We start from the raw sequence: 576,716 nt of genomic DNA on the forward strand, positions 1-576,716 counted from the left end.
GCTAGGAGGCGGTCCTAGCAACCAATCACCAGCTTCCTAATATGAAAGGTTAACCTGGCAGCTCCCGCGCCCCATTCAGTGCTGCTGTGCCTCTGCCTTCAGTTCAGAATTGTCCCGCCTACTTCTTCTCACTCTGTGTAAGATAGTAGAGTGCAGGGAGGAAAGGACATGGCTGTGAACTCCTGAAAGATGGTGAGCAGGTTCATGTAAAGGGGGCAGTGCTGTAAGGGGGGATGTGAAGGGAGCAGTGCTTGGGGGGATTTGAAGGGGGGCTATGCTGTGGTGGGGTATGTGAAGGAAGCAGTGCTGGGGGGGGGGATGTGAAGGGGGACAATGTTGTGGGGGGTACTATATGTGAAAGGGTCAGTGCTGTGGGGGAGGGGGTATGTGAAGGGGGACAATGTTGTGGGGGGGGGGTATGTGAAAGGGGCAGTGCTGTGAGGGTGGGAGGTGAAGGGGGCAGTGCTGTGGGGGATGTGAAGGGGGTAGTGCTGTGGGGGGATGTGAAGGGGACAGTGTTGTGGGGGGGATATGAAGGGAGACAGTGTGTGGGGGGATGTGAAGGGGGCAGTGCTGTAGGGGGGAATGTGAAGGGGGCAGTGCTGTGGGGGGGGGGGTGTGAAGGGGCAGTGCTGTGGGAGGGGATGTGAAAGGGGCAGTGCTATGGGGGGTGTGAGGGGGACAATGTTGTGGGGGGTATATGAAAGGGGCAGTGCTGTGGGGGGGATGTGAAGGGGACAGTGCTGTGGGGGGGGATGTGAAGGGGGCAGTGCTGTGGGGGCATATGAAGGGGGCAGTGCTGTGGGGGGATGTGAAGGGGACAGTAATGTGGGGGGATATAAAGGGAGACAGTGTGTGGGGGGGGGGGTGTGAAGCCAATAGCGCTTGTGGGGGATTTATCCCTCTAGGCATAAACAACCAAGGATATCCATTCAGGTAGGCTTCCAGGTAAGTATGCAGGTTCCGATAAACATAAAATGAATACAAGAGTACATAGTGTAAAACAGCCTAAAAGGGTTTGGTTTTATTGTAAAAATGTGCACTCACATGATTGATGTACAAATCGGGCATGTAAAACTCCAAGGAGAAAGATAAAAAACTGCAGCATTCACGAGTAAAGCCGGCTGAGGGGCGTGGTGACGTCACGTCTGGTCCCACCTACCGCATTTCGTCATACATTTGACGTCGTCCATACCAATACTCTTAGACCTTTCTGCGGCCTTCGACACAGTTGACCACCCACTCCTCTGCAATAAACTCCACTCCCTTGGCCTCCGCAACTCTGCTCTTTCCTGGTTCTCTTCCTACCTATCTCAGCGCACCTTCAGCGTCACATACAACGTCTCCTCTGCTCCTTTTCCTCTTTCTGTTGGGGTACCCCAAGGCTTTGTCTTAGGGCCCCTCCTATTCTCTGTGTCTACCTCTTCCCTGGGCCAGTTGATAACCTCCTATGGCTTCTGTTACCACCTTTATGCTGATGACACCCAGATCTATCTCTCAACTCCTCAACTCACCTCCTCAATCTCCTCAAGCATTACAAACCTACTGAGTGACATATCAGTATGGATGTTACACCACTTCCTCAAACTCAACCTTTCTAAGACTGAGCTTGTAATATTTCCTCCTGCCCAATTCCCTCCACATGACTTTACCATTGAGATCAATGGCACAACCATTGGTCCTTCCACACATGCCAGGGTGCTGGGTGTAATCCTAGACTCTGACTTCTCATTCAGCCCCCACATCCAATCACTGGCTAAATCTTGCCAGTAACCTACGTAACATCTCCAGAATTCGTCCCTTCCTAACTAACGACACCACAAAACAACGTATTCACTCCTTGGTTATTTCCTGCCTTGACTACTGCAACTCCCTCCCCACTGGCCTATCTTTACACAGGCTATCTCCCTTCAGTCTATCATGAATGCTGCTGCCAGATTAAAACACTTTACTAACCGATCCATGACTAGTTCCCCTCTCTGCCAATCTCTTCACTGGCTTTCCCTACCCCATCGTAAAAAAAAATTCAAAATACTAACCACAACATACAAGGCTATACACAACATCACCCCCAACTACGTCACCAACCTAATCTGCCGATATCGCCCAAATTGTCCTCTCCATTCCTCCCAGAACCTCCTGCTCTCTGGCTCCCTTGTTACCTCATCTCGCCTCCAGGACTTCTTCAGAGCCCATCCTCTGGAATTCCCTGCCCCAGTATGCCTGGTCAGCTCCTTCCCTGTCCACCTTTAAGTGATCCTTGAAAACACACTTATTCAGGGAAGCCTACCCCACCTCCACCTAAGATCTGTACTTGAGTCCCCTCAATCAGATCATCCCCAGCAGCCACTACCTTTTGTACCACCTTCCCCTCCCTTTAGATTGTAAGCTCCATGAGCAGGGCCCTCCTATTCCTATTGTATTGAACTGTATTATAAATTGTTCTGTCCCCCTTTTTATTGTAAAGCGCTGCGTAAACTGTTGGCGCTATATAAATCCTGTATAATAATAATAATAAATTTTCTACAATGTAAAGTAGTGAGTGTACAGCTTGTATAACAGTGTAAATTTGCTGTCCCCTCAAACTAACGCAACACACAGCCATTAATGTCTAAACTGCTGGCAACAAAAGTGAGTACACCCCTAAGTGGAAGTGTCTAAATTTGGCCCAAAGTTTCAAAATTTTATGTGGCCACCATTATTTTCCAGCACTGCCTTAACTATCTTGGACATGGAGTTCACCAGAGCTTCATAGGCTACCACTGGCGTCCTCTCCACTCCTCCCTGATGACATCACGGAGCTGGTGGATGTTAGAGACCTTGAGCTCTTCCACCTTCCATTTGAGGATGCCCCACAGATGCTCAATAGGGTTTAGGTCTGGATACATGCTTGGCTAGTTCATCACCTTTACCCCCAGCTTCTTTAGCAAGGCAGTGGACGTCTTGGAGGTGTGTTTGGGGGTTGTCATCATGTTGGAATACTGCCCTGCAGCCCAGTCTCCGAAGGGAGGGGATCATGCTCTGCTTCAGTATGTCACAGTACATGTTGGCATTCATGGTTCCCTCAATGAACTTTAGCTCCTCAGTGGCAGCAGCACTCTTGCAGCCCCAGACCATGACACTCCCACCACCATGCTTGACTGTAAGCAAGACACACTTGTCTTTGTACTCCTCACCTGGTTGCCGCCACACACGCTTGACACCATCTGAACCAAATATATGTTTATCTTGGTCTCATCAGACCACAGGACATGGTTCCACTAATCCATGTCCTTAGTCGGCTTGTCTTCAGCAAACTGTTTGTGGGCTTTCTTGTGCATCACCTTTAGAAGAGGCTTCCTTCTGGGACGACAGCTATGCAGACCAATTTGATGCAGTATGTTCCAAGCACTGACAGGCTGACCCCCCACCCCTTCAACTTCTGCAGTAATGCTAGCAGCACTCATACGTATATTTCCTAAAGACAACCTCTGGATTTGACACTTAGAATGTGCACTCAACTTCTTTGGTCGACCATGGGGAGCCCTGTTCAGAGTGGAACCTGTCCTGTCTTAGCCACCATTCTTCAGCTCAGTTTCATGGTCTTGGCAATTTTCTCATAGCCTAGGCCATCTTTATGTCGAGCAACAATTCTTTTTTTTCAGATCCTCAGAGAGTTCTTTGCCATGAGGTGCCATGTTGAACTTACAGTGGCCAGTATGAGAGAGTGAGAGCAATCACACCAAATTTATCACACCTGCTCCCCATTCACACCTGAGACCTTGTAACACTAACGAGTCACATGACACTGGGGAGGGAAAATGGCTAATTGGGCCCAATTTGGACATTTTCACTTAGGGGTGTACTCACTTTTGTTGCTAGTGGTTTAGACAATAATGGCTGTGTGTTGAGTTATTTTGAGGGGACAGCAAATTTACACTGTTATACAAGCTGTACAATAACTACTTTACATTGTAGCAAAATGTAATTTCTTCAGTGGTGTCACATGAAAAAGATATAATAAACTATTTACAAAAATGTGAGGGGTGTACTCACTTTTGTGAGATACTGTATATGTAATAAGCATCGAGCTGTTTCCTCGCTTTTGCAGCTTTGTCTCCCAATGTGCTGTAAATGACCTACCCATTTCTCCAAACCATTATAGCAAATGACTGCACTTTTCTCCTTTATCTTATTGTTTTAATGCACCTCTCAAGATGAGATTTTCCTGCTGCTTAAAGAGTAGTTTTTAACATCGTTACACTGAAAATGTATGCTATTCCTCATTCATGTGTGGTGGCTGTATGCAACTAATCTATATTTTTGTTAATGTTGTGGGCTTTACCTTGTATTTTTAGTTATTGTGCTGCATAGATTTACATGCCCTAACATTATAGAATTTTTATGTTGTATTGGTATTCTTGTGCTTTGCGGGAACAAAAAAAAAAAACACAGGGGTACCTGTGAACTATGTACCCTTTTAAAAAAAAAAATAGCAATTTTCAAATACCTCTGGTGTGAGTAAGCTAATACAGGTATATTTCGACATGTGCATATTTGTAACACCCTCGTTCTCTGAATATGGTTTCCAAAGAATCACTTATGACCTTATATAATTGAATACTTTTTCTCCTTGGTTTTATATAATCTACATTTATTTTCCCAAACTTTAAATTGATATTATAATTGTAGTTGAGTAGGCATTTACTAACAACTTTAAACTGTTGGAACTACCCAAAAGAGGAAGTACGCATACCACTGGTTAAATAACTATAATCTAACAAGATAAACGAAAACAGTGTTGGTCGACTTGGAGATTATGGTAGTGTCAGAAAAGGTGCATTTCTATGCGCAGAAGACTGGTTTGTAGCCAAATCACAGGTGCGCATATGCGTGATCACAAACGCCCAGGCGGGCTATATAAGCTGCACTAGGGCCTGATGTCAGTGCTGTTTGGTCTATTGCGTTCCTGAAGTATCTGTGTATCTGTTCTTGTATTGCTTATTCATTGCCGAACTGATCCTGCTCCTGATTGTGCTTGAACTCTGCCTGTGCTGACCCTTGGCTTGCCTCTGGACTTTGCTTCTGCCTCATCCCTCTGCTCGTTTAACCCAATGTTACAGATCTTGACCTGCTCCCTGACTACTCTTCTGCTTGTTGCCTGAACCTGATCTGCTCGCTTGTTGCTGACCTAGACTGTCTGAGCCTGTCTGGTGTCTGATCCTTATTGCGCCTGCTGTCTGTGCGCTTCTCTGGCTCCAGCCCTGCCGCCAGCGTGTCCGGTCCCGTGTTCCAGTTGCACACCAGCACCAGCCAGCAGGAGACTTACCAGGCACTCATGCCACCTTGTGCACTGGCGTTCCCTGTTAATTTACCAGGAAATCCGGAGCTAGGGCTGTACAAGAGGCCAGCCTCAACGCTTCAGGCTCCACCATTAGGTACAATACAGGGGGGCTGCACAATAGCAATTTGTTTTTGTGTGTTGAGATTGCATTGTGCAAAATTAATATGCTGTAACTCCCCTTTTTTACTTCTGAAACCTATGTAACTAGGGCCTTCTTCAGTTCTCCCTCTCAGTTTGCCACTTGACACCTCACATTACCAGGGGGGTACAGGAAGGGGTGCAGGAAAGGGGAACAACTGCTTGATGTATCACCTAGTGAGTTCTTCACAAATAGCTGGCAGCAGATCCAGATGTTTGGGCCAATGGAGAAACCTTCAGTGCAGGAGTGAACAGCAGTGTTGCTGGTAAGCAGGCTCCTCCGACACAGGAATGCAGCCAGCATATCAGGAACTGCTGCTAACTATTTGCAAAGTACTTTTGCGGAACACGAATCACATTGAAACTAATGGGAGCTGAATCTGCCGAATAAAAAATGTCCATATTCAGGACTATTAGTCAATGGGGTGTCAAAAATAGCATGGAATAGACACTGCCTTGGCCTTCATTTGGCCAGGAGCAGTGATTTTTTTAAATTCCTAAAGTGAAACATAAAAATTGTCAAATTAATTTACATAACATGCCTGGGGGATGGGGGGTGTCCTAAACCTGCTTATGAAGAGGTGCATCCCCTTGATGTACAGAAAGTGCTGCAGCAGCACTGACATTTATAAAGGAAAAGGTATTTAAAATTGCTGACAATATAAAATGTCATTGACAACTTAAAAAAACCTTTGGATGGGTCTGCGTACTGTGTGTGCTGTCAATGAATGCCATTTGCCTGCAAGTTAAACTGTAAAATGTTTTTATTTGTAAATGTCCCATTTGTTGTAGTTCACCCCACAGCAAGAATGAAAAAGAAAATTTCGCGCTGAGTGCCCCCCAAAATACATACTAGACACTTTGAGTCTGGTATGGGTTTTAAGGGAGTAACCCATGCAAAAAAAATTTGAGGTCCCCCAGGAAATCCAAACTAGACCCTTTGGGTCTGGTACGGATTTTAAAGGGGACTCCATGCAAAAAAAAGGCCCCCCTAAAAATCCACAACAGACCCTTATTCCGAGCCTGCAGCCCCACTTGCCAGGAAAGAGGGAATAAGCATGTTCCCTCCCCTCCTGAACCATACCATGCCCCCAATTTGTGAGGGAGGGGGGTATCTTGGCAAAGCATCTTGCTCCCTTGTTGATGAAGACAAGGGTTTCTTCCCCACAACCCAGTCAAGTTCCTCCACCCCCAAACTTGCTTATCCATGTCTTTATGGACCTCGCTTTGTGCACTGGTCCAAATCATTTGGTGGAGGGGGATTATGGTGTGGGGTTGTTTTTCAGGGGTTGGGCTTGACCCCTTAGTTCCAGTGAAGAGAACTCCTAAGGCGTCAGCATACCAAGACCTTTCTGGACAATTTCATGCTCCAAACTTTGTGGGAACAGTTTGGGAATGGCCCTTTCCTGTCCAACATGACTGCGCATCAGTGCACCAGTGCATCAGTGCACAAAGCAAGGTCCATAAAGAAATGGATGAGCGAGTTTGGGGTGGAGAAACTTGACTGGCCTGGACAGGTCCCTGATCTCAACCTAGTAGAACACCTTTGGGATGAATTAGGGGTGGGTCAGGCCTTTTTGTTCCAACATTGGTGCCTGACCTCACAAATGCGCTTCTGGAAGAATGATCAAACATTCCCATAGACACACTCCTAAACCTTGTGGACAGCCTTCCCAGAAGAGTTGAAGCTGTTAAAGCTGCAAAGGGTGTGCCAACTCAATATTTGACCCTATGGACTAAGACTGGGATGCCATTAAAGTTCATGTGTGTGTAAGGGCAGGCACCCCATTACTATTGACAATATAGTGAATCAGTGACATTACAAAATATTGTGGGTTTTCTAAGGTGCATACACAGCAGATGTTTGATTTTGTTTTTGTCTTTGTCCCCTTTGTGCCAATTGTTTTTATGTGTCTTTTATGTTCCATGCTGTACATCATGTATGAGTGACACTAGTATGATCTATAGGTGTTGGTATGTGTGCATACTGTGTTGTTCCAATTGATATAATGCTGTTGAACGTGTATTTCTAATAAATTAGTGCACTTTTTTCATCTTATACCGGTTGAACTTGCCTATTCATTAACCTCTTTCTATCACTGTGGGGCTTTACTGTCAGGGGTATTTATTTTTGTTTTTTACTCAGATGTTTGATTGTTTCTTTTTAATTGAAAGTCTGTATGGAGCTATAGAGAGCAGAAAGAAGGAAGGAAGATAGGTCACTCCTCATTCATTCTGCCATGTCTGCAATTTTAACCTACCCTAGTAAACTCTGTATACAAGGTCTTTTCAGCACAACAGTTATGTTTAGCCTGGTAATCATATGAATAAAATATTTGAGCTCCATCTTCTAGCTGGAAATAAGTAAATATTGTGCAATATTTATACCTGATTAAAAAGTTAATAAAATTTTTTTCAATTGTTATTCTCCTTGAACATGATACATATTAGACAATATATGTTTGTTACATAAAAATGATACATTTACTTTAAAGTGGGCCAGAAATCATAAAGTGAAGACTTGCTATCATCTACAAATGTTTATTGTGCCAAATCAGTACTTTGAAAAACATTTTGTCTTGCATTACTCTGCCTTGAGCCTCATAGTCACTACTGTGCTTTTCACTACTCCACTTTCTGGAGAGAAAACTGCACATGAGGACCTGTAATGCAATTATCTCCCAGCTTTATTCACTTTTCAAATCCATATTCCTCTACCAAGGGGGCTGACTCCTTAAAGAGTCGCAGTTCAGAACAAGACATGGTAAGTCAGTATTAGGAAAAGGATGAATTGCATGGAGCCTACATGTAAGAGGGGCTTTGTTGTTCGCTAGTTTTAGTGCCCAAGCACAAAGCCCAACCCAAGCTCCAGCTCTGCTAGAACACAATTCCACTTGCTAAGGCTGAACCTTCCCCCATTTTGTATCCTGCTCCTCAAAATGACCCTCCTCACAACATTCTTGGCTATAGACTTTTATAGTAGAAGAAGGAATATCCACATGGTAGTTAGCTTCACTGCACTTTGCTGTTGTTGTTCAGGGAATGGCAAGACAGTCACATCACTTGGATATACATTCCGGAGTCACTTGCTATACACAGTCAATCACATAAAGTGGACGATCCATGGTGCTCATTCTTATTCACATTTGAAGCGTTGTAAGCATAGAAGCCTAAGACAAACAAGGCCTAGAATGCACATGTACATGCGCGTACACATAGGCATGCACATGCATCCACAGATTATTGTGCCCAGCAGCCTATTTAAACTGAGAGTCTGTCTTGCCTTAGTGCTGGTTTGTCTTCAGCTCTGGTTCCTGTGTTCCTAATTCTGGAAAGTCTGCTAACCTTGTTCCTGACCCAACTACATCTGACACCTCTCTTGGATTACCCTTGCCTGTTATGTCTGCTGCTCGCTTGTTTTACCACTTTGGCTTGGATTTCTGACTGCGTCTCCGCTTCTTGATTTGGTACCCCACTGCCAGCACATTATTTACTTTTGCCTGTTCCTGACCTTGAACCTGATCCTGACCCTGCACCTTCCCGCCTGGCTGCCACTGAACAAGGCCTGTGACCAGATTCCACACCACCACAGGAAGGACTCTTGTGTCTCCAAGCTTCAGCTCACCATTACAGCTTCCTGGCACCTGCACCCTTCCACTGCCCTAGCAGTCCATACTCCATTACCAGGAATGCTTGGATGGGAATTGTGCAAGATGCCATTCTTGTCTTCTTGGACTCCACAGTCAGGTACGTGACACCACCTCCTTAAGGGACAGAATGTTTTCAGCCGACTCCCGTTGCATACAGGTCCACTCCACCTGGCCTCTTGGCCTATCCAGGACCCACATGTTACTGGTGTGGGGTGTTTAGCTCCCATTCAACAAGAGAGTGTGTGCTCCTCCCCACCTAGCTATATATGGGTGCTGACTCACCCTTGGCATTACTGTAGGAGGGCTCTAGCTAAGGAAAGCTATCACTTGCTTCTAACATTCCTCTTCACAGGCTATAATGAGAACAGAGCCCTCTAGTGGCCAGCCAGCTAACTACACCTGCTTACATACATCTAAAACTTATTACTGCCATGTGCTTGCCTTTTTTGGACACAGTTTAGGTCCCCTTTAAAAGTTTTTTCTTTACATGACAAGCATTCAGTTTCTATGTGCTTTTTTTGGTCTTATTTGTAGCCCTGAATCCGGTTTTATTTTTTTTTTAAGGATCCTGTAAATATTTCATGCGGCTCTGTCAGCAAAATATTAAAATTATTGAAAATTATTTTGTACATGCTACTTTTAAAGCTGGTCAGTAAAATAGTGTACTTGTGTCATGACTTTAGCTATTTGATAACTGCCCTGTAGCTGGCTGCATATTTTGTACTAAATGATGTAGTGTAGAGGTTTTGCTTCAGAGGCTAGGATACATAAACAGCCTCATTTTAGACGGGTTGAAAGTGTGTCGGAACAGATGTGCTAGAGTAACTTCATCAGCACAAATATAGTATGACAGCAAAAAGTGCAAAACTCCCAGCCTAATCAATAATTTAACCTGACACATCCTAGTTGCTGAGAAACTTAAAAAATTTAGACTAACAAGTAACAATTATTTCAGAACAACAGAGTTACCCCAAGAAATATACATATGAAACCTAGTTTAGATGATATATATTAATTATTCATGAAGATACTAATGGTTGCAGTATAATATTGCATTTTTTAAATATTCATGACAATTTGAAGAACAGTGATATCTTAAGGTAATGAAATCAGAACATTGATCTGGTATATGTCCCATAACAAGGCTAGTCATTAACATTCATGCTGTGTCTCCAAGAGAGTTAAAGGGAGGACATAAAGTATATACACATATATCTATGTATGTGTGCTTACAGACACTAGATGGCGGCCAGGTATATTTGCACAATACAGTCGCTGAATGATCCTTCTGATGAGTGATTGCTGTATAAATATATACATATTAATGCCTATAGATGGAGGAGTACGTTCAGGTGCTGGCTTGTCTTGGAGGGTAAAACAATAGCGATGGTTTCAGGGAATCAATTCAAACTGATCAATATTTCCTCCAAGCTGGCTCAGCCAAGAGATGCCAGAGAAGGATTACAGACCTACAATTGTTCCCCCATTTAACTGTAAATGACTGGCTTTGGGGAATGCTTAAGGTGTATCTAAAGTTAACAATCTATTTGTAGATGCAGCCTGGAAGGTTTAAAACCCCTCTCAAGTTTTTATTGCTGTCTTTGTCCCAGCTAGGGATATCCATTCTCTTTATTTGGACAAAATAATAGGATATTCCAAGTTTTACAGTTGGCATTGGAACAGGAGGTGAGAAAAATCTTCCAGTGTGCACTCCTGCATCACCTAAGAACTGTCTAAGAAGGGATTTACTCATTATAAGGGAATATCTCTTCAATAGGATATAGACAGCAAATGTTTTTTCAACCAGTGATATGTGTAGTTCCAGGGGGTGGGTATAACAATTTATAGGAAGTCTCATATCCATTTTTGAATGTGTTCTGTTACCCAGGAGAATGTCAGGCAGTTGTCACATTCTGACGTTCCCAGTGATACCTCACATGTGTGGTGCAAATTAATCACTGTTTACACATGCATGCTGGGCCTATGCTCATGTTTGCATTTACAAGTATTCACAGGGGAAACATGGTGCTTTTTTTTTATATATTTTTATTTATTTTATTTAAATCTATTTTTACCCTTTTTAATTGTTTCTTTCATTTAAGTTTTTTTTACGATCACAAGGGGGCAAACAAGCCCCCTTGAGCTAGCTTTGGACAGTGGCAGGTTCTCTTTATAGAGACATCAGGGGGTCTAATAGGCCCCTGATGTCTCCCCTGCCCTCCAAAGCAGCTACCCAAGCACAGACCATGCTTCCCTGGCTGTAACAGCCAGAGAATGACAATTCTGAAACCTGGACTAACAGAATTATTGTTGCTTGCAAATTCATTCGTTACAGACATTAGAAAATGGATGTTTCTCCATCTCCTCTGTGGAAACCTGTCCTGGCTGATTATCATGGTTCTAGACCCTCCAGGAATGGGCAAGCCTGGAAGCCATAGCGAGTGGCCTCACAGCACTGTAAAAGTGATCACTTTTCCAAAACAGCTTGTAGGTAGGTAGAGCTTCATGCTGCCCTAGCCAGGAAGGTTAGTGTTAATTTTATTTCCTAGTCATAGGTGTGCGCAGCCAGTTGCATTAGGGTGTGCACCCCAATGCTCAAACACTCATACACACATGCGTGTGTTTATATACAGTATATACTGTGTAAGGCCTGGCTCGCTGTCTCCGCTCTAATTCATTCCAAAGGTGTTCTATCACAGGCCAGCCAAGTTTCTCCACCCCAAACTCGCTCATCCATGTCTTTATGGACCTTGTTTTTTGCACTGGTCCAAATCAATTGGCTGAGGGGTGATTGTGGTGTGGGGTTGTTTTTTCAGGGGTTGGGGTTCTTAGTTCCAGTGAAGGGAACTCTTAAGGCTTCAGCATACCAAGACATTTTGGACAATTTCATGCTCCCAACTTTATGGGAACAGTTTGGGGATGGCCCCTTACTGTTCCAACATGACTGTGCACCAGTGCACAAAGCAAGGTCCATAAAGACATGGATTAGTGAGTTTGGGGTGGAGGAACTTGACTGGTCTGCACAGATTCCTTACCTCAACCCAATAGAACATCTTTTGGATGAATTCAAGCACAGACTACGAGCCAGGCCTTCTACTCCAACATTAGTGCTTGACCTCACAAATGCCCTTCTGGAAGAATGGTCAAACACTCCCATAGACACTCCTAAATGTTGTGGACAGCCTTCCTAGAAGAGTTTAGTCTGTTGTAGCTGCATAAGGGGGGCCAACTCAACACCCTATGATTATTTAAACCCCTGCAGATTTTGTAAGTTTGCCCACTTACAAAGAAATGAAGGGACTATAATTTTTATCACGTATTTTAAATGATAGAGAGAGAATATCAGCTATGTTTTTCTTGGGGATCAAATACTTATTTTACTCACTGAACTGCAACTAAATTTATAACATTTGTATCGTGTTTTTTTCTGGATTTTTGGTTGATATTCTGTCTCTATCAATTAAAAATATACCTATGTTAAAAATTATAGGCCCTTAATTTCTTTGTAAGTGGGTAAACTTACAACATCTGCAGAGGATCAAATCATTATTTTCCCTACTGTGTACTGTGTATATATAAAGATTTTTTAATTAGAGAATAGGTGCAGGAACGTATCCACACCTCCCACTTTTCCCTGGACAGGGAACAGCAAATGGTGGGTTTGGCCAAATTGCACTAAGAATGAAAGGGTTTTAAAGAGCCATTGAAAACCAGGAGTATGCTACATACAGAATGCAGAGTTCATGAGTGTGCTATTTTCAGAGCGCAAAGTTCAGGAATGCACTTTCTCCAGTGTGCAGGGTCCCGAAGTGCACTACATACTGAGTGTATGGTTCAGGTGCAGAGTTCAGGAATGTGCTTTGTATATAGTGCAAGGTTCAGGAGTGCAGTACGTGCAGGATTCAGGAGTGCTCTATTTACCAATAGAAGGGTTCAGGTGTGTGATATTTACAGGGTTCATGGGTGCACTACATACAGATTGTAGGGATCAGGAATGTGATATGTACAGAATGCAGGGTGCAGGGGAGCACTAGGTACAGAGTACATAATTGAGGGGTGCGCTTTGTACAGAGAGCATAATTCAGGGGTGCGCTTTGTACAGAGTGCATAATTCAGGGGTGCCCTACTTATGGAGTGCAGAATTCAGGGATGTACTACGAACAGACTGCAAGGTTCAGGGGTGCACTACGTACAGAGTGCAGAATTCAGGGGTGGACTACATACAGAGTGCAGAACTCAGGGGTGCACTGTGTACAGAGTGCAGAGTTCAGGGGTGTGCTACGTACATAGTGCAGGGTGCAGGAGTGCATAACTTACTGGCCACTTTAAACCAAAAATTGCTTATCGTCCCCCCCCCCCCCCCAAATTTCCCCCCTCCTACTGTACTCAGTTCTTCTCCCAATCCTTGACTGGATTCTTGACATCTCAGTTTTAGAATTAACCCCCTATCACTCCACCAAGTGTAAGTGCTCTTCTTCCATTACAACCTCCCATCCACCTAGCTGTACAAATACCACCATACATTTATTTTAATTTATTTTACCTCCCTCCCCCAAATTTCCCCTCCCAACACAGACCTCAAATACAGCCTAGCTCCATGCAGATCGGATGATGCACATCCTCCTCCTTGTGGTCTGTCATAACAGGTGAGAGCCGAGGAGGAGCCTTGTGAAAGCTTCCTTGGCTCTGCTACACAGGCAGCAGCTGCGCCCGGGGATGGCAAAGAGAGTTTAGTGCAGCCGCTCAGAGATGGCTCAGAGAGCCAGGCTTCTTTCTGTATTGAGAAGTGACACTACTAAGTGGAAAGCACAGGGCCAGAGCCGGAGGTGATAGAACGCTTTTCAGGCACATCCCGGTTGAAAAAAAAGCCGTGCACATCTATGCTCCTGGTTCTTTTCTTGGCGTGTCCGACCCACTGTTTCTGTGTATTATAAAAGGGACAATCAGGGCTTTTTTTCAGCAGGAACGCGGGGGAACGCAGTTCCGGCACCTCCAATGGGTGCTGGAGGGTTTACCGATGCTGGCTGCAAGGAGATCTATTGTTGCTGGAGGGGATCTATTTTTGCATGACAAGCTTTTGTTGCTGGTGGAGGATCTTTTGATACTCAGGGTTACTTGTTGCTAAAAGGGATCTACTGTTTAGGGAGGGGTCTAATGTTGCTGGCTGCTAGAGAGTCTATGTTGGCTTCTGGGGGTCTATTGCTGCTGGGGGGGGGGGGTCTATTGCTGCTGGCCGTGGGGGATCTATTTTATTGCTTTTCTTGTTATCATAACCTAATTCCATACATTCCAATACAAAATTATACTTGGCTCTATATTCTCCAAAAGAGGCTGTACTGGAAGCTGGGTAGGGTGTGGAACCAAGGTTCAGTGCTCTGAGGTTGGAAGGGGTGGAACCAAGGGTTAGTGCTCGGAGGTGGGTAAGGGGCAGAGACACAAAGTAACTTAGAAGAGGGAATTCCTGCACCTATTCTCAGAGAAAAAAAGCCCTGGGGACAATGGTCTGTATTCAAGGGCTGGGGGCTCAGGGACTCACATGCACAGGAGAAGCTGTCCTTACCACTGTCGGACTCCATCCCGTTTGCTTGCTGAGCATGCCAAGTCCGGAATGACAAGTAATGTACATCTGCCCTTTAGGACCCTGTTACAGTCTAAAGGAGCCTCTGACACTTGCAGTACACCGTGAAGGTGCCGATCCTGGATACTACATTATGGATTATTTTCTGTGCAGGTATGCTGAGGCAGCCACAAGTCTGAGTTACGGACTAGGGATGTTAGGAAAATACTGCACTTTAGGTTGAACTGTCATGTTAACTTCTTCAGTAAAGCCTTTGCCTGGTCTGAAGTTACTAAAGGAGTGTAATGCTAGTAACAGGCACATATAGTCTACAGCTCAGGTCACTCAAGCACGTTAGGGTATGAAGATAACGGTACAAGACGTCATACAGTGTGAAGATACAGTGGTTACCAAGAGTAATGTAGGTCTCTTTAGCAGCCTGTAGTTAAGTGTGTACATGTGACAACTGGGACAGCTTCTAGCAGGAGGAGTTGTTGTCGGCACTCTCTTCATGAGCAGGTTAGGTATGTAGCCAAGTGAGTAAATCGCTACCATCGTAGTTACGGCTGATATACTGTTCCTTTAAGTTTGCTGCTTATTTTGAGGTTCTCCTAAAGAGCGGCGTGTTGGATTGTGGGATATTTAGTCCAGAGGGGGATGAAGACTGTGCAAGATGGGCCGGGTGGAACTATAACAAAAACAACTGGTTACTGTCCACACCTGTAACTGGTCTCTGCAGCAAGGAGCATTGGAAGGGCGATGCATATCACAAGACAAAAAGATTTCCAAGCTCTTCTTACCGACCAAACTGCGACCAACCCTTGTGCCTTTAAGAAGGGGTGGGCTTCCTTCAGGTATATCTGTCCTACACCTGTCCATTAAATGCATGTGCTTCCATTGTTGTAGACTCTCAGAATTTAGAGTTAGGAACACAGATAATGGGGTGCCTTGACGGGGCTCTGTGGCTTACACATGTATTTGCAAATGTGTGCAACTAAACCCCTGTTTTTAACGCGTACTGTTGGACAGGTCAATTCGGTTGGTCGCAGATTGGTCGGTAAGGAGAGCTTGGAAATCTTTTTGTCTTGTTATATGCATCGCCCTTCCAATGCTCCTTGCTGCAGAGACCAGTTACAGGTGTGGACAGTAACCAGTTGTTTTTGTTATAGACTATATTGACCAGGCAACGCACTGACATCTTTGCTGCCATTGTGCAATAGGCTGGATGTTCAGTGTGCCCCTGTGCCTTTAAGAAGGGGTGGGCTCCCTTCAGGTATATCTGTGCTACACCTGTCCATTAAATGCATGTGCTTCCATTGTTGTAGACTCTCAGAATTTAGAGTTAGGAACACAGATAATGGGGTGCCTTGACGGGGCTCTGTGGCTTACACATGTATTTGCAAATGTGTGCAACTAAACCCCTGTTTTTAACGCGTACTGTTGGACAGGTCAATTCGGTTGGTCGCAGATTGGTCGGTAAGGAGAGCTTGGAAATCTTTTTGTCTTGTTATGTGGAACTATACTCCCAGGGAGCTGCGGGTTCCACGGGGAATTATGTGAGAATCAATAAAAAGGGGGCGGAGTCGGATGTTCGCTCTCTTGCCTCGGGGACTGCGTGTGAGGTGGACAGAGCTGGAGACCTGCTGCCAGGAGGAGAGCGAGCAATGCCGTGGCCTAGTGCGGAGACACCTGGGAAAGGTGGCGGTTGTCACTGAGGAGTGACTGATCCAGAGCGGTAACACCTAGGAGAGGTGTCGGACATTTGTGGAGGAGTGACCAGTCTGATGCGGAGGACTGTCAGAGAGAGGAGTCAGAGGATTGGGTGAGAGATACCAAATTGTAGTGAGCACAGCAGCTCACGGACACAGAGAAAGGGCCTGTTATGCAGTACAATTACAAAGAGGACTATAACATAGCAGGGGGCGGTTGCCATAGGACACTGTTGATTTTGCCTAGTGTGTGGTGAACCGGAAGGCTGCATCTGTGTACACACAGCGATCTATACAGATATCATTTAGTCAGATCCTGGATACAAGTACCCCTTTTTTCCCTTTGGATTACAAATATCATTCATGGAATGATCTGAGCTCCTGCTGCCAGCGAAGATTAGCAAGGCCTTGCTCAGGAAGAGACTCACCACTAAATTCAGAGACAAAGGGGGGCCCCTATAGGCACAGAGTGCACTCTTCAAAGGTATATCCAATATTGATATATGTCCAGTTGTGTTATATTCATGCAGCTGAGTTAGTCAGATCTGACTGTCTTATCTATAGTTAATATAGTGCTAGATGTCTGAGTTGTCACTCTCACACATTCATAAGCAGACTTGCATTATTATTGCAGTCATATTCATATGCTTCTTCAGTTAGATATTGTTATATCTATTTATCCATGACATTATTGAAATATGGGATTCTGAGTCTTGAGTTGCTCAGTGCTTTTGGGACTTTAAGACTCAGAATCTCACTCTGGTACTTTACCTTCATATTTCCTGTTGTGTTGAAACTGCATTTGTTCCTTTTCTCTTAAAGTCAGTAAAACTGATATACCTATATTCAAGTGTCATTGTTGTTTCTCTTAACTACCATGTTAGAACCTATAGTGTCAAGCAGGTTAAAGGTGCCTCAGGGTCCAGGAAGTGTGGAGGAAATTAACATATTCAGCAGCCCCTGTGGGAGTCGTGCTACAGGTACTTAACGGCGGCCATGCCTGTCCGTCTGTATGGCACGACGAGAACCGTAACCGTAGGTGCCAAACAAGGATAATATACTACATCATATTTTTAAAAATTCATAACAAATTTTATTGAATACAAAATGACATACATGATAAATATTTTTTCAGTGTGAAAATCTTATGCGATTCGCGTATACTGTACAGCGATAGTTGCCCAACATGTTTCGCCAGGAAATGGCTTCTTCAGGAGATTTTTCTACTTTACTGTACAAGATTTCCCCTTTAGACAAAAAGTATACATTTAAAAAACTGTATGTGATGGGGACAGAAGGCCCTGATGGTCACAATTCATATATAAACAAATTATATCACATCGAAATATCAATGGATCGTCTGAAAAACTGCTCTTACCCCAGAGCCACCAACAGGTAAGTGTGCATCTGCAAAAGAGCTAGAGGGTCACCACCAAAAGTATTTAAGTGTATCATAGGAGGACCATATTGCCAACATGACAATCTAGAAAAATATGTATATATGTCCAACATCATATTTAGGGCCAAAGAGATCTTAAATCCTGCTAATGAGCACTTTCAAATAAAAGCCACAAAGTAATCAAAAATTACCTTTCATGTCAGAATATGGAGCCAAAGCCAAAATTATATCTTGCTGAGAAGGTTTATACAATCCCATTCTGGTTAAAGCGGAGTTTCGGCCACAAAATCGACATAGTCGATTTTGGGCCATCCGCTTGCTATAGCTAACCTGAAAAAGAAATGGGTAGTTAGGATTTTTTTTTTTTTTACTCACCTTGTAATTGCAGAAAAAAAATACTCACCTGTCTTCCACTTCCTCCCTCAGCCGCATGGCCCGGTCGTCACTTCCGCTTTGCAATGATTCCTGGGAGCTGAACGTCATCGCTCCCAGGAATCAATGCGCCTGCATCGGCCCCGACGTCAGTTCCCGTTCAGGCGCGTCATACCTTGCTAAACAGCTTCTGGGCATGCCCAGAAGCTGTGCAGGGATGACGCTGCAGATCCGGAAGTGACCCCGGGGCCGGCGCAGTGCATCGTGGGACCGAAGAGGACGAAAGAGGACGCGGAAGAGGATCGCGCTGGCTTCAAGCTGCCCACACCTGAGATGGCAGCGCTGAAGAAGAAATTTTAAAAGTAAGTATTTCTTCTAAAAGGTAAGTTCGAACCGGGACAGATCAGAGGCTAGCCATTGTGGAATGCACTAGCCCTGACTGTCCCGGGGGTATGTTCATTGAATTTTTTTTTCTGTGGCCGGAACTCCGCTTTAACTGATATGATCCACCAGAGGGAGCCAGTCCAACCTTATAGACATTACAGATCTTTCATTCAAGCAAAGTATCTGGCCAATAGCTGGAAATGGAAAAAGATTTTCCTCCCTTACTGGCAACACTTCACATTATGTTATAAAACTACCTTCCCAGTTGGTGTCCCAGGGCTCTTGCCTTTAAATATGAAACACAACAGATGAGGTATGTCAGCAAAAAAGTTCCTCCAATAGTTACACTTACTGACAACCTATAACTCCTTACAGCCAGGCCACTAAATCGGCTACATAGACAAGCCTGATACAGCAGATCAACAAAACAAACAATGCTTATAATTAGTAACTTCTCAGTTAACATCAGAGAGCACTGACCAGAAACCCAAGTACTAGCACAGTGTAGGTATCTTACTCAGCACGATAGTTCATAATGGCTCCTCATTGCACCATGGCAGGCAGTCGCACTACCGAGGCGCGGGAAGGGCGTGGAAGCTTTTATTACTTATACACCTTAACTATAATATATATTTTTTATGTGGCGCGAGAAAGTTTCTCTACACTCAACGTGGCCCAGAAAAGCCAAAAAGGTTGGACACCCCTGTTTTACAGTACTGTATAGGGGACAGTTAAAGTGGCTCTGAAGACCAAAGAGCCCGTAAATAGTGATGTAGCACATCCCCTATGGAGCCAAAAATATACTGGGATCCCCCACCCAGCACAGCTAGGCACACTGAATTTCCACAGTCACTCCAGAGTTAGAGAACAGCTTGTTTGTTTTTTTTTTGTTTTATTGAGGTATATAACTTGAATAGGGGTGGGAAGTTATGGGATGCCCATTTGACTTCAAACTTCAGGGACAACTCTTCCTATACAGAATCAAAAACAGAGAAAACACTGTGTTAAAGTAAAACGAGCTGCCAGCACGCAGAGTAAAGATACACACTCCAAATCAGTATACAAAGAAATATAGTGCAGCACTGAAGTAAAATATAAACACAATGAATATAAAATCAATAATTCATAAAATATACATAAAAATACATATGAATCAATATATGTGGAAGAACAATGTCCATGGGAAAAATAGACGGCAGAGTCTTAAAATCATTAATACATATGAAGAAACACTACCACCGATGGAAAGGGTGATGAATGTAGATAAAGGGTGACCAAAATGTTCATACTTCACACCCAAAGTGAGTATCAAAATCTGCTTACCAGATTTCAATGACCACTAAGCTATTTGTGATCTACTCAGGCACAGGGAAGTAGTTCTCCCTCAAACCATGTACACTGGATTTGCTCAGAAGACTCGATCCAGTCTCAAAAAGCAAAAGTCAAAAAGCGTTACCATAGTGCAGCAACAAAATAACACTTTATTTATAAAATGAAAGATTGCACTTACAAGATCCAATAGTGCATGTCATCATAAAACCATGTGAGCAAACATCTGAAGTGTGCGGCGTCCCTGTGAGCTTCCCTCCGGGCTCCAGGCTCAAACAAAGACCCGACCAATCAGGTTAAAAATGCGTGATGACGTTACGGTCGTAGGCCCCACCCTACTCGTTTAATCATGAATAACATCGCCAGGGACTAGGTCTAGACTCTTCCTATATACAGTCCTATATACAGCTCCTCTTCTTCCTGCAACACACTTCTTGCTTGCAGAACCCAGGTATGTCACCCTGTAGTAATTTTGCAGCAAAGGTCGGCACAGTGGTGTAGTGGTTAGCACTTTCACCTAGCAGCAAGAGGGTCACTGGTTCGAATCCCCACCACAACATTACCTGCCTGGAGTTTGCATGTTCTCCCAGTGCCTGCGTGGGTTTCCTCCGGGTACTCCGGTTTCCTCCCACACTCCAAAGGCATGCTGGTAGGTTAATTGGATCCTGTATAAAAAAAAAATGGCCCTACTGTGTATATATGTGAGTTAGGGACCTTAGATTGTAAGCTCCTTGAGGGCAGGGACTGATGCGAATGTACATTGTATATGTAAAGTGCTGCGTAAATTGACAGCGCTATATAAGTACCTAAAATAAATAAATAATAAAGGTCCATTACAGGCAGGGACTCCGAGCCCCTATACTTGGAGAACAGATGGGGTGACACAGTTCACACTTTCCCAGCACTTCCTCTTCAGACCCTACCAGCCCTCCTGGCTGCTGTATGCATTTTCACTCCTGCCTCTAGGCTAACTTCTCCCACAGTCTTACAGACTGACACTCATCAGCCCACCGGGTTGACGCTTAGGAGATCTCCCGGATGTGCTGACCTGCTCTTGCTGTCCTATCACTTGCGCCCGTGCCTTCAGGAAAGGATTCCTCTGTGTGTTGTGGAGGGTCCCTCCAGCACCCGAGCCCCAGGCCCGAAGTCACCCCCCCCCCAGAATAGGGGGCGCCCTCAAGGGCCACCAACAGCCTCCCCAGCACTCCATCCCCCACCTGACTGCTTCTGCTGGCATGACTCATGCCTATTTATGAGGTGCCTACCCCCTTCCACCCCCTTTTTTCTGGGGATTGTTCAAAGACCTCATAAATATACCAAGCAGCTCCTCCTAACCTCCACCCACTATGTCTAGACCATTCTCCAATGTTCCAGAGCACAGGGGGAGGCTCCAGAGAAGCAGCTTGCTGAGTCATCCAGCCTCCTTGAATTAATAATCCCTGACCCAGATTCAACCAGGCCTGGCTCTCAGCCAAGCCACTATACCTACACTAACAACTAACTATGTACCTCTAGCACACTAGCTAGAGGGTGCTACAATGACAAGAACAGAAAATGAAATGGCAGCAACATTGATACAACTCAAAGGATAATAACCAGGTGCAAAAGATAAGTATGCAGTAAATGAAAAAGGTGTCTCCATAATGCCACCATTATGCCAGTAAATATAGAATGCACAGTCAGTAACAAGCCAAACCTAAGCCCCGCATGGCCCAAAAAAAATGTCTTCCTTCGTAGTCATGTTTATATTTGGTTGAACGTACACTTTGGTTACAAACCTTTTTATGTTTATGTGTACACACTGTAAACATTCTAAATTGACTGACTGTAATGCTGCACTGACCCCTTACCTGTATTGTCAATGACATTTGAATTAAAAAAAAAAAAAAAGCGCACACCACAGGCAAAACCTTTTCTAGTTCTGGAAGTGAAAAGGGACTGAAACACCTATCAGGTGTTTATTGCTGTCTGTGCTCCCATTAGGGACATTCACCCTCTTTATTTGTCCTGTTTAACATTATCAACTAATGTAATAGCTGATTTCCAGCTTAACTGTTGCTTTAAATAGTTTGTTTAGGCCAAGCTGGCCCAAACAAACTATTTCCTACACTAACAGGTGCATCCAATGGGTGCGCTGTATAAGCGAAACTTCATGACCACCCACCATAGCCCAACAAGGTATGATCTCCACTAAGGTAAGCTGTAGTATACTGTATGGCACTGAGCTGTCAGTAGTACATCCTTTAAGTCCTGTAACTTCTGAGGTGGGGCTTCCATGGATCAGATTTGTTTTTCCAGCACATTCCACAATTGCTCTATTGGATTGAAATCTGGAGGATTTGGACATCAAGTCAACACCTCATACTTGTGTTCTTGAAACCATTCTTGAATTCAACAGACCAGACCACCTTCTCCCATTACTCCTTAGTCCAGTTTTGATGCTCACGTGCCCATTGTAGGTGCTTTTGGCAGTGGATACGTGTCAGCATGGGCACCCTGACCTGTCTGCCCATCACACAACAAACTGCAATGTACTATGTGTTCTGACACCTTTCTATCAGAACCAGCATTACCTTTACAACAACTTGAACTTCAAGTTGAGTTCCGGCCTATTTTGCAACTTTAGTGATTCCTGGAGTGCTCGCTATGCTGATCAACAATTGGGCATTTTCATTTTTTTTTTGGGGGTCCCTTACCTTATTTTCAGGGCATTTTTGACTGTACTTCCTCCTTCCCACCCCACACCCCCCTGTGGTCACGGCCACCGACATCACTTCCGCCTTTGCATTGCATCCTGGGAGCTGTTTGTCATCACTCCCAGGAGGCTGGAATCAGGAAGAACTCCCAGAACACTCCCTGGAATCAGAAAGAAGGACACAGCAGATAACACTGCGGCTTCAGATGCCCACGTCTAAGATGGCCGCGCCCAGACAGCGTTTTTAAAAGTAAGATTTTGACTAAAATCCAATACTGTACACCTTGTAAGTATGAGAATAGCGGTTCTGTAAAGGGCGATGGATTAGTATTATAGAGGGGTATTTTTAGTTAAAAAAGGTATTTGAGGCCGGAAATCCGCTTTCAGTAGCTCTTTTATTTAATCAGACTCTACACAGGCCAGCCTTTGCGCCCTATGTGCATCAGTAAGCCTTGGCCACCCATGAGTCATGAGGTTTTCCCTCATTGGATCACTTTTGATAAATCCTGACCACTGCAGACCGGGAACATCCCACAGGAGCTAAAGTTTTGGAGTTGCTCTTACCCAATTCTCTGAGTGAATACAAAGTTTCCACTGATCAAGATGACATATGCCCATTTTTCCGCCTAAGCCAATGAGAGGAAGTCTAATATTTACTCAGAGAATATAATGTTGCCTATGATTGATTGAGCGCCACTCAGCCCGCCTCTATCTTGTTTTGGGCGTGAGACTATGTTTTTGCCTGACTGCCAGAACACAAGGCTGTATACTCTATGTAGCTGAGGAAAGGGAGGTCAGAAGTGTACACAATCAGACATGTGTAAGTTAATGCTGGCTGGTTCACACAGACCAAGGTGTGCAGGATAGCTTAAGGCAGGCTGTGAATTGAATGCTTAAAGCGGAAATTCGCACTCTCAATCAACACTATTTTTAATCCTTATGCTGCTAGCAGGCCTAGGCAAATGATGTCTTCAGGAGGAAAGGCGGAGTTTCCTCAGCTAAGCACACCCTCCTGTCTGCATGCTTGAGCTAAGGGCAGATGGATTCCAGGAAGTAAATGCTACATGAATCATCTGCCCTTACTCAAGATGGCCACTGCCAGAAATACTAGGGGGTGTTTTTCAAAGTGATTTCTCAGCAAAAGAAAGCATTGAGACTTGGATAAGACTAGGATGAATGGATGAGTCTGCTTTGAATTTTACCACTTGACCTCAGAAAGATGTATCCCCTTTCATTAGCAGGCCTTTGTTTGCGATATGGCACTGCATTACTTTAACTGACAATTAAACAATTACAATTACTACAGCTGTGAGACACTGTAGTAAAATGTATGTCCTTTCTATGGATAGACCGATAGGGTTTTTTCAGGGCCGATAAAGATATTTTGGTCACAACGTACCGCTGATATGGGCCGATATTTTGTACATTTAAAGTTTTAAAAAATATAGGCAGTTTTTGACACAAATCTGGTACTGAACATGTTAATTTGTGTTTAATGCTTAATGGCTGGCTTGCTGGCTCCCTGTGGTGGGTGTCTGGCTGGCTTGCACCCTGTGGTGGGTGGCTGGCTGGCACCCTGTGGTGGATGGCTGGCACCCTATGGTGGATGGCTGGCTGGCACCCTGTGGTGGGTGGGTGGCTGGCTGGCACCCTGTGGTGGATGGCTGGCACCCTGTGGTGGATGGCTGGCTGGCACCCTGTGGTGGGTGGGTGGCTGGCTGGCATCCTGTGGTGGATGGCTGGCACCCTGTGGTGGATGGCTGGCTGGCACCCTGTGGTGGGTGGGTGGGTAGGCTGGCTGGCACCCTGTGGTGGGTGGGTGGCTGGCACAGGGGCTGTGGGTGGCTGGCTGGTACAGGGCCTGTGGGTGGCTGGCTGGTACAGTGCCTGTGGCTGGCTGGTACAGTGCCTGTGGGTGGCTGGCTGGCTGGCTGGTACAGGGCCTGTGGATGTGGGTGGCTGGCTGGCACCGGGCTGCTGTGGGTGGGTGTATGGCTGTGATAAACTCTTGCGAGACTAGTCCCGACTCCAGACCAGGCTGTCCAAGGCGAGGAAGGTGGCCTAAGAAGACAGAATGACGTCACAAAAATATCGGCAACATCAGCCAGTTCCAGGGTTTTATTGTAGTGTGGGTGGTGCTTTTACTAGGGGAAGAGATAGAATGTATTAACTGCTTTGCATGGACACAAATTCCATCCCTTCCCTGCTGAGAGAACGGCAATCTGACTTGTTTAAAAAAGCAGCTCTCAGTTCTGTTTGTATATATTCGCGATCCTGCACCTAGCTGCCGCCCTGTAACAGTAAAAATGCTATAGGGGCGGTCCCTAAGTGGTTAGAAATGAATTTCATATTTTTGGTTTGTGGTGCTCAGATGCAGCGTAGTTCCCCTTTAAGCTGTGGCAAAGATTATTCTAAGTTTCTGTTTTTTTTTTCTTATCCATTTATTGTGAGCATTTTTAATCTTATTTGGGTTTTAATAACTGGTGAAGCAGAGATTATTATTCCACTGAGGGGGATAATGAAGGTGATGGAATATTGTGAGAATTAAGGATTATTTCAGCAACACCTGTGATACCCTGATTTGAGCTGTAAACGATTATAATTATAACCCTCCTAATGGACCGTACACTCAATTTGAAAATTGGACGACATATTGTTCAGGTTTTTTTTTTTGCATGCTAGTCGCACATCGAAAATGGAGAGGTTACTAAAGGTACGAAAATTCTCGTACGACAGATTTCAAATTCCAAACAAACTGAATAAAGTGACAGAAAAGACAAAATCAGCTTGAAAGTAAACAGAAATCACCTATTTTGGGTTTTCATCAGGACAACAAAGAAGGAGAATTCTTCCAACTGGGACAACCAGGGATTCCCTCACATTGGTGGGCTTTCCACTCACTTCCTGTTATGATTTGGGAAAGGAAGTGGATGGGAATTTCCCCAATAGGACACAGATGGGCAAAAAAAAAACTGACAGTGGTTATTATCCTCCGCTAACGCTATCCTAAATAAAAAAATATATATTTTACCAAGGAAGACTGAGTCAGAAAATGGTTAGTTTATGTCTTAGATACTCCAAGACTCCATCATACTACTATAATTCTTCACACTTCTCCACCTGGTAGTTTGTGTGTTCCCATCCACCTCCACCTCTGTGTGTTCCAGAACTTCTGTTGCATTGTCCACAATTTAGAACCAAAAATCTAACACATAAGGGTCTAGTTACGAAAGTTGGTTCACAGGTCAAATGTCACACACATTTGTGCAAGCATACATTTTGGCCATAATTTCTGTAATAAAATTCCTGTGATTATCAGCTCCATCTAGTGGCCAAAATGCAGTAAAACGTTCTAAAATACCTCAGTGAGCAAAAATACTGGAGTTTGGCCACTAGATGGAGCTGACGGTTATAGGAATTAATCTATTACAGAAATGATGACCAAAATGTATTATAAATAGACCCAGTAGAAAAGGAGCCACATAATGCCACATAATGGCACATAATGGCTACAGCAGATTCAGAAACTCAAGTGCAGTGATCTGAACATACTGACGCAGGGATTCACACACCCGAACAAGTCCTCATCTAAGATCTAAAAGGAGAACAGCAACGTTCAGAGAACGTTGGTTGATCTTCAGCTCTCCAGTGCTCATGTTCCTGTGTTTCCTCTGCCACTCTGACCTCCCATTACCAACCTGACTTGCTTCTGGACCCACTTTCTTTTCAAAAATGTATTTTTACTAAAGGTCCACAAGGTAGTTATAGAAGGGATCAAGCGATGTAAAGTATAAAGGATCACAGCTTTATTTTACAATATTAAATTACAATTTACATAGAAAAACTTACACCAAGCCAAGAGTAAAAATAGACAACGTTGTCATTGGCAGGCCTAGCAGCTGCTCACATCGTGAATTCACACAAAAATGCTCCCATCACTGGCAGACTTGGTGATTATAGAACTGTAGGGAATATTTGGGATAATTCCAAAGTAAGGATTGTTATCGTTAAGCATCAGTAGTTTACTTCCTCAGTTAGCTTTAACCACTTAAGCCCCGGAAGATTTTACCCCCTTCCTGACCAGGCCCTATTTTGCGATTCGGCACTGCGTGAATTTAACGGACAATTGCGCGGTCGTGCGACGCTGTACCTAAACTTAATTGACGTCCTTTTTTTCCCACAAACAGAGCTTTCTTTTGGTGGTATTTGATCACCTGTGCGATTTCTACTTTTTGCGCTGTAAGCAAAAAAAGAGCGTAAATTTTGAAAAAATAACAATATTTTTCACATTTTTTTATATGAAATTCCCCCCCAAAAAATTTAAAAATCTAATTTTTTTTAACATTTTAGGCCAATTTGTTTTCTGCTACATATTTATGGTTAAAAAAATCGCAATAAGAGTATTTTGATTGGTTTGCGCAAAAGTTATTGCGTTTACTAACTAAGGGAAAGATTTTTGTAATTTTTGTTGTTTTTTTTGTTTTAACGAGTAATGGCGGCGATCTGCGATTTTTATTTGCGGGACTGCGACATTGCGGCGGACAGATCGGACCCTTGACTGACATATTTGACACTTTTGGGGTTACCAGTGACATTACTACAGTAATCAGTGCTATAAATATGAACAGAAAGTGTGTCCCTAGGGGCGTGTTTCTAACTGTAAAGGGGCGTGGCTTTTCGTGTAACAACAGAGAAATACGATCCTGCATAGCAGAACCGTATGATCTCTGTCATTACACAGGGGAGAATGGCAGGCGGCTTTGTTTACATCAGCCGCCTGCCTTCCTCCCTCTCCACCGGACGATCGCGAGTGACCGGCGGACATCGGGTCCGCCGGTCACATGTGTGGAGATGTTAGGGAGCGAGCGGGGGCGGGAACGCGCCTCCGGCGGCACGCGTTCACCCCCTAGAGCCTCACAGGCGAGCGACGTAGATCTACTTCACTTTGCCTGTGAGGGGCTGACCGCTGACGTAGATAGTCGTGCGGCGGTCAGTAAGTGGTTAAATCTCTGTTTCTGCAGAGATTCAATCTCTGCCGTGAAAATCCCAGTCCTCTATTCCAGGGCTAAATATGGGATGCAGTTGGTTTAGACTGGGTATATGTGGGCCAGTATACTATTACGAGCTTAAGTATTAGGATGGTATACTGCATTAAATACACTCTAGGAATTGTGTCCATACTCATAGTGCTCGCAGTGAAGTACAGTAAAAAAATAATTTTACTGTGCAGAATAAAAGTTACTTACAGGATCTGCAGATAATAAAAACATAGAGACAATAATATAAGCTCTTCCAGGATTGCCACAGTGGCATGCATTCCACGGAGGACAGAAAGTGACGTTGGTTGCACGAAAACTGGAAATGTGTCAACGCGTTTCACCTCTCCCCCAGGGCGTCATTAAAGGACCTTGTCTATGCTTTTATTATCTGCAGATCCTGTAAGTAACTTTTATTCTGCGCAATAAAATTATTTTTTTACTGTACTTCACTATGAGTACTATCTATTTCATTGAGTCTGAAGGTGACTAAAGTTACCCCAAGACTAACAGCTATTGGGACTCGGTTCAATTGTTAAAGCGATCTGGAAGCCATTTCAGCAGACACAAGCTTGTTTTGACCCCAAGACTGAAAAGCTGTGGCTCCATTTTTTCTGGTGAGTGGGGATACAAGAGGGGAGTGTGTTACACCTCACGGCATGTTTACATGAAGTACTTCAGCAGCTTGTTCATTTGGAGTTTGGAGCACCTGTGCACTTTATAAGCTATTTTTAAAAGACTTTATATTATGATTATTTATATCATCCTTAAAACTTTATGGTGTTTGAGCAACTGCTTGTAAAAATTTTTTTTTTTTATTATTTACATTATTTAGGTGAAGCAACAGAGTGGCTTCAAAGGAGGGGGGGGAGTGACATTTTCAGTATACAAGAGCACATAGTCATTCATAATAAACAGAATTACACCTTAATTTGATAATACAGTGGCTTAGCAGGTCTGCCTTGCAACACTAGCATTCTCAGTTTGAATCAGAGCCAGGACGCTATCAGTATATACAGTATATTGTTGTTTATCAGTATAGGTTTGCATGTTCTCCTTGTGCTTGTGTAGATTTGCTTCTAGTACTGCAGTTTCCTCCAACACTGCAAAGACACATAGGTAGGATAATTGGCTCCTGTCTAAGGCTGGCCATACACTACTTGAACTTTAGTGGATTCCTGCTGGCTCAGCTGAAATTTGAGCAGGGTATGATGCTGTCAGCAATATTGTTCATTTGACTTTTACAGTATATGTTGTTTATCAGTATAGGTTTGCATGTTCTCCTTGTGCTTGTGTAGATTTGCTTTTAGTACTGCAGTTTCCTCCAGCACTGCAAAGACACATAGGTAAGAAAATTGGCTCCTGTCTAAGGGCTCTTTCACACGGAGCGGACCGTATTGCGATCCGCTCCGGCACTTTTTTTTTTCTTTCACGGACACGGACTCCGTATGTCCGCATATCATCCCATCTGTTTGCGGATGATATACGGACATAATGTATGTCTATGGGCATTGCGGATGTCAACGGATGACACCGCTGACATCCGATTTTGCATCCGTTCCGTTTTTTTAAACGGAACAAAAATAGGGTTCTGTTCCGTTCCAAAAAACAGAACAGAACTGAAAGGACGCAAATTGGATGTCAGCGGATAGTCATCCGCAATTCCATAGACATTCATTATGTCCGTAAATCACCCGCAAACGGATGGGGTGATTTACGGACATACGGAACGTCCGTGTGAAAGGGGCCTAAGGCTGGCCATACACTACTTGAACTTTAGTGGATTCCTGCTGGCTCGGCTGAAATTTGAGCAGGGTATGATGCTGTCAGCACTATTGTTCATTTGACTTTTGTTGTAGGAGCCAACTGAACAGCCTGTGAATCCAATCAGAAGCAGTCTCTCTTTAGGTATTCTGACAGCCGGCGCTGTGTGCTGTCAGAATACAAAAGCCCAGCAGGGTGATTCGTCCATCTGCACTGTCAGTGTGGATTGAGAAATCTGTTGGATTTCTTTTGTTCAGGCTGAAGACTGAACATAAGAAATGTATACATGTATGTCCAGCTTAAAGCTGAATTCTGAGAAAAGTAAAATTCTCTAATGCAATGTACCAATGTACGTACCCCTGCTCGTTCCTGTCTAAGGAGACTGGGTAAAACAGCTTTACTTACCTAATCATCTACCCTAGCAGGCTCCTCTGTGCTGCTAGACTGTAGCCTCTTCTGCCCTGGTAAGGCCCTCTGACATCATCAAAACTGATGAAGGGGCCATAGGCCCTAGGAGACCAGAGAATCAGGTAAGTAAATGTGCTTTCGCTGACTTTTAGACAGAAACGAGCTGTTAAACCTTGCAGTGTGGGCACCGCTTTTAGTTTTCCGGGAGTCGGGCTTTAAAGTGGTTGTAAGGGCTGAAGGTTTTTTTTTTTATCTTACTGAATACTATGCATTAAGATAAAAGCCTTCTGGGTGCAGCAGCCCTTCTAATACTTACATGAGCCCCGTCTCTATCCAGCGATGTTGCAGGAGTGTCTCGGCTGCCCAGGACTCTTCCTCCTCATTGGCTGAGATGTCAACGTGGCACCATTGGCTCCCGCTGCTGTTAATCAAAGTCTGTGAGCCAATGAGGAGAGAGAGGGGGCTTGGCAGAGCTGTGGTTCTGTGACTGAATGGACACACAGAGCTGCGGCTCGGGTGCCTCCAAAGCAAGCTGCTTGCTGTGCGGGGATTTAACAGGATAAAGGGGCCAGGAGCACAGAATAGGGACCCGAGAAGAGGAGGACCCAGGGTGCTCTGTGCAAAACCACTACACAGAGCAGGTAAATATAACATGTTTGTTATTTTTAACAAAAAAAAAACCCACTTGTAAACCCACTTTAAAGTCTTTTACCTATAGGTAAGCCTAAATTACTTGCACCGTTTAGGAGATATTTACAGTGCATGCAGCTGATGACATCATCGGCGCTTGCACTCTGAAGGAATGGCCACCCATGTCGTTCCTTCAGAGCCCTGTGCCGTGAACGGCTGCTCACGTGCGCATGTGCAGGTGTGATGTAATTGCGCCTCCGGCCAATCAAATGGACGGAGGACGCGAACAAGGAAGCAGGACGGCTGAACATGTCGGCCGTCCTGTTGATGAGCAGGCGACACTGCGGGGGCTTCATTTTAGGGTAAGTATTTTATAATGAGCTAGTATACTAGCTCATTATGCCTTTGTCTTTACAGGTTTTTTTTCTCGTTTTTTTTATGAGGGTTTACTTCCTCTTCAAATTGGCCCTAGTTTGCGTGTGCGTTTATATGAGATAGGTACCATGGATTGTAAGCTCCTTTAAGGCAGAGACTGATTTAAATATACAAAAAATCATAAAAAACAGTGCTTACAAAACTACTACTAAGAGTGATAATCACAAAATATATCAATTGTAGAGTGTTCAAAATGTATGCCCACCTCCAAAATTGTGATTATCACACTTTGTAGTAGTTTTGTAAGCACTGGTTTTATGTGTTTAGTATACAACAATTTGAGTAGCCGTTGCACAGAGATTTGTACATTTAGAGTGTGCAGTGTTTTGGGTGTGTTTGATATGAATATACAATATGTAAATCACTGCATAAATTGTTGGTGCTATATAAATACCTTTAATAAATACATTTAGAAGCATTGTTTAATTCTATGCACTGCTATATAATAGGATAACCCAACGGGATCCCACAGATATATGTTGTTTTTCAATGTGCCATCAGCCACACAAACCTAAAATATCAGCCCGGGGTGCTATTAGTCTTTAAAAGAAGCACCAACAACACAAAAGCAATAATAACAAAACAACAATCTATAAGAAAGCGTGATTAAAAATATTGATCAGCGGAGATCTAATCAGAGAATAGATCTTTATGTATGGATTCCTCTTTATCATGCGGTGTTGTATTGTGATGGAGTGTGATGGCAAATCTCACATCTGTAGGAGCTCCTAGGAATGCCACATCTCCAGGATGAGTAATAAGAGGAATGACTCCCTCCCAGTCCAGCTGTGTGTGCTCAGAGCCGCCCTCAGCTCCACCTCATGTACTCTCACATCTAAAGGACAGATAAAGAGGGGGCTTCCCTACATTCAGATCATCAGAGCCACCACCTGGGGGTGGGAGCCAGGCAAACCTCAACACTCAGCACTCGTGGGTGAAAGGATCCCTGCCTACTAAGGTATGAGTGCCATCCTCTCTCTGTAACTTCTCAGCCCTACAACTTTCCACTATGACATGCTGGAGTTAGGGAATAGAAATCAACTGATCTGATATTGTAGAGATAGGCAATTTATAGGGTCATAGGCTTCTGTCTGCAAGATCTGCTTTCCAACAGGAGGTTATTGAATGACTTAGTGGCAGTGTGGTCAGTTTGGTGGCTGCCTCCTGTACATATTTTACAATATAATGCAAGCCATAGGACATCCTGGAGATCACTTAATTTGTCAAGAAAATGGGAATGCTTTTCTAAAGAATTGATTTAAGTGCCAGCCTGGAAAATCTGTAGCTTTCATCAGTTTAGAGCAAATTAAAACGTTTTTGCAGGCTCATGCCAGACATACACAGATTTCTTTCGTTCAGCTTGCGGGTTAAAGGAAAGAAATTGATTGGATTTTTTTATCCACACAAATGGCATGGATGGATGAGTCCCCCCCCCCTTCTGGGTCATTGTATTCTGGCAGTGCCAGCTGTCAGAATACCTAAACTGTGTCTGCAGCTGATTGGCTGCAGGCTCTTGTCGGCCAACAATTTTCAGCCGGGCTCCTTTCGACAAAAAAGTTGATTAAGTAAATTACTTTTGTTGAGTTACGGTGGCCATACATGTAATGATCTGATCATTCAATTCTTCACAGGGTTGGACAATATGATAAAATCTGTGATTTATCAAAAAGAAACTTATTTTGTCATTTATTGATTCTGAGCAAAATGAATTAGTTCCATTAAGTTCTGATCAGTCAGGACAGAATATCTGATTGTAGGAAAGTAGATAGATCAATATAATTAATATGTGTATGACATATCAAATGATTATTTTCATCATTCTATCGTATTTTTCTCCCAGACAGTAATTGATTTACAATAAATTGTACATATAATCGTTGTGTTTGCAATTTCAGTTGATTGTATGGCCAGCTTCCCTGTATGATATGATAACAGACTTTTGTTGTCATTGTATACATTTTCATTTGCAGACGCTGAATGGTGCATTACATAATTTACTCAGTCACACAATAAAACCTGATGTATGCAGTAATAATAATAAAATGATATAAAAGAGAATGAAAGATACTCTATATCCTACTATTGCCACATCCCTGTAAATACAATTGAGTAGGAGGAAGAGGGGAATGAGAGAGTCCCACAAAACAATGGGGTCTCTCAACCTCTCGAAAAAAATAATAAAATGATAAATGAGAGTCTATATATTAGCTGGAACATGTAGTTCTATCATCTATCCCATTTTTCAGACATATAATAGGCATTTTACAAGCGTTTTTGCATATGTATGAATCTTCAGGAGTTTGTCCCTTGAGTATTGTAGTTTATGGAACCAAAATGCCTGAATATATTCAAAAATAAGCTTATGTACTTTATTTTTAAGCGTAGGGTGTAGGGCGTCCAAATGTGAACTGGGACAGTTAGAAAGAATAGAATTCTGCATGTTGAGCATAGTCAGGTGAAGAGCAACAAGCAGAAAAACCTTTGGGTGTGAACGGGTGCCTAAACAAGAGTGAAGGCAGAAAAAAAGACCAAGTGGTCCATTGGCTGTGCCCTGTCATTTTGTATTATCTATATATAATTTTGTATGTTTTTTTACTTTATTGTTTGAGTATACTGTAGATTTATATTTGTCCAAAGTCTGTTTCAATTAACTTCTTGTTGACTGACTCACTTCCTATGCTGGGAGTCTATTCCAAGCATCAACTACTCGTTCAGTAAAAATAATAACTTTTAGGGTTAGTTTTGAACTTTTCTCCTGCTAGTTTGAGGTCATGTCTCCTTGTTTTGATCCTAGCTTCATATTGTCCCCTACAATGCGGAGAACATTTTGCAGACTCAATTTATTTTCTATGTCTTCATTTATGGTAAGGTATGATGATAGAACTAGAAGTCCCAGCTTTTCACATCATTGAGAGTATACAGTATGTTGTGCACCTCTATTCCCCATGCCACGTTTCTTTTCCATCCCTCCCTCCCACATCAGAAGGAACATTTTGGCATAAGTGCTGGATTGCTGTTCACCTTGGTTAGCTTGAGCTTTAACTGATCTGTTTTCAAGGTTTAAACTTAGCTAAGAATCCTTTGTAAAGTAACATCACTCATACCCAATTCAAGCATTACGAACGTAAATATAGAATATTCTAATCGCTTTTTTAATCTACAGAGCTACCTGTAATAATAAAAATAATTGCTGGATCCACAGCACCCTAATTCATGCAGATGTCTCTCAATATGCTTGGACATCTGTCAGGTTAACATTAGCACTAACGTGTCCACATAGTTATATGTTTTTGGGACTGATTTAAAAGCTGCAGTAAATGATAGAAGCACATTGCGTTTTTGTCAATGACAACCACTCAGGTTTCGCCTTTCATTTTGTGGTCACAAGAACTCTATTTGGTTGCTATGGACCATAAATTTCTCATTCTTGACTCTGCTGTCAGCCCCATTGTGCGATTCATTTCCATGGTACCCCTATAGCAGTGATGGCAAACCTTGGCACCCCAGATGTTTTGGAACGACACTTCCCATGATGCTCATCTACACTGCAGAGTGCATGAGCATCATGGGAAATGTAGTTCCAAAACATCTGGGGTGCCAAGGTTTGCCACCACTGCCCTATAGTATGAAAATCTGCTGAGCGTCTAACTATTCATATGTATGACCCAACTTTTGACAGATCATTCTGATCAAATGTGAACCTAAACCTAATACACAAAGGCAGAGTATTTGTGTGGCAACGGCCAGTTCAATAGGAACCGGCGAACATTTGGCCCGTGTGTACTGCAGTAGAGGGGCATGACCAAAAAAGGTCTGCCGATCGGCTCTTGATCATCGCTCTCAGCACTGGCCGGAGTGTTCTGGCGGCAGGCCGTCCCCGTCAGAACACAATTGAACAGCAGGGGAGATCGCTGTACTAACAGCGGCTCCAACCTGAGCGGTCCATTTTTTTCCCGCTCAGCTCTGCTGGGTTAAACAAAACAAAAAACGACTACTGAGTACTACACCTAAATCAGAGCTCCACCCAAAAGGGGAAGCTCTGCTTGTTTGCTTCCTTCCCCCCTCCGCTGCCACATTTTGTACCTTTCGGGGGGGAGCAGATACCTGTCAAAACCAGGTAGCCGCTCCCACTTCCGGGTAAGATGTACGTAATTTCTGGCCCCTTCTCTCCCCCCCCCCCCGCTGCCTTCTGGGAGACACAGAGCTCCCAGAAGACAGCGGGACCATTCAGAAAGTGCAGCGTGATTTGCACATGCTCAGTAGGAAACAGGTTGTAAAGCCGCAAGGCTTGACTTCCTATTTCCCTTAGTAAAAATGCCGGCGCCTGCAGCCGGACCTGATGGACGGATCGTCTTGGGGTGCCGACATCACGGGCTCCCTGGACAGATAATTGTCCTTAGGCTGGAACTCCTCTTTAAGTCTGGAGCCAGGAACCTTTATGGCCAACTTAGCTTAGTGACATTGTTTGCACAGGAATGAACAATAATAGACCATTTACGGCAACTCAATGCACATGACAACCTGAGAACTGCAGGCACAGCTTTAGGCATGAATAGGTCCTATTTATTGGTAATAGTTTTATGTTTCTTTTTAACTTGGTTCAGGTTAACTTTTTCTGTGCATTGTAGGTAGTAGTTTTAAATCATTTGTACAGCAGCTGGAAAACTTTGAACAGTGATGCCCAAATGGCAAAATTCTCATCATTTTTTACCTCCTACAAAGTCTAATGCATCTCCGGTTGCCATGTGAAAACTTTTTTGCCATTTAAGAATAGATGGTTGCATGCTGGGTTTATGGAATAAAAAGCATTTATAGATGATTTTAGAACCGGGAACAGTCTGAACAGAACAGAATCAATCTCAGAATGTTATCGAAATATAGATTTAAATTTAAGCTGTGCTGCACACGGAAATGGCAGAATCCTGCATATTGTATCAGTCAGGACTACAAAGAATCCTCTGTTGCAGAAACATGCTTTTCTTCATCTATGAAACAGGAAGGATTTTGGCCAGGTGGTCCAGAGGGAAGCCTGGACCCCAGATGAAAAAGGCACATGCTGGAAACAGAACATCCCCTGTGTCTGGCTTGGAATGTGCAACTGAGAATGGTCTTTGGCATCTTTGAAATTTACATAAACTCTTAGCTTCCAGTTTTATACGTTATGGAGCCAGAGCTGGGTGATCTATAAGGCAATCTAGGCTAGAGCCTGGGGCTTAGTGGATGACCAGGGGGCTCAGATATAACCGCCATGTTCCTGCAGTAAACCAGGGAATGGGACGATTGGACAAAGTCGTGCTACAACCTCACTTCACAAGGGAGGATGGACTTTTAAAATTGATGTTTGGTGTGGCTGGCAATGCGAATGGAATGGCTTCTCTGTACAACCTTTAGCATAGTCAGTAGAGCACGGGTCTCAAACTGGCGGCCCTCCAGCCGTTGCGGAACTACAAATTCTATTATGCCTCTGCCTATGGGAGTCATGCTTGTAACTGTCAGCCTTGCAGTGCCTCATGAGAAGTAGTTCTGCAACAGCTGTATGAGACCCCTTCAGAAGTGGGTTCCTTGCCTTGGGTTATATTCGGCCTTAAAGTCGAACTAAACCCTCCTATCATTTACAGCCAAGGAAGCCTCTGTTTGATGTGCAGTTGCCACTTTGCTACACAAAGTTATGACACCAGCCATGGCATGACAGTTCAGTTGAGAGCATAAGACATTGTGACAGTTAACATTTAGGAGATGCCCTGAATGTAGCGGTTTTGAAAAGCGGTTAAATTGATGGGTTTTGTTTGGTTTTCAGTGGTTGTAAATCTCAAACATGAAATACGAGCAAAGCATATCTCTCTGAAGTGTGTACTTGTCTCAATTAAGAATGTTACTTTTGTCTGCGGTTTCATTCCCCTGCTATCAGCATTAATCACTTCTTACAAGTTTTTCTGACACCAAGAGAAAAAAAGGTGACAGGGGAGGGAGCTCCAGCTGATTGACAGCCTCAGCTCTGTTGCTGTGTGAAGGGGGAGGGAGGAGGGGGGATGTCCCTTCTGTCTAATCAGCTGACAGAGCTCTCCTTACTGAGCTCTGCAAAGTGTAACTTCCGCTCTCCGCCCATTTTTTTCGCAACTATCAGACAATCTTTAAAATTCAGTACTTTGAACAGATGTAGAGAAGTCAGTGCTGCAGATACACAGGTACAACATATGTAGGAGGATTTGTTTTATCTCTGTGTATCAGCTGAGGCTAGTCACTTCACTGGGTATATGCAAGGGTTTACAATCACTTTAAGCTGACTATACAGCAAAATAATTTTATTTAAACATTCACAGGTGCATATAGAAATTTTAAAAAATCTTTCGTCAGGGCATTTAGTCTTGCCATCATTGAGTGAACATGTTCAAAAACCCTTAACATTTCGTCTGGACCGGCTACTTGATTGGAATCCCAGATATATTAGACTGGTTTCTTTTTCCTGAACAAAAAACACATTCACAGTATATTGTTTAGGAAAAAATTTCTATCCTGTGCCTTCGAATAACCCTGTCACTATGGTTGAATATGAACCTCACTTTGTTCCCAACAACCATTAGAAAATCTGGAGGTATGTTAAAAAAATTAATTTTTTTTAACAAAATGAATTGGTGTATGGCCAGTTTTAATCTCTCTCTATGTGGAGCCCTGGCTTGGGGTTTATATGTTAGGGTTCTGTTCACCCTTTCATCGAGATCATTAATAGGACCCTGAACAGCATGACTGGAGTGTGTGAGAGAGAAGCAGAGCTCGGAACCAATCAGTTCATGTGCTGACAAGAAGCATGCCAATAGGAGGAAAAAGCAGACTGACAGAGGTGAACTTATAACGGTGCTGCTTCTCGATTCACTGTCCAGTCACAGGCTGGGGTGGGTCCATGGTGACCTGGGCTCAGAAGGGGTAGGTGAATGATGCTGGTCATACCTCACAGAGAACATCAATGGGCAAAATTAAGTAACGCGAGGCAACTGGATTGAAGCTGAATATTGCAGCAAAAGCTTGTTTTCATATTTTATCTTTTAAGGGGCTATTCATTTTAACATTGTTATTTTTGGCTGGAGCTCTTGAGACCATTTATGTAGGGAGACCCTGACCCTCTGACTGCCTCCTAAAAAGCACTGCCCATAGTTCTGCATTTACGGGTTCCTTTTAAGAATGGCAGAGATTGTATGGGTTACTGCATGCTGTTGTGATGTTGATTCCTGCCTGCATGCTTGCCACTTACAGCAATCGTCAAGCAATTTTAAGCGTTTTTAGCCAGCCTTTGCTTACAAAGGCAATTAAAAGAACGAATGAAACCTACCGTGAACACTTTCTATCAACATAGTAAAATAACCTGTAGTTTGAGTGATAGGCTAGCTTGATCCATTTTTGCTTTCAAACGTGGTTGAAGCTGCCCGAAAATTGCCCTGCATAGTCGGTATAAGCGATGATGGAATTAGGAGAATTGCCAATACATCACTTTCTAATTCTCCTAAATATTTCCATGTAAGCATTTTTCCCCCTCCTTCTTCCTGGTGCAAACAGTACTTGATCAGTTACATCTCAGGCCAAGAAGAAAGCAGTAGACCTCCAAAAAAGAAAAAGTTTCCATAAAGTAAAGAGGAATTGATAGATCTTCATGGAAATATTCATGAAGATCAGAAAATTTGTAATTCAAAAACTTGTCTTGTTTTTATGTCTATTTGTTCATCACTGCATGCTATGGAGGTCTTTGCCCTGATATAGGTGCCTGCTTTAAGTAAAATACATTCTGTCACAATACTCATAAGTCAGTATTATAATTGGACTATTCAAAATGTGAATTTACTGATCAAATGGAGGTGAAAAATAAGACATCACCAGCATTTTGTGCAAGCCTCCAGAAAAATAACAAGTGAAGGTCTCAGTCACAAATCAGCATAGCCAGTAGAAGTCACATCTTTATAGGTGAGGTCCAAGGGCAGCACAACTTTAGGAATTATTTAATTTTCTAAGAAACATATGTAAATCTGTGGTCATATGGTTGCGCTAAGGAAGGCAGCACAGCAAAAGTAGTCTATAAGGGCATATTGTTTAAATCCCCATACCAACCCCCTAATTGTCCATTAAGCACTTGCCTATACACTGAATGGTAAATAAGCCAAACATATTATTATTATCATGCTGTCCATAATCATTATGGGAGATTAAACATTTTCTTTTCACATGTGTTATTTTCTGCATTTGTTTTCCTGCAAGGAACAGTCTTGAACCATTTCATACAGTGCTGGACAAGATTAATTATTTTTCAGCGCCTGATCTCATTAAGGGCTTTAGGGTAAACTGCAGGGTGATTTTTCATTGTAATTAAGAAACAATCCTAGTCTAAATTTAGCTGCTTTAAAAATGACAAAGGTGACACTTCCAGTGAGTCTGTGATGAATGCCAATGCATATATCTACATTTAGGCAGACGTGCACACATATATATTATATACATGTATCTAGTGTAGGTGTTCATTTATCTTATAAGTCAACACAATTTTTGCTTTCAAAATGTCTATTATCTATTATTAAAATACCTACTATCAAAGCAAAAAATCTAATGTATGATGAATGCCAATATCTTTGCATTTATATCATTGGTTGACATAGCATGCAAGAAAAGGGATGTGTTATAGAGAGAACTCTGAACACTAGGCAAACAACTAAATATACAAAACAAAATACATATACAAGTTAGAGCAGTTTTATCTCTCTGTCACTCTGCTACCTCCTCCTATCAGTATGCTCCTTGTGTTGCTTTTACCTCTCCCATTATGAGTTCTGCTGTATTAGGACTGCAATAGGCTGATACCAAGTGAGATCCAGGTACTTATACTGCTTGCAAAAAAAAAAAAAAACTGCCTTTAAAGAGGTATTAATGAATACAGTGCTGCATTATTTGCAGTGGGTGCTGGTGCTCCATGGGCCGGGGGGGGGGGGGGGGCGTCAGACCGACCGCACCATACCCCCCGCGGAACCACACCAGGCCACACACCATACCCCCACCACAGCGAGACAGAGGAGATGACAGACAGACAGGCAGGACCCCCCTGCTCACTCACCCTGCCTGGATGCAGCAGCAGGCGGCGGCGGCTTCTTCCCCGTCTTCTGCGTCTCCTCCTCCATGCCCAATGGCATGGCTTCTCCTTTTGGCCAATCGGGAAACGGGTCTCAAAACCAGGAGGAGGATCCGTGTCACAATAGCAAATTTTTTATTCGCTATTGTCACACAACTGGGTGGGATTGGGGCGCACTGCTCTGTGCCCCGAGCCCACCCTTTTTTTTTTAAGCCTGTGAGAGCCTCTTTCTCTAATCACATGGTTAAAAAAAAAGCCCCATTGAACTCCATGCATCCAGCGCCCCGCATGTAGATTAGGGGGCCGGACGCATGGATAGGGGGGGAGTGGCGCCCCTGCGCCCCATATGATCAGCTGCCACTGATTTATTATATAATATCTCCTTAGAGTTCAGCTTTAAGGGTTGCCATAGAGGTACTTCACAGTAGCACAGTTATGAGTAACCTTAGACAATCAGTGTTAAAAAAGAAGTATAGCCAGGGCGTTTTTTGGTCATTCTTTTCTACTGGGCCAGAGGTGCACTATTGCTTTCCTGTGTCCTGTGAGGTCACAGAGCTGTTCCAGGCTCTGGAATGATCCTGACCATATTGTCAAGATCCACCAAAGCTGACAGAGCCAAACCCAGCTGTGCCTGTCCCCTATCCAGCCCGAATCTCCAGTGAGCACTGTAGGGGCAAAGCAGAGAGAGTGGTGACTGACAGTCACCACTCTCCACTCAGAGCTGACTGGAAACTGAGTAATCAGCGGTCATGTGACCACTCAGTTCTCTGGCTTAGAGCCAACAGGGGGGACAGCTGTAACAGAGATTCTGCAGCATAGAGGTGAGTATAGTTTTTACTTTTTTTTTTTTTAACTAACCCAAACTTCCTTAAGGCTCCATGCACACTAAAAGCTAAAAAAAAGAATGCCAGAAAAACGCTCATAATAGCGTTTTTGTGCTAGCTTTTAGCAGCAGTTAGGAGTATTCCGCAATTTTTTCTGCTGGAAAATGACTCCCAAAAACGCAAGAAAAAAAATACTTTCTTCTCTGTTTCTAGAAGCTAAAGCTTCAAGAATGCTTCTAGACTAAAATAGTGTGCATGGAGGCATAGGATAACACTATTTGCTTCTAGAAGTAGAAAAATAATGCTCAAAAGCTGCTGCTAGGAGCGTTTTATAAGCTAGTGTGCATGGAGCCTAAGAAAAACAGATCTTTGTAAAGAAAAATATCACGCCAAGGTAGATATCTGGGCAAAAAAGATGGAGCGGGTTCAGATGTTAAAAATGGGTTTTGAGTAGGGCAATGGGCCACTTGATCTTGTCTAGTTCAGGGCTACAGAATCAGACCCTCACAATACTCTTCTAAAAATCACATAACTTTTAACGTTTTAGCCACAACATTTTATATGTTGCATATGTTGCAGTTTCTGCACCTCTTTTACCTACTTACTAAGTAGGGTGGTCTAAATGGATATGGTATATTATACAAAACACAGATCTCTGTTAATATTGTGAACTTTCAGATGTTAGCACAGCTGTAGGTTGCTGGAATGCATTACAAGCCGATTATTTGATTTCACTTGTTTCCTGGAATTGCTCTTTAAGTAGTGTACAGGCCGCCAGGGTTGGGTCCTGAACAGCAGGTATATTTCCCCACTATCTGGGTTGTGGTCCTATTAAAAGGGGGACAATTTGAAGATATGTTGAGTTCTCAGGTGTTCTCACTCATGCAGGGAAAGTTCTGAGGTAGTCCGGCTAGTGAAGAGAGGACGGACTTTCAGTACTCCCTGGATTCCTTAATCCCTGTTAGAGACTTGGAATTTCTGAGGTTCGAAGAGTTTTGGGTGGGAAGAACTTCCAAACTCTGATTACAGGGACTTTGGTCTTGAAGGGGTTTACCCATCTGAAATGTTTTTGCCACTACAGTAACTTCCCATAAACTTGAATAGGCTGTATCCTTACCTTACAGGAGTAAGGGCCAATTCAAGGCCATGAGAAGTTTTTATGCAGGTGTGGGCAATTCTGAAAAGGTTTCTAAACCAAGTGTGTAAAAACTACGAGAGGGCATGACCATCAGAAAGAGGAAAGTAAGCACCTGGGTGGGGGGTTTAACCCTAAAAATGGTTAGAGGACTATGGATGAAGTTGGCAAGGTTTAAAGTGGCACTAAAACAATATCCTTATATTTCAAAAGTAATCCAAACCCCTCCAATAGTTAATAGCCCTGTAATGTATTTTTCTTTAAATCCTGCATGACTGTGTTTTTCTGCCTCCTTGTAATGTCCTCAATGTCCCTGGTTCATCTTTGGCGTATGTAAGAGAGGGTGTCTAATCTCTTCCAGTGGGGATCATGGAGAATGAATGTAGCCCCCCTCTAACGGGAAATTGGATCACAGCAGCAACTAAAAAGATTTAGGGCAGGGGTGTCAAACTAAATTTAATCGCGGGCCGCATCAGCATTATGATCGCCCTCAAAAGGGTCGGTTGTATCTGTAAGACAAGACGTCAAGAGCCTCTCCACCATCAAAAGTGGAGTCCCCCACCCTCCCTTACATCACAGGGCACCTCCCTTACCTTGTGGTGCTGCTGGGAAGAAACTGGAGGCATTGCTGGAAAGCAGAAAGTAGAAGGTCTGGAGGAGGACTGTAGCTCTCCTGCAGCCACAGGAGAGGTGCGAGGGCCACGTAAAATGGCCTGGAGGGCCGGATTTGGCCCGCGGGCCTTGTGTTTGACACCTGTGATTTAGGGGATTTGGAGGAGGCAGAGATCTATTGAAGGTATTTTTTTGAGTTAAGAATACATTTTAAAACAGGGTTTAGGGTCACTTTAGTTCTAAATTGAACCTTTCCTTTAAGCGTCAAGAGCCTTACGTTCATAAAAGTTTCATTCACAGCCTGAAAAAACAATTGCTGCCATCTGTGTTTACAGCAAAGACATTCCACCAATGCATCAATGGAGCCAAAATAAAGGTGCTGTTTAAACACTACAGCCTATTCCCTTAAGACCCATTGGACAAGTTCCTGCAAAACTAAAAGAATGTTGTTGCATCTACAGAATTATGGCTTGATTGACACATATTCCCTTGGAAATATGACCACTGCAGACACATCTGTAGAGCAGTTGATAGACTGGAAATTCTGGATGAGACTCTGTCTAGTCTTTGAAATAATTTCATCCCAGACTTGCACAAACCCAAAAAAAAGAAACACAGAATGATAACATTTTTAAAACAGTAAAGTTGCTGCATGAAACCGAATTGTATACAAGAAAAAAAAGGGGCTTCCCAACTTAGAAAAATTTAGTTGGTGTATCATTCACTTTGCATTGCCTGTGCCTTCTGACATCAAGCTACTAAACTGTAATTGTAGATCTGAAATGATAAGCTTCATGCTGGGCCATTCAGCATACCCTGGTCTAGTGTGATAAGACTCATTAAGTGTAGGACAACTGCAAAGTTTTTCAGTAAAACAATAAATGAAATATTTGCGCAGCTGTAAAGCAAGCTAGGTATTTTGTTTTATTTTTTAGTTCAGAGGATATACATTCTTGCAAATTTTGGGTTATTTTTCTAAATATTTAGTAATCAAACAGCTAAAACATCTTAAAAGATCATTACAAAACTCATGTTGGTGTCTGAAAGATATTTTATTCCAGGGAGCAGATAACATGCCTGGAAAGTCTGTGGCGAGATGCTATGAAAAGCATTTAGAAAAACAAAATTGCACTAGGGCAGGTGGATTCTGTATGAATGGACCTTGCACCATCTGCCTCATGTGCTTCTATCTATTGTCTTCTTGGACTGAGGTCTTCATAGGCAGTGTCAGAGGTCACTTGTTGAGTTTTTGTTCCAATCTTTATTTTCTCACTGAAGATTTTATAGATGTTGTTTAAGGTTTGTGCCATTTTGTGACTACATGATTTCAAAGACTAGAGAGAACAATCAACTTTTAGTATCCAGAATTTCCAGTCTGTCAATTGCTCTACAGATGTGTCTGCAGTGGTCATATTTCTGCTTGTACTCTCTTACAGTTTCTATTTTTCACAATGTGGCCTTCCATATGATCGTGAACCATATTGTTGCTGTCCTATCTAACAGTATCTGTGTATAGAAGCTGTTGTAAGCTCTTTATTGTTCCTCTTTCGTGTCAAAGTCTAAAAACGGCCATACATGGATCAAAATTCAGCTGGTTCAGCAGGGACTGGCCAAATTTCAGTCCATGTATGGGCAAGCTGATTGTATGAAGTTGATCCATCGCACAAGGTAAGTTACATTATCCTGATTGGCTGGAACTGTTGAGGTCATTCTTTAAAAAAAAATTAATAGAGGTTAAAATGCAGAAAGGTTTCCAGCCCAGTCAAGTGAAAGGGTGCATTATTACATCACTCCCATTGTGTGGTCACCAACCTCTGCCTCACAAGGAATCAGTCAGCTGTATGAGCATATATCACTTTAAAGCAGGCATGTCCAACCTGCGGCCCGGAACCGCAGGCAATGCGGCCCACTGCCCCCTGAAAATTTTTATTTTTTTTTTGCTGGGGAGGAAGGAATTTGAGTCGGGGGCAGGGCCACAGAGGCTGCCTCGGAGGGGACCATCCACTAGTTGTGTTAAATTAGTGCTGGGGGGGGGCGCGGCAGCATGGGAGGGCGCGGTAGCATTTTATTACTTATATACCTTAACTATAGTATATATTTTATATGCGGCCCAGAGAAAATTTCTCTACACTCAATGTGGCCCAGAGAAGCCAAAAGGTTGGACACCCATGCTTTAAAGGGAGAGAAACAAAAATGTGCTGCTTTATAAAGTGTTTTATTTTTAAGCAGGGCTCCAACTGTTTTAAAATAACTACGAAGCCGGGGTCTTTTTGAAGATTAAAGTAAAACCTTGAAGTGGAACTATGAGCAGAATTCATATCCCAACAAATAGGACATGAGAATGGTCACTGACCTATGTCAGTATTGCATCTTTGGATGTACTGCAGAAAAGCAAATGATTCACATCAAATCTTGGACTTGTTCTATTACTTAGGCTTGTATGTTAGTCTCTGGGAGTTTAGGGGAAAACCATAGCCATATTAGACTAGGGCTAACAATTTATCACTGTAAAAGAAATCTATCCTTACAGAAATACAGAAGATGCCCTCTCCTACCTTCTTCTAAAAATACTAGTTGCCTCCCTCTCCCTGGATTCAGTGCTTTCCAGTTACTGACCCAGAACAAGCAAGCATATTAGTAAGTTCGAGAGAAACATGAATTATTGAATCTACGTAATTGTTCCAGTGTGTCAAAAAATAATAGACAAATTCAACTTTAAACAAAAAGTGAACTATCTCACAACATTCTTCCCACCCCTCTTGTCCCAGGTGCATGTACCTTATGTGTTCCCCATCTTTCAACGCCCTCTCTTCTAGTATAACGCCCGGAGTTTTAAAACTTCACCAAATAGCGATGGAGACTGTTTAACATAATATTGCTTGCAATAGCGAGTGCTTTTTGGTTAGCGCTGAACCATTTCTTCCTTTTTTCAGGACACTGCCCCAGAAGAAAGGAGCCTCAAAGACAATCGCAGTGCTCAGTGCGGTCATGTGGCCAGCACTGAGCAATGAGCGTTCACCATTACTCTTATTATGCTAATATACAGCCTCTAGTGCTGTGTAGTGATGTTTTGAAGTGCTGCACCTGTAACCAGGCTGGAAAGGGCGGTGGAAGATGGGGATTAGATAAGGTACAGGCAGTGGGGACTGGAGGGGCGAGGAAGGTGTTGTGAGTTGGTCACCTTTTCATTTTTTGTGAAAAAGTGAACTAACACTTTAAAGTTATTGGATCAGCATTTTGATGCTTCTGAATTATTTAGGAGATTTAACCACTTCATTCCTAAGCCTTTTTCTGACATTTGTTGCTTACAAGTTAAAATCAGTTTTTTTTGCTAGAAAATTACTTAGAACCCCTAAACATTACATACAGTATATATATATATATATACATATATATATATGTATATATATATATATATATATATACTGTGTATATATATACATATATATATATATATTTTTTTTTTTAGCAGAGACCCTAGAGAATAAAATGGCGATTTTTGCAATATTTTATGTCACACAGTATTTGCGCAGCAGTCTTTCAAATGAAATCTTTTTTGAAAGAAATACACTTTCATGAATTAAAAAAAAATAAAAAAACAGTAAAGTTAGCTCAATTTTTTTTGTATAATGTGAAAAATTATGTTATGCTGAGTAAATAGATGCCTTACATGTCATGCTTTAAAATTGCGAACACTTGTGGAATGGTGACAAACTAGGGTACTTAAAACTCTCCATAGGCAACGCTTTAAAAAATGTTAACAGTTACCTCTTTAGAGTTACAGAGTAGGTCTTGTACTAGAATTATTGCTCTCACTCTAGCGATCATGGCGATACCTCATATGTGTGGTTTGAACACCGTGTACATATGTGGGCGCGACTTACGTATGCATTCACTTCTGTGCGCGAGCACGGAGGGACGGGGCGCTTTCAATTTGTTTTTTTTTCTTATTTATATTATTTTTACACTGTCCCTTTAATTTTTTTTTTTTATAACTTTTATTGCTGTCACAAGGAATGTAAACATCCCTTGTGACAGTAATAGGCAGTAACAGGTACTCTTTATGGAGGGATCTGGGGTCTAAAAGACCCCAAATCCCTCCTTTGCACTTAAAAGCATTCAAAATGCCAAGTTTGGCTGTTTTAAATGCTGTCATTTTTTAAAGGCTCAAGTAAATGGAAGTGATGCCAGGACATCGCTTCCGGGTTTCTAAATCAGAGACATGATTAAAGCCAATTCCGGCTTTGCTTGGGTCTTCGGCCAGCCCACAGACATGCTAGCTGGTCGTTTGGGCCTCCTGGTGGGACGGGAGACCTGTGTGAGCCAGAGAAGGCGGCAGGAGGGAGGGAAGGTGCAGTCCCCTCCCACTGCTTGTAATACCAGCTGAGCGGCTTTTTAGCCACGCTGTTTGTTATTACAAGAAACTGGACCATCAGCTCTAAAAAACTTTACCGGGGTGATGGCTCTAGCTGCAGGCATCACCCCGGTACAACTCCTTGAAGCCGAGGCCGCATATTTGTGATACGTCGGCAGGAAGGTGTTACAGTTAACTTACATTTGAAGCCATTGCTGAGTGGCTCTTTTTAATATTCATATCTATGAACATGACAAAGCAGAGGGTCACATAAGGAACACCAGTGTGATTTTTCTAATAACCTCCATCAGATTTGCTGTACAGTACTGCTCTGGAGGATGACACTGCTACATCCTAAATCTAATGTGGGTGGTCCTGCGAGCTACTATGTAATTACACCAAGAAAAAAAAAATCGAGCTTAGCCGCTGGCACTGTTCACAAACCCTTAGATGTGCTGAGTGCAACTTAAAGTGTTAAAATATTGCCACGCTGTGCATTCGTTTAATACTGTTACATCTTAGGTTGGCGAGTTCTGTTTTAAAAATTAAAAGCTGGTCACACATGTTACAACATGGTTATAGAATCTCTTTCACATTTACCAACAACTATAGTGCAAAGGTTTAACCAAGCATATCCAATCAGAAAGTACTCACACTACATGGTTATTGGTAAATTTAAAGGAGTTTGTACTAACAATGCAACAAGTGTGTCCATGTACTAACAATGCAACAAGTGTGTCCATGTACTAACAATGCAACAAGTGTGGCCAGCTTTAAAGTGGAAGATGTTGGCAGCTAAGGGGGGACAACGACATAAATAGCTATACAACTGAAACTTAAATGCTGGGGGATAGCACCATTATGGGCTACCTCCTAAATATTGGTGTGTACAGAGATCATGTCAAGCTATGGCATCTCCATGTGACTCGAGTGAGAGAAAGCCAGCAGATTCTAGAGATCTTTTTTTTTTTTCCACACAAACCCCAGGGGTATACTGTATGTGGGATACTCTCGTACTCAGGGGGGACCCAGACACAAATAGCTATACAACTGAAACTTAAATGCTGGGCGATAGCACCATTATGGGCTACCTCCTAAATATTGGTGTGTACAGAGATCATGTCAAGCTATGGCATTTCCATGTGACTCGAGTTAGAGAAAGCCAGCAGATTCTAGAGATCTGTTTTTTTTACACACAAAGCCCAGGGGTATACTGTATGTGGGATACTCTCGTACTCAGGGAATGTGCAGTGTAATACTGCTCATCGTGCATCCATGAGAGAAATTTAGGTTTAATGATAGCACTGAGCCGACAGCTCCAGATCAGACTAGTTTTCTTAAAACCGTGAGATTTGTCTTTTGGCAAATTGTATTCTGGCAGCATTAGAGAAATATGTGATTAAATGCAATCTATCTAGCCACTAGCATTGCAGATCTTTGTCTGACATGTCTTTCATTATCACAGAAATAGTTTCAACTCTCCGACACGTTTTTTTTTTCGTGGTATCAGCAAAATTATTTCCCTTAACATGCACTTCTGAAGTGGACTGGATTTGAAGTGCTGTCATATTCCAAGAAAACTGTGGGCTTCTTTTCCTGTGTGGTTTGGGCCAGTTTCTTGTGTCTCGTTTAATGCACAGAATTTTTGGAAATGGAGTTGGGCAGTAGACTCCAGTATTTTTATTGCAGGATGTCTACTTATTTTAATGTACTAGGCACATCCATTTGTTTTGTAATCTCCTTCAGATGCTGCATGTCCTTTAGTATAAAAGTTTGTATTTCTAGTTTTTCATTCGCAGATACGAAACTGCCTGTACACATTAGATTTCAAGAAATGTCGGTATTTATAGAAATGTATTTATTAGTGGATGTACATAGAAGCATTTTTAAAAGTTTTTTTTATTATACTAAATTTTATTCCAGTATCATAGAAATCAGATTTGACAACATTTCCCTAGAGACTTTTAAAATTCTAAAACCTATACAGAGCGAATAATTCAGCTCCTTGCATACTGTTGGCTATCACTCTCCGTTCATTGCGAATGATACAGTCGCTTATTTTTGCAATCGCCTGTTGTAGAGTAAGAGTCGGTTCTCACTAGCGCGACTTGTCAGGCGACTTGTCAGCCCGACAAGTCGCGCTCCCTCGCGGTCCATTGACCGCTACAGGACCCGTTCTAATAGGAGCGACACAAGTCGCTCCGACTTAGAAAAAGGGTCCTGTACTACTTCGGGGCGACCTCGGAGCGACTTGCATAGACTACCATTATGTGTAATCCCTGCAAGTCGCTCCGAAGTCATGGTGCATGGTAATGCACAAGTCGCCCCCGAAGTAGTAAGGAGTCGTGTCGCCTCAGTGTGAACCGGCTCTTACTGTATTGTAATTAAATGAAACTTTAAAATAATAGAAATGTAAAACGTCATACTCTTTACTAGAATGCTTCCTTAGGGTTTAGTGGATATTGTAAAGGTGGCACAAGCACAGCATACAGGATCCCTAAAGAACTTTGCAAAACATTGTTGTATTTGTACTGGTTATGTAACCCAAATATTATGTATAAAAAAGATACGAAAAAAAAGAGAAGAAAAATGTACTGTGTATGGTATCCCCACAGTCAAAAATGTAGGCAAGAAATAAAAATAAGACCTTTGTCTGGCCACTCAGAGCACAGACACAGCATGTCTTTCAGTTGAATCCTGAGGATCTAAAGTCAGGTAGGCACAGACATTAGAATATTCTGCTTGTCTGGTTTTGGAGGTCAGTCAAAATGATCTTTTACCTCCAAAAAACAAACAAATTGTAAATTGAATCGAGAAAGATAACATCTTTTCGACATATATAAAATAAAAACTACCTTTCTTTGACTTGTTTCCAGAAGCAATGGCTATTGGTCACTGATGCCTTCCTGGGAGCTCTCCTCCTCCAGCTGTGAGATCTCACAAGATTTCTTGAAATATCGGGAAAAAGGCTTGGGCAAAACATGAAAGCTGTCATTGCTGACTTATTTTTGAAGGTGCTCCAGGGCTGTTTGAAGGTGCTCCAGGGCTGTTTGAAGGTGCTCCAGGGCTGTTTGAAGGTGCTCCGGGGCTGTTGTAATGTCTTTGCTTGGCTACATATGGAATCACTGACCTTAAACAAGCATATTCAGACTAGATGGCCAGAACACCTGATCTGCACATGCCTTTCCTAGGCTGGTGTCCTATTAAGTACAGTAGTAGAATAAGGATACTAGCTCTTTAACATATACCTTTAAAGACAAGTTGAGTGACAGCTACTATGTTCCTGTCAACCATATATAAGTACAGAACTAACCAGGCCAATAGCTAGAAGAAGAATTGTTTTAAATTTTTGAATAAAATATTACCTGATTAACCCTGCCATGAAGGTGCTTGTCCATGCACGTATTATGAGGTTAAAAATATCTTCCAAATGTGCTCCTGCATTGCCACCCCTGGGGAAGACCACAAGCAGTTGTACTGACACACATTGTGCAGGCATGATCCACGCTTGACACGATCAAGAAAGGGATCCAGAAAAACATACAGCTGGCACTGAAGTGAATGTATGTACACAGGAATTGGCTGTAAAAGGTTGAAGGATGAAAAAGGGAAAACCCTTATATTTCTGTGAGTGGCCATGATTAGCTGCGGGAGCTGGCAAACTGCCCTTGCTTTCAAAGGGGCTGCCACCCACAGCTAATCACTAGGAACCCCTGCTGGGGTACTTGCAACCAATCAAAGTTGAGTTTACAAGTGAGAATGTACCCTGTATGTTAAGTCACGGTTTGGGGCTGAGCCCTGCTTTCTCAAAGTTCAGTCTCCTACATTTGTCATAGGGTAATTTCTTTACAGTTTTACAATGATAAAAGTTTTCAAGTTGGTAGGAATCCATCTACCTATTTATCTAGCCATGCCACACTTGGGTATCACTGATGGATGTTTAACATCTGTGCTATGCACAAATTTATTTTTCTTTCACTTACATCCAAGCGCCTTTCATTCTGCTTTTTGCCTAAGAAAACACAGCATTTTCCAAACACATTGTGCTGGATGACTTCTAAAAGGCTTAAGTCAATCCAAGATCCATCACAGCTCTGGAGTGTGAAACATTCGACCGCTGCCCTCTTAGGACATATCCTATAAAATATCCTTGGGCGGCCTTATGTCTGTTTTCAACCAGCCTGTTTTATGGACACAAGAGAAGGTCAGACTAAGCCAGGGAGACATTTCAATGCTTGAATGAGATTAAACAAAATAACAGCTGGAGGCTCAGAAAAGAGAGGACTTGGACAGGCGGATGAAGCTGTTTTTCATTTAAAGTTTAGTTCCAAGCACAAAGATGTATTGGGGTTGCAAGGAGGTGAAACCACCCACCATCTGTGCTCTTTTCCCCAAAGTTTGGTTGCTTCCTTTAACGATTGGTTTAATGGCATTTGAATTTTGTTCAGTGACCCATAATGGAAATGCACAAAAGGCAGAACCAAGCACATTACAAAGCAGCCCACAGACTTGTCTCTTTTACAGATATTTCTGAGCAGGTATTGTAGCAGAGGGCAAGAGACCATGCATTAATTGAAAGAATGACAATTTATTGCACTAACACTAAACACAACAATGGCTTACTACAATAGATGGCTGGAAGTTGCAGGCCTTAATGGCTGTCTGCTCTGAACAGGAGGAAAAGCAAACTGCTGTTTGTGTACTCAGAGCGAATTTATAAATCACCTGTGAAGGCATCACTGTTTTTAATGAGGCCCACTGATAGAAAAAAATTTGCATAGGTCTTGAATATCTGATTAGGAGGTATGTGATCTGCATGAAAACGGAAAATGGTGAAAAGCGCAAGGTGACTGCTGTTTGATGTTGCATTCCCAGCTTGACTTTTTTTTTTTCCATAAGGTATTCATAGGAGACACATAGCTGGGGCTGTACACTCACAAATCTCTACACCTGCTGTTACAATCACTGAGAGAGGCTGACAGTATGCCCTGAGGAATTCTTCAAGATTGCATAAATTAAACAGTTTATCTGTGTTGTAACATTTACTATTTCTTCATAGGTTCTCTGTAAGTAAGAATAACCTTCATAAAGGGGCAGGTATGATACTTGTGCTCCTGCATGGGGGAATCTATAGGAAATTGTGACTAATCAGAAATGTACAAGGCAAATCACACCTGGGATCAGATGTTTGGGATGGAAAATTATCCTTTATTCCAGTACTAACCATGTAGACCTCTCTGTAGAGGCAAGACCCCAGTATAAGAAGATGCCAATACAAATGAAGGCATATTTGGCAAAAATGTGTTTGTCAAGTATGAAATATGGCAGTTTTGTAGGCACAACATACTAAAAGTACCCTGTGATGGTGGAGACAGTCTCCTACCCAGCAAGTAGGTGACCAAATTGCACATAGGCCCTCTACAGTGCATGTTTTCTACTGTTTAAGGGCTAAGTACTTTACTATAGACATGTGCAATTAGTTTCGGTCTGAATGTAAATTCCAACAAATTTTTTGTTATTCGGAGATTTGAATGTATCTGAACCACAAAATAAAAAGATAGAGACAAATTTAGTTGAAATGTTTTTCTTTATTTGTTTTCTAATGAATCCCAATTGTTTGCAACAATTCTAATTTGGATTGGTCGAAAAATAATAGACAGATTTGAATTCTGTGTGAAGAATAGCTGGTTTTTAAGGAGCATGCTGGGAAGCCGGTGTTCCGTGAGAATTACCTACCCCGTGAGAAAAACCTACCCTCGTCACTTCCTGCCAGGAACAGCTGAGCAGCGCAGCAGTGCGCATGCTCACAGCCCCGGATACGTAATGGAACAGCTGAGGAGCTGACTAGTGCGCATGCGCACTAGTATGAAATGATCACGGTGTTCCGTGAAAAAAAACCTACCCACGCGGCGGTTACATCAAAACAGCTGTGCTGCAATATGAGTCATCTCCGCTCCTGTCCCTGCCACTTCCCTGATCTTGGCTAGTAAATATAAAAGCAGCTCTAGGCTCCGTGATTTATCTTTTCATACAACCGCCGCCGCTTTTATATTTACTAGCCGAGATCAGGGAAGTGACAGGGGTAGGAGCGGAGATTATTCATATTGCAGCACAACTGTTTTAATGTGAACGCTGCGTTACACACACTGCCGTGCACCGGAAGTGACGAGGGTAGGTTTTTCTCATGGGTAGGTAATTCTCACGGAACACCGGCCGCCACATCCTTAACAACCGATGACTCATCGGCTGTCAGCAGACTTCCCCGCTGAGAGCTGAAATGTAAACAAAAAGAATGTCAACAATGTAAAAGTCAGAAAAAAAAACCAGAGTGGGGTCTGCCCAGAATTCAAATTGCTTGAATTGGAATTTGTTAGAAAATGAATAAACAAATCCAAATTAAACAAAATAAAACTAATGAAACGAATTCTGAAACAAATCAATGTAATGAAATTAGTAAAAGAACAAATAATTGGGTAGGTGTACATGACACTTCTTAATGTGCCATTAACCTACATCAATAAAAACGATCAAGAAATGCTGTATTACATGCTGTTCATACTCACACTGTCACTATGTGATTCAATTTCTGTATTCTGCAAAAAAAATGGTTCATCCTGCTGCTCTCTGTCTCCCCCTCCTTTCCATTTCCCCACTGCAGTTGGAGATTTTGCAGAGCACTTTTGGCAGCTAGCGCACATGCTCAGTTTTCAGTGTATTTTCTACCCTGAGCATTTTCTCCCTATCACATCTGAGCAGCCCATGTGACTATAGAGTCACAAAATTATAAATAACAGCCCACTCCTTCCCTGCTCCTTCATGTCCACTAACCAGCTCAACCAGTGCTTTAAGTGGCCCAAAAGAGATGCTGGTACTCTATTATAGCCTATACATTTTTTTATATCAGGGCCCCCACAGAGCGCCCCCCCCCCCCCACATCAGGGTCCCCACAGAGCGCCCCCCCAGCCCACATCAGGGTCCCCGCAGAGCGCCCCCAGCCACATCAGAGTCCCCACAGAGCGCCCCCCACCTCACATTAGGGTCCCTGCAGAGCCCCCTCATCCCACATCAGGGTCCCCACAGAGCACCCCCCCTCACATTAGGGTCCTCACAGAGACCCCCCATCCCATCCTATCCCATCCCATATCAGGGTCCTCAGAACTGCTCCTACTCACGTTTTTAGGCTGAGGCTGACACACGGGACTCACTGTGCTGTGCTGGCCTGGATTAGCTGGAGGGAGGAGGTGGGTGGAGCCAACACTCCACTCGGCGCGCAGCAGAGGAGAAAGGAGGCTCCACAGTGTATGCTGGGGCCTCGCTCTCCTCCTCCTCAGATGACATCACTGGTTGCTAGACGCCGGGCGGGGGGGACTAACTGGTGGTGACTGGTCTGGCTCTGGAGTGGGAAATGAGCGTACCGGTACGCTAAGGCGCACGGAGAAGTGGTGGTATGCTCAAGAGCCATATTTGGAAGTGGCGGTACTGAGTACCGGTGCGTACCAGCCCACTTAAAGCACTGAGCTCAACAAAATAGAGATGGGATATTATGTTGATAGATGGAGGCATTCTCGCTCTCTTATTCTAAAATACAGGTTGGAGGGGTGTTTTTTCCCTTAACGTGATTTGCAGCAGAGGACTAGAAGCTCCTCCTGCCACTGTCCCCCTACAGACATACTGGAAAAGAGCTGGATCATGTAACAGCTGTATATGGATTAGGCAAAAAGGTATTTTGCAATTCTTTTAAATGATGATGATGTAAATCAGGCATGTCCAACCTGCAGGCCTGTCCATGCGGCCCGAAACCGCAGGCAATGCGGCTCACTGCCCCCTGACATTTTTTTTATTTTTTTGCTGGGGAGGAAGGAAGTTGAGCCAGGCACGGCCACGGCAGCTTCCAACTAACTGTAGGCAGAGGCTGCCTCCTAGGGGATCATCCACTAGTTGTGTTAAATTAGTGCTGGGGGGCGGGGCGCGGCAGCTCGGGAAGGGCGCAGCAGCGTTTTATTATTTATATACCTTCACTATAGTACATATTTTATATGCGGCCCGAGAAAACTTCTCTACACTCAATGTGGCCCAGAGAAGCCAAAAGGTGGGACACCCATGATGTAAATAATTACAGTGCCATCATCCACACACAGAAAGAGAAGGGAAAATGTTAATTAAACATGGTATGTTTAGTATCACTTAGGTTAAACCTATCCCTTAAAGCAGGGGTGCCGAACTCAATTTTATCGCGGGCCGCATAGCATTACGGTTGCCCTCAAAGGGCCGGTTATAGCTATAAGATTAGATGTCCATATCAACCCACGCCCCCTTACATGTCAAGTCAAGAGCCCCCCCCCCACCATCAGAAGTCAAGAGTCACCCACCCTTCCTTACATCACAATGCACCCTCTTACGTTGTGCTGCTGCCAGGAAGAAGATGCAGGTGGATCTGGAAAGAAGTGCAGGGTCTGGAGGAGAACCAGAGGAGGGCTGGAGTCAGCTTCCAGAGTCTGCTGAATGCGGAGACCAGGGGAGGCAGAGGCAAGGTGGTGTTGTGGTTGCATAGAGAGGTGCAGGATCTGTATGAGGGGTTCTGCCCTCAACTGTGCTACAGACTGCTGGGAGGGGGGGTGGGCAGATGAGCCTTTCTGCAGCTGCACAGAGGAATGCAGGATCTGGAAATGGAGTTCTGTCCTCTCTGTTGCCGACTACAGAGACAAGGTGCGGGCAGAGACAAGATGGGGTGCCGCAGCTGCAGGAGAGGTGTGAGGGCCACATGAAATGGCCTGGGGGGCCGCATTCGGCCCGCGGGCCTTGTGTTTGACACCTGTGCCTTAAAGCATATTGAAGGGTCTTTCTACTTGAAAGTGATATTTAGTTATAGACAATTAAAAGCCACAATGAGTCGGCGCACAGTAGAAGAGATCTCAGAAGAGACTCTCTTCTACTGTGCGCCGACTCATTGTGGCTTTTAATTGTTATTGGTATTTTAGTGATAAATACTAAAGTTGGCTGAATATAGAATCGGATTGAATCCGAATCTCAGAGTCATTAATTCATTAATTTATCAGGAGCTGTGGCATATTAGAGGAATCCTTCCACTCGGATACACACGTGACAGCGCATTTATCACCCCATATTTTTTTCTCTCTAGTTATAGACAATGCCTAGTGGGCTGATCCTGGATTTTATGTGCCCTGCCATAATTTCTAAACATGTTCCTGCCAACTTTTGAGCTCTTGTTGCATTCTCTATAATAACAAGCAAGCAAAAGTGTGCCCCTTTGTAAGGGATGAATAGGGAAGTGTATTTTGAAGTGGTGGAGAGTAAGTGTACATAGGTACAGTGGCAGTCAGTAGGTTCATGCACATCACAGCGGTGAGAGGGTCATGTGCGTTACTGTAGAAGTGCTGATCAGGGTTGTGAACAGGGTTCACACCGGATTGCTTCTTTCAGTTTGTCCACACCTATTTTATTGGAACAATAGAAAATAAAAATGTGTTTTTTGTCTCTCATTAGATAGAGGAGAAATAGCATGTAGCCCATGGCTATCCAGATGTAACTGGGGCGAGAGCAGAGGCAAGTGCTGGTTCCCTTCCTGGGAAGCTCCCCACGTTTTACACAATAGCCTAGTCATTACTGCAAACTGACTACTCCAGGAAGAGATAGCCTGGCCTCTGCACATCTCACCCAGCCCAAGAGATTAGCAGGTAAAAGCAGCCTCAGTTTGATTCATACAAGCCATGCCCCCAACATGTTTCACCCCACCCATAGCTTGGCTTGGCTGAATCAAGCTGAGGTTGCTTTTACCTACTAACCACTTGGACCTGGTGAGATGTGCAGCGGCCAGGCTATCTCTTACTACTTCTACAGTGTGCTTTTGCAGTAGTCAAAAGTCTCCTCAGTGTACATTTTGCTTGTGTAGAGTATTCATTTTTGCTAGGATTCCAAGATAAAAGCGGTTAACACGCCATCAGAGGGATACAGAAAAGCTTTGACATTCATTTATGTGGTGGAGGGGGTAGTAGATGTTTCAGACTATCCCTCCAAAACAGAAACTATCTCTACTGAGACTGCCAACACTGAGGAGACATGTGTTCATAGCTTTGTTGAGGAGTGTGTAAACAAAGCCAAAAGCCTAGAGAAGGCAGCAGTTATTACGTAATGTCTATATCTTAGGTCTACATTAATTTGTATACCTAGGGTCAGCAGGGAAAGAAGGCGTGCTTGATCTTTATATAGTCTGCCCCTTTGGTCTCCATAACATAGCGCTCAACAGGAGTGTCTGACTTCTTTCTAGCATTTCCTCCAACTGCCAGAACCAACAGTGTTCATTAAACCAGATAGCTTTGTGTTACTTCAACAGTGTGTATGGGACTGTATGATTTAAACTTGACAATCATTTCACAACCAGAAGACCTGATAAAGTCAGAAAACAAGGAATGAAACAATGTTTTGCATATTTGGTGAGTACAAAACTGTTGGATGTAGGTGTGACAATTCACATCAAATTACCAATTGTATTTTTCTCTTCTATATATCTTCGACCTGCAGTAATTAATTATATTTTATGAATCGTGCTACAATATTTATCATTGCGAAAACTAAATTTTGAATTGACTGAAGTTCCCACTACAGACAGGGCCGTCTAACGCGTGGCAAAAGGGGAAGCTGTCCAGGACCCTGTCATTGTTGGGGGGCATTGTTGCAGCTGCCCCTGGAGCCCGCACTGCCCTCAAATATTTCTCCCGGTGTAGCAGTCACGAATATAGCTGTCCCATCCTTCCCCGTTTGCTCTCCCTAGTTGGTTAACACAAGTGGCCACACTAACAGGGGAGAAGCACAGTTGCGGACTTGTATGTGGAAAAGCCAGCTCGTCCTGACAGGGAGTGAGGCAGAGCGGCTCTCCGTGCTCCCCCCGCCCCCATCCTGCCTCTCAGACTTCTAAAGCACAGAACAGAGTGAAGTGTTCTGGCTGTATACTACAGATCTGATAGGCAGAGACTGCACTGTGTGTTGGAAAAAGAGCGTGCACACACATAACAGAATGGTGCATCATCACTGTGAGGATGAGAACTGAGAAGAAGGGGGGTGAATTTGTGAAAAGAGGTGAGAACTGTAAAGGGAGGGATACAGAGGTGGCTGTGGATGGGGGGGGATATAGAGGTGGCTGTTGACAGGGGGGATAAAGGGGGGGGGTACAGAGGTGGCTGTGGACAGGGGGGTACAGAGTGTGTGTTTGTTTTTTAGAATGGTGGGTTGGAGAGCGAAACTGCATAGAGGGGCCGAAGAAAATGCATGCCCAGGGTCCAAACAATATTAAAGACGTCCCTGACTACAGAATTTTTTATAAAAAAGAATACTGATTTAATTTGTGGAGCTGTGAAAAACACATAATCATTTCCCTAATTACACCTACCTTACAGTGTACAGAATGTGCCTTTGCCTTCATCCTCTACTGCATCATACTGACATCACAGCTTATAAGGGGAAAAGGAGCTTTGTTTGTAATCTATCTTTTTTTTAGAAGGGCATATGGATTTCCTAAAATGATTGTGGTATTTTGTTAAATTGGCTTTTTAGCTATAAAGGGTGCAAAGTGTTCCTTGGAGTATATGTGAACCCAAATCACTAAAATCTTATGTAAGCTTTAACACATTTAAGAAGTTTCAAAAATAATTTTCCACAGTTTTCAAACTGCAGTTTTGATTGTCAAACCCTGCTATGAAAGCCCTTGATAAAGTACCTGTTATAGGATGAAAACACGCTGTCCCTGTCCCCCCATGGTTCTCCTGCCTTGTCACAAGCTCTCTTAGGCTCGGTTCACATTGGTGCAATGGAGGACATCGCATATGATGTGCAAATCACATGCAATGTCTGTGCAATGTGAATAAAGCCACACAGATTGTATGGCTGAATTTGCATCACATTCGGACTCGTGCAGGACCCTTTTTTTGGTCTGCACTAGAATCGGATGGCATGGGTGTGAACACCCATGCGATCTGATTCCTGACTGAATTGACAATTTGCACTGCGATATGAGAATGTCATTAACTTTGTATTGACACTCCCAGGGTTTGGATTTGCCAGTGTGAACTGCCTGCGAGTCGGTGTGATGCAGGAACCCACAATGGATTCACAGAGTTTTCCGCATCGCACCAATGTGAACCAAGCCTTAGTGTTGACTACAGCCACTTTCATGCAAATTTTCGTCTGTTCAGACCATTAAAAAAATGGATGAATACGAAACCAGTTTACATTAGTTAATATCAATTTCTCCATCCGTTTACTTCCATTTTGCACATCTGTTTTAAGTATACATGAAAAATTAACAAAAAAATGTATTTTCTGAAAAAAATGGACATAATGGGATTGGATGTAGATGGCCAACAATTGTTTAAATCCCTTAAAGTCTGCCAAAACAGAAAAGAATGCCAACCTTTTCTGTTTTTTTTTTTTTTTTTATTTCATACCTTAACAGACACGGATTTAAGCGGATCTAATTGGATACATGTTCATTTACATTCATAACCCCATTAAGATATATTGCCCTTCCATCTGGATCTGTCTGAAAAACAGACAAATAGATCCAGACTGAACGCTTGTGAAAGGGGGTCTACAAGTGGCCTTACGTTGGAACTTTGCAAAGTGCAAAGTCCACTGTTGGCACCATCAGGAAATTTACTCAGAGAAATTACATTCAGCCATCACTGTAAGCCCCACAGCCAGGCACGCGTTCTCAGTAAAGGGGTGTTTTTATTTTTGGTGTAACTGGGAAAGGTTGAAGGAATTGAGTGGGGTACTCCAAAATGTGAACTATGTACAGGTTAAGGACAGTAAACGCCTTTCTGAAAGTTGAAACAGAAGTCCTTACAATAGCAAATTGTGAACTTGGCTTTGTAGTAAGGCAGTTAACAACACACAGGGTTCTTTCTTTAGAACAACAAGAGTAGAGTCCCTTCATAAAGGAACTAGAGTGACTAAGCTCTTAGGGACACCAGCCAATGTCCCCTTTAGCAAACACACAGCTGACTCTTGAGCACAAGGGGTAGCAGAAGCCCAAAAGTCTCTAAGATCTCTCACAGCAGTCTATACTCACAAATGACCAGATTTAGTTGGTTGCCTCCTTCCAACATCCATGGGACACCTTTCTCCTGTGATACCAGATTAGATCTTCAGATGACAGCCCCTCAGTCAGCTCTCTGTAGCTTCAGCATCCAGGCCCAATCTGAGGCCTCACAAACTGCAAGCATAGGACAACACTGCGTGGAGGGCTGCAAGACCTCCAGGCTGGACTTGCCCTCTACAGGCAAAGACCCAGCAGCTCTGTGTCCCAGAGTATTTATACAGACTCCCAGCAGCCTTCAGGGCTATCCTCCCTGGGATTGACTAGGGCTGTATAAATACATTGCTATTTGTATTGCTCCACACCTACAGTATGTTCCAGAGGATTCTACTGCTCTCTGGAAAGCAGAGAAGCAGTCAAACTAGCAGCAGTGAAAACACTGAGCAGGCCTAATTAATAACATGCAGCTGCATTGATTATAGTGAACACAACTAGATTTACTTAACACAACACTTACAGCCAAAATGGTTACAGTGGGACAAGCTAACTTTACCTAGCAAACAAAAATACAGCTCCACTGAACACAGTAAGCCAGCACTAAATCTAACTAACCCTAGCACCTGTCTAAAAAAAAGTACATTAGTTAAAGATAAAAAAGGCAACTGTTTAACAACTAAATGTCAATTAGGTAAAGTTCACACGTGCTTTAATTCTGATGCAGGAAATTACTGTTCTCTAGTTGTATTTTATTTAACATATCAATAAGAAAAAATGCCGCAGCAATAAATTGAGATTTGCAGGGTTAGCACTTCCATATAATTAGCATTCAGACAGCTATTTGTGAAGTTTGCTGCACTAGCTCAATATGCCTAAGTTAGGCAAAAAAAATTGCGTGGCACCTTTTATCTGTGTACTTCACTACTACAGAATGTGGCAGTGCAATTAATCTCCTATGTATTAGAAAATTGCACCAGACCGCAATGTGTAATTCATAGTTGTAGTGCTGTTTGATGTCAGGCACATGATAAACATAACTATGTTGATTTCACAGGAATGAAACAGACCATGAAGGATATCCATGGGTCATTGGCACTCTCATTTCCCTGGAAACAACTGATGTCCTATAGCATTAGTAGAGGAGTCAAGCTCTAACATACACGGTTTAAGAGTACTTTGCCAAATCGCAATCATTTATTTCTACAATGCTTTTTTTAATGTTAATTTTCTTAAGATAGAGGTAACTGTTTAAAAACGCTCGAATAAAAATACAGCTGTGTATCTTTTTTAAAGTGAACCCTAAGGGAGAAAAATGGAGCCAGGACGGTTTCCTTATCCCATAAATCATATTGGATGGGACATTCTTTTATCTATGAATACCTCTAACTTTATTTAAGGTGTTTGCCCCATGAAAAAGCTGACAGCTCCTGTGTAATAAATAACTAAAATTAGCTCCTATAATCTTGTTTCTGCTCAACTGGATGTACATTATGGAACTAGTGACATTTTGTTGAACAGAAAATTCTCATTGTAGAATTACCTGGACGCCGCTATATGAATGTCCATTAAAAATCCCTGCCACTAGTATAGCCATTAGATAGGACATTTGACAATTTACCTTTTATGTTAGAGTGGGAAGTACACATTTTAGAAATTGTAAAGTGTTACTCCACTTGTCTGGTTAAATTAATTCTGTATTCCCAAAAAGCTGTTTTTTTTGGTCTCCATTTTTAAACCTATGGTTTTAGATGTGAAAGGATCAAAATTTTGGGAATAAATTAGCTGTATTGTTAAACTAAGTGATTGGTTCACAGCGCAGTATTACTTTCTAAGTCCATTATTATTATTATTATTATTATTTTTTTTATAGAATTGAAATCCTAACAGCCTTTTTCACACAGGCGGAAAGCTGGATAGGGCTATACACATGCCTTGGCAGCTAAAAATTGAATGCCACTTCTTAAGTTGACAGGTGGCACCAATTGTCAAATTCTCCCTTTCAAATCAATGAGGCTGTCTGGGGATTGCCTCCTGAATGGCTGGTAGTGGCTGCTTAGCTGCCCAAGTGTGAACCGAAGATGTACAGAGATGATCCTTAAAAATTTTGATGGCCTTAAAATCGGGCCTATCTAGATAATTCTTTACAAAAAAAAAAAAAAGCTTTATTGATGATAAGTGGACAGAGGCCAATAGCTGCTTAGTAGCTGAATAAAATCCAGATAGAGATCCATTCAGATGTATATATAACTAATTGTAACTAATAACTAACAGATCAAGAAGGAGATATCACAGGATGCTAGAAAGTAGCACCGAAGAAACATTTGGCAGCCAATTAAAGCAAAACTAAACTTTCTCAATCAGCATTACCTATTTGTAATCATTTTCTGCTAGCATTAGTAAATGGGTAGGTAGGTATATTATATTTACTGGTTTTCAACTTTTTTTTACATTTCTTCTGTTGCTTCCTAGTTTCTGGACTAGGCCAAAATGATGTCATACATCACATGAGTCCTCATAGGCATTTTATCTTTCTTTCATATGGAGGAGGGGAGGAAGGGCTTTCTCAGCTAAGCAAATCCCTCTGCCTGCATGCCTGGCCTAAGGGCAGATGGATTCCTGCTGCATGAATCATCTCAAGATGGCCACAGCTAGAAATCATTTGGGGGGGAGGTGTTTTTCAAAGTAATTTCTCAACAAAATAAAGCATGGAGACAAAGATAAATGGGTGAGTTTGAGCATTAAAAATGAATTACATAGCGTTTTTAGTTTGTGGTGCTCAGCTGAATTCCACTTTAAGCATTAAACATAGCCAAAGGGAAGCTGCAAAGCCCAATCTCTCCATGACAGAAAGGTGGGAAAGTAGATGAGACTGAAAAGGGAGAAAACATAAGTAAAAGGGGGGTAGAGAGGAAAGTGGTGGGGAAATAAGAAACCCCAAAGGCTGTCGCAGGTCAGAAACATAGTTCAAAAACGAGATCTAGAGTTCTAATAGACTGTGGTGCATTGAGAAAGCAGGAGATAATCCAGGCAAGACTACCAAGCTTCTCATTGATAAGTGTTAAAAAGAGAGAACAGAGCAGCGCCACCTGAGTGTAGTATTAAAACAATCCTTCATTGGCATAAAAGGTAATGCACTCACATGAGTGATAGGAAAGCAGGCTTTACTGCAAGTCATCCGATCCACTGCAGGGGAGGCAGGAGAGGTGTAGACAGCCCTGGGTCCTGGCTGTGTCAGTGGCTTCTGGCACTTCCTGGTGTCCTGTCGGCGTCACAGCTTCTCCCTCATCATCACATCCGGTGGAAGCGGGGTGGTTCTAGCGTTCGAGGCATGCGTGCCCCTTCATCAGGCATTTATCATTTTCCCCTCACACTGTGGGGTTTAATAGCGCTGGTCCAGCATCTGTTAAATATTTCTGTATTCATTGATAAGTGTTAGTTGCTATAAATATGTGGGAAATAAGCCAAACAAATAATCACTCCGAAGGGGAAGACTGGCGTGCTGCTCTCCTCAGGCAGGGAACTCCAAACGGATGCATAAAAGAAAAGAAAAGGAGGCGCAAACACCTAGTGCATTACCCGTGGTACTGTTAAAATAGGTTTAATAAAAATGCTGAATGCATACTCACAAACATGAAGAATAAAAATCGTATTGCAAATTCCCGTCACCCATGTGTTGGACCATGTCCTGGAAATTGCGACCGCTAACGCGTTTCGGGAGTCAAGCTCCCTTCCTCAGAGCCCTGAGGAAGGGAGCTTGACTCCCGAAACGCGTTAGCGGTCGCAATTTCCAGGACATGGTCCAACACATGGGTGACGGGAATTTGCAATACGATTTTTATTCTTCATGTTTGTGAGTATGCATTCAGCATTTTTATTAAACCTATTTTAACAGTACCACGGGTAATGCACTAGGTGTTTGCGCCTCCTTTTCTTTTCTTTTATGTGGGAAATAAGCGCCCGATCACAGGAAGAAATAATTTCAATGGATTTGTGTAAGAGGTCATCTGTAGAAATTAATCTAAAGGGCTATATTAATCATGGTGTAGACCAGGTCCACCATATATACATCATACTCTCTAATTCCGAATACCATTGGAAGCATGAGGACAGATATAATGGTATACAATTCATGTTTCTTCTTGTGGTGTAGTACTAACAATATATTACATTGTAGGAGTTTTCCAAGGCCTACACATTGCGGGAATTTGAAAAAAAAAAAGAATATAATGTTAAGTTATTTAAAGCGGTAGTATCCTGCTTTTTGACACTTTACCTACAGGTAAGCCTATAATAAGGCTTACCTGTAGGTACAAATAATATCTCCTAAACCGGCATGGTTTAGGAGATATTTACAGTGCATGCAGCCGCTTGCGCGAGCGACGCATGCGCTCTGAAGGTCCGGGGAGACCTTCAATTTATTTGCCGGGAGCTTGCCGGAAAATCACTCCGGCGCGCATGCGTGGGAGTGACGTCATCGCGGCTCCGGCCAATCATCGCGATGATTGGCCGGAGCCGTCTCTTGCGGCCAATCACCGCGCCGGAGCCGCCGAACCCGGAAGAGATGGCGAGGGATCATGGCAGCGCCCGCAGCGATGTCCGGGGGTCCGTGTCGGGGCTTCGTTCTAAGGTAAGTTACACATAATGGGCTAGTATGCGATGCATACTAGCTCATTATGCCTTTGTCTTGCAGGTTTTTTTTTTTATTTTTTTATTTTTTAGGGTTTACAACCGCTTAAATTCACTTGTCTACCAAGGTACTTTTTGTAAAATTCCTGGTAGTTAAGGAGTTAAAGCAAACTGCTGCAGTTATGGGATTGGTATTGATTTTTTCAGCTGACTCTAGGCTTTCATGTAAAAGTAATTTGGATAACTGTAGAGCTGTCTGATGACTTTCACAGTATGGTGAATAAGCCTCCCCCACCTGCGGTGGTTCCCGAACTACCCCTTTCCTCCGAGGAGCTTAGTACTATATTCCAGAACTCCCCTGTGACTAATAAACCTAGAACAAACAGGGATTTTGTCACTTTCTGGTTTACAGCTGTCATTCCTCAACTACTGTAGCCTGGAAACAGTTAATCAAGAAGGATTTGTGTTTAGCTGCACTCCTGATGTCTCCATAAAAATAATCTGTCACCTGCTCATGCTATCATATAACTAGCCCCTTGTGATAGCAATAAAGTTACATTTAAAAAAGTGTTAAAAAGATTAAAATATAATAAAATAACTAATAGTTTTTAAAAAAATGTAGTATTTTTTTGCAAAATTTTGTGACTGATAAAAAGTTTTGCAAATATTATGTGACACGAAAAATTGCAACTGCCACCATTTTATTCTGCAAAAATATATCATTGTTTAGATGTTTAAAGTATCTTCCTAGCATGAAAAAAAAAAATGCAGATTATAAAATGTGCAAAAACGTAAAAAAAGTTGTTAAAGTTCAACTGAACTTTCAGTTTAAATACAGATAAAACAAAACAAATAACATGAAAAGTCTAAGGCCCCTTTCACACGGGCTTTCCGATCCGATCCGCCTGTCAGTTTTTCAGGCGGACTGGATCGGATGCTCAATGCAGCCCTATGGAGCGGCGGATGTCAGCGGAGACATCTCCGGTGACACCCACTGCTATCCGATCCTGTCAGTGAAATCCGGACGGATGGAAAGCCTATTTTCCATCCGTCTGGAGGATCGGATCGGATGAGAACAGACAAGCGGTCAGTTTTCATCCAAACTCCCACAGAAGAGAGCGGGGATCTGACAGCTCCATCTCTGCACACAGAGCGGAGACGGAGCTTTCATCCTCCTGCTCAGCGGGGATCGAACCGCAGATCCCCGCTGATCAAAACGGACTCTGTCGGGGCGCACCGCCCGTGTGAAAGAGGCCTAACAGTTCTTTTTAGGAAGCAGAATGCTCTGTCCCCTACCAGCATGCTGTAAAGAAGGACCCTTATGGTTCGTACACACGATCAAAAGATCGTATGAAAAATACAGCTTTCGAATCGATCGTACGATAATTTGATCGTTAGTACAGAGCTTTCAAGACCTGATCACAACAATTCATGCAAAATTATCTGATGCGACAAGCACAAAAATTTAGCACAGTTGTCGTTTGAAAATACAATGCAAATACACTACAACACAATGCATCACTTCCAAATTTTTATTCTGTTGTACGAGAATTTTCGGAACTTTAGTAAACTCTTAATTTTTGAGACTAGCATGTCAAAAAAAAAAAAAAACAGACGATTGTTCCTCTGATAATCTCTTTGTGTGTGCCAGGCACGACTTTCTGTGTGGAAACAGTGGTCTCCATAAAAAAAAAAATAATAATTGTAAGAAAATATAGTAAAAAATGGTACACAAAGAGAAATGAGGATTTTTTAGTCCCTAGGCCAGGGGTGGGGAACCTATGTTCGGGGGGCCGTATGCGGCCCTCGAAGTCATTTGGTCCGGCCCCCCGTGCAGCTGAGTCTGTGTCTCTCAGCTGATCTGTCAGAATGGAGCCGATTCTTCCTGTATAGTTTCGGCTCTGTTCTGACAGTCTGAGTGAGTCACAGGCGAAGTGATATCAAATGCACTCCGCCTGTGACCAATACAGGAAACATTGCCTCTTCCTCCAGCGCGGCCCCGCTGCTAGCCAGCATTTCCCGCCAGCAGCAAACACAGCAGTACCAGCCAGAGCCAGCAGTACTCACAGCAGTACCAGCCAGCTGTACCCACGAACAGTACCAGCCAGCTATACCTACCAGAAGTACCCGCCAGCAGTTCTTTTCAAAACTTACCACCACAAAGAGTCGACTGCGCTCCAGACTAACCAACTCAAACCTGGAAAACCAGTTGCGAGTAGCAACATCATCAATACCAGCTAACATCACACACCTCACCAAAGAAGCAGTTGCAGCCATCACATTAGGGGTGAGTTAAATGTTTGACCAAATATAACATGCACATTTTTAAGTTGATAATTTTGTATGGCCCCCGAATGATTTTATAAATACCCAAATGGCCCTTGGCAGAAAAAAAGGTTCCTCACCCCTGCCCTAGGCAGACAAATTACTTTTTCCCCTTATTGCTCAGCTACAGTACCATATAAACATTACAGTTCTTGCTACATGGCTGTGTCAGAGATTTATGCCAGTGCTGGTCCCACAGTGACAAAGGGCAGGCTTAACTAGTACTAATTCATCAGGAATTCCAATGGAGTTAAAATCTATAATAAGTCATTAAATGCAAAGTAAGGATCAACGCTTACATTTCATCAGTCTACAATTACCATGTTTGTAACACTAGTAATATTTCTTACCATACAACATTTAAAGTACACATAGGCAGTCAGTTCACCAAACCCAGCAACAGTGGCGGTTGTTACTGGTCACCCCCCTCTCTCTATGGCAGGCAAATACAGGAGCATATAACTGGATGAAGCAGCCCCCCCCCCCCCAAAGTCACAAAAGGTTAACTCTATAACAAAAATAGTCCTAATTACAGAATTATTTTAAGAGCAACAGTATAGCAATATAAGATATCACAAAGGTGGGAGCAATGAGGCCTTTATGACGTATCAGTACACATTAGGACACAATGTTTCTACCTCCCTATCCTATATCACATCAAGCAGTTCAGAAAGTGCCTTCTCTAGAACCGGCACTACAGAGAAAGAAAAACTTACCATTGGTAAATTTATGATAGTAGTCAGTGTAAAACTGGCCCATCCAATTGTTTCCTGGTGTGAATACATTACTAAAATTAAAAACAGTATGTCTGCATTCAGAACAAGGAATAACAGAAAGCAAAGGCAGCCAGCACAAAATGGTAAGATTACACACCATAAATCACATATAAAGAAAAAGAGGGCAGCGCCAATGCAAATAAGTAAATTTCAATAATAGTAATCATAGTCCCATTAAAAGTCCATGACAAAAAGGTGAACAGGTAGCAGTTCTCCACACACCAGTGAATCAGATGAAAGAACAAATCACCAAAACACCACGTGGAAATAAGATGGACTCTTACCAGATGGTGTTGACCCTCAAATGATAGAGAGGTCAACACCGGCGAGGATCATATAAATGAATGTGGATCCGGAATTGGCTATTGTATATCCATCTCGATCTGGGGAAAGCAGTGATGGGACCCAAAAGATCGTCTCACTCCCATTCAGGAACTCAGATAACTCAGGATACCTCAAGATGAAAACAGACTCAAAATCCAAAAACGCTTGGTAAGTACCACATAAAATGGTGTTAAAATCAATTCACAAAAGGAAATAAATAAATTAATGCTTGCGGTAAAAAAGTAGTGGTCCAGGCATGTGTGGAGAATGTCTACCTGTTCACCTTTTTGTCATGGACATTTAATTGAACTATGATTACTATTATTGAAATGTACCTATTTGCATTGGCGCTGCCCTCTTATTCTTTACACATACATTACTGATCATCAGGAATCAAAGTTTAAAAACGTCAAAGTATTCCCATAATCATTATCCCTGAGTAAGCAGCATTTCTACTCTACACTACAGTGAAATTAGTATTACCTTACTGTTCATATCGGTCTTGGATCACAGGCTCATACAAAGGGCCACAATAAGGCCTCACCAGGACCCCCTTTGCTGTGGTACGTATCACAGGCTTATACAAAGGGCCAAAAGGCCTCACCAGGACCCCTTTGCCGTGGTACATATCACAGGCTTATACAAAGGGCCAAAAGGCCTCATCAGGACCCCCTTTGCCATGGTACATGCTGCCCTCCTACTCCTTATATGTTCTCATCATGCATATTTTATGATTTACTATAGATCTTAAATCAAATTAAAACCATCAAGTTGAGTCAAGCTTGTCCCAAGTCACAGGAGAAAGAAGGAAGAACAGTATTTTTATATGTTATGGAAGCTAATAAGAGTAGGCTTCAATTATGAAATAGGAATGCTAATGTAATATCCATAGCTCCCAACTGTCCCTGATATCGAGGGACTGTCCCTGATTTGGAACAAAGTCCCCCTGTCCCTCCTCATTGTCCCTCATTTTGGTCTGATCTATGTAGTTGTATATAAAATGCAGTATATATCTTTTAAAAAGAGTTTTCCAGCGCTAAACCTTTCATCCAATTGCTAAAATTACTGCATTTCTAAACGCCAAAATCCAGTATAAAGGAATAGTAGTGGGAAAAAAAAGCACTTGTGGGTTTAACAAATCTTTTTTTGTATAATTCTCATTTTGGGGGTTTGGCAGGGGATGTGCCCTTTGCCTAGGTACTTTTGCTAATAGGTGTCCCTCATCTTCATCTGAAAAAGTTGGGAAGTATGATATATCTAACCCAAGCATAATGAGACCCCTTGCTTTTATGAACGTTTTATAAAAGGTCTAGGTGCTTTTAATGTATTTAGAAATAAACTGACATTTTTAAAGAAATTGTAGTTTGTATGTGTGGGTATTAAAAATCTGCATTTCTTTTTGTGTATACATTGTCTCATTTCAGATGTGGCACTTTCCCCCACCATATAAAACGTAGGGATTAGTAAAAAATTGACATTGAGAAATGTGCTTCTTATACAATATCTGTGTTATACAGTTATGTTTGTACATGCATTTGAAATATCTGTAGTGTCCAATTTCAAATGGTAAAATTTTGCCTGTAGGAACTGTAGTTATACAAGTACGGTTATTTTTTACTGAACAATGTCTGTTCTAAGATTTCTAATTCTGAATCTGACTGGTCATTAGGATTTAGCTATCCAATTTTATAGAGAACTTTCTTTTTCTTCTAACAAAAGCCCTTTTTATGTGTAAAATGTCCTGACTTGCAGGTTTCCCTTAATGTTTTATGTGTCAAGAATTCCATGAATACATAAAGCGGACCTAGCATCAGATTTAAGAAAAGCTAAATTTTGCTCAGATCATTTTTGCAGGTGCCTAGTATACAGGAAAAGAAATGGTTTTGGGCTCTGTTTCTCCCTCCGACCCCCCCCCCCCCCCCCAACCAGGTCATTTTATGCGATACGGCACTGTGTTGCTTTAACTGACAATTACACAATCGTGCGACACTGTACCCAAATAAAATGTATGTCTTCTTTTCCCCACAAATAGAGCTTTCCTTTGGTGGTATTTGATCACCTCTGTGGTTTTTATTTTTTGCGCTATAAACAAAAAACGACCGACAATTTTGAAAAAAAAAATTTTTTTTTACTTTCTGCTATAAAACACATAAAATAAAAAAATTTAAAAAAATCTAATTTATTCATAAATTTAGACCAATATGATATGTATCCTGCTACATATTTTTGGTAAAAAAATCCCAATAAGCGTATATTGTTTGCACAAAAGTTACAGCATCTACAAACTATGGGATATTTTTTCACATTTTTTTTTCACTAGCAATAGCGGCGATCAGCGAATAATAGTGGGACTACGATATTGCGGCAGGCAAATCGGACACCTAAATTACACTTTTTTTGGGGACCAGTGACATTATTACAGTGATCAGTGCTAAAAATATGCACTTTCACTGTACTAATGACACTGGCAGGGAAGGGGCGATCAAAGGGTTAAATGTGTGCCTAGGGAGTGATTACTAACTGTGGAGGAGGTGCTTTTACTACTTGAAGACATGGATCAGTGTTCGTGCTTAATAGGAACACATGATCCATGTATTTTGTACTCACTGAATGACAGTCTGCCTTATTTACATAGGCAGTGTCATTCTGTCAGAGTACCGAACGATCAGCGGGTCCCGGCGGACATGGGGTCTGCACGATCCCCTGATCGGCTCCCGCTGTGTAAACTAACAGCGGGAGCGAGCTGGCAGTGGCACCTGCTCATGCCCAAAACCTGGAGGTGCAGGATAATGTGTATATGTATATATATATATATATATATATATATATATATATATATATATATGTGATTATGCACAGAGCAGCTGCCTTGAAGCAGTAAATCTGCTATGGGGCAGTTGTAAAGTGGTTAAGGAGCATAGGTCTGCTTAAAAAAAGAAATACATTTGTTGGTGGTGGTGTGAGGACCTGCAGTAAATACATCAACTGTTACAATACCGAGATTCTGTAACAAGTACAGTAATTTTGCTTCCCTATTTATGCCTCAGACCAACATGGTGGACACTCAGAGAGGGGTAAAATCTTCTGTCCCTCAATTACTTTCCTTGTGGTTCTGCGTCATGAGAAAGGTATAGTGAGGTTAATATGATTTCTGGCTTATTTCCTGATACTACCAGTAGAGGGCATTGTGGATATAGAATTCTGTTTTTATCCCTATATGTCACCACTAGAGACTGTAAAGGCCGCTTCGAGGTCTGTGGTTACCAATGGTTGTTCGCTTGGTATATAAAGCGGAGGGTGACTTTGTAGCTTCACCCCGCTGACAAAGTCCTATAGGACGTAACGCGTACGGGAGGAGCTAGAATGTATGACGTCACCCGCTGCTATCCTGTCTTGCCAACATCATCTCATTGATTTGCTGCTAAACAAGACGATTTGTTTGTAAGTGATTTACCTATTAATTTGCGCATATTTTTTAAAAGCAGAGAGCACTTAGATTTATAATTTCTCCACATGTGCCTAATATTGATTGGATGCAGAGGGGTCCTTGTTATCTGTTGTTTCATCCCTCTGAGCACAACAGCAGCTTTTATTTGGTGGGCTATATATGAGAGGCTTTGAATGTGCTAAGGTTCGTCAGATCATCACTGCTACACATACTCCAATTCCCTGGTATGGGAATAGCGCTTTTGACCTGCTGATAACACAGAGGTCAATAAATTGAGGTGAGCGCGGTGTGTTTTCTGTTGGTGAAGGGATTCATCACCTGAAGTATGGTTTCCATTCTTCCTCTCACTGACTGTGTAGAACTATTGAGGGACCTTTGGGCTTTAATATGGACTTTTAAATATATTATCTTTACTTACTCGCATCCTGCTTAGATATATTTGCAATAATATATTGCTCTGAACTGTTTTTCTTTTTATGTGTTTATTGGGTTTAGTGATGATGATGAACCTTTTAGTGTTCAGCATGCAATTTCAATTTTATTTTATCTATGGTTGATCGTTTGCGCTGATTTAATTTCGCCAGTCATGAGAAACGTGTCTTATGCTTAGAGACACAGTGCTGCTGACAGAAGTGCAAATTAGAGACTAAATCGCTCACCATGTTGGTCAGAAGTTTGGATGGAGGGAGCTAAGTTTGTGTACTGGTGACAGAAGCTTGGTATTCCGACAAGCCTGCCAGTTTACTGGCCGTTTTTTTTATATAAAACCAATTGTGTGCGCAGCGCTCTATGTTAATATCAAACTATATACAAAAAGCTTATGTGTAAGAGTCCAAAATGTGTTAGTAACGTCCCAAGATAATAATGTAGAAGCAGTCTCTGATGTAACATGAGTATCCACCATGTGTTTAAAGGATCATCGAGTGAATATACAGCCTTATACTGCGATTGCACCCCACCCAGTTTTGTGAAAACAGAATTACCATCCGTGAACCTCCACCAATATATGCACTCACCAGAAGTTAAAGTGGTTGTAAAGTCAGAAGGTTTTTATTTTATTTTTTGCATTAAGATAAACAGCCTTCTGTGTGCAAAAGCCCCCCTCAGCCCCTTACCTGAGCTCCACATCAATTCAGTGATGCTGAAGGAGTGTCTCGGCTGCCTGGGACTCCCCTCCTAATTGGTTGAGACAGCAGCATGGCGCCATTGGCTCCTGCTGCTGTCAAAGTCAGCCAATGAACAGAGAAAGGGGGGGGGGGTAGGGCCCCAGCTCCGTGTCTGAATGGACATAGGAAGCTGTGGCTCAGCTCGGGTGCCCCCATAGCAAACTGCTTGCTGTGGGGGCACTCAACAGGAGGGAGGGGCCAGGAGCACAGAAGAGGGACTCGAGAAGAAGAAGAAGATCAGGGCTGGCCTGTGCAAAACCATTACACAGAGCAGGTATGACATGTTTGTTATTTTTAACAAAAAAAAAAAGAGAGTTTACAATCACTTTAAAGTGGAGTTCCACCCCTCCCCCTCCAAAAATTAAAAGTCAGCAGCTACACATACTAATATTAGGACACTTACCTATCCTGAAGTCCGGCGATGTCGGCACCGTGGCCGATGTTTCCTTTGGCTGTCGGGTGCTGCCGCCGCCATCACCGGTAAAGGAACCCAGCAGTGAAGCCTTGCGGCTTTATGGACAGGTCCCTACTGCGCATGTGCGAAGCGAGCTGCTCATTCGGATTGGCTCGGCGGCGGGAGGTAGGAGGAGGGGCCAAACTTTGCCGCGGTGCCATTTTCAGGAAGTGGAGCAGGGTACCTTTCAAAAACAGGTACCCGTTCCCCCCTCCCCCCTGAAAGGTGCCAAATGTGGCATCGGATGGGGGGAGGAAGCAAATGAGCGGAAGTTCCACATTTGCGTGGAATTCGGCTTTAAGCAGACATAAGCGTTAATCTGTTCCTTTGGAGTGGGGAATCTCTCAGCCTTTCTTGCCAATTGGATGGAGGAATATATATAATATAGTGTAGTGCTTTATTTAAAACTGAATAAAAGCAGGTACAATGCTACAGCATAGAAAAACGCAAAACAAACTGGCCAAATGTACAGTAATACCCTCCGCTCCTAGCAAAAGGATGTGGCAGCGATTTCGTCAGCACGTAGGCCCCTCCCAACGCGTTTCATGTGCATGCACATTATCAAGGGATCTGAAAGTTCATGGTTAGGGTTTAAATACACACTAAATATATTACTACTACCACTACATTTACAAATGTAGGAGCTCCATCCAAAGTACCCCAATGCGTCCAGTCTGTCTGCATTACACTTTCACAGATGGACTGGATGCATCATTTTCTTTTTCTGAGACACTCCTAGCAATCTGGACATATGTTATTTCTATTAGACTAATAAATACCATTTTCTGTCTAAATATTTTTCTCACTTCATTTAGAAAATGAAGATTTTCTGAAATGAAAAAGTGATTCAACTTCTCTACTGGAAAATACAAAATATAATAAAATGTATGAGTCAACGTGCTTGTTTTAGTAACAAAATTGTAACATTATGAACCAAATCTTCCTCATGCTGCTTAAACTAGATGGTACATTTTGTGCATTATCCCTGCCTTTACATGTTCCAGAACCTCCTGTTCATAATATAAAAAATCCTGCAAGGGTACAGAAAAACATTCATGATGGCCACAGCAGATATGCAGGAACAGGAGTTTGAGATCCCTAAAACATAAAAAACTGTCAGGTGGTTTACCCCTTTACCTTCTATCAAATACTCAAATGTCAGTGTTTGGTGGACTCATCCTTTAATCCATTGGACAATATAGACACTTTAAGGAGAACTATAGCAAGCTCCTTGAGGACAGCAAGGAACAGGTAGGGGCCTAGTACTGGGACTGATGTGAGGAGATGTATTTTACCCAGTGGTGTATTTTGGTTTTATGCTGCCCTAGGCAAGACTAAAATTGGGCACCCCCCCTCCCCCTCCTATGTAAATTTGCCGACTCCTTTTTTAACGAATGTGGCTCCCTCCAAAATTGAAGGACTACAAGTCCCAGCAGGAACCCCTGAGATATCACGAGAGGGGGGTGGGTGAGGCAGAGAGAGAGGGGGGTGGGTGAGGGGGAATGAGAGAGAGAGAGAGAGGGGGATGAGAGAGTGAGAGGGGGGATGAGAGAGGGGGGTGAGAGAGGAGGGGTGAGAGAGAGGGGGGGTGAGAGGAGGGGTGAGAGAAGTGGTGAGAGAGGAGGGGTGAGAGAGAGAGAGAGGTGAGAGAGGGGGGGTGAGAGCGAGGGGGGAATGAGAGAGGCGGCTCTAGTGGCCAATAGAGTCTCAGGTGGAGGGGGGGTGGCTTTTTTGTTGCCCCCCTGCAAAGTGCCGCCCTAGGCCTGGGCCTTGTTGGCCTTGGCCAAAATACAACACTGATTTTACCCCCTGATCTCCCGTGCAGGTTGGTTCCCTTCCTCCAAGCAAATGAGCAGGCTTATGCCACTGCAGTTTGATGTTCCCTGTTTTTCCTTAATGGGACCAGTTTAAACTTTTATATGTTGTGTGCTTCCTGGGTCCTCAGCTGTTGGGTGTTTTCTTTCTCTACCTTCTTAGTGGTGGTGCATTTTGTTACACTGTGTTCTCTAAGTGAATTTCTAGAAAATTTAACAGGTTGACATACTGGGGTGTATTTACTAAAGGCAAACAGACTGTGCACTTTGCAAGTCCAGTTGTACACATTTTCCCCAGATCTTAGTACATGTGGTAAAGCTCTGCTGATTTCCATCATCCAATAACGTGCAAGCAAAAAATGCTTTCTTAAAATTTTCCTTGCACCAGATTGGGTATTCTTTACAAAGTGAAGCTTTTTAACCACTTGCCCTCCAAAATATTTACCCCCCCCTTTCATGACCAGGCTATTTTTTGCGATACAGCACTGCGTTACTTTAACTGACATTTGCGCAATTGGACATTAACTGACACTTTTGACACTTTGCAGGAACCATTGACACTAATACAGTAATCAGTGCTAAAAATATTCCTTCTCACTGTACTAATGACACTGGCTGGAAAGGGGTTAAAAATAGGGTGATCAAGGGGTTAACTGTGTGCCTAGCCAGTGTTTTTGTGTACTGTACTGTATGTGCTGCTTTTAGTAGGGGAAGAGATAGATTTATTTCCCTGTTTTTCAAGGACACAAAATCCATCCCTTCTGCTGAAATGGTAGCCCTGTGTGGGCCCAGGAGGGATCCCTAGGACTTAAGGGCAGGCCCAGGCAAGACGGGGAGCCCTGGCAGCTAATATCAACAGGTACCACCCACCTCCGTACAGCCGGTCATCCGATCGCCAGCGGCGCACCCCCCCCATCGCCAGCAAAGCGACCTGCCCCCACCAGGAGGTGAACCAGACCACCCACACAGCCCCAGCATAAGTAGAGCGTTGTAGGATGGGGGGGGGACAAATGCAGGGGGGTGCCTGATGGGAAGGAGGGGAACCCAGGGGTCTGACGGTCCCAAGGAGGGGTCCACGTCAACCCTAAAACCCTCTAGGGGGAGAGGGGGGACAGATACTGACTATACCAGGAGCTAGGCTGGCAACGCTCCAGACAGAACCCCTCACTATCAAAATAAGGCAGCTGCCGGCCAGGAGGAATGCTTCGACTTGGGCCGAGACCCGGTCGAATGCGCCCTCGCAAGGCTTTAACTCACAGGCCAGCCCCCGTCTGGTGGGGCTATGTCGCTGCCAACCTAGCAAAGAGCTGAGGTCTGCGCACACTCATTGGCCAGACTGGGGTGACAACTGGCTCTAGATTATCCAGCCTGTTGCTCAGTCTGGCAGTTGATTGTAGATCTCACAGGAAAAAAAACAGGAGAGAAAATTCTATCTAAAAAGAAAACATTGCCAGGACCAGAGATCCCAGCAAGGAAATAGGTCCTTACTCCTGACTGGGCAGAAATAAACTGAGTACCTATAGCAGAGAGAGGGAGTATACCACCTGGGACTGTCCATAGGCGTAGCCAGACTTTTCTTCCTGCCTAGTGTCATACTCCTGTAGGGGGCAGTATAACCCAATGGTTAAGAAAATCAAGAACTGTGTCCGCCAATGAACAAAAGAGAAAAAAAAGCTTGTTGGGAAGTTTCCTATTCTATTGATCAGTGTTAATATTGGCAGCAAATTTCAATTTACTTTTAGTCTTAGTCTTAGGACTAAAATGGCATTTTAGTTTTAGTCCCATTTTAGTCTTCTGCAAGTGTTTTAGTTTTAGTCGTATTTAGTCGACTAAAACTCCAGTACATTTTAGTCGACTAAAACATCTCACATTTTAGTCGACTAAAACATCTTACATTTTAGTCGACTAAAACTCATTTTAGTCATCTATAATCGAATGGGTGTAGTTCAATTGTAATTTGTAATGCATTATTTAAGCATTTCTCTACAATTTCCAAACTCATTATATACTACTGCTGGTCCTGGAGTGAAAAATCGAATATGTTATTATTTATGATATTAAGCTTTGAGCATGCACTAGCACAGCACTACACCAGTGTTAATTTTGGCAGCAAATTTCAATTTAGTTTTAGTTATAGTCTTATGACTAAAATGCCATTTTAGTTTTAGTCGTATTTTAGTCATCTGAATTGTTTTAGTTTTAGTCGTATTTTAGTCGACTAAAATTGTGTTCATTTAGTCGACAAAAACGTTTTAGTCGGTTTTAGTCGACGAAATTAACACTGCTATTGATGTGTAACCATTACAAGAACTAGGGAGACGTATCTAAGACACACTGAAAAAATCATTAGGGCAAGGAAAGGTCGGAGCCCCAACAGATTTTAATGGCGTTCTGTGTCTCGTGTTTCCCTCACTTTATGTCTGGGTGACAATGTTGTCACAGAGACAGGAAGTTAGGAAAAAAAGGTTAAAAACTTTTCTTCATTGTATCCAAAAAAAAAAATATTGGGACTGGAATCACAACTAGCTGATCCACCTCTTCTTTTTACAATACATTCGTTTCATCACAGTATGTATTGTATTTCTTATCGATTTCCATATTCCTTTATAATCTTTAATGTGATATTTTCTACAGGACTCACCATGAAGAACTACTTAGTTTTCCTTCTTGCTGCGACTATTTTCTCTTTCACCAGCTGTCAAGATGCTGCAGAGGAGGTGAGAAACTCACATGTTTTTTCAGCCAATAAATATTTTGTTTCTCAGCATTGTAAACAAACACACATAGCAGTGAGTGTGAAACAACATTGCAGATGCAATGCAGAGGGGAGCTTTGTGTTTTGTGGACACATTGACATCTGCATGAACAAGAGACTGAAGTGCTATCAAGTGCTGGAAAAGTAGATGCAAACCCAGTTACTAAAATCTCATTAAACTTATAACACGTTCATGTCATTTCACCAGTCCTTTTATATACAATTTATATATACAGTGGATATAAAAAGTCTTCACACCCCTATTAAAATGTCAGGTTTCTGTGATGTAAAAAGATTAGACAAAGATAAAGCATGTCAGAACTTTTTCTACCTTTAATGTGACCTATAAACTGTACAGCTCAATTAAAAAACAAACAGAAATCTTTTAGGGGGGGGGGGGGGGGGGAGTAAAAATGAAAACCTAAAATAATGTGGTTGCATAAGTGTGCACACCCACTTATAACTGTAGCTGTGTTCAGAATTAAGCAAACTAATGTTAACCACTTTAAGACCGGAAGGATTTGCCCCCTTAATGACCAGGCCCTATTTTGCGATTCGGCACTGTTACTTTAACGGACAATTGCGCAGTCGTGCGACACTGTACCCAAATAAAATTGTTGTTTTTTTTCCCACAAATAGAGCTTTCTTTTAGTGGTATTTGATCACCTGTGCGATTTTTTTTTTTTTTTTTGCGCTATAAACAAAAAAAGAGCGACAATTTTGAAAAAAAAAAAAAAAAAAAGAATATTTTTTACCTTCTGCTATATAACATTCTCAAAAAAAAAATTTAAAAATCAAAAATGTTTTACCATTTTAGGCCAATTCGTTTTTTGCTACATATTTTTGGTATAAAAAAAAAAAATCGCAATAAGCATATTTTGATTGGTTTGTGCAAAAGTTATCACATCTACTAACTACGGAAAAGATTTGTCATTTTTATTTATTTATTTATTTTTTTACTAGTAATTGCGGCGATCTGTGATTTTTTGCGGGACTGCGACATATGCACTGTTACTGTAATAATGACACTGGCAGGGAAGGAGTTAACCCTGTGGGTGATCAAGGGGTTAAATGTAAGCCTAGGGGAGATGATTCTAACTGTGGGAGGGACTTGGGAAATGACCACAGAGACATGTGATCCTATAATGAAGGATCACATGAGCTCTATGGTCATTGCAGGGAGAAGGACGGTCGGCTGTATTTACAACAAGCGGCAATCGGAGCCACCTCACCCGTGCATTGGCTTCCCCGCTGCCGAGTGGGGGGTGGGAGCATGGCGGTGGCGGCGGCGCGCGCTCGCCCCCTAGCTTCCTGCGCGCGACCGACGTAGACCTACATCGGTTTGCGCAGGAGAGCCACCCTGCCGCAGTAAATCTGCGGCGGGTGGTAGGGAAGTGGTTAAATAGGAGTCAAAACACATCTGCCATCATTTAAAGTGCCTCTGATTAACCCCAAATGAAGATCAGCTGTTCTAGTAGGTGTTTCCTGACACCTACTTTTTTTCTTAGTTGCATCCTACAGCAAAACCATGGTCCACAGAGAGCCTCCGAAGCATCAGTGGGATCTCATTGTTAAAAGGTATTCGTCAGGAGAAGGGTACAAAAGAATTTCCAAGGCATTAGATATACCATGGAATACAGTAAAGACAGTCATCATCAGTGTTGGGGTAGTTACTCAAAAAATGTAACTAGTTACTAGTTACTTCTGTAAATTGTAATGAGATTACTTTACTAGTTACTGCATTTGAAAAGTAACTTCACTACTTATTACTTTACTTTCCTCTTTCTTAATTGACCGTGTAGAAGAAGATACATGACACTCTTTCTGCATAGAGTTTATTGTATAAACACAGGCTTTGGGAAACATGAGAACAAAACCTGAAAAAACAGAATAAAACATAAAGTGCAACAAAAAGTCATAAACTTCATCCCTCTCAATTCTTCAAAATAACGATTGTATCGCACGGCTTGGGTAACGCAGGAAAGTGCGTTCCTATAGCCTAGTAAAGTAGTGTAGTTACCTCCTATAGCCTAGTAAAGTAGTGTAGTTACCAATATTAGTATTGTAACTAGTTACTTTACTTTGTTACCAAAAAAAGTAATGTAGTTACTGTAATCAGTTACTTTGTAACTAGTTACCCCCAACACTGGTCATCATGAAGTAGAGCAAATATGGCACAACAGTGACATTACGAAGAACTGGACGTCCCTCCAAAATTGATGAAAAGACGAGGAGAAAACTGGTCAGGGAGGCTGCAAAGAAGCCTACAGCAATATTAAAGGAACTGCAGGAATATCTGGCAAGTACTGGCTGTGTGGTACATGCGACAACAATCTCCCGTATTCTTCATATGTCTGGGCTATGGGGTAGAGTGGCAAGATGGAAGCCTTTTCTTATGAAGAAAAACATCCAAGCCCGGCTAAATTTTGCAAAAACAGATCTGAATTCTCCCAAAAAAACTGTGGGAAAATGTGTTATGGTCTGATGAAACCAAGGTTGATCTTTTTGGCCATAATTCCAAAAGATATGTTTTTGACGCTAAAACAACACTACACATCACCAAAAAAACACCATACCCACAGTGAAGCATGGTGGTGGCAGCATCACGCTTTGGGGCTGTTTTTCTTCAGCTGAAACAGGGGCCTTAGTAAGGTAGAGGGCATTATGAACAGTTCCAAATACCAGTCAATAATGGCACAAAACCTTCAGTTAGAAGACTGAACATGAAGAGGAACTTCATCTTTTAGCATGTCAACGACCCAAAGCATACATCCAAATCAACAAAGGAATGGCTTCACCAGAAGAAGAAGAACATTTTGGAATGGCCCAGCCAGAGCCCGGACCAGAATCTGATGGGGTGAAAATCTTTGGGGTGATCTGAAGAGGGCTGTGCATAGAAGATGTCTTCGCAATCTGAAAGATTTGGAGTGTTTTTGCAAAGAACAGTGGCCAAGTCAAAATGTGCCATGCTGATAATAAGTGCTGTAATAAAACAAAACAAAAGGTGCCTCAACAAAAGTATTAGTTTAAGGGTTGTGCACACTTATGCATCCATATTATTTTAGTTTTTTAATTTTTACTTCCCTCCATCTAAAAGATTTCAGTTTGTTGTTCAACTGAGTAGTACAGTTTATAGGTCACATTAAAGGTGGAAAAACTCCTGTAATGTTTTATCGTTTTCTTATATTTTTTTACATCACAGAAACCTGACATTTTAGCAGGGGTGTGCAGACTTTTTATATCCACTGTATGTGCAACTTTTATAAAAAAAATAAGGGTCAATCCTGCTATGAAGGTAATTGTTTAAATCACCGGTTGTTGTTTTGTGGACACACTGACATCTGCAGGAACAAGAGGCTAAAGTGCTATCAAGTGCTGGAAAAGTAGATGAAAACCCACTTTCTAAAATCTCATAAAACCTATAACATGTCCATGTTATTTCACCAGTCCTTTTATATACAATTTATCTATATACTGTATGTGCGACTTTAAAAAAAAAAAAATGTCAATCCTGCCATGAAGGTAATTAATTGTTCATGCATCTGTTATAGGGTGACAATGCTCACTCCTGGTCTCCAAATTGTTCTCCTACAATGTCAAACTTTTCACATGCTGTCCCAATGGGGACTACAATCAACCCTGCTGACACATAATGTTCCACTCATCACTATAAAGACATTCTACCTGAGAAATGATGTGCAGCAGTTGCTTCGATGCAAGCATGTAGAAAGGAGGTGGCTACAGAGAGGATGGCATAAAAGTAAAAAATGTGAAAAGGTTATCCTGTAAAAAAAAAAAAAACTCCATGGTAAATGTTTATATGATGTACAATACTTTTTCATACTAAGGCCTCATGCACATGGATGGTTTGAGGCATAAAAATCTATCTGGCTTTTTTTGTGCATCTGTGTTTACATGCGCATATGATACACTCCCAAGCGCGAAAGATCAGCACAACACTATTGGCGTATATATAAGTAGAAGCACGCAAGGAAATTCAATTGCAAGGCCAGCTGTATGCGTCTCCCAAAAATGCAGAAACCTTTTTTTTTTTTATGCCTTAAACAAACCGTCTGTGTGCATGAGGTCTAACTAGTAGGTAACTCCACATTCATGGGGGAAAAAAATGGCAAATGTTTAAAAATGCAAGCTGTTTTCTGTTTCCCTGATCCTCTGAAAACGCTAGATGACTGGCTGTTAGGTTACTCATCTGACTTTAATACTTTCTAAGTCTCTGATCCAAAATGCATACACACATCACGAAATTCAGAGAAAAGTCATTAGTCCAAACCTGCATGCTTATTATAAGTCTGTGACTATAATACTGAAGCAAGGGGCTCAGCATGACAGCCCGGCAACCTTTTTCGTTTTTTGATATCTTCTAATTGAAAAGGGTTTTATGTGCATAAACAATAGGTCCTTCAAAGGGCTTAAGCGGAGCTCCACCCAAAAGGGGAAGTTCCACTTTAAGGACTTGTTCCCCGATCCTCTTAAACAATTGGCACTTTTGAGGAGCGGGTACCCGATTTTGACAAGTACCCGGTTCCCACTTCCGTTCCTAACGCCGCTGCGCTATGCAATGGAAGTTCTCCTTCCTCCCTCCCTCTGCAGTCTTCTGGGACACTGACAGGTCCCAGAAGACTGCATCCACCACTCGCGACTCGTGCATGCGCAGTGGGCACCCGGTTGTGAAGCCGCAAGCTGTCTTAGCCAGGTGCCTATAGTGAAGATGCTGGCACGGGGGACCAAAGACAGCGGGTGAGACCATCTGGGGTGATCTCACCACTGGATTGTGGGTCAGGTGAGTGGCTTTTTTTTTAAAAGTCAGCAGCTACACTTTTTGAAGCTGTTGACTTTTATTTTTACCACAGGTGACTGGAACTCCTCTTTATTATCTTATTCTTCCAGTGCCAGTAGTATCAATAAAGTGCCGTGCTCCCCTCCTTATGTGCCCTTACTCAACAACTTGTAGTGGGTTTAACACCTGTGTTAAAAGGGCTAACGATTCTTAACGATAAGTTATTATAGATGGTTGTTTCTTTTCCCTCTTGAGGCTTCGGCAGGTAGGGCAAAGATCCTCATATGAGTGTGGGGAAATAGAATTACACAATGTATTTCCCCTGCTTCTGTTTTTTATTTATAAAAAGTATTTAAAAGCAAATTACACACTTGCAAGCTTTCCTCTTGTAAAAAAAAACACTGCCCTGGAACTCAAAAGTCGCGGTTTGCATTCCAAAGAGTGGACGTGACATCGCCGGAAGTATCCACCCCCCAGGAACTTCCGAGGATGCTCCCTGGGCAGAGCGAAATGCATTAAGCTGGCGGATACTTCTCTCAGCAGCAGTCTTGAAAGTTATTTATAGATTTTTACACACATCATAGCGCGGTGATTACAACACTAGACATTTTTATGGATGTGTTTCCTCACTTTTACTGATGTAATGGTATACATAAGGCAGCACATTGCGAACTGGACCAGTTTTGCTTAATGATGATGTTACATACCTTATAGAGGCAGAGATGATGAGAGGAGCTTTCCATACACCTCCTATCTAATACCCACCTTGAGTTAGTGACATCTAGGCACAGGTAGCTGCAGTAGGTCCCAATACAGTAGGAGGTAAAATTACAATTTGGATTCTGCTGGGATTCTCAGACTGGGAACAAAGCCATATTTGAAACAAGCCAGCAAGGACCGAGGGGCAGCTGTACCAATTCTGAATGCAGGAGCAAGGTCAAAAGCCATAGAAGGGTAAAGATCAGGCGGCCAGCAAAAGTACATAAACAGTGTGTAGAGGACAAAGTCAGGATACAAGGTAAGGACAGCAACAACAGATTGGGATAAACCAGAGTCAGGAGGCAAGCTAGATCAAGTATAGAATAACAGGATGCAGGTTTGGTTACAAATCACAGAACCTCTTTGGGCACAGCCATTTTATGGTCTTCCTGAAAGATGTGGAGAAACCAAAACCTGGAAAGGGGAGGGGTATGTCAACTTTTGGTAAACTAAGTTTGATTTTAAAAAGTGCAAGGGGGAATTGTTTTTATTGGTGCTTTAGCCACCTCTCAAATTTGGTTACAAAAAAGTTTCAGGATTATACCCTGTGACGAGACCCTTGCTCGCTCGCTTCCGCTCTCCCGACACTCCTCTGTTTCTAGTGAGTCAGCTTGCAGATCGCAACGTCTGATGGTTCGGTCAACCAAGGCTCCGGGATCCGAACTACAGCTATGTGCCCTTCGGAATCCATTAGAACAAACACCAGGCAGGCTGTATGTAAGTTCAAACATGAAGACGGTTTATTGGAAGTACACAGCACACTTTTATACAGAATTTGGAACATCCTGCCCCCAACAACCGCTTTCCCATTGGTCAATTGCACAGTACATACCGTTCTCCTTCAGGTCCTCCTTAGCCATGCAAATGAGGACTTGAAAATGAGTCAGCAGGGATTGGTCGGATAGCTTGATTAGAAGGACTGTTATGTGTAATGAGACAGAAGCCCCCAGGGGACAATCAATGTACACAATAGCCAGACACAGAACAATGAGAGGTCATTAGCACTTACAATGAGACAGGGAAATCCACATTCCCTCCCAATACACAAACAAAAGAAAAACCTTGCTGACATTGAAAGATATGTAATATACACAGCATTTAGGAATTACAGATTTCATGGCAAATGGGAATAAATCTTAATATTTCTATATGGAGATATTGCTGGCAAATATGAAGCAATCCAAACCATTACTTATCTGTCTTTAAATTCCAGTGACGGTGAATACTGTCACATACCCATATACACAACTCATGCATTTAAGGTTTAAAATGTTTCTGATAATATTTTGGTATTAATCATTTTTATTGCTGTTACCAAATCCAGAACCCAACTGTTGTTGTGGAAGAAGAAGAGGATCCATTCTACAAGACTCCACTCAACAGGCTTGCATCCTCTGCATCCAACTTCGGCTATGACCTTTACCGTATACATGCAAGCAAGAATCCATCCACCAATATCTTTATGTCACCACTGACCCTTGCCACTGCCCTTTCAGCTGTTTCCTTGGGTGACTACACAATTCCTGATATATTATTTTTATTTACTTGCTTAGAAAAAGTGAAAAAAGCACCCCATAGCTTGTTACTGAGATACATTATAGCCTCTGATCTTTAGAAGTCATTTGCCTGTGATTGGTTTTGCAGTAAGATGTTCTTAAAAATTATTTTATAAATAGCTATAGGAATTGGCAAACCTTTGTTTTGCATGCATACAGGGCGCCATCAGAAGATCCAACCCATTATAAAGTACAATGACCAGCTAAATTTATGAGCAAGTTTGCTGATGTTTGTACATCATTTGCCTTTTCCATACTACCAAGAGAAATTCAAGTTTTTTTGCATAAATTTTGTGTATTTATAATACAGCTGATCGAAACATTCATTGGTTTTAAGTGGCAAAAAATTGAATCTGTCGATGATTCGATATTGATTATTATCGAGAACTGCTGTGCTTGATCCTGCTTGCAAGATGCTGCACATTCAACATTCTATAATGATTATTTTAGCCCAAATCATTTCATTGGCATTCATCCCATGCAGAGCAAAATGCAATCACTCAAAAATAGCAGAGGCAAATGAAGCTGAATTCACACAAGAAATATGCCTCTACATGCCAGTGGCAACAAATGAAAAACAAAAATGTATTATTTTTAGTTTGCTGAACTGTTTTTCAAATTACAACCCCGATTCAAAAGTTAGGGCACTGTGTAAAATCTGCATAAAAACAGAATGCAATGATTTCCAAATCTCATAAACCCTTATTTTATTCACAATAAAAAATGGAAAACATATCAAATGTTAAAAATGAGAAAATGTAACATCTTAAGAAAAAAAATAAGAATTAATTATTTTATCGCTTTAGCAACTTTGGTACTCGGCACCCCTCAGTATTGCCCTTCATTTTTTTCTTTCTGTTGGGTGTCAGTTATAATGTATACTTCCCCACTGTAATTTACTTGGCATGGTCATCCTCAGATTAGTCCCCTTAGACATACCCCATTGTGGTAACATACTGGTGCATTTTCTTGCTTGCCCCCCCCTTTTTTTTTTTGTTTATTGATTTTGCTTCATGATATCTTTTCAATGGTTACATGTGGTTCTATAAAAAAGCATTACTTATTGGTCGCTGACATCTGAATAATTTATATAACCTCTCCTTTGCATGCCTGTTTAATGTTCCCTGGTCTGATTTTGTCTGATGTATATAGTGGCATTGTTATATTGTCTTTATGACAGAAGGTTATTCGGCCTTTTCTACACGACACTACCCATGTAACAAAGGTTCTTGATCTTTTGCAATTTTGGTATTGGTACAAAGAAAAAAACAGAGTAATTTTGAAATTGATGGCAGCAACAAAACTCAAAAATGTTTTTTTTCAGGCCAGGTTTACCATGGTGTAGCATTCCCTCTTCTTTTAACAACATTCTGTAAGGCTGGGCTCACATGTGTGACTTGGATGCGGTTTTCACAGTATCCGTTTCGCATGATGTGAGTGTCACCGGCTTAATGGAGCCAGTTCACACATGTCCAGGGTGGTCGCATTGCAAATTCCAAAAGGGTCCTGTGTGTTTCTGTGGGGATTCAGGCAAGAATTCAGACTTGAATTGCACCTGAACCGGTGAACAGAAACGCACTGGACCCCAGGCTGGAAACCACAGCCACACATATGTGAACCCAGCCTAAAAGTCTGGGAACTGAGGAAACCAGTTGCTGGAGTTTTAGGAGAGGAATGTTGTTACATTCTTGCCTGATATAGGATTCTAACTGCTTAACAGTCCTGGGTCTTCTTTGTCATATTTTTCATTTCAATATGTGCTAAATATTTTCAATTAGTGAAAGATCTGGACTGCAGGCAGGCCATTTAAGCAGCTGGACTCTTCTACTACGAAGCCATGCTGTTGTCATAGATGCAGTATGTTTTAGCACTGTTCTACTGAGATACGCAAAGCCTTCCCTAAAAAAAGACATCAGCCTGCATCTCTGGTGATATGGGGGTGCATTAGTGCCTATGAAATGGGCAGCTTGCACATTTGGAAAGGCACCATTAAAGCTGAAAGATATATCCAGGTTTGAGAGCAGCATAAGCTCCCATCCAGTCTTTTTTTTTAGGACAATGCTAAACTGCATACTGCATCAAAGACAACAGCATGGCTTCATAGTAGAGAGGGCCAAGTGCTTAACTGGCCTGCCTGTAGTTCAAACCTTTGATCCATTTAAAAAATTCAGGGCATCTTAAAAACGAAAAATGTGGCAAAGACGACCCAGGATTTTGAGCAGTCAGAATTATATATCAGGCAAGAATGGGACAGCATTCCTCTCCCAAAACTCCAGCAACTGGTCTCTGTCCCAATTTTTTTGAAATATGTTGTTGAAGTAAATTTTCAAAATTTCAAAACTTTTTTTTTTTTTTTTTTTAAATGCTACATTTTCTCGGAATAAACACTTGATATGTTTTCTATTTTTTATTGTAAATAAAATATGGGTTTAAGAGATGAGAGAGAGAGATAAGAGAGAGTTAAGTGTGTATGTTCCCAGTAATGTGTAGTAAAAATAACAAAAACTTGTCATTTGTACAGGTGCTGGACAGCGGACTGAAACCTTAATACATCGTACCTTGTACTATGACCTGCTTAATGACCCAGAGGTCCATGCCACCTATAAGGAGCTGCTCACAAGCCTTTCTTCCAAAGCAGTAAAAAGCGCATATCGAGTCATCTTGGAGAGAAGTAAGCTGCTAAATCACTTTCCATATCACCTTATTAAAAACAATAGCAAACTGAGATCTGTGAATACAGTCTTTAGAATGTGGAAAGTGGGTTTGCTAACATGAATATATTTGCTGACTGACAGAAGAAGAAAATTAATTTTGCAGCCATAGAAAATAATAAAAGTCAGTAAAAATCGGAGTTGGCATGATTATAAAGAACGTAATACAAATTTGACAGGATAAGAGATACTGAATCTGCTTTCATTGTTAGAAATTTGGGGTAAAAATATACTGCTTACATAAGGAATCATTTGGTAAAAGCAACATTTCTCTAAAATAGGAATGCAAATCTATGCTATACATATCCCTTATCCAGATCAGTATTTTTACACATTGTCACAGTATGTACTGACAATATATATTTTTTATACTGCACTTTTATCATTACAAAGTAGCCCTTTAACCACTTTACCACCGGAGGATTTTGCTGTCTTACGTCCAGGCCACTTTTTGCGATTCGGCACTGTGCGACTTTAACTGACAATGGCTCAGTCATGCAACGCCGTACCCAACGAAATTAACGTCCTTTTTTCCCACAAACAGAGCTTTCTTTTGGTGGTATTTGATCACCTCTGCACTTTTCATTTTTTGCGATATTAATTAAAAATGCGACAATTTTGAAAAAATAACAATATTTTTCTACTTTGACAGTTAAAAAATATCCATTATATTCAATTTTTGTCATATATTTTAGGCCAAAATGTATTTAGCTACATGTCTTTGACAAAAAAATTCTCAATGAGCGTATTTTTAACCGCTTTATGACCGGAAGGTTTTACCCCATTCCTGACCAGGCCATATTTTGCGATTCGGCACTGCATTAATTTAACGGACAATTGCGCTGTCGAGCTACACTGTACCCAAATTAAATTTATGTCCTTTTTTCCCCACAAACAGAGCTTTCTTTTGGTGGTATTTGATCACCTGTGCGATTTTTACTTTTTGCGCTATAAACAAAAAAATAGCGACAATTTTGAAAAAATAACAATATTTTTCACATTTTTTTTATATGAAATTCCCCCCCCCCAAAAAAAATGTAAAAATCAAAATTTTTTATCATTTTAGGCCAATCTGTTTTCTTCTACATATTTTTGGTAAAAATGGCAATAAGCGTATTTTGATTGGTTTGCGCAAAAGTTATTGCGTTTACTAACTAAGGGAAAGATTTCTGTCATCTTTGGTGTTTTTTTTTTTTAACGAGTAATGGCAAAGATCTGCGATTTTTTTTGCGGGACTGCGACATTGCGGCGGACAGATCGGACCCTTGACTGACATTTTTGACACTTTTGGGGGTACCAGTGACATTACTACAGTAATCAGTGCTATACATATGCACTGTTACTGTAAAAATGACACTGGCAGGGAAGGGGTTAATTTCTATTAGAGAGGGAGGGGTTAATGTATGCCTGTTGCTTACTGACGTGTGTGGGGGGAGGTGACTGAGTGACACAGGGACAGATCGCAGGTTCAGCTATGCTGAACCCTGCAATCTGACCCTGCCTTTCACTTAGGAGATCCGCCTCAAGATCCCCGATGATCGGGGAAGAGCAGCGGTGATCACCGCCGCCCCTCCCCTGGCCCGACTCCCGCTGTAACTGAATACAGCAGGAGCGTGCCGCCGAGAGAGGGGAATGTCTGGTGACGTAGGTCTATGTCGCCAGACAATAACGAGCCACTTTGCCGCAGTAACATCGTGACTGGTCGGCAAGTGGTTAACTACAAGCATGTGCTCTGCTCAGACTAAAGTATGCTATCAGGCAGCTGCAGGCAGTAGTCTTTTCCTGGTGATCAGACTATAGCGCTGTAACTTTGCAGCAAGTCATAAAGTGACAGGCAGCAGCAAGACAACTGACTGATGCCAAGAACATTTAGGCCCCATTTACCCTTTGCGATTCTGCCCGTGAGTCCTAATCACTGGGCAATCACTGCAAAACACGAGACACATTTGGGTGCCATTGATTCTAAATTTCACTCCAAACAAGGTGTGACGTGCGGCAATCATGCTTTTAAAAATAGGGTAAAGCTTGTCGCCCAAAAAGCTTCTTTGGGGTGACAAACGCACATAGGGCAGCAATCCACATGAATGGGCTGCCCTATACGCAACACACAGTATCACGTGAGAATTACACTTTGAAAAGCGCAAGGAAGAAGGCTTGCTCCCACTGTGCGTAGTGTGAGCAGGTCTAAAGTTACTGCACAGACACCAGGACATAAATGGTTGTAAAATCTATAGGCCAACATCAATATAAAAGGAGTATGCTGATCCTGGATGATGTTCTTTTATACAATTCACACATGATTCTATTGATCTGTTTAAGTTTATATGTATGTTTATAAAAGTTATTTTGACTTGCAGGGCTCAGGTTAAAGCTTGATTTTGTGAATCAGATGGAAAAATTCTACGGGCAGAAGCCTCGTGTCTTGTCAGGAAATGCCCGCCTCGATATCTCAGAAGCCAATGATTTTGTACAGAAGAGGACGGATGGGAAAATTTTAAAATATTTTAAGGAGATCCCTTCAGGTCTCAGTGTCCTCTTGCTTGGAGCTGCTTATTTTAAAGGTAAACTCTTGGGCAGGCATAGACAGTCTGAAATTGTGGGCTGTATTGTTTATGACTGTTTCTTTCTGCTGAGCTATCAAAGCTCAGTGTGTACCAGACTTTGCTTTCTAATATCCACCCATTATGATGTCCTTTAACAATGAACCAGTAAAGGGCTATAAACTAGTAATACAAAATAATATGTCTAGCTTGTAGGTAGAAAACATACTCTCACATCTTATAGGATGACAAGCAGTCTCCTCTTTTGAGAATGTCACTTATAATAAACAAGGTCCTAATACATCTATTGTACAAGACTGGGGAAAAACTACCCTAGTAAAGTTTACTAAATAGCACTTTGGAATATATAGCTCTTAAGGATCAGGTTTGTAATATCAGTTTATCAGCGGGTAAATAGACTCTTTCATTTTTTCCATGCATAACAATATTCGAGTCTCTTACTGGTCCAGTCCTGTTCTTCCAGTTTCCCTACACTCCCTTGTTCCTCCAGAAGTCAAACTCTGTAAGCTCTATTTCCGGTAAATGGCATGCTTCCAAGATAACTGTGTTCGGTGCTGTCAAAGATTTGCCAGGCCTAAACACTAGATCACTGAAGGAGGTCACAAGCTCCTCCATACCCAGAAGGACATTTTTGATGGCTCCAACAAAATGCTGGGGGAGCGTGGGAAGCATTGGTGCATCAGGGGTGGCCCAGAATGGGTAAAATGACAGATCTCTTTGAGGACAAGGGTTTGACAACCTGCTTGTGTTTTGCTGTGATCTCCCATGGCTTCCTCACTTTTAGTCAACCGTGTTGTAATTATAATAAAAAGTTATTGTAGGCTATACACAATTAGCAAATGTTATCTGGCAGTTTACTAGTCCTACCACAATATATAAACTTTTATAGTACACTGGCCTTGGAAAAACATGGTTATACTTACAAAATTTGACCAGAGTACTAAAAATGCCGGGCTAACTTTTAGTACTAGTTCACGAATGGGCATGGGATACAGTCTGGCAAAGATAAAATAAAATACAGTATATTTCTCCATTACCCATATAACGCATTCATAGTTATGGAATTATGCAGTCAAAACAACATCTACATATATAGTAATGCAAGAGGCCCAAAACAATTAAAACGTTTAGAAAATTAAAGTGTCAATCCGCCCAAGTGTCATATTTTACTACAGGTGGAGCCTATTGTGTTGAGTCAGTCTCTGGCCTTGTATCTCTTGGATTGTCCAACTGTGAGATCTCCCTATCATAATTTGACTGTTCCTTGCAATTTTTAAACACTCCAGCTCATCTTGTTGCATTTTTCATAGTATTAAACAAATCTAACTTACAAAAGGCAGAGTGAGAACCCCTTAACAGCCACAATAGGGACACAGAGCTAGGAATATACAGCTATAGAGATCTTATTAATATCATTTCTAAGAGGTATAGCAAATTGTCAAGAGGTTAAACTCTGTAGCATACTTGATGGGCCTGATTTCAGTGCTACTCATTAAGGCTTGGCTCACAATACTGTGATGCGATTTTGACTTGATTTGTAGTGTGACTTTGATGCGACTTTGGCAGCATTTAGAATGTGGTTTGTATATTCCAGTGGCGAACCTTGGCACCCCAGATGTTTTGGAACTACATTTCCCATGATGCTTCTGCACTCTGCAGTATAGTTGAGCATCATGGGAAATGTAGTTCCAAAACATCCGAAAATGCTGCCAAAGTCACATCAAAGTGGGGCCAAATCCCACTGTAAAACGCACCAAAGTAGCACAGGAACCTTTTCCAAAAACGCACCATAGGGAGTCACATTAACTTTTATTTTTAGTTAACGTAACATGCTCCTATTCACCCACCTCCCGCCGCCAAAGCTCCCCAATCTGACAGTGTGTGAGGAATCTTCTTCCCACACCTACTGTCACAATTTGATAATAGCACAGCTGTGCAGGGCTCGCCCACAACATTCATTCACAATTTCCTGTGAATGAATAGACTGCAAGTACCATCACCCATTGCGGCTGATGGCTTGCAGTTCTTGCAGTGAACTGCAAGGGCGCTTGTGAGTCGTAGTTCATGGATTCTTCCTGCCATTTAGCAACTGCCTGCCCTTATCAGAGGTATGGGCAGACAGTGTACAAAGAAAAATTGTGTTCAGCATGGAGTACTGTATTGAGCAAAAATGACTAAAAAGATGTGACTGGTCCCCCACCGCCTCCTCTCTAAGCTGCTCTTGGCCACAGTCACATACTTGCCCCATAGGCTGGTGCTTCAGAAAGGAAGAGGACAGTGCCACAGCCAGCCAGGACAGGGAGTCAGGAAAGTAATGCAGCCTCCTTCTGTACCCCTAGACTTAACAAGCATTTAACAATTGCAGTGTGGGGGCCTCACTTTAAGCAGTTGTAAATCGCTAGAGATTTTTTTTTTTTGCAGGGGGAACCTGTGGGGTAAAGCCGTAATGTGCTAGTACGCAATGCATACTAGCACATTATGTTAAACTTACCTGAAAATGTAACTCTCCTTCGCCGAGAAGTCACCTCTCCATCTTCACCCATCTTGCTTCCAAGTTCGCGGACTCTGGCTCTGTGACTGGTAGGAGCCGTGATGACATCACTATTGCGTATTTGTGATGAGTGTATGAAATGCCGTTCCCAGCACAGGTCTCTAAAAGGAACAGCACAGGCTGCCGATGGCACTGGCTGCATGCAATGTAAACATTTCCTAAACGGTGCCTGTCTAGGAGATATTAACACTACCTATAGTAAGCCTTATTATTGGCTTACCTATAGGTAAAAACAAGAGAAGAAAGCTTACTTCCTCTTTTACACAGGTAGGTTTCTCTTTACAAGTTGGAATAAAGTAGATATTGTTAAATAATTCTACATTAAGTGATGTTCCTCAATATTATACATGTTGAATGCACTTATCTGTTAGGCTACATTCACACCTGAGCGTAGCGTTTTTCGAGCGTTTTTTACCGCGATTTTACCGCGATTTTTGCGGCGTTTTTTACCGCGATTTTACCGCGATTTTTACCGCGATTTTTGTGCAGGCGTTTTCAGATTGAATAGAGATCAATGGAAAACGCCTGTAATCTGCCCAAAAAGAAGCTCATGTACTTTTTTGAGCGTTGGGCGTTTTGTATACAGCGTCAAAACGCTCAGATGTGAACAGGGGCCATTGAAATGAATAGGATTTGTCTTGTTGGGCGTTTTGAGAGCTGATCCTAGAGCAGAAAAACGCCCCAAAAACGCCCCAAAACGCCTAGATGTGAACGGAGCCTTACAGTTTATCTAATGTTATGGAACTCTGCAGTCACAATGGTCAACAGGAGCATCTTATACAATTTTTCTGGGCTCTGCTTGCAAATCCTTGTATATATTATATTACTGCAATAGACCAATTGTCTCACCTTCATTTACAAAAAAAAGGCAACTGTGTTAATTATTATTTTGTAATGAACGTTACTAATGCTGGTAGATTATTCTGCAATTATAAACAAATTAATGGTTTTATGGAGTTAGGAGTTTAATGCTTAACAAAAGCTCATCTCTCTTTCTTAACAGCATGCTGTGTAATGGTATTTCCATTTGGAATGAGAATCATTGTAACATATTTTGGAATTTATCACAGGTCAGTGGCTGTACAAATTTAATCCCCGTGAAACCGTCCTACGTGAATTCTACACAGATGAACAGACATCCATCTCAGTTCCAATGATGGCAGCCAACAATGTTCCTGTGAGATACGGCCTAGACTCGGACTTCAGCTGCAGGGTGAGAAAAGCCAGTACTCTTAGAAAGCCTCTTTCCACTTCTTACTTCATGCTATTACATTTTTATTATTGTGTATAGTAGCCTGAGAACTTATCTCCTCACCTTTTGAATATCACCTCTAGATCTTCTGGTCTCTAGCAGTATAAAATACGGAGGTCATCTGTCAAACAACTGAAAAATGTCCTGTACACATCACACAGTTTTCCATTCCCTTCTCTTTCAACGCAAAAAAAAAAAAATGTTCTCAAAGCAGACCTGCATTGAGTAAAAACAACTAAACTAAGACCAAGTCTACAGAGTAGACATCATAAAGAGATCGTACACATCTTAGTGCTCTCCTGACACCAAAACCTCATAAAAAAACAGTACTGCAAGGTATAGGGAACTTATAAGGGCTACCTTCCTTTCACAACATAGTGCCCAGTCGCAGGAGGCTAGTGCCTAGTCCAGTGCAAAGTATTTTTATGGTACTCCAGTGACAAAATATTTAAGCATGTAAGTATAGTCAAGGTAAGCACAGGCAATCTATGGTGCTTGCTTTACAACCTTGGCCTTTTTACTTAATACAGGTACACTTTAAAGTGGAAATTCACAGAAAAATGGAAGTCCTGCTCTTCCTCCACCCACCTTTCCTCCTCTGCAGGTAATGAAAATACTTTTTCGGGGAGGGGGTACCTAGTTTTGACAGGTACCTGCTCTCCACTGCCTCTGGAATCGCATATGCGATCCAAGTGGAAGTTCGTCCCCCTCCCTCTGTGCCCACAACCTTCTGGGACACGTCATAGGACCATTGGCATTGAGCAGCAGCAACGGATTGTGCATGCGCAATAGGAAGCCAGCTGTGAAGGCGCAGGGATTTACAGACGACTTCCCACACTCAACATGGCGGTGCTGGGGAGCCAAAAAATGGCAAAGAATTCGTCCAAGTGAGCACAGCTTTAAATCCCTGTACAAGTAATTATCTCTATTAACAGTCAGCAGTTACAGTATATGTACCGTCTTTCCACGAAAATAAAACTGGGTCTTATAATAACTTTTGCTACAAAAAAGCATTAGGGCTTATTTTCGGGGGTTGTCTTATTTGTCCCGTCTCCAAAATAAACTCTAGTTAAAAGTCCTTGTAAAAGAATTTATTCTGCTCCGTAAATTAATTATATATGTGTGTATATATATATATATATATATATATATATATATATATATATATATATATATATATATATATGTGGACGTCGGCCGGAAGGAGAGCTCGGGGGGGCCTCACATGAGTGCCCAGCGGCAATGTAAATAAGGTTTTTCTACAATCATGTTACATAAAGACACACACTGGACATTGTAAAATCCTTTTACAACGTGGGTTACATGATTTTACAAGAACTTTAACTAGGGCTTATTTTCGGGGTAGGGCTTATATTGCAACCATCCTAGAAAGGTATATAAAAAAACAGGGAGTCTTCCCTAGCTTGACAAATCAGAATTATAATTCATTACATAATGGTATTCATTTCCAGTTCATCCTTGAGTCCCCCAGGTACTAGAGTGTTCAGGGTATATATCCAGAAGGTCTCTCTGGAACAAAGCCTTTGGAACCTTTCCGCCATCAAGTCACAGGGAGGGATGAACTCCCCTACCTAAACTCTCAAGCCATCAGTCGACTTATTGTGATGTATAAGAAAAATCTCTGAACACTATGCTCTTCCTTCCCATCTTTAAAAAACCTCCTGTGCTTCCCAAAGCGAGCCCTCAGGGTACAAACCATGTGGCCCACATAGAGGAGACCACAGGGGCAGGACAGACAGTAGACCACAAATTCTGTAGAGCAAGTGAAGAAACTTTTGCTGGTCTATATTTTACCGGAATGGTCCCTAAACGTCTTTTGCCGGTCTACAAAGCAGCACATTTTACACGTAATTTTCTTGCACTAAAACATGCTGCAAAGTTTACAAAAGGTAGAAAGAGCGTGGGCGGTTATGGGAGCTGAATAATTAATCCTGCTAGAGGCAACAATGTTTATAACGTTGCAGAAAGCACTGGACCTATGTTAGGGTCTTGTAACATGATGCCCCAGTGTCTTTTTTTTGTAATTTTTTTTTACATTTATATGTGTTTGGTGTGAAATTGTCAAAATACCAGGACAGCGGTTAAATCTGACTGGATGCAGCCACAGTTTGTCTAAATATTTTCCAACAGGCTTCTTCGCCAAAAGTCAGAGTGGAGCTGGCAGGGCTATCCACTGAGTGAATTTCGTCTGGTTCCTTAGAAAGGGGTTGTGAGACATTCTACTGTGTAATCTGATCATCTTATCGGAGCATCCAGTGAGCTGCTGCTTTTGTTTAGCATTTTCATTTGCTTCCTGCAAATAGTGAAAAATTAATTTTGATCATATTTAAAAAAGCAATAATAAAAATATTGGAGTGTTATACATTCCCTTTAGATACGGGTGGCCTATCCAATTTAGAGACACCAGTTACAATTACATTTTAAAAGCTAGTTGGTTGTTTAGGGTGATACGGACATTTCTACTTTAAGACACCTTGATAAATTAGGTTCATTGTCTTTTTTCTTACTTGCAACTTGATATGACCTTGCCAGGCTTGCATTAATGGATTATTATGGTAACACGCTGAAAAACCAAACCTATCTATATCACCAAATCATAAGTATTTCCTCTGTGTATACTAGTCATACTGCTTGAAGGGAAGAAGAACTAAAACATAACTTATTTGAATTTACTGAAGAATAAATGATTCTAGATTCTTAGTAATTCAATGATTATTGCTAAAATATGCACCAGGCAGTAATTCTCTGGACAGCTATTTATGCAGCTCAAAAATGAGCTCAGTATTTTTTATTTTTTGTACAGAATCATTTTATATTGCCAGAGGCTGCACAAAATATTTTGTAGGCCTTTATCTTACATCTGCTGAGCAATAAATAAGAAGGAAGCCTTCGTGTGGCTGGCAAATCACAAAACATGCAGAAAAATAAATTAGCAGTTGACATACTTTTATAGGGGAGAATAAAACTGTTGAATAATAGAAAGCTAGAGCGCAGTAATTATACAACTATGCATGGAAACAATGGATTATAAAATAGGACTTATTTTAAAATACTTTTCTAGACCATTGAGAGACAAAGGATGTCTTTACCTTCAGGTAATATTACTGCCTACAGGAGGATTGGACACTGGCAAAGAAAAAAAAATTGTAATGGAAATAGCTAGTGTTGGTGCTTCAATCATTATGGCACCATGGTTGATATGGTATCAGGATGACTGAAGTGCATTATGTTTATTATTACATTGTAATATAAAATTAAATAGTTCAACTTAACATAATGCACAATCAGTGGGAGCCCTGAGCGTGTCACTTGCCACATCGCCTGCCAGCAGATGCAACTTGTCACTTGCCACATCACCTGCAGCTTTTCATTTGTCACGTCATCTGCCTTAAGATGCAGCTTTTCACTTGCCACGTCAACTGCCACCAGATGTGGATTGTCCCTTGCCACGTCGCCTGCCACCAGATACAGATTGTCATGTAGCCTGCCACCAGATGCAGCTTGTCACTTTGCCTGCCACCAGATGCGGATTGGCACATGTGCATTGGCTGGGTCCCAGAGTGAGGGCAGTGAGAGATGTCATCTTAATGCTCGCCCGTGGCTGCACATAACAGAGCAGCCATCGCAGCTGTGAGGGCGGAACTGCGGTGATGAGGGGCAGGCGGTGAGAGATGATCTCATCTCTCTGCTTGCTCACCTACTCACTGCACCTGTGACAGAGCAGCCTTCATGGCCCAGCTGGGGAACCCTGCCCTAATGGACTCCAATAAAAGGACTTTACAGTAGGTAAAAAAAATCCTATTTAATTTTTTATCCATTGAGTGACAAAGGAAGCCTGTACCTGGACTTTCAACAGCAGTCCAACTCAGGGATGGGCAACAACAAACAACCACTATCAGATCTAACAAACCATGTGTAAACTGAAGACTGAGCCCTGGTTCCCACTAATGCGATGCAGGAAACGCACAAGATTCGCTGCGTTTCCCTGCATCACATTTCAAAGCAATCGCGCGGCGTCCATGCGATCTGCTGTGGGTGTCAATGTTAGATTAACGACACCCTGAAACAGATTGAAAAATGCAGTGCGATTGCCAGAATTGAATTCCCAAATCTGAGAAAAAGTTAGTTGATAATAAAAAGCTCAAGAACCTAATGGAGTATACCTTGACAAAAGTTGAACCCAATCCTTAATGGGCCATATACACTATAAGATTTTCTGAAGACTTTTTCCTTTAGACTTACCAAAACCATATAATATGAGGTCAAACCTAAACACTTTCAATTTGTATGCAATCAGGCAGGCCCTTGCACTAGATGGAAAAGGTAAATCTGAAGGAAATCTAACCACAAAAGTTGGATAGTGTGTATCCAGCTTAAGACGATAGTCTTGAACAATGATCTGTCTGACCCACCAAGAAATGGTGGGATGAAAAGTCAGTCTAACAGACATCACAATCTACCTCTTGGCAATTAAAGGGTAACTCCACTTTCACGAGGGAAAAAATAGCAAATAAAGAAAAAACAATATAGCGTATACAATTGTGACACATATCATATTGTAACTGAATGTTATTAAAAATTACCTTTCCTTTTCAATCTTCAGCGGTTGTAATTTCCTGCAAATGCAGTTCAATATGGCTACCTGGAGCGGTTCTGTACACAGAATGTGTACTGACCACACCCCAGAAACAATTTCCTGCTTGTGTGATGGCTCACCAAATTTCACAGGAGTCTACACTAAGATACAAGTCATATTTCTGACATCCTCTCCAACAAAAAGGTCATTTTTGGTAAGATACTTCCAATAGGAAGTATTGGAAAGGGATGCAGGCCCAGCAGATTTTCTCATTGGTGCCCTGCAACTGCCACAGCTGGTTGATAATTATGAAACCACTCCCATTAGACCCACTCAGCACAGGAGAACAGAGGAACAAACGTGGATTTCTTCAGAATAACATAAGGTAGGAATCTGCAACAAAGTTTGTTAAAATTTGCGTAATGTACGTAGAGGAGTTACACTTTAAGGGAGATTTCCTTCTGATGAACTGGAGCCAAGCAGAGGGATAGAAGAGTGATGCCCTGGTTAAGGTGAAAAGCCAAAATGACCTTAGGTAGGAAGTTCTGGGCCTCAACACCACCTTTCCCTGTGTAGGAACAGAAAGAATTCTTTACAGGGTAAAGCCACCAGCAGAGACAAAGACACCTCACAGAAGTGATGGCAATGAGGAACGCAACCTTATAAGTGAAAAAGGAAAGCAGAATATCTCTGATCATTTTAAAAGATGGTTTTTGAAGCACAGAGGGGGCCCAATTCAGATCCCACAGAGTCACAGGGGAAGGCAAAAGGAGTCATATGGCAAACACCCTGCACAAAGGTTATAATCAAAGAATGGGAAGCCAGCAGTCTCTGGACAAGATTGCAAGCACAGAAATTACCCATAATGGTTGCTGAAGGCCAAATGCTGGCCCAGACCCATCTACAAAAAGGCCAAAATTGGCCCGGAGAATTTCTTGGGATGAAAGTTTCTTGTCTTGCACCAAGGGAAGTATGCTTTCCATGTGCTGTGATAGTTTTTGCAGGGAGGAGACTTCCTAATTCTTATTCTTGGGGAAATCACTCAATCAGAAATGACTTTGTTCCTAGCAGAGCTGAGGAAAATCAAGTCCTAAAACAAAGATCCAGAAATTATGGAGGAGCTCAGAGAATCTGCCAATCTGATTAGGTTGGAGTACCACATCTGTCTGGGCCAGTCCCCGGAGCTATGAGGATCACTGGAATACTCTCCATCTAGACCCTGCAGACAAGGAAGGCGTTCCACAGAGCCACCAGAGTATCCACTTCTTCAGCTGGAGGATCCCTGTATCTGGAGAAAAACCTGTCCAATATGTTGTTGAACCTGGAGGAAAGGAGGTACACATGCAGCATTTTCCACCTGTGATGTGACACACCTTTAAGTGTAGAGGACACTCCCTCCCCGTTTGCTGCCATTTCTCCCTGTTGGTTAATGTGTGCCAATGCTAAGGAGAAGCAGATCTGGACAAAACAGGAATCCTTTTCAAAGAAAGGAAAAAGGTTGGGAGCAAAAAAAAGGATTTGATTTTTCTTGGCAGGGTCGAAAAAAGGCATCCATCCTCAAGGAACGCAAGCAAAAACTTAAGCATGCATGCTGAGAGTAGTAAGGATTATCCTTGGCTGGCCTACAATTTTATTGTTCACAGTGTCCAATCCTCCTGTAGGGGGCAATATAACACAAAACAGGGCAAAAAAAAAAAACTGTGCTATTGTTTTTAAATAAACATAAACATCAAAAACAGCCGCAAACTCTACTGTGAGAAATAGCACAGCCCCAAATAAAAAATGCATAAACAGAGTTGCGCTAAAAATAATACGGAATCAGACAGCAATGTGGTAAAAAAAAAAAAAAGGTTCTGTGATAGCATCCGCACCGTCCGCCACCTTTAGTTTAGTGATCCTCTGACAGTCATCTCCACCATATGCTCACTTACTAGATAGTACAAACCTTCTATCAGGTTAGTAACGCTTGTGGCTCTAAACTCAGCCAGGGCCTTTGAATGTCTCAGGATCCTCTTAGGGAATGTGGAATCACTATCCAGGTACCGATATCATAGATGGTCCCCAAAATACAAAAGGCTCGCTATCGTATAAAATCCTTAAAAGCTTTATTAATTAGAGGCATAAAACATTGCACTTACATCATGAAGAACATGTACTCAAATTAAGAACAAACCAAGCTGTCTGGCTACTTGAAGCTATCTATCCTTCTGGACTTTGAGAAATGTTGTGACACCAGCGCGTTGCTTTACCCTATGCGTCTCTTCTTAGGAGGACGTCGTCCGGGGCAATATAAACACAAGCTTCTAAAGTGTGTCCCTCAATGGATGAATACAAATGGTTTTTATGCTCTCCATGAAAATCCATTAAAAGACACAGCTTGATGGTATTTAAATAATGTAGGGTTATATTGACTCCCACAAGAGAAATGAACACAAGGCACATAAAATGCAAGCATTGAATGCCTGCCTCTTTAAAGCTTTAACTCCTATCACCTCCCATCTTGCCAGTTGTAGCAGAGAAAACATAAGAGAAATGGATTTTACGGTACGTCAAAACTCCCCTTTTCTCTTTCGTTCATTGATGGACACAGCTCCTGATCTTCTTAACCATTTGGGACGTCCCAAAGCAGTGTTAAATGTGAGGGGTTGGAACAGCAAAAAATAAATTCCCAAAGCTAACTATAGGTCAACCAAAACAACTGGAGCTCACCTGAAAAAAATGCACTCTCAAAGAGGACCAGATCCTGCAAAAAAAACTTGCGGCCAAAGGAAACATCTGCAGATGCCATCACATCCACTTTATAGAACTTTGAAAATGTACACCGACGACCAGGAGGCCGCCTTCCAAACCTGCTTCACTGATGACGGAAAGCCCAGGAGGCACTGAGCGCCGAGTAGACAACACCTTGACAGGGAAAGGAGGAACCTGACCCTGGATGGAATAGACCTGGACCATTGTCTTTCTGATCCATGTGGAAATGGTCGCATAGGAAACGGACAAGCCTTTCCAAGGCCCATCCGTGAGCACAAAAAGCGAGTCTGACTTCCTAAAGGACTCCATAGCTGCCAGGTACACCCTAATTGCCCAGTCCACATCCAAGGCATGCAAAGCAATTTCCTTCGGATTTGTTGGCCTGGGACACAGGGAAGGCAACACAATGTCTTCATTCAAATGAAAATCAGAGACAACCTGAGGAAGGAACGTTTGACAGGGGCGAAGAACCACCTAAATCACTGTGAACCTCCAGTAAGGTGAAGGACAGGATAACGTCGCCAATTCCGACCGCCTGCACACAGAGGTGAAAGCCACCTTTTGGAAGAGCGTAAGCAGAAAATCTCCCGAAGATTCTCAAAAAGAGGCTTCTCAAGGACTAAGAACACCAAATCGAGGTCCCAAGGTTGCAAAAGAGACTGCACTGGAGGTGTCACGTGCCTAACTCCCTGAAGAAAATTACACACCAGGGAGTATGTGGGCAAAGGGCTTTTGAAATAAGACAGCAACCACCAAAACCTGACCCTTGATAGTACTCAAGGCCAGTTTCTGCTTAACCCCCCATTGAAGGAAGGTCAAGATCCGAGCCACCGAACAAGAGCGAGGATGAACCCCAAGAGACTCACACCAAGCAATATACATCTTCCACGTACAATGGTAGATCTTCCTAGAAGTAGGTTTGGACTCACCGACTCAGACAAACCTCTATCCATCAGCACCTGGCGTTCAACAGCCAAGCTGTCAAAGCCAGCGACTGCAAAGCAGGATGAAAAATTGGTCCTTGGGACAGCAGATCCTCCCTGAGAGGAAGCTTCCAAGGAACATCGGCAACCAGCGGCACCAGATCGGCATAACAAGCGAGGCTTGTAACAAGACAGCCATGAATTGCATATGTGAGAAATAATTAAATATTAAATTAATGGGTAAATATTAAAAATATTGGTATGAGGGAATATATTAAGAATGTCTCAAATGTTTCAGATATTTCCGAAAGGATCTGAAAATATCTAAAATATTAAAACTATATTAAGACATCTAAAACCCATTAAAAGGATAAATATACACCATATTAAATATCACCAAGAAAAGTAAAAATAATCAATAGGATAAAAAGATATTGGAGGTAAAACTAAGGACCCTATTAAAAGAGGACTATATGAGCGAACTCGTTTCGATTTCCTCATTTAGGCCGCCCAGGACTAACATGTCTAGAATGTAGATTCAATACGCCTCCCTTTGGCACAGCCGCTTGTAGCGCTCGGCTGGCGCAAAGGTGGCTGGTATGGACTCTATGATCCACACTCTCAGACCAAGGGATGATTTGTCATGTGACAGTAAAAAATGACGTGAAAACGCTGTGCTTGTCCTCCCCTGCTTCTACAAATCTGCGATGTTCCCCAAAACTTTTCGTCAATGGACGAATGGTTCTTCCTACATAAAACTGGCCACACGGGCATGTCAAACAATAGATGACATAGTCCGTGGAACAGTTGTAGAATTTTTGTGATAGGGTATGTTTTGCCCTTGACCTCAAAACTTTTTTGCCCATGGGTTACATGCTTACATGTTAAACATAATGTTTTGCGGCATTGAAACATGCCTATAAGCGGGATAAGACACGGTCTCGCTTGGAAGGATGTAGGTGGGTTTTTCAGTTTACTAGGAGCCACCAAACTCTTAATGTTTCTAGCCTTTCGGTAAGTAACCTTGGGTTTGGAAGGTAAATTATCCTTAAGATGAGGGTCCTCCAGTAAAATCGGCCAATGTTTCGCCAAGACTTGTTCCGTCTTTTTAAATTTGGTGTGAAATTGGGTAATAAATCTCGGCATAGTGATCTCTGTGTTAGGGGTCTTCTTTTCCTTCCATACATAGCCAGTCTTATACGCATCTTGGGCAGAATTTAACAAAGGTTCTGGGAAGGCCTTATCTGTGATTTTTTTCTTTAACATGACACTTTGCTCTACATAATCTCCATCATTGGTACAATTTCTACGAAGTCTGCAGAATTGGCTCTTCGGGATGTTGTTAATCCACCTGGGGTGGTGGCAGCTTTTATAATGCAAAAAAGAATTACCCGCTGTGGGTTTAGTGTAGTTCCTGGCCTCTATTTTACCTTCACAGTGGTAAAGAAGGAGATCCAGGAAGGCCAACTCAGCAGGATGATGGACTTAGGTAAATGATAGACCGTAGTTGTTAGAATTGCAGTGGCTAACAAATTCTGAGAGTAGAGTGTCTGTGCCATTCCAGATTACAATTATGTCGTCTATATACCTCCCATAAAAGATAATATGGGAGGTATACGGATTGGACAGGCCCTTACTGAGTTATCTAAAAATTATGAGTTGATCATTAAAAATGCAGACAAAGGAGGGGGTATAGTCATCCAAGACAGAGTGGACTATCTTATAAAACGATATAACATAACATGACATAAAACTAATTTACTAACAACATTGGCGACGGGATATCACAAACACTTTTCTTTTTACTGAACAGTGCCCCCAACAATCACACCAAACAACATCAAATCAGGCCAAGTTGGAATCAACCTTAAATTTTTTCCATGCAGCCCAAATTTTATCTCCTTTATCAATCTGCCCCTTGGAAATATGAGTAAGATCCTCCATAAGTGCTACAGAATCCACTTTAAGACACCACTCACGAAAGGAGGGTGGTGCCGGTTCTCCCCACCTAGCTGGAATTTCAGCTTCCGCTGCGTTCAGAAGGTGGGGTGTAATGGAACATTTGTATGACCTTAAAGACTGTGGAGTACAGTGGAAAAGAACGCTTCAGGGATCTTGTGGTAAGTTGAAGCCCGTTATCTTAGTGATGGCAGATAATATTTTCTCCCAGTACGGTTTTCGGACATGTCCACCAAATATGTGCATGGGTTGCCACTTGGCCACATTTCCTCCAACTAAGTGGTGATTGTAAAGGAAACATAGCATGTAGTTTTGATGGTGTATAGTGCCACCTTGTTAAAAGTTTGTAATTAACTTCCGCTGTTTTAGTGGATAAAGATGAAGAGAAGGCCATCTGGAGGATCTTCAACCTCTGATTGTCCGACAAAGGACTAGCAAAATCATTCTCCCATTTAGCTAGATATCCCGGATTCTCCGGATAATACAGGCTCAGCAGTACCCTATAGAAAACAGATATAGCATGTTGAGGTGGCTGCTGGGCCTGTAGTATCGCTTCCACAGGGTTAAGATCTGACTCATTACGTAAAGGTTGAGGAAGAGAATTCAAAAAGTTCACCAACTGGCCGTATCTCCATTCGAGAGGGTTGTCGTGGATGTATAATTTCATTTAGGGGTTTAATCTGATTATCCCAAAAAACATGATATATACAAAGCTCTTCTTCAGGAGACCACTGCCGGAAGCCTGAATCTATAAGACCTGGGGGAAACAGAGCATGGCCCACCAAGGGCATAAGAGGTTAATTAAAAGCCCACTTCTTATGTAAAGAATCCCAAATGGCCAGCGTAGAAATAGAAATCAGGGAAATCGAAGGGGTAAAAGATCTATATTTATGTGGTATTCAGGGGGATCTAGAAATATCTACCCCACTTAGATCTCGCTCCACCTGAACCCACAATTTAACCTTATTCATATGTACCAAATCTGCTATTCTTGATAAAGCTACAGCATAGTAGTATAATTTCAATTGGGGCAGAGCGAGGCCCCCCTTCATTTTAGTGCGGAATAAGGTCGACCTAGCGACCCTAGGTTGTTTACCTTTCCAAATAAATTTAGACAATAGTCCTTGTAAGGTTGAAAAAAAACGTATTGGCACTCCCAGCGGCAACATCTGGAATACAAACAAAATTCGGGGTAATACAGACATCTTTACTACATTGATCTTCCCCAGCCATGAGTGTGAAATAGATGACCGTCGCTGGAGGAGATCTTTGATTCCATTTAATAGCGGAATATAGTTATACTGTATCTAAAAAGCTTAGAAATTCTAGGTGTAAGATAAACCCCCAAATATTTCAAATTATGTGATTGCCAACGAAAAGGAAACGATGATTTAATTATACCAGTCTCCGAAGGAGTAGGATTAACATTCATTATTTTGGACTTATTCATGTTAATTTTAAAATTAGAAACCAATTGATAATCAGTTAAGGCCGAAATTAAATTGGGTAGGGAAAAAAAGGTTTTTGGACAAAGAAAAGAATATCATCCGCATATGCGGCATATTTATGTATAGATTGACCAATTTGAATCCCTTTGATGTCTATATTGTTTCTAACTGTAGCTAAAAGGGTTCTAACGAAAGGACAAACAGTAAGGGAGATAGGGGGCACCCCTGTCTAGTTCCATTATATAAAGACAAAGATAACAGATCTTGCAGAGGCCATGCAGTGTCAGCTAACAGACAACCAATGTAGGCATAAAAACCTCAAATATGTGTCAGATCCTGGGAATAGCAAGTAAATGGTGCCTATACCCAAATATATGGGAGAGGCATGCAAAAAACATGACTACAATGCCCCACAAGGATAGCGCACCTACAAAGGCTACCAAACAAAAAAAAAAAATTATTGGACATGTATAACGAGAAAAAATACTGCACGTAGGCCAAACTCCCCAATAAAACACTCACCCCTCATCCCCACCCCTTATTCCCTAAGGACCCCCCCCCCTCCTTAGATCAACCCCTGCTTCCACCTCAGATCAGGGGTTGACATTGGGGGGGGGGGGCTTTGGGAATAGGGAGTGAGGTGGGACCTGGGGTGTGTGAGTTGGGGGATTGAATGAAAGGAGTGATCCATGGGGGGGCAGCCTCCATGCTGCATTTTTTCATATTATACATTTATTTTATTGCTTGGTGTAGGTGCTATATTCTTTGTGGGGTGTTGTTGTAGTCATGATTTTTAAAAAGCCCTTCCCCTATATTTGGGTATAGGCACCATTTACTTGCTTTTCCCAGGATCTGACACATATTTGGGGTTTTTATGCCTACATTGCTTGTCTGTTAGCTGACACTGCATGGCCTCTGCAAGATCTCTTATCCCTGGGAGCAATCTTCTATCCTATCCTTATTATTCATGTCCAATAAATTATTTTTGTGTTTGGTAGCAGGTGCTATGTTCTTTATGGTGTGTTGTGATGACCAATGTAGGCATACTACACAGTGCTATACCAATCCAGAGTTATGAGAATAACTGGAATCTCCTCACTTTAAATGCTAGGAAGCAGATGAGGTAGCATGGGTAATGCATATATCAGGGCATACAGATCTCACAACACAAGGCATCAAATACATCATCCGTCAGGTCCCCTGCTCTGCACACAAACCTGTCCAGCTTCTTGTTGAACCAAAATGGTTAGCAGATCCACATCTGTTGTTCCCCCAAAGCAGACACATGTTGAATTACCTTTGGATACAGAGACCATTCTGCTTGGTCCAGATACTATCTCCTTAGGAAATCTGTCTGCTAACTCTCCACCTCAGGAAAGTGCACCACACAGATCATTGGAACACAAAGCTCTGCCCAAGACAGGATGCACTCTACTCCTGTTGCCATCGCCACACTCCTGGTGCTTACCCGCTGACTGATGTCAGCCACCGCTGTGGCATTTTCAGAATGGACCTGGACCAGATGACTGGTCACAAGGGAGATCTAATGCAGAGACAAATTGTTTGCAACTCCAGAATGTTGACTGGAAGTTTGGACTCCAACCCTGAACAGACAAACCTAAACAAACAGGATCCAGACTCCAACTACCCCCCCCCCCCCCTCGAACCCAGAATGCCACTCCATCATGATAGTCTTTCAATGTTAAGGAAGAGACCAGCCTCTTAAAATACAGGGGTCAAAAGCCACCAGGACAGGGACATCTTGGTTTCACCATCTAAACCATGTTTTCCACATGAAAGACTAGAATTGTCAAACCTTGTGAGGGGGCAAAATGGAACAGCTTTAAAAGGTACCATCAATCCTACACACAGGGAAGACTGATGCCAGGATGGAAGCTGCCTATCTGTTCCTTAGGCTTCTCCTGGGGTACTTATACCTTTATACAAAAAGCAAAAAAGGTGTTAACAAAATGGCCCTACCGTAGTTTCAAAAAGGGAATAAGCAATTCCATGGATGGTATGATATGTCTCACTCAGTGACCGTTGAACAAAGCTAATGTATTGAAAAAAGAAAATGAGGTGAAAGACAAGATGTCTGTCAACCTCAAAAGAGAACAACTAAGGGCACTGAGGAGGCAATAATTGTGTATAAAAAGATAATACATTTATTAGGCACGTATGCCTGAAAAGAACAGGGTGATACAGGTAACAGTGCGTGACACAGCAAAACCATAAAACAGTTAATAAATTCAGACATAATAATGGGATGGTGCACCACAGTTCCCCCTCGTTTGATTCATCCTTGCGCCATCCCATTATTATGTCTGAATATCCCTTTGGAAACCAGTTGTATTTAGCCACATATTGGGACATTATGTAACAGGAACCATCCGGATGTTTTTCTGAAGCAGTCAGCACAGGCTTATTTGCATACATTTTTCATACTCCATTTAGTCCATGGCTATTCAGTACACATGTGGCAGTGGTTTTTAACTGTTTTATGGTTTTGCTGTGTCACGCACTGTTACCTGTATCACCCTGTTCTTTTCAGGCATACGTGCCTAATAAATTTATTATCTTTTTATACACAATTATTGCCTCCTCAGTGCCCTTAGTTGTTCTCTTTTGAGGTTGACAGACATCTTGTCTTTCACCTCATTTTCTTTTTTCAATACTTATACCTTTAGCTTGAAAGGGTTCCTGGTGAAAGTTCAAGTAATCCAAATGATGCAACAAAATCAGAGAAAAAACATCTTGACGTTCAGGATCCATCTAAAGGCCTTCAAGATCCTTAATGTGATTGACAAACTGACATCTAAGGTCAAAAAACTCTCTTTGCAATGATCAGAATTCCTTTGAGAGGTAGAAGGGCCAGAGCTGGATGCAAGGACCTTTGCGAGTACTCTAGGGGACAAGGTAAGGCCCAAAGAAAGAACCACAAACTCATAATGGTGGTCACCCATAGAAAATCAAAGAAAACACTGGTGACCAGGAAAGACATTTGTAAATGTGCATTCCTGATGTAGATGGATGTTTTAAAATCTTGATGAAAGGAAGCAATAACTGCTCAAATAGCATTCATTCAAAATATTTGAGGGCGTATGAATATGATGATGTGTCAAAGACCTCCTTTGGGTTTTGGTACTGTAAAAAGGTTTAAATGAAATTAGGAGAAAAAAAAACCCTTCTGCGTATAGTAGTTATTTGTGCTTGTAATTCAATTAAGAGGAAAATCATAAAAAGAAGTGGATAAAAGGAATGCTGTAAATGCTCTTTTTTATGAAGCGGGTGACATACTTGTCAGCCAACCACGTCATTTTCTGCTGAACATATTAATCACACTAACTGAGGTACTGGTATCATCAACTATGCATGTAAAGTACTAATACAATGTGTTTGCAGAGTACAGTCATGTGTCCCCAAAAGTTCCCTGGGGACTAAGATGAATTGACAGCTTGTATCCATATAATTACTAGATTCTTAGTCCTTGTTAATAGGACTAAACTTCTTCCAACTGATAAGGTTTGAGTAAAACTCTACTGTTTAAGAAAGGGAACAACAACCCCCAAGTTCAACAATCCTTAACACAGCTGAAAGGAATTTCTTTGTCATTCCTGAGATACAAAGCCAAAAAAACTGAGGTGGAGGACAGAAGCAAATTTCTGTTTCGTAACTTGTGGAGACCACCAAGGTGGAGCTGGTGGGGCATACCATCATTCTGAAGCGGATATAGCTGCAGGTTTGGAGTTCCTTGATTGCCGGGTGTCCTAAATTCTTGGAAGTTGAGAAGTTGAAAGATTCGTAAGTCCAGGAACTGAAACCTCACTTGGAGGAACAAAAGGAACATTTTGATGTAGGATAAAAAGGTGTCAACCGGATCTGTGGATCCTTACTTGTACATAGGTGGGGTGACTGAGTACTCTTATCCCTGTAGCCCTTTTAATGATATCCATCCAGTGAAGGGTAATTGTAACAAGCCCTTCTTACACTGTTGCTTTACACTTCAGCCAGATTGCTCTGCGAATCTGAACCAAAGAAAGGCCAGAAATTGAGCCAGTATGCCATCAGGCATTAAATGTGACAGTCTATTGGCCAACGCAGTAAAAAAAAATGAGGACCAACATTGGCAGCCACCTGATCCCTACCTTGAGATTTGGACCAAGTAGCTAAAGTCTAGGAAGTGAAAACAGTAGCTGAATGCCTGATCTAGCTAAAAACAGTACGGCCGCTCCGTGTGAGAGCTCCGCTGCGGTCCTTTTTTTTTTTTCCACGGAGCGGATGACATTTCTGTCATCCGCTCCGTATGCCCGCATATCATCCCATCCGTTTGCGGATGATATGCGGACATAATGTAAGTCTATGGGGGTTTGTGGATGTCAGCGGATGACACCGCTGACATCCGATTTTCCTTCCTTTCCGTTTTTTGAACGGAACAAAAATAGGGTTTTGTTCAGTTCCAAAAAACGGAACAGAACTGACAGGAAGAAAATCGGATGTCAGCGGATGGTATTCCGCTGACATCCGCAATGCCATAGACTTACATTATGTCCGCAAAAAAATAGAATGATTTGCGGACATGTGAAAAGGGCCCTAAGAGGATGAAAAAAGTGCTTCTAGCTTTTTGTCAGTAGGGTCCTTACATGATACGGCATCTTTGAAAGTTTTTAACTGAGACATAAAACCTTCATAAAAAAAAGTCACACTTAGTGGAATAGGAAGGGGGAGGAAGACAAGCTGAAGCAAAATCAGAAATAGTCCCCGACAGAGACTTTTTAGACATAAAAATACACAATATTTTTCTGTGCCAATCTTCACCTGTTAACACTCCAAACAATATCAACAGTACAAGGTGCATTTGTAGATGCAGAGTGATTGCCCTTCAACTTGGAAACAGACATGTTGCTTACATTCAAGTGGAGAAAGAACTTTGAATGCCTTAGGAATGCTCACAGACCCGGAGTGGTGTATTAAAGCTGAAAATGCACATAATTATACAGCAGGGTTGTGATACAATAAATAAAAGCAGATGTCTGTGTCCTCAGACAAATGTCTCAGCTACTTCAGACCCTTTTTAAAAGGCAAATGCAGCTTTTAAAGAAAAACAAAAAGGTAATTGCTTGGATTTATACACATTGTAATGAAACTACCCTAACTGCTCTTGAAGATAGGAGTATGTACTTTTATGGTCATAAGTAATATTTTGATAAAAACACAGATGTGACTACAAAACAGGAATGAAAAACAGGAAAAAATGTGTAATATTGTCTGGTCTTAATGTGGAGCTTTTATTTCTCTTCTGTTTCCAGATTATGCAGCTGCCACTCAGTGGAGGAATCAGCATCATGTTCTTTCTGCCTCTTACCGTAACCCAGAACCTTACCCTGATTGAAGAGGGTCTAACATCTGAATTTGTCCATGATATAGACCGGGCATTACAGTCAGTCACCATCAAGCTTAGTTTACCAAAACTGAAGCTGGAATACGAGGCAGAACTTGGTAGCGCATTACAAGATATAAGTATGTTTTTATTTTAGAATGCCTTACAAAACTGTTTAAACTATGCCACATGGTACCTTTTATATTCTGTGTTCAACTCCTCACAGCACTTGCTGAAATTCAGAAGGTTCTCATTCCACGTGTAACAGTACTCAGACCTTAGGTGGGGAAGCATGCCTTAACCTTTACAGATATTGATCTTCAATAAGTCAGTATCTACATAGATACCAAGGCTGGCTAAAGCAGCTTTTTAAAAGGGAAGTGTGGATGTGTAAAAAAATAAAAAATACTCACCTTAGTGCTGCAGCTGTCCCCTGCCGGTGTTGTACCGATAACTCCAACTTGCCAAAATCTCCACCACATCACTTCCAGTGACTCTACACCAGGACTAATTGGAGATTTCGAACACTTGGTGTTTTCACAGAATACTGGCAGCCTATAGACCCCGTTACATGCTATAAGTGGACATTGTTAGTCTGCCCGCTAGTTGTCGCCGCCTTGAAGGTGGCCATGTTGTTGGTTACTAAGGCAGACTAAAAATGTACACTCATACTGTGTACTGTAGTGTATATGTTCTGTAAAAACACTAAGTGGTCGAAATCTCCAATTATTCCTGATGTAGAGTCACCGGAAGTGACATGGTTGGAGTTCGACAAGTTGGAATTTTCCGCAGAACACACTAAGGCTGAGAACTGAGCAATCACATGACTGCGGATTCCTCAATTCTTGGACTTCACAGAGCAGAGAGAGGCAACTGTCAGTCACCGCACTCTGCTCTGCCCCTCACTGTAACCCCAGGCTGGGAAGGGGGTGGGAGCAGCTGTCTCAGACTCTCAGGGACTTGCAGAGAGGCTGAGCCAACTGCTGATCAGTCATCTAGATAAACCAGGACAATATGGTTGGTATCCATACAGAGCCTGGAGCAGCTCTGTGACATCAGCCAACAGCAGGATTTAGCCCGCTGTCAGCTGATTCTAGGTCAAATGAGAGCACAAATAAGTGCACTCCTGTGACCCACAAGAGAAGAATGGCCAAGAAAAAGGTTTGATCATACTTCTCTTTTAAAAGAGTAGGACAAAGAGTAAAGGGTTCCATTTTGCATCTTATTATTTCTACTATCTTTTTGTCACATCACTAGGATATACTTATAAGGATATAGAAAGTACTTATTTATTCAAGACTTAAAGTGGTTGTAAACCCTTAGATATTTGCATTGAAGTAACTGGCCTCAAGCGCTACACAAAGATAAAACACATCCTTCTACATAAGCTGTACCTGTTTATCCACCAGTCTTCTCTACATCTGTTCAAAATCTAGAAATTTATAAAGCTTCTCTGGGTTCAGGAAAAAGGGAGCTGAGAGTTGAAGTAACACTCTGCAGAGCGCAGTGAGGAGAGCTCTGAGAGCTGATTGGAGGGAAAGGGGAAACACCCCCTTCACACAGGAACATATTTGAGGCTGTCAGTCAGCTGGAGGTCCCTCCCATGTCATCATTTTTCCCTTGGTGTCTGGAAAGCTTGTCAGAAGTGATTCATGCTGATAGCAGAGGAATGAAGCAGCAGACAGAAATGCTCTTAATTTAGAAAAGGATATACTAAAGAGGGATAAGCTTTGTTCACATTTCACGTCTGAGGTTTACAACCACTTTAATATTGGTGCATGGTCCATGTAAACACTTTAACAAAAAAAAGATCTACTAGCTTTTTTGATATGTAGGAATATAGAACCAAAATATTAAGGCTAATGGTATAGCATATACATGTTAAAACAGATAGTGATCCACTGTCCACACGTTAGGTGTAAAATTAGTAACCTCCTCTGAAACCTATAAAATAAGTTCCTCCTTCCACACGTCAAACTGAAAATCGTTTATTGAAGAATGTATTAGTAACAGCTGAATTCAGAACACATTTGAGGATTCGGGAGCAAGTAAAACAGATGATTATTATTAGTGTGTTTTGACATCTGTGCTGATTATATATTCGCTCAATGGTGTTTTACACATTAGCTTGAACTACAACTGTAATCAAATTACAAATTCTCAGGCTTCATGTACAAAATTGAAGGCATGTGTCTGAATTACAAATAGATTCCCCATAGAAAAACTGGATTTTTGACTTACAGTAAAATCCTTTTCTCTGAAGTTCATTAACAGACACAGCTTGATATTCTTCTTAACCATTTGGGTTCTGCTGCCCCTTACAAGAGTGGGAGACTAGGCAGGAAAAATCTTTAAAACGCCTATGGGGCAGTCCCTGTAGGCATACACCCACTCACTGTGCTATAGGATTCAGTTTTTTTGCAAGCCGCGTCAGAAGAAAAAAACCCAACCCACTCAGAAATAGAGGGGCGGGTGCTGCATCTGTCAATGAACTTCAGAGAAAAGGATTTTACAGTAAGTCAAAAACACAGTTTTCTCTATCGTTCATTAACAGACACAGCTCCATACTCTTCTTAACCATTGGGAAGTCCCAAGGCGGTATTTGCATGAGGGGTGGGAAAACAACACAGAAAGAACGCAATTCCCCAAAGGCTAAACTTAGCCAACCAGGTAACATGGGGCTCACCTAGAAACAACATACACCCTCAAAGAGAAAAAATTGCTCTTTTAAAACGGCAGCCTGCAAAACCTTGCGGCCAAAAGAAGCATCCGAGGATGCCATCACATCTACTTTGCAGAATTTAGTGAACGTGTGCACAGACGACCAAGTTGCCGTCTTGCAAACTTGTATTGCTGACGTCTGATGGCCAAAGGCCAAAGAGGCACTCAGCGCCTTAGCAGAATGTGCCTATACAGGGAAAGGTGGAACCTGACCCTTATGTGAATACACCTGTACCACCGTCTTCCTGATCCATTTGGATATGGTCGCAGCAGATGCAGCCAATCCCTTCTGAGGACCTTCCGTGAAGGCAAAAGGAGAGTCTGATTTCCTGAAAGACTCAGTAACCGCCAGACAAAAAATTGCTCGAACCACAGCCAAAAAATGCAAGGCAATCTCCTAGGGATGCTTTGGCTTAGGACAGAGTGAAGGCAGCACAATGTCTTCATTCAATGGAAATCAGGAACCACCTTAGGAAGAAACGACTGATTAGGTCGAAGTGACGAATGATTAGGTCGAAGTACCACTTAATCTCTGTGGACCACCAGAGAAAGAGAACGGCAGGACAGCACTGCCCATTCAGACACTCCGTGAGCAGAGGTAATAGCCACTAAAAAGGCTACCTTCTGTGACAGTGTTAGCAGAGTTATCTCCTTAAGTTCTTAAAGGGAGGTTTTTGAAGAACAGACAGTACCAAGTTAAGATCCCACAGAGGTAATGGGAACAGTATCAGAGGAGCCACATGATGAACTCCCTGGATAAAAAAGTGCGAATCAAAAAATGCGCTAAAGGGCATTGAAAAAATACCGCCAAAGCCGACACCTGGCCTTTAATAGTACCCAAGGCCAACCGCTGCTCAATCCCTCTTTGGAGGAAAGCCAATGTCCTAGCCACTGAAAAGGAGCGTGGATGCATCTAAATCGATTCACACCATGAGATGTACGATTTCCACGTACGATGATAAATCTTCCTGGAAGTAGATTTTCTAGCCTGCAACAGTGTAGGAATGAATAAATCAAAGCAGCACTGATAAAACAATATAAAGTGCGAATCAATGCGCTTTATACATGCACTATTTTTGCACAATTTTTATAAATTTTTCCTATTTTTTTAACACATATGCACTTTGTACATGCATATTTTTGCACATGCGTTTTTTGTATATGTTTTCATATATATGCACATGATGCACTTTATTTACATAGTTTTGCATATGCACTCGCTTATCATTGCAAAGTGTATATTGGTTTGATTTTCACCCATGCGTATTTGCACAATTTTTGCATTTGTTTGCACAATTTACTGGGTTTGCCTTTACGTAAGCATTGATTTGCACTTTATATTGTTTCATCAGCGCTGCATTGATTTATTAATTTCTTTTCACAAATTGTCGTTTGTTTTTGCTGGCTGCTGTTTTTAAGTGTTTCGTGCAGTATACATTTCCAAAAAACAGTGTAGGAATCAGTCAGAGTCAGAAAGACCCCTATCCTTTAATACATGGCTTTCAACAGCCGCGCCGTTAAAGCCAGCGACTGTAGAGCCGGGGTATGCCCAATGGCTCTGTTTTGTATGTTGTTATAAAAAACTCAAAAAATAAAATTTTCAAAGAAAAAAAAGCCAGCGACTGTAAAGCAGGATGGAAGATCTTCCCTTGAGACAACAGATCTTCCCTGAGAGGAAGTCTCCAAGGAGCATCGGCGAACAAACTTACCAGATCTGCATACCAAGAAAGGTGAGGCCAGTCTGGGGCCACCAGAATGACCGGAATCTCTTCCACCTCTATTCTGCACAGAAGCCTCAGCAGAAGTTTCAGCAGAGGAAACGCATAGATCAGTCAATACTGACCCCAAGGAGCCACCAGTGCGTCTGTGGCATCGGCCAGAGGATCCCGAGACCTGGCCACAAACCTCTGTACCTTCTTGTTGAGCCTGGAGGCTAACAGGCCCACATTGCGTGTCCCCCACCGGACATACAGCAGGTGAAACACCTCTCGGTGAAGGGACCATTCCCCCTGATCCAACACCTGACGATCAAGTAATCTGCCTGCCAATTTTCCAGGAATATGCACGGCGGAGAGGGCTGGAACCAAATTTTCTGCCCATTTTAGGATCATGGCCACCTCCCGAGCCGCCAGGACACCCTTGGTGCCCCCTTGATGATGGACGTAAGCCACTGCTGTGGCACTGTCTGATTGAATCTGAACCGGACAGCTTTTCAGACGATTTATCCAGTGACTCAAGCAAAGCTTTATCGCTCTGAGTTCCAGAATATTGATAGGAAGTCTGGACTCCGGGCCAAGAAACGCAGCCAACACAGAAGAGCACTTCTTGCGTTTCGACTCAACCGAATCAGATTGTCCAAAGATTTTGGATCCTTGTTCCACTTGAGAAGAATACCCCTTTGCAGAGGTCTCCTGTGGAACTGAGCAATCGAAACCACCCCAAAGGTAGACACCATCAGGCCTAGAGCTTGCATGCAAGTCCGCAGTGAGGACAGAGTGCTAGATAACAGCAACCAAATTGCCCTCTGCAACTTTTGTAGCTTTTCTGGGCGAAGAAACACTCTCGCAGAGGCTCCAGTCCAGAGTCAATCCCAGAAAAAACATTTAAAAGGCTGAGACCAGAGCAGATTTTGTGAAATTGATGGTCCAACGAACTCTTGCAGAGTCTGTACAGTGATTGACAGAACTGAGTAGGAGTCTGTTCTTAAGAGGAGATCGTCCAGGTACCCTAGTACCGCAATCCCCCGCTGTCACAGTAATGCCAATACTGGAGCCAACACGTTGGTGAAGACCCTGGGGGCGGAGGCGAGACCAAAGGGTAACGCCACAAATTGATGATGTTCCTCTTCTACAACGAAGAGAAAATGCTTGTGTCCAGCGTAAATAAGGGTGTGCCGATATGCGTACTCGATATTTATAGAGGCCAAAAAGTCCCCTTAGTGTAGGATTGCCACTACCGTGCGCAAAGACTCCATTCAAAACCTCTGTACCCACACAAAGTGATTTAGAGCCTTGGGGTCAAGAATTGGACACACTTTCTCTTCTTTACTGGGAACAGTAAAAAGGTTTGAATAAAACCCTTAAAAGCGTTCCCAAGAGGGAACCGGCACAATCACCCTTTGCGACAGCAGATCTTGTACTGCCTCTCGTAGATCCCTTAACCGATCTGAAGATAGGCATAGATTGGACAGGAAGAATCGGTCCGACGGTCAGGACCTGAATTCGATCTTGTAACCCGATCGGAGCAGCTTGTGGGCCCATTTGTCCTGAATCAAGGAGGTCCCTGGTTCCGGACAGAAAAGGAAGACGTCCCCCCCACCCCAGATACGGGTGAGGGCGTCCCTTCATGCAGACGGAGATTTGGCTGCAGATCTGGAGGAGCCTATTCTCGGCTTAGCCGACCACGTCTTCTTGGAACCCCCAATGGCTTAGGTCCTTTCTCCTGCGTGCCAAGGCACGAAGGGGCTGCCTGTGTGCTGAAAAATAAGGGCCCCGTCTATTACGCGGTGACTTGCCCTTAGCGGATAGAGGAAGAAGAGTACTCTTCCCACCTGTGAGTCCTTTGAGAAGTTCATCCAACAAAGACCCAAATAGGCAGTCCCCCATAAAGGGGAGATCTGATAGAGCCTTTTTAGAAGCCTGGCCCACAGACCAGCTTTTTAGCCACACCATGCGTGGTTACCATTATTGCGTTTAGAACAACAACAAAAGTGAGTACCTTTGCCGCTTTTAGGGGATCTGCAGGCCCCCGAGGGGACTGGCACTCCCCATGTTAAAATTTTCTGCACCGATGCAATCAGTGCATCCACGAGCACCCTTGCATACTCATGTGCAGTAAAAAAGGAATCATCTTCACTGCAGAGCACCAAAACTGCGGGGATGCAGACCCAGTAGAGTTGCTATATACTAAGCTCACCCTGAGAACATAACAAGTAGGGGAGGTCGCCGACCACAGTCCCGCAAGGAGATGCGCCGGCCAAAGTTCCACAAAAAGACCACTATTAGACCTAAGGATCGCCCACCATAAATGACATAGCCCCCATAGGGGAACAGGGGGCCCGCTGTGATGCAGACGCGCAGGCAGAGTACCCCCACACAACAATGCTCCCACGGCGCCCCCGGTTCAAGGGGGACACCAGGCAGTCCATATGTCCACCCCCCTGGGGGGGCGGGTGGAAGCCCATTCGCTGCTTTATCATCCCCGTCAGCAGCTCAAACAGCCTGGTCAACAGCTCGGTCAGCAGCTCGGACAGCCAGCCGAGAGTAGGGCCCGATCCGGTCGCGTGTCCACCGTCAGCTCTGTCAGCTTGATCAGCAGCTCGGTTAAGTGCTCGGACAGACTGGTCAGTAAAGCCCCGTACACACACGTCATACAAAAGTTCGTCTTTTCTCCCCGGGATGTCGGTGTCTGTTGAAAAGTGCAAAGACAGCACAAGGACAGCACAAGAATTTTGTCCGCAGACTTCAGCTGACTGCAGAAGTGATGTCATGTAATGGTTAACTTTCCCTGTGTTTTTTATTTTCTGAGCATGCCCAGTCTTGCAAATCTGCGGTCTGTCGGCTGATTTCTGTACTGACAGGCGAACAATTGTCCGTTCTGGTGTCTGCAGACAAAAATTTTCATGTTTGCAAGAAAGACTCTTGTCCGCGGATTGTGTGCAGACATCTGTCGGAGGCACCATACTAACACGCATACAATCGGCAGATCTTTCGTCCGCCGACGTTTGTATGACGACGATCTGCGTGTGTGTACGGGGCTTAACTCAGACAGCCAGCTCCATCAGCCGTGAGTTGGTCGCAAGCCGCGACCTCAATTTTTGGCCCAATCCGGCCACGTGAGGCATCTGCCGGTCAGCTTGGTCAGGCACCTCATCTCAGTCAGGCACTCGGTCAGGTACCCGGACAGCCACGAGTAGCCGCAAAGCCCCGGACTAAAGTTTCGGCCTGACCAAGACACGTGAAGCTCAGACCCACAGATGAAGAAACATCAGCTCCCCCCAAGCCTATAACCACCGCAGGGAGCCCAAAGGACCTCCGCGCCCCAGTCACTAACCCCTGGGGGGACTGGGAACTTGCCTAAAGACCCCCCCGTGTAAGATCCGGACAGCAACAACCGCATCCACGCCCCCTTACTGGAGCAAGTGGATCCGGACAGTCTGACCATCCCAAAGAGGGGCCTACGTCCACCCCAAGATCGCAAGGGCTATGGGGGGGACGGACGGACACTACTTACCATACCAAGGACAATGGGGTGGGGACCACTCCATGCAGACTACCTCTCCACTTGCGGTGGGGATGCTGACGGCCAAGGGGCATGCTGTGACTCAGATCGAACCAGGTTGTGTGTGTCCCGGCGAGGTGTTTTATTTGCGGACCAGCCCCCATCCATTGGGGCTCTGTTGTGATGAGGCCTAGCGCTGTGCTATAACCTGCACATGCTCGCTGGCCAGACTAGGAGACCTTAAGGATCTAGGATATCCAGTCTGAAACCCAGTCCGGCTGTTGATTGCAGTTCTCTCAGGAACATAACTAGCTAAAAAATTTAATTTTTTTTTAAAAAATGTTCCCTTTAAAATAAAAAAACAAGCTAAGACCGAAGCCCCAGCCGGGAATTAGGTCCTACTCCTAAACTAGGCAGAAATAAACAATCCTATAGCAGAGTGAGTGGGTGTATGCCTTTAGGAACTGTCCCATAGGCGTGGTAAAGATTTTTCCTGCCTAGTGTCCTACTCCTGTAGGGGACAGCATAACCCAATAGTTAAGAAGAATATGGAGCTGCGTCTGTCAATGAACAATAGAGAAATAAAAATTTTAATATCTGCGCTTACATCCAAAAAAATAGCAACTAAAATGTGAGACAAACACAAAAAGCAATAAAAAAAGTTGCGACTTTTAACACAAAAAGGTGAAAATTTCTCTACCAGAAAAAAAATTGGCCTCTTACCAAAGAATAGGGACCTGTACGGTCAATGACACATGTGGCTCAACCTCGCCAGGGCCCCTTGAGTGCAGAGGAACCTCGAGTATAGTCCTGAGTGTCGGGTCCACACATCCACCTCCACAGTATCAAAAGGGTATCGCTCCCCATAGAAAAAAACAGTAAATCCGCCATAGTGCAAAAACGTACCAATATTTAGCAATTCCATATAAGATGCACATGTTAATCGAAAAAGCCCGCCGGCTTTTCTAAAACTCGCCTGTCCTTCCGGGAGACTGCAGTGAGGTCAATGCGTCGCGACCCTGAATTGCTGTAAGTGCATTCTTATACTTTTTACAATAAATACTGCTACATTTTTACACTATGGCGGATTTGACCTTTGATAGCACAGAGCTCTGAAGGTACGGCACGGGAATATATCGTCCCTTCAGAGCGCATGTGCCGGTGATGTCCCTGGCTGCATTCGGTGTGAATATCTCCTACACAGTGCAAATTTAGGAGATATTCACTGTACTTACAGTATCTCACAAAAGTGAGTACACCCCTCACATTTTAGTAAATATTTTATTATATCTTTTAATGTGACAACACTGAAGAAATTTCACTTTGCCACATTGTAAAGTAGGGAGTGTACAGCTTGTATAACAGTGTAAATTTGCTGTCCTCCCAAAAATAACTCAACACACAGCCACTAATGTCTAAACCACTGGCAAAAAAAGTGAGTAAACCCCTAAGTCAAAATGTCCAAATTGGGCCCAAGTAGCCATTTCCCTCCCCGGTGTCATGTGACTCGTTAGTGTTACAAGGTCTCAGGTGTGAATGGGCAGCAGGTGTGATCAATTTGGTGTTATCGCTCTCACTCTCTCATACTGGTCACTGGAAGTTCAACATGGCACCTCATGGCAAAGAACTCCCTGAGGATCTGAAAAAAGAATTGTTGCTCTACATAAAGATATACCTAGGCTATAAGAAGATTGCCAAGACCCTGAAACTGAGCTGCAGCACGTTGGCCAAGACCATACAGCGGTTTAACAGGATAGGTTCCACTCAGAACCGGCCAAATTATGGTCAACCAAAGAAGTTAAGTGCACGTGCTCAGCGTCATATCCAGAGGTTGACTTTGGGAAATAGACGTGCTGCCAGCATTGCTGCAGAGGTTGAAGGGGTGGGGGGTCAGCTTGTCAGTGCTCAGACCATACGCTGCAAACTGCATCCAATTGGTCTGCATGGCTGTCATCACAGAAGGAAGCCTCTTCTAAAGATGATACACAAGAAAGCCTGCAAACAGTTTGCTGAAGACAAGCAGACTAAGGACATGGATTACTAGAACCATGTCCTGTGGTCTGATGAGACCAAGATAAACTTATTTGGTTCAGATGGTGTCAAGCGTGTGGGGCGGCAACTAGGTGAGAAGTACAAAGACAAATGTATCTTGCCTACAGTCAAGCATGGTGGTAGGAGTGTCATGGTATGAGTGCTGCCGGCAATTGGGAGCTACAGTTCATTGAGGGACGATGAATGCCAACATTTACTGTGACTTACTGAGGCAGAGCATGATCCCCTCCCTTCAGAGACTGGGAGGCAGGGCAGTATTCCAACATAACAACCCTAAACATACCTCCAAGATGAGTACTGCCTTGCTAAAGAAGCTGAGGGTAAAGGTGATGGACTGGCCAAGCATGTCTCCAGACCTAAACCCTATTGAGCATCTGTGGGGCATCCTCAAACAGAAAGTGGAGGAGCCCAAGGTCTCCAACATCCACCAGCTCGGTGATGTCATGGAGGAGTAAAAGAGGACTCCAGTGGCAACCTATGAAGTTCTGGTGAACTCCATGCCCAAGAGTGTTAAGGCAGTGATGGAAAATAATGGTGGCCACACAAAATATTTACACTTTGGGCCCAATTTGGACATTTTGACTTAAGGGTGTACTAACTTTTGTTGCCAGCGGTTTATACATTAATTGCTGGGAGTTATTTTGAGGGGACAGCAAATATTCACTGTTATACAAGCTGTACACTCACTACTTTACATTGTAGCAAAGTGTCATTTCTTCAGTGTTGTCACATGAAAAAATATAATAAAAATATTGACAAAAATGTGAGGGGTGTACTCGCGTTTGTGAGATACTGTAATTTTGATACTCAGCACAAATTTACTTGTTTTTTAATCCTCTACACATAATGCATAAAACCTAATTGGATGCTAGAAGCAATTCCTATTATAATGTGCAAATATTTATGATGCACCTACTCATACTGTGCTTTAGTATACAGACAGATGCACAATATAGACAGAACAACCCTATAGACACCATGTTACTTCTTTCCCCTGTAAATCCTCCTGTGTTGACCTCCAATCCTCTCAGTTTAACAACTTTTTTTTTACCTTTAACAATGCAGTACAAGGGTCTGCCTGAGTGCATTCAAATTGAAAGGGTTTAGGTTTGACCTAATTATATGGCTTTGATAAAGAAAATTGTATAATGTACGGCCAGCCTTATGAGCAAAGCAAAGTTTAGGAGGAGGATAGTTCTGCTTTGTCCCTCCTGGCCTCTTTACAGGTTAGCTTGATCTGACCCAGAATGTGAAGTACTACATAGAGAAAGTTTTATTCTAACAATAATACAAAACAGCAAAATGTCACCATGTATCCATAACTGGTCTCATGTCACTTTTATTTTGTTTAGAACTCCAGCCACTCTTCTCAGCTCCAGACTTCAGTAAAATTTCTTCCAAATCTGTGAAGCTCACACAGGCTGTTCACAAGGTTGCAATGGAACTAAATGAAGATGGAAGAGAGATAGTACCAAAGGTGGATCCCAGTCAGATCAATCACTTCCCTCTAGAGTTCCATCTGGATCACCCATTCATCTTTGTACTTCGTGCTGATGATAACGGTGCACTCCTGTTCATTGGAAAAGTAATGAATCCCAAAGGACTCTCTCGCTAATCTTGCTGCATTTTATGCAAATGATATAAATGTAATGAATTATGGATTATATTGGCAGCCAAAGGATAAACTGGTTGAGTACTCTTGCCCACTAATCAGAAACAATTAGAATCCCTATGAAGAATTGGGTTAGGCACATTGAGTTCAGCCCCAGATTCTCCCTCACTGCACTGTATGAAACTAGTTCTAAATAGATTAGACATCTTGTTGGGTATTGTATAGATAGATTTAATAATAAATAGAAAACAGCAAGTATACATAGTTGATTCGAAAACAGTGCAAGGAACAATTAATGTATGCAAAGAGCCCATAACATCCAATCAGACTTTACTAAAGCGAATAAAAATGATTGCTGGTTGGCCGCTACAGGTCAAGGCCCATTGCATAGTTGTCCAATTAAAAATGCCTGTTGGTTTATGTTTAAGAAGTAATACCTATTAATTAAAAAAAAAATCCAATCCAGTATCTTTTTACTCCAGAACATACCTTTTCCGAGGATTCATAAACACTTGCTGTTTTAGGCAACTTCATTTTTGGTCCTTTCTGGTTATATGTCTGTAGGTCTCTTTATGCACTAGCCCCATAATATTTATAATTGAGTTCTAACTGCTTCCTCTAAAGAGAACCTATTACTTACCTTAACTAAGTATGTATACATCTGCTAAGGAAATCACAAAGGCAGCTTTATTTCAATTCAACATAGGGGAAAAAAACATTTTGTTGGGTGCCTTTCAAGAGATATAGGAGAAAACAAATCATCTTCCATTTGAGTGCTTGCCTTGTATCTTGTTTCTTTGAGAAAATTATAGAATAATACCTTTGTATTCCATTTAGCTGTACCAGTTTTCTGTTATATCATTCTATTCCTTCAAAGTGGTGAGGTCCCAGCTGAGCTCTTCTCCTCTGCTATATGCCAGAACAATCCATTGCAATAAAGTACATTACTTATTGCTCAGGAATCATGTCTCTCTTGCTTCATTCCATCAATGGAATAATAACCCAGTCTTGGAGCTGTGTAGTTTATTAAAATAATTAATGCACAGGGAATAGCACCTTCAGTAGATGGTATAACAAGTCTAATTAGTCAAGAATGTTCTCTTAACAGTTGTTTCACAAAGATACATTAACTTCCAGTGTGTCCTGGGAGTTTCCAAGTGCTGACAGATGCAGACATCGAACTACACATCTGTTACGAAATAATGGGTTTCATTTTTAAAAGCTTGCTCAGAAAAATGGTGGTATTACCTATAGCAACCAGTGAAAATAAAATATTTAAGAAGACCTTTTTTGTGTATGGTCAACATTTTAGAAGGTTTAGAAGCACAAGCATGGCTAGGTGTTTTTCTAGAAGTGCCTGTTAAATGTTTGTTTTCAGAATAAGTTATCCAAGTACTGGAAGATGTAATTTACTTTGTATGTGCCATGTCCCCCTGAATTTTAGAATTAGTTCAGCCCTGTATAAAGCAGAATTGCTTTAAAGATTTGACTTCAGTCCAAGTTCAATGTCGTAATCCCTAGCTATGGCATGGTCTCTCCAGTGAACCACCCATTCCAGGGAGTTCTAGCAGACAAGTCTTCATTTCATGCAGCTCTTGGACTAAGCAATGGTCAGGTCCATAATGCAAGCAAAGTATATGCTGGGCTCTCACAATAGTACTCATTGCATCTGCCACATTGCACCTAAAATGGAAATTATACATAGTAATCCCAACAGATAAAATGGCTGGCACAATATTGAATCCTCACAGCACTTACCCATTAAAAAGGATCTGGGCCAGCTTAAATAATTCGTGTCCAACTTCTAAACTGGAGGCCCCATAATGCTGTGTCACAATCTGGATACTTTTTTTAAGATGTCTTGCTGCTGTGGCCCAGTCACCTGTAAATAACGGTTCAAAGTAAGTTTTGAAGGACACGAGTTGTCATATAGACATAAAGAAATAAAACGAAGTACCTCTTGATGCTTCACCCTGTGCCAATTGATCAGAGATCTCGCCAATCAACATATGATTCTTGGAAAGAAATTCACTGGCTTCAGATAAACAAGACGTTAGGAGTACTACTGCCACATCTGTAGATAAAAATATAAGATGTTCTGTATAAGATGTACAATAGGACACAAGCTTCTCCACATGATTGGTTGGGCTCCAGTTAGGTAACCAACTAATAGTACTTGTGCACATCAAGTCATCCTGTGTAGACTGCCAAGCTTGAACACAGTACAATATTAGTACATTCAGGATACTTCCTCACATACACAGCATAGGTAAAAGGTCTGATATGGAAATGCTTGAATATGGCCTTGCCAGGTTAAGGCATCAAATATGCATACTTAAGAGGTTACCCAATCCTACCTTAAAAAAGGGTATGTTGGGCTTGTATGTTGTATCTTCAATTACATTTTGCTTTAAATACACCCTCTTATTCTCAACAGGCCTTTGTGTGACTAAGTTTAGCCTAATTCATCAAAGCGATTTATAGAACTGTGTTGCCATACCAAGAAATTAGATTGTAGCTTTCATTCTTCTAGCACAAGAGAGAAAATAATAGAAAGAATCCCAATGGCTGCTGTGTTAAAAACAGTCCAGATACTTTGATAATGAAGTCCAGTGTTATCAAGCTGTATTAAATACCAAAAAGGCATGTGAACTCAAACAAATATAGGGGTTGATTTACTATAATTGGAGTGTGTAAAATTTGCTGCAGCTCTGTGTAGAAACCAATCAGCTTCCAGGTTTTTTTTGTCAAAGCTCAATTGAATAAGCTAAAAATTAGAAGCTGATTGGCCATGCACAGCTGCACCAGGATTTTGCACTCTCCAGTTTATGTAAATCTACCCCATGGTGTACTGATATAACTGTGCTCTGAGGCCAAAAATATAATCAGCTTTGGTTTAATGGGAAGGAAGAATGTTATTTTAAAATGAAACTTAGACAAAATCTCTATCCATCAGCACCTGGCGTTCAACAGTCAAGCCGTCAAAGCCAGCGACTGTATTGCTCCTTAGGACAGCAGATCCTCCCTGAGAGGAAGCTTCTAAGGAATGTCAGTGACCAGCCGCACCAGATTGGCGTACCAAACCAGACAAGGCCAGTCTGGGGCCACTAAGATGACCGGAATCCCTTGTACCTCGATACTGCGTAGAAGTCTTGGCAGAATCCTGAGAGGAGGGAAGGTGTAAATCAGATGATACGAGCCCCACAGGGCCACCAGCGCATCTGAGGCGTCCGCCAGAGGATCCCGTGACCGAGCCACAAACCTTTGCACCTTTCTGTTGACCCAAGACGCCAACAGATCCACCTCAGGAATGCCCCACCGGAGACACAACTGATGAAACCCCTCTGGATGAAGGGACCACTCCCCTTGGTCTAACTCATGCTGATGAGATAATCGGCCTGCCAGTTTTCCACAACGGGAATGTGTACGGCGGAGAGAGCTGGAACAAACCGTTCTGCCCACCTCAGAATGATGGCTACCTCCAGAACCGAAAGGACACTTCTTGTGCACCCCTGGCGACTGACATAAGCCACGGCCATGGCATTGTCCGATTGAATGCGCACTGGACATGCCTAAGGATGATCCGTCCAATGTTCCAGGCACAGTCTGATCACTCGGAGTTCCAAGGCATTGATCACTAGTCTGGACTCTTCCATCGTCCAGATCCTCTGGCCCTTTTTGAATATCGGAATCACGTTAGCTTTCTTCCAATCCCCTGGTACATCTCCTGTCCTAATACTGTCAGCAAAGTCGCAAGGATACTCACCAGTCGCAAGGATACTCACCAGTCGCAAGGATACTCCCCACCCAGTGGTCCCGTAGGTTGCGACTGGTGAGTATCCTTGCGACTGGTGAGTATCCGTGCGACTGGTGAGTATCTTTGCGACTGGTGAGTATCTTTGCGACTGGCGAGTATCCTTGCGACTGGTGAGTATCCTTGCGACTGGTGAGTATCCTTGCGACTGGTGAGTATCCTTGGGACTGGTGAGTATCCTTGCGACTGGTGAGTATCCTTGCGACTGGTGAGTATCCTTGCGCCTTTGCTGACAGTATTAAGACAGGAGATGTACCAGGGGATTGGAAGAAAGCTAACGTGATTCCGATATTCAAAAAGGGCCAGAGGCATATCCCGGGAAATTATAGGCCTGTCAGTTTGACATCAATAGTATGTAAACTTCTGGAGGGGATGATAAGGGACTATATCGTAGAGTTTGCTAAAGACAACAACATCATCAGCAGTAATCAGCACGGGTTTACAAATGGGCGTTCTTGTCAAACCAATCTATTAACATTCTACGAGGAGGTGAGCTGTGAGCTAGATAGGGGGAGACCAGTGGATGTGGTGTACTTGGATTTCGCTAAGGCGTTTGATACAGTTCCCCACAAGCGCTTAATTTATAAAATAAGGTCTGCAGGTATCGACAGCAGGGTTTGCTCTTGGATACGGAATTGGCTTAAAGGGCGTGTCCAAAGAGTGGTAATAAACAGCGCATACTCAGACTGGTCTGAGGTTGTAAGCGGGGTGCCCCAGGGCTCAGTCCTGGGACCAACCTTGTTCAATTTATTCATAAACAACATTGAGGTAGGGATCAGTAGTTCGATATCAGTTTTTGCAGATGACACAAAATTGGCCAGAGCAATAACTGCACAGCATGAAGCAGATATCCTACAGAATGACCTGGACAAAATTACAGAGTGGGCAACGACATGGCAAATGAGGTTTAATGTGGAGAAGTGTAAGGTTTTGCACTTGGGGACTAAAAACATAAAAGCACAATACACATTAGGAGGGGAACCCTTGGGGGAATCAAAAATGGAGAAGGATCTGGGAGTCTTGGTTGATGATAGATTAGGCAACAGCATGCAATGTCAAGCGGCAGCTGCCAAAGCCAGCAGAATATTAGCATGCATAAAGAAAGGGATGTATTCCAGAGATAAGACTATAATCCTTCCACTTTATAAAACTCTGGTCCGACCGCATCTGGAGTATTCTGTCCAGTTCTGGTCGCCAGTCCTCAGGAGGGATGTGTTGGAGCTGGAGAGAGTCCAGAGAAGGGCAACTAAACTAATTAGGGGATTGGAGGACCTTGACTATGAGGAGCGTCTACAATCGCTCGATTTATTCTCCCTGGAGAAGAGACGTCTGAGGGGGGACATGATAGCAATTTATAAATATCTTAATGGGGATCCCAGCTTAGAAAAAAAGCTGTTCATTCGAAGGGATTGCATGAGGACTCGAGGGCATACAATGTGATTAGAGGAGAAGCGTTTTAACCTCAGGCAACGTGGGGGGTTCTTTACTGTTAGGGCTACAAGATTGTGGAATTCTCTACCACAAGAAGTGGTTTCTGCGTGTAGTATGGTGGCTTTCAAAAGACTCTTAGACTTACATCTCAAGGATCAGAACATTCAGGGGTATGTGAGATGATTACAGCCACACACACCTACACAGGTTGAACTGGATGGACTATTGTCTTTATTCAACCTCACCTAATATGTAACTATGTATATGTAACAGATCCCAGAGTTTTAGAAGAGGATGCCTCCCCAGCCGGACAGGCTGGCATCCGTGGCGACCACTGTCCAATTCAAGGGGAGGAAGGATTTGCCCAGCCGAAGCACCAGGGAACAAAGCCACAATATCAGGGACTCTTTCGTTCCCCGGCTCAGCCGGGTCCGATTGTTCAGAGACTGCGGATTCTTGTCCCATTTGGCCAGAATCTCCCTTGCAGGGACCTTGTATAGAACTAAGCAAATTGAACCACCTTGAAGGTAGACACCATCAGGCCCAGCTCCCGTATGCAAGTCCAGAGGAATGACCTACTGCTGGACAGAAGGAGACGAATTGCAGCCTGCAGTTTCTGGAGACCCAGATAGTCCAGCTTTGTGGACAGCACCAGAGCAGACTTCTGAAAACGAAGAATCCAGCCAAACTCCCTCAAAGTTCGTATGGTGATTTCCAGGTTTCCCACTAGAGCAGTAAGAGACTCCGCTCACAGGAGGTCGCCCAAATAGCCCATTACCGTGACCCCCCAATAGCGGAACAATGCCAACACCTTCGTGAAGACCCGAGGGAGCAGAGGCGAGACCAAAGGGTAACGCCACAAACTGATAATGCTCCCCTCCCACGGCAAAGCGGAGGAAGCGCTGGTGACGGACAGTAAAAACCCCTGAAAATGTTCCGAAATCAGAACCGGGATAATCGCCCTTTGAAGTAAAAGGTCTTGCACCGCTCCAAAAAGAGCCTGTAAGCAGAACGGGGATAGTCGCACGTTGGAAGGAAGAACCTTACTGGAGAATAAGTATGAAACTCAATCTTGTAGCCAGGCCGTATGACCTCGTGGACCCACTTGTCTTGTACAAGGGAAGTCCATGGGTCCGGGAACCAGGGAAGTCCATGGGTCCGGGAACCAGCGAAGATGTCCCCCCACCCCAGATACGGGTGTGGGCGCACCTTCCTGCTGAAGGGGCCTTCAGACCAAGGTCGCTTGGATCCTCCAGAGGAGACCCCGAAGGGCTTCGATCCCTTGTCAGTCGACCTTAAGGTAACGAAAAAACTTCTTATGACCCGAGAAGGAAGGCCCACGTCCATGACAAGGGTCCTTGCCCTTAGTTGCCTGTGGAAGAAAGGTACTCTTCCCTCTTGTGAGACTTTTAATGATGTCATCAAGGGTAGCACTAAACAGGCGATCTCCTTGAAAGGAAAGATCAGTCAGGCCCTTTTAGAAGTCTAGTCCGCAGACCAGCATTTGAGCCAAAAGACATGCCGAAGGACCACTGCCGAAACAGAGAGCTGAGCCACTAGGGGAGCCGCATCCCAAGAGGCATCACAGATAAACTGCAGCCCCTGAACCAGCTGGTCCACCAGCTTAGCAAGGGCAGGGGGGGAGCTACTCCCCCTCCAGGGCACGGCGCAAAAGCTTAGCCCATTCGGTCAGAGTCTGCGACATCAGGGCAATGGTGAATATCAGCCTCAGTGCCAAACCAGCCAGGGTGTACATATTGCGGGCCACAGCTTCCGCCTTCCTGTCAGCCAGGTCCTTAAAGGCCTGGGGACTCTTCAATCGGAGGGTCCACCACCGGTGGAACAGCCCACTTCTAAAGAAGGGACTCCTCATAGTGGTATCGCCTAGTAACTTGCTTAGGGACCCCAATGGGACGCTTTGGTTCCCCCCACTCTTTAGTGACAATATTGTCAAAATAGGAGGGGAAAGGGAACACCTTTTGCCACTCTCGATGGCTTGTGAGTGCCAAAGGGAACCTGCGCCTCTGTCAAAGCCACAGCTGAGTCCTCCCAACTTTAGGTCTCAAGCACAGATATAATCAGTGCATCCACCAGCGCCTTTTCGTGTGTGGTTACAGAAGTGGAGGAATCCTCCTCAGTATCTGGACATTCAGGGCGTGTGCTCGCAGACCCAGAAGGGAGACCAACGTTTGCGGCGGCTGAATCAGATGCAGTATCTGATGAGACAGATGAGGTAGGGGAAAGACGGGGTGGGTGCTTTGCCCAAAAGCCACCTCACCCGGAACACAAAGGACTACAGGACTGCCGTCAGTGCATCGATGGATGGATGGGACCTGGAGGGCCCCGCAGCCCGAAACAGGGGATCAGGTGGGGAGATGTGCTCCAAAGACTCCATGAGTCACCAGGGGGACCCCACAAAGAAGTGTAAAACACTACTAAGGGACAACCCCCATGGCTCTAGCAGCACCACCCAGTTGCCGGTCACAAAGCACCAACTGATCCTCAGCAGAGAGGGAGAGGACCCCACCAGACTCCCCACCCAGCAGAAACCAGGCACCACAGCCACCAGGAGAATCTGTACTGCACAAGCTGCGATCAGGAAACGAAAGGATCCAGGAATCAGCCCCAGGGGATGAGGGGCTCCCACCGCCGAAAACGCCGCCCAAAAGGCTCCACAGACATGGCCGCCACTGTTTTCTATGACAGACCACCGCAAAATGGCCACCGGACTACACAAACATAGCCACTGTGCATTGCAGCACAAGGCTACAACAAAATGACAAACACTTATACTGAATCAAAGTATGATGTTAACATATACAGTACAAAAAATTAACACTGACGTCCACAAAGGAAGGTATTGGCTGAAACAGATTCCCAGGAAAGGAAAAGCTCCAAACAAATGAAGAAAGGTGAAGATCAGGTGTGCCCAGGAGTAGAAATGAATCCACCAGACAATATAGTGAGAGATGGCTCCTTACCAAATAGCTCTTGCCACTAGATTTTAGGTGGCTGATCGCTCATATTAAAGAGAGTTGCTCCAATGTAGTGGAATGGCCAGGCAGGAGCATAGGTCACTCTCTCTGGGGACAACCAATCATAGGTCACAGGGATATCCAGTGTATAACCATGGAAATAAAAAGGGGAAACACTCCCATAGTGCATTACCAATGTATAACACATGTAAAAACTTAGGACCAACCCCCAGAGGACGTGAGTTATCACGAAACATGTAGTGGTTTATCCTGACAGTGCGAGAGTTCGTATTGGTCCCTGGTGTTTAGATGGATCATCAGCGTTAGCTCTCCACCATACTGCCGGGTGACCCACGATCCGAGGAGGAATGTTCTGCAGGAACGCTGCGGCTGCATGTCATTGTTTGTTCCGCTGACATACGAAGTTTTTACATGTGAGTGCATCCCTTTTTATTTATTAAAGTTATACATTGGTAATGCACTATGGGAGTGTTTCCCCTTTTTATTTCCATGGTTATACACTGGATATCCCTGTGACCTAGGATTGGTTGTCCCCGGAGAGAGTGACCTATGCTCCTGCCTGGCCATTCCACTACATTGGAGGATCTCCCTTTCATATGAGCGTTCAGCCACCTATAATCTAGAGGAGGAGCTTCAGTATCCCCACAAGGCTTCGGTCGTCTCCAGCATCTCCCAGACTAAGGGAAAATGGCAACCGTGACATCATCGGGCTACACACACATGGCTGCCAGCTGGAGACCAGCCAGGCTAAGAAAAAATGGCCGCCATCAGCTACAGTTGCTGAAGCATGCTGCCAGGATCTTTCCTGCGCCCTCAGAAACGCAGCGTTCCCCCTTTACGCCTTGGTCCGCAGCGTTCCCCCCTTTACGCCTCAGTCCGCAGTGTTCCCCCCTTTACGCCTCAGTCCGCAGCGTTCCCCCCTTTACGCCTCTGTCCGCAGCGTTCCCCCCTTTACGTTTCTGTCCGCAGCGTTCCCCCTTTACCTCTCGGTCCGCAGCGTTCCCCCTTTACCTCTCGGTCCGCAGTGTTTCCCCTTTACGTCACGGCCCGCAGCGATGTACCCTGATGAGGGGAACTCTGATGTAAAGGGGAATGTGGCAGGCCATGATGTAATGTGGAACACTGTAGACTCTGATGTGGGGGGGGGGGGGCTCTGGGGGAGGTTTGGGCTGCTCCCTCCCACCTGCCTCCTATCCATCCATTAGCAGCCATGTGCTCCCAGTGTGGAGACACTCAAATTAAAAGTGTTCGGACTGCAGGTAAAACAGGGTGCCGTGTAGTGGCCCTGCAGCTTACACGTGCGTTTGCAAATGCGTGTCGACTAAACCCCTGTTCTTTATTTATATCATGAGACAGGTCTACTTGGTTGGTGGCAGACTGGAGGGTGAGTACATCAGACTGGGGGCTAGCTGGCTTCCATGCACCTCTCTTAATCCTTTTCAATTCGTTTTTTCTGATACAGGGATGGAGACGCTGGGCATACCTGCTGGTGTCTCACCTAAAGTCCCACATAGCCCACATTGTTTAAAGACCTTTCATTAACTACTCCCCCACTCCCCACATCCCTCAACACTTACCTGAGTCTTTAGGTGATCTAGGGTTGTGCCTCTCTGCAGCTCCACTCCTCACTCTTCCTGCTCACACAGAAGTCTCAGAGCAGAACGAGCCAGTAACGCCTTCTGTTGTCTATCAAATCCTGTAAGGAGAGAGCGGGCATAGGCGAGCTGCTATGTGTGTGTCTATGGATGAACACAGCCTGGCTTGTGCATCCATACATGCCCGCACTATTACCCTCTCGGTACAATGTCTTGATATGGGAGCACTTGGAGAAGAGGAGGAGGGGACAGAGTTTGCTGGGGGTTGAAAAAAGAAGAGGTAGGCCATGTGTGTGAGGAAAGAAAATTGATTGATTCCCTCATATCAACAAAGTTAGTGTTAATGGGAAATCCTTTCCACTGCACAGGGAGCCTTCATTGCTGGCAGAACACAATGATTTGTGATTGGTAGATCTCCACCTCTCCAAGGCTGCCTACCTCTGCTTTAGGATCAACCCAAAACAAGAAGGCTGAGGCAATGATGCAGAGAGCAGAGTAATTAAACACAGGTTCAGAGAGATGTAACAAATCCTCCTACAAAAGTTGCACCTGTTTATTTGCAGCCCTTACTCCTCTATAGCCATTTCTTAGTACACAGTTTACACAACAATTCTGAGCTTTAGAGGGCTGAGGGATCTGATGTCACACACTGCACAGCATAGAGCAGGAAGCTGATTGTAATATGAGAGCTGAGTGGAGGTAAATGGCACACCCCCTCTACGCAGTCTCATGGGGAAACATGAACTCTCCTGTTGTGTGCTGTAGGTGGGCGAGACAATCTCCCGGGACTGTATGGTGTGATGCATAAACTCTTAGTCATGCAGATAGCTTTAGAATGACAGAAGAGACAGAAATCACACTAGGTGCTTTGAATAGAGGCACGTGCCCACTATAAAAAGGATACTGTATGTTTCATTTTTCCTTTCATAGGTTTACAACCACTTTAAAAGGAGGGAACATCCTCAATAGGAACTGTAAGGTGTTTATAAGGAACTGACATGACTGGATCCAACACCAGAACAGCCCATTTCTTCTTGAAATCCATTTCCACAGGATACATTTCAACAAAAAGATTAGAAAGAGTGAATATGAGAATGGATTAGACCAGTTCTCAAAAAGTGCACAATTAATTTGTGCATGGATAGGAAAATGTCTCGTTTGACTTAGCCAGCCACTTAGGTTTACAATATTTGGCTGTGGAGAATCAGATGCTGCTAGACAAAAGACTAGAGCTTAAAAAAAAATGCAGGGTAAGGAAATTCCTCTGAAGTCTCCGCTTTATTTTTTCCTACATATCTTCCTCAAGTAAAGGAGGTTCTGCCTCTGATTCCTGAGCAGGGTCATGGGAAAATAGGATATTTAGTGTTTCTGGCTTCTGAAAACAGACATTTTTGAAGTGCCAAAAACTTATTAAAGAACTCAGACATAGTTGTAGCGAAATCTTCTTTTGCCAGACAGGCCATCTTGAAGAGTGGCTGAGAGGGAGCTAGAGTCACGAGAGGGGATCGCTGTCATAATCGGACATTGCTCTAGGACAAAGGAAAAGCTATAACCCTGAGTGGGGTTTCCTGTAGGCCATGTGCAGAACGCATGTTATTGAGTCCTTTTGTCCCAGCTCTCTTGCACCTGTGATCTGCCATTGCCAAGTGAGGGATCCCCAGTTGGTACAAATAGAATGGTGTGCAGGATGGATGGGGTTTTGTATGTCTTGATATAGAAGCTCCTAAAACCCTGACTGTGTTCCCGTGGCTGTGTCTTAGTAATACTTTGCAGAAAAGATCCACTGCCTAATGACACTAGAAATCAAAGTCCTGGTTTCTGGCAAAGTTCAGTTTAACAGAGCATGAAGTTGATCTGGGGTATCAGACACATTGGCCCTCAAAAATTACTTTGTTTCAATGGAAAAGGAGAGCTGTTAAGCTTCAGTTGCAACCCTTTCTTCTGGTCCCTGAGAATGGTGTTGAAAGAAATTACAGTACATGACTAATCAAAGGGTTTGATGAGGGTGGGAGTGTTTATTGGTAGCCAAAAGACCCTTGCTCACATACAGTTTTCTTAGTGTACCGACAGTTTCCATGCTACAATCTGGCAGCCCATATTTTATCACGCATCATGCTCTCACAAGTTTACCAGGCCTAGACTTGATAAATCGAATATGTGTGTAACCCCTAAAAAGGGATAAAATGTACTCCACTTAGCAATATAGGTGTACTTAATCTTAAAATGATGGTAATTGGTTGACACACAAGGGTGAATGCCCCATGGTAATGTAACTTGACCATCCGCAAGTTACCACTCCGCAGCGACAGCTTTTCTGTCAAAAATGTGAATTCTCCTTTCTGCAGGCAAAACTAGTTTATGATATGTTAATAGGCCTGATGGGCTGTTAGCCTGGGAGATGTCTGGCTAATAGATTTTAACTGATGTAATTACTCAAGCCTGGAAACTAGAATGTTATCCACACATCATTTATGATGCATTCTGTATGTCTATTGAGGCCAGAAAATCCCCTAAAAGATGGGAGGTAATGACCAACTTGGCATTTTTCATGCAAACCATTTAAAATAATTGGAAAAGACTGAAAGACTTGATATCCAGAATGGGCCAGACTCACTGTTCAGTTTGAGTAGGAACCCAAGACAAGAGCTGCTGGACAGCAACAAGCAGATCCCCCCACTGGGTCAGGGAAGGAGTAAAGTTTGAAAACATTAGGTAAGGAGGAGGCAGAGTGAGAAGCTCCAGTTTGTAGACCTTGGAAATTGAAAATACGTTCATTTGACTTGGCATTAGAAGACTTAGAGGGAGTAAAGAAACCCTTCCTAACTGCAGGTGTAGAAGATCTACTGGTAGAGGTGCAAGCCTTTTTCTGCTGGAGGAGGGGAGTACTCCTAATCACTGTGATTTCCTTGATGTACGGTACCCATCTATCTCTTCAATGCATTTATGGCATGGGAGCTCAGCTGACCAGCATTTAAACCAGAGAACCCTGTACATGTGGATAGAGCTGCATTTTACATGGCACGGCCTGCCAAGGAAAAGAAAGCTTTAAATAGAGCCTCGTTCCTCCTATTCCTCATTCCTCCTATAGTTTTTTGAACATGGGATTGCCCTCTATGGGGGGCCATGAGGATCTTGTTAACACACGAAACACTTATGATTAATAGGGAAAAATGTTTTGGAGGAATCTTCTTAGAGTAAAGCCAGTTCCCATACAAGATGAGTTTGACCAGTGAGTGGCCAGGCAAGGTCCTAACTGGCTTTGGGAATTTTAGGGACCCCCATCTTGGGTACCTTAGGGTGAGCAGACTCAGGCTGCCCCAAAGCTAAGAAAGAGCATACACCATTAATAGGAGTAGCTATGGTATCTTTTAGGTTGGATGAACTCTCTGTAGTAGGTAGGTCATCCTGATCTAATATGTCAGAATGATAGGGATCCTCCTCAGCTGCAATCTCCCCCTCAGGTACTGTGTCTAGCTCAAAGGCAAAATCAAAGAACGATTCAGGAAAGGAGATTGAAGTGGCAAAATTGTGACCCCCTGGTATCGAAGGCCTTAAAAGGAGTTGTAAAGTCAGAAGGTTTTTTCATCTTAATGCATTCTATCCATTAACATAAAAATAGAAAGAAAGGAAATAACCGCGCTATAGGTGTAATAAGTAAATTAAAAAGCTGGGATTTCAAGTGTGACCACACCCCCTAAATCCAGTTATAACAAAAATCGCGCTAAACGAAATGGAACTAATAAAAGTCCAAATAAATAGTCCAATTAAATAGTCCAATATTTATTTATATATCAGAGTGTGGAATATTGGACTATTTATTTGGACTTTTATTAGTTCTATTTCATTTAGCGCGATTTTTGTTATAACTGGATTTAGGGGGTGTGGTCACACTTAAAATCCCAGCCTTTTCATTTACTTATTACACCTATAGCGCGGTTATTTCCTAAGTAAATGAAAAAGCTGGGATTTCAAGTGTGACCACACCCCCTAAATCCAGTTATAACAAAAATCGCGCTAAACTAAATGAAACTAATAAAAGTCCAAATAAATAGTCCAATATTTATTTATTTATTTATATATCAGAGTGTGGAATATTGGACTATTTATTTGGACTTTTATTAGTTCCATTTCATTTAGCGCGATTTTTGCATTAACATAAAAAGCCATCTGTGTGCGGCAGCCGCTCTCAGCTGCCTCTCTATCTGGCAATGTCCATGTGTGCCTCAGCCGTCCAGGACTCTCTCTCATGATTGGCTGAGATACAGCAGCAGCGCCATTGGCTCCTGCGGATGTAAAACTCAGTTAGCCAATCAGGAGAGGGGGCAGGGCCGACAGAAGCTCCGTGTTTTGATACACAGAGCAGCAGCTTGGCTAGGGTGCCCCCATAGCAAGCAGCTTGCTGTGGGGAAACTCAACAGGTGGGAGGGGCCAGGAGCTCCAGACAGAGACCCAAGAAGAGGAGGATCAGGGCTGCCCTGTGAAAAACCACTGCACAAGAGGCAAGTATAACACGTTTCTTATTAAATAGGAAACAAGGCTTTACAATCATTTTTAAAAATGTTATAAATTCAGCCCATTAAATGTGCCATGGTGGCTGAAAATTCTTCTCTAGAGAGAAAAGAGGAAGCTGGTGTGGCTGATAGGCCCATCGAATGGCCAGAGGAGATAGAGTCAGAGTGGGCACAACTATCACTGGAAAAGGTACTGGGGCTGGAATGGATGAACTACCTCTCTTCATTTCCCTGCATTTATGATCTGGCAGGCCTGTAAACCCCTGTAGCAGTAGGGGAAAATGCCTTGGGACCAAATAATTGTAGGCTGCAGTAACCCAAGTATTGCAATAATAGCCGCTTGTAATTTGCTATCAGCAGAAAGGTAACCAGCAGATTTTGCCGGCTTAAAGTCCCACCTGGAAAGAGGCAGGGGGCGCAGTTGCAGTAACCCCCTTGACTTTGAGGCAACACAGGCACAAAATGCTTGGCCTTTTCAGGCACAGTAATGTTTGGTTTGCACAGGTGCACTAGGCACCACTTGGTGCCACTGCAACAGATGTTCTAGAAAATGAATTTGGAGCAAGATAAAACTTTACCAAGCCATCCTGGTTCTCTGCTACAGCCATCAATAACTTGGTTTGTGACTTCCCACGTGCCCCAAAGGGATTCTAAAGAAAAAGGCACTCCTTGAGATTAACGTTTAACCACATTCTGAGGAGTGGGTGGGGTTATATAGGGGCTGTTTTAGCAGCTTTTTTCTTTGCCAAGTTCAATCACCCGAAGGTAGCTGCATATAACCTGTAAAGAATAAAGAAGCCTGTGTCCTGTTACTTTACAACTAGGAGGGGTTGGCACTGCAGCTTTTATGTCACCTCTTACTTTATGTCACTTACTTTTTACTTCTCTACGCTTTTACTCATTAGTGCTATTTTACTACCTATTCATTGTCCAATGAGCAGGCAGGCAATGCAGGAAGCTGTAAGCATAAAGCAGGAGATAGTGGAATAATCTTTCTGTCTTAGCAGTGGGACTGCTGAATTGCAAAACAGGCTAAAGAAATGTACAAATTCATTGACATTTTGCATGTGTCTTTTGCATGTGGCATTTTGCGATTTTCCTGGAATCTCATTTTAAAGAATAAAACAACTGGGTTAAAAAATTTAGTGAATACCGGTTCTGCTGCTCTACAAAAATGTAATATGCAAAGAAGGCTTTTAATCTCATTGTAAATGTATCTGATTTTTTAAATTATACATAATTAGATTCCATTACCCCTGTCACCCATATGAAATACAGCAACTCATTTCTCTGACCAATTAACACTAATGTGTGCTGTAATGTTAATTGAGCTGTCACCTGGATGGTTGTCCTGTATGTGCTCTCGAGCCTTTTGAACAGTCTGCTGAAGATTCTGCAACCTGAGGACCAGCTGCTGTCTTCTTACAGTATGTGAACAGGACACATCGAAACAGCGCAGTTCATCATTTCCCTTGAAATAAAAAAAAAAAAAAAACTTTATATGCAGTGCATATACCAGGGATGATCAGTTAGAATTCTCTAGGTTGTAAAAATACCTTCAATGCAGCATGACACTTCTCACAGCAGAATTCACATGAAGCTTTAAGAGTGGGTCTCTGCTCCTCTGTGCAGGCCTTGCACTGGCAGACAAAGAAATACTGGTCCCTCAGCAACTTTTGTCTTTCTTCAAAGCCCATTTGTAATTTATGTGGTCCTAAAGAATATACAAACATTGACAGCAGTAGAAAGGGGCATTATTTACATCTACCTCCATTTACAACAGAAAGGGAGAGGGAATTTCTCCAAAGCGAGGAGAAATTCCCACTTGAACAGGTGTCTTCGCACCTCTCAACTTTCTGAGATGAGAAAAGGGACACTGTTAATAGCACAAAATATGCAGGCAAAAGGACATACTCTTGGCAAGGATTAACCCCCCACTTCCAACTTCCAGGAGCCCTTTAACTGGATCTTAATGCCAAGAGGCAAAGGAGGAGTTTCTGATGTGACTGCTGTGATTGGCTGTCAGTGGTCACATGATTGGGAGCCCATCAAACTGGTCACCAATCCTAAATATTAACTTGGAGCCGTCAGTGACAGCTCAGTCACTGTGCTTGAAGCACACTCAGAAAACAACAGTCCTGTGGACCCAAATATGTGGCAGCTGGCCAATCCAGGCCACCAGCCAATTTGCTGCATTTATGCGTTATGCTGCTGTGAAAAAGTTATTATGCAAAATAGAATTGGTTAAACCCACAAATTATTTTTTCACTCCCCTTCCTTTAAACTGGCTTTCCAAAAATGGAACATGTTCTCTCTATTACCGGGTTGTGAAAAATGTCTAATACTCCATAATTTTCTGTCTTCAGTTTTGAGACAAGTAGCAATAAAACTCTGCCAAAGGTTTACACCCTTCCAACCTTCCCAAATCCTGTCTTGTAAAGAGTTTTTCACAATTTTTACTTTCATTTTCTCTGTTATTTTTCCTGTTTGCCAGTTCCTGAAAAACTGATATAAGAATGCAGATTTTAAATTGCAAAATAAAGAAAGGTTAAAAAAATTGGATTTTTGACTTACCATAAAATCCATTTCTCTGACGTTCATTGACAGACACAGTCACTGTCAGACACTGACATTCTTGACCAATGGGTTGTGCTGCCCCCTACAGGAGTAGGACACTAGGCAGAAAAATCTTGCTACACCCATGGGCAGTCCCAGGGGGTATACTCCCTCTTCCTGCTATAGTCACTCAGTTTTGTTACAAGCAGTGTCAGGAGAATCATAACTCCACAGAGGGGTGGGTGCTGTGTCCGTCAATGAACATCAGAGAAATGGATTTTACGGTAAGTCAAAAATCCTATTTTCTCTTTCGATTATTGACGGACACAGCTCCTATCATTCTTGACCATTGGGAGGACCCAAAGCAGTGTCAAACATGAGGGGTGGGAAACAGCAAAAAATTCCCAAGGTTAAACAGTAGCCAAACAGGCGACAGGGGCACGTACCTGATGGCGTGGGAAGCCTCTATGCACGGAAAACCGCTGTCCTCACCTGACAGGGAGTGCCGTGAGCCAGGGACATGACACTGCAGCACCGCAGATTTGTCCTGTGAGGTAGCCACCTCACGGCTGCATCCCTGCAGCGAACAGGGATGGGTCGTTCGCAATGCCAGGGCGAGCCATAGCTGAACGCTCGATGGCGGGCTGGGGGTCCATCTGACCCTTTTGCTCTGGAGAACCAGGGCGGTCAGTCCGAATCCCAGCACCGCATGATCCATCTTCATCCGATGAGAAGACTAACACTAGAAGCTGACAAAATAAACAGCTAGTAAAGTAAGAGAAAAAACTGACATTTTCAAAGAAAATCAAATAAAAGATTAGGAAGGCTGAGACTGAAGCCCCAGCACAAGGTAAGCCTGACTACTCCTGACGCTAGGCAGATTAAAACTGAGTTGGGAGTGGTGATGCAGGGGGGGTATTGACCAGATGGAACAGCCCCCATGGGTGTGTATATGCTAATGCCTTTTGTCTTTCGACTAAAGGCCCGTACACACGTACCGATCGTCGGCCGACGACCGATCCGCCGATTGTAGGCTTGTTAGTATGATGCCTCCGACAGCCGTCAGCGCACATTCTGCCGACAAGAATCTGTCATGCAAGCATTAAAATTTTTGTATGCCGACACCAGAGCGGCCGATTGTTCGCCAGTCAGTACAGAATTCGGCCGACAGACCACAGATTTGCAAGATTGGGCATGCTCAGAAAAGAAAAAACACAGGGAAAGTTAACCATTACATGACATCACTTCTGCAGTCGGCTGTAGTCGGCGGACAAAATTCTTGTGCTGTCTTTGCACTTTTCAACAGACACCGACAGCCTGGGGACAAAAGACGGCCGATCGTTCGCCGACGATCGGTACGTGTGTACGGGGCTTAAGTCTATATGCCTAGCTACTCCTGCGGATGGGAAGTCAATACCCAACAGTGATGACTTAGAGGTAGCGGCGACTGTCGGAGGACGTAAGAGAAATGTAGCTTTATTGATGAAAACTAAGTGATTGGCAATCGTCATTTTCAAAACGGTGCTGCATTTTGGCACACAATTCAAAGCTCTTTATCTTGACAAGGTCAGGGAGATTCTGCAACATCTGCACTTTGTATGGAATCATTTTCACCTTCTTTCCCTCCAGACAGTGGGCTTTGAAATCTGCACTTCACAATTCACCCTCCACGTTGATTTTCCCAGGCTTCGTTAAATGGCAGTGCAAACACTATCAATGACGACTTCTGATACAGGTGGTAGTCCAGGACGTTTGCACAAACAGCCTGCAGTTTCAAAATGTTTATGTCAAATTGTAGATAGATTTTCTGGTTGGAGGTTTTTTTCCACATCATGATCAAAATTGCCATTACACAACAGTTACAGATTCTATTTTACTCAATTCAAGAATACAAAATGCAATCTCTACTGCAGACGCTGCCATTTTGACTGACTAGTCACGTGACACACGTGCCTACGCCACTTCCCTTAGCAGCGGGACACAAGCTTTAGGAGTACATCTACCCAACGGTTCCCAGTTGTGGTCAGTGTTCTCAACGGTTACTGTTTTACAGTATCTGGAAACTGTATACTTCTTTATGAATCCCCCTGTATTTTAAAGTGGTTCTAAAAATGTAAAAGTTTTTTTTTTTACCTTAATGCATTCTCAGCATTAGGTTAAAAAACTTTTTTAATAGTGGCTTCCCCCCAGCCCTACCTAAATACACACCTGAACCTGATCTAGGTCCAGGGTTGTTCATGTCTTCTTTTTAAAAGTTATTCTTGTTACAATTTTTTTTTAGAAAATTGTGCTACTTATTTTTAAAGTGGAAAAATTATTCTACCACTGTAAAAATTTCTTCTCCAGCTTCTCTCTATTGAAAATGAAAGACTGGGCAAAGCTTAGGGTGACGAAAATTCTCTGCACGTTTTACAGCCCAAAAATCCGTCTGAATACATTTTTCCTTATTACTCCTGTAGAATAGAAAATACATTAGTGGTACAACTGCATGGAGCTGCATTATAAGTAGGTGAAAATTGTTGAAACCAGCATCTACCCTCGCAAAAAAATATAATATCCATATCACACACCAACTTTCCTTTAATAAATCTAATTTCTTCTTCAGATTCACAGGAAGCATTTTATTGCATTAACTGACAAAAAAAAATAGCTCATATTTTGAGGTATTATTGCAGTTTACCTTAAAGCGACTGTCTAGAACAACATGTTTCAGGCAAAGAAAATAGTGAATAGTTACCTGTCCCCCCACCCATGCTGCGGATCTTAACTCTCTAGTGCTGTCAGAGAATTATTAAAAATGGGCACATTGTATGCTGTGAGGGATTTCACTGGCCCCTTTGTTTTTCCCTGTGATTTGCAGTGATGTTGAAAATATCATAAAAAAAGCATGAAGAGGTAGACAAGGCACTCAAAACTGTTGAATAAAGAGCTAGAAGAGGAAAGCCCCTATATAGCTGAACTAATTTTTGCCACACTGCAAAGCCAATCATTGCGGCATAGGTTCACTGCCCCTCCGCTTCCTTTGCATTTTAACCACTTCAGCCCCAGAACGTTTACCCCCCTTCATGACCAGGCCATTTTTTTTAAATACAGCGCTGTGTTATTTTAACTGACAATTGCGCAGTCCTGCGACACTGTACAGAAACAAAATTGATGTATTTTTTACCCCCACAAATAGAGCTCTCTTTTGGTGGTATTTAAGTGCAATGCATTTTTATTGAAATAATAAATAATACAAGAAAAGTTGTACATAGGTATATGTAAAACCTAAATGGTAAAGTCTTTAGAATGAATAATCTCGTAAATTGTGTGGACAATCCCAGAATTACCAAATTTTATAGCACCAACATCCCATAATATTGATCTTTTGGTGGTATTTGATCACCTCTGCAGTTTTTTTCTTTTTGCGCTAAACAAAACAAAGACCAACAGTTTTGAAAAAAAAAAGAAAATATATATTTTTTTTTAATTTTTGCTATAAAACGTGTAGAATAAAAAAAATGTAAAAAAAAATCTAAATTCTTCATCAATTTAGGCCAATATGTATTCTGCTACATGTTTTGGGTAAAACAAAATCCCAATCAACATATATTGATTGGTTTGTGCAAAAGTTATTGCATCTACAAACTATGGGATAGATTCATTGAATTTTTATTTTTTTTACTAGTAATGGTGGCAATCAGCGATTTTTAGCGGGACTTTGACATTGCGGCAGGTGAATCTGACACTAATTGACACTTTTTGGGGACCAGTGACACTAATACAGTGATCAGTGCTAAAAAAAAAAAAAAATTACTGTCACTCTACTAATGACATTGGCAGGGAAGGGGTTAACATCAAAGGGATAAATGTGTTCCCTGGGAGTGCTTGCTGACGGTGTGCGGGATGCTTTGACTGGGTGGGAAGACAGAGATCTGTGTTCCTGCCTAGCAGGAACACAAGATCTTCATCTTTCCATCTCACAGAACGGCAGTCTGCCTTGTGTACATAGGCAGACTGCAGTTCTGCCCCTCTCACAAACGACCATCGTGTGACGGTGAACATTGGGTCCGTTGTGTCCAATGACCGCGGTAGTGGGTCGCCAGTGGCGCACGCTCACCCCAGACCCAGTGCACAAAATGATGTACAGGTATACCATTTTGCGCGGGGGCTGTCTCCTCCTGCTCCTTGTAATGACAGCCGAGAGGCTTCTCAGCCACATCAGTTGTCATTACAAGACAGCCGACTGTCGGCTATGGACGTCGGTACCGGGGTGATGCCGTTAGCTGCAGGCATCACTCCGGTACATGCACTATCCTGAAATATGGGCAATATTGGTAACCTCCGGGGCCGATTCCGATATATCGGGAAAAGTGCATATCGGCCCCCCCATATATCGGCTTTGCCAATAATCGGTCGATCCCTAGTGTTAACGTGTGGAATATTGAGGCAGTTTATTAAAATCAATAGGATGCCAACGCACCAGAATGAATAAGAAAACAGACGTACCATTTTTAGAAAAAAAAAGGAAGTAAAGATAATGGCGCTTCACCATGTGTACTCATAAGTGAACATACAGATCTCTAAAGGACCATCTGAGACTGCATGAACAACATGAGAAAAAAAAACGACAAAAAAAAAAAAAAATACATAGAAGGAAAGCAAGCTCGTGGAGTGCATGCTGGCGCTAAACTAACAGGCCACATACGCACATGCTGTAGACTCCTAGTGCCAGGCTCAGGCACAGATACATGGGAGTGCAATATATCTTTTTTTATGCTCTTTTAAACATCAACAAACATACTACACTATAAAGTCCTTCTTTGTGTCTCTGGTGCAGTACATCCTCACTTCCTAGCTATAACCTGAGGGATCATTGGAGTGGAAAGATGTGAGCTCAGGAACCAATCTGGTTTTCCATAAAGCAAATTTTGACCTTCTGTAAAAAGGAGTCAAATACCTGTGGTGAATTGCCAACTACCCTCCGAGCACCTGTGGTGAAGCAAATAGAAAATATATGCATCGAGAAGCACTTTATACAATTTGTTTTGGGCACAGTTACATTGGATTTCAGTTTGCATTCACTGTTTTAATATATTTTTTCTATGTATTTCTTTATGTAGTTTGTTTCACTCATGTTGTACATACAGTCTCAGATGGTCCTTTAGAGATATGTAATTTCACTTATGAGTACACACGGTTAAGCGCCATTATGTTTGCTTACTTTTTTTCAATTCTTGAAGTGTTTTTTAGCACTTATTAAAAAGGGCAGCTATTCACTTTCCGATGTCACATCTAGGGCGCCATTATTTGCCACAATGCACCATTTTTAACCACAGAGCACAACAAGCCAGAGTAGTGTGTTTAAATTAACTGTGGTTCCATGAAAAGCATATCAGGTTCCTTCTTACTAACACATAAACATGTATGGTGTTTTAATGCACCCAATACAGCAACGCATAGGTATGATGCCAGCTCAAGCCTTTAAGATTTAAAGTGGTTTTACAGCAAAAAAAAGTTTATTTTTAACCTAAAGGGTTACTAAACCCACACCAGTAAAATCAGTTTTGTATATGCAGTAAAGCATTCTTGTTATACTCACTGTGGAACCTAAGGGGTTAATCCTCCACATTGTGTAAAAAGGCTGTTTGAACCTGTCTTCTCTGATCCTCCCCTTATTCCCCTGTCCCTAATCCATCTTCTGATCCTCCCCTTATTCCCCTGTCCCCAATCCATCTCCTGATAAGACAGAGCCTTATTTGGTTTTATTTTTTTCCCATGGGAGGGTGCATGTGATCAGCACAGGGCAAATCAGCACTCTTCAGACAGAGGGCCCCTAAGAGTGCAGCCTCATAGGACAGTCAGAGTAGAATTAAAACTCCTCCTACAAGCTTTAGCCAGTGCTCGATCAGACACTGATAGAAGTCACAAGACTGCTATATACAGCTGTTGAGAAAAGGTATTTAGCAGTTTATGTTTACTAAAATAATGGGATTTTTGTCTTACTGTAAAACCCATTTCTCTGATGTTCATTGACGGACACAGCTCCTGATCTTCTTAACCATTGGGTTATACTGTCCCCTACAGGAGTAGTACACTAGGCAGAAAAAAAGCTTGACTACGCCTATGGGCAGTCCCAGGGGGTACACTACCACTCACAGCTATAGGCACTATGTTTTGTTACCAGCGGTGTCAGAAGAAATCCACAGAGGGGTGGGTGCAGTGTCTGTAAATGAACATCACAGAAATGGATTTTACGGTAAGACAAAAATCCCATTTTCTCTATCGTTCATTGACGGACACAGCTCCTGATCTTCCTAACCATTGGGAAGTCCCAAAGCAGTGTTAAACATGAGCGGTGGGAACAGCGGAAAAAAATCCCCCAAGGCTAAACCATAGCCAACCAGGTAACATGGAGCTCAACCAAGAACAACTGGAGCTCACCTGAAAAACACAATACACCCTCAAAGAGGACCAGGTCCTCTAAACAGCAGCCTGCAAAACCTTGCGGCCAAAGGAAGCATTCACAGATGCCAACACATTCACTTTATTAAATTTTGTAAAGGTGTGCACAGAAGACCAGGTAACCGCCTTGCAAACCTGCATCACTGACGCCTGATGGAGAGCCCAGGTGGTACCAAGTTTCCTAGTAGAGTGCACCGTAACAGGAAAAGGAGGAACCGGACCCTTAACTGAATAGGCTTGAAACATGGTCTGTCTAAACCATCTGGAAATGGTCGCAGCAGAAGCGAACAACCCCTTCCGAGGTTCGTCTATGAGCACAAATAGTGAGTCTGACTTCCTAAAAGACTTCATAGCTGCCAGGTACACCCTAATTGCCCGAACCACAACCAAGAAATGCAAGACAATTTCCTTAGGATGTTTTGGCATTGGACACAGGGAAGGCAACACAATGCCTTCATTCAAATAAAAAAAAAAAAAGACAACCTTTGGAAGGAATGACGGACAGAGGCGAAGAACCACCTTATCTCTGTGAACCATCAAGTAAGGTGAACGACAAGATAACGCTGCCAGCTCTGACACCCTGCATGCAAAAGTGATTGCCACCAAAAAGGCCACCTTCTGGTATAATGTAAGCAGGGGAACCTCCCAAGGATTTTCAAAAGGAGGTTTCTAGAGGACTGAGAGCACCAAATCGAGGTCCCAAGGCGGCAATGGAGACAGCACCGGGGGAGCTAAGTGTCAAACTCCCTGGATAAAAGTACACACCAAGGAAAGTGTGGCCAATGGTCGTTGAAAGAAGACTGCCAAGGCTGAGACCTGGCCCTTGATAGTAGGTGCTGCCCCTTTGGAGGAAGGTCAATATCTGAGCCACCGAAAAGGAACGAGGATTAACCCCAAGAGACTCACACCATGCAATGTAAGACTTTAATGTACGATGGTAGATCTTCCTAGGAAGTAGATTTTCTAGCTTTTAACAGAGTAGGAATCACTGAATCAGACAAACCTCTATTTTTTAGCACCTGGCTTTCAACAGCCAAGCTGTTAAAGCCAGCTACTGTAAAGCAGGATCGAACATTGGCCCTTGGGACAGCAGATCTTCCCTGAGAGGTAGTCTCCAAGGAAGATCGGCGTACCAAGATCAGCGAGGCCAGTCTGGAGCCACTAAGGTGGATGGAACTCCTTCTGCCTCGATCCTGCGCAGAATTCTTGGCAGAAGTTTCAGAGGGGGAAAGGCGTAAATCAGACCATACTGACTCCACGGGGCCACCAGCATGTCTGTGGCTTCTGCCAGAGAGTCCTGAGACCATGCCACAAACCTCTGCACACCTTTCTGTTGAGACGAAAGGCCAACAGATCCACCTCGGGAGTACCTCCCTGGAGGCACAACTGATGAAACACCTCCGGATGAAGTGACCATTCCCCTGGTCCAACCCCTGTCAACTGCCAATTTTTCACCCCCGGAATGTGTACAGCAGATAGCTGGAACAAAACGTTCTGCCCACCTTAAAATGCAGGCTACTTCCGGGCCACCAGAACACTTCTGGTGCCCCCTTGGTGATTGACATAGGCCACAGCTGTGGCATTGTCCGAATGAATTCACACTTGACACCCCTGAAGACCATCCACCCAATAATCCAGACAAAGTCTGATTGCTCGGAGCTCCAGGACATTGATCGGCAGTCTAGACTTTTCCAGTGTCCAGACCCCCTCAGCAGAATCTCTTCCGAGGACGTCTCCCCACCCAGACAGGCTGGCATCCGTGGTGACCACCGTCCAGTACAGGGGGAGAAATGATTTGCCCTGGTGAAGTGCCGGAGAATGAAGCCAACAGATCAGGGACCCTCTCCTACTATGGCTCAGCTGAGTCAGTGTTTATAGACTGTGGATACTTGTCCCATTTGACCAGAATCTCTCTTTGCAGAGATCTCGTGTGGAACTGTGCAAACAAAACCTCCTCGAAGGCAGACACCATCAGGCCCAGCACCCGCATGTAAGTCCGAAGGAATGACCGTCTGCTGGACAACAGAAGTTGAATTACTTCCTACAGTTTCTGGAGTTTTTCCAGAGGAAGGAACACTCTGGCTAATGCCGATTCCAGAGTCAGATCCTGTATCAGTTGTGGATATTTTTAACTGATTCATGACAAAATGTTCCCATACATGTGCCAACACTTTTGTGAAGACCCGAGGAGCAGAGGTGAGACCAAAGGGTAACGCCACAAACTAATAATGCTCCTCTCCCACGGCAAAGTGGAGGAAGCGCTGGTGACCAACACATATTGGAATGTGAAGGTAAGCGTCCTTGATGTCGATAGAAGCAAGAAGATCCCCCTGATACTGGGATGCCACTACTTCAGGAATGGACTCCGTTCAGAACTTCTGCACCCGTACAAAGCAGTTTAGCACCTTGAGGCCCAGAACTGGATGCACCTTGCTCTCCTTCCTGGGGACTGTAAACCGGTTTGAATAAAAACCCCTGAAAATTTTCCGAAGTCAGAACCGGGACGATCACCCCTTGACTCAGCAAGTCTTGCACTGTCCCAAAGAAACCCCATAAGCGGTCTGGGGACAGGTGCAATTTGGAGGGAAAGAAACCTTTCCGGAGGGTAGGAACGAAACTCGATCATATGACCGTATGGCTTTGTGGACCCACTTGTCCTGTACCAGGGAGGTCCACGGGTCCAGAGACCAGCGAAGACACCCCCCACCCCACATACGGATAAGGGCGCCCCTTCATGCTGAGAGAGCCTTGTCCGCAGGTCTGGAGAAGCCTGCTCTCGGCTTACCAGACAAAGGTTCGTTCGGATCCTCCGGAGGAGGCCCTGAAGGGTTTTGATCCCTTGTCTTGAGACCCTGAGGGACGAAAAAACTTCTTATGAGCCGAGAAGGATGGACCACGTCTGACAGGGATACTTGCCCTTACTAGCCTGTGGAAGAAAAGTACTCCCCCCCCCTTTGAAACCCTTAGGCTACATTCACACCTGAGCGTAGCGTTTTTCGCGCGTTTTTTACCGCGATTTTACCGCGATTTTTGCGGCGTTTTTTACCGCGATTTTTGTGCAGGCGTTTTTAGATTGAATAGAGATCAATGGAAAACGCCTGTAATCTGCCCAAAAAGAAGCTCATGTACTTTTTTGAGCGTTGGGCGTTTTGTATACAGCTTCAAAACGCTCAGATGTGAACAGGGGCCATTGAAATGAATAGGATTTGTCTTGTTGGGCGTTTTGAGAGCTGATCCTAGAGCAGAAAAACGCCCCAAAAACGCCCCAAAACGCCTACATGTGAACGGAGCCTTAATGAGGTCATCCAGGGAAGCTCCAAACAGGCGATCCCCCTGGAAGGGGAGATCAGATAAGGCCTTCTTAAAAGTCTGGTCTGCAGACTAGCATTTAAGCCAAATAACATGCCTAAGGACTACTGCTGAGACAGACAGACAGCCTTGCAATCAGAGGAGCCGCATCCAAAGATGTGGGAAAGGGGAACACCCTTTCCACTTTGGAGGGCTAGTGGGTGTAAAAGGAACCAATGCGGCAGCAGCCGCATCCTCTCTTTTTAAAGTCTCACGCACAGATACAATCAGTGCACCCACCAGTGCCTTTTCATGTGCGGCTACAAGAGCAGAGGAATCATCCTCACTATCGGAGAAATCAGGGTGACTCGCGTCCGTGGTGGCCGAATCAGATTCAGGATCTGATGAGACAAAGGACAGGAGAAGGCGGGGGACGCTTTTTGCTAGCCCATTTCCTCAGGACCAAATCCACCTTGGACACCAAAGACTCCAGGACCGCCGTCAGTGCAGTAAGGAATTGTTGGAACCCAGAGGGTCCGGCAGCCCCTAAGAGGGGATCAGGTGGGGAAATGTGCTCCAGGAACTCCATGAGTGAAAAAGAGGGACCCACAAAAAAAGGTGTAAAACACTGTAAGGGACACCCCCCCCCCTGCCATGCCTGGCAGCACCACAGGTCGCCAGGCACAGAGCACGAGGACCCCACCAGACTCACAACCTGCACACACATGCGGCGAAGGGTAAGAGAAAGATCAAGGAATCAGCACCAGGGGATTGGGAGGGGCTCCAACCGCCGAAATCACCGCCCATATATGCTTCACAGTCATGGCTACCACTATTAGCAATGAGAAACCACTAGAAAATGGCCACCGAGGCTACACAAACATGGCCGCCGAAACCACAACCCACAGGCTACAAAAAAATGGCTGCCAAGAACCCTGAAAACGACACCAGCAGGAACGGAGGCCCTGACAGGAGCCCCCTCCCAAATGCCACCCACCCCCATCACCGACTTAGCACCCCAGACCAACCTGAAAAGGTGGTATGGCCACCCATGGTGGGGGGGAGGGGTAGGCATATGAGGGTTGAAGTGTTCGCAGGGACCAGCGAGAGAGGGGGGATGCTGCATGGGACGGAGGAGAACCCGGGGGTCTGACCATCCCAGGAAGGGGCCGCCCACGTCCACCCCAAAACCCTCTAGGGGAGAGGGGGGGTGGACAGCTACTTACCATACCAGGAACAGGGTGGGCACTGCTCCAGAGAGAACCTCCTCTCCATCGAAATGGGGGGCTGTCGGCCAGGAGGAACGCTGCGACTCATTATAATGCGACCTCGTGAGACGCAGACCAGCCCCTGTCCAGTGGGGGTATGTCACGGCCAACCTAGCACGGAGCTGAGGCCTGTGCATGCTGGCTGGCCACACTGGGGTGACCACTGTATTTTAAAAAATATCCAGCCTGTCGCCCAGTCTAGCAGTTGATTGTAGATTCTCAAGGGAAAAATAGAAAAAGCCATTAAAAAAGGAAAAAATTGCCAGGACCGGAGATCCCAGCAAGAAACTAGGTCCTTACTCCTGACTAGGTAGAGAGTGGGAGTATATCCCCTGGGACTGCCTATAGGCGTAGTCAAGCCTTTCTTCAGCCTAGTGTCCTACTCCTGTAGGGGGCAGTATAACACGATGGTTAAGAAGACCAGGAGCCGTGTCTGTCAATGAATGAAAGAGAAAAATGCATTTCCATGTTCTGTGTACTGTGGGAGACCAGTTCTAGTGAATGCAGAGTCCTGGATTTAGTAACACTTTAATGCATTTCCAGCATTAAGGTACAAAATGTTTTGTCTCTGTATTCACTTTGCAAAGAATACCCAACTGCATTCAAGGAAAATAAAAACTGATTTTTTATTTGCACATGATTGGATGATAGAAGTCAGCAGAACTTCTCCTCATTTACTAAGCTTTGGAGCAACTTGCAGGGTACAACTGAACTTCCAAAGTGCACAGTAAATTTGCCTTTGGTAAATCCACAGGACGGTCTAATAAAGAAACATATAAAAATTTACTAATACAAATGATTTACGTATATAAAGACAAGGTACACAGTTTTCGGCAACCATGATTAACTGTGTACAACAACAGGACTGTACAGCTTAAAGTGGTCGTAAAGGTAATTTTTTTTTAGTGAAAAAAATGGATGTTATATTTACCTTCTCTGTGAAACGATATTACTTAGAGCGGTTCCTTACCTTTTCTTTTGGTGGTCCCCCACTGGCGCTGTCTTCTTCTCCTTCTCTCTTCCAATCGTCCTCATAGCAGGCCACATGCTATATTAGCACGCTCCCAAGCCGCTTTGTGTCTGTCCATAGACACACACAGACCGGCTCGGCCACATCCCCTGCTCCATCCTTACAGGATTGGACAGAGAGAAGCAGAAGCTTGGAACTCCTGCTGCTCTCAATGTAGCCTATGAGAGCAAGAAGAGAGGACAGAAGAATTGCAGCCAGGCACAGCTCTGGATCAATGAAGGACTCTGGTAAGTTATAAGGGGTAGGAGTGGGCTAGGACAGATAGGCAATGCATTAAGGTAAAAAAGAAAAAATCTGTTTAAGTTTAGAACACCTTTAACCACTACACGACCGCCCACCGCAGCCGCACCTGGGCAAAGTGATGTAGTACTACGTCGCTCACTCAGAAGACTCTAGGGGGCACGAGAGCGTCAGGGAGCCAGTATGTGTGGGAGGCGGCTCCGATGGCCGCCGGCCACTCGTGATCTCCCGCAGCTGAGAGAGAAGGACAGACGGCTGATGTAAACACAGCCGTCTGTGTCTGTCATTTTCCCTGAAGTGATCACAGAGGCTATGTGATCCTGCTATATAGGATCGTATGTCTCTGTGATGACTTCACAAGCCACGCCCCCTGACAGTTAGAATCATGACCCTAGGGATACATTGATCACCCATACTGTTAACCCCTTCCCTGCCAGTGTCATTTTTACAGTAAAAATACATATTTTTAGCACTGATTACTGTAGTAATGTCACTGGTACCCCCAAAAGTGTCAAAAATGTCAGTTAGGGGTCCGATCTGTCCACCGCAATGTCGAAGTGCCACAAAAAAAAAAAAAAAATTCGCAGATCGCCGCCATTACTAGTAAAAAATAAAAAAAACATAAATCTTTCCCGTAGTTAGTAAACGCAATAACTTTTGCGCAAACCAATCAAAATTATCGCTTATTGCGATTTTTTTTTTACCAAAAATATGCAGCAGAAAACAAATTGGCCTAAAATGTTAAAAAAGTTAGATTTTTACATTTTTTGGGGGAGGAATTTCATATAAAAGAATGTGAAAAATATTGTTATTTTTTCAAAACTGTAATTTTTTTGTTTATAGTGCACAAAATAAAAATTGCACAGGTGATCAAATACCACCAAAAGAAAGCTCTATTTGTGGGAAAAACTGAATTTTTGTAAAATCTTACCTGTAAAATTCCTTTCTCTGAGTCCTCCGACAGTCGCCGCCTCTTCATATTCGTCACATATGGGGTATTAGACTTTGCTCCGAAGGAGTAGCTAGGCAACAGAATATGTTAACAATAAAGCTTTAACATATCCCACCCTCAAGGGGTGGTCCCCTCAGTCAATACCCTCCTACTTCCTGCAACCATATCTCAGTTTTAGTGGAATAGCAGTAGAGTATACATTCGAACCCCAAAAGAGGGGCGGGGGCGGCGACTGTCGGAGGACTCAGAGAAAGGAATTTTACAGGTAAGATTTTACAAAAATTCAGTTTTCTCTTACGTCCTCCGACAGTCGCCGCCTCTTCATATTCGTCACATATGGGGACGTCCCAAAGCAGTGCAAACATGAGGGGTGGGAAACGCATCCGCGCCGAAAGGCAACGCAGTCTCCACATCAAAGAAAGGAACCTTACCAAAGGAAGGAACCCAGCTGGGCAACAGCAAAAATAAGTGCTCAACAGGAGCAACAACCCAGGAAAAGACAAAAAAAAACCAGGGGATACAAAAAACTATCCCAACAGCCAGGAGTCCCCAACAAGGGACCCTATGGAACAGCCGCACTAAGAACCTTGCGGCCAAAGGAAGCATCCGCCGATGCCTGAACATCTACTTTGTAGAATTTTGTGAAAGTGTGCACGGTCGACCAAGTCGCCGCCTTACACACCTGGGCTACAGAAGCCCCATGACGGCAGGCCCAAGACGTACTCAGAGATCTAGTAGAGTGCGCCTTCACAGGCACAGGGGGAACCTTCCCCTGCAAGGCATAGGCCTGTTCAATGGTCTGCCTGATCCAATTGGCGATGGTAGAGGCCGAAGCCGCCATGCCCTTCCGAGGACCCTCCGGAAGAACAAACAAGGAGTCCGTCTTACGAAAAGACTCAGTCGATTTAAGGTAAACCCTTATCGCCCGAACAACATCCAGAGAGTGCAATCTCACCTCCTTTGGATGTTTAGGCTTCTTGCACAACGAAGGCAAAACAATATCCTCGTTAAGATGGAATTCCGAAACTCGTTTCGGCAGAAAAGAAGGATTAGGTCGCAAGACCACCTTATCCAAATGAACAACCAGGTACGGAGACTTGCAGGACAAAGCCGCCAGTTCCGACACTCTGCGAGCCGAAGTGATCGCCACCAAAAAGGCGACCTTTTTGGACAACATAGACAACGAGATCTCCCTGATCTGTTCAAAAGGAGCACGTTGTAACACAGATAGAACAAGATTCAAGTCCCAAGGGGGCAAAGGATCCCTCCTAGGAGGAACCAGATGCCGCACACCCTGAATAAAGGTGCCAACCAAGGAGTTGGAAGCCACGGGACGTTGAAACAGAACGGCCAGCGCAGACACCTGACCCTTTATCGTAGCCAGCGCCAAACGCTGATCGACACCCGTCTGAAGGAAAGACAGCACACGGGAAACCGAGTAAGTGCGGGGTGAAAACCCCCTGGACTCACACCAGGCAAAATAGGCCTTCCAAGTACGGTAATAAACCTTCCCCGAGGAAGACTTCCTCGCGTTGATCAAAGTATGAACGACCTCTTTAGAGAGACCCCTCTCCATCAGGACCTCGGTCTCAACAGCCAGGCCGTCAAAGCCAGCGACTGTAAAGCAGGATGGTAAATCGGTCCTTGAGACAGTAGATCGTCTCGAAGAGGCAGACGCCAAGGGGCGTCGACCGCCAGATTCACGAGGTCTGCGTACCAGGACCGGCGAGGCCAGTCCGGTGCCACAAGAATCACCGTGCTGCGTTCCGAGTGTAACCTGCGAAGGAACCTGGACAGCAACTGAATCGGTGGAAACGCGTACATCAGCCTGTACTGATGCCACGGGGCCACTAACGCGTCCGACGCGTCTGCTCGAGGGTCGCGCGTCCTTGCCACGAACCTCTTCACCTTGTAGTTGAGGCGAGACGCGAACAGGTCCACATCTGGAAGACCCCACTTCGCGCACAACATCTGGAAGACAGCCGGGTGGAGAGACCATTCCCCCTGATCCAGGGTCTGGCGACTCAGATAGTCCGCCTGCCAGTTCTCCACTCCCGGAATGTGAACCGCCGTTATCGCCGGGACATGAGTCTCGGCCCAAGACAGAATGTCGGCCACTTCTCGAGCCGCTCGGGCACTCCTGGTGCCCCCTTGGTGGTTGATGTAGGCCACCGCCGTGGCATTGTCCGTCTGCACCCGAACCGGGCAGCCCTGCAGCCGGTCCGTCCAGCGATGAAGACAGAGCCTTATCGCACGCAATTCCAGAATGTTGATCGGGAGGGAAGACTCCCCCTCCGACCAGGTCCCCTGGGCGGACAGAACGCCCAGAACACCACCCCAGCCCGACAGGCTGGCATCCGTGGTGATTACCGTCCACGAGATCGGACGAAACGACTTGCCCCCGGACACCAACGTGGACTGGAGCCACCGCAGAAGGTTTTCCGTGGTGTGATGACCCAACGAGATCTGAAGATCCAGAGATTGAGTTCGCCCGTCCCACCTGGACAGGATCTCCGCTTGGAGACCCCGCGTGTGAAACTGCGCGAAAGGAATCGCCTCGAAGGCCGAGACCATCAATCCCAGACATCTCATACACGTCCGCAGAGACGAGTGTGGAACGTCCCTGAGGGACCTGACTTCCTCCTGAAGAGCCCTGAGTTTGTCTTCCGGCAGGAAGACCTTCGCCTGCACCGAGTCCAGTATCATTCCCAGATAGGGGAGACGAACCGACGGACTCAGTGTCGACTTTGGAACATTTATCGTCCAACCAAACTCCTGCAGAGTTTGCATTGTGACAGACAGGTCCTTCTCCAGACCCTGTCTGGTCGCAGACCGAACCAGAATGTCGTCCAGATACCCCAGGACAGAAATGCCCTGGGCCCTCAATAATGCCAGAACCGGTGCAAGCACCTTGGTGAAGACCCGCGGAGCCGAGGCGAGACCAAAGGGCAACGCCACGAACTGGTAGTGATCCTCCGCAATGGCAAATCGAAGGTATCTCTGATGACCCTCGAATATGGGGATGTGAAGGTACGCATCCTTCAAATCGATGGAGGCCATGAATTCCCCCGGAACCAGGGCAGCCACCACCGAGCGCAGGGATTCCATGCGGAACTTGCGAACCCGCACAGAGCGGTTCAGAGCCTTCAAGTCCAGAATCGGACGAACCTTGCCCTCCTTCCTGGGCACGGTGAACAGATTGGAATAAAACCCCCGAAATCTGTCCCGATGAGGCACCGGAACCACCACTCCCTGAGCCCTCAGGTCCCGCACCGCCAGGTGCAAATCCCGCAGGCGCTCTGGAGACAGTTGAAGATTTGAGGGAAAAAATCTGCTCTCCGGCCGAGAGAGAAACTCGATCTTGTAACCAGATCGAACGATTTCCAGAACCCATCTGTCCCGCACACGGGCCAACCAGGGCTGAAGAAAACCGAGCAAGCGTCCCCCCACCCCAAAACTGGGTGAGGGCGCCCCTTCAGGCCGAACTGTTATGGGCAGCAGGTCCGGATTGGCCGGACTTCTGTTTCCCAGACCAGGGCTTCTTCTGAGAGCCTTGGCCTTTGAACGGTTTGCCCTTGTAGTGCGGCCGAAAGGCACGAAAGGACCCCTGAGGGGGCCGAAAATTTGCATGCTTCTTCCCAGAAGCCCCCTTAGCCTTGGGGAAATGGGGCAAGAGAGTGCTCTTACCCCCGGTGATCCCCTTAATCAACACATCCAGGGACTCCCCAAAAAGGCGAGACCCATCATAAGGTAGATTGGCTAAGGTCTTACGTGAAGATTGGTCCACCGACCAACATTTCAACCAAACCAGGCGGCGAGACAACACCGCCACGCTGTGCACACGTGCAGCCAACGGAATCAGGTCCAGGTCCGCATCACACAGATACATGACACCCTGGTGGATCTGATCCACCATATCCAGGGTCGCCGCCGAGGCCGAATCGGCCACTAGGACGCGCCTAAGCATCTGCGTCCAACTTGCGATCGCCTGGGCCGCCATGAGAGAAGCAAACAGAGCCTTAAGCATAGAACCCGTAACAGAATAAGTATGACGGGCAAGAGACTCCAGTCTCCTATCCGTGGCATCACGGAAAACAGGGGAACCCTCTGCAGGAATCGCAGTGGCTTTGTTCAAAACCGCAATTGCATGATCCACTGGCGGAGGCACACACCACCGTTCATCAGTGGCAGGCGAGAAAGGATAACGCAGCTTGAATTTACTTGGTACCGCAAAAGGCTTGCGCAGATCGCGCCATTGATCCTTAACAGCGCGCTGAAAATCAGCATTGCAGGGAAAAACCTGCGGCGTCCTGCGTTTTCTCTGCGTCCCATAAGCCGCCAAGGCAGCGGGGGGACACACTTCGTCCTGCAAACGTAGCGTCTGCTTAATGGAAGCAATCAACTCATCCATGATTGCAAGCTCTTCAGGCGAGCCAGGGGGAGAATTATCAACCCCCTCAACTTCAGCCTCTACCTCAGACCCCACTAGATCAAGTGAGGAGCGGGACCCCGATAGGGGGGTCCCTGCCAGAACAGCCCCATCACCTTCACCCTCAGAATCAGAGGACAGAGCAACTCTGGGCCGTTTAGTAGATTGAGCAGCCACCAGCATTTGCACCTGGGCAGCAAGGCCAGCCACAATAGTGGCTAAATCCCCCCCTGGGGGGGAAACAGCGGTCCCCTGGCTTTCCACCAATACTGCAGAAAACTTGCCCTCCTGAGAATCCATTGCCCCTGTAATGCCAGACAACCAAGGGTTAACTGCCCCCTTTTAGCAAGCGCGGCAAGCGCAGCCCACCGCACCACACTCAGGCACAATGAGACCCCCACAGGGAATATACAAACTGAGTACAGGCAATGGATAACAAGAACAGAAGGATAAAACCTGAGGAGACCCCGCTGCTGCTGCTGCCTCGATCGGTGTTCCAGGAGAGAGGAAGTGATGCTGCCAGGGCGCTCTATGTAAGCCTATGGAGGCTACAAGAAAATGGCCGCCGTGCATGTAAACCATGCGGCCGGAGCGGGCGCCGGTAAAATGGCGTCGTTTGGCGCCGAAAACGCCGCTCCACAGTGCATAAAAAACACACACATTACATCCCAATATAAGGATACATGTTAGATCGCCGCAGCGATCGCTGTATATGCCCAAACATGCCAAGAAAAAAACATGCCCCACAGCACACAGCTCCTCACACTGCCCAGCCTGACACACACAGTGTCATACAGCTCCCCCCCCCCCTTGCAGCCCACAGCATGCAGCCGAGAGATAGGGAGACAAGCAGTGTGATTAAAGGCAGGTTACACAGTCCCAGACTGAGACCCCCCCAGACAGACAGGTCCCCACATAAATACACTTACCTCACATGGCGTGGGGAACCCGCACAGGCGAACAAGCCGCTGCACATGAGGCAGGGAGAGTCGCAATTCAAGACGCACATAATGGAGGTTAAGAAACCGCACAGCGTCCGGTGAGGTAGCCACCTCACCAATCATCCCTGCACCGAACAGGGATGGGTCGTTCACTGTGCCAGGAGCGTTACCTGGCTGAACGCTCGATGGCAGACTGGGAAGCCACTGACCCACGACCTGCGACCAGGGGGATCAGCCCGAGACCCAGTCCGCATGATCCTCTTCGTCCGAAGAACTAACTAATGCTGACAAAAATAACAGCTAAGTAAAGGTAGAGAGAAAACTCAAACAAAATATTAAAAAGAAGAAAGAGTCTGGGACAAAAAGTCCCAGCACAGAGAGAGCCAGCCACTCCTGACAAGCTAGACATTAAAACTGAGATATGGTTGCAGGAAGTAGGAGGGTATTGACTGAGGGGACCACCCCTTGAGGGTGGGATATGTTAAAGCTTTATTGTTAACATATTCTGTTGCCTAGCTACTCCTTCGGAGCAAAGTCTAATACCCCATATGTGACGAATATGAAGAGGCGGCGACTGTCGGAGGACGTAAGAGAAAAAAGGACTTCAATTTCATTTGGGTACAGCGTCGCACGACCACGCAATTGTCCGTTAAAGTCACGCAGTGCCGAATAGCAATATAGGGCCGGGTCATTGAGCAGCCAAATCCTCCGGGGCTAAAGTGGTTGAGGACCAAGCCCATTTCTGACACATGTTGTTTACAAGTTAAAAATCAATATTTTTTGCTAGAAAATTACTTATAACCCCCAAATATTATATATATTATTTTAGCAAAGACTCTGGAGAATAAAATGGCGATCGTTGCAATGTTTTTTGTCATGGGGTATTTGCACAACGTTCTTTCAAATGCAATTTTTTGGGAAAAAATACATTTCACGGAGTTTAAAAAAAACTAAATAGTAAAGTTAGCCCAATTTGTTTGTATATTGTGAAAGATGATGTCACAGCGAGTAAATAGATACCTAATTTGTTACAATTTAAATTTGCGCACACTCGTGGAATGGCGACAAACTACGGTACCTAAAAATTTCCATAGGCGACGCTTTACAAATTCTTAATGGTTACCAGTTTAGAGTTACAGAGGAGGTCTTTATCTAGAATTATTACTCTTGCTCTGATGATTGCGGCGATACCTTACGTGTGATTTGAACACCGTTTTCATTTGCGGGTGCAAATTACGCATGCGTTTTCTTTGGTGCGCGTGCTCACGGGGACACTTTAATATAAATAGGAAAAAAATATATATTTTTTATTTTTAACACTTTTATAGCTGTCACAAGGAATGTAAACATCCCTTGTGACAGTATTAGGCAGTGACAGGTACTCTTTTTGGAGGGATCTGGGGATCTAAAAGAGCCCAAACCGTTCCACTGCACTTCAAAGTATTCAAAACACAGAAATCGGCATTTTTGAATACTGACACTTTTTTGAAATTGGTGCCATTGGCAGCCGAGTAAACCGGAAGTGACGTGTCGGCTGGTTGCTCGGGTCTCCTGGTGGGACAGGAGACCCTGGGAGAGCCTCGTAAGGAGGGGGGTGTCTCCTCCCGCATGCTGGGATAACGGCTGAGCGGGTGCTGAGCCGCATCGGTTGTCATCTCTTGAAAGCCGCTACAACCACTCATCAACCAAGGCATCATCCCGGTACAACAACTTCTTCAAGTCGACATGCAAGTACGTCGGTTTGTGGGAAGTGGTTAAAGGAGTTGTAAAGGCAGGAAGGTTTTTTTTTTTTTAGTGCATTCTAAGATAAAAAGCCTTCTTTGTGTAGCAGCCTCCCCAGCACCCCCTAATACTTACCTGTGCCCCCTCTCTGTCCAGCGATGTCCACAACTCCATCGGCCGTCCTGGACTCTCCCTCCTGACTGGCTGAGATACAGCTGTGGTGCCATTGGCCCCAGCGGCTGTCAAAGTCAGTGAGCCAATCAGGAGAGAGAGGCGGAGGGCCAAACAGCAGCTCTGTGTCTGAATGGACACACAGAGCTGCGGCTCGGCTCGGGTGCCCCCACAGCAAGTTGCTTGCTGTGGGGGCACTCTATAGGAGGGAGGGGCCAGAAGCAGGAACGAGGGATCTGAGAAGAGGAGGATTCAGGCTGCTCTGTGCAAAACCAACTGCACACAAAAGGTAAGTATAACATGTTTATTTATTTTTTCTAAAAAAACTAGACTTTACCATCACTAACTGTATAGACTGTACAAATGGAAATCATTTTTAGAATGATTTTTTCTAATATTAAATTAAAAAACTCACCATAGCAGTGGACCACCTCCTCGCCTCTTCTGATAGTTCTGCAAGCTCTAACCATTGCACATCTACCTTGAAAGGATACACTTGTGTTTGGTTCACATGAATGGTTTAACAAGCTTAGAACTGGAAAAAATGCAGTAGCAAGACGGGAGAACTTGTTGCATTGTACTAGAGAGGCAGCTGACTCTAGAAAAAAAAAAAAAAAAATATTTTATATTTGAAATGCATATCCCACGGCTGGTAATCCCAAAAACTGCCTGAAAAATAATGCACAGTAGATAAGAGGGCACCCACAGGACTTTCAAGGGAAAAAAAATCCTCAAAACTAACATTGTCTGATGTTGCAGAAACAGAGGGGCCTGCTGAAATATCAGACTAAGTACATCAGTTTTTATTATTTCTAGAAATCCCCTGTATACCCTGAAAAACCAACATTATGCATGAGCCAAATAACAAATATTAGAAATGTATTTGCCACCTGAGAACATATGTTGTATACACAGTATCCGTACATACACTATAAATATGTGAATAAGTGAAATAAGTAGTAAATCTCTGTATAACAAACAGAGATACAGTGCCTTGAAAAAGTATTCATACCCCTTGAAATTTTCCACATTTTGTTATGTTACAATGAATCAAAAACGTAACTGCATTTTATTGGGATTTTATATGACAGACCAACACAAAGTGCCACATAATTGTGAAGTGGAAGGAAAATAATAAATGCTTTTCAAAATGTTTTACAAATAAATATGTGAAAAGTGTGGCGTGCATTTGTATTCAGCCCCCTTTACTCTGATAGCCCTAATTAAAATCTAGTAGAACCAATTGCCTTCAGACGTCACCTAATTGGTAAATAAAAGTCTATCTGCGTGTAATTTAATCTCAGTATAGTTATGGCTGTTCTGTGAAGCCCTCAATGGTTTGTTAGAGAATCTTAGTGAACAAACAGCATCATGAAGGCCAAGGAACACATCAGACAGGTCGGGGATAAAGTTGTGGAGAAGTTTAAAGCAGGGTTAGGTTATAAAAAAATATCCCAAGCTTTGAACATCTGAAGGAGCACTGTTCAATCCAGCATCGAAAATGGAAAGAGCATGGGACAACTGCAAATGTACCAAGAGATGGCCATCCTCCTAAACTGACAGGCCAAATTAATACTTTTTCAAAGCACTGTATTAAGGCTTCATTCACACTACAGTAGCATGTGGATGTGTACAAGCAAATTTGGGTAAAAAAACATATGTTGCAGTGCCATTCATTATGAGTGGCATCCTAAATATGGCACACAAGATGCATGGTTTGTGCATATAAAACTCTCAAAATGCATGGCTAAATGTGCAGCTAAAAAAAATGTGAAAAGCTCAAAATTGTATTTAAGCTTCTTTGCTACATGTAGGGCAGCCCTTTGAAATTATTGGGCTGTCCTATTTAGGAAGTTCATCAATGAGCAAACAAAAATGCATAAAAAGGGTGAATTGCGGGCTTAAAGTGGAACTGAACCCATCAATTTAACAGTTTCATAAAACAGTTACATTCCTGGTACATGCTGGGAATGTAATGGTCACAATGATACTGCTCTCAACTAAACTTTAAACCATTAAATGGCTGCAGTCATAACTGATCTCATGTGCAGCATCATGGCAGTTAGGCGGAGTTCCACCCAAAAGTGGAACTTCCGCTTTAAATAGTCCTAGCCCCCTGACATGCCACATTTGGCATGTCATTTTTTTTTTTGGGGGGGGGGGGAGCGGGTACCTAGTTTTGACAGGTACCCGCTCTCACTTCGGCTCAGAGCGCTGTGGCGCCCGGAGCGGAAGTTCTCTCTCCCTCCCTCCCTGCAATCTTCTGGGACATGTCAGAGGTCCCAGAATATTGCCGGCCAGTCACGACGCATAGCGCAACTCGCGCATGCGCAGTGCGTACCCGGCTGTGAAGCCGCAAACTGTCACAGCCGGGTGCCCACATCAGTGATGCTGGCGCCGCAGAGCAGAGAGGGAGAAGACGGCGCATCGCTGGACCGGTGACAGGTGAGTGTGCGGTTAGGCTGGAACACCGCTTTAAAGATCAAACAGAGGCCAAGATAGCCGCTTCCTTGGCTGAAAACGATAGGAAGGTTTAGTTCCACTGTAAGACAGAGTCGCATTTCCTATGAATACTGAATTACAACGAATGAAGTCATCCATGTATATTAAAATGTGAATCCTAAAAGGCTACCAAACATAAGTATGCTCTGGTAGAGATCATTTTCCATAACAATCTCCAGTGTTTAGGCATCAAAACACACATTGCCATCTGGTTAAAACAATCTCCTTTTGACTTACTAACATTTAATAATGCATGGGCCTTTCTAAACTATCCATTCAATTTACATCTAATCAGTTAGGCTCTCGCACTATATAGATTTAAATCTGAAGGGTATTGTAAAATCAGATTTTAAGTGTGTAGCCAGAAACCAAAGGTTTCAATAAATGGATTTCCACTGCTTCTTACATCAGCCTGAATGTAAAAAGTATGTAAAGTACAGGATGCTATGGATGGGTCCTGGATGGGAGGTATACGTCTCCTTTGTCTGGGTTGTGGTCCCTTTAAGGTGGTTGACAATTAGCAGTATGGAGTACTCGGGGATTCTCAGCCGTGCAGAGTGAGGGGTTCTGGGATGATCTGGTAAAGGAGGAAAAGTGACTTCATATCCTCTAACGCTTCCCGAAATTTGGAGGCTTGCAGAGATTTTGGGCGGTAAAGAGCCTCCTACACTATGGGCACTGTAGTCCTGGGCAGGTATATCCACCTGCAAAAGATTGCTGAAAAGGGCAGGAAGCAGCCAGCAGGTGTCCATGAGGTGAGTAGCTGTGAGAGGATTGTGAACTGTTTGGGCTACAGGGCGGTTGCTGGGCTCCTGTGACCTTTCGGGACCTCTGAAGCAGGTAGAACTTTAAACCCTGCTGTGGGACAGGTTTATGTTAGCGGTGAGCCGAATCATTGTTTTTGTACCAGAAGTGCATGGACTGTTTTTGTTTGGTTTACGCCAAAGAAAAAGTACTTTGCCTGTTTTTGAAGAAATCAAAAACTGTTTGCTTTTACCAAGATGGTTGGCTATTGATCTGGAACCCCAAAATATCATTTTTTATTATAATTTTAGCCTACTTTACAAAACCTATCTTCTATACTGTACTGTGTAACATTGTCCCTTAAATACCAAAAATACACATGTATTCCCGCTTACAGAATACTATTTTAGAGACTTTGCTAACATAAACATAGAAGAAAAACATCCCAATAATTACCATCATATTCCTGTTGGAGGACTGTCACTGCTTGAGCATTGCAATGGAGCTGGAGCATGTGAAAGAGTATAGCTGAACCAATTATTTGCATGTCTGATTGCTCCTTTTCTTTTGTTGTCTCTGCATTTAGACTTGACACTTCCATGCTTGTTTTCAGAACTTCAAGACATAATTTCTTACACAAAGCTGCACTTGTAAGTCCACAAAGAAACTTCCGCTCCTCATTCTGAAGTTCAGGGTGTGCTTGAAGAGTAAACAAAGATTTATAGTTGCTACAATACAGCTCATTAGAAGCCATCCCCTTTACAATGTCCTGAGGTTTAGTCTTGACATCCAACGTCTGGTGAAAGACCTCAGAAACTTGTTTGAGGCCAGCCAGTAAGATTGTCCTCAGTGCCGTGTGGCAGAAAACACCTAGAGCAAGAAGGCAGCTACCCAATGAGCATTCGACATAGTGATACCCCTTCCAGGCCAGATCTCTACATTTAAGGCTACAATATCTGGCAAAACTGCACTGGTGACACGGTAGGGAGGTCAAACATCTTTGTAGGCAGTGGTGACAATAAAGATCACAGTTAGTAATACTGACATCCCATGTGGATTTACCACTGATTGGCTTTCTGTCAGGAATAATCACACTAACATAGGCTTCTTCCCCTATCAAGAGCTCTCCATGTGCAATATCCTGAGAAGCCACCAAGTGGCGACCTTTGGAACTGCTGAAATGCATGGCTAGGGAGCTGGAAGCATTAGTTAGCTTTAGGTTTCTGTCTAACTTCAGCTCCTGTAGTCTGTCACATAATGCATCTGCAGCATGCTCCCTTTTGGGATCAGTCAGGTTAATACTTTCTGTGCTGGGAAGATGAATGCCAGAGAAGCCAGATTGTTTCAGCTTTCGCAAACACTCTGCCTGCCGCTGAAGTATTTTGCTCTTTAGTCGCTCAGGATATCCATGCTCTTGTGCACGATCGATGTCTTCCAAGCATTCCTAAACAAAGAATTCCCCAAGGGAAGAAAACATCACGGTCACATTTTCAAAGTGGTTTCTGTTCTTACTTTTAGTCTCTTCACTGAGTATGGCACACAGAGATCATTCTGCAATCTGCTTATTAGATTTAATGCAAGCAATGTGAAATCACTTTACAAAGAGATTTGATTTAAAATGGCTACATAACTTAAGGCTTCAAACAATATATATATATATATATATATATATATATTTTTTTTTTTTTTTTTCACATATACACACACATACATATATATATATATACACACACATATACACACATACATACACACATATATATATATATATATATATATATATATATACATATACACACACACATATATATATATATATATATATATATATATATATATATATATATATATATATATATACATACACACACACACTTGTGCTGGCCATACACTATACAAAAAAAAAAAAAAAAATCGTCTGAAATTCGGTCATTTGTACAGTTCTTTTGTTTTTCGGCCAGTTAATAGGCACGAATCGGTAATCGGTTGTGACGTTTTTGAGGACAAGTTTAGAAATTTTCTGCCGAACGAACGATAAATTGAAAAGGTTAATGTGTTTCCTATCCAAACTGTTTGCATTAGCTATATGTGAAAAAACTAACAAAAAACTGATTCATTTATGCCCATTGAACGATTTATCAGTCAATTACATGATGGCACGATCATCTGCTCTCATGGCCGAGTGTTCGTTATTCCAAAATTAGTTTGAACGATTTTTCGTATAGTGTATGGCCAGCATTAGGTTTCATACTTTTTGCTTTGTATGCCACCAGAATAAAATTAAAATTAAAAAATCCAAATTAATTTTAAGTGCAGACTTTCAGCTTTAATTCAAGGGGTTGAACATAAATATCAAGTACAAATTTTAGGAACTGCAACCATTTTTATACACAGTCCCCACATTTTCAGGGGCTCAAATGTAATTGGACAAATGAATATAATCCTAAATAAAATTTTCATTTTTAATATTTTATTGAGAATCTTTTACTGGCAATGACTGCCTAAAGTCTGGAACCCATGGACATTACCAAAGACAAGGTTTCCTCCTTTCTGATGCTTTGCCAGGCTCTTACTGCAGCTGTCTTCAGTTATTCTTTGTTTGTGGGTCTTTCTGCTTTTAATCATCATCAGTATTCATTTCTTTCTGCTTTTAGTTTTACCTTCAGAAAGTGAAATGCATGCTCAATTGGGTTGAGATCAGGTGATTGACTCGGCCATTGCAGAATATTCCACTTTTCCTTCAAAAGCTCCTGGGTTGCTTTTGCAGTGTGTTTTGGATCATTGTCCATCAACGTTGCTGTATTTGGCTGAATCTGGGCTGACAGTATATCTATAAAAACTGCAGAATTCATCTGGCTGCTTTTGTCTTCTGTTACATCTTCAATAAACACCAATGACCCAGTGTCACTGGAAGCCATGCATGCCCATGCCATCACATTGCCTCCACCATCATTTACAGATGATGTTGTGTGCTTTGGATTAGGAGCTGTTCCAAGCCTTCTCAACACTTTTTTCTTCCCATCATTCTGGTACAGATTAATCTTCGTTTCATCCGTCCAAAGAATTATTTTCCAGAATTAGTCTCGTTTTTTGGCAAAGTCTAATCTGGCTTTGCTATTCTTCAGGTTTATTAATGGTTTGCGCCTTGTGGTGAAACCTCTGTATTTGCTCTCGTGAAGTCTTCTCTTGATTGTACACAGACAATGATACGTCCTTCACTTGTCTGGATGTTGTAAATGGATTTCTTTACCATAGAGGATTCTGCGCTCACCCACCACTGTTGACTTCTGTAAACGTTCAGGCCTTTTTATGTTGCCGAGCTCACCACTGCTTTCTTCTTTCCTCAGAATGCACTTAACTGTTGATTTGGCCATTCCTAATGTTGCTGCTATCTCTCTAAAGGATTTGTTTAGTTTTTGAAGCCTTACAATGGCCTGTTTCACGTGCATGGGCAGCTCCTTTGAACACATGATGTAGGTTCACAGCAATCTCTTCCAAATGCAAATACCACGCTAGGAATCAGCTCCAGACCTTTTACCTGCTTAACTGATGAATAAATAATGGAGTAGCCCACACCTGGCCATAAAGCAGCTTTTGATTCAATTGTCCAATTACTTTTTGCCCCTTTGAAAAAAGGGGGGGGGGGAGAATGGCTATTCTTAAGAGCTGTAATTCCTAAACCCTTCCTCCGATTTGGATGTACATACCCTCAAATAAATCTGAAATTGTGTACTTTCTGCCCATGTCTATTATATTAACTGTAGTTTGAATATGTTTTGGTAAACACCTAAATAAAAATATATATTTTATTTACAAATACTGTTTTCCAGTTTTTTTAAATACCAATAGGATTTTTGAACTCACAGTAAGGGTCCTTTCACACGGTCCGCTGTGGGGTGCGGACCGTTCTCTGCTTAGCGGGGATCGATCCGACGATCCCCGCTGAGCAGGCGGATGACAGCTCCTTCTCCACACTGTGTGCGGAGAGGGAGGTGTCAGAGCCCTGCTGCTCTCTATGGGGGAAACGGATGAGAGTGGACCGCCTGTCCTCTCACATCCGATCCGATCCCCTGGAGGGATGGAAAATTGGGTTTCCATCCGTCTGGATTTCACGGACAGGATCGGATGCGGATGGCAGCGTGTGTCAGCAGACATGTCTCTGCTGACATCCGCTGCCCCATAGGGATGCATGGAGGATCCGATCAGATCCGCCAAAAAAACTGACAAGCGGATCTGATCAGATCATTCGTGTGAAAGGAGCCTTCAATCCTTTTTTGGACTGGAAACTAATGGACTCCAAGAGAAAGATTTTACAATCAGTACAAAAACCCTATTTTCTTGCCCATTGAGGGACACAGGAAGGTGGGCAACAGTAACTACCTGCTAATGGGCCCAACAAACAACAAAAATTGGGAACAGTCTGTAGCTCAAAAGCTGCCTTGGGGACAAATACCTGAAGCTGACTAGAGAGGAGGTTGAACCACTACCTGGATTGGGAAAAAAAATAACCAGACCAGAAGGAGATGAACTATGTAAGATGTCCAAGGACCAACAGAAAGGTAAGTTGAAACTTGAGAATATCTTGACACCAGTCATATTCAAAAAGCAATAACCTGACAAACCTAATCCAAATAGAAGGTTGGAATAAAGATTTTCTGACAGGAAAAGATTTGCAATTGACACTGTGGGCGATTAGGGAAGAGAGAACCCCAGGAAAATGCAAAAGAAAACCCTCAACTCACCTGATCTCATAAGGAATCAGCAACCAAAAAAGATCTATGTCTAGAATGACTGCCAAAGAGATTCACCTTGTAAAGGTAAGAACTATCAGAGAGGAAACCTAAACATAACATAGGTCAGTACAACAATGGCTCCCAAGGGAAATCCCATGCAAGGCATAGCCATAGCCAGAGAAGAGAAGGCAGATATAAGGTTGGAAGGAAAACTACAACGTGATAGTGTAGCCAAGACCAAGCTACGCACCCTATCAGCACCTTGGGGCAAAGCCTTAAGGTAAGTGACTTGATAACAGCCCTACATATTCGAAAGACTTGAAAAGCCACAGGCCTAAAGCTGCTCCTGGCCCAAATCCAAAAATGCATTAGGGTTTCAGGAACCATCCAGATGGCAAACAGCATTTTAAATCAGTTAAATCAGAGCAAGGAAGATCACTAGTGTCCACCTCTCAAATCTGTGAGGCAAACAAGGAGGAAGGACCTAGCTCTGTGTGTGTGGATCTCACTGAGTATTTGGACCATTTCCTGCTGCCGCCAGAAGGTTCTTGTGCCAGGAAGCAAGCTTGTTCAATGGGAGGATGGCTCAGGGAAACAATGGAGCCTCCCTCTGAAATCTTGTTTCAACACAGGATCAAAACGCACATTGTTGCCTGGATCACTCAGAATGTGAAAATTTAGAACAACAGACCATTCGAAGACTGCATTTGAAAAAAACAGAGGCAAGGACTGGAGCACAAAGTAGTGTCCAACTCAGGACCTAAACTGCTTTTCTTGCTGCAGGAAGATCTCTTGTTCCTCCTCAATGGTAGAGGCTTGCCAGCACTGTGACAAAGTCGACCGGAAGTTAAAGAAAAGGCTGCCGCACACTGGATAGATCATGAAGCATCCATGTTTATTGTAAAAACTAAATCGTAAGACATGAAAGTCCCAGTCCTAGAGCCTATTTCAATGATTAAGACCTGATTGGGTGAAACCCTTTAAGAGGAAGCACTGGTGACCGGCACATATTAAAATGTGCAGGTAGGCATCCTTCATGTCGATAGAAGCGAGAAGAAATCCCCCTGAGGAAGGGACGCCATTACCGTGTGAATGGACTCCATGCGGAAACTTCTGTACTCGCACAAAGCAGCTTATCGCCTTGAGATCCAGAATTGGACATATCTTGCCTTCCTTCCTGGGGACTGTAAAGAGGTTTGAGTAAAAACTCCTAAAAACTTTCTGAAGTCAGAATCGGGAATCTCTTCTGGAGGATAAGACTGAACTCAATCTTGTAGCATGATCGAATAACTTTGTGGACCCACTTGTCCTGTACCAGAAAGGTCCATAGATCAGGAAACCAATGAAGACGTCCCCCCCACCCCAGATACGGGTGAGGACACCCCTTAATGCAGAGGCAGCCTTGTCCACAGGTCTGGAAGAGCCCGCTCGTGGCTTGCCAGACAAGGTCCTCTTGGAACCTCTGGTGGAGGCACTGACTTTTGATCTCTAATCTTGAGATCCTGAGAGATGAAGAGGCAGATGAGATAAGACCTCCTTAGAAGTCTAGTCCACAGATCAGTATTTCAGTCAGACAATATGCCAAAGGACCACTGCTGATATAGATAGCCTAGAAACCAAAGAGGCATCCCAGACAAACTGTAGCTCCTGGCCCAACCGGTCCGCCAGCTCCGCAAAGACAGGGGAAAGCTATTCTCCCTCGAGTTCCCGGCGTAAAAGCTTAGCCCACTTGGTCAGAGTTCGCGACACTAGGCAAATAGTAATTACTGGCCTAATTGCCGAACCGGCCACAGCGCACATATGGCGAGCCAGAGCATTCGCCCTCCTATTAGATGGACCAGTAAAGGTTGGGGACTCCTCAACCGGGATGAAGGGAACGCAATTTGACTTGGAACCGGCAAATACACTACAGTTGGGACCGTCCACCTTTTTACGCAGTCAAGCCCCATAAGGATACCGCAAACAAAAAACGCCTAGCAACCACTGTGTTATGTAAAACTCCACTGTTTGTGACAATGTTGTCAAGGTAAGCAAAAGAGGAACACCCTCACCGCATCAGCTACAACCTCCATTTTTAAAGTTTCACGCACTGACACAAACAGTGCATCCACCAGCGCCTATTTAAGTGCGGCTAGAGAAGCAAAGGAATCATCCTCACTAACTAAGCACTCAGAGTGCATGGATGCAGACCCAGTAGTGTCCCTATATACTGAGCTCACCCTGAAAACATAACAATCAGGGGAGGCCACCGACTGCGATCCCGCAAAGTGGATGCCAGCCAAGGGTCCACAACAAATGTGAAAAAAGAGTGTGGGGTAGGCGCTCCTCTCCAATATGTAAGTATTTCAAGGAGCGCCTACCCCACACTCTTTTTTCACTATTGGATTTCCTTTAGGAAATATAGGGCAGGCTGCACACTCAAAATATAAATTTTTTCTACATTTATTATTTTTCCCATAAATAATTTCCAGTGCGTGGGATAATTATTTATAAGATTTTTATAAGGGTCCACAAATGGACCACCTATTGGACCCCACAAAAAACAAGGGGGGGGGGGGTCGCCCTCCATAGGGGACATAATCCCCTTGAAAAGGAAGCCGCCCGCCATGATGCAGACGCGCAGGTAGGGTACCCTCACTAATGCCCCACACAATAATGGCAGCATGACAGGTCATTAAAAATTAAGCACCCCCCACAGTGCCACCCAGTCCAAGGGAGGTGCCAAGCTGACCATATGGCCCAGCAGACCACAAGCCATGGCCTAAATTTTTGTAGGGGCCCAGCCGCAATTGCCTGGATCCTCAGCCCAGCAGATGCCCAAAGAAAGAGTGGGGGGCTTCAGCTACACGCCTAAAATTTTGAGGGCGCCGATCCGGACAAGACACCGCTCCATCGTAATGTGGGTGCTGTCGGCCAGAAGGAAAATGCTGCGACTCAGGCCGAAGCCAGTTCGTATGAGTTCTCGCAAGACATTTAACTCACAGGCCAGACCCCGTCCAGTGGGGCTATGTTGCGGCTGACCTAGCGCGGAGCTGTGGTCTGCATGCACTTGCTGGCTGGACTAGGGGGACCCTAAGGATCTATATTATCCAGTTTGTCACCCATTCCGGCACTTGACTATAGTTCTCATAGGAACAAAATAATAAAAGAAGAAAAAAATTCAATATAAAATGAAAAAAAATTGCCAGGACCAGAGATCCCAGCAAGGAACTAGGTCCTGACTAGGCAGAAAAAAACCAAGTGCCTATAGCTGAGAGTGGGTGTATACCCCCTGGGACTGCCCATAGGCGTAGTCAAGCTTTTTCCTGCCTAGCGTCCTACTCCTGTAGGGGGCAGCATACCCAATGGTTAAGAAGAATCAGGAGCTGTGTCCATCAATGAACGAAAGAGAAAAGGTAATTTTGAAATTATTGGCAGCAACACGTCTCAAAAATGTTGGGACAGGGAAAAAAAAAAAAAAAAAGCTTGCAAAGTAAGTGGTTTTAATAAGGAATACCTGGAGGAATATTTTGCAATGAATAAGGTTAATTGGCAACAGATTACCAACATGATTGGGTATAAAAAGACTGTAGCCTCTTAAGAGTCAGAGAGGTGGATTTACTAAAGGTAAATAGACTGTGCACTCTGCAAAATCCTAAAAATTTGGGAAGCTGGATAAAATCTACATGAAAACACAATGCAAGGATTTGAAAACCTCAAACCCATATTTTATTCACGATTTAGGGCTGTAGTTTTTTTAAGCTGAAGCTGAATACCAGCTGGTATGGATATTTTTGCAGAGTAACATTGATCCAGCTTGGAACAATGTGAGTTTACATATTGTATACCTGGCTGATCCCTGGCGCCACTACAGTGATCCCCGCTATCTTCTGGGCCCTCTGTGGCTGCGCTGCTGCATAGTGAACGCAGTGAGTTGCTTGCTCAGCATGGTGCCATTCAGAGAACACCTTTGTATTTTTCCCACTGAATACAAGACTATCTATGATTGTACGAGGGGAAGATCAGGATATTGCTGCCCCACTTCTCTACCTCATCCAATCAGAAAACACTTTGCATTATTTGAGAGCAATTCAGGGCATTCTGTAAGTGGCACCTGTGCCAGGCAAGTGATCCCCTATGCTCACTATGCAGCAAGGAAGCTGCTCGACACAAGCCCCCCGAAGATAGAGAAGATCACTGTAGTAGCATTTACTACAGTGATCCTCCAGTTTTATCAAGATCAGCCAGGTATGAAATATGCATACGGTAAAATTCAGCTTTAAATACATTCATGCTAAACAATGTGTAACACTAGCATGTACTTATTACATCGCAAAGGGATTTTACTCTTCCAGCAGTGCCATTTTTGCTTAGGCTTCATTCAGACCAGCATCTTTCACTTGATTTAAAATGTTGGTGGATGGATGTATAAAAAGAGTGGATTAAGCACATCTTTGGGCTTGGGCAGTACTGACTTTATGGTCTTGGCAGTGTGTATACACATGCTGTCCCGCACATGGCAGATAACAGCTAGTGCTTTTCGCCTACTAGAATATTTAGGAAGTTTGCAATGGCAGCCCACAAATATCTCCCATTACTGCTGCACTTTAAAGTGTATGCCTGGGCAAAAACAAAACAATTCAGTACAAGCACATTTCCCTACCTTTTAGTATTTTAAAATGCTGCAAAAATATCCATAAAAAACACCTTTGCATATGTCAGGAATGCACTTAGCTCCTAAATTTCTGTTTGAGCAGTGTCATCACTGCTGAGGTTCTCCCTCCTACAAAACAGACCCTTCTTATGGCATACAGATGAAAGGGAGGCAATTTGTAGTCCAGAAGGGGAAAGCTCAGCCAGGGCTAACAGAACTGCTTGGGATTTCAGTGCAGCAGAGGCAACATTGTCAGCTTACTGCAATAAGATATGAGCACACTGAATTTATGGCAGAATCAAAAGGTATTTTTCTGTATTTGCAGCACTTTTTAGGATGGGGAAATGTGTATGTATTGCAGGAATGTACTACATATGTTTTTTCCAAGCTCAGACATAATTTATACTTAAACATGGTAGCAAGAACAGCAAATATGGATTTGTGTATTAAACTCTATGAAAGTACATTCCTTCACCTCATAACTGAAAAGTTCTAAAATACTTTTCATGCAGAGCAAACAATATTTTTATTGCAATCTTTCTCTAACCCCGAGGGACATAGTAATTGTGGAGAATTATAAGGATCCATAAAGTCAATTTGCACAAAATTACATCCAGCTGTTCTAGATCAGATATAGTAGCTAATGCATTTTGGAAGCAGAACAGTACGCTGCCCACAATTAAGCCGTCTACTTTGTCACAGGAACGGCACCTTTAAGTAGAAAAGTTCATTGGAAAAAGAATTCAATTACCATGCTACCTGCAGTTTGTGAACAAGCTATTTATATACTTCTAAAAGTCTTCATAATTAAAAAATAGTTAGAGTGCTGAAAGGCTCGGCTGGAGAAATGACAGATGAATGAGGGAGACATAACGGTGTACAACAGCATGTGTGAGAAAGGAAATAAGAAAAATGACAGGGCTAAGAAAAACTGAGATCTACAGCATGGGGTTCACTGAAATGATGATTTACATTGAAATCTAGCTCAGAACAAACCTCCAGACTGACAGCAAAGAAGTAAACAATACTCACTGCGTAATGGCCAAGGTGAAAGAGAACTGCTGATCGATTGGCAAAGCATACTGCAATTACCTCAGTGCCAGGGCTGCCATGGGAGATAGCCTGCAGGACACACACTCAGAGTGAGCAAAGATGATTGGGGATGCGGAGAAACCTTTTTACCAAAAACACCTTTTAATAAGCTAATGCTATATTTTTGTTTCAGATACAACAAAATGTTTTGGCACAAATTAATCAAAAATTTAACTTTGCCCCAAGCTAGAATGATTTTGAACAGCAATTACCCCGCAGAATCGGCTGGCCAATTAATGTTGGCAGACAACATCTGATCTTTTTTTTTTTTCTATAAATGGTAAAATTATCAGAAGTCACCCATAAGGCCAAGTGTGCTTTATAAGTTATAAGTATACCTTCTTTTTTTTGTATATTGTAGAATACATCTTAGGTATAGAAAAACATTAGCTTTACCCTGTAATGACAGAATTCTGGAGCACTCCATTCTTCATCATATTACTGATACCTTAAGTAAAGGGCAATGTAGCCTGTAAATACAGCGCCTTAAAGACATTATTGTCAGCAGTGTCTTCAGTCTGAAGCACACAGACCCCCATCAGACCCAGAGCCCCACAATATATTGTACTGGTCAACCATTTATTCTATGTAGAGGTCCTGGTCACATGATGGGAATGGAAACACCTAATCCCTGGGTCTTCGTGATAAACCTCTCTGCCCATCATTCATGGGAAGAAATCTGCTCGTCTTTGAACCCCATTATGTTTTGTGTCTAGATTGGCTTTAAATCTGGAATTCCAAGGTATGTACAGTGCCTTGAAAAAGTATTCATACCCCTTGAAATTTTCCACATTTTGTCATGTTACAACCAAAAACGTAATTGTATTTTATTGGGATTTTATCTGATAGATCAATGGTTTTCAATGTTTTTTTACAAATAAATATCTGAAAAGTGAGCATGCATTTGTATTCAGCCCCCGAGTCAACATTTTGTAGAACCACCTTTTGCTGCAATTAGTCTTTTTGGGTATGTCTCTACCAGCTTTGCACATCTAGAGAGAGTGATTTTTTTGCCCATTCTTCTTTGCAAAATAGCTCAAGCTCTGTCAGATTGGATAGAGCGTCTGAACAGCAATTTTCACCTCTTGCAACAGATTCTCAATTGAATTTATGTCTGGATTTGACCGGGCCAGTCTAACACATGAATATGCTTTGATCTAAACCATTCCATTGTAGCTCTGGCTGTATGTTTATGGTCATTGCCCTGATGGAAGGTGAACCTCTGCCCCAATCTCAAGTATTTTGCAAACTCTAACAGGTTTTCTTCTAAGATTGCCTAGTATTTGGCTCCATCCATCTTCCTATCAACTCTGACCAGCTTCCCCACCTCCATCCCTGCTGAAGAAAAGCATCCCCACAACATGATGCTGCCACCACCGTGTTTCACGGTGGGGACGGTGTGTTCAGGGTGATGTGCAGTGTTAGGTTATTGCCACACATAGCGTTTAGGTGACTTCTGAAGGCAATAGGTTCCACTATATTTTAGTTAGGGGTATCAAAGCAAAAGGGGGCGGAATACAAATGCACGTCAGACTGGTCAGATATTTGTAAAAATAATTGAAAACCATTCATCATTTTCCTTCCACTTCACAATTATGTGCTACTTTGTGTTGGTCGATCACATAAAATCCCAATAAAATACATTTAAATTTTTGGTTATAACATGACAAAATGTGGAAAATTTCAAGGGGTATGAATACTTTTTCAAGGCACTGTATCTCCCTCCTAGAGGGGAAACAGCTGTACCTTTTAGGTGGACTACTGGAAAAAAACAAACAATGATTGAACACTATAACTGTGTGGTAAACAGTAAAATAGACAGTTCAGCTGATTTCTGTTAGATGACAAATTTGTTCATGTTCACCATTTGGACATCTCTTGCACTGTTGTTTGTTTTGCATCTTGGTCATGATTTGTTGGCTAAGGCCTCTTTCACACGGAGCGGACCGTATTTCGATCCGCTCCGGCACTTTTTTTTTTACGGACACGGATGACACTTGTGTCATCCGGTCCGTATGTCCGCATATCATCCCATCCATTTGTGGATGATATACGGACATAATGTATGTCTATGGGATTGCGGATGTCAGCGGATGACACCGATGACATCCGATTTTGCGTCCTTTCTGTTTTTAAATGGAAGAAAAATAGGGTTCTGTTCCGTTCCAAAAAACGGAACAGAACTGAAAGGACGCAAATCGGAGGACAGCGGATGGTCATCCGCTGACATCCGCAATCCCATTGACATGCATTATGTCCGTATATCACCCGCAAACGGATGGGGTGATATACGGACATACGGAATGCCCGTGTGAAAGAGGCCTTAGTTTCACTAATTGAATCTTTCTTTATTTATTAAAAGGTATTAGGTGTACCATTTATATTGAAGGGCACAAACTTTATTTACTATTTTTATTGCTGCACGCATCCCCTTTAGGGAGGTCACCCTCTCTATTACTGTAGTCCTGTTTACCAATATCACCAAACTGAAAGTAAAAGAAAATCCCAAATTGTAGGTTGTCCCCAGAAGAGGAATAGAGGGAGGGAAAATCCTCCAATGGGAACATTAGTTCTGGTGACACCCCAGGATTCTCTTACCTTGGAGGGCTTTTCTTTCAATTCCGGAGACAGGAAGTGAAGGGAAATTTCCCCAATAAAACCCAAATGGCAAAAATGAAGCTAACAGGGGATAACCCTCCCTTACTCTATCCAAAATGAAAAAAAAAAAAAAAAAAAAAGTTTTGCATTTAGTTCTCCTTAAAAAGAAAAAAGGAATATGTATAGTATAATCAGCTGAAATGGGTATCACACTGCCCCTTGCCAGACCACACACTGCCAGCTGCCCACATTGAAAAATGCTGCGTTTAACTACGTGGGCTAGTGCGTACAAACCCTCAAAGCATGTAATACAGCACAATGCAGTCTGGGGTGAACAGTTTATTAGCAAAGAAACATTTCAGACTTTTGCCCAGTTTCTGCAGCTTGTACCTTGGAATATAAAACCGCTGCAGCTGTGTACTGTTTTCTTCCAAACCTCTTATTTCCCTCTTCCTTGTAGAATAGCGCAGCACGAGGTTCTTTCCCAACACTTAGATCACAACACAGTTTTTCTAGTAACTCCTCTTCTTTCTGCCTGTGGAGAGAAATTAAAGACAGGTGCTTGCACTGTGTGCGTATACATACTCTGTACCCCACTCCTTGCAAACCCAATCCCCTCTGCTTGACTTTGACATAAGCATTACCATTTATAAAGGCTGTTCTTCACGGCATCTAAAAACCATTCCTCCCCACTGTGTACTGAATAGAAAAGAACACTTTATACTCCTTTTAATTCTAGACTCAGCTGATTTTATTCTTGATCTATTTATGACAGATAAAAACGATTGTGAGCTCTGTATGGAAAACGTAATGACCTGTATAGGTCAATCTCCATTACAAAGTGGATTGTTGGCTCTATCTTACGATTTAAAGTTGCATGGCTGTAGATATTGAGTAAAGCACAGTTTAACCAATCAGAGATCAAACTAGCAGGGAATTTGTCTCTTGCTGACATTTCACTTTTGCAAGCCTTCTGACCCTATCTCATACTTCACTATGAACACCTTCCAGAACCTGAACTGGTATCTCAGTAAAGTGAGCCTGTCATGGAAAAATCCTATAATTGAGACATGGTTATTTTTTTTCGGCCAACTGTGAACTCCATCCATTGATACAAGCTTTTAACAAGTATGTACCGACAAGCAAGAGAAAGAGGTCTACAATTGCTTTCCCTGATGCAGACTTCACTGATAAGAAACCTGTCGAGGTACTCAGAGATATCTTCTGCTGGATTTCCCAGGATAAATAAAAGCAATGGGGTATGCCCTGCTCTATCTTTCTCATAAGCCACAGTGGGCTTATCAATGCAAGTGAAATATGAATTTACAGCTCCAAGACTTGATATTAGACAGCTCCAGAGCTGATGGAATTCCTTGAACACAAAAGGGTTCAGAAGCAGAGGCCACATTTCTGATAAAACTGTTTAGGAACGGATGCTGCTAAGGATGATGGGAGTAAATCTGGCACACACACGAGTAATTCAGCAGTATGCAAGCGTATTCCTTCTCCCCAACACAGGCTGTAACGCAAACAGGTCTTCCCCACATCATCCCTACAACTGGAGCCTTGTAAATAATCTCTCTTCCGATTCCTGCATATAAAATTATTCATACCGTTTCTCACTTGCACATTCTTTGTTGTGCCTTGGTAGTTATAAATTAATAGCCAACCATCACTTAGGACATTGTGTAGGAGGAGAGGTTTACCTAGGGAGCTTCACAGTGACAGTTTCTTAGTGATAAATGAGTGACTTTAAGCTGTAATTATGGTCGATAGCCGATTATAAATTACATAATGGCATAGTTGTTTTAACACCAATTCATTTCAGTGCAGTGTTTTTTTTGCAAGTGTCTGCACTGATCAGGTACTGTAGATCAGTGGTCCTCAACTCCGTTCCTCAGGGCCCACTAACAGGCCATATTTTAAGTATTACCTTGGGGAGATGCAGATTAGAGTACTGCAATCACTGAGCAGCAAATTATATCACCTGGGATGTATTTCAGTTATCTTGCAAACCTGGCCTGTTATGGCACTTTTCCACTGCAAGTACCGGCTCGGCTCCACTCGGCCCTGCTTGGCCCGGTTTGCTTTTCCACTGCTGGTACCGCATGGTACGGTGTTGGTACGGTGTTGGAACGGTTCGGTATGGTTTGCTTTTCCACTAAAGTAGTACTAAAAGTTAAGTGGGTGGGATAACAACAGGGTGGGTGGGATTCTCTGACCAATCAGTGGCTAGTAGTGACTGCATGCAAAGGATTGTGGGATATGGTACCTGTTGGAACCACAATTGAGTAGGAACTGTTTTTTAGAGCCGTAACGTTCGGTTCCATGCAGTGGAAAAGCGCCCCCGTACTGTACCGAACCGTTCCTACACCGTACCATGCGGTACCAGCAGTGGAAAAGCACAAAAGCGAGCCGAACCGTACGGTTCCATGCAGTGAAAAAGCGCCGTTAGTGGGCCCTGAGGACCAGGGTTGAGGACCACTGCTGTAGATGACATTTTACTTGATTTTTGGGATATTACAGCACTATTCGATTTGCATTTTTCTGTGGTGTAAGCGTTTTGAGGCAACAGTGGTTCATACTTTCTGCAATAAATGAGCATTGACTGATTACAGTACAACTGGAGAGTATCGGTAGGACCTGCCATGTACCAGACAAGTCTAGCCAGATGCTCTAGGGGGAACAAAGTTTTTGGCTGAGTTGATTTTTTAAATCGTTAATTATTTTCCCTGATTGAATATGTCCTTAAAGTGATACTAAAGTCTCGTTTTTTTTTCTTTAAAAATAACAAACATGTCATACTTACCTGCTCCGTGAAGTGGTTTTGCACAGAGCAGCCCAAATCCTCCGCTTTTCGGGTCCCTCGCCGGTGCTCCTGGCCCCTAACTTCTGCCCAGTGCCCGCTTGCTATGGGGGCACCCAAGCCGAACTGCTGCTTTGTGTGTCCATTCAGATCCAGAGCTGCGGCTCGGCCCCACACAGCCCCCCCTCTCTCCTGATTAGCTCACTGACTTTGACAGGAGTGGGAGCCAAAAGGCACCCCACTGCTGTCTCAGCTAATGAGGAGGGAGAGTCCCGCATAGCTGAGACTCGTGTGCAACATCGCTGGATCGAGATGGGGCTCAGGTAAGTATTTAGGGGCTGCTGCACACAGAAGGTTTTTTTATCTTATTACATAGAATGCATTAAGATAACAAAAAAAAAAAAAAAACTGACTTTAGAACCACTTTAAGCCTGGTACACACAGGCCGAATACTGGCTGATATCAGCTAGTTCAACAAAAACCAGGTGACCCGTGTGTACACTAGCCTGGCCGGCTTCTGCTGAATGGGCATGCTGGAGTGGAAACCAGCACCTGATCAGCGCTGGTGGGTGGGGGGGGGTTGGGGCTGACAGGGGTGAGTCCCCCTGTCAGAATGCAATATAGCTCAGCGGGGTGATCCTCCCAAACTCCTCAGTTTGTTTTTATTCTTCATTCAGCCATTCATCAGGTTGAATAAGAAAAAAAAAAAATGAAGTGTGTAACCAGGCTTTAGTTTTTTCCCCCCTTTCCCTCCTTTACAGCCAGAAACATTCACATTCAACTGTTACAGACACAAATTATGTATAGAATGCTTTTTAGAAAGGTCATCTGATGGCTGGATCGTGAATGCATGGCTGGCTGTAACATTATGACTTTGCTCCCTTAAAATGGAAGGGTTGGGAGACAAAGATTTCGGGCACAGAACTTATAAAAAATTAACTTTTTATTAAACAAATTTTATTATATTCTTTATTATATTTTCAACATAAATTTGCTCCCTTAAAGCCCAACTCGTTTTTTATTAAAATAATGGGGAAGGAGTACAACTTCTGTCGGGTTTTTATTGTTGTCTCTGGCCATACAAAGGACATTTCTCCTATTCTTTTTTTTTACCCTTGACGCAAGGACAAAAAAAAAAAAAAAAAAAAAAAAAAGGAGGGGGATCATGCAAAACTAAGCACAGACAGCAAAAAATGCCTCACAAAGCCCTTGGACCTGGGACCCAAAGAGATGAGAACTGCAGCAGATAACCCCTCCACTGTCCTTCTTTGTGAAGGGGAATTTGGGTACCAAGTCTTGCTCCCAAAGGAAGGGCTACATTTTGGCTTTGAAGATAAAGCCTGGGAAGAGTGATGGGACACTTTGATTAGAGGAGGTAGAAGCGCCAAAGAAGAAGGGTTATGAAATCTACTGTTCGTTCCTGTGACCTCTTTAATGAACTTGTTAAGTGCACCCAAGATCTGTCCTCCTACAAATAGCAAACAAGTGAAGATTCTTTTATAGGCAGCTTCAGCTGTAAAGGTTTTTAGCCATAAGATTCTCCTTTAACAGACAGAAGAGAAAGTAATTCTTGAAATTTGTGTCATGACTTGTTCTAGGACATCAAAGCAGAAAAAGTAGGGCAGAAAACATTTGTAAGTGTTCTACCAGAACTCAGTCCTGGAATATAGCATCCTGGAAATGGTTTACTGCCCTACCCCAATTAGCAGCAGTTTGACAAACAGAATTTACAACTATAGCCAGTTGACGGGCTGACCCAGCAAGAGCAAAAGCAGCCTTTAACCACTTAAGCCCCGGAAGATTTTACCCCCATTCCGACCAGGGGGTATTTTACGACTCGGCACTGCGTGACTTTAACTGACAATTGTGCGGTCATGCAATGTGGTACCCAAACGAAATTTACGTCCTTTTTTTCCCACAAACAGAGCTTTCTTTTGGTGGTATTTGATCACCTCTGCGCTTTTTATTTTTTGCGATATTAATAAAAAAAGAGTGAAAATTTTGCAAAAAAAACGGAATTTTTGTAAAATCTTACCTGTAAAATTCCTTTCTCTGAGTCCTCCGACAGTCGCCGCCATCTTCATATTCGTCACAATGGGGTATTAGACTTTGCTCCGTAGGAGTAGCTAGGCAACAGAATATGTCAATATTAAAGCTTTTAACATATCCCCACCCCAGGGGGTGGTCCCCTCAGTCTATACCCTCCTGCTTCCTGTTTCCTACTTCAGTTTCAGTGGAATAGCAGTAGAGTACCTAAACCCCAAAAGAGGGGCGGGGGCGGCGACTGTCGGAGGACTCAGAGAAAGGAATTTTACAGGTAAGATTTTACAAAAATTCCGTTTTCTCTTACGTCCTCCGACAGTCGCCGCCATCTTCATATTCGTCACAATGGGGACGTCCCAAAGCAGTGCAAACATGAGGGGTGGGAAACGCAGCCGCGCCTAAAGGCAACGCAGTCTCCACATCAAAGAAAGGAACCTTACCAAAGGAAGGAAACCAGCTGGGCAACATGAGAAAAAACTTGCTCAACGGGAGCAATAACCCAGGAAAAAAACAAATAACCCAGGGATAAAAAGAAATCCCAAAAAGCCCAAAGGTCCAAAACAAGGGACCCTAAGGAACCGCCGCACTAAGAACCTTGCGGCCAAAGGAAGCATCTGCCGATGCTTGAACAACCACTCCGTAGAATAGAGTGAAGGTGTGCACGGTCGACCAAGTCGCCGCCTTACACACCCGGGCCACAGAAGCCCCATGACGACAGGCCCAAGACGTACTCAGAGACCTGGTAGAGTGCGCCTCCACAGGCATAGGGGAAACTTTTCCCTGCAAAGCATAGGCCTGTTCAATGGCCTGTCTGAACCAATGGGCAACGGCAGAAGCCGACGCCGCTACGCCCTTCAAAGGACCCCCGGAAGGACAAACAAGAATCCGACTTGCGAAAAGATTCAGACAATTTTTGGTAAATCCTAATCGCCCGAACAACATCCAAGGAGTGCAACTCCACCCCCATCGGATGTTTAGACTTCGCGCAAGGCGAAGGCAAGCCAACGTCCTCATTGAGGTGAAATTCCGAAACCCTCTTCGGAAAAAAAGAAGGGTTAGGTCGCAAGACCACCTTAACCAAGTGAGTGACCAGATACGGACATTTGCAGGACAAGCTGCCAGCTCCGACACTCTGCGGGCCGAAGTGATCACCACCAAAAAAGGTGACCTTCTTGGACAACATAGACAACGAGATCTACCCGATCCGTTCAAAAGGACCATGTTGTAACACGGACAGAACAAGATTCAAGTCCCAAGGAGGCAGAGGCACCCTCCTAGGAGGGACCAGATGCCCCTGAACAAAAGTGCCAACCAAGGAGTTAGATGCCATAGGACGTTGAAAGAGAACGGCCATCGCAGACACCTGACCCTTGATCGTAGCCAGCGCCAAACGCTGGCAACACCCTTTCGAAGGAAGGACAACACCCTAGACACCGAGTACGGGCGAGGTGAAAACCCCCTGGACTCACACCAGGCAAAATAGGCCTTCCAAGTACGGTAATAGACCTTCCCCGAGGAAAATTTCCTCATTTCGATCAAAGTGTGAATGACCTCAGGGGAGAGACCCCTATCCCTCAGGACCTTGGTTTCAACAGCCAGGCCGTCAAAGCCAGCGACTGTAAAGCAGGATGGAATATCAGCCCTTGAGACCGGAGATCTTCTCGAAGAGGCAGACGCCACGGGGCGTCGACCGCCAAATGCATGAGGTCTGCGCACCAGGACCGGCGAGGCCAGTCCGGTGCCACAAGAATCACCGTGTACTGGTTCCGAGTGCAACCTGCGAAGGAACCTGGACAGCCATTGAAACTGTGAAAACGCATACATCAGTCGGTACTGATGCCACGGGGCTACCAACGTGTCTGACGCGTCTGCCCGAGGATCACGCAGCCTTGCCACGAATCTTTTCACCTTGCTGTTCAGACGAGACGCGAACAGGTCTACCTTCGGAAGACCCCACTTCGCGCACCACATCTGGAAGACATCCGGGTGGAAGGACCATTCCCCCTGGTCCAGGGACTGGCGGCTGCAGATAATCCGCCTGCCAGTTCTCCACCCCCGGAACGTGAACCGCCGATATCGCCGGGACGTGTGTCTCGGCCCAAGACAGAATGTCGGCCACTTCCCGAGCCGCTCGGGCTCTCTTGGTGCCCCCTTGGCGATTGACGTAAGCCACCGCCGTGGCATTGTCCGTCTGCACCCGAACCGGACAGCCCTGCAGCCCGTCCAGCCAACGTTGAAGGCAGAGATTCATCGCACGCAATTCCAGAACGTTGATCAGAAGGGAGGAGACCTCCCCCGACCAAGTTCCCAGGGCGGACAGAACGCCCAGAACACCACCCCAGCCCGACAGGCTGGCATCCGTGGTGACCACCGTCCATGAGAGAGGACGAAAAGACTTGCCCCCCGACACCGCCGGGGACTGGAGCCACCACAGAAGATCCCTTCTGGTGCGATGGCCCAACGAAATCTGGAGATCCAGAGATAGCGGTCGCCCGTCCCACCTGGACAGGATCTCCGCTTGGAGACCCCGCGTGTGAAACTGGGCGAAGGGAATCGCCTCGAAAGCCGAGACCATCAATCCCAGACATCTCATGCGCGTCCGGAGTGATGAGCACGGAACGTCCCTGAGGGACCTGACTCCTTCCTGAAGAGTCCTGAGTTTGTCGTCCGGTAGGAAGATCTTCGCCTGGACCGAGTCCAGAAACATTCCCAGGTAGGGAAGACGAATCGACGGACACAGCATCGACTTTGGAAAATTTATCGTCCAACCAAACTCCTGTAGAGTCAGCATCGTGATGGACAGGTCCTCCTCCAGACCCTGGCTGGTCGCAGACCGAACCAGAACATCTTCCAGATACCCCAGGACAGAGATGCCCTGGGCTCTCAACAAAACCAGAAACCGGTGCAAGCACCTTGGCGAAAAACCGTGGAGCCGAAGCGAGACCAAAAGGTAACGCCACGAATAGGTAGAGATCCTCCGCAATGGCGAATCGAAGGTACCTCTGGTGACCCTCGAAAAACGGGATGTGAAGGCACGCATCCTTCAAGTCGATGGAAGCCATGAATTCCCCCGGAACCAGGGCAGCCACCACCGACCGCAGGGTTGCCATGCGGAACTTGCGAACCCACACAAAGCGGTCCATAGCCTGTAAGTCCAGAATAGGACGCACCCTGCCCTCCTTCCAGGGCACAGAGAACAGATTGGAAGAGAACCCCCGAAATCTGTCCCGATGAGGCACCGGAACCACCTGAGGGAAAAAATCTGCTCTCCGGCCGAGAGAGAAAACTCGATCTTGTAGCCAGAACGAACGATTTCCTGAACCCACCTGTCCCGAACACGGGCCAACCAGGGTTGAAGAAAAAACCGAGCAAGCGTCCCCCCACCCCAGAACTGGGTGAGGGTGCCCCTTCAGGCCGCATTGTTATGGGCAGCGGATCCGGACTGGCCGGACTTATGCTTACCCGACCACGGCTTCTTTTGGGAGCCTTGGCCTTTGAATGGTTCTCCCCTATAGGGCGACCGAAAGGCACGAAAGGACCCCTGAGAGGGCCGAAAAGAAGCATGCTACTTACCATGAGCAGCCCTAGCCTGGTGGGATTGGGGCAGGAGCGTGCTCTCACCACCCGTGACCCCCTTAATCAGTGCATCCAAGGATCCGCCAAAAAGGCGAGATCCATCATAGGGCAGATTGGCTAAGGTCTTGCGCGAAGATTGGTCCACAGACCAACACTTCAACCAAACCAGGCGGCGAGACAATACCGCCACACTGTGTACACGTGCAGCCAACGGTACTATATCCAGGGCCGCATCACACAAACACACGACACCCTGATGGATTTTATCCACCATATCCAATGTCGCCGGTGAGGCTGAATCAGCCACCAGGACGCGCCTGAGTGCCTGCGTCCAATTCGCGACAGCCTGGGCTGCCCTAAGCGAAGCAAATAGAGCCTTTAGCATAGAACCCATAATAGAGTAAGCATGACGGGGCAAGAGACTCCAGCCTCCTGCCCGTAGCATCCCGGAACACCGAGGTATCCTCTGCAGGAATCGCAGTGGACCTATTCATCAGTAGCGGGCGTGAAAGGATAACGCAGCCTGAACCTACTTGGTACAGCAAAAGGCTTGCGTATATTGCGCCATTGTTCCTTAACAGCGCGCTGAAAATCATCAGTGCAGGGAAAGACCTGCGATGTCTTGCGTCTTTTCTGCGTCCCATAAGCTGCCAGGGCAGCAGGGGGACGTGGTTCAACCCGTAAACGCAGTGTTTGCTTGATAGAAGCAACCAATTCATCCATGAGTGCAAGCTCTTCAGGCGAGCCAGGGGGAGAATTATCCACCCCTTCTACCTCAGCCTCCACCTCGGACCCCACAAGACCCAGGGGGGAACGGGACCCCGATAAGGAGACCCCAGCTATAGCAGCCCCATCACCAGCACCCTCTGTCAGAGGAGATTGAAAACTCTGGATCGTTGTGTGGATTGAACAGCCACAAGCATTAGCACCTGAGCAGCAAGATTAGCCACAACCGCAGCCAAAACCCCCCCTGGGGGGGAAAACAGCCCTTGGTCACCCACCAAGTGGTAGGAAATTTGTGTCCCTGAGAATCCATTGCCCCAATGATAAGCCGGAAAATAAAGGGTTAATTGCCCCTTAAACAAGCGCTGCCCACCGCACACACACACTGGCACAATTTTTACCCCCACCGGGAGAAAAAGGCTCAACACAGGCAAGGATAAAGGGATAGGGAGGTAAAAACCTGTAGAGACCAATCGCTGCTGCTGCTGCTGCCTCGATCGGTGCACCCAGGGAGGGGAAGCGATGCAACACAGGGCGCTCCATGAAAGCCTATGGAAGGCTACAAGAAAATGGCCGCCCGCAGTGATACCATGCGGCTGGAGCGAGCGCTGCCAAAATGGCGCCGTTTGGCGCCGAAACCGCCGCTCCTCCACCTCAGCGAGGTGGACCAAGCATAGCATAGCATGTAAAAACATGGCGGACCGCCGCAGCGGTCGCTGAAAGTGCCCCAAACATGATAAAAATCATGCCCCACAGCACACAGCCGTTCACACAAACACAAACTGACACAGACAGTGCAGCACAGCCCCCCTCCTTGCAGCCCACAGCATGCAGCCAGAGAGATAGGGATTTCAATAGTGTGAACACAGGCAGGGTTACACAGTCCCAGACTGACACCCCCCCAACAGACAGGTCCCCACATAGATACACTTACCTCCTAATGGCGTGGGGAACCCGCACAGGAGAACAAGCCGCTGCGCATGTGGCAGGGAGAGTCGCATCCAGGACGCAAAAAAAAAAAAAAGAAATCGGGGTTAAGAAACCGCACAGCGTCCAGTGAGGTAGCCACCTCACCAATCATCCCTGCACCGAACAGGGATGGGTCGTTCACTGTGCCAGGAGCGTTACCTGGCTGAACGCTCGAAGGCAGGCTGGGAAGCCACTGACCCACAACCTGCTAACAGGGGGATCAGCCCGAGATCCAGCCTGCACGAATCCTCTTCATCAGAAGAACTAACTAATGCTGACAAAAAGAACAGCTAAGTAAAGAGAGAGAAAAAACTCAAACAAAAAATCAAAAAAGAAGATAAAGGCTGAGACAAAATGCCCCAGCATAGAGAGATCCAGCTACTCCTGACAAGCTAGACATTGAAACTGAAGTAGGAAACAGGAAGCAGGAGGGTATAGACTGAGGGGACCACCCCCTGGGGTGGGGATATGTTAAAAGCTTTAATATTGACATATTCTGTTGCCTAGCTACTCCTACGGAGCAAAGTCTAATACCCCATTGTGACGAATATGAAGATGGCGGCGACTGTCGGAGGACGTAAAAGAGAAATGACATTTTCAACTTTGTCTTTTAAAAAATATCCAATATACTCAATTTATGTATTTTTTTTTTGGCCAAAATATATTTAGCTACATGTCTTTGACAAAAAAAAATTCAATGAGCGTATTTTTATTGGTTTGCGCAAAAGTTATAGCGTCTACAAACTATGGTGTAAATACTGAAATTTACGCAGCTTTAATTTTTGACTGCCTATCTCATTTCATGAAGTGCTAAAATGGCAGGGCAGTACAAACCCCCCCCAAACTACCACTTTTTGGAAAGTAGACATCCTAAGGAATGTTCTGAGAGGCATGTTGAGCTCATTGAATATTTCATTTTTTTGTCACAGGTGTTTGAAAAATGACTAAAAAATTTTTTTTTTTTTTTTTTTTACACAAAGTTGTCATTGAAATGATATATTGCTCACACATGCCATGGATATATGTGTAATTACACCCCAAAATAAATTCTGCTGCTTCTCCTGAGTACAGGGATACCACATATGTGGGACTTTTTGGGAGCCTAGCTGTGTACGGGACCACAAAAACAAATCCCCACCATCAGAATTTCAAAGGGCGTACATTTTTCATTGCATTTTCTCACTACCTCTAACGGTTTAGGAGGCCCTGAAATGTCAAGATACCACAAAACCCCCCCAAATGACCCCATTTTGGAAAGTAGACACCCCAAGCTGTTTGCTGAGAGGCATGGTGAGTCCATGGAATATTTTATATTTTACCACAAGTTTTGGGAAAATTACTATATTTTTTTTTTTTTTTACACAACGTTGTCACTAAAAGATAAAATTCTCACACATGACATGGGTATATGTGGAATGACACCCCAAAATACATTCTGCCACTTCTCCTGAGTATGGGGATGCCCCATGTGTGAGACTTTTTGGGAGCCTAGCTGTGTACAGGACCGCGAAAACCAATCAACACTCCCAGGTTTTCTAATGGCGTAAATTGTGCATGTCACCTCTGCACTACCTGTCACAGTTTCGGAGGCCCTAAAATTCCAAGATAGCACAAACCCCCCCCAAATTACCCCATTTTGGAAAGTAGACACCCCAAGCTATTTGCTGAGAGGCATGGTGAGTCCATGGAATATTTTATATTCTGCCACAAGTTCCGGGAAATACATATATATTTTTTTTTTTTCACAAAATTGTCAGTAAATGAAATATTGCTCGCACATGCCATGGGTATATGTGAAATGACACCCCAAAATACATTCTGCTGCTTCTCCTGAGTACAGGGATACCCCATGTGTGAGACTTTTTTGCAGTCTAGCCGAGTACAGGTCCCCGAAAACCAGTCCCCGCTTTCAGGCTTTCCAAGGGCGTAAATTGTTGATTTCACTCCTGTCCTGACTACCTATCACAGTTTCGGAGGCCCTAAAATTCCAAGATAGCACAAAACCCCCCCCCCCCCCAAATGACCCCATTTTGGAAAGTAGACACCCCAAGCTATTTGCTGAGAGGCATGGTGAGTCCATGGAATATTTTATATTTTGCCACAAGTTCCGGGAAATATATATATATATATATATATATATATTTTTTTTTTTTTTTATTTTTTTTTTACACAAAGTTGTCAGTAAATGATATATTGCTCACACATGCCATGGGTATATGTGAACTGACACCCCAAAATACATTCTGCTGCTTCTCCTGAGTATAGGGATACCCCATGTGTGAGACTTTTTTGCAGTCTAGCCGAGTACAGGACCCCGAAAACCAATCATCGCCTTCAGGCTTTCCAACAAGGGCGTAAATTGTTGATTTCACTCCTGACTACCTATCACAGTTTTGGAGGCCATGAAATGCCAAGACAGCACAACCCCCCCCCCCCCCCCAAATGACCCCTTTTCGGAAAGTAGACACCCTGAGCTATTTGCAGAGAGGCATGTTGAGTGTTTTGCAGATCTCACTTTTTGTCACAAAGTTTTGGAAATTGAAAAAAGAGGAAAAAAAATGCATTTTCCTGTTTTTTCTTCATTTTCCAAAAAAAATGAGAGCTGCAAAATACTCACCATGCCTCTCAGCAAAAAAATTGGAGTGTCTACTTTGCAAAATGGGGTCATTTGGGGGGGGGGGTTTGTGCAATCTTGGCTTTTTATGGACTTCAAAAGTGTGATAGGTAGTAAGGAGTGAGATCAACAATTTACGCCCTTAGAAAGCCAAAAGGTGCGCATTGGTTTTCCGGGTCCTGTACGCGGCTAGACTGGCAAAAAGTCTCACACATGGGGTATCATTTTACTCAGGAGAAGCAGCAGAATGTATTTTGGGGTGTCATTTCACATATACCCATGGCCTGTGTGAGCAATATATCATTTACTGACAACTTTGTGTAAAAAAATAATAAAAAAAATTTTTCCCGAAACTTGTGGCAAAATATAAACTATTCCATGGACTCACCATGCTTCTCAGCCAGTAGCTTGGAGCGTCTACTTTGCAAAATGGGGTCATTTGGGGGGTTTTGTGCTATCTTGAAATTTCAGGGCCTCTGAAACTGTGACAGGTAGTCAGGGGTAAAATCAGCAATTTACGCCATTAGAAAACCTGAAGATGTGGACTGGTTGTCGGGGTCGCGTACACAGCTAGGCTCCCAAAAAGTCTCACACATGTGGTATCCCTGTACTCAGGAGAAGCAAAAGAATGTATTTTGGGGTGTCATTTCACATATTCCCATGGCATGCATGAGCAATATATCATTTAGTCACAACTTTCTGTAAAAAAAAAAAAAAAAAAAAAAATAATAATTTTCCCGAAACTTGTGGCAAATTATAAAATACTCCATGGACTCACCATGCCTCTCAGAAAAAAGCTTTGGGTGTCTACTTTTCAAAAAGGGGTCATTTGGGGGGTGTTTGAACAGTCCCGGCATTTTATGCTCAATCTTAGCCACACATCACCCACTCTTCTAACCACTTGAAAACCAAGTCTTTTCTGTGCCTTTTTGTTTACATGATAAAATATTTTTATTTTACTAGAAAATTACTTTGAACCCCCAAACATATATTTTTTTAAAGCAGAGGCCCTATAGAATAAAATGGTGGATGTTGCAAATTTTTTTGTCACACGGTATTTGCGCACAGATTTTCCAAACGCAATTTTTGCGAAAAAAATACATTTTTTTTTAATTTATTGCACAAATACACTATATAATTCCAATTTTTTTGGTAAAATTTAAAAGATGATCTTATGCCGAGTTCATAGACACCTAACATGACATGCTTTAAAAATTGCGCATGCCTGTGCAGCGGCAAAAACATACGTACATTTTTAAAAACCTTTAAAAGTCTCTACAGATTACCACTTTAGACTTACAGAGGAGGTCTACTGCAAGAATTACTGCACTCGATCTGGCGATCGCGGCGATACCTCACATGCATGCTGCAATTGCGGTTTACATATGACACTAGACCACCGCTTGCGTGCGCCATTGCGTGCAAGCACCGGGGGAAAGGGGGGGGGCTCAATTTTTTTTTTCTTTTGCTTTTTTATGTTATTTTGACACCTTTCCTTTAATTTTTTTTTTTTTTTTTTAAATCATTTTTATTGTTATCATAGTGAATTTAAATATCCCCTATGATAGCAATCTGTGGTGACAGGTACTCTTTTTTAAAAAAATTGGGGTCTCTTAGACTCTAGATCTCTCCTCTGACCTTAACGCATCTGACCACACCAAAATTGGTGTGATAAAATACTTTCCCAATTTCCCAATGGCCCTGTTTATTTCTGGCGAAACAGAAGTCATAAAATGCTCGTAGCCTCCGGCATCTTAGGCCATAGAGATGATTGGAGCCATTCTCATCTCCAATTAGCTCTATGGTTAGATAATTGAACCACCGGCTGCACTCTCGGGTTAACCGGTGGGACAGGAGAGCCAGAGAAAAACCACGGAAGGCTGCGGAAGGCGGCGGTGGGGGGGGGGGGGGAGGCCCCTCCCACTGCACCACTGCATGTAAAAGCAGTCTAGCGGCCAATTACCTGCTAGGATTGCTTTTACATGTAAGCCGACAGCTGGCTGTAAAAAAACGATACCAAGATGATGCCTAAATCTGCAGGCATCATCCTGGTATAACCACTCAAAGTCCAGCAACGTACCAGTACATTGCTGGTCCTTGTTTGGCATATAGGTTTTTTTTTTTTTCATGCAGCCTGTGGGCTGAACGGAAAAAAAGAGAACCTATCAGAAATCAGCACAGGAATAATGCGTAGTATTACTCATCATTAACCGCCCAAACAACCACCCACTGAATTTAATGATGGGTATACACGACACTATCCACGTATACCAAAATAGGATTTTAACTGCAGTGCTGAAATCAGAAAGTCACCACAGCTGCTATCAGCAAAGGTATCCATATATGCTGAGCGCAAACGCTGTTTGTGTCAGAATATATAAAATCAATGCGTGGTAGCCGACGAGTACCTGCAAGAGAAACAGGTCACAAAAGAATGAAAAAACAAAAAGTACATTAAAAAAAGTACAGTAGGAAGAGTAGAAGGACATATAAAATGACTGACAACAACAGTTTTTGGAACTTCATCATTAACCGCCCAAACAACCACCCACTGAATTTAATGATGGGTATACACGGCACTATCCACGTATACCAAAATAGGATTTTAACTGCAGTGCTGAAATCAGAAAATCACCACAGCTGCTATCAGCAAAGGTATCCATATATGCTGAGCGCAAACGCTGTTTGTGTCAGAATATATAAAATCAATGCGTGGTAGCCGACAAGTACCTGCAAGAGAAACAGGTCACAAAAGAATGAAAAAACAAACAAAGGACATTGAAAAAAGTATAGTAGGAAGGAGTAGAAGGACATATAAAATTACTGACACCACAACAGTTTTTGGATCCTTTTATTTTTCTTTCTAACTGTTCCTTTATTTCTTGATTTGGGAGGGACTGCGATCTTCTCTTCCAGCTTGGGTCTCTCAAAATGTCGATGGACATCCAACATCCTTCGAGACCCTGTGTTTATGTGCCCTACACTGTGTCGTGCTGTACCCTATGCTAATAATCCACTAGTGTATGGTAGCGCTCGAAACATTCCCCGATGCAGAGACCAGGTTGGTCAGGACATTTGGGACAATAATAGCGGGTGTCACGCCTAAATCCGCGCTTGCTACAGACACAACATCTTCTTTGGGGCCATCTTTGGGTAGGGGTACTCGGGAGGACATGTGAAAAATGCCTCTCATGCAGCCGGCTCACTGCATCTGGAAGGGGAAGTTGGGCAGGCATGCCTCCTGGGTACAGGTAGGCAAGGATGATCTCTTCCTGGAATTCCCGGAAAGATCCAGTTCGTCCTGACGCCCTGTATAGGACAAAGGCGTTCAGCATAGCCAATTGGTATAGGTAAACAGACACTTTTTTTGTACCAGCGTCTGGCTTTACGGGCAACTAAATACGGCGCCAAAAGCTGGTCGTTAAGGTCCACCCCTCCCATATTAAGGTTATATTCGTGGACACAGAGGGGTTTCTCCATAATGCCAGTTGCCGTAGGAATTTGGATCGTCGTGTCTGGGTGAAGGGAGGACAGAACATAAACATCCCGTGTATCCTTCCACTTCACCGCAAGCAATTTGTCCGTTTTCAAGCAGGCTCTCGCCCCCCGACAAAGACGGGAATCTACAAGCCGTTGGGGGAAGCCCCGGCGATTAGGTCGCACGGTGCCACATGCGCCAATTTGTAAATCGAGAAGGTGACTAAATAGTGGCACGCTTGTGTAAAAGTTGTCCACGTACAAATGGTACCCCTTTCCGGATAAGGGTGACACCAAGTCCCAAACGATCTTACCGCTGCTCCCTATGTAGTCTGGGCAGTTGGGGGGCTCCACACAGCTATCTTTTCCCTCATAGACCCGGAAACTAACTGTATAGCCTGTGGCCCTGTCACACAATTTATACAGTTTGACCCCGTACTTGGCACGCTTGCTGGGGAGGTACTGTTTCATAGCAAGGCGGCCAGTAAATTTAATCAGGGACTCGTCAACGGAGACAACTTGTTCGGGGGTAAACAAGGCTGCAAACCGCTGATTGAAGTGGTCTATGAGGGGCCGAATTTTGTGGAGCCGATCGTATGCAGGGTCTCCCCGAGGACGACAGATTTCATTGTCGCTGAAATGCATAAATCGCAGAATTTGCTCATATCTCGTCCTGGACATAGAGGCAGAGTACATGCGCATATGGTGAACTGGGCTAGTGGACCAATATAGCCGCAATTCACTTTGTTTAGTTATGCCCATGTGGAGGGAAAGGCCCAGAAAGATCTTAAACTCGGAAACCGTTATAGGTTTCCAGCCCAATCGTCTGGCAAGGTGCGAATTTGGGTTGGCGGCGATGAATTGTTGTGCATATAAATTTGATTGATCCACAATAGATCTGTAAAGATCTTCCGTGAAGAACAGCTCAAAAAATTTCAGGGGCGTAAAACCAGCTGTCTCCACGTGGATTCCAGGTTGGGCGGTGAATGGGGGAAGTACTGGCGCTGTAGTATCAGTGGGTTGCCAATTAGGAAATGCCAGCGCATCAGGGAGGGCACTATGGGCTCTACGGGCCTGTCTTCGAATACGCGGTGGCTGCGGGCCACTACTTGTGCTAGCCACCGCACCAGCTTCAACTGCACTTAGGGGACTCGCCACGTCACCAGGTCTTACTGCAGTGCTGGTTGTACTAGGTCCAGGTTGTACTAGGCCGCTGGCGCTTGCCAGGTCAGAAGGATGAGCGGCACTAGTACCCACACTCTGCTCCATACGAGCACCCTGCGATTCCTGCATCTCAACAACTTCAGAATGGGGTCGGGTACGCCTGGGTCTAACAGGGACCCATCTGTCATCGGAGCTATCTGTCAGGGAGCCGCTGCTGTCATCAGGTTCATATACTGACACTAATTCGGTCATTGTAGCTTCCCCTTCGCTATCAGATGACCCGGTCAGCATATAACTGATAAGCTCTTCATCACTGTACGAACGTTTAGACATTTTGGTAACTAAATTTACCCGTACAGTGATGCGACTCACAGGTAATAAAAGCACCTGGTTGTCGAAGATTATTTCAAGTGCTACAAAAAAACTGCTAATGCTAGCAGGGATCAGGCCTGACTCTGCTAACACAGCGGTTTTGTGTCTTGTGTTTTTTTGCAAGTGACAGTAATCTATTGATTACTACACTTGCCTGGGTGAAAGGGTTAAACGCAGGTGCTGGCCGTAATCAGTACTGATCGTGCAAACACCGCGTTTTGGGAACCCTAAACTATGGGGGCGCTAGTATAGTTCTGATCAGATCAGATATTGATCTGTTCAAACACTATACTAGAAATGGAAGTGTATGTGCGTGCGTGCGTGCGTGTGTGGTAATCAAGGGGTTACTTCTAAACTATGCGCCGGGGATCTGGGGGGGGGGTGGCGGGGACCCTAAACCTCCTTTGGGAAAGAAACTAGCTCGCTAGCGCAACCTCAAGTCACAATGACACCAATACAAAATACAGTAAAAACAGTATATTAGGTGTGTATTAGTGCTAATGTGACAGAGGGTGTAGGGGTTAACGGGATGTGATCAGGGGGGGATCAGGGGTTTAAATCTTTATTGGAAGGGACTGGCGGGTATCCTAAGGATAAAAGGAACGGTGGCAAGCGCTAAACCTGGTCACAAGTCACACTTATACGAGTATATAGAAAATGCTATATACTGTATACAGTGTGTGTTGTGGCAGGGGGTGTAGGGGTGATCAGGGGGGGATCAGGGGATTAAATCTTTATTGGGCGGGTGGCGGGGACCCTAAACCTCCTTGGGACACAAACTTAGTCACCTGCGCTAATACTGATCACAATGACACTAATACAAATATACAAAAACACAGTATATTACGTTTGTATTAGTGCTGATGTGACAGAGGGTGTAGGGGTTAACTAGCTCTGATCAGGAGGGGATCAGGGGGGATCAGGGGCTTAAATCTTTATTAGGGGGGGGGGGGGTGGCGGGTAATTCAAGTGGAAAAAGGGGGGTCGCAAGCGCTAGACCTGACCACAAATCACACTTATACGGGTATATAGCAAAATGCTATATACTGTATATGGTGTGTGTTATGGCAGGGGGTGTAGGGGTGATCAGGGGGGGGGGGTCAGGGGCTTAAATCTTTATTGGGCGGGTGGCGGGGACCCTAAACCTTCTTGGGACAGAAACTCAGTCGCCTGCGCTAATTCTGATCACAATGACACTAATACAAAAATACAATAACACCGTATATTGCGTTTGTATTAGTGCTGATGTGACAGAGGGTGTAGGGGTTAACGGCGGTGATCAGGGGGGGGGGGTCAGGGGAGATCAGTGGGTTAAATCTTTATTAGGAGGGGGTGGGGGGTAATTTGAGTGGAAAAGGGGGGGTCGCAAGTGCTACACCTGTTCACAAATCACACTTATACAGGTATATAGGTAACTGCTATATGCTGTATATAGTGTGTGTTGTGTCAGGTGCTGTAGGGGTTAATTGGGGGGGCGATCGGGGGTGAAATGTGCCTATCTAGCTGTGTGTGGGTGCTTGGTGCAATTACTCACAGTAAGCCCCGGTTCACACTACTGCGTGTGCGGGGTTCGCATGTAATGTCGGAGCGCACTGCTCCGACATTACATGCGATCAGCTGTGCGGTGCGGGTTTAGCCATACAGTTTGTATGGCTAAATTCGCATCGCACCCGCAGCAAACACGCACAGGAGGCATTTTTGCTGCCGCATCAGGATCGGATCGCACAGCGGTTCACACTTGTGCGATCCGATCCTGTGCGAACTGCACGATCGCACTGCGATATGCGATCAAACTGGGGGTGTCGTTAACATTACATTGACACCCCCAGCGGATCGCATATGGCAGTGTGAACTGCCGGGGGTGCGTGTGCGATGCGGGAACAGGCTGCGAGTTCGCAGCCTTCCCGCATCGCATCAGTGTGAACCGAGCCTTAGATGTGCTCTCCTCTCACGCTGGATCCAAAAAGACCGTTGTGGGGGGAGGGCACATCTCCTCTAAGCCTGTGTTTACATTTCACAGGCTTAGAGGGTGATCTGATTGGGCAGGACCGATCAACAGGTCCAGACCAAAAATGATTGGCCTGGACCTGATGACTGATCGGTTCTGAACCCAATCGAGCCATCGGTGGCGGCGGGGGCGCGCGGGAGCGCGCACAGGGCCGGCAAAAAGTGCTGACGTAGGCCTACGTCAGTTTGCCTGGCCGGGGCTGAGTGCCGATGTAGATCGTCGTGCGCCGGTCGTAAAGTGGTTAAGAGTGCTTCAAATGTTCTGTATGCAGACTCGGTAAATGAAGGAACATCTTCTATAATAGGATGTTGATTTATGACTGAGACAGCAGGGTCTACCAAAGAAACCGTCCACTTGTTTGTGAATTCTTTTTCTTGGAGGAGTGGAAATCTTTTCAGAAGTACCCAAATTGTCCATTAAAAAAACAAGGAAAATCCGCGCTTAGGATAGGAAACTAAAAATTAGAAATTTGGCTGCAGCCCACTTCAAAAATACAACCCTGGAGGGGGTTATATCAAATATGTGTGTAAAAGGGGGAAGTGATTGGCGCTGCCAATGAAAGGTGTGTGAAAGATGTGTAGATAGAATCTCAATGGTTAATAAAATGTAAAATCTGAACTCACAGTGGTGTGAAAAAAGTGACTTGGTGCAATATATAAATAAGTGTCGTGTCACTTATTACTACTCATTAAACATAAATCAGCAATAAAAAACTATATGCATTAAAAAACGTAATTGCATGTGCAAAAAGTGCAAAGTGCCAAATAGTGAATGTGTAAAACACTAGAGAATTAAATAAAAAAATAGAAAAATAGAAAAGTCTAAGAAAAGTGCAATGTGCAAAAAATATGGTCACCCTAATCAATAATATGCATATACAGTGGGTACGGAAAGTATTCAGACCCCCTTACATTTTTCACTCTTTGTTATATTGCAGCCATTTGCTAAAATCATTTAAGTTCATTCTTCTTCCTCATGAATGTACACATAGCACCCCATACTGACAGAAAAACACAGAATTGTTGACATTGTTGCAGATTTATTAAAAAAGAAAAACTGAAATATCACATGGTCCTAAGTATTCAGACCCTTTGCTCAGTATTTAGTAGAAGCCCCCTTTTGATCTAATACAGCCAGGAGTCTTTTTGGGAAAGATGCAACAAGTCTTTCACACCTGGATTTGGGGATCCTCTGCCATTCCTCCTTGCAGATCCTCTCCAGTTCTGTCAGGTTGGATGGTAAACGTTGGTGGACAGCCATTTTTAGGTCTCTCCAGAGATGCTCAATTGGGTTTAAGTCAGGGCTCTGGCTGGGCCATTCAAGAACAGTCACGGAGTTGTTGTGAAGCCACTCCTTCGTTATTTTAGCTGTGTGCTTAGGGTCATTGTCTTGTTGGAAGGTAAACCTTCGGCCCAGTCTGAGGTCCAGAGCACTCTGGAGAAGGTTTTTGTCCAGGATATCCCTGTACTTGGCCGCATTCATCTTTCCCTCAATTGCAACCAGTCGTCCTGTCCCTGCAGCTGAAAAACACCCCCACAGCATGATGCTGCCACCACCATGCTTCACTGTTGGGACTGTATTGGACAGGTGATGAGCAGTGCCTGGTTTTCTCCACACATACCGCTTAGAAGGCCAAAAAGTTCCAATCAGTATAATCAAACACAGCTGGACACAAATGAAGGTGTAGAACCATCTCAAGGATGATCAGAAGAAATGGAAAGCACCTGAGTTAAATATATGAGTGTCACAGCAAAGGGTCTGAATACTTAGGACCATGTGATATTTCAGTTTTTCTTTTTTAATAAATCTGCAACAATGTCAACAATTCTGTGTTTTTCTGTCAGTATGGGGTGCTATGTGTATATTCATGAGGAAGAAGAATGAGCTTAAATGATTTTAGCAAATGGCTGCAATATAACAAAGAGTGAAAAATTTAAGAGGGTCTGAATACTTTCCGTACCCACTATATATATATATATATATATATATATATATATATATATATATATATATATATATATATATATATATATATATATATATACATACATATATACATATACACACATACATTTATATATATATATATATATATATATATATATATATAATAGATAGATAGATAGATAGATAGATAGATAGATAGATAGATAGATAGATAGATAGATAGATAGATAAACCTACTCAAACCACCTACAGTGCAAAGACATTACACAATCAAGTGTGTGACCCTATAGTGATAAAAATATCTCATTCAATAAAGAAGTTGATATATAAATCCATATGGCCATCAATAAATACACATTTAATGCAAGGTATATTCCATGTGGAATAAAATCTGGAGGTATAAAAATGTGTATAAAACTGAAGTTATAAAAAAATTAGTAAAGTGCAGAAAAAAGTCCAAAATTGAACCATATATATACAAAAAGTGTCCAATACAATATTGAATAGGTGCAAAAAGTCCACAAATTCGTTGAGGTGCTCTTTTTTGAAGTGACACGGAGTGGATAAATCAGTGAGAGATCAGGTGCTCCCCCTTGCAATAGGTCCCGCGCTTACCAGAGCTGGATACCCCTACAGGGGTAAATCGCAGGTCGATATTAGGGATCGCTCCCATGCAGCAGGGGTCCGGTCCCTGTTCCTCTCTAACTCTATTGTAATAAAGGATTTTTGTAAACGATCCTTCACTATTAGAAGCATTTTTTTCCATAAATGTTGATACCTTGGAGTATTGATGCTGATGTAAGTTCCCTATTACTTCTTTGGAGTGTGACCGGGTCAAGTGTAACAAGTTAGAGAGGAACAGGGACCGGTCCCCTGCTGCATGGGAGCGATCCCTAGTATCGACCTGCGATTTACCCCTGTAGGGGTATCCAGCTGTGGTAAGCGCGGGACCTATTGGAAGGGGGAGCACCTGATCTCTCACTGTTTTATCTACTCCGTGTCACTTCAAAAAAGAGCTTTGTGGACTTTTTGCACCTATTCAATATTGTATTGGACACTTTTTGTATATATATATATATATATATGGTTCAATTTTTGACTTTTTTCTGCACTTTACTAATTGTTTTATAACTTCAGTTTTATACCTCCGGATTTTATTCCACATGGAATATACCTTGCATTGAATGTGTATTTATTGATGGCCATATGGATTTATATATCAACTTCTTCATTGAATGAGATATTTTTATCACTATAGGGTCACACACTTGATTGTGTAATGGTCTTTGCACTGTAGGTGGTTTGAGTAGTTTTATCCATTTAGTTATATTTATATATATGCATATTATTAAATAGGGTGACCATATTTTTTGCACATTGCACTTTTCTTAGACTTTTCTATTTAATTCTCTAGTGTTTTACACATTCACTATTTGGCACTTTGCACATGCAATTAAGTTTTAATGCATATGGTTTTTTATTGCTGATTTATGTTTAATGAATAGTAATTATAAGTGACACGGCACTTATTTATATATTGCACAAGTCACTTTTTTCACACCACTGTGAGTTCAGATTTTACATTTTATTAACCATTGAGAATCTATCTACACATCTTTCACACACACCTTTCATTGGCAGCGCCAATCACTTCCCCCTTTTACACCCAAATTGTCCATTGTTTGATCATGAATCGGGAATGTCTTTTTAGACTTTGCAGGTCTCTTAGTACCTAGGGGGGCACGGCAAGATGGAGGCGTAACAAGTGTAACTATGATGAAAGCTTTTGCACACTGCATAAGTGAACATGTCTACACTGGTAAGTATTTTGCATGAAGACATAATATCAAGTATAAAGGAGCAGCCTGCAGGTGAGATATCTTTCGCAGCCTCATCTAGCACTGTCTCTGGGTACTCTTCATTCACCATTGTTACTAGCGCTTCAAGAGAAGGCAGATTAAATTCCAACTCAGGTAGAGAAGGTGATGATGGAGAAGAAGCCTGGTGTTTTTAAACTGTGGACAGTGATGGCTGTATTAAGGCAGTTATCGGTCAGAGAAATCTGACTTTGCCAGAAAGGGAATGGGTCCTGCTCCAGTGCAAGGGAAACATCACTCTGAGCAGTTTGAGTTTGTTGCAAACCTTCGACAGAGTGAGTGTTTGCCTGAGCTTATGTGGTTCCCTTATGTCTGGTTTCTGCCATTGCTATCAGTGAGGGTGTACTCCTGTGGCAAGAAGGGTGTGGAAATAGAGTAAGCGTGTCCGTAGAAGGATACAAAGTAACCCAAGTGTCAATGGTCCTATAGCAAAGTCCTTGTGACAAGAGACCCGGAGAAAGTGCCTAAGTACCTTATAGGGGGTCTGGGCGGAAGTGGTTGTGAAAAAGTGGGACGTAACACCTATTCATCTACTTGAAACTAGGATCTAAATGTTGGAATTTTTACCGCTAAGTTTGAATGACCTGATAAGTGAATAAACTTATACAGGCCATACATGGACAATGGGTTGCAGGCAAGAAATTCGGTCGATTCCCTAATCAACACAGAGTTGAGAGGGGAATCCCTCCTGCAGAGCCAGTGATTATAGGTAGAGGCTTTATCAGCCACTAGCAATAAATCGCATGTAAAATCTGGCAGGCTGCTTGCACCAAGTTTATCCATCAACTTGGTACATTCAGACTGCCCCTACTTGGTTCGAATCTCGGACTGTTCTCGCTGAACCAAGGGAAATTCTGGACCGTCTATAGCCAGCTTTAAAACACTATCCTGGCTTTCTTATAGTCTTGCACAAAAGAAATACTATTCATGGGGACATTTAAAAGTAGTAGTGTCTCATACTTTAAAGGTGTAAAGCTACAGTGTCAGTCTGATAATCAGTATGAAACTGTCCTAGCTTTCCATGTCTCTGGTCCTTCTATGGGTCCAGGCTTCATGCATCATGGTGGGCATACCACCCGGAGTGGTCTTCATTGTCAGGGAATTATAGGAGTGAACCACGGGCCTGCCCTATAGTACCCTGCGGCTAGCTACACTTCTTCGGTGCCAAAAAAATGCGCATTTATTATTATTTTTTAATTAGAAGTCTGTAAAGCATTGCAACCGCGATCTGAATATTAGGCTCCTGCAGACTGTCAGTGTAGCTGTCTGCTCGTACGTTCTTTGGGCAGGCAGTTATTGAATGACAGGCAGCATCAATGAACTACCTACTATAGATTGCTCACCGATGCCCTGGTAGTTCATTGAGAACTACAAACTGTCAGGCGTAATGGCTGGCGGTAGTTGTAGCTCTCCCATTTACAGAATCCTGTGAATGAATAATACAACCATGGTACTTTTTTTGAAAGCGGTTGCAGGCAGAGGATCCCTGGTTGCAGTCACAGTGGGGACTCGGTGGCGGGGGGCAATGTCTGGGGACTGCTTCATCACCTACATGCTACATCCAGAATGTAAGTATAACATGTAACATGTTAGGAAAGGTGAACTTTAAATTAAGAATAGTTTTGTCAAGAGTTGGCCACTAATTAGAATACCTGATTGAGTCAGAAGGATAACATTAATATCTAGGGTTGTTTCTGGAATTAAAGTGTATGTAAACCAGGCATCACTGAATGGCGGCCTGGATCTAGTGAGTTTTCTCTGGACTGTGATGCATTTCTGATAAATGAATACCATTCACATTGGGGTATACAGTATATGGCAGCTACAGTACATGGGTGCCATCCGCAGCTGGCTGCTGTGCCAAATTTCTCTCCTGCCCTCCACCCCATCACCCTCATTCTCCCTTGATGGTCAGTCCTAGCAACCAATCATGTACTTGTCAACATGCACAAATTGGGAAGCTGCCACCCTCCGTCCAATCACTGATGTTTAGTGGGGGAGCTGTTGTGTAATAAGGGGACAAAGAAAGCTAATGTAAAGGGGGCTATGATATGAGGGTAAGGGCTACTGAAACGTGAAGAGGGGCTGTGGTGTGAACGAAGGACTATGATGTGAGTATGATGTGAAGGGGGACTGTGATGTGAAGTGGGCTGTAATTTCAGGGATCGAAATCATAGCACAAACATAAAAGATTTGGACTCCTGTTGGAAGAAATTTTGTTGACCAGACCTTCTTAAATTATAATTCAATACACTTGATATAAACCCCAAAACCCTAGCAAATAAGTTCTCTAATTAGCTCCCTTTTGGTCTGTTAGAGTGCACCTCTCTCTTCTGATTTTTTTTGTTTTTTTTTTTTAATTCTGAACTCCCTATGAAGCTCTACCTTTTTTTGACTGTTAACTGTTAGTGTCTCTCTGAAGACTACAGAACAGTTCTCACCTTCTCTATGGGGATGAGGAAATGGAGAGATGTTCAGCAGTTCTACAACAGTTCCTTTCCTAGTGTGACAATGCTTCTCCTCTATAGATATAGAAACGGGAGTAACTGTTGTCACCCTAGGACAACGAAAACACACATTACCAGTCCCTGCGCAGATCCTGGAGATTGATTCTCAAGCTGGGGAATCTTGTAATATGGCCTGTGGTGAAACACATGAATGAAGCCTGGCAGCTCTCCTAACCCTCCATGGGATATGAGGCAAAGGAGCTGTACAAAAAATAAAGGAACAGAGCGCACACCGCCCTAGTGTAACACCATTTATTTGAAGTTAATAGAAGCCATAAAAACAGGTACTCACAAACAGATAGGAAGTCATGCATGGAAATAAATATCCCCTGATGATGTTTACAGGGCTCTCTCCTCCTAGCCTTGGCGGCTCAGCTGTTCGTCCTGCACTGATCAGTGAGTATCGTATGGCTAAGCCAACCGCCTCAGGTGTTGAGATCTGAAGAAGGAGGCTACGCCTCCGAAACTTTGTCCTTAGTAACCCCATGCAAGTCATGCTCTGGGTCCCGATCGGGGAGTCTCCCTCTGCTTAACCGCATTGTCAGTTTCTCTGAGCGGCTACAGCATCCGGCTCCTGGAGGGTGTGCGGCGGCGGCTGGACCATGCGCAGGCGCACCACATCGAGTCTCCTTGAGTAATCCGAGGCGGTTGGCTTAGCCGTACGATACTCACTGATCAGTGCAGGACGAACAGCTGAGCCACCGAGGCTAGGAGGAGAGAGCCCTGTAAACATAATCGGGGGATATTTATTTCCATGCATGACTTCCTATCTGTTTGTGAGTACCTGTTTTTATGGCTTCTATTAACTTCAAATAAATGGTGTTACACTAGGGAGGTGTGCGCTCTGTTCCTTTATTTTTTGTACACCCTAGGACAGTGATGGCGAACCTTGGCACCCCAGATGTTTTGGAATCACATTTCCCATGATGCTCAACTACACTGCAGAGTGCATGAGCATCATGGGAAATGTAGTTCCAAAACATCTGGGGTGCCAAGGTTCGCCATCACTGCCCTAGGACAACAAATGTGCAACTGGCAGAATCATCAGGCCAAAATAAAGAAATAATGCAGCCATCACAACCTAGGGTTAGTAAGATGCAATATATTCAGTGTTTCTTTGTGGGTTTAGGGCAGTGTTTCTCAACTCCGGTCTTCAGGGCACACTGAGTGGCGGTTCACATTTGTGTGATGTGGGAACGCTGCGAATATGATGCGTGATCCCGCATCGCATCCGCACCTCTGGCAGTTCACACTGCCATATGCGATACGCAGGGGGTGTCAATTAAAAGTTAACAACAACCCCAGTTGCGATCGCATATCACAGTGCGATCTGCAAGTTCGCACAGAATCGTATCGCACTAGTGTAAACCACTATGTGATCCGATTCTGCTGCGAATAAAAGAAAGCCTCATATGCGAGTTTAGTGCGGATGCGGTGCAAATTCAGCCATACAAAGTGTATGGCTGAAATTCGCACCGCACATGAGATCGCATGTAATTTAGGAGCAGTGCGCTCCGAATTACATGCGATCTCTGCAATCGCACAAATGTGAACCGGGGCTCACAGGTCATATTTTAAGTATTACCTTGGGGAGATGCAGACTAGAATAATGCAATCACTAAGCAGCAAATGATAGCACCTGTGATGTATTTCAGTTTTCTTACAAACCTGGCCTGTTAGTGTGCCCTGAGGACCGGAGTAGAGAAACACTGGTTTAGGGCTCCTGGTTTCATTTTCTGTGTTGTGGTAAATTGGTAGTTTCTATGACTGTTTGCAAATAATGTTTTTTACCCCTGGCTAATCTAAAACTGTTGCTTTCTGTACTTGTGTTGCCTTCCTCTGCATCAGCACAGCTATTAGAAGGCTGAACTATATGGATAAGACATTGATAATAATGTTACAATTGATGGTGCCTTGCTTCTTATATACAACATAATATGCACAATTATTATACAGTATAAAAAAAAAAAAAAAAAAAAAAATGTATTGTTACCAAAATGATAAAAAAACATATCCTCTTGATTTTTAGGCAGAAACAGCTGTTCAAGAAATAAGCAGTCAATGGAGCAAATAATTAATACAGATGAGAACTACAACTAATAATGAGCTAACTCATTAGAAAAATAATACATGGTCAAACAAGCACATAAAAGTCAGGGAAGCATGTTCAAAACATTATGTCACCTATTAAGTCATACTGGCATGTGTTCTCAATTACAGCCATCTTTTGGTATCATAGATAATTACTTACTGAAGCTGTGAAGAACAAGCCATGAAGCTGTCCATAAGACTTGAGGTTGCAGAAAACTTTGCTTTTTCACATTGTGGAAGTTGGGACCACTTCCTGTATGCACAGTCCTGCCATTCCAGCAAAGGGAGCTCCATCACGGATATAATCAAATCCGGAACAGTACTGTGGGAGAAGTTTAAATATTAGTATAGAAAGCCCTTGGTTTATACAAAAGTGGGGGATGAAAGGTTCTACCTGAAATTAAAACATTGAAGTACATTCAAACCAGGAGCCATGGCCAAGGACTATGCTAACAGGCTTTTGTTCACTTTAAACAGGTTTGGCAATCCCATACAAGTTTTTGGGAATCCAAAACCTGAAGTGAGTCAAATGCAAGTGAGCCAACTGCAGGGTCAAATGCACACGCCGCCTCTCCTCCCGTGGCCCGGCTCCCGCTGTGTCTAAACATGCGTGCGCGCCGCCGGAATCACATGCACTTCAGTCACGGAGTACTACGTGACTAGATGCAGGGGAGCCACACTGCCACAATAATAATACTGTTGGTAGTCGGCAAGCGGTTAAAGTGGAACTATTCTCCCCTCCACTCCAGTGATGTGTCAACGGGCTCCCTTGCCAACAACTGACACCTTTGGATAGTTTTCTTCCAGGTTTGGATCTTCATCCATCTAAATTGGCTGGGCTGGTGTGGGGTACAGTGCAACCGGAAAGTATTCACAGCGCTTCACTATTTCCAAATTTTGTTATGTTACAGCCTTATTCCAAAGTTGATTAACTTCATTATTTTCCTCACAATTCTACAAAAAAAAATACCCCATAATGACAACAGGAAAGAAGTTTGTTCGAAATCTTTCCAATTTATTAAAAATAAAAAGTCACATGTACATAAGTTTTCATAGCCTTTGCCATGACACTCAAATTTGAGCTTAGGTGCATCCTGTTTCCATTGATCATTCTTGAGATGTTTCTACAACTTGATTGGAGTCCACCTGTGGTAAATTCAATTGATAGGACATGATTTGGAAAGGCACACACCTGTCTATATAAAGGTCCCACAGTTAACAGTGAAGTCCAAGGAATTGTCTGTAGACCTCCGAGATAGGACTGTATTGAGGCACAGGTCTAGGGAAGGGTACAGAAAAATGTCTGCAGCATTGAAGGTCCCAATGAGCACAGTGGCCTCCATCGTCCATAAATGGAAGAAGTTTGGAACCACCAGGACTCATCCTAGAGTGGGCTTCTCTGCTAAACTAAGCAATCGTAGGAGAAGGGCCTAAAGCCCAGTACACACGCTACGAATTTCCTCCGACCGGTCGTCCGTCTTTTGTCCAGAGTGCGTGTCCGTTGGTTGCAATGTGCTCTAGACTGCACACAAATTTTCCCGTACGACAGAATTGTACTTCAGAAGTGATGTCATGTGTTGGATTGCTTTATATGTGTTTTTTCATCTCTGAGCATGCCTAGTCTTGCTCATAAGATTTTTCCCCGTCGAAATCTGTACTAATGAGACGAAAATCGGACGTGTGTTGACGGAGGACAAAAATTTTAATGCCTGCACATCAGGATTTTGTCAGCCGAAAAGTCGGAGTCGGCTGTCAAAAGCACCATACTAACAATCTGAAAATCGGCAGATCGGTCATCGGACGAAATTTCCCTTCCGAATTTCTTATCGTGTGTACGGGGCTTTAGTCAGGGAGGTGATCAAGAACCTGATGGTCATTCTGACAGAGCTCCAGCGTTTCTCTGTGGAGAGAGGAGAGCCTTCCAGAAGAACAACCATCTCTGCAGCACTCCACCAATCAGGCCTGTATGGTAGGGTGGCCAGACGGAAGCCACTCCTCGGAAAAAGGCACATGACAGCCTGCCTGGAGTTTACCAAAAGGCACCCGAAGGACTCCCAACAAACAAAAGTCTCTGGTCTAATGAAACAAAGTTTGAACACTTTGGCCTGAATAGCAAGCGCCATGTCTGGAGGAAACCAGGCACCACTCACCTGGCCAATACCATCCCTACAGTGAAGCATGGTGGTGGCAGCATCATGCTGTGGGGATGTTTTTCAGTGGCCGGAACTGGGAGACTAGTCAGGATCGAGGGAAAAGATGAATGCAGCAATGTACAGAGACATCCTTGATAAAAACCTGCTCCAGAGCGCTCTGGACCTCAGACTGGGCCGAAGGTTCATCTTCCAAAGGGACAATGACCCTAAGCACACAGCCATGATAACAAGGAAGTGGCTACGGGACAACTCTGAATGTCCTTGAGTAGCCCAGACTTGAACCCAATTGAACATCTCTGGAAAGATCTGAAAATGGCAGTGCACCGACGCTTCCCATCCCATCCAACCTCTTGGAGCTTGAAAGGTCCTGCAAAGAAGAATGGGAGAAACTGCCCAAAATTAGGTGTGCCAAGCTTGTAGCATAATACTCAAAAAAGACTTGAGGCTGTAATTGGTGCCAAAGGTGCTTCAACAAAGAATTGAGCAAAGGCTGTGAATACATATGTACATGGAATCTTTTTCATTTGTATTTTTAATTAATTTGCAAAGATTTCAAACAAACGTCTTTCACATTGTCAATATGGGGTATTTGACTTTAGAAAACTGGTGAATATTCATCATGGACCTAATCAACAGTGGCCTTTGAGAGAGGATCTCTTTTATATTGGGAACATGGTTCACATCCAGCTGGGCACATATACAAGAGTCATCTTTATACTATTAATGCTCGTTCCCCTTGCAGGGGTTTTGTGATTTGGCGAGTGCGGTCCTGGGAGAGAGGGGGAGCACGTATGTTTTTTCACGATCACGAATCACCATTGAAGATTGATTCCTACCTGTGATTTTGAATATCATCTCATATACATAGCTTTTAGATTTTTTTACATTATTTTTGCACGTGTCACTTTTTTTGCACTTTCACTTTATTAATGCTTTTTGATACTATATAGATCTTGATCTTGCTGTTCTAACATCGTCAGTACTGTTTTATAATTTTTATATTTTACATTATTTATTTATTGCATTTCAGCACTTTCACTTTTTTTAATTTCATGGATTGGTGAGATACATTCATCCTTTTTCCACTAAATCTCCAATTAGCTTTCACTGTTCCTTTGATCCAGGCAGCGCCAATGACCTCCTTTTTAGTTTTTAATATGGGGTATGGTTTGTAGAATTTTGAGGAAAATAATTAATTATTCCATTTTGGAATTAAGCTGTAACATAACAAAATGTGAAAAAAGTGAAGCACTGTGAATGCGGCCGCCTCTCACTCTTCCGGGTTGGTGGACCTGATGCACGCTTGCTTGCAAACTCTGCAGATATGCGCTGGTATTTTCTTCAAAAATGTGAGTTGTTTACTTATATGGATTAAAGAGTGCTTGATTGCATACAGAGAGCATTAGATCGTTCTTTCTTTTCTCCTAAACATATTGGTAACATTGTTTGAGGAGCTGACAGTGCATCGGAGGTGTAATCATTTACTACGCTTAACCACTTTACCACTAGAGGATTTTGCTGTCTTACGTCTGGGCCACTTTTTGCGATTCGGCGCTGTGCGACAATTAACTGACAATTGCGCGGTCGTGCAACGCCATACCCAAACTAAATTTACATCCTTTTTTTCCCACAAACAGAGCTTTCTTTTAGTGGTATTTGATCACCTGTGCGATTTTTACTTTTTGCGCTATAAACAAAAAAAGAGCATAAATTTTGAAAAAATAACAATATTTTTCACATTTTTTTTTATATGAAATTCCCCCCAAAAAAAATCAAAATTTTTTTAAATTTTTGGCCAATTTGTTTTCTGCTACCTATGTTTGGTAAAAAAATCCACAATAAGCGTATTTTGATTGGTTTGCGCAAAAGTTATTGCGTTTACTAACTAAGGGAAAGATTTCTGTCATTTTTGGTGTTTTTTTTTTTAACGAGTAATGGCGGCGATCTACGATTTTTTTTTGCGGGACTGCAACATTGCGGCGGACAGATCGGACCCTTGACTGACATTTTTTTACACTTTTGGGGGTACCAGTGACATTACTGCAGTAATCAGTTCTATATATATGCACTGTTACTGTAAAAATGACACTGGCAGGGAAGGGGTTAACTTTATTGGAGAGGGAGGGGTTAATGTATGCCTGGTGCTTACTAACGTGTGTGGGGGGAGGTGACTGAGTGACACAAGGACAGATCCAGGGTTCAGCTATGCTAAACCCTGCAATCTGACCCTGCCTGTCACTTAGGAGAACCGCCCGCTTTGTTTACACAAGCAGGCGGATCTCCACACTAGATCCCCGACGATCGGGGAAGAGCAGCGCCGATCGCTGCTGCTCCTCCCCTGGCCCGACTCCCGCTGTGACTGAATACAGTGGGAGTGAGCCTCCGGCGCCGCGCGCGCGCCGCAGAGGAAGGGGAGTGTCTGATGACGTAGATCTACGTCGTCAGACGATAACAGACCACTTTGCCGCAGTACTATCAACGTAAGCAGACGGCAAGTGGTTAAGGAAGAAAGTGTGAGGATGCTTTGATTTTGAGAGGACATGCTGGTTGACCCTGTAGGGTCTCTTTGTTAAGATGAGCGGCAGGGTGAACAGGTGGTGGGATTGCATGAGCACTCGTGGAGACAAGCGCCTTATGGAATTGCCCTAGGACCACTTTACACTGGAGACTTTTATCTGTTTATATGGACACCTATTAACATTGGGACTCTGCATGATTATATGATTTATTAATTTACCACTAGGATTGCACTGCACTATTTTTCTATTATGTAGTCCTTTGTCAAGTTCCAGACCAAATAGAAGGTTACAGTCGAAAGAGATGTTGCACAACTTGTTTTTTGACGCGTAGTCGCCATCTGCAGTTTGACCACACTCACCGGGTCTGATCCATCACTGACCTAGGCCAACTAAAAAGGAGTACATCTGCGGGGCGGTTAAGAAGAGGACAGTATTTGTAAGATCCCGGCATCCCTTGGAACCAAGATGGGGAAGACCCTAATATAGGAGTTACACATGCTAGTCTATATCTACATCTGGTAAGAGGCTATTGCATCTGTTTCCAGCTATAGGGGTACATAGGAGTGTTATCTTTCCTCCATTGTGCTGGGGTGCTATCATCTCAAGGTGTCAACACATTCCGCCATTTATTCTTAACCAGCTGGTAAGAGGCTAATCCTGAAGGTGGTGGGAATCCTATGCGTGTCACTGTGCACTAATTGGACCTTCAACCTTTGGATTTATTTATCACTGGAATTTGCACATTGACTTTATAATTTATATTTTGCATTCACAATACGGATTTTGCACTGTGGACTTTGATTTGTTGAATTTATATATTTTTGCAACTCATTTTATTGGTTTTTATATTATTGTTGACTGCTATTAACACTATTGGTAAGATCGTTGGTATCACATATATGTTGTTTAGCACCACATTTGTTTAGCGCACCAGACCACTTATATATTAGATATACTTCACGTCAAATCCAGATGTTGCCCTCAATTTTAATAGCTACTATGCATCAACCTCAGTCACTCAGCACTTTCTTTTTCCAATCCAAGAAAATGCTTTTAATAGGTCATTGTTAGAGGTACGTTGTGAGGACCGCTCATAGCTGGCACAGGTGATGCTTCCATTGGGGCTAGAGTGACCATTGCTAGTTCAAAAACACACAATGCTTCCTAGATTCTGACAATCTATATTGGTGCCAACAGGGAATTCAAACTAAAAGTTCTCTTTGAAGTAGGGCTTGACAAATTTGCTTTGAATTTAGAAGGCATCTAAAAAAAAAAACAGGAACCAGTTTTTTTGAGCGTAGCGTTGGTGGTCAGCCCCCGGGGCAAGACAAGTAATTTGTGCCCCCTAACCCTAACTTACTTATAGCAGAGCAACCAGCCAATAACTCAAACCAAACGCTGTTATGTCAGGGTTATAGGCTGGCCAGGGTGAAACTCCTCATTGTTATGCCGAATGAATCGTGACTGTGGCATGTAAAACACCCTTATCTGCTGCCTATTGCATCTTAAGGGTGGCCGTTGGCGGGTATGAAAAACATGGCTCTACTGCACATATTTACCACCCAACTGCACATCTAAATGAAGTCTTAGTGACACTTTAAATAAAATACAAAAAATGATGAAAAAAGAATTCTAGTGCTGCTGATCTTTTGCATCCTCTTTGCAGTCACTTCTTGCCTACATGTGTGTCCCCCATGTGGACTCCATTCATTTCTCTGGTGGGTTTCCAGCCACCATGAAATACTGGAGCCCTGCTGTACATAATGAGTGGTAATGGTTGATGGTACACAGGGCTTTATCAGAGGACTTAGAAGGATTCTTCTAAAGCATATGCACCAGCCTTGTCCAGCAGAAATAACATGCATGGGGCCAGAAAAATTCAAATCTGGCCAGGAGGACTCATCTCCCTTAGTCCACCTCACAGCACACTGTAAACTTTCAAAGTAGTGCTGGCTCAGCATGTCACAGCGCGGACACAGGAACACACAGCCTGGGCAGCTACCCCATTCCATCCTCCATCCGAACTCCTCCACTGCGTCCAGCTCCCGATGAGAGTACTGCCAGTACGCCTGCCCTGTTAGGTGGGGACTACACTGAAGAGGAGGGGGGTTGGCAATAGGGATTGACCGATATTTTCATACATTTAAAACATTTTTTTTTTTTTGCTTGACAGGTACTCTTGTATAGGGATCTGGGGGTCTAAAATACCCCAAACCCCTCCTCCGCACTTAAAAGCAATCAAAACGCCAAGTTTGGCTGTTTTGAATGCTGTCATTTATTTTAATCTGGCGACAGTGCCCGGAAGTGATGTCATGACATCACTTTTGGGTTTTTGCATGGAGACCCGATCAGAGCCAAATGCAGCTTTGATCGGGTCTTCGGCAGCTGTGCAGGCTGGTTGCCCGAGTCTCCTGGTGGATCGGGAGACCCGGGCGAGCCACAGAAGGCGGCAGACATCCCCTCCCGCTCCTTTGAATGACAGCCAAGCGGCTTCTCAGCCGCATCGGTTGTTATTAAAAGACAGCCGACCGTCGGCTATGGGCGCCGATACCGGGGTGATGCCTCTAGCTGCAGGCATCACTCCGGTACAAGCACTTTCCGAAATATCGGGCAAAGTGCATATTGGCCCTCAATATATCGGATTTGCCGATAATCAGTTGATCCCTAGTTTGCACACAGACTGTCAGGTTCCCCCCACGGACCCTTCCTGCACCGTGTAGGTGGGCTCGGATGGAGAGGACAGCTTTGCGGTGTGGTTTGAGCACAGCGGGCAGCAGAAGAGCCAACATTGCTCCCCCAGAGAGAAGCCCTTTTCACCCCCAGGCCTTACTTGGGTATTAGTGGTGGTGGTGGGGGGGGGGGGGGGGGGGGACAGTGGCCATCTGAGGAGAGGAAGCCAGCCCCCCTTCCTGACTATGTCACTCACAGCCAGACATCACAGGCTTTGAATGCCAGGCACAGTAAGCCAGACCTTCAGAGTGCATGCGCCGATGACATCATCGGCGCATGCCCTCTGAATATCTCCTAAACTGTGCAAGATTAGGAGATAATCACAGTACCTACTTATTATAGGCTTGCCTGTATGTACAATTACAAAAGCCTTTACTTCCTCTTTAATATACAAAAGCTGATCATCCTCCTGGCAGGCTATAATTAAACCACTTGACTTCCGTAAGACCAGAGCATTTTTTGCTATTCAGCACTGTGCTACTTTAACTTGTAATTCTGCGGTCATGCAACGCTGTATGCAAACGAAATTTATATATTTGGTTTCACACAAATAGAGCTTTCTTTTGGAGGTATTTGATCACCACTGGGTTTTTTATTTTTTGCTATATAAACAAACAAAAAAAAAAAAAAAAAAAAAGACCAAAAATATTTAAAAAACAAACAATATTTTCTACTTTCTGTTATAAAACATATCTAATATAGTAAACTTTCTTCATAAATTTAGACCAAAATGTATTCTGCTACGTCTTTGAAAAAAGAAAATATCAAACCCAAAATCAGCAGCTTATAGGGGTTGATTTACTAAAACTGGAGAGCGCCAAATCTGGTGCAGCTGTGCATGGTAGCCAATCAGCTTCTAACTTCAACTTGTTCATTTGAGCTTTCACGAAAAAAAAAAACAGGAAGACAATAGTTTTCTTTATAGAGCTGCACCAGATTTTGCCCTTTCCAGTTTTAGTAAATCAACCCCATAGTGTGACTGTGACAGGGTGGCGGACAATCTGGTGCTAACAGACTTTGGCTGGGAGAATCACTAACTGATGTTCCTAGGGACACTAATACAGTGATAATGCTGTACACTGGCAATTTACTAATGACACTGGCTGAGAAGGGGCAATCAAGGTGTTAACTGTGCCTTACAATATATTATGTACTCCTTTTACTTTCTGATCTGTGTTTTTTTCTCCCTGCTTTTCATGGAGAAGAAACAGCTAGATCGCTGTTCCTATGTGCGTTTGTAAACATAAAACTGTGTGTGATTGGACACAGTCGATCAGTTGGTTTAAGCTGAAAACTGCTGCCAAACTTGTGCTGTTTCCAATCACAGTACGGGTCAGCGGGGAGCATGCCCCAAACCTAGAAGTAGGCCAATCACGTACATGTACATGATAGCGCCTGTATCTGCAGCCTGCTCGCAGGATATTTACTGTGAGTGGTCAGCAGGTGGTTAAGCATGGGCAAGTGTGAAACACACTGGCCTTTCTCCTCATGCTGTACTTGTCATGATGCTCATATTCATTATGGGCAATAAAGGTGGCTTTTACGATGTGCAGCTGCCCAACTGTTCTTCACATCTCTACACAGTCACAAGCTGAGCAGGCACTTCCGCTCTCCACTACAGCTTCACAGCCTGCATTAACTTGGAGCGGGGTTTCCGTTTTCTTCTAAAACTAGAAATGAAATGAGCTTGGATGTCCTCAGCCCTTATTGTTTACGCAAGCTGCGGGGTGGGAATGACCTGGGTGAAGTGGAAAAAAAAAAAAAAGTGTTAGACCAAAAGTGAGTTTGGAGGACACCCAAGCTCATCTATATACTCAAGACCTGCTGCACTGAAAATAAAAAGCATAGCGAATTGACATGCCAAATGGGAGCCTATTGCCCGCAACGGCACTATCTGAATCGGTGCAACACCGATTCCCAAAAGTAGTTTCTGCACTACTGTTGGCGACTTCAGGGGGGATTTCAATAGATATCTGTGCATGAAGCCACACAGATGTCTGTTAAATCGCCCCCGAACTGGCACTGGCATGCGAGTTTGAAATCGTGCAAGGATTTCAAACCCGCCCTCAGTGTGAACGAGGGCTTATGAAGACAAGGCAGTTTGACATGTCTATCAATGCATTGGGGCTGCGTTTTAAATAGCTTCCCTGCACAGCCCCACCACGTGGCCCCGTTGTCACCAGAACAAGAGATGAAGGTCAACCTTCTAATGGTGGCATGGGTTCCAGTGATAGCCATCTACCAAAAAAAAAAAAAAAAAGAAGGTTTAAACCTGCTTTCCACTATTTAGCGTTAAAGGCCTCATGCACACTGGACATTTTTTCTGCAGCTCCAAGGATGTTTTGAATTTTTTTCTCTTGCCCCTACATGTTAGCCTATGTGTCCATGCACACATAGGCGACTAGAGGAGTTTAACTACTTCTATTGGGCGGCACAGTGGTGTAGTGGTTAGCACTTTCACCTAGCAGCAAGAGGGTCGCTGGTTCGAATCCCAACCACGACACTACCTGCCTGGAGTTTGCATGTTCTCCCTGTGCCTGCGTGAGTTTCCTCCAGGTACTCCGTTTTCCTCCCACACTCCAAAGACATGCTGGTAGGTTAATTGGATCCTGTATAAAATTGGCCCTACTGTGTATGTATGTGAGTTAGGGACCTTAGATTGTACCGCTCCTTGAGGGCAGGGACTGATGTGAATGTGCAATGTATATGTAAAGCGCTGCGTAAATTGACAGCGCTATACAAGTACCTGAAATAATAATAATAATAATAATAATAATAATAATAAACCAGGAACTTTCACCCCCTTCCTGCCCAGGCCAATTTTCAGCTTTCAGTGCTCTCGAACTTGGAATATTGCGCGCTCATGCAACACTGTACCCAAATTAGATTTCAATCCTTTTTTTTTTTTAGATAGACCTTTTTTTTGGTGGTATTTAGTGACCACTGTTCTTTATTTTTTGCTAAACTAAAGAAAAATAAAAAGCTTTTTTTATTTTCTGTTATAAAATGTTGTAAATGAGTGATTTTTCTCCTTCACCGATGTGCGCTGATGAGGCTGCATTAATGGGCACTGGTGAGGCAGCACTGATGGGGTTGTGCTGATTTTTTTGCTAAACAAATTGAAATAGAAAAAAAAAAAAAAAGCTGACCTTAGTTTTGGTTATAAAATGTTGTAAATAACAGAATTTTTGTAAAATCTTACCTGTAAAAATCCTTTCTCTGAGTCCTCCGACAGTCACCGCCTCCTCTAAGTCATCACTATTGGGTATTGACTTCCCATCCGCAGGAGTAGCTAGGCATATAGACTTAGGCTGGCCATACACTATAAAATTTTCTTGTTCAACTTTCCTTTAGATTTACCAAAACCATGTAATATAGGGTCAAACCTAAACACTTTCAATTTGTATGCAGTCAGGCAGGCCCTTGCACTACATAGTTTAAGGTAAATCTAAAGGAAATTGAATAAGAAAATTGTATAGTGTATGGCCAGCCTTAGTCCAAAGACAAAAGACATTAGCATATACACACCCATGGGGGCTGTCCCATCTGGTCAACACCCCCCCTGCATCACCACTCCCAACTCAGTTTGGTAGCATAGCAGTAGGTAATAAGAACCCCAAAAGAGGGGCGGGGGCGGCGACTGTCGGAGGACTCAGAGAAAGGAATTTTACAGGCAAGATTTTACAAAAATTCAGTTCTCTTACATCCTCCGACAGTCGCCGCCTCCTCTAAGTCATCACTGTTGGGATGTCCCAAAGCAGTATAGACATGAGGGGTGGGAGACGCAACGGTAGAAAAGGCAACGCAGTACCCACATCAGAGAAAGGAATCTTACATGCACCGTAAGAGAATCAACTGGGCAACAGAAAAAACAATGCTCAACAGGAGCAACAGCCCAGGAAAGCAAACACCAACAGCCAGGGACCCAGAAAAAAATTCAAGGGTCCTTCATGGCACTGCCGAACTGAGAACCTTGTGGCCAAAGGAAGCATCAGCTGATGCCAGAACATCTACTTTGTAGAATTTGGAAAAGGTGTGCACCGACGACCAAGTCGCAGCCTTGCACACCTGGGCCACCGAGGCCCGATGCCAATAGGCCCAGGACGCACTCAGAGATCTGGTAGAGTGCGCCTTAACAGGGAAGGGTGGAACCCGTTCCTTCAAGGCATAAGCCTGCTCAATGGTCTGTCTGATCCATTTGGCAATAGTTGCTGCAGACGCAGCCATGACCTTCCGAGATCCCTCAGGAAGGACAAAGAGGGAATCAGTCTTCCGAAAGGATTCTGTAGACGACAGGTAAACCCTGATCGCCCTGACAACATCCAAGGAATGCAAAGCAATCTCCTTCGGATGTTTTGGCTTCATACAAAGCGAAGGCAGGACAATGTCCTCATTAAGGTGGAACTCAGTGATCACCTTGGGAAGAAAGGACGGGGGTGGTCGCAAAACCACCTTATCCTTGTGAATTATCAAGTAAGGGGAGCGGCAAGACAACTCCACCAGCCGAAGTGATCGCCACTAAAAAAGCAACCTTTTTCGACAGCAGAGGCAACGATATCTCCCTGATGTTTTCAAAAGGGAGCACGCTGTAACACGGACAGAACCGAGTTCAAGTCCCATGGAGGTAAAGGCTCCTTCCTGGGAGGAGCCAAATGTCGCACACCTTGAATGAAGGAGGAAGGAGACGCCACAGGGCGTTGGAAAAGGACAGCCAGTGTAGACACCTGGCCCTTTATCGTGGCCAGCGCCAGGCGCTGGTCCACTCCAGACTGGAGGAAAGCCAACACTCTCGACACCGAGTAAGAGCGAGGGGAGAACCCCCTGGACTCACACCAGGCGAAATAAACTTACCAGAGGAGGTTTTCCTAGCCTTGATTAGAGTAGGGATAACCTCAGGGGAGAGACCCTTGTCCCTCAGGACCTGGGTCTCAACAGCCAGGCCGTTAAAGCCAGCGACTGTAAAGCAGGATGGAAGATCGGACCTTGAGACAGGAGATCTTCCCGCAGACGCCATGGAGGCGCCACTGCCAGGTGAACAACGTCGGCGTACCAGGACCGGCGTGGCCAGTCCGGAGCCACCAGAATCACCAGGTGCGGTTCCGAGACCAATCTGCGGAGGAACCGGGATAGTAACTGAATCGGAGGAAAGGCATACATCAGACGATATTGATGCCAAGGGGCTACCAACGCATCCGAGGCGTCCGCCAACGGATCGCACGTTCTTGCCACGAACCTTTCCACCTTTTGATTTAGCCGGGATGCGAACATATCCACGTCCGGGGATCCCCACCTCGCACACAGCATCTGAAAGACCTCCGGGTGTAGGGACCATTCCCCCTGGTCCAGGGTCTGACGGCTCAGATAGTCGGCCTGCCAATTTTCTACACCCGGAATGTGAACTGCTGAGATCGCCGGGACATGAGTCTCGGCCCACGATAGAATGTCGGTCACTTCCCAGGCCGCACGAGCACTCCTGGTGCCCCCTTGGTGGTTGATGTAAGCCACCGCAGTAGCATTGTCCGTCTGTACCCGGACAGGTAGGCCCTGGAGACGGTCCGACCACTGGAAGAGACAGGGTTTTATCGCTCGCAATTCCAGCACATTTATCGGGAGGGAGGACTCCTCCTCCGACCAAGTGCCCTGGGCAGACAGGTTGCCCAGGACTCCACCCCAGCCCGACAGGCTGGCATCCGTGGTAATCACCGTCCATACCAACGGACGGAAGGACTTGCCTTCCGCCACCGACGGGGACTGGAGCCACCACAGAAGAGTCAATCTGGTCTGACGACTCAAGGAGACACACAGATCCAGGGACTGAGGAAGTCTGTCCCACCTGGCCAGGATCTCCGTCTGGAGATACCACGTGTGAAACTGAGCAAAGGGTATCGCCTCGAAGGCCGATACCATCAACCCCAGGCCCCGCATACAGGTCCTGAGTGATGAGGACGGGTTGTCCCTGAGGGACCTGAGCTCGTCCCGCAAAGTCCGGAGCTTGTCCTTCGGCAAGAACATCTTTGCCTGAGCAGAGTCCAGAATCATTCCCAGGTAGGAAAGACGAAGCGATGGAGACAACGTCGATTTTTGAACGTTGATGGTCCATCCGAACTCCTGGAGCTTCTGCACCGTGATGGACAGATCGCGCACAAGGTCCTGGCTGGCACGTGATCTCAGAAGTAGATCATCCAGGTATCCCAAGACCGCAATGCCCTGGGCCCTCAGCAGGCCCAGAATCGGCGCCAACACTTTGATAAACACCCTTGGTGCCGAAGCGAGACCGAAAGGTAACGCCACAAACTGGTAGTGGTCCTCTGCGATAGCAAACCGAAGGTACCGCTGATGACCCCCGAAAATGGGGATGTGCAGGTACGCATCCTTTAGATCTATTGAGGCCAGGAATTCCCCTGGACTCAAGGAGGCCACCACCGAACGGAGAGACTCCATTCGGAACTTCCGAAGACGCACGAAGCGGTTCAGCGCTTTCAGGTCCAGAATAAGACGCACTTTGCCCTCCTTTCTGGGCACAGTGCACAGATTTGAATAAAACCCGCAAAACCTGTCCCGATGAGGCACCGGGACAATCACTCCCTGAGCAAACAGGTCCTGCACCGCTTGATGCAAGTCCTGCAGACGCCCCAGAAGCAGATGAAGATTGGAGGGAAAGAATCTGTCCGCCGGCCGGGAAAGGAATTCGATCTTGTAGCCCGATCGAACGATTTCCAGAACCCACCTGTCCGATATCCGGAGCAGACAAGGTTGGAGGAAACCACGCAAACGTCCCCCCACCCCTGAAATGGGTGAGGGCGCCCCTTCAGGCAGAGGCGGACTGACCTGCCGAGCCGGCATTGCCGGACTTCTGCTTACCCGCCCAGGGCTTCTTCTGACTGCCCTGGGTCTTGAAGGGCTTGCCCTTGGATTGGTTCCGAAAGGCACGAAAGGATCCCTGATTGGATCTATGCTCAGAACCCCGCTTGCCTCGAAAGGACTTGTTCTTCAGGTTCTGGGGCAGCATAGTGCTCTTGCCCCCCCGTGACACCTTTCACCAGGGTGTCCAACGCCTCGCCAAAAAGGCGAGAGCCAGCATAGGGAAAATCAGCAACTGTTTTCGGTGAGGACTGGTCAGCCGACCAGCTCTTCAGCCATATCAGTCGCCGGTTAAGCACCGCGACACTAGAGAGGCGAGCCACTAAGGGGGCCTCATTCAAGGCCGCATCACACAGATACATGACTCCTTGGTGGATCTGATCCACCATTTCTAGCCGGGCAGGCGGAACGTCAGACAAGAGATTGCTCCTAAGCATCTTAGTCCAATCAGCCACCGCCTGAGCCACCAGAACGGACGCGAAAACGGGTTTGAGCAACAAACCCGCCACCGTATAGGAATGGCGAGCTAGAGACTCCAACCGCCGGTCTGTGGGATCCCGGAAAACCGGGGTATCCTCAGTAGGAACCAAGGTAGCCTTGTTTAACACGGCCACAGTGTGATCTACCTGTGGAGGCACACCCCATCGTGATTCGGTAGCCGGCGCAAAAGGATAAAGCAATTTGAACCGACTAGTTACCAGGAATGGACGTTTTAACGTGCGCCACATTTCATTAACAGTGTAATGAAACTCAGCTGGGCAGGGGAAAACCTGCGCAGACTTGCGGGTCCTGTGCGTCCCAAATGAGGACACAACGCCCGGAGGACAGGGCTCATCCTCTAAATGCAAGGTTTCCTTAACAGAAACAATTAACTCGTCCATGGTCGCCCATTCTTCAGGTGACCCTGGGGAGGAGGTATCAACCCCTTCCATCTCAGCCTCCCCCTCGGACCCCGGGGGGTCCAGGGATGAGCGGGACCCTGAAAAGGGCACACTCGCAGCAGCAGCCATATCCCCATCTGAATCAGAAGAGAGAGACAATCTGGGCCTATTTTTTGCAGCACGTTCAGACATCAGCATTTCCATATTAGACACCAAAGTCGCCACCACAGCAGCCAAATCGGGTCGCATCGGGGCCACAGGAGAACTGGGGACCCCCACTAAGGCTGGGGGGAACTTGCTTTCCTGAGAATCCATTGCTCAAAGTTCACAGAAAAAAACAGTGCAATAAATGTGTACTGCCCCTTTTAGATCGCTGCGGAATGCGCAGCCCACCGCTACAGCGACAAAGACCCCAAAAGGAGAAGAGAAAACTGAGCCAGAAGCGATATTACAGAGGAATATTGAGAGCGATAACATGCAGAGCCCGCAGAGTGTTGCCACCGATGTCCTGCTGCATATGGAAAGGAGGTGCTGCTGAAGTAGGCTGAACTTAAAGAAAGACTTTCAGACTTAGGGAAAATGGCTGCCCCATAGGATTGTATTGGAGGCTTCAAGAAAATGGCCGCCGAACATGCGGTCGGACCGATCGTTCTACACCCAAAAAAATGGCGGCGGATGGTGCCAAAACAGCATGCAGTATCGCCCACAGAGAGGCTGACCATGCCTGCCCAAATCAAAGATGGCGGACCGCGTGAGTTCACTCCGCTGCGGTCGCCACACAACGTCTGCACCCCCAACAATGCACCGAAGTGACACAGGGAAGGGGACCCCCACACATACAGAAAACTGCACAAGCGATCCCCGCAGGGACCGCATCAGGAAGTCACACAGTCACAGACATGGGGGACACACAGCAACACAGACTGCCACCCCAGACAGAGGCCCCACACAGAAGTACTTACCTGTACCAGATGGTGTGGGAAGCCTCTATGCACGGAAAACCACTGTCCTCACCTGACAGGGAGTGCCGTGAGCCAGGGACATGACACTGCAGCACCGCAGATTTGTCCTGTGAGGTAGCCACCTCACGGCTGCATCCCTGCAGCGAACAGGGATGGGTCGTTCGTAATGCCAGGGCGAACCATAGCTGAACGCTCGATGGCGGGCTGGGGGTCCATCTGACCCTTCTGCCCAGGAGAACCAGGGCGGTCAGTCCGAATCCCAGCACCGCATGATCCATCCTCATCCGAAGAGAAGACTAACACTAGAAGCTGACAAAATAAACAGCTAGTAAAGTAAGAAAAAACTGACATTTTCAAAGAAAATCAAATAAAAGGTTAGGAAGGCTGAGACTGAAGCCCCAGCACAGGGAAGCCTGACTACTCCTGACGCTAGGCAGATTAAAACTGAGTTGGGAGTGGTGATGCAGGGGGGGTATTAACCAGATGGGACAGCCCACATGGGTGTGTATATGCTAATGTCTTTGGACTAAGTCTATATGCCTAGCTACTGCTGCGGATGGGAAGTCAATACCCAACAGTGATGACTTAGAGGAGGAGGCGACTGTCGGAGGACGTAAGAGAAAGGTGATTTTTCTCCTTCACTGATGTGCGCTGATGAAGCTGTACTAAAGGGGCAGTGCTGTTTTTTTTCTGTTAAACAAACGGGAAAAAAAAAAAAAAACTGACGTTTGTTATAAAATCTTGTAAATAAGTGATTTTTCGCCATCACTAATGTGCGCTGATGAGGCTGCACTGATTTTTTTGTAAGCAAAATACAAAGCTTTTCTTATTTTCTGTTATACAATTTTGTAAATAAGTGATTTTTCTCCTTCACTGATGAGGTTGCACTAATGGGCACTGGTGAGGTGGCACTAATGGGGGCTGCACTGATTATTTGGTAAACAAAATTAAAAAAATAAAGCAGATTTTCCAGGCATTGAGTCTGATGTGGGTCTGCCATTATTACCGGTTACCTCTCCAGCCCATGTGAGCTGCAACCCTGGGTGTGAGAACTGAGACATGGACAACTCAGGCATCTTTGTTTTGTGGTTTTATTGTAGATAAGGGGGTGGGAGAAGGGAATGAGTGGGATACTCCTTAGGCTCAACTAAATACACTTGGGACTTTATCCAGGAAAAATGTTTGTTAGCGCTGCCTTGACGCCAGCCGACGATAGCCAACGCTCACTGACTCTCAGAACACACTGTAACTTGATAGAAGTGCTGAATCCTCGACTTTACGTCCAGAAGATCCAGGACTGTGGATTATAGAACTACTGGCACTGCGGTACTGCAAAGTCACTGGCAACTCCCCCCCAGCCTTGCACTGGCTTGAGGTAGTCTGTTGTAGGTTCCTGTATGGCTGCAACTCTCAACCTGACACTCTGTACAATCCAGTGCCCAAACTGCAGGTGCCCCCTTAACCTTGAACTCTTTGGGGTTCACTGACTATGTACCCCCTTGGTAACTTCAGGGTCCTCAACCTAGGTACCCCCTTTCCTCAGCTAGCTGACACTGGATCCTAGAATCTCTTCCAGAGTGGTCCCCTCTGACTTTAGGCAGACCCCGAGGGGCAATCCTCAGTACTCACGACCTGTGTAGGCTTTCCTGGGACTGGACCCCTCTCGCTCTCCGCAGGTTCTTGGAACACCGGATCCTCTGAGCTCAACTCAGCCCTCTCTGGATTCCCAGGCGACACCCCGAGACATCCACTTCCTCAAACAGGAGACAGCCGTTCTCTCCCTCCTGGGACTCTGCTCCAGCCAGAAGACACTGTGTAACGCACTTCCCCCAAACTTATACCCACTCCCAGAATCCTTTGCGGCATAATCTGCCTTCTGGGTAAGTTACAAGCTTGAATTTGTTCCCTGATTGGGCTTCCTCCACTACCCTATGAGAAGCCTCTCACAGGAGCCAGTGGGAAGACTTCCTCTTCAGCAAACACATCTGGAACCCATGACACCCTAACCAAAAGAAATCATGGCGCTGCTGTTAGACAGACAAGGCCCACTATAGATTTACCTAGCACCTATCTGTAGGGTGCTACACCAGTTTTAAAAAATGTTGTAAATAAGTGATCTTTCTCCTTCAATGATGTGCACTGGTGAGGCTGCACTAATGGGCACTGATGAGGCTGCACTAATGGGCACTGATGAGGCTGCACTAATTATTTGGTATACAAAAGAAAGAAAAAAAAAAAAAAAAGTTTTAGTTTAAAAAATTTTTGTAAATAAGTGATCTTTCTCCTTCAATGATGTGCACTGGTGAGGCTGCACTAATGGGCACTGATGAGGCTGCAATGATTATTTGGTAAACAAAAGTAGAAAATAAAATAAAAAAAGTTTCATAGTTTTAAAAAATTTTGTGAATAAGAGCCGGTTCACATTAGCGCGACAACTCCTTACTACTTCGGGGGCGACTTGTGCATTACACATAATAGAAGTCTATGCAAATCGCTCCGAGGTCGCCCCGAAGTAGTACAGGACCTTTTTTCTAAGTCGGAGCGACTTGTGTCGCTCCTATTAGAACGGGTCCTGTAGCAGTAAATGGACCGCGACTTGCTAATGTGAACCAGCTCTAAGTGAGCTTTCTCCTTCACTGATGTGGGATGATGAGAGTGCCCCGATTATCAGTGTAGATGCCCCCGGTGTTGATTTCCACTTACCAGCTCTCCTCACGCTGAGGACTGCCAATAACCAGCAAATCCTGTTTACACTGTGATTGGACACAGCCCATCACATGGTAAAGGCCTGCTGTGATTTGCCCTTTACCTCAATCTGTGATCAGCTGTTTCCAAAGGACACAGCAATCACAGAGTGCTCCTGATGTGTGTGTGTGTGTGTGGGTAGGCAGGGTTCTGAGAGAACACCAACAGACGCCATTCCAGATATATGACTGCGCTACAGCCGTCATTCAGCTATAGCATGGTCAGCAAGTGGTTAAAGGCAGAATATAAAAATCCCGCAGTCAGTGAGCCCAGGAGCAAAAGTTTTGGCAAAAAAAAAAAAAAAAAAAAAAAAGCTTGATGGGCCTAAACAGGCGCAGATTCGTTCAGAACTTCATCATCAATTCATTCCAAGTTATTATTCTGGCCAATGAAGTGAACACCCAAGCACATGACACGCCTAAACGCATTAGTGAGTTTAATAGCCTTTTTTCTGCCAAAACTCTGCTACCAGGAGGATAGGAGTCCAGAAGAGTTAGTAAACGTCTAGTGTGCATGAGACCAGAAGGTTGTGCCTGTACATACACGCCCAATTGTTAAACTGCTGAGCAACAAATAACTAACACTGACCTGTTAACCACTTGCCGCCTGCTCACGTTGAGCCTACTGCGGCACAGTGGCTCGTTATCATCTGACGACGTAGACCTACGTCGTCAGACACTCCCCTTTCTTGGCGGCGCACGCGTGCCGCCGAAGGCTCGCTCCCGCTGTATTCAGTCACAGCGGGAGTCGGGCCAGGGGAGGAGCAGCAGCGATCGCCGCTGCTCTTCCCCGATCGTCAGGGAATCGAGTGTGGAGATCCGCCCGCTTGTGTAAACGCAAGTGGGCGGATCTCTGAAGTGACAGGCAGGGTCAGATTGCAGGGTTCAGCATAGCTGAACATGAGATCTGTCCCTGTGTCACCTCCCCCCCCCCCCCCCACACACACACACACACACACACACACACACACACGTTAGTAAGCACCAGGCATACATTAACCCCTCCCTCTCCAATTAACCCCTTCCTTGCCAGTGTCATTTTTACAGTAACAGTGCATATATATAGCACTGATTACTGCAGTAATGTCACTGGTACCCCCAAAAGTGTCAAAAATGCCAGTCAAGGGTCCAATCTGTCCGCCACAATGTCGCAAAAAAAAAAAAAAAAAAAAAAAAAAAAAAAAAATCGCAGATCGCCGCCATTACGTGTTAAAAAAAAAAAACACCAAAAATTACAGAAATCTTTCCCTTAGTTAGTAAACGCAATAACTTTTGCGCAAACCAATCAAAATACGCTTATTGTGATTTTTTTTACCAGACATAGGTAGCAGAAAACAAATTGGCCAAAAATTAAAAAAAAAAAAAAATAATTGATTTTTACATTTTTTTTTTTTTTGGGGGGGAATTTCATATAAAAAAAATGTGAAAAATATTGTTATTTTTTCAAAATAAACGCTTTTTTTTGTTTATAGCGCAAAAAGTAAAAATCGCACAGGTGATCAAATACCACCAAAAGAAAGCTCTGTTTGTGGGGAAAAAAAGAACGTAAATTTTGTTTGGGTACAGCGTCGCACGACCGCGCAATTGTCCATTAAAGTCGCACAGTGCCGAATCGCAAAAAGTGGCCTGGACGTAAGACAGCCAAATCCTCTAGTGGTAAATTATGAATCTCCCCCAACCACCCCAAATGACCCTGCCAGTGTCTATCCAATACACAAACCTCCTTCACCAGCACTGTCACACGCTGCAGTCGCTTCTCTGTATCCCTCTTGTACTTGCAGACACGTGGTTTAACTTTCCCCTCCCACTCCGCGATTCTCCAATGAGCATATGAGAGCACAGGCCGGTGGGCTTATTCCGCTGCCGCCATCATTGCTGAGGGCACCCAGTAATCGGCAAACCTGGGCAGCGAGTCGTGACAAAACGCAGGGGGTATAGAAGCTGCCAGGACTAAAGATGGCCGGAAGAAAACACATGCATTGCTTCTGCGTCACTTCTCTGTAAGGCCCAACGTGACCAGATGTGGGATTTGGCGCCAGACAATTCAGGGTTAGCTTGGCGCGCTTAGAGTTGTGCTTGCACAGACAGCTGTCAGCTTCATTCTCTCCTCTTCTCTCCTCTCCTCTCCGATACACAGACGGCATGGCACTACCTAAACTCAGCGAGGGCTCCATTGCGGTGAGTGGCTGCAGGGGGAATCTGTCCAGACAAGTCTATGGAGGAATCTACTGAGCTTTGTCACCGGGGGGAGTGTGGCTGGCCTTTATACGAGGGATGATGCTCTCTGGGACTAGTAGTTCGCCAGAGTCCTATATGGCAGGAATTCGGAGCTTTAGTTTTCTGAGTTACATATGTATACTGTCACTAGGCTTAAAGTGCTATTTAAACCCAAAAGCAAATTTTATATTGCAGCTTACTAATTCTTAGATGTGTTGGTTGTAATAGTTTTATTTTCACCTGCTAATCCAGCCAGCTAGCCTAGGTTCACATCAATGCGGTGCGGGAAACTCCACCATCTGTGCCTGTTTCCCGCACCGCATTCCAAACGCACTGCTTTTACGAGCCGCTGCGGGCATCAGTTACCGACACGCCAAACACAGGCCACTGCCCCGGATCGCATGGAAAAAACCGACCATGTGATCTGGTTGCGGTGCGGCTCCAAAAAAGGTACCTGCGCGTCTTTGTTGTGATTTGAGCGCATTCAAAATCAATGGGCTCAACTCGTACCACACTCATCGCATGTGAATCGCACAGGAACGTGGTGTGGTTTCTGTGCGATTTACATGCGGTTCGTAGTGTGTAAGGCTCCGTTCACATGTAGGCGTTTTGGGGAGTTTTTCTGCTCTAGGATCAGCTCTCAAAACGCCCAACAAGACAAATCCTATTCATTTCAATGGCCCCTGTTCACATCTGAGCGTTTTGACGCTGTCAGCAAAACGCCCAACGCTCAAAAAAGTACATGAGCTTCTTTTTGGGCAGATTACAGGCGTTTTCCATTGGTCTCTATTCAATCTAAGAACGCCTGCACAAAAAACGCCTGTAAATCGCGGTAAAAAATGTGCGAAAATGCTACGCTCAGGTGTGAATGTAGCCTTAGTCTGTTTGTCAACTGAACAAGATCTCCTGCAGATGTAGCAGTTACAGGGATGAGGCAAACCACCTACTAACAGGGGAGCTTACTAGTGATCAACCAATATTGTTTTTTTAATGCTGATACTGATATTTTGGTCATCGGATATCGGTATCGGCCATGTAAAAAAAATTTTTTTTTTTCTAAATGTACTTCCTGTGGAGGGATCTGGGGGTCTAAAAGACCCCAAACCCCTCCTTGGCACTGAAAAGCATTCAAAACGCCAAGTTTGGCTGTTTTGAATGCTGTCAGTTTTTTTGAATTCGGTGCCGAGTACCCGGAAGTGATGTCATGACATCACTTCCGGGTTTTTTGTTGCATGGAGACCGGTGTTCCGTGAGAAAAACCTACCCTCGTCACTTCCGGTGCACGGCAGTGTGTGTAACGCAGCGGTTACATTAAAACAGCTGTGCTGCAATATGAGTCATCTCCACTCCTGTCCCTGTCACTACCCTGATCTTGGCTAGTAAATATAAAAGCGGCGGGGGGTGTATGAAAATGTAAATCACGGAGCCAAGAGCCGCTTTTATATTTACTAGCCGAGATCAGGGAAGTGACAGGGATAGGAGCGGAGATGACTCATATTGCAGCACAGCTGTTTTAATGTAACCGCCGCGTGGGTAGGTTTTTTTCACGGACACCGTGATCGTTTCATACTAGTGCGCATGCGCACTAGTCTGATCCTCAGCTCTTCCATTAGGTATCCGGGGCTGTGAGCATGCGCACTGCTGCGCTGCTCAGCTGTTCCTGGCAGGAAGTGACGAGGGTAGGTTTTTCTCACGGAACACCGGCGCATGCGCACTTGCGGCAGGGATAACGGCTTTCACGGGGACACATGGTTACATAGTTTGTGAGGTTGAAAAAAAGACATCAGTCCATCCAGTTCAACCTATGATGTGTGTGTGTGTTTGCTGCTAACCGTACATTGTATACCCCTGTATGTTGTGGCCTTTAAAGAGGAAGTAAACCCTCCTCTGACACTTTTACCTATAGGTAAGCCTATGATAAGGCTTACCTATAGGTACTGTAAATATCTCCTAAACATGTACCGTTTAGGAGATATTTACCTTACATGCAGCCAGTGATGTCACTGGCGCATGCACTCTGAAGGAACGGCCGCTGGTGCCGTTTCTTCAGAGACCCGTGCCGTGGCCCTCGGCTCCCGTGTGCGGGAGTGACGTCACCGCGGCTCCGGCCAATCGGATGGCCGGATGTCGCGATCCTGGAAGACGGGCGACTGGACATGTCGCCCGTCATAGAGGTGAGTGGACGGCACGACGGGGGCTCGTTCTAAGGTAACTATTTCATAATGAGCTAGTATGCAATGCAATTTAACAGAGTTTACAACCTCTTTAAAGAGGTTGTAAACTCGCATTTTTTTTTTTTTTCACCCTGCAAGAGAAAGACATAATGAGCTAGTATGCATCGCATACTAGCTCATTATGCAATACTTACCGTAGAACGAGCCCCTGCCGTGCCGCTCACTCACCTCTATGATGGGCGACATGTCCAGTCGCCCGTCTTTCAGGATCGCGGCATCCGGCCATCTGATTAGCCGGAGCCGCGGTGACGTCACTCCCGCGAGAGCCGACAGTCACGGCACGGGACTCTAAAGGAATGGCACGAGCGGCCGTTCCATCAGAGCGCATGCGCCAGTGACGTCACTGGCTGCATGTAAGGTAAATATCTCCTAAACGGTACATGTTTAGGAGATATTTACAGTACCTATAGGTAAGCCTTATCATAGGCTTACCTATAGGTACAAGTTGTAGAGGAGGGTTTACTTCCTCTTTAAGGTGCCCATCTAATAGTATTTTGAAACTATCGATGCTCCCTGCTGATACGACTGCTTGTGGAAGAGAATTCCACATCCTTACTGCTCTGACAGTGAAGAACCCCCTACGTATTTTAGGGTTAAACCGTTTTTCCTCTAGTTTTAGTGAGTGGCCACGTGTCTTATTGTATTCCCTTTCTCTAAAAAGTTTGTTCCTTAGGCTAGGATCGCCAGTACAGTACTTGCACATTGATATTGTATCCCCCCCTCAATCGTCTCTTCTCCAGAGAGAGAATAAGTTCACATCTTCATGCTACACCGGGTCTTCTCTTCAGCGGTGGTGGAGGTAGGATGCCCGGGTCCCCGGTGGGACGGGAGACCCGGTTGAGCCATGGGAGGGGGGGGGGGGGCGTCTTCTCAGCTGCATCGGTTGTCATTACAAGTCAGCTGACCTGTCGGCTATGGACACCTGTACTGGGGTGATGCCTCTAGCTGCAGGCATCACCCCAGGACATGCACTTTCCCGAAATATCGGTAACCTCAGGGGCCGATTCCTATCGGGGAAAGTGCATATCGGCCCCTGATATATCGGTGTTGCCGATAATCGGTCGATCTCTAGTGCTTACATTTTTTTTTTTAATCCAGAAAAATACTTTATAACCATTGAACCAGTACATCATAACCAGTCAGTTGGATTTGTATAAAATATATGTACAGACACAACTTAAGCAGCACCATGGCACAGTGTATATACACATACATATGAGATCTTTGCATTTAATTAGTAACCATAACCTCAGTCCTGGCATCGTTGTGTATTAAACAGCATTCAGACCTAGCTGCTAGTCCATGACCAAGTCCATTGGTGCTAAACCAGGGATATTCAACCAGGAAGCCCATAGCTTTTCGTACTATCTGGAGCATCCCCTGTATTGGTAGACAAGCTTTTCCCTTCGTATGGTATTGCCCACTGCCATAATCCACTCATTTAAAGCAGAGTTCCACCCAAAAGTGGAACTTCTGCTCTTTTGCTTACTCCATCCCTCCGGTGCCACATTTGCCACCTTTCAGGGGGGAACGGGTACCTGTTTTTGACAGGTACCATTCCCCACTTCCGGTATACGGCACCGCGGCGCTGTGCCTCGGAAGTTTGGCCTCCTCCTCCTTCCCCTGCCGCCGAGCCAATAGGAATGCGCAGCGCGCTTGGCGAATGCGCAGTAGGGGCCCGCCCGTGAAGCCGCAAGGCTTCACTGCCGGGCCTCCTCACCGGCAATAGCGGCAGCAGCCGATGGAAACATCGGCTGTGGTGCCGACATTGCTGGACTCCAGGACAGGTAAGTGTCCTTATATTAAAAGTCAGCAGCTACAGTATATGTAGCTGCTGACTTTTAATTTTTGGAGGGGAAGGCGGAACTTGGCTTTAAGGTAGGAGGAATTTCAGATTTCCAATGTACCATTATAAGCTTGTGTGCCAAGAACAAGGTTCTCACAATTGCCTCCTTAGTGTAATTCTCCCACTCCAATTCATCTAGTATACTGAGTAGAGAGTGCTTGGGATCCATAATACCTGGTATACTCAGGGTGTCCACCACCCCTGTCCAATACACATGCAGCTTGGGTCATCTCCATGATCATGTTTACATCTTGTACAGATGGGGGTTGGTAATAATCCCATAACATGCAGTTCTGGGGTGTGAGGTATATCCTCAGGACAATGTATAGTTGGGTCAATCTCTGTTACATTTAACAAGCACATTGGCACCAATTGTAGGGTCTTCTGTAAGCTGCCCAATGTCCTTCTGCCACTTCTCCCTAACAATTAAAGGATGTTTTTTCAGGAAAGAGTGTAACAGCCTAACGTAGCATTGTGATATAAACCCTTTGGACGTTTCTGCCTCTCTAATTAGAGTAAATAAAGGAGTCCACTCAGAAGATCGACCCTGCACGATCACTGCGTGCCTCAACTGCATGTAGTAAAAGAGCATGGAGTCTGGTAAAAAAAAAAAAAAATGATCCTTCTGCTCTTCGAAGGGAAGTAGTGATCCATTGCCAAATATTTGGCTAAAATAAAGCACGCCAGAACCCCTCTATTTAGCCCCATGCTGCAGCTTGGCTAGCTCCAGGTAGTTATTTGACCATATAGGGCTATACTCCGTGTATCCTTTAACTCACTGAAGATATTTAGCCTTGTTCCACACCTGAATAAGATTGTATGTGGGGTACAATTTATGCGCTTTAGTCAGCACTTGCGCTTCCAGAACCAAGGGGAGTGATCCCAGCTGTATCGTGTGTAGCCTTACAGTGTGATGATCCACGGGAACAAGGAGCCTGGTTGTCAGCCCCTTGCAGTGTTTCAATAAGGTGCAGCAATCGGGCAGAGATGTAATAAAGCCAGGGATTAGGCAAGGCCAGCCCACCATCATCCCCAGGGTGCTGTAAATGCTCAGGCTTTATTATTATTGGTTCCATATTCGAGTACGAAATACTGAGTTCACAATTCTAAATGTTTTTAAAGGGATCACATGTGGGGAATTATGAAGGAAGTAGAGTAATTGAGGCATGAGTATCATTTTGATTAAATTTACTTTCCCCGCAACAGACCTACGAAGGGAGTTCCATGTTTTAGTATGGTCTCTAAATTGTTGGAGACACAGGGATATAGTAACCCCACTATAGTCCAGAAAATTTGGTGTTATTTGTACCCCTAAAAATTGAAGGAGGAGATAGTTGGACTAGGACCAGCTAAGGCGTCCTGACCTGGAGCAGTGTCATCAATCTGCATCAAGGCTGACTTGGACCAGTTGATTTTAATTCCCGAGTAGTTCCCAAACTCAATAACTGTGGCCATAGTCTCCCCCAGAGACCTGTCTGTGTCTCCGAACAAGATCATCGTGTCATCAGCGCATAGCATCACCTTTTCCTGTCCATCACCGTAGCAGAAACCAGTGATGTCCATGTTATCTCAAATCTTGATAGCCAGGGGCTGAGTTGCTAGGGCAAAAAGAAGGGGTGATAACGGACACCCCTGCCCTTGTGCCTCTTCCCTAGGAAAAGGTACAGGACAATCTACCTAATACCCTAATGGCTGTTGGTGGGTGACTATACAACAGCTTTACCCAAGAAATGTATACCTCACCAAAGCCAAATCTCTTAAGAACCTGCCATTAGAAAGGACACTCTACAACACTGTCGTAGGCTTTCATGGCGTCTAGTGATAGCAAAGCCCTGTGGCTCACATTGTCTGCCTGAAACTGCATGTCAGGGGTGCTTACATTGATCATATAAAACCTTTCTTCAAAGGGGGGAAAAATACTCTCCACCCAAAGGGGGAAGTTCCACTTTAAGCACTTCTCTCCCCCAAATATGCCACATTTGGCATGTCTTTTTCTTTTTTTTGGGGGGGGGGGGGGGGGGGGCGGGCAAGTACCTAGTTTTGACAGGTACCCACTCCCACTTCTGCTCCAGCTGCCAAGGCAGCTCAAGTGGAAGTTCTCCTCTCCCCCTCCCTCCTTGCAATCTTCTGGTACACGTCAGGTCCCAGAAGATTCCCTGTCCAATAGGGGGTTGCTGCATGGCTCGCACCCAGCTGTGAAGCTCCAAGCTCTCACAGCCAGGTTCCTACACTTGCAATGCCAGGGAGAGGGAGAGAAGTGAGACTTTGGGTGGCTGAATCACTGGATTGAAGTAAGTGTCTTTAGTCCCGCTTTCATGTCCACCCATCCTGCCGCCACATATGAAGTATGCCAGCAAAAACAGCCTAAAGTGATTCTAAAGGCTTTCTTTACTTTAAAAAACAAAAAACAAACCTGTAATATTTACCTGCTCTGTGCAGTGGTATTGCACAGAGCAGCCCCAATCAATCACTTCTTGGGTCCCACACTGGGGCTTTCGGTTCCCCCCCGTGCAGCCAAAGCAAGCAGCTTGAAATGGGGGCACCATAGCAGGTTGTTCTGAGCTGTAGGTCTGCGTGTCCATGCACACACAGAGCAGCATTTTAGCCCTGACCCCTCTCATTGGTGTACTACTGTGATTGACAAGAGCAGGAGCCAATGAGGAGTGAGAGTCGAAGATTGAGATGGCGCTCAGGTGAGTATTGGGAGGGGCTGCTGCACAGAGAACGTTTTTTTTTTTTTTTTTTTTTTACCTCCTGCATAGAATGCAAGAAGGTAAAAAACCTTGAGACTTTAGAACCACTTTAATGGGGGAAAGCAATGCCTTCTGGTATACAGTATGTGACGATGATATCTTAGGATGCATAACTATCCTCCATTCAAAGAACAATAAATAAAGACCTGGTACCAGATCTCTGTATGCGCATCTGCAAGGTTTGATAATACGTCTTTGGGGCACTGGTTGCAATAGCCAGGAATATACTGCTAGGTCTCTGAAATAAAGATGATGTTGAAGGACAGGACCTTGAGTTGGACAATGCTGGATCTGCCGGGCTTGTAAATATATTATTGCATCATAACAAAGCAAAAAAATCAAGACTGACAGATTCCTTGGGAAGGGTGAAGTTGCTGTTTGTAGCAGTAATAAGCACAAAAGCAGATATTTAACCTCTTAGCGCCACCGTCTCCTGGCCCTTTAAGACAGGGCTTGACAAATTTTCCTGAAATCTAGGAGCCAGCTAAAAGTTAGGAGCCAGTTTTTTTTTTTTTTTTAAACTAACAACCAAGCTTTATTTAATAAAATGGATACTAAATTCACACACAAATACAAATAGAACCCCACTCTCCTCCTATAGCGCAATTGGATGAAAACAGACTCTGTCTCTTTCCATCCAATGCCATCTGATCCGATCCACGGGATGGATAGAAAATGGAACCACCATCTGTCTGCTTTTGGCGGACAGGATCAGATGGCGGCAGATTACTGCTCCATAGAGGAGAATGAAGGGTCTGATCAGGTCTGCCTGAAAAACTGACAGGCGGACCTGATCAGACAGCCCGTGTGAAAGGGGCCTTCGGCTGTGGCATGGCGATGAGGTAAAAAAAAAAAAAAAGATATATATATAATCTTTTTTTTTTTTTTTTAATAATTAAAAAAAAAAGAAAACAATATTTTTTTTTACATTTAAAAAATTAAATTAATAATAATAACCACACTCCTAACTGGACAGGGAGATGGTAATGCATTGAGAACAAACAGGCAGTGGAAACAGTCATTACAACAGTCATTACTCCCGGCCACCACAAGAGGGCGCCAGTTCCCCATTGGAAGCCTCTCATCTCAAGTAGGCCGAAAAGTCGGGGCCTCAATTTTCGGACGGCGCGGAAGTCCGTGCAAAAATGACAGGACACCTTCTGCAGGGCACCCCAGGTGCCAGGTCGCTAATTCTAGTCACAAATGCGACCTGGCGCCCGGGTTTTGTCGAGCCCTGCTTTAAGAGGTTTATGACGCCGGGGCTTAATATCACATGAATGCCACAATTGGCAGTCATTTGAGCAGAAAGCTTTCGGTTAGGCTAAGGACCAGGTGCCGAGAGGCCACATATTTGAGTATGGCTGGTGCCAAGGGGTTAATATATTTCAGCTTACCAATTTTTAGATATGGTGGCAACAATAGTTTTCTTTTTTAGTCTTTTATTTTCATCTGGTGATCTGGCCAGTAAATCTGTTTAATATCAAATTTTACCAAGGACAGGGGTACTTGCAATGATCAGCTTTTATTTATTCATGTAAAACCTTTATCCTCATCTGTGTGACATCTAACACTTCCCTCCCCCCACACTGACACTGCTGCTGCCCAAAGGTGCCCTCCATCCACTGTAATACAGGAGGTGTGTTACTGGCAAGATCACCAGGCGAAAAAAGGCTAAAAAAACAAAAATGGTGCAGCCACCACATCTAATGATCAGTAAGCTGCCATATATTACATTTTTGGGTTTATTACCGCTTTAAAGTAATACCTTATGATTTTACCATCTAGGTCGTTGTTTAGCCACTTGTTTGGTGACGACTGTCTTGCATTTGTTCCTGCGTTGTCATCCAGTCACATGTGCCGCAGAGCCTATGTTTATACTGTGAACCATGTATGAATCGCACTGCATTCCTGTGAAAATTTGAGCCTATTCATTTTGGATTGCTCAAATCGCACTGCCTCAAAAAGGTGCAGGCAGCTTTTTTTTTTTTATTTACACCGGAATAAGATTGCGTGTATGTTTATAAAAATGCGATTCGGTTCAGGCAAACACACTGCATTTGCAACCTGCTTTTGTGGTGTCATTAACTTTCCAAATGTGGAATAGACTCCCTCCAGAGGTGGTTCTGGCTAGCTCACTAGATTGCTTTAAAAAAGGCCTGGATTCTTCCCTAGGTGTACATAATATAAATGGGTATTAACATTTTTTTTAGGTAAGGTTGATCCAGGGAATATCCGATAGCCTCTCGAGGGATCAGGAAGGAATTTTTTTTCCCTTGCTGTAGCAAATTGGATCATGCTTTGCTGGGGTTTATTTTCGCCTTCCTCTGGATCAACAGCGGGTATAGGATTGTGCATATGGGATTGTATGGTAGGGTTTTCAATACTGTTTTTTGTTTTTTTTTTTGGATGAACCAGATGATCTTGTGTCTTTTTTTCACCCTGACTAACTATGTAACTATGTAATACGGTTTACCTGAAGAAGGAGCTTAGTTTATTTATTACAGGTATTTATAAAGTGTTGTCAATTTATGCAGTGCTTTACATACAGTAAAATACATTCACATCAGTCCCTGCCCTCAAGGAGCTTACAATCTAAGATTCCCCCAACTCCCATTCATACATACACATACTAGGGACAATTTAGACAGCAGCCAATCATCCTGCCAGCATGTTTTTTGGGGCGTGTGAGAAAACCGGAAAAACGCAGACACAGGGAGAACATGCAAACTCTGTGCAGGTAGTGCTGTGGTTGGGATTCGAACCAACAACCCTAGTGCTGCTAAGCCGAAGTGCTAACCACTTAGCGCTTCAAAGCTTTACTTACACTGTAACTATAAATGGCTCGGGTTTGGTCTTGTGATGTGCTGGTAAGATTCCATGTTCTACATTAGCAAGCTTGACATAGGCAGCAGAACACCAGTGGTGAGAGAATAGCAACAAAGCAACACTTAGTTGGTGCAGCCAATGAGCTGACCACACTGTTAGGAACGGGTGAGTGTTCTCTCTGCTGCTCTCTTAGGGCCATTTCATACTTGTGCTCTATCAATGCAATGCAATACAGGGCAGAGAAATATTTTCTACAGTTTCAGTTAAGATAGGCAATACTATCCCATTGGTGATGAAGATTCTGCCGCCTTTTCATCAGTAAGGGAGCAATGGATTGCTCATCCTGCCAGCAAGGAAGAAACACTGGAAATATGTGAGTATTGCTCTGTTTTCCAATAGTCCACTGATGTAGGCACATGAGCAGATTTCTTCAATTTTCTTTGGATGCAGGTGTGACATCTTGGGTAAGAGAAACTGGCAGTGAAGCCTTCCGGCTTCAAAGCCGGTTTCCTACTGCGCATACGCGAGTCATGCTACGCTTTGTTAAAAGGTCTCACGGTCTTCTGAGACCTGTGTGTTTCCCAGAAGGCTACTGTGGGAAGGAAGATTGTCGTAGACCGCCCTTGCAATCTGAGCCAGAAGTGGGACCAGGTACCTGTCCAGAACCAGGTACCCACTTCCCCCTTTACCCCAAAAAGTGCCAAATGTGGCAGTGGATGGGGAAGGGTGCAAACAAGTGCAGCTTCCCCTTTTGGGTGGAGCTCCACTTTTAAGTTAATAAACTTGCTAATAAAATGTTTGAGCAGTTGTATAATTGTTTATCCTCTCTCAGTAACTTTCTGGTGCTACTACTACCTTCACTGCTTTTTTTTACTTGCACAGAAAATGTAACTTTTTTTTTTTTTTTTTTTTATATTGCAGGGTATTCTGCAAGGGGAGACTTCATTACATCCTATTTTGCAAGTCATTGTAAGTATTATTCCAGTATTTGAATGTTTTTACCTGTCCTCAGTTTAGTTCCAGGCAAACAGCTGATCACATAGTTGAAATACATGGGTGACCTGTATTGGCAAAAGTTTTGTAGGTTTGTCCAGCCGGTTTTTGATCCAGACTTCCCTGCCGCTTAGTACAGTTATATCCCTTATGTCCAGTAATGTTAGGTGGAGCAGGTTATTCAAGGGCCAACCCCTCAGCTTGCTGGTTGGATAATGAATGAAAAGCACTCCATATCCGTAAGGTCATCAAAGAAAACTTTGGGGATACATGGTAGAACAGTTGCACGTGGCGGAGGGTTGCAGTAGTGGAGCAGATGTGCATATGGGAGTGCTAGTTTTGGGACTCATTTAAGACTGAAAGGGTGTAGACATTTTGTGCTGATCTGAGACCTTAATGGGCAGTCATTGGGGCTTTTTATAGGGTTGATGGTGCAGAAACTGAAGTTTTAAGTATACACCAGTTTTGTTTGTGTGTGCTTCAGTTAATATAGTTTAACTTGCCATTGGGTGTAAAACTGAGTGCAAACATTGTAAACAAACTAAAGCTGGCCATACACGGAGCAAATTTCTTTCCTGCAACCATGGGGATAGGACTCTAAACTGCTCAGGTCCTGCCTAAATGTGTTGACATAGAAGGTGAAGAATTAACCTCAGCCTACCACTGTTACTTTTGTCTGATCTTGGGCTGGGGACAGGGAGGTATCCAAGCTGTATTGCTTGCCTGCAGTAGAGAAAAGGCAAGTCACCAGCTTTGGGGTCTGGTGGGGTTGTGTAGATTTTAGGCTTTGGGAACGAAAATGACAAATCCTTTGGCAGGTTAAATGGCTTCCATTTATGTATTTCCATTGTGTTTTAACCGTTTTTCTAGAGTTTAAGATCTCAATTTCTTTCCGGTCTTTTAAGAGATACAAAAGTCTTTTTAACTTTAGGTTATACTGCTTTCTTTCGGAAGGTTGAACTGCGACAGGATTTGTAGGCCAGCCAAGGCCTCTCACTACCGCATGCCATGTTTTTTTGCTAGTTTTCTAGGAGGAAAAACATTGGGCTGTGTTAAGCACCATTCATAATACTGTAAGTGTTTAGCTATCCTGCAAATCCCAGAGACAAGAATCTACTGATTCCTGCTGCTGGGATTATCAGCTGCTTGCAGATGGCTGCAGAGCCTGTACGCTGCAACATTGGGTTGTCGGCAGCCCCAGCAATTCGATACCCAGCAATTACCTGGTTAATATCCACATGGCGCTGTCAATTCCTGTCACAGAAATTAGTGGATTTTTGCTGCTGGGACTTGCAGCATGGCTAAATGCTAGTGCCACTGAGGCCTTAGACTAACCTTTTTTTTTTTTCTTGCGCTTTATTCAATCTTTTTTTTTTTTTTTTTTTTTTTTTTTTATTTCTGTTGGCTATTGTTATTGTATTGAGTACTGCATCCGGACTCCACTGGATGGTATGTTACAGGAATAGCCTGTAAAATCTTTGGCCACTGGGTTCCATGTGGGGTGTTTTCCATATTCTGTTCTAGTAAAAGTTAGCAGCTGAGTTCTTTCCAGAACTAGAGCTGTTGGCTTAACCCCCTACGCTTGCCTTGAGGCTTGCTCTGAAGACTGATAGACTGGTCGGGCAAGCATGTTGGAGCTTTTCCATTTCTGTATGGCACTGTGCACCTTTAATTCACGGTCAGTTTTGCCTCAGGAGGAGTTGACTCTTTGAGACGGTGCTTGTTTTTCTGCTGTACAGTGTCAAAGCATCTCCTAGCTACTCCTGCTTGCAAACAGATCTGTTCCTCTTAAAAGCATACAGTAACTTTGGTCAGCTGACCCTCACCTGCAAACAGCTGTCCAAGTTTCAGAAGTACTCAAGACCTTGTCTTACCCGTATGCCTATGCGCTGCCTTACCGCTGGGTGGTTGCAGCATGTCTGCTTCTAAACCTGAAGGGGACAGACCTACTGTACCATGTGACCCCAGCTTGCATTCTGTTACCAGCTTCTGGGCTGCTTCCTGCATGCCTACTGACTGTGCCAAGGCCTTTAGCCAGTAGTCATGTTCCCCTCTGCTTTTGGAGTCTATTTCTTCCTCTGTGTCCTCTTTAATCACTTGCCGACCACGCTATAGCCAAATGATGGCTACAGCATGGCCAGCTAGTTCTGGGAACGCCGTCACATGATGACGTCCCGTGATCACGTCCGCTGCAGATTGAGGTAAAGCAGGGTTTGACAAATCCCAGGCACCAGGTCGTTATGGTGACTTGATATTGCATCCTGGTGCCTGGGCTCAGTGGCATAGCGTGGGGGGGCAGCCAGGTGCATTGGCAGGGGGTCCCACATGACGGGTTAGAGGAAGCGGCTCCACCAGCAGTGTCTGTGTGCAGGAATCTAGCCACCCAGCACCGGCTCCGTCATCAGCCCGGTGCATTGGCAGTGGATCCTACGTGCCGGGCTAGAGGCAGGAGCTCCATCGGCAGTGTCTATGTGCAGGAATCTAGCAGCCCGGCGCATTGGTAGTGGGTCTCGCACGCCGGGCTAGAGGTAGCCGCTCCACCGGCAGTGTCTGTGTTCAGGAATCTAGCAGCCCAGTGCCGGCTCTGTCATCAGCTGGTTGCATGTGCAGTAGGTCCCACACGCTCTGGAGAGTAGTGGTGTCTTCACAAGCTAGGTAAGAGAAGAGGTTTTATCTTTTAACAATAACAGTTTTGTTGACAACTATTTTCATAATTGATTAGTTGCTTCAGCCCTAGTTCATGTGGTGATATCCTATAGGTACATTTGGAGTTTAACTTCCTTCAATCCTCGCTGTTTCTCCCCTCCAGTCTTTGTGTTGCCATACAGACTATCACATTTCCTTCAAACTCTCTTGGGTCTTCTTGATCAAGGTGTCATCGTCTTTTCTTGCAGCAGAATGATTTCAGGGGTTTACCCCAATTTGTCCCCAAATTCAAAAGAGGGCATTCGACCCATCTTGGATCGGATGGGTCCCCAAATCTGTAGCGGCATTCCCTCACAAGAGAGAATTTTCTGTGGCTATCAAAGATTTTAATCTACAACGTAAATGTCCCCATCTTTCCAGTGTATCCGTCATCATTCCTCTTTTATGTGGGGCTGCTATACTATCACTCTGTTGGCCTACCCTTTTGCTCCTCCTCTGCACCACGAACATTCACCAAGGTATTGGCTCTGCTGCTCATTCGTGATAGCCTCATTGTGGCATACTTGGATTACCTTCTATAGGACCAAGTGACTGACTTGTCCAGACGTTAGTGGTTCAGATGGATTCTGAACCTTTTGAAATTGTCCTTGGAAATGACTCATCACATTGTGTATCTGGGTCTAGTCTTGGCCACTTCTTAGGCCAGTGTTTCTTCCACAGGACAAACCTCAGACTCCCCTGTTCAGAATCCATCCAACTTTCTGCTTTTGCATAGAAGTTTTGGGCCTGATGGTAGCCTCCTTACTTTTTCCCAAGTCCAATCCAGGCAACGCAATGTTCTATTGTCATGGGACAAGCTGTTCTAGTTTCTAGCCAGATCAAATTTGTTGATTTCAAGGACAAGGTTGTTTATGGTTTGGTCACGGTGGCTCAGGAATCTGGCTCTGGAGAGTTGGAGGAAGTCTTTTCCCAAATCCCTCTCGACACGTCTGCTTTTCGGGCAGGGGAACCTCCTAGTCACAGGGAACTTGGTCATTGAAGGAATATCATCTCCTGATGATAAACATCCTTGAACTTCTGGCGATTAGGCAGTTCCTTTGGAGCAGGGTCAGTCAGTCAGTCTGGATTTGATTTGACAACACCACAGTGGTTTTGTACCTAAACTACTTGGAAGGAACTCTGTACCTCTCTTGCTGCTGCATGAGATAGAGATCCTATTCTGGGCAGAACTTCCGGTTTCAGCCTTGGCAAGTTTGTACATTTCAGACGCAGACTATTGGCAGGCAATGCCTTGACCTTGGGCAATTGTCCCTGCACCCGAAGTCCAATGACCTTTGCAGGGTATTCGCAGATGTGGACTTTCTTGTGTGCAGGTTAAGCAATAAACTGGTTAAGTTTGTATCCAGGTGAAGAGATCCTCTAACAGAAGCAGTAGATACTCTGTGGGATCAGTAAACCCTGATCTATACATTTCCTTGTCTGCTCCACACGATTGAGGTGGACTGGCTTTCCAGTGATCCTTATTGCTCTGGCTCTTGGCTATATAACCTTAACCTGGTAAAACTTCCACAGATGCCCCTTGGGAGCTGCCTTAAGGCTGATTTGTCATCCTCTGTTGCTGGCTTTAATGGCATGACGTGCAGGCCCAAGTTTTAAAGGGGCAGAGACGTGTCTAAATCTGGTTCTATAATGCTCAAAGCTAAGAAGTCTTAAGGCCCGTACACACGTACCGATCGTCGGCATACAAACGTCGGCGGACGAAAGATCTGCCTATTGTACGCTTGTTAGTATGGTGCCTCCGACAGCTGTCTGCGCACATTCTGCGGACAAGAGTCTTTCTTGCAAACATTAAAATTTTTGTATGCCGACACCAGAACGGACGATTGTTCGCCAGTCAGTACAGAATTCTGCCGACAGACCGCAGATTTGCAAGACTGGGCATGCTCAGAAAAGAAAAAACACAGGGAAAGTTAACCATTACATGACATCACTTCTGCAGTCGGCTGTAGTCGGCGGACAAAATTTTTGGGCAGTCTTTGCACTTTTCAACAGACACCGACATCCCGGGGAGAAAAGACGAACGTTTGTATGCCGACGATCGGTACGTGTGTACGGGGCTTTACTTTTGGCAAGGAAGGCATACTTTGTATGAGTCTCGGGACTTGCACCTGAGTTTGTGTGGGTGGAGTCCTCTCCTTCCTGTGTTATGATAATCAACACTAATGGGGGGTCAGATTTCTGTTGTTTCTAGTCCTTTTTTTCAGAGACTGTTGACCTCTCACTCCTAAAGACCTTTCTACAGGGGGTCTCCTTCTCCCATCTGTTGTCTAGTCACTCTCTGGAACTTAAACCTGGTTCTTTCTGCTCTTCAGAAACCAGCGTTTGAACCCATTTGAGACCTTTCTCTCTACATTCCCCCTCAAGCTAGTTTTTCCTGTAACGATTCACCTTTTCAAGGCGTGTGCTTAAGTGGGTAGCCTTATGCAAATAACCATTTTGCATAAAGACTTCCTTCTTGGTAGTTTGTGACTTTCACTTTATCCAGAGTAATGTACTTCCATCTCTCTCTCCGGGTCCAGCTCGCCAAAAAGGAACTCCCTCCACTGTTAAATTGTGGTTCGAGTTGTGCAAAGGCTGATTAAGGCTGATTCCCCTTTTGTCATCCCAGATGGACCCTGAAAGGATGCACTGGTATCTTGTGCCACCATCTCTAGGTGGCACACACGGTCATTGAACCTCAGTCTCAAGCACCACTCTCCACCCTTTCCCTTTTGATGTGCACTTTGCGAAGTCTGTGAGTGCTTCTTGGGCTTTTCAGCCTCAAGCAACCGTTTCCCAGATTTGCAAAGCTGCCACCTGGTCTTCTGTTCACTCATTCTCTAAGTTCTGCAAGGTGGACATTCATGATGCCAGCTTCAAAGTTTAAGGTCCTTCAGATGGCATGCAGTCTCAGGTTCTATGTTTTCTTGGGCCTGTTAGTGCTCGTTTGTGGTGTTCATCACCCCACTGTTGGACTATTTTCGAACATACCAAAAGTTAAAGAATATCCGTGTCCCTCAATAGACAAGAAAAAAAAAAGATTTTTGTACTCGCCATTAATTTTTTTTTTTTTTGGAGTCTCTTGAGAGACACAGGTCCCTTTTTTTCTCTGTTTATTCTCATTCTCTTGGTACTGCTTGCTACAAAACTGGTTGGAGGGTAATTATGTATTGGCCTACTACAGTTTTGCCAGTTTCCCATCCTCATGTAGGTGGCTGTTATAACCAAAAGGTTAAAGACATCTTGTGTCCCTGAATGGACTCTTAGGGTCCTTTCACACGGCCGCCCCGTGTGTCCACAAATCATCCCATCCATTTGCGGATGATTTGCGGACATAATGTAAGTGAATGGCATTGCGGATGTCAGCGGAATACCATCCGCTGACACCCGATTTTCCTCCTTTCAGTTCTGTTCCGTTTTTTCAAATGGAACAGAACCCTATTTTTTCATCCGTGTTAAAAATGGAAAGGAAGGAAAATCGGATGTCAGCGGTGTCATCCGCTGACATCCGCAATGCCATATACTTACATTATGTCCGCATATCATCCGCAAACGGATGGGATGATATGCGGTCACACGGAGCGGATGACACAAATGTCATCCGCTCCGTGAAAAAAAAAAAAAAGTCCTGCAGCGGAGCGGCCGTGTGAAAGGACCCTTAACCACTTGCCTACAGTGCAATTTCACCCCTTCCTGCCCAGGCCAATTTTCAGCTTTAAGCATTCTCACATTTTGTATGACAATTGCGTGATCATGCTATACTATACCCATATGAAATTTTGTATCCTTTTTTTCACACAAATAGAGCTTTCTTTTAGTGGTATTTAATCACCGCTGGGTTTTTTATTTCTTACAAAAAAAAAAAAAAAAATTTCGAAAAAAAAAAAAAAAAAGATATTTTTTTTCTTATTTTCTGAGAGTAAATTTTGAAAATAAAAACATTTTCTTAACTGATGAGGCGGCACTGATAGGCTGCACTGATGAGGTGGCACTTATGGGCACTGATGAGGAGGTACTATTATACTGCACTGATAGGCAGCACTGACGGTGGCACTGATGGGCGGCACTGATGGGCGGCACTGATGGGCAGCATAATCAGTGCCCATAGTGCTGCCAGTCAGTGCTCAGTGCCTAGATGAGCAGGCACTGACTGGCAGCACTGTGGGCACTGATTGGCACTTTATTTTGATTTTCTGTAATCAGGGCACTGATCTGTGCCCTGATTACATGTCCTTGTCTCCCATGCGAGGAGGAGCCGCTGATCGGCTCTCCTCACCTCACACTGTAGAGTGTGAGGCAAGGAGAGCCGAATAACGGCACTTCCTTTTTTACATGTGACTGGCTGTGATTGGACACAGCCGATCACATGGGTAAAGAGTCATTTCATTGACTCGATCGGGGTCCTGCCGTGTCCTAGCAACACGGCGCAGCCACAATCGCCGCTCTGCACGCCCCCGGGGGCGCGCGAGAGGCTGTTCTGGTCTGGTGAGCCGTCATATGACAGCGTCCCAGAACAATGGATACACCGCGTCATTTGACGGCGGGCGGGTAAGAAGTGGTTAAAAGGGTTTTACGATGAATACAATATCTGTTGTTCAAACTAGGTACCTGAAGGAGGCCTGTAAGAAAACACCCTAATAGTTCTGGAGAAGTAAATTTTATGTATTTTACACAAACTAAATTTTTGAATTCTTTTAGTGTGGTAATTAACCACTTGCTGACCAGCCGCTGCAGTTATACGGCGCAGGTTCCCGGGAATCGCCGTACCTTTACGGTGGTTCACAGGAGCGATCATGTAAGCGCGCCTGCCCACTCGCCAGCGGGGAAGCAGAGGCGCGGGGCTGGCGAACGAGATTGCTCCTCTGTGAAGAGAAAAACGGCGGTCTGCTGTTGTAAACACAGCAGACCGTTCTCTCTGCTATCACCACAGAGCCCCCCTGTGTTCCTGCTATTTAGTAACACGGGTCTCTGTGTTGATATTACAAGCCCACCCACCCCACCCCCACAGTTAGAAAACACCCCCTAGGCTCACACTTAACCCTTTGATCACCCACTGTTAACCCCTTCCCTGCCAGCGTCAATACAGTAACAGTGCATATTTTTAGCACTGAGTACTGTAGTAATGTCGCTGGTCCCCCCATTCAGGGACACAAGAAGTATTGAACCTTTTGGTCAAAAAATGTCAGTTAGGGGCTCCGATCTGTCCGCCACAATGTCGCAGTCCTGCTAAAAATCGCTGAGCGCAGCCATTACTAGTAAAAAAAATAAATATAACCTAAATTTTTCCCCTAGTTTGTAGACACGATAACCTTTGCGCAAACCAATCAAAATACGCTTATTGGGATTTTTTTTTACCAAAAATATAAAGCAAAATAAAAATTGGCCTAAAATGTTGAAAAAAAAATATTCTTAAATATCATTTTGGGAATGTTTATATAGCAGAAAGTGTGTGTTTGTTTATATAATATATATATGTGTGTGTGTAATATATTGTGTGTGTGTATGTATGGATAGATGGAGATATCTATCACCTGTGCGATTTTTTTTTTTTTTTCTCCCCCCCAAAATTGTCGTATTTTTTGTTTATAGTGCAAAAAATAAAAATCGCACAGGTGATCAAATGCCATCAAAAGAAAGCTCTATTTATGGGGAAAAGAACATCAATTTTATTTGGGTACAGTTTCGCACGACCCCGCAGTTGTCTGTTAAAATAACGCAGTGCTGTATCCCAAAAAATGGCCTGGTCATTAAGGGGGAAAATAGTCCGGTTCAGAAGTGGTTAACCTCTTCTTGCCGAAAGGCCATCATATGATCACCTGGGCTTGAAGTGGAGATATCTGATGCCTGCAGCTGTAGCCTCAGATATTTTTTGTCAAAAATGGGTGGTGCGCTTTATCAATAAATGTGAATGCATAAACTGTGCATGAAAATGAATGTGCAAATCAATATACAAACATATAAGGCACATATAACGAAATCAAAGTCCCAAAATTTTCTTATTGAAAATCCAAATGAATATTCAGTGACTGATGTAAACTGGTGATGACAAATCAAAGGTAACAGTGATTCCCTCCACCAGTGTGAATTCCTCCTTACCGGACGGATAAAATAAGTGCTCCTCTATACAAATATTAGATGTCTGTGCTCAAGCCCAAAAAAACGATCAGTGTTCACCACCGTGCATGCTTATAAGCCTGCTTGGCCCCTTACCAGATCGATATGGAAAAGCACTTTGCCACAAATTCCTGGACCGCAATGGCTGTCTCTCAGAATGTCCAAGCAACCGTAGGGAGGACTCTGCAGGAAGATGGTATCATCCAACAATTGCATGTAAGAGAATGACCGCTATAGTGCATTACCTTTTAAAAATTATTTATTAAAAGAAAGATACACTTACAAGTATGCGGATTAGACACAGCGAATGAATGTAGAGGAGCAATGAGGAATTCTAATGAGCCCGGGTCCGGCTGCAGCTCAGATCCCGAGCGACGTCGTGACGGCACGCCTCCTGTCTAACGCGTTTCCACCGATTGGTTATCTTCAGAGATAGGAGGTTCCCGCGCGCCGTCAATTCCGTCCTTTTATTTTCAATGGGGCCGCGTCACTTCCGGTGTCAACAATGATGGAGAGCCGTGAGATACTTCCGGAGCTTCCATTGTTGACACCGGAAGTGACGCGGCCCCATTGAAAATAAAAGGACGGAAGTGACGGCGCGCGGGAACCTCCTATCTCTGAAGATAACCAATCGGTGGAAACGCGTTAGACAGGAGGCGTGCCGTCACAACGTCGCTCGGGATCTGAGCTGCAGCCGGACCCGGGCTCATTAGAATTCCTCATTGCTCCTCTACATTCATTCGCTGTGTCTAATCCGCATACTTGTAAGTGTATCTTTCTTTTAATAAATAATTTTTAAAAGGTAATGCACTATAGCGGTCATTCTCTTACATGCAATTGTTGGATGATACCATCTTCCTGCCGAGTCCTCCCTACGGTTGCTTGGACATTCTGAGAGACAGCCATTGCGGTCCAGGAATTTGTGGCAAAGTGCTTTTCCATATCGATCTGGTAAGGGGCCAAGCAGGCTTATAAGCATGCACGGTGGTGAACACGGATCGTTTTTTTGGGCTTGAGCACAGACATCTAATATTTGTATAGAGGAGCACTTATTTTATCCGACTGGTGGAGGGAATCACTGTTACCTTTGATTTGTCATCACCAGTTTACATCAGTCACTGAATATTCATTTGGATTTTCAATAAGAAAATTTTGGGACTTTGATTTCGTTATATGTGCCTTATATGTTTGTATATTGATTTGCACATTCATTTTCATGCACAGTTTATGCATTCACATTTATTGATAAAGCGCACCACCCATTTTTGACATTTCATACTATTTTTCTGGTAGCAGCTTATCACAGACCTAGCGCACTTTCTTTTTTCACAATCAGATATTTTTTAGCCGGAAATTCCCTGCAATGTAAAAGCCATCATAGTGGCTCCCCCCTCATTCAGTGCAATTCAGTGCATCTCCTGGCTTGTGCGTGCGATCAGCGACCCGGAGACTGAAACCAGTGGCTGTGGTTTACCATAGAGCTGGCCCTCGACCAGGTGGTCCCTGGCCATCTCTATGACCCTCGGATGCTGGATTGTCGGATTTTCAGCATAGAGAATAGATGTAGGGACTTGTAGACCCCAGAGGACCTGTCATGCCCTATTCCAAAGGATGTTTATATTTCTTGTATTGGGAACTAAGGCTCCTTTCACACGGCTGCTCCGTGTGAAAGGTCCGCTGCGGGACTTTTTTTTTTTCCCACGGAGCGGATGACATTTCTGTCATCCGCTCCGTGTGCCCGCATATCATCCCATCCGTTTGCGGATGATATGCGGACATAATGTAAGTATATGGCACTGCGGATGTCAGCGGATGACACCGCTGACATCCGATTTTCCTTCCTTTCCGTTTTTTACAAGGAAGGAAAAATAGGGTTCTGTTCCATTCGTAAAAACGGAACAGAACTGACAGGAGGAAAATCGGGTGTCAGCGGATGGTATTCTGCTGACATCCGCAATGCCATTCACTTACATTATGTCCGCAAATCATCCGCAAACGGATTGGATGATTTGCGGACACATGAAGCGGCCGTGTGAAAGGACCCTTTGTGATAGAAAATTTTTTAAGGAAAAGTGTAAAAATAAACAAAAAAAAAAAAAAATTACCTCCATTCCCTCGCACACAGAAGTAAATGCATATGTAGGTCGCGCCCACATATGTAAACAGCATTCAAACCACATGTGAGGTATCGCCATGATCGTAAGAGCGAGAGCAATAATGCTAGTGGAAAACCTCCTCTAACTCTAAACTGGCAACCTGTAAAAAATGTTAAAGCGTAGCCTATAGAGATTTTTAGGTACTGAAGTTTGGCGCTGTTACCAATTTTAAAATGTGACCTATTTGGTATCTATTTACTCGGCGTAACATCATCTATCACCTTATACAAAAAAATTGGGCTAACTTTAGTGTGGGGTTTTTTTTTTTTTTTCATCAACCACTTACAGACCAGACCGCCCACCGTGTATTTACTTTGGTACTTTGACTGGTCTGCTTTAACATTAGGGTGGTCCCAGCGGCAGATTCGCTGCGGGATCACCTTTATGGGAGGTGGGAGAGGGCACCACAACCCCTCTATGGTCTTGGAGGACCGTAGCGACGCCATACATCACTTCCTAGCAACAGTTTTAAAGAGCCCATTTTTTTATTTTTTTTTTATATATAATGAAACGTTTTGTCTTCAATGCTCTTGCTGATGGAAGGAGGTTTTCACTCAAAATCCCACGATACATGGCCCCATTCATTCCTTCCTTTGCACGGATCAGTCGTCCTGGTCCCTTTGCAGAAAAACAGCCCCAAAGCATGATGTTTCCACCCCCATGCTTCACAGTAGGTATGGTGTTCTTTGGATGCAACTCGGCATTCTTTCTCTTCCAAACACAAGTTGTTTTTACCAAAAAGTTCTACTTTAGTTTCATCTGACCAAATGACAAACTATTCTCCCAATCCTCTTCTGGATCATCCAAATGCTCTCTAGCAAACTTCAAACGGGCCCAGACATGTACTGGCTTAAGCAGGGGGACACGTCTGGCACTTCAGGATTTGAGTCCCTGGCAGCGTAGTGTGTTACTGATGGTAGCCTTTGTTACTTTGGTCCCAGCTCTCTGTAAGGCATTCACTAAGTCCCCCTGTGTGGTTCTGGGATTTTTGCTCTACATTCTTGTGATCATTTTGACCCCACAGGGTGAGATCTTGCATGGAGCCCCAGGTCGAGGGAGATTATTAGTGGTCTTGTATGTCTTCCATTTTCTAATAATTGCTCCCACAGTTGATTTCTTCACACCAAGCTGCTTGCCTATTGCAGATTCAGTTTTCCCAGCCTGGTGCAGGTCTACAATTTTGTTTCTGATGTCCTTCAACAGCTCTTTGGTCTTGGCTATAGTGGAGTTTGGAGTGTGACTGTTTGAGGTTGTGGACAAGTGTCTTTTATACTGATAACAAGTTCAAACAGGTGCCATTAATACAGGTAACAAGTAGAGGACAGGGGAGCCTCTTAAAGAAGTTACAGGTCTGTGACAGCCAGAAATCTTGCTTGTTTGTAGGTGACCAAATACTTATTTTACAGATCAATTTACCAATTAATTCATTAGAAATCCTACAATGTGATTTCCTGGATTCTTTTCCCCCCCCATTCTGTCTCTCATAGTTCAAGTGTACCAATGATTAAAATTACAGACCTCTCTCTCATCTTTTAAGTGGGAGAACTTGCACAATTGGTGGCCGACTAAATACTTTTTTGCCCAAGTGTGTGTGTGTGTGTGTATCTATAATATATTAGGGATGCACCGAAATTTTCGGCCGAAAAAGGGCCTATACCATTTTGGGCGAAAATGGGTTAAAAATGCCGAAATTAATGGCCGCCGTGAGGAAGGAGGAGGGCGCAGTGCAGGTTTGAAAAGTCCCACCTCTGGCCGGCCGCCCGCCCGCCCGCCTCTCAATGATGTCCCTACTACTACGATGTGTATGAATGAACTGACACACCGGGCGGGAGGGCAGGCGAGCGGCCGCTAATAACTATAACTATGTGAGCGCTTCACTTCCCTGTCAAGCGGGTATCTCCTCTGACAGGGAAGTGAAGCGCTCACATAGTTATAGCTATTAGCGGCCACTCGCCCGCCCGCCCTCCCGCCCGTTGTGTTAGTTAATTCATGCACAGATCGTAGTAGTAGTGACATCACAGGGAGGCAAGCCGCTGGCCAGAGGTACGTCTTTTGAATGAAGGACACCGGAGGAGCAGAGTGACAGTAAGGAGATTGCATCCTTGGAATGGGGAAGGGACGCTGAGGCAGGGGGGGGGGTGTTGGGTGTACTGCCGAGGGGGACGCTGAGGCAGTGGGGGGGGGAAGCTGAGGCAAGCTTACCAATGGTATTAGTATTATGCAGCATGAGGAGGTTAATATATTGCCACTGCTGGTCACTGATGCATTAGTGACCGACCAGTGGCAGTTAATTAACCCCTTTGTGCTGCATTAATGCAACCAGTGTCAGTGCAACCAGTGTTAATTAGCAGTGACCAGCAGTGGCAATACATTAACCCCCTCATGCTGCATAATACAAATACCATTGGTAATTAAATTAACCCCTTGCCAACCCGTCACAGTACATATACTGTGACAGGGTGGCAGCGAAAGGTGTACGTCGCTGCCTGTTTTTTGGTGTATGCCCCTCTTCTATCTATTTTAAAATTATTTGGTGGAAAAAGTAATTTTCGGTTTCGGCTTTCGGCCAAGGGCATCCTGCATTTTCGGTTTCGGCCCAGAATTTTCATTTCGGTGCATCCCAAATAAATAAATAAATTATATATATATATATATATATATATATATATATATACACACACACACAGTATATATTACATAATGTTTGGGGGTTCTAAGTAATTTTTCTAGCAAAAAAAAAATTATTTTAAACAAGTGTCAGAAAAAGGCCCGGTCCAGAAGTGGTTAAAGTGTTTTATTTAACCACTTAAGCCCCGGAGGATTTGGCTGCTAAAGGACCAGGGTTTTTTTTGCGATTTTTTTTTTTTTTTTTTTTTTTTTTTTTTTTTTTTTTTTTTTTTTTTTTTTTTTTTTTTACTGCGTGACTTTAACGGACAATTGCGCGGTCGTGCGACGCTGTACCTAAACGAATTTGACGTCCTTTTTTTCCCATAAACAGAGCTTTCTTTTGGTGGTATTTGATCACCTGTGCGATTTTTTGATCACGCGCTATAAACAAAAAAAGAGCGTAAATTTTGCAAAAATAACAATATTTTTCACATTTCTTTATATGAAATTCCCCAAAAAAAAAAGTAAACAAAATTTTTTAACATTTTTCGGCCAATTTGTTTTATGCTACATATGTTTGGTAAAAAAAATCGCAAAAAGCGTATTTTGATTGGTTTGCGCAAAAGTTATCGCGTTTACTAACAAAGGGAAAGATTTTTGTCATTTTTGGTGTTTTTTTTTTAACGCGTAATGGCGGCGATCTGCGATTTTTTTTTTTTTTTTTTTTTTTTTTTCCGGTACTGCGACATTGCGGCGGACAGATCGGACCCTTGACTGACATTTTTGACACTTTTGGGGTTACCAGTGACATTACTGCAGTAATCAGTGCTATACATATGCACTGTTACTGCAAAAATGACACTGGCAGGGAAGGGGTTAACTTTATTGGACAGGGAGGGGTTAAGTGTGTCCTAGGGGCGTGATTCTAACTGTGTAGGGACATTCCTATTGGTGTAAAAGCAAAGATCAACCGTTCTACATAGTAGAACAGACAGATCTTCACTTTTACACAGGGAGAACTGACAGGCAGCTTGTTTACACAAGCTGCTCTGTCTTTCTCCCTTCACAGGAGCGATCGCAGTGTGACTGGCGGACATCGAGTCCGCCGGTCACACGCACTGACTTGCCTGTGAACGAGCCGCGGCGGGCGCGCGCCTCGGTGGGCGCGCGCCCGCCCGCGATAGGCTCGCAAGTCAGTGACAGGCGAGTGACGTACCGATACGTCACTCTGCCTGGCCGGGGCTGACCGCCGCAGTATATAGTCGTGCGGCGGTCGGCAACCGGTTAAAAAAAAAAAAATTGCGTTTCAAAAATTGCTACGCAAATACCATCTGACCTAAAAAAAAAAAAAAAAAAAAAAAAAAAATTGCAACGACCGCCATTTAATTCCCCAGGGTCTCTGTTAAAAAAAAAAAAAAGTAATTTTTTTATCTGGCAAATAAAACACTGATTTTTTACATATATGAGATATATGAGAGAAATGTCAGAATTGGCCCAGATGGCAAGTGGTTAATGTGGTAATGTGTTTTTTTTTTTTTCTCTTTTTTTTTTTCTCTCTAGAACATTCGTCCGATCAACACTGCTACTGGTCCTCCTCGTTACAGATTGCTGATGAGTGATGGGTTAAACACACTTTCATGTATGTTTTTTAAAATGTGTTGTAACATATTTCTATTGCCATTATGGATAGGGAAAATGGATTCTTAATCATAAAGATATTGATTGCTGACTGGCATAGCAGTAGACAGCCATGTATTTTGGGGCTGTTTCTTGTAAGCGAGTCTGAACTGATTTATGTATACAGTAAACCCCCCTCCATTGCGGGGGTTACGTTCCGGACCCAGCCGCGAAAAGTGAAAATCCGCGAAATAGAAAAACCCTATTAAAATGCATTGTAGGCATGTTTTTTTTTTTTTTTTTACTGTCACTGTACGTGTAAAAACATTTTAAGGTCTTTTAAATACACTTTTAAAACAATAGAAACTCATTTAAACACATAAAAGATACTGAGAGACATAGCAAGAGCTATGGAAAACACAAAAATATTTCATTTTTAATGATTTATATAGTAAAATAACATTACAAAAAAAAAACGCAATATACCGGGACCGCAAAAACTGAACCGCGATGGAGCGGGGGTTTACTGTAGATCTAATTTTTTTAATACACTTGTGTATGTTGGCACCCTGTTCTGTTAAGGTAATGAAAACTTTGCTGACTTGGCACAGCAGAGGGGTCATTGAATGATTTGAAAATAGAACTGAACATCTTTCTCTCCAGAAAGGGGAAAACACATTAGAAGCCTTCTTGATATACACTCAGGCTGCCTATGTTTTGGTGGCCTTTTTTTGTGATCCAAGATTCTTGGCCTTCCTATAATTTTTGGATTGGCTTGTCATTTTTTTTTTTTTTCTCTTTTAAACCTTCGGAGCATTGTTGGGTCCCATTTTTTTTTTATTCTTCTTCCCTTAATCTATGGTGCTTGGTATTTGACACAAATGTAATCCTAGTTTGTGAGCTATTGGAAATTCTCAGATCGGTGTATTGTTCGATGTCTCCCATCCAACCAGCAGACGGAGCTTATTGCATCCTTTTAACACATTAAGGGCCGGTTCACACTATTGCGAGTGCGGCGATCGCATGTAATTCGGAACGCACTGCTCCTTCATTACATGCGATCAGATGTGCGGATGCAAATTCAGCCATACACTTTGTATGGCTGAAATTCGCACTGTAACCGCACAAAAGACGCACAGGACCCTTTTTTCCAGCCGCATCAGGATCGGATCGCACAGTGGTTCACACGTGTGCGATCCGATTCTGTACGAACTGTCAGATCACATTGCGATATGCGATCAAACTGGGGGTGTCGTTAACATTTAATTGACACCCCCTGCGTATCTCATATGGCAGTGCGAATTGGCAGCCTTCCCGCATCGCACAAGTAATTCTAGCTTTGCCAAACAAATCCTCTGGGGGGAAAAAAAAAATCGTAGAGCTCAACCTCTGGCATTGCTGGAGAGAGCACTGTGCACGCCCTTGTCTAGGTGAATAAAGAAGCTTGCTGCTGTGTTGCTGGAGACAAATTCTCCTTGTATGGCTTAATCGTAAATCACGGGACACAGAAGTAAATAGTCAGTTACTACATGGGTTATGCTGCCACCTTCAGGTAAACTGACACTAGCCAGAATACAATTTAATACCTGGCCAGGCATAACCCCACCATACTCAGTCAAGCCTTAGTTGTGTGATGTGTCTAAAGGTGATGGATGATTGATTACCTGAGGTTTTATTATTTTTTTTTTTTTGGGGACTTTGTTTCTTTGTTTTCAGGTCTGTTCCTATCACCCCTATCTGGGCACAAACTGGCCCTATCCAGATCAGTTGCTATAGCCAGCAGGCCAAAAGTGACCGTACCTGGACTCTGCATGCAAGAGTGGGGACGGCCTCTGTCTGCCATTTTGGCACTGGATCCCATGGGCAGTGACTTCTAACCTACTGCGTACCTGATGATCTTGCTCCCAGGGAGCAGAAGTTGATGATCAACAACATACTGGAACTTCAAATAGTTTGACTGGCTCTTTTGTGCCGGTCCGTCTGTCTGTCTGTCTTCAGGGTGCAGTTGAGCAATGCCATTGCAATAGCATACAAGGACCTTTAAGGAGAGACTTTAAAGTCATGCTGCATATGAAGAAGGTGTTCAAGGATTTGTCTGCTGTGGAGGTCACTGGATGTGGATCTCTTGGTGTCATGGATACAACAACATACTTGACATGTATGCGTTGCACACCAAGGGTCCTCTTGCTATTGTGGTGGATGCACTGCTGACTCCCTGCAATCAGTTTTTCTTCCCTCGATTTCAACTCCTTCTTTGTCTTTTACACAGAATAAAGGTGGAGGACCCCCCTCTATTAGGATATGCTATTCTATCCTGCTTTAGAGATAGGAGTTTCAGACTGTGCTTCTTACCCTTCTCTTAACATTCTGGAGCTCTGAGTGGTTTTGTTGTCCCTGCAACACTGGACCTTCCAAGGGTCATCCATTCCAGATTCAGATGAACAACGCCACAACAGTCAGTAATCATGGGGCACTGGTGTTGGGTGGGAAAGTGCGCAGATTCGGATTGGGGTGTGCCGCTACCTTAGGGTGAATGGTGTAAAATGGTGTAAAAAATCAGGTGCGCTGCCCAAATATGTATATTCCTTTTTTTTTTTTTTCACGGAACACCGGGGCTGTTATTGGTGAAGGAAGGACCCACAACGTGTTCCAGGGATGGCTGCTTGCCCGGTTTCTACGTCAACCAGGCACAGAAGTTACAGTAGCCATTCAGAGTCCAGTCACCTTTGGCAGGATCGTTGACCATCAGGCTTTCTGTTTGGGTCTGTTCCCCTTGGACACAAGCAACTACAGCAGCCATCCTAGAGTCCAGTAATTCCCGGCAGGATCACTTATCATCGCAATTCCAAGCTTCTTGTCTGGCTTTGTCCGGTAAGAGTCTAGGGAGCACGAGTGTGTTAGAGTGCCTTCTGAGTTTTTGGGAATCCCTCCACCTGGTTGCATGACTCCTGGAGCGGTCATATTCATATATGCCCTTAACGTTCAACTTCTGGTAAGAGGCTAAGCTGGTGGTGGGACCCTGCACCTTCCAATCACAGTTCACATCTTCTAGAGCTTGAAATTCATTTCACCACATTTGCACCTTTATTTATGGACTTTTAATATGGACGTTTATTGCACATTGGTGATTCACCAGTCACACTTCGGACTATTTTGTTAGCAAGATTTGTATTGTTTCCATTATTTACTCTAATAGCAGTTTATTGTTTACACCATTGTTGTATGCCAATATACATATTTGGGCAGCGCACCTGATTTTTTACACATCATGGGGCACTGCAACAGTGTTAGAAAGGATTCTGTATTGGGTATAATTGAATGCTTCAGCCTTGTCCACCATTTACATACCATGGGTGGCGAATGGGCAGACAAACTTCCTCAGCTGCCAGAGCCTGGATCTAGGGTAATGGGCTCCAAACATGGAAGTGTTCCAGGACCTGTGCTACAGGTGGTGGATGCCAGATGTGCACCCGCCTGACCTCCAGTTCTACAAAAGCTGGTACAAACAAATAGCAACCACCCCACCCTATACCTGGCCTTTGCGGCAAGGGGCACATGGAAGGGTAACGCATATTAAAAAACAACAAACAAAACTTCCCAGATCACTTATCAGTCCACCTGCAACAAACCAAATTTACCTTGTTTAACAGTTCAGAAACTGGACAGGTTTGTCTCCCATGTTCAGAGATCCCCCTGTTAAAATCAGTGGATGCTCTGGTGGCTCTGTGGCATCAGTAAAGTCTGACCTATGCCTCTCCCCTACCTCAAATGAAAAAGGTGGATCGAGGTGAAGGGCATTCCGTAATGTGTAGCTCCATATTGGTGCAGGCAGATGTGTCACTACGACCAGGTCAGACTCCTGGCAGATGCTCCATAGGCTTTCCTAGACTGGCAAGATATTTTTCCCCAAGAACCAGTTTACCATCCTGCTTTACGTTTGCTTACTTTAATGCAGTGTATGCTAAAGACTAGGTCTTGAGTGACAGGGGCCTCTCTGAATTTGTGATTCCTATGTTGATAGAAAGTCTACTTCCAAGAGGTCTACCATCACATATGGTAGGCATACTTCACTTGATATAAGGTTTATCATCCCAGGAAATACTCTGTGGGATAAATCCTGTCCTTGTTTGCAATCAGGCTTTGATGAGCATTTGGCCCACAGTACCATCAAGGGTAATTTTTTTTGATGTTTAACGGTCCTGTTCCAAAGGCCACTAGCTTCCCATTTTTTAATTAGGACCTTTGTAAAATCTATCAGGAATAATCCCATTTCCACACTTCCTTGTTGCCATTAACACTGCGAGGCATGTGTCTGAGCTGGTGGACTTGTCTTGTGAAGAACCATTTATGGTCTTGAACTGGATAGTGTTGATGTCCAGAGCCATCTTTCTTCACAATGTTTTGGCCCTTCACCTCAATTATGACATTTTTACCTTTTTTTTTTTTTTTTTCCCTCTCCATCCTCAAAATGTTTGCCTTCATTGTCTGGATAAGGTTAGTGCAAAAATTGTAGCTGCTGACTTTAATACTCGCCTGTCCAGGGCTGTCCTCACCCAAGCTTTTTTTTTTTTTAATTCACTGGTCTTCCGTCCCTAGTGCCGGCATTTTTTACTGAGCAAACGGCTGTGACTCCTTGCCGATTCACAGCTGGTTGTGCACTGCACATGCGCAAGACGCGCTCCTCTTTGTGGAAAGAGAGGAGCACTTCAGCCCAGGTGTTTAGAGTGGAGGGTGGGGGGGCCTGTCCCCCCCCCCCCCCCCACCCCCCAAAAAAAAAAAATCTAAATCGCAGCGGAGGGGAGCAGGACTTCCTCTTTTGAGTATAGTTATGCTTTAATGTTTGGATTCCCCTCTTTTCTGTCAGGATACACTCTACTATATGTGTAAGTGCCTGTTGGGCTTTTTAGCAGGCAACTTTTACCAATTTCGCTGTCACCTTGTCCTCTGAATTCTAGAAGGTGAATGTTCAGTCCTCCTCTGATGATAACTTTGGGTGTAAGGTCCTTAAGGTGGCTCATTGAGCTGCAGGAAGCCCTGTTTCCGTGTAAACATGAGAATGGTACTGCTGAGATGGCATTAATATGTAATGAAAATCTCATCCCAAAGAATAAGTGGGAGGGGAGAGGGACAATAACTTAAGGGGAAGAAAGGATGTCGGGTGAGGGGAGATAAAGCTACTGCAACTCATGTTAGCCGCAGGAACTAGAAGGGGAAGAAAAGTCTAGTTTTCATTTGAGAGGTTTTCAACAAGTACCATACAATATTTGAATGCACAGTTAGGGTTATAGGGCTAAAAGGACCTGATTTTAAAATGTTAAAGTGATTGTAAATGAAATTTTTATTTCAAATAAAATAATAAACATGTTATACTTACCTGCTCTGTGTAGTTGTATTTGCATGTAGTATCCCCGAGCCTCCTCTTTTGAGGCCCTTTTGACACCGCTGCCCCCTCACTGGCTTTGATTGTCGGCAGTAGGAGCCAATGGCTCCCACTGTGGTCTCTGAACCTATGAGGGGGAGAGCAGCTGCTCTCTTGCACAGTGCTAAATGCAGAGAATGTTGTACTTGCCTCCTCTGTTCAGTGGTTTTGGACAGGGCACCCTGGATCCTTCTCTTGGGTCCCTTGTTGCTGCTTCTTGCCCCTCCCCCTGTCAAGTGCCCCCACAGCGAGCACCCGAGCCGAGCTGCAGATCCGTGTCCAATCACACGAAGTTTCTGTTCGGCCCCACCCTCTCTCTCTCCTGATTGCTGACTTTGACAGCTGCGGGAGCCAATGGGGCAGCGGCTGTGTCCCAGTCAGGAGGGAGAGTCCTTGATGGCCGAGGGACTCGTGGACAGAAAAGGACCTCCAGGTAAGTTTTGGGGTGCTGGGGAGGCTGCTGTACCCTGAAGGTTTTTCAACGAACAACTCCTTTTAAGTTTTTGGATGCAAATATCTTTTTCATGTTCTATTGATAATTCAAGACTGAGGGGTATCAACGACACTAGAGGGTATAAAGGAATTCCACAATCTAACAATGCCAAGTTTTGCTGCTAAAAACAAATAAGGATAGTTTTAGTCTGTGGGTAGGTTTCAATACGGCAAGTGCTGGGTTAGGAGTAACCTGAGATCTCACTATATCAGAAGCTAGGCTAAAAATCTTATTCCAGTAGGAATGGATGATCTTGCAGCTTCATAGTATATGTGATAAAGAACCAATTCACCCCATTGTCTCCAATATGTGGAGGAAAGTGAGGTGTAAAATTTTCTTCCTCAGGACATGAGGTATCATCACTGCGCTACTTTTTGATAGAGCTCCCAATGGTTTGTAGAGTACATATCCCTTTGGGAGATTTACTGGAAGATGGCCAATTCCACTTCCCACTTAGCCATGGCGTGAGTTTTAAAAAAGTCTAAATTTCCATTTATAATCCAATCTCTTTCATTCATGGATGGATACAGCTTAAGATCTTCGAAACGGTTGGGTTATACTGCTCCCTACAGGAGTAGGACACTAGACAGAACTAAAGTCTGGCTACGGCCATTGGCAGTCCCAGGTGGTATACTCACCCTCTGCTATAGACACTATGTGTGTTTTTTTTTTCTGCCTAGTCAGGAGTAAGGACGTAGTTCATTGCTGGGTTCTTTAGTCCTGGCATTTTTTTCTTTTTAGATAGAATTTTTTTTTTTTTTTTTTTTCTCTCATGGATTTTTCCTGTGAGATCTACAGTCAACTGCTGGACTGGGTAACGGGCTGAATAACCTAGATTCAGTGGTCACCCCAGTCTGGCCAGTGAGCACGCACAGACCTCAGCTCCGCGCTAGATTAGCCACTGGACGGGGGCTGGCCTGTTAATGAAACGCCTCGTGAGGTCGCATACGACCGGGTCTCGGCACAAATCACAGCATTCCTCCTGGCAGACAGCCCACACATTTCGATTGGAGAGGGGTTCTGTCTGGAGCGGTGCCTGTCTGGTTCCTGGTATGGTGAGTAGCTGCCCCCCTCTCCCCCTGAAGGTATTTTGGATGGATGTGGGCCCCTCCTTGGGACAGTTGGGCTCCTGGGTTTCCCTCCCCCCCCCTTATCCTATCCCCCATCCTACCCCTCCATCTCCACATCTGTTGGGGGATCTGGTCCACCTCCTGGGGTGGGGGCAGGGCGCTATGCTGGCGATGGCGGGGCCCCCCAATACTGCCTGGGTCTGTCCTTGAGGCCTGGGTTCCTGTAAGCCTCGTGCGCTGGGTCGCCATTTTGTTGTAGTCTGTGTTTTCTATACACGGCGGCCATGTTTGTGTAGTCCGTGGCCATTTTGCGGTGGTTTGCCATTGAAAATAGCGGCGACCATGACAGTGGAGCCCTGTGGGCATTGATTTTGGCAGTGGGAGCTCCCTCCTCATCCCCTGGTGCTGATTCCGGGATCCTTTCATTTCATGATCGCAGCGCGTGGCATGCAGATTATACTAGTGCCTGTTTCTGCTGGGTGCTGAGTCTGGTGGGGTTCTCTTACTCTCTGCTGAGGATCGCTTGGTGCTTGTGCCTGGCGAACGGGTCCAGCTGCCGGAGCTGTGGGGTTGTCCCTTGCAGTGTTAGACTTTTTTTGTGGGGTCCTCCTGGTGACTCATGGAGTCAGAAGAGCACATCTCCCCACCTGATCCCCTCTCTGAGACTGCAGGGCCCACTGGGTACCAACCATCAATCGATGCACTGACGGTGGTCCTGGAGCCCTTTGTGTCCTGGGTGGAGGTGGTATTTGGGCAACTGGCTAGCAAAAAGATCTGTGGACTTCCCTGGTGGAAGACAAGTGGGTCCAGTAAGTAATTCGAACCAGCTACAAGATCGAGTTTCGCTCTATAACCCTGGGAAGGTTGTTAACTTCCAACTTGCGCCTGTCTCCGGACCGCTTACAGGGTCTGTTTGGGGCGGTACAAGACCTGTTACATCAAGGGGTGATTGTCCCGGTTCCAACTTGGGAACGGTTTCAGGGCTTTTACTCAAACCTGTTTATAGTTCCCAGTAAGGAAGGCAAAGTACGTCCAATCCTGGACCTCAAGGTGCTGAACTGCTTTGTGCGGGTGCAGAAGTTCAGAATGGAGTCATTCGCACGGTGGTGGCATCCCTGCGTCTGGGATTTCCTCGCCTCTATCGACATCAAGGATGCGTAACTTCACATTCCAATATGCGCCAGTCACCAGCGCTTCCTCCGCTTTGCCATGGGAGAGGAATATTATCAGTTTGTGGCCTTACCCTTTTGGTCCCGCCTCTGCTCCTCGGGTCTTTACAAAAGGTGTAGCGCCGGTGCTAGCTTTGCTAAGCCAACAGGGGATCACGGTCCTGAGCTACTTGGGCGATTTCCTTCTGCGAGTGGAGTCTCCTGCTCTGGTGGAAAGCCTGAAGATCACAATACGAACTGCGGGAGGTTCGGCTGGATTCTCAATTTTCAGAAGTCTGCCCTGGTTTCGTCCACAAAGCTGGACTATCTTGGCCTGACTCTAGACTCTGCCTTAGCCAGAGGGCTCCTTCCTCTGGACAAACTCCAGAAATTGCAGGTTGCAATTTGTCTCCTGTGACAAACAGATGGTCGTCCTCCCTCCAGACTTGCATAAGGGTGCTGGGCCTGATGGTGTCTACCTTCAAGGCGGTTCCGTTTGCACAGTTCCATACGAGGTCCCTGCAAAGGGAGATTCTGACCAAATGGGAAAAGACTCCACAGTCTCTGGACAATCCGATCCGGCTAAGTTGGGGAACGAAGGAGTCCCTGATATGGTGGCTTCATTCTCAGGCGCTTCAGCTGGGCAAATCCTTCCTCCCCTTGTATTGGACAGTGGTCACCTTGTATTGGACAGATACCAGCCTGTCTGGCTGGGAAGGCACCCTCGGCAAGCATTCTGCTCGGGGGATCAGTGTCTTGGAACTCCGAGCGATCAGACTGTGTTTGGGCCATTGGACGGATGGCCTTCAGGGTTGTCCAGTGCGCATTCAATCAAAGGCTGTGGCTTGTGTCAATCACCAAGGGGGCACAAGAAGTGTCTTCGTGGATCTGGAGGTAGCCGGCATCCTAAGTTGGGCAGAACCATTCGTTCCTGCCCTCTCCGCCATACACATTCCTGGGGATGAAAATCGGCAGGCGGATTACCTCAGTCGGCAGGCGTTGGACAAAGGGAAATGGTCCCTTCATCCGAGGGGTGTTTGATCAGTTGTGTCTCCGGTGGGGCACCCCTGAATTGGATCTGTTGGCGTCTTGGCTCAACAGAAAGGGGCATAGGTTTGTGGCTCGGTCAGGGGATCCTCTGGTGAACGCCACAGACGCGCGGGTGGCCTTGTGGGGTCAGAATCGTCTAACCTACGCCTTCCCTCCTCTCAAGCTACTGCCAAGACCTTCTACACAGGATGGAAGCGGAAGGGATTCTGGTCATCTTGGTGGCCCCAGACTGGCCTCGCCGGGCTTGGTACGCCGATCTGACGCTGCTGGTCGCCGACATTCCTTGAAAATGCTTCTTATCAGGGAGGATCTGCTGTCCCAAGGACCGATCTTCCATCCTGCTTTAGTCACTGGCTTTGAGTGCTTGACTGTTGGAACGCCAGGTGCTGAAGGATAGAGGTTTATCTGAGTCGGTGATTCCTACACTGTTAAAAGATAGGATGTCTACTTCTAGGAGGGATCTACCATCGTACGTGGAAGACGTACATTGTGTTGTGTGAGTCTTATTAGTTCATCCCTGCTCCTTCTCATGGCTCAGATCTTGACCTTCCTTCAACGACCTTTGGCCACACACTCCCTGGTGCGTACCTTTCCTCAGGGTATCCAACATTTGGCTCCTCCAGTGCAGGCTCCGTTTCCGCCTCGGTCCTCCAGAAGCCTCCCCTTGAGAATTCTCGGGAGATTCCCCTGCTTACGCTGTCCCAGAAGGTGACCTTTTTGGTGGCTATCACCTCTGCGCGCAGGATGTCAGAAATGGCGGCATTATCCTGTCCACCTTACCTGGTAATTCAGAGATAAGGGGGTTCTTCTCCCCTGTTTGCTGTCCCTTCCAAAGGTTGTCTGATTTTCATTTGAATGAAGACATTGTGTTGCCTTTCCTGTGTCACAGGCCTTAACATCCAAACGAAATGGTCTTGCATGCCTTAGATGTGGTCCGGGCAATTGGGGTATACCTGGCAGCTATGGAGTCTTTCAGGAAGTCAGACTTTGTGCTCATGGATGGGCCTTGTAAAGGGTTGTCTGCTTCCTCTGTGACCATTTCCAGATGGATCAGACAGACAATGATTCAGGCCTATTCCATCAAGGGTCAGGTTCCTCCTTTCCCTGTTAAGGCGCACTCTACTCAGACGCTTAGTGCCTCATGGGCTTTCTGTCATCAGGCATCAGTGACGCAGGTTTGCAATGCAGCCACTTGGTCGTCAGTGCACTCTTTCACAAAGTTTTATAAATTGGATGCGTTGGCATCTGCAGATGCTTCTTTTGGCCGCAAGGTTTTGCAGGCTGCTGTTGAGGATCTGGTCCTCTGAGAGTTTGTTTGGGTTTTTTGACTTGCCATAAAATCCATTTCTCTGTCCATTGAGGGACACAGCACTCGCCACTCTGTGGAGTTCTTCTGGCACTGCTTGTAATTAAACGGAGTGCCTATAGCAGAAGGAGGGAGTATACCCCCCTGTGACTGCCCATGGGCGTAGACAGCTTTTTTATTTTTTTTTCTCTGCCTAGTGTCGTATAACCCAACGGTTATGAAGATCTGAACAATGAACATCAGAGAAATGGATTTTACAGTAAGTCAAAATCCCATTATTTTAATGTGGAACTATACCCTCCTACCTTTTTGCAGCCAAGGAAGCTGCCAACTTGGTCTCTGATCTGCAGTTGCCATGGTGCTACACGTGATCATTTGACATTAGCCATTTGATGGCTAGAAAGTTCAGTTGAGAGCATAAGCAGTTGTGACACTTATCATTCATGACCTGCTTTGAATGTAATTGTTTTGGGAACTCATTAAATTGATGAGTTTAGTTCTCCTTTATAGAGGTTGCATTAGGATTATTTTAACACCAATGAGGTAGTATTCTCACTGGTTGGTTAGTCCATTTCTTGTATTATGTACTAAAGTTTTCTAGAGCTGCTATAGTTTTCTTACAGCTCTCTTCTGCACATCTACAGTCTTTTGATCCTTGTATGCAGCCTAAGGTAGGAGATGATGGCAGACCTAACATGATCAGCAGTCAAGTACCTGAAATATGTAAAAATACCTATTTTTCTTAACATTAATTGCTATGCTATCTTTTTTTTTTTTTGCATTACATATATTTCTCTGTGTGGATTCAGGAACCGGTTCTTTAGTGGTTGCAAACCTCTGCAATGAAAAAAAAAAAATCAACCAAGCTTATTCCTGTGCACTTCAATCCACAGCACCAAGTGTGGTTCCTATCTGGTCTTTTCTCCCTCTATTTGCATGAGACACAGACTTTGCCCACATAGACTGCCCTGCCCCTCTCCTGCACACAGGAGGTCATTAGGAACCTCAACTTTGTATGTTTCCGTATGAGACTCGAGAGGGATCTGCAATGTGTGACATTTCCCTGTCCCCTGAAGGATAGAAATGCTGTGTAAACTGTGCTCTTTGAACAGCAAAGTCAGGCCGTGCTCAGTAGCTCAATCATGAGGAATTGTAAAAGCCATAAGATATGGTGATTTAAGGTATGTCCAAAGCCAATGGAAGTTTAAAAACACATTTATTTCCATAAACAAAAAGGGAACATTATGCAGTGTTTCAAACGTTACCACGCTGAGGACCTGGGCACTGATTGGACGCTTTGTTCAATTGGCAAGGAGAATGACACGGGGAGGCGCCAAAAGCCATGTCCACAGAGGTTGAACGGGCTGCTTTGTAATCCAAGCCAGACCTCGCCAGCGCGCGCACTGGTGACATCACTCGAGCAGCTAAGCAGAAGCGCGATACCTGGAAGGAAGCCATGAAGAACCAGTGTGGAGCGCAAGCGTCCATGTTGCTGTGACAATGCATTTCGTGCACATGTGCTTTGTCAAGTCGCATAAGATGGCAAACAGATTTTAAACCCAATGTGGGGGTGGGTAGTGGGCAAAGCTCAAGGGAGGCCCGGAAATTGACTTATCATTGCCCTTACATAATTGGATTACATCTTAACTTCCAAGTATTTAAATTGGAAATAGTAAGTGATACATAGTTAAATATTACAATATATATGAAATAATATATATAATAAAATAAATAAATAGGGTTTGTTTAATCTCTGTACATCCCCTGAGGCTAGTCACTTCAGTGAGTATATGTAAGAGTTTACAACGACTTTAAGGAATTGCTGCCATGGTAATAATAATGGTTGGGAAGATGTTTTAGTATTAACAGGCAATCCTATTTAGGGGTGGTTTTTATAAACTACGCATTTATCATTTGTGACGTTTATTAATGTTTTTTCTTATTTTGTTCAATGAGGATCTTGATCATTTACTGCTTGTTTATCTTTCAGCTTTCATGTTGGCTACCCAGTTGAATTCTCTTGTGGATAAAAATCTCCTTGCAGCAAACTGTATCTGTAAGGTCTCCCGGTACATTGTGAACAACCTTAAAGATGGAAGGTATTTAGCCCATTTCTTTCTTTGTCTATCAGTGAGTACACCATTCCTATGCAATGAAAATTCACTTCTGCCTTTACTTCACTAAATTGTAGCTGTAGAGGTTCATGCACATGTGTATTGTCCTCCAAGGTATTTTCTGAAGTGTATCGATTTTAGCTTGTTAATATTGCATGTGTTGTTGGATGCTGCACGTTGTGTGTCAGTGCTGTACCTTGTTTTTACAACCAAATTGTGCTCTATTCTGTTAATGTTTGAATACAATGTTTAGTGCTTTCAACCTTCTTAAATACCTTTTCGGCTTGTCTGCAGTTTCGGATAGTATTTTAAGAAAGTACTCAAAATTGTGCAATTCCCCAAGGGTCAGTAAACTGTCTCTAACTTTAAAGTTGCATTTTCGCTTTTACGGCAAGCCAGTAAAATAGTTGACGGTATTACCATTTTTTTTTTTTTTTCTATCCATGCATTGTAATGGCTAAAACAAACAGAGACATAAACATCAGCAAGGGAAGTCGTTGGTTTATAGGGCAAATCAATCTTAGCCATACACAGCATTGAGCAATTTGCCAGTTTTGCTGCTTTTGAATAAGAGCATGATTATAAAGTTCAAGCCAGATACTGTGTATGGCCTTTCCTTGGTGTAATAATTTCTAGTACAGTCTGGGATGTCGTGCATCAAATTTTGTCTAGATATTAAGGTTTTGACGGTAGTATGATGCGTGCACTGTTTTGACACATTTAAAGATAACATAAGGGCAGATGTAAAAACAAAAACCTTAGGGCTCTTTCACACGGGCGATCCGATCAGATCCGCCTGTCAGTTTTTTAGGCGGATCTGATCGGATCCTCCATGCAGCTCTATGGGGCAGCGGGTGTCAGCGGAGACACCTCCGCTGACACCCGCTGCCATCCGTATCCGATCCTGTGCGTGATATCTGGACGGATGGAAACCCTATTTTTCCATCCGTTCAGTAATCGGAGCGGAGCGGATCTGATGAGAGCGGACAAGCGGTCCGTCCGCTCTCATCCAATCCCCCATAGAGGGCAGCGGGTGCTGAGACACCTCCTTCTCCGCACTGCAAGCGGAGACGGAGCTGTCACCCGCCGTCGATCCGCGATCCCCGCTGAGCAACACTGATCCGCCTGAGGAGGCGGTCCGTGTGAAAGAGCCCTTAAGTGCCGGTTCACACTAATGCGGCACGACTTTGGGGGCGACCTGTGAAGTCCCGTGCGGCGCGACTTGCACGGACTTCATATAATGAATGTCTATGCAAGTCGCTCTAAATCGGAGCAACTTGAGTCGCTCCTATTAGAACGGTTCCCGTAGCACACAATGGACCACGACTGTCAGGCTGACCAGTCGCCTGACAAGTCGCTGTAGTGTGAATGGACAATAAAACCATTTATGTATTCATTAAAAGGTGTGGGATTTCAAAAGAAGCAATCATCCCAGTGCTGCATCTGTCTTCTAAGATGGAGAACTGAGCGTTTAACCACTTCCATACAGAGCAGTTACTTCCTGCCCAGACCAATTTTCAGCTTTCAGCGCTCTCACAATTTGAATGATAGCTACTCAGTCATGCAACGCTGTACCCAATCAAATTTTTTCATTTTTTTTTTTAAACAAATAGAGCTTTCTTTTGGTAGTATTTAATCACCACTGGGTTTTTTTTTTTTTTTTTTTTTTTTTTTTTGCGATAGAAGTGAAAAAGCGAAACTAAACCAAAATTTCCCCCCCCCCCCCCAAAATTTTCGATTATACAATTTTGCAAATACGTAATTTTTTTTCAAAAATTCGGGCCAAAATTTATACTTCTACATATCTTTGGTAAAAATAACCCAAATTGGTGGATATTCTTTAGTCTGTGTGAAAGTTAGTCTACTAGCTATGGTGCCAATCATTGAAAATTGATCATACCTGATGTACTGACGACCTATCTCATTTCTTGAGGCCCTGAAATGTCAGGACAGTATAGATACCCCCCCCCCAATGATGCCTTTTTGGAAATTTAGACATTCCAGGGTATTTAGTAAGAGGCATGGTGAGTTTTTTGAAGTTGTAATTTTTTCCCACAATTCTTGGGAAAATGAAGAAATAATTTTTTCTCACACACAGTATATGCATGCTTGCAATTACACCCCAAAATACATTCTGCTGCTACTCCTGAGTATGGATACCACATGTGAGACTTTTACACAGCCTGGCCACATACAGAGGCCCAACATGCATGGAGCACCGTCAGATGTTCTACGAGCATAAATTACACACATAATTTCCTAACTACCTATCGCACTTTTGAAGGCCCTAGAGCACCAGGACAATCAAATTACCCAGGAAAATGACCCCATTTTGGAAAGCAAACACCCCGATGTACTCAGGTACCTGGGTACTCTGATGGGCTAGTGACAGGTCCTCTTTATTGGGGGGGGGGGGGCATTGTGTTTTAGTGTGGACTGTAATCGGTAACTAGCTGTTACCGCAATCTCCGTCTCACACAGGATCAGCGTGTGAGGAGGAGAACACTGTAACAACTAGTTACCATGGTTTTGTTGACATTCTGTGACCAGCTGTGATTGGGCACAGCCGTTCATGTGGTAAAGAGCCAATTTTATTGGCTCTACCCTGGTCGGGGATCGACTGTGTCAGAGTGGCACTCTCCATCCCCGATCGCCGCTCTGCGCGCTCCTGGAGGCGCACACGAGGACAGTGCATGTGACACAGCCGGTCACATTGTAAAGAGCCATTTTTTATTGGCTCTTTACACCGATCGGGGATGAGCTGTGTCCCGAAGAACATGCCGCATCACCAATTGCCACGCTGCGTGCCCCCAGGGGCGCGGGAGAGTGGCGAGAACGGACGAACGTCATATGACGTCCGCCCGGAGGGAGGGATCATCCCTGCCGACATCATTTTACAATGCGCCGGTAGGGAAGTGGTTAAAGATCAGTCTTCACTGAGCAGAGAGTGGTGACTGTTTGTCAGTTGTTCAGAAACTACAATTCCCATCATGCCTAGTCATGTCTGTGAATGTCAGAGATTTACAATGCCTCATAGGATATGTAGCTCTGCAGCAGCTGGAGGGCTGTAGTTTGAGGATCCCGGAGCTAAGCACTTGAGCATCTGGGTGGATCCTGACATCAAAGTTGGGACTCCTGCTGGCGAAATGCTGGGTCTGTGTAGGCTTTGATGGGCTCCTAGTTTACTTTCTCTTGGTATAGCAGAGGGGATATGGTATGTGTTTTGTTGTAAATTTGTACTGTATGTACCTTTTTTTATGGGAAGATTGTCGCTTTCATTGGTCTGGGAGCTGCATTGTACACCGGTGCTGTTGAATTGTATTGCTGAATGTTGAACATGTTTGTATGCTTGTAACTTATGTGAAATACTTCTAATAAAAAAGAATTTTCAAAAAAAAAAGTTGGGATCCCTTTAATGTCTGGACCGGCTGAGTGATGCCAGCCCACAGTTGACTTTAGCCTGCTGTCAGCTGAGTCTGGGTAACAGGAGTGCAGCATTAAGTGCATGGTCCACAGGAGAAGTAGGATCAAAATAGTTTTGGCCCTACTTCCGTTTTAATTTACTTTATAGTTGCTATGAACTAGTAAAAGTGCCTAACCTAATATTTAACGTAATCCCCTACACATCCGTACTTGGGCCAGAAAATGGAGGGTCGGCACTCTTGCCTTAATCAGGGATTTTCTAAATTCTAAATCACAGGACACTGAGGATTTCATATTTGACTACTTATAGGTTATACTGCCACGCATGGCAATGATGGAACTCAAGAGGAGGTGTTGAGTGTGCATCGTCATTTACAAACTTCTACTTGGATACCATTTTTACTAGTGCCGGGTGCTAGAGCTCCTGAGGTTTCTGCACTGGTACCTGCTCACAACTTACCGATCCAGTGACATTCTGCCTTCGTGCCTATACAGACGCAGCTTCATCTACTTAAGCACCAAGCACAGCAAATATTGCAACATTTGTCTTCTGGGGGTGACTTGCAATATGTGTATTCTGGCATGGGCAGACACTCCTCTCAGTTCTGTGGCTGATAACTTCTGCATTTCACATGCCTATAAACCAGGGGTCAGGAACCTTTTTGGCTGATAGAGCCACGAACACCACACATTTTCAAATGTAATTCTGTGAGAGCCATACACTATATTTCAGGGGTCGGGAACCTTTATTTAGTAAGTAACGCAGTGACAAATTGTAAAAAATGGCCTGGTCATTGAGGGGGTAAAACCTTCCAGGGCTGAAGTGGTTAAAGGAGCTGAAATATTAAAGTTGATTTCTCCTGTTCACACTAGTGTGATTTGCAGGGCACGACAATGGAAAGGAGAAATATCCTTAGCGTAAACAAAGTGGATGTGTAGCCCATATGTGCCAAAATCTCACTGTCTGGGGAAATGTTATTAAAAAATTCCACTGTATATACGGCCGTAGGCCTGCAGCACTTCTTCAGTGAGGGTATTGGGAGTCTCTGTAAACTGTGAATAGGATAAAAAAGAAGGGGCAGGCTAGCCTATGTTTTTTTGCTTTCTGTGCTTCCCTGTCTCAACTCAGTAATTGCAAATACTCTTTCTGAAAGAGTATTTGCAATTACTTGAGACAGGGGAAGCACAGAACGCAAAATATTTACACTGATGAGTCTAACTGACTGACCTGTCGCTTCAGGACCCCCCTCGGCTCTACGCTGAGCCTGCGCTGCTGCCTGGAGAAGAGGGAGGCGGTGGGTGGAGTAAATTTAGGAGCGGAGGAGAAATTTGACCCTTGCCCTTGCTCTCCCGCTGTGACATCACGTGACATCACTGGTTGCTACACACCAAGTGGCATACTAGCAACCAGTGTGGCCGCAGCGCGCAGGCATGGACTCGACTCGGGGTGAATGATATACTCCTAGCAGGAGACCCTATTTGTCTGCAAGCCAGATGCAGCCATCAAAAGAGCCATAGGTTCCTGACCCCTGCTATAAACCCTTGGCAAACCAAAGTCTCGCGCAAACAGAGAGGAGGAGGGAAAGAGGTCACCCTGAAATGTCTCCCTGAAGAGTCAAATAAGCCCTGAATTAATGCCCCTTTTGGTATTTTCACATTTTAGAGGCTTTGTGTTAATGGGGGAGTTTTCTGCATCCATATCTAGGCTGCATGATGAGCTCTCCGTTTTCTCACTGGCTTGGAATGCCTGTGATGCAAATGTGAGGGCTCTCCTTCACCCTTCTCTCCATTTGAGGTAGGATGAAACATTGGAGGAAAATTTTGCTGATGAACAAGAGAGCTGTTGTGGGCATGCCCTCCCAGGGGGGAAATCTCAGGGTGCAGGGCGGTCTCCGACACGGAACAACGTGGTGGACTTCCTGGCAGGTGTGATTTACACTAACCTGAAGTTACTGCTTCTGGAATCCTTTTCCCCTAACATCAATGCTTTTAAGTAGTGGTGCACCGAAATTTCTGCAACCAAAATTTTTGGCTGAAAATGGGCCTATCCCATTTCGGCCGAAAATGGGTCAAAGGTGCCGAAATGAATGGCCACCGCGAGGAAGGGGGGCGCAGCGCAGGTTTCAAAAATCTCGCCTCTCATTGATGTCACTACGAATACTATGTGTATGAACTAACACACCAGGCGGGCGACGAGCGGCCGCTAATGGCTATAACTAAGTGAGCTCTTCACTTCCCTGTCCGGCGGGTATCTCCGCTGACAGGAAAGTGAAGGGCTCACTTAGTTAGAGCTATTAGCGGCCGCTCGCCTGCCCGTTGTGTTAGTTCATACACATAGTCATCGTAGTGACATCAATGAGAGGCGGGCCGCTGGCTAGAGGCAGGATTTTTGAAAGGAAGGACAGAGGAGCAGAGAGTTACCCTGCCTGTGACATGGAGGTGCCGCCTTGCAGGAAGAACCAAGCATGTAAATCCCACCACAAGTAAGCAAATTGCCATCATATGGGGGGAGGCGCGCTGAGGCGAGGTTAATTACCAATGGTATTTGTATTATGCTGAATGAGGGGGTTAATGTATTCCCACTGATGCATTAGTGACTGACCAGTGGCAGTTAATTAAACCCCTTTGTGCTGCATTAGTGCAACCATTAGCAGTGTCAGTGCAACCAGTGTTAATTACTGGTCGGTCTAATGCATCAGTGACCAGTGGCAATACATTAACCCCCTCATGCTGCATAATACAAATACCATTGGCAATTAAATTAACCACTTGTCAACCCGTCACAGTACATATACTACGACAGGGTGGCAGCTACAGGTGTACATCGCTGCCTGTTTCTGGCGTATGCCCCTGTTCTATCTATTTTAAAATCATTTGGGGGAAAAATTCATTCTCGGTTTCAATTTCTGCCAAGGGCATCCTGAATTTTCGGTTTTGGCCCAGAATTTTCATTTTGGTGCATCCCTACTTTTAGGTCCTCACAGATGCCAAAGTATCCCAAGTCCTTTCCAGTGCATTCTCACTTGCAAGAAGGTGTAAAAAAAAAAAAATACTACAAATGTTGTTCTCATACTATTTTCTTTCCAGATTAAATAAATCTTATGCCTTTTTACTAAATATTTCCATGGAGAAAGTCTGTCAAAATGTCTGGCGTACTCAGGCTTAGTCTTTGATGTGACACAAATGATGGTATGGTGTCCGCTGGAGAATTGCTTGCCTCTTCTACCCCAGACGGAGTCCCTGAATTCATTAAAAGTCCCTTGATTAGGCCTGCATAAGGGTGCTAAGGAACCTGGTAGCTGCCTTTTTGATGAGGTACCCTGGACCCAGTTTCATCCCAGAGCTCAGCAAGTCAGTATCCTTAGACCTGATAATGCATCTGACTCCCAAAACAAGATAAGGCTTCAGAATGGTGGATGTCCATCTTTTTGGGGTCTTCCCATTAGGGTGCAATCTAAAAATGCCACTGCTATGGAACACATCTGTCATTAGAGGAGTAAGAAGTCACGCTGCTTAGGAAAAAGCCAACCCGATCTTGTCTGGGCCAGAACTGTATGCCCCTGCCCTCTGTTTACATTTCCTATGTGCAAAATTTGCAGGTGGACTTTCTCAGCCATGAGCAGCTTTCAATCTTGGATAATGTACCTTTCCCCTGGTGTTCTCAGATTTGTTAGTGGGGGAGGCCAAATTTGGCTCTCAAATTCAACAAACTGAACAGGTTTTTGTCCAGAATCAGGGATCTTTGGGCATTTGCAATAGGTGCCCTGGTGGGTGACTCCTTTAGAATTGGTTTTGCCTAATCTATGCCTGGCCTCCACTGCAGTTTCTTCATCTGTTGCACAGGCTTAAAGTGGAGGGCATTCTAGTGATTCTGATTACACTGGCTTGTCCAAGAAGAAAATGATATGCATATATCGTAAATCTCTTGGCATATGAGCCATTGGCTCTTCCAGGTCAGCCAGTTTTGATCTTAGCAGGGTCCCATCCTTTGTATCCGCTGGCCTTGACAACATGACTTCCCAACATCAAGTCAAAGTCCTGAGGGATAGGGGTGTTTGATTCCATCATTTCTGACCTCCAGGAAGGTGTACCGTTATACATGGAAATCCTTCTGTAACTGGTGTGAGGCATGCAGGTTTCATCCCTGACAGTCCAAGATGGCCACCTGAGCAGACACGCTTTCTGGAGCTCTGCTGGATAAATCCTGCTTCTGGGCATATACTTGCCCTATTCGTGTCAGTTTCCTGCCCTGATGCGACGCTGTTCGTCTGGAACGGCCCCTGGACGTGGAAAGAAGCTTAGTTTTCCTCTGCTTGCTGAAGTGCAGACTCCATCCCCTCTTGCAGCTACAGCTCGTGGCGCCACATGGCGGTCTCACATGGCATCCCAGACTGACACACCGGACCCTGATTCCTCCCCCCAGCTGGGCTTTGCAGATATTATGGCAGCAATTGCCAATTGTCAGGCCACGCTCACTGCTAAGATTGAAACGGTACAGCTGGATGTGGGACTCCTAAGGCAGGATATAGATAAGCTCAGGTCACGGGTGTCTGAGACGGAGCAGCTGGTGGGCCTGGCTGAAGACACCATTGCAGAGCATTCCATAGCCATCCGCACTCTGCAACTAAGCTGAAAGCAGTGGACTACAAGGCAGATACAGAGAGAACCGTAACAGACAAAATAATCTGCAGGTTGTGGGGCTGGAAGAGGGAGTGGAGGGTAATAGCCCTACTACATTTACTGAGGATCTATTGTAAACTATTGCCTGATGCTCAATTCTCTGTTTTATACTGTGGGGAGGGGGCACCTCGCACCTTTATAATGAGGCTACTTAACTTTCGGGACTCTGATGGGCCAGAATCCAGGGAGAGGTGTGCTACCAGAGCAGTAAGTTGCTTATCTTCCCTGATTACTCCCTGGAGGCTCAGAAGCTCAGTAAGTCCTTTGACCAAGTTAAAGCTGCTCTGCAGGCCCACAATATATGCTACAGTGTCCTGTTTCCAGCATGTCTGCAATTACAAGATAAGGAGACGGTTCATTTTTTTACCCCCCAAACCCCCCCCCCCCCCCCCCCCCGAGGCCTCATCTTGGCTTGGCTGGATACCCTCCCGCCACATCGCTGACCAGAGAGGGCACCAACTACCTTCAGGATAGTGTCCGGCTACTTTTGCTTCCATGTGGAGGGTCTACTCTTCCAGCCTTTTTGCACAGTTTGGCTGATTGCAACTTCACCTTAAGCTAGTGCCCCTGCTTTGGCAGGAGTTTGATTACTTAGTTCTGCTTTTAATACAGCGCTGCTATTTACTTAGGTTGGCTGCATGGCCTGCTGCATATAACCCCATACTTACTTGGGTCCTTTAAGGCCCTAGTCCTCAGGGCCCACTAACAGGCCAGGTTTGCAAGATAACTGAAATCCATCCCAGGTGATATAATTTGCTGCTCAGTGATTGCAGTACTCTAGTCTGCATCTCCCCAAGGTAATACTTTAAAATCTGGCCTGTTAGTGGGCCCTGAGGACCGGAGTTGAGGACCACTGCTTTAAGGCATTTCCCCAGAAGACATCATTATCCTTGTTTGGGTGTTATCATACCAGCATCTCCATGGATATCGAGGTGTCTTTTTTTTTTTTTTTTTTTTCCTTTTGTGGGTGAGCAATTTTTCCATTAGCTCACGTCCCCTACCTTTTTTTCCTTTCAGACCTGTTGTCTGCCAGTTTGGGATTATGCACTCCATGATTGGGATGGGGTTGCAGGGTGGGGGGGAGGGTTCTGCCTCAAGTGGTGGAATGGTTTGGATTATGTGTCATTTTTACGTTCTTGCCTTTTTATGTTCTTACCCAATGTGGTGCTTTATTTACGTGCATGTACTTTGTGTTCTGTTTCACGGTAATGCTTGAGGTCGTTGCTCATGTGTCTGTCTACTTTTACCTGCTGTCTGGGTCTGGCCAACAGGCCTGTTGTCCCTATTCAATTAACCCCTCATGTCCCAGGTTAATATCTCATGGAACCTTCGGAGCCTTAACTCGGCAGTGAAGCGTTCCCTCGTCTTTAAATTTCTTCAAAGACATAGTCCACAAATAAGTATTTTACAGGAAACTCCCCTTCAGGGATCCAGGATTAAGGGTCTTAGATGGCCATGGGTGGGGGAACACTATCGTGCAACCTATTCTAGTTATGCCCGAGGGGTCAGTATTCTGGAAAGAAAGTCCTTGCCGTTCCAACTATTGGAGTTGTGTACGGATCCGGGCAGCGGGTATGTCATATTGCATGTGTCTATTTATGACAGGCCCATGGTCATTGCAGGCATCCATTTGCCTCCCCCCTGTTTCTATTTCTCAATTGAACGATGTTATGCTGAAAGTGTTAAGGTATTTTTGTTGAGTGAGGAAGGCCATAGTTGAGAGGGCAGGTTTGAAAAGACGCGCCTCTGGCCGGCCGCCCGCCTTTCAATGATGTCCCTACTACTGCGATCTGCATGAATGAACGGACACTCCGAGCGGAGGGAGCGGCCGCTAATAACTGTAACTATGTGAGAGCTTCACTCCCCTGTGCGGGTATATCCTCTGACAGGGAAGTGAAGCGCTCACATAGTTATTAGCGGCCGCTCCCCCCGCCCTCCTGCCCGGAGTGTCAGTTCATTCATGAACATCGTCCTGCTGACAGGGAAGTGAAGTGAAGGCTCGCATAGTTAGTTATTAGCGGCCGCTCACCCACCCTCCCGCCCGATGTGTCACTTCATTATTGCACAGATCGTAGTAGTAGTGACATCACCGGGAGGCGGGTTTTTGGCCAAGGGCATCCTGCATTTTCGGTTTCGGCCCAAAATTTTAATTTTGGTGCATCCCTACCTTCTGTTTACTTGTGATATGGAAAGGGTAGTTGGCATCCATCTGCATAGCGCTGTTATCCATGTTTCAGATACGATTTTGTGTCAATCAAAAAATATTTGTATATGTTGATGTAATGTTTCTGTAACCGAAACATTTTAACATGACTACTTTAATAAATTTAGATTGATTTTATATTCATTGACTTTTTAGTACTACGTGCCAGTAAAGTCCATACCACTACATTTCCCCTTGACAAGACACTATTCAGCCAACTGACACAAATGATGGGGCACCATTTCTCCCACTGACACCAAACTATGCCTCCCAATGATACCATTGATGCGGCACTACCCACCCCCCCCCCCCCCCATACCAATTGTGGCGATGTTTACTCCCAGTGTTCCCAGGAAAATTTCCTGTCCTACTGGCCTTAGACCGGCCCCCTGAATTCTGAAGGACAGTAAACTGGCCCTTTTGTTTAGAAAGTTTGGAGACCCCTGGTTCAAAGGACTACAGCCATTATTTGGGGATTGGTTATAAATTTGGCTTCAATGAATTAATGTTATTTAATCCTTTACTTTCAGACGTGTGGTCATAGTAATGGAGATGGAAGTACTGAAGGAAGCAGATTCAGTTAATGGGAAGATTGGGAATCCTCAACCTTACAATGATGGTAACAACATTATTTTATTTTTCTTTAATTTGTAGGTATAGTAAACTTCTTGGTCTATTTAAATATGTCCACATTATTTCAAGTGGCTTTTAACATTATTCATACATTGATAATGCTTAAATTACCCTTCATCCTTCGTTATGCCTAATTAACCTTAATCATCTTAACAAGAAAGATTGGGATTTTTATACTATTAAGGTGTATTTGGTAACATATATAGCAATGCTGATAAACAACATGTTACTATAGTTTTTATTGTGCAGGGCTAAATAATTGGATTCCAGTGGAATATTTAATCTTGATAATTTCTTTTAAGCTATATAAAACTATTGCGTGTTTATGCGCCTTCAGACCACCTCCCTCCGATTTTGTTTTTCTTTTCTTCTTCTCCTTTTACCCTCTTTTAGTCTCAGTTCACACTACGGCGATCCGACTTAGGGGGCGACCTGTGAAGTCGCGTGCACCGCGACTTCGGCGCGACTTGCATGGACTTCAAAAAATGAATGTCTGCAAGTTGCTCCAGGTCGCCCCGAAGTAGTACAGGACCCTTTTTCTAAGTCGGAGCGACTTGTGTCGCTCCTTTTAGAACCGTTCCTGTATTATACAATGGACCGCAACGGTGCACGACTTGTCAGGCTGATCAAGTCGTACTGGTGTGAATGGAGTCTGTTTTCTTATTTGGACTGTTTACACCAGTTAAATGTTGCTCTGTATAAAATGCCCGTTTTTTAACCCCTTCGCTCCTAAGGGTAAAACAAATCGAAATGCCTAAGCACAATTTTGACATGTTAGTAAAACTGTACATATCATCACAACTACTTTGTGCATCCAGGTGGATTATACCTTGTTTTTTTAGGACAATTTGGGCTTTAAATTTGTAGTAAATAGTAATGAATATCTCCTGAACCTTTTTTTTTTTTTTCTTTTGGTAACTGGCCCAACATAGTAAGGAAAATCCTTTTTTTTTTTTTTTTTTTTTTAAATTTAGCTGTATTTTTCTTGTTACTACCATAACCTACCACCAAAGAACAACCCCAAACTTCTGCTTTCGACGATGGAAACAAGACCACATACAGTAGATATAAAAAGCCTACACACCCCTGTTAAGATGCCCTTGCAAACTGACAGATTTGGAGTGTTTTTGCAGAGAAGAGTGGGCAAATATTGCCAAGTCAAGATGTGCCATGCTGATAGACTCCTACAATAAAATGAGTGCTGTAATAAAATCAAAAGGTGCTTCAACAAAGTATTAGTTTAACCACTTGCGGACCACCTCCTGTATATTTACTGTGGCACTCAGCCGCTTACAGGCAAAGCGATGTAGTACTACGTCGCGCTACTGCCCCCGCTTGTTCCCTGCTGACCCAGCGTGTGCGACCGGCGGCTTCGATGGCCGCTGGCCACTCGCGATCTCCCGCAGTAGTGAGAGAAGGACAGACTGATGATGTAAACACAGCCGTCTGTCATTCTCACTAAAGTAATCACAGAGGCTATGCGATCCTGCTATGTAGGATCGTATGGCACTGTGATTACATCACAAGCCACGCCCCCCCACAGTTAGAATCACACCCCTAGGGACATACTTAGCCCCTTGATCACCAGTAAAGTTAACCCCTTCCCTGCCAGTGTAATTTTTACAGTAACAGTGCATAGTTATAGCTCTGATTACTGTAGTATGTCACTGGTACTCACAAAAGTGTCAAAAATGTCAGTCAGGGTCCGGTCTGTCCGCCGCAATGTCGCAGTCCCGCAAACAAATCGCAGATCGCTATTACTAGTTAAAAAAAAACCTAAATCTCACGTAGTTAGTAAATGCAATAACTTTTGCGTAAACCAATCAAAATACGCTTATTGCAATTTTTTTTTTACCAAAAATATGTAGCAGAAAACAAATTGGCCTAAAAATTTTAAAATTTGGATTTTTACATTTTTTTTTTTTTTTTTTTTGGAGAATTTCAAATAAAAAAAAATTTGAAAATTATTTTTTCAAAATTGTCGCTCTTTTTTTGTTTATAGCGCACAATAAAAATCGCACAGGTGATCAAATACCTCCAAGAGAAAGCTCTGTTTGTGGGGAAAAAAAGGGCGTCAATTTAATTTTTGGGTACAGCGTCGCACGACCGCGCAATTGTCCGTTAAAGTCACGCAGTGCCGAATCGCAAAATAGGGCCTGGTCTTTGAGCAGCCAAATCCTGCGGGGCTTAAGTGGTTAAGGGTGTGCACACTTGTGCATCCATAATATTTTAGTTTTTATCTACTCCCTCCACCTAAAAGATTTCACCTGACATTTAAACAGCGGTCTGTATACTTTTTATATCCATTGTATGTATATGTTGTGGTTTGTACCCGTAGTACATCCCAGAAGCAATAGTGGGAACGTTGCTTTATTTCATTTATTTTTTTGTCTTCCCTAAAACACACTAACAGTAACTCACTGATGCTAATTTTAAAAAATCCTGTTCAAAATATTCTGACCCTGACCTTGACCCAAACACTATTTTTTTTAAATTTATTTTCAAACACATTTTTTCTTTCTGCAAGGAACAAGAAAGATACATTGTATCCTTACAGGATGGTTAAAAAATCTTGTTATTCTAGAACCAGGATAGCTAAAGAATAGTTGTTAGCTGCTTGCATTAATCACATCACATAATACAATGTGTAATAGAATATTTAAAACCTCTTGTCGCGCTTAATCAGAAAGTGCATACAAATCCTCGTACATAAATCTCCCTAATGTGTAAAGTGCATTTGACAACATAAAGTGCGAATGTGAATAAAAACTCCATGTGATATTACATGAATATCAACTTTCCTAATCCAATATAATTGTCCAATATATCCAATTCCTGAAATATCTTTCCACATCAAAAAGTGCTGGATGCAAGTATTCACTTCAATCCTGCAAACAGGAATAATATCCACTCTTCTAGTTCCGTGTCTGCATGCTCTTTAGTATTCCGCATACAGTGCTCTTCACACAATCACACGATTCCCAATCAGTTGCTCTTAAAGTGATAAGTCTCGTTTAAAAAAAAAAAAAAAATTAACAAAAATGTTATACTTACAACTCCTGTGCAGTTGGTTTTGCACAGGGCAGCCCGGATCCTCCTCTTCTCGCATCCCTCGTTGCTGCTTCTGGTCCCTCCCTCCTGTCGAGTCCCTCCACAGCATGCAGCTTGCTATGGGGGCTCCCTAGCTGAGCTGCAGCTCCGTGTGTCCATTCAGACACGGAGCTGCCCCCTCTCTCCTGATTAACTGACTTTGACAGCCGCAGGAGCCAGTGGCGCTGTGTCTCAGCCAATCGGGAGAGAGCGTATTGGATGGCCAAGGGACTGGTGGACATCACTGGATTGAGATGGGCTCAGGTAAGTATTAGGGGGTGCTGGGGGGGTTGCTACACCTAAAGAGTGCACAGAATGCATTAAATTAAAAAAAAGTTCTGACTTTACAACTCCTTACACTGTAATAGCTCAGCGAAACCTCTAAATCAGGAACAGTATGCCTTGACATTGTTTTAGTTGCCCCTCCCCTTGGATGTGGATGTTGGGATCACTGGGCTATTGCAGTGTCAAGAATTTACAATGGCATTTGTGCAGGGAGAGTGGTGCGCTTTAAGCACCTAACAAATGTGAGTAAATGAGTGTAAATAAGTTTTTTTTTTTTTTTTGAAAGATAAGTACTTCTGGCATGTTTCCTGTGTGACTGCCATGGAGGAGTAATAAGGAGTGAAGGAGTAACACTGCTGAGTCCCATAGGGATAAATTGCGATATTTGACTCAACTTAAAGGCCTTTTTTTTTTTTTTCTTTAAAAATAACAAACATGTTACACTTACCTGACCTTTGCAGCCCAGATCCTACTTTTCTCGGGTCCCTCGCTGGCTCTCTTGGCCCCTCCCTCCTGTCAAGTGCCCCCACAGCACGCAACTTGCTATGGGGGCACCCGAGCCGAGCGGCTGCTCTGTGTGTCAATTCAGATGCTGTGGTCTCAGCCAATCAGGGGGAGAGTCCCATACGGCCGAAGCACTCGTGCACATCGCTGTAACGAGATGGGGCTCAGGTAAGTATTAGGGGGTGCTGGGGGGCTGCTGCACACAGGTTTTTATCTTAATGCATAGAATGCATTAAGATAAAAAAATCTTCTGCCTTTACAACTACTTTTAAGTGAGGAGTTGTAGTATGTGAGGTGAGAGCACGACTGATGCAGATTCACGGGAGATTGTGTGAAAAGCACTGCATGTGGATTACTAAGGAGCACGCAGACCCAGAACTAGAAGAGTGGATATTATTCCTGTTTGCTGGACTGAAGTGAACACTTGCACCCAGCACTTTTTTGGTGTGGAAAGCTATTTCATGAATTGGATAGATTGGACTAATTGGATTTGGAAAGTTGATATTTAATATCACGTGGGGTTTTTATTCACTTATGCTCTCTACATGGTATGTGGATTTATGTATGAGGATTTATTTTTATGTACTTTTTGACTAAGTGCAGGACAAGATGCTTTAAATATATTGTATCCTCCTCCATTCACAGGGGAAAAAAAAGGGGCGGGCTTCACCGTGACTAATCACTGTGATAGCCAATCCAAGGCTACCACAGCGATCAGGTGACCCGAGATTGGGAGATCTGGGACCTGGTCATTAGTAGAGGGCTCTCGATTGAGACCCCGGTCTCTGTGCTGGGATCACCCTATGCGGCACACTCCAAGCACAAAGGGAGAAACGCATATATGCGGCCCCATGTAAAAAAAAGCCCAGTGCAATGAGGCTGCATATATTACGTTGGCAAAGTAGCAAAGGCTCTTCTGCCCCTCCAGTGCTTCACTAGACCACTGGGCTGTGGAGGGGGTTTGCAGCGGCCTGCTCAAGCTTAGTTTTTATGCTGAGACCCTAAGCCAACTGCTGGTCGGGCATCCTGGCGTCTCCCAAAATTGTTGGTATCTCTACAGAACATGGACTGGCTCTGTGGCTTTAGTGGATAGGGCGCTTTTCTCTGCTGAATCTGGGTCACAGGAGTGCAGAACTAAGTGCACTCCGGTGATCCATAGGAGAAGTATGGCCAAAAGCGCTTTGACCATACTTCTCCTTTAATAAATAGGAGAAGGGTTTAACACTCATCAGGTTATTTTTTTATTTTTTTTTCTGTTTGTGTCCAGCTGGAGAGATTTCCCTTTATTTCCAAAAATTGTTGGCTTTACTCCCACTAATTCTGTGACAGAAAAAGTGGTAGAAAATCCAAAAATAACTAGTGGGGATACAATCTGAAAAATCTTACTTGATAAAAGGTCTAACCCTTTACATACTTTAGTTTGCATAGTTGCAAAACCTTCAGTTTCAAGGAGAATCTGATGTCTTTTGCCCAGATTTCAAATTTTGGTGGGAGAGCTCAATTGCATGAAACAAACCATTAATGTATTTTATTATTTAGCACATTTGATACCCAGATTGTGAGTGGGGTGCTGCAGTGTCTGTTCTACGTATTTTTGGTTCACATAGCACAGGATTATATTTTTCGGTGGCACATGAAACAAACCATACCTTATCCATGAAGAGTTTTTATGACATTATTTAAAATTCTGCCATGCCTCCACACAACAAATATTTGTGCTTGCCCTGAATCTATGTACTTTTTTGGAGCCAAGTAAATGAATTGGAGGTAGGCATAGACGTTTGCCATGTGGAAGGGGCACTGATGGACAATATGGACATCATGGTCTCAGTTCAGCTAAGCTCCCTCCCCACTGCTGCAGCTGTCACACAGACAGCACAGAAGCCAAACAGATTTATTCTGGGTGGGCCCCCCCCTCTTCCCAGTGGGCAGATTCATAGCAATAATATGTTGCTATTGGCCAAAGAATCCACCCACTGCCTGCTTTCAGTCTTAGAGCCGTCGCTTGTTGTGAAGAACCTCATTCTTGAAAACCAATGACAGGTGGCGAGGGAGTAGTGGCAAACATGCCCCTACTGTTTCACAGCTTACAGAGACAGGCACTCTGCCTGTCTCTGTGTGCCAACTAGAGCTGCATGATTCTGGATAAAATTAAAATCACTATTTTTCTGCTTGGAATAAAGATCACGATTCTGAAGAACTTTTTTTATTTTAAAGATTTATGACCCCTAAACATTAGGTTATCAAACAAACAAGATGGCAATAAAGTCCTAATACTCATTAGTCAAATTTAAAGAAATGTAGTGAAAAATAATGTAATGTGTAAAGAAATTTAAAAAAAAATGCCATTTGGTTGTGTTGGGGTCTTTTTTGTACTTGCCGATGCCAAATACCGATACCGTCCAACTTTTTTTTTTTTGTTTACACTTCAGCCGGCGGCAGTGGTACACAGCATTGAAAAGTTATTTTACTAATGAAATACATTTTTTTTTCTATTTTGTGCTTTTTTTTCCATGTGAAACAAGTAAATATATGTTAAAAGGTGTAAAAATATTATTGAACAAAACAAACAAACAAAAAAATAGTTTTAATTTATAGTTTTTAAATGAGAAGTAAAAAAAAAAAAATTCAGCAGGAAAATAAATGGAGAAGGAGTTGTTAAGTCTGATTAGACAAACCATTTAATAAAAACAAAATAAAATGTATTTTCTCTTTAATTTTTTTTTTCTTTATTTATTTTTTCTTTACAAGGTTGGTTTTAACTAACTTAATTTGCTGACCGAAGTTCATCCCTTTAGAGTCGGTTCACACTATGGCGATCCGACTTAGGGGGCGACCTGTGAAGTCTCGTGCAGCGCGACTTGCACGGACTTCATAAAATGAATGTCTATGCAAGTCGCTCCAGGTCGCCCCGAAGCTTTTTCTAAGTCGGAGCGACTTGTGTCGCTCCTATTAGAACCTTTCCTGTATTACACAATGGACCGCGACGGTCCGCGACTTGACAGGCTGACAAGTCGTATTGGTGTGAACGGGCTCTAAATCTGTAGATGAACAAAAAGGATACATTGTTTTGATCTTTCAGCGGCTAAGCAACGTTGCTGATAAACATTGCTGCCTGCTTTTTTTTTATTTTATTTTTTTGGACAGCTGTGAGCAAGGAACTGCTTTGTACTTGTTACATGAATTGTGGAAATAGTAAATTAAGATCGCGTGGGGGGTTGAATCAAGATTGCAATCTTTTAATGATTAATTGTGCAGCTCTAGCGACCAACTTAAAATTGACTTTAAAAGGGAAGTAAGACCCCTAAATTCTGCACACTTTGGCGGTATGGCTTTTTGAATCTTGGCCATGATCTTTTAAAGAGCCACATCACCAGAAAGTTGTGCACATGCTTCCCCCTTCATTTTCTCTGCCTTGCCTTGATGAATATTGCTAGAAGTGGATAGGTTACTTGAGGGAGGTTAAAAGGTTTTTTTTTTCCCTTTGACCTAACCAATAAATGTTGTTTAAATATATAGATCCATGGAGGAACCATGTAATGGCTCTTGTCTTCCATCTGCTTTTCCATAAATAAAACTACCCACTTTCAAACGACTTACAAACTTGTAGTGACTCAAGATATTTGCCACCTGTTCAGAAAACAATTTAAGAACCTATTTTACAAGTTAGAAAAGTCAGCTATATGCTGGGAGTTTTGTTTTCCAGTAGTATTCCCGCTATTCTTTCTGGCAGTTTAACGGATGTTCTGTATTGATTATAAACCCCACGATAACTCATCTGTGATTGTGCTGTCTGCGTATTATTGCATCTGTTGCTCTCAGCCATCTGTTAGCATGGGACATGTTAGAGGAATGTATCATTTCATGTATCTGCTTTTTGAAATGGAACATGACGTTGCTTGCTGACGTGTTTAAACAGTCCATTCTGAATGTTAGTCGTCTTCACTTTCAGCATCCTTATGCTTATCCTAATAGTGCTTTATGATATCAATGTTTTTTTTAAGAGCAAAGCATTTCTAGAGAAACTGTATATTCAACAAGCTGTACTTACGGTTTATTCACATACGGTTAAAGTTGGAGTACACCAGATTAATATTATTTGCATATACTTTTATAGGTATGTATGGCACTTATAATTCTTTTGAAATCTCCGTTATACCCACCTCACCGCATCCTGTTTGAGTCAATAGGGTTTTTTCTTTTTGCAATTTGCATGTTCGCTATGGTAAATTGTTGGTGGGAATGAGACTGTGTATACAATATGGCTCTTGCTTTGTGCAAGAATTGCCCCCCCCCCCCTTTTCTCAACAGCAGTATACAGCAGTCTTGTGACTTTTATCAGTGTCCAGCCGAGCACTGGCTAAAGCTTTATAGAAGGAGTTTTCATTCTCCTCCAACTTTCCTATGAGGCTGCATGACCCCTGAGCCTTTGTCTAGACAGTGTTGATTGGCCCTGTGCGGATCACATGCAGCAAAAACTCTCTAGCAATACACACTAAACAAAGTATTTGCAAAGCACCGCCAAGGCTCTGTACTATCAGCAGATGGATTGGGGACAGTAAAAGAAGGGGAGGCTCAAAGACAAGATCAATCAGCCTTTTTATACAATGCAGAGGATTAAGCCCTTAAAGCGGAGTTCCAGCCATTTACTCACCTGTCCAACGGTCCAGCGATGCGGCCGCCGGAAGCCTCGATCCTCGCGCCGGCATCACTGCTGTGGGCACCCGGCTGTTACAGTTTGTGGCTTCACAGCCGGGTACCCACTGCGCATGCGCGAGTCGCGCTGCGCGCCGTGATTGGCCGGCAATCTTCTGGGACCTCTGACGTGTCCCAGAAGATTGCAGGGAGGGAGGGGGAGAGGAGAACTTCCGCTCAGGGCGCCGCGGCGCTCCGAGCGGAAGTGGGAGCGGGTACCTGTCAAAACTAGGTACCCGCTCCCCCCCAAAAAAAATGACATGCCAAATGTGGCATGTCGGGGGGTCAGGACTCCCTAAAGCGGAAGTTCCACTTTTGGGTGGAACTCCGCTTTAAGTGCCACAGGGAGTATAATCAGCATTATTTACTGCATATAAAGACTGTTAACAAAACTGATTTTACTGTTGTGGGTTTAGAAACGCCTTAAAGCGGCTCTTCAGTCATTTTTTTTTATCTTTACATTTATGCAATCCTCTGCCTTTTGTTGTTGTAACATTTTTTTTCTTCCATTAAATACCTTTTACAGCCCAGTCCTTTATCGTCTGGCCATTAGCATAGACATCATGCACAGCTCTCTCTAACTCATGTGAGAGTTTTGCCAGCAAGGGAGGGAGGGATTAGTCATAGGAAAGCAAAGATCTGGAGGGGGCTGGATGAGGGCAGAGATAACCGGAGACTGCAGAGATCTATGACTATTCATCAAGAGAGGAGAAATGTGCAGGCAAGCAATTTGCGTGTGTGTGTGTATGTATGTATGTATATATATATATATATATATATATATACATATATATATATGTATATATATGTGTGTGTGTGTGTGTATATATATATATATATATATATATATATATATATATAATCTCATAAAAGTGAGTACACCCTTCACATTTTCGTAAATATATTTTATTATAACTTTTCATGTGCCAACACTGAAGAAATGACACTTTGCTACAATGTAAAGTAGTAGCTTTTATAAACAGTGTACATTTTCTGTCCCCTCAAACTAACTCAACACACAGCCATTAATGTCTAAACCAATGGTAACAAAAGCGAGTACACCCCTAAGTCAAAATGTCCAAATTGGGCCCAATTAGCCATTTTCCCTCCCCAGTGTCGTATGACTCGTTAGTGTTACAAGGTCTCAGGTGTGAATGGGGAGCAGGTGTTAAATTTGGCGTTATAGCTCTCTCTCTCATGCTGGTCACTGAAAGTTCAACATGGCACCTCATGGCAAAGAACTCTCTAAGGATCTGAAAAAAAGAATTGTTGCTCTACATAAAGATATATAAGATTGGCAAGACCCTGAAACTGAGCTGCAGCACGGTGGCCAAGACTGTACAGCGGTTTAACAGGACAGGTTCCACTTAGAACAGGCCTCGCCATGGTCAACCAAAGAGGTTGAGTGCACGTGCTCAGTGTCATATCCAGAGGTTGTCTTTGGGAAGTAGACGTATGAGTGCTGGCAGCATTGCTGCAGAGGTTGAAGGGGTGGGGGTTTGGCCTGTCAGTGCTCAGACCATACGTTGCACACTGCATCAAATTGGTCTGCATGGCTGTCGTCCCAGAAGGAAGTCTCTTCTAAAGATGATGCACAAGAAAGCCCGCTAACTGCTGAAGACCAGCAGACTAAGGACATGGATTACTGGAACCATGTCCTGTGGTTTGATGATACCGAGATAAACTTGTCAAGGGTGTGTGGCGGCAACCAAGTGAGGAGTACAAAAACAAGTGTGTCTTGCCTACAGTCAAGTATGGTGGTGAGAGTGTCATGGTCTGGGGCTGCATGAGTGCTGCTGACACTGGGGAGCTATAGTTCATTGAGAGAACCATGAATGCCAATGTGTATTGTGACATACTGAAGCAGAGCATGATCCCTTCCCGTCGAAGACTGGGTTGCAGGGCAGTATTCCAACTGTTATACAAGCTGTACAATCACTACTTTACATTGTTGCAAATCCAGGAAGTGAAAAGTCAGCAACTTCAGCTGCCCACAGTTAAAACGGCTGCAGCAGGGAGATTTCTGCAGCATATTTGGCAAGTACAGAATCACAGTATATGTAAAAGAATATGCTAAGTGGTTGGAGGGAATCTTCAGAATGGCAAGAATGTTTTTATTACAAATTATGTGAGCATACTGTAGCCATGCACCATGTCCTTTTAACTTTCAAGTTGAGGAAATTGGAAAGATGATGCTGGACCCGTAGGCTTGTTTTACTGGTATTGTCATTTTAAGATATTACTGTTGGTATAAATAATCTGGTTCCTGAGTAGGCGGCTTCTATACCCCAGAGGATCTCCACAGTCTCCTTGGCTTTTAGTGGGATGTAAATAGAAATTGAAATTGAAGCACCACACCACTGCTAATAGGCCACATACAACTTTTTTCCATTAAAGTTCAGGGGTGCAATTCAAAAAGTATCTAAATAAAATTTTGGGGGTTCAAGTGCCCATCTTATCAGGGCCTGACTGGCCCGCTCCGAAACAAGCTGCAGACTTTTGCCTGTGCTTTTAACCACTTTAGCCCCAGCCCTATTTCGGACACTTTTTGTTCACAAGTTAAAACCAGTATTTTTTCCTAGAAAACTACTTAGAACCCCCAAACATTATATATATTTTTTTAGCAAAGACTCTGGAGAATAAAATGTCGGTCATTGCAAAAATTTTTGTCACGCGGTATTTGCGCAGCGGTCTTTAAAACGCCATTTTTTTTGGAAAAAATTTGAAAAATCACATTTCACTGCATTTAAAAAATACTAAACAGTAAAGTTAGCCCATTTTTTTTGTATATTGTGAAAGATGATGTCACGCCGAGTAAATAGATACCAAACATGTTACGGTTTAAAATTGCGCCCCCCCGTGGGATGGCGACAAACTACGGTCAATAGAGATCTCAATCTGCGACGCTTTAAATTTATTTAACGGTTACCAGTTTAGAGTTAGAGTGTAGCTCTTTTTTTTTAATTATTGCCCACGCTCTGGCGATCGCGGCGATACCTCACATGTGTGGTTTGAACAGCGATTTCATTTGCGGCTCGACTTGCGTATACGTTTTTTTTTGTGCGCGAGCTAACGGTGACGGGGACGGCTAAATTTTTTTTTTTTTTTTTTTTCCTATTTATTTTTTCTTTTTTTTTTAAACTTTATTACAGGTTTTTAAAAAAAAAAAAAATCTGATCACTTTTATTGCTGTCACAAGCAATGTAAACATCCCTGGTGACAGCAATATGTCGTGACAGGTACACTTTATGGAGGGATCGAGGGTCTAAAAGACCCTAGACCCCTCCACTACACTGCCCTGTATGCAAAACGCCGAAAACGGCATTTTTGCATACAGCCGTTTTTCAAATCTGCCGCCTTTTGCAGCACAGTAACCCGGACGTGACGTCATGGACGCCGCCTCCGGGTTACGTCATCGGAGACCCGATCGATGCCGTTTCCGGCATTCATCGGGACTCCATCCAGCCGGCGGACGTGCCGGCTGGGTGCTCGGGGCTCCCGGTGGGACGGTAGCCCCGAGCAAAGCCGCGGGAGGGGGGGACGTCCCCTCCCGCCCCCCCGGGTAACGATCGAGCGGCTCCCGAGCCGCATCGATCGTTACCGACGGAAAGCCGACCGTCGGCTTCAAACAACGGTACCGGGATGATGCCTCTAGCTAGAGGCATCATCCCGATATAACCACTCAAAGTCAGCCGACGTAGAGGTTACGTGACTGGTAGTAAAGTGGTTAATTTACTCTGAAAGGGATACCAGTGTAGGTCCAGGTTAATTCTGGTTTGTTCACTTTGTTGTCAGTCAGGCCCTTATGAGGGAAACACTTGGACCCCCGAAACACCCTGGATACTTTTTTAAATTGTATCCATGACCTTTTATGAAATAAAGTTGTATCTGAACCTCTTAGCGGTGGTGTGGCAGTTTAATTACAACTTTCAAGTGTCTGACATTCGGGGACAATAGAGGCGTTGGCTTTTGTTCTTTTATATGATGATGGGTTTTGGGGTAGGGATTAATAACAGCTTTGAGTAAAGACCAGAATGGCTCTGAAGTAAGGGGAAATACTTTTTGCTACTGCAAAAATATCCCACTTGGGAAGACTTCCTCTTTTATTCCTGTTCTGGGGCCAACTCAGAATTTTGGAATTCTCTTTATTTTCAGTGCTTTTGACATTGGTCACCAAGACAAATGGAGAGGGGGAATTACCCCAGCAGGGACATAAATGACAGTAAAAACCTGACAGGAATGCTAACATTTGACTGCTGTATGCAAATAAAAAACAAAAATTGCTTTATAATGCACACTGTTTTTCAGGCCAGACAGCAGCAACCCCAGCAGCTCCGGCTTCTGTTCCTGCTCCTTCTCCTGCTCCTGTACAGAATAAACCAGTTCAGAACTCAGGTGAGTGGCATTTAGTAGTATAGCTGCACGTGTATTGTTAAATAGCGTGTGCGTCTTTATTTATTTATCTATTTATTATTGAATGGTAATAAAGAAGTTCAAAGTAGGCCCTGGAGTCTATAGACCAGGTTGGCGAGCTCGTGGAGCGAACCTAGGATGGCCGCCTCAAGAGACACGGCCACATTAGCCCTAATCCTCCACATCGCACAGGATGGTGTAGAGTGGATCTTGCCAGTCTGGGGAGAGCACCCCCCCCCCCCCCCCCCCAAATGTTCCAATACACCTGTCAATTTCTTTAAAGAAGGAAATGGGTATCCAGGTAGGGCAATTACGGAACGCATACAAAAATTTGGGGAGAGACCATTATTTTAGGTTTATGCGTCACATGAGATTCAACTGCAAAGAAGCCCACGAGTCACACTTTGACCAAAGTTGGGAGAGTACCGGCAGCAAATTTAAGTTAATAAAAAAAGCTGGTCTATTCCCGCCGTACCTGGACACCCAAGTACAAAAACTGGTCAACCCAAAGTAACGGGACATGCACAGCTGCCACCCGTGCCTGGGGGGTCTAGGGGGAATAGCATTTATTTTGACCAATTTATTACGAGAACTGTCCGAATTCATTAAAAAGATCCAGAGCCGCTCTAAAGGGCCATAAACACTATAAGATTTTCTGAAGACTTTTTCCTTCAGATTTACCTTTTCTATGTAGCGCAAGGGCCTGCCAGATTGCATACAAATTGAAAGTGTTTAGGTTTGACCTCATATTATATGGTTTTGTTAAGTCTAAACGAAAAAGTATTCAGAAAACCGTATAGTGTGTATGGCCCATTAGAGACGCATCGGCATCCTGGAGATGGAAGAGTGCGTCTACGTATAAAGAATTTGTTTCCTCCAGGGGACCCACCTTTAATTCCTTTACCAAGTCGGAGTCTCGAATTAAGATGGGGAATGGCTCAAAGGCCAAGGCAAAGAGGGCAGGGGATAGAGGACACCCTTGTTAAGTACCTCTCTGTAGTGGAAAAGATGCAGACCAGCTATCATTTTAAATATGGCCTTTGGGAGCACAATACAGCATGTGTAACCACTGAAGGAACTTGGGCCCAAAACCCAACGTCTCTCACGGGAATTCTCACTCCACTGGGTCAAACACCTTTTTTGGCTTGACGATGACCCTTTGTCCACTATTTGCATGGGAGACTGAAAGGGTGAGAAAGAGGTGACGAAGGTTGATGTGAGTAGCCTTTCAGGGCATAAACCCTGTTTGGTCAACATGGATAATCTCCTCCAGTACCGTGGCTAACCTATTGGCCAAAATTTTAGCTAAAATCTTGGCATACAAGTTAATGAGGCCCTAGCTGTGGTGGCATACGATGGGCCCTCCCGACTGTAGAGTATGGGGATAGTTAAGCGGCAGGCAGCAAAAATTGGAAGGGCTTCTCCGCAAAGAGGGGTGGGGTTCTTCCTACCATCTGCTCCCTCTGCTAGGCTGATGATATGGATATTGTTCTGCCTGCATCTGTTCTCAGCGTCCTCGGCACGGTACTCCCAACACCTTGACCTTTGACTGCAGAGAACAGATTGCACCTGTCCACCACAGTATCTTGAACAGTCCCACCCATGCTTTAGCTGTAGATAAGCAGAAATGGACCTTATCCAGGTCTTGTCGGGTGAGCCCTATGTCCGCTGAAGCGCATCTATTTTGAGGGCCTTCTGGCATGTGGCAATGGCTGCCATGATCCCTGGGATACCTGGTGACAAGGTGGCAGGCTCCTCTGGCTGGTCTGTCTGGGATGCTATGTTAACACGTGCCGTCTGGCTGCTGCTCTGCTGAGGCTCTGTGCTAGCTGTATTTGTTATTCCTTGGGGGAAATAAGGCTTCTTACCCCCTCTACCATTCCCGGAATGTGTAGGAGGGCAGCCCTTGTTAACTTGCCCAAGCTGGATCACAGAGAAACCCAGCCAGGAGAAGTGAAATAAATTTCCTTCAGCAGAGCTCTGAAATAGACGTCTGGTCATTCCGCCATCTTGGACACGCTCCCCAGTGCCCCATTCTTGCATTCTTGGTGTCAGTGGGGAGGAATGGTGCCCCGTCCTTGGTGTCAGTGGGGAGGAATGGTGCCCCGTCCTTGGTGTCAGTGGGGAGGAATGGTGCCCCATCCTTGGTGTCAGTGGGGAGGAATGGTGCCCCGTCCTTGGTGTCAGTGGGGAGGAATGGTGCCCCGTCCTTGGTGTCAGTGGGGAGGAATGGTGCTCCGTCTTTGGTGTCAGATGGGAGGAATGGTGCTCCGTCTTTGGTGTCAGTTGCCCTACTGTTTCTTACAGTGTGGGGAATGTTTTAAGGGCCAGATAAAAGGCAAGCAAAGGGCTGCAGTTTGGAGACCACTGTTCTATAGTTTTATTTTGTTAGAACAGGTTGTCATCACTTTTTAGTGAGACGGGAGGTTGGGGGAAAATATCCGTCGACAGCAACACATACATGACAGATGATGTAACCACCTCTACCGAAAGGTTTTTGTGGATGCTACACTTTTAAACTCAAGTTGTAGCTTTATTTAGAGGTGACTTTAAATAAATCCTGTTGTCAAAAAAAAAAAAAAAAGATGATTGCTCATTAAAACATCTGGTTACAAATGTGAATGAATTTCTGCCATTTCTGGATTGATCATAGTATTTGTGGTCCTTTTCATATTCATTTCAGCATTGCCATCTTTTATCAATTGTATGCATTTTTGACCTTTCTGGAGTATGATGAAATTAGTATATAATGCTTTGTTTGAATTTAAACAAAAAAAAAAAAAAAACCTCCCTTCAGGATTGTTCATTCATAATAAATATGGTATATTTTTAGAACGTTTTGTTAGGATTACATCACGGTTTTCCTGTATATGGTGTTAAGCAGATTTGAGTTAATGGAATGCCTCATAAGGCACATTATTCTATTTTGGCATGTCGAGTAATATCTGCATTGCGGACAGTGCCATGATATGTGGGCTCAGTCTTCCCTTCAGACTAGAACCTTTAAAGGCTCTTGATTTCATCTTCATGATTTCTCCTGAGCCTTGTGGGTTCCATAGTTATTTTTTACTTCATTGTATTATGGAGGCTTAAAAGCTTGTGTGGTTTCTGACTTGGGGGCTGAACGCTGCAGTCACGTACATCCGCCTATATGTGTCTAATAATTCTGCATCTTTTAAGTGTGTGTTTTTATTTAGTCATCTTCCTTAAAAGATTTGTATGGATTTTTTTTTTTACCACAGCTCCCCCTCCTTTCACGAACAGAGGAGTATCTAAAACGTTTGGCGGGGGAGGTATTTTTAGTACCCCCGGTGGATCCCAAGCAAAAGTGGTGCCAATTGCTAGTCTAAACCCATACCAGTCAAAGTAAGTGTCGTCCTTTCATAAATGTTTAGAGGCAAATTGTAATATTTACAAGACACTTTTTTTAATACTTGACTAATGATACTAGCCCTAATGTTGGTCCCCACCCCCTTCTGTATCACATGTGGGTATTACCTAGGAAAGTTTGCATTCAAATGCAGTGTGCCTTGGATTACCCGTTGAAATCTCCCTTCAAGGCATTTCGATATTTTGAAATATGGCATGTAATGAAAACTGAAAAGGTTTCATTAAAGTAGGTCTTTAGCATTCTTATGGGGGGAGGCAAAACCATAAGCAGATTGTACTTAAGGTTGGAAGCATGGGAATAAAGAACTTCAAATGCAACCTGCGGTGGGATTTTATATTTTTGACATTGACACCTATTTGTAAAAGTTGAAATCGGTTGGGAAAACTCATATTTCAAGGCATAACTGCAGCAGGGAAAGCAGTTGCAGGTACAAGCTTTCTCACACTTTAGCCTAAGTCTGATCATGTTGCTCGGTAGCCGAATTGTAAAACAATACAAAGAAAAGAATGACACTGCACACAGGAGGGTAATCATTTGGTTGAACATACATTTGCATAATGACAGAATTTGGATGCATTGCAAGTGTTTGCAGTTGGTGTCCTCTATTGGCTTTATATTGAAACTGGCATAATAACCCTTTCATGACCAGTGTCAAAACAAGTCAATAAACCCAATTTCACAACTTCGACTTGTTAGAATAACTGTATATATATCATTGCAGGACAGATTGGGCTTTAATTTCGGGAATAGTAATCTCTATCTAAATGTGAAAACTTTTTTTTTTTTTAGCTTATGTTCATTGAAGGACACAGCTCTATATCTTCTTTGACCCTTGGGTTATACTGCTCTCCATAGGAGTAGGACACTAGGCGGAAAATTTGACTACGCCCATAGGGCAGTCCTAAGGGGTATACTCCCACTTCCTGCTCTAGCTCTTCAGTTTTTTTTTTTTTTTTTTCCCTAGTCTGGAGTAAGGACGTAGTTCCTTGCTGGGATCTCTGGTCCTGGCATTTTTTCCTTTTTAGACGCAATGTTTTCCTTCTCTTTTTTTTTTTTTTTCTTTCTTTTTTTTTTTTTTTTTTTTTCTGTTCTTGTGAGAACTACAATCAATTGCCGGACTGGGTGATGGACTGGATATCCTAGATCCTTAAGTTTTTCCCAGTCTGCCCAGCGAGCATGCGAAGGCCTCATCTCCGCACTAGGTGAGTCGCTAGGTCGGCCGTGACCTAGTCCCACTGGACAGGGACTGGCCAGCAAGTAAACGCCTCGTGAGGACGCATAGCCCTGGTTACAACCTGAGTCGCAGCGTACCTCTGGCCTGCAGCACCCCCTATTCCAAGATGGGGAGGTGGTCTGCCTGGAGTGGTGCCCACCCGGGTTCAATGATGTGGTAAGTAGTGTCCCCCCTCCCCCCTTGTGGTCCCTCAGGGTGGACGTGGGCCCCTCCCTGGGATGGTCAGACCCCCGGGTTCCCTTCTATTCCCCCTAGCTCCTCTAACAGTCACGGTTGGCCCCAACCTACCCCCACCTCCCCTTTCTGTGGAGGGTATTGGACTGGGGAGGAGCGGATGTTTCATCATCCGTGGGGTCCGTGCCTCACGTGGTTGGATCGGGCTTAAAATTTAGACCGCGGTTTTGAGGCCTACTTGCAGTTGTCAGAGTGCCTGACCAAGCTGTCCGAACTGCTGATAAAGTGGACGGTACTGACGACTGATGCGCGCCTCACGCGGCCAGAAGAATTGAGTCAGCGGCTTTGCAGCCTACTTGCGGCTGAGGGAACTAGCTGTCCAAGTGACTAACCAAGCTGTCCGAGCTCCTAATGAAGCTAACAGAGCTGCCGGCGGCCTCGTGACTCGCGCGGCCGGATCGGGCCCCAAATTTAGGCCGCGGCTTTGCGGCCTACTCGCCACTGGCTGGCCGAGCTGCTGACGGGTTGATAGAGCTGCAGACGTGCGTCCGCCTCCCCCCCTCTGCCTGTGGCACCGTGGGGGCGCTGCATTTTTTAACGAAGTGAAGCAGCCATTGTGTGGGTATTTTGCCTTCGCGTCTGCGTCATGGAGGGCCCCCTTTCCCCCTCTAGGGAGTTTAGACCCCTTAGGTCAAATAGGTGGAGCTTTTAGCTGGCATCTCCTTGCGGGACTGTGGTCGGTGACCTCCCCTGCTTATGTTCAGGGTGAGCTTGGCATATAGCGACTCTACTGGGTTTGCGCCCGCACACTTCGGTTGCTCTGACTGTGAGGATGATTCCTTTTTCTGCAAAGGCGCTGGTGGATGCACTGAATGTATCTGTATCTGTGCGGGTAATTTTAAATATTGGGATGCAGCCGTTACTGTGTCAGAGACGTCGGTCCCCTTGGGGCTGCAGTTCCTCAAGAGCGGTGGAGGTTTTTTCCGTTTTTACCACCTACTGTGACAAATTTGTCACGAGTCAGTCGAGTTGTTCTAAACGCAGTATGGCGGTGCCTAAGTGTTTCGATAGTCGGTATTCCTAAGGAATCTGAGTCCGTGGGCAGTCCCACCATTGGGGGACTCCGGTTATCACAAGATCTTTTTGACAGGACAGCCGAGACTTTGGTCTGCCACATGTTTTACTGTGGCCGATTCGGTCCTTGGGCCGGTGTTCGCTATAGCTCAGGGTGCCTGACTTTCCAAAATGGGCAAAGTTTTTTTTTTTTTTTTTTTTTTTGCGCCAGGTTCTGGAAGAGGGAACGGCCTCCACCTGCCTTTGCAGAGCTGGCGGGTTTTTTGGTTATGGCTAATATACTGTTCTGTGGACAAAGCTGTCTAGAAGGTCTTGTGTGATCTTCCCTTTGTGGGGAATAGCCTGTTCGGGGCCTCTCTGAAAGGACCTCCTTTGGAGGTTCTTTTGCGGACCCGGTCTGGTATGTCGAGAGCGGGTCTTTCCAGACCTGCAGAAAACACCTTCTGCTTGAAGGGGTGCCATCACCCGTATTTGGGGTGGGGAAAGATGTCTTTGCTTCCTCTGGACCCGTGGACCTCTGATTCAGATGGGTGAGTCCATAAGTTGATTGGCCTGGCTACAAGATCAAGTCTTCAATCTTCTCCTCTAATGCGCTTCTCTCCTTCCACCTGCATTTATCCCCAGACCGCCTCCGAGGTCTCTTGGGGGCGGTGAAAAACTTGCTACTACAAGGGGTGATTGTTCCGGGCTCAGAATCCGAACGTTTGTTTCATGGCTTTTATTCAGACATGTTTGCAGGGCCTAGGAAGGAAAGTGCGGTACGTCCAATTGTGGACCTCCAAGTTCTGAATCGTTTTGTGCGGGTACAGATGTTTTGAATGGAGTCTATTCGTACGGTAGTTGCATTCCAACTTCAGGGGAATCTTCTGGCCTCTATTGATATTAACAAGGCTTACCGTCATTTTCCGCTATGTCGGTCATCCGCGCTTCCTTTGCTTAGCGTGGACAAGGAGCATTGTCAAGAGGTTTCGCCTCATTCTCTCAGGCTTTCACGAGGTTGGCCCCGGTGTTGGCGTTGTTGCGTCAGCTGGGGTTTGTGGTACTGGAGTACCTGGGTGAATTTCTTCGAGCAGAGTCTGACTGTTCTGTCGGACAACCAGGAGATTTCTGTGGGGACTCCTGTAGGAGTTTGGTTGGAAATTTAATTTCCAGTTATTGGCTTTGTTTCCGTCCACCTAGTTTGACTATCTGGGTCTGTTCTGGACTCTGCCTCAGCCAGGTGTTCCTCCCATGGGACGAATTCCAAAATCTGTCCACACAAGACCTCTGCAAGAGTTCTTTGCTGTGTGAAGCAAGGATCCACAGTATCTAGACAATCTGATCCTGTGGAGCCGGGGTGCGAGAAGGTTTCTGCTTCGGCGACTTCGCTTTCTGGTGCTTCGACGGGGTGAATTTTTCTTCCCCTGTACTGGACGGTGGTCACCATGGTTGCCAGCCTGTCCGGGTAGGTTGGCGTGTTTTGACACGGATTGTGTTCAGGGGGTCTGGCTTCTTGAAGCATCCAGAATACCGATCGATATACTGGACATTTCCTCCGGAGGTCATCAGCGGTGTCTCTGGTGGGGAACTCCCGAGTTGGTCCCGATGGCCTCTCGTTTCCACAGGAAGGTGTTTGAGTTTGTGGCACAGTCTTGGGATCCTCTGGTCGACGCCACAGACATACTGGTGACTCCTTTGGGACTGGTGTCGTCTGCAATCTGGCTTTCCTCTTATGAAACTTCTGCCAAGATTACTTAGTAGGCTTGAAGCAGAAGGGATTACAGCCATCCTAGTGGCTCCAGACTGGCTTTGACGGTCTTGGTACGCAGATCTGTTATGGTTTGTCGCCGATGTTCCTTTGTAATTTCCTCTTAGAGGAAATCTGTTGGCTCAAGGGTCAATCCTCCATCTTGTTTTACAGTCGCTGGCTTTAATGGCTTGGCTGTCGAAGCTAAGTGCTGAAGGCTAGAGGGCTGTCTGAATTGATGTTTCCCACGCTGCTGCAAGCTAGTAGATCTACTTTTAGGTAGCTTTACCATTGCCTTTGAGGAGCGTACTTTGCGGATGTGAATCCCCTTGGGCTCACTCCTGCTCTTTTTCGGCGATTCCGAGTTGGTTTCCTCCAATGAGGTGTTGAGTAGCACCTGACTTTGGGTACCATTAAGGGCCAAGTTCGACCATTGGCGGTTTGCTTTCTTCAGCCTTTGGCAATGCCTTCTGTGGTCCTCGCCTATGTTCAGGTGGTTCGCCACTTGGCTCCCCCAGTACGGTCTCCGTTGCCCTTGTGTGATCTCAACTTGGTGCTTTCGGTTCTTCACTAACCGCCGTTGGAAAATATTTGTGAGATTTCTCTTACATTGTCCTAGAAGGTAGCCTTTGCTTGGTGGCTTTTTCTTCTGCACCGACGGTGTCGGAGCTGGCAGCTGTATTGTTTACCTTACTTGGTGGTTCACGGAGAAAGTGGTGCTTCGTACCTGCCAGTATACTTCCTAAGGTCGTCTCCTTTTGTTTCCATTTAAATAAAAGCATTGTGTTGCTTTCCTTGTGTTATAAGCCTAAGCACCCTGAAAAGATTTCCTGAACCACATCCAAAGAATGTAAGGCAGTCGGAGTCGTTCCACAAAATCGGATTCCCTGTTTGTCCTTACGGATGGTTTCTGTAAGGGGCTGCCCACATCTGCTGTGACCTTTTCCAATGGATCAGGCATACTGTGCAGGCCTCTTGTATTAAAGGTCAAGATCCTCAGTTTTCTTGTTGGGGAGCGTTCTACGAGGGCGCTTAGTGCCTCTTTGGCCTTCCGTCATCTGGCGTCAGTTGTGCAGGTTTCTAGGGTAGATATGTTGGCATCTGTTGCAGCATTTGGCCGCAAGGCGTTGCAGGCCGCTGTTGGAGAGGTTTAGTCGTCTTTGTAGGTGATTAATTTTTGCCATGTGAGCTCAATTTGTTTTCTGGTTAAGCTCCTGTTTTACCTGGTTGGCTACTTGTAGCCTTTGGGAAGTATGTTTATTGCTGTGTTCTTCCCACTCCTCATGTTGACACTGCTTTGGGACGTCCCAAGGATCAAAGAAGATGTGTCCATCAATGAACGAAAGAAATAACTAAATTTTTGCCTTACCGTAAAATCCTTTTCTCTCATCCTTGACTGACGCAGCACCCGCCCCTCTAATGAGTTGGGGGTTATGTTCTTCTGATACTGCTAGTTACAAAACTGAAGAGCTACAGCAGGAAGTGGGAGTATACCCCCAGGGACTGCCCTTTTGGAAAACATAACCCAAGGGTCAAAGAAGCAATGGAGCTTTGTTGGTCAATGAACATCAGCGAAAAGGATTTTACGGTAAGACAAAAAAACAATGGATTTTTATCTAAAACACACTGGCACTTACACTGACATACTGACCCTTAACACTCACTAAACTAGATCAAGCCCTGAACAAGTTAATCTATTTATTTATTTTTTTCCAACAGAGCTCTTCTTTAGCAAGGAGTGTAGGATAAATCACGGTATCTTTACCTCTTTGCTAGAGGGGAAGTCTGTTACTCCCCTTCACAGAAGAGAAACCACACAGGGACAGGCTAGAGAGAGAATGATCACTGTGACAGCCAATCAGAGGCTATCACAGCAATCATATGATAGAGATATGGCTCCCCTGGGTCCCAATGGTTAGAAACAAGCTGCTCAAACAGTTCAGTCTTCCACCACAGAGGAACACATATGCGGCACTCAGAATTAAATCCCGCTTCCTAGATGTTCTTTAGATTAAGTATTGTTCAAGTAATTAACCTGGACAGGTATTCGGATTGCATACATTGAAGTCAACTCAAAGTCCCCTGAAATGGCTGTACAAAAGCAATGAGTTTCTGGGTGATATTTTGTATATTTGGTGGGTGTTCAGCCACCTGGTCCTAGGAGATTTGTGATATTGCATATACACTGCTTTTGTGAATAAATTAGCGCACATCAAATCTGCAAGAAAGAAATCGGAGGACACGTTTGCCAGAGATTATCTGAGACTGACTGACTGACGAAAACTGGATATTTTCTCTGGTTCATAATTTAGCTGTTTTTGAAACCGTGCCTAAAGCCACTCTTTCAGGTTCTAACAAAGGGCAGACTAACTTTCCTGCTGGAGAAATTATACTGACCTCTCAGGCAGAGCCCGTATCCTGTACTTTTTAGTTTTCAGCATGGCACCTACTAGCAGGAGTTTAATGCCGTGTACCCTGCTGCGTAGTATGGTACCATCCTCTGACCCTTAGGCCAGCCATGGACTGAGCGAATTTTACAATTACCTTGATTTTCCCCCCATCAACCAAAACAGTGTTGGCAGGGGAATCCCGACCGCCGAGCCATTATGTTCTCTGGGTGGGGGAAGCCATCCCTATCAGGAGAACACAGTAATTGTTGCTAGTGGCTATAACAGTCAGCCACTAGTGATGATCGCATGTAAAATCCAGCAAGCTGGTTGTACCCTAGTTGATCAATCAACTCGGGGACATTGAGCCTGTCCATACATGGTTTGACCATCTATGGCTGGCTTTATCCTCTGACCCTTATGTCCCTTCAGAACGTTGTGCTGAAATAGGAGTCCGAAAGCTAAAAGTAGGCAGCGTTAGATTTAAGTGTACTACCACTTTTTTCTTGAAGGAGACTTTTATCTGTCTAGATAATATCTAGATATTCGTGAAAGGGAATCAGAAGAATGGGGGCAAAAGGGGTACTGTTTTTTACTTGCCTTATAACCTATGGTCATTTCCTTTAGGCTAAATAATTTGCATGTCTTCTCCCTAAATAAGAGTTTTTTCAATCAGAATAATGTGACCTACTCTACCCACTCTTTTCCCAGCATAAACATTACTGTAGCACATATTATCGGCACATTAGCCCATTTCCACTGCGGTAGTTTAAATGTAAACCTTGTCTGTAGTATTGGATTTTCTTTCAGCAAGCAAGCCGTGGTGCTTTAGAGTAGGGAGTTTTTTTGCAGGTTACTAGCTATTGATTAGATTTGTTGGCTATGCTAAAATCTGTAAAAGCTTCCTGTGATACCGCACACTTATTGCTGTGCTTTTAAATTCACTGCTGTATCCCATCATTAAACTCCCTATTATGCCAGCAAGTCACCCCCCTCCCCTATTGTATTCTGTTTGTATTAATAATAATTCTTATATGGCTGACTTGAAGTTTAACAGAGGGCTATACTAGCTTTTGTATGGCATGCTTTGTTTCCAGGTGGACTATACGTGCTCGAGTTACCAACAAAGGTCAGATTCGCACTTGGAGCAACTCTCGAGGGGAGGGGAAGCTGTTTTCTATCGAGATGGTGGATGAGAGTGTAAGTGACTACCCACATTCGTTTCTTGAATGCATTTGAAGCAGTTTACAGTGAAGCTCCACTTATGTTGAAATAAAACCAATTGTAGGCAAATATGTTGGAAGAGATTTAGTAAGTGTCACTGCAAATGCTTGCTTGTTTTGCGGAGTTCCTGAGACGGGACTCTCTTGTAAACTCCCTCAACTCACTAGCGAATTGGAGTGTTTACTAGCCATCACCTCATCAGCCACACTATTAAGAAACATTGAATCTTGAGCATCAGTTTAGATATTTGGCTAGTCACTACAGCAAAGCAAAAGACGAAGCAGAGAATGTTTAGGATTTTTCATCTTGTACAATATATAATGTAAAGGGCTGCCATAAATTGAAGGCTCTATAGAAGTACCTGTAATAAATAAAACAATTTGCACATTGCATACTTCTGTGAAAAACAATGAGCTTATCACTTAAAAAATAAACACTCACTGTAATGTATCGATGGATGAACAGTGTTGCCACTCTAGGCTGCTGTTCTGATTTGGACTAATAATGCCTCCCCCCTACTTATTTGCTCAGGAGGAGGTGTTCTTTAGTTCACTGAAGAAAACTGTAAACACGTAATCATTTGTCAACAGTGTAACTCGCATGTAAAAATAAAAGGGGTTGGGGCGCTGGCGCCCCAGTGGAGAAAACGAATGCATTCCAGGACTAATAAACTGCAATATATTACCTTTTGTTCTTGGATTTCAATGCAAATTAAATGGAAAACGAGATTTCTGGAGTGGTTTGTCATGGCACCCATATTGTAAAATATCACTTTTATGGTTTATTTAGGGAACAGGAAGTCACTCACCTTTGGGTTTTATTGCAACCTACTAAGACTAGACACTGGGAAACAAAAAAAAAAATATGTCAGGCTAACCCAGGATAACTCCTCCAATCCCATGTGCCTCCAGTTTTTGTTGGTGTCAAAGAAGGATGGACATCTTTTCTTAGCTCTGCGTTAATGATCTAACGATTTTACTAGTGCCATTTTTGTTTTTTTGATTTTGGGGAAAAAAAATGTATCATTGCTTCTTGAGCTGGTCTCTTTGATTGTAGCTAACCTGGTGCAGCCATCCTCAGCCTGACTTTTGGAGTGCGGCATCCTAACCCCACTGGACTAGGCTGTGCAGAGATAACCTGGAAGTGACCTTCGGAATTTAGGTTCTATGTAAAGGCACTTTCCAGATACTGTTCTGGTAACAAGTTAGCCGTGGATCACTTTCCAGGTTCAGAGCGGTTATTGCCTCAGCATTTGCCCTGACTCACTCCATGAACAGGCCAATCAGACTGAGCACCAGGGAGCTACCCAATTTACATTGGTTGCTGTGCTCCTTTTATACTTCCCGCTTTCTCCTAGCTTCCACCACGGAAGGGGAAAACTCCACAGGACCAATAGCGGACTTTATCTGCTGGGTGCAGTGTCGTGCATACACTCTGTGCTTACTATTTCACCATGCAAGCAAGCAGTTCCCTGCTGCTGTTCCTGCTTGCAATATACCACACGGACCTACAATCTTTAGTCCATTCCTGCTCTCCACCTAGAATCAGCATATACCAGCACATAAATTCCCACTCAATATACAAATAACTTCTATGTGTATAAAATCTCAATCAAAGAAATACACCTTCACTTGCACATGTGCACATCAAACATACGTGATGAATAAGTGACCTATATAGTAATCCCTTGTGTACGTAACAAAATTCTCACCATAGGTTTATGACCGTTTCTTCAGATGTATCACATTAAGCTCATATGACCTTTTTAATATCACCAGGCACCTGTTCTCCTTCAACTTGTGCACAGTGCTATATTCCAATCCCTCAGCTAAGGCTAAAACATCACCAGTACCTTCTTGGAATCAGTTTTCTGCAGTGGTAGGTTTGGACTCTGTGGGATGTTTTTTTGGAAGGTTTCTCCTCTAAAATGGTCCAGGTTTCAGTCTGGTTAGTACACGGATACACACACCTCCAGTTGATTTTTACCCTTTGGGGAAAGAGAGGAATGACGTTTGTTCCTTGTATTTCTGATTACATTTACGTGTTGGGTCTTTTCTACTACCACAGGGGCGCCTTTATCCAATTCCTTATTGTCAAGGGAGGAATTTTAACATGCATGGGGAAAGACCTTGATCTATACTCGGATAAGTAAACAAAAACATGTATAAATGAAAAAGAAAATGGGGCAGACTTTATAGACCCCTTGTTCTCCTCCCCTCTTCTTTTTTTTTTTTTTCCCTCTCCTGTCACATTTTTTTTATTTAATTTTTATCTCCTATTAGTGGGTCACATCACCAGCTTTCTGGATTTTTTTCCAGTTTTGATCGGTCTTGGCTGCAATTGGAAACATTCCGCTTCCTCTTTATTGTTTTGAAAAGGACCTGAATGAGGATCTGCCATAGGCAAGGCTAGAAGGGAAAACCACTTTTACTTAACCGCTTGCCGACTGCGCACAGTATATTTACTGCGGCAGTCGGCCCCGGCCAGGCAGAGTGACGTAGGTCTACGTCGCTCGCCTGTCACTCCTTCCAGAGCCAATAGCGGGCGGGCGCGCGCCCGCTGAGGCGCGCGCCCGCCTCGGCTCGTTCACGGAGGAGTGCGGGAGTGTGACTGGCGGACCCGATGTCCGCCGGTCACACTACGATCGCCGCTACAGCGGGAGAAAGACAGAGCGGCTTGTGTAAACAAGCCACCTGTCAGTTCTCCCTGTGTAAAAGTGAAGATCAAACAGTTCTACTATGTAGAACTGTTGATCTTTGTTTTTACACTAGTAGACCTGTCCCTACACAGTTAGAATCACGCCCCTAGGACACACTTAACCCCTCCCTGTCCAATACTGTTAACCCCTTCCCTGCCAGTGTCATTTTTGCAGTAACAGTGCATATATATAGCACTGATTACTGCAGTAATGTCACTGGTACCCCCAAAAGTGTCAAAAATGTCAGTCAAGGGTCCGATCTGTCCGCCGCAATGTCGCAGTACCGCAAAAAAAATCGCAGATCGCCGCCATTACTCGTTAAAAAAAAAAACACCAAAAATGACAAAAATCTTTCCCTTTGTTAGTAAATGCGATAACTTTTGCGCAAACCAATCAAAATACGCTTTTTGCGATTTTTTTTTACCAAACATAGGTAGCGTAAAACAAATTGGCCGAAAATTTTAAAAAATTTTGATTTTTACATTTTTTTTTGGGGGAATTTCATATAAAAAAAAGTGAAAAATATTGTTGTTTTTGCAAAAATTACGCTCTTTTTTTGTTTATAGCGCGTGATCAAAAAATCGCACAGGTGATCAAATACCACCAAAAGAAAGCTCTGTTTGTGGGAAAAAAAGGACGTGAAATTCGTTTAGGTACAGCGTCGCACGACCGCGCAATTGTCCGTTAAAGTCACGCAGTAAAAAATCGCAAAATAACCCCTGGTCTTTAAGCAGGAAAATCCTCCGGTGGTAAAGTGGTTAATAGGGTGACCCAGATGTGAATCTCCTGGCATCCAGGCTCAATTGAAGATAGTCAGAATTATATCCAGAACCAGGGACCCTCATCTACCACGACTGCTTTCAGGATTTGACTGAAGGCCATTCTGGTAATTCTGATTACCCCAGGTTGACCAAGGAAAATGTGGTACTTAACCAGGGTCTGGTCTTGAGTACAATCAAAGGTCAGATTTTGGCCTTGGCGGTTCTGTTTCCAAGACCTATTTCTTTGCATTCCTTCGTGTGTGTCTTTTGTACAAGGGGTCACGGCTATTATTATTCCACCCGCCATGGGACCTCAACTTAGTAATTTCTGTATTGCAGAAATCTCCTTTTGACCCCATCCAGGATATTCTTTCAGTCCTGACACAGAAGGGTACCTTTCTGGTTGCAATATCTTCGGCTCATAGAGTCTTGAAATTGGCTGCTTTTGCATGTAAGGTAGATTTCCTGGAGCTTCACTATGCCATAGTGATTTAACACCATCCTGTTAACTCCAGTTGGTCTTTTCATTCAATCTTAAAGAGGAAGTAAACCCTCCTCTGACACTTTTCCCTATAGGTAAGCCTATGATGAGGCTTACCTATAGGTACTGTAAATATCTCCTAAACTTGCACCGTTTAGGAGATATTTACCTAACATGCAGCCAGTGACTTCACTGGCGCATGCGCTCTGAAGGAACGGCCGCTCGTGCCGTTCCTTCAGAGACCCGTGCCGTGACCATCGGCTCCCGCGCGCGGGAGTGACGTCACCGCGGCTCCGGCCAATCAGATGGCTGGATGCCGCGATCCCGGAAGTCGGGCGGGTTGGACATGTCGCCCGTCATAGAGGTAAGCGGATGGCACGGCGGGGGCTCGTTCTAAGGTAAGTATTTCATAATGAGCTAGTATGCGATGCATACTAGCTCATTATGTGTTTCTCTTTCAGGTTGCAAAAAGAAGAGAATTTTTTTTTTTTTTCAGGTTTACAACCTCTTTAACAAGGACATTGTTACCTTTTTTTCTGTCCAAAACATCAGAAGCCGAGAACAAGGTGTTTCATACCTAGATGTGATTTGTGCAGTCAAGAGTTACTTGATGTCAACTGCTGCAGTTCATCAGTCTGATTCTGCTTCAAATCTACCATTTCTTGATGGACTTATTTTTCAAGCTTACCATCTAAAGCAGGGGTCTTCACACTATGGCCCTCCAGTTGTTCAGGAACTACAATTCCCATCATGCCTAGTCATGTCTGTGAATGTCAGTTTTACAATGCCTCATGGGATGTGTAGTTCTGCAGCAGCTGGAGGGCCATAGTTTGAGGATCCCTGATCTAAAGGGAAAAGTTCCTACGTTCTTGGTAACAACTTATTCTCTACAAGGAGTGTTGGTGCTTCCTGGGCAGTTTCAACAACAAGGCTTCAAAAGCTAAAGTTTGAAAGGCTGCTACTTGGTCTTCGGTTCATTCCTTTTTTTACAAATGTTTGTAAAGGAGGCGTATGAGCCTCTGAAAATGTGACATTTAAGACTTGCAGGCAACTGTGTGAGGTTCCAACCTGTTCTGGTTTAGTTGTTGCTGCCAGGTTGCATTTTTAATTTTCAGCACTTTGGGACACCTCTTACCGTAATGGATATCAAGATACCCTGTGCCCTGGATGTATAAAAAAGAAAATGGGATTTTTAGTTTACCTGTAAAATCCATTTCTTGGATTACATTATGGGGCACAGGGATCCCACCCACTTTCTTTGTTTATGAAAGGGTTTTTTTGTCATGGCACCAATCCCTTTTTTTTTTTTTTTTTAAGCTGCTTTGTTTATATTTCATTACCGTAAAGCAGGGCAACACTTTGCAGCTTTGTTAAAAGCCGGATATGTGCACTGAAAGCCCATTGAGTATTTACGAAGGGCAGAGCCCCCTCTACAAACTATAAAGGAAACTAGTTTGTATCTGCAGCCTTCGCTAATAATTCTGCTAGCTACAAGCTACTTTTTCTGTTTTGTCTGGTTCGAAGTTTGCCCTCCTAACCTCATTTGATATACTTGGGACTCGTCATGCTTTCTATTCTCGGTCACTTATAGAAAAGCGAAGTGCGTAAAATGTTTTCATGTGCAGATGTTGTTTCTCTGATGCGAGAACAAAAATCTGTTATCAAATAATTAGCTCTCCTTGCCCTGGGTATGGAGGGGGTGGATGAGTCATCTCAGAGCCTGGGCAGCGACTGTAAGTAGTGACATCTTTGTCATCAAATTGGGTACAAAGCACACTGTAGCCCACACATCACGTGCTTTTTTTTTTTTTTTTTTTCAGTTAATTAGTTAATCATCCTGATTATTATTAACTGGAGGCATATTGTTTTTTTTTTTATAAATTGGGAACTGGCCAATTGAAAATAGTTTTCCCAAGTCAAGTTGCTGTCCTGCATGTAATCTGTAATTTTTAGGTCTCGTAAGGTCTTCCAGGCAGCCAAATAGGCCAAACAAAATGGGTTTGCGTCGGTGTGCAAGATAATGATGCAAAATGATTTTTTGAAGACATGCTCTAATAGTGATATCGTAGGTTTTAGCATTGCATCCTCACTGATGTCTCTTATGAATCCAAGCTTGTATATTTTAAGTTGGGGTGCAGAGCAGTCCCTGGTGATCACCTGTACACATATAGGGTCACTGTATTTGTGTGCAAGATAACAGTATATTGTCTTTTTCTCCCTATCTCATGTCTGTTTTTACTTAATTCCAGTAAATTTAAAAACTTCAGTAACAAAATTGTATTTTTTTCAGGGCGAGATCCGTGCTACTGCTTTCAACGAGCAAGCTGACAAGTTCTTTTCACTTATTGAAATGAATAAGGTATTTGTTCCTGTCCCTTTTTAGTATTCAATACAATATTGTACCAAAGTGAAGTACAAGAGGTGCCTTCAATACCTGCTCTTATTCCCCAATCCTGGACCTTTGACATGCTAGTTTCCAGCCATTCTGATAGTGTTTAACTTTTGCCATCGCTTCTGGTACATTCCTGTTGGCTAAGGAAGCAATGTGAGTGCAAAATAGAGGATTTGTTTGAATTTAATCACATTCAGGTGTAATGGGGAGATGTTAGTAACTTGGAAAACACTGTAGATTTCTTGACAAAATTTTTTTTTTCTTGTATAAACAATAGTTTTTGTAATATCAGTACCTGTAAAAACCCAAAAAAATGATTCTGCCATGGCTTCGGACGCTGGTAGGCCTGCTAATATGCAAATCAGTAGCTGATCAAAATGCCAGCATCTTGAAGTTTTTTTTTTTTTTTTTTTTTTTTTTTTAAAGCCACCTACAGGTGGATAGCACACATGCAAATAAAACTGTAAATCAGCCCATAATAACCCTTCTACCCAGCATGACTCCGCTGTTTGCTAGTGTTTTAGGAGGATGTCTTTTCAGCTCTGCTAAGAAATTCTCACCAGTCTTTGCTAGGCTTAGATCTTCCCTTTTTTTTATTTTTTGTTTTTCCATAGACTTCAGTCTAGATTTCCCACTACACCATTTGAACTGGCCTTTCTTAAGATTTTGGATGGCTAGGCATGCAGGGCTAGCCTGGAATGTGACTCCATTCCCAATGCGATTAATTTTTCAAGGAACATTTGATTCTCTTGGCCTTCATCAAACATTTCTTTGGACCTACTTGATGCCATCAAAAAAAAGATTCCACAGGAGGCCAGAGCATACATTTTGCCTCAGCACAGAAGATCTAGGGAGGCAGAAGAGACTGTTCTGCTATGCAGTCTCTAAAAGACTGTTCATGAGGCACTGCAGTCCCCAGATATTTACATGAGGTGGTTTTGGGCTTTATTGATGCACTGCTTACTGCACTGCATTTGGAGGACCAGCCTGCTTTCTCCAGTCTTGGGTCTTTCATCGCTTCTACAACTGTAGAGAACTTTCCACTACACCTGCTATTCAATATATTCCTCTATTCTGACTGGAAGGATCCTGAGGGGTCTTCGATCCCTCTTCAGTGTTTGGTTGGACCGTTCCTTTTTATAAACGGTCGTCTAGTTCCACTGTGGATCTGCCAGTGACCCACCTTAACAGGAATGCTGCTGAAGGGTGTGCTCACCTTTTTTAACTACTTTACCACAGGAGGATTTTGCTGCCTTACGTCCAGGCCACTTTTTTCGATTTCGGCGCTGTGCGACTTTAACTGACAATTGCGCGGCCGTGCGACACCGTACCCAAACTAAATTTACGTCCTTTTTTTCCCACAAACAGAGCTTTCTTTTGGTGGTATTTGATCACCTGTGCGATTTTTACTTTTTGCGCTATAAACAAAAAAAGAGCTTTTTTGAAAAAATAACTATTTTTAACATTTTTTTTTATATGAAATTCCCCCCAAAAAAATGTAAAAATCAAAATTTTTTTAAATTTTTGGCCAATTTGTTTTCTGCAGTAGTGGTGCTCGCATCTAGGGAGTCAGTGTACAAAACCAAGAGGCTTCCATGGCGTAGTAAAGTAATTCAATAAAGAATAAAGTGTAGCAACTCACAGTATGAGAAGTTCACCGTCAGCTTTGCTCAATGTGTCTCTGGTGTTCGGCCGCGCGGCGCTTCCGCGTTCCACCGGCCAGAACCACCACACCGGAAGTGACGTATGACGCTGGTTGCCGCTCTACGTGTTTCGTCAGTGCGACGTCATCTGGATCCGCCCCCGATGACGTCGCACTGACGAAACGCGTAGAGCGGCAACCAGCGTCATACGTCACTTCCGGTGTGGTGGTTCTGGCCGGTGGAACGCGGAAGCGCCGCGCGGCCGAACACCAGAGACACATTGAGCAAAGCTGACGGTGAACTTCTCATACTGGTGAGTCGCTACACTTTATTCTTTATTGAATTACTGTACTACGCCATGGAAGCCTCTCTTGGTTTTGTACACTGACTCCCTAGATGCGAGCACCACTACTCCGGTGAAACATCCAAACACCGCAGGCATCACAGTAAGGGGAGAAGTAACCAACCCGGCTGAGTGTGGAGCAAGGGAGAGGACTTGGTAAGTGCTTGACCTCCGGTACAAAGCACTTTTTACTCCCAGCACGCGCCCTAATAGCACAACTCACTCATCACTCTATTCTATTACCACTGGTTTACCAATCACGGATGCCAGTCTCCCCCGCAAGGGGATATCACAATAAAAGGTTTTTTCAATTATGATTTAAGTTTATTCACTCAATTATCTTGCACTTGGCACTTTCTCACTGACCACAGGTTGATGGTCGCATTTTTAGTATATACCTGATAAACGGTACAATTCACCTAACAACATATACCGTGGGATAGCACTACCGTATGCACTGTTTGCACACCATATTGTCTCATTTAAAGCACGCAGCACCTTATATATTGTATAAAAAAGCTTTTCTTGCACATAATTTGCTTATATATGATCACAGTGCACTTTCATATTGGGACCACATACACCATTAATTTTGTTGTACAAGGTGATAGCGCCCCATACCAACACCCCCTGACCCATATAACACTTTTACCCTTGTGGTAAGTTGGAGGCAGCATAACCATCTGGTCCCCTCGGTTATCAAAAACCGTTTTAAACATTTTAACAAGTTCAGTATTTTATCCATAGCGCGGGTGCGCCCCAATTTTATCTTTTACCAAATACTGGTTTTTGCCTACGGTGCCAGGACCAAAGCATTTTACTTGCATCACTGGCACTTTTCCCTCTGACATTGGGTTGTAGGCAGGCCCTCGGACTCTTCATAGGTAATGTAAAACTGCTGAACCTGCAGTGTACATGATGACTTTTGAGCTGCAGCTAACGGAGTGCCAAAGGCAACGGTTTTGGAGGACTGGTTCCATAGAGAGGAGGAAGTGTGTGAGCAAGGGATTTAACTATTGCAGTGCTGGAGAAGGCCCATATAAGGATTAAAATGTGTAATATATATATATATATATATATATATATATATATATATATATATATATATATATATATATATATATATATACATGTATGTGTATATATATATATATATATATATATATATATATATATATATATATGTATATATATGTATGTGTATATATATGTATGTGTGTGTGTGTGTATATATGTATGTGTGTGTGTATATATGTATATGTGTGTGTGTGTGTATATATATGTATATGTGTGTGTGTGTGTGTGTGTGTGTGTGTATATATATGTATATATATATGTGTGTGTGTATATATGTATATATATATGTGTGTGTGTGTGTGTGTGTGTGTGTGTGTGTGTGTATATATAATAAATTTCTAAGAGTAGGCAGTGGGTGGCAGACGGGTGATGTTTGGAGTGATGGGGGAGGGGGTTAAGCCTCAAATCACTGTTAATAGTGAGAACTTATTTGGTGCCTGCTGTTGGTCAATATGTTTTCTTTCAAAGGTTTAAAATGTGGAGTGCAGGTTTATTAATCCTACCCTCTTGCTGACATACATGGCATACTTAGCACTCTTTTCTTTGTCTAGGTATATTACTTCTCAAAAGGAACTTTAAAGATTGCCAACAAACAGTATACATCTGTTAAGAATGACTATGAAATGACGTTCAATAGCGAAACTTCTGTTATCCCGTGTGATGACTCCTCTGATGTCCCAACAGTGCAGTTTGATTTTGTTCCCATTTCTGAGTTGGAAAACAAAAACAAGGACACACTACTAGGTTAGTATTTTATATTGGTAGCCACCAGGCATCTTCTAGCTAAACAGCTATTCAGGAACCTGCTTTTTGTCATCCTAGACATTATTGGGGTTTGTAAGAGTTTTGAGGATGTTGCCAAGGTGACTATAAAGTCCAACAACCGTGAAGTCTCAAAGCGAAGTATTCATTTAATGGACACGTCGGGCAAGATGGTCACAACCACTTTGTGGGGTGAAGATGTAAGTACACTTTTTTTAAATGTCCTTTTATTACGAAGAGGAAGCTGGTTGGGTTTAGGATGGGTGCTCAACCTTTTAAAGAGCATGAGCCACCAAAGTCATTTAGTAACCAGTTACGGACCACAATGAAATTAAATGGTTCAGAATTTCAATTTGTTTTATTTTTAATGGCATAATGAACGTTTTCCTCCTGTAGCCACTGAATGCTCGGGGGAGACAGCTTTCAGAGATTGCAGGAGGAAACTAGTGAGAATAGGTCCCTGTATATGCCACCCCCACCACCCCTCCTGTCCAAATGCAAATTTGGATGTGACGGAGGTACCACAGGCCCTCCTGAAGCATATGGTGGGATCGCCATTGTGACCCCTGACGGTACACCACTGATTGGGGGGAGGTTTGGTAAAAACACATCTCAACTATGGGGTTTTACTGTCCCCCAAATGGAAACGAGATCTTGCTTTTCTAAGCCCCCTATAAAGGCCCCATTCACAGGGAGTGTAATCTGCTTGCTCAGCCGGACATCTGTCCACTGATCCCCCAAGAAGCCCCCCCCTCGTATCCATTCCGCATATGCAGAGCTGTGTCTGCTCTGCATATGTGCCCTCTGATCTATTCTGCCCAGATGGAGGGGATCAGATCCCCTTCCATTTTTCACAGATGTCCAATCAGGTCTGCCTGAAAAAAGGACAGGCAAGACCGTTTGGACTGATCGTGTGAATGGGCTGTGTAAGGCTGCTTTCACACTTATGCACTGCAGTTTCTGCGGGTTTGCTGCGCTTTTCCATTGACCTCTTACATCTTGCAAGTGTGGTGCACTTTCAGAAATAATTCTTATTAATAATAGAAGGCTTTGGCCCAGTGCAGGAAAGCGCTGCACCTACGAATCCGTGTCAAAGCCTAATGGCCATTGCCAAACTATGCCCATTGCACAAAATTTGAAAATAAATATGCCCATTCCTACGCTGATGTTCATAAACTGGCCTTTTATCAGGCACTTTCTGCAGGCTGCAGTGTAGGAAATGTTGCTCCCCCAGGTGGTGGAGTGCATTTGCTTTCACTCTGCCCAGGACAGGAGTCTGCGCTATAGAGGAAGCAGCGACTTATGTGGCTCCTGCTTCCTCCATCCACAGATCCACATGAGATGGCGGATTGGCGATCTGCGCTTGCCGTCACATCATCCTAGAGCAGTGGGTTGCAGGCCACATTAGAGGGGTCATATGTGGAACACTGGTTGGTCACCCTTGATTTAAGAAATGCTAGAAGAATGTTTTTCTAGCAGTTATTTTGTGACTGCAGTTTTCATTACTAATTTAAGGTATGAGAAAAACATGAAAACACATAACAATCAACTACTATTTTAGCTCACTACTACCCCTACCCCCCTCAAGTCTGGTGTTATGAGTAAATGGAACATAGTGCGCTACTGTTAGGAAGATCAATCCTCAATGGTGAAAAGATAGTCCTCGGAAAACATGTGGGGGTTGCTATACTGACACTGGAGCATCTCTTCTGAAGAGTAGAAGCAACTCCCAACGGACAGGAAAAGGAAATGGTGCCTCGAAGTGCAACATAAAAAAAAAACGTTTACTGGCACGCGAGATAAGCAATACTTACAAGATAGTAGTGGGTAGCTGGCATGTCTAGACAACACTCGGGTTCCATTCCTGGCTCTGGTGGCTCCGTCTCCTTTGGTCGCCCTGCAGCAGGAGGGGAGATGGAAGTGGAGAGCCTAAACTGGGAGGTCCTGTTGACTGTCGTCAGAACCTTAAGTGTAGTGACGTCAGGGGGCGGTAACGCGTTTTGGAGCATGCGTGGTAAAGTTCCTTCATCAGACTGTGGCAATCTATGGGCTTGGAAACAATGAACAAGCCTGTTTATGACTATATGATGGGATCTGGTTTTTGTTAAAGAAGCGGATTCTCTGACCACCTCTGCGCTCCCCTCCGCTCCTTTTAACAACAGAAATCAGACCCCATCATATAATTATAAACAGGCTTGTTGATTGTTTCCAAGCCCATAAACATCCATAGTCTGACAAAGGAGCTTTACTACGCATGCTTCGAAACGTGTTGCCACCCCCTGATGTTACTACGCTCCGTGCGGTCCACAAGTGAGGCACGCGTTCCACCAGGGCCTCGGCCGACAGGACCTCCTAGTTTAGGCTCTCCTCTTCCATCTCCCCTCCTGCTGCTGGACGACTGAAGGAGACGGAGCCACAGGCACAGGAATGCAACCAGAGTGTTGTCTAAACATGCCCGCTACACACTACTATCTTTTAAGTGTTCCTTATCTCATGTGCCAATAAACGTTTTTTTTTATGCTGAACTTAGAGGAACCTTCTCCTTTTCGTTTCAAGTCTGGTGTTGTACTGTTCAGCTACTGGATGTAATTGGACATACAGTACTAAGCCTTTGTCCATTTAGGAGGCATATTAACTCGCTTACTAAACCAAAAATAGTTGATATACTGTGTGAACCTAAAAGCGATGTAACGCTACTCAACAATATATATAATCTAATTTAGTAGACAGTGAATCTCATTTTATTAGATTTATAGATTCATACATACTACAGTGCGTAATAGTGCAAACAAATAAAAAAATGTATGTGTGTGTACAGTGCATTCGGAAAGTATTCACAGCACTTCTCTTTTTCAACATTTTGTTATGTTACAGCCTTAATCCAAAAATAATTTTCCTCAAAATTCTACAAACAAAACCCCATAAGTCCCCGTTCACACTAAGGCGACCTGTGAGGCGACAGGTCGCCGTAGGTCGCCTTCCATAGGGAAGCTGCGGACCCATTCTAATAGGAGCGACACAAGTCGCTCCGACTTAGAAAAAGGGTTTCGGAGCTTCTTTGGGGCGACCCGGAGGCGACCGCCATAGACTTCAATGTTATGAAGTCCGTGGCGGCCGGTCCAAAGGTCGCGGTGCGCTGCTCGCACCGCGACCTCGGAGGTCGCCCCCCCCCCCCAAGTCGGATCGCGGCAATGTGAACGGGGCCTAATGACAACATGAAACAAGTTTTGTTTGAAAATCTTTTTACATTTTTTAAAAATAAAAAACAAAACACGTGTACATAAGTATTCACAGCCTTTGCTCAATTCTTTGTTGAAGCACCTCTGGCACCAATTACAGCCTCAAGTCTTTTTGAGTATGATGCTACAAGCTTGGCACACCTATTTTTGAGCCGTTTCTCCCGTTCTTCTTTGCAGGACCTCTCAAGCTCCATCATTTTGGATGGGGAGCGTTGGTGCGCAGCCATTTTTAGATCTCCAGAGATGTTCAATCAAGTTCAAGTCTGGGCTCTAGCTGGGCCACTCAAGGACATTCACAGTTGTCCTGTAGCCACTCCTTTTATTTTTGCTTTGTAGTTAGGGTCGTTCTGTTTGGAGATGAACCTTTGCCCCAGTCTGAGGCCCAGAGTGCTCTGGAGCAGGTTTTCATCAAGGATGTCTGTACGTTGCTGCATTCATCTTTTCCTCGATCCTGACTAGTTTCTCAGTTCCTGCCCTGAAAAACATCCCAACAGCATGATACTGCCACCACCGAGCTTCCCTGTAGGGATGATATTGGCCTGGTGATGAGTAGTGCCTGGTTTCCTCCAGACATATCACTTGCCATTCAGGCCAAAGAGTTAAATCTTGTTTCATCAGACCAGAGATTTTTGTTTCTCGTGGTCTAAAAGTTCTTCAGGTGCCTTTTGGCAAACTCTAGGCAGGCTTTCTTGTGCCTTATACTGAAGTGGCTTCTGTCTGGCTACTCTAACATACAGGCCTGATTAGTGGAGTTCTACAGAGATGGTTGGTCTTCTGGGAAGGTTCTCCTCTCTCCACAGAGAAATGCTGGAGCTCTGTCAGAGTGACCATCGGGTTCTTGGTCACTTCCCTTACTAAGGCCCTTCTCCCCTGATCACTCAGTTTGGCTGGGCGACCTTCTGCAGGAAGAGTCCCGGTGCTAATAAACCTCTTCCATTTATGGATGATGAAGGCCACTGTGCTCATTGGGACCTTCAATGCTGCAGAAATTTCTGTACCCTTCTCTAGATCTGTGCCTCAATACAATCCTGTCTCAAAGGTCTAAAGACAATTCTTTAGACTTCATGGCTTGGTTTGAGCTCTGACATGCACCGTTAATTTTGGGACCTTATATAGACAGGTGTATCTCCTTTCAAATCATTTCCAATCAACTGAATTTACCACAGGTGGACTCCCAAGTGGTAGAAACCTCTCAAGGATGAACAGTGGAAACAGGATGCACCTGAGCTCAATTTTGAGTTTCATAACAAAGGCTGTGAATACTTATGTACATGGTATTTTTTCATTTTTTTTATTTTTAATACATTTGCAAATATTTCAAACAAACCTATTTCACATTGTCGTTATGGAGTATTATTTGTAGAATTTTGAGGAAAATAATGAATTTAATCCATTTTGGAATAAGGCTGTAACAAAATGTGGAAAAAGTAAAGCTCTGTGAATACTTTCCAGATACACTGTATATATTTTAAAAACCACAATGCATGGCATAAAAAATAGTGAAAAATATCAGTGAATATAAATCTACAAAGGTTGTGTATTTGTATTTTAAGAAGTCCAGGAATACACAAAAAAATATATTCTAAATCCAGAAATAAAAAAATAAAGGTGCATTTAAAAAATCCAACTTCCTAATTTCCATACACCATACAGTGATTGTGCACACTCCAAAGTATTCTGTGAATCTCTTCTCCAAAGATGATGAATTGACACACACCGCCAACATTCACCCAACCTCAAGGGTGTCCTCTCACCTTCTATGTATGTCCATGCTACGCTAGAGGAGGTCACAAGCGTTTATATTAATAAAAGGGGGTACTGCTCCATACAATCTTCCCATCCACCTTGATCAATGTATCCTCTATCCTATAAATATATAGGAAGTAAGGGGAAGACCACAATAGTGTGGAATGCCAGATACAATTTTATTGAACCATAAAAATAACACATATTTACAGAAGACAATGAGCAAATCTCGTGTGTATTGGCGTCCGTAGCTCCTCACGGCTGATGCGTTGTGCTAAATTGGCTTTCTTAAATACTGTTTTCTCTGGCTCAATATTTTATCCTAAATCTTAAATCATTTCTCATAATCGCACTACCAAATAAAAATATTGGTGTGGTTTAGACTATTGTGTGATGTCAGACATTTATTGTTTCAGAGGAAGAAAACACATTTCCACATGCTTGTTGGAAATGTGTTCATCGCTTCCCTATCCGGGTTTGGGGATTGGATCTTGCTCTCTGCCATTTTCAGTACAACTGAAAAGGCATTTTTTTTTAAATGGTATGTAAAAGAACATGTTACGTGTTCATGGCATAACTGGCAACTTGAGACTGTAACCACATCCAGTTGTGAAAGGCCCCTGGACAGTTTATTTTGATGTCACACTGCAGGCAGGATGCTAGTTGTAGCATAATGATTATAAATGCTTTAATATTGAATTTAAGCCCTGTATTTTTAACTTGCTGCTTTCTTTTTCCCTCAACTTTTCTAAACAGGCAGATAAATTTGATGGCTCCAGACAACCTGTTGTGGCAATCAAAGGAGCACGGCTGTCTGACTTTGGAGGGCGGTCTTTGTCAGTCTTGTCATCTAGTACTGTCATGATCAATCCAGATATTCCTGAGGCGTTCAAGCTCAGAGGATGGTAGGCCATGGATTCTAATGTTACAGTGGCCAGTCAAGAGTGTTTAGCAAAGCGTGAAGCCATAACAGGGCATGCCTATACATCAACAGACTCATAAAATATTTCCACATGTAGACACTAGTGGGCACTCTGGCAATGCCAAATGTTTTGACTATAGCACTTGCAGGCTTTTAACCTGTATGGTACTGGAGAAATGTCTGCGTAATGATTTCCCAAAGCTGGCACATCAAATCCTAGCTGAAGATAAAATTGCAAGTCTTGCATTTAGGAGGCTCAGAACAGAAGCATACATTACCATTCCTAGGAGTCCCTTGACTGGTTCTTTTCTAGTCCTTGCTATTTGTTTGGATTCCTTTAAGTAAATGTAGTGCCATGGGATAGCTGGGGAACTTGTCCTGTTTCTTAACTATGGTATGCCATACATAAATATCTATATGATTATGTGTTGGTTTGTATAAAAATGTGTGCTTATACAGATGTGTTTATCTGACTCTACATGCTTTTATATAGATATATTTTTTGTTCAAAGGGATATCCAGCCATACACGCTGAGAAGATATACATAATGAAAAACTGTTTCTGCTCATAGCGGTTTATGAAACACTGCTCTTCGATGTGCTTGTGTGGCAGGGAAGATCAATCTGCAGTAAAACTGATGCTGAGCTGCAGTAGAATTTATCTGCTCAGCATGGGAAAACTCATTGCGATTTTCAGTTTGAAAAAAAATGCAGCTTGTAAAACTCCTATGCAGCGTTAACCTAAGCTCGCCCTAGATCAGTGGTTCTTAACCTGGGTTCGATCGAACCCCAGGGGTTCGGTGAGTCAGTCTCCGGGGTTCGGTGGGGGGTGGGACAAAGGGGCAATTGCTCCCCCCGAGAAAATATTACTGATTGTGAGGCCGAGCGCACCTCGGGAAATCATGTCCTTCTGATACCCCATGGAATGCCCTCCCAACACCTCCCCCCAGTGTGTGCCCTCCTGATACCCCATAGTATGCCCTCCCAACACCTCGCCCCTCAGTGTGTTCTCTCCTGACACCCCATGGTATGCCCTCCCAACCCCCCCACCCCAGTGTGTGCCCTCCTGACACCCCATGTTTTAATGGTTTTGTTCTTTGTTCTTAATGGTTTTGTTTTTTGAGATACAGTCGCCAACACTTGTAGGGAGGCCCCAGCGAGATTTGAACTCGCGACCCCTGGTTTACAAGACCAGTGCTCTAACCCCTGAGCTATGGAGCCTTTTTTTTTTTTTTTTATGGTTTTGTTTTTTAATGGTTTTGTTCATGTTGTGCACCTATGTATAAATATATATCTAAATATATACCTATGTTTTGAATTTGAAAAAATCATATTTTATTTTTTCAATTAAGAAGGGTTCGGTGAATGCGCATATGAAACTGGTGGGGTTCAGTACCTCCAACAAGGTTAAGAACCACTGCCCTAGATTCTTATTTTTGCATGAAACCCATTACTGTTTGACCTAGCTTATGGGTAATTTGCAGGTGCCCATGACTAAACATGATCTTTTATCACAAACTTAATATTAGACTTGAATTGTTCGGTGTATTCGGAAACTATGCATTTTTCAGACCTCTGGGGAAATGAGCAAACTGACGTAAGAATACAGAAAAAATATTTAAATGTGGTACATTTTTTTTTTTTTTTTTTTTTTAAATACAACTGTGAAACACGAGTAGGGTTAAAGAGAACCTGTCAGAACAGTTGAAGCTTCTATCCCACAATTATACCAATCCCTTGTTGCCAGAAGCCATGTAGGTTCACTAATGGAGCACACTCCTGCATCTTGATATGCCCATTCTAGTCTTTGCAATTATTTTGGCTACCAGGCTCTTGCAGCCTCTAACATTGTATGGGGGCTTTGTCTGTGCCAGGTTGTCCTGACAGATTCTTTAAAAAACATTTTTTTTTTTTTCTGTTTATCTTAAAGGTTTGATTCAGAGGGCCAGGTATTAGAAGGTACTTCAATCTCAGAGTCTCGCGGTAGTGGAGGAGGAGGAAATACCAACTGGAAGTCCTTGCTGGAGGTGAAGAATGAGAATCTGGGCCATGGTGAAAAAGTAAGGCTTCAAATGAATGCTTTTAAATATAGCTATCTTCTAAACTGGACCTATGTTCTTGGATCGCCCCTTCACTATGAAATAATTGTTTAGTAGCCATGCTTTAGAGACATACCAGATTAGTCCTTTACTGTAGTTATATACGACTAAAAATGTTATATCACTAAATAAATTCATTTGCTGTACCTTCTACCTGTACTTTTTAATATCTGCTCATGGCTGGCGTCTCCTATTTCTATTTATGTTCTCTTTGAGAGTCGTTATCTAATCAAAACGCTGCTTACTCCAAAATGGCCACGTGAGCCCTTTTAAGGTTGGATTTTTCTGCAGCTTAAGCTACCCTGTTCTCTCAATTGCTTGAATTGTTGTCATGATCATGTTATACCACAGTGTTGTTCACTCAGGTGACTGTTGTCCATTGATTTAAAATAAAGCTTTTGGGATATAGCGCCCTTCTCGGCCCCATCTTTTTCTCCTGTTGCATGCATTGTTATCTGTCTGCGTATTACCTAAAGTGAAGAAGCAAATGTGTCACTTCCCATACTGCAGGTGAAAATTTAGTATTAAAGTACTGTAGAACTACAAGAAAAACTGTTTTATTTTGGATGGAGTAAGAGAGGGTTATAACACTTCTGTTTTACTTTGCCATCTCTCCCATTGGGGAGGTTTTCCTTCACTTCATGTCTCAGCTAAAACCGGAAGTGAATAGATCCCTCCAAAGTGAGGGAATTCTTAATTGTCCTCAGATCTGGTGTCTCCATTGCAAGACTTCTCCCTGTTGCTTTTCTGGTGGCATCCCAAATTTGGAGATTTTTTTTTCACTTTTGGTGTGAACAGTCACCACGACAAATTTAAAGTTCCTTTTTAAAACCCCTTTAAGAATATTACATATCCAACTATTATTGAAATCGCATTACATTTTTTTCTCCAGAGTCAAAGGGTAAAATATAACGTGTGCTCAAGGGCATGCAATATTTTCCCCAAGATCATGTGGTAAGTAGAAGAAATTTTATTTTTGCTTCCAGACACTGTTTAGCTTGAGAAAGTGATGCCATCATTTTTTTGAGAAATGTGTCTGTGATGTGTACATGGGCCGAGAAGTAAATAGGCCTACCATTAACATGTTTTTGACTTTTTGTGTTAGATGTATGGTACGTATTTTGATCTTGGAATTTCGTAGCTCATCACAAAATTTTATGTCCCTTGCAGGCTGATTATTTTACCAGTGTTGCCACAATTGTGTATCTTCGAAAGGAGAATTGCCTGTATCAGGCATGCCCTTCACAGGACTGCAATAAGAAAGTCATAGACCAGCAGAATGGCCTCTATCGATGTGAAAAGTGTGACAAAGAATTTCCCAACTTTAAGTATCGCCTCATTCTGTCAGTAAGTACATCTCTTTCTAGGATTGGGACTTGTAAAGAAAAAGAAGCAGAGTGACTATATTAGTGTGCTAATGTTCCTTCAACTGTACACCAATAAAAAAAAAATATTTACATTGTCAGATTGGGTGCCTGAGACTTCTCTTTTCATTAATGTTCCTCCCACCCAAAATAGAGAAGTTCAAGAATAGGAAAAAAAAAAAAAATCAAACGTCTGAGTATTTAACTCCCACTTAAACTTAACTTTTTTTTTTTTTTAAGTCCTTCCTGTCCCTTTATAAAGAGATCTATTAGGGATCACAGTTACAGGAAAACAAAAGTGAGGGGAATGCTTTCTTGCACAAATCTAAATTAAGCACTTGCTGGCCAGTGTAGGTATATAACTGTTTTGGACCGCAAGTGGTTATACCAGGAGTATAGCCGCAGCCATAGTTACATAGAAGTTGAGGTTGAATAAAGACTATAGTCCATCCAGTTCAACCTGTGTAGGTGTGTGTATACGCAATTATCTCACATACCCTGAATGTTATGATCCTTGAGATGTAAGTCCAAGTGTCTTTTAAAATTAGCCATGATTCTGGTATCGAAGGTGATCAGCTTTCATGAAAAAGTGTTCCTTTTTTAAAGCACTGTAGATACTCTTCCCCTCCTGCCATTGTAAGCAGTGGGGTTGGCTTCCCATAATAGAGATGGAAAAACATAGTTACCCCTACCTCCTCTGTGATGAAGCCAGAAAGGACAAGGATTTTGTCACTTCGCGGTTTGCATGCTCTCTTCCCTGGCCGTGTTTTCTACTAGTGTAAAGGGTCATTTAGGTCTCTGTTGGGATATTATGCTGTTAGGGCTCTTGGCATCCTGGCAACCTTTTTTAATTTTCTTTCAATCGATTTTTATTGTATATTCAAAAAAGAAAATGAATACAATACATAGTAAAGGTTTCCAGTGTGAGGATACAAAGCATAACAATAAGTGTAGGTTAGGAAAAGTTACCCATCGCAGTGGGAGTAAACAATGGTGAAAGTCAAGTTGTTCCACAAGCTTAATAGGGCATTTCAAGTATATAGTAATAAGAACATATGTCCATTCAAATTGTTTCATATTGTGAAGTAGTGGGATTTTGATACCTTATAAATTGATCGAATGGGGCCCAGGCTGGTATGGAGGAGTGAAGAAGGGTGAATCTCCTTCGACCCTTACTCTCCACCGTAAGATTTCAAAACCCTTATCCCTGCTTTTCAGTATGAAAGATAGACAGGTCTATGACCCATCTAAATCTGTTTGTACCCAAGCATTAAATTATAGGAACAACAAATATCAATTAACTGGTATTAGTTCCTGGTAGACTTCTATCAGGGGGGTTTAATCAAGACTTTATGTAGTTGACAAGTCCCTCCTGGTTGAAGTCTCCCCCCTGTGTGTTTAGGGAAACTGAATTGAACCCAAATTAGGAGTACTTTGCTGTGATTTTCCCACCTACTCTAGTGAGGGCGTCTCAATACTAAACTGGGAACCCTCCGTAGTTGGAGTAAACTAGGAGAGGAGACCGATAAATAGAAAAAGGATTAGAAGATGAAAAAGAGGGGGAGAGCAGGGTAAAAGAAGAAAGATAGATGTCCTACTGGTGCGTGTTAAGTAACCAAGTGTAGCTAAATACAACAAGGTTGACAAGGAGATGTGCATGTAATCAACTGATGGTTCCCAGGTGGCCTCAAATTTCTGAACGATGTCTTGGAGGATACTGACCAACTTCTCCTAGGCCGTGATCCATGACATTTTTTGCTTTGCCAAAGTAGATGAAACAAAAGGCTGTTTCCATGCTTTCACTATCGTCCATTTAGCTCCTAGAAGGATAAAATGATTTGGGTGCCTCTTGCTTTTAGAGGTATTTTCTACTGGGAAGTTCAGCAATGCAATGTGAGGGGATTTGAAAATTGACAGTCTTTCTAATTATTGTAAAAGTCCTGTTCCAAAACCCTCCTAATTTGGGGCTTTCCCACCATATGTGTAACATTGAGCCTATGTGTGAACACCCTCTGAAACGGGGCTGAGACCAAAGGGTACAATTTTGCTAATCTGGTAGGAACTAGGTATCTAGAGCTATGTACTGCACTTTATTGAACATTGATGAGGTATTGTTTATTTTAGAGAAGGTGGTGCTGGTTTAAATTATTTCATTATAGTTACCATTGTGTCAGGACTTTTAGGTCTGCCTCCAAGACGTATTAAGGATTCCTCAGTATGTACATGTGACTGCTCTTTGCCAGTCATCCAACTCTCCTTCATGCAAGGAGTTCCTTCTCCCAGGCCAGCCTATAGCTAGGTTTAGAGTGTACTGTAGAGTGACTCATAGATCCTCGTGATCCCTCCTTTGCTCCTAACTCTGACCGCACCATTGTTCATATGGTTGATGCTTGGTGGTAAGGGTTTTTTTTTCATATGGTGTGTAAGAACTGTGAGTGGTGTTGAAATCTTAAAATCTTAATTTTTCAGTCGTTGGCATTTCCAGTTTGGTACACTAGCTTCGGATTCGCATTCCTGTGGAATTAAAGAAGTGACCAATCCTATACAACCCCTTGTTTAGCCACCATTGAAAAAGCCCTGATGTTCATGCCCGGGGGCAATTGGGGTCATGCAACAGGCTCGCTTAGTCTTGCAACTCAAGCTCCAGGGTCACCCTATCCAAGTTTTTGCTTATCCCCGTCAACTATCCAAAAAAAGGATACTGAAATTATATCTCCTTGACCTGTTCTCGAGGTTCTCTATTTTGGATATTGCGGTCTCAAGTTGGTCCTGTAAATCCTGTTTTCGATCGGTGTTTTGCTTGGTTCTAATGATTGTTGCATTCAAGTTTCATTCGATTGCCTCTATGCGAGATCCTAGGTTCTGGAGTTCTGCATTATGCCCCCTGTAGGCTTGGCAGCTGTTTGGGACAGGCCACTGTTTAGCATGTCTGAGAATTTTGCAAACATATCTGCAATGTCAAAAGGTAGATCAAGAGGGTGGTCAGACGGGGCCTCCCTCATCCGTTGTGTGGAGCTGTCCTCCATAGAGGAGAACAGGAAATCCTCCATAGTGTGCCCTATCAGGGATTCTGTGGAAGCTGGTGAAGCAGCCCCTCTGGTTCACCTGCTCCCCTCCTGTACATGAGGCTGAGTGGTGGCCGTCATCTTGGGATCTCAAGCTGTGCTCCCAGCCTGTGTGAGCTGACTTTCCAGAGCCTTGCGGATGGGTCCTGCTGACAAGAGGCGATGCCGCTATGTATTGTTCCTCACTGGGCTGGGAAAGAGCGGGTTGCTGGGCATGCTGTGTGTGTGCCTGTTTGGACCCCGGAGCGGAGCTCTGTTTATGCGCCCATCTTAGGAGCCATTGCGCATGCGCCTCCCCTTTTTTATTTTTCAACATTAAACCTCTTTTTCTCTTTCGTTCGACAGACACAACGCCCCATAAATCATAACGACCGGGTTATATTTCCTCCTCCAGGAGAAGGACTGGGCAGAACAAGAAACACCTGGCTATGCCCGTGGGCCATCCTCAGCTTAGTATATAACCACCTTCTCTGCTCTAGGTAATCAGTTTTAATCTGTCTAGTCAGGGAATAAGGACCTAGGCTCCCGACTGGCATCTCTGGTCCTAGCCATTTTTTCCTTCCTTACATCTTTTTTGTTTTTTCTATCGGGAGATCTACAATCAACTGATGGGCTGGATATTCTAGATCCAGTGATCCCTGCAGCCCAGCCAGCGAGAGTGTGCAGACCGCAGCTACGTGCTAGGTCGGCCGCGACCTAGCCTCACAAACGAGAGGCTTGCCTGCGCGTTAAACATCTCGCAGGGTCGCATACAACCAGGCTTGGGTCTTGGCCGACAGCTCCACTCCTTCAGTGGCGAGGATTTTGTCTGGAGGGTTACCTGCACCATGGAAGGGTAAGTACAGTCCCCCCCTTTCCCATTTTTGGAGGTTTTTTTTTGGGGTGGACTTCCTGCCAGTTCCCTCTTCCCATCCTTAAATTCCTCAGTGAGCTAGGCTTCACCCACTCCCTTTCCCCCGTGTCTGGACCTGGAGTCTGGTAGAGGTCCCAGGGCGCAGAATGCAGCGGAGACCCCTGAGGTCTCCCCCTGCTATCCCCACTCTGTAAGGGTCCTGGGATAGTGTGTGTCCTGCCCTGATAGTCTGGAGGAGTCCCAATGTAGGAGACCCCTAGTTGCATGCCCTGATTTTTCTGTTTGCAGAGGGGTCCCAGTGCAGACACCGGTGCAGAGTGCGCAGCAGAGTCTCCCTTAACGTATGTCTTACCTTTGGGGGTGCAGAGTTGCAGAGAGCATGCTTCAGCGTTTGCAGCTAAAGGTGGCCATTTTCCCTTAGTCTGGCTGTTCTCCGGTTGGCGGCCATGTTTGTGTAACCAGATGATGTCAGAGCCATTTTCCCTTGGTCTGGCTGGTCTTTTATTGGTGGCCATATTTGTGTAGCCTGATGTCATGGGGGCCATTTTCCCTGGGGATGCCAAAACTACCTCCTCAGTTTTCCTCTTCCTGTGCCTGGGACATATGAACAGGGATGGTGTCCGTGATGCTAGGTTCGAATTCTCTGCGCTCCTCCGGTCGGTAGGGTGAGTCCTTGGGGCTCCCTGTTATCTCTCTCTCTCTCTCTCTCTCTCTGCTGATAGGTACCCTGAGCCTTGAGGGGGTTCCTTTTTATTGGTGCCAAAAGATCGTTTTTGTACTGCAAGGTCTTCCTTTCCTTTATGAAGCCTCGGGGTCGCATCTCCACAGCTGACCCCCTCATGGAGGGGGCAGGTCCCTCGGAAACCCCTGCTTCCCATGGTTATACTGATGGTGGGCCTACAGTCCTTAGTGTCCCAGGTGGAAGTGGTGTGTGGACAAAGGCCTAGAAAGAAGCGTCCACTGTCTTCCCCTGCTCAGTCTGTCTCATCTGATTCTGATGCCGCTGTGGATGCGGCCCATCCAGGGAGCTTAATATCACACCCCCGGATCCATCCAATAGGATGATTCCTCACTGGTCACAGCAGCGAATGAAAAAACGCTGGTAGACACACTTATCACTGCAGTATGTGAGACTTTAAAAATGGAGAATGCGGCTGATGTAGCCATGAACGTGGCTGTCTCATTTGGTACGTAAAAGTCGCCCCGTATTCCAAAGGTGGTATGCCTTTTTTTCTTTGACAGGTTTTCTTGTAAGGAATGGGAACAACCAAAATGACCCTTTGTGGTCCCCAAATGTTTTGCTGTACGTTAACCTTTTGAGGAGTCCCTTTTTAAAAAGTGGACTAGTTCACCAGTGGTGGGCCCTCCTGTTTTCAGGTTTAATAAAGCAACCATGATCCCAGTAGAGGAATCCCCGTCCTTTAAGGACCCGGCTGACAAAGCAGGGGCTGTGGCACGCAGTTTGTTTACTATGGCTGGTTTGGCATCTTGGGCATGTCTTTGCCTCAGCCCTGGTGTCTCAGACCCTAACTGAATGGGCCAAGCTTTTGCGCCAGGTCCTGGGGAGTGAGCAGGTCCATGCTGCTTATGTTAATTTAGCAAACCAGTTGGTCCATGGGCTGCAGTTTATTGGTGATGCTGCTTTGGATACAGCTCCTGTGCTGTCCAAACTTTGTTTCAGCGCAGGTGATTGGGCATGTGCTGTGGCTTAAGAATTGCTCTCATTGATCTGCCCCTTCAAGGCGATCACCTGTTTGGGGTTACCCTGGCATTAAGGGAATCGGGGGGGGGGGGGGGGTGGGGGGTGGGTAAGAGTACCTTCCTGTCACAGTCAAGGAAAGTGAAGGAGCCTCTTCGCAGACAGGGGCCCTCCTTCTCAGTCCATAGCAAATTATTTTCGTGCTTCTGGGGCAGAGAATAGGGGAAATGGATCTTTCTCTTACGTCCTCCGACAGTCACCGCCTCTTCATATTCGTCACAATGGGGTATTAGACTTTGCTCCGAAGGAGTAGCTAGGCAACAGAATATGTTAACATTAAAGCTTTTAACATATCCCACCCTCAAGGGGTGGTCCCCTCAGTCAATACCCTCCTACTTCCTGCAACCATATCTCCGTTTCAATGTCTAGCTTGTCAGGAGTAGCTGGTTCTCTCTGTGCTGGGGCTTTGTGCCCCAGCCTCTTTCTTCTTTTTTGATTTTTTGTTTGAGTTTTTTCTCTCTCTTTACTTAGCTGTTCTTTTTGTCAGCATTAGTTAGTTCTTCTGACGAAGGGGATCATGCGGGCTGGGTCTCGGGCTGATCCCCCTGGTCGCAGGTCATGGATCAGTGGCTTCCCAGCCTGCCATCGAGCGTTCAGCCAGGTAACGCTCCTGGCGCAGTGAGCGACCCATCCCTGTTCGGTGCAGGGATGATTGGTGAGGTGGCTACCTCACTGGACGCTGTGCGGTTTCTTAACCCCCATTTTGTGCGTCTTGTATGCGACTCTCCCTGCCTCATGTGCAGCGGCTTGTTCGCCTGTGCGGGTCCCCCACGCCATTGAGAGGTACGTGTATCTATGTTGGGGACCTGTCTGTTGGGGGGGGGGGTGTCAGTCTGGGACTGTGTAACCTGCTTCTGTTCTCACTGTTTGTCTCCCTATCACTCTGCTGCATGCTGCGGGCTGCAAGGGGGGGGGGGGGGGAGCTGTGTGACACTGTCTGTGTCAGCCTTGTTCAGTGTGAGAAGCTGTGTGCTGTGGGGCATGTTTTGTGGCATGTTGGGGCACGATACAGCGATCTGCCATGTTTTTTTATATGGATGGTGTTATGTGCATGACTGTACTGTAGGAGCGGCGGTTTCGGCGCCAAACGGCGCCATTTTGCCTGCACTCGCTCCGGCCGCATGTTCTCCATGCAGGCGGCCATTTTCTTGTAGCCTCCCATAGGCTTTAATAGAGCGCCCTGGTTTCATCACTTCCTCTTCTCCTGGGTGCACCGATCGAGGCAGCGGCAGGGGTCTCCTCAGGTTTTATCCTTCTGTTCTTGCTATATCCATTGCCTGTGTTCAGTTTATTGTCCCTGTGGGGTCTCATTGTGCTTGTGTGTGGTGCGGTGGGCTGCGCTCGCCGCGCTTGTTAACCGGTTGCCGACCGCCGCACGACTATATACTGCGGCGGTCAGCCCCGGCCAGGCAGAGTGACGTATCGGTACGTCACTCGCCTGTCACTGACTTGCGAGCCTATCGCGGGCGGGCGCGCGCCCGCCGAGGCTCGTTCACAGGCAAGTCAGTGCGTGTGACCGGCGCACTCGATGTCCGCCAGTCACACTGCGATCGCTCCTGTGAAGGGAGAAAGACAGAGCAGCTTGTGTAAACAAGCTGCCTGTCAGTTCTCCCTGTGTAAAAGTGAAGATCTGTCTGTTCTACTATGTAGAACGGTTGATCTTTGCTTTTACACCAATAGGAATGTCCCTACACAGTTAGAATCACGCCCCTAGGACACACTTAACCCCTCCCTGTCCAATAAAGTTAACCCCTTCCCTGCCAGTGTCATTTTTGCAGTAACAGTGCATATGTATAGCACTGATTACTGCAGTAATGTCACTGGTAACCCCAAAAGTGTCAAAAATGTCAGTCAAGGGTCCGATCTGTCCGCCGCAATGTCGCAGTACCGAAAAAAAAATCGCAGATCGCCGCCATTACGCGTTAAAAAAAAAAACACCAAAAATGACAAAAATCTTTCCCTTTGTTAGTAAACGCGATAACTTTTGCGCAAACCAATCAAAATACGCTTTTTGCGATTTTTTTTTTTTACCAAACATAGGTAGCATAAAACAAATTGGCCGAAAAATGTTAAATTTTGATTTTTACTTTTTTTTTGGGGGAATTTCATATAAAAAAATGTGAAAAATATTGTTATTTTTGCAAAATTTACGCTCTTTTTTTGTTTATAGCGCGTGATCAAAAAATCGCACAGGTGATCAAATACCACCAAAAGAAAGCTCTGTTTGTGGGAAAAAAAGGACGTCAAATTCGTTTAGGTACAGCGTCGCACGACCGCGCAATTGTCCGTTAAAGTCACGCAGTAAAAAATCGCAAAAAAAACCCTGGTCCTTTAGCAGCCAAATCCTCCGGGGCTTAAGTGGTTAAAGGGGCAGTTAACCCTTTATTCTCCGGCATATCATATTGGGGCAATGGATTCTCAGGAGGGCAAATTTCCTGCCACCTTGGTGGAAAGCCAGGGGACCGCTGTTTCCCCCCCCAGGGGGGGATTTGGCCACTATTGTGGCTGGCCTTGCTGCTCAGGTGCAGATGCTGGTGGCTGCTCAATCTACTAAAAGACCCAGAGTTTCTATTTCCTCTGATTCTGAGGGTGAAGGTGATGGGGCTGTTATGGCGGGGGTCTCCTTATCAGGGTCCCGCTCCTCCCTGGATCTCGTGGGGTCCGAGGCTGAGGTTGAGGGGGTTGATAATTCTCCCCCTGGCTCACCTGAAGAGCTTGCAATCATGGATGAATTGATTGCTTCCATAAAACAAACGCTGCGTTTGCAGGATGAAGTGTGTCCCCCCGCTGCCTTGGCGGCTTATGGGACGCAGAGAAAACGCAGGACGCCGCAGGTTTTTCCCTGCAATGATGATTTTCAGCGCGCTGTTAAGGAACAATGGCACAATTTACGCAAACCTTTTGCTGTGCCAAGTAGGTTCAAGCTGCGTTATCCTTTTTCGCCTTCCACTGATGAACGGTGGTGTGTGCCACCCCCGGTGGATCACGCAATTGCGGTTTTGAACAAATCCACTGCAGAGGATTCCCCGGTGTTTCGTGATGCCACGGATAGGAGACTGGAGTCTCTTGCCCGTCATACTTATTCTGTTACGGGTTAGATGCTTAAAGCTCTGTTTGCCTCTCTTATGGCGGCCCAGTCTGTCGCAAGTTGGACGCAGATGCTTAGGCGCGTCCTAGTGGCCGATTCGGCCTCGCCGGCGACCCTGGATATGGTGGATCAAATCCACCAGGGTGTCATGTATCTGTGTGATGCGGACTTGGACTTAGTCCCGTTGGCTGCATGTGTACACAGCGTGGCGGTGTTGTCTCGCCGCCTGGTTTGGTTGAAGTGTTGGTCGGTGGACCAATCTTCGCGTAAGACCTTAGCCAATCTGCCTTATGATGGGTCTCGCCTTTTTGGGGAGTCCTTGGATGCGTTGAATAAGGGGATCACCGGAGGTAAGAGCACTCTCTTGCCCCATTTCCCCAAGGCTAAGGGGGCTTCTGGGAAGAAGCATGCTAATTTTCGGCCTCCTCAGGGGTCCTTTCGTGCCTTTCGGTCGCACTACACGGGCAAACCGTTCAAGGGACAGGGCTCTCAAAAGAAGCCCTGGTCTGGTAAACAGAAGTCCGGTCAGTCCGGACCCGCTGCCCATAACAGTACGGCCTGAAGGGGCGCCCTCACCCAGTTTTGGGGTGGGGGGACGCTTGCTCGGTTTTCTTCAACCCCGGTTGGCCTGCGTGCGGGACCGGTGGGTTCAGGAGATCGTTCGATCTGGTTACAAGATCGAGTTTCTCTCTCGGCCGGAGAGCAGATTCTTTCCCTCAAATCTTCAACTGTCTCCAGAGCGTTTACGGGACCTGCACCTGGCGGTGCGAGACCTGAGGGCTCAGGAAGTGGTGGTTCCGGTGCCTCATCGGGACAGATTTCGGGGGTTTTATTCCAATCTGTTCACCGTGCCCAGGAAGGAGGGCAAGGTTCGTCCGATTCTGGACTTGAAGGCTCTAAACCGCTCTGTGCGGGTTCGCAAGTTCTGCATGGAATCCCTGCGGTCGGTGGTGGCTGCCCTGGTTCCGGGGGAATTCATGGCCTCCATCGATTTGAAGGATGCGTATCTTCACATCCCGATTTTCGAGGGTCACCAGAGGTACCTTCGATTCGCCATTGCGGAGGATCATTACCAGTTCGTGGCGTTACCTTTTGGTCTCGCCTCGGCTCCACGGGTTTTCACCAAGGTGCTTGCACCGGTTCTGGCCTTGTTGAGGGCCCAGGGCATCTCTGTCCTGGGGTATCTGGATGACATTCTGGTTCGGTCTGCGACCAGCCAGGGTCTGGAAAAGGACCTGTCTGTCACGATGCAAACTCTGCAGGAGTTTGGTTGGACGATAAATTTTCCAAAGTCGACACTGAGTCCGTCGGTTCGTCTTCCCTACCTGGGAATGATCCTGGACTCGGTTCAGGCGAAGGTCTTCCTGCCGGAAGACAAACTCAGGACTCTTCAGGAGGCAGTCAGGTCCCTCAGGGACGTTCCGCACTCGTCTCTGCGGACGTGCATGAGATGTCTGGGATTGATGGTCTCGGCCTTTGAGGCGATTCCCTTCGCCCAGTTTCACACGCGGGGTCTCCAATCGGAGATCCTGTCCAGGTGGGACGGGCGACCTCAATCTCTGGATCTTCTAATCTCGTTGGGCCATCGCACCAGAAGGGACCTTCTGTGGTGGCTCCAGTCCCCGATGGTGTCGGGGGGCAAGTCTTTTCGTCCTATCTCGTGGACGGTGATCACCACGGATGCCAGCCTGTCGGGCTGGGGTGGTGTTCTGGGCGTTCTGTCCGCCCAGGGAACTTGGTCGGAGGGGGAGTCCTCCCTTCCGATCAACATTCTGGAATTGTGTGCGATAAATCTCTGCCTTCATCATTGGACGGACCGGCTGCAGGGCTGTCCGGTCCGGGTGCAGACGGACAATGCCACGGCGGTGGCCTACATAAACCACCAAGGGGGCACCAGGAGTGCCCGAGCGGCTCGAGAAGTGGCCGACATTCTGTCTTGGGCCGAGACTCATGTCCCGGCGATAACGGCGGTTCACATTCCAGGGGTGGAGAACTGGCAGGCCCTGGATCAGGGGGAATGGTCTCTCCACCCGGCTGTCTTCCAGATGTTGTGCGCGAAATGGGGTCTTCCAGATGTGGACCTGTTCGCGTCTCGTCTCAACAACAAGGTGAGAAGGTTCGTGGCAAGGACGCGCGACCCTCGGGCAGACGCGTCGGACGCGTTAGTGGCCCCGTGGCATCAGTACAAGCTGATGTATGCGTTTCCACCGATTCAGTTGCTGTCCAGGTTCCTTCGCAGGTTACACTCGGAACGCAGCACGGTGATTCTTGTGGCGCCGGATTGGTCTCGCCGGTTCTGGTACGCAGACCTCGTTAATCTGGCGGTCGACGCCCCATGGCGTCTGCCTCTTCGAGATGATCTCCTGTCTCAAGGGCCGATATACCACCCTGCTTTACAGTCGCTGGCTTTGACGGCCTGGCTGTTGAGACCGAGGTCCTGAAGGAGAGGGGTCTCTCCCCTGAGTTCGTTCATACCTTGATCAACGCGAGGAAGTCTTCCTCGGGGAAGGTTTACTACCGTACTTGAAAGGCCTATTTTGCCTGGTGTGAGTCCAGGGGGTTTTCACCCCGCACGTACTCGGTTTCTCGAGTATTGTCCTTCCTTCAAACAGGTGTCGATCAGCGTTTGGCGCTGGCTACGATAAAGGGTCAGGTGTCTGCGCTGGCCGTTCTTTTTCAACGTCCCGTGGCTTCCAACTCCTTGGTTGGCACTTTTGTTCAGGGTGTGCGGCATCTGGTTCCTCCTAGGAGGGAACCTCTGCCTCCTTGGGACTTGAATCTCGTTCTGTCCGTGTTACAACATGCTCCTTTTTGATCGGATCTCGTTGCCTATGTTGTCCAAAAAGGTCGCCTTTTTGGTTGCGATCACTTCGCCTCGCAGAGTGTCGGAGCTGGCGGCTTTGTCCTGCAAGGCTCCGTATCTGGTTATTCACTTGGATAAGGTGGTCTTGCGACCTAATCCTTCCTTTCTCCCGAAGCGAGTTTCGGAATTCCATCTCAATGAGGATATTGTCTTGCCTTCGCTGTGCGCGAAGCCTAAACATCCGAAAGAGGTGAGGCTACATTCTTTGGATGTTGTTCGGGCGATTAGGGTTTACCTTAAATCGACAGTCTTTTCGAAAGACGGATTCTTTGTTTGTTCTTCCAGAGGGTCCTCGGAAGGGCATGGCGGCGTCGGCCTCTACCGTCGCCAAATGGATCAGGCAGACCGTTGAACAGGCATATGTCTTGCAGGGGAAAGTTCCCCCTATGCCTGTGAAGGCGCACTCTACTAGATCTCTGAGTACGTCTTGGGCCTGTCGTCATGTGGCTTCTGTAGCCCAGGTGTGTAAGGCAGCGACCTGGTCGACCGTACACACTTTCACAAAATTCTACAAGGTAGATGTTCAGGCATCGGCGGATGCTTCCTTTGGCCGCAAGGTTCTTAGTGCGGCTGTTCCCTAGGGTCACCTGTTGGGATCCCTGGCTGTTGGGATATGTTTTTTATCCCCTGGTTAATTGGTTTTCCTGGGTTGTTGCTCCTGTTGAGCAAGTTTTTTTCCTATTGCCCAGCTGGTTTCCTTCCTTTGGTAAGGTTCCTTTCTTTGATGCGGAGACTGCGTTGCCTTACGGCGCGGATGCGTTTCCCACCCCTCATGTTTGCACTGCTTTGGGACGTCCCCATTGTGACGAATATGAAGAGGCGGCGACTGTCGGAGGACGTAAGAGAAAACGGAATTTTTGTAAAATCTTACCTGTAAAATTCCTTTCTCTGAGTCCTCCGACAGTCGCCGCCCCCGCCCCTCTTTTGGGGTTTTGGTTATATACTCTACTGCTATTCCACTGAAACTGAGATATGGTTGCAGGAAGTAGGAGGGTATTGACTGAGGGGACCAACCCTTGAGGGTGGGATATGTTAAAAGCTTTAATGTTAACATATTCTGTTGCCTAGCTACTCCTTCGGAGCAAAGTCTAATACCCCATTGTGACGAAAATGAAGAGGCGGCGACTGTCGGAGGACTCAGAGAAAGGAATTTTACAGGTAAGATTTTACAAAAATTCAGTTTTTAAATCTTCCCGGGAGGTTCCAAGCAACCTTAGTTTAGTAAGCCTAGAGCTAGCTTCTCCGGACCAGCAGACAAGACCCCTTCAGCATGAAGTGTGCCTTCACTCGTTATTGGGGTGGGGGGGACTTCTTCGTTGGTTTCCAGCCCCGTGGACTTGAGTGTCATGGAGATCCGCAAAATGTTTCTTTTGCGGGGTACCCAGAAAGGGGGGGCGCAAAGTTCTCTTCAGTTTTTTAGGTCCTGACTCTCCTTGTGCGGATTTAATTCCTGCAAAGGGTCAGGTAAAGTCCCAACTACCTAAGGTTCCCCCTATCCTGTCCAAGGAATTGATTTACCTAGGTCTGATTTTAATTCTGACCAGGGTGGTCCTTCCTCTGGACATATTTCAGAAACCAAAGGTCATGATTCACCGGCTGCTGTCGCACAAAGTTCTCTCTCCCGGTTTGCACACAGGTTATGAGACTCGTGGTATCCACCTTCAAGACAGTTCTGTTTGCAAAGTCCTACACGCAGCTCCTTTTTAGCAGGTTCGGCTCCACAGGAGGATACCAAAAATTCATAACGAGGTTACAGGGTCCTCTGACAGATGCTGCAGGCGTCCAAGGCCATGGTAAGGCTAGTATCAACCTCTGCTCAGGCTCTTCCGCAGTTCCTGCGAGTAATCAAGAGTGAGGATCTTCCAATCTTCCTGGTGGTCAAAAACGTCCCTTGGGGGCTTCCTCTCAAAGACCAGTTGTCCCAAGGGCTAATATGCCATCCTGTTTTACAGTCGCTGGTTTTAATGGCTTAGCTAATGAAAGCCAGGTACAGGTTTTGTCTGGTCAGTGATCCCTACTATGGTGATATACCATCGTACGTGGAAAGTGTACATTTCTCTGTCGCTCATTGACAGACGTAGTCCTCCTTGATTAATATCAACTCGGGTTATACTGCCCTCTACAGGAGTAGGACTAGACAGGAAAGAAAACGTTCTGGCCACACCCTAGGGGCAGTCCCAGAGGGTATATCCTCTCACTTCCTGCTACAGCAAATCAGTTTTTTTCTGTCTAGTTAGGAGTAAGGACCTAGATTCCTTGCTAGGATCTTCGGTCCTGGCAGGATTTTTTTAGAAATACTTTTTTTAGACAGCTTTTTTTCTCCAGTGTTCCTGTGAGATCTTCAAGCAAGTACACTGAAACTGGGCGACGGGCTGGATGTTGAGATCCAGTGGTCACCCCAGTTCAGCCTACGAGCGCGTGCAGGCCATAGCTCCACGCTGGGTCGGCCGCGACATAGTCCCACTGGACGGGGACTGACCCTGCGAGTTAAACGTCTCGCCTGGACGCCAATGACCAACAGAGTCACGGCATCCGTATTGGTCGACAGCCCCCCCACCCCGGTGGAGAGGGGTTCTGTCAGGAGTTGGCGCCCGCCTGGTTCCGGTATGGTGAGTAGAATGTTCCCCCTCTCCCCCTGTCGGGTTTGTTGGTGGACGCGGGCCCCTCTCTGGGATGGTCGGACACTCGGTTTTCCGGGTCTCCCCTCTATCCTATAACAGGTCACAGATCCCCCAATTTGAGTGTGATTTTTGTGAATAGAAACCAGGAGGCTTGGTTTGGGAGCGGACTATCTAAAGTCACTATATAACTGTAAGGGTGACTGAAGTCAGTGGCAGACTACTAAAAGGCATTACTATTGAGGTATAGAGGTATCCTACCTGTCTAGTGTGTACACAGGCCGATGTCTATGCCTGAGTTACTGCAGCCACAGATCGCCATCCCTCCAGAAAGCCGGGCACAGCCTCCCGCAGGCCGAGGACACCTCCCGCAGGCCGAGGCACTTCCGCAGGCCGCACAGGCCGAATGCACACATCCCGCAGGCCGCTGCTAACTTGCAAGCCGCCGCTATCCTACACAGGCCGCCGCCATTTTCCTGCAGATCGCACGAGGCCGCCATATTGGCGTAGCCTCGTGTGTCCAGCATGGGGCGGCCATGTTTGAGGTGACCAAACACCTCGTGGAGTAATTGGGAGACGCCGGAAGGCGTGTAAAGGGGCGGAGCCGCCTCCTTGGCCCAGGGAAAGCAAGCCAAAGACTTCCTGTCTGTAACAGACAGTGCTGGAAGCAGGTTGATAAGAAACTTCTGTGCATCAGATGAGCCTTGGGGTCTCTCTCTCTCTCTCTCTCTTTCTCTCTCTCTCTCTCTCTTTCTGAGGGGTCTAAGCAGGTAGACTGAGGGGCGCTACTGCGCTGGGGGACTAAGTTAAAAAAAAAAAATGTTTTTTTTCTTGCAATTAATTTTTTTGTGTTTGCTGGCAAGTGTCTTGTTACATGAACCCTGCCACACATGTATCCCCACCTGATCCCCTCAGGGTGGCCGCAGGACCCTCCAGTACCCCACTTGTGATGATGCATTATCAGCAGTTTTGGAGTCTTTGGTATCCTGGGTGGAGGTAGCCTGTCAGGGACGGGGGTCAAGAAGAGCGACCCCCGCCTACCCCTATGTCATCTGATACCTCAGATATGGATTCTGAGCTGGTCATTGCAGTCCCTTTTTTGGGGTTGTTGTCTCAGGTACGGTCTCCTCAGACAGTAAGGAGGACGCTTCTGCCTCCGCCATAGCACAAGAAGCGTTGGTGGAAGCACTAGTTGTGTCTGTCCGGGAAACCTTAAATCTTGAGGTTACACCGGCAGAGGTAGCTGAGACTCGTATTCCTTTTTTGGTACTAGCAAGCCTACCAAAATGGTGAAGGGTTTCCCTTGCCCAAATAGGGTCGTCCGTAAATGAGCCCTGCTATTTCCAAACGCATGGCTAGGCGCTATCATTTTGAGGAATCCCTCATTACAAAGATGGACGGTACCACCAATAGTGGACTCACCGATTTCCAGACTAAATAAAGCCACTGTTATCCCGTTGGATTGACAGAATGGGCCCCACCCATCTCTAGGGTGGGGGGGGCGTCTTCACCGGTTTCCGGATCCAGGGCTTTCCAGAATCCCGGATAAAGGGGTTCGCAAGGTCATATGGTCGGGATACAAGATCGAGTTTCGATCACTTCCACCGGTGCGATTCTTCCCTTCCTATAGTCGACATCCCCGGGTCGCTTAAAAGCTTTGCGGGGGACAGCTTGATACAACAAGCAGTGGTAGTTCCCATTCCTTGGAGGAGTTCTAGTCGAACTTGTTCACTATGCCCAGGAAAAAGGGCTAGGTGCGTCCAATTCTGGTCTTGAAAGAGATGGAGTCCATCCATACAGTGGTGGCCTCCCTGCATCAGCGGGATTTCCTGGCGTCCATAGACATTTAGGATGCCTATCCTTATATCCCCATCTTCGCAGGACATCAGCATTTTCGTTGCTTTTCCCAAAGATCATCCCTGGTTCCCACCAGGAGACTGAACTATCTGGGCCTAATTTTGGATACATCCTTGGCAAGAGTGTTTCTCCATGCGGAGAAACTCCAGAAGATTCAGTCAATGTTTCGGATGTTGCTGTCCGTCAACTGGCTGGGATTGATGGTCCCCTCCTTAGAGGCAGTACCGTTTGTCCAGTCTCATACCCGAATTCTCCAAAGAGGAGATTCTTCTCATATGGAATCGGAATCCCGATTCCCTGGACAATCGGATCCGATTGAGTGAGCGGACCAGGGAGGCTCTGGTCTGGTGGCTTCGGTCTCCGATGCTCAGCCAGGGGAAGTCATTTTTTCTGATAAATTCCAGGTTACCGATAAATGTGTTGGAACTGAGAGCGATCAGACTTTTTCTGATTTACTGGACCGAGCAGCTCCAGGGCAGCCCGGTTCGGATCCAATCGGACTATGCCACGGTCATGACTTAGGTCGATCACCAAGGGGCACCAAGAGTGCCCTGGCGACCATAGAAGTGGCCAACATTCTTATTGGGGGAACAGTTGTTCCAGTTCTCTCCGCGATATTTATCACGGGGGTGGACAGGCAGATTATTTCAGACGTCAGATTCTGGATCAAGAGGAATAGTCTCTTCATCCAGAGGTATTTCACCAGCTGTCCCTTCATTGGGGCACCCCGGATATGGATCTGTTGGTAGGTTGGCTCAACAGGGCTCGCACCCGCGATCCTCTAGCGGACGCAGCAGACGCGCTGAACGGCCTGTAAAGGCAGTATCAGCTACTATGTCTTCCCCCCTCTCAAATTGCTGCTGAGATTTCTCCGCAGGATAGCGGTGGAGGGAACTCCAGTTATCCTGGAAATTCCGAGCTGGCCTCGTCAAGCCGGGTACGCCGACTTGTCCAGGCTAGTCGCGGACGCTCCTTGGAGACTTCCTCTCAGGGAGGATCTGCGGTCTCAAGGACCGATCTTCCATTGTGCTTTACAGTCGCTGGTTTTAATGGCCTGGCTATTGAGACCCAGGTACTGAAGGACAGAGGGTTGTCAGCTTCAGTTATTCCTACTCTATTAAAGCAAGGAAAGCGACTTCCAGCAAAGTCTATTATCGCACATGGAAGACTTATATCGCGTGGTGTGAATCTTTGGTATTTCCCCCACGTACCTATTCGGTGACCCGAATCTTGGCTTTTCTGCAAAAGGGGGTTGAGCAGAAACTATCCTTGAGCACTATCAAGGGTCAGGTTTCAGCATTAGCAATCTTCTTTCAGAAGCCTTGGGCTACTCATTCCTTGGGTCCAGGGGGTGCGGCACTTGGCTCCGCCAGTGCGCGCGCCCTTACCGCCCTGGGACCTTAATTTGGTGTTTGTCGGTTCTTCAGAAACCTCCCTTTGAAAATATCAGGGAGATTCCCTTGCTTACATTATCCCAGAAGGTGGCCTTCTTGGTGGCTATCACTTCTGCACGCAGGGTGTCAGAACTGGCTGCATTATCATGCCATTCCCCATATCTAGTGTTTCATAGGGATAAGGTAGTTCTTCATCCGAAGCCATCCTTTCTTCCTAAGGTGGTTTAAGATTGTCATCTGAATGAAGATATTTTGCTACCTTCCTTGTCCTAAGCCCAATCATCCTCAGGAATATGCGTTGCATTCCTTGGATGTGGTTCGGGCAATCAGGGTATACCTGAAGACTACGGAATCGTTTCGTAAGACGGATTCACTTTTTGTGATCACGGATGGCCCAGAAAGGGATTGCCTGCATCTGCCGCGACTATCTCCAAATGGATTAGACAGACGGTGGTACAGGCTTATTCTATTAAGGGTCGGAATCCTCCGTTCCCTGTTAAGGTGCACTCCACTCGAGCGCTCAGTACTTCCTGGACCTACCGCCATCAGGCGTCAGTGGTCCAGGTGTGCAAGGCGGCTACCTGGTCGTCGGTTCATACCTTCACAAAATTTTATAAAGTTGATGTGATGGCATCGGCGGATGCCTCATTTGGCCGCAAGGTTTTGCAGGCCGCAATTTGAGGAGACCGGTGGTCTACCTCGAGGGTTTTTTTCCGTTGGAATTTCAGTTAAATCTCATCGTGTGATTGATGAGCCTTTAAAACTTCTAGTTGGCACGGGTTGGGCCTTCTAGATTGGATTTTGATTTCCATTTTCCCACCCCTCATTTGTGGCACTGCTTTGGGACGTCCCGAGTTGATATTAATCAAGGAGGACTACGTCTGTCAATGAGCGACAGAGAAAAATGGATTTTTGTAAAATCTTACCGTAAAATCCTTTTCTCTTAAGCTCATTGACAGACGTAGTACCCGCCCCTCTGTTTTTGAGTTGGGTTGGGTTAAATTCTCTAAACACTGCTTTGTGACATAACTGATTTGCTGTAGCAGGAAGTGAGAGGATATACCCTCTGGGACTGCCCCTAGGGTGTGGCCAGAACGTTTTCTTTCCAGTCTAGTCCTACTTCTGTAGAGGGCAGTATAACCCGAGTTGATATTAATCAAGGAGGACTACGTCTGTCAATGAGCTTAAGAGAAAAGGATTTTACGGTAAGATTTTACAAAAATCAATTTTTCTTGGCGTGAGTCGGTTGGTGCTCCTAATAGATCCTTTTCTGTGGCTCTGATCTTAACCTTTCATCAATGGGGCGTTGATCAGAAGTTGGTTTTGAGTACCATCAAGAGCCAGGTGTCTGCCTTGGCAATCTACCTTTTTAGTTTGTGCCTTCATTCAGGGGGTTTAACATATGGCTCCACCTATACGGTCTCTCTTGCCGCCATGGGATTTACGTTTAGTGCTTTTGGTTCTCCAGAAACCTCCATTTGAGAATATTCAGGAGATTCCCTTGTCTAAGTTATCCCCGAAGGTGACATTCTTGGTGGCTATTACCTCAGGCCACAGGGTATCTGAATTGGCGGCATTATCCTGTTGCATTCCCTATTTAGTGGTCCATAGGGATAAAGTGGTTCTTCGTTCTTGTCCATTATTCCTGCCCATTGTGGTCTCTGACTTCCATTTGAATGAGGACATTGTGTTGCCTTTCTTGTGTCCCAAGCCGGCTCATCCCAAGGAATTTGCTTTGCATACCTTGGATGTGGCTCGTGCGATTCATGTGTATCTGGCAGCTACTGGGTCCTTTTGGAGGTCAGACTCGCTTTTTGTGGTTACGGACGGACCAAGAAAAAAGGGCTGGCCATTTCTTCGTTTACCATCTCCAGATGGATCAGACAGACATGGACTCAGGCCTATTGCATTAAAGGTCAGGTTCCACCTTTGCCTGTCACAGCACATTCTACTGGGGCACTGAGACCTTGAGCCTTCCATCGTCTGGCATCAATATCACAAGTTTGCAAGGTGGCCACTTGGTTGTCGGTGCATACCTTCACAAAATTCTATAAGGTATATACTTTGGCATCTGCGTATGCTGTTTTTTGCCGCAAAATTTTGCAGGCTGTTTCCTCTTGAGGGGTGTTTTTCTTTAAAATGTTATTTTTTTCCACACAGGGCTCCTGTGATCTGGTTAAGGGCAGCCATGTTTAGCTTTGGGTTATTTTCCCAACCCCTCATGTTCCTTTTGGTACTGCTTTTGGACGTCCCAGTAGTTATGATTTATGAAGTGCTGTGTCCGTCGAACAAAAGCAAAAAATGGGATTTTTGTACTTAAAATCCATTTCTCTGAGTTTATCGTTTTGAAACTTCTAAGACTGCTTGCTACGAAACTGATTACCTAGGGCGCAGAGTCGGCGGCCATGTTTAAGGTGGCTGCTTGGACAGCAGTGGCAGCCATTTTCTTGTAGCCGCACTAAACGACAAGCGGACGGCGACTTCTAGTGTCGGCACGGCCGCTTCCAGTTTCCTGCATCCAGTAGATGGACGCTCTGTCCTTGAAAGGTCCAGCAGATGGACGCTCTGTCCTTGAAAGGTCCAGCAGATGGACGCTCTGTCCTTGAAAGGTCCAGCAGATGGACGCTCTGTCCTTGAAAGGTCCAGCAGATGGACGCTCTGTCCTTGAAAGGTCCAGCAGATGGACGCTCTGTCCTTGAAAGGTCCAGCAGATGGACGCTCTGTCCTTGAAAGGTCCAGCAGATGGACGCTCTGTCCTTGAAAGGTCCAGCAGATGGACGCTCTGTCCTTGAAAGGTCCAGCAGATGGACGCTCTGTCCTTGAAAGGTCCAGCAGATGGACGCTCTGTCCTTGAAAGGTCCAGCAGATGGACGCTCTGTCCTTGAAAGGTCCAGCAGATGGACGCTCTGTCCTTGAAAGGTCCAGCAGATGGACGCTCTGTCCTTGAAAGGTCCAGCAGATGGACGCTCTGTCCTTGAAAGGTCCAGCAGATGGACGCTCTGTCCTTGAAAGGTCCAGCAGATGGACGCTCTGTCCTTGAAAGGTCCAGCAGATGGACGCTCTGTCCTTGAAAGGTCCAGCAGATGGACGCTCTGTCCTTGAAAGGTCCAGCAGATGGACGCTCTGTCCTTGAAAGGTCCAGCAGATGGACGCTCTGTCCTTGAAAGGTCCAGCAGATGGACGCTCTGTCCTTGAAAGGTCCAGCAGATGGACGCTCTGTCCTTGAAAGGTCCAGCAGATGGACGCTCTGTCCTTGAAAGGTCCAGCAGATGGACGCTCTGTCCTTGAAAGGTCCAGCAGATGGACGCTCTGTCCTTGAAAGGTCCAGCAGATGGACGCTCTGTCCTTGAAAGGTCCAGCAGATGGACGCTCTGTCCTTGAAAGGTCCAGCAGATGGACGCTCTGTCCTTGAAAGGTCCAGCAGATGGACGCTCTGTCCTTGAAAGGTCCAGCAGATGGACGCTCTGTCCTTGAAAGGTCCAGCAGATGGACGCTCTGTCCTTGAAAGGTCCAGCAGATGGACGCTCTGTCCTTGAAAGGTCCAGCAGATGGACGCTCTGTCCTTGAAAGGTCCAGCAGATGGATGCTCTGTCCTTGAAAGGTCCAGCAGATGGACGCTCTGTCCTTGAAAGGTCCAGCAGATGGACGCTCTGTCCTTGAAAGGTCCAGCAGATGGACGCTCTGTCCTTGAAAGGTCCAGCAGATGGACGCTCTGTCCTTGAAAGGTCCAGCAGATGGACGCTCTGTCCTTGAAAGGTCCAGCAGATGGACGCTCTGTCCTTGAAAGGTCCAGCAGATGGACGCTCTGTCCTTGAAAGGTCCAGCAGATGGACGCTCTGTCCTTGAAAGGTCCAGCAGATGGACGCTCTGTCCTTGAAAGGTCCAGCAGATGGACGCTCTGTCCTTGGTCGGCCATCTTTTCCCCGTGGCGTGTTCTATCCTAAGACTAAGTGTTGGCCATAACTTTGGATTCTCAGACCCTGACGGAATGGGCAAAACTTCTACGCCAGGATTTGAAGGAGGGTCAGCACCCTCATGAAATGGTGGATTTGGTGGACCAGTTGATACAGGGGTTGCAATACATTTTGTGATGCATCCTTGGATGTGGCACCATTGGCCTGCAGAGCGTCGGTGAAGACTTAACGTCGCATGATCTTGTTGGGGCAAGAGCACCTTGCTTCTGCAGGTTTCTAAGAGCAGAGAGCCTCGCCGCAAGCTTGGTCCTATTTTCTCGGCTCACATGCGGCCTTTTCTTTCCCGTGGAGTCGCAGAACAAAGGGTCAAAATCTTATTCCTTCTCAGGGGGTTCCAAGCTGTCCTGGGGTGGTAAGTCCAAAGCGGGTTCTTCCGGCCCCGTGGACAAGCCCGCCTCCGCCTTAAGGGATGACCTCACCTGTTATAGGGGTGGGAGGACGTCTCTGGTTCTTTCCTGGCCCATGGAACTCGTTTATCCTGGACAAGTGGGTCAGGAATTTTCGATCTTTGACCTGGCAAGGTTCTTCCCCCCCCTCTAATCTGAGACTGTCCGCCGATCGGCTGCACGGTCTTCTTGGAGCAGTGCAGGACTTGTTGTCACAAGGTTTAATAGCCTCAGTTCCACTGTCAGACCGGTTTTAGGGGTTTTATTCAAACCTCTTCAGGGTACCCAGGAAGGAGGAGAAGGTTTGCCTATTCCTGGAACCGCCGATTTAAAGGGGCAGGGTCCCTTTTTTAATTTTAAGGCAAAATGGACTCCCAGGATAACAAATTCCCCGCAGACCTGGTGGGGGCTTTGGGTACACCTGAATCCTCCTCCATGGCCTCCATATCTGCTGCACTTGCGATTTTGGCGTCCCAGGTGAATCTGCTGATGTCAGAACGCTCCTCCAAAAAACGGCCTGTGCCCTCCCAGTCCTCTGACTCTGAGCCAGAATTGATTGCCATGGACGATGGCCCCCCTGAGGGGTCCTGGTCCCCTGCTTCTGAGCCGGATGAGGAGGAATCTTCCCCCTCGGTAGCGTGGGAACGCGCTACGATGGATGCTCTCATTAGCGCCATTGAAGAAGCTCTTGTTCTTGACGATGAGCCATCTCAGTCACGTAAGTGGTCTGCTTTGGGGTTTGACAGACCCCAGAAGTCTGGTCAGGCTTATACCTGCCCTGAGAAATTTCACGAGATTGTGAATGACCAGTGACAGCGCATTAAGCACATGTTGGTGGTGCCTAAGCGTTTTTCCGTCCGCTATCCTTTCGCGGAGGCAGTAGAGAAACGTTGGACAGCGTCCCCAAAAGTGGAACACACTGTGTCTCAGCTGAATAAGTCCACCTTGATGCCAGTAGAGGATTCCCCGGTTTTCCGGGATCTGGCGGATAGGAGGGTGGAGGCACACTCCCGTCACATTTATATGGTAGCAGGTTCCCTATTGAAACCTGTTTTTGCCTCGGTGATGGCCTCTCAGGCGCTCACAGTATGGGGCAAGGGGCTGCGTAGCACCCTGATGGCAGAGTCTGCTTCGCCGACTGCCCTTGCAATGGTTGATCAGCTCATCCAAACTGGGATGTATCTGTGCAACGTGGCCTTGGACGAGGCTCCTTTGGTCGCCCGGTTGTCGGCGGTGGGGATCGCCGCATTACCTGGTTGAAGAGCTGGTCGGCTGACCACGCGTCCAAGAAGACGGTGTCTGAGATTCCCTATGCGGGAGGTCGTCTTTTTGGGGAAACTCTGGACTAGTTAAGGGGCTCACAGGAGGTAAGAGTACCCTGTTGCCCCAGGTCACTAAGGGTAGTCCCCCCCCCCCCCCCCCCCCCCGCGTGCAGGGGACCCTCCAAGACTCAACGTACTTCCTTTCGTGCCTTTGGGACGCAGGAGAAGGCCAAACCCTTCCGACCTCCTGGTGGCCAGAAGAAACCGTGGACGGGTAAGCCAAAAGCCGGACAGTCTGGCTCGGCAGCCCAGTCCACCTCTTCCTGAAGGGACGCCCTCACCCGTTGTCGGGGTGTGGGGACATCTGCGTTGTTTTCAGGAACCCTGGTTGTCCGGCATTCAGGACAGGTGGGTTCACGAACTGATTCATTCAGGGTACAAGATCGAGTTTCGATCTCGCCCTGCAGACAGGTTCTTCCCGTCCAATCTCAAGCTGTCCCCCGATCGTCTAAGAGATCTCATGGGGGCAGTGCATGATCTGCTCGCCCAAGGAGTCATTGTACCCGTTTCTTCATGGGAACGGTTTCGCGGTTTTTACTCCAACCTGTTCACAGTGCCCAGGAAGGAGGGCAAGGTGCATCCGATTCTGGACTTGAAATCTCTGAACCCCTGTGTGCAGGTGCAGAAGTTCAGGATGGAATCCATCCGGTCGGTGGTAGCATCGTTGAGGCCCGGGGACTTCCTGGCTTCAATAGACTTGAAGGATGCGTATCTGCACATCCCTATTTTCGAGGGTCATCGGAGATATCTCCGCTTTGCGGTGGCTGGGGAGCACTACCTGTTTGTGGTGTTGCCTTTTCGGCCTCGCTTTGGCTCCCAGGGTCTTCACCAAGGTGTTGGCTCCTGTTCTAGCTTTACTGCGTTTATGGGGCATTGCGGTCCTCGGTTACCTGGACGACCTCTTTAGGTCGAACTCAATGTGTGACTCTGATGAGCGATCTGACAGTTGCATCCACCACTTCTCTGGTTTTTGGATCTGGGGGTTGTTGCCTTCCGGTACTGCTTGCTACAAACTGAGGTAATATCAGATTGGGTTCTGGTAATGGCTGAGGGATGGCCCCCGAGTGGCGTGCTGGGGTACAAAAGTTTTTTTTGTATTAACCTGATAATGAATTATCTGCCTAGCCTGCTCCTGCAGGGTGCTCCATTAGTGAAGGCTAATACCATCGGGCGGCGACTGTCAGAGGACTCAGAGAAAATAGTTTTACGGTAAGTTCTTACAAAAATTATATTTTTTGTCTTACTGTAAAATCCTTTTCTCTGGTCATCGACGAACACAGCACCCACCCCTCTGTGGAGTTGGGTTATGTATTCTTCTGTCACTGCTTGTTACAAAACTGGGATCCTAGAGCAGGAAGTGGAAGTATACCACCTGGGACTGCCCCATAGGCGTAGTTAGGCTCTGTAAACTTTTGTTAATCCTTTTCTGCCTAGTGTCCAATTCCTAAGAAGTGCAGCATAACCCATCTGTCTAATGAAGATATGAAGCTGTGTCCGTTAGGAGAAAAGGATTTTACGGTATGACAAAAGTCCATTTGTTTCTGAAATATAAGGCTTGGGCCTTCTCGTGTTGATAGCTGGCCTTTTATGACCAGTTTCGACTGTCTAAGTTTCCCCTGGGATACCTGTTATTCTGGCACTGGTCCCAGTGATTTATTTCTGTTTACCACATCTTATTATTGGTCTAGTTTCCTACCTTTCAGGTTAAATGTAATCACCTGTTTTGATTGATTCTTTGTTCTCTCAGCCCCCTTATTCTTCAGGTAGTCCCTTCCTTTGGTGAGATTTCTGTCCTGATCTTAACCACTTAAGCCCCAGAAGATTTTACCCCATTCCTGACCAGGGCCTATTTTGCGATTCGGCACTGCGCGACTTTAACGGACAATTGCGCGGTCGTGCGACGCTGTACCTAAACGTATTTGACGTCCTTTTCCCACAAACAGAGCTTTCTTTTGGTGGTATTTGATCACCTGTGCGATTTTTTGATCATGTGCTATAAACAAAAAAAGCGTAAATTTCGCAAAAATAACAATATTTTTCACATTTTTTTTTATATGAAATTCCCCCAAAAAATGTAAATCTAAATTTTTTAACCTTTTTGGCCAATTTGTTTTATGCTACCTATGTTTGGTAAAAAAAAATCGCAAAAAGCATATTTTGATTGGTTTGCGCAAAAGTTATTGCGTTTACGAAGGGAAAGATTTTTGTCTTTTTTTTTTTTTTTCCTATTGCGGCGGACAGATCGGACCCTTGACTGACATTTTTGACACTTTTGGGGTTACCAGTGACATTACTACAGTAATCGGTGCTATACATATGCACTGTTATTGTAAAAATGACACTGGCAGGGAAAGGGTTAACTTTGAGAGGGAGGGGTTAAATGTGTCCCTAGGGGCGTGATTCTTACTGTGATTGGATGTGGCTACTAGTGTAAGAACAGAGATCAACGGTCCTACATAGTAGAACCGTGTGATCTCCATTCTTACACAGGGAGAATGACAGGCGGCTGTGTTTACATTAGCCGCCTGCCTTTCTCCCGCTCTAACGGACGATCGTGAGTGCCCGAGGGGGGGGTGGGTCCGTGAGTGAGCGGGATCACGCCTCCAGCAGCGCGCGCTCGCTCCCCAGAGCCTCACAGGCTAGCGACGTAGACCTACGTCGCTTTGCCTGTGAGGGGCTGACTGCCGACGTAAATAGTCGTTTGGCAGTCGGCAAGTGGTTTAAGAGGAGTTCCGGCCACATACACATTTTTTAGCTAAAAATACCCCTCTAATCATAAGCTAACCCCAATTACACTAACCCCACATTACAGTAGTGTACAGTAAGTGAATATAGATAAAATCTTAGCTTTTAAAATTGATTGAAGAGCGTGGCCATCTCCGGTGTGGGCATCTGAAGCGGATGTGTCCCCCGCTGTGTCCTCCTTCCTTCCTCACGCATGCACTGTAGATTGCGATTGGCAATCAGAGTAGCGGCCGGCCATTTCCATTGCATCCTGGGATTGAGGACGCTCTTCTCCCAGGTCGCAATGCAAAGGAGGATGTGACCTCGGGGCCGTGGCCGCATAAGGAGTAAGAGGAAGGAAGGTAAGTTAATTTTCATTAAAAAAAGGTAAGTGAAACAAAAACAAAAAAAAATTACTATCCAATTCTTTTTCAGGTTTTTTTTACTTTACCTGATGCTGCAAGGTTGTTTTTTTTTTTTTTTTGGGTGGAACTCTGCTTTAAAGTGATTCTAAAGGTTGTAATTTAAAAAAGCCCTGCAGCCACGATCTTCTTGTTTTTGGGTTCCCTCTTGCTGGGTGCCCCCAGTAGCAAGCCTGTGGCAAAAAAATGAAGTCTTCAAAAGACTCATCTAGCCTCTTAAATACTTTGGGGTGTTTTCTTTCCAAAATGTGATTGGTAGTCAGGAAATTGGATGTGTAATTTATACCCCTGGAACACCTGAAGATGCTCCTTGAATTTTGGGTCCCTCTGTGGCTACCCAGGAGGAGTAGCAGAATGTGTTTTGGGTAGTAATTCGAAGTATGCCTATGATGTGTTAGAAATAGCTTTTTTGTCAAGTTTGTGTGAACAAAAATAATTTTCTTTCCTCCATTTTCCAATAACTTGGCAAAAAACGACTTTTCCAAAAGACTCAGTATGCCTTTAAGAAAATTTGCTTTCTAAAATGTGGTCATGTTTGTGGGTGTTTTTTTTTTTTTTTTGTTTTAGATTATAAAGTGTATCTCTACCTTCACACCAAAAAATAAGACCCTCCTCACTGCTGCCATTCCCTGTGCACTTATCTGTCCTGCATAAAAGCATCTGCTGCCACTGCACCACCCACAGTTACCGGTGTGAATCTCCGTACTCTTGAAACATCTGTACACAAAGATGCGTTGTAGAACCATCATTTGCAAGGGGTCCTGGCCATTGGTTAGTGTGGTCATGTAACAGTGATGAGATGACCAATGAGTCTCTTTTGTCTTAGAAGAAAAAACATACTCTCATTGGTCAATGCTGTCCCATGACCACACTAACCAATGGGCAATGCAAAGTTTGCTTCTATACAGCTTCCAGGGCTGTGTACAGATTTTTCAAGTGTACGACGATGCGGTGGGATGATGTTACACAAGACAGATAAGTGCACAGAGGATGGTAGCCCAGGCGCCAGAATGCAATTTTTTAATCGCCATGGCAACCTAGTATCTAGAATGTGTCGAGCCCTGGCCTAATTTATGCGTAATTTATGCTCCTTGAGAGACCAAAGGTGCTCATTGTATTTTGAGCTCCTCTATGCACCTAGGCTGTGAAAGTCTTCCATGTGGTATTCCCATACCTGGAGATGTAGCAGTAGCCATGTTACTGCTTAACAGAAGCACGGGATCTGTGCCTTCCCTTCTCACAAAATGACAATCTGCCTTGTTTACATAGGCAGATTGTCGTTCTGCCTGTGCCCTGTGTGATCAGCGGTTGCCTGCGGACATCAAGTCCGCAGTACCTGCTGCTGGGCTACCGCTGTCTAGAGGGACAGCGGAAGAGGGTTGCCGGCGGCGTGCATGCCCCAGACCCAGAAGTGTGTGATCGTGTACTAGGTACATGATCTGGTGCAGAGTGGCCGCCCTGCCACAGTATATGTACGTGGGTGGTTTGCAAGTGGCTAAAGTGGTAGTAAATGCTGACAAATAAAGTCAGTCTCCCTGCAAGATAATGTTCTAATGTTCTAGTATGCATTGCATACTAGTACAATATGAGACACTTACCCTAAAACAAAGCCCTCTAATGGTGCCTTGTCACTGCTGACAGAGCTTCAATCTTCGCCCAGTCTTCCCTCCGGGTTTGCGGGCTCCGGCTGCTTGAATGGCCGAGCTGTGGTGACGTCACTCCCGCGCATGCGTGTGGGAGGCACGGCCGTGGCACAGAACTCTGAAGGGACAGTATGAATATGCCGTCTCTTCAGAGCACATGTGCTGTTGACATCACAAGCTGCTGTCCACTGAAATATCTCCTAAACTGTGCACATTTAGGAGATATTAATTTTACCTACAGGTAAGCTTACTTGTAGGTAAAAGTTGCAGAAACAAGTTTACTACCGCTTTAAACAACCACAAAAAGAAAGCTCTGTCTTAAAAAAAAAAAAAAAAAAAAGGGTAATTGTAACAAGTGACAGGGCTGAAAACCGGCCTGGGCAGGAAGTGGGGTTAAAGTATCTGGTCTTGTGGTGGGTAAGTTCCCCAGTACAGCACTTTTCATCTGTTGGCTCCTTTTGCACCTCTGCATTGAGCTGTCATTTGAAATGAAAATGATGTTGCTCATAAGTCTGAAGGATTCCTTATTTTTACTGGTGGTGTGTTTGCAAAGGGGTCAGCTGCATCTGGAGACAAATTTGACCTGTTTCTGAAAGCTATTTTGTTTGAGATTTCCATTACTCTTTAAAAACATTTTGTAGAAGCTTAACCAAACATATGTTTTGAGCATTGAGTGCAATACCTAAATTATAGGTAAAGGGCCTCCATAGCATTCCTAATAAAAGTAACACGCTTGTGTAGTCTCCTTAACTGCTCTGGGACTTGCAGTTTAACTAAAGTTCCATTCTTATGCCAGTGCAAAGTAACTGCTGAACGATCTTGTTTAAATACGGCTCACTCGCTCTGTCATTGATCCAAAATCCGAGATATAAAGCTCAAATCTCCTGCCAAGTTTTTCCTCTGAGAAGTCTTTGTACTTGTATAAAGACCACAAAACTGAATTTGCTCTGTATTAGTACAGATGTCCGTGCTGTGTCTTTGTGAAGCTCAATTATCAAACAGCTTGTTCTATGCACAAACACTATAATTTCTAACCGCTTCATTTTTTTTTTTTTTTTTCTCTTGCTAAATTATGCTGTTTTTGCTGATACCATTGGCTTTCCAAGAGGTTACTTATCGGTTCTTGTTTATAGGTTGGCATGACTCTTTTTTAAGACAGAGATTAGCCAAGCATTATGAAGATAAATGAACAGTAAATGTTTTGTAGAGATGAAATTGCACTTGGGGCCTGGGGCCTTTGTTTAGTCTTTTCTCGGGAGCCATGCCCTGCACCTACTGCATTAGTGGCGCCTGCTTCAAAAGCCAAGCCTATTTCTGCCTGCGTCTGTGAGATGAATTTATATGTCGGAAGTGCAATGATAATTCGAGCTCCTACAAAAGCCTGCCAGTTCTCCACATGTGGGCTCGCCACTTCCATACAAGTACTCGTTGGCCCTGACCCGGTAGGGAGATGGCACTTCTTTCTTCTCGCAGGCTCATTATATTCATCAGCCCTCAGCAGCTGTGACGACTTATAATCAAGCTGTTTAATGCCAGTCAAAATCCTGAACATCTCAAATGGCAAAAGGATGGTGTAGAACATCTAAAAAACTGTTGCTGAATTTTTTAAACCAGTTCCATTGATGTTTATTTGTTTTGACTCATGATCCTCCTTGCCCTGCTCTGGGCTTTTGTCAACCAAAAACTTAAGCGTCTTTTTTCTTGAACCTGCTTTGGGCTGTAAGGGCTGGCTTATGCCCTGTAATTGCAGCTCTCTCAATAGTCAGCGATGTCAGGATCTATATTTAAAAATCCATCTGACAGGTTGCTGTGATTGTCTGTCAGAGGGTAAACTCTGGGAACTTTTTGAATCAAGCAGTTTCCTTTTATCTACCTGATCAAGACTTTTACACTATAGGTTTTGTCATTTTAATTTTTCTCCAGAATACATTTGTTTGTAGCAATGGTGGATTTTGTTTTGGGTGACACTATAAAAATCCAGGATTACATTTTCTCTAGAGCTGTTGCTGGGGCTGTACAAGAAAGCCTGGATTGAGAAAAATGATGCGAGTTGCCCTTGCTGAACTTTCTTGAAACTGCTAGATGGCTTGCTCTCAGGTTAATCTACTGGCTTTAGAACTTTGTTACATTCGCCCAGAATAGTGCTTAGTACACACGATCAGAAAATGGGACGAAAAATACCACTTTCAGAGCGATCGTCCGATAATCTGATTGTTAGTACACAGCTTTCGAAAGCCGATCCTGACAGTTCATCCAAAAATTACCTGAAGGGACAAACATGAAAACTTTTTCTCGTACGATACCAGAACGAATGATTTTTGTTTTATCAGCACAATATTCGTCCCAAACAAATCAGAAAACAAGGACAACGCATGCTCAAACGACAGAATGACATTCATTACATCCCTTCTGAAGTTGTATTCTGTTGTACGAGAATTTTCATAAATTTAGTACCTCTTCATTTTCGATATGAGACTAGAATGCAAAATAAAAAATGACGTTCATTCGTCCTATGTACTAATCATGTGTACGAGGTTTTAGTGTGCAGATCTAGAAATCTGGTATCTTCATAAATTCCTTTTCTGCATACTTGTTGCATATTAGCAACTCATAGGTGTATTTATAAAGCTTTAAATCTGACATTCACGTGCGTTTTTAAATGGGTGATCGATTCACAACCTGTGAATGTTTGTTTGGTGAAAGCTATTCACTGCTTTATAAATATGCCCCATTTTTTTGTAGCCAGGTAGCATTTTCAAATGACTGCAATAGATGTATATGCATTTCTCCATTTCGTTCCAAACCAAGCAGGTTTAAGCAAAAAAGCGGTTTTATTATAACCAGAAATGTTCTAATGACTTCATTCTCTGTTGCAGGCAAACGTTGCAGACTTTGGGGAGAATCAGTGGATTACATGCTTCCAGGAAGCAGCTGAATCAATTCTTGGCCAGAATGCCATGTACTTGGGGGAACTCAAGGACAAGGTATGGGTTTTTCTTAGGTTTTATGAAGAATGCCTTGTATTACAACACAGTCCACTCTATAGACCTTGTTTCCCAAAAGATCCCCAACAATGAGTAAAAGGAGAATGGCCTGTGTTGACAGGCTTTGGGTTTGTAGTAATCGCATCAGTTTGGGATACTTTGAAGAATGTTCTTTACAGGTGCGTTTGACCTGCTTAGAGGGTTTTGCATTCACATAATTTTGTATGGGAGTGTAAAAACCTGTTTGAACCGAACATACCTGCACTTTTATTAGCTATGCTTAAGATGCAGGTCCCTGCTCGCCCAGGAAGCCCCCAAGGCTTTACATGAGTGTCCTGGCTGGTATAAGAATGCACAATATATTTCAAGATTGCAACAAATTGATTGCTGTTAACATTAACAATACAGACCATTTCATGTGTAGCTTTGCCTAAAAGCGTGTCTGTTTTTATAATTCCTAGCAGGGTACTGATAAATTCATAAGTCACTTTTGAACAGAGCACTGTTAAGCTTTAAATCCAATTAGTTGGGAGTTCATTAGGTATGTGCACCACTAGTGATGTTCTGATGACTAGTTTGAGATCCAGCAACTTTTACTAGAGAATATATAGGCAATAGCTATATACCTTTTAAAGGAGATGTATGGGGTATATAAAAGCATGCATACATACTCCCCTCCATGCTGCTGCATTGGTCTGATCTTGCAGCTATCCTCCACTCCAAGCCTGAGAACTGAGCGATCGCATGACTGCTGATCGCTCAGCTCTCCGTCTTCTCAGAGCAGCTCTGCCCCCTCAGCTGTTATGGGAGCTTCATCTTTTTGCCACATCCTGAGAAGCAGAGCCAACTGTCAGGCATCTGGATGGATTTCGACAACATAGAATCCTTCCAAAACTTGGTGCAGCAGCTCTGTGGTGTTAAATACATAAACAAAACTCTAAACTAGCATTTTACAGTACATTTATGATAACGGGGCAGTTCACAGAAAAAAAAAAATAACTTACCAGCAAAAACTATTCTACAAGGTTTCAACAGTTTGTATTGAAACTAAGGTTTTTGTTGCACATATTAATTTGCAAATAAATATTCCCAGTAAACTTTCATTGTTGAAGGGAATTTTTACATAAGCTGAAGTTCAGGAAGCCTCTGTAATGACAGAGTCAATCCCTCTGGCATCGCTTATTCATGACATATTATGTTCATTCTTGTTAGCAATTGTCAGTTTATAGATGTTAAAAGAATACTTATTATTTGCATTGTGTGTGTGTTGCCCACAGTCTTTCACTGGTTTTGAATGCCAGCATTTAAATGGTGTAAATGGTTTGCAGCTCTCTCCTGTTCTAGCAGACTGATGTTGAGAAGCTTTTACACATATTTTGACCTAGCAGACTGATGTTGAGAAGCTTTTACACATATTTTGACCTAGCAGACTGATGTTGAGAAGCTTTTACACATATTTTGACCATCTCACATTTTTGTCTCTATCTTTACGAATGTTATGATTCTCTTGTCGCTCTAGAGTAGAGGAAAAGTACTTTTTATTTAAATGTAGTCTGTGGGTGTCCACTCTTAGAGCGAACACATTCTTTGAATAAATTCTCTTAGGGAAAAGACCAAAGGACTTTCCTGATGACTGCTGAGCTATTTTGACAAATTTAAAGGTGGAAGTTATTGGATGGGGGGAGTCAGTCTCTCCTGACAGATGCTTGGTGTTGCTCCCTCTGAACATTTCTGTGTTGTCTGTGCAGAATGAACAAGCTTTCGAGGAGGTGTTTCAGAATGCCAATTTCCGCTCATACACCTTTAGAATTCGGGTGAAGTTGGAAACGTACAATGTAAGTATGAACTTCAGAGTAAACATTCCGAAGTCTCTGCAATTTAGGAGAAGCATATGATGTAAATTGCATGAACCAGAGGTTACCTTTATCTTGAGTGAAAACCACACATCATAATGATTGCTAGAATGCAGAGCTATATCCACATTTTAACTTTTCTTGGAGAAAGTGGAACATGGTCATGTCCTTTTGCAATCTTTTGACCCTTTTAGGCCCTTGTTTTGGAACATTGTGTCCATCTTAAAGTGGGTTTAAAACCTAAATATTTTTTACCTTAATGCATTCCTTGCATCAAGGCAAGTGTTTAGGTGTCAGTATCCCCCAACGCCCCATATTTTACATACTGTGCATGTCTGCAGCTCTTCTCTCCCCTCACTTCCTGGGCCACTTGCTCTGTTGAGGCAGCGGGTGCTTTTTGCTCCTCCTGCTGTTAGTCAAACCCAGCGACGGGTCTATAGATGCAGACAGCAAGGCTTGGGAGCAAGCCTGCACGAGTGCCCCCATAGAATACTTCTTTCTATGGGAGCACTTGCTGGAGAGGAGGAGCCAGGAGCGCTGACCGGGCACCCGAGCAGCGGAGTATCGGGGCTGCTCTATGCAATTTAATTGCACAGAGCACTTAAGTATAAACCTTTTTATTTAATATTTAATAAAGCATTTATGATCACATTATTTAATAAAGCATTTATGATCACATTAGGAAATCTTAAAGTTGTATTGCTTAAAAAAAGAAAAAAAAAAAAAAAGCGCCCCTGTTCCCTATTAGCAGATTAAACAGCACAGTGCTTGTGCTGTCTAATCTGCCCCTTTCCAAGCTGTAAAAAAAAAAAAAAAAACAGGCTGATCCTGCCTGTTTCTTTGTGCTGAACACAATAATCATGGCTGATGGTCCCTGATTACTATGGTCAGTTTACGTGCCTCTGCCATCCGCAGCGCTCCTGTCTCCCTTCTCTGCCTGTCAGCTCCTGTGTCTTTTCCCCCCTCAACACCGCCAGCGCCTCTGTTATACTAATCTCTCCTCCACTGTGTAATGGTTTTTGTAAAACGAAGCCTGCAAATACCTTTTATCTTTTCTGGCTGGTCACATCGTTCATGTGACCCTCCTGGCTGACGTCACATGGGGAACTCGGCCCCTCCCTCTGCAGCCTGTATATCGGCGGGAATAGAAGAACTGAAGCTCACGTGACCGGTCATAAAAGAGCGAAGATAAGGTATTTACAGGCATCTTTTTAAAAAAGCAATTACACAGTGTTGGGTAGATTAAAAGAACAGAGGGGCTGGCTGTAACTTGTTCTTTACCTTTCCAACCTCTTTCGTTCTAGCCTCCAAGCTGCCTTCTAACTTTGACCCATGCATTCTGTGCCTATACACATTACAAATGTGAATGTATATATGTAAAAAGACACAGGGGGGTGCAAACAGCTAATGCATTACCACCACCAAATGTTAAATACAGGAGCCAAAAACACTCACAAACATGAGAAGGTACAAGCACTGAAGAAGGGAGCATGGCACCCGAAATGTGGCAGATTTCCAACTGCAGCAATTATGGCATTGCCTAAAGCTGGGGGAGTTTATTTTTTAAATGCTTGAGTTTCTCCGCTTTAGGAGAGCAGCATTGGGGTTTGAGCACTAGGTGTACACCATCAGATGTAGGCCTGAAGTGTTATCACATTCTTGTGAAATAAATATGTGTGTGTGTGTGTGTGTGAAAAAATTTAGTTTTATTTATTTTTTTTAAAAAACTTTCAATTTTCAGAGGAAATTACCTTTTTAAAGTCCATGACATTACTTTGAAAGCAAAAAAAGCAAGAATGCCTGGACTTTAGGAGGAGAGGTCACTTGCTCTCACTGTTATGCTTGAACAAAATACAGTCTTTCCATCATGCAATGGTAATTGTAGCTGGTGCTGTGTATGAAATTTTGGTGTGTTTGTAGCCAATTTTGAAGTTAGCCTGTCAGTCTTTTGGCTACTTCCACATCCCTCATGCACACTGCCCTTTACATGACCTGCCAATCATTTCATTCAAGTTGGAAAAGGCGTGACAGCCCAGGAATCCCCCACCCTCCCCATCCATTGTCAATCATTGTGGGTTGGACAGACCAGGATTCTCCTGGCCTGTTATTCAAGTTAGGCAGTGTGAGTGGGTGGAACAGACATAGGAGTCTGAGACACCCAGGTCCGTCTGATATAATGCTGCAGCTGTTAGAAATAATCTGCAATGAAGAAGTTGCACAACTGGTGCCCCGGGAAATCGGGAGGCACAGCAGCCACCACACTTACAGGAAGTTATGGAAAGCGAGTCCTAGAAATGCTGCATTTAATATCCAATTGTTCATTGGCTTCTGCTTTGCTTGCAAATATACCATAATGGGAGTGTAGGCATGGAGTTTTTTCTTAAAACTAGTATTTTATTTGTCATAAAATGTATTTAGAAAAATGCAAGTACAACACATGAATCATTCCATACCTGCTGTGTAATCACATATACCAAAGATACTTTTTTTTTTTTTTTTTTTTCCTGTCGAGTGGAACATATAGGAATACATGTACATCTCATAACCCTTTCTGCCACTGCTTTGGATATGACAGAATAAAACAAAAATCCCTACTTAAATATTTATTTAACAAAGGCTGTTTAAAAAATCTATAATTCATAATGGATTTATTTGATTTGGCAACATCCATTCTTCTTTGGGGCCTGCTCATTAGAATGAGTAATGTTGTGCATGACTTTAAACGTGTAATGTCCTTGTATCTCAAAATGGTTAAACGCCCCATACAAATTAATTCCAAGAAGGGCCACCTAACAGCATAGCGTTCCAGCTTCATGTTCCTGGTACATGTGTGGGTTGAGCCTAATGTTCCAACTTGCTGCAAGTTACAAATATGTGTGTCAGATTTACCTAGTTGTTTTTATCTTGACGTCCAAGATTTATTTTAATTACGTTCATGTGAAGTACCACCTACTCCAATAATTTTAGAAAGAAAGCTGTTTAGGTGGGATTATATGAACTACCACAGTTGGCTTGTCTACATAGCAGTGACTAGTATTTTGGCTCTGTGCTCCAGATCTTGAAATTAATTGGTGCTTGTCTGAGTTTCTGTTGCATTTGAATTACAAAGCTGAGGCTGAATATAAAAATTTTTCCGATTTGTTTGTACTCAGAAGCTTCTTGGGTATTAGTGGTTTAACCTTTTCGCTGCCAGAGCTGTTTGCAATTTTTTGCACACAATTAAAAAATCATTTTTGCCCTGAAGATGATGATAAACCCCCAAACATATATTTTCTGAAAGCAGACATCCTAGAGAATAAAATAGTAGTTCTAATTTTTTATGTCACACGATATTACCGCAAAAAACACTTAAGTGTAACTAAAGAGTTCTGGTGCTAGAATTATTGCTCTCAATCAACGTTTTAATGCATAGGCACCCCTGATGCATGTGTTAACGTTCTTACGTGCATATATGTGGAGGTGGGGAGAATTTTGTGTTTTAGGTGTAACTTAATTTTTTTGCAAACTATAAAAATCCTCTTCTCTTTCGTTCATTGACGGATACAGCTCCTTGTCTTGACCACTAGGTTATACTGCCTCCTACAGGAGTAGGACACTAGGCAGGAAAAAGCTTGACTACGCCTATGGGGCAGTCCCAGGGGTATACTCCCACTCTCAGCTATAGACACTGTTTTTTTTCTGCCCAGTCAGGAGTAAGGACCCAGTTCCTTGCTGGGATGTCTGGTCCTGGCAATTTTTTTCCTTTTTAAATGGAATTTTTTTCCTATCTTTGTTTTTGTTTCTGTGAGAATCTACTGTCAACTGCCGGACTGGGTGACGGACTGGATAATTTAGATCCAGAGGGTCCCCCCAGTCTGGCCAGCAAACGCGCGCTGACCTCCGCTCCACGCTAGGTGGGCCGCAACATAGCCCCACTGGTCAGAGGCTGGCCTATGCGAGTTAAGCGTCTCACGAGGGCGCATACGACGTGGCTTCAGCCTGAGTTGCAGTGTTCCTCCTGACCGACAGCCCACCTATTCTGATGGAGCAGTGGTCTGTCAGGAGCGGTGCCCGCCCTGTTCCTGGTATAGTAAGTAGCTGTCCCCCCCCCCCCCCCTCTCTAACCTTGGAGTTTTTTTTGGGGTGGACGTGGGCCCCATCCCTGGGACAGTCGGACCCCCGGGTTCCCCTCCTTCCCATGCAGTGCCCCCCCCCCCCAATCTGCCCACACCCTCCCTTCCATGGGGTGGCCATACCTTTTAGGTCTATCTGAGGTGTCGAGCTGTTGATGGGGGTTGTACCTGGTGAGGGCTCCCCTTTCTACTGAAAATTGTGTTCCATGCTCCTGGGGTCCCCCCTGGGAGCCGCGTGCCACCACCATTTTCTTGTGGTCTTTTGTGCTGCAGATCAGTTGCCATTTTCTGGTGGTTTTCTCATTGAAAATAGCGGTGGCCATGTTTTTGAAGCTATGTGTGGTGATTTTGGTGATGGGAGCCCCTCCCTATCCCTTAGTGCTGAATCCTGGATCTTTCTTTTCTGATCGCTGCATGGTGTGTAGTTTGCCTGGTGCTGTATGTGCCTGATCTGTGGTGTTGAGTCTTTGTGGGGTTTTCTCTCCCTCTCTCTGCTATAGCAGTGGTAGTGTTCTGTGCTAGACCCTGTGGTGCCGCCAGCATGGTGGGGGTGTCCCTAGCAGTGATGTACTTTTTTTTTTTTTTGTGGGTCCCCCTCTTCTCTAATGGAGTCCCTGGAGAACATTTCCCCACATGATTCCCTACTCGGAGGCTGTCCAACAATCCCTGACTGCACTGACAGCGGTCCTGGAGTCCTTAGTGTTGAGGTGGATTTGGTCCTGGGAAAGCGGGCTAGCAAAAAGCATCCCCTGCTTTCGCCTGCTTCATTTGTCCCAGAAGTTACGCTTCTGGGTCTCCGTCCACGCACCCTGCGTGCTCAGATAGTGAGGATGATTCCTTTGCTCCTCTAGCCATGCATGAAAAGGCGCCGGTGGATGTGCTGATTGTGCCAGTGCGTGAAACTTTAAAAATGGCGATGCGGCAGAGTGCTGCATCGGGGGCACCGGTACCTTTTGGCACCCACAGGCCCTCCATGGTGTTCCCCTTTCCCGCTTACTTTGATAATATTGTCACTAAACAGTGGGGTTGCCCAAAACACACTTTTGGGGTCTCTAAACATTTTGCGATGCGGTATCCTTATGAGGATTCCCTGCTTTAAAAGTGGACGATTCCACCTGTAGAAGACTTGCCGGTTTCCAGGTTAAATAAAGCCACCTTCCTTTTGGTTGAGGAGTCCCTGGCCTTTAAAGATTCAGATAGATAAGAAGGCACCTCTAAGTGCAGCTTGTAATACCTTTATGTGAACACGGAGAATAAAAAACTTACAAGATGGGTGAATGTAACGTCATCACTCGGGGTCCATTCCTGACCCTGTGGCTCTATCTCCCAAGGCTGTCCAGCAGCAAGGAGAGATGGTGGACTTTAAAGAGGCTCTGGCCCACCATATGTTCACTGTGGCTGGTTCGGCACTTAGGCCGGTATTTATTATTGACCTGGTGTCGCAAACTCCAGGTGGGTACGTTTTTACACCGGGACCTGGAGAGGGAGAAGCTTCCCCCTGCCTTTGCGGAGCTGGTGGATCAATTAGTCCAGGGGCTACAGTTTTGTCTGTGATGCCTCTTTGCAGGCGGCTCTAGATTTTCATGCTGTCTAACTCTGCAGTGGTCCTATGGCGTATTATCTGCCTGAATGAAATGCTGGTCTGCGGATCAAACTTCTAAGCAGGCCTTATCTGATCTCCCATTCGTGGGAGATCGCCTTTTTGGAGCATCCTTGGTGGATGACATCATTAAGGGCCTCACAGGGGGGAGAGAGTACTCTACTCTTTTTCCGCAGGCTTCCAAGGGCAAGGAGCCCTGTTGTAGATGGGAGACCATTCTTCTCGGCTCATAAGAGGCCATTTCTTTCCTCAAGACGTTTTTCTGGGGTTTTACTCAAACCTGTTTACAGTTACCAGGAAGGAAGGCAAGGTACATCCAAATCTGGACCTCAAGGCGCTAAACTGCTTTGTGCGGGTACAGAAGTTCCAAATGGAGTCCATTCGCACAGTAGTGGTGCCCCTACATCGGGGATTTTCTCACTTCTATTGACATCAAGGACTCCTACCTTCACATTCCAATATGTGCCAGTCACCAGCGCTTCTTCTGCTTTGCTGTGGGCGAGGAGCATTATCAGTTTGTGGTGTTACCCTTTGGTCTCGCCTTTGCTTCTCGGGTCTTCACATAAGTGTTGGCCCCAGTACTAGCATTGTTGAGTCAGTGGGGGATCGCGGTACTGGGGTACCTGGACGATCTTCTTCTGCGAGCAGTGTCTCTGACTGCTCTGATGGACAACTTGGAAATTACGAGATTTTTCCTGCGAACGCTGAGGGAGTTCGGTTGGATTCTGAACATCCAGAAGTCTGCGCTGGTTCCCTCCACAAGACTGGACTATCTGGCTGATGCCGAGTCCTGAGTCAGACCCAGAGTGTTTCTTCCTCTGAGAAAAACTCCAGAAATTGCAGGAGGCTATCAAGCTTCTGTTAGCCAGCAGATGGTCATCCCTCCAGGCTTGCATGCGGGTGCTGGGCCTGATGGTGTCTATCTTCGAGGCGGTTCCCTTTGCACAGTTCCACACGAGATCTCTGCAAAAAGAGATTCTTGTGAAATGGGACAAGAATCCAGTCTCTACACAATCTGTTGATCCTGTTGAGCCGGGGTACGAGAGGGTACCTGATCTGGTAGCTTTGTTCTCTGGCACTTCGACAGGGAAAATGCTTTCTCCCCCTGTACTAGACGATTGCCATCACAGATGCCAGCCTGTCTGGGTGGGGCGGCGTCCTCGGCACAGATTGTGCTCAGGGGGTCTGGACTCTGGAAGAGTTCAAACTGCCAATCAGTGTACTGGAACTCAGAGCGATCAGACTTTGTCTGGATCATTGGACAGTTGATCTTCGGGGTTGTCTGGTACGAATTCAGTCGGACAATGCCACTTCAGCCGGAGGTGTTTCATCAGTTGTGTCTCCAGTGGGGTACTCCCGAGGTGGACCTGTTAGCCTCTCGTCTCAACAGGAAGGTACAGAGGTTTGTGGGCACGGTTTTGGGTACCATAGAGGGCACGGTTTCGGCCTTAGCAGTTTTTTTTCAAAGTCCATTGGCCACACATTCCTTGGTGTGTACCTTTTTTATCCAGGGAGTTCGACACTTGGCTCTTCCAGTGCGGTCTCCATTGTCGCCGTGGGACCTCAATTTGGTGCTGTCAGTTCTTCAGAAACCTCTCTTCAAAAGTCTTCGGGAGGTTCCCCTTCTTATGTTGTCCCAGAAGGTGGCATTTTTGGTGGCTATTACTTCTTTGCGTGGGGTGTCGGAGATGGTGGCACTGTCTTGTTGTTCACCTTACTTGATGGTTCACAGAGATAAGGTGGTTTTTTTCCTCGTCCGTCATTCCTTCCAAAGGTCGTCTCTGATTTTTCCATTTGAATGAAGAAATTGTGTTCGCTACTGTTGGAGATGCCATTGGTGGTTTCCAAGCTCAGGTTATGGTCACTTTGGCACCCAGTAGGATAAAGGATATTCACTTCTGCATACGATTAGGCACGATTTCTATCAAGAGTTTGAGTAACGCTAGTCTCTCCTTGGAGACTTGGAAACCAGTGATCTTGAGAATCAGCTGGAAGATCTTTTTCCAGAACCCTCTATTTCATGGACAGTAGTACCAGATATGTAAACATTGTACCGAACCTACCACAACCTCTAAACCAAAGGGGGAGCAGGACAGGTAAAGTTTAGCCAGTCTAGATGGGACTAAGCACCATCTCATTTTATAACCTTGAGGCTCAATTCAGTCAAGGTGATGAAGTGATTAAGCATACCCTGAAGAGCAGGAAATAAACTCCGTGCCTGTCCTCCAGCTCCCAGACCTCTGAGAGGTCTTTTTCCCACTCCAACATGTATAAATGCTTAATGGAATCTGTTGCCAGTGACTTGTAGATCCGAGATGCCTCCCCCTCTGTTCCATGGCTTGGCCACACCATTGCTCACTGTGCAGATGTTCACTTTTAGCAACACCAGAGATCTGACCAGCCAATGATTAACTAGAGCAGGGGACTTCAAACTTTCAAAACCAAGGGCCAGTTTACTGCCCTTCAAACTTTAGGGGTGCCAAGCTGTGGCCAGTGGGAGAAATGGTGCCCCATTATTGGTGTCAGTGCCAGAATTATTTTACTATCATGGTGCCAGTGAAAGGAATACTGCCCAAAGGGCCGCGTAAAGACAAACAAAGGGCTACAGATCTGAGACCCCTGCACTAAAGCATCTAGTGATGAATAAAATGAAATGATTGCTTCTTTGCAACAAGCTCTATACTTGGGTCTTATGTTATTAGATGTGAAATGCTGAACATTGTGTTTTTTGTATGTCAGTAAGCTTAAAGGAATAGTCACATGAAATGTAAATCCCCCATCTGTTGCTGTCTGTTGAACTGCATATGATAAAGTTTAACCTCGGCTTCTTTGTAATAACACAGAATTTCCACTTTCTGCAGCTTTATTCCAGGCTGTACACATACCAGTGTGATTGCTTGATAGCATGTTTCGCTGAAGAGATTGCATTTTTCAGAAATTGGTTTCACTAAGTGATAGTTTTCATTGAAAAAGTCCTGGTGGAAAATCCAATTAATTTTGGACCAGTTGGATTTTTGTTTTTGAATTGATTGAATCTACAATCTGGTTACTATGGCCTGCTTTGTCTTACCAGTTGATGACATCTAGTATTGTGATGCACCTTTCATATATACTGGTGCCGTATAAGTACTGTTGACACCACAATTTTAAAGGAAGTCCGATGCATAGCAGGGTAGTAATGGCATATGATAAAAACAAAGCATAAGCAGAGGTTATCTTGAGTAAAAATCGCATGTCACAGAAATATGTTGTTCCTGAGAAACGGGAATGCCCATCATTTGCAAATTCAACATTTACAGGAAAAGTTTGTATTTCTATTCAACTGCCTAAATCTTAAAACGACATATGTTAACCACTTCCCACAAACTGATGCACCTGTACAGCTGCAGGCATTAATCCGATATCGTTTTATAGAGCCGGTAGTCGGCTTTCAGGAGATAACAGCTGATGCTGCTCAGCAGCCGCTCGGCCCTTATCCCAGCGAGCAGGAGGGGACGTCCCCCAACCCCCCATCCTCTCCTGCTACCTTCCGTGGCTCTGCCTGGGTCTCCCGTCCCACCAGGATACCCAAGCAACCAGCTCGTACGTACGTTGGCTGGTTGCAGTGCCGAACAAAACCTGATTGGGCTTTGATCGGGTTCCCAATGTAGTAACCCGCAAGCGACGTTACTTCCGGTTTACTCGGCTGCTAATGATGCCGATTTTGAAAAAACTGTCAGTATTCAAAAAATGCAGATTTTGGCATTTTCAATACTTTGAAGTGCAGTGAAGTCTTTAGATCCCTCCATAAAGAGATCAGATTTTTTTATTTTTTTTTAACAGGTTCTAAAAAAAAATGAAAGCGCCCCTGTCGCTGTGAACTCGCACACAAAAGAAAACGCATACGTTAGTCACGCCCGCAAATTAAACCAGTGTTACAGCTACACCTGTGAGGTATCGCCGCGATCGCCACAGCAAGATCAATAATTCTAAAAAAAGACCTGCTCTGTAACTCTAAGCTGGTAACTTTAAAAATATTTAAAGCATTGGCTATGGAGATTTTTAAGTACCGCAGTTTGTCGCCATTCCATGAGTGTACACAATTTTAAACCGTAACATGTTCGGTATCTATTTACTCAGCGTGATATCTTTCACAATATCCAAAACAATTGGGCTAACTTTACGGTTTAGTTTTTGCAGTAAAATGTATTTTTCCCCAAAAAATTGTGTTTGCAAGACTGCTGCGCAAATACCGTGTGACTAAAAATATTGCGACCCACATTTTATTCTCCAGAGTCTTTTCTAAAATATATATATATTTAAATATATAAATATATATAATGTTTGGGGGTTTTTAAGTAATTTTCTAGCAAAAAGTACTGATTTTTAACTTGTGAACAACATCTGTCAGAACTAAGCTTGGTCCTTTAAGTGGTTAATTTGCAGTTTTCACTGAAGGTAACCTCCTGTTTCTTTTTCATCATAATGGCGACAGGTTTACTTTGTCCACTTGGCAGTATAAATAGTGTAGTGAGGGCATAATTTTTGCTTTTGATGTAAATATGAGGAAATTACATGACAGATTGTAAACTGGAAAAATTCCCTTATCGTTAATGGTAGTGTTCATTTGCAGCCCAGATTAGACATCTGATTGCCAGTGGCAATACTGGACTTCATTTGATCATCGATTTTTGTTTTTGCCTTCTTTGTTTTTAATTAAGTGTAGAGCATTGATGGCATGCAATTGATATTCTAGCCTCCTAGCCTAGTCTCCCTGCCTTAAAAGGTGCCCTTTTAATATGGGTTATACAGTTCCTGCTGTTACTTTTTTATCTTGCAAAGCTGAGACCTTCTCTGCAATAGCACCTTCAATATACAAATGTATGTTCTTTGTTAATATATGCTTACAAACATTACAAGTCCGTCAAGATTGAGAGTTAAACCTAGTGATGCTTGTAGTGGGAAATGCCTCCAGGCTCTTTTTTTTTCTTTTATTCAGACATTACTGTAATTAAACAGGCAGCTCAACCTAATTTGCCATGTTGCCAATAATTGAGTGTTCTGGGGACACCATTTACTGTTCCTGCAGTTGTGTGAGCCAGATTGTGTGATTGCCTAGAGAGAGGCAAGTTGTACAGCAGAAAATCATGTGATAAGAGGTTGTAGACTCGTCCAGAATTATTTTCATTCATTTTGACCACCCACAGTACATTTACATCATTACTTTGACTTTAAATACAGTTGTTATGACAGCAGCTAGCTGTCATAACCCCGGTATTATTTTGTACTGTGGGCGATTCTGCGTCTGATAAAAGTAGTCCCAGGAGCAGATTCACCACTAAGCCCCCACCCCCGACACTTCCTGGTCTTCCCTGAGCTTACCGGACCTGTCTGTAAGCCCAGAGCGGATCCGGATGCCTGAACAGGAAGCTGAGTGAGGGCAAGATAGCCCCCACTCTGCTTTGTGCCCTTGGAGGACTGGAGCAAAGTCATACCTCACTTGCGCGCCTCTACCTTTTTTTAAAGGGTTTTTTTTTTTTTCCCCCTAAAGGCAAAATTACTTTTTATTTATTTTTTTTAATTTATTTATTTATTTATTTATTTTACTTTTAAAGGTAAATAAGAGATCTTGGCTCTTTAACCCCAGACTTTCAATATAGAGAACCTGTCATGCTTATTTCCATTACAAGGGATGTTTCTGCTTGCAAGCAGAAGCGAACACATACATTAATTGCGCCTGCATATGTAAACTGTGTTCAGACCACACACATGAGGTATCGCTGCGATTTGTTAGAGCGAGAGCAATAATTCTAGCACTGGACCTCCTCTAACTCTAAACTGGTAATCTGTTAACATTTTTAACGCATCACCTATGGGGGTTTTTAAGTACCGTAGCTTGTCATTCCATGACCGTGCGCAATTTTAACCGGTTGCCGACCGCCGCACGACTATATACTGCGGCGGTCAGCCCCGGCCAGGCAGAGTGACGTATCGGTACGTCACTCGCCTGTCACTGACTTGCGAGCCTATCGCGGGCGGGCGGGCGCGCGCCCGCCGCGGCTCGTTCACAGGCAAGTCAGTGCGTGTGACCGGCGGACTCGATGTCCGCCAGTCACACTGCGATCGCTCCTGTGAAGGGAGAAAGACAGAGCAGCTTGTGTAAACAAGCTGCCTGTCAGTTCTCCCTGTGTAAAAGTGAAGATCTGTCCGTTCTACTATGTAGAACGGTTGATCTTTGCTTTTACACCAATAGGAATGTCCCTACACAGTTAGAATCACGCCCCTAGGACACACTTAACCCCTCCCTGTCCAATAAAGTTAACCCCTTCCCTGCCAGTGTCATTTTTGCAGTAACAGTGCATATGTATAGCACTGATTACTGCAGTAATGTCACTGGTAACCCCAAAAGTGTCAAAAATGTCAGTCAAGGGTCCGATCTGTCCGCCGCAATGTCGCAGTACCGAAAAAAAAATCGCAGATCGCCGCCATTACGCGTTAAAAAAAAAAACCACCAAAAATGACAAAAATCTTTCCCTTTGTTAGTAAACGCGATAACTTTTGCGCAAACCAATCAAAATACGCTTTTTGCGATTTTTTTTTTTTTTTTTACCAAACATAGGTAGCATAAAACAAATTGGCCGAAAAATGTTAAAACATTTTGATTTTTACTTTTTTTTTGGGGGAATTTCATATAAAAAAATGTGAAAAATATTGTTATTTTTGCAAAATTTGCGCTCTTTTTTTGTTTATAGCGCGTGATCAAAAAATCGCACAGGTGATCAAATACCACCAAAAGAAAGCTCTGTTTGTGGGAAAAAAAGGAACGTCAAATTCGTTTAGGTACAGCGTCGCACGACCGCGCAATTGTCCGTTAAAGTCACGCAGTAAAAAATCGCAAAAAAACCCCTGGTCCTTTAGCAGCCGAATCCTCCGGGGCTTAAGTGGTTAAAGCACGACATGTTGGGTATCTATTCACTCAGCCTAACCTCATCTTTCACATTAACCACTTGCCGACTGCCGCACGACTATTTACGGCGGCAGTTAGCCCCTCACAGGCAAAGTGACGTAGGGGTACGTCACTAGCCTGTGAGGTTCTAGGGAGCGAGCGATGCCGGGGGCGAGCTCCCGCTCGTTCACGGACCCCCCTGCGCGTGTGAGCGGAGGACCCGATGTCCTCCGCTCACTCACGATCGTCCGTTACAGAGGGAGAAAGGCAGGCGGCTAATGTAAACAAAGCCGCCTGTCATTCTCCCTTGTGTAACAGCAGAGATCATATGGTCCTGCTATGTAGGACCGTAGATCTCTGCTGTTACATGAAAAGCCACATCCAATAACAGTAAGCACGCCCCTAGGGACACACTTAACACCTCCTTCTCTAATAAAGTTAACCCCTTCCCTGCCAGTGTCATTTGTACAGTAACAGTGCATATGTATAGCACTGATTACTGTAGTAATGTCACTGGTACCCCCAAAAGTGTCAAAAATGTCAGTCAAGTGTCCGATCTGTCGGCCGCAATGTCGCAGTCCCGCAAAAATATTACTCGTTAGAAAAAAAAAAAAATTTTCAAAAATCTTTCCCTTAGTTAGTAAACACAATAACTTTTGTGCAAACCAATCAAAATACGCTTATTGCGTTTTTTTTTTTTTTTACCAAACATATGAAGCAGAAAAAAAATTGGCTTAAAATCTTTAAAAAAATTTGATTTTTTACAATTTTATTTTTGGGAATTTCATATTAAATTTGAAAAATATTGTTGTTTTTGCAAAATTGTCGCTCTTTTTTTGTTTATAGCGCATGATCAAATACCACCAAAAGAAAGCTGTTTGTGGGGAAAAAAAGGACGTTGATTTCATTTGAGTACAGCGTCGCACGACCGCGCAATTGTCCGTTAAAGTCACGCAGTGCCGAATCGCAAAATAGGCCCTGGTCAGAAAGGGGGTAAAAATCTTCTGGGGCTTAAGTGGTTAACCACTTAACCCCCGGAAGATTTTACCCCCTTCCTGACCAGGGGGTATTTTGCGATTCGGCACTGCGTGAATTTAACAGACCATTGCACGGTCGTGCGACACTGTACCTAAACGAATTTGACGTCCTTTTTTTCCCACAAACAGAGCTTTCTTTTGGTGGTATTTGATCACCTGTGCGATATTTTGATCATGCGCTATAAACAAAAAAAGCGACAATTTTGCAAAAATAACAATATTTTTCACATTTTTTTATATGAAATTCCCCCCCAAAAAATGTAAAAATCAAAATTTTTTTAACATTTTCGGCCAATTTGTTTTATGCTACATATGTTTGGTAAAAAAAATCGCGAAAAGCGTATTTTGATTGGTTTGCGCAAAATGTTATCGCGTTTACTAACAAAGGGAAAGATTTCTGTAATTTTTGTTGTTTTTTTTTTTTTTTAACGCGTAATGGCGGCGATCTGCGTTTTTTTTTGCGGTACTGTGACATTGCGGCGGACAGAACGGACCCTTGACACTTTTGGGGTTACCAGTGACATTTCTACAGTAATCAGTGCTATACATATGCACTGTTACTGTAAAAATACACTGGTAGTGAAGGGGTTAACTTTATTTGAGAGGGAGGGGCTGTGTGTGTCCCTAGGGGCGTGATTCTAACTGTGATTGGCTGTGGCTTGAGGTGTAGGAACAATGATCAACGGTCCTACATAGTAGAACCGTGTGATCATCGTTTCTACACCGGGGAGAATGACAGGCGGCTTGTTTACACTAGCCGCCTGACTTTCTCCCCCGACGATCGGCGAGTGACCGGCGGACATCGGGTCCGCCGGTCACACGCGCGGGGGGGTCCGTGACCAAGCTGGAGCGCGCCTCCGGTGGCGCACGCTCGCTCCCCAGAGCCTCACAGGCTAGCGACGTAGACCTACGTCGCTCTGCCTGTGAGGGGCTGACTGCCGCAGTAAATATACTGTGAGCAGTCGGCAAGTGGTTAAACAAGAAAATTGGGCTAACTTTACGTTTTTTTTTAAGTGAATTTTTTCCAAAAGCAGTTGCGTTTGAAAGACCGCTGCGCAAATACCACGTGACCTAAAATATTGCCATGATCGCCATTTTATTCTCTAGGGTCTCTTGCTCCCCAGTTCTTTGGCTGATATTCTAAACATTCACAATATGTTTGGGAATTCTATGTAATTTTCTAGCAAAAAAAATACGAATTTAAACTTGTAAACAAAAAGTTTCAAAAAAGGTTTGCTCATCAGGGTTGCATACAAAGCCCATATTAGTAGTGAATTGAGTGAATGTTCTGGTTTTCTAGTTTTACTGTTGATAATAGATATACTGTACGTGTAATTTTTTTTTGCATAAACCATTTTATTGCAGTCCAACAAAGCACAGATCCTCTGTAGAGATGCACAGGTGTTGCAAGTGAAGAAATGAGAAGAAATATACTTATCAAACACACACCTGATGTGGCTGTTGTCTGTAGACTGGAATCTGATATGTATCTGATCTGCCCATGGCCTCTAAGCCATCAGCTGCTGAAACACCGATTCCGTCCCTAAATAATAAGATCTTGCGAGCGAATATGTATGTTATTTGATGCTAAAGCACAACTGCAAGTACTTTCACATTCCCATACAAATGTGTCCCATAATAAATTCAATTAAATCAGTCCTGATTCAGTCCTTGCCACCAGGGACTTGCAATCTTGCCATTACTCCCAAATTACTAAACCTATTTGTCTATTGATGTGGCGTACACCACTCTGAAACTTGAGGATCAACCTGTTGCTTCTATCACTCCTTTCCCAGTTTTTGATCCTTTAAAGACCTACTATACCTAGGATCCTGCATATACTTTATCTGGTCTCCCACAATACACAGAACATGGAAATGCAATTATTTTAGAAAATATAAACTGCTAAATATCTTCTCATCAGCACTATATAGCAGTCTTGTGACTTCTATCAGTGTCCGAGCACTGGTTAAAGCTTGTAGTAGGAGTTTCCATTATCCTTTGACTGTCCTATGAGGCTGCATAACCCCTGACCATCTGCTTGGACAGTACTAATTGGCTCTGTGCTGATCACATGCACCTCCCAAAAAAAAAAAAACACTCTAGCAATACACATCAAACAGCATGTGCAGAGTGCCTCCTAGGGCACTGTGCTATCAGCAGATGGATTTGGGACAATAAAAGAAGGGGAGGATGAGAGAAGCAGGATCAAACAGCCTTTTTATGCAATGCGGCAGATTAACCCCTTAAGTTTCTCAGTGAGTAAAACAAGCAAACTTTACTGCATATACAGACTGATTTTACTGTTGTGGGTTTAGTAACACTTGAAGACTACAGAGAACTTCCTGGTTCATCCATTGTTCCAAGGCTTGAGCTATGGAGATTGGGAAAACCCTGACAAGAACCTTGCTCCCCCTGAGCGCTCTTTAACCTTGTACTGGTTTTTAGGAGGACTTTGCTTAAAAAAATAAATAGTCTGCCCCACTGTAGATTTGGTAAAACACTCTCTCGATCAAAACTGAACCTTATTTTATCCTATTTACTTGTTTAAAACCTTTCTTCAGTTACTTCCTGGTTTCCAGGCCTAGGCAAATGGCATACATTACATCCCAGGAGTGTTCAGGATGGGAAGAGGGGTTTTCTCAGCTAAGCACATCCTTCTGCCTGCATGCCTAAGGTAAGGACAGATGGATTCCAGGAAGTAAATGCTACATGAACTAATTGCCCTTATTCGGGGTGGCCACAACAAAAGAAATACTGAGGGGTTGTCTTCCAAAATGTTTTCTCAGCAAAATAAAGTATGAAGACGTGAATGGGTGAGTTTGCTTTGGATATTAGAAATAAATTACATAGCGTTTTGGCCTTTGTGGTGCTCAGATGCAGTGTAGTTCCGCTTTAACCATGTGACCACCATACTGAGGTAGGATGCTCCTTTCTTGAAGGACCCAACTAATAAAGTGTTAACCACTTGCCGACCGCCGCACGACTATCTACGTGGGCGGTCAGCCCCTCACAGGCAAAGTGACGTAGGTCTACGTCGCTCGCCTGTGAGGGTTTAGGGAGCGAGCGCGCGCCGCCGGAGGCGCGCTCCCGCTCCCGCGTGGTCACGGACCCCCCCCCCCCCCCCGCGCGTGTGACTGGCGGACCCGATCGCCGCCGGCCACTCTGCGATCGGCGGGGGAGAGGGAGAAAGTCAGGCAGCTTGTGTAAACAAGCTGCCTGTCATTCTCCTCTCTGTATGAGAGATGATCACATGGATTTACTATGTAGATCCATTGATCACTCTGCATACAGTTGAAGCCCCAGCCAATCACAGTTAGAAGCACGCCCCTAGGGACACACACAGCCCCTCCCTCTCAAATAAAGTTAACCCCTTCACTACCAGTGTATTTTTACAGTAACAGTGCATATATATAGCACTGATTACTGTAGAAATGTCACTGGTAACCCCAAAAGTGTCAAAAATGTCAGTCAAGGGTCCGATCTGTCCGCCGCATTGTCGCAGTACCGCAAAAAAAATCGCAGATCGCCGCCATTACGCGTTAAAAAAAAAACAACAAAAATGACAAAAATCTTTCCCTTTGTTAGTAAACGCAATAACTTTTGCGCAAACCAATCAAAATACGCTTTTTGCGATTTTTTTTTTTTTACCAAACATAGGTAGCATAAAACAAATTGGCCGAAAATATTAAAAAATTTAGATTTTTACATTTATTTTTGGGGGAATTTCATATAAAAAAAAAGGGAAAAATGTTGCTATTTTTGCAAAATTTACGCTCTTTTTTTGTTTATAGCGCGTGATCAAAAAATCGCACAGGTGATCAAATACCGCCAAAAGAAAGCTCTGTTTGTGGGAAAAAAAGGACGCCAAATTCGTTTAGGTACAGCGTCGCACGACCGCGCAATTGTCCGTTAAAGTCACGCAGTGCCGAATCGCAAAATACCCCCTGGTCAGGAAGGGGGTAAAATCTTCCGGGGCTTAAGTGGTTAAAAGCACCTCTTGAGCTTTGTTCCTGCTGGTGGTCCCTGCTTTGCATCCTATTTTAGCTGTGACCTTACTTTGGTAAACACTGGATGGCTGGTCAAAGTCCCTTAATGAATCTGCTGCTGGGGTTTGTCCCTTGGTCATAGAATTCATGGAGCAAATAATTGCTACTTTAGGCTACAGTTGTGACAGCTGCTGAAGGGTTCCTGTCTCATTTTGCATGGGTCTCTTATCAATACACATTAGGAGGATACTTTGGCTAAAAAGTTGACTGCAGATACTGTGTCTAAAAAGCATGATCCGCATGGTATTCAATTGACAACATCTCTTCAGGTCAGCTCTGGATATCCTTATGAAGGATGCAACTGGAGGTGAGAGCACCCATCTTCTGCACAAAAAAACTAAGGAACAAATTGCAAAAGGTTTGTTCCCTTTCTATCATTTAGAAAATACCTTTTCTCTTACGTCCTCTGACAGTCGCCGCCCGATGGTATTAGCCTTCACTAATGGGTAATGGCATACTATGCAGGAGCAGGCTAGGCAGATAATTATCAAAAAAACGTTTGTACCTCAGCATGCCACTAAGGGGCCATCCCACAGCCATTACCAGAACCCAATCTGATATTACTTCAGTTTCAAGCTGCCTAGCTTCAGGAGCAGAGCTTTAGGTCTTTCCCTGCTAAGACCTAGCGTCTTGGCTTTCTTATATATTTTTTTTTCTGAATCAGCATCTGGTGCTGACTAAGGCCAAGGGTCCATTGTCGGCCTTGGCCGTCTTGTTTCAACAACCTTTGGCGTCGCTTTCTTTGGTCCGCACCTTCATTCAAGAGGTGCTGCATTTTCCTCACCCCGAGGGGAGCTCTCGTGCTTCCAGGGGACCTGAATTTAGTTTTTGTCAGTGTTACAATAAACCTCTCTTCGAGAACATCAGGGGGATGTCTCTGTCTGTGTTGTCACAGAAAGTTGCTTTTCTGGTGGTCATCACGTCGGCTTGCAGAGTGTCTGAATTGGCGGCCTTGTCCTGCCGCTCTTCTTATCTAGTACTTCATAGAGATAAGGTGGTTCTGCGACCGAGTCAATCTTTTCTTCCCACGGTTCTTTCTTCCTTTCACCTCAATGTGGATATCGTGTTGCCTTTGCTATGCGCACGGCCCAAGCATCCTAAGGAGTTTGCTTTTTCTGGATGTGATCCGGGCGGGCGGCCAAGGTCTACCTGTCCACCACGGAGTAGATTCGGCAGTCTGATTCTCTATTTGTTCTTCCTGAGGGACCTCGGAAGGGATCGGCCGTCTGCGCGGCTACCATTTCTAAATGGATCAGACAGGTGATTGTTCAGGCCTATTCCATCAAGGGTCAGGTTCCTCCTTTCCCGGTAAAGGCTCATTCTACTCGAGCCGTTAGTGCCTCTTGGGTCTGTGGCACAGGTGTGCAAGACTGCGACATGGTCGTCAGTGCACACTTTAACAAAGTTTTACAAACTTGACGTTTTGGCATCTTTGGATGCTTCTTTTGACCGCAAAGTTTTGAGTGCGGCAGTTGTTTAAGGGGACATTGTTTTTAATGTCTTTCCTTGTTGGGGTGTTTTTTCTGGGTTTGTTAGTTTTTTACTGTTGGCTCAGATTGTTATTAGCCTGGTTATTTGCGTTACCTTCTTATCTGGTTGCGTTGATTTCCCACCCCTCATACCTGCACTGCTTTGGGACGTCCCATTAGTGAAGGCTAATACCATCGGGCGGCGACTGTCAGAAGACGTAAGAGAAAATAGAATTTTTGTAAGAACTTACCGTAAAATAATTTTCTGAGTCCTCTGACAGTCGCCTCCCCCACCCCTCTGGTTTTTGGATCTGGGGGTGGTTGCCTTCTGGTACTGCTTGCTACGAAACCGAAGTAATATCAGATTGGGTTCTGGTAATGGCTGTGGGATGGCCCCCTAGTGGCGTGCTGAGGTACAAAAGTTTTTTTTTTGTATTAACCTGATTAACTATCTGCCTAGCCTGCTCAAGCAGAGTGCGCCATTACCCATTAGTGAAGTACCATCGGGCGGCGACTGTCAGAGGACTCCGAATTTTTGTAAGAACTTACCGTAAAATTATTTTCTCTATTTTTTTTAGTTTCTCCACCCACAAGTTCTGGAGCGCTAAGTCCACCAAATTCTCAGACACTTTTCTCTACATAACGTTCTGTCCTCAGTTTTACACATTTGGGAGGATGTTTGTCTGCTAAATTGGTTGTAAACCTCTGAAATGAAAAATGAACAAAGCATATCCTTCCCTAGTGTGTACTTGCCTCAATCCAAAGCACCAAGTGTCGTGTCTCTCCACTGTCGCCTTCCTCTATTTGCACATGTCAATTTCTACTAGTTATGTTGACACCAGACCTCTTCGGAGAAGGCCCCCTCTCCTCCAGTCAACGGTAGGTCATTAACTGCTTCAGCTGTCTGTGTTTCCCTATGGGTGTGTAGTGGGTTGTGTTCTTTCTCTTCATCCTGGCCTCAAGTTACACTGAGCTCTGCTTATTATTCTGTGCAGTGCATGACGTCCGATCCCGCCTCCTACATTTGAGAAAAGGCCTTTCATATGTGTTTTAAAAGGCTGCAGAAGAGACACTACTGATAAACACACAAATTATGTAGAAAGCTTTGCTTCATTTGTGTATCACGAGGCTGGTCGCTATAGTGGGTATATAAGTGTTTACTGCCACCTTAACCTTTACAGACACTTTGACCTCTTACATCTTAGAGGGCTTCAAACTGGAGTTTTGCACCATGCCCCCTTTATTTCTCACCTGCAACCTTCCTGTATCACCACGAAAATTAACAGATCCTCCACTGAGCCTTCCTGGGTCTTCTAAATCAAGGTGTCAATACCCCAGGTCCTGTGGCAGAATGTTTTCAGGGCCTCTACTGCGATGTGTTCCCAAATCCAACAGGGGCATCTGCTCCATCTTTGATCTCAAAGCACCTAATCTCTAAATTCAAGCTCAAATTTTTTTCATGGAGCCCACTAGATCTGTCAATACCCAGGGCACTTTGTAAATTTTATGGACTTCCAGATTGCATACCTGCATTGGCATTTCCAACGCTTTGCTGTGGATTTCCTACACTGCCAGTTTGCTTCCCTGCCCTTCGGTCTTTTGTCTGCACTTCAATTTTTCACCAAGGTGCTGGCTTTAGTACTAGCCTTGCTGTGCTCTTGTAGCATCCTCATTGTGGGATACTTAAATGACCTCCTGTTGAGGGAACAGTTGGTGTAGTCTGTCAGAAATGTTGCCATGACTGTCTAGACATTACAACTATTTGAATGGATCCTTAACCTTTTAAAATCGTTCCTGGAATTGACTGAAGTATCGGTGTCTAGTCCTGGGCATGGCACAGGCCAGAGTGTTTACCTCAAACAGAACCTATAGACACTGATTCCAGATCCGAACTTTGCAGTTCAACAGCAGCCTGACTCTGCTCTAGCATGAGAGCTCTGGGTCTGAGGGTAGCCTATTTTGAGGGAGCCCAATTTCCCTAGTTTCAGTCCGGACTGCTAACACCTAATCGGTCATTGTGGGAAAAGTCTAATCTATGGACAGCCAAATTTGGTTGGCACAGAGGACCAGGTCTTTCCTGGCTTGGGAGATGATGGTTTGGTCACTCATTGAGATCAATGTACCCTGATTTCTGCATTTCCTTTCTATAAAATTTCTTCCTTTTCTGCTGGCAGGATAGAGATGGAGGGTGTTCCAGTGATCTTTGTTTCTCCAGGTAGATGTGGTACCTGGCAGCTCCTGGTGGAGGATTTGTTCACACTACTAGAACATTTAGATCTTCTGTCCAAAGCACCAATATACCACCTTGCTTTATAGTCACTGGGTTTCACATGTAACTATTGAAGCCTAAGTTCCCGAGATACCAGGGCATCTCTAAATCGGCAATTCCTACATTGCTTAAAGGTCTGTTTTGAGATTTGTGGGTATATAATACCTGGTGTTTTATCGCCAAAGTAAATACCTTAGGAGTTTCTTACATGGCTGGTAGGGTTAAGACACTAGTCCATCCAGTTTAACCAGTGTGGGTGTGTGCATGTGTTTGTCAATACTACCCATATCCCTGTATATTGCACACTCCCCACTGACACCACCACTTATGGAAGGGAGTTCCATATCCTTGAGGCTCTGACAGTAAAGAATCCTCAGTGCAGTTTAACCACCTCCCACCCGGCCAATGTACATATACGACCGAGTGGGAGCTTCCTCCTTCTGAGTGGACGCTCAGGAACGTCCTGCAGAAGGAGGGAGATGCACGTGCAGCTGCGCGATCCCGGTGTGCCTGTGTCCCCTGGTGACATGATGGTGTTCCATGAGAATTACCTACCCGTGAGAAAAACCTACCCCTCGTCACTTCCGGTGTACGGCACTGTATGTAATGCAGCGGTTACATTAAAACAGCTGTGCTGCAATATGAGTCATCTCCACTCCTGTCCCTGTCACTTCCCTGATCTCGGCAAGTAAATATAAATGCGGCGGCGGGTGTATGAAAACATAAATAACGGAGCTGAGAGCCGCTTTTATATTTACTAGCCAAGATCAGGGTAGTGACAGGGACAGGAGTGGAGATGACTCGTATTGCAGCACAGCTGTTTTAATGTAACCCCCGCGTGGGTATGTTTTTTTCACGGACACCGTGATCTCTTCATACTAGTGCGCATGCGCACTAGTCTGATCCTCATCTGTTCCATTACGTATCCGGGGCTGTGAGCATGCGCACTGCTGCGCTGCTCAGCTGTTCCTGGCCGGAAGTGACGAGGGTAGGTTTTTCTCACGGGGTAGGTAATTCTCGCGTTACAACGGCCGTGTCCAATCAAAGCCGTCATGTGATGTAAATAGAGACGTTGTCACGGTGATCAGCTCTGCTTCTCCTCACACAGTGCGGAGAAGGAGAGCGGATCGGTGCTGGCAGGTGGCGATTAGTGAGTATAGAGCTGTTTTACTGCTCTTTACTCACTGATCACCCTGTACTAGTGCCCCCAAAAGTTTCCCCAACCAGTGTCCCCAAAAGTTTCCCCAAACACAGTGCCCCCACAATAAAACACCTGTCAAACATCTGTCCCAGTGAACATCTTCCACATCTGTCCGTGATCATCTGGTGCACATCTGCCCCATCTGTCCGTGATCATCTGGTGCACATCTGCCCCATCTGTCCGTGATCATCTGGTGCACATCTGCCCCATCTGTCCGTGATCATCTGGTGCACATCTGCCCCATCTGTCCGCGATCATCTGGCGCACATCTGCCCCATCTGTCCGTGATCATCTGGCGCACATCTGCCATATCTGGTGCACATCAACTGGCACATCAACTGCCACATGTCGTCGTCTGGCGCACATCTGCCACATGTCCGTGAACATCTGGGGCACATCTGTTCATGATCACCTGGCGCAGATTATCTGCCACATCTGGTGCACATCAACTGCCACAGATGTCTGTGATCTTCTGGCGCACATCTGCCACATATGTTCATGATCATCTGGCGCAGATTATCTGCAACATCTGGCGCACATCTGTCGGTGATCTTTAGATTTACCAAAACCATGTGATATAGGGTCAAACCTAAACACTTTCAATGTGTATGAAATCTGGCAGGCCCTTGCACTACATAGTTTAAGGTAAATCTAAAGGAAATTGAATAAGAAAATTGTATAGTGTATGGCCAGCTTAAGACTGCTTGCTGCAAAATTGAGGCATGCTGGTTGGTAGTAGGAGGAGTTATCGTGGGCTTTTTATTTATTTTTTTGCGGTTGTCCAAACCTTCTCTAGGTAGCAGTATAGCCCCAAAGATAAGTGATTTTCTGTGTTCCTTAATAGACTCCAAGAAAAGGCAGCACAAAAATTCTGCCTGTATAGTACACTGGTACAGCTTAAATAGTGACCTCCATAAGTTTAAATAAAATGCTTGCAAGTGAAACCCAAGACTGGATAGTCTAATTTTTATATTTAAGCAGCCTGTTTATTCAGTCGAGGAGTAGGTATGTACTTTAAAAAGTCAGTTATCATGTTTTAAAGTAGAACTTTATTTTTAAAAAAAAAATGCTAGCAGGAAGGCTTTCAACAGCATGGCTTGTTCCTTCTGCATGTAAACTTCTTCACAATATACGGTGAGCCGCACATGTGCAACTCGGTGTACATGCCTTGATGCCCACAACAGATTGCCTCCTATGCACACGTGCTGGGGTTTTCACCCCTTACAGGCCAATCAAGATAGCCAAAGAGGCTGAACTCAGAAAAGGCCTGGGACATTACATTACTGGTTGGGAAGGTGAATATTGCAGGCTATTTCTTTTTTATGTATGTTTGGTTTCCTGATTTTTTTTTTTGGGGGGGGGGGGGGGGGTTTGTACACACATACTCACACTCTGAGCTTTTTCTACACTCTGCTTAGTGCTGCAGTCTTCCTCCAGGTTCTTTGTAGCCCCTTTGCGACTACATGTGCATGCTCCAGTGCCAGATTTCTTCAAGTTACGGTGATGGAACACACCTACACATTGTGTTTAGACATGGTCACTTGTCTTCATCTGGAGCACACATGACAGGGTTACAATGCAAGAGCACATGCAGGAAAATGTCATCCTGAAACTGGAAGTGCCTGGACAAGGTCTGCAATGCCAGGATTTTTTATTAAATGAAGCTGCAGATTTAAAAAAAGATTAAAACCTGTTAAAAGTTTAACTAGGATTTTAATGATTGGGTTTAATCAAATTTTAGGTCTTTAAGTCTTTTGCCTCGGACAGACAGTAAAATTATAACTCCTGGGTCTCTGCATCAAAAGTCATTGGATCTGAAGCACAACCAAGCAAAAGATTTTTTTTTTAGAATGTCTTCAGCAAGAGGAACCCTATAGACCAACTGTAGAGTAAATCGTAGTAAACTTTCAGGTCACAAGCCCCTGGGACCAGGCTTTGCTGTATATTTTTTTTTTTTTTATCCCCCAAACCACAGGAGGACACAACTCTAGTTTTACACCTATCTGGTTCGCCAGCTGTTGCTCTGTTATATATATGTGGAAACTCTTCATTCTAATAATCCATGTGAGCAGGAGTGCTCTGTGCCCTTTTAAGACCTCCAGTATCTTGCCCGTTACTCTCAATTAACCTGCAAACCATTATTTTAGGTTTGTGTGAGGTAATTGTGCTCTTGATGGGATTACATTACAAAATGAGGACTGCGTTTCACAAAACCTTGTAATATAATAAAGGGGGCAGAGCTATACATCAATTATACCTACCAAACTGTGCTGCTACAACTCCCATGTGCTGACACAAAAGCCTTTATTTTATAACATGCCTACTAGTTATGTGGCTCCCACTGCTCTCTTGTTAAATCTCTGGAAAACAAAGTGCTTCTCAACTACACATTAAATGTGAACAATCTGGGCTCTTGTTTTATGTGATGTATAATTTTTGCAGGTTCAAATTCATTTTCTAATCTCTTTGTAACGCTGATTATTGAATATTTGCAGCATGAAGCATGAGTATATCGTTAACAGTGCAATCTGGCATCCTGAAGAGCTGCAGAAATATAATTCCCCTATTAACATTTGACCGATTTTAAAGATTTACATTGAGAATGGCATGACGCTATAAAATAATGTGAGCTGCTTTTAACGTACACTGCATTTTCGTTTGATTTAATGCCAGTGTTAATGGGGCAGAAATATTGAATTTGAGATCCAGACAAAAGTGTTTTTCTCTTTCGTTGTAATCGACGGACACAGCGCTCCATAAATCATAACTAGTGGGTTATATTCCCTCCTCCAGGAGTAGAACTAGGCAGAACAAAAAACACCTGACTACGCCCATGGGCCGTCCTCAGCTGGTATATAACCCCCCTCTCTGCTCTAGGTAATCAGTTTTAATCTGTCTAGTCAGGAGTAAGGACCTAGGCTCCCGGGTGCGATCTTTGGTCCTAGCAATTTTCTCCTTCCTTGCGTCTTTTTGGTTTTCTCTCCGGAGATCTTCAATCAACTGACGGGCTAGATCATCTAGATCCAGTTCTACCTCCTCCCCCCCCCCGTCCCCTCCCCAGCCAGAGAGCGCGTGCAGTTCACAGCTGTGCGCTAGGTCGGCTGTGACAGTCTCACGGACAGAGGCTGGGCTGCAAGTTAAACACCTCGCGGGGATCCTTTGGCCGACAGCTCCCCTACTTCGGTGGTGAGGAGTTTTGTCTGGAGAGTTACCTGAACCATGAAAGGGTAAGTATGGTCCTCCCTCTTCACTTTTGGTGGTTTTCTTCGGGGTGAAGGCAGGTAACCTCCACGGATGGTTGGACCTGCCTGCAGGTTCCCTCCTCCCATCCTTAAATCCCTCACTGAGCTGGACTTCCCCCACTCCCATTCCCCCCTGTCTGGACCTAGAGTCTGGTGGGGGTCCCAGGGCAGAGAATGCAGCAGGCACCCATGGGGTCTCCCCCACTATCCCCACTCTGTAAGGGTCCTGGGATAGTGTGTCCTGCCCTGGTAGTTTGGAGGGGTCCCAGTATAGGAGACCCCTAGGTGCATGCCCTGCTGTTTGCAGTGGGAGTATAGTGCAGGGAGGTCCCGGTGCAGAGTGCACAGCAGAGTCTCCCCTAAGCGTGTCCCCTTGCAGAGGGTGCAGGAAAGACCCTGGCAGCATGCTTAAGTGTTTGTAGATGATAGTGGCCATTTTCCTTTAGTCTGGCTGGTCTCCGGTTGGCGGCCATGTTTGTGTAGTCAGATGATGTCACGGGGGCCTTTTTCCCTTAGTCTGGGATATGCTGGAGACAACTGAAGCCTCATGGGGATGCCGAAGCCCTTTCTTTTCCTCAGTTTACTCTTCCTGTGCCAGGGACAAATGAATAGGGATATAGCGTCCATGATGATGGGTTCAAATTCTCGGTGCTCCTCTAGTTGGTAGGGTGAGTCTTTGTGGGTCATTTTTCTCTCTCTGCTGATAGGTACCCTGAGCCTTGAGGGGATCCTTTTAGTGGTGCCAAAATATCATTTTTGTACTGCAAGGTATTCCTTTCTGTATGGAGCCTCTGGATCACATCTCCCCAAACTGACCCCCTCATGGAGATGGCAGGTCCCTCGAAACCCCAGCTTTCCATGGTTGCACTGATGGCGGTCCTGCAGTCCTTAGTGTCCCGTGTGGAGGTGGCGTGTGGGCAAAGGCTCAGGAGGAAGCGTGCCTCGCCTTCCCCTGCTCAGTCTGTCTCATCTGGTTCTGAGCCGGATGCCGCCGTGTACGCGGCCTGTCCAGGGGGATTTAATATCACACCCCCTGATCCAGCCGATAGTGAGGATGATTCCTCCATGGTTGCAGCAGCGAATTACGCACTTATAATATATATATCATTTTTTTTTTTTTTTTTTTTCAAAATTGTTGCTCTTTTTTTTTGTTTATAGCCCAAAAGAATAATTGCACAGGTGATCAAATACCACCAAAAAGCTCTATTTGTGGGGAAAAAAGGACGTCAATTTTATTTGGGTACAGCGTCGCACGACCGCACAATTGTCCGTTAAAGTAACGAAGTGCCGAATCGCAAAATATGGACTGGTCATTAAGAGGGCAAATCCTTCCAGTCCAAAACTGGTAAAGGATCAGGCCAACAAGAAAGCGTAGGCTGTGGCACGCAACATGTTTACAATGGCTTGTTCAGCATTTGCGGCCAGTCATTGCCTCAGTCCTGGTATCTCAGACCCTAACTGAATGGGCCAGGCTTTTGCGCCTGGGGGGTGAGCAGGTCCTCGCTGCTTAATTTTAATTCAGTGAACTAGTTGGTTCATGGGCTGCAGTTTATTTGTGATGCAGCTTTAGATACAGCTTCTGTGCTGTCCAAACTTTGTTTCAGCGGTGGTGATTAGGCACATGCTGTGGCTTAAGAATTTGTCTGCAGACCAAGCCTCTAAGAAAGCTCTCATTGATCTGCCCTTTCAAGGCTATTGCTTGTTTGGGGCTACCCTGGATGACATCATTAAGGGTATTCCCGGAGGGAAGAGTACCTTCCTGCCGCAGTCAAGGAAAGAGAAGGAGCCTTGCCGCAGACGGGGTGTCGTCTTCAGCCCATAGAAAATGTTGTGCTCCTGGGACAGAGAATAAGGGAAATGGATCATTTAAATCTTCCCCGGGAGGTTCCAAGCATCCTTGGTCTGGTAAGCCTAGAGCTAGCTATTCTTGGACCAGCAGAGAAGACCCCTTCAGCATAAAGGTCTGCCCTCATCCGTTATTTGGTTGGGGAGACATCTTCACTGGTTTCTGGCCCAGTGGAAGTCCTTTGAGAGCATCAAGATTTATGAAATTTTTTTTTGGTCCTGAGACGTCTTGTACAGATTTAATTCCTGCAGAGGTTCAGGTAATGTCCGAACTACATAAGGTCCCTGCTATCCTTTTCCAGGGAATTGAATTACCTAGGTCTGATTTTAATTCTGGCCAGGGTGGTCTTTTTTCTCTGGACAAATTTCTGGAACCACAGGCTGTGATTCACTGGCTGCGGTCACACAGTTCTCTCCCGATTTTGCTTACAGATTCTGAGTCTGGTGGTATCCACCTTCAAGATAGTTCTGTTTGCACAGTCCTACATGCAGCTCCTTTAGCAGGTTTGGCTCCACAGGAGAATACCAAATTCTTCTGGCAGACGCCGCAGGTGTCCAAGGGCCACAGTAAGGCCAGTATCCGCCTCGGGCTCAGGCTTCTTCCGCAGTTCCTGCGAGGAATCAAGGGCAAGGATCTTTCAATCAGTCTGGTGACCATAAACATCCCTGGGGGGACTTCCTCTCAGAGAAGACCAGTTGTCCCATGGGCTAGCTGGTTTTAATGGCTTAGCTATTGAAAGCCAAGTACTGAGGGATAGAGGTTTGTCTGGATAAGTGATCCCTACTATGGTGAAGGCGAGGAAGTAGTCTTCCAGCAAGAAATAACATCCTACGTGGAAAGCGTACATTTCTTGGTGTGAGTCGATTGGCACTCATCCTTGATCCTTTTCTGTGGCTCGGATCCTAACGTTTCTTAAACAGGGCAATAATCCGATGTTGGCCTTGAGTACCATCAAGGGCCAGGTGTTTGCCCTGGCAATCTTTTTTCAGCGACCCCTAGCCATGCACTCTTTAGTTTGTACCTTCATTAAGGGGGTTTGACATGGCTCCACCTGTACGGTCTCTCTTGCTGCCATGGAATTTAAATTTAGTGCTTTCGGTTCTCCAGAAAACTCCATTTGAGAATATTCAGGAGATTCCCTTGTCTACATTATCCCAGAAGGTCACATTTTTGGTGGCTACTACCTCGACCCGCAGGGTATTGGAATTGGTGGCATTATCCTGTCGCAGTCCTTATTTGGTGGTCCATAGGGATAAAGTGTAAGGACAATGAGGTGGGTGGCGCTGCCTAAAAGATATTGTGGTATATTTGTAGTGGTGGTGATTGGGTGTTTGACACCATGGAAAAAATATATAGTAGATAATTGTATGGCAAACACAATTAGCATTAAATAGTATTAGTAATACAACAGTAACAATCAGTAATATAGCAGGTGCAATAAAGTGATAGTGATCGTGATATTGTAAAAAAACTGTAATAAAAATAAGGTGCTAGGTGGGCAACAGGTGACAAATTAAAGTACAGTAATATCCGGGAATAAATAAGATAAAATTGTGGTGAAAGATACAAAGTGACTCTGTGCTGGGTGAGTCCAATTATTCAATTGGCAATGATAAATTGAAATAACCTGGAATCTGCCTATATAAATGATGGATGTGAAACATATATGAGGCCATATCGTTTATATTGAATATATCATACTTATGGGAGAGCTGATCCAGGAATAACCTCTGAGGAGATCGGCACACAGGATTTACCCAGCTGAGGGAGTACCTCCTTTACTTCATGCTGGTTACCCCTGCAGGGGTGCTGAGCTCTGGTGAGTGCTGGGGATATTGAAAGGGGAGCACTGGTTTCCTCACCCGGCACATATACCTGGATCACCTCGGAAGTCACCCATCAATTTTTTCTGGAAGCCTCATTCACCAATTAACCACCTTATGGACTTTTATCAAATTTTTTATACATTTTTTATATTTTTATATTTCTTAAGTTTATAATCACAGCTTTCACTTATTGATTTACCTTGGCACATTTTTTTGAGAGATTGCATTTGGATCACTTTTAGTCAAATTATATTTACCTATTTATTTCAATTAATTTATCATTGCCAATTGAATAATTGGACTCACCCAGCACAGAGTCACTTTGTATTTTTCACCACAATTTTATTTATTTATTCCCGAATATTACTGTACTTTAATTTGTCACCTGTTGCCCACCTAGCACCTTATTTTTATTACAGTTTTTTTACAATATCACGATCACTATCACTTTATTGCACCTTATGCACCTGCTATATTACTGATTGTTACTGTTGTATTACCTATACTATTTAATGCTAATTGTGTTTGCCATACAATTATCTACTATATATTTTTTCTGTGGTGTCAACAACCCAATCGCCACCACTAAAAAATATACCACAATATCTTTAGGCAGCGCCCCCCCCCCCCCCACCTCATTATCCTTACATATATTTGAATATAGACGCAGACTATATTTTGAGGTAGGCTGCAGCCATCAACTATATCCATAAGCGCGGAATTTCCAATTCTTAATCATAGGGATAAAGTGGTTCTTTGTCCCTGTCCATTATTCCTGCTCAAAGTGGTCTCTGACTTCCATTTGAATGAGAACATTGTGTTGCCTCCCTTGTGCCCCAAGCCAGCTCATCCCAAGGAATTTGCTTTGCATACCTTGGATGTGGTTTGCGCGATTCGGGTGTATCTGGCAGCTGCTGAGTCCTTTTTGTGGTTACGGACCACCTCCAGATGAATCTGACACAGTGGCTCAGGCCTATTCCATTAAAGGTCAGGTTCCACCTTTCCCTGTCACGGCACATTCTACTTGGGTGCTGGATGCTTCTTCGGCCTTCCGTTATCAGGCATCAATATCGCAAGTTTGAAAGGTGGCCACTTGGTCGTCGGTGCATACCTTCACAAAATTATATAAGGTAGATACTTTGGCATCTGCGGATGCTTCTTTTGGCCGCAAAGTTTTGCAAGCTGCTGTTTAAGAGGGGCTGTTTCCTCTTGAGGGGTGTTTTACTTTAAACATATTTTTTCAGATAGGGCTCCTGTGACCCATGTTAAGGCTCCTGTGTCCTGATTAAGAGCTCTTATGTTCAGCCCTGGGTTATTTTCCCCTCCCCTCGTTTTCCATTTGGCACTGCTTTTAGACGTCCCACTAGTTATGATTTATGGAGCTATGTGTCCGTCGAACGAAAGAGAAAATGGGATTTTTGTACTTAGCGCAAAATCCATTTCTCTGAGTTAGACGGACACAGCGCTCGCCCCTCTATGAAGTTCTGATACTTCTAATACTGCTTGCTACTAAACTCATTAGTTAGAGCAGAGCGGGCGGTTATATACCAGCTGAGGATGGCCCATGGGTGTAGCCAGGTGTTTTTTTGTTCTGCCTAGTCCTACTCCTGGAGGAGAAGATATAACCCACTAGTTTTGATTTATGGAGCGCTGTGTCTGTCGAATTTAGAGAAATTATTTTACGGTAAGTACAAAAATAGAATACAGGGGTGAAAGTATCAGTGTCTTTGTCCCAGCTGGAAAGAATTCCCTTAAAAACTGAGAATAAGGGGAGATCTCACCAATGGCCATACACAGCAAGTTCAAATCCATATGAAGTTGAAAACTTTTTTTATTGTCAAATTTCCATAATAAAGCCAAAGGTTGGGTATGGATTTTTTGCATATTTCTGTTGATCCAGTTTGGACCAATATTAGTATTTCTGTGCCAAACCTGGCTGATCCGTGTGGAAGCTTGAAATTGCTGTAGTAGGCACAGCTACCACAGTTAACAATACTAGCTTCTGGGTCTCATGCAGATCGGCTGTCTTACTGCATATTGAACACAAGGGGGTCAATTGGTCAGTCCAAATTGCCCACCCTGGTAAACACATTAAACCTACCAGGGTTTTTTTTTTTTAATATATATATACTTTTCACAGGTTTTTTTTTTTCCAAAGAAAATCTGTACTAAGATAAATGTGTCAACTACTTTTCTCTTACGTCCTCCGACAGTCGCCGCCGCCTCTAAGTCATCACAATGGGGTATTGTCCACCTGTCCGTAGGACCAGCTAGGCATATAGACTTAGTCAAAAGACAAAAAGCATTAGCATATACACACCCACGGGGGCTGTCCCATCTGGCCAATACCCCCCCTGCATCACCACTCCCAACTCAGTTTTAATCTGCCTAGCATCAGGACTAGTTAGGCTCTCCTTGTGCTTGGGCTTTAGTCTCAGCCTTCCTGATCTTTTATTTGATTTTCTTTGAAAATGTCAGTTTTTTTCTCTCACTTTACTAGCTGTTTATTTTGTCAGCTTTAGTGTTAGTTTAGTCTTCGGATGAAGATGGATCATGCGGTGCTGGGATTCGGACTGGCCGCCCTGGTTCTCCAGGGCACTGAGGGTCAGATGGACCCCCAGCCCGCCATTGAGCGTTCAGCTATGGTTCGCCCTGGCACTAAGAACGACCCATCCCTGTTCGATGCAGGGATGCAGCCGTGAGGTGGCTACCTCACAGGACTCGTCTGCGCTGCTGCAGCGTCATGTCCCTGGCTCACGGCACTCCCTGTCAGATGAGGACAGAGGTTTATCCGTGCATAGAGGCTTCCCCACGCCATCGGATACAGGTAAGTACTTTTCTGTGTGGGGCCTCTGTCTGGGATGGCAGTCTGTGTTGCTGTGTGTCCCCATGTCTGTGCCTGTGTGACTCCCTGTGCGATCCCTGCGGGGTTCGTTTTTGTACAGATATGTCTGATTGCTGGGGGTGCATGTTTGGGGGTACAGCCGTGTGTCTGGTGCCGCGACCGCTGCGGGCGAAAATTCGCGCGGTCCGCCATGTTTTTTGCTATGCACACTGTGTGGCCCCTCTGGGGCGAGTATACCGCTCGTTTTTGGCGCCATCCGCTGCCATTTTAGGGGCGGGAGAACGATCGGTTCGGCCGCATGTCGGCGGCCATTTTAGTGAAGCCTCCTATGCTTCCCTATGGGGCAGCCATTTTCCCTGAGGTCTGGCTTATAGCCAGCCCCTCCCAACAGCATTTCCTTTTTTCTCTGCGACAGCACAGGCACAGGTAGCAACGATCTGCGGGCTCTGCAGTGTATCCCTCTGTCTTCTTCTGCATACTGCTTCTGGCTCAGTTTTTCTTTCTCCTTTGGGGGTCTTCATTGCTGTGACAGTAGCGGTGGGCTGCGCACTCCGCAGCGCTATTTAAGGGGACAGTACACTGATTTTTTGCACTGTAATTTTTTACTGTATTGAGCCATGGATTCTCAGGAAAACAAGTTTCCTCCAGCTTTGGTGGGGGGCCCCAGTTCTCCTGTGGCCCCGCTGCGACCTGATCTGGCTGCTGTAGTTGCGACTTTAGTGGCAAATGTGGAAATGCTGATGTCTGAACGGGCTGCGAGAATACGGCCCAGGCTGTCTCTCTCTTCTGATTCAGATGGGGATATGGCTGATGCTGCTGCGAGCGTGCCCTTTTCAGGGTCCCGCTCATCCCTGGACCCCCCGGGGTCTGAGGGGGAGGCTGAAATTGAGGGTGTTGACACATCCTCCCCAAGGTCCCCTGATGAACGGGCGACCATGGATGAGTTGATTGTTTTCTGTAAAAGTAACTTTGCATTTAGAGGGTGAGCCCGATCCTCCGGGCATTGTGTCCTCTTTTGGGACGCGCAGAACCCGCAAGTCTGCGCAGGTTTTCCCTTGCCCAGCTGCTTTTCATTACACTGTTAATGAAATGTGGCGCATGTTAAAACGTCCGTTTCGTGGTGCCTAGTCGGTTCAAATCGCTTTATCCTTTTGCGCCGGCTACGGACTCGCGTTGGTGTGTGCCTCCACAGGTTGATCACACTGTGGCCGTGCTGAACAAGGCTACCTTAGTTCCTATTGAGGATACTCCGGTTTTCCGGGGTCTCACGGACCGGCGGTTGGAGTCTCTAGCCCGCCATGCCTATATGGTGGCGGGTTCGTTGCTCAAACCAGTTTTCGCGTCCGTTATGGTGGCTCAGGCGGTAGCTGATTGGATCAAGGTGCGTCGTAGCTGCCTGGTGTCTGATGACGTGCCGCATGCCCGACTGGAAATGGTGGATCAGGTCCACCAAGGAGTCATGTGTCTGTGTGATGCAGCCTTAAATGAGGCCCCCTTGGTGGCTCGCCTCTCGAGTGTCGCAGTGCTTAACCGGCGACTGATATGGCTGAAGAGCTGGTCGGCCGACCAGTCCTCACGGTGAACTGTTGCTGATTTTCCCTATGTTGGCTCTCGTCTTTTTGGCGAGGCGTTGGATACCCTGGTAAAAGGCGTCACGGGGGGCAAGAGCACTATACTGCCCCAGAACCCGAAGAACAAGTCCTTCCGAGGCAAGCGGGGTTCTGCGCCTAGGTCTAATCAGGGGTCCTTTCGTGCCTTTCGGAACCAATCCATGGGCAAGCCTTTCAAGGCCCAGGGCAACCAGAGGAAGCCCTGGGCGGGTAAGCAGAAAGCCGCCAATGCCGGCTCGGCGGGACACTCCGCCTCTGCCTGAATGGGCGCCCTCACCCGTTTCTGGGGTGGGGGGATGTTTGCGCGGTTTCCTCCAAACCTTGGCTGCTCCGGATATCGGACAGGTGGGTCCAGGAAATCGTTCGATCAGGATGCAAGGTCGAATTCCTTTCAAGGCCGGCAGACAGATTCTTTCCATCCAATCTCCATCTGCTTCCGGGGCGTCTGCAGGATTTGCATCGGGCGGTGCAGGACCTGCTTGCTCAGGGAGTGGTTGTCCCGGTGCCTCATCGGGACAGGTTTCGGGGTTTTTATTCGAATCTGTTCACTGTGCCCAGGAAAGTGGGCAAAGTGCGTCCTATTCTGGACCTGAAAGCACTGAACCGCTTTGTGCGAGTTCGAAGGTTTCGAATGGAGTCTCTCCTTTCGGTTGTGGCCTCCTTGAAGCGGGGAGAATTCCTGGCTTCGATAGATCTGAAGGATGCGTACCTGCACGTCCCCATTTTCGAGGGTCATCAGCGGTACCTTTGGTTTGCTATTGCAAAGGACCACTACCAGTTTGTGGCATTTCCTTTCGGTCTCGCTTCGGCACAAAGGGTGTTTACCAAGGTGTTGGTACCGGTCCTGGGCCTGCTAAGGGCCCAGGGCATTGCAGTCCTGGGGTACCTGGACGATCTGCTTCTGAGATCGAGAGCCAGCCAGGGCCTTGTGCGCGATCTGTCCATCATGGTACAGACGCTCCAGGAGTTCGGATGGACCGTCAACGTTCAGGAATCAGCGTTGTCTCCGTCGCTTCGCCTTCCCTATCGGGGAATGGTTCTGGACTTTGCTCAGGCAAAGGTATTCTTGCCGGAGGACAGCTCCGGACTTTGCGGGACGTACTCAGGTCCCTCGAACAATCCGTTCTCGTCACTCAGGACCTGCTTGCGGGGCCTGGGGTTGATGGTGTCGACCTTCGAGGCGATTCCCTTTGCCCAGTTCCACACGCGGGCTCTCCAGACGGAGGTCCTGGCCAGGTGGGACAGACTTCCTCAGTCCTTGGATCTGGATGTCTCCTTGAGTCGCCGGACCAGATTGACTCTTCTGTGGTGGATCCAGTCCCCGTCGGTGGCGGACGGCAAGTCCTTCCGCCCTGTGGTGTGGACAGTGGTTACCACGGACGCCAGCCTGTCGGGCTGGGGTGGAGTCCTGGGCATCCTATCTGCCCAGGGCACTTGGTCGGAGGAGGAATCCTTCCTCCCGATAAATGTACTGGAACTAAGAGCGATACATTCCGGGTGTGAAAAATTGGCAGACCGACTATCTGAGCCGCCAGACCCTGGACCAGGGGGAATGGTCCCTTCACCCGGAGGTCTTTGAGATGCTGTGTGCGAATTGGGGATCCCCAGATGTGGATCTGTTCGCATCCCGGCTACACCGAAAGGTGGAAAGCTTCGTGGCAAGAGCGCGCGATCCGTTGGCGGACGCCTCGGATGCGTTGGTGGCCTCTTGGCATCAGTATCGTCTGCTGTGCGCCTTTCCTCCGATTCAGTTGCTATCCCGGTTCCTTCGCAGATTGGCCTCGGAACCGCACATGGTGATTCTGGTGGCATCGGACTGGCCTCGCCGGTCCTGGTACGCAGACGTTGTTCGCCTGGCAGTGGCACCTTCGTGGCGCCTGCATCTGCGGGAAGATCTCCTGTCTCAAGGTCCGATCTTCCATCCTGCTTTACAGTCGCTGGCTTTAACGGCCTGGCTGTTGAGACCCAGGTCTTGAAGGACAAGGGTCTATCCTCTGAGGTTATTCCTACCTTGATCAAGGCTAGGAAATCTTCCTCTGGTAAGATCTATTACCGTACCTGGAAGGCCTACTTCACCTGGTGTGAGTGCAGGGGGTTTTCCCCTCGTTCTTACTCGGGGTCGAGAATCTTGGCTTTCCTCCAGTCTGGAGTGGATCAGCGCCTGGCGCTGGCCACAATAAAGGGCCAGGTGTCAGCACTGGCGGCCCTTTTTCCAACGCCCCGTGGCGTCTCGTTCCTTGGTGCGCACATTCATTCAAGGTGTGCGACATTTGGCTCCTCCCAGGAAGGAGCCTTTACCTCCATGGGACCTGAACTTGGTCCTGTCCGCGTTGCAGCGGGCTCCCTTTGAGTATATCAGGGAGATGTCGTTGCCTCTGCTGTCGAAGAAAGTTGCTTTTCTTGTGGCGATCACTTCGGCTCGCAGAGTGTCGGAGCTGGCGGCGTTTTCTTGCCGCTCCCCTTACTTGATAATTCACAGGGATAAGGTGGTTTTGCGGCCACCCCCATCCTTCCTTCTCAAGGTGATCTCGGATTATCACCTTAATGAGGACATTGTCCTGCCTTCGCTTTGTTCGAAGACATTACATCCAAAGGAGATTGCCTTGCATTCCTTCGATGTTGTCAGGGCGATCAGGGTTTACCTGTCGTCTACGGAGTCTTTTTGGAAGACGGATTCCCTCCTTGTCCTTCGTGAGGGACCTCGGAAGGGCATGGCTGCGTCCGCAGCGACTATTGCCAAGTGGATCAGACAGACCATTGAACAGACTTACGCCTTGACGGAACGGGTTCCGCCCTTCCCTGTTAGGGCGCCCTCTGCCAGGTTTTTGAGTACTTCCTGGACCTATTGGCATCGGGCCTCGGTGGCCCAGGTGTGCAAGGCGGCGACTTGGTCGTCGGTGCACACGTTTTTTCCAAGTTCTACAAAGTAGACGTTCTGGCATCAGCTGATGCTTCTTTTGGCCGCAAAGTTCTCAGTGCGGCTGTGCCATGATGGACCCTTGAGTTTTTTTCTCTGGGTCCCTGGCTGTTGGCATTTGCTTTCCTGGGCTGTTGCTCCTGTTGAGCTTGTTTTTTTTTTTCCTCTGTTGCCCAGTTGGTTCTTACAGTGCATGTAAGATTCCTTTCTCTGATGTGGGTACTGCGTTGCCTTTTCTACGGTTGCGTCTCCCACCCCTCATGTCTATACTGCTTTGGGACATCCCCATTGTGATGACTTAGAGGAGGCGGCGACTGTCGGAGGACGTAAGAGAAAACGGAATTTTTGTAAAATCTTACCGTAAAATTCCTTTCTCTGAGTCCTCTGACAGTCGCCGCCCCCGCCCCTCTTTTGTGGGGTTCTTATTACCTACTGCTATGCTACCAAACTGAGTTGGGAGTGGTGATGCAGGGGGGGTATTGGCCAGATGGGACAGCCCCCGTGGGTGTGTATATGCTAATGCTTTTTGTCTTTTGACTAAGTCTACATGCCTAGCTGGTCCTACGGACAGGTGGACAATACCCCGTTGTGATGACTTAGAGGAGGCGGCAACTGTCGCAGGACTCAGAGAAAGGAATTTTACGGTAAGATTTTACAAAAATTCCGTTTTTAAACTACACCTGCTATGACATACCGTAGCTGTCATTGCTGGGCATACTTGTCACTTGGCGTTTATGCTAACACGCTAGTTACAATTCGAACCAGAGGAAGAAAATATTGGGACCCAATCTAGTTCTATTTGATGAATAAAGGAATGTGGTGCTCTGATGGCTCACCCACAATAATCAATTCCTACACTTGCTACAATTCTTGAGTCATTGACCCAGAACAGGTATGCTGAGCAGGATAGTAAGCTAAATTATTCCAGATCAGAGCACTGAAGCCAGAGGTTTACCTTGGCAAGCCAGTCAACTAGAATTTTTTTTTTTTTTTTTTTTTATGGTCAGACTGTTTCTTTCAAGACCAGTTTACGTTTTGTATTATTTAGTCTAGTTACCTATGTAGTGCTGTCAATTTACACAGCATTTTACAGTTTGTAAGTTCCTTAAGGGCAGGGACTGATTTAAATGCACAATATAAGGTTCATAACTCACATTCATACTTACTGGGGCCTATTTGTAGAGAAGCAATTTAACCTTCCAACATGTCTTGCGTATGGAGAAACCCCAAGCAGGCACAGGGAGAATGTGCAATCTCCAGACAGGTAGTGCCATGGTTGGGATTCGAACCAACGACCCTAGTGCAGCTAGGAGGAAGTGCTGATCACTTAGCCACTGTGCTTTTATGTACCGTCAGTAAGGTGAAATGCGTGTTCATCCAGAGCACTGACATCAATGATTTCATTGATGGCTCTGACATTGTTTTGGGGCCACTGATTTTGTTAGCCAAGCAACTTGTTTTTTAGGTTTCCTATATTTCTGTAAGGTAATCATTTAAGAATGCCAACAAAACTTTTAAGAGATGAGTAAAAGCCTGCACTCTGTTTTAAAATATTCTGTTATAATTATATTGAGACTTTAATTCTTTTATTTTTCTTATACAGGATGAATCTCGTATCAAAGCCACAGCTATGGATGTAAAACCAGTTGATCACAAGGAATACTCAAGGCGGCTTATAATGAACATCCGGAAACTGGCTGCTCAGGGAGTCTGACATACCACCTTTGGAAACCTGTCATATCAAGAAGATACATTCTTCTTAGGTGTACATGTAAAACTGTAGAAATAGCGCTGAAGTCGTCCCTTCAAAACGCATAAGCTTCCCGTTGGTCCTGTCACCAAAATATTTTCTAGAATAGGTTAAGTTCCTTGCAAATTGGTGTGGTTTATTTCCTGATGGCTGCGGCTGTTTTTAGAAGACTGTTGCGGGTTCTGCTTGTTTCTCAGGCTAATACTACTGCGAATACGAGTTGTCCAAGCACTTATGTGACCTTGGTACCTTCCCCTACATCTACTGTACATAGGTTTATCTTATAACTCAAATGTGCTAAACTGAGCTTTCCTTCTCTTATGCTAATTCATACGAAAGCTTAATTACATTAAAACAGGACTTAATTAGCATTCTCAGAAGTAATTGGTTGCTGCTGAGAAGTCAGATGCCCACCCACAACCATGTTCTAACATTCTGAATAGTTCCATAAGCCGGTGGCTAATCAGGGGGCTTCCTCTCCCCATGTGAAGACCAAGAGCTTATTGCCGTCACTGTGCGGCTCTGTTTGCAGTGAGGAGATGTGCCATACAGTTTGCAAATGCTTGGAATGACAATATGGAGGAATTATTAATCAAAGACCTATCTTTTCTATCTGAAGACTTTCCTTCGGGGTTTAATAGACTGAGTCAGATGGTCCTGATATTAATCAAAATTGTCTCTTCTGAGAAGCTCTGATAAGCATTGACTCTCTGGCCCCTGGGGAAATCTGGCCAACTACAAAGCTTTGCTTTATTTTTCATTTAAATTAATATTGTGCTTTCTTACTCTCCTTTTTTTTCCGACAGTGTGTAATTGCAGAAGTTTGCTGTTTGTACATTCACAGCATTTCTCAATGTTTTCATTTGCTTTGTGTATTTTACTCCCCCCACCCCCCTTTTTTGTAATGGAATTGATCAGCACTGTTGTATAGGAGAAAAATATTCCTTATTTTTGGAGCTCAATAAAGTATGTTTTTTTTGCATGTGTTTTTTTTTTTTTTTTTCCCCCCCTCTATAAACCAGTTTCATCTGGACAGCAATCAATTTTCTCCTAAAAGGTACTGTCAAAATGAGACATGTGAAGCTGACATTTTCCAGTCTTATTACCATTTGCTTCTCTAAGATATGATTCTCAGCTTCCACTGTTTTCAAAGAGCTGAGGCAGCACTTTTTTTATGCTTTTATTGACATGTGCACAGCCCTCTGAAACCAAGCAGAAGTTAGCACTTGCTTAGAAAACCATAATTCTGCTAGCAGGACGCTTCAATAGTGGTTAGCTATTTGGAGTGTGTGAGACTTGATTATATTCACTGCATTTCTCCTCCCTCTGCAAGCTTACTTGGCCTTAGCAGTGTCATAGAAGTACAACTCACTGGTATGGCACTTCAGGAGTCCACAGCAATGGAGGCTAGTGCTGAAAATATGACAGTTTATTTTCTACTTCAACATTTTCAAACTTGTAATCTGTAGCACTCAAAGATCCATGATGGGTTCAAAATGTTTTGCAGTTAAAAAACATCAATGTGGTCTTGTTATAGTACAGAATATAGTTACAAAAATCAAATAAAACTTGTTTTCCTTCTCTGTGCCTGTATTAAGTAAACTAGCTACTGATATGAAAAGACCTGCCCTAAACTGAATGTTATGGGAGCAAATTAGGAGTCTGCATCACGTGGATGGCCTGTGCTGAAATAAAACAATAGATAATGTTTTAAAGAAATAGTAAAGGCTATATTTTTTTTTTTTTATTAGCCACTTTACGACCGCCCGCGCAGTTATACTGTGGCAGGCAGCTGCTCTTGCGTGAACCGCCGTAGGTATACGTTGGTCGCGCGAAGGCAGCTAGGGGGCGAGCGGGGAACTCGATGCATGGGGCAGGCGGCTCTGATTGCCGCCTGACACCCACGATCGTCCCCAGCTGAGAGAGAACAGTCAGCTGTTGTAAACACAGCTGGCCGTTCTTCTCCCTGGAATAATCATAGAGCCCCTGTGATCCTTCTATATAGGAACACAGGTCTCTTTGATCATTTCACAAGCCACGCCCCCCACAGTTAAAAACACTCCCCTAGGTACACATTTAACCCCTTAATCACCCACAATGTTAAACTCTTCCCTGCCAGTGTCATTATTACAGTAACGGTGCATATTTTTAGCACTGATTACTGTAGTAATGTCACTGGTCCCCCCAAAAGTGTCAATGTCAGGGGTCCAATCTGTCCGCCGCAATGTCGCAGTCCCGCAAAAAATCGCAGATCGCCGCCATTACTAGTTAAAAAAAAAAGACATAACTCTTTCCCGTAGTTGGTAGATGCGATAACTTTTGCGCAAACCAATCAAAATGCGCTTATTGTGATTTTTTTTTTTTTTTTTTACCAAAAATATTTAGCAGAAAACAAATTGGCCTAAAATGTTAAATTTAGATTTTTTTTTTTTTTTTGGTAATGTTATACAGCAGAATGTGAAAAATATATATATATATTTTCAGAATTCTCGCTCTTTTTTTTTTATAGCGCTAAAAATCGCACAGGTGATCAAATACCACAAAAAAGCTCTATTTGTTGGAAAAAACATCATTTTTATTTAGGTACAGCGTCGCAATTGTCCGTTAAAGTAATGCAGTGCCGAATCTCAAAATATGGCCTGGTCATTAAGGGGGCAAATCCTTCCGGTCGAGAAGTGGTTAAAATAACAAACACTTGCCTTCTCTGCAAGGCTTTTGGACAGAACCTCCCTCTCAGGTCCCCTGTCGGGGCTCCCATAGCAAGCCACATGCTATGGGGACACTCGTGTGTCCTTGCTCCCGAGCTCTGTATTGTGTTTCCATAAGAGCAGGGCTTGGCCCTGCCCCCTCCTTACTGGCTGTGATTTGCAGGAGCCAAAAAAAAAAGTCCCCTACAGGATAATAGCATAATGTGCTAGTATGTATTGCATACTAGCACATTATGAAAGACTTTCCTTAGAACAAAGCTCTGCGGGGGTGCTCTAACAGGGCTTACTTCTTCACCCAGCCTTCCTTCCGAATTCATGGGCTTTGGCTGTTTGAATTGCCAAGCCGCGATGATGTCACTCCGTGGCAAGGCTCTGTCAATGGGCAGCATGCCGGCCATTGAGAGTGCAGTGCGCGCACGCTGGTGACTTTACCGGCTGCTACTATAGTATAGATCTCCTAAACGGTGCACATTTATAAGATATTTACCCTACCTCTCTAGGTAAGCCTTATTATAGGCTTACCTGTAGGTACAAGTAAACAAGGGGGGATTTACTACAACTTTAAGTCCCTCCTGGGACTGAATGTTATAGGGATCGCAGCATTTTCCCAACCAGCATCTTCTAAAAGCAATGTACAGTATCATTTGCAAAGGGGACTTTTTCTTCCTATGGTTTCCTGTTCCTTTATAGTCTACTGCAGTAACATATGTGTTGGAGGGAGAACCCACAGCAATCAGTGGGAGATGCAGACATTTAACACTTCCAGAAGTGTCTAATGCTGAAGACTGTACTGAAAGCTGCAGTGGCGGAAGCCTGAAGTGTTTGGACTGGAAAGATGTGTTTGCAGGTTTTTATAGCAAGGAGTTCTCTGAATTCTCAAGGGAAGCGAACAGAGTTGCTTTATACTAAGTTTTCCACCTCCCATACAACACGGCAATTAAATTATCTTACAAAGCCTGCAGTGATAAAGTTTACATGATGTCACAAACTGACAGGAGTCAGGTGTTTGTTTTGAAATAAAATGGTTTTATTGATTTTTACCTTGCAGGTAAAATCAGCTTCTTGGTAGAGCTTGTACCCATGCATGACATTGTGCAGCCTCTTAACCACTTCAGCTCCGGATGATTTTACCACCTTCATGACTTGACCATTTTTTGCTATTTAGCGCTGCGCTATTTTAACTGGTAATTGTGCAGTCTTTCAAACAAAATTGTTAGGGGTTTTTTTTCCACACGAATAGAGATTTCTTTTGGTGATATTTGATCACCACTGGGTTTTTTTTTTTTTTTGTTTAATAAAATGGCAAAAGACTGAAAGGGGGGAAAAGAACATGTTTTACTTTCTGCTATAAACATCCAATTTAAAAACCAAAATCTAATTTCGTTCAAAAAGTTATTCTGTTGCACGTCTCTGGTTAAAAACAAAATCCCAGTAAGTGTATATTGATTGGTTTGTGTAAAAGTTATAGCGTCTACAAATTATGTCAGTAATTAGAATTGTAATTTATTTTCATACTAATAATGGCGATGATCGACTTATAATGCAATAGTGCAGTGGGCAATCTGACACTGGAGGGAACGGACTTGCTGTAATAATACAGTGCTAATATGCACTGTCACTATACCAATGGCTGAGAAGGGCTTAACATCTAGGTAGATCAAGGGGTTAAATATGTGGCTAACAATGTTTACTATGTGTAATGTCTGCTGATTTTTCTAAGCAATGTGCCGCTTTGTACTCCCTGCTATGCAGGGAGAAAAGAAAATGGCACATCGCTGCTGTGAGTGGAGAGCCCTGTGATGTTTACCTACACAGGGCTTTCTTCTGTCATTCACTCAGCCGATCACCGGGTTCTGGTTGTAAATCATTGGTCGGCTTGTGCTGTAGAGAATGCCATTAAAGCTGGAGCGGTGGGCGAGCATGTGCAAATCACATATATTTACATAACCCTGCGCAGCCGAGCTGCTCTGTAGCAGTCCGCAAGTGGTTTAAGTGAAGTTTGAAGCCTGATGCAAATTGGTTGTTTAGTCAGGCTGCATAAATTGTACAGAATTTTTGTTTTGGGGTTTTGTTTTTTTTTTTGCATTGTACATGTTTTGAATTGTAAAAGCAGCTTGTTGCAGCAGCACATTGAAGAGCAAGACCACTGCTCCTAAAGTGGTTCTAAAGGCAGCAGTTTTTTAAATCTTAATGCATGCTGTGCATTCAGCTGTTTGTGACTTTTGCTCCTGATTGGCTGATACACAGTGGGCGCCATTGGCTCACACTGCTGTCAGTCAGTAAGCCAATGGGGAGAGGGGTTGAGCGGCTGCTCCGTGTCTGAATGGACACAGAGCAGGGGCTTGGCTCGGGTGCCCCCAAGCTGCTTGCTGTGAGGACAGGAGGGAGGGTCGGGAGCGGTGGCGAGAGACCCGAGAAGGAGGATCTGGGCTGCCCTGAAAAACCAACTGCACAGAGCAGGCAAGTATAACATGTTTATTTAAAAAAATGTAGTCCTACACTCTCCCATACATTACTCCAATCAACAACGTTCTTAATAAGCATGCATTTTAGAACTGATTGCCTGAGAGTGTCTCTACACGTTTGGACATATGATGAGCTTCCCTCCAGGATCTCAGTCAGAACAGTGGTAGGCAGTCCTGAGGGAGGTGTTTTCACCCTGTCAGCAGCAGATCATGCAGTGTGTGCAGTGCACATGCATAGGCATGCTCACTTGTCTGCCACCGCAGAGCCCGTTAAAGGTGATAAGACTGCCTCTTCATGGAAAAGCAGCATTGTTGCCCATAATCAGTAATATCTATTTAAAGGAATGCTGCATCCATGAAAAAGGCAGACAACATATTTTAAAGCTGAACTCTTAGCTGATAAAAAATATACACATTTATACAGCTCTGTGTTCATTATTTATACAGGTGCATGTCATAAAATTTTGAATATCAAAAAGTTAATTCAATAAGTGAAATGCATATATTTTTTTATAGCTGCGTTAAACTGATATATTTCAAGCATTTTTCTTTCATTTTAAAGATGGCTTACAGCTAGTGAAAACCCAAAATTTAGTATCTCAGAAAATAAGAATTTTCCATAAGACCAATAAAAAAAATAAAATAAAAATTTTATTAGAGAAATGTTGGCTTATTTAAAGTATGTCCATGTATAGTATGCAATACTTTGTTGGGGCTCCTTTTGCATGATATACTGCATCAATGCGGAGTGGCATGGATTTGATCAGACTGTGGCACTGCTGAGGTGTTATGGAAGCCCAGGTTACTTTTGATAGTGGCTTTCAGTGCATCTGCATTGTTGGGTGTGATGTTAGTCATCCTCCTCTTGACAATACCTTGCAGATTCTCTATGGGGTTTACATCAGGTGAGTTTGCTGGCCAATCAAGCACAGTGATCCCATGATCATTAAACCAGGTATTGGTACTTTTGACAGTGTGGTCAGGTGCCAAGTCCTGCTGGAAAATGAAATCAGCAGCTCCATAAAGCTGTTCAGCAGAGGGAAGCATGAAGTGCTTTTAAATACCCTTGGAGGGCTGTGATGACTTTGGACTTGATAAAACACAGTGGACCAACACCAGCAGATGACCTAGCTCCCCAAATCATCACAGACTGTGGAAAATGTTGCATTTGATTTGGAAATTAAGGTCCCAGGGTCTGGAGGAAGAGTGGAGAAGGACCAAATCTATGTTGCAGGAGGTCCAGTATGAAGTTTTCACAGTCCGTGATGATTTCAGGAGCCATGTCATCTTCTGGTGTTGGTCAACTGTGTTTTATCAAGTTTAAAAGTCAGCGCAGCCCTCTACTAGGAAATTCTAGAGCACTTCAGGCAGGCCATCCTGTCACTCACATGTCATGGTGAACCGCCATAATTAAAAGAACTGACATCCAGTAACCGAGTGGGACAGTCAAGCTAGGTAAGGAAGAACTGGATCTGTGTTATTCAACTGGGGTCAGATAAAACCCTGTACTGTCCGATCTGAAAGCATTCCTCTGTTAACTCTTGTGTGCAGAGAGGAGGAAGAGAGCACAGCCCACACCTTATCCCAGCTCTTCTCTGCTACGGTCACTACTTCTGTCAACATTCCAGAATCCTGTGTGGGCCGCCCAGCTGGCTGCCCGCATCCTGCACACTGATGTCCTTGGTTGTTAAGAACAGGTCAAGCAGCCTACACCGCTTTCTAGATTGCAGACAATTAGTGACGGGAGGAGGTGTGGGCTGTTCTCTCTCCCTCCTCTGTACACAGGAGTTAAAACAATGCTCTCAGCTTGAACTGTGTAGGGCTTGATTACCTTCCCTCATCTCCTCTCCAGTCTGCTTATAACCTGGCAGCAGAAATGGTGGGTAGGGGCAGTACTCCTATCCTGTTAAATCCGATCTGAGAGTTTTGTGTCCACTTCTGTATACAGATAGAAGGAAGAAGAGCTAAGGGGAGGGGGGAACACAGCCCACACCTCCTTCTTGCTCTCTCCTCCTTTCTGCTGCTGTCATGACTCCTGTAGTGATGAGGACAGGGTGGGATAGAAGATTTTGTGATAGGAGGGTTGGGTTTACAACCTACAGACCACTTAACTCTGCCTTTAAACTATATTTTTCTATCGTTCATTGACGGACGCAGTTCCTGATGCATATCAGTAGGGTTATACTGCCCCCTACAGGAGTAGGACACTAGACTGCCTATGGGCACTACTAGAGGGTACACCCTCTCTTCAGGCATAGGATGTCTGTTTTAATCTATCTAGTCAGGAGTAAGGACCCAGTTCCCTGCTGGGATCTCTGTTCCTGGCAAAGTTTTTTTCTAGATAACTTTTTTTTAGTTGGCTTTTCTCCGGATTTTAGCCTGTGAGATCTACAAGCAACTATGCCAGATCTGGGGGATGGGCTGGATGTATAGATCCAGTGGTCACCCCAGCCGGGAACGAGCGCGCACAGACCTAAGCTCTCTGTGCTGGGTCGGCCGCAACATAGTCCCACTGGACAGGGACTGGCCCCACAAGTTTGTCTTGCCAGGTCCTACATGACCGGGTCTAGGCTTGAGTCGCAGTGGTCCTATTTGGCCGACAATCCCTCCACTTCGGCGGAGAGGGGTTCTGTCAGGAGATGGCGCCCGCCTGTTCCGACGGTACCGGTATGGTGAGTAAATGTTCTCCCCTCTTCCCCCCTGGCTGATTTTGGGGTGGACGTGGTCCCTTCCTGGGGACGGTCGGACCCTTAAAATCCCAGGTTCCCCTCTGTCCTTTCACGCACCCCCCCACCTACCTGCCCCCCACCACCTTACTGCTGGGGGCTATTGGGCCTACTCCCAGGGGGCTGGGATCATGCGGCAGGCCGCATGTGGGGGGGGGGGGGGGCGATGGACCAATGATTGTGCGGGGGTCTTTACCCGTCACTTTAGGGCCCACCTTCCAATCAGTCCTGTTCTGGGGGGTCCCCACGAGGTTTCTCTGCAGGCCGCCCCTTTCTTGTAGCCTCATGTGCTGAGGAGGTCGCGGCCATCTTGATACACCCAGCACGACCATTTTGCAGTGGCTTTTTTGAATAAGGATCAGGGTGGGAGTTCCTGGAGGTGTTTTTTGTGGGCAGAGCCCCTCCCTATACCCTGGCCTGCTTCTCAGATCCTCCCCTTTTGGATCAAGATTGCTGCTGACATGTGCTGTGCAGCTGTTCTGGGCCTCCTGGTGTATATTTGGTACAGTGAGTCTGGGGGTCTCTCTCTCTCTGCTGGGGGTCTCCAGTGCGCTTTGCCTGACCTCCAGGGGACACCTTTTAAAAAAATAAAAAAAGTTTGTTATTTTTTTCAACTTCGGTTGACGGGTTCCCCTGGCGCAACATGGACCCTACAGATCATGTGTCCCCGTCTAACCCCACCACAAGAAGGCCGCAGGGCCTTTCGGACCCCAGCTGTCTACAGCTGCCATTTTGGCTGTCCTGGAATCGTTTGTGTCCTGGGTGGAGGTGGCCTTTAAAGGGCGAGGTGCTAAGAAACTACCTCCGCCTACCCCTGCCTCATCTGAGGTCTCAGATTCTGACGCAGGTCTCCCTGCCCGGTCTGCTACCTTGTGCCCTGTCTCCTCTGACAGTGAGGATGGCATTTCTACCTCCACTGCCGTGCAAGATAAGGCGCTGGTGGATGCACTGGTTGTATCTGTGCGTGAGACCCTAAAATTGGAGGACGCAGCTGCAACTGGGGTGTAGGTTACGTTTCGCACTCACAAGCAATCCAGGGTGGCAAAGGTTTCCCTTTCCCGCGTATTTTGACAACATGCTCAAAAAAGAATGGGACCGTCCAAAGCGTTTCCCTGGGGTGTCTAAGTGGATCGGAAGACACTACCCTTTTGAGGAGTCCCTGATAAAGAAGTGGACTTTGTCACCTATGGTGGACCCTCCTGCCTCAAGTCTGATTAAAGCTACCGTTATCCCAGTGGAGGATTCCCCGTCCTTTAAGGATCCGGAGGATAGGAAGGCGGAGGCCCGCAATATGTACTCCCCAGCAGGGTCTGCACTGAGACCGGTGTTTACGGTTGCCCTTGTCACGCAAACATTAACTGAATGGGCTAAGTTACTATGCCGTGACCCGGAGGGGAAACAAGTTCTCTCTGCCTTTTTGAGGAGCTGTTGGACCAGCTGGTGCAGGGGCTGCAATTTGTTTGCGATGCCGCGCTGGACACTGCTCCCGTATTGGGCCGACTGTCGGTTTCGGGCAGTGGTCCTCCGGCGTATACTTTGGCTGAAGTGCTGTTCTGTGGATCAGTCTTCAAAGAAGGCCTTGACTGATCTGCATTTTCAAGGAGATCGCCTGTTTGGACCCGGGGTCCCTCCTTTTCAGCACACGAAAAGTTTTTTTTTGCCCCTCAGGGTCAGTCCTATCCCAATCTGTGCAGGACACCCAATGGTTTCTCCTTTTTGCCGTGTGAGAGGATCACTATCAGTTTGTGGCATTGCCCTTTGGTCTCACCTCTGCTCCTCGGGTCTTCACAAAGGTGTTGGCTCCGATCCTGCCACTGTTACGGCAGCAGGGGAATATCGGTCCTGGGTTACCTGGATGATCTGCTTCTCTGTGCGGAGTCTTCTATGGTGCTGGAAACAAATTTGGAAATCACCATGAGGAGTTTGGGTGGATTCTGAACCTTTAGAAGTTGTCCTTGGTCCCTTCCATGAGACTGGACTACCTGGGCCTGACTTTGGACTCGTTCTCATCCAGGGTGGTTCTTCCTCCGGAAAAACTCCAGACTACAGTTCAGCTGTTGCTGTCCAGCAAATGGTCGTCCCTTTGGACCTGTATGAGAGTTCTGGGACTGATGGGGTCATCCTTCGAGGCGGTCCCCTTCGTTCAAATCCACACAAGGATCCTCCAGAAGAAAATCCTTCTCAAATGACACAAGAATCCAAATTCCCTGGACATTCAGATCCAGAGCCGGGTGACCAGGGAGTCACTGATCTGGTGGCTTTGGTCCCCGATGCTCAAGCAAGGAAAATCCATCCTCCCTATATATTAAAAAATTGTCACCACGGATGCAAGTCTGTCCATGTAGGGGGGGTGGGGGAGGGGAGTTCTCGGCAGGGAGTCTGGTCCCTGGAGGAATCCAGGTTACCAATCAATGTTCGGGAGCTGAGAGCGATCCAGCTTTGCCTAGTCCACTGGACTGGGTGCCTGCAGGGTTGCCTAGTGCGCGTTCAATCGGGCAATGCCCCGACCGTGGCTTATGTCAAATCACCAAGGGGGCACCAAAAGTATTCTTGCGGCCTTGGAAGTAGCATACATCCTTCGTTGGGCGGAATGTTTTTGTTCCAGCTCTCTCTGCTGTTCACATTCCAGGAGTGGAAAATTGGCAGGCGGATTACCTGAGTCGACAGGCTTTGGATGCAGGGGAATGGTCCCTATATCCAGAGGTGTTCCAGCAGTTGTACCTTCGTTGGGGCACTCCAGATGTAGATCTGTTGGTGTCTCGGGTCAACAGAAAAGTACAGAGGTTTGTGGCGCGCTCTTGGGACCCTCTGGCAGATGCGCTAGTGGCCCCGTGGGGTCAGTATCAGCTGATGTATGCCTTTCCTCCTCTCAAGTTGCTGCCAAGACTTCTTCGTAGGATCGAGGCAGAAGGGGTTCCAGTCATTCTTGTGGTTCCGGACTGGCCTCGCTGAGCTTGGTACGCCGACCTGGTCAAGCTAGTCGCAGATGCTCCTTGGAGACTTCCTCTCAGGGAGGATTTACTGTCTCAAGGGCCAATCTTCCATCCTGCTTAACGGTCGCTGGCTTTGATGGCTTGGCTGTTTGAAAGCCAGGTGCTGAAGGACAGGGCATTGTCTGCTTCATTGATTCTCACTCTGCCTAAAGCGAGGAAAGCGACTTCTAGGATGATCTATCATCGTACGTGGAAGTCGTCTATTGCATGGTGTGAGTCTCTTGGGGCTCCTACTCGGTGGCTTGAATATTGGCTTTCCTTCAATGGGGAGTTGATCAAAAATTGGCCTTGAGTACTATCAAGAAAAGGGGAAATTGGCCCGGGGGACTTTAAATGAGGTGAGTACATGTGGCTGGAAATAAGCAACAAAAATAAATAAATAAAAAAAGTAACTTTTATTGCAAAAAAGAGAGGTAGAAAAGAAAAAAAAAATGAATGACATGCGCTGAGACGCATGAAATGTCAAACTAGTAAAAACTGTATACAATGCACAACATTGATGGTAGTAAATCACAAAATTGTATACATCATAAAAGTACAGTACATCTTTGTCTCAGAAAAGACCATAATTGCATATTATCATAATAAATTAGTATAATGCATCATGAACTAACGCATTTCGCGAGCTGTGTGCTCGCTTCTTTCAAGAGTAAATGCACAAGAAATAATGCATGCTACTACACCTACGGGCAGCTGGGGGAAGGTCGCGGTCCACGTCCCTTTCCCCCACGTGGTCATGGATGCCTATGGTCTCTGTTTAACCCTACTTACCACACGCAGCATGACGCTAGGGTCCCACGGACGCTGCCTGCTTGGGACACTCATGGATAGATCGTTATTTGGGATACTTCTCTCTCTCTTTCATTATTGGCACATTTATTTCCTGTCACCAGCCCTCCTTAATATGGTAAGCACTCGCTCACTCATTGCTCTCTTTTCTTCACACCCTTTAGGTGTTTGGCACTTTTCCACTTGCATTCACCTTTTCACTTTCCTTATCAGCATGGCTATCATATGTTCGGTGACAGGTCCTTTTCACAACTTTTTTTCTCCTCCCTTTTTCATTATTTTTACTTTTGTTGTCACCTCCCACATGACTATCTCACCAGCCCTTCCTACATCTAACATAACACCCCATTACTATTACTATTGATATATGTTATAACATAATTTATATTTACACTAATTTACCTACAATTTTATGACAGATTTGGAAGGTTCACTTTTCTAATTTTACACACCTATCATCTATCCACCATGGGCCCCTTTGCTGGCTTGGTCCAGTCTGACCCTTCAGCTCCTGGGTCAGACTTATCCCACCGCCACCATACAGGGCCCATTCTCTGACTCCAGCTCTACTGGCCTGTGAGTATTGGAGTCCCCTCTATTTACAGAATTTTCTTCATTTTTTTTTGCAGTTGTCACTCCAATATTTGTTTTTTTTCTCTTTGTAGACATATATCTTGTGCATTTACTCTTGAAGAAGCGAGCGCATAGCTCGCGAAACGCGTCAGTTCATGATGCATTATACTAATTTATTATATGTAATTATGGTCATTTCTGAGACAAAGATGTATTGTACTTTTATGATGTATACAATTATGTGATTTACTACCATCAATGTTGTGCATTTTATACAGTTTTTACTAGTTTGACATTTCATGTGTCTCAGCGCATGTCATTCATTTTTTTTTTTCTTTTCTACCTCAATTTTTTGCAATAAAAGTTACTTTTTTTTCATCTTTCTCCTTTTCTATGTATGTATTGGGATTGGAGGTGTGTTATTGATGGTATCAGACCATAACCCCTGTTGCTATTGAGTACTATCAAGGGTCAAGTTTCGGCCTTGGCAATTTTTTTTTTCAAAGGCCGTTGGCCTCACATTCCCTCGTGCGTAACTTCATCCAGGGGCTGTCTGTCCTTCCGAAGGTGGTTTCCAGTTTTCACTTACAGGAGGACATTGTGTTACCTTCTTTGTGTCCTAAGCCAAAACATCCTTAGGAATTCGCACAGCTTACTCTGCATGTGGTTCGGGCAATCAGGGTGTACTTGGCGACTACTGAGCCTTTTCGAAAGTCAGATTTGCACTTTGTACTCACGGATGATCCAAAGAAAGGGAATTTCCAGATGGATCAGACAGTTGTGCAGGTTTATTTACTCAAGGGTCAGGTTCCACCTTTCCATGTTAAGGTGCATTCTACTCGGGCACTTAGTGCTTCCTGTGCTTTTCACCATCAGCTACCTGTGGTTCAGGTTGGCAAGGCGGCTACCTGGTCGTCTTTTCACACCTTTACCAAATTTTATAATGTGGATGTGCTGCCATCTGCTGATGCCTCTTTTGGCTGCAAAGTTTTGCAGGCTGCTGTTTAAGTGGCTTTTTGGCCTTCATTGAGGGTGTTTACTGTTTCAGGTGGGCCTCATCTTGTTTTTCTGATGAGTCCTTTGTTGCCTGGTTGGCTATGTTTAGCCTTGGGGCCTTGGTTTTTTCTGCTGTTCCCACCCCTCATTTTATGGCACTGTTTGGGATGTCCCTACTGATATGCATCAGGAACTGCGTCCGTCAATGGACGATAGAGAAAACTGGATTTTTGACTTACCGTAAAATCCTTTTCTCAAGTTCATTGACGGATGCAGTACCCGCCCCTCTATTTTGAGTTGGGTTGGTATTACTTCTCTGACACAACTGACATCCTATGCAAGAAGAGAGAGGGTGTACCCTCTGGGACTGCCCATAGGCGTAGCCAGAACTTTTTTTCTGTCTACTGTCTTACTCCTGTAGGGGGCAGTGTAACCCTACTGATATGTATCAGGAACTGTGTCCGTCAAATGAACTTAAGAGAAAAGGATTTTACGGTAAGTCAAAAATACAGTTTTTAGGACTTGTTCACACCGGGTGCTGTGCAGTAATGCGTGTAAACTTGTGCGTTTTCCCCGCACAGCATAAAATGTGCTGCCTTTTGCAGATGCGTGCAGGTTCCTAATGGCACCTCATGCATCTAGCAAATGTGTGTATGTTGGTGCCTACTAAAATGTATGCTACTACAGTACCAAGTATTTTGGTGGGCACAATTTAAAAAAAAATGCCAGCACCTTTTTTTGCGCATTTCGCTAGCATAGAGCAGCTTATTACAAAAGGTAGCACATGCGAACGTGCAAAAAAAAAAACACTTGCACTCAGAATGACCTTCTTGAAAAATCACCGAACTAGATGATACGGGATGTAATGGATCAACTGGCACCCTGACTGGGTACCTCCGTTGACGGATGCTCCTAGTGCTTCCCGGGGCTCCAAGCACTCCACCAGACACCATAACCACCTCAGACCCCATGCACTGCGGATTCCCCCAATAAGGGGCTATAACCCCTTGTAGCAGATTCCCCCAATAAGAGACAGGACTCTAGATTGAGGGTGAAGTAGAACTCAAACTGTTTATTCGAACATATGCACAAAGAGATGTATACTTTGGGACAATCTATATACTGTGGGACAATCCCCTCTCCCCCTTAGCAGCCAATACACATAAACATCCCATAATAAGTTTATAACAATGGAATACAGGCACTTACAAATAACAAACCCCACCCCATCTCACTATCTAGCAAGGGTCTATGAGACACTCTTGCAATATTCTAGCAATCTGAAAAGTCAAACCATTCATCTTCATACATTTCCTGAGAGATATTGCTGACAAATATTACTGTCCCATCTGAAGCCATCCAAACCATTCTCTCAGCATCCCCCAAATATCTGTATGAAAGTGGGGGGTGTCATGGCGCTCTTCTAATATCCCAAGGTGGTACAAGGAATGTGGGTGGATGGGAGGGGGGGTTATGGGGCTGCGTGGGGGGGGGGGGGAACAAAGTTTGGTACTGTAGGGAAGCTATAGTCCGCGGCAGCCGGCTGAAGCGTGGAGAAGCCCTGAGAGATGCAAGAAAGGAGAGAGCGGCGCCAGCTTAGTATAGTACAAGTTTATTTAACACTGTTAAAATTGGTAACTCACTGTCCGAGGTTGGGTGAGACCGGTACACAAAGACTGTTAGGGTCATCCATCTTCCTCTTCCAGGATAGTGGTCATAGGAGAAGGTGGTGAGGTTCCAGAGGTATAGCCGAGCCACTGTGGGGCTGCTAGTTGTCACTGGCCGCGGCGGAGCATGCACAACAGGGCTCCGGCTGCCGACTTCTGATCCTTGATGACATCACTTCCTGGCAGGAGAAAAATAGGGGTTGCACGCGTTCGGAGCATCCGTGCTCCTTCGTCAGGCGATGGGCTGACGATCGCCTGACGAAGGAGCACGGATGATCCGAACGCGTGCACCCCTATTTTTCTCCTGCCAGGAAGTGATGTCATCAAGGATCAGAAGTCGGCAGCCGGAGCCCTGTTGTGCATGCTCCGCCACGGCCAGTGACAACTAGCAGCCCCACAGTGGCTCGGCTATACCTCTGGAACCTCACCACCTTCTCCTATGACCACTTTCCTGGAAGAGGAAGATGGATGACCCTAACAGTCTTTGTGTACCGTTCTCACCCAACCTCGGACAGTGAGTCACCAATTTTAACAGTGTTAAATAAACTTGTACTATACTAAGCTGGCGCCGCTCTCTCCTTTCTTGCAAGCCCCAAATATCTGTCCCTCACTCCCAGTGATGGTGAACACCGTCACACTGGACATCCAGGAAAAGAGGAAGGTTCTAACACACACTGTGAGAAGCAGGGTGCAGTGAAGTAAGAGTAAGCAATTTCAGTATAGCAGAGGAGCCTGTACAACTGTGTAAGACTGCAGGCCTTTGACCATGGTACATGGCAGTGCCCAGCTTCCCTTGATTTTCAATTTTATTTATTTTTTTACAAAAGCTTATTCGCTTATAAGCCTATTAACCCTATGAATTTGTACCAACTTGCGCATTACAAAAAAGCTTGACTGTTGTGTTCTATTTGATATACGTGAAACACCTTAATTTGCAAACCCTTAAGTAGGAAGTAGCTCAGTTGAGGGGAAAATGGGTGCTTAAATTGCTGCAGTATATTATGCTTTAGGTTTAATAGAAGGGGGTTAACAATATAATAAAAACCATCACCCGGACTTACTGTATAGTATCTAAGTTTCACTAGTCTGCATACATTTGACCATAATCTGGACCTTGCTGTCTTTGAGTATGCAATTTCTTCATATGATGCCTAATTTGCCCATATGGGTACAAATGCTGAGGCATGTGCCCAATACTCATTACACTTGAGTAAGCCACTTGGATGAGTGATGAAATATTGTCCACATTACTAAATAAGTCCAGTTGAAGGTGACTAGCACTAACTGCTTTTTTTTTTTTGAGAATGACAGCATCCTAACAAATTTGATTGTTTTTGAAACTGCAATTATGTAACATTTATTATCTTTTATTCAAATTAGTATTTTTCTTTTTTGCTCAATTAAATAGGGCCTACTCAATAAAGCTGTAGAAAGCAACCAATCAGATTTTTGTTTGCATAAAATAGGTGCAACATAGTCTACTATAGGTTATTGCACTTTGCCTTACTAAATAAGTCTAAACTCTGTTCACTTGTCAAGACATGAGCACTAAGAGGAAGAAATGTACAGAGCTTTGCAAGCATGACAGTGTTTCCTAATTGTTTTCTTAAACACAATCTTCTTTTATTCCTTTAATTGTTCTCTTTTAATTATGTTTCAGTATGTTTATAGAGTGGGAGGGGATAATGCAAATGTCTGTGAAGTCAACATGCATCCAAACTCATTTAAATTAGCTAATATTTGCTCAGAGGTATACAAGAGATTTACTGAGCATATATAACTATAATTTGCTTTTCTGTCAAATAGAGGGTTTTATAAATATAACTGAAAACATATTCAGTTTTTTTCTGTCCTGCACTCATTTGTTAAGAGTGTTGGACAGCAAATATATTGGGCAGCTAAATTGATAAAGCCACCCACATATTGTGGCATAAAATATTGCCACTACCAATTAAATGATATTGTTTTTATTTACTAGTGAGCAATATTTGGCCATTTGTGTTTGTCACACAGGGGTTGATTTACTAAAACTGGAGAGTGAAACTGTGCGTGGTAGCCAATCATAATTTAACTTCAGTTTGTTCAATTAAACTTTGACAAAAAAAAAATAAATCTGAAAACTGATTGGTTTTCAAGGCAAAGCTGCACTAGATTTTGCACTCTGTGGTTATAGTAAATCAACCCCACGGATTAACAGCAATATGTTACTTCTCTTTTGTTCTTTTTACATTGTGTCATGGAGTTCACTTAGCCCAGCGGGGCTGATTTACTAAAACTAGAGATTTCAAAATCTGGTGCAGCTGTGCATGGTAGCCAATCGGCTTCTAACTTCAGCTTGTTCAATTAAAGGAGTTGTACATCAGAAGGTTTTTTATTTTAATGCATCCTATGCAGCAGCCTCCCCAGCACCCCTAATACAGAGGTCTTCAAGTTCAAACTATGGCCCTCCAGTTGTTCAGGAACTACAAATCCCATCATGCCTAGTCATGTCAGTTTTAAAATGCCTAATGTGATGTGTAGTTCCACAACAGCTGCAGGGCTGTAGTTTGAGGATCCCTGCCATAATCCTTACCTGAGCCCCATCTCTGTCCAGCAATGTCCATGAGTCCTTCAGCGGTTCACCACTCTCCCTCCTGATTGGCTGAGACAGCTGTGGCATCATTGGCTCCCACAGCTATTAATCAAAGTCTGTTAGCCAATCAGGAGTGAGAGGGGGTGGAGCTGAACGGCAGCGCAATGTCTGAATGGACACATGGAGCTGTAGCTCGACTCAGGTGCCCTCATAGCAAGCTGCTTGCTGTGGGGGACACTCGACAGGAGCAGCAACAAGGGAACCGAGAAGAGGAGGATTCAGGCTGCTCTGTACAAAACCAACTGCACAGAAGAAGTAAGTATAATATAATATGTTTGGTAAAAAACAACACTTTAAGCTTTGGAAGAAACAAAACCTGATTTCTTTGCAGAGCTGCACCAAATTTTGCACTCTTTGGTTTGAGTAAATTCCCCCCCCCCCCGTGTCATCAGGGGGAACAGCTGGCTAACATACAGGACAGAAGCTAGAGTGGTAAAAGTAGTTGGAGGGTCAGTGAAACAGCGAGCAGTAGCAGAGTCAGAAGGCTAAAGGTCAGATCTAACATAGACAAACTGATGACTGACATTAGGTGCAATAACATGCCGATCAGGATATGCAAAGAAGCTGAGTACTAATGCAGGCCATACATTTTATAAAGTACTAAGCATGTTTAAAGTTCAAAATAGCCACCCCAGGTGAGTTCAAAAAGAACACCTTGCTAGAGTGGTTCAAGGGAGTTAGTACAGTCCATCTATAGATGTACATCAAAGAAAAGTTCCAGAATCCCTGCACTCCTCCAAATACTTTTATTGTATATCATAAAAACATCACGGACACCACAGATGGAACATGTTTCACGCTAGTAGCAGCGCTTCGTCAGGGGATGAGCAAACCGATTAACCTGTTAACAGGCAAAGCCTGCATATTCAGCAGTCAATTGGTACTTCCCTGATTAGGGCAGGTGTGTACTTAAAAAAAAAAAAAAAAAACTGAGTTGCAATGCTGAACAATGATTGACAGATGGTGAAGGTGCAAGACTGATCATTACACCTGGATATTGAGTGTAATCTTCCAAATGCCATCACCCTTATGGTCTCATTCACATGGATGTACTTAAGTGTATACCCATGGGCTGTGTTTTTCAGAGGATGCATAGGAGTTCCATGCATCTGCATGCAGGCAGTCCCATTCATGTCAATTGGGATGCAGCGGCTTTACAGGCATGGCCACTTTGCCCAATTTGACATCCAAGCAGGTCCACCAACTCACAAAATGTGCACTTGGGGATCTGCACCTACATAATGTCAGATTAGGAACAGCGGGTTTGTCCCAATTATCATGAATGGGACTGCCTGCGTGCAGATATGCAGAACATCTGTGTATTCTATGTGGGCAAACATGGGACAGTCCTCATACAGGTGTACACCTATATGAAAAAAGCTTATAGGTAGGGGTATCCTTAAATTTCTGTGCAGCACTGCATTGGGCTTTGCTTTTGGTAGAGTTATTGAAACTACTTGAGACAAACTATTGGAGAGGCCATTTCTAATACTTACTACCTATCTACTTCTTTACAACTTAAAGTGGAAGTAAACCCTTCCATTTAGCAGTTTAAAAAAAAAAAAACTGTTACAATTCCGACATGTAACACTCCCATTGGTTATGCGCTCAACCAAACTGTCAAACCATTCAATAGCTGGTGTCATAACTGATCACATGCGCAGCATCATGGCAGTTGTAGATTAAACAGAGGCCAATATGGCATCTTCCTTGGCTGAAAACGATAGGAGGGTTTTCTTCCACTTTAAGTTGCTCAGCAACATTGATCTCTTTTGGCCTTTGGTAAAAAGCCTGCACAGAAACAGTTAAATACCTTTCAATTTCCTGAATTTGTAGGACTTTTAAATGATAACTATAACCATTTTATTATGAATCCACACCTGTATCTCACCTATTTTCCATTACCAATGTGAAAATGATCAAATCTTTACCTCTTTGGAAAAGTAATTTCTAAAGCCATCCTCCTTTTTGACTCAATCATCTAGTACGGGTTGTGGTTGTCAGTACATGGTGTAATCTCTAACACGCATAACTCCACCAATGAAAGTAGCTGACCTTGCTTATCTCTTGGCACGGCATGGCTGAAACCAAAATGATCCTCCTACATCAATGTGTTTGATAATTCAGTTAATGTCTATAGCATCCAAATGAATCCATTATCTACACTTGTGTCTCCTTGCCATGACAAATAACTCACGCTATGGTTTGAAGTGCAAAGTAAGCAAAGCCACCGACATCAGCTTTATCTTATCAGCATGTCAGTTCTAAGCTTATAAGGTGTGGATTTAATGTCCACAAATCTCTTCTGAACATGTTCTAGCAAAATATAATAATTGAAATGTCACTGTGCCTTGCACATTTCACTTAAACTAGATATGAGTTTCACTGTTCGGAGATTATGTGTATGCTCAAAGAGCTGAGAGGATCTGCAGGACTGTTTTGGGTTACTGCAGCTTTAGTGGGTCTTTATATGTGTAGAATGGTGTTTCTGCTTTAAAACTCAATTTAAAGAACTACGGTCAGAATTACAATTACCAGCAAACTTCCATAATATTGTATTATGTGTGTTTTGAGTCTCCTACTGAGATTACAAGATGCAGTATAACCCAAATCTCAAATTGAAAAACCCTTTATGGCATTTTTTTCTTTGATCAAAGCTTGTGTTTAGAGTATTATCCAAAGCCCCCAGAAACTGTGCACAATACATTTTCTTACAAAAACATAACAAAAACTTTCAAAGTCTACAATCACGCATTTTTACTTGATAAATTTTACTGAAGAATTATATGTATTGCCTGGAATTGTTATAAAATAATAAAACGCTCTGTTTGGCTGTCAATTTTATGCAACATACATTCTACTGTGACTCCTGTTTTGGATGTTCTTACAGTGCCTTGAAAAAGTATTTATTCCCCTTGAAATTTCCCACATTTTGTCATGTTACAACCAAAAAGGTAAATGTATTTCATTGGGATTTTATGTGATAGACCAACACAAAGTGGCACATAATTGTGAAGTGGAAGGAAAATGATACATGGTTTTCAATTTTTTTTTTTACAAATAAATATCTGAAAAGTGTGGCGCGTATATGTATCAGCCCCCTGAGTCAATACTTTGTAGATCCACCTTTAGCTGCAATTACAGCTGCAAGTCTTATTCGGCATGTCTCTACCAATTTTGCACATCTAGAGAGTGACATTTTTGCCCATTCTTCTTTGCAAAATACACTATATTACCAAAATAATTGGGATGCCTGCCTTTACATGCACATGAACTTTAATGGCATCCCAGTCTTAGTCCATAGAGTTCAATATTGAGTTGGGGCCACCCTTTGCAGCTATAACAGCTTCAACTGTTACCCACCAATCTTCACAATCTACGCCCCATCTCCTTTCTCCCCTTCTCCTCCAAACTCCTTAAATGACTGGCCTACAACCGACTGAGTGACCATCTGACTAAGAACAAACTTCTTGGTCCCCTTCAGTCTGGATTTTGCCCTCAACACTAGGGTTGAGCGGACACCTAGATGTCCGTGTTCGACGGGTTCGGCCGAACTTTAAAAAAAAGTCCGGGTCCGTGTCCCGGACTTTTACCGAACTTTTCCCGGACACCGAACCCCATTGAAGTCAATGGGGACCCGAACTTTAAGGCACTAAAATGGCTCTAAAACACCAAAGGAAAGGGCTAGAGTGCTGCAAATGGCAGCAAAACGTAATTAAGAGCATGGCAAGTGCTCTGCAAACAAATGTGGATAGGGAAATAACTTAAAACAACAAAAAAAAACAGAAAAATAAAACAATGTTCTTCTTCATCTCTGAAGGACGAGGCCCATATGGAGTAGGAGGGAGGTTGAGGGGGTGGTGGATGTGGCGGTGACATAGGCGTGCGCACAGGGTGTGCTGGGTGTGCCTGGGCACACCCTAATCACCTAGGGCACATAGCATTGCCAGTGAGGAGATGGGAAAGATCTCCCTGGGACCTGCTCTGCTCTATTTCTCCTTGCCTACAGGTACATGGCCCCGATACATTACTCTCCCTGCTGGCAAACACATGCATGTGTATTTCAACTTTGGGGTGCACACCTTAATGCAATAGGCTGCGCACACCTATGGGCGGTGTAGGTGGAAGCGGCGGTGGAGGAGGACCAGGGCCGGATTAACAGCATCATGGGCTTGGTGCTGAGGATTTTGAAGGGCCTTAAGGGCCGTGCCTTGCCATGCACCCAGAGGAGGAAGGGTGCAGCCATGCATGCCTAATTCAACATGGGATGCTGTCTCTGAAGCCCATAAACACATCCATGCATCGCCAACTGTCCCTCCTTGTCCGGCCTTCACGCTGTGTGGGGAGGTTCTGAGGGTGCTGCCTGGGGAAGCGAGCATAGAAGCCAGACTTCTGTGTTTACAAGTGACATAAGAGCGGTAACAGTGAATATGGCCAACCCGGGGCCTATATAAAAGGTAGGGGCCTGGAGCTGCAGCTCCAATAGCCCCTACATTAATCTGGCCCTGAGGAGGAGGACGAGGTAGCCAACACTGCTTCTTTTCAAAAATTTTAAATGAGGGTACACCCCAAAAGAGTGAGAAAGAGCAAAAATGGAACAATGGGTGGGTAAGGTCGGTATCCATTGCTATTCTGCATAAGGTACGGAAAAGTCCCGTGGGATCCATGCCTGGTTCATTTTAATGAACGTGAGCTTGTCCACATTGTCTCTGGACAGGCGGCTGCGCTTGTCTGTTATAACGCCCCCAGCCGTGCTAAATACCCGTTCAGATAATACACTGGCTGCAGGGCACGCCAGCACCTCCAAGGCGTAAAGGGCAAGCTCAGGCCATGTGCCCAATTTGGAGACCCAGAAGTTGAAGGGGGCAGACCCGTCATTCACTACATGTAGGCGTGTGCACACATACTGCTCCACCATGTTGGTAAAATGCTGCCTCCTGCTAAGACGTTCCATCTGAGCTGCTGGTGCTGCTGTTTGTTGTGGCGTGCTGACAAAGCTTTTCCACATTTCGGCCATGCTAACCCTGCCTTCTGAGGTGCTGGCGGTGCCCTGGTTGCGTTGGCGACCTCCTCCTCCTCCTCCTCTGCCTTGTGCTTCCACTGTGGCCCCGCTGTCAGATGGGAATGCCAGCAGCATGGCGTCTACCAGCGTGCGCTTGTACTCGCGCATCTTGTGAGTGAATTAAGGACGGTACGTTGTCCTTGTAACGGGGATCCAGCAGCGTGGCCACCCAGTAATCAGCACAAGTTAGAATGTGGGCAACTCGGCGGTCGTTGTGGAGACACTGCAGCATGTAATCGCTCATGTGTGCCAGGCTGCCCAGAGGCAACGAAAGGCTGTCCTCTGTGGGAGGTGTATCGTCCGTGTCCTCTGTATCCCCCCAGCCACGCACCAGTGATGGCCATGAGCTGGCCTGGGTGCCACCCTGCTGTGAACATGGTTCCATCTCCTCCTCCAGCTCCTCCTCCTCCTCATCCTCCTCATCCTCCAGAACTGTGCCCCTGCTGGACAATTGCGTCCCTGGCGTTTGCGTGTGCAGGAACCCACCCTCGGAGCCCCTTGCGAATGACTGCCCTGAAAGCCTTGGAAATGTTACCTCTTCATCCTCCTCCTCCTCCTCATCCTGTGCCACATCCTCTTCCATCATCGCCCGAATTGTTTTTTCAAGGAGGCATAGAAGTGGGATAGTTAAGCTGAGAACGGCGTCATTGCCACTGGCCATGTTGGTGGAGTACTCAAAACAGCGCAACAAGGCACACAGGTCTCTCATGGAGGCCCAGTTATTGGTGGTGAAGTGGTGCTGTTCCGCAGAGCGACTCACGCGTGCGTGCTGCAGCTGAAACTCCACTATGGCCTGCTGCTGCTCGCACAGTCTTTCCAGCATGTGCAAGGTGGAGTTCCACCTTGTGGGCACGTCACATATGAGGCGGTGAGCGGGAAGGCCGAAGTTACGCTGCAGCGCTGCCAGGCGAGCAGCAGCAGGGTGAGAACGCCGAAAGTGCGCACAAACGGCCCGCACTTTCTGCAGCAGCTCTGACATATCGGGGTAGTTTTTAAGGAACCTCTGCACCACCAAATTCAGCACATGCGCCAGGCAAGGGATGTGCGTCAAACCGGCTAGGCCCAGAGCTGCTATGAGATTTCGCCCGTTATCGCACACCACCAGGCCGGGCTTGAGGCTCGCTGGCAGCAACCACTCATTTGTCTGCTGTTCCATGCTCCTCCACAACTCCTGCGCGGTGTGTGGTTTGTCCCCCAAACAGGCAAGTTGTAAAACTGCCTGCTGTCGTTTACCCCTGGCCGTGCTGAAGTTGGTGGTGAAGGTGTTACGCTGTCCGGATGAGGAGGCGGTAGAGGATGAGGAAGCGGAGTAGGAGGAGTTAGGAACAGGAGGCAAACTGAAGCGCCCTGCAATCCTCGGTGGTGGAAGGACATGCGCCAAATTGCTATCCGCCTCAGGCCCATCCGCCACTGCATTTACCCAGTGTGCCGTTAGGGAGATATAACGCCCCTGACCGTGCTTACTGGTCCACGTATCCGTAGTTAGGTGGACCTTGGCACAGATGGCGTTGCGCAGTGCACACCTGATATTTTCCCCCACTTGGTTGTGCAGGGAAGGGATGGCTTGCCTGGAAAAGTAGTGGCGGCTGGGCACGACGTACTGTGGGACAGCCACCGACATAAGGTTTTTAAAACTGTGCGTCTCCACCAGACGGAATGACAGCATTTCAAAGGCCAATAATTTTGAAATGCTGGCATTCAGGGCCAGGGATCGCGGGTGGGTAGGGGGGTACTTCCTCTTCCTCTCAAGTGTTTGGGAGATGGAAAGCTGAACGCTTCCACGGGACATTGTGGAGATGGTTGTTGGTGACCCAGGTGGTGGTGTTGCTGACAGATCGTCTGTTTGCGGGGTGGCAGGTGCCGGTATCACTACAGATGTGGCTGGAGCGGCCGAGACTGCAGCAGAAGAGGAAGCAGGATGAGCCAGAGACGTTTCTTGGTTTTGAAGGTGTGTACTCCACTGCAGCTCGTGCTTTGCACTTAGATGCCTGATCATGCAGGTTGTGCTCAGGTTGAGAAGGTTTATGCCTCGCTTCAAGCTCTGATTGCACAGGGTGCAAACCACTCGTGTCCTGTCATCAGCACATTTTCTAAAGAACTTCCACGCTAGAGAACTCCTTTGAGCTGACTTTGGTGCGCTCGTTCCCTTGCTGCGTTGGGCAGTAGCGGGCGTAGTGTCTAGGGCACGGCCGCTCCGCTTCTGCACCCTGCTCCCTCTTCTGCTGTGCTGGTGGCTCTGTGCGACCACCGCCTCTTCCTCCAAACTACTCAGGTCACCTGCATGACGTTCATTCCATGTGGGGTCGAGGACCTCATCGTCCTCCACATCATCTTCCACCCAGTCTTCACCCCTGCCCTCCTTGTCGGTCTCCACAATGCTGAACGCCGCAGCAGTTGGCAACTGCGTTTCGTCATCATCGGAGACGTGCTGCGATGATCCTTGCATGTACTCATCTTGAGAAATAAGTGGTTGGGCATCGCTGCACTCAATCTCTTCCACTTCTGGGGCAGGGCTAGGTGGATGGCCCTGGGAAACCCTGCTGACAGAGTCCTCAAAAAGAATAAGAGACTGCTGTATGGCTTGGGGCTCAGACTGCTGGCCTGATTTGCAAGGGGGTGAGGTGAAAGACGGTTGGACATTGGCTGCAGGTGCCAACTCTGACCTTTCTGCAGTAGACTGGGTGGGAGACAATGTGAAGGAACTGGAGGCACTGTCAGCAGCAAACCAATCTACTATCGCCTCAACTTGTTCTGGCCTCATCACTTCTAGGGGCGTTTGATGCCCTACCAAATACTGATGCAGGTTCTGTCGCCTACTCACACTTGAGGAAGGTGTTTCACTTGTGCGTGTAGCTGGCACAGATCGACCACGTCCTCTCCTTGCAACAGGAGCTCTACCAGCAGCACCACGACCCAGGCCACGGCCCTTATTTGACGGTCTCCTCATATTTCTGTAATTTAAGATCTTGCCCTAGAAAGGTTTTTATTGAATAGCGGAATAGGAAATATGATCCAAAAAAGTGTATGTATCTCGCACGTACAAAACCACACTAGGCCCCAATTACTATTGTTTCTACCCCTAAAAGGATGGATGAGGAGTAGGAGGAGTATGGAACAGACAGCACCCTCAAATCTTCAGAAGTATGAGATGAACCCCAAAAACTTGGAAAGGTGGATCTCACACGTACCGACACAGACTATCCCGCAATTCAATTGATCCTCAAAGGTTTTTATTGAATAGCGGAATAGGAAATATGATCAAAAAAAGTGTATGTATCTCGCACGTACACAACCACACTAGGCCCCAATTACTATTGTTTGTACCCCTAAAAGGATGGATGAGGAGTAGGAGGAGGAGTATGGAACAGGCAGCACCCTCAAATCTTCAGAAGTATGAGATGAACCCCAAAAACTTGGAAAGGTGGATCTCACACGTACCGACACAGACTATCCCGCAATTCAATTGATCCTCAAAGGTTTTTATTGAATAGCGGAATAGGAAATATGATCAAAAAAAGTGTATGTATCTCGCACGTACACAACCACACTAGGCCCCAATTACTATTGTTTGTACCCCTAAAAGGATGGTTGAGCAGTAGGAGCAGGAGTATGGAACAGGCAGCACCCTCAAATCTTCAGAAGTATGAGATGAACCCCAACAACTTGGAAAGGTGGATCTCACACGTACCGACACAGACTATCTCGCAATTGAATTGATCCCCAAAGGTTTTAATTGAATAGCGGAATAGAAAATATGATCAAAAAGAAAGTGTATGTATCTCGCACGTACACCACCACACTAGGCCCCAACTACTATTGTTTGTACCCCTAAAAGGATGGTTGAGCAGTAGGAGGAGGAGTATGGAACAGGCAGCACCCTCAAATCTTCAGAAGTATGAGATGAACCCCAAAAACTTGGAAAGGTGGATCTCTCTCACACGTACCAACACAGACTATCCCCCAATTTAACTGATCCCCAAAGGTTTTTGATTAAATAGCGGAATAGAAAATATGATCCAAAAAAAGTGTATGTATATCACACGTACACAACCACACTAGGCCCCAATTACTATTGTTTGTACCCCTAAAAGGCTAGATGAGGAGTAGGGGGGGTATGGAACAGGCAGCACCCTCAAACCTTCAGAAGTATGAGATGAACCCCAACAACTTGGAAAGGTGGATCTCTCTCACACGTACCAACACAGACTATCCCCCAATTTAACTGATCCCCAAAGGTTTTTGATTAAATAGCGGAATAGAAAATATGATCCAAAAAAAGTGTATGTATATCACACGTACACAACCACACTAGGCCCCAATTACTATTGTTTGTACCCCTAAAAGGCTAGATGAGGAGTAGGGGGAGTATGGAACAGGCAGCACCCTCAAACCTTCAGAAGTATGAGATGAACCCCAACAACTTGGAAAGGTGGATCTCTCTCACACGTACCAACACAGACTATCCCCCAATTTAACTGATCCCCAAAGGTTTTTGATTAAATAGCGGAATAGAAAATATGATCCAAAAAAAGTGTATGTATATCACACGTACACAACCACACTGGGCCCCAATTACTATTGTTTGTACCCCTAAAAGGCTAGATGAGGAGTAGGGGGAGTATGGAACAGGCAGCACCCTCAAACCTTCAGAAGTATGAGATGAACCCCAACAACTTGGAAAGGTGGATCTCTCTCACACGTACCAACACAGACTATCCCCCAATTTAACTGATCCCCAAAGGTTTTTGATTAAATAGCGGAATAGAAAATATGATCCAAAAAAAGTGTATGTATATCACACGTACACAACCACACTAGGCCCCAATTACTATTGTTTGTACCCCTAAAAGGCTAGATGAGGAGTAGGGGGGGTATGGAACAGGCAGCACCCTCAAACCTTCAGAAGTATGAGATGAACCCCAACAACTTGGAAAGGTGGATCTCTCTCACACGTACCAACACAGACTATCCCCCAATTTAACTGATCCCCAAAGGTTTTTGATTAAATAGCGGAATAGAAAATATGATCCAAAAAAAGTGTATGTATATCACACGTACACAACCACACTAGGCCCCAATTACTATTGTTTGTACCCCTAAAAGGCTAGGAGTAGGGGGAGTATGGAACAGGCAGCACCCTCAAACCTTCAGAAGTATGAGATGAACCCCAACAACTTGGAAAGGTGGATCTCTCTCACACGTACCAACACAGACTATCCCCCAATTTAACTGATCCCCAAAGGTTTTTGATTAAATAGCGGAATAGAAAATATGATCCAAAAAAAGTGTATGTATATCACACGTACACAACCACACTGGGCCCCAATTACTATTGTTTGTACCCCTAAAAGGCTAGATGAGGAGTAGGGGGAGTATGGAACAGGCAGCACCCTCAAACCTTCAGAAGTATGAGATGAACCCCAACAACTTGGAAAGGTGGATCTCTCTCACACGTACCAACACAGACTATCCCCCAATTTAACTGATCCCCAAAGGTTTTTGATTAAATAGCGGAATAGAAAATATGATCCAAAAAAAGTGTATGTATATCACACGTACACAACCACACTAGGCCCCAATTACTATTGTTTGTACCCCTAAAAGGCTAGATGAGGAGTAGGGGGGGTATGGAACAGGCAGCACCCTCAAACCTTCAGAAGTATGAGATGAACCCCAACAACTTGGAAAGGTGGATCTCTCTCACACGTACCAACACAGACTATCCCCCAATTTAACTGATCCCCAAAGGTTTTTGATTAAATAGCGGAATAGAAAATATGATCCAAAAAAAGTGTATGTATATCACACGTACACAACCACACTAGGCCCCAATTACTATTGTTTGTACCCCTAAAAGGCTAGATGAGGAGTAGGGGGAGTATGGAACAGGCAGCACCCTCAAACCTTCAGAAGTATGAGATGAACCCCAACAACTTGGAAAGGTGGATCTCTCTCACACGTACCAACACAGACTATCCCCCAATTTAACTGACCCCCAAAGGTTTTTGATTAAATAGCGGAATAGAAAATATGATCCAAAAAAAGTGTATGTATATCACACGTACACAACCACACTAGGCCCCAATTACTATTGTTTGTACCCCTAAAAGGCTAGATGAGGAGTAGGGGGGGTATGGAACAGGCAGCACCCTCAAACCTTCAGAAGTATGAGATGAACCCCAACAACTTGGAAAGGTGGATCTCTCTCACACGTACCAACACAGACTATCCCCCAATTTAACTGATCCCCAAAGGTTTTTGATTAAATAGCGGAATAGAAAATATGATCCAAAAAAAGTGTATGTATATCACACGTACACAACCACACTAGGCCCCAATTACTATTGTTTGTACCCCTAAAAGGCTAGATGAGGAGTAGGGGGGGTATGGAACAGGCAGCACCCTCAAACCTTCAGAAGTATGAGATGAACCCCAACAACTTGGAAAGGTGGATCTCTCTCACACGTACCAACACAGACTATCCCCCAATTTAACTGATCCCCAAAGGTTTTTGATTAAATAGCGGAATAGAAAATATGATCCAAAAAAAGTGTATGTATATCACACGTACACAACCACAGTAGGCCCCAATTACTATTGTTTGTACCCCTAAAAGGCTAGATGAGGAGTAGGGGGAGTATGGAACAGGCAGCACCCTCAAACCTTCAGAAGTATGAGATGAACCCCAACAACTTGGAAAGGTGGATCTCTCTCACACGTACCAACACAGACTATCCCCCAATTTAACTGATCCCCAAAGGTTTTTGATTAAATAGCGGAATAGAAAATATGATCCAAAAAAAGTGTATGTATATCACACGTACACAACCACACTGGGCCCCAATTACTATTGTTTGTACCCCTAAAAGGCTAGATGAGGAGTAGGGGGAGTATGGAACAGGCAGCACCCTCAAACCTTCAGAAGTATGAGATGAACCCCAACAACTTGGAAAGGTGGATCTCTCTCACACGTACCAACACAGACTATCCCCCAATTTAACTGATCCCCAAAGGTTTTTGATTAAATAGCGGAATAGAAAATATGATCCAAAAAAAGTGTATGTATATCACACGTACACAACCACACTAGGCCCCAATTACTATTGTTTGTACCCCTAAAAGGCTAGATGAGGAGTAGGGGGGGTATGGAACAGGCAGCACCCTCAAACCTTCAGAAGTATGAGATGAACCCCAACAACTTGGAAAGGTGGATCTCTCTCACACGTACCAACACAGACTATCCCCCAATTTAACTGATCCCCAAAGGTTTTTGATTAAATAGCGGAATAGAAAATATGATCCAAAAAAAGTGTATGTATATCACACGTACACAACCACACTAGGCCCCAATTACTATTGTTTGTACCCCTAAAAGGCTAGATGAGGAGTAGGGGGAGTATGGAACAGGCAGCACCCTCAAACCTTCAGAAGTATGAGATGAACCCCAACAACTTGGAAAGGTGGATCTCTCTCACACGTACCAACACAGACTATCCCCCAATTTAACTGATCCCCAAAGGTTTTTGATTAAATAGCGGAATAGAAAATATGATCCAAAAAAAGTGTATGTATATCACACGTACACAACCACACTAGGCCCCAATTACTATTGTTTGTACCCCTAAAAGGCTAGATGAGGAGTAGGGGGGGTATGGAACAGGCAGCACCCTCAAACCTTCAGAAGTATGAGATGAACCCCAACAACTTGGAAAGGTGGATCTCTCTCACACGTACCAACACAGACTATCCCCCAATTTAACTGATCCCCAAAGGTTTTTGATTAAATAGCGGAATAGAAAATATGATCCAAAAAAAGTGTATGTATATCACACGTACACAACCACACTAGGCCCCAATTACTATTGTTTGTACCCCTAAAAGGCTAGATGAGGAGTAGGGGGGGTATGGAACAGGCAGCACCCTCAAACCTTCAGAAGTATGAGATGAACCCCAACAACTTGGAAAGGTGGATCTCTCTCACACGTACCAACACAGACTATCCCCCAATTTAACTGATCCCCAAAGGTTTTTGATTAAATAGCGGAATAGAAAATATGATCCAAAAAAAGTGTATGTATATCACACGTACACAACCACACTAGGCCCCAATTACTATTGTTTGTACCCCTAAAAGGCTAGATGAGGAGTAGGGGGAGTATGGAACAGGCAGCACCCTCAAACCTTCAGAAGTATGAGATGAACCCCAACAACTTGGAAAGGTGGATCTCTCTCACACGTACCAACACAGACTATCCCCCAATTTAACTGATCCCCAAAGGTTTTTGATTAAATAGCGGAATAGAAAATATGATCCAAAAAAAGTGTATGTATATCACACGTACACAACCACACTGGGCCCCAATTACTATTGTTTGTACCCCTAAAAGGCTAGATGAGGAGTAGGGGGAGTATGGAACAGGCAGCACCCTCAAACCTTCAGAAGTATGAGATGAACCCCAACAACTTGGAAAGGTGGATCTCTCTCACACGTACCAACACAGACTATCCCCCAATTTAACTGATCCCCAAAGGTTTTTGATTAAATAGCGGAATAGAAAATATGATCCAAAAAAAGTGTATGTATATCACACGTACACAACCACACTAGGCCCCAATTACTATTGTTTGTACCCCTAAAAGGCTAGATGAGGAGTAGGGGGGGTATGGAACAGGCAGCACCCTCAAACCTTCAGAAGTATGAGATGAACCCCAACAACTTGGAAAGGTGGATCTCTCTCACACGTACCAACACAGACTATCCCCCAATTTAACTGATCCCCAAAGGTTTTTGATTAAATAGCGGAATAGAAAATATGATCCAAAAAAAGTGTATGTATATCACACGTACACAACCACACTAGGCCCCAATTACTATTGTTTGTACCCCTAAAAGGCTAGGAGTAGGGGGAGTATGGAACAGGCAGCACCCTCAAACCTTCAGAAGTATGAGATGAACCCCAACAACTTGGAAAGGTGGATCTCTCTCACACGTACCAACACAGACTATCCCCCAATTTAACTGATCCCCAAAGGTTTTTGATTAAATAGCGGAATAGAAAATATGATCCAAAAAAAGTGTATGTATATCACACGTACACAACCACACTAGGCCCCAATTACTATTGTTTGTACCCCTAAAAGGCTAGGAGTAGGGGGAGTATGGAACAGGCAGCACCCTCAAACCTTCAGAAGTATGAGATGAACCCCAACAACTTGGAAAGGTGGATCTCTCTCACACGTACCAACACAGACTATCCCCCAATTTAACTGATCCCCAAAGGTTTTTGATTAAATAGCGGAATAGAAAATATGATCCAATAAAAGTGTATGTATATCACACGTACACAACCACACTGGGCCCCAATTACTATTGTTTGTACCCCTAAAAGGCTAGATGAGGAGTAGGGGGAGTATGGAACAGGCAGCACCCTCAAACCTTCAGAAGTATGAGATGAACCCCAACAACTTGGAAAGGTGGATCTCTCTCACACGTACCAACACAGACTATCCCCCAATTTAACTGATCCCCAAAGGTTTTTGATTAAATAGCGGAATAGAAAATATGATCCAAAAAAAGTGTATGTATATCACACGTACACAACCACACTGGGCCCCAAATACTATTGTTTGTACCCCTAAAAGGCTAGATGAGGAGTAGGGGGAGTATGGAACAGGCAGCACCCTCAAACCTTCAGAAGTATGAGATGAACCCCAACAACTTGGAAAGGTGGATCTCTCTCACACGTACCAACACAGACTATCCCCCAATTTAACTGATCCCCAAAGGTTTTTGATTAAATAGCGGAATAGAAAATATGATCCAAAAAAAGTGTATGTATATCACACGTACACAACCACACTAGGCCCCAATTACTATTGTTTGTACCCCTAAAAGGCTAGATGAGGAGTAGGGGGAGTATGGAACAGGCAGCACCCTCAAATCTTCAGAAGTATGAGATTGTGTTCACTGTACCCCACAAAGATTGAGTTCACTGCACCCCACAATGATTGTGTTCACTGCACCCCACAAAGATTGTGTTCACTGCACCTCACAAAGATTGTGTTCACTGTACCCCCCAAAGATTGTGTTCACTGCACCCCACAAAGATTCTGTTCACTGTACCCCACAAAGATTGTGTTCACTGCACCCTAAAAGGATGTTGTTCACTGCACCCCACAAAGATTGTGTTCACTGCACCCTAAAAGGATGTTGTTCACTGCACCCCAAAAAGATTGTGTTCACTGTACCCCCCCAAAGATTGTGTTCACTGCACCCCACAAAGATTGTGTTCACTGCACCCCAAAAAGATTGTGTTCACTGTACCCCCCAAAGATTGTGTTCACTGCACCCCAAAAAGATTGTGTTCACTGTACCCCCCAAAGATTGTGTTCACTGCACCCCACAAAGATTCTGTTCACTGTACCCCACAAAGATTGTGTTCACTGCACCCCAAAAAGATTGTGTTCACTGTACCCCCCCAAAGATTGTGTTCACTGCACCCCACAAAGATTCTGTTCACTGCACCCCACAAAGGATTTTGTTCACTGCACCCCAAAAAGATTGTGTTCACTGCACCCCAAAAAGGATTTTGATCACTGCACCCCAAAAAGGATGTTGTTCACTGCACCCCAAAAATGATTTTGTTCACTCCACCCCAAAAAGATTGTGTTCACTGCACCCCACAAAGATTGTGTTCACTGCACCCCAAAAAGATTGTGTTCACTGTACCCCCCAAAGATTGTGTTCACTGCACCCCACAAAGATTCTGTTCACTGTACCCCACAAAGATTGTGTTCACTGCACCCCAAAAAGATTGTGTTCACTGCACCCCAAAAAGGATGTTGTTCACTGCACCCCAAAAAGGATGTTGTTCACTCCACCCCAAAAAGATTGTGTTCACTGCACCCCACAAAGATTGTGTTCACTGCACCCCAAAAAGATTGTGTTCACTGCACCCCAAAAATGATTTTGTTCACTGCACCCCAAAAAGGATTTTGTTCACTGCACCCCAAAAAGGATGTTGTTCACTCCACCCCAAAAAGATTGTGTTCACTGCACCCCAAAAAGATTGTGTTCACTGCACCCCACAAAGGATTTTGTTCACTGCACCCCAAAAAGATTGTGTTCACTGCACCCCAAAAAGGATGTTGTTCACTGCACCCCAAAAAGGATTTTGTTCACTGCACCCCAAAAAGATTGTGTTCACTGCACCCCACAAAGGATTTTGTTCACTGCACCCCACAAAGATTGTGTTCACTGCACACCAAAAAGGATTGTGTTCACTGCACCCCAAAAAGATTTTGTTCACTGCACCCCAAAAAGATTGTGTTCACTGCAGCCCAAAAAGATTGTGTTCACTGCAGCCCAAAAAGATTGTGTTCACTGCAGCCCAAAAAGATTGTGTTCACTGCAGCTCACACACAGAAAAATGGATGTGGATCACTGACACCTGCCTATCTCCAATCCCACACCACACAGCAATATCGATTGTAGTTTGTAGAACACAGTTTCCCTAAAATTCAGCAGACTCTGTCCCTAACAGGATTGAGAAGAGATCGTAGATCAGGATTGAGTGCAGATTCACCCCACCCCCCACACAGCAATATCGATTGTAGTTTGTAGAAGACACTGACCCTATAATTCAGCAGACTCTATCCCTAAAATGCCTACAACTCGCCCTGCCTAAACACTCCGACCTGTCCCTCAATTCTATCCGGACACAAATGTTTTTTTCCTGCCTATCTTTCCCTAATCAGCAGCCAGCACATTGATGTGTGCTCTGTCCCTTAGCTAAGCAGCAGAATGACGCTGCTGCGGCGGCTGCCTCGAACTTATAAAGACTTGGTCACATGCTTCAGACGGCCAATCACAGCTACTAAGACATTTGCAGGCATGGCTGGGATGGCTTAAGGCACACCAGTTAAACGATTGTTGATTGGCTGTTGAAAGCCCGCCATGAAAAGAGCGCCAAAGCATGCAAAACCCGGAAATAAAACGACCGAACACGGATTTTTACCCGAACATACAGTAAAGTGTCCGTGTCCGTGTTCGGGTAAAAAAATCCAATTATTCGGTACGAACACGAATAATACAGTCCGTGTTCGCTCAACACTACTCAACACTCCACTGAAACTGCTCTTCTTAATCTCACAAATGACCTACTAACGGCTAATACCAAGGGACACTATTCTGTACTACTCCTCCTGGACCTCTCTGCTGCCTTTGACACAGTGGACCACCCTATCCTCCTCAAAAAAACTACTCCCTTGGTCTCCGTGACTGTACTCTTCACTGGTTCCTACCTATTCCAATGCACCTTTAGTGCCACTTACAACTCCCTCCTCTCTTCCTTTCTCCGTCGGGGGTCCCCCAAGGTTCTGTTCTTGGACCTCTACTTTTCTCAATCTACACTTACTCCCTGGGTCAGTTAATTGCCTACCATTGCTTTCAGTATCATCTCTATGCTGGCGACACCCAAATCTATCTCTGCTCCCCTTAGCTCACTCCATCAGTCTCCTCACGCATCACCAACTTACTAATACAGTGGTCCTCAACTCCGGTCCTCAGGGCCCACTAACCGGCCAGATTTTAAGTATTACCTTAGGGAGATGCAGACTGGAGTACTGCAATCACTGAGCAGCAAATTATATCACCTGGGATGTATTTCAGTTATCTTGCAAACCTGGCCTGTTAGTGGGCCCTGAGGACCACTGTACTAATAGACATATCAGCCTGGATATCACATCACTTCCTCAAACTCAACCTATCCAAAACCGAGCTCATGAAATTTCCTCCCCCCACGTTCCTCTTTCCCTGATTTCTCTGTCAAAGTTTATGGTTGAACTATCCCCCCATCAGGGGCGTAACTACAGGGGTTGCAGGGGTTGCAATCGCTACCGGGCCCCATGCTCCAGGGGGCCCGGTAGCAAAACAGTGGGTGAACCTCTAGGATCTCAAATGTCACACTTGCGACCGGGCCCTGGCATTTCACCACTGTGGGGAGGCCCCAAGATTGCAGGAAGGGGGCCCACTGCAGAACTTGTGAAAGGATCCTGATGCGGGACCATAATAAAAGGCCATGCAATGAGAGTAAAGAGCCCCAGGATTAGTGGGAAGAGCCCCGGGCTTGAAGGGAAGGGCCCCGGCCAGGGGACTGGGGGGCCCTTCATGGTTTCTTGCATCGGGGCCCTGAAGGTTCTAGTTACGCCTCTGCCCCCCATGTTAAGGTTCTAGGTGTATTCCTTGACTCTGAACTATCCTTTAGTCACCACATCCAGTCGCTGTCCAAAGCTTGCCGCCTCAACATCCGCAACATCTCCAAGTTATGCCCCTTTCTAACCAACACCACAAAGCTATTACACTCCCTGGTCATCTCTCGTCTCTATTACTGCAGCTTTCTCCTCATTGGCTTACCTTTAAATAGGTTATCCCCCCTTCAGTCCATTATGAACGGTGCTGCCAGGCTAATCCACCTTACAAACCACTCTGTCTGCTGCCTCTTTTTCCAACCCCTCCAGTGACTGCCACTCAGCCAACAAATTAAATTCAAGATACTAACCATAACTTACAAATCCATTTATACCTTGGCCATCAGCTATATCACTAACCTTTTCTCAAAATACCAACCAAATCGTTCTCTTTATTCCTTCCAGGACCTCCTGCTCTCTATCTCCCTTGTCACCTCTTCCCATGCTCGCCTCCAGGACTTCTTCCAAGCCTCTTCCCTCCTCTGGAATGCTCTGCCCCAATCTGTTCGACTATTTCCTACTTTGTCCATTTTCAGACGATCCTTGAAAACACATCTCTTGGAGAGAAGGCCTGGCACAAAGTCTCCACTCTATTTCATCCCAAAGGTGTTCTATCAGGTTGAGGTCAGGACTTTGTGCAGGCCAGTCAAGTTCCCCTACCCAGGGCCGGCGTTAGGGGGGGGGCAAACTGGGCAACTGCTCAGGGCCCCGAATGTCCAGGGGCCCCGGGTCACTGTCAGCGGGCTCCAGGGGCGGACTGAGCGGTTGCCGGTCGGGCACTTCGGACGGGAAGGGAACCCGCCGCCCAGTACAGCACTAATTCACCCGATGTTGTCTCAGAGACAACATCGGGCTATCGGGAACTGCCGCTCGGCGACCAGCGCTATGGAAGTGGGAGGAGGGGAGGGGCCCGGCGGCCGCCCGCTATAGAGCTAGGAGGCGGGGCCCGGCGGCCAGTTCTATATTGAAGTGTGAGGAGGGGAGGGGCCCGGCGGCTGTCTCTACTGAAGTGGGAGGAGGGAAGGGCCCCAAGCGGCCAATGGCATTGAAGTGCGAGGAGGGGAGGGACCCGGTGGCCGTGCTATGGAAGTGGGAGGAGGAGCCCGGTGGCCAGCGCTGCATCTGTGGGAGGAGGGGCCCGGCGGCGCTGCCTTTCTATGGTGTCCTCATAAGTGGTGACCGAGGTCAGTGAGTAGATAATAAGCAAGCCCAGCTAACTACCACATCCACTGACACCCCCACCAACATGTGATCTCCCCTAAATTCACCATAGTGCCAGTGGTGAACTTGGGGGAGATCACATATTGGTGGGGGTGTCAGTGGTGAATTGTGTGGTGGGGGGACATCACATATTGGTGGTGGTGTGGGGGGTATGACACAGCAGTGGGGAATTTGGGGGACATGATCACATATTGGTGGGGGTGTCAGTGGTGGTGTAGGGGTGGGAATGACACAGCGGTGGTGAATTTTGTGGGGCAATCACATATTGGTAGGGGGTCTGTGGCACAAACCCCCTACCAATATGTGATTTCCCCACAAAATTCACCACTGCTGTGTCATTCCCCCCCCCCACCACACAATTTACCACTGACACCCCCACCAATATGTAATCTCACCAAATTCACCACTGCTGTGTCATTCGGAGGGAATGACACAGTAGTGGTGAATTTGGTGAGGAGATCAGTGGTGTATTGTGTGCGGGGGGGGGGTATGATACAGTGGCGGTGTAGCCTCCCCCCCCCCCCCAAAACCACACAATTCACCACTGACACCCCCACCCTAATATGTGATCCCCCCACCAAATTCATCACACCTTCCCGTCTGCCGTCAGAGAAGAGGCAGCGGGCGGCGCCGACCGAGTCGCAGCGCCATGGAGGAGGAAGAAGTCGACTCCCGAGCAGCACGGTCACCAGGGAGTTGGGACAGTGACGGGCGGCGCGCATGCAGGTTGAGACGAGGACTCGGAGGGAGAAGACGTCTGACCGAGTCCCGAGCAGCACGCCAGGCACGGTGACGGTGGTGGCACCAGAGGTAAGTGAAGTCCTCCGGGGGGGGGGGGGGTCACGCATTGATGGGGACATGCTGGTCAGGTCATTGTGCATTGATGGGGGACATGCTGGTCAGGTCACTGTGCATTGAATGGGGACATGCTGGTCAGGTCACTGTGCATTGATGGGGGACATGCTGGTCACTGTGCATTGGTGGGGGACATGCTGGTCACTGTGCATTGATGGGGGACATGCTGGTCAGGTCACGGTGCATTGAATGGGGACATGCTGGTCAGGTCACTGTGCATTGAATGGGGGGACATGCTGGTCAGGTCACTGTGCATTGAATGGGGACATTCTGGACACTGTGCATTGATGGGGGACATGCTGGTCACTGTGTATTGATGGGGGACATGCTGGTCACTGTGCATTGATGGGGGACATGCTGGTCACTGTGCATTGGTGGGGGACATGCTGGTCACTGTGCATTGAATGGGGACATGCTGGTCACTGTGCATTGGTGGGGGACATGCTGGTCACTGTGCATTGGTGGGGGACATGCTGGTCACTGTGCATTGAATGGGGACATGCTGGTCACTGTGCATTGGTGGGGGAAATGCTGGTCACTGTGCATTGAATGGGGACATGCTGGTCACTGTGCATTGGTGGGGGACATGCTGGTCACTGTGCATTGAATGGGGACATTCTGGACACTGTGCATTGATGGGGGACATGCTGGTCACTGTGCATTGATGGGGGACATGCTGGTCACTGTGCATTGAATGGGGACATGCTGGTCACTGTGCATTGGTGGGGGACATGCTGGTCACTGTGCATTGGTGGGGGACATGCTGGTCACTGTGCATTGAATGGGGACATGCTGGTCACTGTGCATTGGTGGGGGACATGCTGGACACTGTGCATTGATGGGGGACATGCTGGACACTGTGCATTGATGGGGGACATGCTGGTCACTGTGCATTGAATGGGGACATGCTGGTCACTGTGCATTGGTGGGGGACATGCTGGTCACTGTGCATTGAATGGGGACATTCTGGACACTGTGCATTGATGGGGGACATGCTGGACACTGTGCATTGATGGGGGACATGCTGGTCACTGTGCATTGAATGGGGACATGCTGGTCACTGTGCATTGGTGGGGGACATGCTGGTCACTGTGCATTGAATGGGGACATGCTGGTCACTGTGCATTGGTGGGGGACATGCTGGACACTGTGCATTGATGGGGGACATGCTGGGCACTGTGCATTGATGGGGGACATGCTGGACACTGTGTATTGGTGGGGGACATGCTGGTCACTGTGCATTGAATGGGGACATGCTGGACACTGTGCATTGATGGGGGACATGCAGGACACTGTGCATTGATGGGAGACATGCTGGACACTGTGCATTGATGGGGGACATGCTGGACACTGTGCATTGATGGGGGACATGCTGGTCACTGTGCATTGAATGGGGACATGCTGGACACTGTGCATTGATGGGGGACATGCTGGACACTGTGCATTGATGGGGACATGCTGGTCACTGTGCATTGGTGGGGGACATGCTGGTCAGTGTGCATTGAATGGGGACATGCTGGTCACTGTGCATTGAATCGGGACATGCTGGTCACTGTGCATTGGTGGGGGACATGCTGGTCACTGTGCATTGAATGGGGACATGCTGGACACTGTGCATTGATGGGGGACATGCAGGACACTGTGCATTGATGGGAGACATGCTGGACACTGTGCATTGATGGGGGACATGCTGGACACTGTGCATTGATGGGGGACATGCTGGTCACTGTGCATTTGTGGGGGACATGCTGGTCACTGTGCATTGGTGGGGGACATGCTGGACACTGTGCATTGATGAGGGACATGCTGGACACTGTGCATTGATGGGGGACATGCTGGACACTGTGCATTGATGGGGGACATGCTGGTCACTGTGCATTTGTGGGGGACATGCTGGTCACTGTGCATTGGTGGGGGACATGCTGGACACTGTGCATTGATGGGGGACATGCTGGACACTGTGCATTGATAGGGGACATGCTGGACACTGTGCATTGATAGGGGACATGCTGGACACTGTGCATTGATAGGGGACATGCTGGACACTGTGCATTGGTTGGGGACATGCTGGACACTGTGCATTGATGGGGGACATGCTGGACACTGTGCATTGAATGGGGACATGCTGGACACTGTGCATTGAATGGGGACATGCTGGTCACTGTGCATTGAATGGGGACATGCTGGACACTGTGCATTGATGGGGGACATGCTGGACACTGTGCATTGAATGGGGACATGCTGGTCACTGTGCATTGATAGGGGACATGCTGGTCACTGTGCATTGATGGGGGACATGCTGGTCACTGTGAACTGATGGGGGACATGCTGGACACTGTGCATTGAATGGGGACATGCTGGTCACTGTGCATTGATAGGGGACATGCTGGTCACTGTGCATTGATAGGGGACATGCTGGTCACTGTGCATTGATGGGGGACATGCTGGTCACTGTGAACTGATGGGGGACATGCTGGACGCTGTGCATTGAATGGGGACATGCTGGACACTGTGCATTGATAGGGGACATGCTGGACACTGTGCATTGATGGGGGACATGCTGGTCACTGTGCATTGATGGGGGACATGCTGGTCACTGTGCATTGGTGGGGGACATGCTGGTCACTGTGCATTGAATGGGGACATGCTGGTCACTGTGCATTGGTGGGGGACATGCTGGACACTGTGCATTGATAGGGGACATGCTGGACACTGTGCATTGATGGGGGACATGCTGGTCACTGTGCATTGATGGGGGACATGCTGGTCACTGTGCATTGATAGGGGACATGCTGGTCACTGTGCATTGATGGGGACATGCTGGTCACTGTGCATTGGTGGGGGACATGCTGGTCACTGTGCATTGAATGGGGACATGCTGGTCACTGTGCATTGGTGGGGGACATGCTGGTCACTGTGCATTGGTGGGGGACATGCTGGTCACTGTGCATTGAATGGGGACATGCTGGACACTGTTCATTGATGGGGGACATGCTGGACACTGTGCATTGATGGGGGACATGCTGGACACTGTGCATTGATGGGGGACATGCTGGACACTGTGCATTGATGGGAGACATGCTGGACACTGTGCATTGATGGGGGACATGCTGGACACTGTGCATTGATGGGGGACATGCTGGTCACTGTGCATTTGTGGGGGACATGCTGGTCACTGTGCATTGGTGGGGGACATGCTGGTCACTGTGCATTTGTGGGGGACATGCTGGTCACTGTGCATTGGTGGGGGACATGCTGGACACTGTGCATTGATGGGGGACATGCTGGACACTGTGCATTGATAGGGGACATGCTGGACACTGTGCATTGATAGGGGACATGCTGGACACTGTGCATTGATAGGGGACATGCTGGACACTGTGCATTGATGGGGGACATGCTGGTCACTGTGCATTGGTGGGGGACATGCTGGTCACTGTGCATTTGTGGGGGACATGCTGGTCACTGTGCATTGGTGGGGGGCATGCTGGACACTGTGCATTGATGGGGGACATGCTGGACACTGTGCATTGATAGGGGACATGCTGGACACTGTGCATTGATAGGGGACATGCTGGACACTGTGCATTGATGGGGGACATGCTGGACACTGTGCATTGATGGGGGACATGCTGGTCACTGTGCATTTGTGGGGGACATGCTGGTCACTGTGCATTGGTGGGGGACATGCTGGACACTGTGCATTGATGAGGGACATGCTGGACACTGTGCATTGATGGGGGACATGCTGGACACTGTGCATTGATGGGGGACATGCTGGTCACTGTGCATTTGTGGGGGACATGCTGGTCACTGTGCATTGGTGGGGGACATGCTGGACACTGTGCATTGATGGGGGACATGCTGGACACTGTGCATTGATAGGGGACATGCTGGACACTGTGCATTGATAGGGGACATGCTGGACACTGTGCATTGATAGGGGACATGCTTGACACTGTGCATTGGTTGGGGACATGCTGGACACTGTGCATTGATGGGGGACATGCTGGACACTGTGCATTGAATGGGGACATGCTGGACACTGTGCATTGAATGGGGACATGCTGGTCACTGTGCATTGAATGGGGACATGCTGGACACTGTGCATTGATGGGGGACATGCTGGACACTGTGCATTGAATGGGGACATGCTGGTCACTGTGCATTGATAGGGGACATGCTGGTCACTGTGCATTGATGGGGGACATGCTGGTCACTGTGAACTGATGGGGGACATGCTGGACACTGTGCATTGAATGGGGACATGCTGGTCACTGTGCATTGATAGGGGACATGCTGGTCACTGTGCATTGATAGGGGACATGCTGGTCACTGTGCATTGATGGGGGACATGCTGGTCACTGTGAACTGATGGGGGACATGCTGGACGCTGTGCATTGAATGGGGACATGCTGGACACTGTGCATTGATAGGGGACATGCTGGACACTGTGCATTGATGGGGGACATGCTGGTCACTGTGCATTGATGGGGGACATGCTGGTCACTGTGCATTGGTGGGGGACATGCTGGTCACTGTGCATTGAATGGGGACATGCTGGTCACTGTGCATTGGTGGGGGACATGCTGGACACTGTGCATTGATAGGGGACATGCTGGACACTGTGCATTGATGGGGGACATGCTGGTCACTGGGCATTGATGGGGGACATGCTGGTCACTGTGCATTGATAGGGGACATGCTGGTCACTGTGCATTCATGGGGACATGCTGGTCACTGTGCATTGGTGGGGGACATGCTGGTCACTGTGCATTGAATGGGGACATGCTGGTCACTGTGCATTGGTGGGGACATGCTGGTCACTGTGCATTGGTGGGGGACATGCTGGTCACTGTGCATTGAATGGGGACATGCTGGACACTGTTCATTGATGGGGGACATGCTGGACACTGTGCATTGATGGGGGACATGCTGGACACTGTGCATTGATGGGGGACATGCTGGACACTGTGCATTGATGGGAGACATGCTGGACACTGTGCATTGATGGGGGACATGCTGGACACTGTGCATTGATGGGGGACATGCTGGTCACTGTGCATTTGTGGGGGACATGCTGGTCACTGTGCATTGGTGGGGGACATGCTGGTCACTGTGCATTTGTGGGGGACATGCTGGTCACTGTGCATTGGTGGGGGACATGCTGGACACTGTGCATTGATGGGGGACATGCTGGACACTGTGCATTGATAGGGGACATGCTGGACACTGTGCATTGATAGGGGACATGCTGGACACTGTGCATTGATAGGGGACATGCTGGACACTGTGCATTGGTTGGGGACATGCTGGACACTGTGCATTGATGGGGGACATGCTGGACACTGTGCATTGAATGGAGACATGCTGGACACTGTGCATTGAATGGGGACATGCTGGTCACTGTGCATTGAATGGGGACATGCTGGACACTGTGCATTGATGGGGGACATGCTGGACACTGTGCATTGAATGGGGACATGCTGGTCACTGTGCATTGATAGGGGACATGCTGGTCACTGTGCATTGATGGGGGACATGCTGGTCACTGTGAACTGATGGGGGACATGCTGGACACTGTGCATTGAATGGGGACATGCTGGTCACTGTGCATTGATAGGGGACATGCTGGTCACTGTGCATTGATAGGGGACATGCTGGTCACTGTGCATTGATGGGGGACATGCTGGTCACTGTGAACTGATGGGGGACATGCTGGACGCTGTGCATTGAATGGGGACATGCTGGACACTGTGCATTGATAGGGGACATGCTGGACACTGTGCATTGATGGGGGACATGCTGGTCACTGTGCATTGATGGGGGACATGCTGGTCACTGTGCATTGGTGGGGGACATGCTGGTCACTGTGCATTGAATGGGGACATGCTGGTCACTGTGCATTGGTGGGGGACATGCTGGACACTGTGCATTGATAGGGGACATGCTGGACACTGTGCATTGATGGGGGACATGCTGGTCACTGTGCATTGATGGGGGACATGCTGGTCACTGTGCATTGATAGGGGACATGCTGGTCACTGTGCATTGATGGGGACATGCTGGTCACTGTGCATTGGTGGGGGACATGCTGGTCACTGTGCATTGAATGGGGACATGCTGGTCACTGTGCATTGGTGGGGGACATGCTGGTCACTGTGCATTGGTGGGGGACATGCTGGTCACTGTGCATTGAATGGGGACATGCTGGACACTGTTCATTGATGGGGGACATGCTGGACACTGTGCATTGATGGGGGACATGCTGGACACTGTGCATTGATGGGGGACATGCTGGACACTGTGCATTGATGGGAGACATGCTGGACACTGTGCATTGATGGGGGACATGCTGGACACTGTGCATTGATGGGGGACATGCTGGTCACTGTGCATTTGTGGGGGACATGCTGGTCACTGTGCATTGGTGGGGGACATGCTGGACACTGTGCATTGATGGGGGACATGCTGGACACTGTGCATTGATAGGGGACATGCTGGACACTGTGCATTGATAGGGGACATGCTGGACACTGTGCATTGATAGGGGACATGCTGGACACTGTGCATTGAATGGGGACACGCTGGTCACTGTGCATTGAATGGGGACACGCTGGACACTCTGCATTGATGGGGGACATGCTGGACACTGTGCATTGAATGGGGACATGCTGGACACTGTGCATTGATGGGGGACATGCTGGACACTGTGCATTGATAGGGGACATGCTGGACACTGTGCATTGATAGGTGACATGCTGGACACTGTGCATTGAATGGGGACACGCTGGTCACTGTGCATTGAATGGGGACACGCTGGACACTGTGCATTGATGGGGGACATGCTGGACACTGTGCATTGATGGAGGACATGCTGGTCACTGTGCATTGAATGGGGACATGCTTGACACTGTGCATTGAATAGGGACATGCTGGTCACTGTGCATTGATAGGGGACATGCTGGTCACTGTGAACTGATGGGGGACATGCTGGTCACTGTGAACTGATGGGGGACATGCTGGACACTGTGCATTGAATGGGGACATGCTGGATACTGTGCATTGATGGGGGACATGCTGGACACTGTGCATTGATGGGGGACATGCTGGACACTGTGCATTGATGGGGGACATGCTGGACACTGTGCATTGAATGGGGATATGCTGGTCACTGTGCATTGAATGGGGACATGCTGGTCACTGTGCATTGATGGGGGACATGCTGGTCACTGTGCATTGTGGACACTGTGCATTGATGGGGGACATGCTGGTCACTGTGCAGTGAATGGGGACACGCTGGTCAATCTTGAACCAACCTAATGATTGTTTGTTAAGTCACGCAATTTTTTACAGCGTTTTTTTGCCGCAAAGCAATGCCTATTACATTTTTCTGTTTGCGCCCCCCCCCCCCCAAAAAAAAATTTTGAGCACCAGCCGCCACTGGTAATTCGTATGTGTCCTGGATTAAAGGGGTGAGGTAGCAACCCTACCCCACCTAGACCTGGCAATTTACTATTGTAATGCTCTGGTTTTGTCTATGTATGATTTTTGTAATGCACTGTTCTTGGTTTGGGAATTATTTATATTGCACTTGTTTATAAATTATTGCACTTTTGTTCCTTGTGTCTAAAGATTGTGTAGGGTGTCTGGAGGCGGGATGTGGGTGTGTCTGGAGGCGGGGCAAGGGTGTAACTGGAGGCGGGACATGGGTGGGCCTGGAAGGGGGCCCTTGATTTATTTTGCCCGGGGGCCCTGAGGGTTCTCAGTCCGCCCCTGGCGGGCTCCATTTTACAAAGGGGCCACGTCACTGTCAGGAGCCCATAGCACCGATCTTACAGATTCCTAGCGCACCTGTGGAAGAACACGGCCCCTCTCTTCCCTTTCCCTTGCCGGTTGGTGCAATTGGGTGCCGCGCAGCATATCACCATATATGGCGCCTATATTTTTGGTAGAATATAAAAAAAATTTAGGGCCCCACTTTTAGGTTTGCCCAGGGCCACACTTTGTCTAAAACCGGCCCTGCCCCTACCTCAGACTTGCTCATTCATGTTTTATGGACCTTGCTTTGTGCACTGGTCCAAATCATTTGGTGGAGGGGGGATTATAGTGTGGGGTTGTTTTGCAGGGGTTGGGCTTGGCCCCTTAGTTCAAGTGAAGGAAACTCTTTAAGATGTCAGCATACCAAAACATTTTGGACAATGTCATGCTCCCAACTTTGTGGGAAAAGTTTGGGGATGGCCCCTTCATGTTCCAACATGATAGTGTACCAGTGAACAAACAAGGTCCATAAAGACATGGATGAGCAAGTTTGGGGTGGAGGAACTTGACTGGCCCGCAGAGAGTCCTGTATTTGGCTCTATCCATCTTCCCATTAACTCTGACCAGCTTCCCTGTCCCTGATGAAGAAAAGCATCCCACAACATGATGCTGCCACCACCATGTTTCATGGTAGGGATGGTGTTTTCAGGGTGATGTGCAGTGTTAGTTTTCTGTTACACATAACGTTTTGCTTTTAGACTAAAAAGTTTGATTTTGGCCTCATCTGACCAGATCACTTTCTTTTACCTGTTTGCTGTGTCCCCCACATGGCTTCTCACAAACTGAAAACGGGACATCGTATGGCTTTCTTTCAACAATGGCTTTCTTCTTGCCACTCTTTCGTAAAGGCCAGATTTGTTTAGTGCACAACTAATAGTTGTCCTGTGGATCTCAGCAGCTCCTCCAGAGTTACCATGGGCTTATTAGCTGCTTCTCTATTGAATGCTCTCCTTGCCTGGCCTGTCAGTCTAGGTAAGTTTGCAGTCGTGCCATACTCTTTCCATTTTTGGATGATGGATTCAACAGTGCTCCGTGAGATGTTTAAAGCAGGGTTAGGTTATAGAAAATGTCCCAAGCTTTGAACTTCTCCACAAGTTTACCCCCAACCTGTCTGGTGTGTTCCTTGGCCTTCATGATGCTGTTTGTTCACTAGGGTTCTTTAACAAACTTCTGAATTTCACAGAACAGCTGAATTTACACACAGGTTGACTCTTTTTACTAATTAGGTGACTTCTGAAGGCGATTGGTTCCACCAGGTTTTAGTTAGGGGTATCAGAGTAAAGGGGGCTAAATACAATTGCACGCCACACTTTTCAGATATTTATTTGTAAAAAAAAGTTTGGAAATCACTTATCCTTTTCCATGAACTTCACAATTATGTGCCACTTTGTGTTGGTCTGTCACATAAAATCCCAATAACATATATTCGTTTTTGGTTATAACATGACAAAATGTGGAAGACTTCTAAGGATATGAATACTTTTTCAAGTCACTGTATCTGTACTGTATTGTTTTTATGTTGTTACACAAGTTAAATCTATTTTTTCTAGAGCTTTGCAGAGCAATATTTTTAGATTTGTCTGAACTCCTACCAAAGGTGAAACATAACCCTGGTATTCAACATTCCAGTGGGCCTATTGGCAGCTGAAAGATCAGAAAACAGATCTGCCGCATTTGAGATCTCACCCTTCCCTTACTGAGCTAAGTGATGAATAGAGAATGTTCAAATGAACCTCTTGCTCAGAATTTTTTTAGCATTTGTCTTTTTTTTTTAATTCATTAAAAAAAAAAAAGCATACAATTCCTTAAAAAAATGCAGCTTGGTCCACTAGAAAGTATATTTTATAATAATGGATAATTAAAGTGAAACTCCAGGCACAAAAATTGTAAATCTTTACCTCACTAGCCACAAAATATATAACTCAACATTGTGTGCACCCAATGCCTTTGCAAACTCAAATATTACTTGTAAAGGTAGCAGTGACATCATCATTGTGCTGTACATAGTAGTAATGGGGTATATGGCACACTAGGGCTGGGTTTACACATGTCCAGCTGCGGTTTGCAGTCCGGGGTCTGGTGCGTTTCTGTTCACGGGTTCAGGTGTGAATTTTTGCCTGAATTCGCACCTGAACCGGACCCAAAAATGCACAGGACCCTTTTTGAAACAGCACCGTGGCCACCCGGGACATGTGTGAACCGGCTCCATCGAGAGCCAATCAAATTCACATGTCATGTGAATTGGATGCAGTTTAAAACGCACCCAATATGCATATTTGTGAACCCAGCCTAAGTGTTGTGTGTACATAAATGTCTATGCACAACAGAAAAAAATTCATAGAGTTGAATTTGAGTGTTCAGGGAAGTTTTAAGCTGATCTCAATGTACCGGTCACAGCACCAAGTCTGAAGTATCACTAAGCAAACAGTTAAGAAGAACAGCAGTGTGCAATTTGAGTGTAGTATAATAACAGATTTATTGTGGTGACAAACAGCAACTCACATTGTGACAGTTAAAATCAGGCTCATCACATAGTAAGGGCTTCCGATGGACAGTCTCACCACAACAGGGAACCCAGTACAGTACTCCTGTCTTGGTCTGAGGTTCCTTGTTGTGAGACTGTCCATCGGAAGCCCTTACTATGTGATGAGCCTGATTTTAACTGTCACAATGTGAGTTACCATTTATATTTTCACCACAGTAAATCTGTTAATCTACCACACTCAGATTGTGCACTGCTGTTCTTCTTAACTGTACTGTACATTGTCTATGCAGACAGGAGAGCTATAGGGGGGGGGGGGGTCCAGCAGACCCACCCAATATAGGCTGCCTGCAGAAAACTATAGGAGGGGGCAGAGACAAGACTAGTCACCAGTGGAGGCTGGTGAATGAAAATTTGGGGGGGGGGGGGTTGGGGGGGGGTGCGTCGGCAAAACAACCCCCCCCCCCACATGGGACGGTCCGGCTGCAAATCTGCTCTACCACCCCCCCCCTCCTTCCTCCCCCCTCCCAGGACAGATAGCTGGCTGCCCAGCCGAACAGCCAGCATCCTTACTGGTCCTTTCCCGAGCGCCGATGTGAGTCTCCTCGGCCCTATGTCCCCTCACTCTTCCTGGCCAATGGCCAGTAAAATCATGTCTCTTTTTAGCCAATCAGAACAGGGGTCTCATGACCCGCTTCCTGATTGGCTGGGAGGAGAGTCAGTGTGGTAATAACGAATATTCATTCGCTATTATCATACAACTGAGTGGGCCCGGGACGCAGTGCTCTGCGCCCCGAGCCCACCATTTTTTTAAGCCTATTAGAGTCTCTGGCTCTAATCACATGCTTAAAAAAAAAAAATTGGAATCCATGAGTCCGGCGCCCTGCATGTAGATTAGGGGGCTGGACGCATGGATAGGGGCCCCCTGCGCCCCAAATGGACGGGCCGCCCATGCTAGTCACCCTGCACAAGGAGAGCAGCAATGACTGGTATTTATTACACAAAATTCCTGCACAGGGGCATAGTTTCACTCCACAGGTCTAAAAGATCTAAAGCAAATGCCCAAAGAGGACCACAATTCCAGTAAGAGTACACTTCTTGTTTATTTAGACAACACCTGCTTATACCGGAGTTCAGCTTTGAAACCTAACTACACATTTAATGTCCCTTTTAAAGGTTCATTTGACCCAAGCAAACTATTTGCTGCACTAACTGGTGAACTTGCTGGGTGAGCTGTATTAATTATATGTAGACTGTGCTACATACAGTATACAGTACAGTGCTGAGCTCAAGCAGTGGGATCAGAACTTCCCAACCCACTCCAGGTAATAAATGGAGTCAAGCTGGGTTCTGCACAGCTATTCACAGGAAGCTTTCTATTCTATTAACCGCTTGCCGACTGTATACTGAATATAAAGGCTCTCTCTGTGATCCTACATGATCCTACACTTCCAGGTTTAGGGCGCTCATGCGTGTCGTGGGCAACCCGCTCCTACTGTGACTAGACACAGTGGGAGCTGATCTGCGGGTACTGTGGACTCGATGTCCTCCTGCACCCTCTACTCATTAGGCACAGAGAGCCCCAGCGGCGATCTGCGTATGTAAACAAGGCAGATTGAAGCTCTGTCAGTAGGTAAGGCATTGATCCTGTGTTCCTGCAAAGCAGAAACATGGATCTCTGCCTTCCCATAGTTCAAGCACTTCTCCCACAGTGAGAAAGTACAGGCTAAGCACACAGTTAACCCATTGACCACCCCTGATGTTAACTCCTTTCCAGACAGTGTCATTAGTACAGTGACAGTGCATATTTTTAGCACTTAGTGTCACTGGTCCCCAAAAAGTGTCAGTTAGTGCTCCATTTGTCTGCTGCATTATAGCAGTACCGCTATAAGTCCCTAATGGCCGCCATTGCTAGAAAAAAATAAAAATTCCATAAATATATGCCATAGTTTGTAGATGCTATAACAGTATACGCTTAGTGGGATTTTTTTTACCAAATATATGTAGCAGAATACATATTCGCCTAAATTTATGAAGAAATTAGATTTTTTTCTACATTTTTTTAATGGCTATGTTTTATAGCAGAAAGTAAAACATCTATTTTTTTTTTTTTTTTTCAAAATTGTCTGTTTTTTTTTTTTTTTTGTTTATAGCGCAAAAAATAAAAACTGCAGAAGGTGATCAAATACCACCAAAGGACAGCTCTATTTGTGAGGAAAAAAGGACATAAATTCATTAAAGTAACGTAGTACCGTATTAAAAAAAATAAACCTGGTAATGGGGGGGATCTTCCAGAGGTGAATTGGTTAGTGAATAAAAAAGCTTTAATTAGTTGAGGGAGGGATCACAACGCCATCTGCTCACCTCTCCGCAATCAGAGGAAGCCTTGTATTCATTCATAGAACACAAAGCTTCCCGTGAATGGTAGACCAGTGCTGGGAGTGCTGAACTGTGCTGTATACTGTATGAAGTTGAGTCTACATACAGTATATACAACTCTCCCAGCAAGTACACCTGTAAAGAAAATAGCTTGTTTGGGCTAGCTTGGCCCAAAGGAATTATTTAAAGGAACATTAAGTGCGGAGCTAGGCTTTAAATGAATCTAAAAAAAAAAAAAAAAAAAGATTGATAAATAGATGTGGGTTCTGTCTCTGCCCAAGTCTTTGCTTTTTTTTCCCCAACAGGTGAAAAAAAGCATTTTAGTCTGCAATAATCCATACTGTCCCCTGCAGTACCCTATTTCTGCCACAAGATGTCCTAAATCTTCCAGGTTGAATGACACCCAATATTACTTAATATATATGTGAAGCTTTACCTTGTAAAACAACCCATTCAGTTTAAAATGGAAGATAAACGTTTGTGTATGTATTTGAAAACACGATATAAATCTTTTTTTTACTTTTTTTTTTTTTAAATACGGGATAACATAATCTCTGCTCTCAGCTGCATAAGGGGCTTGGACAGGTGGGGGTGGAGAAACAGCAGAATACTGATTTAGCCAGTAATTAGCTGTGCATACGGGGTGTCAGCACAGGTCTTGGCCATTGGAAAACAGGCAGGCTGTGCTCTCAACACAGCCAAAAAACTGACCAACCTGAGATGGATGTGCTCTCATGCCTAGTGTGGGCAGTTTGAAATAGGACAGCAGAGGGACTGTAAGGAACACCAGATATTTTACACAACAGAAAAAAAAGAGTGCAGGATATTTTTTAAGATAAGTACATGGCAAAACATACTAATATCAGTAACATGAAATGTTAGGGTAGCACCAGAGGCGTAACTAGAACCTTCAGGGCCCCGATGCAAGAAACCATGAAGGGCCCCCCAGACCCCTGGCCGGGGCCCTTCCCTTCAAGCCCGGGGCTCTTCCCACTAATCCTGGGGCTCTTTAATCTCATTGCATGGCCTTTTATTATGGTCCCGCATCAGGATCCTTTCACAAGTTCTGCAGTGGGCCCCCTTCCTGCAATCTTGGGGCCTCCCCACAGTGGTGAAATGCCAGGGCCCGGTCGCAAGTGTGACCTTTGAGATCCTAGAAGTTCACCCACTGGTTTGCTACCGGGCCCCCTGGAGCATGGGGCCCGGTAGCGATTGCAACCCCTGCAACCCCTGTAGTTACGCCCCTGGGTAGCACATAACATACATAGTATAGAATAAGTAGCATTAAATAATGCTGAGGGCATCCAGGGGGAAAGAGGAGCGCTGGATGCTGACTACTAAGGTCAAAATGACTACATGTGGGTAATTCACCCTGGAATTTGCATTTTTTAGAAGCTCAAGTGGAATGATTATGCTGATTTTGTACTTTTTGATTATGAAAGAACAAAAATGTTACAAAAGAAAAGGCCATTTTAGGCTTCTAGCAATTTGAGAAAAGCAGCTTAAAAGGTGATTTTGTAATAACATTAAATTGCAAAATGGCTTAAAAAGTCGTTTTCCTTTAAAAACTGTTTTGGTCTATCTGTACTCTTGTTAATACAACATAATAAGCATTCTTACTTGGAGCTCTCCTTTAACATGAAGTTAGAAACACTAAAAAAAAATGGTTAAAACAGAAAATGAAATGAAAACCCGTGCTTTATCTCCATATTATGATATTATGTCTGCGGACGGCTCATTAGAGAGTTTCCATATGGCAATCCTGCATAGTATTTCACTAACATATGTAATGCTTATGTGACAAATCTTTACCTACTCTGGTTTCACACTTTACTCTGCTCCTTCTCTGACTTTGATTCAATTAGCGGGTCATGTAATCTGGTAAGATGGAGTTTTTCACAGATGTATCTAGCTAGTAATAACCAATTAGTTTGTGTGGAATCACACTCAAATTAATACGCACAGTAATATTATTAGTGTCACACATAATGCACAGAAAATAAACTTTCTTTGCATACAATAATTTGCATTTAAAAAGCAATTACATACTCTAGGTTGGCAACTGTGTATTAAGAGTATGTGAATACTTTAATTGTGTATTCTACAAACCTAAGGAAAGCAGAGGTGTTGCCTACGGATATCAAATAATCTAGATATAGCTAGATTTAAGAGAATGCATCTGCTGAGATATAACCTGAACTGGGTAGTACACAAGTCAGCCTGGATTTGCAAAAAAACAAAAACAAAGGAATTTCTGCCTCTCAGATAAGTTACCACTGACACCATTGATATTTTTAGCCATTTCTAAGGGGGCAATTCTTTCCAATGATCTCAAATGTAGGGCCCCTTTTATACGGGTGATCCAATCCGATCCGCCTTTCGGTTTTTCAGGCGGACCTGATTGGATGCTCTATGCATCCCTATGGGGCAGCGGGTGTCAGCGGAGACATCTCTGCTGACATCCGCTGCTATCCGATTACGATCCTGTACGTGAAATCCAGACGGATGGAAACCCTATTTTCCATCTGTCTGGAGGATCGGATCGGATGAGAACGGACAGGTGGTCCGTTATCATCTGATCTCCCCATAGAGGAGAGAAGGAGCTGTCATCCACCTGCTCAGCGGGAATCGGGGGATCGATCCTCCCACTGAGAAGGGAGTCCGTCACCGTGTGAAAGGGGCCTTAGGAGCATTCTTCCCACTGACCATCATACTATTGTATCATGAGTTTTAGATATAGTAGTTTTTAGCAGAGGTTCCCTGAGACCAGAAAATTATTTCCAGGGTCTCCCTGTGTTGAAAAGTTGAGAAAGGCTTCTGTAACCACTTTCCGACCGCCCACCGCAGATACACTGTGGCAGGCTGGCTCGGCTGCTCGAGCCGCTGTACCTGTACGGCGGTTTGTGGGACCGCCCCTGGGGGCGCGCGCTCGCCCCTATTAGGAAGCGGGGAAGCCGATCCACAGGACTGGTGACCGTGATTGCCGCTGGGCACCAGCGATCGTTCCGCGCTGAGAGAGAACAATGGTCGGCTGTTGTAAACACAGCAGATCGTTGTTCTCTCTGGAATGAACACAGAGTACCTGTGATCCTCCTATTTAGGATCACAGGTCTCTGTGTTCATTCCACAAGTCCCTCCCCCATACAGTTAGAAAACACTCCCCTAGGCTCACAGTTAACCCTTTGATCACTCCTGGGTTAACCCCTTCCCTGCCAGTGTCATTATTACAGTTACAGTGCATGTTTTTAGCACTGATTACTTTAGTAATGTCACCGGTCCCCCCAAAAGTGTCAAAAATGTCAGTTAGGTGTCTGATCTGTCCGTCGCAATGTCGTAGTCCGGCTAAAAATCGCAGATCGATGCCATTACTAATAAATAAAAAATTAAATAAATAAAATTTACATAAATCTTTCCCCTAGTTTGTAGATGCGATAACCTTTGCGCAAACCAATCAAAATATGCTTATTGGGATTTTTTTTACCAATAAAATATTTAGCAGAAGACAAATTGGCCTAAAATTATGAAAAAAATGAGAAATATCGTTTTTTTTTTTCAGAATTGTCGCTCTTTTTTTGTTTATAGCGCAAAAAATAAATATCGCACAGGTGATGAACTACCACCAAAAGAAAGCTCTATTTTTGGGGAAAAAAAGGACTTCAAGTTTATTAGGATACAGCGTCACACGCCCGCGCAATTGTCAGGTAAAATAACGCAGTGCCGAATCGCAAAAAGTGGCCTGGCCATTAAGGGGGCAAATCCTTCCGGTCCAGAAGTGGTTAAGCCAAACCAAACAAACTATTTATTTAACTAACAGATGCGCCTGCTGTCATCGCTGTATAAACTGTATGTAGAATCAGCTACATACAGTATACATCCTTGTGTTCTGGCAGCAGTACAGGAACTTCTCCTGTGCCCACAAAAAACTGAGTCGGGCTGAATGCTGTTTTAGCCATTCACAGGAAGCCTTTTATTTTATGAATGAATACAAGGCTTCCTCTGATTGGAGGTGGGGATGTGTCAAATGATGTCACAATCTACACAGTAAACATGGCAACGCCAAAATCACAAACACGGGTAAAGAACCGGCCCGAATGAGGACAGAGTTGGATCCCTGGACAGGTGTCTTTTTACTTAACCACTCTACGACCGCTCACAGTAATACTACTGCGGCAGAGTGGTTCGTTATCGTCCAGCCACGTAGTATTAACGTGATTGGACACTCCCCCTTCTGGGCGGCGCTTGCGCGCCGCCGGAGGCTCGCTCCCGCTGTTTTCATTCACAGCGGGAGTCGGGCCAGGGGAGGAGCAGCGGCGATCGCCGCTGCTCTTACCCGATCGTCGGGGATCGAGTCTGGAGATCCGCCCGCTGTGTGTAAACACAGCGGGCGGATCTCCATAGTGACAGGGAGTGACAGATCGGACTGTTCAGCATAGCTGGACATCCGATCTGTCCATGACTCACACAGTCACCTCCCCCCCTACACGTCAGTAAGCACCAGGCATACATTAACCCCTCCCTCTCCAATAAAATTAACCCCTTCCCTGCCAGTGTCATTTTTACAGTAACAGTGCATATTTATAGCACTGATTACTGCAGTAATGTCACTGGTACCCCCAAAAGTGTCAAAAATGTCAGTCAGGGGTCCGGTCTGTCCGCCGCAATGTCGCAGTCCCGCAAAAAAAATCGCAGATCGCCGCCATTACGCGTTAAAAAAAAAACACCAAAAATGACAGAAATCTTTCCCTTTGTTAGTAAACGCAATAACTTTTGCGCAAACCAATCAAAATACGCTTATTGCGATTTTTTTTTACCAAACATATGTAGCATAAAACAAATTGGCCAAAAATTTTTAAAAAAATTGGTTTTTACATCTTTTTTGGGGGGAATTTCATATAAAAAAATGTTAAAAATATTGTTATTTTTTCAAAATAAACGCTCTTTTTTTGTTTATAGCGCAAAAAGTAAAAATCGCACAGGTGATCAAATACCACCAAAAGAAAGCTCTGTTTGTGGGAAAAAAAAGGACGTAAATTTCGTTTGGGTACGGCGTCGCACGACCGCGCAATTGTCAGTTGAAGTCGCACAGCGCCGAATCGCAAAAAGTGTCCTGGACGGAAGACAGCAAAATCCTCCGGTGGTAAAGTGGTTAAAGTTAGCAGCTACGGGATTTTTAGCTGCTGACTTTTCATTTTTTTTTTTTTTAAAGAGACTAAAGAACCTCTTTAAGCAGACATGATCCAGTGTTGCCAGTATCAGGAAACCCACCCTGAGACATGCCATGTAGCCATTAGTGGAGTGCATGCACATAAACAGGAAGAGGCTGCAGAAAAAAAGCAGCAATGAGATGTAGCTAATTTTTTTTAAAAGTATTTTATTAAAAAAATTATAGTTGTCTATTATATACCTTGCTGTAGCAAACTTATTGTAATTCAGCGAGGAATTATATGTATTTCAAGAGGGAAACATGATATGTGGTTTGCATCAAGGTTCCAGCCTGGCACAGTAGACGGAGAATGGTTTCTTCATGGTTTAGTACTAGTAGAGTGCTTTAAGGGTGGTTCTTAAAAATAGGTCTCCCCAGTGCAGTGTTTTGCTCCTTTTGCGCTCTGTATTCATTGTAGTTTTTTTAAAGGCAAAACTTCCTAACCCCAAGCCCAATGACAAATTTATTTGAAAAAAAATGAATGAAAATAATCTATGGGGCTTTTAGGCTTTAAGTTTCCAATGAAAGTTCTCATCTGTGTGAAAAACATTTAGGGGTTACAAACTGAGGAACCAAACTTCCCACATCCTTTCAGCCAAAATCGAATGAATAATATCCAGTTGCAGACTCTGGGCATATTGGACAAGCCCACAAAACATGTCATCAGTGTACACAGGGCATGTCTAGTATGTCCAGTCCTTCTGCTCTGCTGCTAGGATTTCCCTGCCCCAGTCCCCGACAATTCAGCTGTGATTAATCTCAGCTGCATTGAAGGGTACACAGAGAAGGTCGGCAGCAGGAGCTGTCAAAAAAAAAAAAAAAAAGCAGTCTGGCAATGTTTATCAACAACATTGCTCAGGCACAATCACAGAAAGTTACATTGCATCATTTGTAACTTTCTGTTTTTCTCATCTACAGATAAAATAGATGAACTTTGATCTGCAGATGAAGAGAGTTAAAGCGGAGTTCCGGCCTCGGGGGTAAATTTGAGCTAAAAATACCCCCGGGACAGTCAGGGCTAGTACATTCCATAATGGATAGCCTCTGAACTGTCCCGGGTCGCACTTACCTGTAAGAAGAAATACTTACCTTGAAAATTTCTTCTCCAGCGCTGCCATCTCAGGTGTGGGCAGCTGAAGCCACAGCATCCCTCTTCGTGTCCTCTTCCATGACGTCGGAGTCCCACAATGCACTGCACCGGCCCCGCTTTTCACTTCTCGTGCAGGCACGGCATCCCTGCACAGCTTCTGGGCATGCCCAGAAGCTGTTTAGCAGTGAATGCTGCGCCTGCACCAGAAGCGACGAGCGGGGCCAGTGCAGGCGCATTGATTCCTGGGAGCGATGACGTTCAGCTCCCAGGAGTCATCGCAAACCGGAAGTGATGGCGCGGGCCGCGGCTGCAGAGGGAGGAAGTGGAAGGAAGGTGAGTATATTTTCTTCTATAATAAGGTAAGTGACCAAAAAAAAAAAAAAATCGGCACTATCCATTTCTCTTTCGGGTTCCCCTTAGCAAGCGGATGGCCCAAAATCGATTTTATCGATTTTGTGGCCGGAACTCCGCTTTAAAGCAACCTTGACATGTAAAACAATTTTGTTTTTCTAATTAAATGTTTCTCTGTTTAACCCCTTTAGTTTACTTGAATCAGCACTAATAACTCCGTATTCTCCTCCATTCAATTGTGATTTTCCTGGTGATGTTTTTTGTTTCTAATTTATTAACTAATAGTTAAACTTTTTTCTGTTTTTGTTTGCTTTGTTCATTAAAATTTTTCACCTTTTACATATATTTACACGTATCACACTGAAAAAAGTGCAACATTAAAAACCCACTTTACTTAATTTGTAAATACCGTATATACTCGAGTATAAGCCTACCCGAGTATAAGCCGAGGCCCCTACTTTTACCACAAAAAGATGGGAAAAATGATTGACTCGAGTATAAGCCTAGGGTGAGAATGCAGGGTGGCGGGCATGGTACAGGAGAATGCAGGGTGGCGGGCATGGTACAGGAGAATGCAGGGTGGCTGGCATGGTACAGGAGAATGCAGTGTGGCTGGCATGGTACAGGAGAATGCAGGGTGGCTGGCATGGTACAGGAGAATGCAGTGTGGCTGGCATGGTACAGGAGAATGCAGTGTGGCTGGCATGGTACAGGAGAATTCAGGGTGGCAAGCAGGGTACAAGAGGGTGCGGGGTTGCGGGCATACTAGTGTGGGTGTGTTTCACTCACTTACCTGTTCCAGAGGCGCCTTCATTTTAAAAATGGCGCCGCCATGGTACAGGAGAATGCAGGGTGGCGGGCATGGTACAGGAGAATGCAGGGTGGCTGGCATGGTACAGGAGAATGCAGTGTGGCTGGCATGGTACAGGAGAATGCAGGGTGGCTGGCATGGTACAGGAGAATGCAGTGTGGCTGGCATGGTACAGGAGAATGCAGTGTGGCTGGCATGGTACAGGAGAATTCAGGGTGGCAAGCAGGGTACAAGAGGGTGCGGGGTTGCGGGCATACTAGTGTGGGTGTGTTTCACTCACTTACCTGTTCCAGAGGCGCCTTTATTTTAAAAATGGCGCCGCCCGGCGCCGACACTTCATTGCACACGCACCGCCGGGAAAGCTGGTATACGTTCGGCTATTCCCGGCCTGTCCCGAGCGGTGGCGGCGCATGCGCGGTGACATGTATACGCCAGGCAGCACCATTTTTAAATCTTAAACAGGTCGGAGCGGCCGGAAACAAAGATACTTGTGAAAACCTTCTTAATCTAATTAAAAACAGGGACTTGGGTGTTGTATCAGCTGATGTATTATTCAGTTGATATCACTAGTCATAATGGAGTCTTCTTTTCCCCAGGCAACATGGTCAAGTTGTTTCTTTTTTTCCCACAAGATATCTGACTATCCTTACTTCTAGGTACATCACCTTGTTCCAGTCCCACCAAAAGAAAAACCTTCTTGTGCAACCATTCTGTATAGGGAAACACAACATTAGAAGCTCCATTAGCATTTAAATAAAAACGGTCTAAACTTACTGAAACTTAGCTAAAACCTTATAAAGGAAGATACTAAAGTTTCTATTTCTCGCTTAAAATAATTATATAGTGACCATTGTATAAAGTTCTCATATATACTGTAGGCATTGATCTCCAATAAAGAGAATATACATCCATTGCCCTATTCTTGTTGCCCTGAAACTGGACAGTTTTTGCAGCATGCCAATGTCTTGCTATGTGCTCCAGTTTATGTCAACAAAAGGCTGTGACTGGACATACATTTGCCAGCCCCTTGTTTCCATCTTTTAAGCAAAGTGCCTTCTATTAGCCCCCACCTTTAGCGCTAACTGGTGAAGAAAGCAGAGTTATACATACTAGTCCTTCAGCCCATTTGCTAAACCTTTTGCTAGAGCTTCCTACACTATACCTATTCTACCCTTCCAGGGGCATTGAAGTGTGTGTCCCCTGCTGGCTGCTGTGGTTCTTCCTGACTAAGGAGGAACTTAGGTTTAATCTGAGCCCATGTTTTGGATGAACATGGAAGAAAGCTGTCAGTGCTGGCCCAATCAACAGCAGCCAGGGCATTCCCCACCCTGCAGGTGCATGCACACAAAGCGAAAAGGATGCTTGTGACATCTCCATCAGTGACTTTGTAAGCATCCCAGCTCCATTGTGTATTTGTGTGGTGCAAGGAATGTCTGGCTGTGGCTGATTCAGCCGGCACTGGCAGCTTCCTTCTGGGTTCGCCCAAACATGGGTTCAGATCAAATGAAAATCTTCAGCCTTGCCTATAGTGTTTTTAATATGCTTCAAATAGACATGTGCAGCAGGATCAATCACAGCCAGTGAGGACTGAACTATGACGCACAGAGGTGGCTCGGGAGCGAGCACACACAAGTGCTCCCAGAGAAAGCAGCTTGCTCTGGGGGTACTCAGCAAAAGGGAGGGGACAGAAGTGCCATCAGGGGACCTGAGAAGAGGGGTATTGGGGCTGCTTTGAAAAACGATTGCACAGAGCAGGTGAGTATGACATGTTTGATCTTTTAAAGAGAAAACATTTGAACCTTTAGAACCACTTTAATCAACAAAGGTATAAAAAGCAATACCTATTTCAGTTCAAAATTCCTCACTGAGGAGATTCAAAATCCGGTACTGTATCCTTGTCACTGTAGCGGGAATCATCCACTCATCAGGAGAGACAACTGTCTTAGAAGGGATTTCCCCTGGAGATATCCCTTTATTTGTTGGGTCTTCCCAATGAGATGCAGATAAAAAAAAAAAAAAATTATATCTTTCCTTCTCTATTCAAAGCCAAAAATAATTTGGCTTTGCATATAAATATACTTTAACAAATTAGTTTTGTTTCATTTATATTTGTTAATCTAGTTTTTTCGTTTCGTTTAATTTGCTTGATTCGTTCAATTCGTATTCGGAATTAGTATTCGGAATTCATTTTATGTAAAAATTATTGTATATTTTCAAATATTCTTTGAATTTACTGTTTTTTCTAAACGTACCAAGTGATAAATTTCGAATCAGTTGAATCAAAAATTTTTTTTTTTTCATTTGAATGTGGTAAAGTGAACAAACAAAAGAAAAATCTTCCTTAAATGATTACAATGACTCTTAAAATTATCTTTGGCTTAACAAAAACAATATTATTTCAAAATGGTACTCTTATACCACACACAGTCTTTGACTTCAGAAATAGGTTTACAATTCGAATGGAATTAGATGTACAATTTGATTAGAATTTCAATAAGAATTTCGGACCAATTTTGTTTCGTTATTCGGAGCATTCCGTAAACTTAATTTATACTGTAATTTGGATATTCGGACATATCTGAATCTTCGAATAATGAAACATTTGTCCGAATATTTATTTGGAACGAAACGAACCACACATGTCTACCTTCATATACACTGCAGGTTGAACTACTAATACCCTCATCATATCCTCTAAATTGCTAGCTTTTCAAGTAGTATCTCAAAGAATGTCTGAAGTCACTGCAAGCTGGTCTTTTAATAACTCAATTTTTTTATTGTCGCCTCCTTTCTTGTTTCAGATTCTGCAGAGCATAGTCAAAGTGCCAACCAAGTGTTGCTACTGCTTTCATATCTCCCATACTGAGCCCAAAATTCCTGAGGGTAATGTCTAAAGAAAAATACAAGTCCTCCATCAGCATAAAATTCCATTCAAAGGAGAAACATGCTTAGAAACTGGTTTCAACAGGCTTCCAAGAACTATCTCTCATCCAGCAGACAAGGCTGCATGCCCCGTGCTGTTACATTATCTTTCCTTACACACTTACCCCTTACTTTGCATACTTAAAGAGGTTGTAAAGAGTCAAGGTTTTTTACCTTAATGCATTCTATGCATGGCGATAAAAAACCTTCAGTGTGCAGCTTCCCTTGCAGCCCCCCCCTAATACTTACCCAAGCCTTATTGCGATCCAGCGATGTGCGGCTGCTTCCCTGGGTCTCTGCCTCCTCATTGGCTAAGACACAGCAGTGGGACCAATCACAGCCAGAGAGGACTGAACCATGCACTGTGTGTCCCATAGACGCACATAGGTGGCTCAGGAGCAAGCTGCTTTCTCTGGGAGCACTCGGCAAGGGGGAGGGGCTAGAAGCACCATCAGGGGACCTGAGAAGAGGAGGATCGGGGGTGTTGTGAAAAACCATTGCACGGAGCAGGTGTGTATGACATGTTTGATTATTTAAAGAGAAAACAATTGAACCTTTAGAACCAGTTTAATCAGCAAAGGTATAAAAAGGAATACCTATTTCAGTTCAAAATTCCTCACAGAGGAGATTCAAAACCTGGTACTGGACCTGGAAGTGATTGAAAATCCAAAATTGGTGTTGTCACTGTAGCAGGAATCATCCAGTGATCCAGAGAGACAGCTGTCTAAAGCCTCGTACACACGCTATGAATTTCCACCGACCGGTCGTCCGTCTTTTGTCCAGAGTGCGTGTCTGTTGGTTGGAATGTGCTCTAGACTGCACACGAATTTTCCCGTACGACAGAATTCTATTTTAGAAGTGATGTCATGTGTTGGATTGCTTTCTATGTGTTCTTTCATCTCTGAGCATGCCTAGTCTTGCTCATAAGATTTTTCCCCGTTGAAATCTGTCGTGTGTTGATGGAGGACAAAAATTTTAATGCCTGCACATCAGGATTTTGTCAGCTGAAAAGTCAGAGTCGGCTGTCGGAAGCACCATACTAACAATCCGAAAATCGGCAGATCGGTCGTCGGACGAAATTTCCCGTCCGAATTTCTTATCATGCGTACGGGGCTTTAGAAGGGATTTCCCCTGAAGAAATTGCTTCATTTGTTGGGTCTCCCCAATGAGATGCAGATAAAAAAAAAAAGTTTTATCCCTTTCCCACTTTATTCAAAGCCAAAAAAGATGTTGGCTTTGCATATAAATATACTTTAACACATTTTAACTTTTTTTGTTTCGTTAAAACAGTATATTACAGTTCAAAGTATAATACGAATTCCAAAAAAACTGCAGCAATTATCCTCATTCCACACTGGGATAAAGGCCAGACCTTTACAAAATCTGTGTATTTTTTTTATAGTCCATGCTTGTTACAGTACCTTCTGCAAGCTTTCTGACCATTTGTTTCAATAGTTATTAAATATATATGAAATAGTAAGCCTTCTTCTATAATGGTGGGGATGTTACTGCAAGGCTAAGTGCTTTCAATTCCAATTCCAATAGAGGTTGCTATGTGTGACGAGACATTAAAGCTTTGATGGGATAAATATAATCTTTGTCTATCTGATTGAGATGAGCTGTGAACTGTGCGTTCTTGGGGAGAGCATGTCTGATGTTCAGAGAAGAGATTCCTCTTTCTTCTTCCTCTCAGCAGTTCACAGAAGGCGTCTGAGGTCGAATCTGCACTTTAGAAAACTCCCCGCATCTCTCTTAGATTCTTTTGAAACAGCATCTCTCTGCATCCATTTTTTCCTCCTCCTTTTTCGAAAGCACTGAGAGTTGCTAGCTATCCTTTCTCCCCTCCTCAGCCGATATCTTGCTGAGAAGTCGCCAGCTCTGACCTTCCTTAGAAGTGCACACTGCACAATGATCCTCAGCACTCTGCAAGATTGACAAATTATAGGTTGAAAAAGCAGCGATCAGTCTTTCTACTGTAGTAACCCACCTTTTTATTTCTAATGCTGCCAACCTCCAATTTACAGTAAAGTGACTGTAAGCGAGGCATCATGGTGACAGCTTTCTGCCCTATCTTAGCGACATCCATGGAAATAGACAGCGTGTTTTATCTGTGCTTACCCAAAGTACAAACACCATTCAGATCTGTGACACATCAACCCTATGATATGTCAGTAGGAATTCCTTATATTTTCTGCTTGCTATGTGATAGCTGTGTCATCGGATTACAGCATATAGTCTTACACCGTATAGACTCTGGTTCCTGTCAATCATGTTAGTTTACATTATAGGATATTAGATAAGTACGTTACCAACTGTTCCTTTTTTCACTATTTCCAGCTGGTATACCTGAATAACTTATGGGGTCTCAGTAAAATGAGTTTTATTATGCAGATAGAATGGTCTATAGATAATGAACATACTGTACATGATGTAACCCACCTTTTACGCCTAGTTTACGCTTGTGTTGAATCAATTGAGGAGCATGTGGGGAGGGGCAGCGTGGTGTGGCGGCAGTAAACACTCCAGTCCAGTTGCAGGAAAAGAACTTGTATTAAAGGTAAAGGTTGGCAATTCACAACAACCCCTGCAGGAAGGCACCCAAGCAGAAACACTCACAGAATGCATCATGGATGTATACCAGAGCAGGTATGGGTGTGCTTACAGCGGCCACTCCATTCCTAAATGGGGAGGTCTTCAGAAAGGATGGTGTATCCCTATCCTTTTACTACTTGTCTGGAACCTCTCCCTTCCGCTAATCACTGTCCCTGTCAGATGGGTGACATGTCCCTACATTACCCACATGCGAAATGTGCGCCAAGCCTAGGAGCCAGGGCCTTAAATAGTCTCTGCATGACCCAAAATGTCTGCCAGAGTCACATGGGGTGGCAGTATCCAATCAGATAACTTCCCCAGTGACCCAGGAAACCATAGAGGAACCATCTTCCTCTTGACTTCCTCTTCAACTGCAATGCTGCTGTGACTGAGGGCCACCTACAGTGGATAAAATAGACTGCATCTACATTACACGCATTTGTAAAGGGTTAGTCCATCTTTATCGAAAAACTGCCTATGTAGGTAAGGGTTGTCTGTAGATAAAAACAACCTGTGCTGCTCTGACAAAAGTTAAATAATGCCCTTGCTATTGTGACATCAGCTGAAAAGCCTTCTAACATGGCAGATGGTTATTCTGACAAATTTGTTTGTGGAACTACAGAGAACAGTAGAAGTAGCATAGCTGTGCACTCTTAGCCCCTTCACTCTCGCCCCCTCTAACTTCCTCTTTTTGCAAGAACACAGACAAGTGTAGAAACCGCAAAAGACAATTGCTCTGAATAGAAATTACAGGAAGTGACTACTGGATATGTTCTTCTTAGACAAAGGAAAATTCCTTAACTTTTTTGTATACGCACTTGTGACGTTACTATTGATATATATGTGATGTATGCACCTTTTTGGTCACTTAGCAAATGAGCATGAGCCAGGCTAAGTCATCTTCACTAGCAAATAAAAAAAGGTTTGTTTTCCTGAAAGTCTGAGTCTGGGAATTCCATCTTTGGTTTTTAAATAACCATTTGCTGTTACACTATAGGTGTAGGCCATTTATGTACCTCATAAAGCCTGACCTTAAAACTCCCAGGACTTTGCTAGGACATAGCTAAGTGAGGCCTAGTCATTACTGCTCATTTCCTCCATCACAGGAGTGAGCTCTCAAAGGCTGAGCTAATAGCTACTGCATTAGGGAAGAGAGAGCACATGTGAGGAGGTTTGAATCAGAAAAACAACTTGCTTTTGCAATGGTGAAGGTGTGCAGTAATGACTAGGTCTCGCTTAGCAACATCCTGGGAGTTTTCAGGTCAGGCTTCATGAGGTACAAAAATGGCCGACACCTATGGCAAGGACAAAATTCAACTTTAGTCAGAGCTGCGCAATTTATTTTCATCTAAAGATGCCCTTATCTACAAAGGCAGTTTCTTGGTAAAGGTGAACTACTGTAACTCTTTAGAGCTCTCGTACCACCCACCCCTGCCACATAGATTATTGGTGACCTGGTAGCCCTGTACATGCAGGAGAGGCTATGTTGCTTTGTGGTGCATCTCAGTAAAAATTATACCCCCCGTAGTGTTTGTCAGGCAGTACTGCCGACGAAAGCGAACCTTTTAAAAGTAGAATTAAATGCACAGATTAAACTGTTTGCATTCACAGTTACATTCAAGACATGCCATGAGTGATTACTGTTAAAGTTACTAGAGTGCTTCTGTTGCCATACTGTCAAGTCATCAATTGGCTGGTGTCACAGCTGCTAACATGTGCATCACCATGGCAACTACAGATTAACCAGAGACCAAGATGGCAGCTTCCTTGGCTGCAAAGGAGTTGTTCATTCTATCTTGATTCTGGGGCTGTGACTCAAATTGCATCCTAAGATTTAGTGTCCACTACTGTAAAAACTGAACTAATTTGTACAATGTTAGCCACAGGTGTTTTCTGAATGCAGCAGACCTGTGTGAAAGATCATAAGTTGGCCCCTTTTTTTTGAAAAATAATAAGTGAAGTGCTACGCGCTAAAAATGTGGGCATGGTTTGCATGACGCTGAATATTGATTTTGAATGAAAGGGGTGAGTCTGAGGTGACTTGCATATGTAGCACTGCCCCCTAGGGAGCCGCTGAGAATTGCACCTTTTGTATTCCCCTTGGTTACCCTTAGCAACTGATAGCAGACAAATAGCATTTTAAGTCCTTGGCTCAGTCAATGAACAGTCCAGGGGATGTTGGTTTTTGTGTTTTATTTTAGAATTGGGATGGGAGAAGGGATGAGTGGGATACTCCAACTTGAACTATGCACAATCCTGAGGACAAATATCTGCAGTGCGTGTGCGGCAAGGCCGCTGCTTCCTTGGCACTGAAGTGAAGATAAGAATATGAACTCTTGTTTAGGTTACTTTTCAGGGTCTAACTTGGCACCACTTTCTCACTTGCTGTGTGTGCTGACCTCCTGTCCGCTGACACTCTACTGGAGTGGTCCCCTTCCTGGGCAGACCCCTGGCAAGCTTCCCGGTACTCACGGACACTGTTTTTTCCTGGGTCGCTCTGCCTCCAACTCCCTTGTCATCATCCACTGGACCTCCTGACTCAGCACCACACTTCTGGTCCACAAGGCTGACCGCCTGTGAACACCTTCCTCAGCAACAGGAGGAGAGACAGTGGTCACCCTCCTCTTGGGATCTGGCTTCCCACCCAAAGACCCCCTGTCACATGTGCCCATGGCTTTTATAACATATCCCAGGATGCACTACTGTTGTGCTAACCCACTGGGATAGTCATAAAAGCCTGTGTGTCACAGGCTGGGTTTCCTCCACTGTCCAACAGGCTCCCCTATTGGATACAGTGGGGACACTCCCTCAGACCAGATGAATCCCACATGGACACATGCAACAGGCAAAACTAACAATCAGGCTCCCCTGATAAGCAGATGGAGCTGCTAAGCTTCTATCTACCTAGCACCTACCTAAGAGGGTGCTACACATAGTATAGAATGAGGCAGTGTGAATTATAGATGTACAGCTGATACTAAGGGGTTGATTTACTAAAACTGGAGAGTGCAAAATCTGGTGCAATTCTGCACAGAAACCAATCAGCTTTCAGGTTTTATTGTAAAAGCTTGATTGGCTACCATGCACAGCTGCACCAGATAATGCACTCTTCAATTTTATTCAGTTTTATATAATAAGGTGCAGCGCTAATTTATTTTTCAGAACTCCTCATCCAAAAAGACAAAAAGAAAGTCCATAAATAGTGAGCTACAGAGACCACCACCAACACCCAATTTCACTGCCTCTTACCAGATGACACAGACCCTTATTACAAAGGTCTATGCAAGCAGGTCTATAGAAGCAACAGATGGTTCATTATGTACTTGCAGTAGTGGAATCCCAGCGACTTGTCTCCAAAGTAATCCTCTCTTCTATATCTCACGCAGATAAATCATCATGCAGAAATAAATAAGAGATTCTCCATAGTCTATACTATTATATAAGTAAGGGGTAAAACACATCCAGCTCCCAACATTGTATAGCTGTATCTCACTGTCAAGATGGCCGCTATGTCCCTGACTGCAAGAACGCCATGCGTCATTGGCTCCTCCCTAAGCGTTTCGTCATGATATGACATTGTCAGGGGCGTGGCCAAAGACGCTCCTCGGCAAGTATTTATACCTGCAGTCATTAGAGATGGGCGACGGCTTCTACTTGCGTTTCAACACCCCAATGGACCAGCGAACTTCCTATATAGAATATTAGCTAACCTAAAGAGATTAAACGAGTCACGATAAATTCATGCAATAAAATAAAAACTACAATCAATCGACATATGTTATAAATAAACTAAAATGGACTTACTTCAAATCTGATACTTAATTCAGTAACCCCCCCCAATATATTAAAAAAAAGATGTAGTATTATGGGATCCAACACATTCGGGGCTATCATCAGCCTCAGAGGCGGAACACCTCTAAAGACGACTGAAGGGGTATTAGGCAAATAAGGGCCCAACACTCCATCATTCAACAGCACATGCCAGGGTTTACGTAAAATTTTCTTGACAGAAAAATATTGAAGGGAGTAGGTAGAAAAAAAGGCGTATTTAAAGGAATCATTAACCCTAGCTGGTTTGGGTATCAGCAATTCCTCTCTATCTCTTTGGTCTGCATGAACAAGGGCCTTATCCAACTCTACACTATCATACCCCTTTTCCAGAAATGTATCTTTAAGTAATGAAGCTTCCTTCAAAAAGTCAGTCCTATTGATGCAATTCCTTTTCAACCGCAGGAATTGGCTGACAGGAACAGACCTCAACCAAGCTGAATGATGACAGCTATTTGTATTGATGAATCCGTTCCTGTCAGTCTCTTTAAAGTGAGTGGTGGTGACAATATCACCATCACTCATTCTAATATTCAAATCCAAAAAATTTATCTCCGTGTTGCTAAATACATACTGTAAACGGATACCTCTATCATTCCTATTTAAAGTGGCCATTAATTCTTCTAGGGAATCAGAATCCCCATCCCACAGGAGGATGTCATCAATGTACCTCCTCCACAGTATCAACTCTGGTCTAGGTCTAACAGTGATGACATCCTCCTCCCATTTAGCCATAAGGAGGTTGGCCATACTGGGCACAAATTTCATGCCCATGGCCACTCCTCTGCTCTGCAAATAGAAAGTACCTCCGAACCAAAAGTAGTTGTGACCCATGGCAAAATCCAAAAGGGATAAAATATAATCCTTCTGAATCCCCAACAGGGAATCAGTATCCAAATAGTGGGCTACCGCTTCTCTCCGATGATGGTGGGAGATGTTTGTATAAAGCGATGAAACATCGGCTGTAGCCAAAATATAACTATACTTCCATTCCATGTTCATCAATTCAGTAATTACCTGGGTGGAATCCCTCAGAAATGAAGGCGTTTTAACCACCATGGTTGTAAAAAGAAATCTATATATTTACCCACCCTAGAGGTAACATAATGGATCCCACTGATAATGGGTCTTCCAGGGGGGTGCAATGGATCTTTGTGCACTTTTGGTAAATAATAGATCACAGGAACTCTAGGAGCACTAGGAACCAAAACGTATTTCTACTTTTTAGTCAGTAGTTTTTTTCTGATAGCTTTTGTCTATCAAGGAAAGAAGTTATTTCTAATATCTATAAGTTGGACTACCTCCCAAGGGGATATAAGTATCACGGTCGGATAGTAATCTATTCATTTCTGATTTATATGCCTCGGAATCTAAAATAACAATGCCCCCACCCTTATCCACAGGTCTCACCACTATATCCTTGCGTTGTTTAAAAAGCTTTAAACCCTTACTGAATGCTTGATTGCCACTAGATTTTTTAAGATGTAATTGTTCTAAATCTTTAGCTACTAAAGCTTTGAACACCGAAATAGAGGGGCTACAAGTCCTGGAGGGTTAAACAATGAAGCATTGGAAAAAGTGGTACTTCTAATCCCTATAAAATATGTCTGAGAAGGACGAACAAGGTTGGTAAGTAAATACCTCTTTATATTCATTTTGCGAACATATTTCTGGAGATCCATAAATGTTTCAAATTTATTAAGTGATCTGGGGGGAGCAAACTTGAGGCCCTGATTTAATACACATTTTTCTTCATTCGAGAGGGTGGCTGAGCTAAGATTAAAAAGGCCCAAATCCTTTAAATCCGCCTTCTTTTTTAAGTAGATCTTCCTCCCCCCTCTGGACCCTATTTTGAATCTTTTAACCTTTTTGTGTTGGATAACTTCCTGGGAAAAATGGCTATTATTATTCCCCTCATGTTGCCTATACTGATTAGGGTATGGGCTACCTGTACTAAATTCACCCATCTCCAGCTGGTTGCTTGGGTCTCCCGGTGGGAGGCATCCACCAGGCATCACCCGGGTACAGCCACTTATTGCAGCCGATGTAGGGCTACGTTGATTTGCGGTAAGTGGTTAATACATAGAATGCATTAAGATAAAAAAAACTTCTGCCTTTACAATTCTTTTAAGCAGGCCATAGATTATATGAATTTCTTTCTGACAACAACGGGCTGCAGGAAAGAAAATAACTTGATTCCCTCATCAATACAAACAGTGTTGTATGTACATCTTCTTCTCATTAGGGAATTGGGTCCACATGAGGCACATGTGTCAAACACAAGGCACGAGGGCCAAATTTCATGTGGCCCTCGCACCTCTCCTGCAGATGCAGCACTCACCTTGTTTCTGCCCCTACCTTGTCTTAGTAGTTCTCAGCAGTGAAGAGGATGGAACTTCCCTGCCAAATGCTCCTCTTCTCCATGTAGCTACAGAGAGGCATTTCTCTGCCCCCCTGCCCCTGTCTCAGCAGCAGAGAGGAGGACACAACTCCTGACCCCCCCCCATTTCAGCATTCAGTAGACTCTGGCAGCTGACTCCAGCCCTCTTTTGGTCCTCTTCCTGTACCCCGCACTTTCTGCTTCCCAGCTCTGTCCCCAGCTTTCTCCCAGCAGCAGCCCAGGATAGGAAGGTGCACTGTGATGGGGGGACTTTTGACTTTGGGTGGTGGGGGGGCTCATGACATCTGATGTAAGGTGGGGGGGAGGATGCTCTGGACATCTGCTTATAAATATTATTAGAATAATACAATTCTATGCTATTTGAAAAGAAGGTTCACACACCACTAGTATTATCCACAAGAAACATTATTGGAGACTGCTCAGGCAGAACACCATGACAGAACCATGTTCTGTCTGAACAGTCTTCAATAAAGTTTCTTGTGAAAGATGCCAGCAGTGTGCGACCCCCTTTTTTTAGACTTGCATTATCTGCTGCAGGAGTGTGAATGGGATCTGTGCCAGTGTGCACCTGCCCTTCACACCTTAAGTCTTAAGTTATTACTAAAACCAGTAATATTCAAATGCAGAGGCAGTTATTTAATACGATAAAGAGAAGATACATTTATATAGTCCCACAGATACATCGGCCCTTTGAGGGCAACTGTAATGCTGATGCGGCCCACAATGAAATTGAGTTTGACACCCCTGACATGAGGTAATGCCCTGCTATTGTACTAAGATGGGCCCTACCACAAAAACACAGCATGGAATGAGACATAGTAAGTTGGTCCTCGGAAAAAAATCGACAGCAGGGAGCCTACAGGCCATACTGGGTACCACTACTTTGGCCTCTGCCTGTCTTTTTTTGGGCAAGGCTTCTACAATATACTCACTGGCCATTTTATTAGGTACACCTGTTCAATTGTTTGGTAACACAAATTGCTAATCAGCCAATCACATGGCAGCAACTCAATGTATTTAGGCATCTAGATGTGATGAAAGTAACTTGCTGAAGTTTAAACTGAGCATCAGAATGGGGAAGAAAGGGGATTTAAGTGACTTTGAACGTGGCCTGGTTGTTGGTGCCAGACGAGCTGGTCTGAGTATTTCAAAAACTGCTGATCTACTGGAATTTTCATGCACAACCATCTCTAGGGTTTACAGAGAATGGTGGGAAAATAAAATATCCAGTGAGTGGTAATTGTGTGTATGAAAATGTCTTGTTGATTTCAGAGGTCAGAGGAGAATGGGCAGACTGGTTCGAGATGATAGAAAGGTAACAGTAACTCAAATAACCACTTGTTACAACCAAGGTATGCAGGGTGCCACTTCTGTCAGCTAAGAACAGAAAACTGAGGATACAATTCACACAGGCTCACCCAAATTGAACAATAGAAGATTGGAAAAGCGTTGCCTGGTCTGATGAGTCTTGATTTCAGCTGCGACATCCAGATGGTAGGGTCAGAGTTTGGCATAAAAAACATTAAAGCATGCATCCATCCTACCTTGTATCAACGTTTTGGCTGGTGGTGGTGATGTAATGGTGTGGAGGATATTTTTTGGCACGCTTTGGGCCCCTTAGTACCAATTGAGCATTGTTTAAATGCCACAGCCTACCTGAGTATTGTTGCTGACCATGTCTATCCCTTAAAGACTACAGTCTACCCATCTTCTGATGGCTAAAGGAAAGCAAGGCACCTCTAAGTGCAGTATCTACATTTATTCAGGAATGAAAGGTTATAAACACTTACAGGAGGTAAGCCATAACAGGTAGAAGGGGAGCTGGAGTAAATCCTTGATACCGTCTGGGATCAGGGGAGCCGATGCTCGGATGAGCAGATGTCCGGGAAGCTGCTTCCTGTGTGGGCGTGTACTACGTGGGGCACAAACTTCCGGCAACCATGCTTAGAGGCATGCAGCCGGTATCTGCTCATCCAAGCATTGGTTTCCCTGATCCCGGACGGTATCATGGATTTACTCCAGCTCCCCTTCTACCTGTTATGGCTTACATCCTGTAAGTGTTTTTAACCCTTCATTCCTGAATAAATGTAGATACTGCACTTAGAGGCGCCTTGTTTTCCTTTACCTTTCCACAGAGCTGCTTCTTTCCCAAGTGCTGCCTGGGTGTAGGTGTCCACACGCTGTCTGCTCAGATCCAGATCTTCACCCCATGGAAGCGCCCAAATACATTTATTTTTTCCATCTTCTGATGGCTACTTCCAGCAGGATAAGGCATGCAGGTCAAATCATCTCAAACTGGTTTCTTGAACATGACAAGGAGGTCACTGTACCTCCAATAGCCTCCACAGTCACCATATCCCAATCCAATAGAGCACCTTTGAGATGTGGTGGAACGAGAGATTCGCATCATGAATGTGCAGCCGACAAATCTGCAGCAACTGCGTGATGCTATCATGTCAATATGGACCAAAATCTCTGAGGAATGTTTCCAATACCTTGTTGAATCTATGCCACGAAGAATGAAGGCAAAAGTGGGTCCAACCCGGTCCAAGCAAAGTATACTGTCACAGTTCTCATCATGGCTTACAGACGGCCAGGCGTGGTCGCCGTTAAGTAGCTGATATGGGATTTGAACCTGTGTACTTTGACATTCTGTCCTGTTATCCTACCTCTGAGCCACACTTCAGCTCATATGGATCCAGTATTGTTAATCTGGTATTGCCTGCAGCACTAGGGGGCTGGACTTCACCTGAGTGTGCTCTTGTCTATCATTGTCCACCTGAAGCTAATTGCTCAATTAAGCAAGCTATAAAACACTGTCTCTCGCTTAGAGCAGTGTCAGTTCATTGCTGATCTTTGTTCCTGTTTGACAGACTTTGTTCCTGTGTTCCTGTTTCCTAAGCGTGTGTTCCAGACTGACTCCGGCTTCCATCCTTACCTTTGCTCCTTGTTGTTCCTGTGATCCTTATCCGGACTCGTGTCATCCAGTGACTACAGTTATTCCTGGACTTGCCTTCCCATTGTATTCCTGCTGGTCCTGCTTATTGGAGCACCTTCCCTTCCAAGCCCCCGTGCACAAATTCACAGCCCAGGTGGCTTTCTTACCTAGTCACCTTGGACTGTGGATATTTGCAAGGGTGAGCGTACATCTCTGCGTTACAGACTCCAACAAAGGTAAGCCCTGTGACATATACCTAATAAAGTGGCCGGTGAGTGTATGTTCCCTTCATTTTAAAGATTCATGTGAGCCATTTTGATTATCCACATTACCCACCTGACAGAAACCTGACCTTTTAAACTTTCAATTTACCGGCATGGTCTTCATTAGCTGCGTCTACCGTTAACTCCTAACAATGAAAAGATGGGTTGTTACAAAGCACAGACAAATCTCTGCTTTTCAGCTTCAACAAAGGCGCTCGTGCTGATTGACTGCAATAATCACAGCAAATGCCCTTTACAGTATTGCCTCAGCAGATAACACTAGTATACATTAACTCCAGCTGTCTGTGCTGGCTTCTCGCTATTCAGATGGGAAAGCTCCATGTAGCTGGAAACTATCCTCTGAACGCTTCTTGTTTTCACGCTGCCAGTATTTTATCAGCACCACCTCATATCCTGCATTATTTGTGTAGCTGGGTTTACAAAGCAGTTTCAACACGATTAGTGCCATATGAGAAAATAATATGGCAATTAAAAAATGAAACGTGATCGCAGTGCCTTTTATGTTGAGTGTGGATCCCCCTCCTGTCTCATTCTGGCAGAAGATAGAGGGGAAAGTACCTAATCTGGTATTGGTCCATGCTGCTAATACGGCTTCCCATTACAGCTCATCCTGTCTCGTGAACACCACACAGACCTCTAGAACTGCCGGGGCAAAAATGCTTTTCTTTCCTGTGGTGGAGTCTTCACGACGTACAAATAATATCGATCCTGCTACTTAATACACTAATGAAAGCCACTCGTATTGACTTTGTAATTAATATGCTCTCTCAAAGTAAAGTTGGTCAGAAGGAGTATGTATGAAAACAGTTCAGCTCCTGTGCGCTGTCGAGTTTTGTTACACAAAATAAAGCGATTTGCTTCCCTGGAGGAAGGCACTTCCCTGACTCTCAGCAGACACAGAATTGAAAGATACACGCTCATCTTTTTAGACAGACTTAGCCTGAGTCATGGCTCCTTGTGGTGTCTTCTCAAAAAAAAAAAAATGAAAAAATCTATATGGGAAAAGACTATAGTGAGATAAAAATATTCTGAATAGGAGTAAAATTATTATTTTAAAGCCCGCGTTCGCTTCTTTTTCATCAGTCACATATACTGTATGCATGCGTCATTTTCTTGGACATATTTATAATTCAAAATTAGACTTGTTTACCTAGTTTTGGATAAATTAGGAATTATTGTGAACTTCTCATAAGCTTTTATTTCTGACTTTATTTAGGAGGTTTTCTTGCCCCTGTGACAGCAGAAATCGGGGTAATGGGGGTCACTAGGTCAGAAAGACACAGATAGCAATCAAAACCAAGAGAGGTTGAAACGTTTTCTACTTTACTAAAACAAAAAGTTTTTGTTGCCTTCTGCCTTCCCATTAAAAAGATTTTCTATTATTTCTGTGGCCACCAAAACAGGCTTCATGGAAGGACTGAATATCTTTAGCCTAGTTCACAACCCAGATAGCCCTTTCATGGTAGGGAGTGGACATATAACCCTGTACAAACAAGCAAAAGATTTCCCAGCGCACTTACCGACCAGCCTGCAAAACCACCAAATTGGCCCTGTCTAAGAGTTTACGTTTGTTACATTATATTGTCAAAAGTATTGGGACGCCTGCCTTTACACACACATGAACTTTAATGGCAAACCAGTCTTAGTTTGTAGGGTTCAATATTGAGTTGGCCCACCCTTTGCAGCTTTAACAGCTTCAACTCTTCTGGGAAGGCTGTCCACAAGGTTTAGGAGTGTATCTATGGGAATGTTTGACCATTCTTCCAGAAACGCATTTGTGAGGGCACTGATATTGGATGAGAAGACCTAGCTCTTAGTCTCCACTCCACTAATTCCTCCCACAAGTGTTCTATCTGGTTGAGGTAAAGACTGTGTAGGTCAGTCAAGTTCCTCCACCCCAAACTCACTCATCTTTATGAAAATAAAGAGGTGGAAAAAATTAAATGTGAAAAAATGTCAAATAATATGCATCAAAATATGTAAAAGTGAACTAAGTGAGTGTAATAAATCAAAAAGGCAAAAGATTGCAGTAAATTGGTAAACCATAAGCCAACACTCCAATCATCCATCCAGAATCATGTAAAAACCATTAGGTGATCAATATGTGTCCATCAATAAAAGCATAAAAAGTATATAAAAATGTCCATATACAAAACAGTGGAATAGTGAACTCTAAATGCAAGTCCTTGTAGAACCCCAACACCAAATAGAAAAGTGGCTGATGTCTCAATTATCCAATGTGATGACACCTGCAATATCCTTTTTGGAGAGGGCGATTTGTCATAACCCCCCAAGAAAGGGCTACAAGTGCATGGACATATGCCATATTTCTGGTACGCACAAAAGTGTATACTTTTAAATCATCTAACAGTGCAAATGCCACACCACCTTTTTTTTCTATTCTATGCAAACAACATCCAAAACATGTTGTTCACACACTGCAGCCACACACCTTTGGCTGTTTCTGCAATGTGTCTAATCTTTGGCTGTGGCACTGTGTTGCTCTATTTGAGCGTCATAAGCCCGCGGCTCTGGGCTTGTGATAGCATTTACTATTTGGCTTCTGTATCATTGCCTCACCTTGTTTGTTCCTCTCAGCCTTGTCTTGTTATCTCTGGATTCTTCTGACAACGTTGGGCAGTGATCTAGGCAGAAGGGAGAAAGCGTCCGCCATCTCCATCTTAGAAGAAGGCAATGCTGTTGGCAAGGGCATTGTTAGGAACAGACATCCCACCCACCTGGACCAAAAAGAAAAAGGTCGAGAGAGAGTGGCAGTGACCTGGGCAGAATGCAAAATGGGGTGTTCCTCATTATAGGAAGAACAGCAGTGTTCAAAACTTGTAAAAAGAGCATCTACTTTAATGTATCTAGAACCCTGGTGATAGGTCACAAAGAAATTAAACCTGAAGAAGAGAGACCTGCTGGGAATTTAGAGGTTCTTGTGATCCGTACAGATGGTAAATGCATGTTAGACCCCAGCCAATGAAGCCACTCTTCCAAGGCCCTTCTTATGGTCAGTAGCCTATGGTTATCATAGTTAAGCTCAGAAAGGATGGGGGGTTTGCAAGAAAGTAATGCACAAGGATGCAATTACTGTTAGAGTTACATTGTGACAAGAAAGCTTCTGTCCCAGTCTCAGAAGCATCAACCTCCAGAAAGAATTCAAGGCAGTGTCTGGATGCCTTAAGATATGAGTAAAATGAAAACCTTATTTAATGCTTCTGTAGCACTCTCCTAGATAGGCTGCTAGGGTGATAAGTAAATGTAGTTATACTTTGGATCCTCTGTAATCATTGGAAAAGCTGTTGATTTCTGTGTGTGTCCTATGCCCCTTTTATCTATGACCCTTTAGTACCTTGGTTATCTCTTGGAGATGGATTGGTTCTCTATTATTTTGTGTATTTTTTGTAGCTATATAGTTGATTGTTGGCTTGTTTTTACTCCTACACTTCCCCCATGGTGAGATAACACATGCTCTGGACCAGACAATTGAGGCCTCCCTTGTTTTGGAGTTGGACTGCCTTTACTTGGTGAGCGTTATTTTGATTTGTTTCATTGTTTAATTATTATGACCTTAGTTAATATTTTGTACTGTGAATTTTTTAATTTTCTATTCTTGTAGCCCCCCTCACCTCCTGAAGAAGCAGGGTGTTCCCACAAAGCCATTAAGGAATTGAGGACTTGTCTTATTCAATACAGTATTATTGTCATATGGGTCAATGTCATTAACTTAATGGTAGGTATTTTTGGGAGGTCTTATATGTATACATTGTACATGTCTATCTTTTTAATTATGTGATTTTATGAATGTTGTAATAATAAAAATTTTCAGCTTTCTATATTTGTTTGTTCATTGTTAGCACTTCAAACATCCATTATGGCTTTCTTCAATTTTTGACCATATCAATAGGATGTTGGTGCCTTTGGCAGTGGTGTGGCTTATTAAATTACAAGATTGCTTGCCATCCTGGCATTCGCAAGACCATTGCTCTTCTCTCCAGTTTTACCTGATGAGTATCTCTCAGAAAGGAAGCTTTGGCCTAGATCAGAATTTGCGAAACCTGTGCATGGTCAGAATCTTCCAGGACTTTTGCCCTTTTGCCCACTTTCACTGTTACCTGCTCCTGAACATCCATGGACTCATCTTTCAGTGGATGTCATCACTGACCTATCTCTCTTTGAATGCAAGACTGTCATCTAGATTCAGAGACTGTCAGTCTGACACTTTGGCAACATGGTCCATTTCTTGGCATTACCAAAGATGCCTTCTGTAAAAGAAATATCCATCCTTTTCATTCAAAAAATTGTCAGGCTGCATGTTGTTCCAATAAATATTCTTTCAAACTGAGGATCTTGAATAATCTTTCATTTTTGAAAAGCCTTCTGTTGTTAGTTAGGAATTGATCTATCTGTCTCTCATTCAGATCAACCACAAAGAGGTTTCCTCGCAATCTTCAGCTCTGAAAGCAAAACAAATATTACTCCTCCTTTATGTGTTCATCCTTCATTTGTATTCATGGACAATAATGCTACAAAGCTACTAATTCACTCCTTGGTTATCTATCGCCTTGACTTTTGCAACTAACTCCTCTTTGGCCTATCTTTACATAGATTATCCCCTTTTAGTCTATCCTGAATTGCTGCCAGGCTCATCCCACCTTATCAATTGATCAGTGTCTGCCAACCCTCTTTGCCAATCCCTTCTCTGGCTTCCACCCCCAAGTGATAAAATTCAATTATTGGCAGCAATATTCAAAGTTATCCACAGCTTTGTCCACCAATCATATCTCAAAATATTCCACAGACGACCCTCTTTGCTCCCCTCAAGCCCACCTGTTCTCTATCTTCCCCTCTTCACCTTCCCCCATGCTTGCCTCCAGGCCTCCAAAGACTCTCCTATATGTTAGAACTCCCTACCCCAATATCCTTGGCTATCTCCTACTCTACCTTTAGGTGATCCATGAAAGCTCATCCCTTCAAGAAGACCTATCCCTCCTCCACCTATTAAACCTGTTGTAAATTCACTTTCTCCATCAGGCTATTCCTCACAGTTATAACCTTTTGTATCACTTCACTCTTGCATGAGCAGGGCCCCCTGAACCCTCTTGTATAAAATTGTATTGTAACTGTCTCTTTTTATTTTGTAAATTGCTGTGCAAATTGTTGACGCTTTATAAATCTTGTATGATAATGATAATAATATCCTCCATCCCAAATCCTGCTCCTTTTCTTTTTGCAGTTCTAACTTTGCAGAGATAAAAAAAAAACTTGTGAACCATTTTTTCTGCTATTTGGAAACCCATGCTTAACAACCTTGTGCATGCTTTGGCCTCCCAGAAAGCCTCTAATGAAGACCGATTAGAGGATGGTGATTTTGTAAGGCTGTCCACCTGCCATATCTCTCTCAAGGTCCACTTTCAGAAACTAGGACCACGAATATTTGTCCTTATAAAATCATCAAACTGATCAAACCTGTTTGCTTTTGGCTAAGAAAAATCCCCCCCCTCCATGAGGATATTTAGCTCTTTCCATGTTTCCTTGCTAAAGCCAGTCCACCAGGATACCATTTTCTCCTTTCAACCTCCGGTTATGGTCAATGATCAGGAGGAGTTTGATATAGAGGCTATAGGTTAGTTCAGAACTCGCTTCAGTATATCATCCACTCGAAAAGTTAGAGCCAAGAAGAATGCTGTTGGGTGCTGGCCTCTTTTGCTGATGCTGATCACATGGTAAAGAAATTCCATCACCTTTGTTAATGTTAAGCCCGCTACACACGTACCACTGTTTGTTCAACAGAAGCTGGTCTAACAACTGGCCTCTGTTAAAAAGCCCTGCTGGAAAACCAGCATTCGATCTGTGCTCACAGCCAATAGCTGCAAGTGCTGAACTGTGTATTCTGATGGGGGGAGTCCTCCCTGGGATACCTATTGTGTCATCCCTTCTGTTGATGCAGGGGTCTGTCATTTTTTTGACAGACCAGTGGGTTGAAAAATAAAACTGTACATGTACAGTAGACCCAGCTTTAGTAGGATCTTGTTTTCCTTGCAGCCCTGCCAGCTATGCCTGCCTAGCCTCCTCCTCACTGACCGGCCTGGTAGGCAAGCACTCTAATCTGTTTACTATTGTTTCTTCCTCTAATTAGCTGTGGGGCTGTAGCACTCTATTTGAGCATCATAAGCCCAGGACTCTGTTTGGCATATGTAGGCTTTCTAAACTTCCATGCCTGGTTCTAAGAGTGGCCAACCTTCTTACCAAAATTGATGCTAAGTAAGTAGAGTTGAGCGGACACCTGGATGTCCGTGTTTGGCAGGTTCGGCCGAACTTGAAAAAAAAGTCCAGGTCCGTGTCCCGGACTTTTTTCGAACTTTGGAATATATGGGGAATAACGTAAAAATACCAATAAAAAGGATACATCAGGCAGTGGGCTTGTAGAGAGATAATAAGGTAAAAGCATAGTAGTGTAGCAGTAATTATTATGCATCGGTACAATAGAGCCCATTACCTACAAAGGGGTACTAAACTGGGGGAACGGTAAAAAAAGGGGGGAACATGGGACTTTATATGAAGTGTGTGGACGTGCAGTTGGTAATAGAAGGGTTGAATCACTGGTAAAAGAACAAGGCAGGTTTATTAATACATATAAACTTGTATAACATTGCATCAATTGCATGGTACATACATATAATATTCCAGATCATGGTACAGTACAGAGGGTAATAATAGGAACACATAATGTGATAAAATTGTACATAGAATCCAAGGTAGCTATGGGTATATAATTGTAAAGTTCAAATAGTGGTAAGGTAGATGCATCGGTAATGAGCTCGATGCGTTTCGTGGGCATATCCACTTTATCAAGAGCAGGTGCATCATAGGGTATATATACACCATAGTAGGATCAGTATGTAAAAATAGAGAATCATGAAGCATGGGTCCAGAAGGCAACACATCCACACCGGGAGCTGTGGGAGCCCACCCAGCAACCAACATGGGGTTTTACCTTTCCCCCAGTTTAGTACCCCTTTGTAGGTAATGGGCTCTATTGTACCGATGCATAATAATTACTGCTACACTACTATGCTTTTACCTTATTATCTCTCTACAAGCCCACTGCCTGATGTATCCTTTTTATTGGTATTTTTACGTTATTCCCCATATATTCCTATTATCAGGGATGGAGGCATCCAGGCTTATTAGGCAGAGCCTCATTTAAAGTCCCACCCTCTGAACTTGTGTTCAAAAAACTTTTTTTTTTTTGGTTTTATTTTTCGAACTTTACCCGGACACGAACCCCATTGAAGTCAATGGGGACCCGAACTTTCAGGCACTAAAATGGCTCTAAAAAACCAATGGAAAGGGCTAGAGTGCTGCAAATGGCAGCAAAATGTAGTTAAGAGCATGGCAAGTGCTCTTAAAAAAAATTCCCCTTTAAATTTGTAATTTTTAAATAGCAGATTAGAACAGCAATCTGTAGTAAAATATAGCTGAACGCTGCACACAACAGACTGATAAAAATAGATTTGTTTCTCCCTCCTCCTCCTCAGTGGGCTCAAGTGAGGGCAAAAAGATCATTCACTTCACCACCCCCCACACAGCAAAATCGATGTAGATCGCTAACGGACGATTGTTCTGTCCTGTGTCTCCTAATCTCTCCCGGCCTAATCTCTCCCGGCCTAATCTCTCCAGCCTGTCCCTAAAATGCTCAAATATCTTTCCCTGCCTACACTCCGACCTGTCCCTGCATTCTTTTCAGCACAATGTTGTTTTTCCCCTGTCTGTCCCTGATCAGCAGCAGCCAGCACCGTTATGATGTGTGCTCTCTCCCTACACTACAGCAGACTGATGCACCGCGCTGTGTCTCTCGAGCTTATAAAGACCTGGGTCACATGCTTCAGCTGGCCAATCACAGCTCCTAATACATTAGTAGGCATGGCTGTGATGGCGCACACCAGTTAAACGCTTGTTGATTGGCTGTTGAAAGCCCGCCATTAAAAGCGCGCCATTACACACAAAACAGGAAATAAAATTACCGAACACGGATTTTAAACCCGAACATACAGTAAAGTTTTCGGGTCCGTGTTCGGGTAACAAAAATCCAATTATTCGGTACGGACCCGAATAATACAGTCCGTGTTCGCTCAACACTATAAGTAAGACATTCACATGTCCTTCCTCAAATTATGCATTACTGGGATTTTGATTTTCTTTCTGACCCAGACAACAGACTGATCCAGTGCACCAATGGTAAAAGTGCATTGCCTGAATGATGGTCAACCCAATAAATCAGTGTAAATGGAAAGGTCAGTGTTCTTAAGCACTGAAGCACTTCTTATGTCTCTTTTATAAGTCTCCTTTCTGTATATATATGTCCATCCTAACATATGAGCGTGCAACCTGCTAATCTTTTGGATATACTGTAGATTAGCATAAAACACAATGTGTTATACACCGATCCAAACTTCAAAGAGCTGTGCATTTTGCTGCACAGTGCTGGTGTTAGAAATCTAGGAAACAGAGAGGGGAGGATACTTTCAGTACTGACCTACATATAAGATCAAAAAGACGGACATTTGCTATGTTGTCAAAATCACTCTTTCAGGTTGTCAACATTTTTCTTTCTCATACCTGGAGCTTCTCACTCTAGTTATGCAGTAAGGGTTACATGTACCGCTTACCCTCAGAACACATTTAGAAAGTGTAAAGCCCCGTACACACGTACCGATGGTCGGCTTACAAATGTTCCTCTTTTCTCCCCGGGATGTCGGTGTCTGCTGAAAAGTGCAAAGACAGCACAAGGACAGCACAAGAATTTTGTCCGCCGACTGCAGAAGTGATGTCATGTAATGGTTAACTTTCCCTGTGTTTTCTATTTTCTGAGCATGCCCAGTCTTGCAAATCTGCGGTCTGTCGGCCGAATTGTGTACTGACAGGCGAACAATCGTCCGTTCTGGTGTCGGCATACAAATATTTTCATGTTTGCACGAAAGACTTTTGTCCGCGGATTGTGCGCAGACATCTGTCGGAGGCACCATACTAACACGCGTACAATCGGCAGATCCTTCGTCCACCGACGTTTGTATGCCGACGATCGGTACGTGTGTACGGGCCTTAAGGCTTATATGGATAGAAGAACAATACAGTGCAACCAACCAGAAGAATACAATTCAACTAACCATAGAAAAAATAACAACTTCAAAAAACTCAACCATGCCTCTTAGTAAATACCTTGGAATGTCTACTTTCCAAAAAGGGGTAATTTGGAGGGTATTTGTATTTTACTGACTTATTAGGGTCTCAAGAAATTAAATAGGCCGTCAGTACATCAGGTGTGATCAATTTTCAATGATTGGCACCATAGCTTGTAGACTATAACCTTCAGAAAGACCAAATAATATATACTTATTTGTTTTTTTTTGTTTTTTTTACTAAAGATATGTAGCAGTATAAATTACATTTATGAAGAAAAATTACTAAATTTGCAAAATTTTAAAACCGAGACGAAGAAAATGCATTTTTTTTTACCAAATTTTTGGTCTTTTCTCATTTATAGCGCAAAAAATAAAAAACCAAATTATGATTAAATACCACCAAGAGAAAGCTCTGTTTGTATGAAAAAAAAGACGAAAATGTCATATGGGTACAACAGAAAATTGGTCTGGTTAGGAAGGGGGTTTAAGTGGGCAGTGGGTGAGTGGTTACATTTGGAAAATCTGCTGTGCTGTCTATTTAGCTAACCCATAGTGCTCAGGAAGACAACTTCATACAATGTACAATATATGTACAATTTATACATACCCTTCTCACAAACAAAATAATATACATCCCCCCATCCCCAGCAGTACACATTTCTCTTCCTCATAATAGCATACACAATGCTGTGTCTCTCTTGCTAGGAGTGCTGCAGTGTGCAAAACTCATCTGACTTTTCCAGGGGGCATCTAGGCCCCTTTCACACATACGGTCCGTTTTTCATCAATCTCTATGTAAAATCAGATGATCATCCGTTAACATTCGTTTTCATCAGCTTCCGTCAATGTCCGTTTTTTGGAACAGATGAATGCCCTATTTTTCATCCGTCAAAAAAACGGACGAAAAACGGATGTAAACGGACAAACGGTTCGTTTTTTCATCCGCTTTTGCATTGGTAGTGGATGTAAAAAAAAAAATGGATGAAAAACGGATGAAAAATGGATAAAAAACGGATGAAAACGGACGAAGAACGGATGAAAAGCGGATGAAAAATGGATGAAAAATGGATGGAAAACTGATACATTTTGACGTGACTGAACTGATGAACTGAACAGACCGTATGTGTGAAAGGGGCCTAAGGGTCCTGCCATATGCATTTCCTCAATCTGGATATATTGCTCCTCTCAATACATGCCCACCTTTCCAACCCCAGCACCTACCGCCCAGCAACCTCAGTTTATAAATCAGCATTTCCCCAGCAGTTACTGTATACTACTATCACCTACTACTCCTTCAATTCCTCTCCACATGCACTTTCTCCTCTAGTGCTGACAAGTGTGCTGCATAGTTCCTGCTTTTGATTGGTTGATATTCCAATCAGATGATGGGCACAGTGCTAGACACCAAGCCACCATACTACCCTAGCATTGCTAACAGAATCCAGAATATGTGTGGGTATCCTTACTTCATGGCTGATCATTTTCTACAGATTTTTTCTCAGCACTAATCTCATCTTCATTATCCTATGCTATGGCTCACAATATTGAACTTAAACAACTAAAAATAGCAGTGCAGATTTACAACTGTAACATATGGTGACTGAATAAAGTAGCAATTTGGTTTACCTAGAGCACTTGATATTTTAATAACTGCTGATTTGATTTTCATACAGTGCCACAAAATTCACAGAAAAGTTTAATAATCAAAGAAACTGAATTGCCTTGGGATGATTTACAGTTTTTACCGAGTGGAACTGCATGTATTTTATTTAAAATATAAATGGCTCTGGGTTAATCAATAGTATTAAACATACATATAAAATGGCATTTAATAACAAGTTCGATCTAATATTTGACAGATTTATAGCTGACTACTGTAACATTTATACCCAGATTCAATAAAATTTCACAAACCAGAAGAACTCATGTTCTAAAGTGGCAAGATCAGGTAATGTCTCAGCAAGTCATTAACCACTTCTGGACTGGAAGGATTTGCCCCCTTAAGTCTTTTTTTTGCGATTCGGGATTGCATTACTTTAACGGACAATTGCGCGGTCGTGCACCGCTGTACCTAAAATAAAATTTTCTTTTTCTTCGTTGCGCCATAAACAAAAAAAGAGCGACAATTCTGAAAAAAAAGACCCCAAAAAACAATATTCTTTCACATTCTGCTATATAACATCCCCCAAAAAAAAAAAAAAAATGTATCCTTTTAGGCCAATTTGTATTCTGCTACATATTTTTGGTAAAAAAAAATCGCAATAAGTGCAAACATTTTGCACAAAAGTTATCTCGTCTACAAACTAGGGGAAAGATTTATGTCGTATTTATTTATTTATTTTTTACTAGTAATATCGGCGATCTGCGGTTTTTTAGCGGGACTGTGACATTGCGGATCAGACCCCTAACTGACATCTTTGACACTTTTGGGGGGGACCAGTGACATTACTACAGTAATCTGAGTAAAGTGCTAAAAATATGCACTTACTATAATGACACTAGCAGGGAAGGTGGTGATCAAAGTGTTAAGTGAGTCTAGGGGGGATTTTTCTAACTGTATGGGGGAGGGACTGTTTACAACAGCAGGCCGTCCTTCTCTCTCAGCAGGGAGCGATCGCAGGTGCCCACTGGCAATCGGTGCTCCCGATCCCGTTGATCGGCATTCCCTGCTGCCTAATAGTCGCGGGCAGGCGTGCATTGCCGCCAGTGCACGCTTGCCCCGAGGACTGCTTCATGAACCGAAGTACCCATACGTCGGTTCGTGCAGCCGAGCCAGCCTGCCACAGTATATCTGTGGCGAGCGGTCAGCAAGGGGTTAAAGAGGTGCCCGGTGGCAATCGATGCTGCCAGTCCTGTGGATCGGCATTCCCTGCTGCCTCTTCGGCTCTCCTGGCCCTCCCTGCTGTTCAGTGCCCCCACAACAAGCAGCTTGTTATGGGGGCACCCGAGCCAAGTCACAGCTCCCTGTGTCCATTCAGACACAGAGCCCCACCCCGGCTGCACCCCCTCTCTCTTCTGTTGAGACAATCGTGGACATCGCTGGACAGAGAGGGACCTCAGGTAAGTGTTAGAGGGGCCAAGGGGGGCTGCTGCACACAGATGGTTTTTTATCTCAATGCATAGAATGCATTAAGATAAAAAAACCTTCAGACTCTACAACTCCTTTAATGCTAACTGAATATGCAGAATTGTTGCACTATAAGGGAAAGGAAGGTATACAAAGTCTGAAATTGGTTGATACTAGAAACTTATAAGGCAACTTATAATTAATAACTAAGTCCTACTCATCCTTGTCTTGAGGATGGTGGGGGGTGTCGACTGCCCGTGGCTTGGTGACATTGTTCCCCTAGGGGTTCTGAGCCGGGGTAGTTGACGCCTCTCTTCTCCTCCCACCATCAGAATTAAACCTTTACATGCTTAATGTAAATGCACTCCTGTACGAAGCTTATAATTATTGTTTCAACACTGTTAAGTTCACTACTGGAAAATGTTCTACCTTGTCGTTGTTATTTTCTTATATCACACTTTGTTTGATATGTTTTTTTTTTGTTTTTCATTTGTATCTGAAATCCAATAAAAATTATTGATTGAAAAAAAAAAAGTCTGAAATTGGTTGACGTAAACCAAGTAGATCACAAATTCTATACCATAACCTACAGCAACAACCTTTGGCTGCAATTTTCTACAATGCTTCTGTCTTATTTTAGTAATAGACTCTACCTAGATGGATGGAATCCTTAGTCTGTCTAACTTGTTGCTATTATGCATAAAGCCAGCCCAGGAACTACACTGTAGGAGAGCCTTCCATGCAGGTTTCCAACCCCACTCTCAGGGGCTCTGGTGAAGACCAGGTACTCATAGAATTTACACCTTGGTAAATGCCTATCCTGCTGGTGCCTTTGAGTATCCTCCATCATCCTCCCTCAACCCTGTTTGGATCCAATCCAAGATCCTACTGGGTGTCCTTTTGGTTGTACAGTGTGTTCTTGGAAATCATGTTGGAGAGAAAAACTCATAAAAGGCTTTTTGAGGGTCCCATATGTGAGCCAAACATCAGCAGTCTTAGGTCGTTTTATGTTATAAATTGGCTTGTGTTAGTCGCAGCAGTGAACTGTTTTTTTTTTTTATTTAGATGTTTATTAGGCAGTCTACACCATTTACAATCTGATTACACAATCTGCAAAATTGAAGTGTCTTAAATGTAGCTGGTTTTACAGTATATACTTACTTCCTGTGACAGTTGTGAGTATTTTGTATATTCACAGGTTAACACCTCTCCACTTTCTGAAATCTTAGCAATTGTTCCAACCCATTCCATGATTACCTGTAAAAAAAGCAGATGGCTTGTAAAATGTTGCTTCTGACCCTCACCAGATGAATAAACAATAAAGGAACAGTAGCACATTGATGAGGTCATCCCTCTAATTTTCACTTCTGGAAGTAAGTCCCCTGATTAACTGGTGGTATGCAGGAGATTATAGCTAATATAAAAAAAATGGAGATACTTATACTACCAGCATTTAATAACACATTACATTATTAAGGTTAAAGGGTTTTTTCAATATGTGCCTGGAGATTGCATTTAATATAACTGAAACGAAAAGAGTTAACACTGGGATTCTGGAAATCTATAGCAGCATCGTTCCGTTACAGCATTATTACATAATGAGTTATTTACATCTTAGATACCAATGCTAAGAATATCTCTTTTTTTTTTTTCATTTTGAGGTGTTTTATTATAATTCTCCTTCTCCCTAGTGCATCCACATAGTAAATGGAGGAACGTCTGTTGCCATTAAAATGACAGCTTTCACAGATAAAATAACTGAAGCACAGATGAGTTAGGTACTGTATAACATCTACAAATTAACTGCTGCTGCATTGGAGACATCTTATTATTTTTTAGCCTAATTTTAAATATCACCAATCTAACTTATTGAAATAATATTTTTACACACACAGTGCATGCTGACTACACCATGCTTTAACATAATTAGTCAAGGGCGAGCCCTTGTACCACAATTAAGTATCATTGTAGCGCACAGGGTCAGTTACATTGAACAATAATGTTAGATGTAGCTGTCAAACTAAGCTACCCGGATAATGGATTTTTGAATATTGTAGCCTGTAATTCAAATCTGCAATTGCTGCTAATTGCTTACCATAGGCGTGCGCACAGGGTGTGCCGGGTGTGCCTGGGCACACCCTAATCACCTAGGGCACATTAGCATTATCGCTCTGTTTGCCAGTGAGGAGATGGGAAAGATCTCCCTTGGACCTGCTCTGCCATAAGAGAAGTGCCACACACTTCTATTTCACTTTGCCAGCAGGGAGAGTAATGTACCGGGGGCATATACATGTAGGCAAACACATGCATGTGTATTTAAACTTTGGGGTGCACACCCTAATGCAATAGGCTGCGCACACCTATGTTGCTTACCATGTTCTATAACCACTTAAGCCCCGGAAGATTTTACCCCCTTCCTGACCAGGCCCTATTTTGCGTGAATTTAACGGACAATTGCATGGTCGTGCGACACTGTAACTAAACGAAATTGATGTCCTTTTTTCCCCAGAAACAGAGCTTTCTTTTGGTGGTATTTGATCACCTGTGCGATTTTTACTTTTTGCGCTATAAGCAAAAAAAGAGCGTAAATTTTGAAAAAATAATATTTTTCACATTTTTTTATATGAAATCCTCCCCCCCAAAAAAATGTAAAAATACATTTTTTTTAACATTTTAGGCCAATTTGTTTTCTGCTACATATTTTTGGTAAAAAAAATTGCAATAAGCGTATTTTGATTGGTTTGCGCAAAAGTTATTGCGTTTACTAACTAAGGGAAAGATTTTTGTCATTTTTGTTGTTTTTTTTTTTAACGAGTAATGGCGGCGATCTGCGATTTTTTTTGCGGGACTGCGACATTGCGGCGGACATATCGGACCCTTGACTGACATTTTTGACACTTTTGGGGTTACCAGTGACATTACTACAGTAATCAGTGCTATAAATATGCACTGTTACTGTAAAAACGACACTGGCAGGGAAGGGGTTAACTTTATTGGAGAAGGAGGGGTTAAGTGTGTCCCTAGGGGCGTGTTTCTAACTGTAAAGGGGCGTGGCTTTTCGTGTAACAACAGAGAAATACGATCCTGCATATCAGAACCGTATGATCTCTGTCATTACACAGGGGAGAATGGCAGGCGGCTTTGTTTACATGAGCCACCTGCCTTTCTCCCTCTCCACCTGACGATCGCGAGTGATCGGCGGACATCGGGTCCGCCGGTCACACGCGCGGAGATGTTAGGGAGCGAGCGGGGGCGGGAGCTCGCCCCCTAGAGCCTCACAGGCGAGCGACGTAGATCTACGTCACTTTGCCTGTGAGGGGCTGACCGCCGACGTAGATAGTCGTGCGGCGGTCGGCAAGTGGTTAAAATGCACAGATAAAAACAGTGTGTAGGGATCCGCTGCCCCCTAATATTAGCTGCTTGTATCACACCATAATGTATAGTTATGTATGCCACTTCCTGACTCTGAACTTGTTGGGAAAAGATCCTGGAAGCAAGAAGTTGAGAGAGAGAGAGAAGGTCTCAACCATATATCCAATCCATGCTACTAATACCAGATCAGAAGAGGTGATGATTGCTGGATAACTTGGACTGCCATACAGGTTGGGTAATGACTGGAGGGTCTCTTCTAGGCATGTGCATTATGAAAAAAATTTGTTTAGTTTAGATTCATTCATCTAGTTACTTCGTTCTGTTAAATTTGGTTGATTCATTCAATTTGTATTTGGGATTCGTATTCGGAATTTGTTTTATGTCTTTTTCGAATTTTCTTCTAATTTACCAATTTTTCCAATTCGAAGCGTTCGAATCGATAAATTTTGAATCACTCGGATCAAAAACGTTAGATTTTTTTCTCGATTCGAATGTGACAAAGTGATCAAACAAAAGAAAAATCTTCATCAAATGATTACAATGACTCTTTAAATCATCTTTGGCTTAACAAAAACAGCATTATTTTGAAATTGTAATAACACACACAGTCTTTGATTTCAGAAATATGTTTACAGTTCAAATTCGACTGGAATTCGATGTTAAATTCTATTCGAATTTCAATTCGAATTTCTGAAAATTTGGATGAGTTTATTTTTGTTTTTGGAAGCATTCAGTAAACTTCATTTATACTGTATTTCGATATATCAGAAAAAGGAAAAATTTGTCTGACTATTTATTTGTAACAAAACAAACATGTCTAGTCTCCTCTCATTGACACAGATTATGTCTTCAGGTCTCTGACATCAAGACAGGTGCTGAATCATCCTCAGGGGCCCCTGCAATGGGACTTTGCAGCAACATTCATCTGGAGTTATCTCTATTAATAACTATATATACTTTGGTATACAGTATGTGCACAATTCTACTGGGGGTCTCTTTGCTCATAATATCTGTTTATACATTGAATGTACACTCACCAGCCACTTTATTAGGTACACATGTTCAATTGCTTGGTAACACAAATTGCTAATCAGCCAATCACATGGCAGCAACTCAATGCATTTAGGCATCTAGACATGGTGAAGATGACTTGCTGAAGTTCAAACCCAGCATCAGAATGGGGAAGAAAGGGGATTTAAGTGACTTTGAACGTGGCGTGGTTGTTGGTGCCAGACAGGCTGGTCTGAGCATTTTAAAAAACTGCTGATGTACTGGGATTTTCACACACAACCATCTCTAAGGTTTACGGTGAATGGTGGGAAAAAGAGAAAGGCTACAATTCGCACAGCTGCACCCAAATAGGACAATAGAAGATTGGAAAAATGTTGCTTGGTTTGAGGAGTCTCGATTTCAGCTGTGACATTCAGATGTTATTGTCAGAATTTGGTGTAAACAACATTAAAGCATAGATCCATCCTGCCCTGTATCAACAGTTGAGGCTGGTGGGTGGTAGTGCAACTGTGGGGGGGGTATGTTCTTGGCACACTCTGGGCCCCTTAGTACCAATTGAGCATTGTTAAACGGCATGGCCTACCTCAGTATTGTTGCTGACCATGTCCATCCTTTTATGACTACAGTCAGCAGATCCCAATCCATTGGAGCCCTTTTGGGATGTGATGGAATGGGAGGTTTGCATCATGGATGTGCAGCCGACAAATCTGCAGCAACTGCGTGATGTTATCATGTCAATATGGACCAAAATCTCTGAGGAATGTTTCCAACATGTTGAATCTATGCCACAAAGATCTAAGGCAGTTCTGAAGGCAAAAGGGGGCCTGGCCCTGTGCTAGCAAGGTCTACCTAAAAAAGTGGCCTGTAGGGGTATGTACTGCTATTAATCTTATCCTCTATAATGCTTGTAATTTTTCTATACTGGTGTACCTCTATATACTTATGGTTAAAGTTATATGCTGGTTGCAGCAGTTCTTCTGCTTTCAATTATTGTGATTAGTTTACTGTTTCATTTCCCAGAAAGGGAATCCTCTCTGTTCACAGAGGCCCTGTCCTGGGTGGAGGCACTGCCAACTTTATTAATAATTCCACTCTTCCACTTATTGAAGATTTACCTACAGGTTTAGCGTAGTATCCTGTTTGGGGAGGGCTGTAACGGAACCGACACACTGTGCTTGAGTGCTTCCGTCATATAAGGCTTCCTCCAGTTTTGAACATAGATATGCCGCCCTACATATAAATACATATAAAACTATACAAAACTAGCCAGAACTTAGCTTGTATAAGACCTGGAACAATGTAGTGAACAAGAATACAGACTTTTTATTCACTTGAGAAGTGTGTCAGTGACCACCCGAAACATCACACAATGGTTTAGATAACGAGGTAAGGCTGAGCCATGACGAATCCCACTCTAGCAACTACATTAGCTGACAATGATATAATTAACATGCTAATTAACTTAGCACTTACACCAGCCTAGGTGGAGTACACAGAATGCTAGCAGGCAAACAATAGGTGACACAATTAACCACCTGGACAATCAGTGATCTCATTCCAGGTCAAACTTGCGAGCATCAAGCTCCCAAAGAACAATACACATTATAATTGTAAACACATCCCCACAGTAGACAATAGGTGAGTTACCTAGCACAATTAACAATGTGTGGAAAACAGGTGGTTGAGCTTTATTAATAATAGGTAGCAAGGCCTTTAACATGGATCCTAGGCCTAGAGTCCCAGACTCTGTGTGTCTTGGAGAGACATGGACTAGAATCCAAAGTAACATTACTTCAAGGGTCCCCCCCCCCCGCCCCACCATACTCCTCACAAAGAGTAGTATTCCCTTACTTAAATGCCAGGGCACATAGTCAGTAGGCAAGAGGCTAGCCTGCAGTCCCCTCCAAAGGCCTCTGTCTGGAGTGGGTTTGTCACAAGGGCCATTTCTCATATTCGCCCCAAAAAAGGGCTGCAAGTGCATGTCTTAAAGTTTAATAAATGTACCACTAAACATTTGGAACATTCTATGAAAACAAGAAGAACAAATCAATCAAAGTAATGCATGTCCAGTGATTTAATTAGTGTGATGGACTGCCTGACACCCCAATTGGGTATTTCTGCCAAACTAGAGCTTCCTCCACTCTGGAACCAGAATATAGCAATTTCAGGGAAAACCTCCTCAAAGTGTTACTAAACCCAGCACCCTGCATTCACTCTATCTGGTTTCCCACAGTACACAGAACACGGAAATGCAATTATTTTCGTAAATACAGACTGCTAAATACCTTTTCTCATCAGCACTATATGGCAGTCTTGTAACTTCTATTAGTGTCTGGCAGAGCACTGGTTTAACCCCTTGGAGCCTACTTTTTTTCTGAAATTTGTTGCTTAAAAACAGTATTTTTTGCTAGAAAATTACTTAGAACCCCCAAACATTCTATATATATATATATATATATATATATATATATATATATATATATATATTTAGCAGAGACCCTAGATAATAAAATAGCAATTGTTGCAATATTTTATGTCACAGAGTATTTGCGCAGCGGTCTTTTAAATGCATTTTTTTGGGAAGAAATTAAACAAAAACAGTAAAGTTAGCCCAATTTTTTTGTATAATATGAAATATGATGTTACACCGAGTAAAGAGATACCTAACATGTAATGCTTTAAAATTGTGCATATTCGTGCAATGGCGACAAACTTTGGTACTTAAAAGTCTCCATAGGCAATGCTTTATAACATTTTAACGGTTACCTTTTTAGAGTTACAGAGAAGATCTTGTGCTAGAATTATTGCTCTCACTCTAACTGTCATGGTAACACCTCACATGTGTGGTTTAAACACCGTTTTCATATGCGGGCACCACTTGTGTATGCGCTCGCTTCTGCGCGTAAACACAGAGAGACGGAGCGCTTTACATTTTTTTTCTTAGTTATTATATTTTTATATTTTTATTTTTACACTATTCTTTAAAAAAAAAAATGTTTTATCACTTTTATTTCTGTCACAAGGAATGTCCCTTGTGGCAGTAATAGGCAGTGTGAGGTGCATTTTATGGAGGGATCTGGGGGGTCTAAAAACCAAATCCCAAAACCCTCCTCTGCACTTAAAACACCAAGTTTGGCTGTTTTGAATGCTGTAATTGTTTTAAATCTTTAAGAGTCAAATTCGGCTTTGTTCAGATCTTCGGCCAGCCGGCAGACGTGATGCCTCTAGCTGCACAACCCCCGTAAAGCCGAGGTGGCATATTTGCATTCCATCAGTTCTAAGGGATTAAGCTTGTAGGAGGAGTTTTCATTCTCCTCTGACTATCCTATGAGGCTGCATGACTCCTGATACTCTGTCTTGACAGTGCTGATTGTCCCTGTGCTGATCAAATGTACCCTGCCAAAGTGAACCCCTGACAATAGCAGCACTAGCGGATCTCGCATTTAACTGGGGGAACTCTGCCAATGCTTTAGGGATAGTGTCAGATGTAGGGAACAGTGTCAACCAAAACAGGTTGTCCAGCCACACAGGGCGAATAGGTGATTTTGCAGGAGACAGACTCACCCAGAAGGGTAAGTGATCCAAGGGGGCAGGACTCATATGCAGAGTCCAATACATAGGGAAGCATTACACAGTTCTAAATCAATGCGAGACAAACCACTATGCGAGGCTGAATAGGAAGAACAACATCCCACCCCACCTCTCAGACTTCTAAAGCACAGCACAGAACAGAGTGAAGTGTTCTGGTTGTATGCTACAGATCTGATAGGCGGAGACTGCACTGCACTGTGTGTGTTGGAAAAAGAGCGAGCACACACATAACAGAATGGTGCATCATTGCTGTGAGCATGAGAACTGTGAGCAGGAGGGGGGTGAATTTGTGAAAAGAGGTGAGAACTGTAAAGGGAGGGATAAAGAGGTGGCTGTGGATGGGGGGGATACTGAGGTGGCTGTGGACTGGGAGGGATACAGAGGAGGCTGTGGACGGGGGATACAGAGGTGGCTGTGGGCAGAGGGATGCAGAGGTGGCTGTGGACAGGGAGATACAGAGGTGGTTGTGGACGGGGGGGATAAAGAGGTGGTTGTGGATGGGCGGATACAGAGGTGGCCGTGGACAGGGGGATACAGAGGTGGTTATGGACAGGTGGATACAGAGGTGGCTGTGGACAGAGGATACAGAGGTGGCTGTGGACAGAGGATACGGGGGTGGGGGGGTACAGAGGTGGCTGTGGACAGGGGGAGGTACAGAGGTGCCTGTGGACAGGGGGGATACAGAAGTGGCTGTGGACGGGTGGGTGGGGGTTACAGAAGTGGCTCTGGATGGGGGGAGGCGAGGTGGCTGTGGATGGGGGGATACAGAGGTGGCTATGGATGGGTGGGATACAGAGGTGGCTGTGGATGGGTGGGGGGAACAGAGGTGGCTGTGGACAGTGGGAGGGCACAGAGGTGGCTGTGGAAGGGGGGGGGGTTACAAAGGTGGCTGTGGACAGGGGAGTACAAAGTGTGTGTTTGTTTTTTAGGATGTTTGGGTGGAGTGCAAAATTGCATGGGGGGGCTCAAGGAAGTACTTACCCAGGGTCCAAACAATATTAAAGACAGCCCTGCCTCTTGATGCCTCAGTGCCCACCAAGGGTGCTATTTGTTGCGTCAGCTTTGCATAGGCATGGAGTTATCACCACAACCTTCTTCATTAATCCTGATGAAACTTAAGTGAGAAACACGTTGACCCATGGAGAATATGTACACATTCTCAATAATTGGAAATTCAGCTTTGTAGTCACTATATGTTCTATGACATTAGATAACTAATTGCCAGCACACATAGCAAATGCCAAATGCTTTAGGCTTGGTGGTCAGTGATAGTAAAGCAAATACATAGTGCCTGTTGCCAGTAGGAGTAAAAATAGTGACCCATCATTGTTTTTAGTTAAAGGGATAGTACCCCATCCTTGGTATTAGTTGGAGGAATAGCATCCCATTGTTGATGTCAGTGGCTAGAATTATGTCCCACGGTTGGTGTCCAGTGATTGGAATAGTGCCTCATAGCAGTGGGAGTATTTGTGCCTCAAGGTCAATATAAAAGCAGACATAGGACTACATTCAGCCCACAGACCACAGTTTAGAGAACAATGCTGTAGAACACTTGTCTATATGTGATATATTTGGAATTTCTTTGCACCTAGAAAGTGGCATCCTCAGGGGACATTTTTTTGGGGAAAGAACTAAAATGTAGAATGGGGTTCACACATGAGGTGTTTGCCCTAGGGGACAAGTGTTTTAAAATGCCCTGATTTCATGTATTACTATATCTATGAGCTATACCTCAAACCAAGGATTATAAAACATTGCAGATACAAATGCTGTGTGTAGACCTGCAAATTACAAGCACATTTTCTGCTAGTCTCTAAATATCTTCACTAAAGATCGCAGTATCCAGGGTGCTTATTTAGTTTTGGCACTCAGAGAATCTCAGAGTACTATTCAAATGGTATCATCTGGCAGATAATGAAAACTAGGTGTGAAAAAGCACCTTTCCAAGAAACATTAGATTAAAGTATCACAAGGCATTAAGATGCAGCATTTCAATGATTAGCAAAAGGCTTTGAAACACTGTAGAGAGATATACACATTAAAAGACAATGAAGCATCAGTTTTCACACAAATTAAAAACACGCATTACATTGCCTTATACAAGTGAGCACAGAGCGTCAGCTCATTACAAAAGAGGCATCACATATTACAAGGAATAATTGGGCTTTAACAGTAGCCAACAAAACACAAATGTACCTTCCTGTGACTGAATCTCAAGTCAGCATGAGATTTATTTAATGAGGCTCTGCAATACGCAATGTTGATTTGTGTGTGCTAACCCATAAAAGCCAATCAAATTTCACCTTTCATTTGTTTAAAATAGCTAAATCAATGAGATATGTTCACAGGTCAGTTGTTTTGAGTTACTGTACTTTGCAAACATATGTGAGAAGAACTGCAAGAAGGTGCAGTGATGGCACCGTAAGCTAGGCAAGTGGACCAGAAGTGGGGGTATAACGTTAAAATGTATATCTTTCCACCAGTAGTTTATTTTCTTATTGTTTTCAGTTAGCCAGAAAATTGGGATTGCTTCTCGGCTTTTTAGCTACGATCAAGTGTAGGATCTGATCTTATCAGTGTCCAGTAGGAGTGCTCCACTGTCATTCTGGCCTTATGTTGGGGATGGCCGACTGTATAGTATCCCTGCTGGTATGATGGGGTCCTGAGGGATCTTCTCTAGGGGAACAAAAACCATTGCTTCCACTGGGAGAGGTGGGGGCCGGGAGTAATTCTTTTGTAGAGGATTCTGAGGGGCCCAGTGATTTAACTGTGTTAAAATTAATATGTGTATATAGAAAAAGTGCACTGAATAAAAATAAAGTAAAACTGCAACCTTAGAACCAATCGGGGAATGTGATATGATATAAAAAAAGCAGGTGCGCTAAACTTATAAGTGTCAACCAATCAGGTTGAAGTGAACAAATGCAATAGGGTGCAACAATTGGGTAAACTATTAACTAATACATATGGTGAATAAACTGATGAGTACTCTGATATGTCACAAAGAACAAAATAAGTGAGTCAATCAACAGTGTAAAAGTCCAAATGCTACTGCAATAAAAGTGAAACAAACATCAATGAATTGGGGTGCATAAAGTCCAAAACAAAATCTGTAGCAGATATAAAGATATCCGTCAGCATCAGGTCAGCATCCTGTCTCCGTTGACGTCCGCTTTAGGAGGAAACACGTCAGAGAGGAGCGCCGCATCGTCATCACCCATTGCCGCAGACTGCACTGCAGGCGGCCGCGGTTACCCTCTCTTCGGTCCAGTCCCGAGGCTTGATTTTACACGACTCATGTAAGTGCACCCTGTAATTTTTTTAATAAATAGCAAGAAGGTACTGCACTATTGTCTGGTCTCTATTTCTATGAGATACCGTGGGGACATATTGACTGACTCCAGAGGGGAATTATCCAGACTGAGGTTGCCCAGGATAGAAGATGCTGACCACCCAGGAGAGCTTATGATTAGCCCTATACCATCCTCGATCCGGTAAGAGGCTCATCCTCTCATTTGAGTGGTGCTCTTTAGCTTCCTTCCACATCTAAGCGCCTTTCCCTCATCTGGATTTTTCTTATACGCCCTTAATTTCTACTTTCTGGTAAGGGGCCAGTCCTTAACCTGGTGGTGGGATCACCTGCACTTGAAGTTGCTATGGAATTTCACCTGGATATCTTTATATCTGCTACAGATTTTGTTTTGGACTTTATGCACCCCAATTCATTGATGTTTGTTTCACTTTTATTGCAGTAGCATTTGGACTTTTACACTGTTGATTGACTCACTTATTTTGTTCTTTGTGACATATCAGAGTACTCATCAGTTTATTCACCATATGTATTAGTTAATAGTTTACCCAATTATTGCACCCTATTGCATTTGTTCACTTCAACCTGATTGGTTGACACTTATAAGTTTAGCGCGCCTGCTTTTTTATATCATTTCATTTAACTGTGTTACCTTGTTTGGTCTTGGTCTGCAAAAGCAGAGAGCCTTCGGTGACAAGCGCACCTTGAGAACTTCATCCCAGAGGTGTCGGAGTAGCACTCTGGGTTTGGGACCTAAGCTTTTTTTCTGCAAAATGCCTTATGAGCTAGTCCATTTGGCTGAAACCAGGGCAATTATTGTTACCAGGTGGCAAGGCCTAGCTTCTGCCCCTGAACAGAAGACAACATAGTTTTCCTTTGACAGATGTGAGATCAGATGATGCTCAGTCTGTGGAGTACTCAAGGCTTCACCAGAAATGCTCAGCAGGGCCACAATAGAAAAACACACCCATAAAACATGTAGTGCATGTAGTGCATCCGGAAAGTATTCACAGCACTTCACTTTGTCCACATTTTGTTTTGTAACAGCCCTATTCTAAAATGGATTAAATTCATTATTTTCCTCAAAATTCTACAATACCCCATAATGACAACGTGAAAGAAGTGTGTTTGCAATCTTTGCAAATATATTAGAAATAAAAAAGTCACATGTACATAAGTAGTCACAGCCTTGCTCAATACTTTCTTGAAGCACCTTTGGCACCTATTACAGCCTTAAGTCTTTTTGAGTATAATGCCACAAGCTTGGCACACCTATTTTTGGGGCAGTTTCTCCAATTCTTCTTTGCAGTATCTCTCAAACTCCATCAGGTTGGATGGGGAGCATTCGTGCACAGCCATTTTTAGATCTCTCCAGAAATGTTCAAATTGGGCTCAAATCTGGGCTCTGGCTGGGCCACTCAAGGACATTCACACAGTTGTCCCCATAGCCACTCCTTTGTTATTTTGGCTGTGTGCATAGGGTCATTGCCCTGTTGGAAGATGAACCTTTGCCCCAGTTTAAGGTCCTGTCAGGGTGCCAGGAAACCAGACCACACAGGAATGCAGGTAAATGAAGCAGTTTATTGGAGGAAAAACAATAATAAACGCACAGAAACAGTGAGGAAATGAGAGCAAGAACAAGCCAGGGTCAAGTCCAGGAGCGGGTAGTACTCCAAGTCGGGGTCGGATTCAGAAGAAGGTAGTCAGCCGAAGCTGGGTCGTCAGTCGATGCCGGGTCGAGAGCCAGGAGAGTCATCAGCCGATGCTGGGCAAAGAGCCAGGAGAGTCGTCAGCCAAGCCAGGTCATGCATGAAGGAACACAGAGAACAAAAAAGACTGCTAGCAGAGATGCACCTTGGAGCACAAACACAAGGGCAATGATTGCAACCCTGCAGGTGATAGATATAGTCAGGTGTGTGACATCATCAATGTGCAACGTCCAGGCAGCAGGAAGTGATGATGCAATCAGAGTCTATAAGAGGCAGCAGTCTGCACATGTCCAAGATGGCTGTCAACAGGAGGGAAAGGCAAGACCTTGACAGGTACAGAGCTCTCTGTAGCAGGTTTTTATCAAGAATGTCTCTGTATATTGCTGCATTCATCTTTTCCTCGATCCTTACTAGTCTCCCAGTTCCTGCCGCTGAAAAACATCCCTACAGCATGATGCTGCCACCACGGTTCACTGTAGGGATGGTATTGACCAGGTGATGAGCGATGCCTGGTTTACTCCAGACATGATGCTTGCCATTCAGGTCGAAGAGTTCAATCTTTGTTTCATCAGACCAGAGAATTTTGTTGATCATGATCTTAGAGTCCTTCAGTTGCCTTTTGGCAAACTCTAAGTGGGCTGTCATGTTCGTTATACTGAGGAGTGGCTTTCATCTAGCCACTTTACCATACCGGTCTAATTGGTGGAGTGCTGCAGAGATGGTTGTTCTTTTGGAAGGTTCTCCTCTCTCCACGAGAAACACTAGAGCTCTGTCAAAGTGCCCATCAGGTTCTTGGTTACCTCCCTAACTAAGGCCCTTCTCTCCCGAATGCTCAGTTTGGCTGGGTGGCCTACTCTAGGAAGAGTCCTAGTGGTTCCAAACTTCTTCCATTTATGGACGATGGAGGTAACTGTGCTCATTGGGACTTTCCATGCTTCAGACATTTTTTTGTACCCTTCCCCAGATCTGTGACTCGATACAATCCTGTCTCAGAGGTCTACAGACAATTCCTTGGACTTCATGACTTAGTTTGTGCTCTGACATGCATTGTTAACTTGGGAACCTTATATAGATAGGTGGAGTGCCTTTCCAAATTATGTCCAATCAACTGAATTTACCACAGGTGGTCTCCAATCAACTTGTAGAAACATCTCAAGGATGATCAGTGGAAACAGGATGCACCTGAGCTCAATTATGAATGTAAAGGCAAAAGATGTGAATCCTTATGTACATGTAATTTTTTTTATTTTTTATTTTTAATAAATCTGCAAAGATTTCAAACAAACTTCTTCACATTGTCATTATGGGGTATTGTTTGTAGAATTCTGAGGAAAATAATTAATTTAATCTATTTTGAAATAAGGCTGTAACATAACAAAATGTGGAAAAAGTGAAGCTCTGTGAATACTTTCCGGATACACTGTACATACACATTGCATACACAAGTGCCTACCTCTCTGCTGGCATCTTTAGTTACATAGTTACATAGTTTGTGAGGTTGAAAAAAGACATCAGTCCATCCAGTTCAACCTATGATGTGTGTGTGTGTTTGATGTTAACCGTACATTGTATACCCCCTTATGTTGTGCCCATCTAATAGTTTTTTGAAGCTATCAATGCTCCCTGCTGATACTACTGCTTGTGGAAGAGAATTCCACATCCTTGCTGCTCTGACAGTAAAGAACCCCTTACATATTTTAAGGTTAAACCGTTTTTTCCTCTAGTTTTAGTGAGTGGCCACGTGTCTTATTGTATTCCCTTTCTCTGAAAAGTTTGTTCCTTATGCTAGGGTCATCACCAGTACAATATTTGTACATTTATATCATATCCCCCTCAAGCATCTCTTCTCCAGAGAGAATAAGTTCAATGCTTGTAGTCTTTCCTCATAGCTGATGTCCTCCATTCCCCTAATTATTTTTGTTGCACTTCTCTGGACTCTCTCCAGCTCCAGCACATCCTGCCTGAGGACCGGTGTCCAGAACTGGACGGAATACTCCAGATGTGGCCGGACCAGAGTCTTGTAGAGTGGAGTAGTTCCCCATGTCTCTGCTCCTTCTGGTGGAAAACCTACGGAGGCAGCTCATTCCTGCCTCCTCCAACGCTATCCCTGCTAAGCCCCTCCTCCTCCTTTCCTGGCAGACACAGCTCCTTTCCCTCTCTCCTCCTTTCCTGGCAGACAAAGCTCCTCCTCTTTTCCCTCCCTCCTCCTATCTGGTTAAGACAGCTCCTCCTCCCCCTCCCCATCCCTACTCCTTTCTTGGCAGACACAGCTCCCCCGCCTTTCCTCCTTTCCTGGAAGACGCCTTTCCTCCTTTCCTCCTCCTTTCTCTCTCTCCTTTTTTCCTGGCAAGCACAGCTCCTCCTTTCCCTCCCTGCTTATTTCCTGACAGACACAGCACCTCCTCTCTCTCCCTTTTTCTTCCTGGCAGGCACAGTGCCTCCTCCTTCTTTCCTGGCATCTCCTAGGTGTCTCCCTTCCTCCTCCTTTCCCTCCCTCCTCCTTTCTTGGCAGACACAGCTCCTCCTCTCCCTCCCTCCTACTTTCCTGGCAGGCACAGCTCTTCCTCCTTTCTTGCCAGGCACAGCACTCCCTCTTTAACTGGCAGGCACAGCACCTCCTTCTTTCCTGGCAGGCACAGCACCTACTCCTCTTCCTCCCTCCTCCTTTCCTGGCAGATACAGCTCCTCCCCCTCTTCCTCCCGCCTCTTTTCCTGGCAGACACAGCTCCTTCTCCTCTTCCTCCCTCCTCCTTTCCTGGCAGACACAGCTTCTTCTCCTCTTCCTCCCTCCTTTTTTCCTGGCAGACACAGCTCCTCCTCTCTTCCTCCCTCCTTCTTTCCTGGCAGACACAGCTCCTCCTCTCTTCCTCCCTCCTCCTTTCCTGACAGACACAGCTCCTACTCCTCTTCCTCCCACCTCCTGTCCTGGCAGACACAGCTCCTCCCCCTCTTCCTCCCACCTCCTGTCCTGGCAGACACAGCTCCTCCCCCTCTTCCTCCCACCCCCTGTCCTGGCAGACACAGCTCCTTCTCCTCTTCCTCCCTCCTCCTTTCCTGGCAGACACAGCTCCTCCTCTCTTCCTCCCTCCTTCTTTCCTGGCAGACACAGCTCCTCCTCTCTTCCTCCCTCCTTCTTTCCTGGCAGACACAGCTCCTCCTCTCTTCCTCCCTCCTTCTTTCCTGGCAGACACAGCTCCTCCTCTCCTACTCCCTCCTCCTTTCCTTGCAGACACAACTCTTTCTCCTCTTCCTCCCTCCTTTCCTGGCAGACACAGCTCATCCTCTCTTCCTCCCTCCTCTTTTCCTGGCAGGCACAGCTTGTCCTCCCCTTGCAGCCAGTACATACAAGGCACAGTGTGTGTTACCCAGAGAGATTAAATCACATGTTCTGTGCTTTGCTTACATTTCCAGGATAGAAGTTCCAGAAATGTAACCATTTTGGTAATGCCCTGGAAGCTGTAGCTAAATTCCAGTATTGTCTGGGCCAATTCCAGTAAGTTCTTAGCTACGGTTATCTGTGGTGGTTGTTTATAAAATTTACACTGTCCAGTTATCAAACACACATTGCGTGACCTTATGCAATATCTATGGTTGCCTTTACAAAGTTAAATCTCATTAGATTAATTGCACCAGAAAAAAAATACAATTAAATAATAGTTTATAATATTAATAAAACAAGGTTAATCACTACACAAAAAAATCAGCATTATGTATTTTAAATGAGCGTCCCTTGCCAAGAATCAGCCAGCATCTCTCCGAATCTGCCATTAATCATGTATCACATTAAACTCTATGGATAAGATTAATCACCCAAAGCTCTTGTGAAACAACACTGGGCGACTGAACAAAAACATTGCACTGTTCAAACTAATCATCACTTGTAGCTAAGCAACAATTACACAACAAGCAAACTGTTATTATTACAATGAATGCCTTTATAACAGAGACGGAGTGTCTAACCTTGTTACATTGAATAAATAGAGGAAAATGTTAATCAAAATTAAATATAGGAAATAGTTATTAAACATTGCTTGTAGTGAGAATTCTGGGTGTAGTAAAAAAAAAAAATGTGAGGAAATCTGCTGCAAGAAGATTTTTCTTGCAAAGCAGAGTTTTTGCATGATTTTACATTATTCAAACCTGCGTATGGCTAAGAGGTTCTGTAAATCTCATAAGTAAACCATTGACTGCTTCATCAGCACTAGCCATCAGAACATGTTCAATAAAAGTAAGCAAGAGGGCGAACATAACTGGGATTCCTTTGCCCCCAGGTCAAGACAAATAATATACGTTGGGCTAGTGGCCCTAAGAGGAGATATTTTCTCCATTCAAACCTCAAAGGGGACTTCAGGTAAATGTAAAAGTTCTGCTCATTCTTCTCCTCCCCCTCTTGTACCATTTTTTAAATTTTTTCTTTTTTTGTTTGAGCAGGAACCATTTTCTGACAAGTACCCTGTAACGGATCAACCGGCACCCTGACTGGGTACCTCCATTGACAGAGGCTCCCAGTGCTTCCCGAGGGCTCCAAGCACTCCACCACACACCATAATCACCTCAGACCCCACGAACCGCCGCAGCTTGGTTGGGGTCTCCCTGTCCCCTACCCACCCTGAACCTACGACAAGGCTCCAGGTTCCCGTGGGTGAACCTCTCTTTCCCCAGAGAGTGAAGCAGGAACAAGCTCTTACAAGAGCTTAGTGATTATCCAAGGGACTATGAAGAGCATAGCAATCCCTTGTAGCGGGTTCCCACAATGAGAGACAGGACTCTAGATTGAGGGTGAAATAGAAATCAAACTTTAATGGTACAGCTGCTCTTTTATACAGTTTTCCCCCACAAGGTTACCGCCCAGGTGGACCTTGTTGGGAACTATCCCTGAAATTCACAATCCAATGAAAACAGAGTTTTACACTCCCATACAGTGTACACAATCCCTCCCCTCTGCCTGATTACAGTATCATATGCAGATGAAAGTGTATACAGGAACGGAATTAACCTGCACTAATTATCTAGCCATCTGGACAGAACACTGTGAGGTCATTAACATTTAACAATGGGACAGGCACAATCCACATTCCATTTCAATACACAAACAATAGGGAAGCCTGTCTGGCATGGAGGGACATGGAATACACACATGCTTTAGGAGTCAGACTTCATGGCAATGGTCTATAACAGTCTAAGTCTCCCAGTGTAAAGTGGGATTAAATGTTCATATTTCTATATGAAGATATTGCTGACAAATATTACTGTCCCATCGGAAGCAATTCAAACCATTAACTATCTGTCCCTCACACCCAGTGACGGTGAACACCATCACATATCTTCCCCCCTAAAGGTAGACTAACCAGGTACCAGACCTCCAACTGGTCTGTGCCTGAGTTAGTTGGGTCACAAGTCCAAAAGAGCTACTCCATCATGGCAGCTTCCTTGACAAAGTTCCACATAGTTTGTAAGTTTGTCCTGGCAAGGCACATGGAGCTCTCATAGCTGATCAGTCTGTGGAAGTCTGGTTCGGGCAGGCTAGACTGGGCTTCTTGGTCACTCTGAAGGGTGACTTAGACATAAGAGGGGCCTAGGGGGCTAAGAGAGCGATTTTCCATCCTCTCTAAGGTAGGTTGTGTTCCACGGGTCCTACCAATGTCTGCACCCACCCAGTACCCCAAACAAATTGTCTGGAAAACAGCGTTACTCACCCAGCCAACCACTGCCTCTCTCGTAGCCCATACCTGCCACTGGGGATAAGCGTGGACCTGCCCTTTTTCTGGGTGTCCTTTCAGCCGCTGCAGAGAAGACAGGGTGTTGGGGCTAACTTCATTAGGCTGTTGGGGATCTGGGCCGACTGTCCAGCATCCCTGGGATATAAACGTGAAGACTGCAGTCCCATCCACTACCACAGGAACTCCATCTTTTGTATGTTGAGGGCAGAGGCCAACTGCACTCTGCTCTGTTGCCAGCTCTTCTGCTGGGTTGCTGTTATCATTCTGGGGCACCAATTTCTGCTGGGAAGGGGAGTCAGCTGCTCCATCTTCCTTACCCTCATCTGGCGGTTGGGACAACCTTTCTCGGATACTGTCTCCCAGATGCACAGATTCTGGCTGGGGAGGGAAGACAGTTTCCTCCGCTCTGACTGACTGTTGAGGAGGGAGGACAGCAACCTCCTCTCCCTTCTCACTCTGGGCCTCCGGAACTGCCACAAGTGTGGGACAGAGGTCCTTGACTCTCTGTCCGGCTGACAGTGATTCAGCTGGGTGTAGAAGCTTTACTTCATCAGCTTGTTGCTGGGGCAGGTGCCGATTTCCCCAGCTTCCTGGAACTCTGTAGCTTTTTTGGGTGCTGGGCAGAGGTTGGTAGCACTCTGCCCTGTTGCCAGCACTTCTGCTGGGTTGGGGTCGGCGAATACTACTCCCAGGACCTGGTTGGGAGTCTGCTGTAGATAGGAGGGATCGTCTACCTCCTCCTCCTGGTATTCCTGCGGAGTAGGTTGGGGATCTGGACCGGCCGTCCAGCATCCCTGTAGGTCTGGTGTAGAGATCACAGTCCCATCTGCACCATTGGGGTCAGGGCTGTTGTCTCCCTGTGGTTGGGGAGAAGGATTAGTTGTCTCCTCTCCCTGGAAGGTACACAGCCGCTGGGGAGGAAGGACGACACCTTCGGCTCTCTGTGACTCTGTCTGCTGATGGGGAGTAGAACCGACTGTCTCTATTCCCAGTAACTCCTGCTATAGCTGGGGATCTGGGCTGGCTGCCCAGCCTGCCTGTAGGGCCGTTAGAGAGACCTCGTCCCCATCTCCACTTGCCATCGGTGGGTCTTCCCAGTACCTGTCTATAATGTCTCTCCAACTGAAGGGTTGTGGGTCTGGATCTGCCACCCAGCACTCCGGCTCAGCTTGCAGGGTAGATTGGGGCGGAATGGAGCAGAGCAGGCATTGGTAGTCCTGCTCCAGTTCCCACTCCATTCTGACCAGATGAATCAGGTCTGACCCCAGATCATCCGCTCTGGGGAGACCCACTAGCTTCCCTGGTGTCGTGGATTTCCCAGAGCTGAAACTCTGCTGGACATCCAAAGTCATTGCTCTCCTCAAAGGCCTCCCACAGCAAGCCCAGACCACAATAGTCCACACCTTCCGGCATATTGTCGTCAGCTATCCAGTGGTTCCACCGGGTGGCATACCACTTTAGTGCCCGGTAAGCTTCATCCAGCCACAACTCCTTCCAAATAAGGTCCCACAGCTCCGTCACCCACTCATCCAGGGGTTGCTCTCCTAGGAAAGGTAACCGCAGGGCAACGTATACCTGGAACTGCTGTTCTTCACTGGGAAGGCTCTCTCTCCGCCTCCACTGCACATCCTCTAAGGCCTCATACCACATTTCCTTTTGAGTGACATCTCTCCAGTCCAGTAAGCCTTCCTCTGATACAGGCCCATCCTGTTGGGCCAAGTGTTGTTGCAACCTCCAGAGAAACTCCTTCTCATATGGGGACTCTGCACGGGTGTTAGCTCGCTCCATAACATTACCACTGTCTCCGAGAGCTGCTTCTCCTCGCACTAGGACACCATCCCACTGCTTGCCACCAATGTAACAGATCAACTGGCACCCTGACTGGGTACCTCCATTGACGGATAATCCTAGTGCTTTCCAAGGGCTCCAAGCACTCCACCACACACCATAACCACTTCAGACCCCACGAACCGCCGCAGCTTGGTTGGGGTCTCGCCGCCCCCTACCCACCCTGGACCTACGACAAGGCTCCAGGTTCCCGTGGGTGAACCTCTCTTTCCCCACAGAGTGAAGCAGGAACAAGCTCTTACAAGACCTTAGTGATTATCCAGGGGCGTATGAAGAGCATAGCAATCCCTTGTAGCAGGTTCCCCCAATGAGAGACAGGACTCTAGATTGAGGGTAAAATAGAAATCAAACTTTAATGGTACAGCTGCTCTTTTATACAGTTTTCCCCCACAAGGTTACCGCCCAGGTGGACCTTGTTGGGAACTATCCCTGAAATTCACAATCCAATGAAAACAGAGTTTTACACTCCCATACAGTGTACACAATCCCTCCCCTCTGCCTGATTACAGTATCATATGCAGATGAAAGTGTATACAGGAACAGAATTAACCTACACTAATTATCTAGCCATCTGGACAGAACACTGTGAGGTCATTAACATTTAACAATGGGACAGACACAATCCACATTCCATTTCAATACACAAACAATAGGGAAGCCTGTCTGGCATGGAGGGACATGGAATACACAGATGTTTTAGGAGTCAGACTTCATGGCAATGGTCTATAACAGTCTAAGTCTCAGAGTGTAAAGTGGGATGAAATCTTCATATTTCTATATGAAGGTATTGCTGACAAATATTACTGTCCCATCTGAAGCAATTCAAACCATTAATTATCTGTACTTCACTCCCAGTGACGGTGAACACCATCACATACCCACTCTCAATTCCGCATTTCTTGCAGAGGTAAGAATTACAGACGTTCAGCCTTTCCCACTTACATCCTCCTGGGACATGTCACATGTCCCAGGAGGCTATGGGACCAGCCTGAAAGCACAAGTGATCTTGACAGCAGGAAATCACAGCTGGCTCCCACATTCAAGAATCCACAGACCAGCAAAGAATTTTATAATGGAAATGTTTTGGGAGCTATTGTGGCTTGTTAAAAACAATTGACTTGACATGCATTGAGGTTTTAATTGCCTATTTGAGTGAGAGCAAATGCCCCCCAGGCCACTGTAATGCCCCGTAAAAAGGCTGAACCGCTTCTGCCACAGACATGCCTAAAGGATTCTTGGTGAAGAGAAGTAAAAATTACCCACCACTAACCTACTGAGTGCGGGATGAAGACATGGACAGAGCCCAGGCCTCCCCCCCCAGCATGGATGGTGTAAACTGCATCTGAGCAGAGGCCGGTTCCATGCCCTACTGGAAACTCTCCTCCCCCAGCCTGCCCTGAGTTCGGCTAGTGAGTAGAGAGTATCTGGAGTGGAGCTTCAGCCTGGAATTTAGGGTCAGGAGGAGGCCAGAAAGAGGGGGAGTGGGAGGAGGGCCGAGTTGCTGCACAATGGACCTCTGGTTTGTACTTGCCCCCTGGGCCAAAGGTTGCCAGTCAGCCCCGAGTGAGAGTGTATTCTTTTGTATGTATAGACCAGAGTTTTTATACTTGGCTTTTATATTTTTTTGTATAAATAAAATTTACAGTTTTATAATTGTTTTTTCTTATATATGTGTATGGGATTTTTTGTCCCTGTATGTAAATCTTTTTAATATGTGTTCAATAAAGATGCATTTTTTTATAACTATGTGTGATTCATGATCTTCCTCCTCCCAACCGGCCTAGAAAGCCCCATCTTTTCTGTGTCCTTTTTTGCTATTGCATATGTAGGGGTAGGGGCCACTATCACGGTAATTTGTTTTATACATTTTATAATTACTGTTGTTACTTTTTTTTGACTGCAACAAAGTCCCAAGGGAGAGCTTTCTTTCGAAAGAACTGTATACATACCTATTTTTATTCCTGTCCAGGACAGTCACATGCATATCTCCCAACTGTCCCTGATTTTGAGGGACTGTCACTGATTTGGAACAAAGTCCCTCTGTCCCTTTTTCCTCCTCATTTGTCCCTGATTTTGGTCTGATCTATATAGTTTTATATAAAATGCACTATTTATTTTTCAAAAAGTGTTTCCCAGTGTTAAACCTTTCATCCAATTTCTAAATGGCTGCATTTATACATTTCAAAAGGCAGTATAAAGAAATAGTAGTGGTAATAAAACACTTGTGGGTTTAACTAATCTTTTTTTTTGTATAATTCTCTTTTAGGGAGGCGTGGCAGGGGGTGTGTCCTATGCCAACATACTTTTGTTAATAGGTGTCCATTGTTTCAACCTCAAAAACTTGGGAGGTATCCACATGATTCTGCAGCTCTGGCTCAGTTGGAGGTCTGCTGCAGGGGAGAGGAGGGAGTGCTGACAACAGCTGAGACATTGGAGTCTTTGGGGTGATTTCACGTCCCCAAAAATATACAGCCGCTTTCGAGTGCCCCCATTCATAGTGCTGCAGGATCACATGGCCGGGCAGGAGTGGATTAAAAATAGTTAATTATACAGATCTTTTTTTTTTTTTTTTTTAAAGGTTAGGCAAGATAGGTAGAAGGAGGGGAGGAAAGATTTTAAAGAATTATATAATTATATAATTAGGATTTTGTTCCACTGTAATCAGAATAGGGCTTACTGCCTGTTCAAACCTGTGATCATCGAAGCGGGCAGAGCCAAGTCTTCCACTATCAGATGTTTTGAGATCATTTCTTTTTTTTTTTTATATTTTATTTAGGTGAAAATATTTTCACAGAGCATCAGTCATCTTGTTTAACTCGTAAAGTGTTTCCTCATTTTAATCCATCCACACACATGTGAAAAGGTATACATATACAGTATATACCTAAATATACATGTGAAAAGGTTTGTTACAAAAAAAAAACAAAACTTCAGCAAAATACAGCCCCTTCTATTCCCCCCTGTAGCTGCCAACTGGCAAAATGAAAGCTAGGACTTGTTTTATTTACACAGGAGCAGATCCTTCTGATCGTTTATAAACTGACCCTTAGACCCCATTCGCATAAGGCAACTTGAAATTGTGGATTCTAGCCCTTATTCCACATCGTGGCACAAAACACGACACTCGTTTGGGTGCCATTATTCTTAATGGCACCCCAAATGGGATGCAATTCTGCTGCGAATGTCACAGAATCGCACAGCAACTGTGGCAAAACATGCAGTTAAAAATCACGCTAAGCTGAAAAAGGAGAAGGAGCTTATTTTGGGCAACAAACACAATTGCTAGTTCATTCACGCTATGCAAGGTCTGAACATGGCCTACAGATACAATGAAGATACAATGGCCATAGAGATACAATGAAGCAATGTTTTTAGTTCATTCATGGCAAATCAAAGGGGTGACCTTTGATCTGCATATGATGTCAGTTAAAGCAACTTTGCAAGTAAAAAAAAAAATAATACTCAATCTCAATTAAGTAAGCACACTACATAACAAAATGCTTTAGCATTAAAGCTGTATTAAGCATATACATACAAGTCAATAATATTATCCTAGTATATCATATCGCATCAAGCATAAAAAAGCGTAGGTATGCTGTCCCCTCGGGAGTGAAACTTCTCATTCATGTTCTACTTCCCATCTTTCTAATCCCCCTTTGTTCCATTACCCCCCACCCCCACCCCCCCTTTTTTTTATCTCTCCCCTTTCTCTCTTTCTTTCTATTTCCCTCTCTTCATTCTTCATGTGTCCCTTCTTACTCCCTGCTATCCTCGTCCTTCATCTTCCCCTTTCTTTCCCTTTTCTGCTTTCTTTCTTCTCTAACTCTGAAGCGGCCTCTCGCTTCTAGGCCTTCTCACGGGCCGTACTCGTGACATACATATTCTCCACGCCGCCGATTGGGTGGCTATTCTAATCAAATTAACTCAACATTTATACACATTCGAACAGGCTCCCCCGATTGCTGTCTTCTGGCATACCTCAAACTGGCTAATCCTGACCATATCCTTTGGTTTTCTTGAGAAAAAGTAACACATTAACAATAACTTGACTTTGTTGTACAGAATACTTCCATTGTTCCAGTGGCTAGCGGGAGAGCCTTGGCTCAGTCAGAGTCCACAGGAGCTAGATCTCTGGAACTATCTATGAGGATTATACTTGTATGTTATGTAGTATGGCTTGTATCACGACATTTTTCATTTGCTGTTCTTGTGATAGAAAAATGTGTTCCTAGTGCTATCATGCTGCTTCTTTTTCCTTGTATTCATTGCTTTTCAATAAAAACCTTTTATGGAAAAAAAAAAAAAAGCATAGGTATTCGCTCCACTGTTAACTCCTTTTCATAGAACAAAAATGCATACATGTACATTGGTAAAGTGAGCACCACTAATGGCACTTTTCCACTGCAAGTACCGGCTCGTACCGGCTCGTACCGGCTCAGATCTACTCGGCCCTGCTTGGCCCGGTTTGCTTTTCCACTGCTGGTACCGCATGGTATAGTGTCGGAACGGTTTGGTACGGTATGGTATAGGTTTGCTTTTCCACTAAAGTAGTACTAAGTTAAGTGGGTGGGATAACAACGGGGTGGGTGGGATTCTCTGACCAATCAGTGGCTAGTAGTGACTGCATGCAAAGGATTGTGGGATATGGTACCAGTTTGGTACCTGTTGGAACCACAATCGAGTAGGTACTGTTTTTTCAGAGCCGTACCGTACCGTACCGTACCGTTCGGTTCCATGCAGTGGAAAAGCAAACCTATACCGTACCGTACCGAACCGTTCCGACCCTATACCATGCGTTACCAGCAGTGGAAAAGCACAAAAGAGTGCCGAACCAGTACTGTTCCATGCAGTGGAAAAGTGCCATAAGTCACATAGCAGTATATACAGAACTTTAGAATGGTGGGTTATGTATACATTGAGTTGCAAATTTGCAGTACGGGCGTGATTTGTATCAGTTGGACACAACATCATTAAAACCCTGGATCTGTCACATATTTCTTTGGAAAATAGACTTGATTTATATTTATATGGATTTTGCTCAGTAGCACTAAGGGTCCTTTCACACGGGCGGTGCGCCCGACAGAGTCCGTTTTGTTCAGGCGGGGATCGATCCGCCAATCCCCGCTGAGCATGCGGATGACAGGTCCGTCTCCGCTCTATGTGCAGAGACAGACCTGTCAGATCCCGCTCTCCTCTATGGGAGATTGGATGATAACAGACAGCCTGTCCGTTTTCATCCGATCTTATCCGATCCTCCAGACTGATGGAAAATAGGGTTTCCATCCGTCCGGATTTCATGGACAGGATCAGGTCGGAGAGCAGCAGGTGTCAGCAGGGATGTCTCCGCTGACATCTGCTGCTCCATAGGGCTGCATGGAGCATCTGATCCAGTCCGCCTTTAAAACTGACAGGCGGACCGGATCGGAAAGCCTGTGTGAAAGGGACCAAAGGCATATCTCTTTTGGTCCCTCTGTTTCTTTCTCTCTCTTTCTCCTCGGTCTCTTTTTATTTCGTCCCTCTTTCTCCCCCTCTATTTCTACTCTCTCTATGTCTTGGCCCTCTCTATTATTTCTTTCTTTCATTCTTTCTTCTCTCTTTCACTTGTTCTTTTTTTTTTTATCCCCAATCCCTCTCTCTCTCTTTCCATCTGTCTCTTTATATCGCTCTATTTCCATCTATCTGTTTCCTTCTCTCTCTGTCTCTCTCTCTCTACCTCTCCTTCCCTCCTCTCTCTATCTCTTTCTCATGTATCGCTTTCCCTCCTTTCTCTCTCTCTCTTTCTCATGTCTCTCCTTCCCTCCTCTCTCTCTCTCACCTCCCTCTCATCTGCAGAGCCGATGTTTCCTGTATGGCTCCTGTGCCCTGTCACAGGCGGAGGCAGAGTACATTTAATATCACTCTGCCTGTGAAAGGAGTCGGCCCTATACAGGAAGCATCAACTCTGCTTTCTGTAGTGCCGGCTCAGTTTACAGTGATGCCCGGGGATGGCGGGTCGGGAACCAGCAATCTGGGCTTACCGACCCGCCATCCCAGAGCAGGACTTGGCGCTGGGATTGTGTCGAGGCTCGGGGGAAACGGCCTTCTTGTTGTAGAATAAGTACAGGAACGCCGTTCCCATGCGTTCCTGCAGTACTCGAGCCCTGTCCTAAAGCTGGCCATAGACGGATCGAAGCTGCAGCTCTGATCAGTGTATTCTGATAGTGGAGGAGTCTCACTGTCAGAATACAATAGTACAACAGGGAGGATTCCCTCTTACACCTTGCTGGTGTGGCTGGGGAAATCAGCTCAGTTTTTTTTGGACTGAATCAACTATGGCCATCTTAACTCCAGCCTAACCCCTTTAAAATGGAACTAAAGTCCACAAATACTCACCGCCACTTCAGCAATGCAAAATACATGAGCTCCTTCGCCAGTACTGACATCATCTTCCCGGCTCGTTATGGGTCAGGGTCTTCGGCCATCTTAATTGGCTGGCACACAATGTCGTGACTTCCATGTATGTGCATGGGAGTCTATTAATTCCGGCACAAAGATGTGCTAAAATGCACACTGAGCTGCGCTTGCACAGCTCAGTGTACATTTCAAGAGAATATGAATAGGCAGTTACGTTTGTTTTATTGCAGAGGAGAAATTGCAATATTTTTCCCATTATATACTTTAAATTGTGTTTTTTCCAGTCTTGACCTAAGCTTTAAAAACATGAATGCAAAAGATCTATAGCATACTCTAAGATACGGTTCATTAAAGAGGTATATTAGCTACTCAGTCACTAAGGAGTTACTATGACTAAACCATATACATATATTCATTCTTTAATGCCAAAGTAATTTGCTATAGTATATCCTCCCTTGATTCCAAAATGATTAGAACCTCTTGAATGGTAGTGGAATTTAATGCTTATCCCCGGATGAGTCAATGAATATTGTAATAAATAAGGGGTATTGCTTAATCCCGTTTCATTCCGTGGTGCATGTGAGTAAAAGAGCATTGTCTTAACTTGGTGTACAGAACATTAAGGAAGTTGCTGCACAGCAATCACTGTTGGAATAGGTCTCCAAAGAAATAATGGCTGCAAGCAGGGAGTGAGGTTTATAGAAAATTACCCTTTCATCACACATAGAATTTGCTTATTTGTACAGAATTGTACAACCACAAACATCTGTGGCCATAGAAGGTGGCACAATAAACGCAGCCTAGCAAGACAGATCATTAAAATCAGCTCTGATGATATTAACCACTTAAGCCCCGGAGGTTTTGGCTGCTAAAAGACCAGGGGGTATTTTGCGATTCGGCACTGCGTGACTTTAACGGGCAATTGCGCGGTCGTGCGACACTGTACCTAAACGAATTTGACGTCCTTTTTTTCCCACAAACAGAGCTTTCTTTTGGTGGTATTTGATCACCTGTGCGATTTTTTGATCCCACGCTATAAACAAAAAAAGAGCGACAATTTTGCAAAAATAACAATATTTTTTACATTTTTTTATATGAAATTCCCCCCCAAAAAAAAGTAAAAATCAAAATTTTAATTTTGATTAACATTTAATTAACATTTTCGGCCAATTTGTTTTATGCTACATATGTTTGGTAAAAAAAATCACAAAAAGCGTATTTTGATTGGTTTGCACAAAAGTTATTGCGTTTACTAACAAAGGGAAAGATTTTTGTCATTTTTGTTGTTTTTTTTTAACGCGTAATGGCGGCGATCTGCGATTTTGTTTGCGGTACTGCGACATTGGGGCGGACAGATCGGACCCTTGACTGACATTTTTGACACTTTTGGGGTTACCAGTGACATTTCTACAGTAATCAGTGCTATATATATACACTGTTACTGTAAAAATACACTGGCAGTGAAGGGGTTAACTTTGTTTGAGAGGGAGGGGCTGTGTGTGTCCTTAGGGGCGTGATTCTAACTGTGATTGGCTGTCTGTTGAGCTGTAGGAACACTGATCAACGGTCCTACATAGTAGAACCGTATGATCAGTGTTTCTACACAGGGAGAACTGACAGGCAGCTAAGTAAATATACGTCACTTTGAATGTGAGGGGCTGACTGCCGCAGTAAATCTACTGATGGCAGTCGGCAAGTGGTTAAAGCAGAACTAAAAGGAAGTATAAACAACCCCAAAGCTGATTCCCAAGTATTTTGCTTTTAAATAGTTAAATTTGATCAATGTAAGTATGCATATTCCATACCCTCAGACTGCATTCACACCTCTGCGTTTTGAATCGCGAGCAGATTTACGTGATTCTGCCCACAATTTCAAAGCATCGAGGTGTAAATGACAAATCGCAAAACGCACATTTGAGATACCATTCATTTGAATGGCACCTAAAATCACAGTGCAGTTCTGCTGCGATATTCGCATGATAAATGGCGCTGCAATCGTGGTAACCAGCATTGTGTGAAGCATGTCACACCCAACAGTAGCTCCTGAACTTTTTATGGATGACAAGCTTCACGCGGAGCGGGTTGCCAAGATTGCACCGCGATTTATCACCCAACCAACACGGCAGAACCGCACCGCGATTTTTAGTGCCATTCAGATGAATGGCATCTCAAATGTGCGATCTGCGATTTGTCATTCATACCTCAGCGCTTTAAAATCGCGGGCAGAATCGCAGCAAATCTGCCCGCGATTCAAAATGCGGAGGTGTGAATGCAGTCTCAGGATCACTGTGGAAGCCTAGAAGAATAGTGGCCACCACTACTACAGTGATCCTAGCTGTCTTCTAGGTCCTATGGTCCCATGCTTAGTCACTGCCCTGCTTCATAGCAACTGCAGAATGTTGCCTGCTTGGCATGGGTGACATTCAGGGAACACTTGCATTTTCTTGATAAATGCAAAGCATTCTGTGATTGAACGAGGTGGAGAGACAGATCAGTGATCTCATGATCTCTCCCTTGCCCAATCTAAGATTGTCTTGTATTTATAAAAAAAAAAACAGAGCGCCCTCTGACTGGCATCTGTGCTGCACAGGCAACTCCCTGTGGTTATATGCAGCAGGACAGCCTTTCAGCATGGCATGGCAGATACTACAGTGATTCTCCACTTCCACTGGGATCCCACAGGTATGGGATATGCATACTTACATATACAATACTTATGTAATAATGCAAAAAAAAAAAAAAAAGAAGAAAAAAATGGACTTCAGCTTTAAACTAGTTGTACATTCATGAAAAATAGTAAAAAGTCAATCTGAAATACAGCTAGTATAGATACATAAAACTGTTATTTGGTTTTCCCATACTGCTAATATCAGATTAGGAGTAGGTGATCATACAATGGGACCCATTCAGGGGTTTTATTGCACTGCACAATGTCGTCATTGTATCATGTTTTAGGTGCTAGGAGCTGTGTCAACAGCCTTTTGTTCTCTTGAAAACCAGCTTGAATCAAGTTAAATGCAGGTCAGAAGTAGGTCAACTGCCGGTGAAATTCTGATTGATCTCAGATGTGTCATAACTAATGTCAAACCAAGCCCATCAACAAATGCAACACAAGTTGGCTTTAAGTATTGTATGTACTGGCTGTTTCATGCAGTCTGCTGTATTTTTATATGCAATTAAAGTATACTTGAGCAGCCCCGATCTTTCTCTTTTTGGGTCCCTTGTTGGCGCTGCAGGCCCTTCCCTCCTGCCTAGTGCCCCCATAGCAAGCAGCATTCTATTGAGGCACCTAAGCAGGCTCGCTCCCAAGCCGTTGCTCTATGTGTCCATTCACACATGGAGCTTGGCTCAGCCCCACCCCACCCCACTCTCTCCACATTGGCTCACTGCCTGTGATTGACAGTAGCTGGAGCCAATGGCTGCCACTGCTGCCGCTGACAATAGGGGGGGGGAGAGATTCAGGAGAGCAGAGGCTCTCTTGCACATTGTTGGATCGCGATGGGGCTCAGGTAAGTATGGGGGGGGGTGGAGGTGTCAGAGGGGCTGCTGCACACACAAGGTTTTTTACCTTCATGCAGAGAATGCATGAAGGTAAAAATCTTTCAGCCTTTATGACCACTCTAAATATACAGTCAAATGCATAAACAAAAGAATAAAGGGCTTATTCATACAAAGTGTTGTGTTTTAGTATGCTAGGAAAAAAGTTGTTTTTGCCTTTCTATAGATATATCTATCAGTCTGCCTCATAGATTTTAGTGTGACTGACCAAGTGAGTACTGTTGGGTCGGGGGGTCCCATGCACCCTGATTACTCAACAGATTTTTTGCCCTGTTTTCAAAAGATAGTTAAAAGTGTACAAACATACATACAGAGGTGAAGCTCTAAAAACAAACAGAAAGTCCTTGACAGGAAATTCAAAGAGTCCAATAGGTGTGGGGTCCAAAATAGAAAATCTTGTGAATCCTCCCCTGACAGATGTACACACACTAACAATTACCATCCAGAGTGGACAACTACATACAGTGGTCGAATGCGCTTGTTACAGAATCCAATCGCTCGAACAGGAGTACTCTTCCACCCTTAAGCAGATTCCACTTTATATGGCCCTCAATGGATATAAGGTTCCAATCATAGGTGTGTGCAGCCTATGGCATTAGGGTGTGCACCCCAAAACTCAAACACACATGCATATGTGTATATATATATATATATATATATATATATATATATATATATATATATAATTACACACACAAATACACACATACATACACAAACACGCACACAGTATATATATACTGTATACACACACAAACACTCATATGCATAAAACCACCCATTTATGTGCCTGCTTGACCTAAATGCCTTATCTGACATTCTTGTTCATAATAAAAAAATATATCCTTGCAGTAGGGCCCCCCATACTGCATGGGTTAAATGCTTGTTTAGTTTAGAGGCAAAGGATTAAGGTATAAATACCTAAAGGATAGATTCACCTTTTTATTAAAAAACAATAAATGCACATATTTTTTGCTGGTGCATTTATTATTTTTTAAAACCGAAGATTGCAAAGTATTGTGCCCGCAATCAGCAGATTGCGGGTGAAATGTCAGTCTTCTGCAGACATTGCCTACAGCTCTGTGACCGAACCTCTGTATGGCTATCATTGCAGAGCAGTAGGCAGTGTGAATGAACTACAGGCGTGTTGATCTATGTGCTTGCAGTTTATTTAAACTACAACTCTGTCTGCTGTAGTGGTGAATTTAACTTGTAGTTTAGTAGTTTATACATTCACAGATTTCTATGAATTAAAAGAGAAGTATGGGCTTCTCTTTTTTCCCCAGTTATACTTACCTAGGTGGATGCTGCATCTGTCCCCCGACGCTTCTGCACTGAGAACCGAGTGGTCAAACACCGCCAATTGCTCGGTTCTGACAGCTCCCCGAGCAGAGAGCTGATGACTGTCAGTCTCTGGCTCTCTGCTCTGCCCTCTCCTCGCCCACTGGAGTGCTGGGCTCCGGAGAGTAGGGAGTGGCCAGTTCAGGCTCTCAGCGGCTCGATGAGAGGCTGAGTCAGGTGTCGGTCCAGGCACCTGGCGGATCCCGACTCCGTGACCGTGCTATCGCGGTGCCTTAACCAACATCTGTGATGTCAGCAGACAGCGGACTTCAGCCCGCTCTCTGCTGAAAATGGGCCACAGGAGTGCAGAATGAACTTCACTCCTGTGATCCATAGGAGATGTACAGCTGTAGTACGGGTTTATATTCATAATTGATTTACAAAGAACTTGGTATTAGTTGTTATTAACTATGATAATTTTAAGGTGATCTTTTCTTATATACATTTCTGTATACTGAATGACTCTGCCATTCCTGCATACATTGATCTTTCTGACCTCACAGATGGTCACATTGTCTCAGGACCATTATTGCCATTCTTTTGTTAGAACTGGATAAAACCAGCTTATTGGTGCTTTTTTCACTTATAAAATACAATACAAGCTAAGTAATGAGTAGAATCCCAACCAGGATGAAGCAAGTGAATGTGCCTGGAAATAGCAGAGACTGTCGATTCCAGAACTTTCTGATGACTTCAGAAGTTGAGGGGTTCCCTGGATTGAAACTGAAGTTGAATTTATCTGTTTTATCATTTGTATTCCATCTTTAATTGAAGCTAAGTAAATCTTTTTTTTTACTATACTACTTGCGTGTGGTCTTAATTATTGTACTTCATCCACAAATCTAAAAGGGTAAATATATGAACCTGCCAATAAATGAATACATGTAACACGGAAATTAACCCTTTGTTACAACAGCCAAATGAGCTTTGGCTTTACTTCTCCTTTAATGATGAGGCTGTGTGGGTGGGAGTGCAGAGGAGGGGGCAACTAAAACATGTTACACCCTGTAACATGTTCTAAAAGGTGAAGTTATTCTATAGGCCTGGACATACCATGTTGCAGTTGATGCATATTCTAGGTGCATTTTGCATTTTTCAATACATGTTTTTGATCCATTATAGTCTATGGAACTAAAATTACAACCTGCTGGTCCCTGGCCCTTTCCATACTATGCACAGATGTGAACGTGACCCATAGGAAACCATGTTAAATGGACTGTAGCAGGGGAAGGACTGGGAAGGGGGGCAGAGTGGCAATCACCCCCGGGCCGCTCTGATGCTGGGTAAAAAAACCGCACTCAGGGCTGGAGTAATGTAGGGGCCAGACACAGTGTATACAGCTGCCAGTCACCGCTACACAATGTTATATTTGCAAAGCTGCAGCGGAGCGGTATTAGTGTGCAGAGTACGCTCCTGCTCCCGGCTGGCACAATACTAACACAGTCACTTCCCTGTCAGGCAGAGTGATCTCCACCTGACAGGGGTTTCCTAGGCCCCGTCTGGCGTGATGTCATGTATTTTTGCTAAACCTCCTTTGTTGCTATTAACATTCAATTATGTTACCACATTGCATCATGTTTGTTTTGCTTCATAACATCAATATCTGTTATAAAACTAGGTGGGCATGGATGGGGAGCTGATTCAATGGTTCAATGGGCCACTTGACTGAACTTGCCCCCCAGGCCTAAGGCTGCCAGCCCTCCCCTGGACTGTAGTGTGTTTCTGCAAAACTAAACACTCACTAAAAAATGCATATATGTAAACCAGGCCTGAAGTGGTTATACATGCACAGGTTATTTTGTTCAGATCACTAGTTGACAGGTTCTTGCATCTACACAAGCGATGTGGATGCAGGAATTCCCCCTGCTGGGACACTGTATTCTGACAGCGGGGACTCCCCACTGTCAGAATACACTGATTAGTGCTGCAGGCCACTAATTGAACAAATTGAACTAATTGCTGGTTTTCAGCAGTATAATATGCAATGATGTTAAGGCTTTGGGTGAAGGAAGAGAGCTTGGAATCAGGTAAGTGAAAGAGGTTACCCCCCCCCCCCCCCCCCCAACGCTTTTTTTATCCTTTCTGGAGTTGGGCTGAATTATGCAAAGATTTTTTGATAGGTTAGGAATTACTGGGGCTTCTGTGGTGCTACATGGATATATTTCATTTTTCATTTACATCCACTATATCTTATTAAAATAGAATGATTTTAATAAGATATAATTTGGAATACATCTATGTAGCACCTCAGAAACTCCAGTAATTCCTAACTTGTTCAAGAATGTTACTTTCTCTTTCAGTAAACTTGCCCTGCAAAGTGCAGATCAGGTTTAAAGCACAGAGTTGTATAGTGAAAAAAGGCAGAGAAGTTCAGGACTCACATGTAAAAGCTGCCATCCTTACTGTGAGATGTTCTCAGCCCCAGGGAGAGCTCTGGAGTGTGATGGGCAGGAAGCAGTGATCGGGGGAGGGGCTGCACTGTGATGATCTCTTCCTGCTCCGCCTACTTGTAGTGGAGCTGTGAAAGCTCTGACTCAGCCAGACAGGAACCCAAGGAGAGACAGGGTTTTTTTCCCGACTGCTGCCTGAGAGGGGAATTTGGCAAGCTGTCTTCTGGCAACATGGGGCATAGGATGGTAGGTAACTCCTAAGAGCATTGCAGCCACTGCTGAAGGGTAAGCAGTCAGGAATTGTCTGATGCTGCCTCTGTAGTTCACATGCTACAGCATTCCTGACAGTGGGCGGCGGAGTGATATTCAGCTGTCAGGGATGCTATAGCTGGAGCTATAGAGTCAGCATCGGAAAATGCGGAAGACTGCCTGCTTACTCCGCTGCCAGTGGCTGCAGTGCTCACAGGAGTTAAACCTCCACATGACAAATAGTCCCACTTGCAGCCACCAGTTTCAATTAGCATAAGTGCCAAAAAAGAGTTCCCATACCTTTTGACATCAAAAAAGCCCTGTGGTGTGCCAGGGGTGCCTGGGCATTAGGGTGTGCCCTGGCACAACCCGTGCGCATGCCTATGGTTCCAACATAGATAGCAAGACATTTCATAGTGTAGTACATTCAGTATAAAATGTATTAAAATCCAGAAAACTCATCCACCAAAAGTAGGATAAAATCTCACATGTGCGTCAATAATCCACAGGGGAATGTTTCCAACCATCAAGATAGCCGACCTCCCTGCTTGGCAATGTCACGTGATCCAACTCTACCCAACCAGTTTTGTTGTACAGACGTCATCATGGGCATGGCCTCATGGTGTACTGGATGCCTTATACGTGGTTGGGGCCTAATATAGATAGACTATATCCCATGTGTTCCAAAAGCAGGAACTGCTTATCCCACCAGAACCTAAACCCTCAGGTCTGCTCTGTTTTGCACATGCAAGATTTTATCTTACTTTTTGGTGAGTGAATTGTCTGCATTTTATTAAATTTTATACTGAATGCACTACACTATGAAGTGTCTTTCTATCTGTAATGGAACGTTATATATCCATCGAGGGCCATATGAAGTGGAATCTGCTTAAGGGCTCTTTCACACGGAGCGGACCGCATTGCGATCCGCTCCCGCACTTTTTTTTTTTTTTTCACGGAGCGGATGACATTTGTGTTATCCGCTCCGTATGTCCGCATATCATCCCATCCGTTTGCGGATGATATACGGACATAATGTAAGTCTATGGGCATTGCGGATGTCAGCGAATGACACCGCTGACATCCGATTTTCCTTCCTTTCCGTTTTTTGAACGGAGGAAAAATAGGGTTCCGTTCCAAAAAACGGAACAGAACTGAAAGGAAGAAAATTGGATGTCAGCGGATGGTATTCCGCTGACATCCGCAATGCCATTGACTTACATTATGTCCGTAAATCATCCGCAAAAAAATAGGATGATTTGCAGACATACGGAGCGCCCGTGTGAAAGGGCCCTAAGGGTGGAAGAGTGCTCCTGTTCGATTGATTGGATCCTGTAACAAGCGCATTCGACCACTGTATGTAGGTGTCCACTCCGGATGGTAAGAGTTAGTGTGTTTACATCTGTCGGTGGAGGATCTCTCACAAGATTTTCTATTTTGGACCCCACACCTATTGGACTCTTTCTTTTGAATGTCCTGTCAAGGACTTTCTGTTAGTTTTTAGCGCTGCACCTCTGTATGTTTGTATGCCGGTATTCACCACCAGCGAATTGTCAGCTGCTGTTCTATACATTATCCTAATACTGTAAGGGCAGGTTTATTGTTTTCACATGGTTAAACGTGTGGTGTGATGATGCTTGGAGGCTAATTACTTTCTGTCTCTTTATATATTTCTTCACAGTCTCATTAAGGAAAGGAGAGAGAAGAGAGGCTCATAGCGCAAAATGTAACTCTTTAAATATCAGGATAAAAATAAACAGTATAATGAGGGTTTTATACATTTAATTTAGTTTGTTGGTAAGCATTATATTTGTGTAATATACTTCTACTACATATCTGACAGCTCAGTATAAATAGGTACACAAGCTCCCGACTGCTGTAGTGGATGGGAGTTTGTTGAAATGTAATAGTTAAAGTGGAATTCAACCCTTTCTTAAAGGAAAAAAAATAAAAATGGCCCTTGGAGCTTTATGCAATAATGTACTAGTATGCACTGCAAATTAGCACATTATGGGAGACTTGCTTGCTAGACTCTAGTCTAGACAATCCCCTCCATCTTTGTGCTGTGGGTGCTCATAGCTGTCACAGGTATTTTCATCTTATACCGGTTTTCCCTATTAGTTTGGACTCTTTGGCCGCTTGACTGGCTGGGCCATGAAGACATCACTCCTGCAGATGCATATGGGAGTCACATCACAGCACAGAGTTGTGCCATAAATGTACACTGAGTAGTATAGCATATATTAACACTGACAGGTAGGGAACCCATAGAAGAGACCCATAGGGTCATCAAAACCCCCAACTGCCAATGTTTTGCATGCGTGTGCATGTGTGGGTGTTTTTATTCCAAAGAAATCACATTTACAAAGACTCCCCAGGCAATCTTCAACACGGCCATCTTCAATAAGGGTGGATGATTCAGCTATTATTCATTTCCTTGAATCTATCCACATTTATTGTGATGGTGCACTGTAACATCTCGCACATGTGCAGTTAAATCAAATTTAACTTCCTTTTTTTTTACATGTTGGCATGGCAATGGCAAATGTAGGCAGAAGGTGGCTTACGTTGGCAACATGTAAATAAAAAAGCCTAAGTTGTGTAACAGCACATTTCCATTGGCTCAGTAAATGCTTTATTCCCTCCCTGCTATTGCGCATGTGCCAATGTCGGATGCTATGCTGTCCAATGATCAGCAGACTTTAGGGCACGCTAAGCTTAAAATGTCCCTCTTCCATTCTGCAAAGAACGCTCACAAGATTAAAAAAATAAAGATGGCCAGGTAGGGATGTATGTTGATAATAACCCAGGAGTCTGTGGGCAGGTTCGGAATCATCATTACAGCCTAGGCCAGGAATGTGAAAGTAAGCACAGAAAATGAAAAAAAAAAAGTAAAAATCTGAAAAAAATTGCAGTTCCATTCTATTTACTAAAACTTACATTATACCAATGATAAATACACAATGTTTTTTGAGAGAGTTTAGTTCCATTTTAATTCCGCTTTAATAGCAGTGAAAGGATTGAATATTAATGCGTTACAGTTAACTTTTTGCATGTCCCTGTCTGGTTTCAATTTATCCCTGACTTGGTACTGGAATAAAGCAAATAAAAGTCAGAGTGAAGTCAGAGTTCGTTAAAGTGGTTGTAAACCTCAGATATGAATGGAATAACCTTCCTGCAGAAGTGGTAGCTGCAAATACAGTGAAGGAGTTTAAGCATGCATGGGATAGGCATAAGGCTATCCTTCATATAAGATAGGGCCAGGGACTATTCATAGGATTCAGATATATTGGGCAGACTAGATGGGCCAAATGGTTCTTATCTGCCGACACATTCTATGTTTCTATGTTTCTATGAAATATGAACAAAGCATATCCCTCTATAGTGTGTACTTGTCTCAACCACGAGCACTAAGTGTAATTTCTGTCTTTGTTCCTCTGCTTTCAGTATGAATCAGTTTTGACGGGTTTTTCTGACACCAAGAGAAAAAAGGTGACAGGGGAGGGACCTCCAGCTGATTGGCAGCCTCAGCTCTGTTCTGTGAGCTGTGTGAAGCGGAGTGTGTCCCTTTCCTCCAATAAGCTCTCAGAGCTCTCCTCACTGAGCTTGGCGAGTGTAATTTCAGCTCTCTGCTTCCTTTTTTGTGAACACTTAGACAAGCTTTATAAATTCATTCATATGTATCGATGTTAATGTATTGATGTTAGATGATCAGTCCATTTTAATATTGTAATATGTTGTATCTAAAAAAATTATATGTTTTTTAACTGTATGTGATTTTTGGTAAATCAAGGCACTGTTAAAGTCCGACTATCCATTCCTATTCCCTCCCTGGACATTGTTTTGGAGACAATACCCTCCTTCTCCCATTCCCCCCCTCTTTTTGAAATATATGCTAAATCGGATGTTGGTACCTTCAATTTATCAAATTCAGGTTTTTTGTATCAATATTTTAACATGATAGCCATTCATCTAGGACTTAAATGGCCTACAGGCATGACAATTACATTCACCAACATTTAAAAGCGGAACCCTTTTTTTTCTTACCGGGGCCCCTTGACTGCTCAGGCAATTTTCTTGAAATAAGGTGAGCTTAGCCTTTAAATACTCTATAAGCATAACTATTCATAACTTCAATTCGTAAATATATGTCGACCAGTTTAGTCCCTAAGGACAACATGCATGTTTAACGCTGACCTAACTATACTCTTTTTTTTTGTGTACAGTTTGCATATCATTTCCTCCTTGTATTTACTTATATTCCATTGCCTGGGTGTATAAGTGTGTTTTTTTTTTTTTTGTAGAAAACGACTGAACACAGAAAGAAAGATGCATTCAGTTAGAAGGACGTAACAAAGGCAGCCCAGCAGTATGAATTTTTCATGCTTAGCCTCTTTTAACACTTCCATTCCCAAGGTGCGTGATGTAAAACAATCACAGTCCCCCACCTCCCTCCCTCCCTTCTCATCCAGTCTGGCGTGTTGCACTTGAAGTTGCTATTTGTATCTCCACTCAAGCAGGGGTAAAGGCCGTATCCCTCAGCTTAAAACCTCAGAGCAACTTCACAGCCATGTCCTTATGCAAGCCTAGAATTAAATGGCAGCATAGGCCTGCCGTTCTTCACCAGCTAATGAAAGGCAAGATACTTGAACCAAGTGGCCCGCTCTATCTAATGCTTCCTCTGAAAGCAAAATATGAGCAGGAAGAAATCTCTGATTACAAAGCGAAAAAAAAAAAAAAACACCTTCTAATTGAGACAATTTATCCTAATTACTTCTTTTAATATGAGGGAGGATGCACAAGGGATGTCCTTGATTAAATATAAAATGGCCCATTGCCGAGGACGGTTCTCATTTGTTTAAGGCAACATTAAGCAGCCCGCCTTCGTTTGTGGGTAGATGCAGGAAAAGTACAGCTTAGTTCATCAGTTTTTGCATGATTAATAAATATTAGAACCACAATGTTATTCTACAAATGTAAAATGCTAATAAATATGCTGACTTTGCCATTATTCTGATATATATGTGTATATATATATATATATATATATATATATATATATATATATATACAGTGTATATCAGGTAACCAATAAAAAAGGACATCAATGTGTCAAACATAAGAGTAGTCTGCATTAACCCAGAACAGCCAATCAAGTAAATCCTGCACTGTGAAGTGACAGCTGATGAATGAAATATTGTGTTATATTGGTTGTATGGAAGGGGGGGGGGGTGCTACAGAGAGCTCTTACGTGAGTCATGATGAATAAGAAACATTGTTTCTTCCTTTTCAAGATAAAGTGCTTCATTATTTAACACAGACTTAGATGTTGCTGATTATTAAATGCTTGTTCATTATTTATTTTATCCAAATTAACATCCACTATAACAGAAAGACATAAATGTGTGTTCTGGTGGCAATTGTTAGATTTAACCCCTTTCCCTTATGTCTGCTTTATATTTTTTCCTTTTGGCACAGCATATATTAAATACTGGGTGCAGTTTTATGATGCCCCCAACCGGAGAGTAACATTTATTTTCTTCCTCCCCTGCACCATAGTTATTTTCCCAGCATGCCACTAAAGGAGGACTGAAATGCATTTCCCACAAAGGAAAAGAGGAGGGAATGCCAGATACGTTTTTAAATACATTTTTTGCATTGGAACATTCCCTTCAATGCTAAAAATGTAGGCATGTTCATGACAGGGGCACCCTTCTGGTGGGATAGGTTGCTCGGGGCTAATAGGTTCCTAACATTTCTGACGGTCTGGTAGTTTTGGGCCTAGTTTCGAATCACACTTCAGGATACTTCAATGTTTATGATGGACAAATACTCGGCATTGAATTAAATACTGTAAAAAAATAAAAAAAAGGGGGGAGTTTGAGACTTTGAATGAAACGTTTGACACAGCCAATTAAAATGTACAACATGTTTATTATGACGACAAGAACATTGCATATAACAGGAATTGGAGGAAAAATTGTTGTGTTAAATGGCAGACATTGTAGATATGAGCACAAATGCGTTGATAAAGTCGAACAATTGCACAAACAATAGTGGGGTATGGCTGTTAATACATATCACTGGATAGCACCAAAGTAGGCCCAATGCGTTTCTGTGGACTGTATTCCACTTCATCAGGGGCAGGTGAGGGTGTATCTACTGCAGCTCAAGTCTACTGGTACCTGCTGATATAAATTGCTGGGTATGGCTGGAAGTATAGCTCTCCCAGGAGATGTGGAGGCACAGAAATGCGGACAAGCAGGGCACGGCAAGTGGCAAAAAGAGTACAGGAAGTCCAAGTGAATTAGTGAGATAGTATAAATCCACTGCTCAGAAGAGAAAAGGGCATAACCGTGTCCAAGAAGAGTCCATATTGTACCCCCAACGCCACGCTGGCGTGTGCTATGACCGGCAATCCTGGCAGGGAGGTAGGTGCCAGAAATTAAATACTGAAGCCCTGTTGTCGTAGGCAACCTCCCCAAGACCCCTTGGCTTTCTGCTGTTGTGTCAGTTCTCTTTTTCCTTTCATATTTACACTGCCTCATTTTGCTTGCCTTTGCAATTGTGTGGGTGGAACTATTACATGTTAGCGACTTGTTAAAACTAAATAAAAATGATTGAAAACACAATTGAAACACAAATCTCCCACTAGCGTCAGGCACCCAGGGATTGTGCCCCACATCTCTTGTGGGGTGTCCTAGGTCCCCATACTACAACTGCCAGCAAAGTTTTTAGTTTCAAAGTTCCAGGGCTGCAGTGCTTTTTGCACTTCAGCCACAAGCAGACCTCAAATACCGTGTCAGGTCTGCAGCTAAGTGCCAAGGGGGACCCCTCTAATGTTTCACATGACACAACCAAGGGAAGAACTTCTTCTCATTCTGAACTGCCATGGCATTTGAGGTCTGTAAGACTGAAACCATGAGGTAGTGCAGGTATATACTAATTTATTATTTAATGATGTGGGAGAGAAATGTGCACTGGGAGGGGGAGGGGAGGAAAGATATGTGTACTGGAAGGGGAGAAAAGTGTACTGGAGGAGTTGGTGGTGGGAGGAGGGCATGTGCACTAGGAGGAGAGAGAGATGTGTCATTGGGAGGGGGAAGAGTTGTGCACTGGGGCGGGAGAAGGAGGGAGAGATACAATGGAGAAAATAATTATTTGATCCCCTGCAGATTTTGAAGTTTGCCCACTTATAAAGAAATTAAGGGTCTAAAATTGTTATCATAGGTGTATTTTAAATGATAGAGACAGAATATAATCCAGAAAAAAACAAATGATGCAAATGTTATAAATTGAGTTGCAGTTCATTGAGTAAAATAAGTATTTAATCCCCTACCAACCAATAATAATTCTGGTTCCCACAGACTGGCTACAATATGTGCTCATGCGGTACACAGATTAGTCCTATCAGTAAGGTGCTTCTAACGACAACTCATTATGCGCATAAAAGACACCTGCCCACAGAATCTCTTTCTTTTTTTCAAAGCTCACCATTATGGGCAAGACCAAAGAGCTGTCAAAGGATCTCAGGGACAGGATTGTAGACCTGCACAAGGCTGGAATGGGCTATAAGAACATCAGCAAGAAGCTTGGTGAGAAGAAGACAACTGTTGGAGCGAATGGAAGAAATACAAAAAAACCATCAATCACCCTTGTTCTGGAGCTCATGCAAGATTTTGCCTCATGGGGTAAGGATGATCATGAGAAAAGTGAGGGATCAGCCTAGAACTACATGGAATTAGCTTGTAAATGATCTCAAGGCAGTTGGGACCACAGTCACCAAACAAATCATTGGTAACACAATACACCGCCATAGATTGAAATCCTGCAGCACCCACAGGGTCCTCTCTTCAAGAAGGCACATGTACAGACCTGTCTGAAGCTTGCCAATGAGCATCTACATTATTCTGGGAAGGATTGGGAGAAAGTGCTGTGGTCAGATGAGACCATAATTTTGGGTTCTGCAGCATGACAATGACCCAAAACATATCCAGCGGTGTTGCAGGAGTTTCCCAGCTGCCCAGGACTCCCCTCCCCATTGGCTTAGACAGCAGCATGGTGCGATTGGCTCCCACTGCTGTCAATCAAAGTCAGTCAGCCAATCAGGAGAGGGAGGGGCCAGGAGCACAGAAGCAGGGCCTGAGAAAAGGAGAATCTGGGCCATGGTGGGAAGTATGGGGGAGGGGTCATGTGAGATGATGGAGGAGGGGGGTCCTGTGTAATGATTGGGTAGTATGGGGGAGGGGGTCCTGTGAAATGATGGTAGTAGTATTGGGGAGGGGGTCCTGTGTAATGATGGAAGATTGGGGTCCTGTGTAATGAGGTTGGGTTTTTTTTTTTTTTTTTTAGATAAGTCTATGTGTGTGTTTGTTTGTTTTCTGGGATGTTGGAGTGGTAAGCGATATTGAATAGGGGGGAGGGGCATAAAAATGTTTGCCCGGGGTCCAATCAGTATTAAAGACAGCCCTGTGGGTGTGCGTACTTCAAAGTTAATTATTGGAGTTTGCTACAGGGACCCAGTGTTAATAAGGAGGTGGAGACCTAGTTCCATGCACTGATACATAGGGCTGCAAGGGCTGGAGCAGCAGTAATAATGAGAGATTATTACTATCCAGAAATTGACTGGGGAAATTGCACTGCTGAAACAGTAAAAGATTAGAAATGTATAAACCTATTACAAGACTATTTTTTGGATGAGTTTTTAGCTCTTTTTTAAACCCCAACTAGATATGATGCTCTGCTGGGTCTGATAATCTCAAAGCATGCAGATCTTGTTACCAATGTTTATATAAAAGAACATCTGGGTAGCAGTGACCATAACGTGATTTCATTTCATGTAAGCTGTAAACAACAAACACATACTGGAAAGATAAAAACACTTAATTTTTAAAGAGCAAGTTTTCCAAGGTTGATGCATGATCTCCACAGTTTAGACTGGTAGGGATTATTGTCATTAAAGAACACAGGGAAAAAAATGAGAATGCTTCAAATCGAATGTATGCAAACACACTTCAAAAAATATTCCCACAGGCAATATGTTCAAAAGGCTCAAAATAAGACCTATGTGGCCCATGCCCAAAGTTAAAAAAAGGCATGTAAAAAAATATAAAAACTGAAGGAACATTATCATCATTTGAAAATTACAAAGAATATAACAGATTATATAAAAACATAAATCAAAACCACAAAAACTCAAAACAAATGACAGGTTGCAAAAAAGAGTAGGACAAAGCCCCCCCCCCCCCCATTCTTAAAATATTTTAATAGTAAAATAAAAAACAGGTCTAAGCATGTAGGCCCTTCACAAGATAATTTAGAGTTGCTGACTGGGGTAAAAGAGAAGGCAAATGTATTAAATACCTTATTCAGTTCTGGGTATACAAAGAAGAATAGGGGAGCTCAAGTCCAAAGTATTACCATAGCCCTAAATAATTAAAAAATTATATGGTCCAGAAATATTTAGACAAAATAAAGGTGAATAAAGCACCTGGATTAGATGTATTACACCCTTGTGTCCTAAAAGAGTTGAGCATTGTTGTTTCTAAGTCAACGTTACAAATTTTTAGAGGCTCTTAAATTACTGTCTTGGTGCCAAAAGATTGGCTCAAGGCCAATGTGGTGTCTATATTTAAAAAGGAATCAAAGTCTTTACCAAGTAAATATAGCTGATTATTTTAACTTATTTAGTCAGGAAGACTCAGGAAAGTTTAATAAATAAAATAAAAAAAACATGGAAGAATATTTGCTAGAAAACAATATACAGATTCATAAAAGTCGTCAAACAAATCTGCTTTCATTTTGTGAGGAAGCAAGCAAAAAATACAAGGGTGTGTCTGTGGCTATAGTATACAGTATAGTGTATAGTGTATATTAAATAGTAACACTTTGGAAAAGTGTTGGACACATACATGGCTAATGTGTAAGTTCAAATCTTGTTTGTAAGTCAGTTTGTAAATGGATAGAAAACTGGCTAAAGACCTTATTCAGAGAGTAGTGAATAATGATTTATACTCTGAATAGTCTAAGGTTATTAGTGGTGTACCCCGAGGTTCAGTGTTGGGGCCCTTCCTTTTTTTTTTTGTATATTCTTTTTTTAAAGAACATTTTTCCATGCAATAGAAAAGTAAAGCGGCACATGTCACACAGTAAAAGATAGAAAAACAGTAATAATTATCACATATGGTATCAATATTCAACCTCAGCAACAAGGCAATGCTATTTGCAAAAAAAAAAACAAAATTAAATTGCAATCATAGTTTTGCCAGATAACAAAACTCCAGCAACCAACTAGGATACCCCAGGGAGCGGAGATATTTTGCCAGAAGAATGAGAGCGGTCTGTCTGCTGAAAGGGACCCCACCCAAAACGGAGTGGACCATCTTACCACGAGGAGCACCTCAGCAGCATTAAAACATGAGGGACCCAGACTATAGGCCTCAGGGTTTACTGAAATGCTAAGGCTGTATGAACATAAAAAAAGCAAGATAACGTGCTACCTAACCAGGAGGACACTTATATAGAGTATACCAGAACTTTAATCACCCACACCAATCTATGAGTGCAGTAAAGAGTAAAAAATATTGACAAACTTAGGCTGCCACAATAAAAGAAAAGAAAAACTCAGGTAATGGCTATGTAATTCTAGTAGGTACTTTCAGCTAACTCCAATAAAGCAACATCCAGACTAGAAGGGACCTGAGCAGGGTCAGAGTTGTAATCACACCATGTCACCCAGATACTAGTGAAGCATTCTTGTCTGTCCATACATGTCACCACCCACTCCTCTGCTTCCCTGATCTCGTTCACCTTCCCAATCAATTCCTTCCTAGTAGGAGCATAAGCCCCATTTCCAGTAAATAGGGATTAGTCTCTCAGACGCATTTAGAAGGTGTAAAAGGGTACTTCCCTTATAATGACTAAGCAGGATGGTTGGGATATGAAGTAGAAAGTGAACTGGAGTCAACAGAATGTCCACATCTACAATGTAGGCTATGTGGGACTTTAGGTGAGACACCAGCAGGTAATGCCCAGCATCTCCATCCCTGTATCAGAAAAAACGAAGGTAGAAAAGGATTAAAAGAGGTGCATGGAAGCCAGCCAGCCCCCAGTCTGATGTACTCACCCTCCACTCTACCACCAACCAAGTAGACCTGTCTCATGATATAAATAAAGAACAGGGGTTTAGTTGACACGCATTTGCAAACGCATGTGTAAGCTGTTGGGCCACTACACGGCACCCTGTTTTACCTGCAGTCCTAACACTTTTAATTTGAGTGTCTCCACAATGGGAGCACATGGCTGCTAATGGATAGATAGGAGGCAGGTGGGAGGAAGCAGAACTGTTTTGGGGTACATAGGCCACCTACTACCCCTTCTTTGGCTTCCCAAGGGTACCCCAGGTCTTTCACAATCTTAACAAATCTCTTTGAGAATTCACTTGAACTTCACTGTTCAGTCAAAATCTAGGGGGCAGGGAGGAGAGTTGTAAGTATTAAGTAAAATGAAATGGAGAAATAAATCAAGTTTCTTGTCCTGACAAATAGGGCTTAACCATGTAGCAATGTTGTAAAAATCTCAAGACTGGATGGTCAGAAATACAAATACTTTTGTAAGTCAAACAGCTATGTTATTTAATTCACCTGTGTATTTAGGTTTTTGCCTGCAATTTAGCTTCAAAATGGTTCTACCATATAACACCCCCCATTTTGGAAACTAAGTATTGTGAGTAATATCTTGTATATAATGTAACAAATAAAACTAATTTTAACCATGCTCAGCACTTAAAATAATTCTAACGTTCAGCGGTTATTGTACAGTTCTGCTCAGGAAAACACTTCTGTAAACCAGTAGGCTTTAGAATGGTTATACTAACTCAGGATCTGGAGGATCTTTGGAGTGCTTTCAAGGAGATTAAGAATATGGTATTTTCGTGTAAAGCAACCAAGTCTTTCAAAAATTTCCAGGTACATTGATATTGATTCTTGTTTGCCTTAGGTTCCTTAGTGTTAACTATACCAATCCTCTGTACAAGTTGTAGCTCTACACTTAATTTTATTTCCAGAATTTCTGAAGTATTCTCATGAGTAATAACAAAAACAGCAGGTTAACTTTTTGGCCTTTTGCTATTCAATTTAGTGCCTTTCAATAATACTAAGGCTAGTCACACCTATCCATTTTAGTGCAATGCAGTGAAAAGATTCCACTTACTACTTCTCTGTAGTGCAGCTTCTGTGAGGATAAATAGAACCACAGGTAAAATGTGACAAAAATGCAATACGTGTTGAAAATGCAGGAATGCAAATGCAGCCTCTGTGGTCTTCTGGTTCAATTTCTACAGGAACAGAGTTTACCCAGTGCAGTTAGAGTGACATTAGCCATATTAAAAAGGTAGGTATCCTGCATACTGGATGAACAACTTCTAGACAAGAAGTAGTGAAACTATGCATGGAGCCATGTACTGAATATCCCTCCCATCATTACCTTAGGGCTAATTACTTTCTTTTCCTTTGGATCTTCCTCAACTCTGATTCTGTCTCATTGTACTCTAGCTATCTAAAATGATTATGGATATTCTTACTAATTACTGGTGGTGGTGTTGATATAATGTAAAATATTTATGTATTATAATATGTTCTATAGTGTCCATATGATGATGTGATTATTTACAGTAATTATATCAATTTCTCAATGGGTTTGGTGCTATTTAATATTACATTATTTTGTCTGTTTCAAATACAGTAACTAGTGGGTATCTTATCTGAATTTATTATCATTTCATGACTGATACATTACATAATACTGTATCTTTTTTAAACTGAGTGATTTTTCTATGGATTATTATAAAGTATTTTTTAATGGTCTCATGGGTTATGATTTGTGTGTTCCATTATAATGATTTGATATATTTGATTTGATATATTTACCTGATATTAATATTATGGCATACATCACAGTGCACTAACTTTTTGCATCCTCTACTTGAATTTTGAGTATCACATTAGCATCTACTAATGTACCTAGCACGAATTTGACTGGAGTCTCTCCAGTAATTATGATATTAGTCTCCCATGACACCAATTTATGAGCCAATACACCACAATGTGCCACCTGCTTGTTTTCATTATATAGTACTTAATTTCTTGCTGACCACATAACATACACATGCGACATAAGGAAAATTGGGCTTCAATGCCAAGCCTGCACATACTCATCAACAGTTATTGTGTGCTCCGCTCAGTCACTGATTTTTATCAGGAGGCAGTGGGATGGACACCAAATCATGAAACAACTATGAGAGCCAATTACAACCATCAGATGAGAGAGAAGCAACACCGCATGAAGGGGTTAATGTGTATGTCCAGTGAAAGATTTTTTAAGGGCTAATTCACACATGGTGCAGTGACAGGTGTTTTAATGCATGGTAAACTGCCTATCACAGCAAGGACACACAGAAAACAATAGTTTTATGTGTCCCATTTACACTGCAATGAAGCCCAGAGCTGTATTTTATCACAGTTCGCTGTACAGAATTGTATGGCACTGCTATACAGTGACATGAATAAAGTACTTTTGTTCACTTCAAATAAAGTTTTCACAAAAAAAAAGGGAGCTGTGTGTGTGTGATGCTGTGATGAGCTGCCTAGGTGGGGAAGGGTTAACACGGGTACTGCATTCTTTTTGGGTTCTGCCCTCCACCCTGTTCTGCATATAAGAAGGGGAAAGGCTAGGCTCAAGGGGGGGACTGCATGAGAAAGGAGTGAGAAATCAGACTGAGAAGATGTAACCTGCAGCAATCTGTGAATTGCCCGACCTTCGACATTTCCATTACCAAAATGAACAAATCGAGGCTGAGTATCACCACTTTTACAAGGAGTTATATTTTGGCTGTCACATTTACTTGGATCGAGTGGAGCTTGTGAAACCCGGTTATGCCTACTTGGTGGTCCTCCAGATGGAGAACAAGCATCCTACCACCGTTGAGTGGGTCTCTTTCTTGGATCTGGCCTTTTATGTCTAAAGACTGCACTGCATCATGTGTGCTGTTTTATGTTGGCTCCATTACATGACTCTGTCATTCTTGTGTACAAAGTTGTATATATTATTGCAATTGTTCCTGGAGGGGGCAAGTGTAGGCAGGTACCCACTAGGGGCAATGTTGCTGTAGATTTTTATAGTTTCTGAGCTACAGCAGAGAGGGGGCGGGTTTTCTGGCTTCTTCCCTAGTGGTCAGTTCTCCAAAAGCAACTGGGACTGAACATGCGATACAGGGACCCCACGTACCTAACTGCATGGTACAAGAGAGCTGAAGAAGTTAATTAAATCCACACATGAGGTCTGTGCTAGTGTACGACATGACCCCATTCTTTCACTGGGAGTGAGGTGGCAGAGGAAAGCTGTCCCCCCTACATTTAGAAAGCAAGGTGTGCTGCAATATGGGACAAAGTATTTCACAGAAATAAGCCAGGGTTATGCCTTAATGTTGACTTTCACATGAATGCGACCCTGCCTGGTCCCGAGCATGGTGAGTGCTTACATGCAAGGCGGTACCCCACGTGCATTGCCTACATGCCAGTGCCAGAACTGCTAGGGTTGCAGCAGTCGCCATTGTGACTGGGCCCCTTAGTTGCAGCACTGTAGGGGGGCCCATCTGCCCATCCTGGCTGTGCTACTGTGAGAGGCTGTCCGCCTGTCCATTCATTCTGTCGTGCAGGGGGTGCGGCCAGCCACTGAGGGGAGGCTAAGCTAAGCACTGGAGTCTCTGGAGTCTGGAGCCCCACCTATCCTCTCCAGAGAGAAAGAGAAGCCGTGTAGGGAGGCGGAGGTGACACTAAAAAAAAAAAAAAAAAGTCAGCTAACCAGCTGACACCAATAGAGTTAAGGGGGGGGGGCTCTCCTCTGCAAGGAGACCCCATGACACAAAGGCATCCCTTGAGGCACGCAAATACTAAGGGGGGAATCGACTGACTGACTGACAAAGTAAGTGAAAAATTGCTAGTGCAACTAATCCCAACCTCCTCCACCTGAGGTGGTGGTGGGAGGATGACACCACCGCTGCCACTTATCCCACCCCCCTCACCACCACCACCACCACCACTGCCATTGATCCTACCCTCCTCACCACCACAGTTGTCACTAATCCTACTCCCTCTTACCAGCACCACCTCTGCCAGTCATCCCACCCCTCTCACCACCACCGCTGCCACTAATCCCACCCCCCCTCACCACCAACACTGCTGCCACTAATCCCACCCCCCTCACCACCCCTGCTGCCACTAATTCCAAAGATCTGTGGGGGGGGGTGGGATCAGTGAGATGCAGAGGTGGTGGTGGGAGGATGACACCACTGCTGCCACTAATCCCACCCCCCCTTACCAGCACCACCGCTGCCAATAATCCCACCCCCTTTACCACCACCGTGGCCACTAATCCCACCCCCCTCACCACCACCACTGCTGCTACTGATCCCACTTCCCTCTCCACCACCGCTGCCACTAATTCCATTCCCCTCACCATCACCACCACTGCCACTGATCCTGCCCCCCTCACCACCATCAATGCCGCTAATCCCACCCCCCTTACCACCCCTGCTGCCACTAATCCCACCCCCCTCACCAACCCTGCTGCCACTAATTCCACCACCTCTCACCACCACCACTGCCACTGATCCCACCCCATTCACCACCACCGCTGCCACTGATCTCACCCCCTTAACCACCACCGCTGCCACTGATTCCACCCCCTTAACCACAACCACTGCCACTAATCTCACCCCCCCCTCACCACTGCTGCCACTAATCCCACCCCTCTCACCCCCACTGCTGCCACTGATCCCACCCCCTTCACCACCATTACTGCCACTGATCCCATCTCCTTCACCACCACCGCTGCAGCTGATCCCACCCCCTAAACCACTACCGCTGCCACTAATCTCACCCCTTCACCACCACTGCTGCCACTGATTCCACCCCCTTAACCACCACCGCTGCCCCTGATCCCCCCCCTCACCACCACCACTGCTGCCACTGATCCCACCCCCTCACCACCACTGATCCCACCCTCTTCACCACCACCGCTGCTGCCACTAATCCCACCCCCCTCACCACCACCACTACTGCCACTGATCCCACCCCCTCACCACCACCACCACAATTGCCACTGATCCTACTCCCTTCACCACCACCACTGCCACTCATCCAATCCCACCACAGCTGCCACTGATCCCATCCCCCCACCACAGCTGTCACTTATCCCGTCCCACCCCCACCGCTGCCACTTATCCCGTCCCACCACCACCACTGCCAGTTATCCAGTCCCCCCGCCACCGCTGCCACTTATCCCCTCCCACCACTGCCACTCCTCCCATCCCATTACCACCACCGCTGCGGCTGATCCCATCCCACCACTGCCACTCATCCAATCCCACCACCGCTGCCACTGATCCCATCCCACCACCACCCCTGCCACTGATCCCATCCCACCACCATCCCATCCTATCCCCCCTCACCACTTCCAGTGCCACTCATCCCATCCACCCCACCACCACTGCTGCCACTGATCTCATTCCCTCCCACCACTGCCACTCATCCCATCCCATCACCGCTGCCACTGATTCCAACCCCCCCCACCACCGCTGCCTCTCATCCCATTCCATCCCACCATCACTACCACCACCAGTGCGGCTCATTCCAACCCCATGCTCCAGGGGGCCCATGCCTCACCCCTGCACACCTGGATAGGAGGGGCGGCGGGGTGGCATATAGAGGAACCAATCCCCTCTCCGCTGCAGGAAGAAAATGGAGGGCATCAGTTCCCCTATATACTGCCCCCGCCGCCCCTTCTATCCAGGTGTACAGGGGCGATGCATGGGGCTGGGTCACCCCAGGGTTCAGGGGAGCCCTTCATGGTTTCTTGCGCCAGGGCCCTGAAGGTTCTAATTACGCCTCTGCCACATGCTGAATCGCAAACCACACTGCCCCATACTGCAGTCGGAAATGGACAGTTTCCGGAGAGGTAAAGCTCTACCGCAGCTGTCCATTTCTGAGTTAATACAGCCTTAATGATATATTTGTGATATACTGACTTTTTTAAATATTTGGGGAAGAATTAGAGCCTTTGTCGGGTTTGACAATAGTTTCACTAGCCAGGAAGTGAGGGAAAATCTGCTACAGTTAAACAAAGTATTAAAAACCTAATCAGTTCTAGCCCATGTGTACTGTGTCAGCTGTGGAGTGCTGTCCTGTTTCGGAATAGTGGTATAGTCTCTGGTGTACATAGTCTCTGATGTCTCTTTGTGATATTGAATCTCTGGATCTTTTAATATTGTCCTAGTTTATAGCTTTTGAGCATTAAATTCTGCAAAGTCTTCACTTTGCTAATCTACCACGAGGCGTTCTCTAAGGACAGAGTACTGACATAGCTTCTAGTGTCCAGTCTCTGTACACCTTACTTTGGTTTAATCTGCGGAACACTGTAATATGAGCCTGTTTTGTGTCCTCTGGACATTACGCTCTATCTTGTGGCACTTCCAGACCTTTTTGTACTGTGTCATTTGTCCAATGACTGCTTTCCGATATTTACAGCTGGGATTTGTCATTTTGGATAGAGTATGGAAGGGTTATAACCAGTTTCAAATATTTTTTTGCCATCTGTGTCCCATTGGGGAGTTTTACCTTCACTTCCTGTCCTATAGCTAAAACAGACAGTGAAAGGAAATCCCTACTAATTAAGGTGAATCTCCCTAATGGGGACACAGGCAGCAATAATAATTAAATTGATGGTCCAATCCACATCTATTCCATCTAAAACTTTAAAAAAAGTTAAAAAATTGGGCAAAAAACTTTTCTTTCTCGGTTTTCTTTTGCAAAGCTTTTTTTTTCTTCGGGAAAAATTAAAAAAAAAATTGTGGAACATTTTTTGTCTTACAATGATAGGCAATACATCTATGACATGACATTTAACCTATATAACATGAAGACCTTAATGAAAGCTTTCTGAGACTTTATGTAATATGTTATTGCAAGTTCTCTCAGCTGAAAACAGGAGGATACAGTTCAACTAACACTGTACTTCTCAATGCAGTTCTCAAACAAGAGAAATATGCAATTCTGCCACTAGGGGGCAGTGCAGGGGAAAGGCTCCAGTATAGCTTGCTTGTAGGCTTCATCTTGTGCCTCCTACAATTGGGTGATTGTTGGGATACAATAGATAATAGTTTCTGAGACTTCTCAGGCCTTAATTGACAGGTAAGAGGGTAAATTTGTCTGACAAATGAGTTTATCTTTTTTTAACTTTTTAATAATTCCTATTAATATTCTCCACCATCGCAGCATAATATTTACCTATAGTCTGGTCAGTAAATTGTTTTTTCTTTTCCTCCTAGAGTTTGGAAACATTGCCACAGCGCAATTTCTGCTGAAAGAAAAGCTGCAATTTGCAAATATTGTGAGTAGAAATATTATTTTCCAAATGCTACAAGGATGACAAAATACATCCTTGCATGCTACAGGTGCCCTAAAGACATTAAAAATAACTTAATGTAATTAAATAATTAGGACCATAATTAAAGTGCAAGTTGCTTTTCCCTCCACAGTTCTCATTCCAGAAACACTCTTCCTGCTGCTTCTGGATCATAACAAATAACAAAGTGTTTCTTTACCAGCAGCATCTTCAAGTTAGGAAGTATTGCAAACCACTACTCACATAAATAAACAATACCTCCATTTATAGATAAGAGGACACCTGAAAATTGGGAACATATTGATCAAGCTTTTACAAGAGCAATATGTACTTTTGGTACAGCATTGTCAATAACTGAAAATGCAAATTTACAGGACACTTTAAAAATTATTATGGAGGAAAGGAGGGTGGTTAGCTGTTCTCATGTATAGGTGAAATGTTTTTAACATATGCAGTCCTTGTTATTTAATTTGTAATAAAAAAATTAAATGGTTATTATTATTATAGTTATTTACTCAATAAGCTGGGATTTTATTTTTATATTTTTTTATTTAATTTATTACTTTTATATACACTACATTTCACCTTTCCAATGTAACAAAATGACCTTCAATTTGTAAAACTACTCCATGCTGATTTTTTTTTCTATTTTTCCAAAATGTTCATTTTTTCTAGAAAAAAAAAACAGGGAATTTTTTTTTTTCCATGAATTCAAAATTTCCAAAATTTTTACATCTCTACACTGGACTCATTTTGTCACTTCTTGGTTGCTTCTGCACTGTTTTATTATTTTATTTTGTCTAGGAACTTCTAGTGAAGACTAGGGGTCTTCTATGCTGTAAAGGCTTCCTCCTGACCATGTGAAGAAGTATTTTCCTTTAGACAGGGAATTCTTTGACAATTGGTTTCTACATTGTGTGGACTCTACAGTCATTCATCCTAATGGACATCTCATCACCTTAGTGAGCAATGGGAGAGATTTACTAAAACTGGTTCAGTCCGAATCTGGTGAAGCTGTGCATGGTAGCTAATTAGCTTCTAACTTCCGAGTTGCATCCGATTTTGCACTCTCCAGCTTAAGTAAATAACCCCAATGTCTTTAGCAATGTCAATCGAAAAGATCAATAAGCTGCACATCATTAAGCAGACCCATGTGCATGGAGTGAGATGAATGCAAGCCTCAGCCGGGACTCTAGCAAGGCCACGCCGCCAATGCATTTCGCTCCCCCCTTGGAGCCTAATCATGGGGACCAATATTTTTACCTTTAAGCTCAGTACACATGGGCCAAATGTCAGGAGACAACATTTAGCCTGTGTGTATGTCGGTCTGTCCAACAGAAGCCAGCCGTTTTGGCTGGCCTCTGTCGGACGTGCATGCTGTAAAACCAGCAGCCGATGACTCCCAATCAGCACTCTCAGCCAATGGCAGAGTGCCACGCATTGGTTGTAGTCAATAGAGAACATTCAGAACAAGGTCATGTTACCAGTGGGGTACCTCAGGGATCTGTACTGGGACCAATTTTGTTTAATATCTTCATAACTGATATTACAAAAGGCCTCGAGGGTAAGGTTTGTCTTTTTGCTGATGACACAAAGATATGTAACAGGGTTGATGTTCCTGGAGGGAAACACCAAATGGAAAAGGATTTAGGAAAACTAGAAGAATGGTCAAAACTCTGGCAACTGAAATTTAATGTGGATAAGTGCAAGATAATGCACCTGGGCGTAAAAACCCAAGGGCAGAATATAGAATATTTGACACAGTCCTGACCTCAGTATCTGAGGAAAGGGATTTAGGAGTAATTATTTCAGAAGACTTAAAGGTGGGAAGACAATGTAATAGAGCAGCACGAAATGCCAGCAGAATGCTTGGATGTACAGGGAGAGGTATAAGCAGTAGAAAGAGAGAAGTGCTTATGCAGCTGTACAGAACACTGGTGAGACCTCACTTGGAGTATTGTGCGCAGTACTTGAGGCCATATCTCCAGAAGGATATAGATACTCTAGAGAGAGTTCAGAGAAGAGCTACTAAACTAGTACATGGATTGCAGGAAAAAACTTACCAGGAAAGGTTAAAGGACCTTAACATGTATAGCTTGGAAGAAAGAAGAGACAGAGGGGATATGATAGAAACTTTTAAATACATAAAGGGAATCAACTCGGTAAAGGAGAGCATATTTAAAAGAAGAAAAACTACCACAAGAGGACACAGTTTTAAATTAGAGGGGCAAAGGTTTAAAAGTAATATGAGGAAGTATTACTTTACTGAGAGAGTAGTGGATGCATGGAATAACCTGCCTGCAGAAGTGGTAGCTGCAAATACAGTGAAGGAGTTTAAGCATGCATGGGATAGGCATAAGGCTATCCTTCATATAAGATAGGGCCAGGGACTATTCATAGGATTCAGATATATTGGGCAGACTAGATGGGCCAAATGGTTCTTATCTGCCAACACATTTTATGTTTCTATGTTTCTATGCAGTAATGTCTGTCCATATGCATAGGGCACTTTGGCAATGGGCCTGGAACATGAAGGATGCATTTAAAGAACTTCTTATTAACTTGTTGTTTGAGGGTAGGGTCTCTTTAATCATACATTTTTCATGGCTTGCCCATATTGCGTAGTTCTGACCACCTCCTTAAACACAGGAGATCCTTTGATTAAACAGAAATACTCTGGTTTTCAGCTAGTGAAGCTGCACTACCATGTAGATGATCAAATTTGCCTTCCATGTGTATTGCAGATCCTTTAGCTAAAAACCTATTTAAAGTTACAAACACCTTAATCAGCTGCTTTTTTTCTCCCACTGTCCTTTTTACAATTGAGGTAACTAATATCGGGATCCTTGCACTCTTTGTGGTGCCTTTCTTCCCTATAATCTTTTTCAAGAAGGATTTTTGGAAGTTAACATCATTTGAATATGGACCTGATTACATTGAGCTTTTCAAAGATTTAGTGATTCTGCTACAGCACTGACTATTATGGTCACACAAGTGCTCCTTTTTTTGTTCAGTATCCTAGATTCAGAGTGCTCCAGTTTTAATGTTTCAGTATGGCAGTTATTATCCTATTTTCCATTTTTTGGGAATCATGGGATTCATAGAAACATCCTTAACGTACCTACTTTTTATATTGTCCGTCAGTTCTATTTTGCCTTTCTCTCATCTTGAGCTGCATAAATTGACTTTAGACAATGCACAGCAAATTAATTTTTATCGAATGTCTCCCATTTTCTTTTGCCAGTTTATGATTAGGATGGGATTTTCTATTTCCTACTTCTAAAAACATATTTCCAATTGGCTTTATTTATTTTCCTACTGTTGCGTCTGGTTCTGTGAAACAGGTGCTCTGAATATATCTCTATACTAGTCAGGCCTTTTAGCCGTACTTTGGTATATTCTATAGAGTGTTGCAATACAGACAGTCCGTGAGTAGGGTTGAGCGAACACCTAGATGTCCGTGTTCGACGGGTTCGGCCGAACTTTAAAAAAAAGTCCGGGTCCGTGTCCCGGACTTTTACCGAACTTTTCCCGGACACCGAACCCCATTGAAGTCAATGGGGACCCGAACTTTAAGGCACTAAAATGGCTCTAAAACACCAAAGGAAAGGGCTAGAGTGCTGCAAATGGCAGCAAAACGTAATTAAGAGCATGGCAAGTGCTCTGCAAACAAATGTGGATAGGGAAATAACTTAAAACAACAAAAAAAAACAGAAAAATAAAACAATGTTCTTCTTCATCTCTGAAGGACGAGGCCCATATGGAGTAGGAGGGAGGTTAAGGTGGTGGTGGATGTGGCGGTGACATAGGCGTGCGCACAGGGTGTGCTGGGTGTGCCTGGGCACACCCTAATCACCTAGGGCACATAGCATTGCCAGTGAGGAGATGGGAAAGATCTCCCTGGGACCTGCTCTGCTCTATTTCTCCTTGCCTACAGGTACATGGCCCCGATACATTACTCTCCCTGCTGGCAAACACATGCATGTGTATTTCAACTTTGGGGTGCACACCTTAATGCAATAGGCTGCGCACACCTATGGGCGGTGTAGGTGGAAGCGGCGGTGGAGGAGGACCAGGGCCGGATTAACAGCATCATGGGCTTGGTGCTGAGGATTTTGAAGGGCCTTAGGGCCGTGCCTTGCCATGCACCCAGAGGAGGAAGGGTGCAGCCATGCATGCCTAATTCAACATGGGATGCTGTCTCTGAAGCCCATAAACACATCCATGCATCGCCAACTGTCCCTCCTTGTCCGGCCTTCACGCTGTGTGGGGAGGTTCTGAGGGTGCTGCCTGGGGAAGCGAGCATAGAAGCCAGACTTCTGTGTTTACAAGTGACAGAAGAGCGGTAACAGTGAATATGGCCAACCCGGGGCCTATATAAAAGGTAGGGGCCTGGAGCTGCAGCTCCAATAGCCCCTACATTAATCTGGCCCTGAGGAGGAGGACGAGGTAGCCAACACTGCTTCTTTTCACAAATTTTAAATGAGGGTACACCCCAAAAGAGTGAGAAAGAGCAAAAATGGAACAATGGGTGGGTAAGGTCGGTATCCATTGCTATTCTGCATAAGGTACGGAAAAGTCCCGTGGGATCCATGCCTGGTTCATTTTAATGAACGTGAGCTTGTCCACATTGTCTCTGGACAGGCGGCTGCGCTTGTCTGTTATAACGCCCCCAGCCGTGCTAAATACCCGTTCAGATAATACACTGGCTGCAGGGCACGCCAGCACCTCCAAGGCGTAAAGGGCAAGCTCAGGCCATGTGCCCAATTTGGAGACCCAGAAGTTGAAGGGGGCAGACCCGTCATTCACTACATGTAGGCGTGTGCACACATACTGCTCCACCATGTTGGTAAAATGCTGCCTCCTGCTAAGACGTTCCATCTGAGCTGCTGGTGCTGCTGTTTGTTGTGGCGTGCTGACAAAGCTTTTCCACATTTCGGCCATGCTAACCCTGCCTTCTGAGGTGCTGGCGGTGCCCTGGTTGCGTTGGCGACCTCCTCCTCCTCCTCCTCTGCCTTGTGCTTCCACTGTGGCCCCGCTGTCAGATGGGAATGCCAGCAGCATGGCGTCTACCAGCGTGCGCTTGTACTCGCGCATCTTGCGATCGCGCTCCAGTGAGTGAATTAAGGACGGTACGTTGTCCTTGTAACGGGGATCCAGCAGCGTGGCCACCCAGTAATCAGCACAAGTTAGAATGTGGGCAACTCGGCGGTCGTTGTGGAGACACTGCAGCATGTAATCGCTCATGTGTGCCAGGCTGCCCAGAGGCAACGAAAGGCTGTCCTCTGTGGGAGGTGTATGGTCCGTGTCCTCTGTATCCCCCCAGCCACGCACCAGTGATGGCCATGAGCTGGCCTGGGTGCCACCCTGCTGTGAACATGGTTCCATCTCCTCCTCCAGCTCCTCCTCATCCTCATCCTCCTCATCCTCCAGAACTGTGCCCCTGCTGGACAATTGCGTCCCTGGCGTTTGCGTGTGCAGGAACCCACCCTCGGAGCCCCTTGCGAATGACTGCCCTGAAAGCCTTGGAAATGTTACCTCTTCATCCTCCTCCTCCTCCTCATCCTGTGCCACATCCTCTTCCATCATCGCCCGAATTGTTTTTTCAAGGAGGCATAGAAGTGGGATAGTTAAGCTGAGAACGGCGTCATTGCCACTGGCCATGTTGGTGGAGTACTCAAAACAGCGCAACAAGGCACACAGGTCTCGCATGGAGGCCCAGTTAAATTAAATAGCGGAATAGAAAATATGATCCAAAAAAAGTGTATGTATATCACACGTACACAACCACACTAGGCCCCAATTACTATTGTTTGTACCCCTAAAAGGCTAGATGAGGAGTAGGGGGGGTATGGAACAGGCAGCACCCTCAAACCTTCAGAAGTATGAGATGAACCCCAACAACTTGGAAAGGTGGATCTCTCTCACACGTACCGACACAGACTATCCCGCAATTCAATTGATCCTCAAAGGTTTTTATTGAATAGCGGAATAGGAAATATGATCAAAAAAAGTGTATGTATCTCGCACGTACACAACCACACTAGGCCCCAATTACTATTGTTTGTACCCCTAAAAGGCTAGATGAGGAGTAGGGGGGGTATGGAACAGGCAGCACCCTCAAACCTTCAGAAGTATGAGATGAACCCCAACAACTTGGAAAGGTGGATCTCTCTCACACGTACCGACACAGACTATCCCGCAATTCAATTGATCCTCAAAGGTTTTTATTGAATAGCGGAATAGGAAATATGATCAAAAAAAGTGTATGTATCTCGCACGTACACAACCACACTAGGCCCCAATTACTATTGTTTGTACCCCTAAAAGGCTAGATGAGGAGTAGGGGGGGTATGGAACAGGCAGCACCCTCAAACCTTCAGAAGTATGAGATGAACCCCAACAACTTGGAAAGGTGGATCTCTCTCACACGTACCGACACAGACTATCCCGCAATTCAATTGATCCTCAAAGGTTTTTATTGAATAGCGGAATAGGAAATATGATCAAAAAAAGTGTATGTATCTCGCACGTACACAACCACACTAGGCCCCAATTACTATTGTTTGTACCCCTAAAAGGCTAGATGAGGAGTAGGGGGGGTATGGAACAGGCAGCACCCTCAAACCTTCAGAAGTATGAGATGAACCCCAACAACTTGGAAAGGTGGATCTCTCTCACACGTACCGACACAGACTATCCCGCAATTCAATTGATCCTCAAAGGTTTTTATTGAATAGCGGAATAGGAAATATGATCAAAAAAAGTGTATGTATCTCGCACGTACACAACCACACTAGGCCCCAATTACTATTGTTTGTACCCCTAAAAGGCTAGATGAGGAGTAGGGGGGGTATGGAACAGGCAGCACCCTCAAACCTTCAGAAGTATGAGATGAACCCCAACAACTTGGAAAGGTGGATCTCTCTCACACGTACCAACACAGACTATCCCCCAATTTAACTGATCCCCAAAGGTTTTTGATTAAATAGCGGAATAGAAAATATGATCCCAAAAAAGTGTATGTATATCACACGTACACAACCACACTAGGCCCCAATTACTATTGTTTGTACCCCTAAAAGGCTAGGAGTAGGGGGAGTATGGAACAGGCAGCACCCTCAAACCTTCAGAAGTATGAGATGAACCCCAACAACTTGGAAAGGTGGATCTCTCTCACACGTACCAACACAGACTATCCCCCAATTTAACTGATCCCCAAAGGTTTTTGATTAAATAGCGGAATAGAAAATATGATCCCAAAAAAGTGTATGTATATCACACGTACACAACCACACTAGGCCCCAATTACTATTGTTTGTACCCCTAAAAGGCTAGGAGTAGGGGGAGTATGGAACAGGCAGCACCCTCAAACCTTCAGAATTATGAGATGAACCTCAACAACTTGGAAAGGTGGATCTCTCTCACACGTACCAACACAGACTATCCCCCAATTTAACTGATCCCCAAAGGTTTTTGATTAAATAGCGGAATAGAAAATATGATCCCAAAAAAGTGTATGTATATCACACGTACACAACCACACTAGGCCCCAATTACTATTGTTTGTACCCCTAAAAGGCTAGGAGTAGGGGGAGTATGGAACAGGCAGCACCCTCAAACCTTCAGAAGTATGAGATGAACCCCAACAACTTGGAAAGGTGGATCTCTCTCACACGTACCAACACAGACTATCCCCCAATTTAACTGATCCCCAAAGGTTTTTGATTAAATAGCGGAATAGAAAATATGATCCCAAAAAAGTGTATGTATATCACACGTACACAACCACACTAGGCCCCAATTACTATTGTTTGTACCCCTAAAAGGCTAGGAGTAGGGGGAGTATGGAACAGGCAGCACCCTCAAACCTTCAGAAGTATGAGATGAACCCCAACAACTTGGAAAGGTGGATCTCTCTCACACGTACCAACACAGACTATCCCCCAATTTAACTGATCCCCAAAGGTTTTTGATTAAATAGCGGAATAGAAAATATGATCCCAAAAAAGTGTATGTATATCACACGTACACAACCACACTAGGCCCCAATTACTATTGTTTGTACCCCTAAAAGGCTAGGAGTAGGGGGAGTATGGAACAGGCAGCACCCTCAAACCTTCAGAAGTATGAGATGAACCCCAACAACTTGGAAAGGTGGATCTCTCTCACACGTACCAACACAGACTATCCCCCAATTTAACTGATCCCCAAAGGTTTTTGATTAAATAGCGGAATAGAAAATATGATCCCAAAAAAGTGTATGTATATCACACGTACACAACCACACTAGGCCCCAATTACTATTGTTTGTACCCCTAAAAGGCTAGGAGTAGGGGGAGTATGGAACAGGCAGCACCCTCAAACCTTCAGAAGTATGAGATGAACCCCAACAACTTGGAAAGGTGGATCTCTCTCACACGTACCAACACAGACTATCCCCCAATTTAACTGATCCCCAAAGGTTTTTGATTAAATAGCGGAATAGAAAATATGATCCCAAAAAAGTGTATGTATATCACACGTACACAACCACACTAGGCCCCAATTACTATTGTTTGTACCCCTAAAAGGCTAGGAGTAGGGGGAGTATGGAACAGGCAGCACCCTCAAACCTTCAGAAGTATGAGATGAACCTCAACAACTTGGAAAGGTGGATCTCTCTCACACGTACCAACACAGACTATCCCCCAATTTAACTGATCCCCAAAGGTTTTTGATTAAATAGCGGAATAGAAAATATGATCCCAAAAAAGTGTATGTATATCACACGTACACAACCACACTAGGCCCCAATTACTATTGTTTGTACCCCTAAAAGGCTAGGAGTAGGGGGAGTATGGAACAGGCAGCACCCTCAAACCTTCAGAAGTATGAGATGAACCCCAACAACTTGGAAAGGTGGATCTCTCTCACACGTACCAACACAGACTATCCCCCAATTTAACTGATCCCCAAAGGTTTTTGATTAAATAGCGGAATAGAAAATATGATCCCAAAAAAGTGTATGTATATCACACGTACACAACCACACTAGGCCCCAATTACTATTGTTTGTACCCCTAAAAGGCTAGGAGTAGGGGGAGTATGGAACAGGCAGCACCCTCAAACCTTCAGAAGTATGAGATGAACCCCAACAACTTGGAAAGGTGGATCTCTCTCACACGTACCAACACAGACTATCCCCCAATTTAACTGATCCCCAAAGGTTTTTGATTAAATAGCGGAATAGAAAATATGATCCCAAAAAAGTGTATGTATATCACACGTACACAACCACACTAGGCCCCAATTACTATTGTTTGTACCCCTAAAAGGCTAGGAGTAGGGGGAGTATGGAACAGGCAGCACCCTCAAACCTTCAGAAGTATGAGATGAACCCCAACAACTTGGAAAGGTGGATCTCTCTCACACGTACCAACACAGACTATCCCCCAATTTAACTGATCCCCAAAGGTTTTTGATTAAATAGCGGAATAGAAAATATGATCCCAAAAAAGTGTATGTATATCACACGTACACAACCACACTAGGCCCCAATTACTATTGTTTGTACCCCTAAAAGGCTAGGAGTAGGGGGAGTATGGAACAGGCAGCACCCTCAAACCTTCAGAAGTATGAGATGAACCCCAACAACTTGGAAAGGTGGATCTCTCTCACACGTACCAACACAGACTATCCCCCAATTTAACTGATCCCCAAAGGTTTTTGATTAAATAGCGGAATAGAAAATATGATCCCAAAAAAGTGTATGTATATCACACGTACACAACCACACTAGGCCCCAATTACTATTGTTTGTACCCCTAAAAGGCTAGATGAGGAGTAGGGGGAGTATGGAACAGGCAGCACCCTCAAACCTTCAGTATGAGATTGTGTTCACTGTACCCCACAAAGATTGAGTTCACTGCACCCCACAATGATTGTGTTCACTGCACCCCACAAAGATTGTGTTCACTGCACCTCACAAAGATTGTGTTCACTGTACCCCCCAAAGATTGTGTTCACTGCACCCCACAAAGATTCTGTTCACTGTACCCCACAAAGATTGTGTTCACTGCACCCCAAAAAGATTGTGTTCACTGCACCCCAAAAAGGATGTTGTTCACTGCACCCCAAAAAGGATGTTGTTCACTCCACCCCAAAAAGATTGTGTTCACTGCACCCCACAAAGATTGTGTTCACTGCACCCCAAAAAGATTGTGTTCACTGCACCCCAAAAATGATTTTGTTCACTGCACCCCAAAAAGGATTTTGTTCACTGCACCCCAAAAAGGATGTTGTTCACTCCACCCCAAAAAGATTGTGTTCACTGCACCCCAAAAAGATTGTGTTCACTGCACCCCACAAAGGATTTTGTTCACTGCACCCCAAAAAGATTGTGTTCACTGCACCCCAAAAAGGATGTTGTTCACTGCACCCCAAAAAGGATTTTGTTCACTGCACCCCAAAAAGATTGTGTTCACTGCACCCCACAAAGGATTTTGTTCACTGCACCCCACAAAGATTGTGTTCACTGCACACCAAAAAGGATTGTGTTCACTGCACCCCAAAAAGATTTTGTTCACTGCACCCCAAAAAGATTGTGTTCACTGCAGCCCAAAAAGATTGTGTTCACTGCAGCCCAAAAAGATTGTGTTCACTGCAGCCCAAAAAGATTGTGTTCACTGCAGCCCAAAAAGATTGTGTTCACTGCAGCCCAAAAAGATTGTGTTCACTGCAGCTCACACACAGAAAAATGGATGTGGATCACTGACACCTGCCTATCTCCAATCCCACACCACACAGCAATATCGATTGTAGTTTGTAGAACACAGTTTCCCTAAAATTCAGCAGACTCTGTCCCTAACAGGATTGAGAAGAGATCGTAGATCAGGATTGAGTGCAGACCCCACCCCCCACACAGCAATATCGATTGTAGTTTGTAGAAGACACTGACCCTATATAATTCAGCAGACTCTATCCCTAAAATGCCTACAACTCGCCCTGCCTAAACACTCCGACCTGTCCCTCAATTCTATCCGGACACAAATGGTTTTTTCCTGCCTATCTTTCCCTAATCAGCAGCCAGCACGTTGATGTGTGCTCTGTCCCTGAATCTAAGCAGCATAATGACGCCGCTGCGGCTGCCTCGAACTTATAAAGACTTGGTCACATGCTTCAGACGGCCAATCACAGCTACTGAGACATTTGCAGGCATGGCTGGGATGGCTTAAGGCACACCAGTTAAACGATTGTTGATTGGCTGTTGAAAGCCCGCCATGAAAAGAGCGCCAAAGCATGCAAAACCCGGAAATAAAACGACCGAACACGGATTTTTACCCGAACATACAGTAAAGTGTCCGTGTCCGTGTTCGGGTACAAAAAATCCAATTATTCGGTACGAACACGAATAATACAGTCCGTGTTCGCTCAACACTATCCGTGAGTTACAAACATCCAACTTGGAAATAACTCATGCTTACAAATGGAGGGAGGCAACTGGAAGTGAGACAAAATCTACCCATAGGAAGGGAAATTCACTGTAAGAGTTATCACTGGACAAAGGTGTCTCCACTGAAGCGTTATCATCAATCCTTTTTTCCACAACGACCCAACATTTTCAAAACCCATTTGTCACAGGGAAAGAAGGTGAGGTAAAATCATTTGAACAGGGGCACAGACAGCTAAACAAATGTATTAACCCTTCCTATGCTATCCGAAAAACGTAAAAATATTTTTTAGGCTGGAGCTACACTTAAGACATATACTTGTTCCAACTTACATATACATTCAGCTTAAAAACAAACCTACAGACCCTATCTTGTTTGCAACCCGGGGACTGCCTGTATTTTTTTCAGAAAAAATTACATACAGTATTTCACAAAAGTGAGTACATCCCTCACATTTTTGTAAATATTTTATTATATCTTTTCATGTGACAACACTGAATAAATTACACTTTGCTACAATGTAAAGTAGTGAGTGTACAGCTTGTATAACAGTGTAAATTTGCTGTCCCCTCAAAATAACTCAACACACAGCTATTTATGCCTAAACCGCTGGCAACAACAGTGAGTACACCTCTAAGTGAAAATGTCCAAATTGGGTCCAAAGTGTCAATATTTTGTGTGGCTACCATTATTTTCCAGCACTGCCTTAACCCTCTTGGGCATGGAGTTCACCAGAGCTTCACAGGTTGCCACTGTAGTCCTCTTCCACTCCTCCATGACGACATCACGGAGCTGGTGGATGTTAGAGACCTTGCAATCCTCCATCTTCCATTTGAGGATGCCCCATAGATGGTGAATAGGGTTTAGGTCTGGAGAAATGCTTGGCCAGTCCATTGCCTTTACCCTCAACTTCTTTAGCAAGGCAGTGGTCGTCTTGAAGGTGTGTTTGGGGTTGTTATCATGTGGGATGCTGCGGCCGTGTCTGTAACGCAGTGTTTCTCAACTCCGGTCCTCAGGGCACACTAACAGGTCAGGTTTGCAAGAAAACTGAAATACATCACAGGTGATATAATTTGCTTTTCAGTGATTGCAGGAGTCTAGTCTGCATCTCACCAAGGTAATAGTTAAAATCTGGCCTGTTAGTGTGCCCTGAGGACTGGAGTTGAGAAACACTGCTCTAAAGGGACATTCATGGTTGTTGGCATTCATGGTTCCCTCAATGAACTGTAGCTCCCCAGTGTCGGCAGAACTCATGCAGCCCCAGACCATGACACTCCCACCACCATGCTTGACTGTAGACAAGACACATTTGTCTTTATACTCCTCACCTGGTTGCCGCCACACATGCCTGACGCCATCTGAACCAAATAAGTTTATCTTGGTCTCATAAGACCACAGGACATGGTTCCAATAATCCATAGAAACATAGAATGTGTCGGCAGATAAGAACCATTTGGCCCATCTAGTCTGCCCAATATATCTGAATCCTCTGAATAATCCCTGGCCCTATCTTATATGAAGGATAGCCTTATGCCTATCCCATGCATGCTTAAACTCCTTCACTGTATTTGCAGCTACCACTTCTGCAGGAAGGTTATTCCATGCATCCACTACTCTCTCAGTAAAGTAATACTTCCTCATATTACTTTTAAACCTTTGCCCCTAATTTAAAACTGTGTCCTCTTGTGGTAGTTTTTCTTCTTTTAAATATGCTCTCCTCCTTTACCGAGTTGATTCCCTTTATGTATTTAAAAGTTTCTATCATATCCCCTCTGTCTCTTCTTTCTTCCAAGCTATACATGTTAAGGTCCTTTAACCTTTCCTGGTAAGTTTTTTCCTGCAATCCATGTACTAGTTTAGTAGCTCTTCTCTGAACTCTCTCTAGAGTATCTATATCCTTCTGGAGATATGGCCTCCAGTACTGCGCACAATACTCCAAGTGAGGTCTCACCAGTGTTCTGTACAGCGGCATAAGCACTTCTCTCTTTCTACTGCTTATACCTCTCCCTATACATCCAAGCATTTTGCTGGCATTTCGTGCTGCTCTATTACATTGTCTTCCCACCTTTAAGTCTTCTGAAATAATTACTCCTAAATCCCTTTCCTCAGATACTGAGGTCAGGACTGTGTCAAATATTCTATATTCTGCCCTTGGGTTTTTACGTCCCAGGTGCATTATCTTGCACTTATCCACATTAAATTTCAGTTGCCAGAGTTCTGACCATTCTTCTAGTTTTCCTAAATCCTTTTCCATTTGGCGTTTCCCTCCAGGAACATCAACCCTGTTACATATCTTTGTGTCATCAGCAAAAAGACAAACCTTACCATCGAGGCCTTTTGCAATATCACTTATGAAGATATTAAACAAAATTGGTCCCAGTACAGATCCCTGAGGTACCCCACTGGTAACATGACCTTGTTCTGAATGTTCTCCATTGACTACAACCCTCTGTTGTCTGTCACTCAGCCACTGCCTAATCCACTCAACAATATGGGAGTCCATGCTCAATGACTGCAGTTTATTGATAAGTCTTCTATGTGGGACAGTGTCAAAAGCCTTACTAAAATCTAGATATGCAATGTCTACTGCACCTCCACCGTCTATTATTTTAGTCACCCAGTCAAAAAAATCTATAAGATTTGTTTGACATGATCTCCCTGAAGTAAACCCATGTTGTTTTTCATCTTGCAATCCATGGGATTTAAGATGTTCCACAATCCTATCCTTTAATAGGGTTTCCATTAATTTGCCTACTATTGATGTCAGACTCACTGGTCTATAGTTGCTCGATTCCTCCCTACTACCTTTCTTGTGAATGGGCACGACATTTGCCAATTTCCAATCTTCCGGGACGACTCCTGTTACTAATGATTGGTTAAATAAATCTGTTAATGGTTTTGCCAGCTCACCACTAAGCTCTTTTAATAATTTTGGGTGTATATCATCAGGACCCTGTGACTTATTTGTCTTCACTTTAGACAGCAATCTTAGAACGTCTTCCTCTGTAAAGACACATGCATCAAACGATTCATTAGTCATCCTTTCAAGTGGAGGTCCTTCTCCTTTTTCTTCTGTAAAAACTGAACAGAAGTATTCATTAAGGCAGTCGGCTAGCCCTTTATTCTCTTCTACATACCTTCCGTCCTTTGTTTTTAATTTAGTTATTCCTTGTTTTAATTTCCTTTTTTCATTTATATATCTGAAGAATGTCTTATCCCCCTTTTTCATAGACTGAGCTAGTTTTTCTTCTGCCTGCGCTTTAGAAGTTCTTATAACTTGCTTGGCCTCTTTCTGCCTAATCTTGTAGATTTCCTTATCTTCATTGCTCTGGGTTTTTTTATAATTACAAAATGCTAGCTTTTTATTTTTAATGATTTGGGCCACTTCTGCTGAGTACCACAGTGGTCTCTTCCTTTTTTTGCTTTTACTGACAAGTCTAATGCAATTTTCCGTTGCCTTCAATAATGCACCTTTTAAGTAGTCCCATTTCTCCTGGACTCCATGTAATCCGTACCAGTCTGATAAGGACTCATTTATGACTAATTTCATTTTTGAAAAGTCTGTTTTTCTAAAATCTAAAACTTTTGTTTTTGTGTGGTGTGACTCTTTCACAGTTCTTATATTAAACCACACTGACTGGTGATCACTGGATCCCAAGGTTTCGCCTACAATGACATCATATACCGAATCCCCATTTGTGAATACCAGATCCAAAATGGCCTCCCTCCGGGTTGGCTCCTCAACCACTTGTTGCAGAGACAACCCCAGTAGGGAATTTAGAATATCTGTACTCCTGGTAGAACTTGCTATTTTGGTTTTCCAGTTTATATCTGGAAGATTGAAATCTCCCATAATGATAACTTCTCCTTTCATTGTCATTTTAGCTATTTCTTCAACTAGTAGATCATCTAGTTCTTTGACTTGACCAGGTGGTCTATATATCACACCTACACGAGTTACTGCATGATTAGCAAACTGCAACGTAACCCAAACTGACTCTATGTTGGCTTCACCAACTTGTATTAGGTTAGATTTAATGCTATCTTTCACATACAGGGCCACTCCTCCTCCTTTCTTGCCTTCTCTGTCTCTTCTGTATAAAGAGTACCCTGGTATGGTTATGTCCCAGTCATTTCTTTCATTAAACCATGTCTCCGTAACAGCCACTAAATCTACATTCTCAGATGCCATAATTGACCCAAGTTCATTGATTTTTTTACCTAAACTGCGAGCATTTGTAGACAGGACTCTGAGCTTATCATTTCTTAACCTCTGTGCTTCTGACTTGTTCTGGCATTGTTTCGGGGGGCAATTGGACTCTTGTAATTCCACTCTTTTGCCCCCCCTTCCTAGTTTAAATACTCTTTCGCAAATTCTTGGAGTTGTTCACTAAGTACATTTGTTCCTTTGAGAGAAAGATGCAAACCATCTTTTTTGTACAGTTCCTTTCTATTCCAAGTAGAGCTATCATGAGAAACAAAGCCAAATCCTTGCTCTTGACACCATTTACTAAGCCATATGTTGAACTCCTTTATGCGCCTCTGCCTATCATTCTGAACATTATGCACAGGCAGAACTTCAGAAAATGAAATGGTGGATGCAAAATCCTGTACGTCATTTCCAAGTGTGATAAAAGATTTTTTCACCTCTGACACTTCATTGCAAGCCAGGTCATTTGTCCCTAGATGGACAAGAACATCCACGTCCCCTTTCTGCTTTGCTTGCTTAACAATATTAATAATACGTCTTCTATCTCGTCTAGCAGTAGCACCAGGGAGACATCTCACAAAACCATTTTCTTTAAGCTCCACACTTCTTATGATTGAATCACCCAGCAACAGCTGCTTCCTTTGAGACTTCACTTTATCTTTTTTGTCCTTGGCTGCAGTCTTGCATACATTAGACATAGGAGTCGATGGTTTCTCACCCTCTGTGCTTGCGTCCATATCCATGTTGTCCTTACATCCATGTCCTTAGTCTGCTTCTCTTCAGTAAACTGTTTGCCGGCTTTCTTGTGTATCATCTTTAGAAGAGGCTTCCTTCTGGGACGATAGCCATGCAGACCAATTTGACGCAGTATGCGGAGTATGGTCTGAGCTTTCACAGGCTGACCCCCCCTCCCCTTCAACCTCTGCAGCAATGCTGGCAGCACTCATATGTCTATTTTCCAAAGACAACCTCTGGATTTGACGCTGAGCATGTGCACTCAATTTCTTTGGTCGACCATGGCGAGGCCCGTTCTGAGTGGAACCTGTCTTGTTAAACCACTGTATGGTCTTGTCTACCGTGCTGCAGCTTAGTTTCATCATCTTGGCAATCTTCTTATAGCCTAGGCCATCTTTATGTAGAGCAACAATTCTTTTTTCAGATCCTCAGAGAGTTCTTTGCCATGAGGTGCCATGTTGAACTTCCAGTGACCAGTATGAGAGAGTGAGAGCGATAATACCAAATTTAACACACCTGCTCCCCATTTACACCTGAGACCTTGTAAGACTAACTAGTCACATGACACCGGGGAGTGAAAATGGCTATTTGGGCCCAATTTGGACATTTTAACTTAGGGGTGTATACACTTTTGTTGCCAGCGGTTTAGACATTGATGGCTGTGTGTTGAGTTGTTTTGAGGGAACAGCAAATTTACACTGCTATAGAAGCTGTACACTCACTACCTTACATTGTAGCAAAGTGTAATTTCTTCAGTGTTGTCACATGAAAAGATATAATAAAATATTTACAAAAATGTAAGGGTTGTGCACACTTTTTTAAGATACTGTACTCAGGGCTGTCTTTAACACAGGGCAAAAGGGGCAGCTGCCCCCGGTCTAGTCATTGTTGTGGGGCCCAAAGCAGCTGCCCCTTTAGCCCCCAAATAGTTGATAAGTGGATTCAAGAGGGCCCAAGAAAATTTTTGCCCAGGGTCCAATCAAGTATAAAGACGGCCCTGACTGTACTTCACTTGAGTTGTCACTGTGTCTTGCTACTGTAGCTTTACACTGGGTGACATTGGCAGTCTCATAGTGTCTAACAAAGGGAGATTTACTAAAATTGGTGCATGTAGAATCTGGTGCAGCTGTACATAGTAACCAATCAGCTTCCAGGTTTTATTGTCCAAGCTTAAGGGATATGTAAAACAAACATTTTTATATTCCTAATACTGTATGTACCTGCTGTACCATGTACTTGGGATTGGGTATCTTGAAACAGCGCCAATCCCATCAGAAACCTAATCCTGTAACTGCAGCCTCTTGACTTCTGGCCTAAACTAAAAATATGGATTTTGTATATTCAAAAGAAGGTGCTGTTGCACCTAATAGCGGGGGATATTAACCCCTCTCCTGAAAAATATATATCTATGGTGAAGGGTCTGTACTTTATCTTGTAGTTGAAATAAAACCTTTATACATGTATAGGTTACATAAAATAAATGTGTAAGTTTATATAAAATATCTGAAACACTAGCAGTGTAAGGTTTATGGTCCTAACCTCTACCCACAAGTGCATATGCATATAAATCCATGAAAATTCTAACACAATACATATATGTTATTGAATGCTTATACAAAAGAAAAAAAATTAAAAGTGAATGTTCAGTGAATGTGACAACTAGAATGTGTTTAGCGTTACAAATAAATAGTGCATAAACCAATGAAAAAAATCCAGAAAGAGATCCAGTTAAATCCAGAAAAAGTGACTTGTCAACACAATAATGGAAAACGTATAAAGGCCATAAAGCCTTCTTAATGTGATTCTCTGTGCTTTCTTTAAAAAGTTTTAGTGCTCCACCACGTGCAAGTGTAAAAATGCGATGCACTCACCAGAGCCCCAGGCCCCCTAGGACTATAAAGCATTATATCCATTGATGTACAATAGTTATATCAATGGCCACGTACTCTCATCAAACATTTGATGTCTGTAATTCCTGAAAGACAAATGACAAACTAATAGTGCAATACCGTTTATTTAAAATCAGTTCCAAAACACAACCCTGCAGTAGTTGCGCTTACTCAAAAATGTGCCCTGACCAGCACTAGCTCTATAAGCAAACTGTCTGTCAGATAATCACCATACCCCGAGGAAACACTCTCACTGCGTCTGGCCAGAATTCCTCACCTGGCGTGCCTTCCAGCATTCACGGAAGTGACGTCAATGGTTCCTCGCACACGATAGAGGCAGCAACTTGACCTCAATGTATTTTGCCGCTAGGCATAATCAGGAAATCAGGATGCATTGAGACCAAGCCGCAGCTTCGTTTGTCCGTACACTGAAAGGCAGTTCGGTCCCTCTCTCTTCTCATTGGCTAACTGATTTTGATTGAGCAGAGGGAGCCAATGTTGTCGCTGCTGTGTTTCAGCTAATCAGGAGACAGAGTCCCAAGCGGCCAAGGCACTCATACACTTTGCTGGATCGAGGTGGGGCTCAGGTAAGTATTAGGGGGCTGAGGGGGGCTGCTACACACAGATGTTTTTTTATCTTGATGGATAGAATGCATTAAGATAAAAAAAAACTTCTGCCTTTTCAACCACTTTAAACTGAATGGGTTGTTTTACAAGGTGAGGGTTTACAATCACTTTAATTGAACAAGCTGAAGTTAGAAGCTTATTGGTTACTATGCACCGCTGCACCAAATTCCATGCGCACCAGTTTTAGTAAATCTCCCCCATAGTGTCCATCTTATCTACATGCAGCTCCTTTTCCTTCATCTCAAGGAAATTTTCATTTTGTTGGTTCTGTTTTTCCCTGCAAGATCAACTAGCACCGCACTATAATTCTTAGCTGCAGAGTTCTTCTACCTGGAAAACTGTAGGCCCAGTGATTTCTTCTAAGTACTATTCGCTGGATAAAACAATAAAAGTTATGAACAAAATATTCTGTTCATAATAAATTATTGAGAATGTATTTCCTTGCTATGACAAAGTGAATTGAAACTATGAAACAGCTGTTGGCATTTGAATCTGACCAGATACTCTTGTTTCATGAGTCAGTGTAACAGATCTGTTTATTTGGCTATTAATATCATGAGGGAACATTGAATATTAATGTGATCTTTAAAGGAATGATCTACATTTTGTGCTATGTTGATTTTAACAAGCATGATTTTGTGAAGCCAAAGAATTAAAATATCATTATTCTGTACATTGTTTACACCCCTTGGTGCCCACAGTGACTTTACAGCCTTTATGAGTCTTTATGTGCTTATGAAATACATAATAGGGAGGAATGAATGAGAGTAATTGAAGTTCTCTATTTTTGTTAATATGTACAATAATGTGCAAAAGCTGGCACTTAATAAAAAAAGCTGTCAAGTGAGAATGTCTTCAAAAATAGTTCAATGAATATTTTCTATTTATTGATCAACAAGCTAAAAAGTGCATAAGCAACAACAAAAAAATCAAATCAAAACTTGTGTCCACTCTTTGCCTTTAAAACAGTATTAATTCTTACCTGCACTTTTTAAGGAACTCAGCAGTTAGGTTGTTATGAGCTTCAAGGAAAACAATTCACAGTTCTTCTGTGGATTTAAGCCTCATTGTAACATCAGCAGGGGGATGTACAGCATACAAAGGAACATGATTTTTATGCCGAGGAGTAGGGATGGTCGAACGGTTCGGGTCGACCATCGGTTCGGCCCGAACATTGGGTGTTCGAGGTTCGGCCGAATTTAGAACTTTTTGCCCAAAAAGTTCGGAATTCGGCAACCAGAACCGACCAAAATGCAATGCTTCAGGAAATGGGCTTTAAAAGCCCGTGATTGGACCAGAACCATTAGCAAAAGCCAATTGAGGGGCAGGAGAATGCTAGGAATGTGATTGGAGTGACTAGGGGGTCCCTAGACCAATCATTAGTGAATAGGCCCCCCAGTATATAAGATCGCCCCCGCCATATTCCTAGTATTGTTATACTGGACATGGAAGAGAGTGGAAGCAGTTCTGTTAATTTTACTTTAAAAGTGTCATTTAGCTATTTATTAGTGTGAGGAAAGGGATATCTAGTGTAGTTAGAGTGCTCCTTTACACTTTAGTTAGCTTCAAAAATTTAGTTTCTGTAGGGAAAGTGTTAAGTGTAAAGGGACCATAGTGTAGTGTAGGGTTAACTGGCAGTGACTGCTATGGAAGGGTGACAAAACCCTTCCATAGCAGGGTGACCGCTATAGAGAAATGATCATTTCTCTGAGTTGCTTCGGGACAGGCATATGGCTTCTCACCAGCCAAGGATTTTCCATGCTGCAGGGGCTGCCACTGCCAGTGCTTTTTTGAGGACATGTTTGATGTCAGACATGACATCTGAACATGTGTATAGGGGGTATATATACACATATATGTCTGTATATATACCCCTAGACATGTATAGGTGTGATAGTAGCAGAAATAAATGCTTGCGCTAATGAAATAATTTACAGTAATATATTTCTGCTACTATCACACCTATTTATGGCTAGGTGTCTATATACATATAATTATGTGTGTATATATACCACTATACACAAGTTCAGATGTTTTGCCTGCCTCAAAAGAACCCAAAAAAATGCCAAAAAAACGCTAGCGTCAAAAAAAAAAATGCCCAGGTGTGTTTTTGCTGGCATTTTTGGGGGGTTTTTGGAGGCAGGCAAAACATCAGAACTTGTGCACAGTACCACTATACACAAGTTCAGATGTTTTTCCTGACTGCAAAGAACCCAAAAAAATGCCTGCTATTAAACCGGCAAGGTGTTACAGCAGTGAAGCCAACCTCCTGTGCTGAAAGTTTTCTAATACAAACGATCTTTTTTTTTTATGGTTCTGGACATGCTACAGAGCTGAAACTTCACATGTACACTTTTTAGACCCCCCAGATACTAAATCCAAAAAAAAAAAAAAAATCTCTTTTTTTTTTTAAATTTTTCAATAATTGGCTTTTTTTTTATCAAAAATGACAATTTTTAAGAACTTTTTTTGTGTGATTTTGTGTCTGGGGGGTCTAAAAGGTGTACCTGTGAAGTTTCAGCTCTGTAGCATGTCCAGAACCAGAAAAAAAGATCGTGTAGGTGTTAAAGGAGGGTCCCACACCCCTGTTCTACTGAAAAATTATCTTTTTTTTTTTCATGGTTCTGGACATGCTACAGAGCTGAAACTTCACGTGTACACTTTTTAGACCCCCCCCCCCCCCAGATACTAAATCCAAAGTCAAAATCAAAAAATCTCTCTCTTTTTTTTTTTTCAATAATTGGCTTTTTTATCAAAAATTACAATTTTTAAGAACTTTTTTTTGTGTGATTAATAGTTAATGGGTAATTCCATTCACGCGGAATTTTCCTTTTATCAATTTCTGACACTTTAACTAGTGTTTTTTTCTGCTGCAATGGATATATTTAATTACATTGGAAATAGGGAGATTAAAATTGAGGAGGTATTTAACCAACAGAAAGCCACTAGCAACCATGATCTCAATGGTCTATTCAGACAATTAAGACACGATCTGGAAAAACAACTACGAGTCTGGTGGGACATCTCGACACTAGAGATGTATATTAAGGAAAGGATGGCCCCACGCAAATTGAGATGGGAATTACATCCTAATGATGGCCTGTCTGACCCAGGCCTAATGGATGAATGGTTCCAACTTTTCAACAGATGTGAGTCAGAATTATTGAAACAAATTATTGGAAGGAGAAAATTCAAATTAAAGGAAGTTGAAACTAACATCACTAGACTGAAAACCCTCCTCACACCATTTTCTACCCAAGATGAATATAAAGAAAAAGAAAAGGAATTATCCACAATTATAGCCAAATATGATAAAGACCTGCAAGCGAAGAAACAGAAAAAATTTAATAGGGATATTCTAGACTATAAGAACAACAAAGTCTACAAATGGCAAACCTCCATAACAGATGAAAATATGGAAATAACAGAAAACACTACACCACTAACTGGATCAAGGGAGACCACACCTGATGAGGACGAAGAAGAAGAAGAATCGGAAGCACCTACTCCCAGGACCCCGAGAGAATTTTCCTTCAGACCAATGAGAAATATAGAAAGTCGTGAAGAAGAAACTCCGAGAGCTAGAGAGAACTATGAACCCCCCAGGACACCCCGTGGAAACCAACCAAGGAGACCATTCACCCAGAGATATGAATCTCCAAGGTACCAACACCCCCAGAGATATGAATCTCCAAGATACCAACACCCCAAAAATTACGAATCTCCCAGATACCAGATCCCCACCTCAAATAGGTTCTCTCCATTTATGGATAGAGGACCTTATCCATCTCGAGGATTCAGGAGAAATGAAGGGCCCTACAACCAAGGGAATTTTTTTCAAGGGGGAAACAGGGGGTGACCCCCCAGGCAGGGAGAATGGTACAACCAGCCACGAGGACAAAATTGGAGAGGACCCCCAAGACCCACAGATTACAACAGACCAACAGGGAATACGTACCACCAAGGAACATCATACCAGAGAGGTTGGAGGAACCCCAACTTCTTTCAACAGAATACTGGGAGGCCGAATACATGGAACAACCGCTGGGACGGAGGAAACGGACCAGAGGGAAACGTGGGGGGAGAAAGAAAACGAAGAAGAGAATACTAGGCAAAGGCATTTTTAATCTTAGTGAGATTGTTTTTACACCAGAGGAACTAGAAATTTTAGATTTAGGATTGAAATACACCCCCAACAAGAACCTAGACAAATTCGAAACATACATAGATGTACAGAGGTTTTTAAGAAAATTGAATATAAAGAAATGTTTTAATATTAATGGAATCCAGAGGACTACTGATAACAGCAACCCTTTTAAACACACCAAATTAAGGAATCGCCTCCCCTTCAACCCCAAGGTCCCTAACAATGAATGCATGCAAGCATTCAAGAAGATGGTGGAACATGATATTAAAAACTTAAAGATATACAATAACAAGGAGAATAAAATTTGGGATACCATAGCAGAAATTGAAAAAAAGAAAGATGTGGTAATACGCCCAGCCGACAAAGGGGGCGGTCTTGTGATCATCAAAAAACAAGATTATGAAGATGAAATGAAGAATCTCTTGAGTATCCCCGGTACATACAAGCAATTATCGAAGAATCCAAAGAAGGAATACAAGAAAAAATTAGAGGCATACATTAAGAAAGGAACTAAATTGGGAATACTAACAGAAAAGGAAGCTATGTACCTACTTCCAAAAGCAGCGAAAACACCCGTTATTTATTATCTCCCCAAGCTTCACAAAAGGTTGGATAAACCACCAGGGAGACCAATAATCAGCGGGATTGAGTCACTCTTTTCCAGGCTTGGCGAATACCTGGATACATTTCTTCAGCTGCTAGTCAGTAATGGAACATCATATCTAAAAGACAGCACCCAATTGATCAAAGAATTGCAACAGTTCACAACAAAGGAGACACAGTTCCTGGTAACAATTGACGCAAATTCACTTTACAACAGCATTGAGCAGAAGGATGGGATAGAAAGCGTCAGAAAAGCTTTATCAGAAGAAACTGACTTAAAACAAGCACAGATCAATTACATCGTAGAAGGGTTGCAACTTGCAATGGAAAAGAATTATTTTTGGTACAACAAAACATTTTACCTACAAACAAAAGGTGTGGCCATGGGGGCACGTTATGCCCCCAGTGTAGCCAACATCTTTATGAATATGCTTGAGGAGAAAATGATCTATGGGAAAAGTATACCACAACTACAGTTTTACCGTCGTTACATAGATGACATATTCCTGGTATGGGAAGGAGCACAAGACACTTTAAATAATTTTATACAGCAACTCAACAACAACCCTTATGGTATAAAATTTACAGCCAATTATGACAAGCAACAAATCGATTTTCTGGATTTACAGATTTTAAAAAGGATGATAGAATACAGACCAAAACTTTTTTTAAACCTACAGATAAAAACGGGTATATCCCGACCTCCAGCTGCCATCATCCAAAATGGAAACAAAACATACCCAAAGGACAATATATGAGGGTCAGAAGAAACTGCACAAATATTGAAGATTTTGAAATACAAGCAGAAAAGTTAACTACACGATTTGAGGAGAAAGGATACAATAAACTGGTTTTAGAAAGAACAAAAGACACTATCAAAAATATGTCAAGAGAGGAACTACTAAAAACGAAGACTCGAAACAATGATAACAATTCTGAATACGCTTTTATAACTGGTTTTAACAAGCAATATAAGTCAGTAGAAAAATGTTTTAAGAAGTACTGGCCCATTTTAAAATCAGATAAGACTTTCTCCAAAATTTTACCAAGTAGGCCAAGATTCATCTATCGTAAGGCACCCACGCTGAGGAACAGACTGGTCCACAACGTAGTGAATCCTCCAAAAGAAGTGAAACTTTTTCCGGATATGAAGGGATTTATCCGATGCCGTAATTGCCTAGCCTGCAGAAATAACCCAGCACAAAAAAAGAAAACTACACAATTCAAATCCAATGTGAACAAGAAAACTTTCAAAATAAAAAACCTGATCACCTGCCATAGTACTCACGTGACTTACATTGTTGAATGTCCTTGCAAACTACAGTATATAGACAGAACCACCAGACCTTTAATGGTCCGTATCAGGGAGCACATTGGAAATATCAAAAGAGGATTTCCTAAACACAGTCTATCCAGACACTTTAGAGATGTACATAATCGGAACCCTAAAGGGCTAATATTCTACGGAATAGACAGTATCAAGGAACACTGGAGAGGTGAAAATAAAACAAGAAAAATTTCACAAAACGAAACAAAGTGGATATATTTGCTAGAATCCCTACAACCTGGAGGACTTAATCTTGATATAGATTTGAATTGTTTTATCTCTAACTTTTAATTAACTTTTAATCTTTTAACTATTAATTTTCCATTACTGACAATTACCAACAAATTGGTTATCAAGTTCCCATTGGAGTAACATATTACGTCTTAATACGTTAATTTATTTCACTATATGGCTTCTTCCACATCCAATAATGAAAATCTACCCATACATTCTCCTTTAACCAGAACATTTATAAATATGACTTTTATTAACTCACATGGCCTTCCCTTCGTCTATAGACATACTTAGAACGCTATGATCTGATCCAGACACTTAAATATGCTATGAGTGATTATTTGATCTAGATATGCCCTTCCAACTTACCTATTTAATTCTTTATTAACAAATTAATATTCATTTCTTGGTCCTTATAGTATACCATATGGATTCATAATGTTACATAAATGACAACATATGTGATGTCCATTTATATTGAATTTTATATATTCATATATGTTTTTACATACACCTATATCATAGGTATGTAAGGTTTTGCTAAATAATATACATCCTGTATATATGTACCACCCAGTGGGTTGCCTGTCCACAGGAAGCTAATGCCTTTGGTTTTTAGCTCCACCAATAAGCATACAGAAGAAAATAGCTGCACTACAACATACATATATATCCCAGTATTCCCATATAGAGTCAATCACCTTATATTTTTAATATACTTATATTTTTAATATTCTTAATAATTTTTTAATATGAATTTCTAATATTTAATTTTTATTTTATTTTTAGACAACATCTTCCTTTAAACATACATATTTATACTAACCTGATATATGTATCAGTTTCATAAACATGATGTAGTCCTAACTGGAAACATTCCATGATTATAATATTGCCTCTGGTTGTTCTGTAATATTTCCTGATTATTATATATTTTTTAATATTCCCTAATTATTAATTAATTATATCCATTTAACGTGTACATGTTTTTAAATAATCTCAAAAATATATATTTTTTTTACTCATTTTTCTCTGGTGATTATAAAAGATTTTATGTCGTTAACTTAAATACAAAATTTTCTATATACTTTTATATCTGAGCATACCTAATCTTCAAATTACCCATTAATAAATCAATTAGTTTGGGCACTCTTTTTATACAATATTAGATCCCTCAGCTAATAAGTTAACTCGGGTTTCATTATCCGTGGCCACATAATAAATTAATTCATCTTTAAAACTTTCTCCTAGCAACTGCTGAGTTCGGCTCTAGAACAAATTTCATTGGTCACATAAACAACCCGGGCGGAGTATAATACTTCCTATTTCTCCCTTTAGATTTACATAAGTAAGTTCTGCCCAACAACCGATGACGCGCTAACAAGAAAATTCCGATTGGGCGCTTGTTCCGGTTGCCGGGCAACCCACTAGGATTTATACAAGCGGGACTCACGTAGCCTCACGCTGCTCCTGATGACATCAGCTTGATGACGAAACGCGTAGAGCGTAGGCACGTCAGTTCCACCCTGTGAGACGCACATCCGGTTGTTGAGACGCACGGCGTCCGGAAATACCGCTACACGAGGGGTCCCTACTTGCTTACGGATGCTGTATTATTGTTTTAAATGTGAGTACTTTTTGCAATTTGTTTAATAAATGGATACTTTTTACGGTACATCACTATATTAGCGTTTTCTATCCATATAACTTCGGACACCATTCCCAATACTTTGGAGAGCTGCCTTCTGATCCCATATTATACACCGCTTGCCCAACACCTAACTACTGGAGGGAGGAAGTGCAATTGACCCCAGGAGGAGTGGAGAGGTTCACCGCGATCTATCGGGGAATACCCCATTAATCCAACTCTGGTTACCCCTGTAGGGGTACCGCTCTCTGGTGAGTGCGGGCTATATAGTAAGGGGAGCACGGAATTCCCTCACCCGGCACCCACATCCTGATCCATCACTGGGAAGCACCCCCTCCATCCAAGAAATTTCATCTGGCACATCATATCACAATATTGCTGCACATTTTTTTGGAAGATTATTATATTGATCAAACTCTGTGGACTCTTTTTCACTTTACATTTATTACGGACTATTTAATTCTTTGTTTATATTTATTTTATTCACCAGATACCAATTATATTTATCCTTGGAATCCCTATAAGTGTTTTTAGAGATCCCAAACACTTTTTATTTCACTTGGCACAATATTTATAATTTCTTATAATATTTTTTTATATATATATTAATTTTCACCTGGATATCCATTATTTCACCATATTGGGAGATCTTTTAGACATTGATATTTACTCTTGATAGTAATACATCACTTGGCACGTTTTATCACTTAAAATTGTTTTACTTGGATATCCACACTTGTCATTTTTTGCCAGCACTGCCACCTAGTGTCTACATTATTTATTACACTAGTCACTTTAATTATCTATTTAAGATTCACATATCCTTTATTATTTGTATTATATCTATTGCCTTTAGACACTGTTCACAGTTTATTTATTTATGCTGTTTTACCTTATTTATTGGATATTAACTATTTATTAGTGCTAAAAGTTTATCAATTGTTGGCTAGGATATATATTGTGGCACAATATCAGAATCATTAGGTATATATAAGGACCATCATCTATACCATTGGTATTATACATTTATTATTTATATTTACCCAGTATTTGTGAGATACATTACTCCCTCGTACATAGATTTTTACAAATATTGGCAGCGCCAATTACCCTATCAATTTCCTACTAATAGTTAATGGGGCATGACCCAGAACCCTAGGCACTTTTTAGGGGCATTTATTGGGTTTTAGGGCTTAAAAATGGTGTTTTTTGATTACCGAAGTTCGGGTCCCATTGATTTCAATGGGGTTCTGAAATCCGGGCCGAACTTTCGGGAAGTTCGGATGTTCTGGCCGAACCGAACTTTTTAAAAGTTCGATCATCCCTACCGAGGAGTCACAGGTGCACTTCTGCAGGCAGCAGCCTATACAAATCTATGACAGAAGGATCAACCACTGATTTATGAGTATTTATCAGATCCCAGTCAATCCCTGGGAACGGGTATTAAGAAGGTGGCTGGAGAGGTGATACGTTTTTGGGAGGATTGCTCAGAGTGTTGTTATCCTGGGGCTGCTGCCCCTGGGATGCAGGCTGTGTAGTGCGTGAGTTGTTGTTTTGGCCTCAGCAGGTGCTGGGCTAAAAGCCTGGAGAAGATATGCTAAAAGGATTTTTGCTGGAGGGCATTATCTTGGAGATGGGTCTGAATCCTTGCCTCCCTCGCTGAAGAGTGTTGCATGGAAGATGGGGGGTAGCAGCTGTTCTAGGACATTGTGAGCTGGTTTTGGAATCTCAGGTGTGCATGTGATAATTGAGAGTCAGAGGTTACTGAGTGGACTAGATCTGCTCTTACAAACCCCTAGAATTACTGCCCATTGCCTATTACCTCCAGTCAAGGTTGTTTCAAGAGGATTTTGTAAGAAGTTTGTCCCCCTGTTCATTGCTACTATCATTTTTTGGTATCCTGAACCCCCAAATCCCCTCCTGTTCAAGTTTCTGCCCAAAAAAAAAAAACACAAAATGACATCGCCTTGACTGAGCCTGTGTTGCTGATGTGCTTGGAACTGTTTTCGTAGCAGGTAGCCTCTGTACTAACAAGGGAGACCCGGGCATATTCTCAGCAGCTCTTCCAGGGGTAAGCACTTGAATGTGAGGAAAATGCATACAATCGTAATCGTGGAGGCTGTCAACCTTTCATTGAATTGTACAGGCTGTTGCCTGGATACTGTACTCAATCACCTGTGACTCCTGGGCACAGAAAGCATGCTCCTTTTTACATTGTTTGGTCCACTGTGACTGTGTGAATGATGCCTTAGGTTGTCTCAGTTTTGTCTTTTGTCATGTAATCTCAAACAGACTCAATGATGTTGAGATCGGTGGGTCATGCCATCTTTTTCAGGACTCCTTATTCTACTTTTTACTGAAGATAGTTTGTGACGGTACTCACCGACCATCACTGAGACTGAACAAACTATGTGACAGATAAATTGATTGTTTGGATTGCTTCAGTTGGTCAGACTTGTGACAGGTGCATGTCATCAGCTCAAACACCTGTCTTCCACGCATTGTAAATTATACTGATTTGCTCACCTATTGTTTACGGTGGGTTCTCAGTATTTACACTATAATAATGTATATTATATCTTTTTTACCTTTGGTGCCGGTGTAACGTGAGAATTACCTACCCCTTGAGAAAAAGCTACCCTCGTCATTTCCGGCCAGGAACAGCTGAGCAGCGCAGCAGTGCGCATGCTCACAGACCCAGATACCTATAGGGACAGATGAGGAGCTGAGTACTGCGCATGCGCACTAGTATGAATTGATGAGGGTGTCTGTGAAAAAAACCTACCCACGCGGCGGTTACATTAAAACAGCTGGGCTACAATATGAGTCATCTCCGCTCCTGTCCCTGTGACTTCCCTCATCTTGCCTAGTAAATATAAAAGCGGCTGGCGGGTCTGTGAATTATGTTTTCATACACCCGCCGCCGCTTTTATATTTACTAGCCAAGATGAGGGAAGTCACAGGGACAGGAGCGGAGATGACTCATATTGTAGCCCAGCTGTTTTAATGTAACCGCCGCGTTACACACACTGAGGGTGAACCGGAAGTGACGAGGGTAGGTTTTTCTCACGGGTAGGTAATTCTCACGGAACACCGGCAGTCTGGACTTCCAGGCTGACTTAAGTGCGCTGAGTTAATTAGCATGTGAATGATAACCTTGTCTAGATGGGATTAGCCATGAGTCAGCTGTACCTCGTTATCTCACCATTGTGTGATGCTTTATGTAAATATTCAGGTAATTGTTCATGTAGTGACTGTCATGCTTCTCAAGTGTATAAAAGTCTGCTGCTTGTTTTAATAAAGGAGTTAGTTGTTTCCAGACACATACAAGCTAAGTTTTCAGGCTAGTTTTGTATGATGGCGGCTGGGATTTGATATCTATGTTCATGACTGGGAGGAAGCCGTATACTGACGGAAGACCACAAGTACAGTGTGGGTCTGAGGTTCCGTTACATAGTTCTTTAAAACTTCGAATATATGCTGGGATTATTGTTCTGCTGCAGAATGAACTTGGGACCAAAAAGATGCTGTGACCTGTTATATAAAAATATGATTATTTAAATACCATACTTTGGTATGTTCATGGGTATCGGTATAGCCACATGTACAAATTTCTGGAAAGAAACACAGCCTGGGGTGTCAAACCATTAGGGATCAGGGCAATTAAATATAATTTTTTATAAAATGTTCTACTTGTATAACCCTTTAGTGGAAAAAAGAGGAAATTGAGTTGATAGCAAATTGACACCCTCTTTCTATTGATGGCAGTACAATATCTCCAGCAGAAAAGCTTTTCCCACAGCCGTTGCCAATACTAGTTTTGGTCAAAGCTTGCACCTAACATTTCCTCCTATGTAAAATTCACTTTAAGTAGAACTGAAGGCAAAGCTTTTTTTGTTCATTTAGATAGGGTAAGGAAGGGTTATAAAGCCTGTCATGCATTTTTTTTTTCATCTGTGTCCCATTAGAGAGATTTCCCTTCACCTCCTGTACCATAGCCACAACAAGAGTAATTGTTCTGGTGACCACTCACAATGTGGGATTTGTGTTCACACATAGTGATAATAGTCACCAGGACAAACAGATAGGGAATCTATCTAACAGGAACAAAGATAGTAATAAACATCTTGACAGGTGTTCAATCTTCATTCTATCTAAAAAAAAAAAAAAAACTTTTGCCTTTAGTTATATTTTAATTATATTAGTTGAGGTGCATGAGACTTAGCAGCTAAAAAGACTTTTTTTTGTAATATGGTGAGCAGAAATAATGTCACAGAACTGAAATACATATCTCACAAAATGGTCCACTGAACTTAAATGACAGGTCCTCCTAAAAAAAGGTCAATTCGTGTCTCCGTTTATCCAGAGCTGGAACTCTGGAGGTAAACTCTATTATTAATTCAGACATCAGTACCTTTGCTTTCTTTATGGATCCTGTGGCTGCTGCCAAAATAGGATCATAGATCTAAAGTAATTCCATCGCAGCTGCAGATGATAAGAACATCATTGTAGGCAGCATAGATAAAAACTGTCAGGATGTACATGAAGTGGCATTTAAATCATTATACCTACATTGAGTTGCACTCCAGATGTGGACTTTTACAACAAAATTAAAAATAACTAGAATGGTAAAATAAATAATCATAGTACTTTTATACAGCAAGAATCCATATTTTGAAATTCTACACATCAAATATTTTATCTTGTTTCAGGACAACTTCTCTTCAAGTGATGGTGTCTCTTACATCTTCCCTTCAGAAATATGTAACTAAATCCCTTTTTGGATTTTCACTGAATGGTCCTGTCAAACACTGCATTGAAAAAAGACTCAGCTGGGCCCTGTGTCTACCACACTATTGCATCATTTATTTATGTAGCTGAGTCCATATCACTCTTGATTACTGTGTCCGCCATTATTATTACTGCTTTAATTTCACTAAATCTGAAAGATAACTACAGTCATCTGAAGTCGGTTGGTCCAATAAAAACTGCTTCCTCCTATCCCCCCATTATCAATCAGTCCTTTTTACGTAGACAACTGAAAATGTGTATTTATGTGTATTTATTTTAATATCTAATGTACTTTATTTATTTATTTTTTTTTTTTGGAAATGCTCACTATTCTGATGTCATGCCTTCCTATTTACTTTGCATCATAGCTTTTGGAGACATATTTGTTCAAAGATCCTATACACTACTCAAAAAAATTAAAGGAACACTTTCTAATCAGAGTGTAGCATCAAGTCAATTAAACTCCTGGGATATTAATCTGGTCAGTTAAGTAGCAGAGGGGGTTGTTAATAAGTTTCATCTGTTTTGGTGTTAAATAAATTAACAGGTGCACTAGATGGGCAACAATGAGACTACCTCCAAAACAAGAATGTTTTAACAGGTGAAGGCCACTGACATTTGTTTACCTACTCATCTTTTCTGATTGTTTTTCACAAATTTTTCATTTGTCTAGGGTCAGTGTCACTACTGGTAGCATGAGGTGATACCTGGACCCAGGGTCGGATTAACGTAGGGGATATTGGAGCTGCAGCTCCAGGCCCCTACCTCAATATAGGCCCAGAAGAGGCACTGGGAGATTGTCTGTGCTCCATTATTGTGGAATGCGCGATCCACGTATTTGCCCCCCAAAATCATTTGGTCTGGCCCCTGCGATATCCCGGGTGACAGCTGACAGCTGAGCTGTCAGAGCGGAGCCGATGCTTCCTGTATAGTTCCGGCTCGTCCTGACAGTCTGAGTCACAAGCGAAGTGCATTTTATATCACTCTGCCTACGACTCAGACTGTCAGGACTGTGTGTCTCGAGCAAGCATTTCCCGGCAGCAGTACCCAGAGCAGTACCAGCCAGCAGTACCAGCCAGCAATACCCACAGCATTACCAGCCAGCAGTAGCAGCCTGAGCCAGCAGTATCAGCCAGCAGTACCCACAGCAGAACCAGCCAGAAATACCCACAGCAGTACCAGCCAGCAGTACCAGCCTGAGCCAGCAGTACCCACAGCAGTACCAACCAGCAGTACCCACAGCAGTACCAGCCAGCAATACCCACAGCAGTACCAGCCACCAATATCCACAGCAGTACCCACCAGCAGTACCTACCAGCTGTACCCACCAGCAGTACCCGTCAGCAGTACCAACCAGCAGTACCCACCAGTAGTATCAGCCAGCAGTACCCACCAGCAAAACCCACCAGCAGTACCAGCCAGCATTTCCCACCAGCAGTATCCACCAGCAGTACCAGCCAGCAGTACCCACAGCAGTACTAGCCAGCATTTCCCACCAGCAGTACCAGCCAGCAGTAACCACCAGCAGTAGCAGCCGACTGTACCCACTTGCAGTAGCAGCCAGCAGTACCCCCCAGCAGTAGCAGCCAGCAGTACCCCCCAGCAGTAGCAGCCAGCATTTCTCACCAGCAGTCCCAGCCAGCCGTAACCACCAGCAGTAGCAGCCAGCTGTACCCACCAGCAGTGGCAGCCAGCAGTACCCACCAGCAGTAGCAGCCAGCAGTACCCACAGCAATAGCAGCCAGCAGTAGCAGCCAGCTGTACCCACAGCAGGACCAACAGCAGTACCAGCCAGCAGTACCTGCCAGCAGTACCAGCCAGGAGTACCCATCAGCAGTACCCACTAGCAGTACCAGCCAGCATTTCCAACCAGCAGTACCAGCCAGTAGTACCCACAGCAGTACCAGCCAGCAGAACCCACAGCAGTACCAGCCAGCTGTACCAGCCAGTAGTATCCACAGCAATACCAGCCAGCAGTACCCACAGCAGAACCAGCCAGCAGTACCTGCCAGCAGTACCAGCCAGCAGTACCCACAGCAGTAGCAGCCAGCAGTACCCACCAGCAGTACCAGCCAACAGTACCCACAGCAGTACCAGCCAGCAGTAACTACCACCAGTACCAGTCAGCTGTACCAGCCAGCAGTAACCAGCCAGCTATACCCACCAGCAGTTCCAGCCAGCAGTACCCACCAGCAGTACCCGCCAGCAGTACCAGCCAGCAGTACCCGCCAGCAGTACCAGCCAGCATTTCCCACCAGCAGTACCAGCCAGCAGTAACCACCACTAGCCAACAACCAGTTGCGAGTAGCAACATCACCAATACCAGCTAACATCACACACCTCACCAAAGAGAAGCAGTTCTAGCCATCACATCAGGCGTGAGTTAATTGTTTGACCAAATATAACAGGCACATTTTTAAGTTGATCATTTTGTATGGCTCCCGAATGATGTTATAAATATCCAAATGGCCCTAGTCAGAAAAAAGGTTACCCACCCTGATATACTTAAATGACAGGAGTGATGCTGCTGTCACTCCTTTCATTTAGGCAGCTGGAGAACGGAGCACAGAGTGGGAACTGCAACAGCTGCTGGAGGGAGGATTCTACTCTCACCTCCCTCGAGCAGCAGCTTTACGTGTATAGGAAATAGTAGGCAGGACGGGCCCCCAATGAGATAAACACCCTTTTGCTGGAGAAGAGGCGGAGGTGAAAGTGGATGGGGACCATTGGTGACATCATCCATGATCTCTGTGCTGCCAATCCTGAAGTGTGTGTGACTAGGGAAGCGCAAGATTTAAGAGAAATGGATTGTGGCCAATTCCAGTTTTTACTCAGTGTATCGGGACTGTCAGTGCACAAGTTTAGGCTTACAGCAGCAACCAACTCTCTCTGGCAGTGCAAAATTCATTCCCATTTGGTTGGCCACAATTTAGGTACAGAATTCACACCATGACTTCTAAGCAGCACCAGTGGTTTTTTGAGCGTCGTCTTCCTTGTAAGTGGATTGTTTTTGCTGAATCTGTTCATTAATATTTTATAATGTGGGGCAAACTGGTAGTGTTAATGAAGAAAAAGTCTGTCATATCCATTAAATTTGAAGAAGAACCAAAGATTCTGCACAGGTGCTGCGCCAAAAACACCTCATGGACTTTACACACAGACATGGATAGGTAAAAATGTATTTATTGGTTACTAAAATATACAGAAAAGCATACAAAAAATTACAAAAATTGCAATCCTTGAACAATTAGTACAATTAAAAAATGAATACCATTTACATAATAAAGATATGACATTGATGTGGTCATCCATGGTGGACCATCCAGCTAGCTGCCATAGATTATGCAAAAACACACTCTACTTTCCTACTCTTTATATGACATGCACCCCCCCCTCTTCCCCTTTTCCACCAACTCTTACCCTTTAATTCCCATGCATCCTCCTGATCCATTACACAACATGCATGCTCTTTACCCCTGCACAACATGCATCTTCCTGACCCTTTACATGGCATGCATTCTGCTTTCCTTGATTTACCTGCCCTTTTAATTTACATGACATGCAACTCCTCTTTCTTCTCTACCAGCTTTATCTGTATTAAAGTATTTAATTTGTTTTTAAAAAAAAAATCTTTGCATTTTCATTTTATTTATTTCCATTAAAAGGCCTACCAAAATCCTCAGCACTGGGCCCATGATCTTCTTAATCTGGCCCTGCCTGGACCCTATAGAGGTTGCACAGGCAGTCCAACTCCTCCAGAATGGCACATCAATGTGAGCCATTGCCGGAAGGTTTGCTGTGTCTCCCAGAGTGTGTGTCTTAAGAGCATGGAGGAGATTCCAGGAGATTCCAAAAGACAGGCAGTTACTCTAGGAGAGCTGGACAGGGCAATAGAAGGTCCTTAACCCATCAGCAGGACCGGTATCTGTTCCTTTGTGTAAAGAGGAACAGAATGAGCACTGCCAGAGCCCTAAAAAATGACCTCCAGCAGGCCACTGGTGTGAAGGTCTCTGACCAAACAAACAGAAGCAGACTTCATGAGGGTGGCCTAAGTGTTCTTTAGTGGGCCCTGTGTTCACTGCCTAGCATTGTGGAGCTTGTTTGACATTTGCCATTGAACATCAGAGTTGGCAGATCCGCCACTGGTGCCCTGTGCTTTTTTTTGTAAATTCTATATTTATTGAAGAGGAAGAGGCATACAATATCGTCAAGAGCAATGATACCTGACCAAACATCATAAAATGAAAAAAAAAACCACGAGGACATTAGAACGTGCATGAAAAACACAAAAGATATCCCAAGAAATAGCTTGAGATGATTACGTGAAACAGTTACTGTCTGGGACATTAGGGTCTGCGGACACGGTTCAAATATACTGTGACGGAGAACCCCAATGTGCCATATAGTGCAATAGAAATCTGTAGGGTGCCATGCTCCCGGGGCGGTCTCCATCCCCACCGGCATCTATCACATGGCCATTATGCGGGAACGGAGAAGAGCAACCCAGGCGGCCGGCTACCACATCCGGCATAAGATGAAGCAACAACTGTACGTATGCCCAGGGGTAATGGGGGAAATTTTGATCCCAGAAGTCGGGTATAACTATCAAGAGAAGATGAGTAGAAGGAACACAGCACAGGAGGAGGAGAAAGAACAAAAAAAAAAAAAAAAGGGAGGGGGGGAGAGGGCCACACGGTCCAACCGAGTCACACTAGGCGACCAGATCTTTGTATTCTGCGGAAAAAAAATGAACTCATGCCAATAGTGCCATTGTTTGAGGAACCCGTTCGGCAGCCACAAGGTCCTCCATCTCATTAATATATGCTACTTTATGTAGCCACATTGCTACCGTGGGAGGCTGGGACTGCTTCCAGAGAAGAGGATTACAGCACCTGGCCACTGTAAACAGGAGCTATTATGGTGGAAGAGGAAGAGGGCAGGGCTCAAAGTGAGGGTATGATCCGTGAATTTTTGGGCTATGCGAAGTACCTCCGCCCAGAAAGGTTGCAGTCGGCTGCATGACCAGAAGATGTGGAGAAGGGATCCCACCTCCTCTCCAGAGCACCAGCAGAGATCAGAACAGGAGGGGAACATCCTGTGCAGCCTGACCGGAGTATAGTACCATCTGGTCAGAAACGTATATCCCGCCTCTTGGTGCTTAGAACATGTGGAGGTTTTATAGGCGAAGAAGAAGAGGCGGTCCACCTGGTGGTCTGAGAAGGATAAACCTATATCGCGTTCCCAGTGAGTTAGGTACGAAGGTCTGAAGGAAGGTCCAGGCGCCGTCAAAAGACGATAAAGTAAAGATATGGCATGACGTAACGGAGAATCTGATGCGCAGAGGTCCTCAAAGGGCGTGAGACATCTAACAAAAGGCCCTGTGCTTTTAACAGATGAGAGCAGGTTCACCCTGAGCACACATGACAGACACGAAAGGGTCTGGAGAAGCCATCAAGAACGCTATGCTGCCTGTAACATCATTCATGATGACCGATTTGGTGGTGGGTCAATGGTGGTCTGGGGAGGCATATCCATGGAGGGAAGCACAGACCTCTACAGGCTAGACAATGGCAACCTGACTACCATTAGGTATTGGGATGAATCCCTTGGACCCATTGTCAGACAGTACGCTGGTGCAGTGTCTCATGTGGCGAGAGTATGCAGCCAGTTCCTGGAGGATGAAGGAAATGATACCAATGAATGGCTCCCATGCTCGCCTGACCTAAATCCAATAGAACATCTCTAGGGCATTATATTTTGGTCCATCCGACACCATCATGTTGCACCTCAGTCTGCTCAGGAGCTCAGTGATGCTCTGGTCCAGATCTGAGAGAAAATACTAGTATGATTTTGAGTTTCTGCAATGAAATTTCAGCAAAATGGACTAGCCTGTTGCATAATTTTTCCCCTTTGATTTTCGGGGTGTCTTTGAATTCAATTCTCTGTAGGATGATCATTTTAATTTCCATCAAATGATGTGGCATCCTTTCATTCCTAACACATTATCCAGTCCATATCAGTATAGATATCCAGCATATTTTTCTCCATTGAGATTTGATGTGTTTTCAAAGTGTTCCTTTCATTTTTTTGAGCAGTGTATATTCATTAACAAGTAAAAAGAGTGCAATAGGTAATGTCTTGCTGGCATTTACCTGCAGCAAGAATTGCCAAATTACCAGCATACCCTGCCAGTTTCTTTCAAGGGTGCTTAGATGTAGGGAATTTGGTGCATATTTGGTAGACCCATCCTAAGGTTTGTCATTTGTGGAATTGAAATTATAAAATGATCAATACAATGAATAAACCTTTGGGATGCCCTTCTCCATAAATCTATTGAAAAATCCCATGTTGCAACTGAGTGTTTTTTTCCATATGTTTACAGGAACCAGATTATTACCCAGGTGTGGAAGTCACCATCTCTTAATTATCTTTAACTTAAACATTGCATACAATGCACACTTTTCGAAGACAAATTGCCTGCTATTCTAAATGATATGCATGACAAGCTTCTTTGGATTTGGCAGCCATTACTCTCCACCTTCACAATATTCTACACGGCTTCTTGAACTCTAGATCCCATAGGTGAATTCTATCCACTAAGGAGTCTCTATTTACCTTAGTCCTGCTTCTTTTTCCCTTCCCTGGCAGCCACTGGAGCTCTTCCTATTTTTTTCATTTTCCCTCCCACTTCCCCCCATTCCTTTCCTTCCTTATCTGAGCTTTGTCCATACAAACAACTTTTATTTCAACCCTTCTCATGTATTCTTCCCTTTCTCTTGCAGAAATGTGCTTTTTTTCTTGTCCTTTTGTAGTTGATACTTACAGTCTTATTCTTATAGAGCTACTCATGTGGGCCACTATGTAGATTTACGATGTTGCCACCTAACATCCTGTAGCTTTAGATAGGTCTTGCGCTCAATGGTACAAAACAGGAGAAAAGGATGCCCTGGGACTTTGAATTGAGGTGGACACAAGGGGGCCAATAAGTAGGTAAAATACATCAATTTATTGAAGGTATAACAATCATCATATCTGACCACATGTACATACAAGAAGGGTATGTCATAAATCCATAAGAAAATAGATCACAGAACTCAAAGCGTTTCGTGAGACCACAGCTCACTTCTTCAGGAGTGGATGCTCATAGACAGGTCTGAAAAGTACATGGAGTATCATTGTCAAGTATTCAAGTATATATCATATTGTCTAATAGCGTATAAAGACTCATGAAAGACCCTATGCTAGAAATACATACTTGCAAAGGGGTGAAGCCAGAATGGATAACATGCCACTGTGATCCTGAGGCAGTGGTGAAGTGTATGGTCCGGGAGCTGGAGGTGTGGAGTGACCAACATTCCAATGGGCAACAGATGGGGGACACGGAGGACCAGAGGTGGTGGAAAGGTGTCCTTGAATATCCATGTATAATACTGAAACAAGTGTGTAGACATAGATAAAATGCTGCATCACATGATGATGATAGCAGAAGGATAAAGAGGTATGGAAAATGTATTTAAGTGTATAGGTAATTCTACATCACATGCTGATGACGTGAAAGAGGCAGTGTGAATAAAGCACCAAATGGTATAGCAGAAAACATGGATGTAAGGACAAGAAAGAAAGAGAAAAAATAAAAATAAATGAAAGAGAAAGAAGGTAAATATGGTATATATTTTTTTTTACCTTGCTGAAGCTCTGTCAAGTTCGTTGGTAATTTATAATAATGTTCAGTTATTAATCAAATGCGATCTACACTCATTGTATCAAGATTTATATTGTCCTCACATGCACTGACTGGATATAGTTGTTCTGGGGTCCTTGGGCCCACTCTGTAATAATTTCACAAAAAAAAAAAAAAATTGGTAAAAGAAAAAGAATGTGGTATATTACAAACAGAGCAGTAGTTGCATAAGCACATGTCAACAATGTCACACATTTGTATAGGCTCCACTGCATTTATCATAGATGAGATTATGCCATTGTGCTAGTGGCAGCAGCTTGCATCCGTCCTAAATGCAATGGTGCTATTATGTGGTACAGCCTGCCAATCAAGTTCCTGCAGAGAGTGATCACATGGTTAAAAAACACCTGAGATGAAGAGAGTCTTGCGACTTTACTTTGTAGCCCCTTCCTTTAGTTCTTATGCTCCCCATAGTTGTTAAAAAAAAATGATCAAATGAGGCCAAATAGGAAAATAGACACAAACTGTAATTGCTGTACTCTTACGTTCACAAAATGAACACTGGCCTATGGGTGCTTTATGTTAATTAAGGCCTTGATAAACTATGAATTTGACATTCACAGGATGGTCTGGGCTTAAGAGAAAATAATGTTTTTTTTTTTTCATGCATAACACTTTTGTTCAGCCTTGTCTTAACATGATGCTCTGCTCATCTCAGCATTGCAGATCGTTCCTAATGCCATTAATAACGGCTTTTGTTATATAAAACAATTCAGCATAGATCTGTCTGCATGAATCCTATTTATGCATCTATTAACATTTCCACTTTGTCGCAGAGGTCTGGAAGTGATGTTTCCATTATAATAGTCCACTGAACTGGGAGATCACTCACTACAACATGTATTCTTCCTCCGTACAATTAAATTAGAGAAGGCTGAAGCTGGAGACAATAATCACTATATTAGTGCATCCATTATCGCAGAGTTCACATCACAGAGCAGTCTTATTACTTCTGTATCTGTAGACACTGCATGTTAGCACTAAATATACACGCGATGCAGAGACTAACACAACTTTTTTTTTTTTTTTTTTATGACTAAGCCTGACACAGCAAAGGAGAAGCAGCAACTTTACAAAAGGAATGAATTTACCTCAAATTTAACCTATGCCCAGATGATGCACACTAAGGTATTTACATACTTTGTACAAGCATAAAAGGCAACAAGTCTTTATTCGTCTTTGTATCTATGTGCATTGTGGAGAAATCAATTTTAAAAGTTCACAGCACTGGCACAAAATCTTGGCAGCCTGCCAGCCCTCTAATGTAAACACATAGTAGGGGCTTCTAAATCATCTTTTTCAATCATTGTACCCCAGAGGAACCTATAAAATAATTATCAGGTCTCAGGGAACTCATGTTACATGTGTGTGTATACAGTATACAGTATACCCCTCAAATTTTTGTAAATATTTTTTTTAATTTGACAACACTGAAGAAATGACACTTTGCTACAATGTAAAATTGTGATTGTACAGCTTGTATAACAGTGTAAATGTGCTGTCCTCTCAAAATAACTCAGCATACAGCCATTATTTTCTAAACTGCTGGCAACAAAAGTGAGTACACCCCTAAGTTAAAATGTCCAAATTGGGCCCAATTAGCCATTTTCTCGTCCTGGTGTCTTGTGACACGTTAGTGTTATAAGGTCTCAGGTGTGAATGGGGAGCAGGTGTGTTAAATTTTGTGTCATCGCTCTCACATACTGGTCACTAGAAATTCAACATGGCACTTCATGGTAAAGAACTCTCTGAGGATCTGAAAAAAATAATTGTTGCTCTACATAAAGGTGCCCTAGGCTATAAGAAGATTGCCAAGACCCTGAAACTGAGCTGCAGCACGGTGGCTAAGACCATACAGAAGTTTAACAGGACAGGTTCTACTCAGAACAGGCCTCACCATGGTCGACCAAAGAAGCGTGCATGTGTTCAGTGTCAAATCCAGAGGTTGTCTTTGGGAAATAGATGTATGAGTGCTGCCAGCATTGCTGCAGAGGTTGAAGAGGAGGGGTATAAAGACAAGTGTGTCTTGCCTACAGTCAAGCATGGTGGTGGGAGTGTCATGGTCTGAGTGCTGCCGGCACTGGGGAGCTACAGTTCATTGAGGGAACCATGAATGTCAACATGTACTGTGACATACTGAAGCAGAGAATGATCACCTCTCTTCAGAGACTAGGCCGCAGGGCAGTATTCCAACATGATAACGACCCCAAACACAGCTCCAAGACGACCACTGCCTTGATAAAGAAGCTGAGGGTAAAGGTGATGGACTAACCAAGCATGTCTCCAGACCTAAACCCTATTGAACATCTGTGGGGTATCCTCAAATGGAAGGTAGAGGAGCATAAAGTCTCTAACATCCACCAGCTCCGTGATGCCGTCATGGAGGAGTGGAAGAGGACTCCAGTGGCTACCTGTGAAGCTCTGGTGAACTCCATGCCCAAGAGGGTTAAGGCAGTGTTGGAAAATGTTGGTGGCCACACAAAATATTGACACTTTGGGCCCAATTTGGAAATTTTCACTTAGGGGTGTACTCACATTTGTTGCCAGCGGTTTAGACATTAATGGATTTTGTTTAGTTATTTTGAGGGGACTGCTAATTTACACTGTTATACCAAGTGTACAATCACTTCTTTACATTAAAGCAAAGTGTTATTTATTCAGTGTTGTCACATGAAAAGATATAATAAAACATTTACAAAAATGTGAGGGGTGTACTCACTTTTGTGAGATACTGTATTTTCACATACAGTGCCTTAAAAAGTATTCATACCTCTTGAAATTTTTCACATTTTGTCATGTTACAACCAAAAACGTAAATGTATTTTATTGGGATTTTATGTGATAGATCAACACAAAATGGCACATAATTGTGAAGTGGAAATGATACATGGTTTTTAAATCCTTTTACAAATAAATATCTAAAAAGTGTGGTGTGCATTTGTATTCAGCCCCCTTTACCCTGATACCCTAACTAAAATCGAGTGGAACCAATTTTCATCAGAAGTCACCTAATTAGTAGAGTCCACCTGTGTGTAATTTAATCTCAGTATAAATACAACTGTTCTGTGAAGCCCTCAGAGGTTTATTAGAGAATCTTAGTGAACAAACAGTATCATGAAGGCCAAGGAACACATCAGGCAGGTCAAGGATAAAGTTGTGGAGAAGTTTAACCACTTGCCGAGTGGGCCATAGCTGAATGATGGGTACAGCGCGGTCAGCTAGTTCTGGGTGGGCATACAGGGACATCCTCCAGAACTCTCACTTCCCACGTGCCCCCTGGGGCCGCACACAGAAGTGTCTATGCTTGCTGGGTTCACAGAATCCAGCCTATCACGGATCACATGAAAGGGCCAATGACAGCTTCCCCTTAGCTCGTGATCGCTTAGTCCAATGGCAGAGCGATCACAATGTAAACAATCAGGGTCATTCAGGGGTTGAGCTCTCTCCTCACACCGATACAGCGTGTGTGGAGAGGAGAGAGATTGAGTGCAGCAGGGTAAGTTTCAATTAGTTTTACTGTGCTTTTCAGTGCCCAGCAGTGCCACATCAGTGCCACTACAGTGCTTATCTGTGCCATTAGTGCCTCATCAGTACCACCAGTGCCAATACAGTGCCACATCAGTGCCATTACAGTGCTCACCTGTGCCATCAGTGCAACTACAGTGCTCTACCATGCCACATCAGTGCCACTACAGTGCTTATCTGTGCCACATGTACCTCTACAGTGCCACTACGGTGCTCATCAGTGCCACATAAGTGCCACTACAGTGCCCATCAGGGCAACCTATGCCACTACAGTGCTCATCAGTGCCACATAAGTGCCACTACAGTGCCCATCAGGGCAACCTATGCCACTACAGTGCCCATCACTGCCACATCAGTGCTCATCTGTGCCATCAGTGCCACATCAGTGTCACATCAGTGCAAATACAGTACCCATCAGTGCCACATCAATGCCACATCAGTGCTCATATATGCCCTACAGTGCCGCCTGTGCCACTACAGTGCCACATTAGTGCCACTACAGTGTTCATCTGTGCCATAAAGTGCCATCAGTGCTCTACAGTGACCATCAGTGCCATATCAGTGCTCGTCTGCACCACTGCAGGGCCACTACAGTGCTCATCAGTGCCACTACAGTGCCATCAGTGCTCATCTGCACCACTACAGTACTCAACAGTGCAATCAGTGCCACTACAGTGCTTATCAGTGCCACATCAGTGTCACTACAGTGCCATCAGTGCCACTACAGTGGCCATCAGTACTACATTAGTGCCACTACAGTGCTCATCAGTGCCACTACATTGCTCATCAGTGCCGCTACGGTGCCCAATAGTGCACATCAGTGCCCATAAGTTAGTGCTCCTCAATGTCACCCTATCAGTGGATCCTACTGAAGCACAAGCATCACTCAGTCTTTGGTGATTCCCCATTCTTCTAGCATGCCTAGAAACATTTCTCTAATGTGCTCCCCAGTGTGGGATCCTTGCATCACTTTTGTATTCAACACCAAATGCCTTCTTGTCCATCCGCTGTCAATGAAGTGGCATGTAAGACTCATTAGTGATTCTGTTTGTCCTGACCAGCAGTCAGTCATGAATGAGAGTGAGTTGCCAGCATTCGCTGGTTGCAGCATAGCCTTTACTTTCTCAATGACCTTTTGGTGAATCTTTCCCAGCATTTCAGTTCGATAAAACGTGTCACTCTTCAGTGTGTACCTTGGCTCAAGTATGGACATCAACCGCATAAATCCAGAGTCAGACACCATTGTAAATAGCTTGTTATCAGTAACCATCATCTCTGTGATTACTCTGTCCAGCAGTTGGGATCGATTTTAGCCACCTGTTTTTTTCTGAAACCTATCTGTTATTGTTGCCTGGGATAGTGATGTTTCACCTTGTGATTCATTTTGTTTTTTCTGTGCTGCATGATACAATTCAACATGATGAACTCTAGATGGGCCCAAAGATTTGACTTATTTTTGGTTTTTGCAGTTATTGATCCCATGCTTACATTGTTTGTGCATGTGTTGCACACTGCTGCTGCTTTTCCTGGAGATGGAGAAGAGAAATAGTCCCAGACCACACTTTTAATTTTTTTATCTGCATCCATCTCCATTGAAATTTGAAAGACACTAATGAAATTGATTATAGGCTTAAAAAACTGGCTGGCTGGCACCCTTTGGTGGGTGGGTGGCTGGCACCCTTTGGTGGGTAGCTGGCTGGCACCCTTTGGTGGGTGGCTGGCTGGCACCATTTGGCGGGTGGCTGGCTGACTGGCACCTCTTTGGTGACTGGCTGGCTGGCACCCTGTGGAAGGTGGCTGGCTGGCACCCTTTGGTGGGTGGCTGGCACCTTTGGTGGCTGGCTGGCTGGCACCCTGTGGTGGGTGGCTGGCTGGCACCCTTTTGGGCTGGCTGTCTGGCACACTTTGGTGGCTGGCTGGCACCCTGTGGTGGGTGGGTGGCTGGCTGGCTGGCATCCTGTGGTGGGTGGCTGGCTGGCATCCTTTGGTAGGTGGCTGGCTGGCACCCTGTGTAGTGGTGGCTGGCACCCTTTGGTGGGTGGATGGTTAGCACCCTGTGTGGTGGGTGACTGGATGGTACAGGCCCAGGGCCTGTGGATGGCTGGCTGGTACAGGCCTGTGGGTGTGTGCGCCTGTGCAGGTGGCTGGCTGGCACCGGGCACCTGTGGGTGGGTGGCCGCGGCAGCTGTGTTGTGCACTGTGACTGGTCACTGTAGCTGTACTGTATGATTGAGAAAGAATCATTCACTGTCCCGACTGCAGTGCAGACTCCAGTGGCCGCAGCGGCTGTAACACATTGTACGCACTGTGAGACTCCAAACGAGGCTGAGGGAGGTGGCCTAAGAAGGCAGAACCTGCCCCAGTGCGCGGAGGTGCACGTGGTGCAACATACGCGATGACGTCACGGCAATATCGGCAATATCAGTGATATCAGTAACCGCCGGGGCCGATTCCAATATATCGGGGAAACTGCATATGGGTCCTTGATATATCAGTGTTGCCGATAATTGGTTGATCCCTAGTATGCACATGCCATGTGAGAGAAATAATCTGTTAATATGACAATTTTGTGAAAAAATAAAAAATAAATCTTCATTTTGCAAAGAATTGTGGGAAAACATGAAAACTTCCATAAATTCACTATGCCTCTTACTAAATACTTTGGTATGTTTACATTCAAAAAAGGGGTCATGGGGGGGGGGGGGGTATTTGCACTTTCCTGGCATGTTAGTTTCTCAAGAAATGAGTTAGGCAGTCAGTACATGGTGTGATTAAATTTCAATGATTGCCACCATAGCTTGCAGACTCTATAACCTTCACAAAGACCAAATAACATAGGCTGATATATAGGAGTATAACTTTTGGCCAAAATTTGTGAAGAAAAATTACTAATTTGGAAAATTTATAACAAACAAATTAAAATGCATTTTTTTACAACAATTTCAAAATGTTTTCTTTTATAGCGCAAAAAATGAAAAACCCAGTAGTGATTAAATACCACCAAAAGAAAGCTCCATTTGTGTGAAAAAAAGGACAAAAATGTCATATGGGTACAGTGTTGCATGACTGAGTAATTGTCATTCAAAATGTGAGAGCACTGAAAGCTTAAAATTGGCCTGGTTAGGAAGGGGGTTTAAAGAGGTTGTAAACCTCCAAAAAAAAAACAAACCTGAAAGACAAAGGCGTAATAAGCCAGTATGCATCACATACTGGCTCATTATGATATACTTACCTTAGAACGAAGCCCCCTGCACACCGCTGACACTGCCGACGTGTTAACCCGTCTTCCTTCCGGGTTTGTGTCCCCCGGCCATCAGATTTGCCAGAGCCACAATGACGTTACTCCCACGCATGCATACGGGAACCACCAGTCACAGCACAGGGCTCTGAAGAAACAGAACGGGAGGCCTCTTTAAATGCCCAGTGGGTAGCTGGTTAAAGCAGGGTTAGGTTATAAAAAAATATCCCAAGCTTTGAACATCTCACGGAGCACTGTTCAATCCATCATCTGAAAATAGAAAGAGTATGGCACAACTGCAAACCTACCAAGACATGGCTGTCCACCTAAACTGACAGGCCGAGCAAGGATAGCATTAAATCAGAGAAGCAGCTAAGAGGCCCATGGTAATACTGGAGGAGCTGCAAAGATCCACAGCTCAGGTAGGAGAATCTGTCAACTGGACAATTATAAGTCATGCACATCACAAATCTGACCTTTATGGAAAATTGCCAAGAAGAAAGCCATTGTTGAAAGAAGCCATATGAAGTCTGTTTTCAGTTTGCGAGGAGCCATGTGGGGGACACAGAAAACATGTGGAAGAAGGTGCTCTGGTCAGATAAGACCAAATTTGAACATTGTGGCCAAAAGCAAAACACTATGTGTGGCGGAAAACTAACAATGCACATCACCCTGAACATACCATCCCCACCGTGAAACATGCTGGTGGCAGCATCATGTTGTGGGCATGCTTTTCTTCATCAGGGACAGGAAAGCTGCTCAGAGTTGATGGGAAGATGAATGGAGCCAAATACAGGGCAATCTTAGAAGAAAACCTGTTAGAGGCAGAGGTTTATCTTCCAGCAGGACAAAAACCCTAAACCTACAGCCAGAGCTACAATGGAATCATTTGGATGAAAACATATTAAAATGTTAGAATGGCCCAGTCAAAGTCCAGACCTAAATCCAATTAGGAATCTGTGGCAAGACTTGAAAATTGCTGTTCACAGACTCTTTCCATCCAATCTGACAGAGCTTGAGCTATTGTGCAAATAAGAATAGGCAAAAATGTCACTCTCTAGATGTATTAAGCTGGTAGAGACATACCAAAAAAGACTTGAGGCTGTAATTGCAGCGAAATACAAATGCATACCACACTTTTCAGATATTTATCAAAAATTTGAAAACCATTTATCATTTTCCTTCCACTTCACAATTATGTGCCATTTTGTGTTGGTCTATCACATAAAATCCCAATAAAAATACATTTAGGTTTTTGGTTGTAACGACAAAATGTGGAACATTTTAAGGGGTATGAAAACTTTTTCAAGGCACTGTATATATCAACTTACTTTTTTTTTTTTCATGTACGAGCGTGAGGAAATAAACCAAAAGCAATTTTAATAATCTAGTTAATGACACTGATGGAACAATGTTCTTTAATGAACCTGATAGACTGCATAGTAATTATGAATGAACATTAAAAAATGTGTAATTATCTCAGTATTTTAGCTTTTTACAATGTTGCTGTAGGATTCAGTAGGGGTTCTGGAGTAATTTTCAAAAGCTGTAATATGCTGCAGACCTTTAAAGACACCCCTTCTACCTATTTTATCATATAAACACACATAAAATATGACAGGGAAGCTGAACATTTACAATATTCTTTGTATAGTTTGGTGTTTTTTTAGCGCAAATAAAAAAACCGAGGCATTGAAAGGTTGTAAAGTTTTAGAATTGTCAGGGTCCGGACTAGCGGCAGGTGACTGCATTGGAGGTGGATCCTCTGTGTCAGTGAGGGATTGGCGTGGACCGTACCAGGGGACCGGTTCTAAGTTACTACCGGTTTTCACCAGAGCCCGCCGCAAGGCGGGGTGGACTTGCTGCGGCGGTAGCAACCAGGTCGTATCCTCCGGTAACGGCTCACCTCAAAGACAGCTGATTCAGGCGCGGTACAGAAGGACAAGGCAAAGGCAAGGTCAGACGGAGCAAAAGGTCAAGGCAGGCGGCAAGGTTCGTAGTCAGGGGCAACAGCAGAAGGTCAGATACACAGGCAGGGAACGATACACCAAAAGCTTTCTCAAGGCACAAAAGGCAACAAGATCCGGCAAGGACAGGAAGGGGAAGTGGGTTTTTATATGTTTTTGGCTGATTGGACCAGGCACCAATTAGTGGTGCACTGGCCCTTTAAATTTCAGAGCACCAGCGCGCGCCCTAGGGAGCGGGACCGCGGGCGCCGGGAGGAAGTCAGAGCGAGGGCCGAGCGGGAGGTGAGTGTGCGGTCCGGACGGGATCGTCCTGCCGCGCGGGAAGACAGTAAGGAAGATGCGGGGGAGCGGTGCTCACGGTCGGGGAAGGTGACCGGAGCGCCGCTACCC

General features: G+C 44.2%; 3 protein-coding genes across 3 annotated transcripts; 2 read left to right on the forward strand and 1 right to left on the reverse strand.

Moving 5' to 3' along the window:
• The first annotated feature begins 31,632 nt into the window (after nucleotides 1-31,632).
• On the forward strand, nucleotides 31,633-122,703 carry SERPINF1 (serpin family F member 1). The gene is made up of 8 exons (XM_082244721.1): nucleotides 31,633-31,787; nucleotides 77,473-77,555; nucleotides 84,475-84,658; nucleotides 87,228-87,377; nucleotides 89,775-89,978; nucleotides 93,600-93,742; nucleotides 110,766-110,976; nucleotides 122,182-122,703. The coding sequence occupies exons 2-8, from the start codon at nucleotides 77,481-77,483 to the stop codon at nucleotides 122,442-122,444; spliced, it is 1,230 nt and encodes a 409-aa protein (XP_082100847.1). The 5' UTR covers nucleotides 31,633-31,787; nucleotides 77,473-77,480; the 3' UTR covers nucleotides 122,445-122,703.
• Nucleotides 122,704-123,846: 1,143 nt separating this feature from the next.
• On the reverse strand, nucleotides 123,847-224,907 carry SMYD4 (SET and MYND domain containing 4). Its single transcript, XM_082246284.1, has 11 exons — nucleotides 224,876-224,907; nucleotides 204,466-204,616; nucleotides 176,522-176,666; nucleotides 173,474-173,563; nucleotides 163,532-164,519; nucleotides 160,245-160,427; nucleotides 138,345-138,502; nucleotides 138,127-138,259; nucleotides 124,399-124,515; nucleotides 124,200-124,323; nucleotides 123,847-124,124 (listed from the first exon to the last, which is right to left on the reverse strand). Exons 2-11 carry the CDS (start codon nucleotides 204,597-204,599, stop codon nucleotides 123,959-123,961), a joined length of 2,238 nt encoding a protein of 745 aa, XP_082102410.1. The 5' UTR covers nucleotides 204,600-204,616; nucleotides 224,876-224,907; the 3' UTR covers nucleotides 123,847-123,958.
• A 187-nt stretch (nucleotides 224,908-225,094) lies between these two features.
• Nucleotides 225,095-390,133, forward strand: RPA1 (replication protein A1). The gene is made up of 17 exons (XM_082246769.1): nucleotides 225,095-225,333; nucleotides 235,953-236,000; nucleotides 251,147-251,225; nucleotides 263,680-263,788; nucleotides 274,640-274,728; nucleotides 287,625-287,711; nucleotides 290,972-291,095; nucleotides 298,813-298,915; nucleotides 305,170-305,238; nucleotides 308,886-309,078; nucleotides 309,157-309,296; nucleotides 314,838-314,986; nucleotides 316,934-317,063; nucleotides 318,273-318,449; nucleotides 349,311-349,418; nucleotides 351,167-351,253; nucleotides 389,823-390,133. The coding sequence occupies exons 1-17, from the start codon at nucleotides 225,298-225,300 to the stop codon at nucleotides 389,931-389,933; spliced, it is 1,839 nt and encodes a 612-aa protein (XP_082102895.1). The 5' UTR covers nucleotides 225,095-225,297; the 3' UTR covers nucleotides 389,934-390,133.
• Nucleotides 390,134-576,716: the final 186,583 nt, after the last annotated feature.

Source organism: Pelophylax lessonae (genome assembly GCF_965119305.1).
Source record: "Pelophylax lessonae genome assembly, chromosome: 2".
NCBI lineage: Eukaryota > Metazoa > Chordata > Amphibia > Anura > Ranidae > Pelophylax > Pelophylax lessonae.

Excerpts from the sequence above, each read along its gene's own strand:
- RPA1 (XM_082246769.1), top strand. The coding sequence starts at position 225,298 with ATGGCACTACCTAAACTCAGCGAGGGCTCCATTGCG. Across the intron at positions 263,789-274,639 it reads AACAACCTTAAAGATGGAAG|ACGTGTGGTCATAGTAATGG; the intron begins GTATTTAGCCCA and ends CTTTACTTTCAG. Across the intron at positions 291,096-298,812 it reads CTAAACCCATACCAGTCAAA|GTGGACTATACGTGCTCGAG; the intron begins GTAAGTGTCGTC and ends CTTTGTTTCCAG.
- SMYD4 (XM_082246284.1), bottom strand. The coding sequence starts at position 204,599 with ATGGAGCTCCCTTTGCTGGAATGGCAGGACTGTGCATACAGGAAGTGG. Across the intron at positions 176,667-204,465 it reads GCTTGTTCTTCACAGCTTCA|GCAGAAAGAAGAGGAGTTAC; the intron begins GTAAGTAATTAT and ends TTCTCTCCACAG. Across the intron at positions 124,516-138,126 it reads CATACAGGACAACCATCCAG|ATGTGGCAGTAGTACTCCTA; the intron begins GTGACAGCTCAA and ends TTTTATCTACAG.
- SERPINF1 (XM_082244721.1), top strand. The coding sequence starts at position 77,481 with ATGAAGAACTACTTAGTTTTCCTTCTTGCTGCGACTATTTTCTCTTTC. Across the intron at positions 77,556-84,474 it reads GTCAAGATGCTGCAGAGGAG|AACCCAACTGTTGTTGTGGA; the intron begins GTGAGAAACTCA and ends TACCAAATCCAG. Across the intron at positions 89,979-93,599 it reads TGGAGCTGCTTATTTTAAAG|GTCAGTGGCTGTACAAATTT; the intron begins GTAAACTCTTGG and ends AATTTATCACAG.